Source organism: Clytia hemisphaerica, unplaced genomic scaffold (genome assembly GCF_902728285.1).
Source record: "Clytia hemisphaerica strain Z4C2 unplaced genomic scaffold, Clytia hemisphaerica genome assembly, whole genome shotgun sequence".
Taxonomy (NCBI): domain Eukaryota; kingdom Metazoa; phylum Cnidaria; class Hydrozoa; order Leptothecata; family Clytiidae; genus Clytia; species Clytia hemisphaerica.
In genome coordinates this window covers 1,779,795-2,356,510 of record NW_027104594.1, presented here as the reverse complement: position 1 = coordinate 2,356,510, position 576,716 = coordinate 1,779,795, and the positions used below count along the sequence as shown (strand labels likewise).

Below are 576,716 nucleotides of genomic sequence, written 5' to 3'. Positions count from 1 at the left end.
AAATCGTGAATAACCTGTCTGCCATTGAACTCAATGTTTCAAGAGACGAGTCCAGCTCGTCTCGAAGCAAACCACTTATGACACCGTTGTCTTCAACTCCAATAGCGTAAATAGCCTCTCCATCACCCTCCTTTAGCCTCCATTTCATTTGGGTTATCAAGTGTTCAACACGTGATGGTGTAGGATTGACTAGTTTCAGCTGAAAATAAAAGAAGCCAATTTTCATTTCTGAACTGATTCAAGAGGGGAACAATTCCAATCAAAAAAAAATTTTAAATTTTTGAATTGAAATATCAATTTCAAAAACAGTCAATTCTGATTTAAACTTATCATTTTTAACTAATCTAAACTTTATTAAAATATCTTACCTTGTACTCCCTGTTTCCCTCTTCGACCTGAAATTTCAAGTTTAGAGAAAATTAATTTCGTGTGGAAATCAATTTTACACAGCAAATTTGTCATTTCAAACATCCGACTGAGATCACTGGCATTGCATTGCACAATGCAAAGTTTGAAACATATTACTGACAATGCATGTAAAAATTGAACATGTATGTAAAGGAGTGTAAAGTTAAATATAAATGTTACAGTAACAAACTTTTTTTCATACTTTTGAAAGGTTTGTTTATTACCACACTTTAAGTTAAGATTTCACTTTCAGGACTAAGATTCTATTACCACTTGCAAGCAGAATGATAAGGACTCTGGCTAGTTGAAGAATGAGCATTGGAAAGTTAGTTATTTTCCTAACTCCAAAATTTTTCTGTACCTCAAAAAAAAAACCCTTCCGCTGGTTATCCAAGAAAAGCCAGTGTAAACACCTCGGAATGTCAGTTTTTTGATAATTCTTTTTTCCTCCATCAAAAGCTTTTTGCTAATTTTAGCTAGCTTTAGATTTCAGATTTTTTTGGGGATAAAATTTCGACTCATGTAATTTGTTTCAATTTCCTAGGGATTTTGGTAAAAAATTAAATGATCTTAAGTATAGCCAGGGTAATTTCCAAGCTCTTTTTTACCACCGTTATTCGGTGGCAAAAACTCATTTCGAATTGAGTTTTCAAACCCAATTTTGTAAAGAAAAAAATGTGAAAGGTCCAAAGTAGAGAAATGACAGTACAAAAACTTGAAGGAAATCATTGAAGCTTTTAAAGTTTTTTTTTTTTGTGCTGATAAATAAGATGCTTCTTTTGAGTTATAGACAAACATTATCAAACGATCCCTTCGCAACAGGGTATTTTATATTGACCTTTGCATAAAAAACTTTTGATTAAAGAATCTCTACTCCTGGTTGGTTTTATCGAGCACTCTTTAAATATGATTTCACCTCATTTGATTGATATGTTGAGGTAAGAGTTTTTTTTTCTAAAATTTTGAGTCTGGATACCCAGGCTACTGTACCGCAGCTCTACTCTACCATTTTTGTTTTGATTTAAATTTGTATTTTAATGACCAGACAGGTCATTTATTTGAGGGCTATGCATGTTTGCCTCCACTGATGCAAGTTACCCGATCTCACGGTAAGTACTATAAACTAGTGTGCTAGCAATCACAAAAGTAAAGATGGCTGACGAAACAACAATGAGATTCGGCTAATGCTATACCCCTCAAAGCGCGTAGCATAGGGTTAGGCGAAGCCACCCTGGTGCACATCCCTAACCCCTCACCCGGCCGGCGGTGCATCAACCCGGCGGTGCCTAACTCGTCAGTCAGACTTATACATATATAGTACTAAGACCTTCGTATAAGTAACCCCAAATAACGATTTTTCGGCAGCCGGCTTGGTCTAGTGGATAGGGCATTGGTTTAGAAATCTATAAGTTCCCGGTTCGAAACCCCCTTTGGTCACTATTCAACTTGAAAAAAATTGTAAGTCCAGCCGGATACGACCCTGCCTATGCCCCGGACGGTCCGGGGTTTTTTTGATGCGTGCCCGGGGTCCGTATTATTTGTTTTTGAGAGACTACCCCGGACGCCCCAGACAGCCCGCGCGGTCGCTTTTTATAGAATCGCTGACCGCGCGGGCTTTTTTCTAATTCATTGAATATACGTCCAGGGTAAATTTATGGCGCAAAAATTGGAGCCCCGGACGTAGGTCCGGGGAAAAAGTTATTTTTTTCAGACCCCAGACATTTGCCCCGGACTGTCCGGGGCATAGGCAGGGTCGTAGCCGGATGCATCTGACATCTGAAGCTTTAGCCGATTGTCAACAATGATGAAGGTTAGATAACTTGAGATTAAGTTTTTTACCACAGTCAGACATTTTCTAAGGGTTTAAAACCTCCCCAATGTATTCTGTCAAAAAATACAAATAACAAGAGATGTCTCAAATTTTAAACTCAAAAGTTTACTTTCTTTTTTGTCTAGCTATCCGTTTAAATTTATCCAAACAAAAAGGAAAATCTTATAAGTATCTATATCTATACATAGCTAAATGGATACAGAACAACCTTCTAAAATTGGTAAAACAGATTCTCTGCAAATGTAAGATAAAGAAAATCACAGGCAAAACCAACCTCAGGAGGAAGTGAGTGAATGGCTGGAGAAACAGCACTAACTTCTGTCGATGAAATCACCATGTCTCATTCAAAATAATTCTTTCAAAATCCAAAAGATTATAGGATATTTTAGAAGTATTAAAAAGTTTCTATCGTATCATCAAAACTCCAGGTTTCATCTTTCTTTTCGTTCTTCAAAACATTTTCTACAGAAGAGAGCCAAAACGTCCGCCATTTATGAAGGCTATTTTGTCAACAAAAAAAAAGTTAGCGTAAAGCTGATGTAACGAAGCGCAACTGAGGAAAGAGCACTCCACCGTAGTTGAAAAGTTTTAATTAGCTTTGTTGATCTAATAGATTTAATTAGTTTTCAAGGTCGCTAAGGAAAATTACTTTAATTAATTCCGAACGGCTTTCGTAATGGCTTTACAGATTACAATAAACAGATCTTTTAAATCAATTGCTAAGTCGTTATCGAAAATACACAGTAGGTAGGAGATCACAAGGGAAAAGGGAAAACCCCAAATTCCCTATGGAAATTCTTGATGGTCGGACGGACAAGAAACTGTGGTGTAATCACCGTCGAAAATAGATTACGTAATGTTGAGTATGATACAAAGTTATAGAGAGTAAACACTTCTTTAGCGAGCTTGAGTATATCAGTAAGTGGGTTTTCAGAATAATTTTTCTAGAATAAATTTAAGTGTAGGCAAAACAAAAGGCAACGAATATCATTATGGCATTAAGAAAAGCATTGGAGACGTTTGAAACGGAATCTTCTATTATTTTTATTTCAACTTTATTTTCTTTCAAAAAACAATGAAGGGTTAAACTTTACTTTTAAAAAATCTCAGAAAAATTAAAACTACCGTAAAAACCTAAAAATAATATTAGACATACTAGTAATGGATAGCAAACCTAAATACATTAAGTAGAGACTAGCAAAAAAATGTTTGAAGAGAATTGACAAGGATATAGACAGAAGAACTCAAACATAGTCGAAGAGTGGTTCGTGAAAAATGAAAAGATACCAAACAAAAGCGTGACACGGCTCAAAGAAAATGGACGACTGAAGTTTCTGCTTTACAGCTTACTTTTCAAGTTCAGGTGCTAAGTCAATAATTGCTCACGGTGTATTTGATAAGCTAAATTCATCTTTTGATAAAAATAATTAGAAATAAACCGGTCTATGATAAATAGAATGGATTATAGTACGCACGCCCGATTTTATCCGATTTTTGATTCATTGCTACAAATTGTGAGTCCAGTAAGACTTGTTTTGTAGGAAAGTCTCAGCAAGGGTCTTTCTATCTCAGCAAGCCGACAGAACACGCGCATGAAATTATTAAAGTTACGGAAAATGCCCCAAAACAAGGCCTCTGTAGAAAAGAACCCTAAATGTTTAGTAAAATATTTGACAGGAAAAGACAATAATATTTACACTACACCTTGCATGGCTAAATAAATCTTCATGACGTCACTTCTTCTTCGGTTCAACAAGTCTATTCTCTATGTTGGTGGGGTACCTGTTAATAAGTAAGAGAAAAAAATAAAATACGGAATGATTCTAGACCATGCAAAATGTTTCATTTTTTTCAAAAATATCGGTGAAATTAAATTTAGTCAATTTGAGGGTGCTAATTTGGAATTTGAAGTTTAAAAATCCGTAGTTTTTGCGTAATTAGCGTTTCCAGGTACAAATCCAAATCCCTAAAAATCATTGCAAGGAAAAAAATCGGAATGTTTTGAACTAAAGGAATGCTTGTAAACTTTTACATTCGAGGGCAGATCCCGTTCTTTAGTCAGATAAGGTGAAGAGTATTGGCAGTGCATCTTTTATTTTTATATTGAGCCAGGATAGCGTGCTTAACATTGGCAACTGATTTAGAGAAATTTTTATAACCACTGCGGTGGTGGCTTAAAGCTTTGGAAATTATCAAATTAAAAGAATTGCGACACTGATTGACTGCTCAAAAATACAATAAACAATTGACTTTGAGTCAAAACTGGTTTATCAAAAATAGCTTCTTTCAAAAGGGGAGTAAAACAGTTAGCAATTCAAATGTGGTCAAACGGTATAAATTATTCAACCAAATCAGATGCATGGGAGGAACGTTTGATACGTAACGTTATATATCACATTAATTTTCCCAATCATAAATCTTGATTTCTGACTTTAAATACCAACACTAGGAAGCTATAACTTATGCCAACTTATGCAAAGAATAAAAAGCCTAGTGTACCTAGGAAACCCTAAACAGGATAATATTACACTCTACAAGAATGGATGTTGTATAAAGGTACGAAATCTGCAGTAGATGTCAACAGCCTATGTTTTAGGTTGCTACCTTAAGGAACTTATTTTGGACAAAATTCACAAAAATTAGTTCCCGTCAAAATTAAAAAAATTCATCAATCAGTAAAATAAGTTCTCGCCAAAATCTAAAATTTTCAGGATTTTTGTCGCTCGTCAAAATTAGTCCCCACCAAAATAAGTCCCCTTAAGGTAATAAAACTTTTAAATAGTTTTCAAAAAACATTCCTCTTGACTTACTAATGGAAACTGAAGGCGTGTTCTCTCCATTCGAATTGATACTTATATTGATCTGTACGTGTGTGTTTGATTGCGTTGTCGTGACGACCGTACTGCCATCTTGCGGAGGTGCAGGCGTGGCTGGTGTCATGACAGCGGGTTTTGTGATTGTGCCTTTTGCTGTAAAAAAGAATGTTTTATTGAAATTTGAAAATTATTTCAAAATTGGTGGTTGCTCTTTTCGTTTTTAAACTGTTTTAAATACCATAAAAATTAAATCTAGTCTTAGATTTGTGGAACATAGTACCTTGTAAAATTTCAAAATTACATTCTAAATATGAAATCAAGGGCATGAACCAACCTGGCGTTGCAACAGCGAAAAGACTTTTGAATTTGTTGTATAGCTTGGAAGCTTTATCGCTCACCTCCTGATTGGCTTTGTATGCGCGAACCTAATGGGAAATGGAAGTTATCTTTAAAAACAGATAACAGGTGGTTTTAATTAAGAAAGGGGAAAGAAATTTTCGCAAGCCTTATTTATGGTGCCGTATAGCCTTCTCTAAGTAATCACTAGAAAAGAGAGAAGTCAACAAGTACTTTTGAAAATTGCTATTTCTGACAAAGAGTGAAAACGAGATTACATTTTTAAGGAAATAGATTTTGTAAATATCTTAAAATTGTCGACTGGGAAAAAATTATTTTTATCCTTTAAGCTCGGCGTAAAAAATCTTGTCGTACCTTTTTTATGGTGGGTACGATCGTTTTGTTTTTCATCAATATGGAGGGTGTTAATGTCAAGTCGGAGATGTTTTGTAATGCTTTTAAACAACGCTCGTGATCCTAAAAAATGTGTAAAGGAGTTCGACATTTAATTCAAAAAATATCTAAATCGCAGGAAAAAAAATCCTTTAAAACAGCATCAGTCCACGACTTTAAAATTTGAAAATCTTTCTTGAAAATATACAGAAAACATATTATCATTCACATTAGATATGATAAAGCTATGGGCTTTTTTGATTTCTTGGTCTAAAATCTGATTCTTTACTAAGTAATTTTCCATAAACAATTTCTCATCTTACGTGTTCTTTCAAGGAAAGTGCTCGTTTCAGTTCAACTTCCAACTCGTGTAGTCGTTCAGCAATACCGGTAGCTAAGAAAATTATAAGACACTAATATCAAATTGGTGGCGAGCACTATATAAATTCCTGAGACGACAGGGACCTGCAGGGACAATATAATGATTCGGTGACGAAACCGTACAAGACGGATGAACACCCAAGTACACTGAACAATGGGTACACCGTCACCATTTTACACAACGATACCTGACAACTCTTGGTACACGAATCCTTAACATGGCATTGGTTGACCCGAACAAAGGTAACTGAATTGAATCCTGGCCTCCTGCACGGAAGTCAAGGACTCGTACGGCTCTTGTAATTAATGTCTTGAAACAATCCGATTTGAGAAAATATACATTTTGGGTCTCTCACTTTACAAACACAATATAGGCATTCATTTTAATGCAGTAAAAACAGAATAACAAAGAAAAACTTTGATACTTTTGCTCTCAGTGGCTATCCTGTTAAATGCATCGTCCGCTTTTTCCAATCGTTCCTTTTTCTTTTCGTCAGATTTCTCTTTACTCTTTCGTTTTTCTTCTTTGATCTCTTTTTCTTTTTTCACCAATTCCCTGAAAAAAATTATATATTCAACAACCAACCATAAGAATAAATCACAAATGTAAAGCTAGATTTTCCACAAACTTAGGGACCTTCGTGTATTGGGATTTCGAATACATACTTTGTGTGCGTACAAGAAAAGCTTTTTAATAAGGAACTCTATCCGCGAACAAAGCATACACTTACTTTTTGCGTTCAGCTTTTTCTTTTCGTTTTTTGTCCCTATCCTCTTTTTCTTTTTTTCGTTCCTCCTTCTCTCTCCTCTTCTCTTCTTCGCGTTGTTTTCTCTTCTCTGCTTGCGCTTTCTTACGCTCTTCGTCCCTTCGTTTCTTCTCCTGTGAATGAAAGTTCATAATAATTATCTTTGAGTATCTTCGAAGCTCTTAATACAACCCGTTGAAATTCTCATATTGGCTGAGAGTTTAAAAACTGTAAAAGTAATACTTAGATATTCCACCGACTTATTCTGGGGTGTTCAGAGATTTACTAAAGATAACTCGAAGGAGATCGGACAGTTTGGGTCGATTTTTGAGGATATTTTGTAGCAAATAATCGGTCAGCAGCCGAGTAAAGTCAGTATAAGTATCGTGTTAATATTTTCTTTCTATTGTCTGTTTGTTGACTGACGTAGGCCTTTACGATAATAACTACTGACTTTAATATAGGCCCTGGAGGAAGCTTCTCAGTCCCAGCCGAGCAAAAAATTTTCGATCGAAGGTTTCGATTGTACATCTACTGGACGCGAGTGTAATAGCACCGAGAGATCTACTCAAGTGTGCAGAGGGGTCCAGCCCCCAGCATTTTTCAGGGGGGGGGGCTAAGGAAAGTAGCCCCCGGCTAAGTTCTAGAAACATAGCCCCCACCCTCACAAAGCAAAATATAAAAGAAATTTAGCGTGCAAATTCTCGATAGATTTATTAAATTTTCGAGAGGGATAAAACCTTCCCCACAGCATAGGTTTTTAACATAATTTAAAATATCTTCAACCTATCAGCTCTGCCCCCAGTTCTATTACACAACACTCAGCCCCCCTAGCAAGCTAGCCCCCAGTATTTTTTGAAAAATACAGCTCCCAATCAATCAAAAATGATTTAACCCCCCTAAACTTAGGGGGGGTGGGGTGCATTCTATGCTACTTTTCCTTGAATACTTGCGATGGTAACACTTTCAAAAAACTTCGACCAAAGATGGATGATATAGCTTCGTCTATAGTTTATAAAAGTCAGCGACCACACCCCTTCTTCTCCTTTCATCAATTTAAGGTATCGAAAGCACAGAATGCAAGAGAAGGCTTACCTCTTCCTTTTGTTTTCGTTCTTCCTCTTTACGTTGTTTCTCTTCCTCTGTCTCTTCTTCTTCTGGTTCCTCAATCTTCTCTTCCTCATTCTCATCTTTCTCTTCCTCTTCGTCAGTGCTTTCTTTCTTCGCCTCCTCTTCTTTCTTCTTCTTGGATGACGTCACATTCTTTTTCTTCTTCTTTGCAACGACTTCTTCCTGATCACTTTCGCTTTCGCTTTTTGAAGATCCATCTGAGTCATCTGATGCAGCCGCTTTCTTTTTCCTATAAAGAATTGTTTAAATTTAGAATGAAATTAGAAATTGAAAGACTTTTCAGAAAACTAGTTACTTTTCAGGACAGCAACATTACTCAACAAGAAGTAATACCGTTACTTTATTTTGATTGGTTTCAATGACAATTAGTTGTCGGGAATGCGTTCAGAGCTTGGCAAAGCATCTAGCCTTTTTCCATTCAACAAATCTTTCAATAACAGCAAAATAAAAAAGATTTTCTTACTCTTTTTTCTTTTTCTTCTCTTCTTCGCGTTCTTTTTTTAGTTGTTCTCTCCTGATTCGACTTTCTTCCGCCAGGCGTTGTCGTTCTGCATCGCGTACACGCGCTTCTTCCGCTCGTTTCTCTTGGGCGGCTTTTTCTTCTTCTGTTAATTCGGTCTAAGAAATGAGAAAAACATAAGACCATTACCATTGCATATTTAACCATAATGTGGATGGAACCTTGAAGAATTCTTCTCGAAAAGGTGCTCTTTTTGTGGGGAGGGGAGGAGTAGAACTTTTTGAGAAATGCACTTCAAGCCAAAGGAAAAATTTCTTAACGGTCTTTCGCTACCGACGCTAGCTAACAACCGGTCAAACTTGTATAAAAATCAAAATTCCACTAAGATAATTCTTTATGAGTAACATAAAAAGAAGACCCTCTGCGAAAAGGAGTCTTTAAAGTTATTATAGATATCAGGTTTGGTAGGGATAGAATAGTCAGCCCCCTTAGAGATTTGTCCACGGCCAGCATTCTATCCGTTTCGAAAACATATCATATAGATTTGATTGCCAACGTGAAAAACCATGCTCAATATAAAATGTGTGATTTCAATTTCGCTAATCAGATTGTGAAGAAAATTCATCCACCTGCTTCAAAAAAAAGACGTAATCAGAGTGGACTTACATTTTTGTTCAGTATTTTCTTTCTCAGTTGTTCAATATCATCATCCGAACTGTCGTCAGAACTACTGGAACTGATTGAACTCACACTATCCGATCCATCATTCGTACTTTTCTTAGCTTTGGCTGCAGGTTTCTTTTGTGGCGCTTTTCGTGGTTTCTTTTCTGATGGTTCCTTTTTGGCACGTGGTTTTTTCTCAGCAGGCGGTTTCTTAGGTGCAGCCTTTTTGGCAGGAGCCCGCTTTGCAGGTGGCTTCTTTTTCTTTTCAATTTCTTCTGGTACATAATCCTAAAGGATCAAATAAAAACATAGTATAAATCTTAAGGCCAGATTGACATTATGTTATCAGAGGCCTGAATCGCTGCTTGAACTTGCATAAAGATTGCAATTATTCAACCAATCAACAAAACAAAAGATAGCGCATGACGTAACTTAATTGTTCCATTCAACACTCAACAGTCATCACTTTAATATAAGATTTTAATGACCAGAGAGTTTACAATGTTTTGACTGCAAAGTGTCGAGTAAGAAGCGTTTTTATGCAGAATAAGCAAACAGACTTATGAATAGATATACTGGCTTAAGCTCTCAGTATAAACGTCCCCTGAACCTGAATCACAAACACACAGTTTAGTTGTATTTTTATTTATTTATTTATTCTTTATTTAGAGTTGGGTATTAAGATTATTATCGGGAGTCAATCTGAGCTATAGATTAGACGGCCGACTTTCTGCTCCGCTAATTCTAATTGTTAGAGTAGGCAGAAAGTGTGCAAAAATCTTTGCTTGGAAAATATTGAAAGAAGACATTGCATTGACATCAAAAGAGAGCAATATATTGCCTTTAGACAGCTAACTTTATGCCCACTTTAATTCACAATTAGAATAGGCGGGACAAGCTGGAGTTTTTACAAGCTCTTATTTGATTTGGTTGGTCGTTAAGTAAAAACAATTTTGTTACTTTTTGTAAAGAACGCGTCATCTCTATTACTTCAAATGACCAATTAGAGAAGGATCTTATAGAAATTCCAACTCATCCCAAAGAGACAGGGCGAAAAGCAGGTGAAGAGCTTACCCATGATTAACAACCATTGGGACATCAATAATTTATGGCAAGCAAGCCAGTACAGTGCCAAAGGTTCTCAAATAAATTAGATGCCACCTACCTCACCAGAATCTTCGCTCTCTGAAGAAGAGGAGGATGTCGGTTCTTCAAAACTTTCGTAATCCTCTGGCTGTGTGTAAAAGAAACATAAGTTGTATTCTCAAACCTGATGTCTTTAATAACTTCAATTTAAGAAGTTGAGTTTGGGCCTATTCCATTAACATGCATTGCGAGAGAAAAATAGAAGAATTTCCAAATAATCGAAACCAAACTTAGTAATAGTATTCTCTAAACTCTGAAACTTTTTCAAGATTAGAAAGCGAACCAGTTTAAAAATGAAATCTTTCAATCACAACAACCAGTGTTGAAAAGCAGTAGAAACTGTAAAACCACACTCTGTCATATGTAAAGAGAATGCTTAGGTTCAGGACCCACAATTCGCGAGCACAAGCAAAATCTAAACTTCCCATACTTTTTTCTTTTGTTTTGGTTCATCAATTTTGAGTGCTTCATCATCAGAATCACTCCAATCATCTTCATCATCAATTTCATCTTGTGATTTGACTGCTCGCACTTTCTTGTTACTTTTCTTTGGCTATGCAGGGAAAAGGGCAAACCGATCCAACATTTCATCCAACATGCCTTTTTTCTGATGTTGGATGAAATGTTGGACCGGTTTGCGTCAATTCAGATTTTTGGAAAAAGATGAAAAGTCAAAAAAAGAAGAAAAAAATTGTGTTGGATGGTGTTGGATGAAGTTTGATCGCCATCAAACATTTCATCCAACATTTTCAGCGAGATCAAAGAAGCTCTCTCATTGAATTGTGTAATTTTTCGTGTTGGATTGGTTTGGTCGTACTTTTTTCTTTATCTTTTTGAATTTTCATTTTTTTCCAAGTCATGTCGGATGAAATGTTGGATCGGTTTGCCCCAGCCTTGATTTTCGCTTAATCCAACGCAAGTTTTTCCATCAAACATTTCATCCAACATTGGAAAATCATGTTGGATGAAATGTTGGACTGGTTTGCCCTGGCCCTAATTAAAAATGCTATATATAAAAGCAAATACTTCAATCCTAAGTCAGGATAACTTTTGTGTGACTTTGTGATTTGGTTTTTAGTACCTTATTGGAACTAATTTTTGTGGGTTTTAATTTTAGCGTTTTTCGCGGTTTTTTTGTCAAAATCGCGAAAATTTGAACCCGCGAAAAATTTTGAGAGTCGAAAACCGCGAAAATTAATTCCCGCGAAATACAATTTTTTCCAATTTTATCGAAAAATTTGAAAAATCCCTAGGAAAATGAAAGAAATTTGTCCAAAAAAAGGCAAAACCGCGAAAATTAAAACCCGCGAAAATTCCTGAATGGAAAAAACCGCGAAAATTAAAACCCGCGAAATGCAATTTTTCAGAAATTTTTTTTCGACCTCGAAAATTAGTTCCCGCGAAAATTAGTTCCAATAAGGTAAACAAAAGAACACGATATGAAAGCAATAACTTTTTTAAACTTTATTTTCTAAATATCAAAATGCCATGCATAAATTTGTTCAACCTCCAGACGTTCAACTTCACCCGGTACAAAAATATCAGAATTCCAGGAATTCCTTTTATTAATTGGATCTTTTATTGATATAGGAGAAACTGCTGACACTTACTGAAATGTTAAGAGGCACCACTTGATTAAACATTTTAAGAAGAGATACATACCTCTTGTGGCTTTTTTCGTTTTGGTGGAGCAGGCTATAAAAATAAGAAAAACACTTTTCTGTGCAATGAATTTTTGAATTAATAAAATGAAGTGGTATAAATTATCATGAAATGTTTTATTGGGGTATCCCACTTTGGGTAGATTGCATTCAGAAGCCTCAATCTACGATTTACAAAAACATGAGTAGCTTATCACCAAAATACAAAGATTATTCTTTTAAATGAATATAAACCTTTTTCTTTTTCTGTGGAGGTGGTTTGGCACCCTCTGCATCCCCATCTGCTCCTTCTTCCGGTTCACTTTCTGATGACGGGCTAAAATTTAAGTTGAAAGGAAGATTGTAGATGTTCGCCCAAATTCAACAAAGAAATGTCATCTCTCAAGTACCATTATTTATTAGTGATCATTCATAAAAAGCAGAATTAACAGAATAACTTTTGTGGCTAGTGTTTGGAAAGTCGTCAACCTTTCTTTATGAAAAAATCCTGTGTATAAGCAAAATGGGAGGAGATATGTTAAATGAGGAGCCTTCTTAATGGATGCCCAAATTTAAAATCAAGTCCTTAATTGGCATCCAATAATTTAAATGCATGTAGAAGTAAAGAGAATTCAAAGCAAATTAGTTACTAACTGTTCATCAGGAGGTGCTTCAACATGAACAACAGTTGGATTGTTAATAATTTCATCTAACGCTTCTGGGAATCCTCTTCGCTTGTTTGGCTTGAACCATTTTTCTTTGTGTTTTTCAAAATTATATAACCCATCAGCTGGTAAGAAACCACTAGAAAAACAGAAGATTGATACAAAAGAATGTCACGCTTTTGATGTTAAAAATATTGAAATATAAAAAAGTTTTTCAGGTGCTGCTCATGAAGATACTTTGATAACATTTTGTGTACAGCTGTGTGTTTGGTTGTAGTAACGAAATTAATTAATGATGCGTGTTTTTTCCCGTGAAATTTTGATGGTTTCATTATTAGTGCTTTCTGATTGAGTAATCACCGGCCAACTTGAAATTCCTTATTTGCAGCACTGGATGCATGTTATAGTTTGCTAAGACCATGACAAAGCAATAAGTCTTTAGTCTTAGTATCTCTTTATGTCTTTACTAACTAAATTCTCAACATTAATCCTTTAAAAAGAAAGATAACTCCTTACGTTTCGTGGGTACCGAAGAAGAAAATGAGATATTTCTTTTTTGGTATGACTTGCCCTGGTTGTGGCTCATCCACCTGGAAAATAAAAAGATAAAGATATAAAAAATGAAATTATCTTAAAATGTGACCTGCCAAGATAAAAATATCTTTAAATTTATAAAAAGAATTCGAAAATGTCAAATAACTAAATACTTAAACATGAAAAAAATGTTAAACTCTGTATAATTAGTAAATTAGTAAAACAACTTTTTGTAAATCTTTTGGTAGCATTGAGCTATTAGCTATTCATAGCATAGTCATATATCAATACAACATTATGAAAATTTAAATTACCCGTGCTGGCCAATGTGGATAACCTTTCATTTTTGCCCAAACTAAATCCCCAGGACTGAAAACCTTTGATACTGCCATTCTTTTGTATTATTTTTCCTATCAAAAAAACAAATGCAACTAAAGATGATATTTTTTGCATGCAATCTTTTCTCGAGAGTATTCAATTTGACAAGTTTTTAGACCTTCCATTCACTAAATTTAATCAAATTTAGAAAATCGTTTTTTGTAAGATTTAAACAGAGAAGAAGAAAGTGACTCGAAATTTAATCATTACATGCAGTTATATTTAGATTATTTGTCAACATGGTTTGTATCTGGGCATACTTCAAATTATGAATGTTACTATACTCTTGAGGAGGAGCTACTTCCTGTATGAAAATGCAGACATTTATTGCAAATGCAAATGTAGACAATTGGATGTTTCTAGTCTTATGTGCATTTATATACAAATTAAATACCAAAACTTGACTATTTAATCAAATAGCTGCAGTCATTTAGTCGAATAGCTTCGGTTATTTAATCCCTGTATTCGATTAATTAATCCTTTTTGGCTTATCTTTGACACAATTATAATCTTTAATCGATTATACATCTTTTGAATTTTAATCGATTAGAATGGAAACATATATCTAATTCTAGTCGAAATAAGAATGGGATATTTACAGAACAAAAAAGCGATACAACAGAGCTTTGTGACTTTTCACCCCTTCACAAATATTACAGAGCTACATGTTAAACAAAGTAAAAAAGAATCTCCTCTGTCCTCTGTCTGGAACTCTAGCAGTAACTTTATTTGATTTTTAATCTAAACAAGAAATATTTACCAACTGTCGTTTCTGTGAATCAAGAAGGATGTCTTTGTGTACAAGAAATCCAAGGAAGAGTTAATCTTAACAATTCAAACTTTTCCAAACAAAACATTTGATCTCTTATCTAGCCATTTCATTGGCTGATACAAAAAGAATTAAAAAAGCTGCCTGGATGTAAAATTTGAAACCATTTTTGTAAACAGAACAATAGAGCATAACGTAACCTGTAACTTATGAATGCACCCTTCAAACTCCTCCGAGATTATGACTTTTCTCGAGTTTTCAACCTAATACGTCACTTTCAAAAAAACGTGTAAACGTGACGTAATTACAAAATTCTCAAGACATTGCAGGGAGTGTATACAATAAAATGAATGAAACGTGAGAAGAGTCTTTAAAGTTGGGAAGATTAGAAAATTTTCGTAAATTTTGACTTTAATTTAATAATTATCCTAGTGCCCCCCTGAGAATAGATGTCATAGATTGAAATAATGGATAACCTTCTGTTATTATCAATTGGTCTCACATGACACATGTGATCCCTTAGTGATCAATTTATCCTTGAAAAAGTTATTATCTAACGACTATAAACAACAACAAGCTAGATGCCGATTGGACCTACCTGATGATGAAAGTTAGATAGTAATGCGAGGAGAAAAATGAAAAAAAATTGGTCAGAAAATATAGCATTTAGCAAAAATGCATAACGCAATAAATTAATCATCATAGTGCGGAAAGGGGTCTGACCCCCCCCCCCCTTCTTGGCATCTCCCCAACTCTTAAAAATGCCTATCCCCAAGGGTTTTGGGCTAAATTTTTTATGGTAAAAAGGGAAAGGAAACAGTAAAGAAAAATTAAATCTGGCAAATATGATACCACTTTTTAGTGAAAATAAAGAACTTCCTTTCAGGCAGACCAAATTTCTTAACAGTGCTTGAAAATAATCTACAATATATGTGAGCCCCCCCCCTTCTTAAACAATCCTCCCTCCTTGCTATCCCCCTTTTTAATGAAAATTTCTGACCCCCCCCCTTCTTCACTTTTTTGGAAGGTGTCATCCCCCTCCCTTAAGAAAGGGGGGGGGGGGTCCGAACTATGATCATTGATTGTTGATGGGGGAGAGGGAAGGGTCAAGGGCAAAAATAAATAGAAAGTTCTGGTCACAAAAATCAGTTTTATTGACAATTAAATCACGCTTGATGGTGAGCATTGTTATCAATAATGTTTTTGTGTGGAAAACATAGAAATAAGGAAAAAATCCAATGCAAAAACAGCGATTTCCGGCATTTTTACCCGGAAATTGTTTTTTTCAAATCAAACTCGGCCATGTTTTGAGCATTGCGAATACACATCTTTCTGCAAAAAAAAAGAAAAAACTAAAAATGAAAATTCGAGAAAATGTCAAAAAACCGGTTTTTCCGGCATATTTCCGGCATTTTTGGATGGAAAAAAATGTTTTTCGAAAATTGGGCTCCGTCGCATTTTAAGTATTGTCATTTTGTATTATCAGTGTGCAAAATTTCATAAAAAAATATAAAGTACAGCTTGAGAAATTCAAAAAAATATTGTCTTTCTGGCAAAAATAGGTTGTTCCGGCGATTTTTAAATAGTTCTGGCTTCAAAAATCAATTTTATTGAAAATTGATACATGCTTGATGATGGGCATTGCTATTAATAATGTTTTTGAATGAAAAGACAACCAATTATAAGGAAAAAGTCCAATGAAAATCCAGAAAAACAGCGATTTCCTGCATACTCAGATCTGTTTCCCACCTCAAAAAAGCCAGTTTTCAATAATTTTGCCCCTGCCTGAAATGTAGATATCATCATCAAAATGCCCCCGAGATCTTACCAAGATCTCGATGATTTTTGCCATACTCTGCAGGAAACTGGGCTCTACTCTACCAATTTCACTTTTTACATTAATGACCAGCCAGGTCATTCATTTGAGGGCTACCGTAAGTTGGTCTAATGTCGACATCCGTCTTCTAATTCCGACATCCTTCTTTATAGATAGGAATAAGAAAAATGTTGAAATCACTGATAGACTAAAGATTTTTCACGACCCACGGCATGGCCCGAACATGTTCGGTCCTGTTCTGACCCTGCTCGGGCCACAAAAAAGTATTATTGAATCGGCCCGAACATTTTGTTCGGACCTTTAAGTAGTAGAATTTAATTTTATTTACCTTTCCTGGTTTATCATCATCCATTGTTAAATATTTTCATTAGACAAATTCAAAGTTCCAAATACCAGTTTGATTCACAAAGTTGTATAACAGTACAAAAAATGATTCAGAAAAATTCTGCTTCGAATAGGAGAAGACCACGAGAAAAGGGAATGAGATAAAGAATAAAAAGAAGACCATATTATGTAAGATTCAAATCATCCTTTTTAATAATTTTCCTAACTTAATTGGAAAATAGATGATTAACTTTTATATTTGAACAGTATATATTTGAATAAAGATGAAGATTTTTAAATTTGTTTGCTAGAATAAGGAATTTGAAATATAAATATTGGGTCCTGAAATTACACGCGCGATCGTAGCAAGTTTTCGAAAATCTGGCCCGAACCACAGATATCAGTAAAGCCCGAAGGGCTAGATAGGCAATATTAAGCTTTCTCCAGCAAAAAAAAGTGAAGCAAAAATTTGACTTTTTAAATTTCGTGCCGATGGATAGGATCTAGCATTTTAATTGTTTTCAGAGCGCGAGATAAAAAAAAATAGGCGGCAAACGCTATTTCACATCTCTTAAACCAGTGAAATTGCATATTTTAGTCACGTGACTTTGGTAGGAAATCCTTCCAAACCTAGGCTTCACTTTTCGATAAAAGCCGCAAATCTAGCCCTTCGGGTTTTACAGATCTGTGGCCCGAACATGGTCCGAAACTGCGCGGGCCATTTTTAAAAAGTATTACTCAAGAGGCCCAAACATGTTCGGGCCATGCCGTGGGTCGTGATTTTTCCTCTCATGGCGCTAATCAAAGTCAATCAGCGATTCTGACCTTCCTCAGTTTCTATTGTTCCTATCTCTAAAGAAGGGTGTCGGAATTAGAAGACGGATGTCGACATTAGACCAACTTACGGTATGCATGGCATGTTAGCCTCTCCACTAACACTGATGCAAGTTACCCAATCTCACGCCCAGGGACAAGACAAGATGCAAGACAACAGACAATGTAGCTTTTTTTAACGAATGATACCGCGGGAGTGGGTAACTTGCATCAGTGGAGGCTAACATGCATAGCCCTCTCAAATGAACCTCCACTGATGCAAGTTACCAATTGGGCCATTCCAGAAAATTTTTGTTACCCCCCCCCGTTCGGACGACGTGCATTTTTTAATTTTTTCTAGCCTCAGAAATAATTTTTCTTTTTCAGTGGTGGTCGGAAATTCTGATAAAAATCCATGTACTTTTGCAAAATGCATCGGAAATTCCACTCTTTTTTGCCTTTTTTAATTCAATTGCCTTGGAAATTCATACATTTTCTTCTCTCGCCTTGGAAATTTCGAATTTTGGTGAAAACTTTTGTCCTCAGAAATCCTGTGTCGTCCGCCCCCCTCCCCTGTTGTTACAAGACAAATTCTGGAATGGCCCATTTTTTCAGGGAAAAATTTCATCTTACAAAACCTAGTATATCCTGTTGTGTGGCTGTACTTCATAGCTCATTATTATGCAAAAAAACTCAAAACAAACCTTAAACTTTAAACTACACTTGTCCTAGAAACCTGTACCTAGAAACGGAAACTTCCAGCGCCATCCACACCACCAGCTTCTGGAAAACATAAAAGACAAACCTCCAAAATGTGATCGGCTATTGCTCATTCCGACATTTTAAATTTTCCGGGGGTTTTGCTGTTTGGGATTGTTTAGGTCAGGGTTGCTAGTAACGGCTTGTCACTGTGCCGGGTGCATACTCGGCGCCTTTGGCCCCGCAGGGTTGCTAGTAACGGCTCGAATTTCAGTCAGGTTTAAAAAAGGGGTACTTTTACCCATATTATAATAACATTACCCCCGTATTTTGCCAGTTTGGTATAAAATGTTATGAATTGCGTTAGTTTGCTGTGCGGCGATGGCTCAAGGGATAGAGCGCTGGCTTCCGAATCCGAAGGTCTTTCTTTGGTGGTGGTTCGAATCCCACTCGGTGCGAAAATTAGGTTGGTCGAAATTGATGGACAAATGATTGACAGGTATGAAAACTCAGTCAGAAATGAGAAACTCAGAAACTCAGACAGTCAGAAAAGAGAAAGACGGGATCAGAGATAAGGATCACATTTCGGAGGTTTGTATCTTACGTTTTCCCCAGCTTCTTGATCTTCACCATTTACAATTTCACAACATTTCGTGACCCTTCAGGAAGCGCGAAAATCTGTGGCGTTTAAAGGATCTGTCGCCCGCTGTGGTTTAGGGCGGAGTCGGATTATGGCGGTGTTCTTTTCCATAGTTATTAGTCGCGCGGCTGAGGTCGAAAAACGTTTCATTTCGTGATACATATTTTAGATTCCAAAAAAAACAACGGAAACTCGCGAATTAGTATGTGTAGATTACAAAATCAAAAAGTTTCCACGATATTATCGTGCAAGTAACGAGTAATTGGCGATTTTTTGCGTTTCCAGGCAAAATTGCAAGGCCTGGAAATTCATTTTTTTTCATGATTTTTGAGGGGTCTTCAAATTAAAAAAAGACCTATACCACATGATAGAGCTCTTCAAACTGAGCAAAAAAATGTATTACACCAAAGTCCCAACTTCTCTAGATCAAAAGTTATGGGCCTATTTGGGTGGTAAAAAAACTGATGGAAAACAGGGAATTTCCCCACAATCTCATTAATTTATGCAAAATAAACACCTTTGGACCACAAATAGGCCCATAACTTTTGATCTAGAGAAGTTGGGACTTTGGTGTAATACACTTTTTTGCTCAGTTTGAAGAGCTCTATCATGTGATATAGGTCTTTTTTTAATTTGAAGACCCCCCAAAAATCATGAATTTCCAGGCCTTGCAATTTTGCCTGGAAACGCAAAAAATCGCCATTTACTCGTTACTTGCACGATAATATCGTGGAAACTTTTTGATTTTGGAATCTACATATACTAATTCGAGAGTTTCCATCGAAAAAAGTGGAATCTAAGAGGTGTATCACGAAAATCATTTTCTAGCCACTTTTTTCGACCTCAGCCGCGCGACTATATATCCTGTGAAACGATTTGTTTTGAAGCAATCTCAGTCGGGTCGGGCTTTCTTTCTTCGTTTTGCAAAACCTTATCAGGTAAGGATTTAACTCCATTGTATGCTACTGCCAAACCCAGCTGATCTGCCGTAAGGTTGGTGGTCGTGGTGGCAGTGAAGAAAAGTAAAAATGCAGTGAAAAGTCCAGATTTTTTTCACAGTGTCCAGGTAGCTATGTTATTTTCCATTAACTCTATATATTGTTTTTTCGCCTGTCGTCCGCAAAATCTAGTCAGAAACTAAAAGTCTGTAGCCCGGATGATCAATGATGTCGCAATCTTGAGTATCGATCTCCTATCCGGATCGTTAAGTAATCCCCCCATCGATCACATGTCGATCCGCCATTGAGCCGTTTCGATGATCGATCTTATCGAGCATGGGCGTCTCTGGACCAATCGATTTTTCCCATGATTAATGTTAAATTGACGCAAAGGGGTGGGTTTAGACAGTTAGGAACATTTGGCGAGTTCCTGTACGCGGCCGCAATCAAAAAAATCATAACGTCACTCAATAAAAAATGGCGTTCGTGTCTTTTCGCACTTTTTTTAGCCTAGACGATGTGGCAAACATAGTAAGTATAAGCACACTGTGCTTTTAATTGGCTGACAATTTCTTTTGCGTCGGTAAAACTTTTTCAAACTTTCAGTGATGATTGATCAAACTGTTACAATGAAAGTTATTCAGCGCATTTTTTATCTTCTTACCTTCTTCATCTTTAATGAAGCACTCGAAGTTTACTGAAAGTAAGCACATAAGATATTCTTATAATTAATGATATTCATTTAAACACACTTCATTATGCGCTGCGGTGGAGTGCATGACGTAACTCGCGCGGCAACTAACTCGCCTGCTGTTGGAAGATCATATTGGGCGTTTTGGCGTTACCACCCTCGACGCAGCGAGCGCCTTTGTCTTTCCGCAACTCTTTCCACCATTTTAGATGGCCTTAACAATAGATCCAAAAGGGCGCCATAATCTTGGAAGATAATTTGTTTTGGTCTCCGGCTTTGGGAAGTAGCAATGTTTTTGGTTGTTTCCGATGGAAAACGGTAAGAAACTTAAGTTTACAAGTGTCATTTAGTTTTTGATGGCTTATAGAATGGCAGGATCCTGGATGGTTTCCCTAACTGTTAGAGTTAGAAATTTCACCAGAAATATCAATTTTGGAGACGTTTATTACATGATTGACAAATATGTTAGGCCGATGAAATTTATATATGAGTTTACCGTCGGCCGCCCGCATCTCTAAAAAGCACCCGCATGAAAATTTCATTATTTTCAAAATTCATAAATTTTTCATTATTTCCATATTTCTTTACAACTACAACCTCTATCTTTGTTGAAATCGTCTCTACGCATGTTTACACGGGTAAACAAAGAAGATTTATTACAGAAAATGCTGCCGCCCTCAATCCTACAACTGCAGTGGGCGTCCCGCTCATATATCTGCCAAACCGCCCTGACCGCCATTTTAGTTTTTTGCAAAATCTAGCGCCACTGTAGCAATCGATCTTTATTTTACGTTCGCAAAAGATGCGAAGGGTTGAAGCGAAGCAAAATTTTTTATTCTGAGAGAGCATGATTGGCAGAAATGGTGGATAAGGTGCTGTTGGGAAAATAATGAATAATGAATAATGAAATCATACCGCATCTATTTTTGGGTAAGTTCACAACGGTAAACTCATATGTAAATTTCATCAGCCTTACTTTCCATATTTCTTTTCCTCCTTTTATATACCGTAACTTGCTCTAACAGTTACATCAAAATGCCTCGAAAATGTCAATATGAAAATTGCGTAATCAGAGAACGTATGTCTCGCTCATTATAAAAAGGCAGAGACAAACTTTCAATAATTGGATTGTAACATCGAGTTAAGTCTCTTTTGTTAAGTCACCAGGGGGTAAATAAAACAGACCTTGATACATTTATCGTTTGTTTCAACTTGACGATTCGTTTAGAGGCCGTCGACAAACGATTTTCCTTTTTTTAACAGCTTCTTCTGGCCGTAAGGGGTGGGAGGGGGTCACTGCAATGCCGTTAAAAATTTTTTTAAATAAGGGAAAGTCTCACTTACAAATTCCATCAGTCCAAAAAGTAGAAACATGTGAAGAAAGGCTAAGACCAAAGCAACCACACAACATTCACCTTATTCCCGATCACCAATTAAATGCTTCGACGAGAAAAATGACTGGTCACGTGACGAAAGTCAGCAATTTTTCCCTCCGCCTTAGTTGACTCCTTGCTCCACCCATCCCGCCCTGACTTGCTGCAGGGCTTGGAGTTTCAAAATTAGAAGATTGTGACTCTCAAGCTCCAACCCTAACCCTAACTGATAGTAACCGAACCCCCGTCTAGGTCCGCGGATTGAAAAATTTCACTTGCATCCTGGAGTATGATATCGTCTGCCAACCCCTCGAATTTCGCTGATGGTTGGTCTTTTTTGTGAAATGCCGCTATTCTGTTGATTATGATTACGGAGATGATTAATTCCGACAACTTTCCGAAAAAAGTTTAGATATTACTATCAACTGTTCTAACTTGGGACGATTGGTTGAAACATGGGACTGTTGCATATCTGGTCTGTATTTTCACTTTCTGTAAAATCGAAAGAGAAATGGTGTATTTTTTAATACGCCGTTCCTTAACTCAAATCAAATGACTTTGGAGGTTCGGTGAAATAGTGGTCGAATTGCTGTCCCATGTTTTGTCAGATAGTCCCAAGTTAGAGCAGTTGACGACGGTATCTCCATCATTTTTAAAATGTAAACTGAGTAAGCCGTAACCAGTTGGGTGTTTAAGATAAAAACGGCAATTATTTCTCTTTTTGGCAACTATAGAAGAACTTAAAAGATCTGGTTAAGGAGAGATGTCTCAAATGCTCTTAAAATTTGACTCTACAAAGCTCTCATTCTCCCAATTGCAAAATATACGGCGCGGAAACCTGGTCTCTAACAAAGCTTGATGAAAACAAGCTCTCTATATTCGAAAACAATTGTATTCGCTCCATATTGGGGATTAGACTCAAAGACCGAATATCACTCAAACGGCTACGTAAGAGAGCAAAGCTCAAAATGCCGATTGTCTATATGATCAAAAAGAGACGCTTGTCTTGGTTTGGGCATGTAGCAAGACTGCCCGAGGAAAGTCTAGCCAAAATATGTTTGAAAAATGAATTCCAAGACACACAAAGAAGAGGTAGACCTGAAAAAAGGTGGCAAGATAAAATCAGGGAAGACACAGGTCTTCCATTAGCAACGGCCGAACGATACGCACGTGATAGAACCAGATGGCGAGAGAAAGTACACAAGTGGGCGAAGGCTCAACCAGAGGTGTGCTGATAAGTCAAGTTAAGTCAAAGTTGGCAACTATTGCCGAAAACAGCAATTTTTTCTATGATAACATGCTGAATCAGCAGAAAAGTAAAAAAAGTAAGTAAATTAAAATTGCCATTTTCGGCAATTATTGCAGGTTTTGGAAAGAAAAGTTGATTGATTATTGAACACGTGGTATTCGACACCCTCTCAATTAGTAGGCCCCCTTTGCCTCATTTATTTTTGTTTTCAACTGGTTTCTGCCAGAATGCAGACTAGCAAAATCGAGTCATATATGTAAACAAACTTACAACGGGGGTTCTGTGTTTCGGCATCGACGCAGGATCTTTTTACATCTTATTTTAGAACTTTTCATGTTATTGAGCAATGAAAAATTTAGAAAATCACTTTTAAAGATCGGAAAAACCTTTCCCTTCTTTACCTTGATATAATTTTACATTTTTCAAACACCTCTGACATCTTTGTTTGCCCTTATAAGGACAGTACATTTCTGCTGAATCGACATTTCATCATTAAAAAAATTGTTGTTTTCGGCAATAGTTGTCATCAATTTTTTATTATGTTTAACTTTGACGTTAAGAGGTGGAGGTGGGTGGTTTTTCAAATTTGACGTTATTCGTGGGATGAATCGATATGTGAGTGACCCCTTAGTCACACTAGCATCCGGCCGAATTGCTTATCAAAGATTAATACTGCGAAAGCGCTATATCATTCATCGTAAGTTGGTTTAATATTGACATCCCTTGTTTAATTCCGACACCCTTCTTTAGAGACCTGTAGAGACAGGAATAATATGAAAGCTTGAATCACTGATTGAAAAAGGGTTATTCCTCTGTGACCACTAAGCCAAGAAAAACAGTTTCAACTTTTCTATCAATTTCAGCTGACTTACTTAAAAAAAAAAAAGAGGAGGAATTTCAACATTAGACCAAGTTACGGTACAGTATTAATATCACTCGAATGGCGATGCTTTTGTTGTGAAGCTAAGTATTAGTTTTTTCAAAATTTTGTTGTTTGTGATCTGACTCCATATTGATCTATGGCAAAATCAATTTTCGGATTAAGTTTTATCTTGTTTTTGCTTTATTTTCTGACTGATTGTTTTCAGTTTTCTCCTTATTTTTTGAGGGCATGCCAGGGCATGCTTGTATCTTAAGGACACTGGACAGAAGGGAGCATGCTGTACTGTTAGAAAATATCTTTGATTGATAAAAAGTGCACAAGCATGTTCATCAAGTTGCTTTGTATTATTTTTATTATATTTTATTAACATTCAACATTAACATTAGGCTGACCCTAAAAATAGAAGCTCAGACCGGCCAGACTGTGTCGTGTGGGGACAAGACTTTTATACCCTTGTACAGTCTTACAGACTCTTTTCTTGTAACTTTAACTAACATCTCTAAACCTCAGTTTGTCCACTCACTTTTTTGGTAACTTTTTAATGAACGTCTCTTAAACCTCAGTTTATAAACTCCAGTGATCAAAGTTCTTCCGGCTCACAGAAATTTTTGTCAAAGTTTTCCGTCTCATTTAGAAATGTTTATTTAGCAAGAAATAGTGATGGAATAATTCTATTAGAAAGAAATCTCGTATTAAAACTGTGTTTATAGCTGATGGCCTAGTATATTCATAGAATGAGGTTCATATATATTTTTTCAACCTATTTTAGATAGATATATCTTAGATAGATATATATTTTGCTGTATGATAGGCATTTTAAGAATAATATAAACAGAATTTTAGTGCCTTTCTAGCCAATCGAGGGGGTAAAAAATGTGAAAACTTTCTGTCACTGTATACCAAAATATCTCTATCAAGAAATTATCTGTCTCACAGAAAAAAATGCTTTGACCACTGCAACTCGCTTTCTTCGTAATTTTAAGAAACTCCAAGTGCTCCCTGAGTGCTCCCTTAAGTGCTTCCAGGATTTGAGTTTTGAGATCAAAATTTAGCAACAAAAATATTTGTGATTATTTTTTTTGTCACCTAGTGGACCGGAAACAAAAATATTTTTAGGGACAACCTTAGTTATTCTACAGACAATTATGATTTCTTAAACTATTGAATGTACCTTATCAAAAAGTTTGCCTTTATATAATTTCTTATGCCTATCCCCAAGCTTTTCAGACTAAATTTGCAAATATTCTTTTTTTCTTGGCTTTTATGGATTTTTTTTGGATAAAAAAAATTGACACCTAAAAATTTTCATACCTTGAGCATGATGACATTTCTGACAGTAAGTCACAAAAATTTACACATTTTCAATACAAATTTATTTTTTATGTCAAATATATTATACAGGTACGAGCCAGGAAGTATCTTATCCATTTGGTGGACTAACTTTATTGGGGTTTTTCTTGTTCCTTATGGTAATAAGAATATTTTAAGCTTCTGGGCCACCTGGATTTCTCACCTGGGTATCCATAATGGCGGATTTTTGGTCATGTGACCCCCGTAGGCAAAACTGAAAATTCTTCCAACCCAAATATAGGCATATTATATATCAATCGATCGGAAATTTGATACTGATTAATTTTGAGATACAAAGTTGGGTCTGAAAACTTTCCTATCTCGAGATATAAATCACTTTCGTTTTCTCAGGTTTGGCTGCAGTTGTAGGCGGGCTTTCATGGAGTGAGGCAATTCTTTTAGTCATATCTCAAGAAATATGCTTTTAAACACATCAAAACTTAATGTGCTCCTAGAAAAGGCATTAAAAATTGTTTGTGCAAATTTTCAAAGATTTTGCAGTAAAAATGTGTATTTTACAGACCAGAGTACAATTTCCTTTCCTTACCGTCGAAAAAAGATATTTTTCTCTCCAAATTGGCCTTTTTGTCTGAAATGAATGAGCGAAATGTTTCCCAATAGGGTTTTTATAACCAATCACACTTCTTCTTAATCTCACTCAGAGGGGTACTTAGCAACAAGTACGGGCTAAATGTGTCCGGTCAGCACTTTATAAGTATGATTTACGGTAAGACATGATCCCGAAAACTGTGAAATTTCCAAATAATTAATGAAAAATTCTCTCATTGCATCTCAACATTAAACGAGAACCTTCTGTTTTTTAGATTGACTAATGCAAAGAATTATGAATAATGTAATCGTTACAGTGTGTATTTTACAGACCAGATTTAAGTGCTTCTAGGAGCTTGTCTTGTTCTAAAACGCTTTGGATTACTACAGAAATACACGAACTTGAGAATTTACTGAGTTAATCCGTCAAAATTTGCCAATTCCTTTATCTTTATTGTTCATGCATGAAACGAGATTTATAGGGCTTAGAATCTGTGTTGTCTGTAGGGCCAAAAAACGTCGGCATAATATGGCTTCGAGAGGCGATAATCCTAGGCCATTGTAGGAAGCCTAGTGATGGAGCCATATTTGTGAACCTACTTGGAGCTATTCTGGTTACTGTTACAATTATAAGAGGTGTGGTCCAATGCATCATTGTATATCCGCTTTAACTACATGAATGCAACACAACGCCTTCAGCTAGTTGAAGAAGCCAGACTGTAGGAATTTTAACTAAAAGCGCTTTAAAGAAGTTATTGCCATATAAAATAATGCTTTAAGCTACATGTCCAAAATATCCCCGTTTTCTTACAAAAATCTAAGTATAATATTAAGAAATCTTGATTTTAAAATTCTTATTTGTTTCGGAAATGGCTTGCTGATGGTGATCCCATTTTCCTTTCCCCTCATGAGGTTTTAAAGTTTTAGAATCATCTGGTCTCTGTGGCTTTGTCAGAACATGAACAAACGACTTGACATCCTTCTCCTTCGTAAGCACTGCTAGCTTCGTTGCCACCCCGCCTCGTTAAAACATAAAATGAAACAATAGGTGTCGATGATCTACCTTGGGAATACCTTGCTAACAACGTCAAAACTTCGACAAAAGTCTCTGTTGTTTCTACACTTCTCCAGTCTTTTATCTATATCATAACAAAGATAACAGATGCGAAATCATCGTCATTTTTCAAAACTCCGATGAAATAATATCGATTACTTTAAGGGCAGAAACTTTCGCGGGTGGAAACTTTCGTGTCTTTCGCGTTTTTGGCAGTTTCTGCCAGGTAAGAAACTAAACAAGAAATTCGCGTTATAAATTAATTTCCCGAAAAATGAAACTTTCCTAAAAATCGCGAAAGTTTTTTCCAAGTTTTAAAAGCCGAAAAATCTAAATAAAACGAGGACTTGGGGAAAGGCTGGGAGAGGATAAAAATAATTTCGTCCTAGCTATAAGGGGATGTAGATTCTCAAGACAGTTAATAAAAGACAGGATTTTTGAAAATGCCTCGATAGCTTATTTTTTGTATTTTCTATAATGATTTACTCGATAGTGATAGAATTCCCTTGCTCTCATGTCTTCTTTTTACCACCTGAGGACATTTCACGAATATCTCTGCTTCCATTTCCAGCTTCTTCATTCGACTTTTCTTCCTTTTCTTTTTCTCGAATGGGGTGGTGGATAGCGGTAACGTCATCACGAAATGAGATTTGAAATAATATTTTATTCACTTTCCCTAGCCATTCGCGAAAGTTATTGCTAATAAAATTGAACATTCACAAAAAACCGCGAAAGTTTCTTCCGTAAATTTTCTTCAAAAAGTAAAAATCGCGAAACTTAAATCCGCGAAATTTCGCGACTTTTCGGTCTCGCGAAACTTTCTGCCCGCGAAACTTTCTGCCCTTAAAGTATATAGGATTGAGAGTATAGGATTCAAATTATGATATTCTTATGACACAGGCTCGCAACTTTGGCATACTTTTTTTTTCAAGTCAATAAAAAAACTAATTGGAATGACAAAAGTGAGTCAAAAGTATACACGCAGATGAAATTCTCCATTTCAGCGTATAAAAAAATTTGAAAATAATTATTTTGTGACTTAAGAGTATAACTAGCCGTATGCGCAGCGTTGCACGCTGCGTTTCCCAATTCAGCAAATCACTATACATCTAAAAAAACCCAACGGAAGAATAAAGATAGCTGCTGATTGATGATAAGATTTGGATTTTATAAAAGAAAGGAGAAAAAAGTTCAACACCATGAAGAGGAGGCTTTGTAGAGCTTTGTTAGATTTTCCAAAACTTTTTATAAAACGTTGTAAACACACACGTTTTAGCATATTAATATATAGATTTTCAAACTTTTAAGCTATCTATCAATCATTTTACCTAAGTAATTCAAAGAAATAGCATTATTGTGACGGAAAATCAACGCATTTTTTATACCGATTTTAAAATACAGGCGGCAACAAAGCTCGCTTCAAAGACACAATGGAAGATAGACGTCCAGTTATGATTTATCCCATGTGAAGGCGCAGTAGTGTACCAAGTATTGACCGTCGTCTAGGAGATCAGGACTAACTCCAACTCGGTGCTGTGTTTCACTTAATGAAAAGTGAATGCTACTTTGCTAGGACCAACCCATACCATGTGATGGTCGTAGGGTGGACAGAAACTCTACAGGCCGTTCAACGACTGTGCGACAAATCTGTGCTAGTGTCTAGACAAGCTTGCAAGAAATAAAAACTTTGGGGCTTTGTTGTTTTTTAGGAAAATGATTCAAAGTCTGACGTCTGGCGCATACAAAGCTATCCAGGCTTAGTGGTCTCAAAGCCAGACTAATTTCATCAAAATTTTATGCTTATGTAGCTACGCAGTTCTGGAAGTTCTAAGCACTTCTCAAAGTCTCAAAGATAGGCTACACAGATTTCTCGTTACATGCATGAATAATAAAGATATGGGAATTAGAGGATCTTGACGGATTTTACTCAGTAAGATTCTCCAGCTCGGGTTTTTCCGTGGTAAGTTTAAACATTTTAGGGCAATATAACCATACCTAGAAGCACTTAATTCTGGTCTGTAAAATACACACAGCGATTTACATGTATTCTTGATTCTTTGCATGTGTCAAACTAAAGAATAAGGTTCAACTTTGTTTAATGTCGAGATACAATAAGAGACTTTGTCAAATCTTTGAGTAATAGCTTGGAAGTTTCACCGTTTTTTGGATCAAATCTTACCAAAAATAAAATGCTTATAAAGTGCTGACCAGACACATTTAGCCCTTATATATTCCCCAGGTACCTCTCTGAGTATAATATGAAGAATCGAGTGGCTCTAAACCTTATTAAGCATCATTTCACTAATTCATTTCAGACAAAAAGGCCAATTTTGAGAGAAAAAGGTCTTTTTTCGACGGTAAGGAAATTGTACTCTGGTCTGTAAAATACACATTTTTACTGCAAAATTTTTGAAAATTTGCACAAACAATTTGCAATGCCTTTTCTAGGAGCACACAAAGTTTTGATATGTTTAAAAGCATATTTCTTGAGATATGACTAAAAGAATTGCCGCACTCCATGAAAGCCCGCCTACAACTGCAGCCAAACCTGAGAAAACGAAAGTGATTTATATCTCGAGATAGGAAAGTTTTCAGACCCAACTTTGTATCTCAAAATTAATCAGTATCAAATTTCCGATCGATTGATATATAATATGCCTATATTTGGGTTGGAAGAATTTTCAGTTTTGCCTACGGGGGTCACATGACCAAAAATCCGCCATTATGGATACCCAGGTGAGAAATCCAGGTGGCCCAGAAGCTTAAAATATTCTTATTACCATAAGGAACAAGAAAAACCCCAATAAAGTTAGTCCACCAAATGGATAAGATACTTCCTGGCTCGTACCTGTATATATGGTTTTTAAACCGTAATTTATTGAGTATTTAGGATAAAATAAGCATTTTAGACTCTTTTTAAAACTTTTTCTAAGGCTTTTGTTAGAATATGATAGCTATTTATGAGAACAAAAGAAATTTTTGGTTTTTGCTCACTTTGAGCATGAAGTGACGTCATCAAAAAATACTTTTGTCTAAAGTTCCCTATAACTTAAAAGGATCTTGTGTGTCAAATTTCATCCAAAAAGACTTACTAGATCAAAAGTTAAGGGGTGGTACAGGAACAGCCCCCCTCCACTAGTTTTGAACCGCCCCTAAAAGCCTAGTATGAATAGGGTTAAGTTGAATCGAACTCAGACAGCAAATTTCCTTTCCTTTCAGACCATATTTCACAACAGTGCTGGTGAAAATATTTGCAATATATCCTAAAAACCCCCCTTTGTAAACAATCCCCCTCCTTGCTATCCCCCTTTTTTTAGAAAAATTTCTGACCCCCTCCCTTTAGTTTTTCGGAAGGTGTCATCCCACGCCCCTTAAGCATGGGGAGGTTCAAAGTATGGCAGGATCACTGAAAATTTTCTGAAAACTATTACTGATATAGATAACCATTCTCATGTCAATTGTAAGCTTATTCAGGTAAGTTGAAGTTGAGGCAAGTCCCTAAGCATATTCTGTGTGATCAATAACACTTCCCATTGTTCCTAAACAATCTTAACGTAGCCCAAAAGGTGCATATTATTAATAACAACACGAGGATCCTGGCAAGTGTTAGGTAGCAAATTACAGCCAATCTCAAGGTATTGATCATAAACTATTGATGACATAATATAATATCTTGAGAAATCATGTCAAAAAGATCATTTAGATTACATCATAATATCACATTAAAGTGATAAATTAAATTCCATTAATACAATTACCACCAAATTTTTTGATTTGATATAGAGATTCACAATTCTGAAAAATCTGTTGAACTTTCTTTTTAATTTTTGAAAGTTGAAGGTATTTAGTTCTGTCAGCTAATTATCTAGTTACCAATCCAGATTAATCTATGAACATTTCTTAAAAAATTACCTGTTACCTCATACTATAAAAGCCATATAAAAGGTCAAAATATTGTCTCAAAATGTATAATGTTTTATTTCAATATAAGAAATAGAAAATCAAGGGCTTAAATTTACTTATAGTATGAAATATGAAGTAGTAAATTTTGAGGCTTTCCTTTGTGGCTTCCGAGGCGGCATATTATTCAAAAAAAATTTAACGGTTTTAATTGAATAGTATCATGTTGATTGACGGAATCTTCAGAGAGATAATAAACATTTCCAAGAGTAACTTACATGCAATGTTATATAACACTGCAAAAGGTCAATGCCAAAACTATCATTTTACTTATTAAAGACGATATTTCAAAAGAATTTTTGATGATCATCGTGTTCTGAGAGTTAAATCTTTTACCTATTTCAATTGAATAAATTTGTGATTAACTCCTATTTCAAACATTGGAGTAATCCATTTTACCAATGATAGAATAGAACAGAAAGGTAATCACAGATTAAATTAATTGTCTAGTAATAAATGCAATTATATTTTCTTTCTTGATTGATGTTGTTATAGACCTAAAAATGATATAATGAATGATAGTGAGCAGTCACTGGCAAGTGCCATAACTTCCACACGAAGTTACGGAGCAACTCACAGTAGAATCATGACTGAAATTGATACCAATCTCATAAAACACCAACTGCAGCCAACAGATACTTTACAAGGCTTGGCTATCAAGTATGGAGTAACGGTAAGAACTCTTTCTTTTTTTGCATTTTCTCATCGTGTAAAGTGTTTTCATTAATCGTTGGTCTCTTTTTTTTATGAATTATTACTGGTTGTTTTTGAAAGTGTTTATATTACCTTTATGAAATATTTTGGAAGATGTTTAAGGCCGTCTTATTTTCAATATCTTGGGCTGTTCATTTTTGATCATATATTTTTTGAAACAATTTTTTAACGATTATTTTGCAAGGTTTACTAATGTGTAACTAACTAGAAGCTCTTTGCTAACATGTTCATCAAACAAATTATTGATTATTTATTTTAGGTAGAAAAATTAAAACGTTTGAATAAGTTATGGTCAAATGAATCCATGATGGCAAAAGACTTTATATTAATACCATTTCAAGATAAGATACATAAGGACATGAACGAATGTGCAAAAAAATCAAAAGACATTACTGAAATGTATGTTAAACCTGATGCCCCATTACACGAAGTCAGGGAACACAAAAGAAATAAGAAAAAGTTTACGCAAGATACAATTGAGCTTGGATCAGATGGAGAATTGGGTTCAAGCACTAATGAGGACACAGACTGTGGTAGTAGTGGGACTATGAAAGATTTCACTGAGATAATCTCCAAAGCTGATCATCATATCAACGTTTATAAACAACAAAGGGGTGAAGGAAGTGAGGCTTTTAAAGCCTTCAATGACATTTTGACAAATATTGACAAAACTATCGAAATACATAAAAATAGGTTTGTACACTTTGTCTTTTTTTGTTATTCTTAGCTAAAATTAAAACCATTAAAAAGAGGTGTGATCAACCACAGAAAGCAAAGAAGGTGTATATTTACACGATGTTTGATCACAGTAGAATTGTCTATATCCTTTTCAGTTCAGAACTTAAAATTGTTTTATGTTCCTTTACCCTTCTGTACATACATCACGTTCCCCCGAATGCTTTCATTTGATTAAATCTCCTTTCAGAATCAAAACACAACCAGATCTCGTGATCTCGTGGTAGATGGACCACCTCAAAAAGCTTTCATTTATTATAAACTAAGTTCATACGAGTAGAAAAAGCACTTCTCTAACTTCAATTATAGGGCAAAAAATTTGGATCGTTCACCTGACCTTCCAACCGTGTCCTACGACGGGAATTACCAAACCTCGAACCCAGGGTTATTTTCCCCAACAAGTCAGCACCCTTATCTAGAGCATGGCATATAGTCCAAAGTTGAAATTGGATTTGGTGGATTCTGGTTGCTGACCAGCCTTTCATAAAATGTTTTTATAAAAAGAAAACTATATATATTTTGATTATTTTATTAGAATCATATATATAATTGCTCTGGCATAACCCAGCAATTATTTCAAAATTTGAGATACCATATTTATTACTCAGCAAGATTAACCCTCTTATACAGTTTTCGAATAAATCTGGTTTAACACTAATAAAATTTTCAACTGAAAGTTTAAACTTTCGTTAGGAAGTTTTGAAAAGAAGGGTTTATACTGCCCATTCATACCTCCTCTGTTTCTTTGTTGAGTGCGACTCGACAAGATTTTTACTTTTCAATATTCTTGTATGATATTTTATTGTAAACTGTAATTTTTTTGTGATTTATTAATGTGATTTTTGGACTTTCGTTAACGGGGTCAACGACACTTAATTTTTATATTATCCTAAATTAAGATGTTTTTTTGTTCTTTGTTAGTTATAAATATTGATATCGCGCTTCTTTTTATAAGAACACGAGGCTGAAAATTGGCCTAAACATAAGAACTATTTAAGAACAATCTGAGCCTCAGACTACTAAGACAGTACTGATTTTAACAGATTTTAAACTCTTAAGTCTTTAAAGCGCATTAAGAACATCGTAAGAACAGCCAAGCCTGAACCAAAACTTATAAAACCAAAACTGTTTCTTTTAGAGAAAGTATGTATCGCAATAGATATCTTATTATCGGTCTTCTTGGTTCTTATGAGTTGTTTCATTAAATTAAGTTTCTTGGAGATGACCTTCACTTTGCAGGTCTTCTCCTGTTTTTATAATCAGTGGTGTTTTAGTTTATGTGGGGGATTTTTTATCGTTTTATTGTAAGGAGAGAGAGAAAAATATATTTTATAAAAATTTCCGATTTTATGTTGTTATTTTACTATGATTACCAATGATTTTTTTTTTCGTTGCTTTTTATTGGTGAACGATTTGAGTCTCTAATTAAAGCTGGTGCCCGAAGTTGTTTCCACGTTAATCTAATGTTCACATCGTCCCTTTAACGTTAGATGAACGTTAAAACAACGCTGAATGCCAGTTGGACATGACATGTTCATATTCATATTATTATTCAGTAAGCTCATACAGTATTCTCGAGATTTTAAGTGTACCCTTTAACTCGATGTTTATATACTCTATTTTGATCATCCTTGGAACTAATTGTCCTTTAAAATTGCTTATGTTTTTTTTGATTTTTTTAGTGATAAATATACAAAAAATCAGAACAGCAATATTTTATAAAACATGTTTGGTGAGAAAGCATTTGAATTGATCAAAGAATTGAAAAGATCTACTGATGGAAACCTACCAGCATTTAATGTAAGAATCATTATATTCAATGTATACGATAATCTCAAGCTTCAAAATGAGATAATCACTTTTTTAATCTTTGTTCAAATCAGTCTTCATTGTGCAGATGTCAATTTTAAAATCATTTCATAACTGTGCGAAAGGGGGTTAGGTTCCACTTTACTATGATTGACATAAAGTAGTTCAATTTATGGATTGGTACCATCATTGACGATACTGACGTCATCATTCAACCCCAGTACACTTGAACCCAGCCTTCTTTTAGATCTAGGGCTGATATAGCTAAGAATATTGGAACAGGTTTTCCTTTTGAACTACAGTTGACGCTCTCGCGCTCTCTAACTCGGCGTTTTACTTTTTGGTACGCTCCATTATTCGATGGTATTGAAAGTCACCATCAACAAGAAACTCTTATAAACGACACTAAACTATTCGATACACTCTATTTCGATAAAAAACAAATTCCTCTTGAAAATCGAATTAGAGAGCGTCAACTGTATATAGGTTAATTCGAATATTTTTTTCTTTACCAGGAGGACTTGGTACGTCAAGTGTTGGATGAAATGAGGGTTTTATTCGAAGAAAATCAAAAAGAAGTGTAAGTAATATACCTGGGTTGGTAGCATTTTTTTTTTTTCAAAAGCTGACCCCACAGAACAGCTTGTTCAATATATACAATACAAGCAATGATGAGCTTGAATTGTACATTTTTGGTGCTCATAATAAAAAGCACAGAATTTTGTTTTCGCATTGACAAGATGGCTAGTGGTCTAAGTTTTCGGAGGTTTTTGCGTCTAGACGGATGGTCGTAATGACAGCTTGATATGTCCCGAAAATTCATTTCGACTGTGAAGCAGTCTTTTCTCACCCACTAGTTAATAGAAACACTTAAAGTTTTTTTTTCAATTTCAGCACAGCGTCCGTGGAAGGGGAAGAAGGTTTATACTCAGGTGTTCAATTACGTCACGAAAGTTTGGAGCGAAACAAAAGATGTCTGCTAGCATACATGTAAGGTCAAAATGTGTCTATACTAAGCAAGAGGCCTTTATCTGGTTATTGAATCAAGTTTCGATATACCTAAGGGTTTGTTTATTTTAAACACTGGTCATCTTAGATTTGTCCAAATTTGTTGTTTTTTCCAATACAGGGAAGCGTAAATGAGTCAATTACAGTCAACCTACTGACTCGAACCTGTACAGCTCGAATGTCTCCACACCTCAGTGGGCTTTTCTGTTTCCCTGAGGTCTTCGTGTCATGACAATTCGATATGAAGATTCTTTTTTATACAATTTTCTCTGCGTTTTTCACCACCAGATACAACCGAATGATGAGGATAAAACAATACCGTTGGGATATTGGGAGTGTCCTCCCACAAGACGTCAAACTGAATCTCGTCGAACAAGAGGTATAGGGATATAGGCAATACTCATGGGGAACGCTAATTCGTCCTATTGCTGCTATTGCTGAGAATTTGATTGAGTAGATATTTATTATTCATGTAACCTCTCCCTTCTCCACAGGCTCAAAGCTTGATCCACCCCTTTTAGGAAAGTTCTTAATACATCAACTCCTTTCGCCAAAAAGAAATTCAGGGTTTGAGCTTGTGCCTGTACTATGGAGCGATCAATGAATTCACTCAATTCATTAAGTGTCGCTAGCGTCATATGAAATCGTTCACTTTTTTTGGTTCTGTACCGGTGGGTTTAGACCTAAGAGCACTGTCTTCCATGCCTCCATGTTTTTTACCTCGCCCGTTTTTTACCCGGCCTGAATAAAAATTTAGAATTTACATTTTTTACTTGGTTTGGGTGTATTTAATCTGAAGTGGCATTTAATTGGTCAATGATGCAAAAGAAAGGAATAGCAGTTTCTTAATTGAAGGATAGGTTTAAAAAGACCATAAAACTCAAACCATCCTCTGCAGTACATGCAAAATATTTTATATCTTGGATTTCGTTTTTTCTTTTTCCAGGTGAAATGGTTTACAGAGTACAACAAATCGCTAGCAAAATATATGATGTCGACTGCTGGTGGTCATGGTATCGACTTAACACAGGTGTGTATCTACAAGTTTACCTCTACCGCTTGACAGATTTGGGGTTAAATATATGTCAAATGTCTGAATAGCAGACCTCTATAGATGTATTAACTGTAAAAGAAACTCTTTTTGCTGTGAAAAGAAGCCTAGGAATTAAATTTCTCAAATATATCAACTGATTGACTAGTCTGATTTGCAGACCATTAGATATGCTTCCTATAAGACATTTTTTTCGTTAGAAGATACGCAGAAGCATACTTCGGGATTGATAGAGAACGATGGTCAGTTTTAAGTGCAGTGTTTTTTACATTAAGGTTCACAATTTGACGATGAGGTTTTTTTCTTTCTGTTTCAGAATATGACTCCACCAAAATCACTTTACATTGAGGTACGATCTTTTGTTTCTATTTTTTTTGTTTCTTCTTTTCCCCTCCATGTAAAAAAAAATTTCCAACGACACATTAACGCTGATAATTTGATTTTAATATCTGGGGATTTTAAGGAATTTTTTACCAGACCGCGTCACGGATTTTGAAGCGGGAGACTTGAACCCTAGCCCTCGTTTTCAGGGATTTCGGGCAAATCTGAAATATTTTCAGGCTTAAGCGTCTTGGAATGCAGGACATAAAAGTTCGGCTATCATTCCCCTCCGATGGGAAATCGACACGCTTTAGTGTGGTGGCCACTATTCCATCGATCCGCCATCGTAATATCAGATAAGGACGGTCGCGGATCCACCATTGAGATAACCTCCTAACTAGCACAGAACGCCAGCTTTGTTTCAACGTTCATATATAACGCCATTTGGGAGTTTGGGGTGTCAGAAGCAGCCGGCGGAGAGATTTTTTAGAAAATATGTGTTTTTATCTTCTAGGACACCACATTTTATGACCTCCAATTTTCTTTTACAAATGATGTGTTCTAAAATCTAGAAAAAACATTTTGCCAAGATATACTTTAAGATATTTGTTTTTTTCCACGAACCAAAGATGTGTTCTGAAACCTTAGGGTTAATAGGCAACAAGATCACATCAATTTTCTCTTGATTATACCCCTGTCTTTTTAAAGGTTGTGTTCTGAAGCTTTCTAGGGTTACCTAGACAACAAGAACAATTTTGATGACCTTGATTATACCCCTGTCTCGTCAGAACACATCATTATTTCTAGCTGAAACATACTCTCAGAACACATCGGAAAAAAAGGTCGCTTCGCCGGCTGCTTTCGGGGTTTGTCCCATAAGCTAGAAAGGGCTCGAATCAATTTAAAAGGCTAAGGGTAATTGTCCTAGAGGGTAATCGTCCGGGTGCATTTCAGGAGCAAAGATCCCTAGTGACAATTTTCTGAGGGAGGGGGCAATCCATTGAGTCTAAAACCCGAAGGGCTAGATTTCAAAATATGCAGCCCTCTAAAACAAAGGAACCGCTAGATACAACCTGTCCTCGTGATCGCGGCGCGTTCTAGGCTTGTTCTGTATGTGAAGTAAGTGTCTTCACTTTTTCTTGCCTGGGAAGGGTTAGAGATTCTACTCTAGCCCTTCGGGTTTTAAACTCAATGCTACAAACCCCCCCATTTAGGTTCTCTATGAAAAAGTAAAATGGTATCTACAACCTCGTGTACAATATTCTTCATGCATCACGTTTAACACATCGTTGTACAGCAGATACCCCCCTGCTTGACCTCGTTATTTTATGGTCAATTTTTCTCATTTTGAATATTATGCGAAATTTTCGACTTCCGAGTCGTCTTGTTAATTTCGCCTAGCGAAAGTATTACAATCAGCTTTCGTGGGTCGTCGCGGGTCGGAAAAAAAATTAGAAAACGAAAGTACTTGATACGGTGGACTAAAATTAATTTACAAATTACACGCTCGTATAACCACGGACGATTTTCGTAGGTTTTCTTTGGATTACGTCATATATCTTTGTGTCTTTAGCTTCACAGTTTTTGTTGGACCTACCTCCGGGTGCCCCGGTGGAGGTTCTATAAATTAACCCATGTCCGTTCGTCTGTTCGTCTGTTCGTCCGTCCGTCCGTCTGTTACCAGCTTTTCTCGGGATTGGCTCATTAGTTTTTTTTGATTTTTTGCACAATGATGCAAAATGGCAATACCCAGAACGTGACGGAGCCCGATTTTTGAGAAAAAATTTATTTGGGCAAATTTGGGCCAAAAACTACCTAAAAATAGGGTTTTTTGGACTTTGTGCAAAATCCTGTCATTACTTTTTTCTGATTTTTTGTACAAAGATGGAGGGCAAGATTCTCTAAAGAATGGCTGAAGTGGTTTTTCCCGGAAAATTCTTATTCGCCTTAAAAAACGGATTTTCGTATTTTGGGGGAAATTCCCTTTAACCAAATAAGAAAATATAGCTTTTAACAATGTTGACTCATTATTTTTTTTTGATTTTTTGCACAATGATGCAAAATGGCAATGCCTAAAATGTGTCGGAGCCTGATTTTCGAAAAAAAATATATTTGGGCAAATTTGGGCCAAATTCTGCCTAAAAATAGGGTTTTTTGGACTTTGTGCAAAATCCTGTCATTACTTTTTTCTGATTTTTTGTACAAAGATGGAGGGCAAGATTCTCTAAAGAATGACTGAAGTGGTTTTTCCAGGGAAATTCTTATTCGCCTTAAAAGACGGATTTTCGTATTTTTGGGAAATTCCCTTAAACCAAATAAGAAAATATAGCTTTTCTCAATGTTGACTCATAATTTTTTTCTGATTTTTTGCACAATGATGCAAAATGGCAATGCCCAAAATGTGACGGAGCCAGATTTTTAAGGAAAATTATTTTGGGAAAATTTGGGCCAAAAACAGCTTAAAAGGTTTTTTGGGCCTGAATGGTTTAAGCGATTTTCGTATTTGGGGAAATTCCTTTTTACCATTTTACATTATTCAACACACAAGCTTTATTTTTCCATTCTGAATTTTTGTACAATTATTGTCACTTTTTTCTTATTTTCATCTGATGTTAATCATTAGGTAGGTCCATTCAGCATGTTGCTTGTTTTTTCTTTATTTTCTTATAAGCATATACTTTATAAGAATCAAATCAATAACTCTTGATAGACGGTGATATACCTTTTGGATAGACGGTGACATACCTTTCGGTAATTAGTTCTTACAAAGTAAACAAGGGACGGCGCTCAATATGAGCATGTTCATTTTTCCTATAAACATTTACTTTATAAGAATCAAATCAATAACTCTCGATAGACAGTGGTATACCTTTCAGATTAGTTTTTACAAAGTAAACAAGGGACGGTGCTCAATATGAGCTTATTCATTTTTCTTATAAGCATTTACTTTATAAGAATCAAATCAATAACTCTCGATAGACGGTGGTATACCTTTCGGTAATTAGTTGTTACAAAGTAAACAAAGGACGGTGCACAATATAAGCATATTTATTTTTCTTATAAGCATATACTTTATAAGAATTAAATCAATAGCTCTTGATAGACGGTGACATACCTTTCGGTAATTAGTTCTTACAAAGTAAACAAGGGGACCGCGCTGCTCAATATGAGTATATTCATTTTTCTTATAAGCATTTACTCATAAGAATCAAATCAAAAACTCTCGATAGACGATGATATACCTTTTGGTAATTAGTTCTTACAAAGTAAACAAGGGATGACGCATGATATGAACATATTTATTTTTCTTGTAAGCATATACTTTATAAGAATCAAATCAATAACTCTTGAAAGACGGTGATATACCTTTCGGTAATTAGTTCTTACAAAGTAAACAAGGGACGGAGCACAGTTTGAGCATATTCATTTTTCTTATAAGCGTTTACTTTATAAGAATAAAATCAATAACTCTTGATAGACGGTGATATACCTTTCGGTAATTAGTTCTTACAAAGTAAACAAGGGATGGCGTGCAATATGAGCATATTTACTTTTTATAAGCATATACTTTATAAGAGTTCTTAAAAGTCAAACAACAATTGTTCTTAAATTGGTCTTATTTTTTAGTGATTTTAAGCCTCGTTGTTCTTGTGAAATTGTTTCATCAAGGCTCGATGTAAAGTAGATCTCTACTTCTTGTTTTTCCCATGCAGTTCAAATTCTAGGCGAAATTTTCGACTTTAAGTCGTCTTGTTTTACTTCCTTTTGGACCTACCCCGGTGGGCTTTAAACTCAACGGGATTGCCCCATTGTCCTAGGGGTAAATGTCCAAAATCGTATTTTTAGAGCTTTTTCTTTATTGGAGTTGTGTGTATTTCGCACATCTTATCATGGACAATTTCGACCTTAATATGATGATCCATTCTGGACAATTTACCACCATCAAAGATGTATTTCTACTGTCTTTAGATAAGTCAGTCGTCATAGTAGAGGCTACGTCGATGATATTGAAAGTCATCGTCAACAAAAAGCTCTCAAACACCGCTCCTACCTTCGATATACTTTCTTGGTTTCGTTTGAATTCGGTGAAAATCGAATTAGAGAGCGTCAACTATATTTTCTCATTTTTTGTTAGGTGCGTTGTTTGGTGGATTACGGAGAATTCGAAACGGAAGATGGAACCGTTGTCATCCTCAAAAAGAATAGCCAGGTAGGAAAGGTCAAATTGTACCTTTTAAAATCTTCATACTTTTGCAAAATTTGTTTGAGAGTCCACTGAAATCTCGATTGTTTTCAACCCAAAGGTGAGAAGAGTGGTCTATTATTTTACCAAAAAAAGGTATTATGAGTTTACGGATAAGAATTTTCTTTTGAATCAACAAAAGATTTTCATCATCAAACTCACAATATCCTGTCAAATATGTATAACTTCTTTTTAGTGCACCCGGTGTAGTATCTAGGTTTGGTTCTAGCCTCTTATAACCTCAAATAATATAACACTTGGTAATAAACTTTTCTTTTAAGAACATCCAAAAAAATTTTAAGCCTTAAAATGTTCTTAAATTGTTCTTTATTTCACCTTTTTATGGATATTTTATGTTTAATTTCCTAATAAATCGATTGTGATTTTAGAGTCCGCAAAGCCTTGAATGTTTTTAACTTGTTCTTAATATTCTGCCCATTTAAGCATTATTTTCTTATATACTGTAGTTTGTTCTCATAAAGAACTTGTAAACATAATGGAATTGGAAGGTAATGATTTTCTTTATTTTTCAGCATTTCCTCCCAACAACGCAATGTGAACATTTAGTACGTCAAGGAATTCTTGAACATATTTTAGCATAATTTTTCTATAAGAAAATTTAGATTTAGAATTTTGTGTAAATATTTATATCGGAAAGCAAGAGAATATTTATTAAATGGTTTTTAAACGTCTTGTGTGTGATTTCTTTTTTTTGGGGGTGTAGGGTTAAATTCAGGATAGTAAGAGATAGCAGAGGGGCATTTTTAGTTTTGGAGAACTACGACATCGTATTTGCTATTAAATCAATTACTGTACCTTATATACATTTCAAAAAATCAAGAAAATTTTGTTAGCTATTTACAAATTTGAAAACAAACAAATAAACTTGGCAGAATAAAAGCTCATTATCTTTTAAGGCTAGTTGGTCCATAAATGGTTTTGTAGCCAAGACTGATTCCTTGAGATTTCTTGTTCAACTTGTAAAACATCTCCAATCTGCAAATATCAAATACCTTATTGGTATATATTTTCGCGTGTTACAAATTTTCGCGGGTACTTAATTTCGCGAGTTTTTTGGTCAATTTTCGCGAAATTTAATACTGTTTAAATTTTTCAAAATTACAAAATCGCGAAATTAAATACACGCGAAAAATTTTTTCTTAGTATCTTGTTAGTATTTTTACATCAAAAACGTTGTGTTTCAAGCAAAATCAGTCTTTTTCTTGCTTTATATTCCCACTTTCTGAAAATACCTAGTTTAGTGAATCGCGAAACTTAATACACGCGAAAATTTTCCAGAAGTCGGCAATCGCGAAATTTAATACACGCGAAACACGTTTTTTCGAAAAAATTTCGCGATTCGCGAAAATTTGTAACACGCGAAAATATATACCAATAAGGTAAGTCAAATTCCTCAATTTTCATACTCCTTTATGTGTAGTGCCTAGTGCCAAGAAAGTTACTCTCGGGTACCTAATAGCCGGGGGGGTTGGAATAAGCGGGGGGGGGAAATTGGAATAAGCGGGGTGAGGGGGGGGGGTTTTGGAAAAAATCTCAAAACTTAATAAGCAGGGAGCGAGTTGGAATAAAAATGTCCTGGGTGGAAAATTTTCGAAAAATTAATTAGCGGGGGGGACGGCTATTAGGTACCCGAAAATATGTCAGTCTTGGCACAGTTTCACTCAACTTAGATAATGAAGCTAATGATATGACTAGCTCTTTTCTCTTCTAGCTTGACTTGGTAGCTGTTTTAACACGGAGACTAATTCTTACCTGACAGCTTTGCAAGCTTTTGTTTTAACGCATCCGAGCGGTCGATATACTATTTTATATTCCATGAAAGCAGGTTTATGATTTTCATTCAATGATTGCATTGTTTTGATCCATTGGCCCTTGCTAAAACAAATTCGAGAGACGGTCTCATTTTAGGATAACGCTTTCGCGATTCTTCTACTGACCATAAAAATTAAAAATGTACTAAGAATACCACAATCATGGACTTTTGGAAACTGAACCTAAGCTAAAGAATGTCATTTTCAGAGCCGTTTCCTTGTACCTTAAGGGAACTTTTTTTGGCGCTAATTTTGGCGGGCAGCAAATATCCTAACAGCGTAAATCTGTTCTATTTTGCCTTATTTTGAGCAATTTTGATGAATTTTAGAGGTTATTTAGGAAGGAAACAAAAAATTTAATTTTGGCAGGAACTAATTAGTTCCTGCCAAAATAAGTTCCCTTAAGGTAATTTGCCATAAAGATTTTCACAAAAATGCTTAGGCTTAGTTTTGGTCCTTTCCTAAGAATATTTTAGGATGATTTTCCCCGCAAAGTTAAGAATATCCATCATGATGAAATAAAAAATCAAATTCTTAATTAAGAAGATATCAATATTTATTTGTCATTTCTCTCGTAACTGCCCTGGGAAGAAGCAGCTAGCCAAAATGGTCCCCCTTTTTTATACATGGGAAAATCTCATCTTTTAATTTTTGGCTAGTCCCCCTTTTCTCAATTTCAGTTGAGCTAGAATCTGAGAAGCTCTGTCTGTCCAGGGATATGTTATAGCGGAGCTGGATGTAGGACGAGAATTCCTTAGCGGATTGCTTCTTTGTCTTTTCTATTGTAAACTGTTCATAATAGAAATCCATCTCTGTCCCCTTGAGTGTTCTGTTTTTATAAGAAAAATGAAGCAGACAAAGTATTCATGCAGTACGTTTGCACATATTTTGCTACGATGCTCCCGATTTTCATCAAAATAATATGTGTAGGAGAAAATACCCCAAAAGCTTCCTTGTAAATGAAATCTATTTTTATCAGCGTGTGTTATGAATTTGAGAAGCTTTCATGATTTCTCTTTAAAAATTTCGGATGTAAATATTTTGACAAATATTGTTTCAATTGACTTGAAATTTTTTCCATAATTAGACATACCGACTTGCTATCTGAAAATATCAGTTAGAAAGTGAGACACCCCGAGGTGTAGCGCGGTATTTCAAATGAAAAAGTACTATTTATATTCTTCGAGAAGAAACATCTTATATATTACTAATGAAAACAATGTTTTTCATTTTTTTAAATTGTCATTCACCAATGTTTTACAGACCCTCTTGATAATTAAAAGTTTTTAATCGTGAACGATAAATGCAGCAGCAGAATCATTGGCTAAGAGGAAATCCAAATTTCACATGTTTGTAATTAAAAAAAGTTAAATTTCATATCAAATTTTAATGTCAGGGACAGAGATAGAACAAGGCTTTTTTAAATGTGCGTTATCCAGCTCTGCTATAACATATCCCTGGTCTGTCTGTATATCAGTCAGTCAGTCTGTCAGTCTGTCACCTCAAAACTTTGGGGTAGCCTGGAGTCTTCAAAAATGGTCGGATTTGTATTTGTATATGCATTTTCTACCTCATTTCTACCGCGCACCAAACTTCGGAAATTTAAAACATAATTGAAGATAAATTTCATACCTTGGTTTTGCTTGAACGTGGCTCACCAAACAAATGACCAACAAAACACTGCAACACAATCTCCACATTATGATAACAATATTTTCCTTTTGCTCTATGTGTATATGAAATAAATCTGGAAATCATTCATATTAATTAGAACATAAGGTTTAAATCAAGACTTATTGCTAAAAAACAGAAAATAAAATAAATCAGAACTCCTACGACAAATATAACGCGTGACTTGGTCCTAAATAATTGAATAATCTCTACTTCGAATAACACAAAGATATAATCCCATACCACACGCCAAGAATGTTAATCACAGTTTTTGTGGTTCAACTGCAAAGACGAGAACAAAAAGAATCCTTCAAAAATAATCTAGAATTCAAACAAAAATTTATAAGGGTGCTCTCAAAGTTGAGTGTTTGCAGCTAACAGATGCGTAGCCACAAAAATATAAATGTTGAGTCACTACCAAAACTTACATAAAAATACGCGTTAGATGAACAAAGATTTGCCGAGTTTTTCGTTCAGGATGATTTATAAGATACTTTTATAATTGGTCATTTGAAGTGATAAAAATGACGCATTCTTTAGAAAAAGTAACAAAATTGTTTTATACTGGTTAACGACTAACCAAATCAAATAAGAGCTTGTAAAAACTCCATCTCGTTTGGCGATGGGATGTAGCGAAATAGAAAAGGTCCAAGAAACCATGAACATATAAACGACTGGACGTCCATCTTCTTAATACTTTGCTAATAACTTCAAAACTTCAACAAAAGTCTCTGTTGTTCTACTCTTGTCAAGTCTTTTATCTATATCATAACAGTGATAACAGAGGCAAAAACATCGTCAGCTTGTTAAAATTCCGACTAATATTTCTAAATTTTGACTTTAAAGTTTCGAATAATTTTAGAGAGTGTCACATTCAAGTTTTGATATTCTTATGATACACAGGCTCTCAACTTTGGCAAGCTACTTTTTTCAAGTCATTAAAAAAATTATTAGAGTGACAAAAATTATTCAAAAGTATACACGGAGTTGAAATTCTGCACTTCAGCGTTGAAAAATTTTAATAAAACGATTGCAAACTTATATGAACAAATTGAGAATAATTATTTTGTGAATTACGATTAATATTCAAGCTCTATCAATCCTTTTACCTAAGTAATTCATAGAAATAAAATTGTGACGGAATATTGTCGGTTTTTATACCAATTTTGAAATACAGGCAGCAACGAAGCTCGCTTCAAAGACATAATAGAAGATAGACGTCCAGTCGTTTATATGTTCATGAAACTAAATTGACAATAGATGGCTGCAGGGTAACTAACCCGTAGCTGTGTGGTGATCTCATTTTCGAGATCTCAAAAAAGCTAGTAACTGGTACCACATTTTGGGTTGGGGTAGGTATCTCTCTCTATTATATATTCAATAGATAAATTTTCCTGAAAATCAGGTTAGTACCCCGGCAGTACCCCCTGAACTTGGTTGACAAAAGTAAGCCACGTATGTCCCGGTGCAAGATTTTGTACAAGACAAGCACCGGTGGAAAAACACTGTTAGTGCCCCAACCTACTTCTGCAACTGAATTTGGTCAGCCGCTCCTTTCCCTTAACAAATTATAAAGTCGTAGCGTTGGACACTTTTGCACATACGATTTGCAAGAAACATTCAAACATACGAGCTGCTGAGAACTGGGCACTGGCTTATGCCTTCTTTCACGCGGTTAAATGAGCAAAGGATGGATACAAAAAAAACTTTCAAACACCAGATGAAACCTTTGCGCTTTTCGTTATTAATGTTAAGTTATTTCAAAACCGTTATCCACCATTCCACAACAAGAACTGTTATCTGTACTGTGAAACTTTCAAAATCAAGCAAAAAATTTCCCAAATTGACTTGCAAGAGTTATTAAACAGAGTCTGTTTACCGTTACAACAGTTTAAAAGCTTCGTATGTTTAATGAGCTAATATGTTTTTGTTTGCAGGAATGTCTCGACAAATTCAATCCCCTAAAAGGCTGCATTCCTACCCAGAGCGTTTCACTGATTATTTTTATGGAATGTTGATCGTGCACCTCTGCATCGCCAAACCAGTGGGTAAATGAGACACAGGAGAAGTAGGGCATATATATCGTTTGACCTACCATGTTGAATAAGGGGTCTTCTTTGGTTTCAGCAGTAAATTTAGGGGTTTTCATGGGTTGAGAAAGAAAACTAAAAAATAGTGAATTTTCAAATGAAGAATTTCCCGACTACATCATCGATACATTGACTGTTTGCAACTCGTAATACAGAGAATATAACAACATAAGATTTTCGGCCAAACTCTTTAAGAACATTTTGAGACCGTAATACTTCTAGAAATTAGACGAAAATACTCACAAAATGTTGAAAAAAGAGCACTTTAAGGAATTTATACTTTAGAAGTCAAAAGGTTTTAAAAGCATCCGAAAGCTTCAAAACTTTCTGAAGTTCTTATAAAAAACACGTGCAATCGGAAATTTTTGGTTTGGTGGACCCAAAAAGTAGAGTATCAAGTATATGCTTTTATCATTCATGATTTTAATTCTTGTTCTAATTTTTGCTAAAAATGTGTGTAGAGATTTTGCTATCGTCTGAATCGTTACAAAATCATATAAAATTTTCCACAAGATAATTACTTAAATAAATCAATATTAATTGCTTCATGAAACAATACAGGGTGTCCGGAAAAAAAGTATAAAATCAAAACAGATATAAAAGTAGAAATTTCGAGTCGCTTTCTTTAATACATAGCACGCGTTTTAAATTAAACATTTTGTTACCCATGCACAAAATCAGGTACCCTGAATGACATCTTCCAGCTTCTCTAAGAAAACCGCAACACATATGTATACAACGACAAGAGAGGATGCAAATAAAAACGCACGACCGAGCGTCATTTAGACGCCCAGAATAAAGAATTGACAGAAGTGTTCGCCGCTGGTTTGTCTATCCGAACAGGATACTCATCTCGATTTAGGTATAGTGCAATGCGTTTAAACAATTGCTTCACTAAAGAAAGTTAAAAAAGATTGATAAATCAAATGATTAGAAGAAGAAGAAATCATATCAAATCATAAAGCGTGTGTTTGCAGCATATCAATTTTTTTTAAATTCACAGACAGGTCGGAACCACTACATAGAAATGGCAACTATTGCCTTAACGGGAAAGGTGAAAAACTTCGCACTCCGGAAATGGTCGTGGAAGGTAAATAACTGATACCTATTGTAAAAGAGGGTAAATAAATACCTTTCACCGGGTAGTTAAGAAATCCACCGGGTAATCGCTTCTTAATTCTACTTTCCCCATTCCCAATTAAAAACTTCCCTATTTGGAAACTTCTTCTCGATCGGGAAACAAAAATCTGCTTTGTTTACAAAAATTCAACTTCCCGTTCGGGAACAACGAAAAGTTCTTGACCAAAACGGGAAACAGAAAAGTGATGAAATTTTCAATCTGGAAACAGTTTCCTTTTTGGGTTATTTTCACCTTCCCGTTCGGGAAATATTTCCCGTTAAGGCAATAGTTGCCATTTCTATGTAGCGGTTCCGACTGACAGACGAAATGTCTGACCAAATCTCAAAATAAAAGAGTATAAGAAATGTTTTAAATACCGGTCAAGTTGAAAGACAAATTAATGCTGAGTATGTTTCAAATATTTTTATCCGTCAACTCGACGACAAAAACGAGAACAGTTGAACTAGTGATTGGCTACTAAGAAGTCCATTCAATACTCCCCAATCATATCACAGTAAATATCACGTGAAAAAGTGAGACTATTAACCAAAATTCAATAATCTGAAGTCTTTCCCAGTAAAAGAAAATTTCCGCGCTTCAATCAGTGACAATATGTTCAGGTGCTCGAACTTTCCATTCCGAGAACGAGCCATCGTAAACTGGAACGTTCTTACCATAGGAATAGAACAGCGCATGCGCTAAAATACTTGCTGTAACACCAGAACCACAAGTAGTAAAAATATCTTCTTTCAAATCAATTCCTTTTTGTTTGAAATATTCAATCAATTCTTCTTTGCTCTTCAAAGTTTTATTTTCATTAAAAAGTTCAGTGTAAGGTGTAGAATGAGATTGAGGGATGCGAGCATCAACAAATCTTGCTTTCCCTCTTGCGTCTAATGCTTGGGTTGGGTGCTCCGCTAAGGCGTTCACTTTGACCGCTTCGAAATGCATCACGTGTTTTGGTTGTTTCAAAGAAATGAAAGGTTGTTTTGGAGCTGAAAATGAAAAACGTAAGATTGGTGGTAAGATGCAAATATATTACCCTGAGTATCAGAGATTTAGAATATTTCAACCTCTGAAGACCAATAAGAGAAATTTTATCGCGCATGTGTCAATCTAATCACTGAATCAAAGATGAAGTGTAAATATTACCTTATTGTAAATGTCAAGCAGACTGTATCAGTATGCAGTTTACTATTTATGAATTCTCCAGAAACCTCCGAGTGTAATTGAAATGAGTTTCTTTCAAAAGAGATCTTTTACATAATCCCCAAATGTATAACAGTAATTACTACTTTTAATTATGGAAATGTCACTTTAATTGAATCGAAAAAATAGACGGACTTTATTTCTGATTCTCTATCACTGACTCTTTTTAAAAAGCATTGATGATATTTTTGAGTTGTGTTTTCAACGACGGGAATAGAAATATCAACTTTGAACTCCATCCAAGATCTTGGATGGTTGTCATGGTATATGATTTCGACCTGTGCTTTTCACGGTACAAATATATCGCTTCAACACAGCAATTAAAAGGCAATCTAATTCAATCTGCCATTTTTTGTGTGTAAAAGCTAACAAATTAGAAAGGCCTTCTCTATCCTTATCAAAATGTCCAGTAAAACTTTTAAAATAATTTCATTAACTAAATAGTAAAATTGAAACAAAAAATTAATTTCATGAACCATAAAGGTCAAAACTACTTACTCGGCAAAATTTCATCTTTCGTATATTCGCCAGAAACTGTTGGATATCCGTCTAAACGCCATTTACCAAAACCACCATCTAAGATGGAAATGTTGTCATGTCCAAATGCACGAAACATCCACCACACCCTTGGCGACGAATATGCACCAACTTTTTCATTATCATCATAAACGACCACGTGGTGTTGGTTCGAAATCCCTAAATTGCTGACATATGCAGAAAAATTTGCTGATGTTGGTAACATTCGATCAAAAGGTGTGTCTAAATCACGACATTCATCAAAAGAGAAGAACTTTGAAGCTGGGATACGATTCCCGAGATGCATTGCACGATAATCACGATCATCTAGATCCCATCGTGCATCCAAAACCCTCAATTTTTTATGCCATTCTTTATTTTGTAATTTCTCATGCAGTTCTTCACAACTTGTTAAAGCTGATGTTTGTCCAGTGTGCACAGAGCTGTAACATCGTTGCCGAGTGTACACCAAGCTTCTTTTGATGAATGTTACCAAATATCTTTTCGTTGGTATCATTCTTTTTCTTTTTCTTTTGTTTATTTTTTATTTTTCTAAAAATAATAAAATAAATACAAGTTTGAGTTGAAAGATGTAAGACAGTCAATATATTTTCCTTGTGAATTGTATGAAAAGCTCTTAAAGAGTTTGAATTTTATTTTTTGTAGAATGTGTTTTCGGAAAAAGGAAAAAAAAAAACGTATTTCATTTAACTATTCCTGTCTCTTACGATATATTTTCCAGTGTGTAAACTACATGTGAAATTTTAGAAAATAAAAATTTAGAAAAAAAAAACAAATCGATTACCCCATACTATAATAGATTCGGTACAAAAGTAAAAATATAGAAAGTTATAAAAATATATATCCATGCAATGGTATCTCATATATTCTCCAGAGCAAACGACCGGAACACTTAGTCCAAAAGACTATACATTACAAAATCCGCCATGTCTAAGACCCTTAAAGTCCCTTCCCCGTGAACGTGTAATGATTTCCCCCATTTCATCAAAAGCAAAAAGTTTGACGAACACAAAATTCCCTTTACTGTGTTAGACAATCGAAAATTGATTGGTTGGAATCAATCACGTGATACAAGTTCAGGAGCTCGTTCCAACCATTCAGCAAACGAGCCATCGTAAACAGGAATTTCTTTCCCTCTTGCTTGAAACAGAGCATGCGCAGCTAAAGCAGCTGTCACTCCAATCTGGCATGTTGAAATAATATCTGAATCAATATCCACTTTGCTGGACCGGAAAAATTCAACTAAATCCTCTTTGCTTTTCATTGTTTTATCTTTGTTGAAAAAATCAGTGAAAGGGGTCATCTTGGCTCCTGGAATATGTCCGGCAGAGAATTCGTCGAGAAGACGGGTGTCAACTAGTTGTGTCGGATTTTCAGATTCGACGTCTCTTTTCATCTGTTCAAAAGTGACGTAATGTTTTGGTTCTTGAATTGCTTTGAAAGGTTGGTCTGGTGCTAAAACGAAAAAAGAGCCATCACATTGCAGTCACCTGGAAAATGATCAGTGTAATTAGCTGACATCTGTATTAGCAGCTGTTTTTTACTGTGGTCTAAGGTAGCTGTTTAGGAAAAATAGAGCAGCTTCTTCTATGTACAATCACTGCCGTAATATCTGGCACTAAAGGCAATCCCCTTTAGTGCCAAAGTGCCAAAGTGTACTCCGAGTGAATTTTGAGTGTTTTATAAAGTACAGTTTAAAAGTATAGTTATACTTGAGACTCGAGATCTAAAAGCTTAAAAACGTTCCAATAAGGATGAGAATATAAATATAGCCAGGAAAGTGGCTACCACTCTTCCCCACCCGAATAGAAAAATTCAATGAAACAAAGAAGTACTGAAATGCTAATTCTCGCCCGGCTTTAAATTCTGAAAATTGTTAAAATACCCAAAATTGTAAATATATTTCGACGGTGATTGCGGTGCTGTGTAAGAGAATGTTGAAACGAAACTTACACGCCAAATCTTCTTCCATCGTGTAATCACCAGAAACTGTTGGATATCCGTCTACACGCCATTTACCAAAACCACCATCTAAGATGGAAATGTTTTCATGTCCAAATGCACGAAACATCCACCACACTCTTGGTGAGAAGAAAGCACCCAGTGAATCATCGTCATCGTAAACGATCACGTGGTGTTGATTGGAGATTCCCAGACTGGTGACGTAAGCAGAGAAGTCACGTGATGTAGGCATCATGATTGGATAATTGGAAGTTTTATCAGAACTTTCAGTGAACGAGAAAAACTTGGAACCTGTATAAATAAAAAGCAAGGAAATTACATTCACGTTTTGTTGAGCCTCTTTTGACCAAAAATTAAACAGTTTACGAAAGGCTTCATTCCTGTTCCGTTTGAAGCATAAGGCCGCTGATATCAAGTATGAGATAATATCAGTTTTCGCTAACATAATCACCGTATAGAATGCAAACAAACTTTTCATTATAATATGAAAATGCCGCAAAATTTTGGGATAGCTTTAGAAATAATACAACCATTCTAAAACAAATTAGAGAGAGCTTTTGAATTGATTTTTCACAAACCTTGAATCCTATTCTTCATGTGCATAGCTTGGTAATCCAAAGGTTCCACGTTACACCGTGCATCCAAAATCCTCAATTTTTTATGCCATTCTTTATTTTGTAATTTCTCATGCAGTTCTTCACAACTTGTTAAAGCTGATGTTTGTCCATTGTGCACAGAGCTGTAACATCGTTGCCGAGTGTACACCAAGCCTCTTTTGATAACATCATGGAAAAAAGTGACTTTGAAGATTTGCATTTTAACTACTGAAAAAACAAAGCATGCTAGAAAAGGTTAAATTTAAAAGATAAAACTATAAGCCCATAATTATGTAGTTGGTAATTTAAAATATTATGGCATGTAAATCTGAAAAAATTAAGTTTTGACTTTCTATTCCATTCAAAATATTATTTTTTTTACAGAAGTTTCATATTAAAAAATAAATATATTGCAATCTTTTTAGCAATTTTTTATGATGGAAGGAAGAACGAACATAAAAGAAAATCCTTCCATCGAATTAGCTTGAGTAGAACAAAATCTATCCCTAAGTTGAATTGATTATGGTCAAAATAAAGACCTCGATGTCATCATGTCGAAATTAAAGTGAAAATTAAAAAAAATCTAGATACATAAACTAAACATTATACACCTCTGAACTAAACAAGACTATAGTAAACAATAAACAATGCTTGCAAACAAAAAACCTCTGGAAATGAGAATGAAAGAAAACCATCTGACAGACAAGATCTGGCGGACAAACCATTGACTACCCATTGGAGGCTGAACTTCTATTTGCAAGCAAAATTAGTAAAGTTTAACACATTTTTTTACTATCTTAAATATATACCATCTATTGCATTTAGGTTAAAAGACAAATCACTTTGCCAATAATAAGTCGTATTTTGTCGCATTCGAAAATAAATAAGCATTTATCCACACGCAACGTGGCTGGTTGTTGTTTTGCGACGAGAGACTTTTTAGGATTACTTTCCTTAGCTTCTACGCATCTTCTTTCTCTCTGTGCTTGTGTGTTGTTTTATTCAGCAGATAGCTGGAGGTCCTTGTATCTCTTCTTGACGAGTGAAAGATAAAGTTGGAGGTCTTGTTTTCATTGCTAAAATAAGAAAAACATATCATTTTGAATAAGGTTAAGAAGTGTAATACAATTTAAAGCAATTTGTAAATACCAAATTGGTGTAACACAAAAAAATAAGCCCTACTTATGTTTTGTCACAGTCAGGCATTGCACAGTACTCTTAGAGGAAAATATGCAGCAGCTGGAAAAGCAAGCAACTATACATCTACGTTCCATTTTTTTTATGACAAAAATGTGGTCTTAAGCACACACAGGGAAGGCTAAGTAGTCGAGAAATTTGAAACGTCTTATAAGTGAAAAAGATGCTCTCTAGTTACACACTTAGTGCGAATCTTTGAATAGCATTATTCTAACGTAGTAAAGAGAGTCTCGATTCATATTATACACGTTACTTGTCAAAGAGACAAAGGCACTAAGACATATGGTAAAACTATGGTAAAGCACAATCAAAAAGGCACTGGATTATAACTGAAAAGGACTGAAAATTCATACCGTGTCCATAGCCTTGTAGGAAAAGAACGATAGCATTGGTGACGTTCGTGGGTTGTTCGTCCAACACTAGACTAGTGGCGTCGGTGATCTTCATCCAAGTCGTTTTAGCAGGGTCTAGTTTAGAATTCAGATTCACCGTGTCGTCAACTGCAGGTGAGTTCGCACCGGTGATAATTAGGGTTCCGCATTTCATGGTATTAATGGTTTTATCTCCGATGACCGGTCGAGTGATTTTAATGTTTGGACGCTTGGAGTAAGACTCCATGAACATGGCGAGATTTCGTGGATATTTGATGGCACGGAGATTGTCTCGAACAATGGATAATAGATCTGTGTTGGTTGTCTCGTCGACTTTTCCGAAATAGTGGCTCAGTAGGAAATCTTCGCAGAATTGCGTCATTCCTTTCGTTTTCAGGTAATGGCTGGACATCTGCAAAGGTAATAAAGTTAAGTATTAGGCTTATTGGGAGATCGACATCTGTTTGGGATATTGTCATACTTCGGATAAAATAAATACCTAAAATAAAGCCTGTAATAGATCTCCAAACGAGTTTCCTTTATAAAGTAAAAAGAGCTTGTATTTCAAAATGGTAGATATTTAAGCTTGAAAATGATTGTGCTGTGTCTAAGAATAGTAGCAGCTCTGAGAATTTTTGGTAATCTTCCACTACAAAACATTGGTCATTTTAGTTTGTTGAAAAATCTTCTCAAAGCATACTTTTTCATAACCCCATTCGGACCACGAGGAAGAAGTGCAAGTAGCGTTGACTAAAATACAGCATTCCACATGGCGAGGGTCCATCAATCCAAGACGAACGAACACATTTGCTCCAGCACCGATACCAAAACATATGGTGTTCGTCAAGTTGAAATATTTGAGAACCTCTTCCACCATTCCGGTCATTTCATCCATGGTAGGGTATGCGTAATCCTGTGAAATAAGTAAACTGTTTTATTGAAGTGTTCAAGCGAAATTGTGCATACTAGGCTGTTATTAGTTGTTCGAGATGACATTGTAGACCTACCAAGATAGCACAATCTAAAACCTTGTTATTTTTAAGGAACAGTTCTTAATTCTTTAGGTGTATTAGCCCACAGGACCTTATAATTTCCACTGTTAAAAAAAGGGATTACGATAAAGAGATTATCTATATATTAATAGTATAACGCGTATGTCATTTTGTTTTCTGTCTGTGTGTCACTTTCGATTTCGCAAGCAATGTTTTGTTCTCGGTAAGTTTGTTTTGATTGACAGATCGGATAGAGCCTGGTTTAGACTTTATTCAGCCTTTGTTTTGAAATTTAAGGCCCGTCTACATTTAGTAATTTCAATTTCTGCCTAGGCATGCCCGTTTTTTGTTTTTCTCTTTTCTTTTGTTTAAATTCTTTTCGAATGTAATTAACGATCGTATTTATTAATGACATTCGAATTCTTTTCAAAACAAATTCCTTTTATAGAAAAGAATAATTCAAATGTAAATCAAAACATAACAGTCAAAAAGTTTGTCAAAGATCGTGTTCAAAAAAGAATGACATTTTTGTTATTTTTTGTTGATAAATTTCAAACAGCTATGATTTGTGATAAATTGTGGCTATCAAAAAAAGAAAAAAATCCCAAAAGAGGAATATACTAAATTTTTTGTTCCGAAAAGAACGAAGTCTGTAGTGTAATTAAGCGGTGTTTAAAAAGCGTTTGAACTGTGTGAAAAAATGCGGCTAATTTTCACTGCGGCTAACCATGCAAAGCTCACTTGAAAGCCATATAACTTCTTTACGGATGAAGGAAGCAAGTCAAGATTTCGGGGATACCCTGGTAAAGGACTGAAGAAACCATATCTGTGAAGAAATGTGGCTCAAGTCATTAAATTTGTGAGTATTTGTGGTTTATTTTTGAAAAAAATTATCCTTTGACAAAAAGCATGTTTTACTTAAAGGATAATGTGAAATTAAGCGGGAATTATTGGAAAACAGTTATTTCAGATATAGAACTATGATATTTGATCAAAATTTAACCCAAAATGTGAAATTTTGTGGCTTTAAAGACATTGTCTTTGGTAAGTAAATATTAGCTTATTGTGTTTTACATTAAGTTTTAAAAACTAAATTTATCAACCATCAGAGCAGTTAAAAATTTATTTTTTGTATGGATTTAGTGAAGTTCAGTGGCTACTCAAATTTTATGCGATACACCTTCTCACATCTCTGGAAAGAAAGTGATAAAATGTGGTTTTCTATGATAAACAGGTGTTTTTAACAAAAACCACTATATTTCCCAGAATCCTGCCAGAGCTAAATGTTAATTTTTGCACATATAGGATCTAACATTTTTTTACATATTAAATCAACTGTATTCATGGTGTTAAAAGTGATTATATGTGGCTAATTTAACATATTTTTACAAGCTACATATTTCTTTAAAATTGGAAACATTATTATCCTGACTTTACTTTTAGAAACCTTGGTTTGTCAAGGGATTGTGAGAAAGTAAATTCTTATCATATTTTGTGAATGTAGGTGGCTACTTTAACGTGACTGCAAATATATTCTCTCTACCTATAAACCTTAGTGAAAATGTGTGGTTTTTCATCAAAAATGATGTTTTTCAATAAAAACCACAATTTCTTCCAGAATCTTACCAGCTTAAAGGTTCAATTAAAACCAAATAAGAATCACATAACATTTTTGCAGCAATGCACACAATTTATTTTAATAAAAGTGATTAAGTGTGGCTAAATTAATATTCTTACAAGCAGTTTGAAGGCATCTATTAGTTTAGAATTGGAAACATTACTATGCGGACTGTACTTTTAGAAACTTTTGTTTTATGTTTTGTCAAAGGATTTTAGGAAGTAAATTCTTATTCCATTTTGTGAATTTAAGTGGCTACTTTGATTCACATATAATTATTTGTTCATAGGAGAGTATATTCTCATTAACGTAATTCTGTAATTACCATTCAGTTTGACAATTTAATTTTCTCAGCAAAAGGTATTGAGTAGAAAGAATTGTAGAATTTTCAGAATTTTCAGCTTTAGCCACACTTTTTCACTTTATTTTTATTCTAGTGATATGATTTTTTAAAATCATTTTAAAAGACAATTTCTATTCCTAATAATTTCTGATATTTTTTTTGTTTTTATTTCAGGATGCCGCTGTTTAATCATTGAGGTCTTTGGCAAGAATTTAGCCACATTTTTTCCCTCAAAATGACTATCAAGACTTTTTAATTGAGTTTGTTTAATTGTGGAAGGTTTAAAAATACTTTATATGACAAATTTCTTGTCTTTTAAACTTGTTTTAATAGTAAATCATAGCGTCATCTTATTTATGTTATATTTTTAGCGATTTTTTACTAATTTTGGATAATTTTAGATAATAGAGAGTTCGAGTACTTTAGCCACATTTTAACCCATATTCTACACAACAACTGTGTTATAATATATCAACAGATAGCTTTTGTTCTATTCTTCTCAGTTCTTGAGAATATTGTTTCTCAAATTAAATGTGCACAAGTGTGGCTAATAATTTGACAGGTCTGAAAAGAAGGGTCGTATATGAAGCCGCATAAAATCCCAAAACAACTACTAGCTTGCTATGAAATTACAATGATGTGTTTTGTACAGCTTCTTAGTATCCCTCTACTAAGTTTTTGTTATTGTGATTGATGTGTGAAGTGATGTGGCTTAGTTTCAAAAAGTAGGGTAATTTACCCTTAAAGTGGATTTTAACCACAATTTTTCACGTTTTTTGTTTCAATTCGAGTTTATTGATATCTTACCTCATAACCTTTCAAGAAACATAATATTTTCACAACTATTTTACATAATATTTTCACAACTATTTTAGTTTTTATCAGTTAAGACAGTTTTGTAACTATTTTTAAGTTTACTTCAAAGACACCACAATATTTCACACTTTTGGTCAAAAATTGTTTCACATAATTATACTGGGCAATACTATGGGGCATCTTCAGCTTAAATTCATAGATCTTTTGGTGATAGTCGCTTTTGTGTAAGAATGAGGCTAACTTTCCATAAACATACAAAAGAGTCATTTTTAGCCCCAATAATTCACATTTTGGAAAAGTTTTGGTTCAGGCAGCTTAGTGAAAGGGTAAAGAATCCTCCCCTAAAACTTTACAAGATCAAACCCATTTTTCGTTAATGTATGTCAATTTTCTCAAAACTATAGTTTTTTGGGAATTTTCATTTTGTCATTCTTTTTTGAACACGATCCAAACCAAACAACGACAGCATTCAAAAGGCGATAAAAAGCAAAAAGAGAAAATTAGTCAACCTCTTTCTTCATATAAAAACATTCAAGTCGTCGTTACTGTCAAAAAGTGTGTACGTCATTTTACATGTTTAAATTTGAAAATTGGCTGCGTTTAGACCAACTGGCATTTGTAGTTTGGCATTTGCTCATGAGGGATTCGATTTTAATAGCTTTTCCATTGTATTTTCGGTCATGGCATTTACTGAAAAGGTGATTCCCTCAAGTTCAACTTTGACAGATCAAACAATGAAAAGCATGGAATCTTTCAAAAACTGCAGTCATTAAGACTGAAACTTTTTGCCGTAGGGCTAGGCTATGGCAAATGTTGCAAATTTTACAATCTATAGAAAGAACTGAATAAAAAACGTGCAAATACTTTAAAAAATCAAAAATGTCATTTTTTCTCTTTGTTTTGGTTTCTTTGTTTGATTTGAAATGCCAGAAAAGGGGATTCCTTTGCTCAAAATGGCATTTCAAATGCCAACGAAATGCCAACACGCTGGCATCATTAGGCATTTGACAAACCGAACAATTTACAAAATGCCAGGCTGGTCTAAACGCAGCCAGTTATGACAAGGGTTTAAAAAAGCAACTTAGAATTGTCTTATTTTTTCAATCTGATAAAAACAAAGAGTTGCACTATTCTTTGTGACTTTCCCACTTTTTCCTGAAGAATTGTCATTTCAACTGGACGGCATATTCAGAGTTGTTTCAGACGACACTGGTACAGTAAACGATTCTCTTCCTGATAACTTTTGACTTAAACAAAAAATTCGTCTACATCCAAAGGACTTTTATTGCGTTCAGCTACAGCTTAACCGGCGTGCGACGCCGGGTACCGGCTAGTTATATAAATTATCAGTTGGAAAAAAGCTCGTTAAATGCTGAAAAACATTTTAACTCGTTGTGAATCTTCCGGGTATTCAAATATTAAAAAATCTAGGGAACACACAAAAAATACTTCTTGTATTTTAGTTGCAAATGGCTCATAACTACTAAAGTCTGTCCAGATATAATTGGCAGTGGAAACAAGAATGCCTGTAACTTTTGATAGTCAAATATTATTATGGAAATTTTTTTTGCTTGTTTTAGAGAATCAAAAGCGCTATATTTGAATGTATTTTTGGTTGAAAAATTCGCGATTTTTAGCGGTTTAATTTGCGATTGTAAAAATTGAGCTTTTTTTCTACTTATGCTATAACGTTCATTTTTACACCAGTGGTAGTTCAACCTTAGGTTAAGAAGTTTGTTAAATTTCAAGGCAAACAGAAAAGTCCTTCGGAAGATATAGGACCCGAAATACCCCTTGGTAGCACTTTTCTGTGAAATATCAAATCTCCAACTTATTACTAAAAACGGGGGTTATGTTATCTTTTTTGAATAGTGCAATTAAAAGTTGGAAAATGTTAAGTGTTGGTGCATTGGTATTATTGGTATCATTGATTACTTTAGGCGTACAAACTTTCGCGAGCAGAAACTTTCGCGATTTTCGCGAATTTTGGCCCTTTTCGCGAAAGTAAATGTATTTAAAAATTCTAGGTAGGGCCATTCGCGAAAGTTTATGCTCGCGAAAAATTCTTGAGAAAATAGAAAATCTGTAAAACTTCAAAATTTGAATAAAATGTAACTTTTATGGTACTTTTTTGCCTGCTAAAAGACTAATAAGTCAAAGGACAAATGTTTCAAGCCAATCCAAGAAGTATTTGTCCCTCTAAACCATTGTTTTATGTGAAAATTCTCAATTTTACGTCTTGATTCGCGAAAGTTTATGCTCGCGCAAAATATTTTCCCGTTAAATTCGCGAAAGTAAATGTCGTGAATTTCGCGATTTTTCGTCCTCGCGAAAGTTTCTGCTCGCGAAAGTTTGTACGGCTAAAGTATTTCGAAACGAAGTGAAATCATACAGTATAATTGTTTTTATTGAAAGGATAAGCATGAACTTATATTGCCTTTGTTATTTCTAAGTCATTAAAGAACTTTGCTAATTCCCAAAACACTAAACACAGTTTGGCTATGAGGTCATTAAAGAGATTGTAAAATGTGTTATGATCGAAAAACTATTTCATCAATCATATCACTACCCCCGTTTTTAGTAATAAGTTGGAGATTTGATATTTCACAGAAAAGTGCTACCAAGGGGTATTTCGGGTCCCATATCTTCCGAAAGACTTTTCTGTTTGCCTTGAAATTTAACAAACTTCTTAACCTAAGGTTGAACTACCACTGGTGTAAAAATTAACGTTATAGCATAAGTAGAAAAAAAGCTTAATTTTTACAATCGCAAATTAAACCGCTAAAAATCGCGAATTTTTCAACCAAAAATACATTCAAATATAGCGCTTTTGATTCTCTGAAACAAGCAAAAAAAATTTCCATAATTATATTTGACTATCAAAAGTTACAGGCATTCTTGTTTCCACTGCCAATTATATCTGGACAGACTTTAGGTAGAATATTTTTTTAAAACAAAAGTTGGAAAAACATGAACCTGTGGCAGCTCTTGTGCATTTTCTTGTTGCCCTGGGAAGTTAAGATGATACACTGTGAAGTTATCCAACAATGGTCGGAACTGATGAAAACTGAAGATGGACTGGAACCCACTGATGTGGTTTTGACCAATGTCATGTAGTGTGACGATTGCTGTACGTTTCTTTGATGTATCGCCTTGTATCATAACATGGATATCCCCTGATGAGTGGAGGGAATGAATGAGTTATCAATATTTCAAAATAAAAGAAAGACCGAGATTGACAGACCAGATAAAAAGATTTTGCTAGATGATAAGAGGTCTTGTAACGATTTCCTCTGAAAAGACAAACACCCCAAAATATCATGGGGTCTCATGGATAAACTAAGATTAAATGAAGTCATGACTTTGGGGCAATAGCAAAAGATGCAAAAGTTTCTTTGGATATTGATAAATCAAACTTGTAAAGATTCATTATAACATACTAAAAAAGAGGTATCAAATATTATCGTACATACCCCTGCTTGTCCTCACAACCTGGCTGGGTAGACCATGAAAGAACGTTCTATCAGCCTCGCTTGCATGTTTGTTTGGACTCAATCGTGTGTCTTCTGAAACTTCATCCAGATGGATAGCGGTCAATTCGTGTGAAGGCGATTCTTCCTCGTCTAATAAACCCTTTTTCATCGACATTTTTGTTTATTATTTTTTTATATTTCAATTATTTAAGTCTCTAAGAATAAATAAACAAAAGAAAATGGATATAAGATGAAGATCGTAAATCCAGGTCATCACTTTAAATTGAAACTCTAAGGGTCTACGGATGAGAAAGACCGCTATTTTCGGAGTTTGAAGTGTAATAAATAGTTAAAAATCGCTATAACAATAAATCTTTTGAATTTTTATAGAGAAAACTATTTTCTTATCGTCATATTTTGGTTTTAGAGTATAAAGAGTTATCAGGAACCACTAATACCCTGGTTGATAACGAAATGAGCAGTCCGCACATTTTTGGAATTCTTTAACTCAAGTATGTGGTTGATAAGGAAATCTTAAAACGTTTTTTGAAAAGATTTTAAAAAGATTTTGAATTGAGTTTGAAGAGAACTAAAAAAGAAGAGAGAATTATCAAAAAAATTTATAATAATCATTTGATATAGGGTGTCAAGAGAATTTGGGGTTAACCATCTTTTATTTTGAAAGGAATCAAATCTTTTGATTTAATCCCGAATCTAATCCGCTCCTCCACTAAGTTTGTTAGCAAAATCAAAATGACATCACAAATTCAATACTGAGGCTGAAAAAAGTATAAAATAATAATAAAATGTATAAAAGACAAAACCACATCAAATTCAATCCACAAACATTCGTATAGATAAGACGATATAACAAAAATGATAGCATCTTCGCTCTCTTAACAGTCATTATGCTGCAAAAAACCATAAGCTCAACTTTTATGATAGGTAATTTCGAGAATGTCTTTCTAGCTTACAATGCAAAAAAAGAGAGGACGGTTATAAAATGATTTATGATGTCAATTTTGTCAATGCTTGAGTTGTAGTCGATTAATTGCTTGTTTCTGCACGTATTTCATTATAGAGAGTTGGATGAGATCCAATTACATAATGTGTAAACATTACTATGAGACAAATAGTTTGATACGAAAACGAGAAAGTTGACAGTTGGTTTTTAAAATTTACCGATGATATTGAAACTTAGATTAAAGAATAAAAGAAAAATACCATGTTTGTTATAAATAGACTACCGTCCATTCCACAGAAATACATTTCGAAAGAAAACGAAGAAAAAACTAAGACATCTGCCTCCAAATTCTCGAATTCATTCTCCCTCTCGCCCTCTTTTTGTGCAAAAAAAAAAGAAGATAAATTTCACAGCCAAATGTATACTTTCCATCTTATCAAGATGAAAACAAAAGAGAACATTATTCCCTGATACCACCTTTCTTCAAAATCAAATGTAATCCCTAAAATGTTCAACAAAAGATTTGAAAAAGTGAACTTAAGCATAACAACAAAAAAATATAATGATCAAGGGAAAATATAAACAGTTACATAATAATAATAATAATGTTGGAAAATACTCAAGAATCTCGAAATTAATTTATTTACATAAGAAATTATTCATAATATTATCGCTAATAATATCCTTATTATATGAAAACTAGAAAATATCTAAAGTATTTGTACAAAACGGCCATTTGCATTTTCTCAAAATGAAAACAAAACTCAATTCTTCCACAAATTTTGGTCAGAACGTCGATAAAAACAGCTTTTGGTAGTAACAGCGAATTTCAAGTTTCAATATCAAATGCTCAGCTTACTGGTAAAGCAATCATTTACGTCAACATAATAAAATTACTTATTATATAATAACATACATATGTAACGAAGTTAAAATGGGGTCTATTGAGGTTTGATCAGAAGTGCTTTATCTAAAAAAAATAGACCAAAAAAATAATAAAAACACTTTATCAAATCATCAAAGCTTCAGTCAAGTAGGATACAGGTTTAAGTTTTTTAAGAAAGAACAAAAGCAAAAAGTATTCATAGAATCTTTGGTATGGGTACAAACTTCCTAATGTTAAGCTTAAGTCTAATCTTAAAGTGGCTCCCTAATTTCTCTTTTCAAAAAATATATAAAGTCCAAAAATAATACTATTATAATCGTGTCTCATTTGCAGCCTCGTTAGGTCTCAAACCATCACTATTCAAAACTCTATGAGTTGTACCTTTCCTGTTTTTAATTTTTCTCGAATTTGAATGATGCAATTCCTCGTCATCGTCATCATAATCTCGAGGGGGCATTTTAGGGCCTGAATAACCATTTGGTCTTGGTGATCGTTGGTCTTCAGATGATGATACTGATGTTGTGTATCCACGAGAGCTTTGCACCTCTGCAGACCATATAGTCGGTGAGGTAGGGCTTGGGCCGCGATACATTTGCTCGCTAAAGTTGGAAGAACTGATGCTATAGCTTGAATGGAAATCAACAGTGTCTTCCACATAAAACTTACTGTCATTTTCTTTTTTACCTTTTTTGGACTTCTTATCAACTTTCATGGAGCTTCTTACAAGAATTGGACTATTACGAGAGGGTGAACCTGCTGGTGGTGAAAATGGAGAACTTGCTGGCGGAGGAACCGAACGTAAGGGTGGACTCCTTTGACCAAACGATGAAGTGTCTGAATGTCCTGATATTTGGTTTTGCAGCTGATTTTTCTTTTCAATAAACTCTGAATAGGAAGGTAGAGGTTGAGGAGAGCTCCCCTTGCGATCATAGTGATTAGGTGCTGGTTGTGTGATCACATGTGTTTTCGGCTGTTTAATAACAAGCCCTTTGTATTCAATTTGCTCAGGTGAGGTGTTTCCATTTGCGTGATTCTTATCTGAAGGTGTTGGCGAGGGAGGGCGACCCATTGGGACTTCGATTGTGCTTTTACGATCACCTATACTTCTAGCCCTTTTAGATGCAGTGATGTACGAATTGCGCTGAGGTAACGTACCTAGTGGCTTGCTTGGTTGTTCAGCCTCAGTAGGTGGAGGGGCTTTATCAAGTTTTCCACGTTTTAATTCAGCTATAGTTTCTTGGAGTGATTCCATTATTTCATCGTTATCAAAATTATATCCAGGTACATCTTCTTGTAACAAAGGAGCAATACCCTCTAAATCCATCTTCAATATTTGCTTTCGAAACATCTTTAAAATATGGTAAGCCATAGCAGTTAAAATGCGATCACCCTCCAATATAAAAACATCATACAATCTAAGCACTAATGAAAACGGTAATCGATCCAGAAAACATTGCATAAACCATTTCAACGTATACAAACTTGTATTGACACCTTCACGATCAAGATGCTTGTATATCTTTGGTAAAAACTTCTTCAAAATTTTATCATGATGATCTTGTAACCTCAATAACTTTGGAAATCCAGGTATAAACAATCCATGCATAGCATGTTTCTTATCATTCAAAAGTTCTGAAAGAGCCCAAAAAGCATCTTCTTCGTTCATGTACATCAACAATAATGCAGTTATACCACTCATTCCTTGGCAGTAACCTACATCAGTGTTGTAAAGAGAATATGCAGCTAAAACATTAAACAATGCTTGCTGTTTTATCGAGAACCTGTCCCTGAACATTATGTGGTCCCTGTAAGTCCTATTGACATCTAAATCAATTTGTCGAATATCAGGACTATTTTCTAAGGCGATATTCTTAAAACGTGTATAGACGCCTGCTTTTGCCACATGATCAATGTTCAACATCATTTTCCAGGCACTACCTCTTATGCTATCAGGTATTCCTTTATAAACACGTCTCCGGAGCTTTTCAGAGACTTTATTATCAATAAAATATGTCTCCCATCCAGCAATCATTTTCAGCCATTTTTTGGCTCGTTCTCTCTCCAATTCCATCACCTTTTCATCTTTTTCATATTGAGGGAGAGGGTTCTTGTGAAGAAACCCATATCGGTCACACACTTGATAAACAATAAAACTAGCATCTTCCCAGGGTTCAATGGGGCCTTCAGGACCACGTTCATATCGGGCAACTATAGCAGCTCTGACTTTATCATTGTCATCATCTTCAACAAATTCACTCATGATGCATCATTTCATTTTTATCATCTAAGAAATAAGCAAAGTTGGAGTTTTAGTCTTAAAAGATTGTACCATTTAGCTGCATTTAGTCATATTTCTACTTATTATCAATTAAATAAGAGCTCAAGTTTACAAATCTTTGCTTTACCAACAACAATAACACATCTATTAATCATGCAATATTTCTGACTAGAAAAAAAATGAGATAGAACGTACAGTAATAAGACACCACAGAATCAATATTTGGTAAGCCACAAAACGAGAAAAAATAAACTTGATGAATGACAACCAACTTTTAATAACACTACATTTACATATAATGTAAAACAATCTAAAATGCCTTTAATTAGAATAAAAATACCAAATTTGTCACTGAAGTATAACAAAAAGTTTTTCTGACCTGTTTCAAAATTCAACAAACATAAATATTACAAGAAGGCAGTGGCTCAGAAAACAAAAACTATGACATAGCTTATAGATTATATATTATCTTCAGGAAGTAAAAGTCAATTTTGCAGGCAATTAACTAAATCAATGCCAATTACTGTGCATTTTAATGTCAAAACTTTAAACAATTTACTCTGTCACTCAGTTTCGCTGTCAAATAAATAAGTTCATCAACAATTTAGCATTAGTGATTCATATAAAGAAACAAAACTAGTTTCACTATTATAAATTATTCCTAGGAGAGGGAAACTAAGAAAAAATTTTCAACAATGTTCTAGTACAATATTATATCGACTGATTTACAGTTAATATTAGTTCAAATCCAATTTAATTCTTCAACTTAAACTAAGGACTTCAATTTCGATCCAAATTTGTATATTGTATGAAACGACTTGTGTTACAGAGAATATAGACATAATTTAATTTAAAGAACTTAAGAAAGTTCTTGTTCTTCACTTGTTTAAAAAATGATTCTGAAGGTCCAAAATTTGCAAAAAACTACAGAATATGCTGTTTGGTTAAGTTTATGTTGTAAGTGTTTGAAAATATAATCTTCAACAATGTTAAAAATCTTATTACCACTTCCCTGTGAAAAATTCCAGTCAACCATAGTGAGTCTAAACCCTTATTTGTGTTTCACCCCCTATATACAGATCTCTCCATTTTCTAAATACTTTGAATCTGCATTAACCTTTTGGGCTTGGGCGCTGTTGTTTTTTTTGAAAAAGTTGATTTCTTTTTTTTAATATTTCTTATGAAATTACAGATTATATATGCCACAAAAGCTTATAGCATGGGATGTCATGAGCTCATTTTGGTATCATTTAGAAAGCAATCTTTATATTCCTTCTAAGAAAGTAAAAATCAAGTGGTTAAGAACTATGGCCAAAAGTCTTGGAATGGAGATTTTGGATGTATATACATGTTTTTCAATGTTTAAAGGGTTAATAAGAGACCTAAAAATATTTGAATATTTGAATCCCTAAAAAATGGCAAATCAACTAGAAACATATTTGTTAGACGGTTGTTTGAAAGAGTATTTTTTCGAATAGTCTTTATTAGTTTATGACTTTTGAATGTGTGAAGCAAAAGCAAGTATGATAGCTCAAAATCTTAGTTAGCCTTTCCTCCTTTGAATGGCGAAAAGTTTGAATTAATATATAACATTTTGACTTTCCAATAGACTGGCTTAAGGAAGCACTGAGTAGAAGAGACCACTTTTGTTTAGTTTAGGTTTTCTTAAATTTGTGGAAGTTCAAGCAGTTCCTTAACAACTCCTTATTCTTTGGACCATCTTCAGCCTCAAGTTCAATGTTTTGATCTAAAATACAAGTCATTTTGTCGTGCTCTTCCCAGGAGAATAATTTTTTGTCTGCTGAATAAGGATTATTCCTGCACCTTTGTTGCTGATTTCTCAGCTTAAGTTTGGGTCTAGTTATGGTTTTTTGAAGGGCTGGTCTTAAGGAATGAATAGATATAATTATGGTTTTCTAGAGAAGCAAAATTGATCTTTCTTCTAAAAGATTACACTTTAAATATCATGCAAATTACTAGCCAATTATAAATTGTCATTATTCCCTTAGGTATCAAATCACATTTCTAATTCAAATTTTCATAAATCAATCTTATAAGCAAGAAGTATGTAGTTTTTCAAAAAATTAGCTGATGATTCGAAATAAAAGATGAAACTGACAGTAAATTGATTCTTGTCTACTTTTTTCTTAAAATCGTATGTGTAATTGTTTAAAAAGAAGTATCCAAATAAATAAAGTGATAAATAAATGAAAGCGCTTTCATCCAATCAGAGAGGGTTCTTTGAAAAAATAAGGCTCACATCAAATTGCCACTTTCATTAGAGAGAGAGTAATCCGTCCCATGCAGTGGGAATCGGCCTAGAAAAAATATATAAAAAATATATATATAATCCCTAGGAAATCATTGCGCTATGGTTGACAAATAAAAAAAAAAAGAACAATATTATATACCAGAAAGACTAAAAGTCCAGATCACAAAGCATACAATTCCACCATAATTTATCATTAGCCAGATCAAACCAATTATCATTGGGAACATTAGACTTTTTCAAAGATTTAAACAGACCCCTTCCATATGTAAATTTTGGGGCACCTTTTGGACGTTTAGATACAACCCAACAAGAAAGCATTTTGCGTGGCAAACGATCAAAGCTCATTCTTGCAACATGGCCAGCCCATGCCAATTGGCGTCGAGTGATATAACAATCAATAGATTTTAAACCAAGTCTCTCAAGTAAACTTTCTGTAGATATTCTGTGTTTTCGAACATGTAACAGGTTTACGCGAGACATTGCTCGTACACATCTACGATGAAATAATCTCAATAAATCAAACAATCTTTCGGTAAGACTCCACGTTTCCGAGCCGTATAAAACAATAGAAAGAATAAGAGTCTCATATACGACTGCCTTAACTTTTGGTGAGACACGAGAATTAGCAAAAATACACAATCTAAGGGCGCCAAAAGCATTACTTCCACGATTTAATCTTGATACAACATCAATCTCGTCATCTGTGTCTCTCGATAAGAACGAACCGAGGTAGCAAAAACTATCTGTGACAGGGATAAATTTTCCATCTCCAAACTTTATGGGATCTAGGTTTGGTGGGTCAACATTTGGGTTCGGCCCAGAGACATATAGAATCTCTGTTTTCGAGGGTTTTTCTGGTTGCGAATCGTCTCCAGCGTGGACCTCCATTCCAAAGGATAAGAAGTGATTAAATAGAGGAGGGATGTAAATTTCTACGTCTTGTCTCGACGTAAATAAAGCGGCAGTGTCATCTGCATATTTTGAATCTGGTACGGCAAAATCAGTCCCTTTGGCATTGTATCTCCTACCGGTCATGCGAAAGTCATTTTTTGTACGAAAGATGCACAAGGGTCGATCATAACGCTTACGCCATGTGATCATAATGGCTGCAATATACATAACGAATAGCACGGGACCTAAAATGTCCCCTTGCTTAACACCAATGGTACAGTTAATAGAGTGAGAAACATTATCTACTTCAAAGTTCACCTTGAAGTTTTGATGAAGCGATTTTAAAATTCTGACAATTTTGAGAGGTACACCAAATTTTTCAAGTACCCTCCATAAAAGTTCTCTAGGAACCCGGTCAAACGCTTTCACTAAGTCTAAGAATAAGATCCATGTTTCGGAGTTGTGTTCACGCCTTTTTTTCATAGCAAGTTTGACTGTGAATATTGCATCTTGACATCCTCTTCCGGGACGGAAACCGCATTGTGATTCGTGGTCAATTGAATTAACGATTGGTTGAAGTCGTTCATGAATGATAATAGCTACGATTTTATAGGATACCTCGAGCAACATAATACCGCGATAATTACCAGGCTTACTCAGGTCACCTTTCTTTGGTAATATTTTAAGTAGTCCGATATCCCATTCAGATGGGGGATTTTCAGTGTTCCAAAGCTCAGTAACAACATTTCTCAATAGTGTAAAAGTTTCTGGGTCCTCTACTATCGATTTGAACATTTGAGAGGTTATCCCAGTTTCTCCAGGGGCATTGTTTTTCAAACGGGTAACTGCTTTTCTGATTTCTTGATCAGTTGGGAGGTGATCTACGCCCTCTTTAACTGGATGCTGTTCGAGCAGATCAAGGACGTTGGGGTCGAAAATTGGTTTACGGTCGTATAGTTGTTCGAAATGGACTTTAAACACCTCTGCATTTTCTTCTGCAGACTTACATTTGGTACCATCGCTTTTGGTCATCATTTTCTCGTTGACTTGCCTTGGTTTTGTAAGTCCTTGTTTTAGCGATTTTATTGAGTCCCAACATATACGCAGCATGTACGCAGCAATCTCATTGTTGAAATTTAAAAAAGGAAGACTACTTTCGTTTTAATGCAGATTTTGATATAAACATTGCACGAGTCAACGTGTGTCAACTTATTAAGCATTGTATTGTTGGAATAGGAAAGAGAAAAGAGGTAGGTCTAGCCTAGCAGTCTAGACTTAAACTCCTACATCAGGATTAGAAACTAGGCTAGTATCTCTTTTATCAGCCTTTGCATCAATACAGCTGACAAGTTGGCACAACCCATTGACAAAACATCCCTGTGAGAAGTTTAATAAATCAAAATCTGCAACAAAAACTAAAGTGGTTTGTTTCTTCTACTGATTGCTTTCATGGCTGGAACCCCCCCCTGGCCTGAGGGAGGGCTAAAAGGTCGAGCAGCAATTGGTACCTGATTTTTCACTGTGGCTAGGGGGGACTAACCATGTTAGGGGTCACCTAATTTTTTCAGATGGACCTGGGGGGCTAGATTCTATGTTTGGTGATTGAATTATAAGCAGTCTACCAGACCATAGGTTGGCACTTTCTCATCTTATATTTTAATCTAAGCAATGCTCAAAAACTGACAATTAGTATCTAATATATTATCTGCAGTGCCGTAGCAACTGGGGGGGGGGCTATGCCCCCAATAATTTTTTAACAAATGGTTATTTTGCAAAATGCAAAGTTTTTCTTTTTTAATTTGTCATAATTGTCTTATAAGTGCATGTTTTGAGTGCATTTTCAAGCAATCTAGAGCTCAAATTTTCAAAATTTTCCCCCTTGGGCCAAACCATGGTTGGCCCTCGCGGTGTCACTAAACTTCAGCCCCACTAATATGAAAATGTTTCCTAAGGCACTGATCTGTAAAAACTCTTTAATCCTGTTGCATTTACTTACATAAAAAATCTGTCTGGCTAGGGATCTGCACCCTGACTTACAAAACCTTGATAATCTAGCATGAACCTTCAGTAGTTAGCTTATCTCTTATTTCTTAAGGCATTTATTCTATTTAGCAATAAACTAAACTAACTGTTGTATTTGTTTGATTGTTTGAAAAGGATTTTCGAAAAAACTTGACATGTCATTGGCTTAGGGGTCACCTAAAATATTTGGCAACCAGGGGTTACCTAAATCTTAGGGGTCACCTGAATTCTTAGGGGGCACCTAAAACCTGCTGCCAAGCCATGGCTTTGAGGTGCTCCTTCGCGGACTATTTATTTGATTTCCACCAATTGTTGCAAAAAAGTAAAACATGGAAAATTTTCATTTTTTATATTGCTTTAAATTTTTTATATTTATTCCATGTAAGGGGAGCCTTCCAAAGTCAGACTTGCCACAAATAACGTCGGCCGTGGCAATCAAATTTGATCTCAAAATATTCAACCCTTCTGCCATCGCTCGCTGTAAATATTCCATCGTTGTTTTGCCAGCCATCTTTATCTTTGCTACAGCTTGCATTGTTGACATTTAAAAAATAACAAAGATAATTTCTAAGCTTTTCACCAATCAGTGTAGCTGGAACTTCGATATTCCTTGGTTAGAAAAAGCTATAAGTGTTTTCTTTTCTCTTTACAGAATCAACAAGCCATCAACATAAACAAATTCCACACATTTCCTCATCAGAAACTTTTAAATTATCTGCCATTATGACTTTCTTGAAGCTGTTCCAAAATTAACCAATTGGGTTAGGTATCGGAATTCCTATGGGAGTTCTTTTCCGAGATTTGTAAAATAGCTAATTTGACAAAAAAACCTTTCCCGGGGGTTTGAGGAAAAAACACAACTGCCATCATTTGCTTTTTATTAACCATATATTTAAATTAAAAGCAAAAATTGCTAAAAAGCTGGTAAAATCGTAATCCTTAAAATCAAGTTCCAGCCTCACTGACTTTTGCGCCTGAAAAATATTTTTAGAAGTGCGCAGTGTTGTCACAAAAAAACTTGGAAGTGCGTAGTGTCCTGTGAGCCTTCTGGGCCATGACCCTAGACAGTTCTAGTTCACAAATTTTATAAGAACTGGAAGTGCGTGGTAAGCCTTAGAGGCCATAGCTGGGAGACCCGTCTACTCGAAGTATAACATTTAGTTAAAACGAATAATAATATAGAAACAACAGAGTAGGCGGGTAGATGCCAAATCTGGTCGCAGAATATACCTTTTCGCCTTTCCATCCGCCATATTGAATTGTATGCAAAAATTATGGTGGCCGAATTGCCGTGGTGAAATTCCCTTAGAAAGTATGCAAAACATATGCAAAAAGAAAGTATTAATATAAAACTTACATGCATAATTGGCATTATATTAAAGTGTAATCTTGTAGAAGAAAGATTAAATTTTCTTCTCTTGAAAACTAAAAATAATTATATTCGCTCATCTCTTAGAACAAGCACTTCAAAAATCCATAACATTAGACATAAACTCAAACTGAAAAATCACCAACGAAGGTAAAAAATGATCCTTATTCGGCTGACGGTAAATTATTCTTCTGGGAATAGAGCCACCAAATGATCAAATCAAAACATTGATAATGTGTGACCTCATAATTACTGCTTTCAGATTGCGTGTTTTGAAAGTTTGATGTGTGTACTCCGCCTTCATGGAATTTCTTAATGGCATGAAAACAGAATATGCTATGTCTTTAAGAACAAATTTCTAAAAGGCTTTTGTTGTTCTGTGAATATTTCTTTTTGGATTAAGAAATTCCATCTTTTATTGTTCTAATGATTATAGTATTTATTTATAAGATGCTTTGTTGTCTTTTTAATCTTTGAGTAAAATTGCATATGTTTTGCATACTTTCCAATTAAATCCAACCACGGCTTTTTCGTTCCTCTATTTTTGCATACAATTCAAGATGGCAGATGGAAAGGCGAAAAGGTCTATTCTATTGGCTATAAAACAATTGTTGAAATCACGTGATATTATTGTTTTGATTGGAAGTGCATGAATCTGATTGGCTAACCTTATCAATGGCTTTTTTGGCACAAAGTTCAAACCAAATGTATATATAGAAATTCAAACTGGGTCAAAAATACCATACTCTCAATGAGTAGCTGAAAGTTTGAATAGAGAGTATGGATCTCCAGACTATAGGGGCCATCGTATTTTCTCCTTGAATGAAAAATGTAAAAGTGACGTTTATACTGCAATCAGTCAGGGAATTGACCATGCTGCCATGAGATCAGGTAACTTAACTTGCATCAGTGAAGGCTAACATGCATAGCCCTCAGAAATGAATGACCTGGCTGGTCATTAAAATTGGTCATTAAAATATATACAAAGTTAAATCAAAACATAAATGGTAGAGTAGAGCTGCAAGCAGAGCTGCGTAGTTCATTTGTTTTGAAATTTTGCTGCTTAGATTGGTCAGTCATTTGAAGGCTATGCATGTTAGCCTCCCTCCACTGATGCAAGTTACCCAATCTCACGGAGGACCCTGCCGACGCACCGGACTTAACGAACACCGGACACGCGACGAAAGTCCGGTGTAAAATGAGAATTTTTTTTACCACCGGACAATTTCTACACCGGACTTAAGGAAATGGGATGTCCGGTGTCGGAGAAGGATACTTTTTCCCACCGGGCAATCAAAACACCGGACATGACCAGTCCGGTGCGTCCGGCCGGTGTTTCTTAATTTTTTGTTTCGTAAATGTCCGGCGTCCAAAATTCCCTGTATTCAACACCGGACTGACACCGGACTTATTGTGTCCGGTGTAGCGAAAGGATACTTTTGCCACCGGACAAATACACCGGACAGTCCGGTGCGTCGGCAGGGTCCTTCTCACGGTAGGTTTTAGTTCTGTTTCCCTGCTAGCAATTCCAGGTTTGCTTGTTTTTTATTTGACGCTTATCAAAATCTTCAATTTTAGGTCAAACTTTGACAAGCAATTGTTCTTTGTTGAGCTATGAAATTAATTATTTTTGAGTAATTTAGAGCTTTCTTTTAGCTTTCCAACCATATATAATATGCAGGTGTAATATTCTACACTTTTGTCTAAAAATTTGTTTCAACTAAGGCCATTTTTTAGAAAAATTAGATCTGCGGGACACAAAAAATTTCACAACTCATCTTTGATTTCAAAGCGCTGCGGAGGAAAAAATGTTCACACAGTGAAACTTTCCATATTTATCAGAAAATACCTGAGAAATCCAATGGTGCTACTCTCTGAAATTAATTCTTTCATTAAAATTATTATTTTTTACTTTTCATACTTTGGCAAGCATTTTCAGCCTGAAAATGAGGACTAGAATTATAGAGAGTGATACCACTGAAAAATTTGACCCTTTTTTAGCCTAAAACAGTTATTTATATGTCATGGGGAATTTTTCCTCCACAGCGCTTTCATTACAAAGATACGTAGGTTCAGCAATTTTAGCTTCCGCTTTATAACGTTTTTATTGTTTTTTTGCAATGCAATGTCTTCTTTTCAAAAAGATGTCTTTTCATTTCTTCCTTGAAGTGTTAGCAAGCCATTACTAAAAGAATTTGATAAAAGTCTGCAGTCAAAATGAAGATATCTGGAATATCTTGACTCAATACAAAAGCTTGAATTTTCAATTTTCGCAGCATATTTCGGACGCACCGGACTTAACGAACACCGGACACGCGAAAGTCCGGTGTAAAATGAGAATTTTTTTTACCACCGGACAATCTCTACACCGGACTTAAGGAAGTCGGATGTCCGGTGTCGGAGAAGGATATTTTTTTCCACCGGACAATCAAAACACCGGACATGACCAGTCCGGTGCGTCCGATGTTTCTTAATTTTTTGTTTCGTAAATGTCCGGCGTCCAAAATTCCCTGTATGCAACACCGGACTGACATCGGACTTATTGCGTCCGGTGTAGCGAAAGGATACTTTTTGCCACCGGACAAATACACCGGACAGTCCGGTGCGTCGGCAGGGTCCTATTTCGGTGCCATTTTATATGCCATTTCTGGGCTAAATTGTCAACCTCAAATGTCTAAAAAGGTGCTATTTTAGCGGAACCAAAATCTCAATATCTCCGGAACCGCTTATCATTAGGAGGTGTATGACCCCTCATTTTTTTTCTTTTTTGAAGCTCTACAAGATGAACTAGGTTTGATTGCCATCAGAATAGTTTCAATTTGACCCAGGAATGGCTATCCCTGCCGCCTGACATTTATAAAAGTTAAAAAGAAAAAAACAGATATGATAAAAAGCTTGTATCGACTAAGCTACAGCATCAAAGTCACCCCTGCTGTCTTCTTTCTGTCTGAGGAAGTATGGTTTATAGCGCTCAACAAACTTGACCTTATCACTTATATAACTGCTTTTGAACCTTTTTTTTAGTCTAACTTTCGATCCTTTAAAGCAGTAAACTTAGAAAGATTTGCGTTTAATTCAAAGAAAAAAAGCTAGAACTTAATAACGATTAAAGATATACCCATTTATTGATGATGTCGAGTGAATGAATCCTTTTAAAAATGACGTTTTCATGAAGTAATCGAAAGTCAGTAAAGTTTGTTAATTTTGTAGGTAGGTTGTTCATCTCGAACCACGACCCTTACAAAATGGAAACCCACGGCCGGAATCAATTTATGACGTCATTTTAGCGAGCGCAAGAAGCGCGGAACACGGAACGCCGACCGAACCAAAGGAGGGCGTTGGTGGCGGATGAAGGGAAGGTTTTGATTCACGAAATTCGAAAGAGCGTTTCTCCTCACATATATACTGTAACTAGTAAATGGGACCTAAGTCAAACTTTAATCATAAAAAATTGTTATCTGACAACACCTACTCTAGAGAAGAGAGGGAGTTGTTCTTCCGATTCTATGATATTTATCGGAATTAAACATTAACTGTTTAATACCACGATCTACTACAGACATTCGAACAACATGTCCTGCATAATTCTTTTGCTGTTTTTGAATGAAACTACTGACGTCTTCAGTATGGCAAATAGAATATAGCTTAGCGTTATTAATTTTGAAACGAATGAACGAATGTCTCCTTCTTCAGTATCGACTCGACTAAAACCACGTCGTATCATTTTGCGAAGTAGACTTCTGTACGTTGAATCAAGCTTATCGAATTGCAGTACGGTCAGATTATAATTCTGACAAGAGTACATTAGTCTACTTCTCACAAAATTCTCGCGAATTTTCCAAGTGCCATCTGAATGCGATAGTTGATTTCAATGTCTCCGGTATTAGGCGTATTTAGAGAGATGTACGAAACAAGATACTTAAATTCACCTGAATTTTTCAACGGGACATTGCGAATATCGATGATGCTATCAGGATAGTTTGTCTCGAGGTAGGTGATTCAGAATCATTGTCTTGGTTTTGGTTTCGTAAGGATGTTTGACTGTATAACTTCTCTAACCTAAGATATCGAATAGTTTTAGGTCAGCATTATCAAGAAAGCGAATTCTGATTGATTGAAATAGCCAGTCTCTGGCGGGTATATGGTCAAATGCAGCCGTTAAATCAACAAACAGTAAGTAGAGTGGTTGCGTTTTTCGATTGGATATTTGTTGTGTTCTTTTGATAGTGAAAATTCCGTTTATTATACCTCTGTTTTTTCTAAATCCGTTTTGTTCATCTGTGATGATTTGTGCCTCATACCACGGTCTGATTCGATCCAGTATGATATTTATCATCTATTTACACACTGTCGAGCCGATGCTGATTCCCCGATATTTGGTTGGGTCGGATTGGAACCTTACCCTTTCCAAAGCGTTTTCGATCTCGAGTTTCCCCAAGCGCTTGGTAGATCCAGATTAGACCAAAGATTTTCTGCCAATTTATGGATAACTTGGAGCATAATCGGGTGCTCGCATTTTTTGAGGATTTCAGGGTCAATGTCATTGCTACCTTTGTCTGATTTTAGTTGATGAAGGTGCTTTTGAATTTCCTCGATGGACGGGGTACCAGTGTCTATAGGGATGTTGGTGAAAATGTTACGAAACTCATTTATAAAATCTGGCACGTTAGTCGAGTTCTTCAGGGATTATGAGATCATCACGGCTAGGATTGAAATGTTTTTGGAAGTGTTTTAGAAGCTTTTCTGGAGGGCATTTTGCAGTTGTGCTTCAAGGGTTGTCTCTTGTTTTTTAGTCCTCGAAAAGAGTTCGTCGAGTTCTCTATTGATGGCAAATTGATTGATCTTTTCAGCTTCTGATTTATAATACTGATTTCTGATTTGTTCAAGTTTAGTGGGGGGTATTTTCGAGAAATGTGTTATAAATTTGTGGATCCTGTAGACACTTCAAGTTCAGCTTGTTACTTTTCGGTGTCTTATTTTTTTTAAATGTATCGACCAATTTTTGAGCTGTTGTACACACGACAGTTATTGGAATATTGGCGAAGCCAACTACAAAATAATACGGATGAGGTAGCATTAAAATCACCTAAACAAATTACTTTTCGTGTCTTTTCACATATGAATTGTTTGTTTAGGTAACTATTCTCGGACTTATACTGGAAGAACTTCCTCTATTTCAATATCATTTTCGATTTTGATTGCAATACCAACTCCATGCTGTCTTTTCATTGAATAGCCACCAGTACAGTTCATATTTATAGTTTTTATCGTTTATCTTGGGTTCAATTTTAACCGAGCTACTATTGAGACGACGGACTTCTTGGAAAGTACATACAGAAAGGTCAGTTTTAGCAATTTCAGTAATACAGTTCTCTAGCTTTATATCATCTTTTCCAGTTCGAATGTTTACAGTACCGATTCGCCATCGCTGAAAGTGATTTTTGTTAACCATTGCTTGATCGACCAAAATATCAGGAGTGTGTTAGCTCAGTTCCTCACTCCGATGGATAAACAGTATATCAGCAACAACGCCTTCCAGTCTGTGATGTATTCTTTTGGGTGTGGTGGGTCACCCCCAATTTCGATAGGAGGATTTTCGTTCACCACCACACCCTTTCTGTACTTTTAGTCTATAAGAGCAATGGCCGATAAGCCTTATTTACTACTTCTTAATGAAGTGACTTTTTCAGGGATTTTTTTTATCTGTGCAAACTAGGAAGATTAGATTCTCACAGGAAAAGATCATTATTGATTCCCTAGCCTTAGTTTGGAATATGGAAACCTACCTATTTTATTTTCCCATGCTGGAAGTGTATTACCCTTGCTCCCCCCCCCGCCGTGTATCCCAGGCTTTATTTACCTTTATGGCACGGACGCCAGCAGTGAATACTTTGGCTAGCGCTATCGCAAATTTTTTTTCCGTGAACGGACGGAAGTATCTTCGACAATCAGAAGTATCATCTTTTGACGGTCGGAAGTATCATTTTTAATTTTTCCTATCCGTCATTCCGTGGTTCAGGGGGTATTGGGTCATTACCAATCAATTAGGTAGGGTCAGGGTTGCTAGTAACGGCTTGTCACTGTGCCGGGTGCATACTCGGCGCCTTGGGTCCCGCAGGGTTGCTAGTAACGGCTCGAATTTCAGTCAGTTTAAAAAAGGGGTACTTTTACCCATATTATAATAACATTACCCCCGTCTTTTGCCAGTTCGGTATAATATGTTATGAATTGCGTAAGTTTGCTGTGCGGCGATGGCTCAACGGATAGAGCGCTGGTTTCCGAATCTGAAGGTCTTTCTTTGGTGGTGGTTCGAATCCCACTCGGTGCGAAAATTAGACAGGTCGAAATTGATGGACAAATGATTGACAGGTATGAAAACTCAGTCAGAAATGAGAAACTAAGTCTCAGAAAGTAGAAAAAACAGATAAGGTGGAAGATAGGAAAGGGAAAATGGGCCGTCAAAAGATGATACTTCTGACCGTCGAAGATACTTCCGTCCGTTCACGGAAAAAAAATTTGCAGCGCTATCAGTAAGCATCAAAAAGCTAATAATACGCATGGGACGATGTTGTGCATTACCATTACCAATGTCTTTGTGATATAACGAAGTGGAAAACTAATACTGCTAATTGAACTTTCTAGTTTGCGGGTAGTTTGCACATTCATCAGAATTGCATCATGAAATTAAAATAATTCCAAGTTCTTATATCTCTATATTATAAATAAAACGATTATGGATGGGATTGGGAAATGCGATTTCCCGAACTCGATAATTTGAGTGTATCCTTTAAACACTTAATTAAAATATCAGAACCTATTTTTCAAACCTTTCAAATAAAACAACTCAATCAAAAATTTAAAACTGTCCACAAATTGGAGCCTAAGTTCGGGAATATAATTTTCAGGTTAGGGAGAATCGACTTCCCTAATCTGTATTAAGAGAGAAAAAAATCACTTGTGCGTTGTTTTCGAGTCGTAGGTAAACCAGGGTGTTGTGAGGCTGTATAAGGATGTATTCCACCAGTGTGTAACACAGCGCTCATTCGTTCGCGCAATAGACGTGCGTCGTCGCAAAGGCTCAGTGGATCGGTTTGAGGTCATTAAGTTTGGTCATTCTGCTTTCTAGTGCATTTCCACTGTTGTGACAAAAGTGCCGGGGTTCTCAAAGTAGCGCAAGTACATGTCAGAATGGTCGTTTGAATGTAAAATTTTGAGAGACGTTTTAGGATATTACTATGTATGGAAATTGATGACAAATAGCAAGCATTCTTTTCTTTTTTTAAAGTTTATGTCGTGTAAGCAAAAAACAACAGTACAAGGTAAAATATAAATATATGAATGCAAAGGTGTCGCCCATATTTTGACCGACCAACGATATGTATGATATATTATGTTTGAATTAAACAAATCAATCCTTTCATACAACTTAAGTGTAAAGTTTATAGTTGACAGAAGCTTCATGTTCATTTTTGGTAAAATTTATTTCAAGTAAACGTTTCGGCTTCTCAACAGAGAACCATCCTCAGTACAGTAAAATTAAAATGAATGTTTGTTAAAATGTATGTTTGAAACTTTCCAAATTCATTCCAAAAAATCTCGGGAAAATGGGGAAACCTTTTCAGGAAGAATTTTGGAAAAATAAGTGGTTTGATGTATTTATTATGATTCTGACAAATCAAACAAAAATGGAAAGAATGTGAGGGTTTTTGTGTCGATCATCCCTATAAATGGGCTCTTCCAGAAAAAAACCCTTAATAGGGGGTGGAAGATATATTGTCCAGGGGTATCGAAAAATCCTGAAAAACTACCATGTCCATGGGGTGAATTTGCCATGTCCAGGGGTAAAACGCTTGTCCAGGGGGTGAAAAGTCAAAATGTTAAGGGGTAGATCATTGAAAAATTCATATATCCTCCACCCCCCGGGAACGAACTTTTTCTGGAAGAGCCCAATGTGTTATTTTGAGCCACCATTACCTGATATAGTTAAAATATCTATAATTATCTTTTGGGGAATACTTCATGAACAAATTTTGCTTTCGATAATAATTAATCGAAATAGAGTATTCATCCCAAAATAGACATCTAAAAGCTCGTTCAGTCCTTTTTTTTTTGACGGTTTTAGATTATCAAGGTTGTCCCATTTACTCCCGATTTTCATTCGATGATTCGCATTAGCTCGATTATCATTAGGTATGATATTGGTATTCAGTATTCAAATTTTGTCTAACTTCCATTCCATTCCATTTTTCGATTATATTTCCACTTTAGCATTTACTCATCAGCGTACTCTAGTAGTTCTCTTGTTATTCATAGATTTTCTCCGTCCTTCAAAAATTCATTCGCCCATGATTTGAATCTTTCATCCCTTTCATTCATTCTTCCTCGGTCTCCGTCTCTTCCTCGTTTGTTTCCTGGGGAAGAAATAAACAATTGATAAAAGAACCACTTAATTATTTTTATTAAGGGGTATGTTTTCAGCCACCCTGACGCTTCAATATCTAATTCGTTAATATCTAGTAAGTGAAAAGAAAACTTTTTTACTTTTAATATATTCTTCTCGGCAACATATAATACCAAATTTTTTAATCATATACCAGCTAGATCAGATTTTATGACGTTTTTTTTATTGAGGAATGTTAAAATCCAGCTAAAACCCTGTAAAATCTGAGAATTATAGAATCTGAGAATTATAGAATCTTAAAATTTAGCATGACTTTGGATATACATATTGTAATTATCCATTTAACCTCACATTTTGACAGGTTTTAGATATTCACTAGATATCTCAGCGGAAACAATAATTAAAAAAAATGATAACGTCATAACCTGACCTGACCAAAAAGCTTGGTAGTAATAGGATTGAAAGTTATTTTCATTTTGTTTATCACTAAATAAGTGTTTAGGGATCAAAATTTAGTTCAAATTTAGGTTTGGGTGTGGTCATTTGAGATGTATATCGTGACTGTTGTTGTAATTGGGCTGACCTTCCAGCGCAGCTGGTTTGTTGTAATTGTTATGTATGTTACCTTGCTAAGGAAACGGGTTATCGAATCTCTCTGAAACGAAGCTATTTGTTTACCAACACGTCGACAATTTTCCAAGCATGTCATGTACTAAAAGAAAAAATATGAAAATTGATTAAGAAAATATTTAGGACAACTATCTAATAAATTTGATTGATATTTTAATTGAAATTTATTAATTTGATATATTCATTTTGTTTCACTTTTTTAATTAATCACGTAAACTAAGGGGCAGGTGTATGTATGTAACATCAAGTGCTAAGGAAGTAAGCAGGCCGTAGCATTCACCATCTTATAAAAATTCAGGTCTGAAAATCAGAATGGTGTCGCTAAGAAATAAGAGAGAAAACTCGAGAAGAGGTTTTTGCTGACTTAAAAGAGAATAGCAGAAGGCTCGTCTAAGCAAAAGAGGAGAAGTAAAAAGAAACTGCATAGCTAAATATTTAATACTGAAAGAAGGAACATGGAAAAGTTTTTGTAAAAGTCAAGGAACAAATACACATGATCAAATATACAACTGTCAAAAAAGGAAAAACTTGTTAAAATGTTTGAGTGTGAAAGGAAGATGGGGATTTTAAGGAAAACAAAAGGAATTTCGAAAAGGAGCAAGTGTCAAAAACATCACAAAGTGTAGGTAAACAATACAATATCGACCTATCCTGTGTTGCAGAGATTTCAAATCGGTCAAAAGGAGAAATAAAAAAACTTTAGAGGCTGAGGCTAAATACTGACAGAATACCCCAAGACATTTCTTTCTGAAAAGACGGTTGATATTAAGTCAGGAAGAAGTTACAATGTAACAAAGAAAAATATTTAGAAAATTCATAAATCACACTTGCGTTTGGATAATTGGGTGTAATGCTGTGGTTGAGATCTTGAGAGCAGAGAGGCTTCAAGATTGTTGAATTCTACAATTCCAATATAGTGCAAATAGTTTCACGATTATTATATTTATTCGGCGAAGAAGAGGGCAGCCAAATTCAAGGCTTGTCTTAAAAAAGATCATCTCCATCAACCGACAGGAGACGACCCCTTCATGGTTAACAATTGGAAATCGACCGAGGATATAGTCATGTCAGTAATTGGGATAATTAGTTTGGTATTGATTCATACCTCCTTCATATGTAACAGCGCCCTAGCAATCACGCTATATATCTACCGCCACGAGCTGTCCACTCGTATCCCAATAGTATTAATGAAGAATTTGTTCATCTCACAAATCTTGATATCTCTGATCAGTTTCATCACCGAAATAGACTATCTACTTGAATCGGCATCCATACATCAGATTTCAATTTACACGTACACCGTTTACGATTCATTTTTAATCGCTTGCAATTTCTCATACACGGCGATCAATTTAGACCGATACGTCAGCGTACGACATCCTCTGCGCTATACTGTCATTTTGACGGATAGGAAAGTGTTCTGGATTTCGATTTCTATTTTCGCTTTCCCCTGTTTCTCGTTCTGTATAGCACTTATCATGACATTGAATAAAAACAAAGAAGCCTTCTTGGTAACTGGTACCTTAGCTTTTGTTGCCATGGTAATAACAAGTAGCGCTCTCCTTTTAACAAATGTTTATATCTACAAAGTCATCATTCGACATCGACGCAAAACCGCAACAGCCATTTCGAAAGATACAACCTCCGGCTCAGGGGCGACATCTTCAACCGCTATATCAGGTGGTTATTACAACTCACGGACAGCTTTCTCTTTTCAAATACCATCAGCCATAGAGGAGAATTCTGTTCCCAATCTGAGTATCAACAACAACACCAGAGCCATCAGCTCCAAGAAGATTCGGCATTTGAATCGGAAAACAAATCGAACAATGATCAATACAGTCATGTTACTGTCCACCTCATATATCGTGTGCAGTATACCGGAAATATTTCGGTTAGTGCGGGCATTAAAACGAGGCTCACCGGAAGAACCTAACAGGACAGTTGTCATGGTAGCAGATTTATTCATGAACCTCAATTTCACTCTGGTACCTGTTTCCATAGCAATAAGGAATCAGTTGATTTTGGATGTTTTGAAAAAGTCCATTCGAACAATATGCTCCCATCTAAGATGTGGTGATTAAGAATAATCTTTGACTTGAGATATTGCACTAGCTTTAACTTCAGTTTATAATTTTTATTAAAGAGTTTTAATTCTTATACATAGTAAATACACAATAAATAAGCACATTCAATAATGTTGTAGTAAAAGACTATTCGAAGATTCAATTTTCAAATTCTTGGGTTATTTTCTAATAGACCCCCCCCCCCTTTCGTTGACGAGGGAGCTACTTTCGTTAATTCAGAAATTCAAATGTACAAGTTGAAAGGATTGAAAGTTGAAAGTTTATAATACAGGATACAAAAAGGTTTATTAAATATTTTTACGCCGATACTTCAAATAAGTTATGAAAATACTCGATACGAGTTTTGGGTTTCAGATTGTATTGTATATAATTTTCTCTTCCCTGGACAACAACTACTAATAAAGTCGGCTAGAATCTGTAAAGATGTGGGTTGCAAATCGTGAAATATCCGGGAAAAGATATCTGCTTTGCGTCAATTTCATGATTTCAGTTAAAACAATAGTTTAACAGACTTTGAGATGTCAGAGTTAGATACAAGATTTTCCATAATGATATTATTGATTTTTGTGCTAAAGACCTCATTTTGGCATCAATTTTGTATAGCATGCCATAAATAAACATTAATACTTTTAGGATTTGAAAATTAAGATGATTGACAACGTGATTATATATACGGAGTTATATTTACATTATGTAAAAACAATACAGGATTTTTAAAGATTTTTGGTTTTTATTAAATGTTTTTTGTTTATTTTTCGTTCGTGTCAACTTTTACCATTGACCATCGTCATCTGGTAAAGGAGCTTCTTGAGCTTCCTTTATTAGTTCTTTGTAGAAGTTGATACGCTCTTTTGAAATGTCACCTTTTGCTAGTTCGAGGAGGGCTTGAAGTGATTTTGCGTCTTCACTTTTGTTTTGTTCGTGTTGCTTCAGCTCGAAGTATTCTTCGGTGACTGAGCTCGACACGTTTTGTGAAGGTGGAGCGGCCCTGGTTGACAGATCTCGCAAGGGTGGAATGGCGTTTGATGGAATCAAACCGCTGGCTTTCAATTGATAAAACTTCTTTGAAGTGACGGTTAATTCCACGCCATTCTTATCCGTGAAGGTGATCAACTGTTGGGTTGTAGCTTGACTTTTCGAAGGTGTAGTCACTTTGTTAGGTTGATCTTGCAAGGGTGGAATGGCGTTTGGTGGAAGTAAACCGCATTCTTTCAGCTGGTTGAACTTCTTTGAAGTGACGGTTAATTCCACGCCATTCTTGTCCGTGAAGGTGATTAACTGTTGGCTTGTAGCTTGACTTTTCGAAGGTGTAGTCGCTTTAGTAGGCGGTTCTTGCAAGGGTGGAATGGCCTTGGGTGGAAGTAAACCGCACTCCTTCAGCTGATTGAACTTCTTTGAAGTGACGGTTAATTCCACGCCATTCTTGTCCGTGAAGGTGATCAACTGTTGGCTTGTAGCTTGACTTTTCGAAGGTGTAGTCACTTTGTTAGGCCGATCTTGCGAGGGTGGAATGGCGTTTGGTGGAAGTAAACCGCATTCTTTCAGCTGATTGAACTTCTTTGAAGTGACGGTTAATTCCACGCCATTCTTATCCGTGAAGGTGATCAACTGTTGGATTGTAGCTTGACTTTTCAAAGGTGAAGTTGCTTTTGTAGGTGGATCTTGCAAGGTTGGAACAGCGTTCGCTGGTAGTAAACCGCATTCTTTCAGCTGATTAAACTTCTGGGCAGTAACGGTTAATTCCACGCCATTCTTGTCCGTGAAGGTGATCAATGAAGTTGGTTGTCCACAGCTTGCTTTCGTGTTAAGAAGTTGAATTATTCTCCCCTTGCTATTTTCATTTTGATTTCGGCTCACAATTTCTTTGCGTGAGTCTTTTTTGGAGGAAGTGTATTTTTGCTTCTTGCGTGATTTTGAAATTTTGCTTGTTCGTTCCAGATCAGCTTCGTAAACCACAACTGTTTTAAGCCACTTCTCCTCATGTCTGCCACATCGGTTTGCTTTCAATGTTGACAGCATTTTTACACTAATTAACTTTGTAAATACAATATAAAATTTTCACGATAATAATCAGGATCAGAGTCAACTCGGCATTACGCTGAAATGATTTCTCTCAATTGAAGTTTTTAAAATTTTGCAGAAACTTTCATATGGGTGATTTTTTATTTGACGTCAAATATTTCAGTGATAAATCTACGTCACATTACAAAAGACTGTAGATTTTTATTTTATGCAAAACTGCGGTATATAACGTCTGTCCGTGCATAACCTTTTATCAGTCTTTTCCATTGAACTGTATCAAATTAAAATAATCGGGGTATCTTTTATAGTGTTACCCTTTCGCTATCCAATAAAAACTTTTCATACTAGTATCGCTCTATATCATCTTTTTACACTCTTTAGTTAAGAGAAAACTGCAAAAATTGTCACGCCGGCCATGCCCATTCTCGCACAAAAATGAATCCTTAACCCGTTCAGCTCCTCAACTTTTCCCAATAGTAGAACGTCCTTCATTAATTTCTTGTTGACCGTAGCTTTCAATATTATCAAATAATGGATCGTATCTAATAATAGAACATTGAATTAGAGAGAAAAAGCTGGCTGTATCTTTATTTTAGATTTAGGAAGAATTAATAAAGAGAAACCTAATTTACCTGATCCACAGTGAAAGAGCCGTACGTATGTGAAGCAATCATTTCAAAATTCTTTGTTCCAAAAGCAAACGTCATCCCACATACACTGTTCTGGAAATAGAAGTATGTATGTCATTATTCACCATGAACAGGTATCAAAATTGGGTGATACTTCTGTAAAACGGAGTAAGACTAAAGCAGAGAATTTTTCTGAAATGAATCACAAGGAGCCATTTAACCTCATATGCAGGAGGGAGTTGAAGAAATTGAAATCTTAAAAACAAGCTACAATGTTCTTTCAAAGAAGAAGTCAATTTGAGGAGCTTAGGTTCAAGAAGTTCTCAGAAATCAATCATTTTCCTTTTTGCAAATTCAAATACGAAAAAACATAAAATTTTCACCTCCTCCTCTTCCAAGGTAGGATCAATGATGATCTGATCATTGCAAACACAACAAGCTACTGCAACCATCAGACTTTTCATGGGCAAACCAGCATGCACCATAGCCATACAACTTGCATTCAACATACATGCCAGCAACTGAAAAAGAAGAACATTATGATGTTGCTAAGAAATAGATTTGATAGATTTTTATACCATCTTACTCTTGAATAAATTTAAAAAATCACAGGTTAAATCTAAAAATTCTAAACAAAAGTTGTTCTGTAAACGTATCGAATTTCAAATTTAAAAATGTTACTTCTAATCAAAAAATATTACAAAAAGGTAATCAAGGGATAACACATTGAGGCATTTTCAATATGAAAATAAGAAAGCTAAGAAATAAAGAGTTTCAAGACCCACTAAATGAAGAGGGGCTAGGAACTATCAAACTGAGGGGGTGGTATTTTCCAAAGCTCGATAAATAAAGCAGGAGTCCTAACTACAGGGGGTACCAGGGTACTTCTGGAATAGTGAAAAATAATGTAAATAGCGATTAAAATAAAATAAACAAAATAAACTTGGAAACATAGTTACCGATCCAGAGTCTTGTAATGTTTGTACAACAATTTGCATGGCAGATCGAGGGTGGAGCGTGGTTAATGCAACTTCTTCACATGTTTTCGAGACTATGGCTTCTAATGACTTCTCCTTCACACCTTGAATCATAAATTAATTTGATTGTTTATTAGATTTTATTCTTTCCTAGAAATGATGCACAACTATTCTAAGCTAGTTTCTAGATAGAAGGACAGTTCAGTGAAAATTCCAAGCGTTTTTCTGTGGACGTTATATGGCCAGTTTTGAATCTTTCCTGCCCGGTGAAAATCTTTTTTGTTGTCACCCAGCGGCAGTTTTATCAATTTGTTCATTTCTTTTTTGCTTAGTTTCCTATTACACGTTTTTTGCAAAATGACTTTATGCGTTTACAATATGATGATCGGAAGATTTCTCAAAACTTTTTATTTTAATTTGTGTTTAAATTTACTTTCATGAAAAGGAGCAGAAAAAACTTTTTCCTGGCCGCCTGCATGCCTTTTTTTCACCACCCTGCGGACCTGGATCCAGACAATCAATGCACCTGACATTTGCATTGCACACAAAATGTAGTTCTTTTTAAAATGTCACCACAAGAGAAACAAATAAATTGCTAACTATCCAAGAAAGAGAGCATCTACCATGTGATTTGAGGAAGAAAAACATGCATATATGTAAAAGAACTAAAAAGGTGACAGAAGACTTTCTGTTAAAAAGTTGAAAAGTTCTTGCCCCAGAAAAAATTTGTTGAACCTTTTTGAAATCCCCCTGGATTTCCATTTTTCATTTTGCCCCCCCCCCCTTTCTGGAATTTTTTTTTGAACCCCTCCCCTAGCAGAAAGAGGGAAGGAAACTATGTTGTATCAGATAATTCTTGAAATCTGGTGTTTGGCTGATAACCAGACATGAAAAATGTCTAAATTCACAAGCATTTTTAGGTAAAGAGATTGAAGAGATGATAATCTTTTTAATTGAATGTCTAGATATTTCAAATAAGACAACGCATATGATTTGAAACATAAAGAAATTGTAAAAAATGATATAATTACTGCCTAGACCAACTTTTGGTTTAATAATACAGTCCAGTGTTGCTCGATCAACTTTCTCCTGGTTTAATTTGACCTCCACTGGTCCGTAAACAGCACATAGTGTTTTGGTTGTACCTTTGAAAATAATTTTCAATCATTATAACATTTGTGAAAGACAACTTTGCAAAGGTTCCTGCAAATTATCAAATATAATTAGTGACAGCTTGTTATTTTGTCTTGCTAGCTCTTTGAGCTTAAGATAATTAAGATAAAAGTTTCGTAATACTAGTAGTAGGTGTAAAGTTGTTTGTAGGGGCGTTGTAATCCTTTTGACTACTATTGCCTTTTATAACACTGTCATCTTACTTATTTAGTAATTCATACTATTATTTTATTATTTGGTCTAATGTCATGTTGACAACTCACTTCTCTCTGAATTTATTTTAAATTAAAAATTCTAATAGATTCAATTATTCCTTTGAAATTGACCCCCTAACATAAATAGATTTTTTTTTTTTGAACACCATTTTTACTAGCTAACCACAGATAAAATGTAGTCTTACCATGTTGGAATGCTGCTGAACCATCACATTTACTAAGAAATGCAAGTTCACATTCTAACTCCCTCATTTTATTTATTTTTTGTTGTCTGAAAGATAAACAAGCATAACGTTTATAAGCATATATAAAGGCTCAGATTTGCAGATTTCCTAAACATATAAGTCAACCAAAAATACTTTTCAAGCTTTTAATATATCTTTCTGTCCTAAAAAATAGTACAGTGAATATACCAGGGTTCGAATTATAGCTTTGTACAATCAGTTTCTTGTTTCTACATCATTTTTAAACCTCTTAGTAGGAGAACGTGTCATTCTATAAGGAATTTTATAACACCTCATGACATGAAGTACTTTGATTTGCGAAGCATGTTCGTATCAATAAAGCGTCTTCTGAAAATTTTTTTCCTCCCCATAAATGTGAAGATGATAAACAAAGAAACTTTTTGATTCTAATTGTCTTTTTAATCTGTCATGAAGTGTTATAAAATTCCTTATAGATTTTGACACGTTCTCTGACTAAAGAGGTTTAAAAATGACGTAAAAAAAAAAGAAACTGTGAAAATTACCGTGGTTTTTAAATGTACCACCCTGCCGACGCACTGGACTTTACAAACACCCGACATGCAAATCCGGTGTTGGATGAGGATACTTTTTAACACCAAATCTGATGTTGGATGAGGATACTTTTTAACACCAGACAATCTCAACACCGGACTTGAGTCTGGTGCGTCCGGTAGGCATTTTTTTAGACAAACCTTGTACGGTGTCCAGAAGTTCAAAGAATTAAAATCGGAATCAACACCAGACAAAAGGTTTCTGGTGTGGCTGAGGGACACCGTACTGTCCGCCTGGTTGCGTTGGCAGGGTCGTGTTAATGTTTATCGATTACAAAACCTACACCACAACCACCACGGAGCGCTGACGTTTAGTTTTACTGTAAGTTGGTCTAATATCGACATCCTTTGTCTAATTCCAACACCCTTCTTTAGAGAAAGGCATAAGGCGGCAATCACAAATATCTTTGTTTCGTGTCGCTCAACCGACTCTCGAAAATTGAGTAGAATTGAGTCGGTGAGTCTGTAAATTTGTCGGACTTTTTCTGTCAATGACGTTTCCTTCGTTCAAAAATTGTATTATTGCCGATTTTTTGCGAGCGATTTCTAGCGCATTCATAGCATTTTGACTGTTTATCATTACATGCGCCATTTTGGGGTCGGAGGTCAAAGCGTTCAAAGGTCATAATTTGAAACCACCCATTACACACCGTTGTTTTGGCTGCTGGCTGGTTGGCAGTTTCCTTCAAGAATGCACTCCAAAAATGGATGGAAAAATGGAAACCCGAAAATTTTTACGACCGACCGACCGTCTCACTTTTTAGACCCAACGAGGACGCGAAATGAAGATATTTGTGATTGCCGCCTAATATGAAAGCTTGAATCGCTGATTGAAAAAGGATTATTCCTCTCTGACCACTAGGCAAAGAAAAACAGTTTCAACCTTTCTATAAATTTCAGCTGATAAAAAGGGTGTCGGAATTAGAGGAGGGGTGTCGACATTAGACCAGACGTCCGCGCTTAATGATCCGGATAGGAGATCGATAGAGGATCGATACTCAAGATTTCTTTAAGCTTATGATTAGTTATCGATTATTTATCGATCTATATCATTGATCTTTTATCGTTCTTATCAACCCTATCGACTCATACTCGATTTACGATCGATAACAAATCGATTAACGATCGATGACGAATCGATTAGGGGTCAGTCACAAATCGATTTTAGGTTAGAAGAACGTCAATTGACGTTTTAAAAGCTGACCCACCCACCCACACCCAAAAACGTCAAACACCTTGATATCCCCGAAAATCGATAAAAACTGCCTCCATCGCTGTTTCGTCAGCCATCTTGATTTTCACTACGGCTCGCATAATTTATATTTGAAAAAAAAAAGAAACGGAGATAATTTCTAAACTTGTTCACAAAATTCCCGTAATTAATTATCTCCGTAGTATGTAGCGACAGAAAGAACGGCCATCTGCAAAAATTCAAGGGCCGTTCAGGCCGTCAAACAAAAAGAAAAGACATAAACATTGGGCCGTTTGTTTTGGTTTTCAAAACAAACGAAGCGATCAAACAGAAACATGGCGAGAAGTAATATTTGGCATGGAATGAAAAATCGATGTTTCTGAAAAACGTCAACAACCTTTAACCTACCCACCCATATACGTCAATTGACGTTCTTCTAACCTAAAATCGATTTGTGACTGACCCCTTAACGATCGATGACGAATCGATTAACGATCGATGACAAATCGATTAACGATCGATGATGAATCGATATACTCGGTTGAAAATAGGGATTTATGTTAGAAACAGATCATGCTGATTACCCTCTTAAAATGTGCCATAGGTTATAAAAACTTGAAAAAACATCAATTTTTAGGGTAGGAACCATTTAAAAATCTAAAAATGAGGTTATAAAAAGTTATGCCTGCTAAAAAATGATGATTTTGTGATTTTCCCTCTAAAAACACATGTTGAGTATATTAAGCTCTTACAATCATTTCCCTATCCAAATCTTTATACTTTGATCAATACTTTCAAAAAGACCATACATAGTTGAGTAAATCAGACTTTTTGTCATAGGATAGCAGTATTTTTTCAAGAGCTCAGTAAGTACATGATGTATGAAGAAAATGGTACTCAATAAAAACATGACATTCTTGAGCAAACAAATCCAAATAACTTTAAAAAGTTTATAAAGAAGTCAAGGTAATTAAACTTGAATAGGCTGATAAAGTCAAGGAGCAGAAAACTGAAGCCTTTACTGAAAAAGTAAAGGCAAGTTTGAGTGAAGAGTCAAAAAAGTACTCATTATTGGAGACTTATCTCAGGCTCATATAACCCAGAAGAAGAAATTACTTCAGAAGTACGTAGAAACAAACTGGGATGATAAACTTAAGAACAAAAGGATGTATAATGAAGTGAAATATGCCAAAATTACATGCATGTCTCTCAAGCGAACAGCTGCAGTCTTTCATTTGAGAAAAGATTATCACAACCTCTCCACAGAAGAGTATGTTGAAAACTTGAGCTCTTACGTCAGTATTGCACGTTGTTGCTCTTAGACAACTATTGAAGATCTTAGAAATGTTATACATGGAATTGTGGGTAAGAGGGATGATAGTAAATCACTAACACTAAAACTCAACTCTCCTTTACAAGGTCAAGGAAACAGTACAGTCAAAAAACTTGTGATATTGGGGAGCAGTAAAGTCAAAAGACTTGTGATATTGGGGAGCATGTTATTGCCTTTTGGCATGAGGGTAATGAGACAAAATGACATTTAGGAGTAGTAGAAAAGGTTCAACCAGTAACAGTTACATACATGACAAGAACTGATAAAAGCAGACACAACTGGAAATTCCCTGAAAAAGTTGAAATAATTAAGACATCTGTCGACCAAGTATTGCGACTAAAATCAAAGTCCACTATCTTGGAACTGCAAGGGTAAGATGTTGTCAAAAATATTTCAATTTCAATTTATTAGGTTTAAAATCTAATAGCAAAGGAAGTACCCTTCAAACTCTGTAAAATATCTTTTGGATGAAATCCTTTTACGCTATAGTCTATACAACATGTGTTCAGTATAAGGTTTGAGAGGTTGACGGACTTTCTATCTTCGACTGTTCTCGATTAAAAGAGCAACGAAATTTCTTATTTGTAAAAGAGCTCCTTTATCCTTGGTTTTATAGTTTTTAAATTTTTAAAATGATCCTGTAGATTCAAAATGTATGATATCAGTAGAAAATAAGCACTTATGTTTATTTCATGTAGGTCTTCCAAAAAATATAATGAAAGTATGAATTAATTACGAAAGTATCAATTTTTTAAGACATTACACAATTACACTAAAAAAGCCGCTTTCAAGAGCAATGTAATGTACTCTACAACCTTATCACTTCATTTTTGATGCATAGTCATGATGTTTTTCTTAATCTACATTAAATTACCTTTCAAATGAGGGGTAACTTGATAGGTTTTTGAGAAGTCTTTTTTTGGCAACCTTGCAGTGAGATTCCGAGGTGGGCGTGGCCTTAAAGGCCCCGGTAGGGAAGTCAAAAAGGGTTTCTACCGAATTTGTTCTGCTTTTTCTGAAATTATACATGTTTTGGCACATTTTGAAGGGGTAATCAGTTTATGATTCCAAAAATCCATTTTTAACATAGATCCCTATTGAAAAACTAGCGCGATAATGGATCAACGAAGGATCGATACGCAAGACTTTTTAATGGCTGAATCTTCCATTGATCTCCCATCCGGATCGTTAAGTAATCCATCGATCACATATCGATCTGTCATCGAGCCGTCCCGATGATCGATCCTATCGAGCGCGGACGTCTGGATTAGACTTAGACCAAGGTTACGGTAATGACTTGCTCTCACTCGTTTGGTTTCCGTAATAAAAAGAAAGTCAGTATTGTGAACTCGAACATGCTTTAAATTGTTTAAATGGAGGTATTTCCACTAACTGGCTGACTGGAGGAAGATCGAAAGATCCAAAGTAAAGATTCCTCAGCTCAGGTGAGGTCGCCAGAGTGTGCAGCAACCAAGTTCAATGACCACTATATACCACAGCAAAAAAAACTGAAAAATATTATTATCAGTAAGCCTGAGAAAGAAGAAACATTTGGTCCAGAAAATCAACCTTCTGGTGTTGGGTAAGATTGTTGAAATGAATGATAAAGGTAAGAAATCCCAGTGAAAAAAGCACGTGGTTGCCATCTGCTTTTCTTCGCAAGTCGCAAGTTATTATCCGATAAATCCAGATTTACCCGATTTATTTTATCGGGCTAAAAATCTGCCCGCCCGTTTACGCCCCGGCTACGGCCTAATAAAGATGTCACGTGACCATGATGTTGTTCGTATTACGTCATTTTTCGAACATTCTTACGGCAGCGAGACCTTGGGAGGATGAGAAGTGGTCCAGACGACATCTTTGAAATATCGATGCAGGAACCATACAAAACGCGCAAGTTTCTTCAAAAACGAAAGTCTTTTTTTCCAAAGATTCCATGCTTTGTATATTGGTAAATCTGGTAATAAATAGATTTTTTGATTGTTAGTTTTTATATTGACTTTCTCTAGGGATTCTTTAATATGAAGCTTGACCTTGAAAGGCTGGTTTTAAGTACCTCTAGAGATTTTAAACCTAAAACCATTTTTCATTTCGTCCAGTTCAGTCTGGTTCTATGTTTTGTTTATTTCGTTATTTATATGTATTATTTTTTATTTCATACTAGCTGTTGTTTGGGCCTTGTCTGAGACGGCTCTGCTGCAATTAGATTTTTTAATAGAATCAGAAATTGGGGGCAGAGCTGATATAATAATAGGTTGAAGATATTTTAAATTATGTTAAAAATTTTACCGTCAACACTGGACTGCTCTAACTTGGCTTGGGATGGCAATTCAGCCACCATTCATTACAGTCAAGTATCAATATTTGAGGTATTACGAAAATCGCTACTTTTTGCCGTAATCGCTTTCGTTTTTAACATAAGGTCAGTTAGGAACATTTGGCGAGTTCCTGTACGCGGCCGCAATAAAAAAAATCATAACATCACTCATTAAAAAACGGCGTTCGTGTCTCTTCGCACTTTTTTTAGCCTAGACGATGTAGCAAACATAGTAAGTATAAGCACACTGTGCTTTTAATTGGCTGAAATTTTTTTTTGCGTCGGAAAAACTTTTTCAAACTTTCAGCGATGATTGACCAAACTGTTACAATGAAAATTATCCAGCGCATTTTTTATCTTCTTACCTTCTTCATTTTCAATGAAGCACTCAAAGTTTACTGAAGGTAAGCACATAAGATATTCTTATAATTAATGATACTCATTGAAACACACTTCGTTGTGCACTGCGGTGGAGTGCATGACGTAACTCGCGCGGCAACTAACTCGCCTTCTGTTGGAAGATCATATTGGGCGTTTTGGCGTTACCACCCATTGAAGCAGCGGGCGCCTCTGTCTTTCCGCAACTCTTTCCACCATTTTAGATGGTCTTAACAATAGATCCAAAAGGGCGCCATAATATTGGAAGATGATTTGTTTTGGTCTCCGGCTTTGGGAAGTAGCAATGTTTTTGGTTGTTTTCAATGGGAAATGGTAAGAAACTTAAGTTTACAAGTCTCATTTAGTTTTTGCTGGTTTATAGAATGGCAGGATCCTGGATGGTTTCCCTAACTGAAGGTCTTAGCAACGGGTACCCTGGGCATAGTTACGGGGCATTGAGAAAAAATCCTAACATAGAATTTCAAAAAGATTCACGCTATCACATTCTACATTACAAAATACACCTGTTCTATGTTGGGTTTTTTTCTCGGTGTTTTGTAGGCTTAATTATCGTCATGCAAAGTAAATGAAACCCCCTGGAAATCTTTAGGTTTTGATAAGCAAAATACTTACATACTATTGTTTACTTTTCAGGTATTTATCCAATCAGAATTCACGCTCAGAAACTTTCAACCAATCAAAGTTCAACCGTGACGCGGGAGATGATCCAATCCGAATCCCGAAGCTAAAGACTTACAGCCAATCAGAATTTGTTAGCGAGCAGTATTCATCCAATTGGAATCGCGTAACGCGAAAGTGAAAGAAGGCGGAAATATATTCTTTTTTCGACGTGATTTGCATATATTAGAACAGAAAGAAACGCCAATTTGTCAATAATTTGTTTAAAACCACCTTATTTTTTGTTGAGTATCGCCTAAATTTATCGAAAAAATATGCTTTTCAACATTAATCTTAAAATCTCTTTTATTGTTAAGTATCCCCGGGGCGCTCGACGCCGAAAGAAAAATAAGCGGGCGGAACCGCCCTCGTAGTTTAATTGAAAAACCCTGGAGAAAACCTTTTCCGTACATATAATGTAGCTAAGGAATTTTAAAACACGGCATCTAAAGTGAAACAAGATGGCGGAGAAGTAGTGATTGGAGGTTTTTGTAATTAGACAGCATGACAAAGGTTTGTTATATTTTAGCATAACAAAGACAAACTCAGGAGGTGAGGTAAATTGCGTTTTGACTGCTTTTAACTGTTTTTCTAATAAAGAATATCTTTAAACTTGACTTCACTGCCATTTCACCGAATCTCCAAAGTCATTTGAGCTGAGTTAATGGGGGGTTTGTACTTTTACGGTGTGACGGGATTGGCTCTTTTTAAGTACGGTATTACGGGATTTGACGAAAAAAAGACTGGAAAACGGTATTTTAAAATCAGATGGTGACGGTATTTGGCCTTATTTTTTGTCATTTTGCCGGTATTTGAACCTGTACCAACCGATGTGACGTGTTTATTATTTTTTTCAATTTTCGGGATTCCGGGATTCAGCAAAAACTTTGATTTGATGGGAAAACGGTATTTCGAACCCCCACAACCCCCCCCCCCCCTTTAGGGACGGCGTATTAAGAAATATATACATGATTTCTCTTTGGCACAGAGTAGGCTTTTAAATCGAAATATGAAAAAAATCCGTAGTGGAGCACGGATGTCTGACAGGTACAACAAAATGCCTCGAAAATGTCAATATGAAAATTGCGTAATCAGAGAACGTATGTCTCCCTCATTATAAAAAGGCCGAGACAAACTTTCAATAATTGGATTGTAACATTGAGTAAGTCTCTTTTGTTAAGTCACCAGGGGGTAAATAAAACAGACCTTGATACATTTATCGTTTGTTTCAACTTGACGATTCGTTTAAAACTCAGCCTCCTATATATTTGAGGTAGGTAAAATATGTACAAAGAAATTCATACTTTTCCAACCCGGCGAATCTTTAAAAAAGAAGCGAACAATAAAATATAATTACCCTTTCCAAATAAACATCTTCGGTGGCGAGCGTAGTCTACTCTGACGTAATTGTAAAATTTATGTGATGGGAGTTTGACATAAGCTTGTACTCTCTGTGTATTTACATTCGTTGTAATGTAATGTTGTTTGGGGAATTATTAAGTTCTCTGGAATTTTGATTGCATTTATTCAGGTTGATTTTTTATGACTTTTTATGGTATTTTTTCTAACGAGTTTGATTACTCTGTTCTCACACTCATGTCTTTTTTTTGCGTCCTTTTCCGTGATTACTTTTATTTATATCTTTAAAGACAGGTAAGAAGGCATATTGATGTAACTGTCTGAAACCAAGAAGATTAAATTAGTGGCAAAACGATAGAGCGTTTGATGTCACTCGCGCGGCAAGTTACACACTCGTTATTTGGTAATCCCATCGGGCCACGTGCGTTTGGTTTGGGAACGCAAAACACGAATGCGAACTACCCATGTCTAAACTTTTCAATATATCTCCAGAACTAACAAATTTTTTGAAATTCTGTAAAAAGGTCCAAGTTCCTGAATAGTTTTACTATGTTCTGTGAAAAAATCATAACAATCAGTCAAATACTCGTTCATCTATTTAAGATTGAAGACAAAAATTTGCGAAGGAAAATAAACCTTGAGCACAAAAAATGCTTTTTTAAACACTTTTTTCCACCAAAAAACAAATAACTTTTATAGACTTACCTTCCCCAAACATTGAAAAAGCCTCTACTAATTAAAGTAATTTATGAGATAAGATAAGATAAAACCTTAAAATCAACCAGAATTTACAACCTTTGGATGACCAAAGCAAAAGACATGCTTTTCTCGCCGCCATCTTGTTTTAGAATGAGAATTATTTTAGGTTCCAGTTCCCAGGGTCTTTTTTTCATCCAATCAGATCGCGCGATTTCACTTTCACTTTCTCTAGTCCAATAAGACTGCGGGATTTGAGTCACGTGACATCTCCATTGAAAAACCTGTGCGAAATAAAATAGAAATACAGGGGGTCACACTACTGGCTACAGGAACTGAAAGCAAACAATTAATGCCAATATTTTTGGAGGGACTATCTATTTAAAAGATATGGACAAAAAAGGGCTTTTTTGGGTGATAATTAAGATTTTACTTAGAAACTTTAATTCTCTTACCCCCATCTCGGGCCCCCCTGATATGAGCAAAGGAACCATGTTGGCCACCCCTACTGAAAATTTCAGATCAAAACAAACAAGGAATTAATTCCTGTAACTCAATGAAAATTGGAAAGAGCTGGTTTTTGACTGTTTCTGATCTTAAAGTGCTATTTTTTGGTAAAAGCTATGTAATTTATGTTTGGATTTCTAGAAAGCTTACCCATTCATTGTCAATATATTTTTTATTTGAAAGTAATCTCTTCATGGAATAAAACGATACAGTCAAATCTTGTAGGGTCATTTTTCAAAAAAATTTTGCCAAAATCGATTTTCGCATTTCGCTATTTTACCCTACGCAAACGCACATGGGGTGATAGGCTAATAGGCGGTGGGCGTTATCTAATTCTCCAATCGGCGTCCAGTCATTTTGAATGAAAACAAAAAAGTTAAAAAGGGCGCGCTATCAGTGAAAGTTATCGTGACATGTTATGACAGAAAGTATGATTGATAAACTTGGTGGAGTCATCAAAACAAATTTGTTGTCAAAGAGATTTAACAGTAAGTGAAAATACAGGCCAGATATCAACAGTCCCATGTTTCAACCAATCGTCCCAATGTAGAGCAGTTGACAGTATGCTTTGGGGAAGGTTTTATCCCTCTTGAAAAAAATTTTTGCCTGCGCGCAATAAATTTATTGAGAATTTGCATGCAAAATTTAGGACCAACTTACGGTAGTATTTATTTCCGCTTTGACGCGCCATAGCATTGCATTGTTGAAATGGGAAAGAGGAAACAAACAAACCTGTTTCTGTTTGCAATTCAGACAGTTTTTTTTTAGCGTTCCTTATAGTTAGTCACACTATCATCCCGCAAAAATACGTATCAAAGATTAATGCTACGAAAGCGACTTATCTTTTGCTTGACTCAAAAGCAAAAAATGTGCGGCAAAAACATCTAAAGCGATTCATAAAAAACTAAACCGATGCTTTTTAATGAAATTAACTTTTTGAAAAACTATGAAAAATTACCTAAATTTTGAGCCATAGATGAAAAAATTTCAACCGAGCCAACGTTGAAAACTAATTTGAAGAAAAACTTCCCAAGAAAAAGATTTACTAGGGAGACGGAACCCACCTAGATCTGTGTACTGCCAGATAGACTATACCCGGAGGTTTTACCGGGCCACAAATACTGACCCATTTACATGTACGAAATTATTTTCTCTTTGGCGTGCAGTCAAGGCCTAAAGAAGCGAAGCGTTGTCTCAGGAATTGAATGACAAAATATGGTTAGTTGATATTGGCTCCTGCACATTTTAGCAATAAGTCATTTTGTCTCATTTCAAGTTTTAATTAATTGTTTCGGATCTTGAACTTGATTCAGGTTGTTGTTGCAAATGCATCCTGTAGATAACTGATGTTGTTTTTTCTGAAAGCTTGTTTTCCTAGTGTGACTAACTGCCATTAAGATTAAGTATTTAGCCCCCATGTTAAATGATGAGATTTCAGCTCCCCTCGAGTACATTATGTCCCCCCAAATATTTTAAACATCTTTAGCCCCCACCTTTTTGGGGCTTTTTGGAGGGAGTAACCCCCCCCCCCAACTAGCATGGGGCTGAGCTGACACTATGGATAATAACACATTCCTGCAAACCTATAGGAAAGAGATCATTTTGGGGTTACCACCCTTGAAGTATTGGGCAAACTTGAGTTTACAAATGTCATTTAGTTTTTGCTGGCTGATAGAATGGCAGGGTCCTGGATGGCTTCACTAACTGACTTTGTATTGGCATAACAAGAAAAGAACAAAATAAATATGAAAATTAAAAATAATGATCATTTTATTTTTCAATAACCTGAAAGAAGCTACAGTATTTTATTGTGAAGTTTTCTTTATTAAAATATTTGATAGAGACAGTGTTCAGTCTTTCTCAAATGAAAAGAGCCTGCTGCTCATCCTCTAGTGAAAAGAATTTCTTATAGAGGCTGTATAATACTTGTTAGTTTCCTTTTCCCAAAAAGTATAGCATTTCTCATCACAAATATATTGCTGATTGAATATGTTTTGGTCAACACGATCCAGGTAAATCAATGAATCTGGAAGATGTAAAACGATTTACTTGTGACTTGATTGAGTCAAAAAAAGACAATCTTAAGAATCTAAGCTATGAAATATGGAATAATCCAGAGACAGCCTTTGAGGAGTTTAAGTGTCATGAAATAATAACACTTTTTCTTGAAAAATCTGGTTTTCATGTGCAAAAGAAACATCCTTTAACTACATCGTTCATAGCTGAATCAATAATTGGTAAGAGTGGACCGGTTGTTGGCATTTGTTGTGAATATGATGCACTGCCTGGAATAGGACATGGTTGTGGTCACAATTTGATCGCAGAATGTGCAGTTGGCGCTGGATTAGGTGAGGAGTTATGTTTTTTGATCATTTAAAGTCAGATTTAGTGTGTAATTGTCGAATGATATGGCTTTGCCAGGGGAAGGTTTCACTTGGCAAGTGAAATGCCATGTATGGGAATTGAACCTTGGTCACCTATACAGGAATTGTTTGATAACCCCTATACCACAGCAGCTACATGTTAATAAAAGTTAAAATGGTTGAAATAAGAAATATCTTTTCTCAATGTACCTAAATTTCTGTCATGTTTATAGCTCTCAAAGTATTTCTATGAATGATGATAAATGTATGAGATTTTGTTGAGTTGTTGTCTAAAAATTTGTGTTTAGTCTACTATTTGCTTAAATTAAACTAAAGAACAATAAGAAAAAAACAACATTTTTTGTAGCTGTAAAAGAAGCAATCCGGAAGTATGGACTTGCTGGAAAAGTTATCATTTTCGGAACTCCAGCTGAAGAAGCTGGAGGAGGAAAAGTGGAGATGTTGAAAGCGCAAGTTTTTGAGGGATGTGATGTCTGTATTATGGCTCATCCAGCACTATATGATTTGCCAGATCCCATAATGGTTGCTGTCTCACAGTTTAAAATAGCTTTCAAAGGTTTGAAATGCTAAATTAGATTTTGATCTATCTGGGGTTGCCTGCACTAGATATTATTTTCTGTTTTTTTTTTAATGGTCGGTAAATCCAAACAACGGTGCAAAAAGAGTTAGCTTTCTTAGCACAATTTGCTTATGCTATGTTTTCATTCTAAATGATACCATCATCATTCAATTCTTTGAAATGCTTACATTTTCTATCATTACTAATTTGACCATATTTTAAATTAGCATCAAATATTTCAAAATATTGATTTTACTCACAGGAAAACCAGCTCATGCTGCAGCTGCTCCATGGGAAGGGCAAAATGCTTTAGATGCTGCCGTACAATGTTATTGTAACATCAGCATGCTTCGACAACAAATCAAACCCACATCTCGTGTTCATGCTATTATTTCTAAGGGAGGAACTGTTCCAAACATAATACCGGAGCTGGCAGAGCTTTTCATTTTTGTGCGTTCGGTAACTGATAAAGAAATGTGGGACCTGAAAGAAAGAGTCGTGTCATGTGGAAATGGTGCTGCAACCTCTACAGGTCAGTCATAAAAAAAAATTTACAACTTTTCTGGTTTTTCCTTATGCACATTTTGAAGATATTCTCTGGTGTCTACCCTGAAGCTACAAATTAATTTTAAGTACACTGTATGCACCCCAAAATGTTGGTGAACCCCAAAATGTAGATTTTTGGTTTGACGTCCACTAAAATTTATTCAGTGTGTTTACAGCCGGAAAACTTTGGAAATGGATAGCCTATGAGTATATAAATATATCTAAATCAAATTCATCGCTTATTTTGATAATTTTATTACGAAACCAGAGATGTTTTTCCAAAGTGACGTCTGACTTTTCAATCAAATTTTCAATCAATTGAGAATTGGTACACCGAGACTAAAAGATAAGTTCCACAAACTAGGGTCGATTTTTAAGCCCTGTCTATCCTGAACATGGTGTCAAAATTTTATGTCGGTAGCTGAAACCCTAATAAAAGAATTTTGAAGCAAATCTTGACAAAACTGACGTAAAGATACATTTTGATGTAATTTTTCTGCTTTTTCCTGAAAACACACAAAAGTACACCTATATTTTGGGATGCAGTAGAAAAGAAATTTAGATTTTTAACAACTTTCTGGATCATCTCCCTTATTTTTAAAATTTCAGTCGATTCTATATCGTATTAGGTCTTATCATACAAGAAATCAACAAGATTTGTAGATTTCACCTGAAGCTATACAGAAAAAGGCTCACCTACATTTGGGGTGCAGTAACTTTAAAAAATGAAAGTTCGGGCTTGAATAATTTTTATCCAAAATTGTTTAAAATGGAATTATGCACTAGGAAAGATTCTTTAGGTGACAAATCAATGCCATTTTTCATTTGGCTCATTTTTGTATTCCAAATGATTATTTGAGGCGTCAGAAAACAAAATTAATCAATGTTTTGGGGTGCAGATAGCGTAAACTATTATTTGTTTTTCTTTCCATTTAGGCTGTACATTAGAGATCACAGAAGTTGCGGAATACAACGCTTTAAAAACTAATGAAACATTGATGAATCTATTTATAAAGAATTCTGAAAATTTAGGTGTAGACTTCAACTACACAGGTTCAAAACAAGGTGGTTCCACTGACATGGGGAATGTTTCAGTAGCATTACCTTCAATTCATCCAAAATTTAAAGTTGACTCAAAAACGAATATCCACACAGCTGGTTTTACAGATGCTGCTATTCTTGATGAAAACCAAATACCTACGCTTAGGGTTGCTAAAAGTCTAGCTATGACTGCCATCGATGTTCTTGCATCAGATTCACATATATTAGAACAAATTAAAAAAGATTTTATTGATGAGGATAAATGAATGAATTATTTTAACAACAATTAACGCACCATACCTGAATCTCGGCTTTGTCTACTTTTTCTCTTGTTTTGTGTTTTTTGTTTGTTTTAATATTTTGCCCATTATAATAATCAGCTGATATTGTTTGTGGTTTTTATTCGTTTGCGATGGTATTTGGATTAAAAAAACTCAAATGATTGATTTTAGTAAAAACAATAATTCAAATGTTCAAATTCAAACTCAAATTTAAATGTGAAATTCTCTTATTTAGCAAAAAAACGTATTGAAAAATATAAAAAATGATTATCAAACCAAATGAGTAGATGAGTGTTGCAAGGGTTGGCCGAGCCCTTTGGCGTGGGGTTCAACAGGTCATCAAAGCTGGTCCCAAATCTGAACTCACTGGAATTCAGAAGGTCCAACATCAACGTCAATATTTTTGGGAAAATGTTGCTAAGACATTTCCTACTGAAAACTTAGCTGCAAATGCTAGAGGTAATTTTAGTTTGTTCAAAAGGAGCTTGATATTTTTGAAATGTTCATACAAACAACGAATTTCATTTTATTTACAACTTCAAATATGGCACCCAAATAATAAATCAAAGAACTAGTGTCATTTAAATTCCTACAAATTTTATTTTCAGCTCAAGCATTGAAGACATTTCTAAGAAAGAGTGGTCAACGTATAGCATTAGCATCATTTGTTGGATTCAAGCTGGCTGGTGAGTTATAACTGTTTAAAATTTTTATGTTGCATTTTCAATTTAAAATTTCTAAAAACCCTTTAGATAACTTTTAAAAGTATTTAAGCCAAAGTATACCAAAGTGTTTCAAGGTTTACCAATTTCTTTTGCAATTTTAGACCATGTTGAAACTGTGCCTTCAGATGGGATGCCTGATTTGTCATTTCTGTTCCAAGCTTTTCAAGGTGGATTCCAAGTTTCTAAAGAGACTGTAAGTGTTTTTATTTATATGTTGATTCTTTTCTCTTCTCGTAAAGACAACGTCAATTAAATCACTTTTAATTGAATCTGTCTGTCATAAATAAGAAAATGCAAAGCCAAATAATTTTAGCCAGGATATCATAAGGAATTTCAAGGCTGAAATTCTCTGAAAAAATAAGGAATATCCAGGCTTTGAGCTAAGTTAACCTTTACCACGCCTTCTCTCTGGGAACTTCACCTCGTGCACGCCTTGTCTTTTTGGGAAAAATGACAGTTTTACGCTTTCCGTCATAACTTTTGATCTACTAAACCGATTCAAAAAAATAAGCCCATTCTGGAAAGCCCAACTATCCTGCTTTCTAAAAATGTTAAAATAAAGGATTTTCCTTTATCAATGGTGACACAGTATTCTTCTGCCTTAGAGTTGAAAAAAATTCAAAACGCAATTTGTCATATTTTTCAAAATTTTAAGTTTCGGTTAAAAAAAAAGTGGGGAGAACATTTGCGATACCATAATTTTCTGGCTTATTGTTTCCACCATTATAACTACAACTGCTAGCCAAAAAATCACAATCATACCTTTACTAGAAAAGGCAGAATTCATTTTTAGAAAACCTTGGTTTTCGAGAAAATTTCCACGTAAATCAGAGGCACGTAAGGCAGAGGCTCCTTGAGGTAATTTTTATGGGAAGTATCACTAAAAACAGCTAAAAATGACTTTCCTATCATCAACCAGCATGAAAGCAATAGAAATAACATAGTATATACACTTTGAAACTCTTTGCAGCCTTATCAGAAGCCTTAACTTGGGTTTCGGTGACGGTCGATGACGGCCGACAAGCCTCCAGTCCTCACCCTTAATGTACCGTCATACTAAAGAATAAGGAGGCAGAAACTTACCTCAAACACTGACTAAACTACAAACAAGCAATACATAACATTTCCAACCAATAAAACAAACCATTTTCCACTAAATAAACATAAAAATTTAGTCACAGCAGTCAATAAGCTCATAATTTCCAAAAGAATATTTTGCCTGATTTTCCAGTTTGTTTTGACAGTTAAAATCGAAAGTAGGTGGTTTCAAACTATTGAAAATAGTTTGTTTACATTTTCTCTCCGTCATATAAGACATTTCCCAGGATTTAAAGGCGTCTTTAAGGCGGTAGGGCGGCTTTTCTTAACACCCCATGAAAAACGTATATTTACGGCCTCGGCTATATATTAAAACGTAAATTTACGGCCTCGGCGTGGTAAAGGTTAAGCTTCTTATAAAAGAAAGTGTGAATATCATATTAAAAATCCATTTTCCTTCAAAAATACAGGAAATGAACTTTCTCTAAATACCAAAGAATATTTTCCTTTGAAAATACAGATGAATAGAAATATCTTGGGAAATTGCCTCTGAACAGGACAATGTAGTAAATCACCAAGGGTCAGTAATTCTTACTATACATATATTAGTTTTTAATTAATGCACTTTTGCCACTCTAGAATAATGAGCAATCCTCAAGTACTGAAGATTATCCTTCCCAGATTACTGAATATGAAATCAAAGAAAGACTTGGAAAACCGTCTTCTTGTGGAGCTGTGTATAATGCAACACATAATGAAAAAGAGGTTTTTAAAAAAAGAATTTATTTATTTCTTAAATCTTACTTTTTGGACCTACCTCGGAGGTCCTATAAAATAACCGATGTCCGTCTGTCCGTTCATCTGTCCGTTTGTTTGTCCGTCTGTTACCAGCTTTTCTCAGGATCGGCTCATTAGTTTTTTCAGATTTTTGGCACAGTGATGCAAAATGGCAATGCCCAAAATGTGACGGAGCCCGATTTCCGAAAAATATGCCGGAAAAACTGTTTTTTTTTGGCATTTTCTCGAGATTTTATCATTAGTTTTTCTGATTTTTTGCTCAAAGATGCGTATTAACAATGCCCAAAACATGGCTGAGTCCAATTTTTGAGAAAATTTTTTTCCGGCCGAAAATCATTGGACTCTTTCCTTATAATTGGTTGTTTTTTCATTCAAAAACATTATTAATAGCAATGCCCACCATCAAGCATGTTTCAATTTTCACTAAAATTGATTTTGAAGCGGGAACTATTTCAAAATCACCGGAACAACCTATTTTCGCCGGAAAGACAGTATTTCTTGAATTTCTCGAGCTGTACTTTATATATTTTTATGAAATTTTGCACACTGATGCAATACCTAAAATGTGACGGAGCCTGATTTTCGAAAAACATTTTTTTCCGGCCGAAAATGCCGGAAATATGCCGTAAAAACTGTTTTTTTGACAATTCGAATTTTCATTCTTAGTTTTTTCTGATTTTTTGCTGAAAGATGCATATTCGCAATGCTCAAAACATGACCGAGTTCCGATTTTTGAGAAACATTTTTTTCCGGCCAAAAATGCCGGAAATTTCCGTTTTTGCAGATTTTCAGTGGATTTTTTTGTTTTATGCCTTTGTTTTTTTCAAACAAAAACATAATTTTCAATGAAACTGATTTTGGTACAGGAACTTTCTAAAAATAGCCAGAACAGCCGAGAATCGCTGGCTTTCTTGAATTTCTCGAGTTGTTCTTGTATTATTCTGCATTTTCATACTATTGTTGTCATTTTTCGATTGTCATATTACATCAATCTTCAGGTAGGTCCATTCAGCATGTAGCTTGTTAAATTATATTTTAAAACATGAATACTTTTTATCACTACCAGAACAATCAAAATTTCCTGCCGCAAGTTTATGGATCTGTTTTTGTTTCTACCGGCTATTCATGCTTCTGTTCAATTTGATAGGTTCATTTTCAATGTTTTCGAGCACTTTCTGAAAGTAATTTTTTTATTCAATTGCCATAACCTTTGATCTAAACTGAATTTAATAAGAGACTAATCAAAATTTAAGTTTATCTTCCTTCTTTCCAATGGGTAAGAATCGGGTTTTTCAAAATTTTTAGACCTTGAAATAATTAAGTTTCAACAGAGAAACTTTTTTCTGGCGCACCCAGTATAATTATTATCTGCTTTTTTTTAATTTTATTTTAATAGGTAGCTGTAAAAATGATGTTTAATGTCAACACAAGGTCAGATTCTTCAGTAGATCATGTCATCATGAAAGTAAGAATACAATTTTTATTTAAATTTACATGTAGTAAAACAAAAAATGAGTATTTATTAGTAATAATCTTTGCATGTTATTAAGGTTTTCTATTCAAAATAAAGTTTTCAAAACTGATCTTAACAAAACTTTTCTAAATTTAACAGAGATTTCAAAGAGAATATCAAGTGCTGAATTCACCTAACAAAGGTCTGTACTCATTCAAACTACTCTATAAATGTCTTTCTGTTCCTTTTGATTGTTGTAATTAAGCATTTACCTCTTTGGAAATTGACAAAATTGCATTGATTGCGAAGGACAATAATATATATTTTATTAGAAATCTTCATTTTTTTATTCACATCATGTTAACATAACTTTTTTGCACTCTTAGATCTTCCTGAACACCCAAACATAATCAAGATGCTGAAAGTTTTTGTAGACAAAACCATTCAAATGGAAGATTCACTCCAAATGTACCCTTATATGATGCCCAAAAGCCTATTCCCTGATGGTATTGGAAGAAGCAAGACCATATATTTAGTCATGCCAAAATATTCTAATTCTTTACGTGGATATTTGAATGAAAATCCTAACTTACCGTTCAAAGCACGTCAGAACATGTTTTGTCAGCTCCTGGAGGGTGTTGCGCACCTGGAAAACAATAACATCAGTCATCGGGATATGAAAACTGACAATATCATGATCAAAGCATCATCAACAAGTGATCACGTTGAATTAGTCATCATAGATTTTGGTTCATGTTATGATGGTCGGGATACAAACATGAGACTTCCTTTCCAATCAGATTATGTTGATCGAGGAGGAAACCCTGCTTTGATGGCACCTGAGGTAAAATAGTTTTTGGACTTATTTCTGGAATCTAAATGTTTGAATCACTAAAAATAGGGAAAATAGAGAAATTTCATTTCTATGGTCATCAAAATAGGAGAGCTATTCCAAGAAAATGCGATGTAGTGTACCCCCTTCCTCTGAAATAGCCAATGAAGATAAGCAAAGTCTTTTTTCTGTATCATCCTTATTTTTGACTTGTCTTTAAATAATCTCAACTTGTAAGACTTTTTGTTTTAGATTCTGAGAGCAAAACCTGGAATGGATGTTTATTTGGACTATTCTAAAGCAGATGGTAATAAAAGTTATTTATCAGTTTTTCAAATAAGACCATGCAGTTAATTTGTACTTCTTTTTTTAATTTTCGTTTTTTAATATGCATTTCTAAACTTTTGATCTTTTACTTAAATATAAGCTTGGGCAGTTGGTTCAATTGCTTATGAGATATTTGGAATGAAGAATCCTTTGTACGTCAAGGACCCACTTGATAAACCCATACCTCCCCTAAGGTATTCACTCATTTTTATTTGACAAACTTTTATCTAGTTATATATATTTATGCAAAAGTTCATTTTTTACTGGTTGATATTATTGTCAAATTAAAAACAAAAATATCTTAATATAAACTTTAAATCCTTTGCTCAGAGCAATGGAGTCTTGGTGTGTTTATTTCTTAACAAGGTAAAATCTCTAGTGGTAATCCCTTGAACTGGTAACACCCCTTTTTGAAAATTTAAATGAAATATTAGGCAATGCAGACAAAAATTTTCTTTGTTGTATTGAATGTTGGGGGGGGGGGCTCCTTGATTAATAGGAATACCCCTTAAAATGCTGACCCACTCTTGGATAAAGAAAATCAAAAGACTCCTTCCCCTTATAACAATTACAGAAAATCACTGGAGGATCTATAAAGGTATGTTTTATAATGTGGGAAATCTGGCTTCATTTTCAGATCAGGAGACATTGTGACTGATTTTGTTGTTGGAAAACTTTTAACTGTGGATTGCAATGAACGATTCACTGCAAATGATGCAGCTAATCTTCTTTCCCTTTACAACAATGATTGCCCTATGGACTGGTTCTCTCCCTATCATGAACTATCTCCACTTGAGCTAAGCAGGTACACCTTTGTTACCCTTCATGAATTTTTGGTTTTATTTGTTTTTAACTTTTGTTTGAGCCAAATAAATCTAAAGAAATACCAGAATAAAAAATAACTTGATATTTTCTAGACGTTTTGTTGATTATTTTTATAAACTAGAGTTAATCCTGCTAAATTGATTATTGAAAATGTACCTTTAAAACTGGGTTAAATTTTGTGTTGATTTTTTTCGCGAATTGAGAATCCAAAATTCGCGCGACAAAATTTTGCAAATCTGCCTCTTTTTTATCCAATTTCTTTCATTTTCCTAGGGGTTTTGGCCAAAATTCGGATTTTTAATTTTTTCGCAAAATCGCGAAAATAAATCCACGCGAAATTTAATTCAGTTAAGTTATGTGTTATTTCTTGAATGAATTATTATTTACATAGATTTCTACTTGGAAAAGCATTTGAAACACACAGAAAACCATCAACTCCAAGCTCAAAGGTATGTCATTTTCCAATTTATGTGTAACAATGTGTCTATCAGTCCCCAAAATTATAAAGTGGTGATTAAGGTTGTAAAAAATATTGATTTGCTTACGATGATATTTTAAAGTGATCTTACACAAAAGCAATCTTTTGTAAAATTCTTATTCTTTTAGTTGTTTGAGACAATGGCTTCAAGAACATCCATTGAAGAAATCGTGAAATCGTTTGAATTGTTACATGTTTGATGTTTGGAACGATATATTTTGTATCTTTACTTACACTTTTAAAATCCAGGTCAAAAATTTTGGTTAAGTTTTTAAATCAAAAAACTAACTTTATTTTAGGATCCTTGAAATATTCTTCACAAGCCTACTTACTACCTGAACTATTTGTTTTTCATTTCAAAAATAAAAAATTCTAATGACCGAAGTAAGAAAACTTTCATTTGGTTTCCTTTTATCTGTTTATATGGAACTGATTGGTTGGTGTACTTCTTGTATTTTTAGATTGAGTCATTGTTTATTTTTTATGAACTTTTAATTTTCTGCATATTATTTTCTGTTTTTCTACCACTGGCTGGTAGAGATGTATTGTAAAAAAGAAAACTGATTCATGATTTTATGTTTGTGTCATTCCTTACCCTCCCTTGTTTTTTATTGAATCTTTAAAAATAAATTAGGAAAAAGGAGAACTATCACATAACCTGGTGTGGGCCTGCGTTCAATAATGGCTTCCTGCCAATTTTTAGACAACTGTTTTACATTTATATCGCTGAATCATGATAATTGATTACTGATGTGCATCTCATCGCTTAACTTTAAAATATTGGCGTAGAAAGCTTATTTATAATGTTGACTGGAAACCCACCAAAATTTCTTTATCATTGGGTTGTAGACTTTTTTTACTAACCATTTTTTTGTTTCTATATTTTAAGCAAGAATACAAAAAAAACAAAAGCGAAAAAAGTATAATATGTCATCAGCACTTCATCTTTACCATCAGAATGCAACATTATTAAACAACTGTTTTTCCTTGAGATGTTTACAATTTTCAAGTTTGATATTGAACATCAGTCAAAAACATCGGTACTGTACCATACCATCTGCAAACAGTAACCCCCTCATAGACTTGAAAGGTCTACCAGATTTTCATGAAGTGAGTGGGGAAGCTATAAATGAGGCTCTACCATACATCATAAGTGAGACCGAAAAAGAACATGACTCATTTGATGAAATTTTAAAAACTAAAGATGATGTCTCTTGGGATGACGTTGTACCAAAGTCTGAAAAGATTTTCGATTCATTAACATTGGCTTGGAATGCTGTGTCTCATTTACATGGTGTCAAGAATAATGCACAGTTAAGAGAAGCTTATCAAAAGGTTTACATTTTTGTGTAAATTGTGGATGTTCTTTTCCATTATTCTTTTTTGATCATTTTGATGTTTCCAATCCACTGGATCAAGTTTTTAATCAAAACAAGTATCAATTTAATACTCTCATTAATCAATTTCATACAACTACCGTATTAATTCGAATAACGCCCCTTCTTTTCACTGATCCTCTCAAATAAATGCCTCTCCTTTGAGGAAAAATTTTCAATAAACCTATTTTCTTACAGGTGCAGCCAGACCTTGTACGTTTAGGAAGTAAAGCATCACAAAGCCAATCCATGTATAAAGCTTTGAAGGTAAAATTGAATCGAAATTGATTGATTTTAACATTTATAGTGTGTAAGTCATACAAAATAAACAAATTGAGATCATGAGCCACTTAAAGCTTTAAGTTCGTCCATCAAAATGACTGCAATCATGGACAAAAGGTCTGTAAAATTCCTCAATAGTGCCAAGAAAAGCCTTTTTGACACCTGGGAAATTCCCAAAATGAACCAGTGATTATTTGGCAGAAGACACCTACAGGCTTGCTAGCAGTTCTTGTTATTTTTAGACTAAAATGGGTTTTCAGAGCTTATTTTGAAATTTTTCATGCATTTTTGAAAAGTTCTTTTGTCCAGGATTGTGGTTAGACTCCATTTTGTTGTTTGTCAGAATGTGGGAGCTGAACGAAAGCTAATCACTGCATTATCCAGTTTTTAGGGGGTTGCAGGTGGAAAGTATTTCTGATGTTAACTTTCCGCTTCTACTTTCAGATTCTTGATGGTAAGAAGAGTGAATATGATGAAGCACAGAACCGTATTATTGAATCATCCATTCGATCAGCAGAATTATCTGGTGTTCACTTAGAAGGCTCCTTAAAAGAGGAGTTCAACCAAATCACACAACAACTTGCTGAACTAGGCACCAAATTTCAGTGAGACTTTATGAATTTACGCTCAATAGAAATTTTATTTGAAATCTGATCATCAAAACCTTAATAATCATTCAACATTATCCTTCAAGAAACAAATAAAGAAGAAAACTACGCATACTCCAAACCTACGCAAACAAGGTTCATCTATGCTTCGGCAAATTTCAAATTAATGAAAAATGACCCGACGTTGAGGGAATGGAAAGAAGGTTTCAAAAATGCATCCGTGAATAAATCAGTGGAAGATCTTTGGGAATCGTTCAAGAAAGTTGTCATTGATCTCAGAAATCGATTTGTCCCTTTGAAAGAAGTAGGAAACGATTTTTGGAGGAAAAAAGGTAAAGTTCCAATTAATAAAAATCTTCAAGATGAAATCAAGTTAAAGAAAACGCTCCATAGAAGATGGTCACGATCTGCACCTCTCGATAGAGATCGTCATCGTGTCAATTACACTATTGTAAGAAACATAGTTAATCGTTTGATGTCAAAGACCCACAGGACTTATGAAAAAAGCATTTGTGATAAAGCCAAGGAAAAGCCAAAGATATTTTGGTCTCATGTAATATCTAAACTTAAGTCATCAAGCGGAGTCTCACCACTACTTGAAAACCCTGATGACAAATCATCGATTAAACACGACGATCTCGACAAGGCTAACATCCTACAAAAACAGTTTTGCAGCGTCTTTACAAATGAGCCCCCAGGAACGATTCCCGACTTTCCTACACGAACGGAGATTCAAGTTGAGAACATCATCATAACAGAAGATATGATGAGGAAACAGATAAAATTGCTGGACGTGAGTAAATCCTTCGGTCCGGATGATATACACCCGAAAATGTTAGTTGAACTGATTGACCATCTAGCCGAACCCCTGTCAATCATCATGAACAAGACCTTGTCTGAGGGAACAATACCAAAAGATTGGAAGATGGCACATGTGACTCCAATTTATAAAAACAAGGGTGCCCAAAACCTTGCGATAAATTACAGACCTGTTAGTTTGACTTCAGTAGTCTGTAAGTTAATGGGATCATTTATAAGAAAGCACATTATGAAGCATCTAACTGACGAAAAGCTTCTAACCAACAAGCAATACGGTTTCATTAGTCGCCGCTCCACCGTCACACAACTCCTAAATTATTTGGACAAGTGCTGTGAAAGTATAGCTAACGGAAGTGTTGTTGACACTATATATTTCGATTTTGCGAAAGCTTTTGATACTGTTCCCTATCGCCGTCTACTTAAAAAGCTGAAAGGATATGGAGTATCTGGAAACATCTTGAGATGGGTAGAGTCTTTTCTGACTGACAGAGAACAATTGGTTAAGGTTAACAAAACTCGATCTAAGACGGATGATGTTATCAGTGGTATTCCCCAAGGAAGTGTTTTTGGACCACTTCTCTTCGTTATCTACATCAACGACCTCCCTGACAATGTGCTGTCTTCGATTCTCCTATTTGCTGACGACACGAAGATTTTCAGAGAAGTCAACTCGATCGAGGACTCATTGGCTATCCAACAAGACATACACAAACTTGAAAAGTGGTCAAATGATTGGCTATTAAGATTTCACCCAGATAAGTGCCACGTTCTCACTCTCGGTAAATATTTGAATATTGTCCACGCGCACCCTTATTCACTTAGAGGTGAACAACTTGTACATGTTTTCGTTGAAAAAGATCTCGGTGTTCTGATAGACTCTGACCTATCCTTTGAAGAACACATATCAAAACAAGTGAAAAAAGCTAATTCCATTCTAGGAGTCATCAGAAGAGGATTCGAAGACCTTAGCCTTAAAACTTTCTTCACTCTGTACACAACCTTTGTCCGGCCTCATCTCGAGTATGCCCAATCTGTATGGTCACCAAAACTACGTAAGGACATCAACTTAATTGAGGGCGTTCAACGACGTGCCACTAGGATGGTCAGAAGGTTAAGTAATCTACCATACGAGCAGCGCCTACGAAAACTTGACTTGCCTTCTCTCGAATTCAGAAGACACTTCGGAGACATGGTTCAGATCTACAAACACTTGCACTACGATAAGGACACCACAGTTGGAAAGTTTATTCGCAGGGTGCGTCCATCTCGAACTCACGATTACGAACTGATACCAAACTTTGCAGACGATGGATTTAGAGGTGTCCAGACCAAGTCGTTTTACTATCGATGTGTGACAGCATGGAACCAACTACCAAAAGAGACTGTTAACGCTACTAGCATCAAAGCGTTCAAAGAAGAACTAACCAAGGCATGGATGGAACATCCATTGCGCTACGAATCAAGATCTTTGTAATTGTAGACGATAGATCGGTTTAGAGGCCCTCGTGTGCCTGGACTGTAAATCTTCATAAAAAAAAAAAAAACGTCTCTAAATGAATTGGTTTAGAGTAGTAGGTCTTTCTTATGAGAGAGATAGAGAGATAAACCTTCCCTTAGCACAGGGAATAGGCCCTATCCTAAGATAGAGATCACAGCGCTAGGTAGATAAAATAAAAAGCGAAAAAAGGAAAAATTATGCAAATAAGTAACTAGATAAAACTATCAAAAAATATGCTACTTGGAATTAATAATTTTACGCCAATCCAGACGATTCAAAGCTTTTTGTACCAGTCATTTTTTGACAAACCAACCTTTTTCAAGCATTTATAAATTCCTCTTCCATATGTGAAGTTTGGTGCTCCACGAGGGCGTTTCGATGGCACCCACGAAGTTAGCATTTTTCTGGGTAGTCGCTGTTGATCCATACGAGCGACATGACCCAGCCAACGAAGTTGACGTACGAATCAACGGATTTCAGAGATAAACGATTTAACAGATCAGACGTTCTGATTCTATACACACGGGTGTGGAGCCGGTTCACACGACACATTGCACGTACACATCTTGCATGGAATAAACGTAATTTTCGGAAAAGATTTTCGGTTAAACACCAGTGTTCGGCACCGTGTAAGAGAATAGCCAAGATAATGCATTCGTATACAAATTTCTTAGCTTTGTATGAAATACTGGTTGACGAAAATAAACAATTTCTCAATTTACCAAATGCCCGACTTGCCGAATTGATTCGGGCATCAACATCAACATTATCATTACAATCTCTCGTCAGAAAAGAGCCCAGATAACAAAAGCGATCCACTATTGGTAAATGTGCGCCACCTGGTAGAACAATATTTGACAGATTGCAGCCATCGTATGTAGGAGGATTTGCATAGATGCGTTTTGGTGCTGCAACGAAAAGGATTTCTGATTTGGAGGGTTTTTCGTCGGTGCCAGCATGTATTTCGAGACCGTATCTATTAAAATGATTGAAGAGGAGGGGTACGTACGTTTCAGTCGATTCACGCGATGTGAATAAAACAGCTGTGTCATCAGCATATTCCGAATCTGGTAAAGAGAATTCCTCGATATTTCTCTTTGTGTTGTATCTACGACCAGTTAATACATCATCGAACTTCGTATGGAAAATACAGACCGGTCTATCATACGCATTACGCCATGATATCATTACGGCTGCAAGATAAAATATGAACAACAGAGGACCCAAAATATCCCCCTGTTTGACTCCAATAATACTTTCAATTGACTTTGTGACATCATTAATAACAAATTTCACCTCGACACGAGCATGTAGCGATTTTAAAAGGCGAATCAATTTAGCAGGTATGCCAAAAATTTCTAAGACCTGCCACAACAGTTCACGAGGGACACGATCGAATGCCTTAACTAGATCCAAAAATAGGACCCAAGATTCAAGGCCGTGCTCTTTTCTCTTCTTTATAGCCATTTTGACGGTAAAAACTCCATCCGCACATCCTCTCCCTGATCGAAAACCACATTGCGCTTCGTTGTCTAGGGATTTGGCAACAGGGCGGAGCCTGTCATGCAATATTATAGCTACAATTTTATAACACGTTTCAAGTAGCATAATGCCACGATAGTTCCCGGGCATACTAAGGTCTCCTTTCTTTGGAAGAACCTTTAGCAATCCTTTCTCCCATTCTAGGGGTGGTTTTTCATTCTCCCAAAAGTCTAAAATCACGGATTTGAAAATTTCGTAAGTAGATTCATTTTGAATGATCGATTTCCACACTTGTGGCGGAATTCCGGAATCACCTGGAGCTTTCTCCTTTAGCTTACAAGTAGCCTTTACAATCTCCTCATCAGTGGGGAAGTTATCAAGACCGGTAACGGCTTCTTTGGGTTGAAGTAAGGAGAGAACTGAGTCATCATAGATAGGTTGACGACCATACAAAGCTTTGAAGTGATCTTGAAAAACGAGCGCGTTTTCTTCCGGAGTTTTACAAATGGAACCATCCGGTTTTTTCATTGATGGTACAGCACTAGCTTTTGTTTTACACAGACCAGCACTGAGTTGTTTGATATTTTCCCAAAACACTTTAGTCCCTGTGTTTGAGGCGTTATTCAGTTCACTACATTTCGAAAAAATCCATTCATTTTTAGCTTTCCCTACTGTACGCTTTAGGGCTTTCCTAGCCTGTTTCAGCTTCTCGGCGGTAGAACGAAGCGGTCTTGACAAATGTTTCAACATTGCAATGTTTCTTCTTTCAATTAATGGAATTAAACTATCCTCTGCTGCAGTGAACCAACCTGGTGAAGGCTTTTTCTTTTGTGGAAGCGTACTAGATGTCGCTTTGACAGAGTCAGATAAACGTGTATATGGACTGTTTGAAGGGGGTTGAATATTGTAATTCTCCATAACGGAAGCACAGAAATTTTGACTGGTTACATCACTTTTCAGTCCACTATAATCAAGACGTATCAGGCGATCTCGTAGAGAAGTTTTCTTTTTGAGGCGTGAAATCATTCGAAGTTTACATACTATGGCTGAATGGTCTGAGTCGATCACGTTTTGAGAGACTCCAGCGTCCATCACATATTTGAAATGTTCCTTTTTTACGATAAAATGATCGATTTGGTGTTTTAATTTAGATCTAGGGTGGATCCATGTTGCGTAAATATTCTTTCGAAAACAAGTCGTCACTGCAAGTAGTTCGTTTAATGATAAGTGGGAGGCGAAACGATGTCCGGCATCGTTAGCATACGATAACCCAAATTGTCCCACACAAGAGTTATTATAATAGTCAATAGTTTTGTTGAGACAACCAATGCTCGAATTTGTGTCACTTCCAATTATAAGAATATCATTTGGAAGCTTTTTTGAGATACATGCATCTAGATCGTTAAAGAAATTATCCCATTCGGTTTCAGGAGCAACTCCGACTGGTGCATAAGCAGAGACTACGAACAGTCCTATGTCTCTATTATCAATGTCGACCATCGTTAAACGCACTGCTATTATTCGAGCACTAAAGCGATGAATCTCACATCCCGCCGCTTTCCAGGCATTATGAGCATTTGGGCTGAGGATAATACCGACTCCTAGCGAACCTCTATTGTTTGTTTGAATTTCTTTGCCAGATAACAAAAGTTTATATCCATAATTACCGTCAAGATTCTCTGGTCCTGTTCTCCAAGTTTCTTGTATACAACAAATAAAAATGTTCCTTTTATGTAGCATTAGAGTAATCTCGTTGATACGATCATCCGATTTGAGACCAAGAGCGTTTTGAGATAGAATTTGCACAATGTTCCTTTTTAACGCTTTTCGTGTGTGTGTCAATGTGGCCGTTCGCGACACGTCCACATCCGGAGCTTCAAGGTCCACCATCATCATAGACTGGAGTCGTTTATAATGCATGTAATACTAATAATAAACACAAATAATGATACGGGATTTAGTTTGTATAAACGACTGGAAGAATCCGATGTTCCAGCCTTATAGATACCGGGCCTAGCTACGCAGAAACTTGCGTAGCGAGAAAACAATTTATCAAGCAACAACAAACTCTCAAAATAAAATCAACTCAAATGAAACATTTTTAACACACCAATCCACACACATTTTATTTTCAAGAATTTTTTTTGAGCGGGAAAAAAATTTAATTGCGATATTGACACTTTTTGTTTGTTTGGAGTTAGTGCACAAAGGTTTCTAGACGACTAAAATTTACTTTTTTGCTTTATTTCTAATATGTCTGAATTAGTCGTCTAGCTTGCTAGACTACCATCATCAGTTGTGGAAAGGATCGGTCCAATGCTGACAATTGATCTCCGATGGCAAACCACTCCAACACGATCAACACTCCATCGTCATTGTGAATGTGATTTTTGTTCTTCTTGGGTGTGGTGGACCTCTCTTTAGTGTAGGCTTACCACCACACCCTTTATTTTAGGTTTTGATTCTTATGCTAAATTTTGACTCAAATTTGGAGTTATGGTGTTTTTTATTATTTGTCTTTCTTATACGATGTAGTATTGATAACTGATATATTTGTAGATTATTTCATATTTTTCCTTCCTTAGGAATAATGTATTGGACAGCACCAAAGCCTTTTCATACATGGTGGACGATGAGAAGGATTTGGAAGGCTTGCCATCATCAGTGAAAACTCTCATGGCTACCAATGCTGGTCAACATTTGAAGTAGGTTCATTCCTCCATGGGTAAATCTTGTTTAGTGTCTACACAATTAAATGGCCTTTGCTTATAGTTAAGTTTCATTCTTATCCCTTGTTTTTTGGATTAAATTCGGTTTGGGTTAATTTCCCCAATTTTCGGCAAAAAATTAGTCCTCACTAAAAAAATTTAACATTTGAATTTCAGAAAAAAAACCTTTAGGAAAATGACAGAAATTTTATGAAAAAAGTTTTTTCCATTTAGGTACGAGGTGTCCACTGAATAAAAATAGGTTCGTCGCAAATGAACTTTTTCATTTTTCATCGCTTGTTTTTTTTCACCCTATCGCAAATAAAACAAAAGGTTTTTAATTCCAGACATATGTCTGGATTTATTTTTTGCGACAAACGAATTCGCGACAAACTTATTTTTTCCAGTGGACACCCAGCTTAAGGTTAGGAATCTAAAGTATTATTAAGAGTCACTATTACTTCATATTCGCAAATAGTTTTAAATTTTTGGACCTACCTCCGGGTGCCCCGGTAATCTCGGGAAAATGACTATCTAAACAGTTAGGGTCAGGGTTGGAGCTCGAAACTAATTCGAGCACGCACTATCTAGACAGTTAGGGTCAGGGTTGGAGCTTGAATATTATTCGAGCACGCACATAATTAAAAATCGGTGACACTTCTACTTATTTGGTTGATTTTCTCAGGATTGGCTCATTATTTTTTTCTGATTTTTTGCACAATGATGCAAAATGGCAATGCCTAAAATGTGTCGGAGCCCGATTTTCGAAAAAAAATATATTTGGGCAAATTTGGGCCAAAAACTGCCTAAAAATAGGGTTTTTTGGACTTTGTGCAAAATTCTGTCATTACTTTTTTCTGATTTTTTGTACAAAGATGGAGGGCAAGATTCTCTAAAGAATGGCTGAAGTGGTTTTTCCCGGAAAATTCTTATTCGCCTTAAAAACGGATTTTCGTATTTTGGGGAAATTCCCTTTAACCAAATAAGAAAATATAGCTTTTCTCAAAGTTGACTCATTATTTTTTTCTGATTTTTTCCACAATGATGCAAAATGGCAATGCCTAAAATGTGACGGAGCCCGATTTTCGAAAAAAAATATATTTGGGCAAATTTGGGCCAAAAACTACCTAAAAATAGGGTTTTTTGGACTTTGTGCAAAATCCTGTCATTACTTTTTTCTGATTTTTTGTACAAAGATGGAGGGCAAGATTCTTTAAAGAATGGCTGAAGTGTTTTTTCCTGGAAAATTCTTATTCGCCTTAAAAGACGGATTTTCGTATTATGGGGAAATTCCCTTTAACCAAATAAGAAAATATAGCTTTTCTCAATGATGCAAAATGACAATGCCCAAAATGTGATGGAGCCAGATTTTTAAGAAAATTTTTTTTTGGGCAAATTTGGGCCAAAAACAGCTTAAATGGTTTTTTGGGTCTGAACGGTTTAAGTGATTTTCGTATTTGGGGACATTCCTTTTTACCATTTTACATTATTCAACACACAAGCTTTATTTTTCCATTCTGAATTTTTGTACAATTATTGTCACTTTTTTCTTATTTTCATCTGATGTTAATCATTAGGTAGGTCCATTCAGCATGTTGCTTGTTTTATGATGATATAAAATTCTTTTTTTACTTCCAGTAAGACAGTGAATCCAGAAGAAGGCCCATGGAGACTATCACTGGATATGCCTTGTTTTGATCCTTTTATGAAGTACAGGTAAAAAGTTCATTTTTTATTTCATCTTTCAACGAATACAAAACCCTTTTGGAATAAGTAACACTAATTTTTATTGATTTATGGCATAAACAATAGATAGATGACTAAGACATCAAAGATTCAAAGGACACAAAAAGTATGAATAACTAAAATCTTGAGAATATGTGTCTTAAAATGGCTAAATTGTGTCTACGCTTGAACATCTAAACTTGAAATTTAAAATCTAATCTACACAGAATATAGCTTGAAGTCCCAAAATATTTACTTTTTTATTTTCATACATATTTCCCTTTATAGTTTGAATTCATCATTACGTCAGATGATGTATACGTCATACATATCTCGTGCATCGAGCTGTGACCATGACAACTCTCCTAATATTGAACAGATCAGGCAATTGAGGTTAGTAACATGTAGCACTATTTTTTGCATCTCGTATGAGTTAATTTCCAAAATATTGTCATGCCCTCGATTGATGGGTTTTTGAAAGAAAAATTTGAGTAACTGAAAAGGTATGTCAAAATACATTCAACGTGACAATCCATTGTCGATCCAATTCAACAAAAATATATTCATGATATGCACAACTTCATGCAATGACTTCATGCATGGAATTATTCTCTCTGATACCTTACACTTGTAACCAATCAGTTTTTGTAAAAATGACGTAATGTTGAAGGGGCTCACATTCCAGCCCCAGGGGTCACGCGCGCCTCCACTTTGAAAGTGATTAATCCAATAATTCTTCATAAATTGTTACATAAATTGGTGCGTCACTTCTTTCTTTCAGGAAGAGGAAATCTCAGATTCTGGGATTTAAAAACTTCGCTGAACTGTCAACATCCAAGAAGATGTCAAAAACGCCAGAAGCTGTTTGGAAAATGATTAAAGAACTTGCATCAAAAGCCAAGCCTGTTGCCAAAGAAGAACTTGAAACTCTACAAGTAAGTCTACAAGAATTTGACGTTTTTTTATTTAGGATTATGCTATTTCTGAACACCTTGCATCGAGGATGTCATACTTTGGTCTAGAGGTAGCACTCAAAAAACCTTCAAAATAAAGAGGACCAATGAAATTGGTAAAACTTCGTTTTGTTTTCTTTTTTTTTAGAGTTTCGCCAACTCACAAGGGTTTGAAGGTGACTTGAAACATTGGGATATTGCTTTCTGGAGTGAGAAACAGAAAGAACACACTTTAAGCCTCAATGAAGAAAGATTGAGAGAATATTTCCCTCTTCCAAGGTAACATTTAGATTTGGCGGTTTGAATCAAAAGAAAGAATAGCATAAATCTCTAATAGAATCTCTTTGTATAATTAACCATTTTAAACTGCCAGAGACTACAATTTAGCCTGAGATGTCTAATGTCCTTAACTTAATTCTACCAAATCCATCAATAGCCTATGAATGACCATTTCAGTCTTTTCTTATTTTTCAGAGTACTGGAAGGGTTATTTTCACTATCCCAGGAAATCTTTGGCATCAAAATTACAGAGGTACTGTACAGTTTTTAAAGGATAATCACTCAAATTAATTTTCTGAAATACTGTTACAAACGACCAATATTCTCTTGTAGTGAAATATGAAAACTTTCTCTTATTCTCTTGAATGAGTAGCTTTGAAGATAAGTACTGTTTTAGGAAAAAGAAAGTACCATACACCAAAGTAACTATTCTGTGACAACCCACAATTCTGCTTAGATAATTATGATAATAATTAGCCCCTTTCACTTCGTACAACCTTTCACTTCGTACAAAGAAGGCATGACAAACATAATTCTATTTTCTTGCTATAACTTTAAGGTTGCACCAAACCCAACGTGGCATGAAGATGTAAAATTTTTTGACATACAGAACTCACAAGGTACAGTTAGCTCACCTCTAGACTAAATTTTACTGATTGAAATTTGCTTTTTGATGATTTTTGGTAATGCTGCGTCCAGTGAAGTAGACTAGGAGGCCTTGGCGAGGTCGCCATTTTAAAAGAAAAACACCAGAATTCCATCATTTAAAAAACTACTTAAGTGGACCCCGGGATAGGTCGCCTCAAGAGACTTCAAGCCATTTGCTTTCTTGACCTTCGATCCTCTACTATTTCAATTCAGTTTGCCACAAACTCAAATAAAAATGTATGTGTCGCTTGTTTGCAATTAGCAGATCAAATGCAATGGCTCTTGTCTCGATGACGTTGTAAAGGCAACTAAAATTAAAGGAACACTTTTACAAAATTCTCTGCAACTGCAGGTCATACCGTGATTAAAAATCTATTAGGGGTTGGTGTTTATTAGCATTTGCTATTTCATTGTAATTTTATTTTAACCCTAGCTTTTATTTTTTTTAAACCAACGTGGAATAAAAAAAACAATACAATACAATGATATCTTGAGAAAAAAGCATTATGCGTTGTCGCAACGGCACCCAGTAGATCTAAGCATCGATAACTCTGGTCAGGCCCCTTTTATTATAACACAATATAATCCCATTCAAAAGACTGTTAACATGTCATTATAATTAGAAATAATCTCCATTTTGTTCTATTTTCTTTTACAGGAGAACATATCGCATCCTTTTACTTGGATTTGTACTCAAGACCACACGAAAAGCAAGGTGGTGCTTGGATGGGCCATGCGATTGGTGAGTTATTAAATTCATTTTCAACCTCGTCGTCGTGTATCCCAGGCTTTATCTACGTTACTGATTGACGCCACCCTGGTGTTGGCTGATGCGAGGAGGGGGAACTTCTCAACAGTAAGCATCAAAAAGCTGATAATACGCAGGGAACGAGGTTGATTCATTTCCACTCCTTTACTCAAGGAACTTTTAAAAGCTTCTTGATTCAACAATTTATTTGGTCACTTTAGGTCTTCTCCCGCACCAAACTATTTTACGTTGTCATATACAGATTATATTTTTAATTCAAAGAAAACAAATGTTGGCAGTAAAGCTTTATAAACTTGATCTAGAACGCTTTTAAGCCCCCTTTTTGAGGACGTATATTTAGTGTTTTGAGAAATATAATCAGAAGTGATCCTTGTTTTAAATAAACCGTTCCTCTGCAAAGAAATTCTGACAACATATTCATAAGCACAAGGATTGAACAAGAAATTAAAAAATCTATTGCTGAATCTTTTATGTACTCTGAAAGAATTATATAACTGCTTTCACTTCGATGCTCACACCCTTCCCTTCTTCTTATAGATCGCAACGATGCATTAGGTAGGAAACCAGTGGCATACCTAGTATGTAACCAGAGCCCACCCATAGGCGAAGACCCCTCCCTGATGACATTTCGTGAATCCATTACACTGTTCCATGAGGTAAGAATCAATTTTTCTTTCTAACATTAATACAGTTAACATAATTTCCTTAATGGCAAAATTTCGATTTCTAATAAAAGGTCACTTATAAACGAGTGACTGTCTATTTTAAGTCGTCGTTTTCATTTTCTACGTATTATAAGGCCTTCCTATTTCAATGGATGAAAACAGGCGTAGGCGTAGGCGTGTTTACCCTGTGAAAAAGAAAGTAATATAAAGTTTGTTCCCAAAAATATATTTTGGAATAGTTTACTCAGTCAAAAGTCAAATTCAATGCAATGGACCTATTTACTTTACGGACCAGCTCTATGATTTTCATTATAATTTATCTTATTTATCGTTTTTATGCTAAGCATTTTTTTTTGATCTTTTATCTCACGGCTTTATTGAGAATGGTTGAAATACATTTTTCTTGTCTTCCTTTTTTTTCTTGGTGTCGTAAACAATACAAATATGTTTTGTTTTGGTCTATTAGATATATTTACAAAAAATACAGGGGTAATTTTTCTTTTGGTTTATTTTATAAACATGAAAGGCATTATCTTTGGTTTTGATTTTTCTTGAAACTTCACAAACTTTACATCAAACCCTGGAATGAATGTCTTTTTATGGTTTTGAAAATGGAATTCAAGAAATTCATTGTGAGTCAGTTGACAATAACTTTCAATATGCTCACTGAGCAATTCTGTAAACAAATACTTTTTCTGAAGTCATTTCGAAATGTATGGCAAAGGTTTATCTAAACTACACGTTTCATTCGCATTTGGATGAAATGTACTTTCAATGGAACTTTAGGATGGCATTGTACTGGCTCCTGTACTCAGCACCCTACAACCAGCTTTCTTCTTTTCTCTAACTGGAACCTTACCTCTATTCACGTGACGTCTGACTCAATGCAATAATATACATGTACTTTAGTCCATGCGCTTTAGTCCATTTTTGCCGTTTTTGTTACCATGCGTTGAAACCACTCTCAAGGTACAATCAGTATAATTTTGCTGAAATGGTTTCTACATATAAGCAAAAGGTGTGCAGACTTTTAAAGCGAATGTACTTTAGTTTAACAGACCTTTGCATTGCTAGAAATGGGATGTTATCAATATTAAGGATCTGGCCAACTTCTTATGCCAGGTCAAATGGTGATCTAGCTCCTCTGGCGGTATCGGATCAAGTTTAATGTTCGAGCGTGATAATAATTTGATGAGCATGACTCACATTAAAAGTTTTCATTTGACGTTTTCACTAACCACTTCTTTTTCATTTAGGTTGAATAAAAAATAAAATTATTAAAAAATATTCAAAAGATAATAATCAGACATATAATGACGGAATGGGTGCGAACAGTTTGGTTTGAAGACGGGCAACAGTGTGAGTGTTCCGTACCCAAAGATTGGATACAAAATCAAATTGTCAACCTGCCAGGTGGTGTCAAGATATTAGGTATGTTTTCCCATGATATCCACTGCAATATCTACAGTTCTCTATCATGGGAGGAACAGTTCTTCGATTATGATATATCAAAGACTCGATTTTTTGTGGCTTCTTGCCCTAGCTCATCCTTTAAATGGTTTCTTTGTTTGTTCAGCTGAGTTTCCCCGGGGCTTTAGATAGGTCTAAGTCTGGATCTTTTAACATTTCATCACGATTTGCTATAGTAATTGTGTCCCATCTGTCCCTCTTAACATTAGCTCTCTGAACCTTTCATCACGAATTTTATAAGGACTCTAGTAACTTACTAAGTAAGGGTATCCTTCCATTCTCCAAATTCACAAGCATGTACTCCTATACTCTTATGAATCCTTCCCTGGAAACTGTTCAATACATGAATCATTTATTGAATGATTTATGGAGAGCTCGGCAATCTAATCAACCACTTTTCCGAGTGTGAAAGTCACCAAGGTTAACATAAATCAAGATAAAACTGCAAATAGTCCTTCTTGGGTGTTTCTTTCCGTTCATATTCAAATTTATATCAAAATAGCTCGAAAAATACTCGGTAGAAAGTCAAAAATGAACACGATTCCGCAAATAATTGACCAGAAAAATCTTGAAAATCTTGAAACCTTGAAACTGGCTAAACCAACAGTGTGCTCTTGTATCAATTAGCTCCTAATTAAAACCACTTTCAACATATTTCAGACGAACGGAAAACGACCAACGACAACAACCTCAATTTCCGGCCTCATTCAGGTACCCTTTTATAATGAATTTTGAAGCATGTTCCTTATATAAGATTTGCCTTAAATTTCACTTTGATTTCATTAAACCTATATCAGAAAGGTAAAAATAAACCTGAAATCGAGCAAAAAATGTAAACATTTCACACAAAGTCGAGCGACAAGATTGACAACTTTTCGGAGGACAAAATTGGAGTGTGCATATAGAGCCCTTTCCAACATTAACAAATCGTTTTTCTACCATTTTCAGTTTCGAACGACTCAGAGGAACAACAGGGTTACAATTCTCACACGTCAAACTCATGTAAGTGAAATCAGGAGAGAGTTCTTAACTCTTATTAAATAGTTGAGTTTCTTTAATCAGATATCAGCGAGGTTAAGCAAGAAGCTATCTATTACGTACGGAATCCATTACGTGAGTTTTTAGACTGGATCCGAGGCGTTTTAGCCTGATTCCTAAAGCTTCACGGCATAGAAAAAAAAGTGGTTAAGCAAAAAGGCGATCTATGACGTATGACGTAATGTTTATTTTTCCGTATCTCACTTTCGGCCCCAACTTATAAAATTTTATTTTTCTTTCTTTCTTTTCCAGCTTTCTTGTTGGTGGTTTGGTCTATAAAATCCCCTTACTTTCAATCTTAATCTACTAATTTTTTTCCCAAGACAAATGTTTTCACAAAAATTAAAACTAGACAAGCATAGTCAGAGTTTTCTCTGTATTACTTTTACTATTTTTATTCAACATTTTTATAAACAAAAAATATGACTATGACTTATCATTTCAATGAATTCTTAACATTGCAATAGAATGTAATTTCATAATTTCATTCCTAGTTTACATAGGTACCAATCAAAAATTACTGCTTTATTTATAAACAAAAAAATAATCTGTAAGAGCATAGTGTATACAGTCAACAGTCTGTCATTCTTATTTAGCTGCATTTCTATATGAATGCTTCACCATTAGCATTACCAATAAAAAAGTGTACAAACCAGGTCTCGAGGTTCATATCTGGCAGGTGTTCCTTCTTCTGCTTCTTTACATTCCAAGGTATCAATATCACCTTTTTAGGAAGGGAGATGTCTCCTTTAGAATCAACCAAACTTTCTGGAACGTATAACATTATAATGTCGAAGAAGTTGAAGGATGACCAGTCAATAAACATTTTTCAGTAAAGGATTGAGAACTTAAAGCAGTAGCGGTTGTCCAGAAGATAGAGCTTTATATAATTGTCGAGAACGGTTTGAAGTTCAGCGGTTGTGTGACATCAGGTTCTTACTCAGGCTGATTTGTACGTACAATATATAGTTGATGATGGAGAGCAGAAATTGAATCTCGTTGCTTAGTTGTAGCAGTTGAAATTGGAGCAATAAATAAAGATTTCTTCTGTTATGCTTTAGGTGGAAGGGTAAATTTATTTGAGCTTGGCAGAGCAGTCTTTTTCGTGTTTGTTGCTTTGGGTGGGTGACATTATAACTTTGGCTTCGTCGCACTTGATGGTGGCACCAAAGAAACACTGAAAAACATGAAAAAGAAATATGGTTACATGCTGTTCATTGTAATGGTTACTTTGAATGTATTTGGACTTTGAGAGTGCATATAAAAAGCAAGATAAAAAAGAGAAGAAAAACAAAAGAACCAGAAAGAAACTTCAGTTTGTTTTGGTTTGATAAAAAAGTCAGCAAAGATTATTTTATTACCCTTACATCTTGACCTTCTTTTGTGCAATAAATCATTTCACTTTGTTTGTATGCATCATAGTTTCCACAGATGAGATTCTAAAAATTTCTACTGTTAGTTTTCTCAGCTCAAACTTGTCAGAAATCAAAAAAAATTTACCAAAGTTTCTTTTCTGTTTACATTTTTTTCGGGTGATTTTTGATCCTAAACGATTCAGCCCAATCTCCGTAAGGTAAATTTCCCGTGGATCATGCTTATATCCTAATCGATATCTATTACGTGAGATTGGAGAATTTCGCGCAATAGATCCACTCCCCAAGCTATGACGTACAGGTCAAATTTCACGGGACAGAGTTAGCCTTGAGATTCGGGCTCTAGCCCGCGAAAAACTCACGTAATAGATTCCGTACGTAATAGATAGCTTCTTGCTTAACCTCGCTATCGTGTTGAAAACCTTTACAGTAATCACTGTTCTTGATTCAGAAAGGTTTATAAAAATAACTATCAAAAGTTGTTTTTGGAATGTTTTTTTTCGTTTCCACAGATCCATCGGTACCGCCCTCTCTACAAAGACACAGCGCCGCTCATTTGATGCACACCCCAACGCAAACAAATATGCAAATGCCTGACCCCCGTCTCCATCACAACATGCAAAATACAGACCCCCGTCAAACTCATCCAATACAAAGTTTAGACCCACGGTCAACAAACAATATACAAAATAACCGGCCTGATAACACACTACAGAGCTTAGACCCTCGACTAACGGTGTTAAATAACACACAGACGGGCGCTTCGAACGATCAAAGGGATCAACAAATCGGACAAAAACGGGACCGCTCGTCTGATATGGTTTCCATGGTACCGCCAAATAAACTTACCATTTCTGAAAAGATGATTTCGAACCAGCAAGAAGTCAAGATTGCACATTGTACAACTTGCAATTGTCATGTTAATAATGACTCTTTCCCTATGCGCGAACAAGGTCAGTGTGTTTTGAGAATATGTTTTAATCTTTGAGAAACAAAAGTTAGAAAGGGGCCAGTGAAAAAATATACCGGGTGCGCCACAAAAAAGTTTCTCTCTTTAAAGTTAATTTTCTCGAAGTCTGAAAATTTTAAAAGACCCATTCCTTTTTCATTGGAAAGAAGAATGATAAACTTAAATTTTGATAGGTCATATATTGAATTTGGTTTATGAGACCAAAAGTTATGCTCGATTGAATAAAAAAGTTACTTTCAGAAAGTGCTCAAAAACGTTGAAAATCGACCTATCAAATTTTTATTTTAAAATATGGCAGTCGTGATAACCTTTGTACGAATAAGAGCATTTCTTAGCAATTATACGCATAGATTTTGAAACTTAAGCCTAAAAAGGGTTTATAACCTTTATGAAAATCATTTTATTTGTTTTCACCGAGTTTAGCATTAGATTTTTGGTTCTAGACTGGATAATGTCAATGTAAGGCTGGATTTATCTCGAAACCTATATTTCATGCATTTTGATTAATTTTGCCAGAATTTTTGGCATTTTCTGAAGAATTTTCTTCCTTTAGTTGAAATTCTACTTTCCTTTGTAAAACAAAAGGTCACTTTGACAGCTAATTATATTTTTTAATGACTAGAACAACAATACTGATGTATCATGTGATCGAGCTTCCGTTTAATTTGATAGGCTGATTTTCAACGTTTTCGAGCACTTTTTGAAAGTAATTTTTTTATTCAATCGAGCATAACTTTTGATCTAATAAACCAAATTTAATAAATGACCCATCAAAATCTAAGTTAATCTTTCTTCTTTACGATAAGAAAGGATTCGTTCTTTAAAAAATTTTAGATCTCGGAAAAGTTCACTTTAAAAAGAGAAACTTTTTTGCGGCGCACCCGGTATTAGTTTTGGTTTTTGAAAATTTAGAATTTAAATTTGTTACGCCAAAAATTATTGTTTTGAGATCAGAGGAATGTAAAGAGATGGAAAAACAGCTTCTTGAAAACATTGGAAAAACGGCTCGTCATATACCAGGTCTCTTGCCCTTAAGGGAGTTTATGTCGAGTAAATAGGTTGCTTTTGTTGTCGCTATAAAAAATCTGCATAATTAGCGTGTTGTGACAAAATTCTTTTGTTTCAAGCTTGATTATGCGCAAACTTTTAGGGCTTATATTTTGGGTACACCTCTCCTATACGAAAAGGTACCTATATCTTCTTGCTCAGAATTTCCTAGCGATTCTACTGATATAACCGCATCATGACCGCACTATAATATGGAAAGCTAGAGATCGAGAAAATTATAACTTCATCTTGATTTTACTCGACTTCTGACAGCTTTACAAGAACCAATTTAATATCATTGCGTTAAGAATTTCTTTTGCTATACATTGGTAAAAATATTGCTACTTATTCTTAAAAATTGAACTAGTAATCGGCAAAAAAGGAAAAACAAATTTTCATTTTTATCGTTTAATCATGTAGAAACCGTCCGATTTGTATGGCGAGCCGTCTTTGCTTCCAGCTTTTAGCTCATTTTTGCTATTTTAGTATTCGCAAATTCTTCCTTTATTTTCCTTTATTTTGTTTTTCATGTAGATTTCCAACGGACGGTGGTGAACGTCCTCTTAGACATGAAGCAAGAAATCCGGAAGTTAGCCAGAGGTCCGGTCGATTTACCGGACATGCGTATCGAACCGGCTGACGATTTTGTGGACTTCATACGACTGGAAGAATCGTTGAAAGATCCAGACACATACAATACCTTTGTAAGTTTCTTTCGACTGAGGATTGTTTGAATAAGACATGAAACTGTCAGTATTGAGATACAATTATTTTCACTGTTTCAACAATTTCAATTTAATCTGATTTTGGTTGGTTAAGCACTCTTATTGATGAATAAAAGCATCACATCAACAAAATAAGTTTCTTTATATATGATACCAGTTGTGACCATTTTGAAAATGTCACCAAGGGGACATTCTAAAAGTTTTATCATCAGTTTTCAATATGAAACCTAACCTCATTCCCTGCGTATTATCGGTTTTTTGATGCTCACTGATAACGCAAAATAATTCTCCAACCATCAGTTGCAAAATAAAGCGTGGGATACACGGAGTTGATTTTACTGATTATAAACTTGATACAATCGTGAGCGTGTCCTTTCGTGAGCGATACCAGGTTCATAAAAAAATCAAACTAAATGTTTGGATTAGAGTTTGATCAATTTGATGTTTGAACCAGCGAAGTAAATTTTTTTGAGCTAAACCCCCAAATCGTAGAAGTTGTGGCTTCCTAGGAGAATATTTGGAGGGACGTGTATGGATCTGAACCAGTCCCCCTGTGACTTTAGCAGGCATTCTTTAATTCTTCCCATAGAAATTCCAACTGGCGAAGATTGGTGGGATCGATACAATGGACTGTACCAAGAGAATCATGATTGTGTAAGACATGTACCGAATTTCTGTTTTACACTTTTGAATGTCTGATGATGGGGAATTTCTATTTCTTTTGAAAAAAATAAAACTTTTACCCTGGTACTAATATTTATCGGCGATCCAAAAAATATCTGCAATCTGATTGGTTAAAAAGAGTACAATATATCTTGTATTTTACATGTAAAAATATAAATTGACGAAAAGATGTTGTTGCATTGTAGCGTTAGAAGCAATTTAACGTCACTTTGCTACAAAAGTGTCCTCCAACACAAAAAGTGCATTTTTTGGATCACCGATAAACCAGTTATCAGAAATTTGCTCGTACAATATGGAAATATTTCACTCGTTCCGGATTTTCCGTATATTTTCCTCGCCTAAAGGCTCGGAAAATATTGTACGGAAAAATCTCGGAACTCGTAAAATATTTCTCATTTTGTACTCGCAACTGTCCGATAACTATTACGTATATAACAGTTTATTTGATATTGATGAAAAGGTAACAACAAATTCCAATAAAAGTCAACGCTACTTCACAATTGAGAAATAGATTCGTTTTTGTGGCATCTCATCGTCACTGCTAGACACTCTGGTCGGGATCTGCCTATATTGGTAGACGGAATTTTTCGGTGCCTTTATTAGGCGAAAGTTTCAGGTTCTAACTGCATCTCTTGCAAAATCAATCAAATAGCAGTAACGATAAACTATTTGTTTTCGTTCACTATTTGTTTAGCCTGATGACCAATAAGCTGATGTCCGAATTCAATATGGAAGGAAAAGGGAACAAAAAGAAACGGCCCTTCAAAAACACCAAAGCATTGGAGCTAATAACCGGTTGGTGAAGCTGTTGCTCGTTCAGTTTTTTGAATTGTGTTTTTATTTTCATTCTTTGGTCTTTTCCTGGCTGGCTGCTTTTGTTTTGCAATTGTTTGTTAAACTCGAGATTAATTGAGTTAAATCATGTGATCTGAGCATTTCTGAATATTTCTAACAAATTTTGTAAATTAACTAATTACGTATAAGTTTGAATAATTTTCTCAATGGACTTTGCCCTGTTTGAAGGGTGTCTATTTATGAAACCTGAGGGGTAACTTTGCAGCCTTCAGTTAACAGCATTTTCTAGTCTTTGATCTGTTAAAGACAGAATTCACAACGTGACTTGTTTACATTCCAGTATAATCCCCAATTTACTTACCAGAGAAGTCCATTGCTTAGAGGTTATGGGACTTAACCCCTTACTATGAAAATAACCCGAATCGATGGTAATACGCGAAGAATCCAGTCTTAATGTTCTATAACTTAATCTCTAGGTGCAATCCATTTACAAATCAAGACAACCGACAAACTAGTATACGACGCCGTTAAAGATTTACTACGTCGTGCTCCTGACCGTAAAGGAGGTGCAGGTCGGACGGAGCACCTTTCGGAAAGCCCCAGTTTCATCGTTGCGACCTCGACGACACCCACTCAACCCACACAACAAGTTGCTAGCATCTCGCAACATCCGCAACAGAGCTCGCAACCACCTCAACCACACCAACAAACTCATCCAAACCCTAACACCAATAATGTACAGCCACCTTCTTGAAAGACATACAAGACATTTGTTTTGACCTCTGGCATTGTTGAGTTTCATTTGGTTTTTTCTCTCTATATTAAAGTCGAAAATGTAGACTTTTTTTGCCGTTCTGTAAGAGATAGTCCAGATCAAGAAAGAGTTCTTTCACACTCTTGAATTGAACATTGGACTTTCAATCAATTCAAGTCAGAAGTAATCAGCAGGAATATTCTTTCCTTTTTGAAGATTTTCAATGTGCAGTAGGCAACATTTACTCAAATTGCGTCTCACTGTTAGAACTACTTTATAATTTCTTTATATGATTCAATCGGTGATGATTTTAAACTAAATATATTCAAATTATAATTTATTATTTTCTTAATATTCTGTTGTTATTTTAGTTTAAATTATTTTTAACTTTTTTTTTAAATTTTATTCTGTAGGAAACTACTTTTTCTGCTCCAAACTCTGAAAGAGGTCATTGCATTGTGTTTTAATTTTAACAATTTTTAATTAGTTTAAATTAACTATTATAATCTGTCCTTATAATGGGCCTTTATAACTTTTGAGTATATTTTTATTTTTATTTTTTGTATATACTATGAAAACTATAAACAATTCTAAAATTATAAAATCTCAGATGAACTGAGACCTGGAGATATTCTCATTCGATATTTGCTGCCTCGTTTGCGTTTGTTTTAATTTTCATTCATCTTTTCTGGATTGATTTCTCGAATCAGCGTCTTGAAAGGTTTTGTTTTGATTTAAGTCTGCGGCCTCACACGATTTCAAAAAAAAAAAAAGAAGTAACATTTCACGATAATTCATTTGATTAAATCAATATTCGAGGTTAACAATTGCAACTTTCTGCATTTATTTTGATCGGAAGTTGAGGCATTTAAAATACATTTTTGTTGTTTCTTTTCGTTAGTTTGGTCATGGTTTACAACACATGTTAACGACAGTGAAATATCAAGCAGCAGCAGGCATCAACAACATCGAGTATGACGCCGTAAGTCTATTACACGTTTTTTTTATAAGAACATCTAAAAATTTTGAAGCCTTGGAATGTTCTTAACTTTTTGAGTTTGAGGCCTAAAAATGTTCTTAATATGTTCTTATTTTGCCATTTTTCGAGTATTTTTGTTTCTTTTCCTAAAAAATTGGGTGTTTTAAAGTCTGCAAAGACTTAAAATGTTCATACCTTGTTCTTAATATTTTGGCCATCGAAACCTTATGTTTTTATATAGTTTGTTCTTATAAAAAAACGTGTATTCACATACTGTATAACCTTTTCATAATTGTCCAACTTGTGAAGGAAATATATTGGATATTTCTATTTGGGAGGGTTTTATGGGCTTCCATGCTATCATCTAAAACTTATTGGGACAATTTTGATCCTTTTGATCCTTGGACCCAAAGTTCGTAATTCTTTGGGTCTAGCTAAAATTATACATTCCAAAATTAAGTTAGGATTACCTAAAATCATTTCTGGTGTTCTTATATGACCATGATTGTGGAGTCTCCAAAAGTGGAAAACGCAAAGGGAACGCAAATTTGTTCGAGTTAAGAAAATTTCGAGTCATGGAGAATCTTTAGGCATTGTTAACTGAAGGGACCGGGAAACTTATTCGAGTTAAGGAGACATTTGAGTTTTAGAGGTTCGAGTTATGAAGACTCGACTGTATAAAGATACTGAATTCGTTCATCTAAGACCTACAAAATTGACTCGTCTGTTTACAGGTTGAACTACCATCACAATTTATGGAGAATTGGTTGTACGATTGGAACACACTTCAAAAAGTGACGTCACACTACAAGACTGGCGAAAAACTACCACAGGACTTCTTTAAACAAATCGTTAAAGGTACCTCAGTTCTTTCCAACCCTTAGCAAGTTTAAGCTAGATGCTAGCTTCTGGTGTTGAAGAGTTTTTAACACCAGGGCTGCCGACAAAGACATTTTTACTTACACCAGTGTTCTTGAGACTTGAAAATTCTCTCTTTTTTTACAATTGCCTGTGTGAATCAGATTATTTTCTCATTCGCAAAATCGAGTATTGTATATTTCTAGATTTTATTCTTGATTTACTGATCTTTTTCACCCTTTTAGAAATGTATAACCTTTTCATAATTGCCCAATATGTGAAGAAAATATTGGATATTTAGGAGGGGGTTTTATGGGCTTCCATGCTATCGTCTCAGACTTACTGGGACAATTTTGATCCTTTTGGATCCTGAAATCCAATGTTCGTAATTCTTTGGGTCTAGTTAAAATTCTACATTTCTAAATTATGTTAGGATCAATTAAAATTTGGTGTTTAAAAGTTTGCAGGGAACCCCCTTTTATTCAGTGGAGTCTCCATAACTCGAACACGCACGGGAAATGTAAGTTTGTTCGAGTTAAGGAAATTTCCAGTCATGTAGATTGGTTTATAAGGCATTGTTAATTATCTTCTTTTTAGGTAAATTGTACAATTCGGGCATTGCGACCATGCGACAACTTTATTTTGGTGCTCTTGATATGGAACTGCATACTAGGTTAGTAAATTTATGATCCATCAGTTTCATATTTGATTCGGCAGACATTGATTACTATCTTCTTTCTCAACAACAAGAAGCTCAACCTATACTAGACGTCACCCGTGTTTTTCTACACAATTAAAAAGGGAATGAAATATACCGGTTTTTGGTGTGGTGCTCGCTACAAGAAGCTCACTTCTTGTCTCCAGATATCGGAATGCCGCTCGTCTCGATTCCAAACGAAATTTTCGTCTGTTTGTTGAGGTCGACGATGTCTTCTCCACTATTTGTACTGAGATCTTCTAACTATCCATTATTGAGTGTAATTTCCTCACAAGGTGTGGACAAACTGATCACAAATGAAAAATTTAGATACAGTTGACTCTGGCTAATTGGTCAGCCCCAGCTGAGCATTCATTTCGCTATTATTCCGCAGCAGAAGAAGCAGGATCAGAAAAAAAAATGTGTTTCCCCGATTTCTAAAGTTTTTATCCGATCGGGTTAAGTTTGGTTTCCCGATCTGTGTATTTGCTCTCCAGCTTTTTTAGGGCAGCGTTCCGGTTGGGATACGCTTTCAATTCATCCAATCGGGCTAAGTTTGGTTTCCCGATATGTGTCAAAAACAATTCAATATGGCTGCCAAGGCGGTGCTTTTTCGTTCGTTCGGTGTTTATCCCCATTGCCAGCTTTTATTTATACAATCATTATATCTTGTTGAAGTGGCTTTTAAACTTATAACTAAGGAAGATACAACACTGGAGTTAGATTATAAGGATGTTCTTTTTTCTTTAAAGTATGAAGATTTTAACTTATTTGCTCAAGTTTTTTCCTGGAATTGTGAGTTATTTTTTTACCTGCTAGACCTCATTATTTTGTAGCATGAAAACATATTTTTTCATTTTGGACTTGAATATAGAATAACCACCAACAATTACTGGAATTTGATGGAGTGTATATATATTACAGTTCACAGCTTAATTATCTGATTATTCACAAAAATAATGTTTTCTCGAACTTGGTGTTTTCTTTTGATTTGATAGACATTTTATACCAGGTACATTTTATATGCTTGTTCTTCTGGACTTGGAGATAATATTGATAAAGCGTAAATGGAAATTGATCAAGTATATTAAAGTACCGCTCCTATGTGAATTTGAGAAAATACGAAGTTCTTCATCAAATTATTGACGCAAGAATGATTTTTTCTAGACTTGTGTGCGTTTTTCACTGGCAGTTTACGTTTGTTTTTTTGGACCGACTTGGAGATAATTATGATAAAGCGTAAATGGAAATTGATCAAGTATATTAAAGTACAGCTCCTATGTAAATTTGAGAAAGACCGAAGTTCTTCATCAAATTATTGACGCAAGAATGATATTTTCTAGACTTGCGTTTTTCACTGGCAGTTACGTTTGTTTTTTTGGACCGACTTGGAGATAATTATGATAAAGCGTAAATGGAAATTGATCAAGTATATTAAAGTACCGCTCCTATGTGAATTTGAGAAAGACCGAAGTTCTTCATCAAATTATTGACGTAAAAATGATTTTTTCTAGACTTAAGTTTTCACTGCGATTTGAAAGCAGACACTTGAATTTGTTCTTTTTAACTTGGAGATAATTATGATCAAGCGTAAATGGAAATTAATCAAGTATATATATTTAAAGTGCAGCTCCTATGAAAATTTCAGAAAGGCTGAAGTATTCTTCATCAAATTATTGACAAAAATTATGTTTTTCTAGACTTGCATTTTTTTACTGTGATTTGATGGCGGACACTTATACATTCTGGACTAATAATGATAAATAATAAATGTATATAAATGGATTAAATATTTTTTGATAGATAAATATTGCACTTTTAAGCATATTTATGCTCAGATTAGGGAAAATACAGTACAATAATTACAGTCTTTCTGGGACAACACCGGGTATGCTAAACATAAAACTTTAAATTTGAATAAATTTTAAATAGTATTTTGGGTGTCAGTGTAAACCTTATTTTGAATTTTTCATTGCTTTTATTATAAAAAATATGTAGTTTTAAGCTAAACTATTTCTCTGGAGTTAAGATGAATAAGAATGACACCATTTTAACTTTTACTGATTTACAGCATCTTTGTTTTTTAAACTTTTTTGATTTTTTGTCCAGCTTGAGCTTGAATATAATTATAAGTCTAAGCTTAATAAAAAATGAAAAGTGTATAAATTTTTTGTGATTTTTGATAAGTACAGTATGCCTTGCATTTAACTTCCTTGCAAGGATTTTTATTTTCTTGAATCTGTTGTTGATGTAGCCTTTTGTAGCTGTTCATCTGTATATCTAATTTTTATTATCTCAATATCTATCCTAATTAAGAGCAAATAATTATTCTGTCATACAGATTGTAACATGGCATATTTTCGTTAATCCATATTGTATACAAACGTAAATTTGATGATTTTTTTACTCTCGTTTTAGTAAATCATATCAATTTTTAACAGCATATCTTACTAATCATATTAAGCAATTTAGGCTGACCTTCCAGCGCAGCTGGTTTATTCGAACTTGAAAGGGGAATCTTATTTGTTCGAAACACAGAGAGATTCAAATTATAGAAAGTATTTCAAGGGAGTTTCTCCTTGACAGGGACTGGGAATTAGTTCGAATTATAGAGAGATTCAAATTATAGAAAGTATTTCATGGGAGTTTCTCCTTGACAGGGACTGGGAATTAGTTCGAATTACAGAGAGATTCAAATTATAGAAAGTATTTCATGGGAGTTTCTCCTTGACAGGGACTGGGAATTAGTTCGAATTATAGAGAGGTTCGAATAATAGAAGTTCGAATAAGCGAGAGTCTACTGTATTCAACCAACTGTTCATTTCTACTCGGCTCCTCTCCTTTATATAAAACACTCTTTTTCGAATAATGATTTGCCCTTCTTTGCAGTGATGATCCATGGCAAGAAGTCATGCAACGCATATCAAAGGATTACACTTTGATGACACCACTACCTGTAGACTCCTTCCCGTGTAGCTTTCTACATATCTTCTCTTATGGATATGCTGCTGGATATTACTCTTATAAATGGGCAGAGGTAAAGATTATACTAGAATTAACATTTTACATGGATAAAATTCCCAACAAGCTGAGAATTACTGGCCTCAAAAAGAGAAGTTCCATCGATGCATGAACGGAAGACCTCTCTGGTATCTCTGACACGGTACTAATAACGTTTATTTAGTCCTTGCGATGATATATGAAGAGAAAAACACCCCTTCTTTCGAGCCAAAAAAATACTTCTTTTCCCATCGTCCTATTGTCTGTACACAGACCCAGTATCTACAGCTAATTTCAAAATTCATTGCCATAGAGGGTCTTTTCTCATTTGAGATTTTTCAAACCGACCGCTGCGATGGTGTGTTGGCGAGAGAGGGCAGACGATAAGAGTTGGGTTGCTATTTATGAATCATACTTTATCGCAGAGGTCTCCGTATGGGAATTTTCTTTATCAATCAGACAACGCGCACAGAGTCTACTACGAAGCGACCCAGGTTTTTTTCTCACCATGCCAAATTACAGCTTGTTTGGAAGAAGGCCTCTTATTTTGCACTAAATAGCCTGGTTTTAGCCTATATTTACCTTATTTCTGGGGTTTCAGAAGTACAATTTTCAACCCCCCCCCGGCAATTAGGTGCCCTCCGTTTATTTGGAACCTAAGAGTAAACCTGTCTGGACCTATAAATGAAGAACCTTTTAGGTTTGTTCGTTCTTTAGTGGTATAAAAGGTTTATCTAAAGGATTACCGAACGTTACGAGCATAATTTTTTAAAAATGGCAAATCACGTGATGAATTCTATGATTCTTTATTCTGTGATTTAACTTTTGGCAATTTTGTTTTCATTTGATCAAACTGATCACACATCCCTAGCAAACATCTCGAGTTAATTTTCAGGGATACAGTACCTAATTTCTCAATTACAAGAACTCAAAATAATCAACTGGTCAGGCAACTTTGAAAAAGATAATTGAAAGAGGGAAGAAAGAACATTGAAATGTGGCAGTATGATAACTATAAGATACAATACAAAACCTCTGTTAATAAACAGCTAGTTTACATCGAGGATCAGAATTTAACACACTTCCTTCTCACAAACCCACTGGGACCCCTTCCCACTGGAAAAATTGGCCAAAATATGTGGAAAATTATACTCCAATTTTTGCCCTCACTGAAAATAATCAAATAAACCAATCCTCAATGCAAAATATTATGCTATTTTTCCCATCCTCACTGAATTTAATGACTTGAAAACAATGGAATTAAAATCCCAATCCATAAAAGATATGGGAATATCGATCCCATCGAGTTTCAGTCCATTATTTTTATCCCCGTTGGCTGAAAAAGCCTACCAGGTCTGTGAGAAGGAGGTGTATTAAAAAAAGAATTCAAATAAAGTGTATAAATGGTCTAATGAGCATCACTGTCAAAGCTTTTGACTGTCCACCTTTTTCAGTTCAGTATAGATCGAAATGAATCATTGGTAATCAGGACTTATGGCACCTCCATAACGTCTTCTCGTTGGTTGGACACAAAACATCCAAAATTTTAGACCAACAGAATTTGTTTTGTTTTTATTTATTCATAAAGTAATGACACAAATATAGAATACAAACACTAAAAGGTTCCACTCCCGCCGCAAAAAAAAACCACTAGATCATATCCAAAGGAGAGAGAATTATTGCCATGGTGATTTAACTCCCAGCAGATTTTTTTAAAACTATTTTCTTATTCATAAAAAATAATGTTATGTCTCAAGGGATATGATCACCATGGTAATTGTTTGAATACGAGGCAAGTGATGTTCGTGACGTAATTTATAAAAAGGTCTATCACCAATGTTTCCTTTTGTGATCGTTATCGTATTTCGTAAGGTTTTCTTTCGTTTATTTATTGGTTGATTTGGTTGACATAAGTGGTGAAGATTGTTTATTTATTGGTTGATTTGGTTGACATAAGTGGTGAAGATTGTTTATTTATTGGTTGATTTGGTTGACATAAGTGGTGAAGATTGTTTATTTATTGGTTGATTTGGTTGACATAAGTGGTGAAGATTGTTTATTTATTGGTTGATTTGGTTGACATAAGTGGTGAAGATTGTTTATTTATTGGTTGATTTGGTTGACATAAGTGGTGAAGATTGTTTATTTATTGGTTGATTTGGTTGACATAAGTGGTGAAGATTGTTTATTTATTGGTTGATTTGGTTGACATAAGTGGTGAAGATTGTTTATTTATTGGTTGATTTGGTTGACATAAGTGGTGAAGATTGTTTATTTATTGGTTGATTTGGTTGACATAAGTGGTGAAGATTGTTTATTTATTGGTTGATTTGGTTGACATAAGTGGTGAAGATTGTTTATTTATTGGTTGATTTGGTTGACATAAATGGTGAAGATTGTTTATTTATTGGTTGATTGGTTGACATAAGTGGTGAAGATTGTTTATTTATTGGTTGATTTGGTTGACATAAGTGGTGAAGATTGTTTATTTATTGGTTGATTTGGTTGACATAAGTGGTGAAGATTGTTTATTTATTGGTTGATTTGGTTGACATAAGTGGTAAAGATTGCTTATTTATTGGTTGATTTGGTTGACATAAATGGTGAAGATTGTTTATTTATTGGTTGATTTGGTTGACATAAGTGGTGAAGATTGTTTATTTATTGGTTGATTTGGTTGACATAAGTGGTGAAGATTGTTTATTTATTGGTTGATTTGGTTGACATAAGTGGTGAAGATTGTTTATTTATTGGTTGATTTGGTTGACATAAGTGGTGAAGATTGTTTATTTATTGGTTGATTGGTTGACATAAGTGGTGAAGATGTTTATTTATTGGTTGATTTGGTTGACATAAGTGGTAAAGATTGCTTATTTATTGGTTGATTTGGTTGACATAAGTGGTGAAGATTGTTTATTTATTGGTTGATTTGGTTGACATAAGTGGTGAAGATTGTTTATTTATTGGTTGATTTGGTTGACATAAGTGGTGAAGATTGTTTATTTATTGGTTGATTTGGTTGAAATAAGTGGTGAAGATTGTTTATTTATTGGTTGATTTGGTTGACATAAGTGGTGAAGATTGTTTATTTATTGGTTGATTTGGTTGACATAAGTGGTGAAGCTTGTTTATTTATTGGTTGATTTGGTTGACATAAGTGGTGAAGATTGTTTATTTATTGGTTGATTTGGTTGACATAAGTGGTGAAGATTGTTTATTTATTGGTTGATTTGGTTGACATAAGTGGTGAAGATTGTTTATTTATTGGTTGATTTGGTTGACATAAGTGGTGAAGATTGTTTATTTATTGGTTGATTTGGTTGACATAAGTGGTGAAGATTGTTTATTTATTGGTTGATTTGGTTGACATAAGTGGTGAAGATTGTTTATTTATTGGTTGATTTGGTTGACATAAGTGGTGAAGATTGTTTATTTATTGGTTGATTTGGTTGACATAAGTGGTGAAGATTGTTTATTTATTGGTTGATTTGGTTGACATAAGTGGTGAAGATTGTTTATTTATTGGTTGATTTGGTTGACATAAGTGGTGAAGATTGTTTATTTATTGGTTGATTTGGTTGACATAAGTGGTGAAGATTGTTTATTTATTGGTTGATTTGGTTGACATAAATGGTGAAGATTGTTTATTTATTGGTTGATTTGGTTGACATAAGTGGTGAAGATTGTTTATTTATTGGTTGATTTGGTTGACATAAGTGGTGAAGATTGTTTATTTATTGGTTGATTTGGTTGACATAAGTGGTGAAGATTGTTTATTTATTGGTTGATTTGGTTGACATAAGTGGTGAAGATTGTTTATTTATTGGTTGATTGGTTGACATAAGTGGTGAAGATTGTTTATTTATTGGTTGATTTGGTTGACATAAGTGGTAAAGATTGCTTATTTATTGGTTGATTTGGTTGACATAAGTGGTGAAGATTGTTTATTTATTGGTTGATTTGGTTGACATAAGTGGTGAAGATTGTTTATTTATTGGTTGATTTGGTTGACATAAGTGGTGAAGATTGTTTATTTATTGGTTGATTTGGTTGACATAAGTGGTGAAGATTGTTTATTTATTGGTTGATTTGGTTGACATAAGTGGTGAAGATTGTTTATTTATTGGTTGATTTGGTTGACATAAGTGGTAAAGATTGCTTATTTATTGGTTGATTTGGTTGACATAAGTGGTAAAGATTGCTTATTTATTGGTTGATTTGGTTGACATAAGTGGTGAAGATTGTTTATTATTGGTTGATTTGGTTGACATAAGTGGTGAAGATTGTTTATTTATTGGTTGATTTGGTTGACATAAGTGGTGAAGATTGTTTATTTATTGGTTGATTTGGTTGACATAAGTGGTAAAGATTGCTTATTTATTGGTTGATTTGGTTGACATAAGTGGTGAAGATTGTTTATTTATTGGTTGATTTGGTTGACATAAGTGGTGAAGATTGTTTATTTATTGGTTGATTTGGTTGACATAAGTGGTGAAGATTGTTTATTTATTGGTTGATTTGGTTGACATAAGTGGTGAAGATTGTTTATTTATTGGTTGATTTGGTTGACATAAGTGGTGAAGATTGTTTATTTATTGGTTGATTTGGTTGACATAAGTGGTGAAGATTGTTTATTTATTGGTTGATTTGGTTGACATAAGTGGTGAAGATTGTTTATTTATTGGTTGATTTGGTTGACATAAGTGGTGAAGATTGTTTATTTATGGTTGATTTGGTTGACATAAGTGGTGAAGATTGTTTATTTATTGGTTGATTGGTTGACATAAGTGGTGAAGATTGTTTATTTATTGGTTGATTTGGTTGACATAAGTGGTAAAGATTGCTTATTTATTGGTTGATTTGGTTGACATAAGTGGTGAAGATTGTTTATTTATTGGTGATTTGGTTGACATAAGTGGTGAAGATTGTTTATTTATTGGTTGATTTGGTTGACATAAGTGGTGAAGATTGTTTATTTATTGGTTGATTTGGTTGACATAAGTGGTAAAGATTGCTTATTTATTGGTTGATTTGGTTGACATAAGTGGTAAAGATTGCTTATTTATTGGTTGATTTGGTTGACATAAGTGGTGAAGATTGTTTATTTATTGGTTGATTTGGTTGACATAAGTGGTGAAGATTGTTTATTTATTGATTGATTTGGTTGACATAAGTGGTGAAGATTGTTTATTTATTGGTTGATTTGGTTGACATAAGTGGTAAAGATTGCTTATTTATTGGTTGATTTGGTTGACATAAGTGGTGAAGATTGTTTATTTATTGGTTGATTTGGTTGACATAAGTGGTGAAGATTGTTTATTTATTGGTTGATTTGGTTGACATAAGTGGTGAAGATTGTTTATTTATTGGTTGATTTGGTTGACATAAGTGGTGAAGATTGTTTATTTATTGGTTGATTTGGTTGACATAAGTGGTGAAGATTGTTTATTTATTGGTTGATTTGGTTGACATAAGTGGTGAAGATTGTTTATTTATTGGTTGATTTGGTTGACATAAGTGGTGAAGATTGTTTATTTATTGGTTGATTTGGTTGACATAAGTGGTGAAGATTGTTTATTTATTGGTTGATTTGGTTGACATAAGTGGTGAAGATTGTTTATTTATTGGTTGATTTGGTTGACATAAGTGGTGAAGATTGTTTATTTATTGGTTGATTTGGTTGACATAAGTGGTGAAGATTGTTTATTTATTGGTTGATTTGGTTGACATAAGTGGTGAAGATTGTTTATTTATTGGTTGATTTGGTTGACATAAGTGGTGAAGATTGTTTATTTATTGGTTGATTTGGTTGACATAAGTGGTGAAGATTGTTTATTTATTGGTTGATTTGGTTGACATAAGTGGTGAAGATTGTTTATTTATTGGTTGATTTGGTTGACATAAGTGGTGAAGATTGTTTATTTATTGGTTGATTTGGTTGACATAAGTGGTGAAGATTGTTTATTTATTGGTTGATTTGGTTGACATAAGTGATGAAGATTGTTTATTTATTGGTTGATTTGGTTGACATAAGTGGTGAAGATTGTTTATTTATTGGTTGATTTGGTTGACATAAGTGGTGAAGATTGTTTATTCTTCAGTTCGTATGTTTTGCAGTTGAATGTAGATGATGTTTTGACCATTTTATCGTAATTTGCTTTGGTTACCATCTTTGTTTGCGTTTTGTTGTTGCTAAGGAGATTAGTCGTAGAACCATTTGATGTCTTCTTCTTTAATAGACTGTCCATTTCTGTCACTTTGTTCTAAAGGAGAAAGGATCATCACTTTATTCGGTGCCACGTTCTATAATTTTGGTTGATTTCCTCATAAATTTGTCGTCAAAGTAAAACGTCTTTAAAAGTTCTTAAAAAAACGATTTTCGAAAGTTTTATTCGCGAAGAATATTTCCCTCTTTAAATCGCGAAAGTATATGTCGTAAATTTTATAAAATTCAATTCGATCATGTCATTCCTTACTTTGATGAGATAATATTTCGTACCGTGTTGCGAAATTTTATCCCACTAAAGTACTTTGTGTCTGATAAATTAAAGTCTTTCATTTCCATTGGAATATTGCAAACATCTAACCAATGATATTCAATCTTGATTCAAAAAATCGATCTCTTCCTCTGTGTCCACCTCTGCAATAAAATATACTTTATCCCACTAGATAAAAATAAATTCAATAATACCTTTCTGGGTTTTCACAAAAACTCGCTAAGATAATTTGTTCACTTTTAGGTTGTCTTTGAAGTTCTTCTGTAGCTGCCGGGTGTTGATGGAGGCTGATTAAATTTTTCGATTGTACGTTTGCACGTTTCTCTGCACTTGCGTTCTTCCAAATTGGGTCTTCACTGTCCTTTTTATTGACCTCGTTTCAATATCGCTTTCCGTTCCAACCTTTCCGACAAATTTACTTGGACCCACATTGGTGCGCAAACAAACAAGATATTTATAGTGTGGATAATGTCAATTGTCCAAAACCACCCACTATGATTGTTTTTAATAAATTGAATTTGTCATCCATAGGGAAATTAGAATTCGAATGTCAACCGAAGATTTCCTTATTTTGCTGAGAAAAGGTCATTTCAGCCTAATATTCACTGAAATTTTGGATAATGAGTCGTTTATTAATAATAATTCAGTAAATTGTGGAGGCTAGAGTTTACTTCCTAGTCCGATCGACATTCATGTTTGAACGTGTTGGTGTGTTTAATACATAATTGTTATTGGAAGTTTGCCATTGTTCGCGGAAAATCTTCCTTGTCTTTTGGTTGGTACTAAAAGTACTAGACTATATGGATACAAAGTGTCTACTCTATTTGTAGAGTGTTTAAAGTTGACTTTGTTGTAATTGAAGCATTTTGAAAACTTTCTCATTTCGCTTTAATTTTTCAATTATATTAGTCATTTCTTTAGTAGTTTTTCATTAAATTAGTCCCCCCCCCCCTCCTGCTTATTCCAGACTATTAGACACCTGAGAGTAAGGTTAGAGTTGGTACCGTTCTTACCTATAACAATCCATCTCCCTTTTAACAATCAAAAGCGCCAAAATCGCAAATATTCGTATAAGTGCTGCGGTTATAGCCACTTTTTGTCATATTGATGCGCTTGATCATAAAGTGAACTTTTGGATTGTGGTAGGAGTAGTAAGTACGGTACTCACGTTGTTCTCTTCTTAGGTTTTGTCCGCTGATGCTTTCGCTGCTTTTGAAGAAGTTGGCCTCAATGATCGTCAAAAAGTCGCTCAGCTTGGTGAAAGGTAAGTGTGTTATGTTCAACGACCCCTGATAGGTCTGGTCCGAAGGGCTAGAGGCGAAACTTTAACCCTTCTCATGCAAGAGAAATTGAAGCCACTTATTTTCCATCCAAAACGCGCATAGAAAGCGCCGTAATCATGACTACGGATTGTATCTAGCGGTTCCTTTGTTTTGGAGGACTACATTTTTTGAAATCTAGCGATAAATTCTAGTATCAATCCGGCGTTTATGTGAAAACTACGCGCGGGCGTAATTTTTAGGTTTTCCAAGGCTAGAATGATCATCCCCCCCCCCGATTATTAATTCTTGGAGAATATTTTCAGCCGTCCCTTATTTTGCTCTAAATAAGGCTATTATGGTTTTGGTCTACAATTCCAGTCGTCATTTCCCCCTGTTTACTTTGATCGATTAGGCACCTAAGAGTTGAGGCTAGAGTTTACTTCCTAGTCCGATCGACATTCATGTTTGAACGTGTTGGTGTGTTTAATATATAATTGTTATTGGAAGTTTGCCATTGTTCGCGGAAAATCTTCCTTGTTTTTTGGTTGGTACTAAAAGTACTAGACTATATACCCTATGCCGTCCCTTATTTTGCTCTAAATAAGGCTATTATGGTTTTGGTTTACAATTTCAGTCGCCATTTCCCCCTGTTTACTTTGATCGATTAGTATGAGGGGGGGTTCGGCTCATAATGCCGGTCCGGACTAGCCGTCGTGGGTCGGGTCGCCGACTTTCGAAGGTTGTCGTGGGTCGGGTCGCCGACTCTCGAGGGTTGTCGTGGGTCGGGGCGGCGCCCTTCGAGAGTCGTCGTCCGACCAGGAAGTCGTTGGGAAGGACATCGTGGGAGCCTCTCTTTCATTTTATTCGTCCTCAATTTAATCTAATTAATTAATCTGGTCTTTAAAATATGGGTCCACCGTCCTTCGAGAGTCGTCGTTGGTTCGCCGTCCTTCGAAAGTCGTTGTTGGTCCACCGTCCTTCGAGAGTCGTCGTTGGTCCGCCGTCCCTCGAGAGTCGTCGTCGGTCCGCCGTCCCTCGAGAGTCGTCGTCGGTCCGCCGTCCTTCGAGAGTCGTCGTTGGTCCGCCGTCCTTCGAGAGTCGTCGTTGGTCCGCCGTCCTTCGAGAGTCGTCGTTGGTCCGCCGTCCCTCGAGAGTCGTCGTCGGTCCGCCGTCCTTCGAGAGTCGTCGTTGGTCCGCCGTCCTTCGAGAGTCGCCGGGTTAAAAAAGAGGGATGTTTCATTTTTAGAGTGTTTATCTAATGTTTATTTTCCAGAAAGCCAAGCAGAGAAAGACATTTTCAAATTAGTGAGATCATTCATTCTTACTTAAATCCATAACCAACTGATAATTTAGACCAATAAAGGATAAAAGCAAGTCCGAGAAAATTCATCAAGCCAAGATATTCAAAGCAAAAGATGAAAATTTTGATTTAAAAACAGCTATATTTCGTATAGTATCATATACATCATTCAGGCAAATGATTTCTGTAAAAGAAAGTTGAGCTTAAAAACGATTTCAAAATCTAAAGCAATTAAATGACTAATTAAAATGCAGTAAAACTAAGAAAATAGATACAAATCTCTAGAGGCTTTAAGGCCACTATTCAAAATAGGAGAATGCCTTTTGATATAAATTGCTTCTTTTATTAAAAGAATATTCCATTTATCAGACCTATCAATAATACGAGTGTTATTTTCTATTGTGTTCAAAAAATATTCATTTTGTTCTTTTTTGTTCAATGGTTCTTGCTCAAACAAGAGCATTTTGTTGATGTCGTTAAAGTTCGAACAGGACAAAAGATGACTACATATAGCACTATCTTTACGGTACGAGTGCTCGAGACAACGTTCGTGTAGGTTCCGGTCAGTTTTGCCAATGTATTCTGAGGAACAACCAGGACAACGGAAACGATACACAACATTGGATTTTGAAAGAAACGGCGTTTTATCTTTAGTATTTGTAAATAGATTTACTTTTGTTGTCGAATAGAAGGATTTGAAGACGAGTTTTTTATCTCTTTTCAAATTTCTGCGGATCTTTCTCTCCAAAGACTTAACTAAATTTTGACCAGTATTTCCCAAGTAAGGAACTTTCAGCCAAACTGTAAAAACATTATCAAGCTCATCTTTTGTTTGGGTTTGGTTAGGTTGTTCATTCCTTTGGATATTTGTGAGTGTTAAATCAGAGATTTGGGAAAAGAGGATAAGAAACGCCGCTGCCGCTCGCTGTTTTCCTATTCTTTCCCTTTGAATTCGGCACCCTTTGAAGAAGCAAGGCTGTAGAATAGTTGAGCAAGAAGGAAGGCCGAAACAAAATGGCGTTACGTACAGGTTAACCAATGTTCAAGAAAAAAGTCCTTGAATAAAGCTTTCCAGTGAGTTCTTTGTGAAAAAGAGACTGGGGAGTGAATCTTTGATCTTCTGGGGGTTTCCCCTGAGAAAATCGAGGAAAATCATTCTATATTCTGGGAGTAAAGATGGCGGACATGAGGCATGCTTGAAATTTTGAAAATTTGGGACCAATTTCTTTCTGGCTTGTATTGCTCTGAATGAATTTTTTGTGTTGCAGACATAATTTTTATGGGTAGTAGGAAGGTTGATTGTGACCACCTATGCCTTAGTTTTCCTGGGCACTCTCTAAAACTTCTCGGCATTTTGATTTAAGATGGGCAAAATCGATTGATAATTTTGCTGTTTTTTTTTACTTTTAGATGAAAAAAATAGTGTAATCTTAGAAAAACTTCCTCCATGGTAATGGACTTGAGATTCAGTAAGTATACTTGATTTCCTCTGTGGTACTTTTAGCTTTATCTAGGGAAACCATTGACTTTTGGGTTGGAAATTTCAAGTTTCGGCTAACAAAAACATTGTAAAGTTCAAATAACTTCGACATGTGATATTTATAAAGTCTGACTATTGATGGGCCATGATTTTGACCGGTCAGTGGATTGACTCACAAGGCTTGAACAATTTTGCAGCCAAAACATAATTTCATCGGTGGACTTTACAGTCTGTGTTAGGGTAATTCATGCAGATTATTGCTTATACAAAAACAAAAAAGCCCTAGTTTTACAGTAGATTTTCATTTTATATATTTTCAGGGCTAGTTATCGTCATTTTCTCTATGAAATATTGTTTATAACAACACTACCCAGAAAAACCATTCCAGAGAAAGTTAAGTATGGGCCATTTGCCATCCAAGCACTGGTGCAATGAAGTAAAGATTGACTCAGGGTGACTCAACATTTTTGCATTTTGACCGTCACGTTAAGGCATGGAAAAGTCTGCTAAAAATGAAATTAAACCTGCAGAACCTATATTACGTGCATTATTTAGCTTGACCAAAACAGAATGGAATAATAAATATATGCAGAGGATGTTAATATTTTGTATATATTTTCTGGACAACCGTGGATATGAACAGTTGAACCTGGTTGAGCACCGCCTACATATCCTTTGAAATTGGACATATACTTGGAAAATGTTCTCTGGAACAAAGTGGATTTCCATATACGTATTATGTAAATTTGATCAGTCTGGAGAATTTTTATCGAATCTGTATTTATGTGGATGTTTGTTTTGTATCCAGGTTGTCCCTGTCTGCCTGGAAAGATGGTCCAAACAAGTCATCAGAGCCAGGAAACATGTGGGCCAAAATTACCAAATGTAAACAAACTAGGAGACCCCAAAAGTGCTTCTATTTAAATTCTACAATTCTACTTGAACACATATTTTCACTTGTTGTTATGTAACAAGTTTTTCTGAGCACAGGCTGATATTATTTTTCCAATATTTTTTCCAAATGTAAATGTATTTAATTTTTTAGCAATGAGTTACACATCTGTTGAATTTAGTCCTCTATGGAGCAATGATATAATTTTCTAGTCCAGCTTTCAAGTTATACAATCTGAATCAATGTACTAATTTAAAATCAGTTGGAAGGTTTTAGTCTTTTTTTATAGTCTTCTCAATTTTATTTCAATGGAAAGTCATGAGTGATATTGATTTTTTTCATGCAATACATCTTTATTTTCCCAGGTGTTATAAATGAAGGTGAATCATAAAAAAACCCTTTTGGGTTTAATCTTTTTTAGAAAAATTTCAAACCATTTTTAGCAGCATTTACAAATTAAAAGAGTTGCATAAATGTTTTCTACTAAGAGAAGGATATTTTTAATTTTTAATTCTTATGCACTTTTATTATACTGTTTTATTTGCTAGATAGATATTTCATTATATCAAGGGAAATCCCTAGATGGAGCTGTTTTGTATAACTATTGTATTTTTTTCAATAATGTTTTTGGATTATTTTATGCTTTATTGTTTCGAGTTCATATAAAGCTCTTAAAAGAAAGATTTCATGATATTTGTGATCTTCTAGCATTGATATCATGAATTATCATCGCTTCTTTTTTCTTTCTTTCTTTTGAGCTCTATTTTTGTCCTGTTTCCAATTTGTTCTAATACCCAACATCACTACCCGGCTGAAGAGGCCTCCATGATATTGTTTCTTAGAAACTCTAGTTCAAGAAATAACCAAAAATTATCCTAGTTTTACAAGCTTATCATTTTTGGTTTTATAATGTGAATTTCAATTCTTTTAGCTACAGTATGTATAAATTGATTTGATTCGATCATTCTATAAGGAAAATATTTTGGTCAAAGCTGGGAAATTCTCCCCTTCAGGCACAACGACGAAGGCTTGAGAAACACTGCGTTCAAAGTGAAAAGTGCTTATAAAAAATATCAAAATCCGCGATTTAAAAAAAAAATATTTCACTTTCGATATCAATCACGGCTGCCATTTTTTGTTTGTACTTCTAGTCTTGTGCGCATAACGAATCAAGCGCTCTGATTGGTCCAGAATAAAAACAATCGATCGGCCGCAGACATTTCAATAGAAACAAAAGATTCTACAGCCTAGCTTCAAATAGATGAATAGCGCATTTCTTATCCTCTTTTCCCAAATCTCTGGTTAAATCAATGATTCTATTGCAAACAACACGAGGGAAGGCATTCCAAGAGGCAAGGCGACGAATATAGAGTAACTCTTGCTTGAATTTATTTTCAGAGCAAATTCGGTAAGCTCGAACGACCAGGCTTCTCATCCAGGCAACTTTATAATTCCAGGTGGTATAGCTTTGGAAACTGGTGTATTGGCCCGTATTTGTGTCTTTGCGAAATACAGAAAGCCCGTCTGGTGAGATTTCAATATCTAAAAAATGTGGAACTTCATTTTCAAATTTATCAACTGTAAATTGAATATTTTTATCAAATCCATTAAGCTGTGTATGAATTTGATCGATGTCATCTGGCTTTACGAGAACAAGGGTATCATCAACATATCTGCCGTAAAATTTTAAAGTGCCATTATCAATTAGTGGCTTAACAACGATTTCTTCAAGTTCGGTCATAATGATGTTGGCAAGTAAGGGTCCCATTGAACTTCCCATACTGACACCATCTATTTGCTCGTAAAGCTGGTCATTACTGGTCATTCTTACTTGTCAATTGCTTATTAGAAACTTTTTACTTATTATTAATTTGCGCATGTCTGAAATCAAGAAAAAGGGTCTTTACCCTGAAAAAGTAAAAGTACATATATATTTTTTTCTTTTGGAATGTTGTTAAGGCCCTCCCTCACTCAATACAGAAAGTATTGGGTAATAAAAGGATTCTGTACCTATTATTACCTAGTACTAGGTATGACTAGGTATAGTCATATGTCTTGGAAATAAAATATGGAAATACATATGAGATAGACAACATGGGTAGTCGTTTTTACAAGGGGCAGCTTGTTGTATAGCTTTTAAGGAACACAACCAAAAGCTACAGATGAGCCGTTGAAAAGGCTGATCCCCTCTCAACCTCGTTCCCTTCGCATTACTATGCTTTACTATATGGTGCTAGATATATGAGAGGGGGAACTCGATCAGCCAACACTAGGGTATTCTCTGGCGTCCACAAGTAACGTAAATAAAGTCTGGGATACACGGGCACGAGGTTGATCCCCTCTTACTCTCGAGCGAGGAAAATATCACTAAAACAAATCTCGTACACAATTTTATAAATCATAAATAAATCATAAATCAAAAGTAAATCAGAAATCTCGTACACCATTTTTCGAGTGATTTGCACGCCCCTCGCTCTCGGGTACCTAATAAACGGGGGTTTGGAATAAAAGCGGGGGAAGTGTGGAACTATTCTTAAAAGTATAGCCGAATCCCCACTCATAATAAAAACTCTAAAAATTAAACATCCCTCCTTTTTAACCCGGCGACTCTCGAAGGACGGCGGACCGACGACGACTCTCGAGGGACGGCGGACCAACGACGACTCTCGAAGGACGGCGGACCAACGACGACTCTCGAAGGACGGCGGACCAACGACGACTCTCGAAGGACGGTGGACCGACGACGACTCTCGAGGGACGGCGGACCAACAACGACTTTCGAAGGACGGCGAACCAACGACGACTCTCGAAGGACGGTGGACCCATATTTTAAAGACCAGATTAATTAATTAAATTAAATTGAGGACGAATAAAATGAAAGAGAGGCTCCCACGATGTCCTTCCCAACGACTTCCTGGTCGGACGACGACTCTCGAAGGGCGCCGCCCCGACCCACGACAACCCTCGAGAGTCGGCAAACCGACCCACGACAACCTTCGAAAGTCGGCGACCCGACCCACGACGGCTAGTCCGGACCGGCATTATGAGCCGAACCCCCCCCCCCTCATAGATTAGGCACCTAAGAGTTAAAAAGGAAGAGATCTGTGAATCAAGAATTTATCTTCTTTTTTTAGATTCCGTGATACGGTGTTGTCGTTAGGTGGTGGTCGACATCCAGAACAAGTTTTTATCGATTTTCGCGGTCGAAAACCGGACGTGTCCGCTCTCCTCAAATCGCATGGCTTATTGTAGTGTTGTTGTGATTGTATAGAAATATATAAACTTTCCAAAATCGAAACCTAAAATTTTTTTCTTCATAGAAATATCTACCAGAAGTAACGAGTAGGTAACGAGAAGTAACGAGCTCTCAAATGAAAGTAACGAGCTCTCAAATGAAAGTAACGAGTACTTTAGTCAAGAAAATGACGCTCCATTGTCTTGCTTTTGTTCTCCGGTTAATTGTTTTAAGATTGATGACGTCATTTCTAGATTTTTTTTCAGGCACCTATATCTCGTGACTGGCTTGTCTGTTTCCTTTAAAAATTGACACCTTGAAAATAATGCCTTGAAATTAACCTAATTAGATTTTGTCAATTTTGGTGATGACGTCATCATTTGGGCCTTTTTTGGTACTGGAATCCGGACACCTACATCTCTTGATTGGCTTGTTCGTTTCCTTTCAAATTTGGCATGTGACACCTTGACAATAATGCCTTGAAATTAACCTAATTAGATTTTGTCAATTTTGGTGATGACGTCATCATTTGGGCCCTTTTTGGTACTGGAATCCGGACACCCATATCTTGTGATTGGCTTGTTCGTTTCCTTTCAAATTTGGCATGTGACACCTTGACAATAATGCCTTGAAATTAACCTAATTAGATTTTGTCAATTTTGGTGATGACGTCATCATTTGGGCCCTTTTTGGTGCTGGAATCCGGACACCCATATCTTGTGATTGGCTTGTTCGTTTCCTTTCAAATTTGGCATGTGACACCTTGACAATAATGCCTTGAAACAACGATGTAAAAATAACTTGCCTTGATTCTCAAAAAACATCCGTGTTACGGTTGTAAAAAAAATAATGACATTTTGCATCGTAAAAAGTGCAAATAAAAAAACTTGCTTCATTTGCAACCTTTTTGTTTTGTTGGACAAAATCGATCACGTGATGTATATTTTTCCAAAATTTAGGTTAAGAAAAGTGTATTTTCCTATAGGCAGCCTCACAGAAGGAATTTTTTAATTAGATATTATTGTTCTATAAACATTCATCTGTTTATTTTGTATCATGCAACCTTCATGCACTTTTCATACGTGAGATATCGCATTTCAAAACACACATATATTTTTCAGATAACAGCATTTTATGAGCGTTTATTTATCCAGATGAAGATCAAGTGGTATCAGGCCGATCCGTAGTCAATTTGTCTAAAGATTGGTACCTTTATCTTTTGAAAAAAATTCCAAAATTTGCAGTAAATAACAATTCAAATTTTCTATCAATTCAGTGGATGTCAAAAAGTGTGTCAAAATCTAGCTAAAAGCATAACACGCACTGCACACAGAGCTTTTTAATAGAGTGCTCATTTCAATAGGAAAACAATGGTTGTTCTCTTGGGAGAAGTGCCTTCTAGAGGTAGTTGGTTATCTATTATTTTTACATCGTTGCTTTCACTAAATGCCCACGCAGAAGATCATGTCATGCACTTATAAAGCTTTTAATGCTTTAAAAATTAAAGCACTAAAATGATCAGGAATAATTGATTGATTGATTGATTGATTGATTGATTGATTGATTGATTGATTGATTGATTGATTGATTGATTGATTGATTGATTGATTGATTGATTGATTGATTGATTGATTGATTGATTGATTGATTGATTAATTGATTGAGGCATATACTTGAAAAAAAAATTATATTCCATTAACACAATACTTGAAGAATTCATGCAGCTTGATAATTTGATAAAATTTAAGGAAAAGCTTCTAAAAAATATATTTCAAAACTTATGGTATCATTAGCTTACTGGTTTTCACATCTCCTGTTTGTTTTTTTCTCCCAGTTTCTTTCTTACAACAATATATGTCATGATTATTATTCACAATAGACCTTTTCTGATAATGCCGCAGACATCTTAGATTGTAGGCAAAATATATAGCGGTGAATAAATCAACAAGGCAACCAATCAGAAATAGCTTGCTTTTTTCATTGGCTGCTATATTTCAACAATTCTCTATTGCTACTTTGCCTAATAAACAATAGTCAAGAGAATACTACGTATAAAATTTATCAAAAAGTTCTGCGCCATCTTAAATTGGGTGAAATAGAAACCAATCCTAGTTAAGACCAGGGCTCCTCTTGTGTATACGCTGTGCACTTCTCAAGCAAAATCTTCTATGTTGTTGGTCAAAAGAAAATAAAGGAATGTCATTGTGGTCTATTCAGACGTACAGTCGAGAAAATTTAAATGCGCTTTAATTTTTTTTCAAGTGCATAGTACTTTTTCATGATGCAATCTTTTCTCCAAGCTGAAAGGATCGAAGCCATTAAGATGATCGCAGCACAGACAATGAAGAGACGTACCTCCAGGAAGCTAGATTTTTTGAGTTTATAGCTATATACTTTCACTTTATTGTGTTTCCGTATGAATGTCTGTGTATCTAGTCTAACCACCGTTAAATGCCTTCGGGAAGGTCCCTCCTAACTTGGAAAGCCAGAATTGGAGCTATTTCACCAAACCACTGGAGCGTAAGTTATTTAGAAAAAGTTGAATATGCGCATGTAAAGTTAAACGAATGTTAACAAACTTTTTTCAGGTTTTTGAAATAGATTTTACCACACTGTAAAAAACAGTGAATACACTCTAAGTGAGGTAAATCTATTTTGAAGACCAAAAGAAAAAGTTTGTTTACATTGATTGACATTCAACATTCATTCAACCACTTTTGGATTCAACTTTACATATGGCCATATGCATACATTCAACATTTTTGTACTTTGCCGGTATCTTGTTTTACTAAGTTAAGAAGGACTTTCTAGAGTTACGACCATATGATGGTATTTAAAGCTCAAGAAGCTCTATAAACAATAGAGCTAGTTATTAATACTAGTTATAGCTTTCACTAAATGCCCCCACAGAAAGATCATGTCATGCACTTATAAAGCTTTTAATGCTTTAAAGATTAAAGCATTAAAAATAATCAGGAATAATTGATTGATTGATTGATTGATTGATTGATTGATTGATTGATTGATTGATTGATTGATTGATTGATTGATTGATTGATTGATTGATTGATTGATTGATTGATTGATTGATTGATTGATTGAGGCATTTGCTTGAAAAAAAGAAGATATTCCATTAACAAAATACTTGAAGAATTCATACAGCTTGATAATTTAATAAAATTTAAGGAAAAGCTGGAAAAGTTTCTCCAAAATATATTTCAAAAATTATGGTATCATTAGCTTACTGGTTTTCACATATCCAGTTTGTTTTTTTCTCCTAGTTTCTTTTTTACAGCAATATATGTCATGATTACTATTCACTAAATAGACCTTTTCTGATAATGCCGCAGACATCTTAGATTGTAGGCAAAATATATAAGCAGTGAATAAATCAACAAGGTAACCAATCAGAAATAGCTTGTTTTTTCATTGGCTGCTATACTTCAACAATTCTCTATTGCTACTGAGGGAGAGAGGGTACTGCGTATAAAATTTATCAAAAAGTTCTGCACCATCTTAACTTGGGTGAAATAGAAACCAATTCTAGTTAAGGCCCGGGCTCCACTTGCGTACGCTGTGATTGCACTTCTCAAGCAAAATCTTCTATGTTGTTGGTCAAAAGAACAATAAAGGAATGCCATTGTGGTCCATTCAAACGTACAGTCGAGAAAAGTTAAAATGCGCCTAATTTTTTTTCAAGTGCGTAGTACTTTTTCATGATACAATCTTTTCTCCAAGCTGAAAGGATTGAAGCCATTAAGATGATTGCAGCGCAGACAATGAAAAATCGTGCCTTCAGGAAGCTTGGCTTTGTGAGCTTATAGCTATATACTTTCACTTTATTGTGTTTCCGTATGAATGTCTGTGTATCTAGTCTAACCACCGTTAAATGCCTTCGGGAAGGCCCCTCCTAACTTGGAAAGCCATAATTGAAGCTATTTCACCAAACCACTGGAACGTAAGTTATTTAGGCTACCACAACTGCATGAAAAAGTTGAACGTGCGCATGTAAAGTTAAACGAATGTAAACAAACTTTTTTCAGGTTTTTGAAATAGATTTACCACACTGAAAAAACAGTGAAAACACTCTAAGTGAGGTAAATCTATTTTGAAGATCAAAAGAAAAAGTTTGTTTACATTGATTGACATTCAACATCCATTCAACCACTTTTGGATTCAATTTTACATATTTTATACATTCAACTTTTTTGTACTTTGGCGGTATCTTGTTTTACTAAGTTAAGAAGGACTTTCTCGAGTTACAGCCATATGATGGTATTTAAAGCTCAAGAAGCTCTATAAACAATAAAGGTAGTTATTAATAAAATAACAGAGACAAAGATAAATTACAGTTTAAACAAAAATATCAAATGTACATATTGAAAAATTGAGCAAATTTCTTTAAAGATTCCAGAAAAAAAATTGAAATCATTGCTGAAGTGAACTTCTGACTAAATTACAGTAGTTAGTATTCAGTTTCAAAGACAAGAAACAAAATTTGACATACAAAACACTTTTTCCATTCAAATAATGAGCTCGTCATCATAACCAGTCTGCCATTTTGTTTGTTTTGATTTGCACAAGTAATATTGTAATTCGTGTTATATCATACACTGTTACAATTTGCATTTATAACACTCGCTTAAGCTTTTCAAAGCTAAATCAAAACTAATAAATTGTGATATGTAATAATGGTAATAGCATATAACATATAATATATGTATACTACCTTCCCGGAAAAAACCGAACATTTATGGAACAGACTAACTACGGGAATGCTTGCGCGACAAAACAAACAAACGCAACAAAATTTCGAGATTCCAGTCCAATATCTATGCGTGAAGCTATGAGTGCCTCCTCGTCGCTACGCTCCTGCGGGGGCAATAATAACAAACAAAGTCAAAGATAAATTACAGTTTAAACAAAAATATCAAATGTACATACATTAAAAAACTTGAGCAAATTTCTTTAAAGATTCCAGAAAAAGAATTGAAATCATTGCTGAAATGAACTTCTGACTAAATTACAGTATTTAATATTCAGTTTCAAAGACAAGAAACAAGATTTGACATATAATACAAAACACTTTTTCCAGTCAATGAATCAGCTCATCATCATAAACAGTCTACAATTTTATTTGTTTTGATTTGCACAAGTAATATTGTAATTCATGTTATATCATACACTGTTATAATTTACATTCGATTCAGCTTTTCAAAGCTAAATCAAAACTAATAAATTGAAATATGTAACATCATTAACTGAGGATGATGCTCGGAGAGCATCGAAACGTCTTGCAATAAATTTTTAACAAAAATAAAAAATGCTTCTGTTAATTTTTATCATTAAGTTTCTGGCCCGATTGAACATATTTTTACAAATATGTAACAATGGTAATAGCATATAACGTAATATGAAAATATGGATACTACTGTCCCGAAAAAAAAAACCGAACATTTATTACGGAAGAGACTAAACTACGGGGATGCTTGCGCGACAAAACACAAACAACAAATTTTCGAGATTCCAGTCCAATAACTATGCGTGAAGCTAAGAGTGCCTCCTCGTCGCTGCGCTCTGTGCGGGGGCAACAATGTAATGCTCGTTCCCCCGCTCGCTGCGCTACTGCGCTCGCTGCGGTGGCAATCAATAATCGAATCAGAACAGTCGGATGCAATGTGATTATATTTTGCAGAATATAGCTGCAACTGTAACGACGTAGCTCTATTATCATATAAGTATAACGCGGGTAGACCTGAGTATTTTATTAGGCTGCACCCGACTGAAGGCTGAAACACGACTTTCGAGATGACGTTACTAATTTTATTTTGGCAATTTTTAATCTAAAGTAAGATTGATTCAGTCACTTGGTAAAATTTGATGGTAAGTTGTGTCACTTACACTGAATAGATCTTTTTTTTCTGCTATTGTATAGGAAACAGGCAATATTTTTAAAAAGTTTTTACGGGTACCTCTAATAAGGTTGGCAAACGATATCATACTCCAGGATGCAAGTGAAATTTTTCAATCCGCGGACGTAGACGAGGGTTCGGTTATTATCAGTTAGGGTTAGGGTTGGAGCTCGAGAGTCACAATATAAGGCCGAAGGCCTTCTTAGGGGCATTCGTACCCTGTGACTTAACTTTGGATCCCGTAGGGATCCTTGTAGGGGCACCGGTAGGGTTGGGAGCTTTCTTAATTAAGGTCTGTAAATTACACGCTATAAGTATTTGTGAATGACAGCTTTCTGTCGTGTCTCGTTGGCGCAAGCGGTTAGGCATTGGGTTTGTAAACCAAGGTTGCTTGCATTTGGTGGTTCGAGCCGGGGTCGGTGACCTGTTTCACGGGTACAGGCAAATTTCAGAAAAATACTTAGAAAACAGTTAGAAACACTTGAGAAAGATAGAAAATCAGGATAGAAGATATTCAAGTTTGATTACCATGACCAACGTTATTTGAAGGGGGTAGGGGTTCGAAATTAAAACATCCATTTGATGTTTTCCTTGGCAAGTCAGAGTTTTTCATATTTTGAACGCATGCTTCACCCAAGCCAGTTTTTTCAAAGCAAACTCAAATTATTAAAGTGCTGGATAACGCTATATTGCAGTGAGCCGTAGCTTAGCATTGTAAAAACTGGCTTGGTTAACCAGGCTTGGTATGATCCTCGCTTAGGTTTCTGATTTCGTTGAAGTGTTTAAAGGGGAACTCAACAAATTTTGGATTTTTTCGTTTCTATCCTGAAATGGTTTGTTTCAACGATGAATTTCAAAATTTCAAGGTTGCAACTCTCCTTTCAATCTAAAAATTTGTTTGATGAGCTTTTAAAGAGAGGCTCCCCTCTACTAAAATGAAATTGTTTGTCAAATAAAAAAGACGCACTTTCAGCTGTTTTATGACGTAGCTGTATTCAGAAAGCTGAAGATGCTTATCTTCTAAAAATCAGTGAAGACAGGCCTTTCAGTAGAGGGTTTGAAACGAAATTTTTGTGTTTCTTGTTGGATTTTTTATTGTTATTCAGCTAAATCACCCACAATTTACCAGGAATACTTTTCTATGTATTTATTTCTTATTTAAAACAGAACTCTGAAAACATACTGTAGTCTTAACTGAATTTGTTCTGTTTTCTGAATATTGTGACGTCATAATCCAAAGAGAAGTCGATCTTTTTTAAAAAAGAAAGGGGGTGATTTTTTGAACATATTTTTAACTGAAGTTAAGAGATTTTTCATGATTTTTAGTTGAGAGATCAGACTTATATATTTTCTTTCTTATTTTTATATACTTAATATTACCAAAAATCAGGAAAAAAATGAATTTGTTGACTTCCCCTTTAATGTAGTAAAAGACTGCTTTGAAATTATAGTGTAATGTGTTAGCTATGGCACTGATTTGACATCAGGATGAATTTCCCACCTTTTTATTGTGAATTTTTCAAAATCTTTTTCAGAATTTTTCTTGATTTTTGAGAATTGTTCAAAAGATTTTTTTTTTCATTTTAATTATTCAATTCAATTATTTTTGCATTCAGTCAAATGTCTTTAATGTTTGCTCCATTCATAAAGCAGCATTGCTTGAAAGTATCAATTTTTGTCTGGATACCACCTTTTTGGTATTTTAGGGGTCCTCGACAAAAAACTTTCAAATTTTTTATCTGCATTGGGCTGATAAGCTTCAGACCCCCTCCCCCTTGTTCTTATTGGCCAACATTTTTCAAAACTAGCTTTTTGAAAAATCCCTTTGAAAACACAATTTTCTCCAATCATGTCCGACATCATGTTGATCTTGCCTTCCCACCTGTTATCGTTGAATTTTTGTCTATTTGCACCAACATTGAGTTTGTGCATACCCGCATTGATATTGTTAATCAAAACGAAAGTTAAAAAGATGCTATGAAGTCGCAACATTTTGAAGGAAAAGGCAGCGTGCTGGCCAATGAAAAAAGAGCTTTTTTATCAAAGCTAATTCAAAATATACTTTTAAAGTTGCACATTGTGCGGGAAGGTGAAAGCAAGTGAAATTGCATGCTTTCAGTGGAGGTTGTGGACGAAATCAGAAAGAAATTGGCTGAAAAGATTTTTCGTCCCAATACTTTTTTTTATTGGTATGTAGCTGGAATTTTGGCTTTTTGATGCTAAAATGGGCGGTTAGTGTAAAACACAGGTCACAGGTCACAGGTTACAGGTCAGTGTTGACAGGTCAGCTTTAATTACTGTAAAAGACAAAGAAAATGTTTTTTATTGATCTAGAACTATTTTAAAGCTAAAAATCTACCCACGTGCTTACCACGTTACGTATGTTGTATACAAAGAATAAAGAAATATTCAGCCCTCGAAATTCAAGTAAAAGTAAGTCGGCACGAAAGTGCCGTCCAAATCCGGCCGAAGGCTGGCAAAATTTTGCCGACCTAAGCTTGTTTTTAGGTCGGCAATGCCGATCTGAGCTATATTTTAGGTCGGCAAAGTTGTTTAAAGGCTACGGCAATGTTTGTTTTTTTATTTGAGTGCGATATGGTTCTTATTAGAGACTTTCATTTTACAGTTACAGGATAAAAGGTTAACCTGTTAAGGTCGGCTTTGCTGACCTAAAAGATAACTTATGGTCGGCTGCCGAGAGAATCAATGAATATGGTCGGCAATGAACTGCCGACCATACGCACTCTTTGGTCGGCTTTTAGGTCGGCACTGCCGAATGCCGACCTGAAATTCGAGGGCTGAATATTCGAATATCAATCTCACATTTGCTTTAAACAGCCCCCCTTAGCAGGAAAATAGCTATTTCACAATCAGTATGCCATATCTCATTTTATCTTCTGCATCACCTTGGGTATGATAACATATTTTATAAATTTTTCAATATTTTTATCCCCTGCTTTGTATTTTTGATAAAATGACGTCATATTTTCATCTCTCTAAAACAGCTCTCTTGGAGTATTTATTGTTTAAAAAACCTGTCAATCTATTTCCACTTGCAGCCTCTGCATCCTATTATGCATGAAGAATATCATATTGTTAATTGGTGTACAAAACCTCATACTTTGAGATAACATCATTATTTACATAATTTAAGTGTCATTTGTTGTCAATATTTGGGGGTTAAGTCTTCTATAAATTCTAATTTTGATATTACATTTCCATTACATATGATATTTTCAGGAACTTATGTTACGAGTGTTGTATGTTATGAGTTGTATGTTACGAGTGCGCTACAGTTTTCCGGTCGGTAATTGAATTGTCATGGTTGTTTGACCCCAGTTTTGCTATGTTAACAGTTAAAAGTCAATTCTTATGAAAAATCATCAAATTTAGAAGCCAATTCTCTAACATTCTTTTTCTACACATTATCAAGATTTTAGGGAAAAACTGAACTGCATCAAACATTTTCCTAGATATTTGTCTTTAGTAGTAGTTTTATTTCTAAAGAATCATCTTTTTTTAGTAACAAAAAACAAAAAACAAAATGGCTGCTGGTAGGTTTATAGTAATGAGATGTCCTTCAGATGAGTTGTCACTCTCCAATAAATTAGTTTTCAATCCAAATGATATGGTTGAGATACTTAAAACTGAAAAGGTTCAAGAACATAATGTCTATGCTGAAGCACAAAACCGTTATTTTGGTATAGCTTCACATCAAAAAGTCCCAAGGGGCAAAGTTGGTCTTAGTGGGATGCAAAGAGAGTTTTTGGGAACATCAGAACAAACTGAAGTAGATATCAAAATGAATAGTGGTGCTACCCATTCAAAGTTCTGTATTTCATCATTAACCGTTGAAGTAGATTTTCTGTTGAAGAAAAATATCACTAATGAAGCCTATGACACTGATAAATTACAAACACAATTTCGAGATCAGTTCAATCAAATACCTTTTTATAACGAACAGAGACTTGCTTTCAAATTCCAAAAGCTGCCCTACATAAGTTTGAAAGTAAAATCTTTCAAATATTTGCTTGAAGGCCAACATGGTTCCCATGGTTCCCATGGTATTTTGAATCAAAACACACTGATAGTGTTTGATAAAAATGAAGAATCTGTCATCAAATTGACAGGAAAGTCTAGAGGAAAATCAGCAATGCCCAACATTATTAATCCAGATTGGAATTTCTCACAAATGGGTATTGGCGGTTTGGATAATGAATTCTCGGGAATCTTTCGGCGTGCTTTTGCATCAAGAGTTTTCCCACCTGATTTGATTGAAGACCTTGGTATGCAGCATGTTAAGGGAATCCTTCTCTACGGTCCACCTGGTACAGGTAAAACCTTGATGGCTCGACAAATCGGGAAAATGTTGAATGCTCGTGAACCCAAGATCGTTAATGGTCCTGAAATCTTGAATAAATATGTTGGCGAGTCAGAAGCCAACATTCGTAAATTATTTGAAGATGCTGAAGCAGATCAGAAAAAACTTGGCAGTCATAGTGGTTTACACATTATTATATTGGATGAGATTGATGCTATTTGTAAACAAAGAGGAACAGTTTCTGGAAGTACTGGTGTATCAGATACTGTTGTTAATCAATTGCTGTCAAAGGTTTGATTTTTACAGTTTCAATTTGTCCTTTTCTTTTATGTTCCCTCATTTAAGACAATGTTTGACTGAATTACTCTTGAATCATAATAGGGTAAATTATCTTCCTTTTGGGTTATATACTGAAAATTGTTCTAAATCTCTCATTCCCTTCCTTGCCAATAAGTCTTCGAAAGGTATTTCTTTGTAAAATATTGCACTTCAACAATGCACTGTAACTTGAAAATGATTCCTTTTATTCAGATTGATGGTGTAGAACAACTGAACAACATCCTGCTCATTGGGATGACAAATCGTAAAGATTTGATTGATGATGCCTTATTACGTCCTGGTCGTTTGGAAGTTCAAATGGAAATCAGCCTACCAAATGAAAAGGGTCGAGTTCAAATCTTGAATATCCATACGGCTAAACTTAAAGCCAATTACAAATTGGAAGCTGATTTTGACATTGATTCACTTGCGGCTCAAACTAAAAACTTCAGTGGAGCAGAATTGGAAGGTGTTGTAAGAGCTGCAACCACAACAGCAATGAATCGATTGGTCAAAGCGGACTCTGCTGTCAAAATTGACCCTGATGCTGTTGAGAACCTGAAAGTCAGCCAAGCCGATTTCCTACATGCCATTGAGAATGACATCAAACCTGCTTTCGGTGCTGGTGTTGAAGATTCTGATCATTATATGTCCAATGGTATCATCAAATATTCCGATACCATTTCTCACATCCTTCAAGATGGCCAACTTTTGATTAAGCAAACACGATTGGGTCAGCTGGTTTCACCTGTCACCGTCCTGTTGGAGGGTCCAGGAGGGAGTGGAAAGACAGCCTTAGCTGCCCATCTTGCGTATAAGATGTCTGAAATTCCTTTCATCAAAGTAGTATCTGCTGAAAATATGATTGGATTTTCAGAAAGTGCCAAGTGCCAAGCCATCAGGAAAGTCTTTGATGATGCATACAGATCAGAGCTCAGTTGTATCATAGTGGATGATATTGAGAGATTGATTGACTATGTTCCTATTGGTCCACGTTTCTCAAATATCATCCTCCAAGCTTTGATAGTATTGCTGAAGAAGAAGACACGCCGTGGTAAAAAGTTGTTGATCATTGCTACCACAAGTAGCAAAGATGTTTTGAGCCAGATGGGAATGTTGAATTGTTTCAATACCGTCATCCATGTGCCGACCATCACCAGAGTGGAGCATTTGATCAAAGTCGTTGAAGATCTGGATGTTTTCTCTTATAATGACAAGCTGGATATCAAAAGTGAGCTGGAAGGGAAACAAATCCACATCGCCATGAAACATCTTATTTCACTTGTTGAAATGGCTAACCAACATTCATCAAAAGCATCCAAGTTCATTTCTTTACTTGAAGAGCAAGGAGCTCTAAAACCCAACTTCTCTTAAAAAACATATTTTGAATTTATTTTGGGAAGGGTATCAAGTTCTGTTAGACTGTCTTTGAATGTAATTGCACTTAATTTTTTACTTAAAAAATCTGTCTACTAGAAACCTGGGAAAATTGTATTTCAACACGATTTTGTTGAAACAAGGATGTTAACTGCAAAGTCGATATTACATTCCGTTCACCTGAAGAATCCTGCATTATAATACGCATGCGTAATTTGTCGTTCTTTTAACTTTTAAATATGTAGTTCATCTTCGTGATAAACAAAGAGGAATGAATTTGTAGAGGTGGACAAACCAAGCGGGTCGGGTGGACGGTGAAATTTGTCGTTTTTTATGAAATTTGCTTTTCTTTTTGTCTATTTCTGGTAAAATTAGGATTCTTTAGATTAACCCCCTCTTTATTATAAACATGGTTCTGTTTTAATGAAATAATTCTATATTAGTTGCTTGGGTTCGCTTAAGGTGTTTGATATCGGATATAATAATGTTTAGTTAAGTAATTTTAATTTATTCTTTTAATGAATAATAATGTGGTAATTTTTATGCATCTTTATTTGATTGTTTTTTGAATGAAAAAATATTTAGTGGCTCGATATAATTTCCATTTGGGACTGTATTAATCTTAGTTTTCCCTATCTTGAGATAAAGCGATTTAAAAAGCTTTTAACTCGTTTGCTACTCTTTTTACCATTAGCCAACTATATATTTTGTAAAATAATGGATAGAGGAAAGTCTCATGTGTTTTGTTATTGATTACAATTCTAAAGAGTTGCGATAAGTTTTTTTTCATCTCAACGAGGCTAGTAATGATTTTCTTTGTTTTAATTTCTTCTATTTACCTGTTTTCATTTCTCATGACAGATTTAAGATAAAAAAGAAAAAACAAAATCACAAAAATGAAATGGTACCACTCGTACGAAACATTGGAATTAAACACACCTTCCAGGCTAGATGGCGTTGATTTTGAAGAAGAGGCTAGATATCGGAAAGAAGGCGCACGCTTTATCATGGACATTGGAAACAAACTTGGACTGTATCTTTTCAAAACTGTCTTCCTTTGATCATTGAGTCGGTATAAAGCGGTTGCGCGTTCCAGAACGTTCCCCTGCTTTGTTCGCATACCAAAAACATTCACTAAAGGGATTCAAATTTATTGCATTTTTTCATTTTTTCTGGGTCTAAAGTTTTCCTCGATTCTGCGGCCATAAGATCCCTTTACCCTTGATAAAAGTCGACAGACAATTTGCAAATTTTAGCCAATACCCTCAAAAAATACTCAGAAAATTGTGAAAATAACGACATTTTAAGAACATTTATAGTTTTGAAATTCAAAAAGATCAGAACATCCGAAGGCTTCTTAAATTTTGGACGCTCTTATAAAAAACGTGTACTTGACTTAACTTGAAATGACAGTGGCTATATAAGAGATAACATATTTCCTTAATTCGAAACTCAATATTTGCGCAGACCATACATTACAATGGCTTCTGGGATAGTTTTTTATCATCGTTTTTATATGTTTCATTCATTCAAAGAGTTCTCAAGATGGGTGAGCTTTATAATATGAACTACAGTTGACGCTCTATAATCCGACGTTTCGCTATTTGGATAATATTGAAAGTCACCGTCAACAATAAACTCTCAAAAACGGCGCTCTACTATTTGATACGCTCCCTTTTTCGATGAAAATCCGGTTCCCCTTGAAAATCGAATTAGAGAGTGTCAACTGAACCTTTTTAGTAAATCTGAGATGAATTTAGTCATCATCTTCAATTTGTTTTGGGTATGTTTTTAAGCATAATTTATTTCAAGTCGACAAACATTTTCTGTGTAGGACCATAATAATCAAGAGAAAATTGTATGTGTTTTTCCATAAAATGCGCTCCTGGATTTTAAGAACAGATGTCTTTAAGGCGACCCCTGGATTTTACCTGGGTGTTTTGAGGAAAGTCTCTCCTAGATTTATCCATAAAATTTACTCTCCTGGATAAAAAGAACAGATATTATTTCAAAAAATTCTGCCGGTGGCTGCTCTTGAATAATGTGTTCAATCGGGGTTCGAACTGCATGAGAGGTTCAATTCTAGTTGGATGGTCTCCTTCTACCAGACAATACATAAGAATAATTCACTTTGGTTGTAATTTCGTTTCCATTAACCCTTTAAGTGCCAATGTCGTGTATATCAGACATCTAACTCGTAGGAATTGGATTGGGCTTCATGGTCAAGCATAAAAAATCTAAAGTGAGTCTTTCCAGCGAGATTTTAAGCCAAAAAGTAAAAGAAAATGCAAAAAATTGACAAAAATCCTTTTTTTTTTTTGAGATATTTTTTTTGACCATTTTTGGTCAACGAGTGATCCAAGAACCAAATTGGGCCCTGCTTTACTTGATTCTGTCCTCTAGCGAATTAATTTAAAGTTTTACTACTGGGCACCTTTCCGTCATTTAATGAGGTCCGTGCAGCGGTCCAAAAAAGGACCGTGGCACTTAAAGGGTTAATATAGATTTCAAAAAGCTTGATTATGATAAAAACTGGGAGTTGTGACTGATAATTTAGGTGACAGCTACAACTTGTTTATTCCTGGCTGGCAAGGTTGAAGAAACACCGAAGAAATGTAGAGATATTATTAAGATGACGCACCAATCGTTACCCGAATATCGATTCAAAGCTTTCGGTGATAACCCAACGGTGAGTGTCCAAAAAATGAATACTCATAATTTGTTTTCATCAAAGTAACTTTTCTTTTTAATTCAGCTTTCAGCTATTTCAAATTTCTTACTGTTGTCTTAAGTACGATAAGAAGATCAATAGCATTCGGTAAATGCTAGAAATCTTAGAGAAAAGGCGGACCAAACCCACATCGTTTTATTAACACCGATAACTCTGTCGTGTCGCGAGCGCAGGGTTAGCAGTGTCTGGTAAGCGTGATAGTATGGTATCTATCCAAGGATAGGGCCAATTCCGGATGATTCGGAGGGTTCACTTCTCTTCTCATTTCTCTCCTCTTTGTTATTTTGACATTGTATAGGAAGAGATTATGGTAATAGAGCGCATTCTTTTACAAACTATCAAATTCGATCTTCATTTGAACCATCCATACACGTACCTCATCAAGTTTGGTAAACTGCTCAAAGGTATGCGTTCTGTTTTCACCGTTACTTTTTGTAGCTTTATAATAAAATTTGTAAACAGCAATAGTGTTTATATACAGTAACTTTTAAAAACAATTATCATAACTTGTATCAAAAGCTGGATAACAGGGGATTGGATTGAATTACCAGCAGGGTTGAAAAGCATATCAAGTCATTAAATTGACCGATTTTGACGTCAATTAACTATTATTATCCATATAGCGGTCATTAAGTAAGCCATTAAAGATTCGAACGGCGGGCGGTATTGAAGGGTTCTATGACTCAAATAGTCATACCCGCGCTGAGAAAAATATATAAGGCGTCGCGCTTCAGAGTGCTGAAATATCATTAACCGCCCTGGTTATAGGGCGATAACGTCATTTGCGGCCCGCTCGGAACTTTATTGAAGTCGTTGCATTGAAGCGGTAAGACTAAACCGACGTCAGAAAAAAACACTTTTTGGTCATTTGCGGCCCGCTCGCAAGGGTACTCAAAACTTGTTGAAGACATTGCATTGAAGCAAAAAGACTTGGTTGACACTAGAAAAAAAACCTTGTTTGAATGTCCGATATGATGCATAATAATAGTAATAGCGTTAAGACGACCTCAAACTGAACGCTATTGTTATAATGTAAATTCAAACTATATCCTGTATTCTGTCAAACGTCATATCCACCAATCAGAGCATACAAACTCTAAAAAATGACATGTCGTACTGATGATGCCACATCGTCTTTTTCAGGAGGACTGTTGACGAGGCCTTTTTCGGTTCCAAGGGGGGAGGGGGTTGTGCTTTAATATGTGGTGGAATTTCGTAGTAGAATACGATTATTAAATGACTGAAAATTTTCGTTTTCTTTGCAAGGTGACATGGAAAAGATCAACGGGTTCGTTCAGAAAGCTTGGATCTTCATAAATGATAGGTGAGCATTATTTCAAAACTGTATAAGAACATATTGAGACTCGCAAGTGCCGAAAGAGTGAGAACAGTCACTACCAACAAATTCTACCAACTTTGTTTGTACACTTTCTCATTTGAGATTTTTCAAACCGACCGCTGTGATGGAGTGTTGGTGAGAGAGGGGGGACGATGAGAGAAGTGGTGCTATTTATAAATTATACTTCATCGCAGAGGACAATGCGCACATAGTGTACTACGAAGCGATAAACGTGAGATACACTCTGGTACAGAGTACGTTCAACTTAGCCAGCCTATGACTATCTTGCGGCGTTTTTATTGCTATTAAAATACAGTCAACGATTTAAGAATTGGTTATGTGTGACTGAGTGACTAATGACTGTTAATTTCTTTTCTTATAAAACGTGAATTCAAAGCCTATTATCTCTGAGTTGTAGCAATATTCTAATTAATACTCTTCTGGCAGCTTTTGGGTCTTGTTGTTATTGTTTCCGATCTCAAGTCTCTGCAATTTATTGTTAGTTTATAGTATATGTTTCTTTCTTGAAAAGTGTCAACAGATCAAAGAAATTGAGTTCTTCCATCATAAATATCGATTGAATATCCATGCTATCTCACGAAAACAACGAAATGAAATGAGAGATGAAAATAAATGTTCTTGGGGTACCACTGAGATTCCATGGTCAGGATATGCTGATGGCCTAGTGTTGTATCTTTTGTCAATAGACGGTCTTCAAAAGAGTATAGAAATTCATGATAAAATCTTCTCAAATTTTGGTCTTACAATAAATAATACAAAAACTGAAACGATGATCCTCAACGCTGATGACATACCACCGTCTATTGTCAACCTCAAAGGTTTTAACTTGAAAAATGTCACCATCTTTCGATACCTCGGTGCCTATATAAACTGTAAAGAACCCAGCACAGGAGATAGTGAAGTAAATCAACGTATTCAATTAGCTTGTGTAAAATTTGTATATGTAATCACATGATAACGAGTGCAATTCGAATATAATTGCACAAGTGATTTTTTTGTTATTAATTTTCCGAGTCCGAAAGGACGAGGAAAATTCGAAACAAAAAAATCACGAGTGCAATTTTCGAATTGTACGAGTTTTCTCTTCTCTTTATGTCTTTCTTTTATTGTTGTTTATTGATTTTCTTTCTCACAAAATAAATTTCGAATGCAACTAAAACGTTCGATGCAAAAAAAATGTAAGAAAAAGCATTAAAATCAATTTCGTAAACATTGGCGCAGCATTGGAGAGTGTGATTAAAGATTAATTGCTCTCTGCAGAATGCAATTAACGATTAATTGCTCTCTTTGAGGGCGTGCCAAATAAGAAAAAATAACCCATCGTGCGATTAGCTGAATTATCAAATCTCCTGCAAAATTTTCACGTAAACTTACGAACTCGTGTTTCTTTCCTGGATTGTTTTGTACGAAGTCGCCTGATATATGCATGTCAGTATTGGTGTCTAAACACAAATCAATTGAACAGGCTAGACATCACGTACAGAACTTTTTTGAGACGCATGGTTCGAAATGGCTTCAAACAAGTGGACACTGACAATAATGACTTTCGATTAGTCATTAATAACGAAAACCTACATAAATTGTGTGGGACTCGTGATGTCAGTACTTTCATCAGATATCAACAATCCGACTACAGTGCACACGTCATTCGAATGTCTAATGAACGCTCATTAAAACAGCTTATGTTTAACGATGACACTTCGAGAAAACGTGGTCGTCCAATGAAAACGCTCTTGGAGCAAGTCATATCTGATAGAAATTTAACTATTGATCAGTTTTGTAAAAAATCTATTTCAGAGAATGTGTGAGATTGATATTCAATTCAATTCAATTCAATTCAAAACTTATTTATTCGCCTGCATATCATTAAAAATTTACATATTTAAGTTTGTATAAATTAGGGGAGGGGATGCAGGCCAGGAGTCCATCCAATAGACGTTTCCGTCTAATCATATGGAATGGCTACCTGGACGCAGATTTTTTTTCTGTTGGGTTGATATAACTATTAGAGTACAATATTTCAATATTCCAAATAACAAAGTAAAAAAATGAGGTTGGGCTTCCAATAATACAGACAAGCAAGTTGTCAAGTATTCTTTGAAGCTCTATGGCCAATCCAATCCTTGTAGGGTTTACATTGTAAACCTTTATTATTATTATTTGAGACGAGATCTTTCTTTCCCCTCTTAGTCTATCAACGACGCTATGTTTGAGATACAAACCGCAAGTGATTGGCTTAGCCGTCCTATTGTTATCATTCAAACTGTCCAATCAGAACATCCGAGATTTCATGGGAAAACCGCGCACTGATTGGTGGAAAATATTTTACCCCGAAGCGAAAGAACCTGATCTAGAAGGTGAGTTGGTACAATTTGGTACTGTCATCAGGTTGATCGCAAAACTGTTAAAACTCCTAGAAATGAGCGCCCCAGCGAGCATTGAGTGAGGGTCCAACCTTTTGGAAAAAATTCGACGAAGAAAATTTTTCACTTTTACCACCCTCAAAAAACCCTAAAACGTACTAGGGGGGACTATGTTTTTGTGGTTTGATTTGGTCTTAAACCAGCTTAAAATAGTAACTCTTAAAAACGTATGACATGGTCTACCAAAAAGTGGGGGGGGGGGCATGGACCCCCGGCCCCCCGTTGACGGGGCCAATGCCGAAGACAGTGATTTCTGTTCTTAACTCGAGATATTGAGCTTCAAAAAGTGTAAAAAGTAGACAAAATAGCTGTTTCTGGCTGAAAAACACCATTTTTAAGGGTCAATAACTTAGGTTAGGTACAGAAATCATCTATACTCGCCATATATGTCTAATGTTAATTTTTTGAGAGCTTTCCAAAAATATACAACAGGTCTTTCTTTTTTCAAACTAAAATTTTCATTAAATTTTGACCCTATGGTTTTTGCCTGAGATCGTCATATTTAAAACACACTAAAGCACGAACATCAAAAGTCGACCTCATCGAACAAATTCCCCCTACTACAATGCAGAATAAACGATAAATGAAGAGAAAGATGTATTTCACAGAAAAAGATTTAAGAATGTCTAAAAATCATCTAAATGACTTAATTTACCTAATTCACCTAATCACCTAAATTGTTTGAAAATGCTGTGTAAGCAAATGGTAGGAGATACCTTGAAATGATGCCCTACTTTTTCATTTACTTATATTTTAAAGATATCTGCGAAGAGCTAACGAACATGTACAGTGGTAAGCCGCCCAAACGTCGATTTGCCAACGTCGTCAATATTACTGACAAAGTGAAAAATTCTCCGAAGAATGCACCGGGAAGTCCACAAACAAAAAAGTCGGTAAGCATAACAAGTCATGTGACGTACTTTTTAACCAATGAAATTTCATCATTTTGAGGACTGAAAACACACGGCTAATTTAGTTAAACCATAATTCTCTGTTTTCACCTAGTTCTGATATCATGCCGACCGAGTTTTTCATCGGCTTATTTTCGAATTTTGGTGGATTTAAGCAATAGAAAGCAAAATAAGGATCTCTTTTTCAAAAAGTTTTTCTTTCTGTTCAAAATTTTAATGAACAGTTTTTCTTTATCACAGAAATTAACATCAGAATCATCTCAATCCACAACCACTACAACCACAACATCATCAGTGACCTCGACAACAGCAACGACCACCACTTCTGCAGCAACTGTGACGACATCAAGCAACACACCATCAACGACCTCTATAAGCACCGTCGCGACAACTACAGCATCTACCACTGCTGCACCTCTACCGCCTTTGAATATCACCAATGAAGGTATAGTGGTTAGATGGGGGGGGCTACGTTGGCCATTGTTACTCACGGGTGCCTAATAAACGGAGGCCCCCCTCCGGAGTAAACCGAGGTTTGGAAAAAAGGACAGTTTACTCTTTCTCTAATTCGATTTTCAAAGGACAGAATTCTCTTCGAATTACGATCTGCGTCGAAATATATTGAAAGTTTCGAATTTGGAAGGGGTTATAGACTTCCATGCTATAGTCTGAGCCTTAGTGGACCATTCTTAACTTCTAACTTTCTGATTTTAACTTTTGGATCCTCAGATCCTCAGAAGTCTTAAGTCAATGAAGGTACAGTGGTTAGATGTGGAAACATACTGTGGCTTTTATTTCGGATAGTGTAATCGGGCAACGTATAGATACAATTGGCTCTCGCTGATTCGACTTCGAACGGAGAATGTTATGAGATTTGAATTACAGAGATATTCGAATTATAGAAAGTATTTTAAATTCACAATATTATGATGAGTCTTTGCTTGAAGCGTGCGAAACATTTACTTCCCCGAATAAGGTGTTTCACGACTTCCACGATTTTGACTGTAATTTTGATTCGATTTGTTCTAGTTTCAAATAAACCGAAGACATTACCAAACGACAATGTAGCAGTGAAGCCACCACTGCCCACGGGAGGGGCGGAACCAATGCAACTTGCCACGCCTACCACCAACGTTAAAGTCTCTTTCCCTTCTTCCAACTCGGTGACTTCAACACCTTCTAAAGCGCCGTCCCTGGATCCGCCCTACCCGCCACATTCTGCTCACGGTGAAGCGCCTCCACATCTACCCCACTCTCAGCAGCCAATGATGAAACCTAATTCATGTGAGTCTTTTAGTTCAGATATACATCTAGGTTTACATCGCTTACTCCGTCGTGATTTGTAAATTCACCAAAAGGTAGGTAGCTTCTTCCTAAGCAACCAGGTTGCTAAGCCTCGAGCCCTGAAATCAGCCAAATGTTTTTCACTACCTCCTAAAACAAAAGCTTTTTAATCTAACCATGACAAACAGTAGCCCTTGACCCAATAAGCATAAATATGTTATGATATGAGGGGTGACCAAAGCAATTTTCTCAAAAATTGAGCTAGAATTCTAAGCAACCTCAGCTCTGAGCCTAAAATTGGGGTTACTTGTAAAAGAAATTGTGTATTGCTTTACTTCAAATGATCTTTGAATGTACAGCTAAGATAATACACACCATATGCTCCAACTTAATATTTTTGCGTTCTACTGTGAATTGTCTTGTTCTCATCCCTTTTGATTCCTTCTGGTTGTTTTGGCATCTCTTGCTTTGGGCTGTTTTAACTTGTTCTTATTATTGTTCTTATTTTCAGTCTCGAATGAACCTCAACATCACCACCATCAGCAACAACCACCACCGCTAAAAACGCATCGTCACGAACAGTTGAAAACCTACTTACATCAAAACTCTCCTAATTCTTCACAAAGTGGCTTCACTCAACAACAACAGAACAGCCCTTACAAAGCAACCGCCCCCATTCTTGATCACATGTCTTCATTCTTTCAAAGCACGCCACCCAGCAAATCTCAACAACCGCCACCGTTAAATAAACCGCCCCGATCTTTCGGGCAGCAACAGAATCAACAAAACTCACCCGCCCATGTCATGCAACCTTCCACACCTCCTATCTCAATGATGGAGCAATTAACCAAGCAACGCCTTCCGTTAACGCCCAACTTGAAACCAGCTCCGCCCTTACCTCAAATGCCGCCACAACAGCAACAGCAACAGCAACAACAACAACAACAAAGGTTCAACAACAACTTCAACCAATTCAACAACCAACCTCCACAACTCCAACAAAATCTTTCAAATTTTCAACCCCAACTAGCTCCGCCGCCTCAAATCCCGCCCGCTTTTGGCGTTCAAAATAACAACTTTATGCCCATGCCTCCTCAAGGTCCGCAACAGCAACAACCTTTTATGAACAATCAAGGCAATAACGCCCCAATGAACAATTTCAATAATTTCAATCCGCCACAACAACAACAACAACCGCCGATGATGATGCAGAATCAAAATCCAAGACCGCCTCTTCAAAATCAGATGAACCCTCAACACCCTCCTTATCCTGGCAACTTTTATTAAGCAGGCAATGTGCTTATTTTGCCTGTAGATTTTTTTAGACAAATGCTTTATATACTATTTCTTGATATTTGTTTTTTAAATATTTTCATTTTCTTGGTAATGACTTCAAGATTCAGTTTTAATTTCTGCTTGATGAACGTTATTTAGATGGTACATTCCTTTCTTTACATTATTTATATAAGAACAAATTAAGAACAGTACTACCCCTAAGCCTAGAATGGCCATTAAATAAAATAAGAGTCAAAAATTTCAAAATTTATTATCACCGATAAAGTATTTTGAACAGAAATCAATGGTCAAGCCCGTCAAGCTGTTTATGTGATTTACGGCCTGACCTTGCATTAAACTATAAGGTTGCCATGGTTTTGTTTGATCTCCAAGGGAATTATCTTCAATTATTTTGTTTACATCAGATCGTCAAAACCGTCATTTTAACATACTGTATTTCGCTAAATGTTTTAAACCAATTTCTTTTAATTTTTTCATTTTAGGGATAAATAGAAATTACTAAGCTGAAGATATCCATCCTTCGACTCAAGCTGGTCAGAATTTCTCGTCGATGTTCGAAAAATTTTGCATCTTTTTGTGGTTGTTAATCGCACTAAAGTGGTAACAAGATAAGATCGTTTTGAAACGTATTAAGATAGGAGATCGCCATTACAATGGAGTGCAATTAATGATGGAGGGTGCTCCGATTTAATTAGCGGCAATAAAAATGACATTTAATAATAAAAGAGAACTAAACAGCGTGACGAATTTTGATCATTTTTGCAAAGAAAAAAAGATAAGTTGTGTTTTTATATGTAACGGCAAGATGGAATAAAAATCAAGATGGCTGAAAATATGAGATGAATTTGCTTGTAAAGGCTTGGTACGTCAATTAGCATGCGTAAGTTTGTTTTGATTTTTCCTTGTTGTTGTTTTTCCTATTTCGCGCGGATGCTGACTCGGTGAGCATCGTCTGTTATCTTTTGAAATTAAAGTTATGGGATAAGGTTTATAAGACATTTTTAACTGAAGGGACCATAAAACTTGTTCGAGTTAAAGGAGAGACTCGAGTTAAGGAGACTGTATTTATCTGGCATAAAATAAGAAAGGGTTTTTTCTAAAGGTACAGAAAATCTTGTGTTTGCTTACAAAACTTTCTGAAGCTTATTTTTCAACTATCCGGAGTCCTAGTCTTTTCCCGCCTGAACAGTGGCAGTGGATGGAATCTTGGTGCGGGAAGCGGGACGTTATGTTCTTATATAAGAACATAGTGTTTCGATACCAAAGATTAAAGAACATTTTAAGTTGAAGCACCAAAATATTAAATACAAAATGCTAAAAACAAAAAAAATTATGAAGCTTTTTTGAAGTTCTTATAAAAATCGTGTCAAAAGTGTCTTATTCCAAAGCTATCTGAAATTTCTTTGAAAACTGAACAGTTTTGAAACTACTTCAGTGAAAGCCAAGGTACTTATCTCTCATACTAACCTAGAAACTCATCTTGATTAAAATCCATTCGCATTCAGTGTTAACTAGTTCTTAGTTTGCTTGTCATTTTTCAACCAATGCTTCAAACTTTGAAAAGATAAAAGCACTTTAATTTTTGAACAAAATAATTTAAAAAAATGCTGTTGAAAATTGTCGAAGAATTATGACTTTAGATGTATAAAATTATTGCATCGAAAGTTTAAGTGAAAAACAGAAAAAGCCTTCTCGAGGTTTTTTCGTAAAGTGAAAAATCAGAAAAAACAGAAAAAAACGAAATATTTGGAATGAAGATTAGAGTAGCCATCGACTAAGACCCTGAGACATCCGCCGAGAATGACTTTAAACGAGTCCGACAAAGCTTAAAAATATTTCTTTTTTCCAAAATAAAAAAATCATACAATGCAAATTCACTTTCAGAAAGATTTTCAAATAAAAAACGCTTGAAAACCTGACATTGATAGACTTTCTTTTCCTCAATCCGAGAGAAAGATTCCACTGGCATTTCAGAAAAACTTCTGCTCTCCCTGGAAGTACCACTCCAACACAGCACGAAAATCGCCATTAAAATAAAACATAAAATCTGTAAATAACATAAAAACGTAAATCTGTAAACGGTGAAAATTTTTCTTTCAAAGTACAAAAAGTGCAGAAAAATGTACAATCCTGATCAGATAAAAAAAACATCATCTCAATATAATAAAATTAGGTAGGGATCTGTGGTTTAAAAGATATTCAAGAGTGGAATATCAGAAAATAAAAAAAAATATTGAAAAGTCTAGAAAATAAAGATGAAAAATGAAGAAGAAAAAAATAAACTTCGTGAAGAACAGTCTATCAAACGTTACAGCCTTTTATATCTTCGCTGCAGATTATATTGAGATAGACTTTGGTCCCCGTTCCTTCATTTCTTTAGGGTGAGATCCTATTTTATTCCCCTCCTTAAGAAAAAATCTTTGAATAGCTCTTCAAAATTTATAGATTTTTTAAATGATTTAAAAGATAATTTTGAAATATCAAAAAACCAAAACCAAAAAAAAAGCCTTAAGTTTTCAAGTTCTTGTGAGACAAACATAGAGTAAGTTTGTCCTCTCTCGATCAAAACATGAATTTGCACCGTGGTTGGTTTTATGTGTCCAAAATTTGCGCTTCGCAGATGGATGGACATTTTCATAAATTACGTTACGTACATCACTTGCCTCGTTTTGAAAATGTTGCCATGGTGATTATGTTCCTTGAGGATCTTTTAAAACTACTTTCTTTTCATAAAAAAGTCATTTAATGTCTCAAGGGACATGCCTTAAGTGGATAAATTTTGACGTGGATTTAATTTTGCGATTGGCCAAAATACGATTTTTGGCGGGGATTTAATTTGGCGATAGATCAATTTCGTAAAATTTGGCGGGGATTTAATTTGGCGAATTGGAAGTTTTGTCACCCTGAAATGGGTGAAGATTACTCAGAAATATACTAAAAAGTGGTGATTTTTCACATAATTCTCTCTTTGTTAAATTTGGCGGGGATTTAATTTGGCGAATTACCGAATTTGGAAATTTTGGCGAGGATTTAATTTGGCGAATTTTGGTAAAATTTGGATTAGTTTCATGGGTCTACATCCGGGGGGGGTACTAGGTTTGCGAGGTCACGGGTATGTCCGAGCCAAAAATCGAAAATCGACCCTTAGAGAGAGTTTCTAACATTTCTATCTCTTTTTTTTCAGCGGGCCTTTTTGGAATCGCCATCTTTTTCGGAGTTATTTTGTTCATTTTGATATTTCTCATTGTCACATATTTCTGCGTCCGCAACGGAGAGTGTTGTTGGCATAACACCCAAGGAGGAGCGTCAAAGAAACGAAAGAAGGAGGGTGACGAAGAACTCTCCATCATAGCGGGGGAGACCGCTGATGAAGATTTTGAGGACAATGCTTCATTCTACAATAAGCCTTATATGATGACTCCCAAAATCACAACTTATCATAAACTTGTAAACGAACCAGAGGAAAAACCGACTCAGAGTTCCGTAGTTTTTCTTGATAACACGACAGTCAATAAGAAACTGAAAAAGTTACGAATACCAGAATCGGTCAAAAGCGTTGCCACGGGTTACACGAGTACCGAAGATGACGAAATGGAACGATCTACCAATGACGTCACTGCGCCTGTTCGGCAAAATATCATGAAAGCTCATCGGAATTATGTGGACGGAGCACGAATTCGGTTTTCACTTTTATACTCCAAATCAGACTTTTTTTTGATGTTAACGATAAATGAAGTGGAAGGAATTCCATCGAAAAGTGAAGGTGGATTCGATTTCATACAAGTAGCAATTTGTTTACTACCTGCGAAAAAATATCGTTCGAAAACGAAATTCGTTTTTCAGTCAGAATCGAGAGCTGTCTTTGACGAAGAACCTTTTAAATTCTCAAACATTTCTCGTGAGAAATTGAAAGAATCGGCCTTTCGGGTCCGAGTGCAAGGCAAGAAACTTGGTCGTCACGTGACTTTAGGTGAGGTCATTGTTCATTTAATGGACGTGGCACAACGTGGAGGTGGTTTTGAAACTTGGAGGCCTCTCACTAAAAACAAAAGATGATTAATTTGTTCGAGCATTTAGATCATCTTTTAAAAATTTATGTGAATAAAATCCATATTTATTTCAAAAACGACTACTCGATTTTCTCAGTGATGTAGCCTCTGTATTCCGAAAAGTTTTCTCAAAGCCTTTATATTTCGAACATTTAAGGGCTCTGACCATAGTGAATTTTTAATATTTGCCACGTGCAAAATATAAATTTTCTACTTGATGTAGCACACAAAACTGTCGCATGTTATACATTTTCTGTTAGACCAATTATCCTTGAGTCTGAAAATTTAAGAATCACAATGAAAAAAATTGATGAAGAAAATAAAGACTTTTATGAAGAAAAGTATTTCAACTTTGAAGGGCTTATTTTCGGCGAAGAAAAAAAAAATTTTTTTTGCGGTAGATGGTGTATCTTTTACCGAACTAAAAATAGATTTTCGGAAAATTTTTCTAAAAGCTTATTTGTCTCAAAATCTTGAAAATAGTTGACTAATTTCTTATCCCATTTTTCATAGAAAAAAAGCCATAACTTTTGATGCATTGATTTAGAAAATATTTCCGAAAAACTTAAAACCGTTCTATTCTTTGCGGACAGTTTGAAAAAACTTCGAAACAAAAAGATTAATTACCCATTAAAACTTAATACTTTTTATAAAAAAAGGTAATGCAACATATTTCTAACGTCTTTAAAGTTCATAGCGTCATTTTTGCAACTAAATTCTTAATTTCTCTGAGGAGACTCGATTAAAAAGCAATTTATAAAGGCATTTTTTTTTTTAATAACTTTTATGTTCAAATACTAAGACAAGTTTTCGACTATGGTCAGAGCCCTTAAGAGCACCCGTAGTAAAATGGAAGAGTAGAACATCCGACTATGATACGCAGAGATAGCAATCGCCACTGCGATCTTTAGAGTAACGTCTAAAAATCGGGGAAATCCAAAATGAATTGTTGTAATAAGTGTTGTTTACTTCCCTAAAAGAACCCTATTCTTTGGGTCAATAAAGCCCTTATGTTAACAATTTGAATACAAAAATGTGTTTTAACAAAGGTACCTCAAAATCGGGTAAATTTGGAACTGTTTAATTTTAGATCCCTCAATTCCACCCCCCCCCCATATCCCGTGTAAGACCCCTCAAAATCGGAATCGGAATAATTCCCGATTATGAAGGAGTAGAGTTCTCAAATTTTCACTGGATATCTGTTTTACTGTTTTGTATCGGATATAGCAAAAATCTTATCTTTAAACTTCATTAATTTTCCCTCACAACAAAAATTGAACATTTTTGGATGAAGCGAAAATCAAGGCAATTCGATCCAACATTTCATCCGACATGACTTGGAAAAAAAAATGAAAATTTAAAAAATAAAGAAAAAAGTACCACCAAACCAATCCAACACGAAAAATTACACAATTCAATGAGAGAGCTTCTTTGATCTCGCCGCAAATGTTGGATGAAATGTTTGATGGCGATCAAACTTCATCCAACACGACTTTTTTCTTCTCTTTTTGAATTTTCATTTTTTTCCAAAAATTTGAATTGACGCAAACCGGTCCAACATTTCATCCAACATCGGAAAGGCATGTTGGATGAAATCTTGGATTGGTTTGCTCCGGCATTTAGTTAAAGAAATAAATATTACTTGATGCCTCCCTGCTTGATGCTCAGGAGTTAAAAGAATAATAGAGGGTAAGTTGAGCAATAAAGTGAGAATGAGAGTAGCACCGCCCCCCCCTTCCTTCCTTCGGGTAGATAGCTATCGAAAGAGGAGCCTTCGGGTCGCCTCTGACTGCGGTCGTAAACTTACTTACTTAATTCGACCTGTTCTCTAACACAGGAAAAATTTTTGGATTTCCAAGGTTGGAAATTCAATATTTTTGGGTTGGAAATTTTGGTTTTATAATTGAAGGTTGGAAATTTGAGCGATTACCTTAAGCTGATTTGGAAAACGTAAATTACCCATAGGTTTTGTAGAATAAACCAATGCCCTTGAAAAATCAAGTGAAAAAAACCCATGTAGAAATGACAATTTTCCAAGGCTGGTTGGAAAACATGACTTTTTGGGTGGGAAATTTTTATTTTCCAAACAGTTTGGGAATTGAAAAAAAAGGTCAAAAATCGATGTGAAAATACATATTTTAGTAAATTTGATACCTCAAGTTGAAAAACTAGACTTTTTGGGTCGGAAATTTGTGTTTCTCCCAAACAGTTTGGAAAACGTTAAAAATCCATGTGGAAATTACATTTTTCTAAGATTGAGACCCTTTCTTGGAAAACTAGACTTTTTGGGTTGGAAATTTGTGTTTCTCCAAACAGTTTGGAAAACGTTAAAAATCCATGTGGAAATTACGTTTTTCTAACCATTTTCTGCGCATGTCCTTGGGAAAACCACGAGCGATTTTTCGCTCAAAACTGTTTTGATGTATAGCTAACCTAGATATTAGGCTATAATGTGAGCAGTCAAGCTGTAAGTTTCCGTTAGGTGAGGCGTCTCTTCGGAGCGGCCTCGGTCAATCGCAGTGAGTTCGCACAGTGAAGCACATAGCATAGGGTACTTGTGTCATAGTTTCAAATAGTACCCTGCTGAGCTGTGTGAGTGATCTAAGATCAACCACGTATCTGTGCGAACAATAACGAGAGATTGACCGGGAGCCATCGAGCCTAGGCTAGCGAGTGACTGTTCACAAAAACAAAAACCTTGTTTAAGATCTCTTTTCCACATCTTTGCCATCACTTTTTGGATTTTGGCTTTTTTCAACCTGAATTTTCGAAATTTCCAACCTTGTTTAGCTTGGATTTTGGCTTTTTTCCAACTGAATTTACAAAAATTCCAACCTTGTATTTCGGCTTTTTTCCACCTGGATTTTCGAAAATTCCAACCTTGTTTGGTTTGGATTTTGGCTTTTTTCCACCTGGATTTTTGAAAATTGCAACCTTGTTAAATTTGGATTTTGGCTTTTTTCCAACTGAATTTAAAAAAATTCCAACCTTGTTAAATTTCGATTTTGGCTTTTTTCAACCTGGATTTACGAAAATTCCAACCTTGTTAAATTTGGATTTTTGCTTTTTTCAACCTGGATTTACGAAAATTCCAAGCCATGGAAAATGCAAAATTTCCAACCTTGGAGAATGTCCCACATTTTCAGGTTGGGTTTTCCATTGGATTTTATCTTTTTTCCAACTAAGAAAACTTGAAATTTCCAACCTTGGAAATCGAAAATTTTTTCCTGTGTAATGCGAAGTCTTATATTTCGGGATCTCTCCTATGTATTTCAAACATATTTCTTCTCTATTTCGAACATTTCTCTAATTCGAATCTTCCGTATTTCATTTCTTTAAATCATGATATGCACCATTGCAATGTCTTCCAAGCACCCAACAGCTGATTGGTTGAAAGTGATGTATTGACTGATTTTACGTCACTTACAACCAATCAGCTACTGGGTCCGTGATGTAATGTCAGAAGACATTGCAATGGTGCATATCATCAATACGAACCTTCTGTATTTTGAACATTTCTCTAATTCGAATCTTCTGTATTTCATTTCTTTAATACGAACCTTCTGTATTTCGAACATTTCTTTAATTTGAACTCGCTGTATTTCGACCATTTCTCTAATTCGAAGTCTTATATTTCGGGGATCTCTTCCTTTGTATTTCAAACATTTCCCTAATTCAAACTCTCTGTATTTCGAACATTTCATTAATTCGAACCCTCTGTTTTTTGACCATTTTTCTAATTTGGACTTTCTGTATTTCGAATATTTCTTTAATTCGAAGCTTCATTATTTCGAGCACCGCAGATCTCCCTTATTCTAGTTCCTTCTATTTGTCAAGAATCCTTCTAATTCGAGCCCTCTGAAATTAAAAAATCTCTCTAGCTCAAGCCCGAGATCTCTCTATTTTGAACTGCGCGTCGCTATATTTCGAACTTAAATATAAAACATCTAAAAAGCCTGTGCAATGGATATTCTTCCCATAGGGGTTTTGAATCTATGAGAGAAGCTTCGAAAAATGACAAATGCTTTCATCCTTTTTGAAGTATTTCTTACGATAATTCTCTATACAAAAGATTCTATTTACAGCCTTTAAAAATCAAAAAAATGAAGATTAATTTTGTTCTGTTGATATTTCATCCTTTTTTGTGCAGCTCGGTTTCTGAAAAATATTAAAAAATAAACACGGTAAGTAGACGTCAGTATTTGTAAAGATCTTAAATTAAACAGAAAGACTGTAAAATGTATTTTTTAACTAGACGAGACTCAAAGGATTTGTTGGTAGGTCCTGGTACACCCCTGTCTTACACCCCCGGTGGAACTTTTTTTCTCAGTGAGGATAAAATTTCTATTGAAATCCCAATGGGGATGGAAATTTTTTTGTTCCAAGGTTAAAAAATTCAGTTGGGATGGTTTTGATGTGCAATTTTTAAACATTGAATTTCGAATGGGATGAAATAAAAGTTAATTTCCAAATGGGGCTGAAATTCTAAGGTATTTTCCCCCGGGGACGAAATTTTTGTCAATCTTTCCAGTGGGGCTGGACTCCCAGTGGGTCTGTGACACAGGGGTATCCTGGTAGATCTGCAAGATTAGGAATTATTCAACAAACTGTCAATAAAGGAGAAAACTTAGCCAAGTAAGTCTTTCGTCTTTCGTGAATATCTTCTTCACAACTGCCTTGAAGTTGCAAAAAAGTTTTTTGTCGTTCGTCAGAATGGAATTTCGTTACTTTTTTAGTATGAACTATTAGTTTGGAAACTTACAAAGGGCGTACGAACACCATTCTTGCTCCAAAAGACGACTTTACAGCACATCTTTTTACCAGTACGCTCATCAAAAGAATGGCACATATCGAAGGGAGGTGAATATAAATGAAGTGAAGCAGCACGTCGTGTGTGACTGTTGTTCTCTACCCGATGGAGACCGATTGTGTCTATTTAAAGAAGAAAGAGTAAGAAAGTATTAAATGTCAATCCTACATCATAGTACCCTCAAAATGAGTGTAAGTAAGACTTAAAAGTAATTTCAGAGAATAGAAGATTGATTTCTTCTAAAACACCCCCTTCTCACAGACCCGGTAGAATTTTTTCAGCCAGTGGGGGTAAAAATAACGGACTGAAACTTGATGGGAATCGATATTCCCTTATCTTTTATGACCGGGGAGTTAAATTCTTTTGTTTTAAAGTCAGAAAATTCAGTGGGGATGGTAAAAATAACATAATATTTTGGGACAAGCTGGAGTTTTTACAAGCTCTTATTTGATTTGGTTGGTCGTTAAGATGTAATAAAAGAATCTTATTACTTTTTCTAAAGAACGCGTCATCTCTATCACTTTAAGTGACCAATTAGTGAAGTATCTTGTAAAAACTCCAAGGCATCTCAATATTTTGCAGTGAGATTGGCTTATTTGATTACTTTCAGTGGGAACGAAAATTGGACTATAATTTTCCACTGGGGACGATATTTTGGCCAATTTTGACAGTGGGAAAGGTTCCCAGTGGGTCTGTGAGAAGGGGGTGTTTTATAGTTCTGGGTATTCAATCGATTCAAAGTGTTTAATAATTTTCCATAAATTAAGGTACAGACGACCCTCTTTAATTCGATCTTCATGAGACCAAAGATTTTTCTTCGAATTAGGGAAGGATTCGAATTACAGGGAAGAATTTAAGCCACTTTTCAGCTGATGGGAGCGATATTTTACTTCGAAATACAGAAAGATTCGAATAATAGAGGTTCGAATTAGAGAAAGTTAGACTGTACTCAAAGGTTTTTCCATTTCTGAGAAAATGTCGTATCTGGACTTTTATTTGGAGAAAAGTACGAAATTAAGATTTGGAAAGCTCTAGCAACCTAACAACTCCAAACCGTAAACCGTATTTTCTACTGTGATGTTTGTGATCTATCTGTTAAATATGGCTTTTATGGAAAAGAAGGGAAATCAATTTTTTTTGGCACATTTCCCGGTGTTTACTTGTTGAAGCTGATCTTATTTGCGAAGAGATTAAAAAAAAAGGATGTCAACGATTTATTATGCGTGACTCGGAGAACGTTTGTGTGAATATTTTCTCCACAAACTAACAACTGGCTAATGACGTACAGTATTATATTTAAGCCAAAAAATTAGCCAAATATTTTTATTGAACCATCTCATCAAGGAAAAGGTTTTTTTTACATAATATAATGTCAAACGATGGCCTAAAGAAGAATAAATAATCGACCGCCGGAGGCGGTTTCTTTCATAGTGGTACGCTAATCTCGTTTTGCCTTGGCTCATTACTTTGTCTACCATTTACTTTCGTTTTTTTTTAACTAGATTACCCAGGTGTTTCTCTTTTTTTTCCTGGATGTCTTTTATTCGGAATTGAATAATCGAGACATGAAAAATGACTACATTGTAATCTGCTTTCAATTAGTAATCTAAAATGTACTGGAGATGACATGTAGGCGTTAATAATGTGCGCGCGCTCTCTCGCGAGCGTGATACGTGATGGAAGGCGGTCGTTTCAGTGTGGTTTACATTCACACTGTGTATAATATAAGGGGCATTTAAAGAAAATTTGCTTTTTTAGCTCGAATGATACGCAACACCAGCTGACAGGTCTTGAGTCCGAAATTAGGTGATTTGTGCGAATTCATTTGGAAAATCTTTCCCGAAAATATGTAAACAAACTATGACAACCTGTATATTTTGAAGAGCACACGTTTGTTTGATTTTCACATACACGTAAAAAAATATAGTCTAGGGAAAATGGGAAGAAATAAGTATGAAGAAACCTACCGTTTATATACGTGACTTGATTTTTATCGAATTCAGTAATTTGACGTGGCGAAAGTTTGTTTTGATCACAGATGACGTCATCACCACTTTCGTTTTCGCAAGGCCAGTCGTACAATTTTTCTGCAAGTGAACCTTCCATGACTTTCATCCAGCAATGTGAGTCCGCGTGGTCGTGTATACCGCTGTAGAAAGGGAAATTAAATTGTTTGAAGGTAAGGGAGGAGAACGTTTCGTGCAAACGGCGGAAACAGGTCAGAGGCATGTATCTCTTGACAGCTTTCGTTATCTTAAGATAGAGAAATCATTAGACTCTGCTATCTTTTGATCGTGATACATAGAGCTGATAACGCATGATAATGTCACTCGAATGACCTGAGAGAAACGTGGCATAGTCGACCCTACCGCAATATCTGACATATCTCCTGGTACCACATATTTCTGTAAAGCCCGAAGGGCTAGATGTCGTGCCTTAAGCTCTTTCAAGCAAAAAATAAATAAATATTGAAAAAATATTACTGCTATTGTTTTCGAAAACCTGCGAGGCTTCTCATTGGCCAAGTGCTGAATTTCGATTGTAATGTCACGTGACCTAGGTAGGATTTCCTACCTAACCTCGGCACACTTTTCAGCGAAAGCACAAAATCTAGCCCTTCGGGCTTTATAAATCTATGCCCAGTACTTTTGTATCAAAGTAACATGGTAGCCGATTCCCCTTATATATGACATGGGCCGATCCGGGCGAAAGGTAAATTCACCACAGTACCAAATCACCCTTTTATAAAGAAGCCAGTCAATTTGTATTCAAATCGGGAGCCGCGGTGAAATTTTGTTCAAGAATTAAAAATACCTCCTGCAAAGTCAGAAGTAATTAAACAAAACTTAATCCATGTCTAGAATTTGAGTTTTTTTTGAAAAGAACAGCGATTAGAGAGTCGCTCCACTAGAGATGGAAAAGCTAATGTATTTTGACAAAAAATTTACTAGTAACGATCAATCATGTTATTTTCATACACTAGTAAGGAATTTAGTAGAGGATCTCGAATTAAGAAGCTAAAATTATGCTTACAATCACGTCATTTTAATTTGTGTCCAATTAGTCATTTTCGTTCGAAAGTACAAATAACAGAGTTAAGCCGATTTGACGTGAGTATAGAGCCTTATGAACGCAAACTTTCTTAGAAAAGCGCAAATGAAGCGCAGAAAGAAGTTGCTTATACAAAGTTACTTATATCACATAAAAACCCTAGTAATAAACCGTGATGAATTTCGGACGCCCCACAAGTCAAGTATTAAAAGATTGTGGTTTTTCACTGACCAAAAGAGAAGTAATTAACAAGAAGCTGTTTTGGTTCGCTCCTCATTAAGCTCCTTCGAAGCATTTTCATAAAAAGAGGATTTCCCGTTAGAAAGACAATCTTTTCTTAAAGTTTTTAACTCCAGCTGATAACTACTCAATTCGACGACATGGGTTCACTTTTAAGCATAGAAAATAAACTACTATTTAGTAAACTCTAATTAACAGACACTTCTAAAAGAGGCGGACAAAGATAATCCTCGATGCAACGGACCAGTCTGTTCCGAATTGTGTCCATTATCGAGCTAACACTTTGACGAACGCTGGATTAAAAAAGAGACTTTCACGGCAATAGCTCAATCTGGTCTGGATTTATGCGGTTAGTTTGCACTGTCCGGAACGTGAGGAACTTCTAAATAATAAAAATATGAGAAAGAGAACTGACCTTCCTTGACCTTCACCCCAGCACAACAGAATAAGATTGAATTTCCCGTTGCCAGTGTCCACTAGATTCCTCGTGTACCTGGAGGTGAAGAAAATATAAAAATGTATAATGCGATTTTGTTCCTTAGAATGAGCACATTTTGTTGACTTGTTGTAACGGTTTATATACACGCTTTTTTTATAAGGATAGTGTTTTTTTTAGCAGAGGGTGAAGTATTCTTAGCAACTTTCTGAATCTGAGGGTGAGATATTCTTAACATATTCTTATTTTTGATTTATTAGTCAAAGACGAGTCTTATCACAATGTTTTTTATATGTTAGCGAAACACTACGTTTTACGTATAATAAACGCAACAACTCATCTCCTGTTTAAATTTATACTTCTTTTTTCCCACCCTATACACTTGTCAATTCGAAAAATTCCACCCAAGGTATTCTAAAGATATCCTAACAATTAGTCGATTTTCACCCTGATATTCTTATAAGCGCTAATTTTTATAAAAAGAAAAGAGCTATGAAAACTTCAAATTTATTTGGAAGATCAATGAGATTCATTCGATTCAAGTTTCCCTACATCTTTTGAGAAAAAATCCAATTACTACAAATTGGGATAAGAAAACATTTTTCAGACTGTTTGTTTCAAGAATACAATAATATCATGATAGCAAAGGGTGTAAAAAACTTCACAGAATCAAAAAGGGGTCAACATTGTCCATTACGAGAAGAAATATTTGGGACATCACGAATGTTAAAACAATATAGTAAGTCTGTGATGTCACGAGGATAGTTATGTAGACATCAAAATCTTTCTCTTGACTTCTTTCTCATGATGACATAAAAGAGGTGTGAGAGAGGTGTGTGACGTCAGTGTTGGAATACGTATCAAAATTTGATGAGCACAAAATTTGTCTATGGGATGATATCTGTAACTGTATCAAAGGGTTTACATTTCTAGGGAATAAACTGTATTTATAGGTAGGAAAATCAATTTTTGATATCTATTCATGCGACTCAAAGTGCAAGTAAAGGAATTCCCTTTAAAATGAATTTCAAACGTGTATAGAGTACAGATATCTGTAAAGCCCGAAGGGCTAGATTTGCGGCTTTTATCAAAAAGTGAAGCTCATCTTTGGAAGGATTTCCTACCAGAGTCACGTGACTAAAATATGCAATTTCACCGGTTTGAGAGATGTGAAATAGCGTTTGTCGCCTACGTTTTTTGATCTCGCGCTCCGAAAACAATTAAAATGCTAGATCCTATCCATCGGCACGAAATTTAAAAAGTCAAATTTTTGCTTCACTTTTTTTTGCTGGAGAAAGCTTAAAGTTGCAAATCTAGCCCTTCGGGCTTAGATATCTGTGGTATAGAGGCCTATGGATACACAGTTAATCTTCGTTGAAGTATTAACGCAAATTCCAGCAATATTTCCAAAAGCAAACCTTGTAGGAAAATGTTACAAAAGTGCTTCAGGAAGATTTATAAAAATGAATTTCAAACATGCACTGGTGCACAGTTAATCGTTGAACTAACAACGCAGTCATATAAAAACTTTTGTGTGTCCAATCCCAAGATTTCCAAAATAACGGTATTAACTTTACAAAAAAATATTACAAAAGTGTTACAGGGAGATTTATAGTTCGAAGAGCATTATCTTCCAATTTTTCTTAAAGATTTCAGCACTTCTTGCATTTTTCATCTTTTAGTTGACCGGATTTCAAAATAAGGCCTTCATGTAGATTTACCTGTGAGGATCAAAATTAGCGAATTTTTTCCAGTCTTGATAATTTGATTGATAGTTCTCCATGGTTTGTTGAACTTCCTCAACGTTGACTTTATCTTCCGCGAAAAGTACGTGAAGTTTTTCCACAAGCATTTGTAAAGACATTTTTTGTTGATGGCAAGACATTTTGCTTGTTGTGTTTTTTTTTAAGATTGTTGTTTTTTGTGTTCTTCTTTAGTATAAATTCTTGTTACCTGAAAATACAAAATGAGAAAAATAAGTGTACAAATTTCTCTACAATAAAGTGCATTCAAATAACCCTCTCCCAGAAAACGACCGCTTCATCATAAGATCTATATCTCGTAATGAATTTTGAAATTATATTAAACTATCATATATTTCCACGTATCTATCCCTGGCACTGCAGACATGTTAAACGCATTTGCGACAGATAGATTCAGTTGATCTAATTAACACACTTTTATGCCGTTAGCCGAACTTTCTTTTTATTTGACATGCCAACAAAGGATTTTGAATATCACTCAATTGAATAAGTAACAATCAAAACGAAACAAAATGAACAATGACAAGTGATTGACAAAGTCATTTAAACGATAACCTCAAAGCACTGACCGAGTATAACAAGCTTCTCTTTGAAAAATTAGACATCAAAACATCCTCAAAACAAATTATATAAATGGTTGAGATTCAAAGGTAGCAAATGAAACTACAACCACTCAGGCACACGATATTTTTAAATAAGAATTGCTTCAAATTGAAGTACATAGTTGATTCAAAATCTTTCTATGATTCGAACTAATTCTCAATTCCCGTCAAGGAGAAACACTCGCAAAAACCTCCATATCTGCTGTAATTCGAACAAATAACTTCCTGTTCGAGTTCGAATAAAAGTGAAAAAAAAACGCAACGAAACGGACGAAACATCACAGCTAAAATAAGAAAGTATTCCTTAATATTCTGATTTCTACCTCTTTAGGCTTTACTTTCTTTTAATTCATTCCTATATGGAGGACTAGCAGTGCTTCCTACAATTTTTGCTTGTTAATGTTAGATAAAATCCCCTTATCTAACAAGAGAAATGATAAGGAAGTCAAAAGAACAAATAATGTTATGAATCACCCCTACATAATATGCATTTCTGTAATAAAACCATTTTATCTGTAGATATAACAACACTATAAAAACAACTTATAAACGTAACCAGTTCATTATAATTTTCCCAATCTACTCGACTCTATCCAGAAAAACGTTTCACTTTTACAGACTTTTAAGATCGAAAATGTTAGTGAATATGTAAAAGGAGGAAAAAGTGATTGATAAAAAATATTCAAAGATGTAAAAGGAAGATTTTCAGAAATCAATAATTTATACAGTTATTGAAAATAAATAATAAATCGTCTTTTGTGAATTCATGGAAGATACTAACATGAATAAGGAACACCCACAATTCTAATGGGAAATATATCAGTGACAGACTTGTAAAATCATATATATTGCTCAACCTACAAACTGAATTTCCAAGTAAAAATACTAAAATTTGGCTTTAATTAAGTTATTTTTGACAGTCAGCCTTCCTTGTGATTCAATCATAAGTCATATAGCAGAAGTTTATAATAGCTCGATATGGCTCTTGAGACAAATCACGACTTTCATCTAAAGCCCTGAAAATGCACTATAGATGTTCACTAAACAACAAAAAAAATCATGTGGCTTTGTTTAAAATGATTATGCACAGGGAAAAGCAGCTTTGACAAGATGAACGTTTTTTAACCATTTACTTTTTCAGCATTTTTGACTTTCTTATCATTTTTATATAGTATTACATATAATAATCAAGCAAAAATTATTTTAAACAGTTACTGATACTTTTCAAAATACTGTATGATAATATTTTATTTTCTATTCCTACATTTTGTATTTCACTCAATACTACAACCAAGTTATCTTCCCTCATTTTCATTCTCAGAAAAAGTTTTAAGAATTTGATTGAATAGAATATTATAATGTAGTCTATAAGTGAGTCTAAGTAGAATATTTATAGAGAATGCAAATCTATTTGAGTTAACCCTTCCAGCATTTTTTATTAGGGGAAACCATCTTACTTAAAATTTGTAGATTGACAAGTGTTACGACTTTGAGATTCCGGCCAGTATTAGAGTAGATATGGATTATCAGAGATGTCCAGTCTGGTTTCAGACAAGAAAGTAAACTTGACTAAAATAACCCCGTTGCTGGACTGAATGTTTCACTGCTCTATTCACAAACTAAATTTGAAAGATCTTCTATTTTAGCAAACTTCAAAAACACTGATTCTTGTCCCGCTTTTGTGGGACTTCAGCTTAAGTTCTTGTGTGTAGCATTGGGTCCGAATATGCGTTTCTTGTAAATTTTGTATGAAGAGTTAGGGTTTTAATGCTGAAGCTGCTGCCTAGAAACAAAATAATGTATCCTGTGTGTTCTGACCGAGCACAACTAATGTATGTTGCGGTAATTTGTTTTTTAATACATTGTGTTGTTCGCCTAGCTAAAGTTCTATATAAAGTCAGAGACTCAGCAAATTTGTAAGAAAGAAGTTTATTTCTGGAGTATATATTTGCTATCTCAAGATTTCTCAACCAAAAAAATATATGAACACAGAAAAAAAGAATTCCTTCTGGCCTGAAAATAAATAAGCGTTTAGGCAAAAATTACAAAAATCTTGGTGTGAAACCTAGTTTTGGTGAAAGTGAATAAAAATATTTTGTTGTTTTAACAAGGCAGAAATAATAACATCTATGGAGCTTTTTCCCTTTCTGTCCGCTATCTTGAATTGTATGCAGAACAAAAAAGCTGTGGTTGGATTTAGTTGGAAAATATGCCAAACCTATGCAAGTTTACACAAAGATTAAAAAGACAACAAAGCATCTTATAAAGAAATATTATAATCATTAGAATGATAAAAGATGGAATTTCTTAATTCAAAGAGAAATATTTACAAAACAACTTTTAAAAGTCATTTAGAACTTTGTTCTTAAAGACATACCATATTCTGTGTACACACTACAACATACTTCTTCCCCAAACCTTTAAAAATGCCCAAGGATTTTGGACAAAAATAGCTAACAAAAATATGTGAAATATCTTTAGAGAAAGCGAAATAATAAACTTCTTTCTTCTTTTTGACTCAGAGTACTCTAACAGAAAATAGTCTACAACATATATATAGTGTTTAAGATATGTAATATCTGTCATTTTAGAAAAAGAAAAGTATTGATATATAAATAACTCAAACTGATAAAAACGAAAAAAAGTTAAAAATATTTTTGTTAATTGTGTATATTTACGATTTTTTTGGTTATTTTTAATTTCGCATAGCGAAAGTATTACGATAGCCTTTCGCGGCGGCGGTGTCATCAGAAAAAAAATTAGAAAACGAAAGTAGTTGAAACTTCTAGAACATTCTCGAAGATTCTAAAATATGAACTCACTCGCTAAAATAAAATTTAATGATTCCACTGCGCAAGTGCTTAGGTAGGTGGAACCAAGCATTCGTAAGCATTGCTAGTTTTTTTAAATGGCGGATTCGATCATGCTGTCAGACTTGCTCTGGGTTTTGTTATTTTTATCATGTTTTTGATGTTTTTAGAGTACTTAAAGAGGTTTATATTTCTTTACAATAGCATAGTATTTTATGTTTGTGTTTTAGTAATGCACCAATAAAGTGATAGGAATCTTACAATTAGAGTTGCTCTTGAACATCACTACACACAACAACAATAATACAGACAACACAGACAGGTATGATCTTCATTTTTACAAGTAGAATTATTTGTTGATATTTGATTAAGTTGTGTTGTAAGACAGATTATCATTTACTAAGTATTCCACAGAAGAATTTATAAAAGGCTGGCAGGTGGTGTCAATCTATAAGTGATAGAGAAGTTACCTTTTGCTAGCTAGTAGGTAGGTGCGATGTGTTAATACTTGTCATTTTCCAGGCTCAATATCAATCGATGACTAATTGGTAACCAACCGATTGATTGGATTTAGATTGATTTTGATAATCAAGACTATTTTAACTGATATGTAATAGATTAGTTTTTTAATTGATTGGACTCAATTGGCTGTCAATTGTGATCAATCGAACATCTACTTTTAAGAATAAATCGATGGAAAATGGATCACAAATACAATTGATAGCCAATTGAGCTTCCCGTAAAATATTGATTATCGATTCTGTCTATCATGTATCAATTATTGAAATCAAACGATATCCAATCCATCGATTATTTATCGATTAGTCGTCGATTGGAAAAAGTTACCTTGATTGCTACGGTTGGCAAACGATATCATACTCCAGGATGCAAGTGAAATTTTCCAATCTGCGAACGCTAGCCTAGACAGGGGTTCGGTTATTATCAGTTAGGGTTAGGGTTGGAGCTCGAGAGTCACAATATAAGGCCGAAGGCCTTCTTAGGGGCATTCGTACCCTAAGATTTAACTTTGGATCCTGTAGCGCCGTAGGGATCCTTGTAGGGGCACCGGTAGGGTTGGGAGCTTTCTTAATTATGGTCTGTAAATTACACGCTATAAGTATCTGTTAATGACAGCTTTCTGCCGTGTCTCGTTGGTGCAAGCGGTTAAGCATTGGGATTGCAAACCAAGGTTGCTTGCATTTTGTGGTTCGAGCCGGGGTGGGAGACCTGTTTCACCTGTACGGGCAAATTTCAGAAAAATGCTTAGAAAACAGTTAGAAAAACTTGAGAAAGATAGAAAATCAGGATAGAAGATAGGAAAGTAGAAAATAGGGGGAAAATAAGGAGACAATGCATCCTGGAGTATGATATCATTTGCCAACCGATTGCTACGCAGGCGTCAAAGTTTAGGATTCCCACTCAAAGCGGTTCACTTGGAAAGTGTACGAGCCTTCACCCGGTCAACCCAAATGGATGTGAGGGAAAACGGCAAGACTGTTGTTGAAGTCTATATCAAAATCTTACTGTAAAATCTGTATCAACTTTGATTGGATACTGTATATACAATGGATTTGAGTTTTGATTGATCAGATATAACTCAAAGACAAACTTTTTGCGAAGCGAATGTACATGAGCGAAGCAGTTTTGCTATCGTGTGTGCGTACCTTTAACTTTCCATTCTTTCAACCATCTATAAGGCAGGAGATGGGAAAAACGTTTCGAATCTCCGAGTTGTGCGATAACAAAATATAAAGGAGATAAAATACAAAGGATATTCAGCGAAATGGTAACTCAAATTACCTCCGTCATATCAAATTAGACGTATACGTCAGAATGATACGAAGAACGAGTAAACCCTCCGTGACCCGTGACGTCAATATTTAGGAGATAACAAACGTGAAGAACATCCGGGAATGATAAAACAAATTACCTCCGTTATAGTAAATTGATATTATTTGAATTTATTGCAAAACGAAAGTGATGCCATTATGCTCCCTATCCTGTTTGACGTCACGGCGATAGAGATATCTTGACACTGATTGGTTCTACAGATTCGTTGTCATGGTTTCAGTTTATCATCAAAATGGTTTTCTCTTTTTTTCTCTCCGAATTTGGCTGAATCGCAATTTGAGAAACTGTTGGCTGTTTTTTGAATTTTTTGGTCATTATCTGTTATCATCATTACAATTTACTATAATTTGTCCTGTTTTTCTTGGCTTCGATCCTTGATTGGCATCGTTCTTTTTTGGTCATTGGTTTGGTTTCGACTTTCATTTCAATCAATCAATCAAATCGACAGCAAAGAAAGAAAAGCAAAAGAAGACACTGGCCTGTTATTGTTTATTGTTTGGTTGGTCTTCACATCAGGGAAGTCAATTTTAAAATTTATTGTGCTACAAATTACTACTCATTTTTTACATTTGGTCTTCGAGTACCTTAAGTGGATAAATTTTGGCTGGGATTAAATTTGGCGAATTTGGCGAATTTAGCCAAAATTCGCCAAATTAAATCCTCGCCAAAATTTCCAAATTCGGCAATTCGCCAAATTAAATCCCCGCCAAATTTAACAAACATAGAATTATGTGAAAAATCACAACTTTTTAGTATAGCTAATTTTGAGTAATTTTTACTATTTCAGTGTGACAAAATTTCCAATTCGCCAAATTAAATCCTCGTCAAATTTTACGAAATTGATCTATCGCCAAATTAAATCCCCGCCAAAAATCGTATTTCGGCCAATCGCCAAATTAAATCCACGCCAAAATTTATCCACTTAAGGTATATCCTCCTTGCTTGCCCTTCTGTACCGTATATTGANTACCCATTATTGCCATATTTTGAGCTGACAGGTTATGAACATGCAAGATTGAAATTCTTGGTATCATTCTTATCAAACAAGTTCATCCATCAAACTAGAAGTTCAGTAAACATTGCAATCCATTCAATTAAGCAGCTAAATTATAAGCAATTTTACACAACACAATCATGAAACGCATACAAACTTCCTCGTAACTTTCTCGTGTCCATCATTAAAATTTTACAACTTTATTAGGCAATTACTCTTCAAGTCACGTGATAAAAATAATTCAAGCGCTTAGTCGACCTGGTTTCCCCGTCCTTATTGTTTATTGCAAGTACGCGCTCTAGGCGCTAAGAGGCGGCGTTAAACTTCTAGGCGCCTCACCCAGCACACGTGTCCGGTCCCTTTTCAAATTCATAAGGAAACCGGGTTCTTTTAATTATTTTCGGTTCACGGTAAAAAGGTCTACTAAAAAATTCCTCGCGTGCAAAATGTTGTTGTGATTTGGGCATCTTCGTTGAAAGCATGCTACCTTAAGGGAACTTATTTTGGCGGGAACTGATTTTGGCGGATTTGGCGAATTTAGACAAAATTCGCCAAAATTAGTTCTCGCCAAAATTAAATATATTGCTGACTCGCCAAAATTAAATTTTTTGTTTCCCTGCCTAAATAACCCCTGAAATTAATCAAAATTGCTCAAAATAAGGCAAAATAGAACAGATTTACGCTGTCATTCGCCAAAATTAGTTCCCGCCAAAATTAATTTTTTTAGGATATTTGCTGCCCGCCAAAATTAGTTCCCGCCAAAATAAGTTCCCTTAAGGTAATTAGTTTTTTAGTGACTACGCATCGTTAAAGTTTTCTTTTCGAAAAAAACCCACTTCACGTTTCTTACATTTCAACAATCTGTTACGTGATAGGGAGAGTACAATTTAGTGATTGATTGATAACTTTGGTATGTATTTGTTTATGTTTGATTTTTTATTTCGAAGACCAGCCTACAGCTATGTCAAAATTAGAAGACGCATGTCGATATTAGACGATCCTACGGTACTGGCCATCACGGCGTGCGGCCTCTTAGCGCCTAGAGCGTGTGTTTTCGATAAATAAGGAAGGGGAAACCAGGCTAAGCGCCCAAATTATTTTAATCATATGACTTGAAGCGTAATAAAATTTTAATGATGGACACGAGAAAGTTACGAGGAAGTTTGTTTTTTTTAACGGTAGATCATCTAATCCTTCCAGCTCACCCAAATAGAGACTTATACGTATGCATAATTTTGCGTTCATTTTTAAAAACCACATGTAGTAGTTAATTCCTGTGACAAACAATGATGAATGAATCTGTAGGGGTGGTACAGCCACTTCCGGTCGGGGTTGTGGGACGGCAAAATATGTTGTTTTTGGATAGTTAGGGTTTGTCGTTCTTTTTTTTGTTGCTTTTAAATAGTTATTTGTTGTTCTTTTTAGATAGTCTGGAAACGTTAAAACAGTCTCTTTTCTCATTTTTGTTTGCATACTTTTCAAATGTGGAAAACTGTCATAAACTTGGTACCATGAAGTCCGGTAACTTGCATCAGTGGAGGGAAACTTACAAAGCCATCAAATGACTGACCAATCAAAGCAACAAAATTTCAAAACAAATGAACTCCACCATTTTTGTTTTGATTTAACTGTATATTAATGACCAGACAGGTCATTTATTTGAGGGCTATGCATGTTTGCCTCTACTCGATGCAAGTTACCTGATCTCACGGTATATAATTGTGTTTTAAATGTGGAAAGTTTTCTTTGTCAATAGCATACCGCAGTGAATCTAAAAATAGACATTGATTTTTCTGTTTGACCGAAATTCAATCCCATCACCCTTCGCGTTAACTACGCCTGCGTGCAAATTACAGTCAACTACAAAGAAAAAGTAATGACTTTCACGACTTTTTAATTAAGACGAAAAGGATTGTGGGATTGATTTTCGGTCAAGTGTTAAAAGTAATAATTATGACGTTTGCATAACGGTGTGCTATTTGGAAACGTTTTGTCTCATATGGAAAACTTTTGTTGTCACCTTGAAGTTTTCTTCCGCATACGTTTTTTTCCCTTTAGGCATTCTTTCAGATTACAAAAATGTTTCCCAAAAGATTTTTTTCCCTCCTTGCAATTTGTTGGAAATTATATCCTTATTTAACATTATTAGTTATATGCAAAATGACTCTTTTTTTTAAATTATGAAATTTTCCTTGGTTCATTTTATGATATCCTCCTTTTTGTAAAGGTGAAGCGTGACGCTACAGATCAAATCTGTGTTTTGACTGGACTCACCAACCTTTATGATTATAAGGGTACAGTTTGTTTTTATTTTCTAAATTCAAAATGCCCTGAGTTTGTTAGTGTTTTCATCTTACTTCTTATATTATTGTTGTTTCTTTAAACTTTTTGTTATTTATTTTAGAAAATGAAAAATAGAACGGTTGAAGCTTCATTTTTCATCAATGAGAGATAATACTACACTGACTACAGATGTCATTTTTATAGAGAGGGACTATAAAAAATTTGCAAATGATACGATATTTGGAAAGACTAGAGCGAATGTAAAGGAAAACTGCAAAAATGTTGTTGAATATACAGTGTTTGTGTGTCTAAAATGTTTTGCTTGCAACTTGCGAATTGAGGGAGGCTCTGGATCGCTTCGCAACTTTTATACATATACGGCTTGTTTATACAGTGCCAGGCTCCCACTCAACAATTGATTTATTTTCTATCGATGGGTTCTGGTACCGTAAGTTGGTCTAATGTCGACATCCCTCTTCTAATTCCGACACCCTTCTTTAGAGATAGGAATAATTGGAAGGTTGGGATCACTTATAGACAAAAGGTATTTTCTTCTCTGATCGCTAAGCAAAGAAAAATAGTTTCCATCAGCGATTCTGACCTTCCAATTATTCCTATCTTTAAAGAAGGATGTTGAAATTAGAAGGGGGGTGTTGACATTAGACCAACGTACAGTAATTGATAGATATTCGATGATTTTATGCTATCATTCAAATCCAATTAATGATCAATACTCAAAATTTTCTAATGGGCCTCATTACCTATCGAATATTGGAACAAATTGATTGGTTATTCATCAAAAAAAAGAAATGGAAGTCAATCAAATTTGATCGACCCGCTCCAAAATCGACTTCCTACTAGTCAATCAATAAATTCTCAAAAAATATGTAACTCCACGTCTCAATGATATGGATGCAAGGCAAGTAACGGCAGTAACAAAGTAGCAGTAGCTTTAAGATAAAACATTTTTGCAGAAAAAAAATTGGCCTTAAAAATTTAGATTAATTTCCATCAAATTTAAAATATTTATGTAATTTTCCAAATTTGTGCTTTTCGAGCCTTGAAACAGTTATTTTTGATTTATCTACAATCCTACAAGGTGTAAACATTTTAATATTTTTGTAAATAGTCAAAGATATTGGTATGATATTGAAATGTAACTTGGCCACACTGGGACAGTTCACATTTGGGTGACAATATAGCTCTAGCCCCGTTCTATTTATTGCATTCTTTTAATGGCGAAGGTGTGGGGGGGGGTGTACTTAGGCATACATAGGTATATACCAGGTATATGCTGATACTAAGGTTCTGTTTTTGACCTTCCCAAGTCTCGGAATTATTTAAGATACGAAACTTGAAAAGTCAAAAAAAGGTTAGAACATTTTTTGAAAATGTGCTCTAAGAGTCACTTTTTCGCCTTGTCTCTGTAAGGGTAACTTTATTCTCTGTTAGAGGTTCCGATTGACATTCTTCAACCCTTGTATTCCCCAGTCGTTTAATATGATTATTTCATTTATGAATAATAGTAGAGGCCACTATGTCTTCCCGTGTGCAGCAGCTTGTTGATATCTTCAATTTTTGCCTGTCGAAGGTTGGCACATTATTACAGGCAAAATTTAAAAATATCAATTTTGGCTAATACACTTCTTAAAAAGGATTTTCTGACTTTTTCGTAATAATATTTTATGTTCACCACTGGAAGGTATTCTTTCCAAAAAAAAAATTTGAATTTTGACAAATTTTTATTTTTTTGCCTTATTTCCTTAATATCTCATGATATATTCATTTTCAGATATAGGTTGAGATCGTTTTCTTTATCAGTTTTTCATGCTCTTTCGAATGGAACAAAATTTTTTTCAATTTTGACGACTTTTTACTTTGGTTGCCATAGTAACCAATGACGTTAATTTCCATGGCAGGGGGGTGGTCCCACCCGGCCCCACCTCTCAAATTTTGATCTTCTACATTCAAGAAACAATATTCAATCATAAAATCCCTTTGCACAAGCTGCTGCACACGAGAAGCTTTTTTGCGACATACTGTAGTGGCCCCCACTATAATCAAATAGTTTGCGAAATTTTCGACTCTGAGTCGTCTTGTTAATTTTCTAATCATTCCGAAACAGAGGGTAATTTAGCAAAAAGTTAAAGGGAATTTAAATAGTGGTATGTGAAAGAAAAACCTAATCCAAATGAAGATAGAAGAAAAGTAATAGTGGAGAAACAATATATATTTGAGGGTGTACAAAGACGCGTCACAAGACTCGTACCTATCTGCAAAGATATGTCCTATAAAGAACGCTTGCGCATACTTGACCTCCCCACACTTGAAATTTCAGGAGACTCTTTTGTGATATGGTCCAAGTATACAACATCTCCACTACTACGATAAAAATACTCTTCCAAGTAAATTATCGACTCGAACACGTCCGAACAGGAGACACAATGATGAGCTGATACCAAATTTTGGTAAAGATGGATTCCGAGGCGCACAAACCAACTCGTTCTTTTACAGGAGTATACCAAACTGGAATAGATTACCAATATATGTTGTAGAGGCAAAGACTGTCAAAATCTTTAAAGAAAGACTCAACGAAGCTTGGAAAAAACATCCGAAAAGATTCGAGACAAGACAATTGTAATCAAGATTCGGTTCTCAGAGGCCCTTATGTGCCTTGAACTTGTATACATTATTATTATTATTAGTTGAGATATATTTTGATAATGTTTCGATAATGCACTATTTATAAAAGTTTTCCTTCTATCGAAGATAGATTAGGTACACTTTTTCTATTATAATATTAGAACAAGAACTAAAAAATAAGAAAAAATTAATATTAAGTCTCGATGGAATATCTTAGTAAACAATTTTGTAAATATCTTAATAAGAGAGATACACCTTTACTTACCGAGAAATTTTTCAAAGTCTTGCAAAACTTTCATTTTGCATTTCTGAAAAATTTGTCGCTTTCCAAGGCGTCTCATGGAAAACCAAAGTAATTTAGGTGAGACTTAGCAAATAGAATCCGGTTTGATTCGATAAAACTTAGGTATAACAAGAGAAATTTTTTAATGTATTATCATCGTTCAGGCTAGATTTAGGATGTGAGAATCTGAGTGGATCTGAAATTATCAATCCATGAAAATCAAAATAAAGTCGTCGAAAATCGTAATTAAATAAAATGTTAAAAATATTTTATAAAATGGTATTGAGACCGCTTAAGCCCTAGAGGTAGTGATATAGGTTTATCTTACTTAAGTGTTAAGAGATATTCCTTTACTCACCGATAAATTTTTCAAATTTGTGCAAAGAAAATGTTTGTTCATCTGCGTGTTTGAAAAATTTTTCCGCTTTCAAAGATGTCTCGTCAAGGATTTCTGGTATAGAGGACTTAAAGATATACGTAGTTGAAAAAACTTAGAATTAGATTGTGTATTATTATTATTATTATTATTATTATTATATATCTAAGCCCCCCTTCCTTGCTATCCCCCCTTTTTCATTAAAAAATTTCTGACCTATCCTTCTTCATTTTTTTGGAATGAATCATCCCCCCTTAAGAAAGGGGGGTTGGAACAATGCCACAAACTTTAAAAACATGCAAATTGATAGCAGTAATTATGACGTCACACATTCTTTCCCGTGCAAGAAATGTTAAAACCCCCATTTTGATATCCAAGGCAAAGCCCAATACATTAAAGCCACTGTAAATCAGGGGTTTAGATCAATGTTTTTATTTGATCATTTTGTGGTGTTTTGCTATGCTTTGCTGTGCTTTGGAGAATAATTTACCGTTAGCGGAACAAGGATTATTCTTGTACCAGGTTTGCTGGTAATTTTCAGCTTGAGTCTATGTCTAATGTCATGGTTTTTTGAAGTTCTTGTTAAGAGATGAGAGAATATAATTATTTTTAGTTTTCAAGAGAAGCAAATTTAATATTTCTTCTACAAGATTTTTTAATAACTTTTTAGATCCATAACTTTTGCGTACAATTCACTTGAATTTAAATATGGCAAATATTCTCTAGAGAGCTCAATATCTAGAGAAAAAAGGTTCAAAATTTTAAAGTTATATGGTCTTCCGGAAAAAATTATTTCAGCCATTAGGGCACTTTATGTTTCTACGAAGGCTAAAGTTGTCTCCCCTGAGGATGACTCAGATACTTTTGATATTCTTGCAGGAGTCCTTCAGGGTGATACCCTTGCTCCTTTCCTTTTTATAATTGTTTTAGATTACGTTTTAAGAATTTCCGTTGATTTATCAAATGAAAAAGGGATCAAAATAAAGGCACCTCTCCGTACGCGTGGTAAAGGTTTGTTTTTAACTAATCTTGATTTTGCTGACGATCTTGCACTTGTTGCCGAAACTATCCAAAATCTTGAAGATCTTCTTCATTCTCTAGAACTGTCAACTAGCAAAGTCGGTCTCTACTGTAATGAAGGTAAAACCGAATTCATCAGCTCTTCAGCAAATGCCCACCTTCTAACTTCTCTTCACTGTGTCAACATAAAGGCAGTAAAGGACTTCAAATACTTAGGATCCTACATTAATAACTCTGAAAGCGACTTTAAAACTAGAAAAGGCCTCGCGTGGAAGGCATGCAATAAAGTAAATAAGATCTGGAACTCCAATTTGTCTAATGTTCTCAAACTCCAAACTTTTAAAAGCTCTCGTTGAGCCAATTCTTCTCTGTGGGGTCTTCCTGGAGGTCACCCGTATATACGGGTGTATTTTCCCTAAAGAGCAATAAAAAATGTCAAACTTTTTTGTTCTTCTTTTTTTTAACATGCAACAGGTTATTTTATCAATAAACAATCAGAAACGACAAATTGTCTGTTTTGATTATGTGTGAGGGAAAATACTAGAATCTGATTGGATGCAATACAGCAATAAAACGAGCCCCAACAAGTAAATTTGTTTTAAACAATGCAATAATCAGAGGCATTTGTAAAAGTAGGCTTCTGCTCATCCTCTAGCAAAAATATTTTCTATATAGGTGGTATATCTATAGATAGAGGTCTTCGATTCAGACTATGGTAAAAGAGGACCCTGCTGACGCACCGGACTTAACGAACACCGGACAGGCGAAAGTCTGGTGTAAAATGAGAATTTTTTTCACCACCGGACTCACCGGACTTAAGGAAGTTGAATGTCCGGTGTCGGAGAAGGATATTTTTTTCCACCGCACAATTAAAACACCAGTCCGGTGCATCCAGTGTTTCTTAATTTTTTGTTTCATAAGTGTCCGGCGTCCAAAATTCCCTGTATACAACACTGGACTGACACCGGACCTATTGTGTCCAGTGTAGCGAAAGGATACTTTTTACCACCGGACAAATACACCGGACAGTCCGGTGCGTCGGCCAGGGTCCTTGTAAAAAAGTGGCTGTGAAGTGAAGGAAAGATCAGTTACATCAAAATGCCTCGAAAATGTCAATATAAAAATTGCGTAATCAGAGAACGTATGTCTCGCTCATTATAAAAAGGCCGAGACAAACTTTCAATAATTGGATTGTAACATCGAGTTAAGTCTCTTTTGTTAAGTCACCAGGGGGTAAATAAAACAGACCTTGATACATTTATCGTTTGTTTCAACTTGACGATTCGTTTAAAACTCAGCCTCCTAAATATTTGGGGTAGGTAAAATATGTACAAAGAAATTCATACTTTTCCAACCTGGCCAATCTTTAAAAAAGAAGCGAACAATAAAATGTAATTACCCTTTCCAAATAAACCTCTTCGGTGGCGAGCATAGTCTACTCTGACGTAATTGTAAAATTTATGTAATGGGAGTTTGACATAGTAATATAATGTTGTTTGGGGAATTATGAAGTTCTCTGGAATTCCGATTGCATTTATTCAGGTTGATTTTTTATGACTTCTAATGGTACTTTTTCTAACGAGTTTTATTACTCTGTTCTCACACTTATGTCTTTTTTTTTCGCGTCCTTTTTCGTGATTACTTTTATTTATATTTTTAAAGACAGGCAGGTAAGAAGGCATATTGATGTAACTGAAGATGTTGTTAGACATCCCTTCTCGCTTCTGAAACTATGGCTAAAATATATCCAATTTAATTGGACCATAATTGGAGAAAAGAAGATCTTTATGACTTGATACCACCAAAAGAGTAAAGCGGAAAACAAAAAATAAATACAGTACTGAAAATACTCACCGTTACTTATTTTTTGTCCGCCATCTTGTCCATGCGGAGGGGTGAAGCCTTCTGCGTTGTGATGTTGTGTGGTCTTGCTCCACCACACACTTCTAAACACCATCCCGCGGGAAAATAAATACATCGGACTTATATTTTAACGGGCATAGCCTTCCCGTTTTTATTGAAAGCGTGTGCGTCATATCACATATTAGGCTGCATGCATCCCCAAATTAATTTTGATATTAGACGGTGTTATCGTCCGTTACACTGTTACAGTCAATGAAGTATAAGCCCGAATGGCTAGAATCGAATCTCTAACCTTTCTCAGACAAGAAAAAGTGAAGCCTTAAAATATGCGTCGTATTTTTGACGACGGATTGGATCTAGCAATTCTTTTGTTTTCATGTGATGGAGGGGAAGAAAGGTCCTATTCCGAAGAGTATACAATTTCCACCAGAAAGCCTCTTCTACACTTTACAGATCATCTAAATAATGACGCAATGTTTCGAGCTCCAACCCTGACCCTAATAAATTTGACGTCAAACAGAAAGGTTGTGCTCTTCGTTTATTTTTCAAAATGAAGAATTTTCAATAAAATTTTAAAAATATGGAAATTCTCAAGAATTATTTTGAGCGGGAAAGAATTATAATTGCAAATATTGACACTTTTCTTTTTGTTTGGAGTTTGTGCACAAAGGTTTCTAGACGACTAAAATTGTTCCCTTTATTACTTTTTGCTTTATTTCTACTATGTATGAATTAGTCGTCTAGCTTGCTAGACTAAAAAGACGATGAAAAAATGAGAATTCAATGTCATAAATGCCAACGAACGCTACATTATGCCTGCACTGGACTACCACCATACCAGTTAAATATGTTTTTAAATAAAGGTTACCGAAAATACGTGTGTATAACTTGTTGCTCTCCGGCAAAAGAACTCGGTAGAAAAGTTCATAATCAAGTGGAAAGAATTAAAAGCTGCACGCACAGTTATAAAGAAATCGAATCGTGCGAAAGTATAATAAAAGTCAAAAGTGAGAGTGAAAAAAGTCTAAACACAATGATCAAAGATTTACAGGCAAGATATCAGGAATACATCAAGGATAAAAATCAAGTTACCAATCTAATAAAGAGCCAGTTTTCCACGCTAGAAACAAAACTAACATCCAAGATAGAAGAGACGTTGAATAACAAGACTGCAAAAATTCAAAAATTGTTGATTGCAGTATGCTATATATTTTATATACAAGTTTATAAAAAATAAAAAGGCATCTATTATTTACAATTTCTGATCTGTAACAATTTTCTTTTGAAAGAAGAAATAAAAATTGGAGGATTTTCTTTCGGGTAGAAAGCCTAACGTCGTATTCCATTCCACCAGTGACCTAAAAAAACAACGAATAAAATGAAAACCTAAAAAATAAAAGCGCTGATATGATTTTTTACCATTCTTGTGTATACTGATAATGGCATTAGCCGAAAAGTAAAATGTAATAATGTGATGAAATATGAAATAATTATCGTTTTAAAAAAGGAAAATGAAGCCAGGGGGTGAAGGATACGGTATTTTCCCAGATCATTTCACGGGGATTATAGGGCTTCTACCATCCCAATGACATGTTATTTTATTATTTTTAATTATTAATCTAGAGGATAACACGATTAAGAGCTTCCTGAGTTGATCTTAAACTCAAAAGGAGAACTACAGTAGACTCTCGGCTATTCGAACTTCTATTATTCGTATCTCTCTATACCTTAAGAGAAGAAGTTTTGGCGAATTGCCTCAAAAATTCGTTAAAACTTTTTCCCACCAAATTTAAATTTATGAGCCATTCGCCGAAATTAATTATCGCTAAATTTAAATTGCTTTAAATTGCTATTTCTCCTAAAAACCCCTTTTTTCATCCTTTTAAGGTGGGAGTCTACCCAAAGATTTAAAAAGTCAAAAAAATACAGATTTTGCAATAACTCAACAACTGCTAAATATTTTTTGATGAAATTTTCAGGAAATGATAATCAACTATTAAGGTTTCTAAAATTAGAAAAAAATTCTAAAAATAACCACAGACGGGGGTAAAATGCAATATTTTGCTTGTGTCAGGTTATCTGAAACACTGAGTTGACCTACAAATTTTTTTTAAAGTTCAGTATATGAAAAAATTACAGAATGAGTGAAAAGAGTATTTAATGTGTTTTTCCAGGGGGTAAGAAACTGAAAAATCCGATTTTTTGAAATAAAAAATCAGGAAACCAATTTTGAAACTTTTTAATTCACTCATTCTATGCACAATCATGCCAGGCAACTTCCCTGAAAATTTCAAGTCTCTATCTAGCACTTTCCCATCCTGAGATTTTTCTGACAAGGTGTTTGCAAACCCCCGGAAAAGCGTTTTTGAGAAAATCAAAGAAACAGACAAAAATGGATATCATTATTTTAAGCTGGAAAGCTCTTTTCAAAAAACTTCTTCACTGAATACTCATCAAACTAGTCTGGTTTCATGAGTTAAAGCATAGAAGTATAAAGAAAGACAGGAGATGAATTTGTCGGTAATTGGTCGTTAAAGTCTTTTGATTTCTTTTATGTAATAAATCAAAAGAAATTCTAGGCTCGCCCGATGAAATACGACTTTTTAGTAGAACTCAAGTTTGCTCTGAACATTCTTACTAACAGCATCGAAGATTTCTAGCCTTCTAATATACGAGAATAAAATAAAATTTAGCTCCACGAAATAAGTTTGCGTTCAATTTTGTCATCCATTAAATTTTGTTTTGAAAAGATATTTTCTCCAGCCAGAAAATAAAAAGTTCTTTATAAGCACACACAATTTCAGACCCAACCCAAGAATTTTGGAGGAAAGTATTAAGCAATAGAGTTCACCTTGAAGAAAATGTTGATCGAAAAATCTTGCCATTTGATGAAGGATTGCAAAATTTACAGGCCCTTTTTTAGTCCAAATATTTTGTCAGAAACAATGAATCTCGTCTCATCTTATTTCCGACACTTGAGTTAGCCAATAAGATTTAACCTATCAACAAAAGAGCTCATTAAAAATGCACGATATATGAGATTATGAGCATGCATACCTCGTAATTTTTTTAATCGTAGGGCGAGCATGGTTACAATAGCATACTTCTCCTGTTTCTTTATTCACAAAAATTGATAAATTATCCAAAAATCAACAAAAACATGTTGCGCTAAAGTTATGTAAACATAGCAAACTTTGCGGTAATCTTGCAATAACATCAAATTTGGGTGAAAATAGCACATAAGTGTGACAAAATGTTCATTGAAAGACCAGCATGACTCTCTGAAGGCATGGAAACTTTTCTAGTGCATATTTTATTATTCACATAGACTTGAATTGACAATGAGCTGGCTTGACCAAAGGCACATTCGGTTACCGCCTAGGCGGTTATGAATGGCGGGTGTCAGATGAGAATGGGTGTCTCCAGAAGTTAGGTCCAGTTCATTATAATGCACATTTCTATCTCTGTTACATCCTGTTGTGCTTGGAAATATCTCAGTTACATTTAAATCCACTACAAAACATTATGTGAGCCACCAAAAGCACACTGTCTATGCTCAAAACAAAATGCCGACAACTTAAATGTTTTTCGCAGAAATCCAGCAACATACTTTAATGGGATAAACTTTCGCGGGGATTAAATTTCGCGGATTTCGCGGATTTCGCGAGTTTGGGTGTCATCCACGAAAATCCGCGAAATTAAATCCCAATGGAAATTTGGAAGGGCCTCATCCGCGAAATATTTCTAATCAAAACTCAAAATATGTCAAATAAATACTTTTTGAATGGTTACTTGCATCAAAGAGGCGCAAACAATGTGTATTTCAACAACCAATATACATGATTTGACAGTATAAAGATACAAAATCGTGAAAATATTGCCAACTAATAGTGCCACCCGCGAAATTTAATCCCCGCGAAATTTTATCTCATTAAAGTAACCAATGTACAGCAGCTTTATAGCTTCTGTAGAGTCCATTCTTCATTTAAATGAATCATTTCCATAAAAAAGATTAAGTTTTGATCTAAATCTTGCCAAGAAATCTTTGCTTTTCAGCTTGTTTTGATGTGTTACACTACTGAAGCTACCATCTTTAATTTTAAGGATTACGTAATGCCACGGAAAATAATATTTTGACGCTCGTAAAGGGCGTAAAAAGAGCTTTCTTTTGGCGTATCAAATTGCTATGTTTCGGCCGAGATTGAAGAAATAAGTCCTTAGCAACGGGATTTTTTTCCGTTGCTAGGGCGATTTTTCAAGCACCCAGCAGAATAAAAATGCTTCAGGCCGCAGGGCCTGAATGACAAAGATATAGCTCTGAAATTTTCAGGAGATGTTCAGAAAGACCTAAGGATCTCAAAACACCCAAAAACCAGAATTCGACAATTTTTTCGATGAATTTTTATTTTTGGGTAGACTCCCACCTTAAGGCTTAAATATTCAACGAAAAATGGGTCGTTCGCCAAAATCAATTCTCGCCAAATTTAGAAATTTTATTAAATCGCCAAAATAAATTCCGCCAAATTGCACTAAAATTGGCGAATGGGCTCATTCGCCAAAATTTCTTCTCTTTAAGGTAATTCGAAATTATTCTCAGTTTCCGTCAACGAGAAGACCTGAGAAGACCCTCATAAAATACTTTCTATTATTCGAATCTCTCTGTAACTGGTAAAAAATGAAAATCCCGCTCGAGTTTGAATTAACAAGAGCCTACAATAGTTGGATAATCGTGGGAGTGACAATGAAACGTTGTACGATGATTGGATAAAAAGTGATTCAAGTATAATGAACCCCTTCTCACAGCCCCACTGGTAACCCTTCCCACTGGAAATATTGGCCAAAACATTGCCCCAGTGGAAAATTATACTCTTTTGTCCCCGCCGAAAATAATCAGATAAGCAAATCCCCACTGCTAAATTTTGTGCTATTTTTTCAATCCCCACTGAATTTTCTGGCTAGAAAACAATGGAATTCAAATCCCCCATCGAGTTTTGGTCCGTCATTTTTACCCCCACTGGCTGATAAGACCCCACCGGGTCTGTGACAAGGTGGTATTATAACAAACCAATGAAGTAATTATTCCTTACGTTTTCATGATGGCAGAGAAACTCTTATACTTTTTGATGATTTCCATGGCAATGGGGTACGTCATCTTTGGGATGAATAGCAACGAGTCTAAAATCTGTAAAAGAAAGCACAATAAGTAACGACTTTTCATCTGGGACACTGATGATGGGAAAGGTTATTTTCTGATAAATGTTATCCTCTCCTCAAATGTGATAAAGTAAAGAAAGTGTACCTGTTTCTTCTCAAACTTGACTTCTGCAATACGGTGACCAAGAAGCATCTCGTTTTTTGCCAAGTCTGCAAGTAAACTGGATGTTTGGACTAAAAGAATGAACGAATGAATGAATGAATGAATTGGTTAGAAATTCAATGATTGCACCAACAATGGCCTACAAGCCATTCAAATTTTTAATTCAAATCTAATGAAATTTAAAGATCTCTTATATAAGACTTATTAATCAAGTTTCTAAAACTCAAAAGCACAAAGACGGGGGTAATTTTATACACAACACGCACCCCCTGTATCAAAGCATATCAGAGGGGGCGCTTGCAGTCTTGCACTCGGTTCAACTTCGGTAGCTTCAAATTATTCATATATCCGATTGTAGTAAAACAAACCAAATTGAAGAAAATCACGAATACATAGGAGATGCACCAACCTTGATCCTGACTGTGGAGTATGGTGACTTTTGATAGAGACAATTTTGCCAACAAACTTGCGTAGTACTTCTTAACACTGAAATAAGAAAAAATAAACGAGATAAAGGTCATTTACATACCAGACATTTTAAGGAGGAGGTTGCAACCCGGGGGCCGGGGGCCGGGGGAGGCATGCACTTGATTGAAAAAATTACCGCACGTGCGGCCCAAAAGCAACCTTTGAAATCAGACCCTTACAGTGCAGAGAAAATTTGAGTAAATTACATTTTTTGACAATTTCAAGGCAAAATATGCATGGTCAGATTTTTTATATTTTACACCCTTAAAGTAAACTTTTCCCCCGGGGGGGCACTCGATTTTGAAACGACGGTATGTGCCGCGCAAAATCTGCTTTTCAAAATCGTACCCTTACAGTGCAGTTCAATATAGCTGAAAAGGTACCCTTTCAGTGCCTTTCTCTTGATTTACCCAACCCTTATAGTGCACTATATTTCTTAGCTGTAAATCTGCATGAAGAGAAGGAGCTTGGGAATTTTCTGTTTCAAAGAAAAGCTGAGAAAATTATTCTTGTCAGCTGTAATTATCCGACAATAGAAACTTTTTCAAACAAACGAGAAGTAAAAACCTTTCTTTTTAACAATTATTTTGAATTTGTTTTAAAATTCGACCCTTGCAGTGCAATCTCACAGAAACACACCCTTACAGTGCATATTGGGATGCAGAAAAACCTCACCCTTAAGCGCGGCACATGACGTGGGCCAGATCATATGAGTGACCCCCCCGGGACTTTTCCTCATCTTTGCTCATTTCGACCCTTACAGTGCACTTTGGGAAGCTTGGAAAAAGGACATACAAGGGCCGCACGTACGGTATGACGTTTACCTTGAGTGTGCCCCCGGGATAAGTCGTTCAATAGCTCGCTAGTACCAGGGCCTGGCCAGGGCGGCTAATTTAATAAATACTCCCTTGAAGACATTTGTTTCTTCAGCGCGAAGAAAAGTTCAAAATCACAGGTCGTTTGATTACTTATTAATGACAATTTATTTATTATCTAATGACTGCTATAAACAGTAGATCTCTTATAAAACCTTAGGATGACGCGATGACGTATCAGCTTTCTCTCAATTATTTTGTTATCTTAGACAAGCTGTCAATCACTAATATTCTCTCATTATACTTGTTGAGGCCGCGTGGCCCAACGGATAAGGCGTCCGACTTCGAATCGGAAGATTGTGGGTTCGAGTCCCATCGTGGTCAATAGTTTTCATTTTTTTCACTAACCACCTTTTTAAGGATGATTTTGTTCATGCCCTTTTTCACCGAAAACTTTATTATTCAACAAAAATGTTCGTTGACCCCTGTATCGTAACGAAAAAAGGTTAAAGCTTTTTTTTCAATTTGGAGAATAATTCAATTTTTTGAGTTACTTTTTGGGCAAGGCAACAAGTCTAACAATTCAACCGTATGCACCTAACAATCCGCCCGCTCATAATATTTGAGAAAAAAGGGAAATTCCCACGAATTCTTATAGCCACACACGATTTGTAAGCGCTCTAACTTAATAGAGTTTTATCTGAGTTCTAACATGAAACTTTTAAGACTTTTTGCTGATTTGCCTAGAGATCCATACTTTGATCAGATTATAAAAACACAGGACGGGTCTCCTGTCTAATTGCTAAGGGAATTCATCTCTTGTTGAAGTTGATACATTGAAAAATCGATTATTTAGCGTTTTGTCTGTGAAACTTTCTGTCTTTAAAGTAAAACAATTACTAAAGTGTACCTATGAACTGTATTTGAAGAATTTTTCTTGACTCGATCTTTCTCGATGATAAGAACAGGTTTCTCATACAGTTCACATAATGTTTTCATTGCTTCGTTTGTCCGGTTGCTTTGACTTGAATTGGAAATATCTGGAAAAATAAACCAAAAAGGTTCTGAAGGTTACTCGCAGGTGCTTGATAACCCCCCTCCCCTCACTTGTCCATAGCATATCAGAATTGAAGTATTTTTCTTCAAAACCACCCCTACTCGTTTAATAGGGTAACAAGATCAGTTTAAGCTGTTTTGTTGGAGGTACCTGACATTTATTCTGCAATACTGTATCACTTCTTTTAAAAGCACCCCTTCTTTTAAAAGCCCCCTTCTTTTAAAAGCCCCCCTTCTTTTAAAAGCCCCCTTCTTTTAAAAGCCCCCTTCTTTTAAAAGCCCCCTTCTTTTAAACACCCCTCCTAAAAGAAAAATTATTTAATAAACGCCCCTCAGCTAATCGCCCCTTTAGGAGAAGGGCGTTTATTAGAAACTTGTGACTTTAATAATTCAATACCAGTGTTAACTGGGTTTGAAAAGGTAGATTTTAGTCATTTCTTGTAACCAACCAGGGTAGTTTTCGATGCAATTTTAGTTGTTTAGTTGTTTTGCACTAAATTTCTGATAAAGAACTAAAACAAAGAGTATATTTGCTCTAAATATTCGACTATAGACTAAAATAATTCAAAAACGCCCCCTTCTTTTAAACGCCCCCTCGAATAAACGCCCCTCATAAAATCGAAAAAATTAGATAAACGCCCCGGGCGTTTATTCAAAGTAATACGGGTAAAAAATCCGTGCAACGAAAAAAAATATTCCTTCCAAATTCCTTACCGCACCGCTAAGTGTTGATATGTATAAAACGTATGTTGCGTTGTAGAGTGATAACCAAAAAAATTAACGTCCTACATTTTGCTATTTCTCAGGCATTTGCAACGCTACGTGAATTGCATTGCAGTCGCCTGTAAAACTTTATCAGTATGCATGATATGCACCATTGCAATGTCTTCTGACATTACATCAAAGACCCGATAGCTGATTGGTTGTAAGTGACGTAAAATCAGTCAATACGTCACTTTCAACCAATAAGCTGTTGGGTCCGTAGAAGACATTGCAATGGTGCATATCATGAATATAACCTTAGCTGTTTAAAAAAGACGGACATTTAAAAGACCTATTCACATAGTAAACGCTACCTGACAAGTATTTTTTGACGACCCCCATCCTTCGACTGACGATAAAATCACATGCAATTTGCGAACGTGGAATGACGGTGCATTTTTCTTTCGCCCGAAGGTGAGATGGAATCTGAAGAAGAAAAGGAATATTTGGTATAATTGTATATTGGCCAAATCTTGATAGTATTGGTTCGTTAGATTACATTTGATGGCGAGTGAGAAAAGACAAGTTTCCAATTAACTGTTAACCAAGACAACAAGATTATCTCCTAGCTTGATACTAAGCCTGGTACTAAACTTTAAAATCTGGATAGGTATGTTTATATTTAGGTTTTTTTCTTGGTCACTATAGCCCTGTATTTAAAGCTGGACTGTATAAAAATGTTGATTTGTAGTCACCCGGACGACCAACCCTACTTGAAACTTTTCGAATACAACATTACCTAAATGTAAACAGAACTTTAATAAAAACCTTTTCCAACGGACCAAAACCATAGATTTATAAAGCCCGAAGGGCTAGATGTCGAGCTTTTAGCCATCGCAGGCAAACAAAAAATGAATATCGGAAAAAATATTGTTTCTATTGTTTTAGAAAACCTGCGAAGCTTCTGATTGGTCAATGACTGAAATTCTATTGTAATGTCACATGACTTAGGTAGGATTTCCTACCAAACCACGGCACACTTTTCAGCAACAGCTTTAAATCTAGACCTTCGGGCTTTATAAATCTATGACCGAAACACGTCCAAAATCTAGGGTCGGCTGACGGCAAACTAACATGTTGTTAAGTCCAGACCAAGATAGATACAAACCTGAGAATTGGACAAACATTTGGAATCGATTACAATAACTGGACATTCATGACTTGACATCTGAAACAAAAATAGTTAATAATTAATAATTAAGGAATACAATAAGAAAAGTCGGAAAGTTCTATCCGTAATCTTTTTCGCACATATTTTTGTCTGGCCCCTGTATACAGCTACGTAAAAAGAGAGCTGATTCTTTATCTCCCCTGCAGGTTCTAGAACAGTGACAGTGAAAAACTTGTAAGGTAATTTTTCCTAATATCATTAAATCATGTTACGAATACTGACGAATAATATAAAGATGCATAATCTATAAGTTCGTCATAAAGGTCAAAGCAAGATTTTTCTTCTGAGATTGATGATTTTGATACGGAGAAGTCTCTCGCTAAGTCGGAAGAACTTGTACATTGCTAAAGGAAGGCTTTACCTTTTCGCTTTGCCAAAATATTCCAAAATCGAACGTTATTTTCGGTAACGACTGTTCAGTGTATGATTCAAACCAATCACAAACAATCGTTTTCTCCTTCGTCTCAAACTCATCTTCAGAATCGACAATGGTCCGCAGTTTTCGTTTAACTCTGCGTCCTGGTTTTACACGCCTTCGAAGGGTTTCATCTCCTCGACCTGCAGACATTGTAGGATCTCGTTCCTCGCTTGTTAAACCTTCAATAAGACAACGGGGTGTGTTTCAGGAAAGAACCAACGCCCTTTCATAATTAAATGTTTAAGAAATTCCATTAGCATTTCTTCTTTCAGTGGTGGAATGGTTTTAAAAATTTTCAGAAGAAAAATCTTTATCTGACAGAAGCGCTATTTAGGAGTTTTTTTAAAGCCCTGTATGGACTAGTTAGTTCTAAGGTCCAAAAAAGACAGCCTTGGCAAACTTGAAAATAACTTGGCTAAAACCATAAAGGGTTCGCATCCAGGAAAAATGGGATGTCTACAAAACAGTATGTAGTAGTAAACAACCTAATTGGAACAAAACTTCGCCCCAACGTCCAATTAACGTTCATGTAAGGTTATATTATACAGGTTGAACAACGTTGTGTTCTAGCCGACGAAAAGGACGATGTATTTGAGGATAACAGTAAAGCAGAAAAACACAAGGAGACGCCAGATACCTATTCCTTCGACCTCGTCTTCATCGTGGTCACTTTGGAAGAACAATTTTTCTTCTTCTTCGTCCACTAGTCCATGCATTTCTTCCGCTTCTGAGCTGACGTCCATCGCTGCGAACCTGCAATAAAGTCAGTATTCTTTAAGGGGGCTTGTGAGAAAACGATATAGAGTCGTGAGAGAAAATTAACGACATTGAGGCATGGAATGCATCCCTAAATAAATAAACTGTACACATGCCCTGCACAGAGTATTTCCATTTTTGAACGGAGCAACTTTATGATAAGGGGTATTTGAGAGTCGTGTCACGGTATCGCTAATTGAGGATAAATTGATGAATAAATAAATTACTTTTCATATTTGTCAGCAAGGTTTGCCAGTTTGTAGCGATTTCTGTTTGCTTTAAACGCAGGAGTATAAAAGTTCAAGTCTTTTCGTTTTTGACTCATCAGAGATTGTTTGTATATCATCCGCATGTTGACCGGTGTTTTACCTGTTGAAAGTCCAATCAAAAAGGTGGGTTGAAAGTTCGTTAGCTTCGTGATTATACATCTGAAAAAGCTGATTAAAATTCAGAAACAACGCATATTAAGCTAAAAGTAAAAAACAAGAAATCATATCACCAACTCAACGTGACAAGGGACAAAAGTGGCAAACCGACAAATCAACGCAAATGACAAATTAAAAAACAAAAATAAATCAAAACCAACATTATAGACAATACAAATTTAGCGTAGAGAAAACCAGTAAGTGAACACAAAGAAAGCTGAGAAATAAATGGAGTGCGGATAGATGAAGACCAAAGTCTGACATCAGGTGAAGCCATGCCCTGCCCACAAGTAAATCATTTTTATACAGAGAGCCTCTGAAGTTGCATTTTTTTAGACCATAAGTGTTTGCGATAAGTATATGTAATCACATGATAACGAGTGCGATTCGAGAATAATTGCACGAGGAAAATTTGAAACAAAAAAATCGCGAGTGCAATTTTCGAATTGTACGAGTTATTATGTGATTACGAGCTAATCGCACAATTTTTTCACTACTTTTTCCCCGTCAGGAAAATAAATTACACTGAAAGTTTTACATTTTCTCTTCTCCCTTATGTTTTTCTTTTATTGTTTGCTTAAAGATTTTCTTTCTCAAAAAATGAATTTCGAATGCAATTAAAACGTTCGATAAAAAAATGTAAGAAAAAACATTAAAATCAATTTTGTAAACATTGGCGCGTCATTGAAGAGTGTGATTAACGATTAATTGCTCTCTATAGGATACAATTAACGATTAATTGCTCTCTTTGAAGGCGCGCCAAAGAAGAAAAAATAACTCATCGTGCGATTATAATGGAAATTGCAATCTTTCGAAGAAGAATATTACCAAGAGTAGCTATAACCTAACCAGCAGAAGTTTTGGACTCATATCATTCAACCAATCAAAAAAAACATACCATTAGGCAGAGTAACTTCACTTGAGGTGTCCGCATACAAAGTTTCATCATTAATGAAGCTGTCCAACACATATTCGTTGAGTTTCAACGAGTCGTAATGTTCGCTTGTTTCCAGGCCCTTCTCCTCCTCGTCCTCAGCTTCTTCTTCAAGGAAATATCTCCCTGCTTCACGTTTCTATAAGGGTTCAAAATGAATGAATAGAGCGAACGAGCGAACGAACGAACGAACGAACGAACGAACGAACGAACGAACGAACGAACGAACGAACGAACGAACGAACGAACGAACGAACGAACGAACGAACGAACGAACGAACGAACGAACGAACGAACGAACGAACGAACGAACGAACGAACGACACAAAAACATATTATTGTCATAAAAAGTAATACAAGGGAAATTTCCAAAATGATACCTTTATTTTGCTGATCTTTTCAACCTTTTTCTCCGCCGATGGAAATCCTGTAAATAAACCAAATAAGTCATCTCATGTAAAAATATATAGGTGGTAAAAAAGTGGTGGAAAAAAGGTCCCCTTCAAAAAGTAAATTCAGCAAGCATCATTGCAGCATTATTTTAGAGGACCAAAAAATAAGCACAGAAATATTGTTTACTGACCTTCAGGCGCGACAAACTCATCTTCAACTGAGGGCGGAGACTGTAACGAGGTTGGTGATTTTTGCGATTCGAAAATACAATTCAGTTTGGATTTTGATTTCTTTGCAAATAACGGGCTGTCTTCTTCCATCGGACTTTGTTGGTCAATGGAAGGACTTCTCAAAGCAGCTATAGATTTTTGTTTCGATTTCTTGGGGAAAAGTGGACTATTTTCCTCTGGTATCGCAGAATCCCAAAAATCCTTCTCGGGAGATTCCGTCTGTTTTCCTTTAGAGTTTTCAACGTTAAAACTGTCATGCTTCGACGGGTCTTTTCGAATATTGTTTCTCGTTGACCCATGCAATTTGACTTCGTTGTTGTTGTTTATGTTATCTTTTCCAAGAGGCGCACTTTGTTTTCTTTCTGCGTTAACTTGGGGTGGTGATTTCGGGTTAAATTGAGAAACAATGGGCGGAGAGGGCGGACAATCATCCATGAATTCATCAACGCCCTCAACGTCGTCAAACAATTTCAACAAAGAGTCTCCCATCATTGCAAAATCGTCATCTTGTTGTTTCAGAGGTGAAGTTTCGATTTTATTCAACTTTTCCGGTTTCTTTTGTTTGCGATTAAGTGAGAGGGGAGTTTTTGAAACCGATTTCCCAGGTTTTGCCAAAACGTTACCGTTGTTTGATGTCGCTTCTGGCGAATGAGGCTCTCCTTGTTTGTAAGGTGTTTTGAATGGAGCTGATTTTCCTGGCTTTCGATGTTTCTCTTTATAATTTAAAATCGTCTTCTCAGTTTTGTCTTTTTGATTAAATGGAGTCTCAAAAGGCAATGTTCTTTTAATTCCTAACGATTTCTTTCCTTGAAGGTTGAATAACGATTTTCTGTTGCTCGATCCGGGGTCAGTTTCTACATCAATAGAAACTTTTTCAACAGGTCGATTGAATTGATCATCCTTTGCACTTATAGATTTATTCAATGACTTTTGTGGTTGTGTTTCAAAAACAAAACTACTCAAGTCCAGATCATTGGGTGCTTCAGGGATGGCCTCTCCGATATCAGGAGGCTGGTTTAATTTCTTCTTTTTGAGTTTACGGTTGGCTGGAGTACTGTAAGGTAGAAATTGTGCGCAGTTCTCTTTGTTTTTGTTTTTGTCGTCGAATAAGACAGATGACCCGAATAAATCCTCGTCACAGCTCACATTATACTCGTCGGTCTTTTTTTCAACATTTCCAGTCTTTGGAAACACATTTTTCGCATTTTTGGAGCTCGCTCCATTTGATTCGATCTCTTTTATCCCCTCATCAATATTTTCGGGTAACTCATCATTCCAAAAATTATCATCAGTACTAAAATAGTCTTTCTTTTTCGTTTGTGGTATGGTTTCGAATCCACTATCCTGCGATTTGCCATTGTCACAGTCTTTATCATCCAAACATTTGTTCATCACCTTATTCTTTTCACATTCAACATTATCAGGAAAATCGTCATTCCAAAACTTATCTTCCGTATCAACACCATTTTTCAACAAATCATCATCTCCATTCATGAAGTCCTTGTCTTGTTTCATTTCATTCTCTTTACCGCTGAACAAATGTTCTTCACGATTCAACAGATTTCCATCTTCGTCCAACAAATTCCCGTTCAACAAACTCTCATCGTCATCACTCAACAAATCCCTCTCGCCATTCAACGAATTGTCATCGTCGTCAACACTTTCATTCAACTTAACTCGTTTCCTGTCCCCATCGAAATCATAATCACTATCCTCTTCTCCTTCGTCAAAAGCCGGCATTGATTCTCGTTTCCTCTTTTTCAGCTGGCATCGATCAAACAAAGTCGGCATTGTCTTCTGACTACAAAAGCCAATCTGGTTATCACATATATCACTCAAATCTAGATCGATTTTCGGTACGTTTGGAAGCCTCGTTAACCTCACTCGCGACTTCTTGGATGATTTGCTGCTTGTTGATTTCTCAATCTTCTCTTTCATTTCTTCCAAGGAACAAGGTTTCATTTCGTCTTGCTTCTTCTTCGACAGAGGAGGAACTTTCCGTCCCAAATCAAAATCACTATCCTCAGACATTGAGTCACAGTTAATAATGTTCTTGCGGAAATCTTTGCCCGTTTTCTTCGCACTTTTTGTCGTCGAGGAAGGGGGCGTTCGTTTCTTTTCACATGACACCACAACATATTTCGCCAAGCTTTTTTCATAATCCTCGACATTTTCCGGGGACCGAAAATTCTCTGCAGCCTCCATCAATCGGCAGAATGTTTTCGACCGATTGGAATGCCCAACTTTCGAGTAAGATTGTAAGGAAGTTTGCCAAGGTGCCCATCGAGACAGTCGATGGCTACAAAGAGGTTTCTTCTCGTGAAGGCGTTGCTGTTTTTGACAAGCGTCGCAACCGAGTTCGAATTCAAAATGTTCTTTATAGTATTTCTGTTCGTCCTGGTCGAGATAACCTTTTCCCAGGAGATTCCTGATGTTGCCATTGGTGGCGGTGGAAGATGACCTCTTAGTTGATTTGGTCTTCGAAGCAGTCTTCTCGTTCTTCTTGTCTCTGTCGGTGCTTAAAGATAAAACATATCCAATATTCGCATTTAGCAAAAACTAAAGCTTTAAAAGTAGAAAAAAAGTAAAGAATCTTAACTTTGTTTTATTGAAGTAATACTATAGTAACCATGGTAACAACAAACTACATGCTGAATGAACCAACAGAAGGTTGATGTAATAAGAGAACGGGGAAAAAATGAAAAAAATAGTAAGAAAATGCAGACAAGTCAGAAAAAAACTAATTTAATGGGATAAACTTTTGCGGGGATTAAATTTCGCGGTACTCGCGGATTTGGGTGTCATCCGCGAAAATCCGCGAAATTAAATCCCAATGGAAATTTGGAAGGGCCCCATCCGCGAAATATTTCTAATAAAAACTCAAAATATGTCAAATAAATACTTTTCGAATGGTTACTTGCATCAAAAAAGCGCAAATAATGTGTATTTCAACAACCAATATGCATGATTTGACAGTATAAAGATACAAAATCGTGAAAATATTGTCATCCAATAGTGCCAACCGCGAAATTAAGTCCACGCGAAATTTTCGAATTTCGCGGATAGGCCCAACCGCGAAATTTAATACCCGCGAAATTTTATCCCATTAAAGTAATGATAAAGTTTCTTTTCGAAAATCGGTCTCCGTCATATTTCAGGCATTGGCATTTTGCATCTTCGTGCTTAAAATCAGAAAAAAATAATGAGCCAATTTTGAGAAAAGCTGGTAACGGACGGACGGACGGACGAACGAACGAACGAACGAACGAACGAACGAACGAACGAACGAACGAACGAACGAACGAACGAACGAACGAACGAACGAACGAACGAACGAACGAACGAACGAACGAACGAACGAACGAACGAACGAACGAACGAACGAACGAACGAACGAACGAAATAGGTTGGAGGTTTATTTTGTTAATTAAGCATTAAACTAAACCCTCTTATAGATGCTGGTCTGTAAAATACCAAACAAATAGGTGTCAAATGGGCCAAAACAATAAGATTTTAAGTTAATTTCCATTATACACTACCTATCACTGGTCATATCATATCACATAGTCAAATTTTAAGTTAATAGCACTTTTCAATCATGAGATATGTATCAGTAAATATGACCTAATATAGGATATTAAATAGAAAACGTTAAATGTAAAAGCAGCAAATTTATAGAACAGAAAAATGAAGCGACTGTTTATGTAGAAATTTTCTTCATCTTTCGTGACTTCATCAGTATATCAGATTAAACACATATTGTAGTAGTCAGATAGAATTAGGTCATAAACCACCAAAACTGGGACAAAAATGGACAAACAATTTATCAATCTCAGTAAAAATGCTGACGTCATCAGAATCGTCATTTTTTGGACTTTAGAGGTCATATCTCGGGACCACGTGGTCCAAATTTCAAAAGTGACCCCATTTTCTTTATCTACTCATCGAGAGATATCTCCCTGTATAGTTAATTTTGACATTTGAAAACCATTAAAAATCAGTTATCAAGGGTCTTCCCTTGATTAATTGTAGAAAAAAGTACCATGTCCGCCATTATGAATTTGAGGGTTTTCCCATCTTCCTGGGGGTGGGGCTTTTTTGTTGGTGATTCCTGACACGTTCCTGGAAAATTTCATCTCCACACCATTTTTTTCTTGGTAGTTATGCAATTCTACCTGACTATAGCATGGTTTCCCCATAGACGGTTAAAGGGAATTTCCAGGAAAAATAACTTCTACCACTTTTTAGAGAGTATAGTCCGTTGTCTTCATGCAATAAATAGAAAAAACTGATGAATTTATCCCGAGGAAAGCTGGTAAGAGACAGACGAAAAAACAAGCAGGCGAACGAACGAACGAATTTTTGTAAAGCAAACTCATCCTTTCTCCGCTACCGTAAGTTGGTCTAATATCGACACCCTCCTTCGAATTTCGACACCCTTCTTTAAAGATAGGAATAATCAGAATGTTTGAATCGCTGATGGAAACAATTTTTTTTTTGTCTATAAGCGATCCCAGCCTGCCTATTATTCCTACCTCTAAAGAAGTGTGTCGGAAATAGACGAGGGATGTCGACATTAGACCAACTTACACTACCGCCACTTAAAAGAGAGCCAGCATTCTTACCTTTGTCCCGCATTCGTTTTTTCTTGGATGTTGATTTTCATTTGGTAACAAGTAGGGTTGAGATGTTTTGGAATCATCCTTGGTGCTTCCTCGTTTAATACAAGAGATTTGGCTGCATTACAAAGGTTCTTGTGGATGCCCTTCTTATTTGATAAACTCTTCTTGTAGATCTGTAAGTGAAACATTTTATCCGTTTTACAATACCTTATCGGGAGAAAATTCATCGGCGTAAAACAAAAGATTTTTCATTTCCCAATAACTTGGTCACGACGAATAGTCTTTGCCGGTGGTTTTTTTAACCAAAGTATCGTCAGCTTTTTAGAAAAATCAACAATGGAAAACACTAATATACTGAACAATTATTGCATTTCCTTTAATTTCTGTGACTATCCTTTGGGTGTAAGTGGCCCTTAGCGCTAAAGTTTTCAATTTAAAACGAAAAATATTCACACAATGTAACCAAATTTATTTGGAAGAATTACTTTCGTTAGCAAAAATTAATCGTCGGTCAAAAATAATCGTCGGCTATCAAATTTCGTCGGCAAGCAATGTTTTCATCACTTTTTGCCTACGAATTGTCTACTGATTAAGTATTGCAAAGGATTGAAAGACGGGACAGGTACATTATACTATCGACGAGAGTTTATGTCATAATGCTTGTTATAGAAATTGATATCGCCCAAAAGAAGCATTACATACTCAATAAAATCAATCCAAAATAATGATTGATTTGAACGTATACAGCAAGGTTTAGGCTTCGTGCACACCTTTTTATTTTGCAATCGATTTGAATCGATTTCGGATATACCTTAATGCCCTTAATTTTCGCGCACTACCACTGCGCGAAAATTAAAAGGTGCGCGAATTAGCAAATAAGGAATTTTTAGTCACTTATGGCTTTTCTAAGGAGAAAGTCATGAAAGAAGCAATATAACTTGTGTCTCGCAATTAATCATGATTTTTGATAAAGATTTGTTATTCATAGTACAGTGGAGCCTCTATTTAGCAGACACCATTGGGGAAACAGATAAGTGTCCGCCTTTTGGAGACTTTTTTATGAGGATTTGACTAGAAAACGGCCAGAAAAAAATATGCAAAATATGTAAAGAGAAACAAATTTTAGGATATGCGAAAATTAATAATAATAATAATAATAATAATAATAGGGCTGCGCGAAAATTAAAGGGTGCGCGAAATGTCGTTTTTAAGGGGTTCGCGCGAAAATTAAAGGGCTCGAAGATAAAAGGCGCGCGAAAATTAAGGGCATTAAGGTATATGATTCGTAAAGACAGATTTTCGTATAGCAAAGGAACTTGAATTAAACTCTTTTATTTAAATTTCTTGGTACAACAGGTGACTACGGACCCTATTAAGGCTCTTTTCAGATAATTGTAATGTTTTCATAATCGAATTTATTCTTACTTACCATCTCTTCTTTACCTTCACCGACCAAAATAACGATCCTCCCTTTTCTTTTTCTACCAGTTCTTCCCATCCTCTGAACCAAGCGAATCGGTGAATTAGAAGCATCGAAACACACGATCAAATCCACGTCACCTATATCCAGACCTTCTTCGCCAACGCACGTAGAAACTACCGTGTTGTAGCCACCTGCTCTGAATCGACGTAAAATCTATGAGAAAATTTGAAGATAATCACTTTGTCTTATTATCACGTGTGACTACAAAGGAAGTGTGAAAGTGAAAGTGTGTAGAAAGTTTTCTGTGACCATAAAATGAATCTTTATTTCTCCCGAGTCGCGTTTCCCGAAGTTTAAAAAGAACTAAAGTCTGTCTCAAAATAATCTGCAGTGGAGACAAAAAAAGGCTGTGACTTTTAATAGAGTTCGAATTAGATAGACACTTTCTCGTAAATCAAATGTATAGAATTGAAACTACCTTCTAGCATCACTTTAAAATGACAAAAACTTAACTTTAACTTTAATGTCAAAATGGTAAAAGGAATATGGGTTCAAGAATTTATTAAACAGAAAAGCTGATCAATAAAACCTCTATCTGTTCTTTTTGTGACAACCCTTTGTTTGTTTTATTGTTCACGCCATCTTTACTCCCTTGACCAATAAAAGACATGCATTTGACCAGCGGTTCGTGACGACTTAACACGGCAGTGATTTCTTGTACACTATCACGAAATTGCGAGAAAATCATAACACGTGTGTTCAAAGGTGTTTGTGAGGAGCACGGTTCGATCATCTTGTCAGCGTAACTTTGAAAATGTTGAACAACAATTTCCTCCAGTTTGACCATCTTTGGATGACTGACAAAATTCTTACGTGGTTTGGGAATGGACTTCAACAAGCGTTGTTTAGGTGTCATATGTTTCTCTGCTACAATTGTCTCGTTCAAACTCTGGTTTCCGTCCTCAGGCTCGATTCTCGAATGCAAGTCTTCCATCAAATTCATTAATTTCTCATTTCGATTCAACTCCATTTTGGCTTTTGATGTACCTTTACTACCTGACAACAGAGCTTTGATAAAGGTGTAGAACGATAAGAGACCGTGTTGTTGCAGCAAATCGTACGCGTGATAAAGTGACATCAATAGTGCGAAATCTCCTTCGACGTATCCAGCAGTTGTCTAAATGAAATAAGAAAACTAGAAACAGTTGTATAGACGTGTTGATTAATAAGTACAAATCAGTACTCTAAAGTTCAGAACTACTGACCACTTGAGCAGGCGTTAGAGAAAGTAGAAAATAATCCTTTTGACGGTACCAAAATCGTAACCCAACTCTCAGAACACGTTCACACGCTATGGGTCCGTTTCACTCCGAAACTAAATGAAGCCATCCTTTAGGTTAAATTCCAACCTTGTCCCCGTGTATCCCAGGCTTTATTTACGTTACTGATTGACAGAGAAATAATTACCTAGCGCTATCAGTAAGCATAAAAAAGCTTATAATACGCAGGGGACGATGTTCGTTAAATTCAAGTTTTACGTCACTTCTAACCAATAGAGTGGCTTCATTTCGTTTCGTAGTGAAACATAACCGTTATGTGCGAACATGATCTCAAGCTACAAGCTTTCATACCACTTTGAAATTTCACACACAGTTTCAATATAGATATTAATTATTCTTGAAAAGATTTTGGCCAATAGAAAGAAAGGTCAACCATTCGAATCAATACAAGCCTTAAAAACCAATATATACCCTGTCTTGAAAAGCATTGTTAGCACGCCATTGTTCACGAGCTTTCAAAAGCATGAACTTTGATACTTTGGACGCATCTTTTGACCAAATCGCTTTCCGTGAAAACAAACGAAGAACAATCGATTGTAAAACCTGAAAAGAACGGAGAGAAAATCGAAAATGGAAAATTACTAAACGACCCATACAGCAGCATAGAATGTAGACCAGACCAGTCCCCAGAGATTTTCTGAGGACTAATGAAATTGGCCCCTGGTTAAAATTTAAGAATGTGACTAAAAGTACTTAAAGAAAATTCAACAAGAATCACCCAAACAAAGAAAAGTTTTTCCTACAAACAAATATTAGCATGATACATTGTCACATTAGGACAAGCTAAAAAAATTGATTTTTGAAAAAGATTGAAAGCTGAAAATTATTTGAATTATCAGCTTAGTCCCCAGTTCGATTACTCAAAACGTAGATCACCCTACCCCCCTCTATCGAGGTATTACCCCCCCCCCCCAGCATAGAAAAATTTTCCCCAAACAAGAAAAAATGATTTAGCATTCTATGAGAAATCAATGCAGGACAAAGCAAACGCCACAATGCCCGGGGGATACTAGGTCTAGCATGGAACAGTTTTTCTTACAAATGCATATGGAAAAGTATTTTAATATAGGTACCTCTAAAAAGACTTCTTGAGCATTTTTGACTTCACCAGATAAAGGAACGACAATCTTCTCCACCTTCCGCTCATGAACGTACTTCTGAATGTCGATGCTTTCTTCAGAACGCAACTCGATGTGAGAGATCATCAGGTTGTTTATCACTTCTTGCACAGCCTAAGTATGAAAATGATAATACTAATGATTATTTGTTTAAAGTGAGAGAATATGAAAATCTCTTGGAATCTTAAACCTCAATTGTATATGGATGAAAATATTAGATACTTAAGTCAAAAGGCCTGTAGGTTTAGGAGTGAACTGTAAAGTAATTTATCAGAATCAATGGCTTATGAACGCACCCTTGTCTCATTACTAATGTGCGCTAAATTTCATAGGTTCTTCACAAACACCCCAAGTACTCAATTCTTTTGAAGTTAATTGATGAGTATGGACTAAAATTCAGTCAGAATACTTTGAAGAGTAACTTACATTCATATTATCACCAGGGGTGGCACTCAAAGCCAGGACACGAAATTGTTGGTGAATCCCATTGACTTCTCGGATGACCTGAAAAAATTGAGTGATTCTTTTGTGTTGTGATGAGTAAACCGTTTAATTTTACTTTATGAATCCAAGTATTCACATCTTAGCCATGATATTTCTCATAATCTAACAAGCTCATTCACTGTAATCCCTTCTTTACCTCATTATGAAAACATACTTTTCCATACACTATGAAGGCGTCATTATCAACGAACTAAAAGCAAGAAATTGACGTAAATTTCGGGAAAGAAAGGCAAAATGTCCAAATGAATTCACCTGTGAATATGCGTGGCTACCAAGAGCTTTATGAGCCTCATCAAATACCAAACAAACAATGTCAGCAGCATTGCATGATCCCCTTGCTAAATCATTCTGTAATACTTGAGGTGTCATGAAAAATACCCGTTTATTTTTCCATTCAATTTCTCTTTTTGTAGGAGCAATATTACCTGAAAGCAAAGTCAAAGCAAGTCAAAGCCAAAAGCTGGTAAACTGTAAACTTCTTTGTAAGAAACCCAATGGCAATGATGCTTAATAAAAACAGTAGAGAAAAGTATCATCTTAATTTACCATTCCAAATTAAAAAGGTAACCTGTCATTTCAATGGAATCCTTAGGTGGTATCCCCATGATTTTATAACAAGCTTCTATTTGCTGTGCTACAAGTGGTTTGGTGGGCGCCATAAAAATTAATTTCCTTTGAGGATACCAACGATAGAAGTTGTACATTACCACAGCAGCGATGAATGTTTTACCAAGACCAGTGGGTAAGACCACCAATGTGTTTTCTATTAGAGCTTTTTTTACAATATTGAACTGATAGTCTCTTATTGGGTAGTTTGTTGGGTAGATATAGGTTGACCCAAACTGCTCATCAAATCCAGGTATGTTTTCGTGTGGAAATGTTCGGTTTTTATTTCGAGGGTCCAAATAAATTTCTTGGGGTTTATATTGCAATTGTTTTTCATTGTTCTGATGTCGAGTTGTTTGGTCTTGCTGATTATTGTTATTGTGTTGTTGATTTCTGTTTGCAGGAATGTGGTTTTGTTTATCATTTCTATTACTACTGGTTTGCGGTTGCTGGCAGTCTAGTGTATCTATGTTATTGAAAATGTCATCATCATCAAAGTCATCAAGGTTAATTATATCATCTTTCTGCTGATTTTGTTTCTCAGGTTTTTTGCCTTTAAATTCAACTGAAAAGAGGTAAAAGTTGCAAAAGTTTAGTGAAAATATTAAGTAGTTCAGCTGGGCCAGAAGTCATAAAACAAATAAGCTATGCTCAACACAACACCTCAATTGAGCAAATCATGCAATAAAAAGTTCAATGTTAATGACAGGAACTATAAGAAAGAGAAAAATCTTACTTGCTCCTTTGATTTGTTTAATTTCTTTTTTCTCTTTGTTCCGTTTTTTATCGTTCTTTTCTTTGTCAGCATATCCCCATGTTTGAAAGAGTGTAGATTGTTGAGATTTTTTCATAGTTTACTCTAAACAAAATATAAGAAAAATCATTTAGTGTTCAAAAACAAATTACACAGGTACAAAGTTTGATTCATCAGATCAAATCTACTATCAAAACATAACACAAAGGTAGAGCACCCCTCCCCCATCCCGTTCTCTGTGCAAAGTTGTTGGTTTGCCGGTTTTTATAGTTTGAAATGGTAATAAGCTTTTTTTTGCTGGCTTTATTGTTTATTGTTAGAAAGCATAATTAGCGTCATTATAAACCTCATGTGCACCCTGTTTGATAGAAGGAAATACAGTGTTTGACTAAGACATTAATTACCAACTAATTTTGAGTTTTGAAAAAGTGTATTCAATGTGAAAATACGTTTATTCTAGAAATTTTGAATCAAATACAAAAGAAAGAAATTACGTACTGGTTATTAATCCTAAAAGCAATCTTTGATTTCGATTAATTAAAGCATTTGCAAGTTAAAATGTTTTGTTTGAAGAAATTGATTATTTATTTTGCTTTTAAGTATCAAACCTTTGCTATACAGTACAATACGGTACAGGTATATCATAAATTGAATAGGGTATTATGATTGATAAACCACAGACAAATCAGGCCACACAAACTAGTCAAAAAAAGTTACACAATAATACATTAAATAAATAAGTACAGGAAATATTTAGTGATGTACGTGGGAATATAAATACGTAGAAAAGAAAAAATCTGAAAGGACTAAAAGACTAAAAAATCACGCTGAAAATAAATAACTGAGTTATACAGAGAAAAAGAAAATGAATAATGGGCTATTTTATGACTTTCATTAATTTATTACTACTACTAGGGTATGTTTCTAGCTGGTGCAATATAATTTTTTAAGCATTCAAAAGTTGTATAGCTTTCTCCATGGTATTCTCAATATTTTTAACTTTCTTTAACCAATCAATTGGTATGCCATCAATACCATATTTAGCACCATAGCAAGCACCAATGAGATTTGATCGGCTACAGTTACAACCACCGGCACGTATATTCAATCGAACTGCATCAACAAAGGATGATGTTTGCTGCATTGCTAATAGCGCACCTTGAAAAGACCCTGGTAGATAACAAGCCTTTCCAAATTGAGCAACTGTTGTAATAAATGGCATGGATTTAGCTTCCTCTACTTCAACCATTAACTCATAAACATCAGGTAATTTGTCTTTGACAACATTTGTGACCTTACTAAATGCTTCTTCTTCACCTAAAATATGGTTGCTGATCAGAAGAGCTCCTGCCTCAAACATATTGAGAATCTTAGGGTTGGTATTCAACAACATTGCTGCTTTTGAAGCCTGTTCCCACATATCATCACTGCCAGCATGTTTGACGATGATTGGAAGAGCTGCACAAAACCCATCAGATTCATTATGAGTAGAGTCACCCAGATTCTTAATTTCTCCTCTTGTTGCATAATTCTCGAGAAACAAAATGACTCCTTTATGCAGCCAATGCCCTTCCATCGGTAACTTTGATCGATCAGTAGGTCTACGTGTTAATGCTTCTTCATAAATGGTTCCCGGTCCAAAATCCTTCTTGAAGGTCTCACAAAGATGTTTCATATTCAGCTCACCACCATTCTCATATAGGGAGGTTAGAGAGGAAACAGCAACATCATTATAATTGCTTGTTGCACCTAGTGGCAAAGTGTAGAAAGGGCTTTTGCTTTCGGGCCAAAATTCAGGTGTGGTTGACTCACTGATGGTGGCGTCTAAGGTTGGTTGTTTGTAAACCCAATGTAATGGTCTTGTGGCTGCATCTGCAACTGTTGCGCCTATGATGGCTGAAATACCCCGCTGAGTTTTTACAGGTAAACTTTTTATCTTTGTAATTAAATTTTCAACTGTGTTTGCCATTATTAAGTCAACAACTGTAAAACAAGCTACATGCTGAATGGACCTACCTGAAGATTGATGTAATAAGACAATTGAAAAATGAGAACAATAGTATGAAAATGCAGAATAATACGAGAACAACTCGAGAAATTCATGGAATCCAGCAATTCTCGGCTGTTCTGGCGATTTTTAGAAAGTTCCTGTACCAAAATCAGTTTCATTGAAAATTGAACCATGCTTAATCGTGGACATTCTTATAAATGATGTTTTTGTTTGAAAAAAACAAAGACATGAAACGAAAAAATCTGCAAATCTGCAAAAACGGAAATTTCCGGCTTTTTTGGCTGGAAAAAACATTTTCTGAAAAATCGGACTCGGCCATGATTTGGGCATTGTTAACACGCATCTTTGAGCAAAAAATCAGAAAAAACTAATGATAAAATCTCGAGAAAATGCCAAAAAACCAGTTTTTCCGGCATATTTCCGGCATTTTCGGCCGGAAAAAGATGTTTTTCGAAAATCGGGCTCCGTCACAATTTAGGTATTGACATTTTGCATCATTGTGCAAAATTTCATGAAAGAATATAAAGTACAGCTCAAGAAATTCAAGAAATACCGTTTTTCCGGCGAAAATCGGCTGTTCCGGCGATTTTTAGAAAGTTCCGGCTTCAAAAATCTATTTTATTGAAAATTGAAACATGCTTGATGGTGGGCATTGCTATTAATAATGTTTTTGAATGAAAAAAACAACCAATTATATGGAAAAAGTCCAATGAAAATCCAGAAAAACGGCGATTTCCGGCATATTTCCAGCATTTCCGGCCGGAAAAAATTTTTTCTCAAAAATCGGACTCGGCCAAGTTTTGGGCATTGCTAATACGTATCTTTGTGCAAAAAATCAGAAAAAACTAATGATGAAATCTTGAGGAAATGCCAAAAAACTGGTTTTTCCGGCATATTTCCGGCATTTTCGGCCGGAAATGATTTTTTTTCGAAAATCGGGCTCCGTCACATTTTGGCCATTGCCATTTTGCATCTTTGTGCAAAAAATCAGAAAAAACTAATGAGCCAATCTCGAGAAAAGCTGGTAACAGACGAACGAACGAACGAACGAACGAACGAACGAACGAACGAACGAACGAACGAACGAACGAACGAACGAACGAACGAACGAACGAACGAACGAACGAACGAACGAACGAACGAACGAACGAACGAACGAACGAACGAACAGACAGAGGTTAATTCATAGGACCTCCAGCGGGGCACCCGGAGGTAGGTCCAAAAAAAAAATTTTTGTTTAGTTGAAAAAAATTTTTAATTTGGATTTTGCTTGTTTTATTATATTGGGTTTCAGGGGTCAAATAAACTTATTCCTAATTTTTTTGTTCTCCATATCCAGAGGTACCAGTGGCGTCACTAGGGTGTCGCTCCTGAAGACTCAGCGACACCCTTTTTTGACAAACAAAAGTTTTTGAAAGACAAGAAATAAAAAGCGCTGGTAAGAGGACGACGCGCGGCGACTAGCGCTCGTACGGACACGCGCGGCGTGCGGCTTTTTTAGAAAATCACGTCGCCTTCAATGGGCGGTTTTCAATTGGCGGCGATGTTTTAAATTGGCGGGGATATTTAGATTTTAATAAATTTACGGCACCGAATCAAAATTCAGTATTGCGATTCCTTAGCTTAGTAGAGCTCGGTAGAAATGAAGACAGCTCCGGGACCGTAAAATAAGAAATTTTTCTTCACTTTGGCCTTCATCGTCTGCACAAAAACAATGACACGGCTACCGACTTTAATATTTATTGTTATCCTCTTTGTTAAATTGTTAGCAGAACAAAAGAGGTCTCGTCGGTGACCGTAAATTATAATTATTTTATCAGAAAACGAGTAGAAGAGGAGGGTACTCATTGAATGCAAGATCTTTCTTCGATTATATTGATTATATTATGATGTGAGACTATTACCATGAGAGAGCCGAGAGATATATTTGGAATACTGTATCAGAAAAAAGTTTTCAAGACCTGATCCCGACCTGATAGTGCTTCTCTTGTTTTTGGGAAGAATTGTACTGATGAAGAAAAAAGAATGCTATTCGTCGTAAAGACAGCAAAAGTTGCTTGTTTCCAGAATGGCAAATAATAAAGTAAAGATTTGTGATTGAACATTGACTATCGTATGTGGCAATATATAAGAGAGAGTACTTGTACAGATCCTATGCTGTAGTTCTGTATTCTGATTGGATTGCATGACATGATATTGTATTATACTGTAATGGATAGATGATAGACAGTTCTTGGTTTTTGACTGGTTGTGGTTTCTTGTTGTTTTATGAATTTGAGACTTTATGCTCGATTTTACAGACAATGACATCTTTCGTTTTCGAAGAAGATAAAATTGTCGGTGCTTATTTTCAGTGACAGCTATACGAGATCAAGACTCAAGACTCAAGAAAATGTTTTTTTTTGGGGGGGGGGATTGATTACATTGTTTTGTATACGGTATTTTAGCCTGCTAGTCTAAAGTAATTTTAATTTATTTTGTTGAAGGTTATTTTTATGATGAGCTTTGTAAAAATCATACAAAATACTTTTATGTCAAATCACAAAATTATCACTCAAGAAACGAATTTTTCTCTTGTTGACTTTTCTATATAACACGAACATAACATAACTTTTTGAAAAAAATGAACAAATTTTTTCTTCACTCTCCATCGGCACACTTTACAATAGAATTTCATTTTATATTTTACAAAAGGAGCGCATAAACTGTAAGACGGAGAGTTTGTTTATCCGGGAATTTCCCTAGGACAAAAGGAATTTCCCAAAGGGCAATATCATTCTTTTAGAAACAACAAGCTATTATTACGAACGAGACACTCACTCTTTGAATATTTTCGATCCGATGTGTGGCTCTGCCACCCATTCAACAAATGGTAAACTCGTTTAATGGTGAGTTGCCGGTTAACCACGTGCAACGTGGCCTGTGTTTGGGGTTCACAGGTATTGGGATCTGCAGCCCATAACGTCCCCCGGTTGTTTGGAAGTATTTGGGCGTTATATTTTAACACCGCCCTGATGAAATTAACAACCGCCCTCTAACCGCCCATTTGAAAATTGAAATTTGCGACACCCCTTGAAAATCCTGGCTACGCCACTGGGTACCTTGAAAATGATGATGATAATTATAAGATGCTTTGTTGGATTAGACTAAAACTCCTATACCCAGATTTTACAGGATTTAAAGTGTGGGTTTTAAGCCTTTTTTCAAGATTTTAGCACAATATGGGGTTTTTGCAAAAAAGCAAACAGAAAAATTGAGCCATTAAAAAAGAAAACGTCTGCATGTTTTTTTGCAATGCATGTAGAATGGCTATTTTGGGGTGGGATTTATTTCTTAAAATAAAATGGATGTAAAATGGCCAAAGTAACGGCTCTAACTTGGAACAAGTGAACGGAACATGGAATTATTAATTTCTGAACTGTTAACCTACTGTTGAATCTCTTTGACAACATCAACAAGTTTGTTTTGATACTTCAACCAGGTTTATCAATCAAACTTTATTCACCATGCCACAATGGGCAATTGAAGTTACCATGTCCAATACAGAACTCACAGTTTTCTGCAGAAGAACGTACTTTTCGTTGTGAAGATTTCCTTTGCAGAGTGAAAGCCTACCTGGTGAGTGTAGCATATTTACATTATTTGCAATCTATGATTATGTTTATGTTAATCAAATGACTTTGGAGGTTAGGTGAAACAGTCAGGAGTAATACCTTAAACAAGGCGTATACCTTGTTCAAGTAAGAATTCCAAATTTCTATTGTTTGATACTTCCAGGAAGTAGTGGGAATATTTCCCAAACTAGGAAAAAGGGCACTCTCTCGTCTATACCATCAGAAAGAGCACGAAAAACTGAATTCCCATGGTGATTTTTAGAAAATTCCACAGCCGGAATTGATCACAATCTTCAATTTTAAAACAACCTTATAAAGTCTAGTCTACATCGGCTTTTTTAAAGGGTGTAGAAAGAGCTTTATGCAAAAATGGGGGCGCTTCGGGTGACTCTAACCTAAGTGAACAGGTAAACATAAGTGCCCTTTTCTATCTTACCGGACGCTTCCCTTATTTTTTAAAATATGGCCTGAATGGTACCCTACAGTCAGGAGTATACCTTAAACACCTTGTTTAAGGTATTATTTATTTAACTATTCTTCTTTGCTTTGTGTGTTTTCGTCCCCTGAATTTATGGTACCAAACCTAAATCAAAGATAAAAAAGATTCCGTCTGTAGAATTTGATAATTTTCTCACTACTTGGTCAATCAAAGACTCCTCTTTCCTATGTGCTAAAATTCAACATGTCCTTTTTTCTATAACACATTTAAAATTGATGTTTTTTCAAGAAATCTTAGAAAATACCTTGAACAAGGTACCCCTACCTTAAACAAGGTATATACATGTACCTTGTTTAAGGTACATCCTAAACAAGGTATAAGCCTTGTTTAAGGTATTACTCCTGACTGTGAGATGGAGGCCGAATTGCTGTCCCATGTTTTCTTAGATAGTCCCAAGTTAAAGTCATTGGTGGTACACCCTGAGTTTGAAAATCACATGCTATGTCATAAAATTGAATAACCTTGAAATCTTCTCCATTCACTAGAAATCTCAGCAAGAGGGTAAAACGAAATTTGTTAGCTTTACCGGAAACGTCTTACTCTTAGTCTCCTCAAATGGTATAATATTAAGCATGTATTATAAATTCAGTTTTTATTTGACGTCAGTTAGTCAACACGCATTTTGTGTAGTTCTTCAAAAATGGTTGAAATTTAGCAAAATTAAAAACATGAACGAAAAACCGCAAAAAAGCAAGAAAAACAACCATTTGAAGAAGCTAAACAAAACCAAACATGCACTCTCACCTCCTGCTCAGATGGCAATGACCAAAACCGTTTAAAATGCCGAAAATGCCACCGCATGGTACACTACGAGTGCACACAATTACCGCTTTATCAGCTGCAAATTTTTGCCAACACTTATAACGAACAATATCTATGTCAAAATTGGGTGCAGATAACACGATCTCTAATGAGTAAAATAGGTGAGAACTCGTATCATATGATGCAGAGGGAGATTGAGAAGAAGGACGACGTTATTAAAAAGCTCAAAAACCAGCTAGCCAAGAACCGCAGCCTTAAGAACGATATCGAAAACATCTTAACCAATAAGATGGCTGACTTTGGAACAAAAACCAAGCAGATTATAAAAGAAGAAATAAAGCAAACGACGAATTACATAGAAAAAACATCAGAAAAAACATACGCTGAAATAACTAAGAAACACAAGGATAATTTCAAATCAGCAGTGAGAGAACACCAACAAGAAAACAAGAATGAAGAAAGAGACATCGAATCAAGAGAACGAAATATTATTATACATGGAATGGTGGAATTAGAGGTAGATAACAAAGAGGAACAACAGGAACAAGACAAAATAGATATTGAAGGTATACTAGGTAACATTGGCGTCCAAGATATCAAACCGTCCCACCATCATCGCATTGGACAAAACAGAAAAGGGCTACATTGGTGTCCAATCAAGTTGATCTTAAAAAGTATAGAGGAAAAAGAACGGATAATGCAAAATCTGCATAAGCTGAAACGATTCAATGAAATTGGTGGCTTTAGCATCACAGACGACTTCACCATCAACGAAAGTAAAAATTTTAAATATATGTGCCAAAAGGCAAAAAAAATGAATTCAAAAAATGATGATTTCGTTTGGCATGTAAGAGGAAGCCCTAGAACAAACCTTCGCCTAGTTCAAAAACCTAGGACAAAGACCAAAACAACATCTTCTCTGTCCATATCTTCTGACGACTGGACGACAAATGAAGAATTAGACAATATTTCATAAATCTAAAATTATTTCGTAGAGGTCGATAGACCTGTGAAATATAATTCTATGAATAAATAAAAAATTATAGGTCCTCTTTGCATTATTATACTTTAGGCAAGTAAAGTAAGTCTTTATTGTAACGAGGGTAAAACATAATTCAGTAGCTCTATCGGAAACGTGTAACCCCTAGTTACTTCGCCTGGGGCGCAATATTTCTATTGAAAGTGTGCAAAATATTTTATCTTAAACTTAGAACTGAACGCAATTTACATTGGAAAACCCTTTTTCACTGGATCAATTTTTTGAAAGCGTCTAGGTTCAAAAATCCTGGGGGCTAACAAAAAATTCATATATCTTTGGGGGGACTTAAAACTCAGGGGGACCTGATTTTTGCCTGGGACCTAAACCCGGGCTGATGCTATGTTATGGTTTTTTGAAGTGCTTGTTCTAAGAGATGAGCAAATTTGATTATTTCTAGTTTTCAAAAAAAGCAAATTTAATCTTTCCTCTACAAGATTACACTAGGGGTTAAGAGACTCCTAGAGACTCACATGTAACCAAAATCAGTGTAGCTGGAACCTCGATATTCCAGGATTAGAAAAAGCTATACCTGTTATCTTTTTTCTTTAAAGAATCAACAAGCCATCAACATCGATAAATTCCACACATTTCCTCAGAAACTTTTAAAATCATCTGCCATTATGACTTTCTTGAAGCCGTTCCGAAATGAACCAATCGGGTTATGTATCGGAATTCCTATGGGAGTTCTTTTCTGAAATTTGTAAAATAGCTAAGTCGGCAAAAAAACTTTTCCCGGGGGTTTGAGGAAAAACGGAACTGCTATCATTTGTTTTTTATTTAACCAGATATTTAAATTTGGGCTCAAAAATACTTAAATAAATAAGTTAATAATATTCAATATACTATTTGTATCTTTTAGAAAATAAACACTTACAAAACGACATCTTTTATCATTTGGAATACCCCCGTATTTGGATCATTCTATTGTGGGCGCAAAAAAGGGCGGAAACTAAGTAGCACCCTCAGTGCAAGATTGCCGCCTCATCTTTATTCGCCCGCGCGAGAATGTGAGCTAATCATTTTTTTCTCGCACGCTTGAGGGGAAAAGGAAAGTGATTGATATTCTTTGAAGGAAAAGCGTCAGAAACAAACCCAAAGACCAAAAGATGTATTTTGTTGTTGAGAATCGATCCTGTGAAGATAAAAAAATTTTTGCTTTGCGTTTTTTTCGGAATGCTGAAAAACTCTAATTTCGATCTTCCTTAAAGGTAAAGAGGTTGCGAGATTTGGGTTAGCAAGGCACAAATCGCTAAAAAGCTGGTAAAATCGTAATCCTCAAAAATCGAAGTTCCAGCCTCACTGAAAATTGTTGAAAAGATTGTAAGAAAAAATATGCAAGACCACCTGGAAAGAAACAACCTATATAATACTAACCAGCACGGATTTAGGTCAGGAAGATCCTGCCTTAGCCAATTACCTGCCCACACTGAACGATTGATTCCTCATATGGAAAATGGCGACAACGTAGATGTTATCTACCTTGACTTCAGTAAAGCATTCGATCCGGTTGACCACTCAATATTTCTGCATAAACTTGAAAGAAATGGAAAATTTGTGGAAAACTTCTCTGTTGGATTAAATCGTTCCTAACAAAGAGAACACAGAGAGTCTCAGTCAACACAGAGAGTCTCAGTTAACACAAGGCTTTCCAAAAGTGCAGATGTTTTATCTGGGGTGCCCCAAGGCTCCGTACTGGGTCCCCTCCTGTTTCTTGTGATGATTCAGGATATTGATGAAGATATTTATCATACAGTGCTGTCCTCATTTGCGGACGATACAAGACTACTGAAAGAAGTGTCCAGTCAAGATGATGTTCAGCTTCTTCAAAGTGACCTCGATAGAGTACCGTGAGATTGGGTAACTTGCATCAGTGGAGGCTAACATGCATAGCCCTCAAATGAAAGACCTGGCTGGTCATTAAAATACAAAGTTAAATCAAAACAAAAATGGTAGAGTAAAAATGCGCGAGTGGAGCTGCGTAGTTGTATTTTAATGACCAGCCAGGTCATTCATTTGAGGGCTATGCATGTTAGCCTCCACTGATGCAAGTTACCCAATCTTACGGTATACAAATGGTCAGAGATCAATTAACATGCAACTCAATGGACTGAAATTCGAAATATATGTGTTATGGGAAAAATGAAGAGCTGAAACCAAATTCAGTTTATTATTCTGATACCCAGGACCAAATTGAAACCAAAAACCAAGTCAAAGACCTTGGAGTCACTTTGGATGTGGATATGAGCTACAGTCAACACATCCAAAATCAAATCAGCAAAGTAAAGTCAAAGCCATCAGCTCATGGATTCCAAACTATGGTCTCCGTCAAAGCGATGCCTCATCCAACAATTGGAGCTGCTGCAAAAATCATTTTTGAATGGGATTTCCTCGTTGAACCAGTTGAATTATTGGGAAAAGTTGAGTCAACTGAAAATATACAGTCTTGAAAGAAGAGAAAGGTACAGAATAATCTACACATGGTGCATACTAGAAGATATCACTCCAAACTTCAATTACAGCGATGATGCAGGCGGCTTCATTCCTACACATACCGTTCAGAGACTGGGTAGAAAATGTAATTTAAAAGCTGTTAATATAATGTCAAACATATTTGGAGGGATTGTCTCACAGGAAGGACCAAGACTTTGTAACGCTCTGCCAAAATCCCTTCAAAACCTTACAAAATGTACCAAACAAACTTTTAAACAACATCTTGACTAATTCCTCAATACACTGCCAGACGAACCACTGCTTCCTAATCATTTCAATTTCAGGAGAGCTGATTCCAACAGTATATCAGTAATGGTCAATCATCGGATTCCACAAATTGGATGAGTACCATAAAGTACAAAATCAAAAACGAAGTATCACGAAGAAGTAAGAAGTAAGTTGTCTTTCTTCTACAAAATTGCACTTTAAAATGTTGAATGTAATGTTAATTATGCATGTAAGTTTTCTATGAATCCTTTTTTTGCATGGCATGACCAGACGATCTCAATCGAACGGAATCGACGATCGAACCAGTCGAACCAAATCGAATGCAATCGACCAATTGAAATTCGATTGTCGATCGCAATCGAATCTAAAATCACAAAAATTCAGTCTCTCTAAGGGTCGGAAAATTCAAGATTTCTAGGAAATTTTTTTCATTCAGAGAGAAATCGAATGCCAATCGAACATAAATGGAATCAATCGAATGCCAATCGAACATAAATCGAATTAATCGAATGCCAATCGAACATAAATCAAATTAATCGAATGCCAATCGAATGCCAATCGAACATAAATCGAATTGATCGAACACAAATCGAATTGATCGAACATTAAACTAATCCAGACGATGTTAATCGAACGAATCGAACGCCAAATCAATTGAACGCAATCGAACGCAATTGAATGATTGAAATTCGATTGCCGAACGCAATCGAATGCCAATCGAATATTACCGCAATTTTCTCGATTGATTCCATTGCGTTCGATTACTGCCTGGATTCGATTGATTTGATTGATTCGATTGCGTTCGATTGACTAATGTATTCGATTGATTCGATTGATTTGACTACGTTCGGTTGGCTTATGCATTCGACTGGTTCGACTAATTGATTCTGTTGATTAACATTGATTCTTGTTCAACATTTGAAGAGTTAAATGAGATTATATGAATCATTTTAGCCTGGATTCTAGAAAATGCAGATCATGCAGGCCCACATGCTTACTGCCCGTTCGTTGCGTTGATTTATCTATCGTATCGATACTTAACCTCCCTAATAAGAGGCGCTCGAAATTGAAAGAACATCAATCGAACATCAATCGAATGTAATCGAATATCAATCGAACGTGATCGAATATCAATCAAACGTAATCGAACATCAATCGAATCAGTCGAATTTTACCCAGAATTTTATACGTTCGATTGATATTCGATTGCGTTCTGCAATCGAATCGCAATCATTCAATTGCGTTCGGTTGCGTTCGATTGATTCGATTGGAATTTTCGTTGGATTCCGTTCGCTTTGACATCGTCTGGACTAATCGAATCAATCGAAAAGTATATGCAATCGAAGCTAATCGAAACTAATCGAACGTCAATCGAACACCAAACGAACAGTAATCGAATCCAATCAACAAAAAGATGTGAAATTCGATTGGCGTTCGATCAATTCGGCTAATCGAAAATCAATCATTCGATTGCGCTTCGATTAAGTTCGATTGATTTGGTAATCGAATTTTTCGATTGACATCCCCTGGCCTGACTGGTTAGTTGTATTTTAAGGAAGACAATTGAATGCAGTCCAACGACAATCGAGCCAGTTGAACAGCAATCGAACCAATCAAATATTACCAGAACTTTTTGCGTTCGATTTGGTTCGACTGGTTCGATTGTTGATTCCGTTCGATTGAGATCGTCTGGGGACTGGGCATGGGCATGGCCATGGGTGGTTTTGCATATTTTTCAGACCCGGGGGGGTACTACCCTTGCCGACCGACGGGGATGCCCCGCTGAGGAGGTTCGAAAATTGGACCCTACGTGGGACTCGAAATTTGCAAAAAAAGTGACCCTGAATGGGACTGAAATTCCAAAATTTTCTCAAATTTTCTACTTTTTCCCCAAATTTTCTGAAAATAGGCACCCTACGAGGGACTGATTTTTCTATTTTGGTGCCCCGTAACCCATCTTGCCCTAGTACCCCCCCCCCCCCCGGGTTTTCAGATATCAGAAATAATCTCACTCAGCCACCTATTTTTGCATCAACAGCCTCAAGAAAATGTTAAAGCGCTGTGAAAGCAGAAGCCACAAATACAAAGAGTTGGGTTGGTGAGACAGGTGCTGACTAGGTACCTGTGTTCTTGCTCTGGTTTTTCGAAAAAAATCTTACCGCCATTTTCCATTCCTAAGGGTGAAGGCTTCTTCATAAAGACGAAAGACATGTATCTATTTTTCGGATCTGGTATGCGGGAATAGTGTCAGGACCTGCAGGCGACCTGGTAGGGTTGGGTATGGGTGTGGTTTGGGTGTGGTTGCGTATCAGATTGGTTAGGAATTGGGTTATTATCAGTTAGGGTTAGGGTTGGAGCTCGAAACAAGCACTTTTTTGTGATTTTCTCTTAATACAGTCTGGTCTGCAGTTTGTACAATATAAATAGCCGTCAGAAGCTCTATCCTGGCATGAATCCGAGGCGCAGTGGATAAGGCAATGGGTTTCAAAACATCGGAACTTTGCATTTAGTGGGTTCGAATCGAGTGTGATTGATTACGTGTTCCCGTGCCCTCGTGCCCTCGTGGGTCGTGCCTTCGTGCCTCGTGCGTCCCGTGCCCTCGTGCCTTCGTGCCCTCGTGGGTCCCGAAAAAAATTACGTGGGTCCGAAAAAAAATACGTGGGTAGTTCGTGGGTCCCGAAAAAAATTACGTGGGTAGTTCGTGGGTCCAAAAAAAATTACGTGGGTGGTTCGTGGGTCCCGAAAAAATTACTTGGGTAGTTCGTGGGTCCAAAAAAATCTCGTGGGTAGTTCGTGGGTCCGAAAGAAAATCTCGTGGGTACAGTTCGTGGGTCCGAAAAACATATACTTGGCATCCCAGAATTATTATAGAAAATTTGGTTAAAGTTGAGGTGCGAAAAGTCGATGCCACGAAGGGGGAGGCTTTGTATAAATTTGTCGAGAACTTTTTACAAAATCTTGTAAACACAAACGATTAGGCTCGCTATGGTCAGAGCCCTTAAATTTATCTGTTATGTCAACAGATGCAGAAAATTTATTTTCGGGTTATTTAACCGAACTATTCAGGTTTTTATTATAAGCTTACGGATATAGTATTAATTATAAGAACTTTCTGAAATAGGCAGGGATTTTTTAATATTTTAATTGAAGTTTGGCATTAGAAATCCTCTCATATTTCAAGAATCACACTGAAATACAACTTGAAATTTTGCACAAAGACAGTCTGATAGTGCCATGTTTCCCTAGTATAAAAATTTTTCATATTCAATGTCAATTATTTTTGGAAATTTGTATTCGAAAATGGTGTTTTCATTTTGGCGAGATCGTATGTTGTCTCAAAGTATAGCTTTAAGGAGAACAATATCCGATTAAACTCTCAAATTTATCCCAACAAATTCTCCAAAAAAGATTCCGCACACGTGACTACTGAACCCACGAAATCATTTTCTGGACCCACGAAATCAATTTCCGGACCCATAAAATCAAATCTTCAGGACCCACGCAATTTTTTTTTAGGACCCACGTAATTTTTTTCAGGACCCACGTAATTTTTTCAGGACCCACGTAATTTTTTTCAGGACCCACGTAACTTTTTTCAGGACCCACGAACTACCCACGAGGGCACAAAGGCACGAGGGCACGGGACGCACAAGGCACGAAGGCACGATCCACGAGGGCACGAGGGCACGGGACGCACGTAATTAATCACACTCGTTCGAATCCCACCGGTGGCGATCTGTCGGTAAGTCATTCAGTAGGTTAGAAAACATAGAAATTAACCAAGCAGAAAGTCAGAAAAACTACGAACAAGAGACTGGAAAGTACGAAATAAGTCCAGATCTGTCTTTCGTCTTTGTGAAGAAGCCACGACCATTCCTAAGCCGCGCGAGAATTTGACTTGATGATTAGAAAGTTCTGATATGAATGTCAGTTAATCGAGACAAATTTAATTTGTTGTTCAACTACACGGGTTCGACTAGACTAGTAAACTAGTCGTTGAAAACAGACCCAAATACAAAAAATTCAAGCTCCAAATAAAAAGAATCGAAGAGGTGAGGTTGCGTGTCTTTTCTGAATTTCAACGACTAGAAGCTTCTTCCCTTTAAAAACGTTGTTTAATTTTAAAACTTTTTTTAGGTTTTTGAGAATCCATCCAACTTTTTTGACTAAATGATATTTCATAGTAGCATTAAACATGGGAACATATAAATAAATGAGCATTTCCAAAAATACAATAAACAGAAAGAAAAATAAATGCAATCCCGCACGGGTCAGACATACAGAAATCTGTATGTCTCTCCTTACGAATTTAGGTGAAGAAAAACAGGCGTTGGAAGAAGCTTCTAGTCGGTTATTTTCCTTTTCTCTCACGCGCGCTGAATATTTAATTAGTGTTTACATTATTTGATTGACAGTTTTATTATAAGTAATAACTGACTAGTTTACTAGTCTAGGGTTCGACGTTCGACGAGGATTTTTCATATCATATGCGCGGTTACGAGTTACTTTTTACGCTTTTTACGAGTTGCAAATCGAAAAGTGCGAGTTGCAAATCGATAAAAGTCATAAGAGCACGGACTTGGTAGTCCCTTGGTAAGAGTAGACTGGAGTCGTTTATAATGCGTGTAATACAGTAGTATAGGCGTTATATGATAATACGATTATTGTTACGGGATAATTGCCCCGCAGGGGCTTTTGTTGCTTCACGTAGCGGACTTGCTCGCCAGAAAAATATTCATGATTCAGATTCATGTTCATGTTGTTTCTTCAGATTTTTTTCGTGATATTTTTTTAACTTTCGTGCATTTTACACAGAGCACTTGTGAAAGCGAGAAATCGAAAGTCCCGTTTGCACCCGTTTGCACTGCCAGTCTACACAGTTTAAAGGTTTCACTAACAACAAACAGCTCACAAGATTTTTGCTTGGTTAATATCTTTTTAACGTAGTTGCTCAAAACTAAAACTGGATTTAGTTGAGGGACATTGTTTGCTACTGAATGAATAACTATCAAACTACTGATATTGGATCAAACCTTATACGATTGTCGTCAGAAATGGATGACATCTTCAATCAATGTACAATGAATGACAGTGTGTTTTACACACACAGTCTGACAGTGTCTGGACAATTTTATACGCTGCTCTACCGAAACCCTACTGAACCCAGTACCCTATATATGGATATTGCATGCGCCGAAAGTAATTTTTCAAAGAGTAATCCTTGCGCCAAAACGTGCTAAAAACTGATGATACCAACATTGAGTTTCTTACAGAAGATTTAGTGAGTGAGACATGCCAATGAGAATATACTATGACTAACATGGAACTGATTAATTCTCGTGGACATTTGAAGCACAGTGTTACAGCAAAAAAATGGTTGAGCATGAGGAGCAGCGAAGCAGCGAGCAGAAAAATGTAAACAGAAGTGGAAAAAAAGCCGAAAAAACGATGGATTATGGAGTATATATTTGATGCTATTTTGTGAATAATTTTTTACGCCAATATTGAAGTTTTAGCAAACTTTGAAAATGATGTTTATGCCATGATGAATGATTAATGCCATGCAAAGTAATGTTCGATAAAAATCAAGAAAACAAAAATTTGTTCAATTTATTGTAAAAGCTTTTCGACTATCGTCATCGTCAGTACAGTACAAAATACATAAGCGTATGAAAAAGTATCTACAATTTATAAAGCACGATGTTTATGCCACTGTGCCAGAACGGTACTTTGATGTCTATGTATGCCAAAGATTTTCAGCTTAGTTACCTGAATTCCAGACTGGGACAAAACATTTCAAGCTTCTAAGAAAAGCTTATTATTACACACACTATTGGAGTAATTTCAATTTGAATTGTTTTGTCACATATTATGAACAGACTCGAACACTGAACACTCTCTCTACTAATACCACCACTGCACACTGTACCGTGTTGATGTTAAACGTAGGAGCGTACTTTGCTCAAATCAAAACTGAACAAACTTTTTGACTTTTTAGAACCAGACGTCCAATAAAATACAAACACAATGTTGTACCCACCTGTGAAGTGAAAAGTTTTTAACCATGTTGACGGTGGTTACAACAGGACAGGGTGTCTGAAATAACAGTCATTTCGTTGAAGAATCTCCGCTTTCTTGCTTGCCAGGGAAGTGGAAGTGGATTACAGCGATAGAAAAAAATTGTGTACAGTGGCGGATTAGATGTTATTTTAATATTTTCATGGTGACCAATTTTTGCTGAAGGCCCCTTTTCAGATTTTCTTAGGATTTTATTTTATGGTCTTTTGTAAATAAGAACAAAGGCTGTGAAATCCGACAAATTTAATCCCTGAAAACTAATACCTTTATTAAAATTATCTGATTCAACTGCCAATTTTGAGAGCAACTACACATTTTTTTTTTATAAGGAACCTTAACTTCGCTCTGAGCCTGGAGTTCCTTATTTTTACAGAGAATTTCAGTCTCAAAGTTCCTTACTACATAGGAAATTTTGAACTTTTTGCCCCTTGAAAGATCAAAATTTGGTCAAATTAGTCCCAATAAGGTACATTATTTTCAAATTCACTTATTCTCAGCCTGAGCAGTTCCTTAACAATTCCTTATTTTTTGAACCATTTTCAGCCATGAGTTCCTTATAAACGTGTTCCTTATAAAAAAAAAAAAACGTGTATCAAATTTATATCTTTAGTAACCATGAAGAAATTTTATTCAAGCTAACTGAAAACTTTTTGCAGAAACACGTATAAACATTGTTAAAGTTTTTCAGATAATTTTCAGTAACCTTTGATACAAATAGATTATATCTACAGTATGCCACCAGTCCAAAGTTACTTACTTTTTAAATTTCAAATCAAATGAATGCATTCAATTTCATTTTGGAATTCACCTTTAATCTGCATTATGTTTTCTTTATGGGAGGGAAGCACTTTCAGTTTCACAGTACACATTCTTATGTTTGGGTTTTCCAAATATTTTTATCTGGTGATTGAAGAAAATCAACTTTGATATCATTCTAGTTCTTAACATGTTGCGAAACCTGTACAGTAATGGTTTTATTCAGGTCACTTTGCATCAGAAAGTGTAGATTAACACTTTCGTTATGTATGGATCTTATTGAGGAAATTTTAACCGCATCGGCTCGTGTTTCTTAACTTTAAACAGCTCTAGTAACATTGAGCACTTTCTATGAAGACTCATTTCACCAATTTACAGTCTGATTATGATTCCCTTGCTCTCTTCATGGCTAAATTCCTCTGGGCTAATTTCTGCTATCAGCGGGGCATTCATAGCGACAGCTAATTGCTAGTATTAGTTTGTATAAACTAAAATTTGTTCCCTCCATTACTTTTTGCTTTATTTCTACTATGTATAAATTAGTCGTCTAGCTTGCTAGACTATGGTAAGAGTGGAAAAATAACATTTCTATGTTCTATTGATAAGAAAATTTAAGTCGGAGGAAGAGAGCTTGGTTTCAACTTTACTTTTGAGATGACATGGGATAGACGGTCGCTCACATCTCAAAAAGAGAAGTTATCGCTAAGTAGTAACAAAAGAGATATCGCATTTAATTTCTCTAGGCGCTAAAACGGGCGTCAGTCAGGGCGTATGGAAGGCCTTTTGACATCTGAATCTCCTGAAGAAAGCCCGTTTAACAAATATTTCCCTTTTGGAAAACGGGAAATATTTAAAAACAAACGTTTGGTAGAGAGAGAAGAAAAAAAGTATGTATTGCATGACTACAAAGAACTGTAGAGAAAAGTGCTCCCCGGCGGGTGTAATAGCAAAATTGGCGAATTGACTCATTAGGGTAAGGGCTTAGAGGTCCGGTCCGAAATGTATGTACACGACATACTCCAAACCTATTTTTGGTGCAATTTGGCGAGAATTAATTTTGGCGAACGACCCATTTTTGTTCAATATTTTAGCTGAAAAACGAGGGTTTTTAGGAGAAATAAAGACTAAATTAAAAGAGAATTAAATTTGGCGAGAATTTATTTTGGCGAATGATAAATTTAAATTTCTTTCCATCAAAATTTCTTCCCTTAAGGTATGTTTACCCTTGGTACCTTAATTTAAAAATTTTTCGATTTCGATGATTTTTTGATTGCTGATGACATCATCGATAACGTCATTTTGACGTCATTTTGTGAGCTATTTACTTGTGAGCTATATACTTTGTAGCATGTCGTAACTAACCCGAGTCGCCAACCGTGAACCGAGGCACCAATCGAATGATAAAAGATTTTTTTGAAAGATGAAAAATTGAAAATTGATTGGAGAAGGAAGATGAAGTTAAAAATTGATGTCGGGGTATATGTTTTTTTTTATAAGCAAGTGTATGCCCCTTGGTCAGGCTCGTGTATGCTTAAGTTCTCAAAGCATCCAGTCATATGTTATGCTTATTATATGCTTATGTGCTTATGAATTATGATTCACCTTGAGCCGAGCTTTTAGTGAAATTTTGTAGAAATTTGTTCAGATTTTGGGAGCAGTGGAGTAGGAAACCGTGGAAAGTCTTTTTTTTTACTTGACCTCTACCAAACCTTTTTAAACAGATAAAAATGACAACTGGAAAAATATTTCGGGCTGACTTATATGCTTATGTTATGTTTAGGAATTCTGCAAATCTGAGCCTTCATATGCTTATAAGCGTTATGCTTATAAAAAACATGTATGTGTCATAAACATAACGTTCCTTTCTTTCACACCCTCGAAAGTCACTCACGTGATACAAAAGTCATAAAACCATAAAACGCACATCAATAAGGCAAGGGTTATCAAATGTAAAAACTCGACAATGTGTCATAAACTTTCTTCTTAATTTGGGAATTTTGGCTGAAAACTGATAGTGATAAAAAGCGTGGATTTAGAAAATAATTGTGTGAGCTGGTGGTAGTGTGAGTGTAATGATTCCAAGTTCTTCTAGTCAGGTACTCTAACCTTTGGTTCCAAATAAACGGGAGGGGGGGGGGTTGGAAAATTTTCGAGATTTTAATAAACGGGGGGACCTAATTGCCGGGGGGTTGGAAATTGTACTTCTGAAACCGAGAAATATGGTAAATATAGGCTAAAATCAGGCTATTTAGAGCAAAATAAGGGGCCTTCTCTTTGCGACAGCTGAAAATATTCTTAAAAGTTAATAAACAGGGGGTCCTAATAAGGTCCGGGGGGCTGGAAAATTAACAAGGAGGGGGGGGGGGGGGGGTTGGAAAATTAACAAGCGGGGGGGGGGGGCGTTTATTTGGAACCTAAGAGTGCAATTAGTTTTTTACCTTGAAAGAGATGTGTGGCTGAAATTATAGACAAAGATTAACAATATTTTTCTGAGTCAGCAAAACTTAAAATACCTCGGGATCTGACCATCGAAATCCTATAAATCATACCATTTTTAAGTAGTACGTTTCAAGGCCCATATTTTGAGTATTGTTTGGAAATGTAAATCTAGCTAATGTGAGTAGTCGATGACGTCAAATGAAAATATGATAATTTTGGGATATTTCGGACAATTTTAGGGTCTAATCGACGTACTTTCAAAATTACCCCATTTCTCTTTGTACTGAAAAATGACGTCATCATAATCCAAAAAGGGGGTCTAACACTTTTTGATATCGACTGCGGTTTTTTGATGGTCTCACATAAGAAACACACTTTTAAGAATAAACTAAGAAACATCTAAAAACATGCTGAGACTGAGAATGAGAAAATAACATTTTTTTAATTCGGTTTTTTAAGAACCTTCCAAACGAGACAATTTTTTTTTCTTTGCATGAAAAAATAGGCTGATTAGAAACATGTAAGAAACATTTAAGGCCGATTTTACAAATTTCATCCTACTATTTGATCACTACAGTATTCATAAAACTCATCAATAATATTCATCGATCATCTAATGGAAAAATGAAGAAAAACAATTTCCTGCTTTTTAAATAACATTTTTCAGTTTTATATACCAATTTTACGAAGGAGCCATCTTGGAAAAGTTATTTTAGTCGCACCCCTTTCAAGCATGTTTTCATCAAAGACTGTTTGAACCAACTTGCATATATGAGTTTGCTGTTTGCTTTGGCGTCAGGACAACATTTAGTTTACAAACGACAAAACATTTAAATTAACAAATTTTAGCTATTATTCACTCACGGGAAGAACATTACTAAGGTTGGACGAAAAGGCTTCTAATAGATATGAAGTTTAACTAAAGAGGTTTGCGAATCAGGACTAGATTGGACATCAAACAACAGAAGAGAATACAACCTTTACTTGACTAGCCTGGAGGCCACGTCATCGCAAAAATCATAAAAAAACAAAGTTCAGCTAGGAATAGACTCTACTCTAGTTCCTGGTCTAACTAACGATGACATTTCTAACTCTTCTAAGTACCTTAATGCTCACAGCATTATGTTTCTCACACAATGGTTCAACAAACTGTTTGTACGAGAAACAGATCTTTATTGTCTTAGACGTTGGTTTACTGGTTTTGACTAATCCATACCGTATATGGTACTCGTATGATTTACTGATGAATCAATTGACGAGACGCTCATGTAACAAAATTTGGTTGTACTCAAAACTCAAAAAAGACTGGATACAACTTTCAAATGAAAGCGAAATTCAAATTTTTTTTGATTATGATGCATTGGTTATGGCGTCGCAAATCGTCGATGCAAATGAATTGGAAGAAGCAACTTTGAATTTAACTATAAACTACGAAATGAATCAAAGAACGTTAATTTATATCCATGATGAACAAGATCGTGATAATCCACAATCAAATAACAACTCCTTGGACATTGCTGAAAGACTTGTACGGATACAAAATATAGAGAATCAAAAGGTTTTTTTTAGTTGCCTGGGAAATATCTTTGGCGACATAATTAGTTCACTTTGCAACACTATGCAACAAAAACTACCAAAAAGACAGTTCTTGTATTTACCCTATGCTTATTCCAAGTGGGCACAAATGATGGCATTCAAACACACCTTTGATGATTTGGAAAACCCGAATCTTCAGTATGAAAATATCAAATGTGTTGACAGATATGATCGTGTTCCTATCTTCTTTGTATTCAGCTACGAGGGTATCAGTAATTTGCTCAATTACATCGGCCTTTCCACTATCTTAAGAAGAGAGATTGATAAATTTGAGGCAATAGATGTTCTCCAGTACGACCGAGATGAGTTTTGGATTCAAAAACAAGTCAAAGGTTGCCGAACTCAAAAATATATAAGACGGCCATGGGAGATTTATGATTACATACCAAGCAGATCAAATAAGGTGAGAATCAATCTAATGACTAACAGGAATCGTTACGAGGAAAATAATATCGATCTACTACCAGTTCTTTCTCAAATCGAGCAACAGATAAACATCGTGTTTGACGACGATATCCCTCAATCACCGGTACTCCAAGGAAACCACACAATTGTTGCTTGGAAGGATTTTTACCATCCCATGATAATTGATATGATAGTTGAACAAATCAATAAACTTGTTTGTGGAAGTCAATGAGCCTATTTAGGCTGCTGGCATCTACTAACGGATTCATCCCCCTTATGGAGCTATACTACCTGTGGTTTTGTAGAAAGTCTGTGATTCAGACATGAACCTCTGCAGTTGTTTTGTAAAGTAATAACAATATATATACAAACTAACATGTGTATGCAGTAACAGTTTCCTTGAGAAATATATTTATTTATATCAGTAAAAATAATTGTTCAAAAACACAAAAACTATAGTGAAGTTAACGATACTTATAAAATTATTTCTAATGCACTAAATAATTTAATTTTTACAATTTATTAATTTTTTTTTTCACTACTATAAGGCAAATACAAAATTATGACAAAAAAACCCGAACTAAAATTTTATTTCCTTCTCCATCAGATTGAAGCTCCTTGATCAGTTGGAAAGGTTTTTGAATTTTACAATGTGAAAATATATTTATGGAAACCATTTGGAATTTTACTATTTGAAAATATATTTTTAAGTAGATGACTCACGCTACTTCGATCTTTTAAAGTCCGAGCAAAGTCTTATTATGATGCGGAAACCACTATTACAGTATTTTCTCTTATTACACTGGAATAACTTTTCAATATCAAAAGATGATACATCTCGAAAGCTATCACTTCACTAAAAAAACAACCAAGGATCCGACACAGCAGAGGTGCTAAAAGCAGGAGACACAGTTATTGATATGTTAAAGATCATATTTGATAAAATCCTGAACTCAACAGACACTCCAACCCACTTTGCCAAAATGATTGTTACACCAATTTTTAAAAAAGGAGACAGAGAAAACCCAGCCAACTACCGAGCTATCGCCCTTCTTTAAATTCCTGGGAAAGTTTTAAACCGCATCCTACCGCACCATGTCCAAGCAAAGACGGAACAAGTCACAAGCGATAGACAGTACGGTTTCATGCCTGACAGAGGGACAACAAACGCTGCTATCCCCAACACTGCTGTAGAGTTTGAAATGGATGAACTTCAAGCCCTACAAGAGTCAGCCAGTTTCAATGATCAATTGTGCATTGATGTTCGCTATGCTGATGATACCACCTTTATAGCACCCGTCTTTGAGAAACTACAGCTCTCAACAAACCAACTTCAGGAGGCCTGCTTGAGGTATGGTATGAAGATTTATGCGAGAGAAACCTTGACCTTCATTACCACCACTTCATTGATTTTAAAAGTACATTTGACACAATTTAGAGAATTTGGCCATCAAAACAGAAATTGAAAGAGCAGAATATCTGGTCGAGGAGAGGTGTTGCTATCACTTTGAAAATTCGATGGTACAAAGCGCTCATTTATACTATCGCCATCTACTGTACAAAAAGTTGGACCCTGATAAAACTAGACGAACATGTCAAAGCTGTCAGTTTTTAATAAACAACTGCATCCGCACCATATTCGGAGTTGGACTTCAGGATCATGTATCACTACACGCTTTTTTTTTTATAAGAATGGTGTAAATCCATTTCATCATGGATATTCTGAACTTTTTAAGGAAAATCATCCTAAAATATTCTTACAGCATATTCTTAGGTTAGGGTCCTAATTCAGACTAGATTTAACATTTAGTACATACGTCTCAAGCATAAGATGGCATTTTTGTGAAAGGAGTGAGCCTTACTTGGGGGTAATAGACTATATCGGCTTTCCAAATTCTCCCCGAATGATTACCCATGATGCATTGCGCAAAACATTCACGGACGATATTGACTTTTCGTGAATTTTTTTGCGCAATGCATCATGGGAAATCATTCGGGGAGAATTCGGAAAGCCGATATCGTCTATTGAAAATTTACAATTGAAAATGCTCTAAAAATGGCATTCTTCGCTTGAGTAGCAAAATTCCATGATGGTGATATTCTTAGCATATTCTTGATTTTTTGGCCATTTTCATCTTGGACATTCTTATAAAGTGTATTCTTATAAAAACAAAAGCGTGTATATCAACTCCGGAGAAGAGCAAAAGTCATCAAGAAAAGACTGTCCTAGTTTGGCCATGTTCCGAGATTACCAGAGGAGATCCTTGTAAAAAAGTGTATGAAAAGTGAGTTCCAAGGCACAAGGAGGAAAGGTAGACCAGCGAAAAGATGGCAAGATGTCATTAGGGACACTGAACACGTGATAGAGTCAGATGGCGCGAAAAGGTCAACAAGTGGGCGAAGTCTCAAACAGAGGTATGCAGATAAGTCAAGTAAGTCAAGACACTGGCATGGTTTCCATGGTTTCCAACAATCGAAATTTACAAGATACCGGGTTTGTTTGCAGACATCATTGGGTAACCCTCATAAAATACTTATAGTTCGATTCTCGCTGTTTCTGTTGGAGCTTGAATTAGGGAGAGGCAAATCCAAACGTTTTTCTTAATCTTATCATATTGTAGGGAATATGATTTTGCTGACGAAAAATTTATTCCATTTTGATCGTTTCAAAAATCGATTTGTGAATGTTCTATTGAAAATTTTCGCAGTTTCAAATTAAAACTCAATGTGTTTGCTGTTCAATAGTTTCACTGACCAGTGAATAAAACATCGATTCATGGTCTTGCAGTAGGTCTTTAGGAGGAGCGAATTCAGCCACATGGCCGTTATCCATCACTAGAACACGATCGCAATCCATAATCGTCTCGATCCTAAATAAAAATAGTGTCAGACGATCAAGTAGTAAAGCAATCAGGAATACGAAATAAGAATACACCCCTGTCTCACAGCCTCAGCGGAACTTTTCCCACAGCGGGGATGAGAAAATGTCTTTAGAAATCCCAATGAGGATAGAAATTCTATTGTTCCAAGCTAAACAAGCAACATGCTGAATGGACCTACCTGATGATGAAAGTTAGTTAGCATTGATAGCAATGCAAAAAGAAAAATGAAAAAAATCAGTCAGAAAATATAGCATTTAGCGAAAATGCACAACACAATAAATTCATCATTGATTGTTGATGGGGGGAGAGAGAAGGGTTGTAGGGAAAAAATAAATAGGAAGTTCTGGTCGCAAAATCAGTTTTATTGACAATTGAATCATGCTTGATGGTGAGCATTGTTATCAATAATGTTTTTGTGTGAAAAACATAGAAATACAAGGAAAAAATCCAATGAAAATCTGCAAAAACGGCGATTTCCGGCAACCGGAAAAATTTGTTTCTCAAAAATCAAACTCGGCCATTTTTTGAGCATTGCGAATACGCATCTTTCTGCAAAAAATCAGAAAAAACTAAAAATGAAAGTTCGAGAAAAAGTCAAAAAACCGGTTTTTCCGGCATATTTCCGGCATTTTCGGCCGGAAATGATTTTTTTTCGAAAATCGGGCTCCGTCACATTTTGGCCATTGCCATTTTGCATCTTTGTGCAAAAAATCAGAAAAAACTAATGAGCCAATCTCCAGAAAAGCTGGTAACAGACGAACGAACGAACGAACGGACGAACAGACAGAGGTTAATTCATAGGACCTCCACCGGGGCACCCGGAGGTAGGTCCAAAAAATCTAATGGCGATGGTTAATAAATTGCAATTTTTTACATTGAATTTCAAATGGTGATGAGATGAAAATCAATTTTCCTAGTGGGTCTAAAATGGTAAGGTATCTTTCCAAACGGGAACGAAATTTTCGCCATATTTTCCAGTAGAGCGGGGGTCCCACCGGGTCTTAGACACAAGGGTGTAAGAATCTAAGACATTGAACAATTTTTGAGAACCAATGAATTAATACCTGTGTGCAATTGTCAGTACAGTACTTGCAACGAATTCATTACGTAATGCTTCCTGTATCTGTTGATCCGTTTCCATGTCAACTGAAGCTGTTGCCTCGTCTATACAAATGATCTGGAAATAAGCAAGACGGTAGAATAGAGGGTCAAGCTTACAAAGTAATTTACTCAATAAAATAATCATTCACTCTGACAATTTTTGTCTTTATACTGACAATTCTAACCTTTTTACACTCTAGTCTCATGCAACAATGGTCAGATCTTGGTCAATGCTTCTAAAAGCTACAATCCCCCAATAAATATGTTGAGACCAACAACATTTTTACGTTAGAAATCCGTCCCCCGTGCCTCATTGGGCAAAAAGCTAGTGGGGTGAGGGGGGCCGCGTCTCATGTATTTATTGGGGATTGTAGTTTAATCACCCCTTGGGGATAAACAAATTTGAAGATTGGGGAGACCAAAAAGTGGCGGATCCCACCACTTTCCACACTATGAACAAAATTTTATACCTTGGACTTTTTGAGAAGAGCTCGTGCAAGACACATCAGTTGTTTCTGACCAGCAGACAAATTGCAACCACGTTCTCCCACCTTTCCTTCCAAACCACCTGACAAAAACACAACACAAAATCTAATTTCAATTTCAATAATCTACTAATAAAAATGACAGCAATACGTAGACCTTTCCATAAATTACGTCACGAATATCACTTGCCTCGTTTTCAAACAATTACCATGGTGATTATGTCCCTTGAGACATTAAATGATTCTTTTATGAATAGGAAGTAGTTTTAATAAAATCCGCTGGGAGTTAATCACCATAGCAATGATTTCAAAACGAGGCAAGTGATGTTCATGGCGTAGCATTTTAAAATGATTTAAAATATTCCATAAACACTTCATACCTAAATTATTGACCAGTTTTGTTAAATGACATTTCTGAATAACATCGTCAATTTCAAAAGCAGCATATTTTCCTTGTGGGTCAAGATTTTGTAAGATGGTGTCATCAAATAAAAACGGATCCTGTGGGATAATTGCCATCTTCGATCTATGAACAAGAAACGATTACCCCTTCAAATAAATTCTCCAGAAAGGACAATGGGAATGCCAAGGGGATAACAAGATTGAAAAGTAATCTACTAGCATCTACCATACATCAACACCATGTAATTCTTAGGGGTTTTCTAAATCCCAAAAGTCAAGAAGCAGTTGAGGTTGACTAATACTCTTCCTTTACTCTTTGCAGCATTGAGGTTGGACTCGTTGTACAAAGCACAGGAGAAAGAGATCAAACAATACCTTGTTTGTGAGATGGAGATGTGTGAAAGGTTCATTCCATCGATGATAATTTCTCCCCTGGTCACATCCAAGATTTTAAACAGCAGACGAAACAAACTGCTTTTCCCAGACCCCGTTCGTCCACAGATACCAACCTATGAAGATAAATGAAACCTGATTGTGATGCGATTTTAAAAAGCGAAGAAACTAAGAAAAGCTGTGAACAAAAAAAATACGGTAAAAATTATCTGTAGGCTGCTGGCATATAGTCTAATCACAAATGCTTATATCATCAAAACTCTACAAACCTTTTCGCCGGCTTTGACAAAGAATGAGACTTCTTCCAAAGCAAATGGAAGATTCTCTCTGAAAGATGATGAGAAAACAAAAAAGGTGTTCAAATAAAGAAAAAGTAATGTTATAATATTCTTGAAGTTATCTGCAGAAGATCCCACTTTAAAGTTTTTGTTTTTGAATAAGAGTCATATCGTTTGCTTACTCATCAATTTTAATTTACAAGCTTTTTGATATTGAATTGACACGGATGTGGAGCAAGGTTGGTCAGAAAGAGGAAAAGAAAAACATTTTTTTGCTTATATCAGCACAATATAACTGACACTGCCCTAATATGAAATGTGTGTCTGATATAAAACAGCAACACTTATGAAAAAAACCTTTAATGAACACTGTTTTTTAAAACTTCCAAACCTACAAGTTTCTAGATGAGATTTCTTTTGTTTCATGCAAAAGAAGAATTAGTTAACAAACAAACATAGTTAACATGGTTAACTTGCAGTTAAGGATCCAAAGGAGTACCAATTTTCATACAATCATCAGCTCAATGAAAACAAATTGAAAAAGAGAAGATTTTTCAAACCTGTATTGTAAACACACGTTTCGGAAGCAAACAGCGCCGTGTGGAGGCCAAAATTCGTCATTCATCTGTGCGTCAAAAAGAAAAACAAGAATAATAGATTAATAAATGTCTTCTCCAAGTCGGGGTGGGTGGGACTGGTTTGGGCCAAAGGAAAGGGTATCTTTTATCACCACCGTCAGTCTCTTGAAAAATTCAGTCCTCCACAGTGTGCCTTATTTGGTGAAAACAGGAACATGAAAATTTAAAGAAAATTTACAGATTTTGTCCTATGTTGGCTGCATTTTCCACAAATAAATTTCAAAAGGGAGTCCTATGTGGGCTGCATTTTACGAATTTTAGCGTCAAAAACCTCATGAACTAGCAATGACAACCAAACGTGCTAAACGGTCTATATCGAAAATCACGAAGCACCGCACGAGTCTTGACAGATCCAGGGGTTCTCTATCTCAGCAAGATTTACTTTCCTATTCATGATATGCACCATTGCAATGTCTTCCACGAACCCAACAGCTGATTGGTCGAAATTGATGTATTAACAGTCACTTACAACCAATCAGCAGTTTGGCCCGTGATGTAATATCAGAAGACATTGCAATGGTGCATATCATGAATAGGCGTTTTTCGTCGGCTTGTTCATTCATGGCTTGTTTGTGACTGTCTCATATTAAAAAAAAAAGTCTTACATTGTTATTGCTCTCATCTTCAGCTGGTGTTTTCTCGATATAATTTAAGACCCTTTCCACACTGACAAATTGTTTTTCACTTTCAGTGAAAAAATTGATCAAGCCGTTCAGTAAGCCAGTGATGGAGAGAGCGTATGAAATAGCCAGACCAACAAGTCCTATTAGTGAAAAGGAAGTCAACAAAAAATGTTTGTAAAAACTGCTAAAAGGATGCTGGACAGTAGCGTAGACAAGGTTAGCACAAAATTTGTGTAGGAGAGCAGATTTTTATAACACTATAATAATCTATTCATAATATAAAAAGATAATTACTGTGACATAAAAACCTGCTCTCCTACAGAAATTTTGCGTCCCTCCTGTCTACGCTATTTCTGGACCCTCTTCGGCTTGAATTGGTGAAAAGAAGTCATTGACAATGGTACAAATTCAAATCTTTCTTTTGATTTGGGGTGGCCATGCCCCTAGATATGTTTCATTACGAATGAAAGCATGAATCAAAGCAAAACAAGTGATACTTTTATGGACCTACCTGGTTATGCATTTAACACATATATAATTGATATCTACATAAGCGTGGCCATTAAACAATCATTCAGAACACAAATAGTGACGGTCTATTAAAATTAGTCGTTTGTTTCTTATAAAAAAACACGTTTAGAAACCAAAATTTCATGCTCTTGAAATATTCTTTCATATTCAAGACTTCGAGAGCATAAAACATCTCTTTTTAGCTGAAATTTACCCCAAATTTTTTTTTCCAAGAATCGAGCTCCGTCACATTCGAGGGTTTATAGTTATGCATCTTTGTGCAAAAAATCATAAAGAATAAAAGAGCCAATCTCGAGAAAAGCTAATACCTAAGCAATTGATAGTGTGCTTTTTGAGCCAACTAAAATTTTTTTGCAAAAATCTGCTTGAACCGTATTTTACCTATGATGGTACCTTACTTTCCTGCAAAAAATCAGAAAAAATTAATGATCCAATTTTTCACAAAGTCCAAAAAACCCATTTTTTAGCCGTTTTTTGGCCCAAATTTGCCCAAAAACATTTTTTTTTTGAAAATCGGGCTCCGTCACATTCGAGGGTTTATAGTTATGCATCTTTGTTCAAAAAATCGTAAAGAATGAAAGAGCCAATCTCGAGAAAAGCTAATACCTAAGTAATTGATAATGTGCTTATAAAAAAATATCTGAATTTGGCCAGTTATTTTATAAAAACACGCCAAGCAACCAAAATTTCATGTCGAAACACATATATTCTTTAAAAGTAAGCACTCCTGAGCAAAAATCTCATAAAAAAATTGAGTAATTTGACTAAGAACATTTAGTAGAGGCCACTATGTCTTCCCGTGTGCAGCAGCTTGTGCAAAGGGATTTTATGATTGAATATTGTTCCTTGAATGTAGAAGATCAAAATTTGAGAGGTGGGGCTGGGTGTGACTACCCGTTGCCATGGAAACTGACGTCATTGGTTACTATGGCAACCAAAATAAAAAATTGTCAAAATTGAAAATTTTTTGTTTCATTCGAAAGAGCATGAAAAACTGATAAAGAAAAAGGTCACAACCTATATCTGAAAATGAATATATAAGGAGATATTAAGGAAATAAGGCAAAATGAAGTCATAAAACGATGACGTCATCGAAAACTAAAAATTTGCCAAAATTCAAAAACTTTTGGTTTTTTGGAAAGAATACCTTCCAGTGAACAAAAAATATTATTACGAAAAAGTCTGAAAATCCTTTTTAAGAAGTCTATGAGCCAAAATTGATATTTTTAAATTTTGCCTGTAATGTGCTTGGGCAAGCTCCAACCTTCGACAGGCAAAAAATGAAATTGTCAATTTTGGCCAATAGACTTTTTTTAACGAATTTTCAAACGTTTTCGTAATAATATTTTATGTTCCCTGGAGGGTCTTTTTTCCAAAAAACCAAAAATTTTCGAGTTTTGGCAAATTTTTATTTTTCGATGACGTCATCGTTTTATGACGTCATTTTGCCTTATTTCCTTAATATCTCCTGATATATTCATTTTCAGATATAGGTTGTGACCTTTTTCTTTATCAGTTTTTCATGCTCTTTCGAATGAAACAAAAAATTTTCAATTTTGACAATTTTTTATTTTGGTTGCCATAGTAACCAATGACGTCAGTTTCCATGGCAACGGGTGGTCACACCCGGCCCCACCTCTCAAATTTTGATCTTCTACATTCAAGGAACAATATTCAATCATAAAATCCCTTTGCACAAGCTGCTGCACACGGGAAGCTTTTTCGCGACATAGTGGCCCCTACTAATTGATGTATGCTTATTAATAGTGATTCTTATAGATAAACATGCGTTTTTTGAGCCAATAAAATTTTTTTGCAAAAATTCGCTTAAGCCATCTTTTACCTACGATGGTACCCTACTTTCATGCAAAAAATCAGAAAAAATTAACGACCTAATTTTTCACAATGTCCAAAAAACCCGTTTTTTAGCCGTTTTTTGGCCCAAATTTGCCCAAAAAAATTTTTTTTTGAAAATCGGGCTCCGTCACATTCGAGGGTTTATAGTTATGCATCTTTGTGCAAAAAATCAGAAAAAACTAACGAGCCAATCCATGAGGAAAGCTAATAACGAACGAACAGACGAACGGACAAAGGTTAATTTATAGGACCTCCACCGGGGTAGGTCCAAAAATAATTCGAAACCATGAACCCAGGTGCATTACAAGATTTTGAAAAGATTGAATCGACTCAGCCCTCTTAATAGGCTCTGCACCCCCTAAGTCTTAATTAAGTCGTTTAGTTTTTCATAGTTTTCCAAACAATCTTCAGGATATTTTTCTGTGACTTTGAAAATTGTTCTTTATTTTTTCCAAAGCGAAAATATTGCAAAAATTTAACAGAATATATTACCTGGATTAACACTACTGTAATGGTGTTCAAGAACGGCCAGAATTGCCACCGCAGTAACCATGACTACTCCAATGAAATTCAAACGAAGTTGAAGCCAGATCTGCGCCACAACTCCTACACAGATTAAGCAAAAATAAGTTTTTTTAAAGAAGTTTATAAGAACATAGGGCTTCAATAGCCAATATATTAAGAACAAGTTATGAACATTGTACGGCTTTGCGGAATCTAAAACAGCCAATTTCTTAGAAAAATGGACAGAATTACTTAAAATGGAGAAAATAAGAACAAATTGAGAACATTTTTAGACTTAAAACTCAAAAAGTAAAGAACATCCATAGGCTTCAAAAATTTTGGATGTTAGGTACTAAGATTTTTAAAAACAAGTTCATGGTTAGTTTGACGTCTAAATTAAGATAAAAAACTCCCTTCAATGAAGTTAAAGACATTTCATAATGCCAGACAAACTCTGAATGTCGAGTCCGAATACGATCCGAATGCCTAATGAAGATGTTCAACTTATAAGGGTCAAAGCTGATACCCGAGTACATTGCTCTCTGATTGAAATCCAATTTCCGTTCATTTTCCGATATGAACCGGACCGTATCTTTGAAAGCCCGTATTGTCATCAGGCCGGATAATGTTTCTGAGAAATGTTCGTAGACAGGAGATTGAGTAACACTTGTTAGACGCTTCACTTCTCTGAAAAGAAAGTAAGATTTGAAAAGATTTCGTGATGTTTAGGATTTATGCAGGAATATTTCCCAAACGAGCCCTTCCTTGAATTATAGGTAAAGTCTCTAACAATGACCTTTTTGGAAAAAGAAGGTCTCGAATTGACTATTTAAGAAATTTTACCCCCATGGGTAGGAGTTTATCTTTTCGTCTGAGGAGGTGCCTAAAAGAAAGTCCGGTGGAATGGTTCGTCAGTGAGATGGCAGAAAAAACTCGTTGGGTGTGAAGTGGTGAGGTTTTTTCTGGAAAATCCAAATCTGAAATTAATCCGCTTTTGAGGAAACTGGTAACGAAAATACAAAGAAAATTTTTCTTGACGACGGTTTCCAAAACACGTGTGTAGGAGTGCTCTTGTGAAAAATGTAAGATACCCTTGCATTGAAGTGATTATATAAGTCAGTATAGTTAAGTTATTCAAATGCTAAAAAACTTTGCAATTTACCGCCGCAGAGACTTAGGAAAATGCCTCTAGAGTTTTGGTGGCAATTAACTTGGTTTGACTTATTTGTAGTCTAAAAAGACTCCTTGTAAATTCATTGCCAGTTCCCTAAAAAGCCGACCGCGCCTTTAAAGGTAGCCTGTTGGACGTTTTTGCGACGCAAAGGGTTGAAATGTGTATAGAAAATGGGTTCGAAAAAAATACCTTGAGGTTGGTCGATAATAGCGTTGTGTGTAGTAATAAATGCCCACCAGAGGGATTAATGCCGCACTGAACCATGGGATACCATAACACGTGATAATAAGCGTGCCAAGAACTGCGGACGCTTGAGCGAACACAATGTTCACAATGAACGGTAAGGAATCATCAATAGACCACTATGAAAAATGAAGTATTGAATATGTATACCATGGTTAGTAATGGGGTGGTTCGCATCATCTATATAGATCGTTCAATGTTTTCGGTCATGTGCAGGTAGGTCTGAGCCTAGAACTTGTTGATCCATGCCACCGTGTTGCCTGACCTCACGCGAATAAAAAACGTCCAGATTGACAATTTTTCGTAGTTGTAGCGTATAAAAATATTTGAACATTTGAAAGTTACCGAGTGCTGGCACTTTATGTGTAAAATGACAAAAATAAAATACTTAGAAAATAGTAGATGGCTTTTAGTTTAAGTAAGTATGGCGATCAAGTTTGAAGTGTGTATATGTATGACAGTCAAGAACCAGCCCCCCACTGTCCTAAGTTATGAGGACAAGAAATTGACCTCTTTTTTTGAAGGCAACTCATTAGGAAGTTAATGTTTCTCTTTAAAATTCAGACACAGAAACAAATGTGTGGTTTACCGTGTCCGAAGAGAAGCGGTTGATGATCCGTCCGATCTAAACAAAAAGAACAGTGTAAAAACAGGAGATTCTCCGTAACATGAGTCCGCACGGGGAACACAAGCTTTTACGAGTTATTGAGTAAGGTTTATAAGGCATTGTTAGCTGAAGGGACAAGAAACCTTCTTAAAGAGACATTTGAAATTTAGAAGTTCGAGTTAAAAAGACACTGTAGTAAATGATAGATAGATAGATAGACAAAGTTAAAGCCAGTAACATTGTTGATGGGATGGTTTGTACATTAAAACGATATTCTCAGGAACAATTCCTCTTAAAAGATTATTATCAGGAGCGCTTCAAAAGCCATCTTTTTAGATAGAATCAGAGAGAACTAGAAGGCTATATAAAATAGAAAGTTAGAATAATAAAACCCGGGGAAACAGAGGGTTGAAAATTGAAACTTCTCTTACGGGATTGGTGTCAAAGAAAATCACAGGAGCTTTCAAGATGGTGTCCAATAAATGCGTATGGAAATATTTAGCTGCCTTCACACCACCGTATGCGAAAAGAAAGGCTCGAATCAGCGCCAAAACCTGAAGAAAACAAAGGAAATTTCATAATTTAATCAGGACAGTATCCACCCTTCAATGCAAGGACTGTATGACCAACAGGACCCACTGTTTATCTTAAATACACAGACTGCAAAATTAAAAGTCTGAAGACAAATCACGCTTTTACTCGCTTTTACTTTCGATGTGCTTGTTACTAATAAAGTTATCAGCTGTAAGTTGTAAAGCAAGTAACATGGGAATAAAATCACGTTAACTTTTTCGACTAATCACATGATTTGACTGCATTGATATAATTTTGCAACCCGTGTATTGGTATTTCATGGAAGCTATAGATTACTGGAAGCGGAGAGTAGTTGTGGCGCTCCACCTTCGACCTCCGAGGTTGAACAATAATATAACAAGAGACTGGCTTGTTCACTCCCGAGCGACTCATTCAGAAAGCCACCAAATGGACATACTTACTAAAAAGAGAACAAAATCAATAAATTTCTTTGTACTATCAAGTAAAGGATTTGAATAAGCTGCTAAGCTAATCGAATATATAGACTTATTTTTCATTTTAACTAGAAAGACCTTTGCATTATCATTTTGAGCACAGAAAAGTTGCTTTAAAGATTTAAAATAAAATATCAAACAACTTACCGAGTTCGTACCAGCGATGGTAGCATATACCGATAGGTAATACTTGACATCGTGGTGATGTGGTTTTGAGCTATTGCCAAAAGTATATTCAGTGCGATACAAGGAGTAGACTGTTGTCTCGTCGTATTGTTTCTCTTCAGAGATCCAAAAAGCAAGCCACCAGTCCGCCAAGTATCGCGATGCTATAATAAAGATCGACATGACATCATAAGGGGGACAGAGGACTTACTAAAAAGTATAATCGTGCATAGTGTGCAGAGGGGTCTGCACCACCCCCATTTTCATTTCATCCTACCTATATGTGTATCCCCCATATTCAAAAAAAAATTGAATCCGCACTATTTTCAGCAGCAATCCACCAGTCATTCAAAACCAAAAACATTGAAATTATAATCAAGGTTAGACGAATCGATGATGTCACAGTGCTCGATGGGTAACCAGAGCCATATAATTATCAGGAAAAGTTATCTTTCGATTCGTCAAACAAAAATAAAAAATTTTAAAATGAGTACACAACGCAGAGTTTCATGTTTCCACATTTATAAAAAATCATAAGAAAAAAAAGAAAATTTAGCTATCTACACTTGTTTTTTAGGTTGTCCCACACCAAATATTTAAATCAATATAAAATAAGATGGATATTTTGACCACAAGTTGTTATCCCCCCTATTTTTACTTGACCCCCCCCTAAAATCTCAACCCCCCCCCCCATTTTATTCGGAAAACCTCCTATTCCCCCTATAAAGCACTTCTGGAAAAGTTGGATATATGTCCCCTTATATGTCGTGCCTTTTAGTAGAAGTAGTTTTTTGCCAATTTGAAACCGTGAAACCGTGAACGAAAGAAAGTCAAAATAAAGAGCTAAGCTCCGAAGAGCGAAGCAAGTAGATAGATAGTAATAAGTAAAAAATGCATTTCGGGAAATAAAAGATTGATTGGAATAGAGCAGCAGCTTTGAGTTGCTTTTTATAAGCGTTTCTTACAAACGAAGTGAAAATTCACGAGGTAATGAATGAAACCTACCAGTCATCAAACAAACGAAAAGGACGATAGCGGGCGAGACAAGTGAACCAGCGGCTTTCCAATAAGACGCATAAACATGGAGGTTGACCGCTCCTCTCTCCTTCTCCTCCTCTTCCACAAGTTTGTCTAGAGAAAGATATAAGGTAAAATGCAATAAAGATACTTTCTCTCAAGCTGTCAGTAATTGAAGGACTAGAATAAGCGGATCTCCAATCATTCACAGGTAAAATACAATAAAGATACTTTCTCTCAAGCTGTCAGTAATTGAAGGACTAGAATAAGCGGATCTCCAATCATTCACATGTAGGAGAAAATGGAACCTAAAAATTTACGCTACATCTATGAAAATGGGTAGGGTTAGATATCTTTTAATAAGTTATTCATTTACCAAACGAGAGAATCGGTCCTGGCCCAGTCAGGGGTTGGGGATAAAATCGATTGACCTATTCATGATATGCACCATTGCAATGTCTTCCACGGACTCAACAGCTGCTGATTGGTTGAAAGTGATGTATTGACTAGTTTTACGTCACTTACAACCAATCAGCTATTGGGTCCGTGGTGTAATGTAAGAAGACATTGCAATGATGCATATCATGAATAGTATTATTTTCTTATAGAAATTTTATCTCGATTGTTTGTTTGTTGTACTGAAGAACAGCCAAGAATTTTCCTTAAAGAAACTTAGTTATTTTAATAGTCTATTTTTTTTTTTCTCGCTAGAGGATTTGTTATTGGAGCTCCTTACCTGTTTCCCTTTTCTCCTTATCTTCATCTGTCGTGCTCTGCGGAATAGAAGAAAGGAATAGAAATATACACGATAAGAGAAAATCAGAATGGAAAAATGTTTAAGATTCTCTCGAAACCTTCCCAAAAGTGGTCAAACTAGTATCATGCATGGATAAATAGCAACCTACAATTTCACCTCAATTTTCCTAAGTAGAATGCAATAAAATCAAAAAATATATTCTTATTCAATGGAAATAATCTTTTCTGGGGGATGGAAGCCGGGTTTACCGTAATAACATATCGGTTGGAGCTTCAGCTTGAACATAATGAACATTTGAAAAATGATCAGGCGCTTAAAAAGTTTCTGAGGGCGTTGAAAAATGTAATTTGAAAATCGAGTTACGCGTAACATCAAATAAAATATTGATTAAACTTGCTTCAATGAAAAAACAGTTATTTATTAATGGATAGAATATCGGGTGAAAATAGGAGACTATTTCGCACCTTATGGAATTAATTTGATTAAAGATGTTCAATAAGCATACGAAGAAAAATAAAATTATTTTCATGAGGATAAGAGAAGACTATCATCTCAGTCCTGAAGTGCTTTGGGAAAAAAGTACTGTATATTGACTTTGACTCCGCAAAGGTAACAACAAGAAAAATCTATTGAACGTTTTTCTTACTGCGTAGCTTACAATCTCTGTAATACAGTAATATGGGTGTCATGGTAATACGATAATTATTACGGGATAATATTTGTTTGTATAAACAATAATTTTGCCCTTTCTTTTCTTTTTGCATATTTTCTTACTTTGTCAAAATTAGTAGTCTCTACCATGCTAAACTAATGATTTCTCAAGGTTGCACAGTTCTAACGAGGTCTTATGTGAAATAATAGAAGAAAATCAATGGCACAAATATTTGTGAAGTCAAACGAATTGTAAACATTAGAATACGAGATTTGAAACATTAGAAATTTTGATGAAGCTGTGTAGAGATTGCGTAAAGCAGAAACCGATGCTTGAATGAGCACAGCACTACAAGGTATTGATTTGAAAATGCAGATATCGTTAATGGGAGGTACGGATGGATTTCTCAATTATGATAATTACAAGGGGAGACACTAGCGAATTGGTGATAATTTTATTTAGAAACAAAATTTCATGTATAGATGTTGAAGAAATAGAATGTAAACTCATATAGCCATATAGTTTGTAGTTACAGAAGAGAAGGTGTTATTTTATAGAGTTAGCAGGTTTTTCTTGTTAACTTTAGAGTTAAATCATGAAAATTTTTAGAATGGCTTTATGATGGATTAATTAGTGTATTTGTCAATGTTGTGTAGAAAATCTCACATCAATTCGAAAACATCACTAAAAAGCAATAGATCACATATCATAAGATTGACAATGTTTGTAATTTTTATGTTCATATAATCTTATATAGATGACAAAATGACATTAAAACCGAATTCTTGAAGGTATGATTGAATAGATAAACAGACAATATTAAGCCTATGATTTAGAAGCTTAAGAACATTAAGACGATGCTTTTAAATATCAGATTATAGAGTATTTGGGAGTGGAATGCTTTACTTTTCGATGCGATGATTAAGCTCACTGAGACTGCTATAAAACAGATATTCCTAGGATAGTCCACAACAAGGGTAGATCTATAAAGTTTTTCAATCATCATAACTTATTGATTGAAAGAAAGGCTACTATATAAAGTTATTGAACGATATTTTATATATACGAAGAAGCAATACAGATTTAAGATACTGTATTTTTAACAACTGAACCCGAAGACTACCAAGAATAATGCTAAGAAAAACATAAACACTAACACGAAGTTTGACTTTCAAATTTCAATAGCGTATTTTTTTTCAACTGTTAAGCAACATTGAGTTATAACTCATTTTGGTTCTGTTGATAATGACATTAATTTCATTTTTAGTTTCAGTTATAGGAAAAACATGAATATTACAAACAACACAACACTGAATCAGGGTACTGACTACTCAATCGACGTACAAATATGGGGATGTTGTCATCTGTTAGTTTTCGTATCAGCTTTTTGTTTTAACGTTTTACACTTAAGTGCTGTATACCAAAGAGGTTCATTCCCGGCCATCATACACAAATGTTTATTGACGTTCTCAATCGTTGGAATTATTGCAAGTCTTTCCGGCTCTGTCATGGCTTTTGATTTGATTGTCCGAAAAAAGAGTGCTTTGTATCACGGACGGATACAATTACAAATGATATGCGGTTACGTTACAAACGGTTGCGTCATGATTTTCTACGCTTGTTACATCGTTTTAACTATAGAGCGTGTGACCTCAATATATTTCCCGTACGATTCCGCGCGAATCCGTGGTTACTTGACCAAGATTTGGATAGTTTTGTTAGTGTTTTGTGTAGTGAGTGCGATCATGATAACACAATATTTCGCCGGATTTTTCGTGTTGATTTTGTTCACGTCCATAATAGTGCTAATCATATCAAACGTTCTTCTGTACTACCAAGTCAGAAAACATATCCACAAAATCTCTCTCACAATACCTATTTCACTGGATGGTGAGTCGAATACAGCGAGAGACGATTTACAAAACTCGCGCTTACAGGCTCAGAGAAGATGCTTATTCACCATCGTTGGATATTGCATATTTTGGCTTCCTTCGATGGGACTTGCAATGAGGCGCCATTTTTACAATAACCTTCGAGAAACACCAGCAGCCAGTCATGGGACTTTCTTAGTATCATCTTTAGGCACTATTTACATCCCAGCGTCGCTTATCGCCACAAACAAACTTGTTAAAGACCGAATCAAAAAACATTTGGAGAAATTATTTTCCTGTATTCGCTGATATTTCTATTTTTAGGCATTATCTATCATAACTTTAGTGAAATAGTTTTATCTTTTAAAAAAAGGAAAAAAACAATGACCACGCATGTCAAAGACTATACCTCTTTCCATACTGTTTGAGATTTTATATGGTATCAACAAAATCAAACTAACCTATTGGGCCATTCCATTTTATACGAACATTTCCAGACTGTTCCAGAGGACAATCCGAGAAAAATTTCCAGGGGATCTATTTTCATTTTTCCAAGGGGGTAATAGACTGATTTCAGTTCGGTCACCCTCACTTTAAGGTATGAAAATCTTTCCAAGGATACTTTTGCAATTATCGCCATTTTCCAGGGGGTGTCGACACATTTTCAATATTTCATTTTGACTTGAAAAGGTTCGTCCACCCCCTGTATGGTTTTTAAATGGAACAGCCCAATCCCAGCCAGCAAATACATAAATCTTACATGGCTTTCTTGTTGGGTTGGAGCATCTTTTTCTTTGCCAGAAGATTCCTTTCGATCCAGCACTTCTTCAGGCGGCCCGCGTGATAAAATTTCACCGTCTTCGAATAGGATTACCGAGTCTGCAGACCACAGAAACTTTTTGTGATGTGTTGAAAGCAACCTAAGAAAGGGATAAAGCTGATTTTAAACTATTTAGGGAATTTGACAAAAATCGCAAAAATAAGTTCTCACTAAAATCAAATTATTCTTATCTGGGAAAAAAATTCCTTTCCCTTAACATCCTTTCCGACGGATGTAGAAGACGGGAGTAGAATTATCTCTCATAAACCGTTTGTATTATCTCTCACAAACAACAGTTTTCCAATTATTTTTATAGGGCTCCTGGGTCTATGGCAAGTTTGATAAAAAAAGTGAAAACTAGAAATTTAATTTTATTGATTATTTTTGACGTTTCGGTGTCTTTTTTGCACCATCTATGGCAAGTGTATTGTCCGTACTGCCGTACCTTGTTTTATCCTTGAGCAATCCCATAATGCAGTGCTCAAATAAATGTGCAGCGACGTGAGCGTCAACTGCTGAAAGCGGATCATCTAGTAGATAGACATCTTTATCCTGCGATAAAAAAAATAATCATAATGGTTTGTTTAAAAGGCAAGGATCAATGTAAAATTCATCTTTCTATCATAAATATATGACTCATAAAAAATTAGTATTCACAAAAATAGGGGAACTTGTAATGTAGATGTTTTGTATTCAAATGATATTTGAACGAACCAGTTTGAACTAGCTTACCTGGTAAACAGCTCTAGCGAGAGACAGTCTGGCTTTTTGACCACCGCTCAAATTCACTCCATTTTCACCAACTTCTGTAAAATCCGCCGCTGGAAATTGACTCAAATCCTAAGAAAACAAGTAAAAGACTTCTACTATTCTACTATTCTGCTACTATTGAGCTACAACCGTTGCCGATATATTATGGCATATTTCCGGTGGTCAAATTTAGATACATTGCAATAACCTCCCCCTCCCCTCCGAACAATGTTGGCGGGAAAGAAATATTGCTCGGCCGGTCCTTAGCTCGCCCCGACAACGTTGTTTGGGGGGAAGAGTGGGGATGCTCATTTTTGTGCTTTGTGTCGTAGGTTTTTGTCAATGATTGAGCTATATATCGTAGTCTACATTCAAAACGGATAAGCAAACGATTCATGGCATGAAAAAAATCTCATCAAAGACACCAAAACACCAAAACTACGGAGTAGGTCCCATGAGTTGAGGCTAGAGCTTGAAAGTTTGAAACTTGATGTTTTTCGGGCCAGATTGAAAGTAAAATTCATCGCCAAATTCCGAAAAATGTGCCCCACAAAAACGAAGAAAGCACTAGATAGACCGCCATTCTAAAAGCGGCGAAAATTTGAGGCTGCACTTTTTTGCTTAAAAACGGTTGATTTTTCTCTAGTCTTCAGGCTTTAAACTCAATGATAGGTCATTTATTTTTGAAAATTGTAAACTTGAAAAAAAAGCGAAACCAATCAACCCACAAAACACACACAAATACATTAACTTGTATTGATGGAAAATGGGTCTTTCCCTTCCAAGTAAAACCTACCTCTCTTAATGCGCATGCGTGCAAAACTTCTTGATATTTTTCTTCGTCATAAGGGCTTCCAAACAAAATGTTATCTCTAATAGTCATGTGTTGAATCCATGGCTCCTGAATAAGTAGAAAACAAGTGATACTTTTATATGGACCTACCTGGTTATGCATTTAACAAATATAATTGATATCTACGTGAGCAAGACCGTTAAACAATCATTCAGAACACAAATAGTGACGATCTATTAAAATTAGTCGTTTGTTACTTATAAAAAAACGTTTAGAAACCAAAATTTCATGCTCTTGAAATAATCTTTCATATTCAACACTTCGTGAGCAAAAAAAACATCTATCTCATCAAAAAATTGAGTAATTTGGCTAAGAACATTGATGTATGCTTATTAATAGTCATTCTTATAAATAAAGACGCGTTTTTTGAGCTGAAAAATTCTTTTTTTACAGAAATCTGCTTGAGCCATCTTTTACCTACTTTATGCAAAAAATCAGAAAAATACAATGATCCAATATTTCACAAAGTCCAAAAAACCCTTTTTGTAGCCGTTTTTTGGCCCAAATTTGCCCAAAAACATTTTTTTTCGAAAATCGGGCTCCGTCACATTCGAGTGTTTATAGTTATCCCGGGGGGGGGGGGGCAGCTGGGCAAAAAGACCGACGGGTATGTGCGGGTCCTAAGGGTACCTTTTCCAATATGTTTAAAATGCGCTGTAAGGGTCGGAAAAACTAGAGATGCACTGTAAGGGTAGAAATTTCAGAAAATTTTTGAAAAATCTAGATATTTTGACCAAAAATGCTAGAATTTTGACCATCTTTTGCACGAAAAGGATCGAAAATTTTGTGGAAAATGCACTCTAAGGGTATGATTTTCACTGATTTTTGCTGCACTGTAAGGGTGCAATTTTAAAAGCCAATTTTTGGCCCGCACATACCGTCAGTCCACAAACCCAGTGCCCCCCCCCCGGGATAGTTATGCATCTTTGTGCAAAAAATCAAAAAGAAAATCTCGAGAAAAACTAATACCTACCTAAGTAATTGATAAAGTGCTTATAAAAAAATATCAAATTTGGCCAGTTTTTCTATAAAAACACGCTAAGCAACCAAAATTTCATGTCTAAACACACATACTCTCTAAAAGTAAACCCTCATTAGCAAAAAAAAACATTTATCTCATAAAGTAATTGAGGAATTTCATTAAGAACATTAATGTATGCTTATTAATAGTGATTCTTATAGATAAACATGCGTTTTTTGAGCCAACAAAATTTTTTTACAAAAATCTGCTCGAGCCATCTTTTACCTACTTTCATGCAAAAAATCAGATCCATCAAATCAATCCTGAGAAAAGTTGGTAACAGACGAACGGACGGACGAACGGACGAACAAAGGACAAACACAGGTTAATTTATAGGACCTCCACCGGGGTAGGTCCAAAAACGACAATGATAAAGGAAGCTTTAAAAGTCTGGTATGATAAATAAGGAAAACTCTGAAATTTAGTGAAGAAGGAAAAAAATATGCTACGTCGTGCCTGATAATACAGTTGTCAAAGCAAGCACACTGCACAAATTTGGAAACTTTGGTGAATTATGCAACAGAAAAGCCTCTTCACCTACTGAGACTGAAGAACTTTTGACACTGTATGTGATACAGGTTTTTTTATAAGAACAAATTATATAAGAACATAAGGCTTCGATGGTCAAAATGCTAAGAACAAGTTAAGAACATTTTAAGGTTTGGAGGACTTGAAAACACCCGATTTTTTAGGAAAATGGGTAAAAATGAGCATAAAATGGTGAAATTAAGAACATATTTAGGCTTAAAACCCAAAAAGTGACAAAACATCCGAAGGCTTCAAAAATTTTGGATGTTCTTATAAAAAAAACGTGTATTTGATTTTTACACATTAAAAACGTAAAATAATCAAATGGCTTGAGACTTTTACCTGGGTGACAAAAGCGAACCCTTTGAACTCTTCTCCAAGATAGATCTGAAACAAAAATAAATGGGTCCAGATAAATTATTATTATAAAATTAATTCGGGCTAGTTGGTATGTTACATTACAATATTTTCAGACACTCGCAAAATTTGACACCAAAAAATTAAAAACATTTTCGCCTTACATATCCACTGTTCTTTTCCATCTCCGCGGTGAGAGCTGCAAAAAATGAACTTTTGCCTGATCCAACTTTCCCTGTGATACCAACCAATTGACCCTGGAGGAATGCAACAAAAAGAATTAAAGCCAGTGAATAGTTGGAAAAATCTTCTTTTTAATAGTAATGAACTATTTGTGTTTGTTAAGCACATTTTACACATAAAAAAGACGGCCGATAAGAAACTGAATAAAGTATACGGGATGAGGATTTCCTATTTCCGATTTTAAAATAGTATCAATAAAATGACCAACCTTTTCTACGAACATAGAGATATTTTTCAAGGAGAAAGGAGTAGCCACAACAAAATCATTCTCTTCTTCACCACCTTCACCGCCCTTCTCACCGCCACCACCAGCATTATTGAGTTCAATATTGACGTAACCTTCTTCATCTTTCCATGAAAATGTGGCACCATCCAACTCAAAGACTGTTGCATCACCATCATCTGGGGAATTGAGATGGAAAGTGGAAATGGTTAGATTCGAATCACTTAAAGAAACTCATCTGAGAAGTAAAGTATTTTTAAAGTCATCAATAATCAGAAAAACAACCTGAGTTATTTGATAAAACGTGTAACAATCGCCATAATAAAGACTTAAAAATATTCAGGCAATTATTTATCCTCTAACTTTCATTGTAAATTCGTCTCAGTAAGCAATAGTCTTCTATTTTTGACTTATCAGGGGTAAGGAAATCTCTCGAAGCTGCTCACAAGATTAAATGTGGCAACTGATAGCAAAATAAGAAGGGATTGACGAGATGTCTAAGGCGTCAACACCTCAAACCAATGGATTATCAAAGTCCTAGATTACTTGGCTATGGGGCCATCCATACAGTATGTAAGCAGTGAAGGGGGATAGGGGGTTTAGAATAAACCAATTTGTTTGTTCCATTGTTTAAATGCCGTTATTTCTATTGTTCTATGTGTACAAGGGGGGGAGGGGGTGGCAAAAATCTAGAAAATCTTTGCGTACGTGGTTCTATTCAGGATATGCACCATTGCAATGTCTTTTACGGACTCAACAGCTGATTGGTTGAAAGTGACGTATTGGGAACGTGATGAAATGTCAGAAAACATTGCAATGGTACATATCATGAATATAACAACTCTATCAGAAAAAATAATCTGTAAATATGAAAACCATACCATTAGTTGTCTTAATGAAATACTCGTCCAAATTGATTTCAGGTGTGGAAAGAAATTTCTGCACTCTTTTCAAAGACACCCAAGACTCCAATAATCCATTGATCACCCAAGCAAAAGAGTTGATTGGTCCAATGAGAATGTTAAACAGAGCGATACTGGTGAACACCTAAACAAAAATATTTTGTAAAATTTGTAATGCAAGGGCATGAGAATTTTAGTTACAAGCTCTGTGAGAAAACTGGGTCTTGAGGTTATAATTAAAAAGGGACATAATTAAATATTCACGAAAGGTGAACTCCAACCCAGTTTCCTTTCAGTCCTCCAGTTGATATGATGATGTAACACATAAATTAATATGAATTCAAAAATAATTTGCAAGGGTCCGATATCAAGGGTGTGTATGTATGTGTAAAAAAGCTCAGATTTTAGAAAATTTGGTTTACTTTTCGCACAAGCAAGTTATTTCATTTTAAAAAGTCTGTTTCAGAAAAATGGTTTCAAAGTATGCAACAAAGTGTCGTTATATCTAATATATAGCAGACCACGGTTTTCAAAAGGTGAGCTTTGGAATATGAAATACCTTGGCGGCAGTCAACTCATGCCCTAGTAAAACATAAAGGGAGAACGTCAGAATGGAAATCCATGTGGTTGAGGTGGCCCAGAAAAACACACAAAAAGCGTCCAAATATTTGCGCCCTTTTAAACTCTCCAATTCTTTATTCCTGGAAAATGAGAGTTTTATCACATTCAAAAGAATTGAGAATTGAGTTTTTGCCAAATACTTCTCTTTAGAACTATGTGAAAGTGCATACATCATGCATACGTCATGTCGATATATAAATCCTTAAACATTTCTCTGTCTACCCTGAGACGTTTAAAGATACTTTAGTACGCGCGTATCATATAAAAAGTCAAGGCGTCTGTGCAATCTTGCATCAAGATAAAAACTTCTTTTGGAAGGCGTGAAAATGCAAGAAATCGCTGTTTATAATTTTTTTAAATCGTTGAAATTGGAAGCACTGGTTTACACACGTAAATGTCAACTTGAGTACCTTCCTGGAACGATCTATGCAACTTTCACATAATTCTCTTCTGAAGTATTAAGCATATGAATCAAAAGGTTTTAAGCAATCACCTTTGTGGCAGTCAATTCGTTGCCTAGCAACGCAAACATCACAAAGGTAGTGATGGAAATCCACGTGTTGGTCGTTTCATAAACAAAGATGGCAACTCCAACCAAATATTTCTTCAGGGCAATGCTTCTCATCTCTATATCTCTACATGATGGAGGGGAAAATTAAATTTTTCTCAAAAAGACAGTTTCTTTTTATAGCTGTTTAAGAAGAAAACAATCAAGATTGTTTTGGAATTTTTAGCCTGTAAAGCCTATCTACGTTGCAGAGTAAGACCTCAAGTTTTACAAAGGTTGAGATATTACAGATTTCTAAAACAATTCATATACATTGGTTGCTAAAGGTAAAAAATTTGTAACCTTAAAATCTCGACATTGGAAAAGAGTTTAGAATTGCAAAAAAGATTTGGAGGTTTTGTTCAGGGTAAATCATAGAAGGAAGTCAACGTCCTAAATATCTCGAACCATCTGATTTTCTCTTTAATAAGCAGTGCCCACTCTTCATTTGGTTTGCATCCATCTAATATTGTAATGCACTTATTCTTTGTCTTCGCTGTAAGCTTTTGTGCTCAGTTGATTCTTACTGAGTCGATCTTATAAAGATCTAATTAGAGGCATATTTGAATTACATAAAATCTTTTATAAGATCACCCAAGCTGAAGGTGCAATGATTTAATTCAAAAGATCCCAATGCGAAAGATCGAGTTGGAAGAGTATAACATTCTTGTAGAATGCCCAAAACAAACTATTATGAAAAAATTGAAATCAATTTGCAAAAACAAATAAATACCTTGCACTGTTGACTTTGTCTTTAAAATGCTTTTCCCAAGCATATAATTTGATGATACGAATACCATGCAAGATTTCACTGATAATCTATGACAAGAAAACATTCCACTTTATAGTTATCATAAGCTAAAGCAAGCTAAAAGAAAAAATGGCGTTCATCACTAGACGCGTGCGTTTAAGACTAAGAAGTGTGTAAATAAATGCATACATGAAGAACGTAGGGATTGCGGATGAGATGCAATAAACTTGTTTAAGACCCTACATGTTTTTGTTTTATAAGCAAGTGTATGCACCTTGGTCAGGATCGTGTATGCTTAAGTTCTCAAAGCATCCAGGCATAGTTTATGCTTATTATATGCTTAAGAATTAAGCTTATGATTCACCCCGAGCCAAGTTTTTAATGAAATTTCAGAAAAAATTGCTCAGATTTTGGGAGCAGTGGAATGTAGCTAGCTATTATTTACTTGACCTCTACCAAACTTTTTTAAACAGATAAAAAGTGACAACTTGAAAAATATTTTAGGCTGACATATATGCTCATGTTATGCTTAGGAATTCTGCAAATCTGAGCCTTCATATGCTTATAAAAAATAAAACATGTATCAGCAGAAGACATGGACATTACATTAGTTCTCTATTTTGATTTTGTATTCTTGAAAATATCAAGAAACCAAACTGTCTGCTTGGAAGATATGGAAAAGTATGCAGTTTTCAGGAAATCAGAGAAGCTTCACTTGATATTTTTTCATGAAAATTATAAAGAATCAATTCAGACAACTGATTTGAAAGCTGTGCATTTAACAGTACCTTCACTCGTTCATCTTTTTGTTTCATCACTTTCTCGCTCAATTTCAAAATCTTTGAAGAAATCCATTTATTGATAGGTATTAGCAAGACAATAACCCCAACACCAGCCAGGAAAGATATCCCAACCTACAAAAGAAATCAATAAATTTGAGCAAGAAGCTCTAAGCAAGAAATGAACAAAATTGAAGACATCAGTGAAAACTGACATCTTAAGTTTTAGCATTCCTTAGGTAAAATGTTAAGAGTTTTACTAGGATTTTAGCAAGAACCGATGCTGTTTTGAAAGAACATTATGAGGGCTTGCTTAACAGCAAGAACCAACAACAAATGAAAAAAATAAAAAAATAATTTCAGTAAATTACCAGAGCATGTAGTGAAATATATTATGATACATTCAAATTCCAATTTAGTAAATTTTTGATCTGTTCTTATCGTATGTGGGCAAAACAAGGGTAATTTAGATTTGATAGCCTATTTGACTCTAAAATTTGCTTGAATCCCAGGATCATAATTGTTCAGCATTTTTGTAATGACTATTGTCTGAAAAGAAAAAGAGCGTTTTTGGGCCTCATTGCTCTTGTAATAAAAAATAATGTAGCCAAAATATAAAGGTTCAAAGAAAGAAAGACTTACCTGTTTGTAAAGTAGATATAAACAAACTGCCACTTTGAACGGTAAACTCCAGAACTCATGGAAGGAGTAAGTAAAACCAGATATACGGTTTGTGTCTGTGCTCATATAGTTAACAACCTGGAACATTAATAAGGTAATGAGAATGTGTTTATCTAATGGCATTATTCCTATTGTATACTTTTTATACAGCATCACAGGAATATACTTTAGGCGTACAAACTTTCGCGAGCAGAAACTTTCGCGAGCAGAAACTTTCGTGAGGACGAAAAATCGCGAAATTCACGACATTTACTTTCGCAAATTTAACGGAAAAATATTTTTCGCGAGCATAAACTTTCGCGAATCAAGACGTAAAATTGAGAATTTATACATGAAAAACATGGCTTAGAGGGACAATTACTTCTTGGATTGGCTTGAAACATTTGTCCTTTGACTTATTAGTCTTTTAGCAGGCTAAAAAGTGCCATAAAATTTTATTCAAAGTTTGAAGTTTTACAGATTTTCTATTTCGCGAGCATAAACTTTCGCGAATGGCCCTTCCTCGAATTTTTAAATACATTTACTTTCGCAAAAAGGGCCAAAATTTGCGAAAATCGCAAAAGTTTGTGCGCCTAAAGTAACATGGTATTAATTGAAGATTTCAGGTGCATTCAATAGCTTTTTACTCAGGTGCCTAACAGTGTCGCTTTTTAACCTCCAGACCTTATTAGGAATCCCCATTAATTAATTTTTAGAATATTTTCTGCTGCCAAAAGAAAAGTCGCTCATTTTGCTCTAAATAGCCAGGTTTTGGTCTATAATTAACTTCTTCTGGGGCTTTTTTGCAATCTCCAATCTCCTGGTAATTAGCCCCCTCTGCTTATTTGAAATTAAAAAAATAACTTTTCCTACCTTCCGTTTATTCCAACCCCCTGTTTATTACTAGGCACCTGAGAGTATGATAAATCTTGTTCCCATTTTATCAATCTTTCCCTTGAAAATGCCAAATTCCATATTCATTTCAAATCATCCACAAATAATTAATACTGATCCTCCTCATTTCATCAGTTTTCCGGCTTACCCTTACAATCAAGCACAAAAGAGCAAACAAGTTGAATGTTCAATAATACTAACCTGACCAGTTGAGAAACCATTAAGCGTACTAGTGCTGATGGATAATGTTTTTTCGTAAATGCTAGTGATCAAACTTGCTCTTATCTGCAGGTTAACTATTCGGATCTGGAAAACGAAATTAGAAAATTCCATTCGAGATCTTTTTGTTTAAATCTTTCAGTGCTGCAAATAACGGCCGGTGACCGGTAATTACCGGTCATTTTGTAGTTTCTACTGGTCATTCTGAGGCTCAGTTTTTCATTTTGTCCGGTTAAACAGTTTTCAAACTAAAATAGGTGTTTAACCAATCTAAGTCATCACATACTACAAAATTTTCTAAGATGGTTCCACCAGACCCCCTGCTCGTTACACTCGAAAAATTACCGGCCAACTGAAACTTTCTTATTTGCAGCACTGAAAGTCTTTGTTAATAGACTTATCCATTTTTCTCTTGAAAATTGTAGATGCAGAAATGCAGTCATTTATATCTTAAAATATTTCAATTGCTATTTATAAAGCTTAGTAGTTCTCAAAGAGTATAAATTGTAATAAGATTTATAAATTCAGATGATATTCTACCTGATATTGATAATGTCCAGCAAGAATTGTTGATAAAAATGTTGACAAAAACAAAGCAAGAGCATAATAATAGCCATGTGATATAGGTTCCTGGAAAATAGAAATACAATTCAAAAGAAAATAATTATAGAAGCTTTTGTCAATTTAAGGTTGATGTTCAATTACAAGATACAAAGTAGTTTCATGAAGCATTTGGGAAAAAGCTAACAACAATCTGAGGCTAAAAATTGAACAAGATAATCTTACCGTTTTATTTTCCATAAAGCTCAGCAGAAAGTTTAGCAACAGGGGTCCAGCAAAGTCAAGAACATCAATAATGAATTTTAAAATCCCAAGACACCAAAACCTCCTTCCATATGCACTGTTCAAAGATTTTATCAAGGATAATTTAAAATGCTTCTTCTTTTTACGCTCGTGGTTATATTCTGTTATGCTTTTGTTGTCAAATTCCTCAAAAATGGAGGAGTTCTTTTGAATTCTTATCATGTTTGAGAATCTTTCTTTTATTGAGCCAGTATCTATACTGCTCGGTAAAGTGTACAAATCTTCTGGTGAATTCAATTGCTCATAATAACCTTTTAAGATCAATCGGTTACTCCATAAAAACAAGGCTTTTGAGAAAATATTGCTTCCAGATTCTGCTTTACCGAGAAATATATCCTTCTGTTCTTCTTTGAGTTTGATGTACTCCTCATAATAAGAACCTTGCGAGCTGGCTCCTGATTCCACCAGAGTGCTAGAGTCTGCTTGTATAGATACATTTCCGGATAAGGATGGCAAGCCTCTGTTAAATGAGGTTTTTTTTAGTTTGGTTGACAATAATGCAATACATGTTATTGTGAAACAAAATTCAAGGAAGAAGTTAGTAAACACACCATAATAAAGCACTGGCCAATTTTCAAAATGTAAATTTCCTGATCTCTCGATCAACTTGATAACTGAGTGTAATGAAAAACAGTTTGAAACAAGAATCAAAACAGAAAAGAAAAATACGTATTTGCTATTGATTTTACGTTGACGTAGTGTTGAGCGTGTTCTAACATGGATTGCTAAACAGAGCATCCAAGTTGCAGTGCTCAATGTCCTTGCTAAAACGTAAGCTGGAGGATGATGCTGTTTTAATGCATAACTCAAAATGACTTCAACAATATTCGATAATGAAAGTAATATACATAAAGTCTCTGAAAGCCATGTTTCTTTACGGTTAGTTTTGCGATAGGACACTTTTGAAATACCAAAGAGGTATGCACAACAAATTAGGAGTAAACTATGAGACACCAAGGAAGATACTGTCCATTGAAAGCAATTGGTAAAAATCTTGTTCTTGTTGTCCCAAGCATGAAATGTCTCATTTGATGAGAGTCCACAAAATCGTTGAATATTTTCCATAGCTTTGCAAAATCCTTGCTCCCTCGATCTAATAATAAAATAAACATAAAATTGTTTTTGCTTCAAGTCAGCTTGAAATACTCATAATGCAATCTTTTGTTCCCAAATTTTAAAGCAGGTCAGAGGTCATACAAACTACAGAAAGGAACACTGTAATGCAATCATAACATATGTCTTAAAAAATATCATATACAATGGAAATGTTGTAATATAAAGGGGCTATTTAGAAGATTTCAAGGACAAATCTTCAATCTAAAATATTGACAAAATGACACTAAAATCATCGTCATCACATGAGGTGTGTACACCAATCTACAACAAAATGTTTTTTCATGCTCAATAGGATGCTGATGGTGTATATGGACACTGTCATTTAAATGGTACAAATCATGCACCATGCCAAAAATGGCTTAAAATAAGGTTTTTGTAATAACTTGCCCAAATTACATCAAAAATGAGGGAAAATCTCAGAAAACCTCTATATTAACATTAGAAAGGGTAAAAGATGGTTAAAATCACTCCAGGGGGTTAAATGGCCCAAATATGGCTAATTTGTTGTCCAGACAAAAAGATTGCCCTAAAAAGGGCCATTTAAGCTTAGTCTATACCAAACCTAGTTTAAACTAAAGCTGAATGGTTGTTTTAACTCCTAATAGTAAAAAGGCCCACTTTTTACGTTCTTGGGTCCCAAAATAGGACAATAAAGTTGTCCTTAATTTTACATTAGTTTTAGTATCTAAATTATGAAAGTGGTCAAAACTGAAACTATCAAGTGATCTTTAACACAAAAACACTATGTTTAAACATAAATCCTGTAATATGAAAAGTAAAATGGGCAGATAAAAGGTCCATTTTTGGACAAATTGTTGTCTTTTAGCTCTTCAAAAGAGGAATTTTTTCTTTTATCTATAGAAAAAGGTAGAGCTATAATAAAAAAGAGTGGAACAACTCTCCTAATTTATACTGTAAGAATATAAACTAAGAAATACTAAATTAGTTTGAATGTAAAAGGGTCCAATGTTAGACAAAAAATTGACCTGTAAATGATATCTAAAAGCTCCATAGTCTATCTATTTTTACCGCAACTACAAGACAACATTTTGTCCATTTAATGGCCCGTTTTGACTTATCCCTCATGTTTTTATCATGATTTGGGGTATAATAGTACCAGCTGTAGCTGTTTTAGAGTTAGATATAGGTTAAATGGTCCATATTTAGGACAATTAATTGTCCATACTTTAACTGTTATATTTTACAAAAGGACCGAATAACCAAAATTTGTTATCTGGACACTAATTGTAAACCATTCATACAGTTTTGTGCAAAGTTTTAGCTTATATAAGCTAATACTATTTTGGAAAAGATAAAAATGGTTGAATCCATAGCGTTAGAGCACAAAAAGTGGTTAATTTAAATACATTTGCCTTTAGGACAACAGATTGTCCATCAGAGGGGCCATTCAACGATTTTCATTTTAATCATCTTATGTTTGAGATATTTAGAGCCTGATCTGAGAGGATCTTGAATGAATTTTTGTTTTAAAGTTGATTTTGACGACAATTAATTGCCCATACTTTACAACATCTAGGACAATTTATTGTCCATTTTTGGACCTTTTTACAAGATTTTATAATTGGAATCTTATTGTAGGATAAGGTTCTTCATGTGTACCAAATTTCGACTTGATCGAAGCACCCTATCAAGACTTATTGATCTTGGATAACTCATTATCCTTTCAGCTAGGACAATTCATTGTCCTTTTTAGGACCGCAGTTCAAAAGCTTATATCTCTTTAAGTATACCTTTTACAGTTACGGGACCAGCATGGGTCCGAAAACGAACCTTTTAACTTAACCACAGGTATCAGTGTAGGGCCTAGTAGACATTTACGAGTCTTTAATTTTCAAAACTAGTCAGGGGTGTAAAGATGGTGCAAAAACAGCTATTTTTTGTACCATTTAAATGACAGTGTCCATATGAATAATTGTTGTTAGATAACTAGATACTAGCCGCTCCAGCGTCGTTCTACAATTCTTTTCTCGCTTTGCTTGCTTTAATTTTGCTGTCAAACACTTGCTAATTTAAAAAACTTTGGTGCCAAGATAAAGGAGTGAAATTAAACACATGATATGAGATTCTTATGGCAATGGCAACAAATACCATGTGAATGAAATAGAAAAAGTAAGATATTGTTGTAAGTTAAAGCTTTTCAAGACGAGAGGAGCACCGTCATTCTAACGTCTGATTTCATTACACCAGATTTAAGCGCATCCACCACTCTCTGTCTCTCCCTCAACCGCCATATAACGATTTAGAGTGTAAACAGAATATAAAGCTTATTTTGAGCAACTTTTAGGTGTGAGAAGATCAAATATCCCAGGGCTTTTGGGGGCTTCACCCCCTGGACCCGTTGGGTGGGCTCAAAGCCCCCCCAAAAACCCCCCTGTAATTTTACCTGTCTATTGGAGAAACTTTTTTTGACGTAGACCTCAGTTTAAACAAGTAGCAAATCAACGTGGAATTCACCCCTTCTTAAGAGATAGGAATAGTAGGAAGGTTGGAATCACTGATGGACTTCTCAACTGATTGCTAAGCAAAGAAAGTTGGTTTCAATCAGTGATTCTGGCCTTCCTATTATTTCTATCTCTAAAGAAGGGTGATGAAATTAGAAGAGGAATATTGAAATTAGACCAACTAAGGGTAACAATGGAGCAATACTTTTTGCAAAACCCCAAGTCAAATCAAACTAGTCCTAGTATACTTTAGTGGCCACTCACATATTGATTCTTCCCACGACTAACGTCAAATTGACGCTAAGGGGTGGGGGGTTAGAGTCTGTGATGCTAAGAAATTTCACCAGAAATATCGATTTGAATATCAAAATGTTTCTTTCCATATTCCTTTTCCTCCTTTTATCAACTAAGATCTGCTAAGATCACATATACATAAGAAGTATTTGTTCGCTTTGCTATTTTATAGAACAATTTTAACCAAAACAAAAGGCCCAATGTTTATTGCATGTTCCTTTTGTTTAGACAGTCTGCATCGTCCTTGAATTTTGCAGACAGTTGGTCTTTTTTTTTCGAAATCTCACTATTCTGTTGATTATGATTTTTTTTAAAGTCGATAATCAATTCCGGCAACTTTCCAAAAAAAGTTCAGAAATTATCTCCATTATTTTTTAAATGTAATCTGAGCAAGCCGTATCAAAATTAAAGATGGCTGGCTGACGAAACAAGGATGAAAGTGAAGGAGAAAAAATTTAGAGTTTCATTGATTTTTGATAATTTTTAAACTTTGACATTAAGAAGTGGGGATGGGGGGGGATAATCAATTCCGGCAACTTTCCAAAAAAAGTTCAGAAATTATCTCCATTATTTTTTAAATGTAATCTGAGCAAGCCGTATCAAAATTAAAGATGGCTGGCTGACGAAACAAGGATGAAAGTGAAGGAGAAAAAATTTAGAGTTTCATTGATTTTTGATAATTTTTAAACTTTGACATTAAGAAGTGGGGATGGGGGGGTCAAATTAACGTCAATTTGACAATTTGTCATGGGAAGAAACGATATGCGAGTGACCCCTTAATAGTCTTCAGTCAAGGGTAGGCAAAATCTACAAAGATTTATAAAAGAGCACTTTTGGCAAGTAAAATTCAGTTTGTCACACTAGCATCCCGTCGAAATGCATACCAAAGATTAATGCTGCGAAAATGCTATATCTGTTATATAGACCTCAAACACTGACCCATTTACATGTGCAGAATTATTTTTACTTTAGGTTAGTGTATAGACAAGGCCTTAAAAATCGAAGCGCTGTCTCGGGAATTGAATGACAAAACTTGGTTGTTGATTTTATGGCTGCTATACGTTTGCAATCGGTCATCTTGTCTCATTTTAAGTTTTCAACTTTTAATTAATTGTCTTAGGAACTTGAACTTGACAGGCTAGCTCTAAAAAGCTCTAAAACAGCATCTAATAACAAGAAAACCAGAATATGAATCAAAACTATAAAGTGTACTTACAAACATCAACATGTCAGATCTAACAAAATAGGGTACAAAGTCCAAATATGCGTTTCCCGCGGTAAAATTTCTGCTTGATTCATGTAACTCTCCTTGACCTTGTGTTGTTGTAAATACTTCCTGTAGATGTTGTTTTTTCTAAAAGCTTTATTTCCTAGCGTGATTAAGGGGCCACTCACATATCGATTTTTCCCATGCTTAGCGTCATTCCTACGCTATAGGGTGGGTGGGTTAGATCGAGTGACGCTAAGAAAATCTTCTAGAGATATCGGTTTTCGAGGCCCAAGAGATGTTCAAATTTCCAGAAAACTATAAACTTACACAGGTAGCCTGGTAGTAGTCTCTTCATATTCAAGATTTAACAAAACATGAAGATTTAACAAAACATCCTCATTTCAAATTTATCTCTTTTTCCAGCCACGGCATTGAAAATAAGCAGGTATAGTAAAATGCCGGAGACGATGTAACGTTTAAAAAGTTTGGGGCTTTTTCCCCCCGCGGGCGTCATAACTTTATGGTTATGCGGGTCTGGGAATCAATCTGTGCAAAAGTCATAAACCGAAACCACTACTCAAAAAAAAGCAAAAATGTGTAGCAAGCAGAAGGGGGAAGAAACTTCGCTGGCAGTGGAACATCAATACTTGAAGTGAGAAAGGAAAAAAAGGTTTTCATCGTTTCTCGGTATATTTCATTATATGACGCTATGGGTTAGGGGGTGGGTGGGTTTTTTAATTAGCGTCGGAATGAACTGTGCTTTTAATTGGCTGAAGTTTTTTTTGCGTCGGAAATTTTTTTTCAAACTTTCAGCAATGATTGACCAAAGTGTTACAATGAAAATTATCCAAAATTATCTTCTTATCTTCCTAATATTCAATGAAGCACTCAAAGTTTACTGAATTTAAGCACATAAGATATTCTTATAATTATATGGAGTACCGTGAAATGGCGAGACTCCTAAACGGTGTATTGGTTCAGTGTATCAAATCTCTCAGTTTAGTTGACACTTTGGTATCTTCATTGCGTCACAGCGAGAGATTTGTTTTCATTTTAGTTTGTATCTTTGAAAGAACCCATTGGATTTAGGCAGGGCTGTTGGATTTAGGACCACTCACGGTATGTGGTGAGTTGGCCCCTACTGTAAAGAGATTTTCGACCTTCCCTCAACGGCACATGGTCAACCCCCTCCCCCCCCCCCCGCCTTAACGGCCAAATGCCGTTAAAAAATTCGAAAATCGAAAGTTGATGGTCCCCAACTTGATTTACTAGATTTTTACTAGAAAAACCTGACAAAATTTACTACCGACCGACCGCCCGACTCGCGACTGGATTTGAAGATGTTTTATGACGCGAACAGAACATATTTTAGATTGTCGCCCAACATTCACCCATAGATACAGGGGTTTGTGCAAAAAAACAAGATTTTTTTGAAAATCAGGCATTTTGGATCTGCATCGCCATCTGCTGCATGAAAAAAAATCACAGGAAAATTGATCGAATGAGATAGCGACTCCAGAAGTCACGCAACTATCGTTGACGTCAAACCAAATGTTTCATTTTTCCGTGAACTTTGAACCCTTCTAACTTTTCTTCTATGTATGCTAAAGCGTTCCGGTTTTTACTAAAAGAAAGCCCGTGATCTTAGCTTTCCAGCGGTATATAACACTGTGGACACGGGCTAGACGGCAAATTGGTAAAATGCCGAACGTTTTGCAACATTTTGAAAATTGTTTGCCGACGGGAGAAAAGAAATTTGCAACTTTCGAAGAAGAAATGTGTCTGGAAATGGAGGAAAAAGTAATTGGAGGCTGAAACTTTGTATGTTTATCAGAAAAAGGGTGAGGAATTCAAAAATCACATTCGCTAATTATAGTTCTTTCATTTTCATGTAGTTTTTTTAACTTTTTTGCTTCTTTAGCATGGGAATGTCCCAAAAAAAAGTTTTTATTTCTGCCGAAATGGATTTTCTTTTCATTTGGGGTTTCTACTTTCAGAAAAACTTATTCTCTACTCATAAGTTTTTGTTCCTCCATTTCCAGAGGCCCCTTGAAAATGGGTCCTACCACCTTTTTTGACTCATTTCAACCTTTTCCAAGCTATTTTCTTCAAAAACAAAAATAAAACAATGCAATGTCTTCTTTTTTCAAAAAAAGATATATCTTTCGTTATTTTGATAAATATACTAAATATTTTACAAATATTTTTATATAATAATATTTTAGCACCATCAAAGAATTCTCCCTCCAAATTTGAGGTCTCTAGCTACCATAGAAAAAGAGATATGCAAAATTTAAGAAGCATGACTGGAAAATTTCTTTTTTTTCTTTTTTGACATATTTTTCGAATTTTTCCAAGCTATTTTCCTAACCTTTTTTTGACATTTTTAGTCAAAATTTTGACACTAAAATTTGAATATCTTTACAACCACTTATCCTCTGGAGGCCTATGACCCCTCATTTTCTTTCTTTTTCAAAGCTCTACAAGATAGGATAGATTTTGAAAAAAAATTAAAATTTGAAAAATCTTCTGGAGTTGCTAAATGAGAGAGCCGATATCCTGAGAATAGAAAAGTAAAAGAGAAAAGCTTGCATCAGACGGACACAGGTTCATTTAAAGAACCTCTGGGTTAGGTCCAAAAATAACTTACAGTCGTTCTTTTGATTCTTTCAAATCATATTTCTAATGTGAATATTATGATTTCTTCATTCAGGGTTCAGCTCAGGTTGAAAACTTCTACTGTCTGTCCTGCTACTTTCGTTTTCGCGCTTGCATTTTGTTTTAAAAAGCTGAGGTGATATGACCACGCTAGGAATTCGTTCGCTGGTAAGTTTGGCCAGTGAAAAACATTGCCATAATGGCAGATAAGCCGCGCAGTGGTTATATCGGGGAAAATGTTATATCGGATGGCCAAAAGTCACCTTCTTTTCTTTCCTATCTCTTATCCTATTTTTCTCTTTTCTGACTGTCTGAGTTTCTAAGACTTAGTTTCTCATTTCTGACTGAGTTTTCATACCTGTCAATCATTTGTCAATCAATTTCGACCGGTCTAATGTTCGCACCGAGTGGGATTCGAACCACCACTAAAGAAAGATCTTCAGATTCGGAAGCCAGCGCTCTATCCGTTGAGGCATCGCCGCACAGCCAATAACGCAATTCATAACATATTATACTGAACTGGCAAAGACGGGGGTAATATTATTATAATATGGGTAAAAGTACCCCTTTTTTAAACCTGACTGAAATTCGAGCCGTTACTAGCAACCCTGCGGGGCCCAAGGCGCCGAGTATGCACCCGGCACAGTGACAAGCCGTTACTAGCAATCCTGACCTAAGCAATTCCAAACAACAAAACCCCCGGAAAGGTGACTATCAGCGATCCGTGGATAAAAAAATAAAATAAAAAAATGAAGGTGACTTTTGGCCATCCGATCTAAGAGCATCCTTATATCGGCTGGAAGGTTTGAAAGTGTTTCGGTTCAGTTCGGTGTTTCTTTCGACATCTCCGACATCTTTCCTCCACTTTTAGCTAATAACTTTAGATCGAACATAAAAAAGGTTCACGATGGCTGGTTATGCGAAGAAAGCAACACAGCTAGTCGGTCTTGCAGTGGCAAAAGCTCCAAGAAAAACATTGACTGAAATCTATTCAAAAACACTTGGTGTTCTCAGCACGTTACCCGAATCCTCAGTGTATCGTCAACAAGTTGAACACATCACAAATCAAAGACTAGAACTTGTAAAGAAGACAGAAGATGTTATGAAGCTCGAAAAACTTATCAACTGTGGGCAAATTGAGGAAGTGATGGTTCAAGCTAGCGATGAGCTTCAACTTGTAGAGCAGATGGCTCAATGGCAAGTCTGGGAAGCTCCAGAATCTCAAGCACCAGCCGGTCAATGGTGAAAAGAACATTCTAGCGTTATATAAGAACATGTAAATAAGTATTTTTGATATGCTTCTATATTCAAAGCAATAGAACAGAGCAATTATAACGATAAATACATCAATGATTTATATATAAAGATTAAGAAACTTTGTATTTCTTTTCAATACTTAAAGTTTCTTGCTTACGCATTCATCAGTTGATTAGAAATTCCACGTTTATTTAAAAAATTCAATACAGCGTCTTCATATAAAAAAATTGACGTCAATCTTTAGAATCGAAGTTTTCAAGTAGGTGTTTGTTTATGTGCCGGCATTTTGAGATAAGTTCAGATCTAGAGTTGTTCAGTAAATTGTCTTTACGCAAAGAGATTTCAAATTTTTCGTTCAAACAAAGGTCACATTTCAGGCTGCTTCTGTTGAACGGTTTGCACTTTCTTACAATTCGCCATGTAACTTTAGGGTTGGTCTGGTTACGAGAATGCCGCCAAAATTCGTTCGAGAGCTCGGTTTCATTTTCGTATTTGGCGTGGTTGAACGATTTTTTGTGGTTCGCATGCATGTTTTTTTTTTATAAGCAAGTGTATACCTCTTGGTCAGGCTCGTGTATGCTTAAGTTCTCAAAACATCCAGGCATAGTTTATGCTTATTATATGCTTAAGAATTATGCTTATGATTCACCCGAGCCAAGTTTTTTAATGAAATTTCAGAAATTTTGTAAAAAAATTTGTTCAGATTTTGGGAGCAGTGGAATGTAGCTAGCCGTGAAATGTCTTATTTTTTACTTGACCTCTACCAAACCAGATAAAAATGAAACAAAAACAGATAAAAATGACCACTTGAAAAATATTTTAGGCTGACATATATGCTCATGTTATGCTTAGGAATTCTGCAAATCTGAGCCTTCATATGCTTATAAGCGTTATGCTTATAAAAAAAAAACATGTATCGCTTTTTGAAGGTTGTTTCTGCGAGACCGATGTATATTTTTGGTGGTAAATTCTCGTCGTCTGTTGTCAGTGTGGCTTCGTAAACAGTGTTTTTAGCTAAGCAGTTACCGTTCATTGGGCATTGATTTTTGACGATGCAGTTGCATGTTTTGGTTGCTTGTACGATGTCTTGCTTTTTGAGTACTGCTTTGTTATGCCCATCGATGATGGCTTTCATGTTGGTCGTGCAGCTATAGCTAACTTTGACTGTATTTCGATATAACAGCTTGTGGTATTTATGATGACGAGGAAAGTGTTTGTCGATCAACTTCAAGAACTTTTGTGCGATATTTGTTTCGACCGATTTGCTGAAGGGAGGGTTAAACCAAATGACACGTTGCGTTTTCTTTGGCGTGTTTGTGGTTTGTTCACTGTTGGTGTGAAGGTTAAATTGGTTTCATAGCTGGCGTCTTTCAAAGCCTTTTCGTAAATGGGCTTTTGCTTCATTGAAGATTTGTTCATTGGACGAATGCGCCGATAAGCGTTTTTCAATCGTTTTTGGCAGTTGTTGGATGATATTTGGTGGGTGGTTGGATTGGGTGTTGATGTACTGTAAGTTGTTATCTGGTTTATGGTAAGGTCGGAATGTACCATCGTTTAAATTGAACGTAACATCAAGGTAATCGACAACCTTTTTATTGCATTTTCGATCACAATGTCTAAATCGAAGTCTTTGAAAGTTTTTGTTATTTTCTTTTTGATTCTTTCGGATTTTGAACCATTTTTGCCGGTTTCGAAAACCCCTAACCCATCGTCGCGGTAGAGTCCAATATCGTTTTTGTCATGTTGTTGGCTGAGTTTGTGCTGTAGGAATGTCCCAACAAGCTCGCACACTTCTGCGCCGTCATACGCACCCATTGTTATTGTGTGTTATTGTTATGTTATTCAATGATTTATAAATATTATGAATCCTGAATCCCTAAAAATTTCCCTTTTTTAACTGGTGAGGTCTGCAATTTACCCTTGGGGTGTGATGCCGTGTATTTGCAAGCCATAATGGTCACTTTTCCACGCGGTCCTCAAAAGTCCCTCTAAGGGGTACAAAAACCATTAAAACACCCACTCGAATGAAAAATTGGCCAAAATATCGTCCCGGTGGAAAATTATCCTCCATTTTTTGTCCCACTGAAAGACCTGAAAGTAATCGAATAAACCAATCCTCACTGCAAAATATTACGATATATTTCCCATTTCCACTGAATTTTCTGACTTGAAAACAAAAGAATTGAAATCCCCAGTCATAAAAAATATGGGTATGTATTAATCCCCATCAAGTTTCAGTCCGTTACTGGCTGAAAAATCCTGCCGGGTCTGTGAGAAGGGGGTGTATTAAAAAGCAACCGAGTCTCTGTAACCTGTAAGGGTTACAATATTGCCAAAATCATATCGACTCCCTCAAAGGGTCATAACTAAAATCTGTCCGAAAGCAAATTTTTCTACTTTTTTGTCGTCATTCTGCCTAAATTTCACAAAAAAAATAAACGAAAATTTGAAGAAAAAGTGAAACGATTTCTGCTACCGAATTCATTTCAGACTTCGCCAAAATCTGAAAAAGAATTGTGTTGTTTCCAGTTCCAAAGTAAAAAGGTCGATTTCTGTAACCGTAATATTGAATAGTATTGTATTGTTTTTAGAAAAAAATAGTTTGAAGAAATTCCGGATGTTTTCAAATACAGAATCGTTCATTTCAATATGGCCTCCACAGAGTGCAGATGTCTAGAATTTAGTACTTTGGGTGTTTATATCTTGGGACAGTAATACAAAATTTTCAAATGCATTTCGTTTCAGAGATACCTAGGATTTAAGTTTCATCCTTTAAGAGCAATGATAAACTTCTGAAACTTCTTCTTGAAATCATGAAATGAAAATCATCGAAACGAGTTTACTTAAAAAAAAATTCTGTTTCCGGAGTGTGTAACAATTAATAACCATTTAGAGTGTTCAAGTGTTAATTTTTAAATAGAGTAAACTTCATGAACTCCTCTGGGAATCCAATACTTTGAAAAAAAGGTAAGCGTTGTTCGTGACATAATTTATGAAAAGGTCTATTGCTTTGCAATGGTTATTTTGTAGCCGCTGAATTCGCACTGAAGTGAAAAGGAATGACGATCGGTCGCCCCAGGATATTATTAGGGGGGGGGGGTCAGGGTCAGAATTCGCCGGAAATTCGGCCGTCGAAATAGTTATTTGGCCGCCGAAATAGTCATCCGGCCCGTGGAAAATTGGCCGTCGGAAAAGTTGTCCGGCCGCCCAAAAAGTCATCCGGCCCGCGGAAACGAGGGTTTTGACCCTTAGCGGATTCCTTGCCGGGACTAAAAATTGAAAATTTTTGTGAATTTTTGACCAAATTTCAATGTTCTTTAGGTGCAAAAAAATGTAATTTTCCAATATTTTCGACTATTAATGGGACTGAGATATAAATTTTCTGATTACTCCAACCCTTACAGAAACTTCAAGGTTCCAAAAAGGTAGTCTTAAGGGGGGGGGGGCACATGGAAGGAAAATAGATAACCCAAGGCTTGAGGTTTGTTCTGGGGGAAAAAGATTCATCTATTTAAGTCACTAGAGCGATTTGATTTTTTATCTCCGTTCGAGGGGGCATCCACTGTATATAGAATCAACCTCGTGCCACTTGCACACCATTGTTTGATCAACTGCTACACATACATAATTTCGTGAGCGCTATCAGAATCTTAAAAAAGCGAAGTAATGGGCTAGGTTCGAAACATCAGAAAAAATATTTACTTTAAATGCATCAAAGTAATTAAACCCGCACTCATCAATTATACTAATCATTCCCTATTAATCTCGAAAACCTCCATTTACAGGCGGCTCAGACTATGGAATTCTTATGAATTCTTATTCTAACATTAAAAAAATGAATAAAAGTCAAATGAAAGATGACAATGATGATTAAAAGTCAATTTTTTCAACGTCTTCTTTCTTGAAGGAATTCGTGCATTCTTCTCTGTAAATCAAATTGAAAATATCATGTAACAGATGCACGAACGTATGAAATAACCTAATCGTGAAGAAAGATGTTTGAGGTTTTTTAGGACCCTTTTTACCTTTATATAAAGACAATTCCCTTAAATTCTAGGTCACTCTCTTCCACCAAATTTCGGTTCAATTCAAATTTTCGAAAACTGTGACATTTTGAGAGGGAGCATTACTGTGACCCTTAGAAAAATTTAAAGGTGTTATCGTTCGCTGTTAACCTTAAATTTCATTTGCGATTTATCTAACATAAACTGGAGTCGTTTTATGCGTGTAAAGAAAGTTTTGCTGGCTTGATACACTATCTACCGCAAAAAAATTTTCAAAATGTTTTTTTCTCCGCCGAAACTAAGCTCTTCAAAGTTGAAATACTCATCTTCGCAAAAGTCTTCATTTTCTTCTTCATCAAATTGTTTCATTGCAATTCTTAAACTTTCAGACTCTAACAGAAAATGTATAACATCCCACAGTTTTGTGGGCTGTATCAAATAGAACTTTACATGGCAAATATAAAAAGTTCACTATGGCCAGAGCCCTTAAGTGCAAGAATATTTGGTGCGTCATTGAAGTCCAAGTTCCATATTTACAGAATAAACACAACTGAAATGATATATCAATCAGAGCACTTCTTAACGTTTGTCCTGACGAAATTTGCTTTCAAATCACACTTTAGGATGAAGACAAGACAATGAATCAAATTTATTCATGGGTTAGTTTGGATTCATGGACTGACCGAAAATATTTTTACGTATTTTGGCATTCGATCGAAACCGGATGGTCGGACAAAGTTAGTTTCGTATGGAAATGACAATTACTGTAATTATATCATCCTGAATGAGTTATTAATGGAATTTAGTACGACAAACCACGTTGATTATCAAAAGCCAATTATAGCCTACAAATTAACCACGACTATACGCAACATTGGCGCGCGGCCTGTACGCGTCATTCCTATTCGTCCGCCATTCGTGAGAGCGAGAAATACAAAAAGGGAAGACTTTTACATTTTTGTGTACGTGAAAAACGGACAATTTAATAGACGACAAGCCAAGCTAATAACCTGTATCCTGTGTGAAGTTTTTTCTAAATGGCAGTTTCGTTTTTGGTGATATTTATTTTGCTGATGTTGCAAGGTGAAGTTGTGGAAACGAGACCTGGATTTCGCTTCTTTGCGACAACCACTACGACAACTCCACGTACGAGACTACCCACACAAACCATCTGTAAAAACGGTATCCAGATGGTGTGCTTGAGGATAAAGAAAACTAGACTTCAAATCTGTACCGTAAAAACTTCTTCAAAATCTTGTAATTGATGGATTGTGTTTCTTTTATAATGGTTTTCTTTTGAATAAAGTGAAAAATATTATACCTATACCTACAACAAAGATGCTTTTGGATATTGATGAAAGGATATGCTATAGAGACGAAAGAGAGGGTCGTGAAATAGTCGAAATGCAGTATAAAGTTTACACAATAATGCATAAGGAATGGATATTCGACAATCACTTGATCGTTTGTTTACAAAAGTGTGCGACGGACATATTTGCTACCTTATGCACTTACAACAGGCGACAAAAATGGAAATATGTTTAGTTTACATTCAAAACAAAACACTCATAACTTCAAAACCTGACAATGGAATAATTGGAACTGGAAACTGAAAATCTCGAAATTTTTCGTCTCTTTCTATATTTTAGTCAAATCAATAGCAATGACTGTTCTCCTAAGCAAGGCAAAATGGTTAAAGCTCCTTGCCCATGATAATGAAAAACTCCTTAAATCTTTTTTATCTCAGACATGATTTTCTCTCCTTCTAACTGTTAACCAAAAAACTGATTTTCATACTCCCATCTGATCTGTCAGTCAAGGTCCTTTGTTTTTCCATACAGACATTTCATGAATACTCTTGAGGACCTCTTGAATTTAGGGATGTCTCAGAATTTCTTGTAAATATTTTTTGACACATAACCATACGCTTAGAATTTATATTTAAGTAAGATTTTAAAAGAATTATCTTATTAAAACCGAAAGAAAAACAAGAAAGTCATAAGCTAATAAATTGGTTCGTTGAATCTTCTCTATAACTTCAAATTAGTTTGAAAGAACAATGGCATGACAACTTCTTTATAAAATTTGAGTCAAAGTTCGAAAAACGACCCCAGAAAAGGAAATTTTGAGTGTTAAAAACCATTTCTGGACGTTTTTAGCATCTCTAAGAGAGCTAGAATAAAGATCATCAAATTTTGTTTAATTTTTAAGAACTCTGAGGCTTGAAAAGTAACCCAAATAACAACCTTCCTGGAAAATCGGCACGTCAACTAAAGAGATACATCTATATTTCAGTGATAATCTTTCAACCAGTGGGGAAGAGGAAAGAACTGAATTTTAATAGGAGTGGCAAATCAATCAAGTTTTATTGCTTACAGATCAAAAAATCAAAAAGGGAAACCAAAATCACAATGTCGTTGTGAGTCAAGCTTCAGAGGTAATCTTTCTCATTGTGACGATTTTCTGCTATCGTGTCTGCCTGCTATACATGCCATAGCTTAAAGGAACAAAAACGTTTTCAACATTCTAAAATTTAGATATATAAACTTTTTTGATGTGGCCGACTGACAAAAGTCTTTAAAATCCAAAGGAATGTTTGCAAAATTGATTTGTTTTCGAAACTCATTTTCATTGAACAAGGAATAAGAAAATGAACTTTTTCCGCTCAAAATATAAGTTAAATTCCTTTTTGAACTGCCATCATAAAAAATTCCCTAGTTTCATCATTATAAACATCTTTGAGCCATTAAGGTTGTATGAAATTCATTCAGTTTACAAAAATGTCAACTTATGGATGGATAGACGTGAGTAAAGATGAAGAAAGAAGAAGGTTTGAACCTGGGTGAAGGGTTTGCTAGATGACGGGCATGTGCCGCCCGGCTTTTGGCAGTGAGGCCCATTGAGGGACTAAAACTGACCCTTAGAGGGACTGAAATAAAGGAAAAACCCGAATTTTCATTGATAAAATGAGCCTTATTGGGACTATTTTGCTCGGAATTTAGGCTTTTGAGGGTCAAGAAATAGGATTTTTGTTTATTTTACAACACTGATTTTTACGAACCTTAGTGGGATTTTAAAGATCGAAAAAGGGCACATACCCGTATACCCTCCCTTTGCCTAAGTGACCCCCCGGGTTTGAATAACATTAAGAACATTTTGATTTTGTCGAACAGTTGTTTATTGTGATGTTTTTAACGTGAATTTATGCAGTGCAAGAACAAGCTGATAGGTGAGCATGAATTACTTATAATACACCCCTGTGTCTGTGCCTAAGGGTTGTGAAAATTCGAAAATTCGTATATAGTTATTTTGTAGTTTGAATCAAATTCAACTCAGAGGGGTGACAGATTCCAGATTTAATAGATTGTTGGATCCCTTTAAATGAGAAAACCAGACTGGGTTTCGTTCTATCAGAAAGTTTTGAGTTGATAGAGTAAATATGGATTAAAATACGTTGTTTTTTTATGAAGGCCAACGTAGCAATAATATTTGGGTGTGGTGTAAAAGTAGCATGGTTTTGATAATAAATTTTAATTTCAAGTGACAGTTGATAACGCTAGCCAATGAAAGCTTATTATGATTTCCTTGTTCACACTGCCATAGAAAAAACCAAGACTTTCAAAAATTTATATTTCAGTAAATAAGTCCAGCGCTTTTAAAAATGTTCGACATTTAATAAAACAAATATGGAATTCCAATATCGAACTCGGGGTAACATGAGTCAGCAATATTTGGCCATGTCAGTCAAAACATGAAACATAAAATAATACACCAAAAATTAAGAATTTTTCTAGAAAATTCTTACCAATAATCGTTGGAACTTTTCAAGACTTTTGTTTTCTTTGTAGTACGAAGCGTGCTTTCTGAGATCCAATGATTGGCAGTTATTGATAATTGATTGGCCAGCAATGATTGGTTTACTTCAGTGCTTCCACATGGTCCGACGTAAGTAAACTGTTTATTTATTTCTTGTTTAAAGCTCTTAAAAAATAAATAGGAATATAATTCATTTTATTGAAGGAAAATTACCTAGCCCGGGGTCCATTTAAGTCTTTTTGATAAACTGGATGGTGTGATTAAGTGGTCCGATAGTAACAGTCCGCCAGATTCTAATTGTTTTTGAAAGGTGAACATAGCTGAGGAAGCACTGTTTTTATTAATTTTTCAAATCCAAGTAGTTTTTTTGTTGTTTGAAATTTTGGTGTTTTTCTTTCAAAATTGTAGTGTCTCTAGTTTACTTCACTGGACTCAGCGTCATCAGAAATTATCAAAAAGCAAAGTTCAGCCTGAAGTAGACGCTAGTGTAAACAGTACCCTGATGACAGATCTGGCTGGCTTTTAATTGTATCTTTATCTAGAACTAAAGTCAAGTATCTACATTTTGAGACATGCTTTCGAGGAAAAATATCATAAAGCGACCTCTAAAACTTTTCAAAATCTGGACTAAAAATATTTATATGCTTTTCAGAGACTTTGAATACGTTTAATTCCAAATAGTAAAGATGTTCAAAAGTACAGTCCAAAATAATGCGACGATGAATAAATAAATAAAAACTGGGATACTGGATATGAGCGAGGGTAGCTTTTTTCTCTTAAGGATGAATCCCTTCTCTGAAATGGCTCCAAAATCACAAAAACCGAGAATTTCTTTTCTAATTTGGTCAAGAATTCAGAAAATTTGGACAAAATTATATTTTTATTATGAATTAAAAAATAGTACTGTACAGTAGCACAAATAAAATCCAACGACAAAGAGTGTGCACTTAATGTTTTGTTTATAAAGTCTGCATATTATCATATTAGTCAAAGAGCTATTTATGATTAAAATTCTGGGAACACACATTTCTCCTGAAGATTAGAATATTAATATATCGACATTCTTAATTTCAATCAATACAAGGGACTTTATACTAGGCTATCGATGAATGGATTCTATGTTCCGCAAAATGATTAAAAATGGAGAAAAGATAAAAAAGGAAGAAAAACATTCAGTTTTCATTCCAGTTTTAGTTTAAGAGGCTCCACCAGCGATTTTCGTGATGGCGTGGTTTCAAGGGCGTTTTTTCAAGTTCGTGATTTCGTGATTAAATATTTTAAAGTGCTTAACTTATTTTAAAACACTTTACAACATTATTCTATTTGGTTCATCAAACTGGTGAGACCAGTGTTCATTGCAACGTAACATTTTGGATTGTCCACCAAATTTAGTACTTATATTCAAAAGTAGCACCAACCAACCATAATTCAAAACCTTCTTCAAAGGGAGATGGGCTAAAGTTAATAAGGGTGGGAAGACTTCTAATTTCTGAAGTCATTGCATTGACGCGGTCTCAGATACTGACGCCATCCAACAACCCTTATAAACTCAAATCCAACCATCTAGTTCTATTAGAATTGAAAGATATGCACATCAAGTTTAATAAGGTGTGTCTAATTTGGCAATGGCGCTGTAGATTGAGCAGAAAAAACAGCCTGCTGTCGAACTTCCAGCCAAAACAAATGACCAGCCGTGTAGAAAAAACAAACGTCCACCAGTCACTACTTTCGCTTTCTCGTGTCCGGAAAATACAGATAATGCAACAATCATGCAGATACCGGCCATGACGAGATAAACAGACACCAACCACCCGCGAAAATCTTTCTTGAATAATCCAATTGTCGCGTAAATGGTTGCTAGGAAACAAAGTAAACAGGCCAAGACAACAAGTCCTTGAACAGCTTGGGTTGTAACAGTGACATCATCACGAGATCTGCAAACTGTGGTGACAGGAAGGTTAGTGAGTGGATCAACAGTAGCATTACATAAACTCCACAAACCATAGTTGAGGAAGAAGTAATCTGAAACGTTCGACTTGTCGAATATCCAATGATCGCTGAAACCACTGGTCAGTAACATGGTCAATAAGAGAGATGTGAAGATAACTAATACACTTCGTTTCATGTACAGCATCTCGTTTGTTTGTTTGATGATATATGCTGAAATAAAGAGAAGATAGTATTAGTATATATTACCCTGAAGAACATAATAAAAGATCTCCACTGCTGGAATATGAAGAAATTAATTTCAGAAGTCTAAGTCAAAGTAGTCACAAAATATGAACATCAGATTTTATCCAAGTACTTGATTTATTCCTGATTAAATAGACTTCTGAAGTGTAGTAACTTGAAACAGAGAAGAATTCAAGATCAAGAATACGAGAGAAGACTTGACCTATCCTCCAACCTACTAAAGCTTTTTTGCTCTTAGCTAGACATTTTTATGTGTAAGCTTTCAGCAACTTTTACTTTGTAGAACCAAGACAGCCAAAGTCTCAACCCCATTCTTTCTTCATATAAACATCAATTTGCCAGCACTATAAACACTTTTTCGACCTGTTTTCCTACTTATTTATGGCATTTTGATGGAAGCAAAAAGCGGATTTGCATATAAAATAGTGTTAATTCTATCCTATTGTCATGAGCTAATGAATAGGTCTCATTTACACGTCTTTAATTACTCATAGTATTACAATACTACACTATAATAATCATTAAGCTGAGATAATTAAAAAGAATGTTAATTAAAATCTGAATCAACAACGGATGTAGCTTCGTACTAGTCGAGAGAAAAAGGAACTCGTCTTTGAGAAACTCAGCGTTAGAATACATAGACTTTAATACAATATTTAAGACTCTGATGAGCTTCTGTACCCTCGTGCCCCCCTGCCCAATTGTATTAAACTAAAAATCCTCTTCCCACCAAAGAAGAAAATATTTGACACTGAGACATTACAATGGATTTTCAAATTGAAAACGATATAATTGGAAATCTTAAGTTCTTAGTCGTTTGCTTCTTACTATTTAGAGGCAAAAGAAGAACTTTCTCCATAGTTGGATGTTATTACTAAACTCATCATTAATTTGTGCCTCTATCGGGAGGGGTGTAGTTTTGAGGTAATTTTCACTGAAAAGTATAAACACCGGTTCACAATTGACTTGTGACTTGTGAGTTGCTTCTGACAAAGATAGTCGAACGTGCGCAACGCACTGGGCTCAACTTCAGTGGTTTCAAACTATTCATGAGCCCAATTGTAGACCCCCAGATATTCACTCAAGGAACAAGTGTGCAAAATTTCAGCCAAATCGAACAATTTTTAAAGTCTCCAGGCTGCCCCAAGTTTTAGCCTCGTTTTGGCGAAATACTCGCCCCCAGGCCCGAAAAATCAAAATTCACCCAAGGAACAAATGTGCAAAATGTCTGCCAAATTTTCAGATTGTAGCTCAACTGAAGTTGAGAATAGGCCCACCTAACTAGTCACCTAGAGATAGAGTACACCCCTGTGTCACAGTCCCGGTTGGACTCCCGCTGAACTGAATTTTTGAAGCCTGGCACCATAAAACTTATCCCCATTGGGATTTTGATAGGAATTTTTATCCCGATGTAGGAAAAATTTCCACCGGGGCTGTGAGACAAGGGTGTTGGAATAGACTGGTCAATAAATTATCTTTACCAATTTTACAAATCATTATGCAAAAGAAAAAAGTCACGATCAGTTTATCGTAATATCAAAAGATCACTTCACTAAAATTTGCACCACAAAGTAAAAAGGAACACTGATCAGTCAAATGATAAGAAAAAAAGAAAAATGGATGAAGGATGATACAAATGTATAAAACAAATTTCTTGTCTCGAACGGGACACTTTGTGATATCAGTAGTAGGCTAAAAGTTGGCATTAAAACAGCAACAGAAGTTAGAAGATTGTATTGAGAGCAGTTTTCTAAGGAATACTAGAATCTAATTAAAAAATCAAAAGAATTGACAAGCTTCCTAACTGTGTAAAACTTTGGAAATTGCTAATAGAGGGATGTCGAATGAGAGCAGGTGTTGTCATTTGAAACATTCGGTTACGTACCTTTTGCTTGGCTCTATCATTGTGTTTGTGTTAATGGCGGCGTGTTGTGGAGGTGATCACTGGCTCCAAGAGGCCGACGAGTCGAATTATGGTCTGTGGAGGGAATGCAAGCAAGCCATCGGTGCTTTTATGAAAACGTGCGTCGACCGTGAGGCAGGATTGGGTGATCACGCTTTACGATCACAGCGTGCGCTGACCATAATTTCTAGCGCAGCCGCTGCTTTGGCATCCATTCTGGGCTTCTTGTGTCGGTTCACGTCATACATTAAACCTCCCTTCGTTTCATTGTTGCTAGTGACGGCATCTATTACGACAGGTGTCGCTGTCGGCTTGTTTACGTACAACAAACACGAAGAAACAACACGAGATTTGTCGCCGTCAAAATTCGCCTGGTCCTGGTATCTAGGTTGGATTGGAGTCGGTCTCGGTTTTATCACTGCCTTATTTGGAATTTGTTGTGGACCAATCAGAGAAAAGGCAACCATCAATAAAAAGTCGACAACGACAGCGAGAAGGGTTGATAGGGAAGTGACTTTTGCGGAACCGCCAACCACTGCTCATAATGACATTGCCATGGAAACCAAAGAACAACCAAATCTTTCTGAATATGTTTGATGTCTTTTTATAAAGTGACTTGTAGTGATGTTTATTGATTTAGGATAATTTTCTTTTTTGATTCTATGAAATAACTCCATTATATACGAGATCAATAATTTGTATTTTTATACGAGTCTGGACGTGATTGAGCTATATTTTCCAATAAAAAAACCGATAATTATCGGTATAACTTGCCCGAAAATCATTTCTAGTTTTTCTATCATAATATTTGTTATTTAAAGTTCGTGAAGCATTTTCCTTGAAATTTTAGATACGGTAACGCAAAAACGCCAACTAACAAGCAGCTTTAAACGTAAGATGTCGGAACGTTAAGAGGAGGGTTCATATCGTAAGTTCCATTTCTCGAATCTAAAATATTTTGTGGTAAATGATCCTCTATGTGGTCAAACCTTACAACGTTTATATTCTCATCTTCATAAGACATATTGTCTTCTTCGGTGAAATCTTTGATCGATTCGTGATGCTGCGGGAGCGCTTCTTGAGGATCTAGCGGCGGATCAGAATGGGGAAGTTCGTATTGTGATTGGCACTGAATGCGTTGTTTTTCTTTCATTCTGAAAGGATAAAAAAGAATAATGTTTATAAACATAAGTTAAGTGTTGGTTTCATTCAGCATGACACAGAAACAAACATGAAAGTGAAGTCAATCAATCCAAAAATGTTAACCTCGAAAATAAATCTATTTCTGTATTACTACTACAGTACTCGTATAAGAAGGACAAAAAGAAAGAGGCTTGTTTCTGAGGAGCGGATCGAAGAGAAAAATTGAGCCACAATCAGTTCATACCCTGGGGGGCTAGGAAAAATGGTACCGATTATGTGCGAGCGGCGAGGGTACTTTTTAACACTGAAGATCACTCTCAGATTTGAAAAGTTACACGTTGGGAATTTGACACGTCCCTTAACCATAAAAATGGAAAACATTTTACTTGCAAAGATCTGAGAAAATCTGGACCAAACTCTGGCAAAAAAAATTATCTATGGGTCGATTTTCGATTCCTAGCTCGGAAATACCCGTCAACCTACAAACATATTAGCCCCCGGATTCAAACTAATCTACTAGTAACCAATATACCCTCCCCCATAAAATAAAAAGGCGTTGTAGTGTGAGTATTGGGCTTCTCCAGAAAAAAACCGTATACCCCCTGTTGAGGAGGTCCGTTTCCGTTTCAAGGGGGTAAGGTTTGGTATGTGGCGGAATTCCATAGGGAGATACAAAAATATGTCAAAAATAACTGAAATTCCATGGGGTAGCCTTTTAAATCCTACTAAAATTCAGAATTCCAGAGGGGTTTAAGCCTGAAATTGCGTGGAATTCCAGGAGGTTGCAGCATTTCAAGCCACAAAATGATGCACCTCCTCAAGAGGGGGTATAAGGTTTTTTTCTGGAAAAGCCCATTAGCAGAAAATACCTTTCTCGTTTAAAGAGCAGCAGTACCACGATACAGCAAACGATGAATAGAGTGCCAAACAAAATGAAAACCATCTTGTATAAAAATTCATCCTCACGGTCATCAGTCTTCTTCAAATTTTGTGTTTTGGAAACAGTTGGATTCAGTAAAGAGCTGCTCAGTGGTGAAGGTATGATTGTGGTATAGTGGTGAGTAGATTCTACATCAGAAGATTGTAAGAACAGTACCGAAGTCTGAGTGAGGGGTTTTACTTGTGAACTGACGACAGTATGTGGTTGTAATTTGAGTGTTGATAAAGCTTGTGGGTTGGAGGTTGAGATATCGATTTCGTCAGGTGTTAGGTTATTTTCTATTGATCTTGATTCTGAAATCTCAGTATTTATTGGTAAAGGCGAATAAGGAACAGAATCAGAGGCTTCAGTTGAGAATTCTTGGCTTTCAAAAGTGGAAGATATGGACAAAGGATAAGTACTCGAAATGACCATTCCATTTCTCGATGTGGTCCTTTCAACAGATTCTTCAGATGACGATATCTCATTGAGAACAATACTTGAGGAAGTAGTTGTTTCGACACTAGTGGTAGTAATTGTCCAAAATGAACTTGTTTCGATTTGTTGTGATGTTCGTGGAAGCAATGATGAAAGGCTTACAAATGGTGACAACTGACCGGAGGCTGAAAAAAACATTGTGTCATTTTTAATCGAGAAACCAGTCCCTCTACTTTAGCCCATGCCCCAGCACACAAAAAGGCTCTTCAGCGTCCGGCGTTCGGCGTCCCTTTTCCTTTTTTTACCTCACAAATAGCAATTTTTAGCCTAAAAAAGATTTGTTCCCTTCCCAATATCGGTCAAGCCATCAAGCTTCTGTTTTGAAGTAGAGCTTCTCAAAATACTAAAATGTTTAAAATCTGTCATCCCGCCCTAAAAATAAACTTACATGGGATTATGGGATAAATAATTTGTGGTGATGATTTGGGACTTGCTGACGTGCTCAGTGTACTGATATCGGTCGATCCTGACACCCAGGCATCACGTGATGATAATGTCATTGTTTCGTTTACTGTTACAAAAAAGTAGACAAGAGTCTTTTATTATACAGGCAACAGCGATATTGGTGTTTTAAAATAATTCAATAATTGTAACGGGATAATACCTCAGTTTGTATATTTATTCATAGAATTATATTTCACAGGTCTATCGACCTCTACGAAATAATTTTAGATTTATAAATTGTCTAATTCTTCATCTGTCGTCCAGTCGTCAGAAGATATGGACAGAAGAGAAGACGTTGTTTTGGTCTTTGTCCTAGGTTTTCGAACTAGGCGAAGGTTTGTTCTAGGGCTTCCTCTTACATGCCAAACGAAATCGTCATTTTTTGAATTCATTTTTTTCGCCTTTTGGCACATATCTTTAATAATTTTTCTTTCGTTGATGGTGAAGTCGTCTGTGATGCTAAAGCCACCAATTTCATTGAATCCTTTCAGCTGATGCAGATTTTGCATTATCCGTTCTTTTTCCTCTATACTTTTTAAGATCAACTTGATTGGACGCCAATGTAGCCCTTTTCGGTTTTCTCCAATGCGATGATGGTGGGACGGTTTGATATCTTGAACGCCAATGTTACCTAGTATACCTTCAATATCTATTTTGTCTTGTTCCTGTTGTTCCTCTTTGTTGTCTACCTCTAATTCCACCATTCCATGTATAATAATATTTCGTTTTCTTGATTCGATGTCTCTTTCTTCATTCTTGTTTTCTTGTTGGTGTTCTCTCACTGCTGATTTGAGATTATCCTTGTGTTTCTTAGTTATTTCAGCGTATGTTTTTTCTGATGTTTTTTCTATGTAATTCGTCGTTTGCTTTATTTCTTCTTTTATAATCTGCTTGGTTTTTATTTCAAAGTCAGCCATCTTATTGGTTAAGATGTTTTCGATATCGTTCTTAAGGCTGCGGTTCTTGGCTAGCTGGTTTTTGAGCATTTTAATGACGTCGTCCTTCTTCTCAATCTCCCTCTGCATCATATGATACGAGTTCTCACCTATTTTACTCATTAGAGATCGTGTTATCCGCACGCAATTCTGACATAGATATTGTTCGTTATAAGTGTTGGCAAAAATTTGCAGCTGGTAAAGCGGTAATTGTGTGCACTCGTAGTGTACCATGCGGTGGCATTTTCGGCATTTTAGACGGTTTTGGTCATCATCATCTGAGCAGGAGGTGGGAGTGCATGTTTGGTTTTGTTTAGCTTCTTCAAATGGTTGTTTTTCTTGCTTTTTGTCGGTTTTTTCGTTCATGTTTTTGATTTTGCTAAATTTCAACCATTTTTGAAGAACTATGTATAATAAACTACAATTTATCCATTCCATTATTTTTTGCTAATTTTTACCATGTCTGAATTAAGTTGTCAAGCATGCTAGACTAGAAGAGGTTGACATTCTCTTGAGCTTCGATACCCAACGTCAAACAGGGGGGAGTTATCTTATTGAAAGAAGTTCATGGAAAACTTAAACTTGAAGTAAAGTCTATCCCAAATATATGTGATCACTTTCTAACTTTTTTACAATACTAAAATGTTTTTTTATTTGCTGGAAGTATAGTATAAAAAACATAATAGAAAAATTAGCAAGGGAGAAGTTGCCTGGGTAGCTAGAAAACGTAACAACAACTCACATTTAGTGCAATTAGTTCTGGGTTCTACCCATCCATCTAAACAGACTTTACCAAGTTGGCTATCACACTGGTAATGTCCGTTTATGTCATCGTTGTGAGGTTTACAGTATAGTTGACAATCGGGTAACATATAGTTCGGTTGGCAAGATAACCTGAAATTTGTGGGAATAGTAGATATCAGATATGAGTTGAGAGTTTGCTGAGCCAGACATTTTACCTGAAATCTTTTCAAATTTATCCCATGATTTCAGGGTTCATTTTTGGGTACGTAGGTACTACAATAACAGTTTTTGTGTTCCCAAAAAAAGGGTTTCTACATGAGGTTTTTATAATTCAATCTCGTAGCCAGAGCCACTTTTAACATATTTGATGACTCTATTGATAGACAATACAGATTCAATTGTGAGCGCTACACGTTTTTTATTCAAGAACATCTAAAATTTTTGAAGCCTTTGGATGTTCTTAATTTTTTGAGTTTTAAGCGTAAAAATGTTCTTAACATGTTCTTATTTTCAACATTTTTGAACATTTTTGTCGATTTTCGTAAGAAATCGGGTGTTTTAGACAGTTGTATTGAAGTTTTTACAAGATGCTCACATAATTGGTTGTTCAAAACAATAGAGATGACGCGTTCTTTAGAAAAATATAATAAAAGTTTTTGTTTGAATAGTTAACGACCAATTCAATGACAAAAATTCTTGTAAATGTTCAACTTGACCCGTTTTAGAGTCTTCAAAGCCTTAAAATGATCTTAACTTGTTCTTAACATTTTGACCATCGAAGCCTTATGTTATTATATAGTTTGCTCTTATAAAAAAACGTGGAATAAGAATATGAAAAACGGAACTAAGTGACAGGGTTTCAGTTTGAATATAATTCACACACCTGAATTCAATTCTCACTTTCTTGAATTTATCTTTATGTCTTCTATCTGTGCCATACACTTCAAAATTCTTCTCGACAACTGCACTCTGATTGGCTGATGCAGTGATGGTAAGATTCAAATTATTTTCAACAAAATTCACAATGCTACGTCCATCGTCAAGTTCTGCTTTTATCTCGAAATAAACGTCCTGAGGAAATTTGAAGACCGTGAATTAGAATAGTGTGCTGTGTAATAGCCCCTTCCCAACTAGAATTTCGAAAGGCGTCAAATAGAATGCATAAGGATAGGGACCCCATTGTCATTTTGGCAAAATTTGGAGTTTATTATTAAGGTAATTTATTTTGGCGGGAACTGATTTTGGCGAATTCGGCGAATTTAGACAAAATTTGCCAAAATTAGTTCTCGCCAAAATTAAATTTTTTGGTATTTTGCCTAAATAACTTCTTGAGTTCACAAAAAAGCTTCAAATAAGATAAAATAGAACAGATTTATGCTGTCATTTGCCAAAATAAGTTCTCGCCAAAATTAAAAATTTGCAGGATTTTTGTCGCTCGTCAAAATTAGTTCCCGCCAAAATAATTAACTGTGGAATTTTTCATCCATCTGCACAGAAGAAAGCTCTCATCCAAGACTACTCCTAATTTTGTCCTTAAATTGTAGCTGTTCAACTCACCCAATTAAAGCCGGACTAAAAAAATTAGATTATTTCATCATATCTCTTTTTCTCATAATAAATTGAAATACTCATGTAAAAGTTTCCAAAAAAGACAATTTGGTACATTCTAAAAAAAACACCGACACTAGCATTCTCTAACGCATTTTTAGTAGTAGTAAGTAAGCTTGCGACCACAGTCGAGGGCACCACTCCTTTCCCTTGATTTCTCCACTTACCCTTGATCCGTCTCTTTAGTTGCTGAGCATCAAGCAGAGAGGCATCAAGTACCATTTTGGGAATCTTTGGTATGAGCCGGCTTGGGATTGAACCCACAACCTTGCACAGCTGGATGCTCTACCTTCATGCTACGGCCGCTCATTTGTACACTTTTTATAAAAGTGATAAAAGTGCAAACTTTGGGCTTAGGCCTTTTTCAGGTTAATCGAAAGCTTTCGAAATTTTCAAAGGACTCGAAACAAGGATTCTTTCTACATTCTATGTAACTGAAAAAATCAAATACCTGAGATTGATCCAATGCAACAGTGAAAGGGTTCGAGTGGCCACCTCTTAATGTTTCAGTGAAGTCAATGATCTTTCCATCAGGGTAGGAGTTGGTGGCGAAACTCTTGTAAACACATTTGTCTGGTTCTGTTACTGTTGATATGCAGATAGTAAATTTTGTATTGCAGGAATGTCGACAAAAACTTGTGCCCTGCGTACAACAGCTCCACGAAGCATCCAAGTTTAATGGATTTTCATAATGCACAAGGCGAGTCCATAATAAAAATCTTGCGTCAACCATAAAAATCTAAAGAAATAGGTAGCCAGGTTTGATCATTAATTGGAAGTTGATAAATGAAGTTTGGTAGTAAGCATAAATGTTTTTGACGAACCCTGTCCTGCAGTTAATCAAGAAACTTAAATGAAAGTTATTAAAGTTCCTTCATTTAATTAACCCTAAGATCAGTAGATATCTATGGTGCTCGAGCGTTGTAATAGTGAAATCCGGAAAAAAAAATAAAAACAAAAAAAATTTTTTTTGGAAAAGAACATTTTTTTTCTTTTTTTTTTCAAAAAACTTTTTGTATTTAAATTTTTTTTTCTAATATTTTTCCAAAAAAATTATTTTTTTGTTCCAATTTTTTCCGAATTTCACTATTACAAGGCTCGGCCACCATATATATCTTCGGAATAGCGACAACTTTCCCCGTAGTCTCAATTTTACTCGATACCACAGCTTAATACTGTCAACACGTATCGGTAAACTCCGTTTTAGCGTCAATGATCTCCAAGTTAAAATCGTTAAAATTATATTTATTACATGATGGATTAATTCTTAATCAAACTCAGATTATTAGCTTCGAGTTTTTAATATCGTTTACAATTAAATATATCATTATCCATTATGGACTAAATTTTAAATAAGATTAAAATTGATATAGTACCTTACCAGTAATAGCTGAGAAAATATAAAAAAACACATCCTATCAAGAAAGAATTTTCCTGTTAAGAAATGATGCAGGTTCCAGTTCCCAAATTTTCTGTACTTTTTCTCGTCGAAAATTTCCCTATTGGATTTATATGAAAGGAGTAAAATTACAATCCAACGAATAGCATAAGCCTGTTTCTGTTTGCCAGAAGTTTTTAATTACAAAAGTTTTTGCAAAGAGTAAACATTAGAGAAGAATTAATAATCTCCGAATGAAGTATAAAAAATTGTGGACTTTTTGTATATGTGTGAATTATCAGACGTTCGTTAGTACTTATTGTCCTTTTTGTTCTCGTATAAAGGGGGCTTTACGAGTAAACAAGACCTGGTCTCCAAACACAACCAATAAAGTCTACTTATCTCAAACGTCATGAAATTTGCCTGAAATAATGACGTCATCCAATCGAAGTCACGATGTAACACCCAGGTACTATGTTTAGTAAAACAAACAATTAAAACTGATTATCTCAGGCGAATTTCATGCATTTTCGAATTTGGACACCAAATAATGACCTTGTGACAAGACTTTAATACTTTCTTTTTGGATCCAATCTATTTTAATTTAGTTCAACTATAGACGAAAAATTAGGCGGGAAAAATGTCTGAACGCGTGGTTAGCCCGGGGCAGAGTAAGCAGAGGCGGAGGTGTTTACAATGTTTGTTCCAAACTCTATTATATTTTTCGTAAACCGCCCTGACGCCCTGACTCTAGCATATATTTTCCCGCGTTTACCATCCCTCTAACGGACGATAGCACCGTTTAGTTCAACTCAACGGCTATTTGAAGCCCTTCTAGAAGTCGAGTTAAGGTGGTTTAGGTTTAGCAGGCAACTTTACATTTAATATTTAACTGTTTATTTAAATTAATTAAGTTTAGTACTTTAAATTGGTTGAAAATTTACACTTAAGGCCTTTAAAAAATCAATAAATTAAGTATTTACAAGATATTAAAACTTTTGATGATTTTTTTGGAGTTATTTGAAAAAAACAAACAAACATTGTAATGGCTCACTTCTTGACAACATCGAGTAGGATTTTCTTCTCCCTGAAGTCATGATCTTTTTCAATCATGGAGTAGATTGTACGACCATACGTTCTTCGATACAATACTTTTATGATCGCCAAATCAACCTGATTATACAACAAGACAGAATTGATCAGATTAGTTAAGTTTTACATACCGTCCTTTCTCTAAACCTAAATAATTATTTAGGAGCTGCCGCACTCATATTAGAAGAACATAAATTTAAACCCCTGACTCTCCAACCACTTGGAGGGGGTTTCCGTTTTCCTAGTTTGTTTACATTTTGTAAATTAAGCCTTTTATATGTCTGCTCAATTTTGCTCAGTCTGAACTGAGACAACCCGATAATAAATATAACCCGAAATGCAAATTCAGACTAAGTTGGCCTGGAAAAGTCCAAATGTTGTTGACATTTTTTTCACAAAAAGGAAATATGGATTTTTTTAAAGCGTAAAAACGTAAAACATTCAAAAGATTTGGAAGATTTTTCAGGATAAGAAAAATGAAGATACCTCAGATCTGGAGACAACATCTCTGATCAGATTGCTGTAATCAGGTGGTTCGTATGCCATACATTTGTAAATTCGTTCGCAAAAATACATGGGTGCGTCACGAGTATTGCAAACTATGGGAGAAAGTCATACATGGTTCCATTAGTCTTTTGGTGAACAACACAACAAGTGGTAGGTTAACAGAAGAAGCTTTGGTCATTCCGTTTTATATCCATACAGGGGGATGGATGAACATTTCAAGTGAGATAATTCGAGAACAAATTCCAGGGGGTGTAAGGCAAGATTTCCATTTTCCAGGGGGTATTTACACATCTTCAAGATTTTTTAGCTTGAAAAGGTTCGTCCAGCCCCCTTCTTGTATGGTATCAAATGGAATGGCCCAATATTTAATTCTCCAAAGTTACAGAAAAGAAAGAAAGATTATATATTGAAAAATTATCTTACTAATAGCGGTGACCGCTTCTTTGAACGTTCCAACTAAAGTTGTCTCGATAGCTTCCAAAATATCCGCCTTGTTTATCTGTTAACGAACAAAAAAAAAATTTATGGACAAAGGTTGAGGACAACGGGCAACGCCTTAGATTTCCTGACCACTTGCTGACGAAGCAAAAATACAGAACGAGTTATCTTCTGATGTAAACCTATGGGAGATTATGTATAGCAAACAAAACCTAATTCGATCAAACGAGGGATTACGTAGACTGCTCGAAGACATTCTAAATACAACGTCATCGGGAACAATAAAGGAACATGTCGTTGCAAGCTGAGTAAGATATAATTAATATGTCTAAGACTGAGTCGATTAAGATTCATATACTCAGCCTAGAACCCTGTTAAAATAAAAAATAGTCTCATTCCTGATCGATCGAACGAACAGGAATTATATTTCCTTATATCTCTCGATCCCACATTACAGATCTAGAGTAGTTGAATATTAAGCAAAATTATTCCACTTTTCGCTAACAACATCAATTCTTACCCTTAGAAATTCATCGCAAACATGATTGATATGTATGAAGTTGCGGGTGCCGAAAATATTAGCGATGGCTTTGCAATCCGGTGGTCGATGCAGTAAAGACTGAAAATTAAGAACAGTTGTCAATAGACGATATCGGCTTCACATGATAACTCAGATTTGACCCCCAAGAATTCCTTACAATGCTTTGTGCGGAAAAAATTTCACCGTGAACTTTTTTACACGCAAAGCATTGTGGGCAATATTCGGGGGTCAAATCTGAGTTTTCACGTTAAGCCGATATCGTCTATTTAAGGATTAGGAATATATACGCATTCACTAAACCAAATAAAATAGAATTAAATTGTGACTGTTAGCATAGTTAGACAGTTTTTCATAAAATCAACAGGCAAAATCTGACCTGTGAAAATCTGGTCATATCACTTACTTGTAGTAAGTAAGTCTGCGACCGCAGTTGGAGACGATCCGAAGGCTCCTCTTTCGATAGCTGTCTACCCGAAGGTAGGGGAGGGCGCCACTGTTTCTTCCTGGATTTCTCCACTTACCCTTGATCCTTCTCTTAATTGCTGAGCATCAAGCAGAGAGGCATCGAGTACCATTTTGGGAATCTTTGGTATGACCCGGCTGGGGTTGAACACACAACCTTGCGAACCGTAACCGGATGCTCTACCACTGCACTACGGCCACTTACGGCTACTTACTAATGAATATATACAACACCTCACCTCATAAAGATTTTGTGCATCTTGTGTAACTTTACGTTGTTCAATATTTTGGCTTTCATCTCTTTGACACTGAAAGCAAAATTGAAACAAATTAAAACAAATGAAATTTACCAAACCTTACTAGCAATAATGGCAATGATACTCTCCATAGGGTGAATAAAAACGTTGAGAGGTACCAGTATGTCAGTGTCTCGCTATCACCAACCTTCTGGATCAAAGTCATCGCATAATAAGTGTGCTTTTAAGTTGAAACACTCGCTTTTATCCCGAAGCAGTCAAATAGTTAGAAATCAGTGGTGGGATTGCTCTTTTGGAAAACAAAAGATAGCTCCATTGAATTAGAAAAAGCAAAGTTACACAGCGGAAGCAGTTCGCATGCTAAATAAAGTACCGTGAGTATCACAGAGTAGAAATACAAAAGTAACCATGGCAATCACACAGGATCTTGGATGAAAATCGTACCAATCAACTCTCAAGTAAGAAACGTAGAAAAAAGATTCATTGAAAGAGAGACTGTTGCACCTTTCAGAGAAAGGATTTCTTTTTGAATATGGACCTTATCGTAAGTCCCAGAAGACATAAAAAACTGGAAATATGCTCTTATATACAATCTGCTTAAGTTTTACACGAGGATAGTGCTCTTTGTCTTCGATTCTTTGAATAGTAATGTGATTGAAACACGCGTGGTAAATTTCTTATGGTACGTCACCACAGGTTAAATTTCAGAGAAAGGTTAACACTATGTTCACACGCTACGGTTCCGTTTCGCTCCGAAACGAAATGAAGCCCTTCTATTCGTTAAATTCATTTACGTCAATTCTAACCAATAGAATACATAGCTTTATTTCGTTTCGGAGAGAAACAGAACCATTACGTGCGAACATGGTCTAAATGAGATGCTTACACTATATAATAGAACATCACGTCACCACAGAGGCGATAAGAGAGTTCCGAGAAAAAAGTCGAATTAACCTGTGTGACGAAGCGCAAGGCTTTGGTTAAAACGAAATTGTTTTATTTTGAAAATAGTAGCTTAACAGAATTGGATCGGATAGCGCCTGGGTGGTATAATTCCGACTGATATTCCAAGGCCATAAGCTCTTTAGCCCATAATTTATCAGTTAAATGCCTATCCATCCATAGTTCTTTAGCCATTAAAAAAGAAGAATTTGAACATCTTGTGGTTTTTAGCCGTCCCTTCCATGTGTCTCGATTTGTGTTCTCAGCTATAGTATTACGACCACTCCATGATACCGAGATTGAAAAACCGATTTAAGCCGAGACAAGATTTAGATAGAAACTCATACAGGTCTGAATCTTAGAGCGTACTAAATAATGGGCTCTGAGAGAGAAGCCACCATTATTTTTTGTTGTTGTTGAATTTATTTACCCTAAATCATGTTAAAAGAAATATTATTGATACAAAGATATATTTAAAACTACAAATTTATTTACCCTAAATCATGTTAAAAGAAATATTATTGATACAAAGATATGTCTAAAACTACAAATTTATTTACCCTAAATCATGTTAAAGGAATAATTATTGATATAAGGGTGAGTTTGTGCCTTACTTTTGCTTTAAAGTATCGACTAAAGAATTATTATGTTATTTATGACTACAACTACATAAAAATCCAAAATTCTATAACTCAAAAGCTTTCTTGAGTCCATATAATTTAAGCTCTTGATCAAATTCACATTCCCTTTCGGTTATTGGGGAAAAAAAGACTCTTCTGTGTGTTAGTATTTTTGAAATCATAAAAAAAATTTAATTCAATTATTGACACTATTAGTTCTCTAATAGCCAGGACACACACATTTCAAAGTAGAATCTTGTGGGAATCCAGCAGTTACAATCTGGCAATCAGCACAAACCATGGCTACAACGGTTTTGCTTGGAACGGGCGTGTGGAATGGGCGTTCTGTTCCTGTTGCGTAAGGTTGCAGTGAACAACCATTTCTTACCCAGGGTCCATAATGAGTGATGCATTGACGTCGGGAATCCAAATCAAAACACCGGACAGACCGCATTTCGCCCTTTTCGTTTCGTTCATACCGGAGTGGTTCCGTTAATCGGAAATGGTTCCAAGATGTGATATACAGGCCGGTGTTACAGGTGGATTTTGATTGCGCGATGTTTAAACCAGGCGGACATTCTTTGAATCCTTTCAAGGTCAAGTATTTACCTGTCTCAAGTTGTGGCGCAATGGTTCCTCTACGGCCATGTGCTACCATAGCAACAACAGAACGAGGTCCTTGGAGATATTCTAATCTCTTCTTTGCTGTTTCTGTGGCTTCCTTAACTCGTCGATTTTCACTCAATGTCATTCGATTTTGCACAGCTTTCTTTAAGTTTGCGACAATTGCTTTGGAGACCACACCAGATTTTTCAGCGACTATTGACCATTCTACTTGAGCATATATTTTCACCAGTGCTGGATTTTTGCCCAAAGTCTTAATCCAAGTTGCTTTATCCTTAACTTCCGGATTCCCTGTGGTAAAATCAGAATTCATAATTTTATAATTTTTTTTCAGAATTTTTACAATTTTTCAAAAAATTTAAATTTGTATCCAGTCAAATGTCTTTAATGTTTGCTCAATTTATAATGCATCATTTAAAAGTATCAATTCTTGAGAAAAATGAACATTCTGTTGCAAATATCAGCACTCTTGAGAAAAATGGTCCCGACAAGACAAAATTTGTCCTGAAAATACAAAAATTGGGTGGTCTATATGTCAAAATTTCCCTATAACTTTTAGTACATAGGTACTAAAATACCACTTCTCTAAAATGGGGTGGTGGTATGCAAGAAATTCTCCAAAATCTATTTAGTATGTCCAGGAATTTAGTGCTGACCCCCCTGTCTTCAACACATTTGTCATCTGTGCTATCATCAAGATGTCTAAAGATTTGTTGAAACTTTTCAAGTAAAAAAATGCTTGTGCAATGAGCGTTTACCTCCAATTCTATGATCGATATGCATTTGTCTTCGTTCTTTGTAATATCCACTGGGCGATGTCTTCATTCCCAACTCCATTTCCAAGAATTGTCGAAGCTGAGGATCGGTTATTCCTCCTGTTAAATACTTGTTCTGCCACATACAGTCCTTCATAATCACTTGCTGCTCAGACATACCTTTGGGAGAAAATTAATAGAATTTTTATCTTAGCTAGATTAAGTAGACATACCTTTGGGAGAAAATGAAATAGAATTTTTATCTTGGCTACATTAAGAAAGTTAGTAAAGTGTCCCTCTTAGGGATTAAAGGATTCTGTGTCCGATACCCATGAGAAAAGGTGTCTGTTATTTTCCTTTGACCATCCACAAGACCACTTCCCAATCATATTATTTTTCCTCACAGTAAAAATTTTAATCTAGGTTTTACAAGTCTTTTTTCTTCTATCTGCTGAGAGTGCTCAATGATATCAGAGCTTGTTAAAATTAAAAGAAAGAGACTTTGATTTGTTATTTAGAACTTTAAGTTTCATGCCGCCCGTATGGACGACAATCATCAGCTAAATGAAAATTTAATAAAATAAAACTAACCTCCGACCAATGTTTCCTTAGCCACGTGTGTACCCCACGTATCCATGAAACGATCGTAAATATTCTCGTCATATTTCTCTGGCAAAGCTTTCAATGCATATTTCACGTAATCGTTCAAATTTTTCTCCCATTCGCCTGTCAAGGATAACTTGTATAAACTCTGTGGGTGTTGATTGATCGAAGTAGCTTGTTGCTTGGAAAAGAATTTGGTGTACAAATCCAAGACACCTTTACTTTGACCGAATTCTCCACCTAACCACGTGCCTGATTTGTATCCCGATTCCCAAACGGAAGTCAATTCTTGTTCCGATTTGAAAACTCGGATTATCGGTTTATTCTCGGATTCAGTTCCATTGATGGTCAATGACACCCCGACTGGGATTTTAAAGATATCGCCAGTCTGTGGATCAGACCATGTTTCATCCTTAGAATCAATGTAGTTCAATGCAGGAAGTTTCAATTGGCCGCTCGTAACATCGATCGTGAGACCAACACCGCGTGGGAGTGAGCTTTGACCTTTGACTTTATCAGAGTTGAATTTCAAATCATTTTTGGAGAATGCTTTTGGACAATAAGCACCATGGTAACCAACAAACGGACACAATACATCACTGGGGTCTGCATCTAATAAAGGTTTGGTGAAGTCTTCTTGAAGAATCTACAAAAAACATCAGCAATTAAAAACATTTTTGATTATATCTAAATCAACCACGCATCTTTTAATGATAAAGCAGAACAGACAAAAGGTTGAAAATCATCGGTGTTTCCATTTGGATGTGAATTCATAATAGCGAGTTTATGTATTTGCTCTTTTGGATCTAGTCAAATTAGAACCTTACCGTCTCCGTCACAGAAAAACACACATACATAAACTCGGTAATGTTTTAGCTCACTGGCTTCAGGTGATCTTAAAAAGTTAATGTCGTGTTTCTTATTATGTTAACTAATCTTTTCGCCAGAAAAGTATCAATAGAAAAAAATTTATACTTAATCGTAGAAATTTTAGCGAGACTAATGTTAGCGTATATTAGTGAGTCAGGAAACTCTATATTTTTTTTGGATTTATTTTAGCGAATCACGATTTCAAAAAATTTCGCGTGGATAAATTTTAGCGAATACTCGTGTTACGTTATTGACATAGTTCGTTTTCTAGCATTTCTCTGGCACTGAAACCCTTCCTATTGATAAAAATGTATCAAGGCAATATAACCAGAAATTTAGCGCGGATAAATTTTAGCGATCTGTCGATTCGGTGTGTTTTAGCGAGATTTATTTTAGCGAAAATAGGGAAAATTCGCGAAAACGGTAAAATTAGTCTCGCTAAAATTTCTACGATTAAAGTAGTGTAATGATATGTGATGCTTTTCATCAAACGTCCGACACTGACTATAATAGGCAATTTCACGGTCGAAAGTAATCATGGGTAATCAGGACCACCGCGCTCTCATAACGACTTTTGTCATTTTTGTGTTTAACCAACCGGAAATTGGTTGTTTGCAATCAGTCCGGATTTGTGTCCGGTTAGCTCAGTCGGTAGAGCATTTGCGTTATAATCTAAGGGTTGTGGGTTCGATCCCCGGTCATCGCCAACTCAGCGGATGAGTAGCTTAGATTGGGTAATCTGATCTAGGCGGTAAGTTACTGAGAGCTGAGAGTAGGTGTGGCGCTCCACCTCAGCATTCGATCTCCCAGGTCTAGCGCAAATAGAAAAGGGGATAGCCGACAGCCACCAGATGAATATACTTACTACTTACTTTACAGTCCTGATTATCTATGGTTCATTTCGACCGTGAAACGGCCTGATGAATGTAAACAAACTAACCTCGTTCAGTTTGGGCGGATGAATCTTTTTACAGATACTGGCAGGTGGTGGTCTAACTTTTTTCAACTCTTCAATCAAATTCTGTTGCTCCTCATGACTAGTTTTCAAAAAATGTAGCGTAGCTGCCTCCAAAGACTTCTTCTTCGGATGAGAATCGGGCAACAAATAATGGATTGGAGCTAAGCTATATTTGACCGGTCTTGGATCATATTTAACACTGGTAACCCATTCATCCCAATCTTTTTGTTTGATTTGACCAGAAGTTCCACCCAGCATTTCGTAATGAGCTTCTGAATACTTCTTTAGATCATTGATGACACGTTTATCACACTTTTTGGTGATATCGTAATGGTGGACGAACCACCAGCCACGATTTACAGTGTGTGTGATGCAAATATCCGAGTATATCTTGCTTAGACACGATTCAAACCAGTTTTCAGCCCATACTATGCCTACACGAATAAATGATAAAGGTAAACTTTAGAACTCCTCGATTGTAAGTATTAAAGCCCTCTCAAGGACCGGATTATGTCATCCCTGTGCGCCGATTCAAGCACCGGTGAGAAATAAGTGACCAACGAAAAAACCAACGAATCTTTTCCAATATACGATGAAGCAAAGTCACTCTGTTTAGACTAAATCCCCACCCGAATATTAAGATAAAGGCATAAAAGAGGGTCTGTAACAGTATTCTTATTTCACCCTTTAAAATAGAAACAAAATGTTAGAATAAATTACCTCCCATGTCAGCTGATGTGACAACATCTGTGCCAAAAGCATCAAAGAACATTTTAAAGATGGTCATCCCATGTGCATCTGAAGCATTGAAGGTTTTTGGTAAGTAATCCAGTGATTGTTGAAAGGTTCTACTGAACTTAGGTAAGGGGAACTCAGATAGTCTCAAAGTGTACCATGCGATTTGTCGGAGGGATAAAACGAGTTTATAGTTATGTGCATAGAAGTTTTGATAATATTTCTTAGTTGTTTTAGTCTCTGTTTTCGAACCAAAGCCTAAAAATCCACTGTGGTGGTGTGATTCGTAGTAAATCGATTTTTCAACATAATCATCAATTGATTGCATCACCACTGTGGCATCAACCAGGAGGGATTCTGGTGTATTTGTTGCAAAACAAGCGATACTTTTATGGACCTACCTGGTAAAACATGTACATTTAACTATGAACATTATAATGAAAGAATGAAAATTTAAGGCAGCAATAAATTCTTTAAAACATGAAAGGTATAAATCCACAGAGCATAAAATCTTGAAAGAGACAGTGTTTATTAAAAGCAAAAAAATACTGACACTGTAAACAATCGTTCAGAAATAAATTAAAACTGAAGTAAGAATAAACTTGATTTCATTTTTCAGTTTTCATTTCATCATAGATTGCGATTCATGTGGCGGAGTTGGGGATGGGGAAGGGGGAGCAATAAAATTACAAACTCAATTCTATTTATTTACAAAGTCCTATATATACATTTTACATTTAAACAAAATATACATTAAAATATACAGATGAATTACCGAATTTTTAATTATCAATTATGAAAATTCTAAGAGTATGGAATGAGGTTAACAAAAATAGCAAAGTGATCACTGAAAGGAGATGGCATCCACCCTGCTGCATCGGAGCAATTATTTTGGAAGATGAGATCTAAAATATTTCCATCGATATGAGTGGGATATTGACAACGCTGGTGAAAGATATGCGGTGGTAATAATTCATTCAGATCATTTCTGTTATCAGGCAAGTTGAAATCACCAAGAATTACTGTCGAGTATGTGGCAACGTCAATTTGCTGTCCAATTTGATCGAGTTCGATTTGCAGCGACTGTATAAACAAAGGAATTGAACTTGCCGGAGGTCTGTAAATTAAAACGAGTAAAATATATTCACCATTGACCATGACCAAAGACGGAAGTAATTCTATGTTACTAACTGTATTTAATAACTGAATTATTTGAACATGATTCGTATCATAAGTTATTGCTAGTCCATGTTCAGTTTGTTTGTGTAATGTTTTCCAAGTAGATAAGTTTGGATTATCCTCTACCCTTTTGGCAGTATTTCTACCAGTTTCTGTAAAACATAGCAAGCAGCATGTAGAGGTGTAAATTTCTTGAGATAGGAAATGCTCAATATGCATATTCCATGATCTAATATTGAAAAGACACAAGTTTGGACCGTGCATTCTTTCCAACGGATGAGTTAACAATAAAGCCTTATTCGATCTCATTTCCTCCATTGCTTTTAGGGCCTTATTATTTACAACAATATGTTTATCAGGCTTGAAATTCAATAAATGTATATTGTTACTAGATGTGGCACGAGAAAGTAGCGTGTATAGAAGCCCTGGTCCAACTGGTGTTAACCCTTTCCCACTTCTAGTTGATTGATCTAAATTCCCACTAGCGTATTCCAATGTACTACCTTGTGCTTTGTGAATCGTAGTAGCAAATGCAACAATCAATGGGAACTGTTTTCTTGTAATTTCAATGTCATTGAATTTAAAAGTTTTTGTTTCTGGGTAAATAGGAACGCATGATTTGTATTCATATTTTAATCTCGAGTCTTTCAGTTTGTTACCAGATGAGGGATTGTCAAATTGAACCAATATCATACCTGAGGGTTTGTTGTTTCTAAGCCCTTGAATGTATCGAACTATCCCGGTTGAGCCATTAATCAATTTATCTTCAACATCTTTGTTGATTGTGAGCATGACTCTAGCTCCAACACATATCGTCAATTCCTTTGGTAGCCCTGCAGTCTCATTGATTGGCATATCTTTCTTTAAGCTAACTTTAGTTCTTGACTCATCTTTTGCTAAAGAGGTATGTTTATTACCCCATTCTTTACATTGTCTCAAGCAAAGAGAATTTTGCTGATCTTTTAGTCGGTTAGTTATGTACATTTTCATGAAATTCTCAGGCCATTCAGTTGTATCAGTTTGTTCGAAAGATGAAATTTTTTCGATATCAGCTGACGTATGGTTACCTTCACGAAGCCTATTAAGTAATTCAGCGAATTCGGAATCTCCACTTTGTCTAACTATTTCCTCTAACTCGTAAAGTTGGAATTCGTCCCATGCGAATCTTAAACCTTTTGGGTCGTATATTGAGTTTTGACCAACAGGTGTCAACTGAAAAAAGTCTCCAATCAATAACAAGGAAATGCCACCAAACGAATCTTTATTTTCTTTGATATTTTGCAATCTTAAATTCAAATCATCAAAACTTTTGTCACCAATCATAGAGATTTCGTCAATTATAAGAATCCTTAAGTATTTAAATTTTACTCTCAGATTTTGCATATTTGAATTGCTGAGTGATTTATTAATAACGTATGTCCCCTTTCCATATATCGGTAGTTTCAACACTGAGTGCAAGGTGGTTCCGTCAATGCTTGCTGCTGCTTTACCAGTTGATGCAGTTACAAGAACAGATGGTTGTGTGTCACAATTTTGACCAGGCTCTTTCAAGATCTTTCTCAACTGTTCAGTCAAAGCTTTTACTAAGAAACTTTTTCCAACACCTGCACCACCACTTAATAGAATTCTAAATGGGTCTGGTTTTTCAAGGGAATTGTTTTTCTCAGCTAATTTAAGAGTCACGACATATTTAAATATGTAATTAAAAAAGTTTTTCTGTTTTTCGTTAAAATTAGAACACATATTGTAAAATAAATCACGCGGCATAGCAGGATTTTGATTTGTCACAGTAAAAGGTATCAAGGGGTTCTCATTCGATTCATCATTAGATTCCTTGTCTTGATCAAAGTCTATCAAATCTGGATGAAATACACCATAATCGTTGCCTTGTTCATCTTCACTGCTACTTTCTGAGTCAGAGTTATCATAAACGGGTATTTCGTCCAGGTCTATTTCATTTGGTTGGTTAAAATTAGAATCATGTTTTAAAATGTTTGGCATAATCACCTCTTCAACTTCAAAGAATTTTTCTTCAAATGTTGCACAATCTCCTTTAATGGTATCTTCATTTTCCCAAGGCATGTATAATTGGAGAAGTACAAGGTAGTAATTATTTCTATCTTGAAGTTTACTAACTTTATGATATCGGATTACACACGCGCGGCTTCTTTTTCTCATTTTCCCCATGCCATTTTTCAATGTAATTGTTTTGGATAATTCAGCATTAATCTCGATAGTTTCTGTTTCATTGTCAGATTCATTTACTTCATCTTCTTCTTCATTTTCGTTTTTCTTTGGATAAGTATACGTGGAAGCAAAGTCAGCATAGCACATGTCTCTTAAGTTATTAGGACGATTAGCATACTTGTCAATTAAATTCTTTTTGTAAACATTTTTGGACTCTGGATCGAGTTTAGCTAGCTCAGATGGATTTTTTAACATCCTTAATCGCTTTTCTTTTGGTCCTGATGGAATATATTCAACATCAATATTCGAGGTTCGCATCTTTAAAGACAGAGTCCTTTTTATCGCTTCATGAGTCGATACTTCACGTTTAGTCAAAAACACATTTCCTATAGCACGCAATTTATCTTTTACAGCTTTTCCAGATGCCTCTTTGTGTGCCTTTTTCATAAGTTCACTCATATTTCTTTCTGGTTTACACATGTAAGAAGTAATATACGCTAACACCGCATACATATTTGTAACGTACTGAATGTTCATGTTTGATTGTAAAAGGCTAATTATGACAGTATTGTATGGGCCGATGTTAGTTTCATGAGGTTTCCTTTTGTAAATCACAGTCAGCTTTCTTTGAACTATATCTAATGCAGAGAAATATTCATCTCTTGAAAGATCACAAGATAATAATAAATCATCAAGAGTAACACTTTCAAGATCTGTACTGCAATTATTAATTTCGTCAAGTACCTTATCTAAAATTCTTTTGCTTTGTCTATACTCATTTTTATCAATGTATTTTCCACGTATAATACGAGTTTCTTCACAAGGTGGCCAAGGTGCTTTAAACCTACATCTTGATCCACTTTTCTTTCTACAAGTAAATGTGTGATGATGTTTTTGAACTGTGTTAACTAGATGATAGAGCTCAGGATATTTTTCTTTATCCGGTAGCTGACACGTGATATATTTGTCAATGAAATCTATAACCTCGTTGTCTTTGCTACTGTCTCTCTCATTGATTTTAGGCGCATCTTTAATATGGACTTGTGAATGGACGTGTTCCAGCCCCGTACGATGTTGAAATTCTCTTCTATCGTCATAATTTAAAATCTGTCCTATTGGATGCAAGCCGCTCATGAGCATTTTTGGAAAAACTTTATTGAAAATGTGATCGATTTGTCTGGCTACTGTGACAGGGTTTCTTTTTAAATATTGAACTTTTTCACTCCAGCTCATATTATTCACCTCTTCATCTGTTAGAGTTTCTCCGTATTGTGTAGCGACTACTTTGATAATATTAGTCCATTTAAATAATGCTGCACTCCATGTAAGAAAGTATGTGCTAGGTCCAAACACACGACATTTAGCTAAAACATCCAACATCATGTTATGGCACCACTGTGGAGTTCCTCTAATATTCTTGAATGAGTTTTGGAAAATTTGGTCATCATTTATCATTTGTCTAACGTTATCAGGGTTGGTCAATGATCCTGCAGAAATATCACTTTGAAAGTGTTTTTGCTGTGAAAAACTGATTGCACTAGCAACATTCGAGCTTTCCGTCCAATGCAAAGAATGAAATATGTACTGAGGATCTGAAGCAAATCTATCATCTGACGATTTCAGCCTGGCATGGACATATTTTATTGGAGTTATATTCCTATCTCTAGGCGTATTGAAGTAATTCTTAGCATCAGGATAATGCCCTGGAAAAGCTAATGCTTCCCAATCTGGTTCAGAATAGAATGACACAGGCAATTCGTTTTCGCACGGTGCAATATTGACAATTTCATCAGATGATATAGGGGTGGGTTGTTTATGAGCAATCTCAATAGCTTGTTCTGAAGTAATATTTGCGCCTTCAATTTCATACATTAGAGTTGGCTGGGAGGAATTGTTATCTTTAATTTGTTTTTCGTGATTTTTATCATTGCCTTCAATGTTATCATCACTATCACTTTCATCATCTTGCTGAGGTTGTGCATTTTTATCAGTAAGTAGTGACCATAATTCAGGGTCTCTTCTTAAACTTTCATCTTCCCATCTCGCATTAGGTACAACATTTTCATAAAATTTATTTATTTCAACTAACTTTTCTAAAGCTTTTGTAACAAATGCAGGTCGGATATTTTGTTTATTCACATAGCTTTTATCTGTAAGACGTCGCTTTAAAGCAAGTGATATTAAAAATTCTTCACTGCAAACTCTTGGTAAAATCTTTTGAATTTTGTCTAGATTTGCCGGAACCATTACGCACTGTCCTTTGAGACCTTGCTGCCCACCTTTATGTTTTGGTACAATAAACATGAAGGGAATAATTTGCGACACAAGCATCATTTCTATGGGGCACAAATCATCTAATTCAGGAATTCTTGTAGACAGTTGCAAATTATTTGCTTGAGCCTGCACTGGTAACTTTTCTTTTTTTATTGCTTTATCACATGGGTGGCAAATCCAGTATTTTTCTTCTGAATCACAATGTAAGTTGACAGCATCACATTCTTCAAACATTGGTAAGCCTTCATATTCTTTATGGAGGAACCGCTTGCCGTTTCCCTTGTACTCCCATTTTAGACATATGTGACATTTGTTTGTCGGGCCGTTTTGTGTAGCTGTTACAAATTTTTGCTTCACGATTTCAAAAGCTTTGGTTAAAGTTATCGAAGGGTCAACCATGCTTGATCTTTGAACTTTATCAAATTCTTTTTGTTCCTCTATTTTGCTAAGCTGTCGAAATTTCCCCTTTTTTATCCGATTATTTTTTTTAACACTTTCTTTTTCAAAATCATTTTGATTCTCCCGCAAATTTTGCATTCTTTTCCGTGCAGATTTTTGGTTTTCTTTTTTTTTTAAATCATTTTGATTTTCTCGAAAAAGCCTTTTCTTTGATTTATCAGATTTTCGACTTTCATCTCTTTCAAAATCATTTTGATTTTGCCTCAAATTTTGCATTCTCTTTTGTGCAGATTTTTGGCTATCTTTCTTTTCAAAATCATTTTGATTTTCTCGAAAAAGCCTTTTCTTTGATTTATCAGATTTTCGACTTTCATCTCTTTCAAAATCATTTTGATTTTCCCTCAAATTTTGCATTCTTTTTTGTGCAGATTTTTGGCTTTCTTTCTTTTCGAAATCGTTTTGATTTTCTCGCAAATTTCGCATTCTTATTTGTGCAGACTTTTGGCTTTCTTTCTTTTCTAAATCATTTTGATTTTCCCGCAAATTTTGCATTTTTTTTCGTGCAGATTTTCTGGCTGAATCAATTTGAGTGTTATCAAAATTACACCGCATTTTCTTCATGACAGATTTATTCGAAGAAACTGTTAGTTTACGTTTTCTTTTTACAGGTGTGGTGGAAATTGACTCAGACGGGTTTATCGTTGTTTTTCTGCTTTGTCTTTCTAGCTCTAAAACAAGAGATCTCTTTATCATGACTTCAGGATTCAACTCATTATTATCATCAATTTTTGAGAAAAAAGAATTTTGATTTTTTACTTCGGGAGTGTTGTTTTCAGCTACATATTGTGTGGTTATATTTGCTGTTGGGATATTATCTTTTGAAGAATTGACATTTGGTTCAATAAAAAAATCTTGACTCGAAGGAGTAATCGGTATTATTTCGGTTGTTTTTCTATAGATCAATAAGTAAGGAACAATATGGTCATTGACCGTACATCTAAATACATTATTTCCAATAGCCACAACACGCTCATCGTCAACTGAATACCACATTTCTCCGTATCTTACAGCTGCAGTGTAGTGACCACTATTTGCAGTATTCCCATGGTGATAAATAATGGCCTGTAAATGAAGTTTCCCTATAAGTACATTTTCAATGTCCGTTTCGATTCTTAAATTTGGAGCTAACTTTCTAGAGGTGTTGGTTAATCGGTCGTAACCAAAAATGAGTAATTGAATGATTAAAGTATCTGAAATGTTGTACAAAGTTTTGGCTTTAGTTGCTTTTGTTCTAACAGGGCAAGTAGAACATTCGTACAGCTCATCGAGAAATTCCCCATTTGGATTGTTGATACGTCTAGAGATTTCTACTTCGATTGAATTTTCTTTAAAACGATTAGGGAATTCGATATGGCATACGGTATCGTATAAGGATCTTTCAGAGGCTTTGAAGCAAGTTTGACATAATATAGATTCTAAAAATGATATTTGGAAAATATTTTCGGGTACGTTATTATTAGCATTGAAAGGGTAAATGAGATTCACAATGTGCATTAAACATTCTTCAGCGTCAAATTGTTGTCGTAGGGCAGGGTCATAATTTGGTAACTCGATTGATGAAATAAATTTATATGTTTCGATTGTGGTAGCAGAATTTTCCATCACTAAGAATAATTCTTTAACTTTCAATTTAGCAGGGTTGTTTGTATCAAGATGATTGACAAATTCTCGAAAGCTATCGATTGAGTAAAGTACTTGGAGGACTGAATTAAAGAAGCAAACATTTTGCTGTAAATTTTTCAACCCTAAAGGTGATTTTCCTCTCAATGGTAACAAGCTACTTACACGTTCTAGATTCGAATCATCAACTTGCTTCACTTTTCTAGGTGTCCCCTTAAAACCCTTTTTCTTTTTTGATGTTCCTTTTGGTCTCCCTTGGCTTTTCTGAAATCTTTCGTCAGCCATCTTCAAAAAATCGAACTCAAACAAAGTTTTAGATGTAATAATTTCAGATTTCGTAATTTCAAGTCTCGTAATATCAAATTTTGTAATGAGCGTAATGAGCGTAATGAGCGTAATGACAGCCAACACTAAGGTTGGCAACTGATTTAATAACCTCTCCACCGCTTTATAGGTGACACCAGGTATAAATCAGTAAAAAACTAATTACAAAAGATAGATATAAATGTTGCTTTTATTTGCTTTTTTATTTATTTTTTTATGTTTTTTATTTTTTTTATTTTTTTTATTTTTTATTTTTTTTATTTTTTTTTTCTGTTTTTGATTTCTTTTTCTTTTTTATTTTATTTTCAATATTTTTTTTCAATATTTAACAACAAATTATATCTATCAAATTTCCTAATAAATTTGTTTTTCTTTCTCTTCTTCTCCTTCTCCTTCTTCTTCAGGTGACTTCTGTCTTTGCACAGGCTTTGCACCACGGTAATCTTCTTTGAAGAATGTCAGCAGTTTTTGCAAATAGCAAATTGATTGGAAAGTTGTTTGTTTGTGTTTGTATTTTTCTTGCGACACTGGAATTTTAATGAAATCGCCTATTGTGGTATTGATATTTTCTCTTGTTGTTTAATATTATTTGGTTTTTATGCTAAATAAAGATTGAAAAAGACTATATTGTAATGAAATATTAAGGAGACGATGAGTGATCCGATAGTAATACTTAATATCACTCTGTTATTTTCAATGTCTTCAATGGTTGATCTGATTGATTAGAAACTTTTAAAATTCATAACAGTAAAACACCAGAAACATCTCTCTTCCACAACGCGTGTCTCAGTGTCATAACATAACACAAGCTAACACAAGAAAATATTTTCAGGAGACAAACTGAAAAAAATATGCAAGCGAAACCTCTCTCCTCCATAGAGACTATTCATCCTTTTGTCTTATATTAATATTAATTGAATGGAAAATATGTCGTACCGGTGGAGATTTTACTTTCTCTTTTTCTTATTTACAAAAACGCACACAGTCGGTCTTATTGAAATGATAAACATTTTTTCTCATCAAAATAATACGTAATTAGTTTTTAAGAACATTGATCTATGAATAGTGATTCTTATAGCTACAAATTCATTTTTTGAGCCAAAAAAATTTTTCTATTAAAATCTGCTTCAGCCAACTTTTGAATGTGGTGGTACCCTACTTTTATGCAAAAAATCAAAAAAATCTAATGATAAAATCTCGAGAAAATCACAAAAAACCCTAATTTTAGACATATTTTGGCCCAAATTAACCCAACATAATTTTTTCTCGAAAATCGGGCTCCGTCACATTCGAGGGTTTAAGGCTATCTATCTTTGTGCAAAAAATCAGAAAAAACTAATGAGCCAATCATGAGGAAAGCTAATAACTAACGAACGAACAGACGAACGGACGAACGGACAAAGGTTAATTTATAGGACCTCCACCGGGGTAGGTCCAAACAAAGGTTAATTTATAGGACCTCCACCGGGGTAGGTCCAATAACCAAAAGGGACATCGTATATTATATTAGGATAATACGGATCCTGCCATTTGGTCGAAGGTAGATCTGGGGATTGTGATTCAAACAAGCAGGTTTTGGAAAGCAGTGTAGTTGCATCAAAACCACACCCAACAATCTTCAATCCTGGAGCAGGACTGCTCTTCTGAGTATCTTCATCTGGTCTAAACTCGATTTTGTTTGATTCTATTGGAAGAAGTGGGTTCAATTTCAATGGCTTTATATCTGACAGTTTCGGTAAGTGTTGGTGCTGTGTGTAATAATCGATGGTCTGTTGCATGTGATTCATTACTTCAACATTTTGAAAGAACAGGTTTGCCAGACTACTTGCTGATGTGTTGACCACAGTAGGTTCTTGTGCCACAACCTGTTCCCATTTTAACCAAGGTGCTTTTGATTGATGTATTTCTTTGACATCAGGTTGGAAAGTTAAGACTTGGTTGGAGTTGTTCCTGAAATCCTCAGTCAGTTTCTTTTCAAAATCTTTCGCTTTATCTGACAATGATAAAGCAAATTTCTTCCATTCAAATCCAATGGAAACTTGAGTCGATACAGTTGTTTCAGAATGTTCCTTGTGATAACTGCTGTTAACAAAATTGGTCATTTTGGCGCGCCCTCCGGTTATTACCGATGTGACGTAGTGTGTTCCAAAGCTCCCTAACACTTGGTTGTAAATAGTTTGCTGCGCTTCTGTCTGAGGTGTGCCCATTTTGTTCAAATACGCCATAGTTTGTTGAAACATGGGAGACATTTTTTCGCCCATTAAGAAGGGTGGAGGAAGGGTGGCTTCGAAAACACCCCACCATGATTCAGATGATCCGATAGCCTGTCCTTCTTTAGTGATCGACTCGTAGATTTTGTGAACGTCTTTATGAGCGGAGATTCCCAGACTGAAGTTGCCAGTGTGTATACCAACGTCGAAACCGACTGAGGATTGATACGTATGAATGTACTCACTGCATAAAAATAAAGTAAAAAATCATTTTCAAACGATTGCTTATTTCAACAAAGAGACCGTAAGGCCGGTCTCCACTTGTGCGCGCTTCAATCGCACTTTTTCGAGCAAAGCTTCCACGCTATTTGTCAAAAGAAAAATGAAGCAACTCCATTGGCGCGATTTGACGTAACGGTTGAAAAAAGTTGAAACGTGTTCAACTTTTTATTCGAGCGCGCGCAACATTCTTATAACGTAATCTTTTTTCAAAGCAAAAAGGATTGAAGCCAAAAAGTGCGATTGAGTGGAGAAGTGGAGACGGCCTTTAATGTCCTCCAAAGTTTGAAGAATGAGATTCGTTTATTGTAATCAATTTTCTTTTGAACCACAAGAAAGAAAGTTGACCTACCTAAAATGAGTGTAAACTCCGACACAGGATTCTTCCACGCGTTTTGATTGTGCGCCGTGCGTCACCACCGTCACGAAGTCGGGCGCCACGTACGTCTTATCAATAGATTGAACGTAAACTTTTTGTGACTGTTCTTGATTTGCCAAATCAAATATACGAGACTTGCTGCTCCAAGAAGCGGCATCGAATCCTGCACTCAAAACATCTAACCCAGGTAACACTTCATAAGCGCTGACTATGGACAATATTTCAATGAAAAGAAAGAGGGGAATTATTCGACCCTTTTTCTTCATGACTGATGTCTAGTCAAAGTATTTTTTTCTAAAATTTGAAAGATAAACATTGAAATTTAGGATCGGTAATCAATGAAAACATTAGTGAAATAACTGTTCGTCTGTGAAATCTATGGCATGTGTTCTTTCCTCATATGGAATGGATGATCCCTAAACTAAGTTCATCATAAATGACCTCTATCTTCACAGTAATACAAAGGACTATGAAAAGACCCAAGTTTTTCAAAGATTATACCTAGAAATAATTTTAGACTGCATAATTTCAACTGATGATTGTTTACAGTGGCGTTGTGGGAAAATTTTTCTGGAGGGGCCAAAATCAATTTTTTTAAAATGGCGCCCCCCCCCCCAAATTTTCGAAAGTGGTGCCCTCACCCACCATTTTCTAAACTTTTACTAATTCATTTGCCTAGGCATAATGAGGAAGGAAATATTTAATGGAGAAGAGTAGATATATCTTTGATGAATGGAAAAAGGAAAAAACAGGCCCACCATGGTTGGGGCCGACTAGAAAATTTTTAAAAATCGACTGCCAAGATACCCTAAATCACTAAATAAAAATAGACAAATTTGACACTTGCTAGAGTGAAAAGAAACTTAAAGAAACAATGTGTAATGCAAGCGAAGCGAGCGGAAAAACTGATGGTTTATGATTTCAATATTGTTGTCAGCAAATTAGTCTTGGGGCGCAGTTAGATTTTCATTTAATAATGCTATATTGTACACAAAAAACTTGTAAAATACCTAGATTGCAAAGAAGTTACTAATTAACTTTATTGCAAGCGAAGCGAGTGAAAAAAAATGCAAGTATTTTAAAATTATCTCAGTAAAATTGGTCCTGGGCGCAATTTAAGGCGCATAAAGTATGATTTTTAAGATTGGCGCGTTTCGAAAATCTCTTTTGGCGCCCCTTGCTCTTCGGCGCCCCTTCAAAAAAGCTCCGCTGGGGGGGCCATGGCCCCCTGGCCCCCCCTGCCACAACGCAACTGATTGTTTACACGTATAGCATAAAACTGTTGGTAATTTCATCTCTTCTCAATCAATCTAGACTACACTATACCGGGTGTGCCAGAAATAAGTTATCCTCTTTAACTTGATATTGTAGGCAGTAGAAAAGAGATTTTTCAAAGATTATTTCGGAATCATTCAGAGAAAAGCCTAACTTAAAATTTGGTGTATTACTTTTTAATTTATTTCATTGGTTCAAAAGTTATATTCAAAAACCTAAAATGTCAAAGAAGGCGACACACCCGGAAAATTTTCAATACCTTCATCAGTGCTGCCAATGATAAGACATTTCTTTACAAACAGCCACCAACACAACTCATTGATTTCAAATGGATCTTTTATGTAAATTCCTTCCTTGACATTTAAAAAGTCGCTTTTGTCATCAATTTGATGTTTGTGGATAGTCATGTGAGATTGATGGGGGATTTCCCAGTATCAGCTTGAACTGTTTGTGTTCGTAAGTTATTAACAACAAATATTTTTGTTTTATTGTCTGTCGATTGTCAATTGTATTGCTTCAAGCAAATGTTTCAGACTTTCAGCAATATCTAATTAATACAATGGAGTCTCTTTAACTCGAACCTCTATAACAATGCGTTATAAACTATACTCCATAACACGAAATTTCCTTATTCGAACAATTTTGTGTTCCCCGTGCCTGTTCGAGTTATGGACACTCCATTGTATAAGCGTTACTGTGTCGCAATAGAGAATGCGCTTGTATTGAAGTCTTGAAGTATTTTTTGAGTATTTTTGTTACGTCTAAATTCTAATGAGCATTTATAATGTACATCATAAAAAGTCCACCGTCCTCCGCTAACAACTTTCTGTTGGTCTAAAATTTTGGACGTTTTTGCATATAAAAAAAATAAGTTTGTGATCTTTTGACGTTGAATTCCGAATCTGGCGAATCTAGTGAATACACCTTTTCGACCGTAGCCGCCAATAGCTGCGCATGTATGGGGCAAATGAGTTTCTCGACAGAAAGGGCTGTAAGTGAATACGCCTCGTTTCATGTTGAATTCCGACGTTATTCACACTATTACTTTTAATTGTGATATTTTCAGAATACTGTATGATGTAACCTGAGAGCAGATTGTGGTTATTTTCTGTCCACCACGCTGAAGCTCTAAAGGGATGGGTGGAAACATAACAATCTGACGAATATCCAATCTCGAAATCGTAAGGACCACGTTCGTCTAAAAGGACTGGGGATGACAACAAAGTTGCGTGATTGTGTTTATGAATAGGGCGCCGTATCAGCTTTTGACTTTCTGGCGCACAACAAGATTCTTGTTGTAAAATTTTCCGCAGGAGGACTATTTTCCTCAGATGTAAAATTTTTAAGTGCCATCAGAGGTTTACCGTGCACGTAAGAAAATTATGAACAGCTGTTATCAGGTTAGTATGATGTAACTGAGACTTTTTCTTAGAATTACCATCCACTTTATCACTTACTTCAGCCTGGATATCCAAGCTTTAAATTTCAGAAAAATAATTCTTTTTAGTTCTGAAATTACAGCTTGGTCTTCCTAGAAAATGAAAATGCAGACCCATGTTTCCAAAACTTTCCCAGTCAACCCAAGGCAGCAAAACAGAAATTTCTAAAGAGCAACCTAACAAGAATCCAAAAATTACACCGAAGGCCGTCATTATCAGTAAGTTTGTATGCATCGTCATGACCATGTTTTCTTTCTTTATCTAAACTAAAAAGTGAGGAATTACCCTATTTTTGTTACATAATTTCTCCGTGTCACGATGTAGATCAAGCCTTATGGCTTTAGCGAAGTGAGCGCAAGCATGCGGACTGCATTCTGATTTGATAATGCAAATCGATTTAGGAAGACCAGGCGGTATATTAGCAACATAACATATCCAAATCTAGACTGTGAACAAACAGTTTACCGCCTGGATATCTAGGCTATACTTTGAGCACCAGTTTAGCATTCTCTGAAATTCAACCTTTGGAGACGGACAATAAGAATTTTACCGCGCGTGCTAAAATTGCTAATTAAAGAATCATAAATGGTGATCACATATCCTTATGCCAAGCTTAAGCAAACTATATCATTGAATATATGTGTAACGAGTATCCTTCAAAAGAAATCCTTAACGCTGCTCAAATCGCTTCCAGTAGCGTAGATAGGAGGGGTGCAAAATCTGTCTAGGAGAGCAGATTCTTATGACATTGCGATTGTCTATTTATAATATGAAAAGATAATTACTGTGGCATAAAAATCTGCTCTCTTACACAAATTTTGCACCCCTCCTATTTACGCTACTGGATTCCTAATCATAGTCTCCCTTTCATTGTGATTTGATTTGTACGGCTCTGGATGATTGTCATGGTTACTTTTGTTCTAGCTGAGTTCGCGTTTAAATAGAATCGGGGTTGGTCGTCACAGTTTAACATTCATACGCTGTGATACTCACGCTACTCTATCAAAAACTGGAAAATAGAATCCCTTTCATGACGTTTTAAGGAGAGAAAAAGTTAATCCCAGGCCTTTCCAGGAAATAGCTACCGTATCGTTAAACGTAGGAATGATTTAGTGATTTCCAGAAACTGTTGGTCCTGTGCACACGAGACACATATACCATGATGTATAGTGATGACACTCGAGTTACGCTCCGAGCGAACGAATGGGATGAGTTTCAACACACATCACAAAATCTGACATCTAAACTTTAAATAGAGCTCTCGTATCTTACCTCAGCAATAAGACAAAGCATATCTTGACAAAAGCCCACCGTCATTTTTTCCAGCTCTTCTATCAGATTGAGTCCGAAAACTAAATAGAAAGAAAAGAAAATTTTGTTTGAGTCAGTGAAACAAAGAGAAGAGGCAAGCTTGAGTTCATAAGACAACTAAGCTCAAGGTCAAGGCCGAGAAAAACGTTACCTTTTTATTGCCGGGTAGAGAATTAGAAAAGCAAAAAGGAGGGAAAAGCTTTGACTGAGAGGCCACGGTGTCAAACTATCGATGTAATACAAAAAACTGTTTTGAAGGAAAAATCATCTACGGCGCAGGAAGACTATTTGATTTCAAACAAGCAAACGAACCAGAAAAATGTTAAACATACTTCCTTGGAAAGCACGACGAATAATTGCCACCTCCTATAAGAGAAATAACAGGTTCTACGGTTACTAACGATAAATAAAGATGTTCAAGGGATAACCAGATAAAAATTGAAATTCAACCAAAAGATTCTTTACATAAATAGTCCTTAGCAGAACATCCAAATTTTACTGGCTACTTGCTTAAGTCAAGATATTTAGGTTTTGTAATTTTTAGTTTCTCCTTGAAAGTGATAGAATTTCAACATAAGGTTACGCGTGATGTACGAAAATCTGAAATTGTAAATCATACATCTTCTTCAGATTGTTTTTTTCTTAAAAACATATGGGGGTCTTACTTAGTATCATGGAAGGAATCTTTTGAGCTTAGTTTTAATTTTTATCTGGTTACCCCTTTTAAGGATGAAGAATCGCTGAACTTGTTGGGAGGTTGTACTAAGTGTATATCCATTGGTTTAGGCTAAGAATATAATTTATAAGTCACTTCTTATTTAACAACAGATTCACGGTTTTTAAGACGTTGCTATGCATTATAAGTAGCATTCTTCATATTTCCAGCCCCCCTTCTCATTAATAAGGTCCCTTCTATACTTTACTTTTCGAGGGGGATTTTGTATTTCGAATTTTTCGTTAACTTTGATGAGTCGTAGGCAATACATTCGGCATTTGTCTAAACGTTAAAAGCCTTGAAGATTCAACACGTATTTCTCCTTAAAAATTTCTAAAGATGCAGAAATCTTAACTGTAAGATAGTAGGGGTATAGTAGAAAGTTCACTTACGTCATTTTGGCGAGAGCACAAGACTGAAATGATGATATCGACGCCTTTTGCTTGATCCATGTGCTAAAAAATATAAGAATACATACATCATAGTATTCCAAGTGCTCTTAGCAAACTAATTAGGCTCTCCTCTGTATCAGCTTAATAGACAGAACTCGTCTTACGTTTGAAAGGTTTGGGTAGAAACCTCTAGCCGGGTCAGTTCAAAACTAATATCCTCTGAAGTTTTGACTAGCAATAAGCAGTGCCGTAGCAGCTGAGGGGGGGGGGGCAAAGGGGGGCTATGCCCCCCCAATAATTTTTTCAAAAATGGTTCTTTTGCAAAATGCAAAGTTTTTCTTTTTTAATTTGTCATAATTGTCACAATTGAGTGCATTTTCAAGTAATCTAGAGCTCAAATTTTCAAATTTTCCCCCCTCGGGCCAAACCATGGTTGGCCCTCACGGTGTCACTAAACTTCAGTCCCCCAATATGGAAATGCTTCCTATGGCACTGCAATAAGTATCCAAAGATTAGAGCGCAAAAAATTGAAGAAGTCTAGAGAAAACAAGATTGAAAGGAAAAGAATGAGTGTGTTTAAATCATCTTCGGGATCAATTGTCGCTATAGTGATTACGTTGTTGACTTACCTACATCGTTCGTTAAAGAACGATAAACGATAAAGAAGAAGAATCTAGATCGACTGGAAAGAGAAAGATTACATTAATCTAAATAAGTTTGCGTTTATCGACCCAGTGATATTCATATTGGAAGTTTATTGTGGCTTGGATCACGAGATTTACGTTTCGAGAGATGCTTCTCCCATCATCGGGCAATGTGGAGGATTTTTTCCTCACTATTTTTACTAAAGTCTGTCCAGATATAATTGGCAGTGGAAACAAGAATGCCTGTAACTTTTGATAGTCAAATATAATTATGGAAATTTTTTTGCTTGTTTTAGAGAATCAAAAGCACTATATTTGAATGTATTTTTGGTTGAAAAATTTGCGATTTTTAGCGGTTAAATTTGCGATTGTAAAAATTGAGCTTTTTTTCTACTTATGCTTTAACGTTCATTTTTACACCAGTGGTAGTTCAGAAGGTTAGGTTAAGAAGTTTCTTAAATTTCAAGGCAAACAGAAAAGTCCTTCGGAAGATATGGGACCCGAAATACCCCTTGGTAGGACTTTTCTGTGAAATATCAAATCTCCAACTTATTACTAAAAACGGGGGTTATGTTATCTTTTTTGAACAGTGCAATTAAAAGTTGGAAATTATATTTGACTATCAAAAGTTACAGGCATTCTTGTTTCCACTGCCAATTATATCTGGACAGACTTTAATAGACCTTCTGATTACCCATAAAACTTACATATAAAACTTACATTAATACCAGCGAACAAACTAACAGCATCATAGATTTCATTGGCTAACAGCAAAGCCAATGTAATGTTTTCAAAGTATGGACCAAGTTTTCGTAAATCATCCACCAAATCCTGGTAAGAGAGTTTTCAAAGTCATTTATTAGCCACTATTTTTGATGATATATAAAACATATGCACAGTATAAATAATGACAAGGCAAAATTTACAAAATAATTTTTTCAAATTGGAGCTTGCGCAGCGTGGAAGGTGGAGAGAGATGTTCATTCTTTTTCTTTTTTTAATGCTGTGAAGCAAACGGTGGGACCAAATCCTTTAAAATCGAAGAGAAAACTTGAAAACGGTTCCAGATGTAATGTTTTTCTTCTTTCAAAATTTATCAACAAAATCATGCTGCTAGCTGTGAAAGCTTCGTGCATTAAAAAAAACCTTGAATTTGTACAAATTTTGTCGTGACTAAGAAAAAATATCGCAGAAAATTAATCTTCAGTTCATTAAAGTAAGAAAACGGGATGACGTGACTCACGCGTCGGTAACGACGGAAGAATTCACGTATGACCAATTGACGTTGTGCGTTGTTACGTGTTGTCAAGAACTGAAGGATGCCTTCAACGTTACGCTCTATAAAAAAAGAAGACAATATTTTGCAGTCAAAAATAAGTCTATCTGACATTTTCAAACTATAGCATATTTATAGGAAAGACAATCAAAAGACCCACTGATATAGAATTCGGAACGGGGGAAAGGCCAAAGAACAAAACATTGAAAGGGAAGATATTTCTTACTTTTCTGAAGGAGAGCTTTTCCGATTGCTTGAGCATCTTTGAGCGCGTTGAAATGTTCCATCGAAACACCTGTCACTGTACAACGTACCATCTAAAAAATTATGAAATGACATTTTGGACTAGGATATCGCCCTTAAACAGCAAAATTTAATAACCTTAATAGTTAGGCCTAATGACCTTTACAAAGAATATTTTAGCCAGGCTTTTAAATCTGGTGCTCACTGGTGTTCAACGAGTTGAATCTACGACTCGTTAGTTCAATAACGAACGAGAAATCTAAATTGTTCCATAAACTTTAAAGTTTAACTTATTAGGGGGCTGGGGAAGTCAAACTACACATGTCAAAATGAGTCATACTGAATGACACAATATAAAAGGCGACTTTGTTTGAAATACAACAACAACAGTAACAATAAGAACAGTCGAAATTCTTACCGGTTTCTTTTTCCCTTTGAACGGTACTTTGGCGATTGAAGGTGGACCCCGCCCAGAAAATGTCGGGTCAATGACGGGGCCGTTAAGTTGTGTGAGTTGGTGGTTGCCAAGAGCATCCTCTTCGTTGGGGATGGGAACACCATCTTCATCTAATTCTTCTTCAGGGACTTCTGGATTGACATTCTTCAAAATTCCTAAGACAAAATAAAAGTGTGATGGACAGCAGTGCTTTATCTACATTCGGGTTAAAAATCGTTTTGTTAACCAGATTAGTTGTTTCGGTTTAGAAATTTAAACCGTTCTTTTGCTTGAAATATTAAACCTAAAGTAACCTGTACGTTTCACATTTTAAAAACACCACCGTGTACATAAAGTTTTGGATTTTTGTATTCGTGATATTCATGGCATAATGCTCTATACGGAAGCACCCGAAAAACACCGGGCGTTTGCCGCTAATTTTGAATGTATAGATGCTCCAAAATTTACTCCAAAATCATTTAACTACCCCGGTAATACTAGAAAGGTTTGGAATCGGGGAAGACCTTTTTCTCTAAAGGCCGGTCTCCACTTGCGCACGCTACGATCGCACTTTTTGGCTTCAATCCTTTTTGCTGGGAAAAAAGATTATGTCATAAAAATGTAACGCGCGCTCGAAAAAAAAAGTTGAACACATTTCAACTTTTTTTCAACCGTTACGTCAGATCGCGCCAATGGTGTCGCTTCATTTTTCTTTTGACCAATAGCGTGGAAGCTTTGCTCGAAGGAGACCGGCCTTTATGCCTTGTAGTGAAAATGTTCCCCTCTTGGAGCAGGGTAATCGTAAATTAGACTTTATTTTCGTGACTTTCATTGATTAGGCCACAAGTAAGAAATTTTGAAAGAGTGGATTCTTGGACTCAGCTCCTTAGAACTTTAGCGTTTCCGGTAAGATTCCACTGCCACTTTCTAGAAGTTACCAAAACTCCGATTACATTTTTTTTATTTAAGCATAACGTTTATAAGCATATGCAGGCTCAGTTTTTGGTACCTAAACAATGGCTCTATTGTTTGAGAACAACAGAATGCTAAGCATAATGGGAGCCTGATATAGGTGCAGTCACTTGCTTATAAAAAACATGTAGTTGATGTAGTTGCATAACTTTCCGTCTTATGCCAAATATCCCGGAAAAAACAGCGGAAAAACCCCAGAAAAGGGATTAGTCCAGGAAGTCGAATCTTATCTTAAAGGATGGTAACCATTGAAACGAAGGAAATGACTTACCTCGAGAAGCGTTAGCAAATGAAATATCTTTGAATATGGAATGGAAGTCATCGAATTCGTTGATCTCGACGTCATCAGCAAAAGAGATATTCTTCAACCTTTGATGGTACAAGAAAAAATACTATTCAAGCCTCTGTTTCATAGGATTTGTGTTTTTACGACGTGATTTTTTTCTACGTCACTGCAGTATGTATATACTTTTTATTAAGCACTCTTTTGCGACCTGAGATTAGATCAGATTTAGAAATGCAAAAAACAATGGAAGAGAGTTCTTGTATACTAAAATAAGTACTAAAATCACAATTCTCCCCCGAACTTTAAATTTTGAAAAACCTTCAAAAAACAATATATTTCGAGCTTGATTAAACACCTTCCCTTGAGCACAAAATGGTATATTTCATACATACCCATTTTTCAGTTCGCGTTGAGCAGCTCTTTCTTCAGCTTCTTCTTCCTCTTCACTGTTGACATCTTTTTGTTCTTCCACAGCAGGATCCGTTCCGTTGTTATCCATCGGCGCTTCTTCCACCTCATCCGGATCGTCATAATCGGAAGCGCTCTCGTCCTCTTCACGTTGTTTCTATCAATGGAAAAAAACCGCAAAATGGAAAAAAAGTTTGAATATGGGGTGGAGGATATAATATGTTTTGGAAATTTACCCTCGGACAATGTCACTTTTGAACCCCCGGACAACAGATCTAACCCCCTGGACAAGCATCAGTTGACCCCCCGGACAATAATATTCAATATATCTTCCGCCCCCTAGTCTGCACAATGGACAGCTCCAGGTTTTTAGACCTTACCCAAAAGTAGGAGTTTTACTCTGGAAACGAAGGAAGATATGACGTAGCCTACCACCCCCATGTAATTAATGCCCGTTATCGGTGGCATGAAGAAAATAGTTTATGATGAATAACAGTGGTCAAAGCACTATTTTTCTTCTGAGACGGAAAATTGATTTTAAAACAACAAAGTAGCACATATTCTTTAAATTTTGGTGAATTACGCAGAATTTTGAGACAGAAAGCTTCTCTATATACTTCACTGAAAAGGATATCCGTCTGAGATATGAAAGAACTTCTAACGCTGGGTGAATGACTAATAAAGTTGATTCTAGTAGAGCGTAATAGCGGCAAAGTTTGGTATGTCATTGTTTGAAACTACGCGGTAGTATCCGGTAAGCGTGGCTTTGGTTAATGGAGAAAAAAAATGTCTAGAAAATTCTCACCTCACGTTGCGCCCATAAAACTTTAGCAAATTTCGTAGTGACTTTTGCCCTTCGAAGGATTGTTATGATAGCCCTTGGTAGCGTTAACCGTTCAGATTTGTTGGCATCTTCACGACCAGGCCATAATGGCGGAAAGTCGAACTAGAGAAATGAGAAAAGAAAGAGTTTCTAAGTTCCAGAAATAGTGAATTGGTCTCATTCAACCTTAACTTAAAGGCCAAAGTGCGCGGTTCCAAAAACGTTCCGAAAAGGTCCATTTACCGACTCTCAAAACTACTTTGTTCTCAGCCATAAATACACTGGTTGCCGAGACCAAGTGATTTCGAACGGCGTCAAAGTTTTTGTCTGATCAACTCTAACGGATTACGATACGTCACTGCACTTAAAATGAAGGAAAGGAAGGAATTACATCTAATTACACTAATTTATCAGTCTTTCGTGTCTTTCGTACTCTTAATAAACAAATATGTAATTAGGTCAATAACTCTTCCACTCGATTTATCAAATCAGTATTCACCACGTTATAATAAGACACACAAAACAAGAGTGCCTTATTATGTAAAAATATCCGGTGGTCCAAAAAAAGTTTCCTTAAAGTTTCAAATATTTCTATCGACTTAAAATTTCGTGTGGCTAAACTTTTTTTGGACCACCCGGTATAACCCGAACGAGTAATAATCGTTAAGAATTCTTTTCAAAGGACTCACCATATCTCTTTCATCATCCGTCAGTTGACCTGTCAAAAAATAAACGAGAGCTCTTTTCATACCGCGAAGAAGTGAAACTCGTATCCCTTCTAAACAGAGGAACCTTGGCTTCTGATCATCAATTTATAATTTTAGCTAGTATTGAAAGAGGCCCCCAGTCCCTCAATTCACGTATTCACGCTCAAATATTTACCAGTTCACATATTCACGACATAAAAAAGGCTCAATCACGTGTCACGCCGGCCCTGGGGGAGCCCTAGAAATGCTTTAACTTCTAATTTTTTACAGTCTTTATTCGGAGGTCAGGCAAGTTTCTCTACAGTGATGTAAACGCGATTTTAAAATATCTTCGTAAACCAAAGAAAAACCAATAAAAAGTGATAGACCTACCTGCGACGATTCTGAGAACCATGCCTTTGAGAGGGCCACTACAAACACGATCGATGTAATCGTACAACGTCATGTGATATCGTAGCACGAATAGTTGCTTGATCATCTCTAGCTTGTCGCTCTGTATAAAACGGGTTTCTAAATCATTACATTAGGACATGAAGGACAATGCGTGTATCTATGTGGTCGCTTTAGACCACTCATAGTAATTTTGTTAAAGAAATCGTTGAAGAGTTAAAAAGTTCTTTCATGGATTTCCAAAACAACCTTACAAATTAACAAATCAATTCCTCTTCTATATTTTCCACCTTTCCTCGGATATGGAAAAGATATAACATGCTAAAATTCAGGATTTAAAGATTCAAGCTAGAAGTGGTAAAAATTCTTATTCAAATCTTTCAAAGAATTCCATCCTTGCGCTTTTTATAAGTAATATACCTCTGATCGAGAGATGATGAGACGGCAAAGAGATTTGTCATCATCTACTCCTCGGTAATGTGTGGCATGTAGTCTTTCCACGAAGAAGTTTGGTGGGTTTTGAATGTAATGAACTGCAACGAACAAAAATGAAGTCGATAGAAAGATAAAAACACAACCTCGACGCGTACTAAAAAGTGAAACAGCAGATTTCAGAAAGAACATTGCAAGGATATGGCCTTCGTAAATAATTATAGGCTGCACGCATTCTCTCCTCTGATATGTTTTGATATAGCAGATGCCAAACGGGGATAAAATTCCCGTTTGAGAGTTACCCCAATTTTGGGGTAACATGTTTCAATTTTCTTTAAAAGGTTTAGAAATCCAATGATTATATTAATTTCTAGCCATTCAAATTTTCATTCAAATCTCTCATATAAAACTTTCTAATCAAGTTTCCAAAACTCAAAAATACAAAGACGGGGGTAACTCTCGGACGGGAATTTAAAACACGATGAGCATCCTCTATATCAAAACATACCCGGTGTAGCGGTAAATTAAGACTCCGGGAGATTTGCTGGGATATTATGACTTCAAGAGTCCTGATCTCCCAGGAAATTTAGATCGATACGGGAAAATAAGACTCAAACTAAAATTCGTTTTTAAAGGTAGAAGAGTCCTATTTTCCTAGACTAGTAAACTAGTCGGTTATTACTTATAATAAAACTGTCAATCAAATAATGTAAACACTAATTAAATATTCAGCGCGCGTTAGAGAAAAGGAAAATAAATTCAGAAAAGACACGCAAACTCACCTCTTCGATTCTTTTTATTTGGAGCTTGAATTTTTTGTATATGGGTCTGTTTTCAACGACTAGTTTACTAGTCTACTATTTTCCCGGTAAAACATGACTTCGCTGATAAAATCTAATTAAAGTCTTTCTATTGCTAAAAAAACCTGAAACAACTCAACCCACCGTATTTGTGACTTTTGAGTCGTGGTTTCGAATGTGTTTTTTTGTCAGTAAATTCAAGGGTGTTAGTTAGATGCCTGGAGTAGGAGTATTCAGATAAAAATAGGTGCTGGCTATATCATGCGCACCCTCAGGTTTTTCAACTTCAAGAGTCTGTTAAAAGGTTACCAAAACGTCAAAAACAGTTTCTCTTAAGGGTCGAGTTTTTCACATAACCGAGTCAAAAATGGCGAAAAGTAGGAATTATTTTTCAAGAATCAGAGAATTTTTTTTACAATCGAAGAAATTTCTGTGAAAAAGTCTCTAAGGGTCACCTTCCCAGAAAAATTCTGTCTCTCTTAGGGTCAGGGTTCGGAGGTTTAGTTCGCACATACCTAGCATCCCGTAAATACCACCCACTCCCATGGGAGATGACTTTGCATATTCATACAGATTTATCATTGTGTTAAAAATATGAATACAACATGATTTAGTGCATCCTTGATTTCTTCATGATTTCACCCCTGTTATTCTAGAAAAATTTTTACCACACGTGACAAAAATTATACATTATTGGAACTACAGTTGACGCTCTCTTGTTCGATTTTCAATCAATGGGAATGGGATTTTCATCGAATACGGGAGCGTATCGAATAGTGGAAGGTCTCCCTTATCCGATAAACACGAGGTAAATATTGAATTGTAGAGATGACGAAGAAAAATTAATAGGCCATGGTCATTGGCCCCAAAAATAAAAAATAAAATTGAAACATTTTTACTGAGTCCTAATTTCCCTCCCCGATCTTAATTTACCGGGCATTTAGGACCCGAGGGGTCTATATTTTCCGAGAAATCAGGACTTTAAAGTCCTAATCTCCCGGGTCCTAATTTACCGCGACACCGGGGACGTGTGCAGTCTTTGGAAAAATAAGATTCCAACAACAAAGAAATTCAATTCAATATTTTCGCAACTGATGACATGAAACTCAGAGTGTTGTAAAAAAAAAAAGAACTTTTGTACATCAACAAAGAAAGTTTTTTTTTCCGGATCCAGTGATGTTTGAAAATTGGAAATACTTACTGATGGTAATAATTGCCATCTGGAAATTCCCTTTCAAAATGCTGATCAAATCCGAATCCAATTCTCGTTCAGTCAGCTATGAAAGAAAAGAAACAAGGAATAAAATAGTGCTGGTTAACCAGTTTGGACAGGAAGACTACACGTATTTTTATAAGAACAAACTATATAAGAACATAAGGCATATGGGAAAAATGTTAAGAACAAGTTAAGAACATTTTAAGGCTTTGCGGACCCTAAAAAAACTATTTTCTTAGGAAAATGGCAAAAATACTCACAAAATGGTGAAAATAAGAACACGTTAAGAACATTTTTAGGCTTAAGAACATCCGAAGGCTTCAAAAATTTAGGATGTTCTTATAAAAAAACGTGCAGACCCAAAAGGATAGCACAGATAGCATTTGATGCTTGGAAGTATGAAGTAATCTCAGACAAAAGCAGACAAGTACGATGATGCCAGTTTCAGGCGTAGAATTTTATTGATTGTTCAAATGACAATGTTATTGTCTTGACCAGATTTTGATCGAAAATCTAATATGGCATTTATTCGATACTCTCACTGAATAGTCTCTGGGTGGATTTTTGTATATGAACTCCGGACTAGTTGGCCCAGCGCTAGCGAGTGGGCCTTTAAAGAGAGTGTCACTATTTTTTTTCCGTGTTTCCTTCTGTGTGTCCGTTTTGGTAGAAACGGCGCTTTATACCAGTAACACACTTTTTGCCGTCTGGAGAGGGAAAAGCTTGCGAAAGTCGGGTACTGGCTAAAAAAGATATATTTTCTGATTTCGCGCTCCTTAAACAACAAACGTTTTCAAAACAAAACAGATACAAGATGGCGGTTGAAGCGAGGAGATTGATTTCATGTGTTGATTCTTACTTTCTTGAACATTTTCTTTGCTTTAGTGGTCAAGAGACTTTCAAACCAAAGAAACTTTGTAGTGATTTTTTTTTGTAAACTTTTTCAACATTCTGTCATATGTTATAGTTTTCATAAAGCTTTCTGAGTGAAAATTCTATACCTTAAATCAATTTCTGACTTTCACTTTTAGTTTCTTGTTTTCAAAAAGACTTGATTCTGGAATTTGCTGATGAACACTAAAATGGAGTTCATGTGTAAATTATAGCAAGATTGGAACTTTTTCAATCATACTACGTGTGAAAATGGTTATTTCTAGATCTGTCTCGTTTAACGAATTGGTGGCTTGATTTTTCAAACTCAACACGGAATTATTTCAAATACCGATATTAAATGGAATATGGCAATGGAGACTAAAATGCAGCTCATGTGTAAATTTGAACAAGATTGGAACTTTTTCCATGATGCTACGTGTGAAAATGGTTATATATTTCTAAGTCTGTCTCGTTTAACGAATTGGTGGCTTGATTTTTCAAACTCGACACGGAATTATTTCAAATACCGATTAAATGGAATATTGCAATGGAGACTAAGATGCAGCTCCTGTGTAAATTTGAACAAGATTGGAACTTTTTCCATGATGCTACGTGTGAAAATGGTTATATATTTCTAGATCTGTCTCGTTCAACGAATTGGTGGCTTGATTTTTCAAACTCGACACAGAATTATTTCAATTACCAATTAAATGGAATATGGCAATGGAGACTAAACTGCAGCTCATGTGTAAATTTGAACAAGATAGGAACTTTTTCCATGATGCTACGTGTGAAAATGGTTATATATTTCTAGATCTGTCTCGTTCAACGAATTGGTGGCTTGATTTTTCAAACTCGACACAGAATTATTTCAAATACCGATTAAATGGAATATGGCAATGGAGACTAAACTGCAGCTCATGTGTAAATTTGAACAAGATTGGAACTTTTTTTCATGATGCTACGTGTGAAAATGGTTATATATTTCTAGATCTGTCTCGTTCAACGAATTGGTGGCTTGATTTTTCAAACTCGACACAGAATTATTTCAAATACCGATTAAATGGAATATGGCAATGGAGACTGAACTGCAGCTCATGTGTAAATTTGAACAAGATCGGAACTTTTTTCATGATGCTACGTGTGAAAATGGTTATATATTTCTAGATCTGTCTCGTTCAACGAATTGGTGGCTTGATTTTTCAAACCCGACACAGAATTATTTCAAATACCGATTAAATGGAATATGGCAATGGAGACTAAACTGCAGCTCATGTGTAAATTTGAACAAGATTGGAACTTTTTCCATGATGCTACATGTGAATATGGTTGTTTCTGGATCTGTTGTGTTTTACGAATTGGCGGCTTGATTTTTCAAACTCGACACAGAACTATTATAAATACTAATTTTAAATGGAATATGGACATGGTAAATGTAGACTAAAATGCAGCTCATGTGTAAATTTGAACAAGATTAGAACTTTTTTCATGCAATGATGTTGTTTCTTATGGAAGTTGAATTTAATGATATTTTGAATTTGATTGTTTACCTTCGGGTAGAAAGTTTCGAGCTTTCAACATTCAATTTATTTTTGATTGACTACTGTACATTATGTTTCGTTTATTTTTTCACTTCCCTGTTCTAAGAAATGAAGAAAGGGAGAATTATCCTTGTCGACTTATTTTTCATTTTATTTTGCTCGACGCAGTAAAATTTTAAATCCTTTGGACATCCCTTTCCTGAAATCTTGTTAAACATTTTTTGGAATTTTTGGAAATCGCGTAAATTACGCTTTTGCTGGGCCTTCACGCCTAACGGGCTTCTTGTTATATTCTAAAAAGACCTTATTAGATTAAAAAAAAAGAATCGTCTTGTTAATGACTGTTTTTCAAGTATACCTTTTTATATTCTTTGATGATTGCTTGCAACATTTCGATTGGATGTTGACAAAATACGTCGATTAATTTCTTGGTACAATGCTGACCTTTTAATTTCAATAGCTAAAAGGAGAAAGGTAACAGCAAATTAAAATACAATTTGTGAAAATCTCCCTGATTTCGTCTTCCTTTATGCTTCCTCATTGTGTTCGGTGAAAGCCAAGATAATATATATTACATTCCTTTGTCACAGACCCGGTGGAACCCCAGCTCCACTGGAAAATTTGGCCAAAATTTCATCAAATTGCACTCCACTGGATATTTTGACCAGAGAATAATATTTTGATAGAAAAAATTATTTCTACTTTAGGGAGAAGCTCCACCGGGGCTGCGAGACAGGCGTGTTATCTTGGTAAAATCTTAAATTTTAAAGTCTCTCTAAAGCAAAAATCTAAAGTATTTCTGGTGGACCCACTTGAGAAAATACCCTTTGGAATTTCGGATGGTTCAAATACTGTATCACTTCGAACAATGGTGTTACGGTGAAAATGATTTAGCGGGGGCGTCAACTTACAGCACTGATAGCTTTGGCTTCTCGAGCAGCATCATCTTTCGTCCAATTCGCTTCTTCTTCACGTTGGCCCTACAAAATGACAAAAAGTAAATATATATACAATCATAATTAAGACCGTTTGATTATTTTAAGCCCCCGCCCCCTATTAAGCAAATTGAAGCGTAGAAAAAAATTTGGGATTGGGTATGGTCCACTGAAAATGCTTGTCACCTTTTTGATTTCAATACATGGTTGTATTTCATTGAACGTAGCACAGTTCAGAATGAACACGAAAAGATCTCTTATCTCCTCGCTAGATAAAATTGAGGTTTTCGGTAGACTAGACTCTACTTCTGACTGAACTTTGATTTTCATTGCTTTCTAATAATTTTTGATGACGCTGAGTCCAGTGAAGTAGACTAGGAGCATTTGACGAGGTTGCTATTTTGAAAAAAAAAATTTAAAATCCAAATAACAAAAAAGCTACTTGAAGTTGAAAGATATAATTAAATAAGAAACAAATTAAACATCAATAACAGATTTTGAATCCCTTAATTTCAAATAAAAACATAGCTTCAATCATTGTTTTTTTACCTTGCAAAAAAAAAAACGAAAATCTGGCGGACTGTTTTACAGCTTCATGATGACAGTTACTTTACATACATCATAAATTTTGAAAAAAGTACACGAGATAACTTTAACTTTTAAGTGACTTTTATTAAAGCACTTTGACAATAAATAAGCAAGATTTTGACTCAAGAAAGGGAGTATTTTATTGCAATTTTATAAAAAAATTAATAAATAATCCAGGAATATAAATGCTTTTTACCACCGTACAAAAATTATTTACACTAGACAGCACTTGAAATTAGCTTATTTTCTTATCTTCGAAACGAAAATAACTTTATTTATTTCCTTATTCTCCAAAATAAAAGACTGATAAGGCCTTAAAGGAATAAAAGGGAGTAAAAAACAAGAGACACAATGTGTATAACGCGAGACAGGTTCCACATTTTATTATGATAGTAATGGGTCGAACCGAAAGGCTGGCTCTCTCTCTAAAATAATACAATTATTTTCTAGGTACAACAATTAAAGAAAAACCTTTCCTTAAACTAAATAAAATAATCAAAAACTACTTCGACTCCGTCTTATTACTTTACCTCTGCTGAAAAAACCACGAGAAAAGGATTTATCCGATCCTGACGCAAATTTTTATCTATCTTTTATCTAACCAAAACTCGAAAATCCGATATCCCCCGGACAAAAACTTTCAAACCCCGGTGGTCAAAATTGGGTGCCCAGACTGTCTCTGAAAACTGAGCTGTTTGAAAGAAACCGTAAGGACTGAAAAATTCGAGAGAAGGTAAAGGATACCCACATCCTTCAATCACATGTATATTCAATAGAATATATCTGAAAATCGATGCACCCTGGCATATGTAAAATGCACCCAGGCATGTATAGACACAATCAATATGTACGTAAATAAACATCTTTTCACAAAAATTCCACATAATTATTTTGAGATTAAATTTGTGCTAAAATTCTGGATGGAAATCATGAACTCAGAGGGTTGCTAATTAGAGAAGCTACTAGTTAGAGAGAGTTTCGATCGACTTGTGAATAACTGTAATCTGTTAACCCTTTTGAATACCACGCGCCAGTCCGAAAAGATTTAATTTACGGAACGCAAATTAACCGAATACGATATTTTTCCGAAAGCGTAAATAAATTCATTTATTTTCTTATCTTCGAAACGAAAATAACTTTATTTATTTCCTTATTCTCCAAAATAAAAGACTGATAAGGCCTTAAAGGAATAAAAGGGAGTAAAAAACAAGAGACACAATGTGTATAACGCGAGACAGGTTCCACATTTTATTATGATAGTAATGGGTCGAACCGAAAGGCTGTAAACTAATAGCATGTGTGAAGTGAAAAACTCAAATAGAAGGGTGGCGACTATCCCTTAAATCAAAGACCTAAGTTTCTTGAAATAAATAAAAGATTATCAACATCTTCCGAGATATATCGGTTTTTAACTCCAGTGGTCTTCCACCGACCGTGCTTTTGAATCAATCGATCCGGTACTCCCATATTTGCAGCTGCTGATGCACCTCCGGATCTCAAACTGTGCAGTCCGTAGTATTTTGGATCCAAATTAACACTTTTCAACGCAACAATGAAGTGGTCTCGAATAGTCGAATAGCCGATGGTCTTGTTGGCTTTCCTCAGCTTTTCCTTCCCTTTAACGTTAGTTATCCCCCTGAAAATAAATTCATCAGAAATATCATCAATATTTATTTTTCTCAGATAATTAATCAAGTTCAAAACTGGACAAAGCCTGGAATTAGTACGGGCTATCAAAACCCAGTGTCCTTCTCTGTAGACATCCGTCTTACTTTTCTCAATAAATAACATCAGATAATCCTTAAAATTTTTGATATCGGACCTTCTCAAATTTTGACATTCACTAAACCTTAGAAATCCGGTGAACGAAAGAATCATAATGACTCTCATCCTTAAATTTTTGAGACTGCAATCCTTGTTTAAATATTCAACAGCTAAAGACAATTGTTCGACTGTAAGGGCTAACTTTTTCTGCGCAACATGATTTAGCATGCGTTTTACAGCTTCTAATACGTGTTTTATCATAGAATTGTCTGAGAAATGGACATTTATCAAAGAATGAAAATACTTTATTGCATGCACCGTTGCTTCTATGGCTGAAAAAGATTTTCCACTTTGGTATGAAGCTACAATAAAAAGAATAATATATTGTTCTTGTGTAGGTAAAGGGTTGATTTCTTGAAAGCTACAACACCAACTTTCCCATTGATGAAAATAGCAAGTGTACTTCTTTGTGGTATTTGATGCTCTTGATTGAGTTATTAAATTCGGCAGAAAGGACACGATCTCTTTCAATGACTGATCCTTTACATCAAATTGAGAATTAATCACTTGTGCTAGAGTGTCGTCTAAATAGAAATTATGATTTCTTTGAAATAACAAAAAACAAACTTTCCTTTATTTTGTAATCCTCAAAACAAAGATAGGTATATCATCATTCTGACTGCACATCAATGCCTCTTTACAGTCCCCTGGGGAAAATAAATTTTTTGTCGAAGGAAAGAAAAGGTAATCTGAAATATATCCTTTGAATTTTTGAGTACTATCAACAATTAATGGCCAAAACACTGCAGAGGGCCAAAAAGGTACGATTAAAACTCCTGAAACTGAACCTTGACAAGATAAAAAATGTTTAATACATCTAGCAATAAGAAATGTAGGAGGCACCATAAAACAGTTTTCGTCTGTCCAGTCGAAAGAAAAGGCGTCTACTCTGAAAGTATCTGGACACCAATATTTAGAGCAAAATCGCTTGCACTTCGAATTCTTGTTATCTGCGAAGAGGTCTATAGAAAAAGGGCCCCATTTATTTTTAATAAACTGAAAAAGGGAATTAGAAGTCATCCACTCGTCATAATCAATCGATTTACTAATTTTATCAGAAATAACATTAAGTTTTCGAGAGATCCAAGTTACTGTGAGCTTGATGCCTTTCTCTTTGCACGCATCATAAATGCTTGTCGCTAAATAGTGTAAATTTGTTTTGTTACTACCAATTCTCACAATAATAGCTGCACTATAATTGTCTGTGTGCCATAGTAAAAACTTTCCTTTTATTAGAATATCAAAAGACTTAATTGCATGCAAAATGGCTAGCAATTCCCTAAATGTAGAGTTTTCGCTTTTCTCGGCAAAATTCAAATTACGGTAGCAAATGTTGTTTTCAGTGATAGCACCTACCCCAGTATCACTGGCATCTGAATAGACTTTAAGAAGAGGTGATTCGTACTTAATTATAGGCCTATTGTTAAGAAGTTTCAGTTTGAACTTCCAAAATAATAACTCGTCAACTACGTCATCAAAATTTGACAGATTAAATGGCCTATCCCAAGAGACTCTGCTTTCAATGCGCTTGTAAAGAAAACGTGTTTTTAATCTCACAATATTTCCCAAAACAAATTTCATAGAAATTATTTTACCAGCAACACACGCAAGTTTTCTAGCAGAAGCTTTGTTGATAGAAGAGAAAAGATCGTCTATTGATGCGAGAAGAGAAGAGATGCGCTGTTCTGTTATAGAGTAAGTTTTGCTTTCAAAATCGATGACTATACCTAACCATTCCATTTTTACTGAAGGTTCCCATTCTGATTTTTCGTTGTTGGCTACGAACCCTGAAAGTTCTAAAGAATCCTTAACAAATTTTGAGTTAGTTTTTGCTTTTTCTTTAGAATATTCAAGTGCCATGCCGTCGTCAAGGAAACAAGCGATCATGACACCGAATGAACGCCAGTATCTGATGAGAACTCTGACTACTTTTGTGAAGAGAAAAGGAGCTGAAGTAAGACCAAAAGGTAAAACAGTATATTGAAAATATTTTTTCGTCCCATCTTTGAATGTCCAAGAAAAACCCAAATATTTCTGAAAATCTTTATGAATATCGATGTGAAAATAGCCGCTCTTCAAATCAAATTTAAACAAAAAAGCTTCTGAATCGGAATCGATAAAATTTTCAAACATTTTCCAATCATCAAACTTAATTTTTTCTTTCCAAATGTATTGATTAAGATAACTCAAATCAAGGATTAATCGTCTCTTACCTCTGGAGTTGTAAGCAACTGACAAAGGACTAGATATGAAAGGTTTCGCAACTTCGCAAACAAAATTAAATTTAATTAGGTCGTTAACAGAGTCTTCGACAAAATCGATTTCCTTAAAAACAGACTTATTGTTTGGTAAATCATATGAGGGAGGCAAATATCTAAATGGAATGCGATAACCATCTCGAATAATATTGAGTATAAAGTCATTGGCCTGTAGAGTTTCTTCCCAAAAGCCTATATGCCTTTTTAAATTTCCTTTAACTTTATAAGTGGGATTTTCAGAATCATTAATTTTTATACCTTTGCCTTTATTTGGGCAGGAATGTTTCCAATGACCAGGCAATCCGCAGTGAAAACACGTGTTCGCTGGATGATGCTGCATTGGGAATCTCGTCAAAGTAGCTTGTTGTGGAATTACAAAACGTTGCGGTTGTGGATTGATCAATGGCGATTGGTGTGGTTGAACAAACGCAGGCTGGACGAATGAAGGCTGACTTTGAAAACGTTGCCCAAACAGATTTGGTTGAAAAGATGTTGTTCTTGGTTTTTGAACCTTGGTTTGCTGCTTCTTCTTCGTTATTGCTCGGTTTTCAGCTTGTCTCATCTTTTTGTCATCGTCACTATCACTGGCGAGCTCGTCCTGAACGTATTCTTTCACCGTGTCCCAACCAGCGGGGGATTTGTCAGCTAACCTGATGATTTTTTGACGTTTTGAGACGGTTGAAGAAATGTCATCTAAGCAGCTGGCTAGTCTCTTTTTGGATCCAGAGGCAGCTAGATCTTTGGCTTCGTCAACATAATCGTTTATATCCTCTAGGAATTTATATTGTAATTCATTAGTCTTATATTTAAACGTAATATCAACTTTTGAACGTTTTGTTGTCTTGTTTTGATCCAACTTTCTTTTTGCATCCTGTTCACGAAACTTGTCTTCCAGCATATTCGAAATATTCTGTTGGAACAAATTCAGCTGGGCCCAAGGATCTTGGGGTGGTTGTTGTTGGAGAAGGGGATTGCCTGCCTGGGTATTAATTGGATTCGGTGGCTGATTGAATTCTTCTCCATCTGTACTAATTATTGCTGGATTAAGCTGAAATAAATTGACCTGACCTGTTGACGTATTGGGTTTAGTTATCGTAGACGTTGATGTTTTCTTTGTAGTTCTTTTCCTTGTGAGTGGTGGCTGATCTGCATCCATGTTGAAAAATCTTGTTCTGCTCATACGCAAGCTACTAGTTAGAGAGAGTTTCGATCGACTTGTGAATAACTGTAATCTGTTAACCCTTTTGAATACCACGCGCCAGTCCGAAAAGATTTAATTTACGGAACGCAAATTAACCGAATACGATATTTTTCCGAAAGCGTAAATAAATTCATTGATCTGCCAGTTTATTAATCTTCCTTCACTTCAGAGTCTGTTGCATTCGTTTCAGAAAAATTACTTTTGGTGTCTAAACTGTTTACAGCTTGCTGTCCATGGGTATGGCTGTCTTTGCAAGTTCACCAGGCAATAACAACTTGACTGCTTCTTGGATCTCGTACGTTGTAACAGTACTGCTTTTATTCATATGTGCCAGCTTCGATGCTTCATTCGCTACACCGTTGAAAATGTCCAGGATGAAAGAATTCATCACTTTCAAGGAAGATTTGGAAATCTCTTGTCCAGGATAATTTCTCTCCAATACTTTGAAAATGTAGTTCTTGTAACTTTCACGTCGTCTACTTTTTCGTTTTCGTGTTTTTGAGGGGGAGGGCTTTGCATTTGAAGATTCTGATGTTTTCGTTTTGCTTTCAAGACGTGCTTTCGTCATTTTGTAACTTCTGGGACTTCAAAAAAGCTTTGTGTTTCTGTGTGTTTTACTAAAGACATATTTTTATTTTTGTCAAGGAAAATTGAAAACATCAACAGTAACGAATTCGGACGCGAAAGAGACGATCATTCGAATATTTTTTTCAATCGAACGTTTGTTTATCCTATTTTTGAACCCACGTTCGAATGTAAAAATCGAATGTTTATTTATTTAAACCTCTTGCGGACGCGAAAGAAAGCATAGAATTTCATGATCGAACGTTTTCAATCGAACGTCCAGTTATCTCATTTCAGCATATAAATAAGGCAAGAACTTTGGCGTTAAGCATCACATCTCACTTCTGAGAGGAAAGTATCAAGTGATATCTAAATTCAAAATGGCTGGAAGTCCAAGAAAAGCAAGTCCAAAGAAGGCTGGATCAAGAGCTGCTAGTCCCAAGAAAGCTGGAAAAGCAATGAAGAAACGAGGACGCAAACCTGGAGCCAAAACCAACAAACGAAGAAGCAAAAGACGTGAATCTTACACCATGTACATCTACAAAGTCTTGAAACAAGTTCACCCTGATGTTGGAATCTCGAGCAAATCCATGAGCATCATGAACTCTTTCGTCAATGACATCTTCGAACGATTGGCTGGTCAAGCATCAAGGCTTTGCATTCAAAACAAGAGGTTGACCATGGGATCTCGTGAAGTTCAAACATCAGTTCGCCTCTTGCTTCCAGGAGAGTTGGCCAAACACGCCGTCTCAGAAGGAACCAAAGCTGTCACCAAATACACCAGCAGCAAGTAGATGAGTCATCTTGGACATGGATAAAAACGGTCTTTTTTAAGACCACAAATCTCTTGAAAAACAATATAAATTTGTCTATCTGTTGTTAATCAACGTAAACTCAGGCTCGTAACCCAGATATTCACCCCCATTGATACAGAATTCGCTGATGACATTGTTCTTGTCAGCTCTTAAGCTTTTAAGCACTCAAAACTTACTAAATATATAAGAATCGGCTGCTAAGTTAATTAAACGAATCTAAAACCGAGCTTTTCAGTCTTATTTCCATTTTTTTATTTATCCAGTTCCCAAAACATCGTAACTGTTTTGGATACCAAACACTCAAGAAGGTCGAGGAGATTACAAATACCTAGAGTCTTACATTCCCTCATCAGAAAAACATGTTAAGATTCGCAAAGCGCTCGACTGTGTGTGAAAAAATAGAATCTAGACATCTCTTCTCGTTTCTAACTTTAAGGTCAGTTTTCAGGTTAAGGTAAGTTTTTGAATCTACTATAAAGCTTTTCCTTCTTTATGGTTCAAAAACAGCAAATTAGACAAGCTAGATGCTGAATGGACCTACCTGAAGATTGATGTAAAAAGAAAATAGGAAAAAAACGCCAACAATAGTAAATTAAAGGTTTTAAGTTTTTCATCCAACATTTAAAAATAATGCTAGACTGGTTTGCCCTGGCCTTTAATAGTAATGGCTAATTATGACATTTTACAATTTTGAATTTTTTGTACAAAAAATCCGAAAAAGCTAATGAACAAATCCCAAGAAATCCCAATCTTAAATCGAACGAACGAACGAACGAACGAACGAACGAACGAACGAACGAACGAACGAACGAACGAACGAACGAACGAACGAACGAACGAACGAACGAACGACGAACGAACGAACGAACGAACGAACGAACGAACGAACGAACGAACGAACGAACGAACGAACGAACGAACGAACGAACGAACGAACGAACGAACGAACGAACGAACGAACGAACGAACGAACGAATGTTTTAACTCACACTGGCTAGGCGCATCATCATTCGTTGAAAAGCACTGATCGTTTCATCTTCCACGTGGTCAATCAATTCTTCGCCGTAACCTGGACACGTGGTGGTGAAAGAAAGGATTTTTAATTTCGTCTAGGTTAGGTTTATGTTATTGTATAAAGGCCGGTCTCCACTTTCGTGCGAAATGGGCGACAGTTTTTTTCTTAACCTTTTTTGCCTGAAGAAAAGATTACGTCATAAAAAAGTTTCGCGCAAACAAAAAAAAGTTGAAGGAAGTTCTACTTTTTTCATCCATTACGTCAATTTCTACCAATGGAATTGCTTCATTTTTCAACCGACCAATGACCTTACAAAAACGTCAAAAAGTTTTCGCTCACGTCGCGCGAAAATGGAGACAGGCCTTAACAGTAGTGTTTTAGTTTTGTCGAATTGGGATACTATCTGGCAACTACAGTTGACGCTCTCTAATTCCACGTTCTTCTGTTTGATACGCTCCATTATCCGATAATATTGAAAGCCACCTTCGGATAGAAAGTCTCCTAAATGACGCTTTACGATTCTACACAATCCCTTATTAGATGAAAATTCGATTCCCCTTGAAAATCGAATACGAGAGCGTCAACTGCGGTGTACGTAAAATATCGATATCGAAATACCTCTCTATAACGTCACCATTTCATAACCTGGAAATAGATTTTCGAATAGTCTTGTCGTGCGACTTTTTGCCAATCGAATTTTCAAAAACTAACTCGTGCGACGAATGGTTTATTAGGGAGAATGGACTATATAAAATTTTAAAAAAACTTACGAAGAGAATATGCATTTCTGATTTCCTCTAATTCCTAAATATGAAAGAAAAATCTTTAGTAAAACTGTTAATGCAACAACTCGCCTCTCAGTACCAAACTTCTGAAAAATTTTCGAGTTTCAAATTTAATTTTCTATTCGATCGAAGATTCAACACCTATAGACATTAACAGATAGTGCCCACAGTGGCCTATTAGACTGTAGCAAAGGCTGGCCTTACGTCCACAACAAATTTCGCTTAGTAATAGTACTTTTCCAAACTTTTTTCCCGATTATTACTATTATCTCGACTTATTTCCCCGATTTGTGAGTACGAACAAAAAACAACTGTCCTACAGTCGATGAAAAGGGATCTAATTTTTCTTAATTTTCAACAATGCGGGCAGTATTTTTTGGAAATTTTACATTGACAAAAATTTCATAAATTTCACTTAGGGAAAATGGTGTCATCCATTGAGGTTTTTTGGAGGCGCTTAAATGAAGGATGCACGCATACGCTTTACCTTGTTTGTTCTTGTGCAAAGAATCTCACACAAAACGTTCGCATCTTTGTGTAAACCCTAAAAGATAAAGATTGAATTACGATTTTTTTTAAACAGGCTTTGATAATAGCCAAAAATTTGATAGGTCAACCAATACCCTACAAACACCAGTTCAAGGTTTTAGGCTCTTAAAGAAGCAGTAGTCTATAGACGTAGCATATTCTAAAAGAAAATACAAAATCGATATCGTAATATCTTTGTCAAAGTAGAAAAAATCTTCAACATTTTCATGAAGAATCTTCTTCTAAAAACTGCTAAACCTTTAGTCTGAATCGCAGTGAACTTTCTTTGCTAGGGGATGAGCAGTAGCCTACTATACCTTGAGTGCATCCCAAAGACACATAGCATCAAATTCACAGACCGGAATCATCATGTATGACATCACACTTGCTACATCTGCTGGTAACGTTTTGCGCAAGTCCAGTAGTAAACTCTACGAGAGAAATCAGAAAATACCAGCTAGTCCTATACGTTAAACAATGTTGCAAAAAGCTAGCCCTGCTTATTATCCATGCTTTTGCTGGATATGAGAAAAGGGGCTTGAACTAACTCAAAACATTTCGTTCGGTCTGCAAAATACACGGTCAACGAACCTGTAGATAAGAGTCTCTGTAAATCTTTCTAAGCCATCGGCGATTATCGCAATTGTTTGAAATGATAACATCAACGGCTACTTCCAAATCTCCAGCTATAAAGAGTTAAGGAAGAAATAAAGATTATAAATAGTTATAGCAAACTTATTTAAGTCGTTAAAGCGAGCTTATGCGGGATTATAGCGAGATAAAAAGTGGTTTTCAGTCACGAGTGGTAAAGGGCCGATAACTGGACGTGCTATGTTTTTCGTCGACAAAGCTTTGATTTACACTAATTTATTATAAGATTAAAGCACAACCCTTTCAGCCTCAGAGCATAAGAAACACTTTTTGCGAGTTCCTAGACTCTCTTAGTTCCATGTCCAGAAAATTTTATAGAAAACCTTTAAGAACCTATAATAGGCGACAACTTGCAGGGGCTTAAAGGAATAGAACTTGACTTACGGCCGTTACGTGCCAATGCTTCTCTGATGATGACAACATGTCTCGATAACCTATTTTTACAATGAGTGATGTCTCCATTATCCAATCTTTCATCTGGTTTTAAGGGCGGTAAAAAATCAAACAGGGTGGATGATGGACGTTGACGATCTTTCAAACGCCCAAATTCATCAAGATCGGAGTCTGAATCTTGGTCTCCCTTTGCGTCGAAGAATTTCTCGTCGATAGTTTCAGGGCGGAGGGTGGCGAAGGTTTCCGCCTCGATCGCCTCCTCAATAACAATCAGTTTCTTTCGGTCTTCTTCATCTGTTGAACTTTCGGAAAATTCTTTGAAGTCCATATCATCATCATCCTCAAGTTTATCATCTTCTTTGTTGTAAACGATTCCTGAAAGGAAAAAGAAACCAGGTGCTTATGAAATTCACTGGAAATACTGTTCTGGTTGGTATTCATTTTCCCACAGTATGACGTTAAACTAGGGGAAAACAGGACGCTTACTAAAGAAAATAGTATTTACTATGGCCATAATATTTGGCACAAAAGGAATTTCCTTGTAAAATTTTAAAAACATCAAATAGTTTTTAAGTGCCTTAACTTAGGGTTGGAAAGCAGATTTTTAACTCAGAGTTTTAACATGAAAATTAGGAGCTTAGGATCTGAGGATCCAAAAGCTTGTGAATGGTCCGTCTAAGCTGAGAATATAGCCTGAAAGCTAAAAATCAAAATATATACGTGATTAGGTTGAAGGCCTGAAAATGTCATACCCGAACTTTAAATTCAGCAAAACGCTGAAATACCCAAAAATCCCAACATATCCTGACTAAAATTGTAGTAAACAAAACCTTTTAGCGAGTTCAAACATAGCGTTTTTTTTTCGCCTCATGAATAGAAAGTGCATAGCTTGACTTTCCGTGGTGAAGGAATAAGTATTTTTAGCATAGAGGCGGTAGATGAAATTTGTATTACACCGGGTTAGAATCAAGAGATAATTCTCATAAATTATAGGATGATATTAGTTCTGCTATTATCTTCAACCTCACGATCTATAGTAATTTAGGTGCATAGGAAATAAAGCCATTCTATTGGTTACATTTAAGTATTACGTCAATTCTAACCAATAGAATAGCTTCATTTCCTTTCGGAGCGAAATAGAACCGTCACGTGCGAACATAGCCTTAGGTGCATAGGTTTTTTTACTTACCCTTAAAATATCCTAAAGATTGGGACATTGAGCGACGACCACGTTAAAAACAACAATTTCCCAAGGGGGCTTCAAAAACTATTAATAGGGAATATTGAATTCCGTAAGGAAATACAGTTGACGCTCTCTAATTCGATCTTCAAGGGGAATCGGATTTTCATCGAATAAGGGAGCTTATCGAATAGTAGAACGTCGTTTACGAGAGTTTCTTGTTGGTAGGGACTTTAAATTTCATCGAATAATGGGGCCTATCGAATAGTAGAACGTCGAATAAGAGAGCGTCAACTGTAGTCAAAAAACTTTTTTTCCACAACATCATACCTGTTTCTAACTGTTTGTTTTTGATAGTGTTTTTCTCTTCTCTAATTTTCCGTTCCTCCTCTTCTTTTTCCACTTTCCGTCGTTTCCGCTCTTCCGTTTCATCGTCACTCGTCTTGTAATGCATGTAACTGAAAGTGTTCAAAGAGAAAATAAGGAATACATATTCTTTTTATTAGCATTCTTTTTTTGGAAAACTGTTTAAAAAGCGTAAGCTCAAATTATACTTGTGAAGAAAAATGAACATTTCCAATTAATTACACAAACAAGAGAAATGGACAAATGACTAATAAGGGATGCATATTCTTTTATGCTTATTTTTTTCACCAAATCCAGTGTTCAGTGTACTTATAAACGTTATAAAAAAAAACATGTCTTGATTGTTTCAAAGGTCAATAAAGAAAGGTAATCTCGTACCCAGAGCCACTTGCACCACATTTTGATTTTACCTGATCGGGTTATAGGTACTTTCGTGAGCGCTACCAGAATCTTAAAGTAACAAACTAATAGGGACTGGGATCGAAAGTGTGAAAAACGTTAACATATAAGAGGATTGAAGCCAGGTCAACACTGAAAATCAAGCGGTATTGAAAAAAATATACCATCAATAGTCGCGAAGAAAATGTTTCAGGGTTAAAAAGGATATGAAAGAAAATCCAGCGTAAACCGGGAAAAGTAGAAATTCAACTTTAGAATCAATTTTTCCTTTTTAGCCCTACCGAGACCAAGAAAAGCACTAGGATGGAAAATAAAGAAGCTAACTTTTAGAGCCCGTTTACATGGTTGAAATCAGACCGTAATAAGTTTGTCTTTTTTCAAATTTGTTGAAAAATGACCGTTTCAAATGACCGGAAATTTCAAAATGCGTGAGTATGGGATCGAAAAAAGTCACGCACTTCTTGGTACTACCGTCTAAGTGATAATCCTCGTACAAAGCTTACACAGTCTTTTTCTTCTTTCTTCTTTTCTTGCGCCGTTTTGTGGGCTGTTCAACCACCATCTCTTCTTTGGGCGGTGATTTCACTTTGGTGATTTTGTTGCCTTCAGAATCATATTCGCTCTCTGAGGGCGGATGGGGCGGTTGTTTTTCATCCGCCGATAAAAGGTTCGCTAGTTCGTCATCTACATCCTCATCTAGAGAGTCAAAAAGAGGATCTTTGAAATTTGTCGATTTAGGACACTGTAATAGCACTTTATACACCCTCTTACTAAATAAATTTACCAAAATATACTTGGTTATTTCTAATAAAGAAATGACTGAATTAATCTTCATATAGGTTGTAAATTAAACTTAACGACATAAGCTTCATCATGTTCTTTGTAGAAACGTAAAAATCAACTTTTTATCAACTTACCAATCTTATTGTCGATTTGTTCTTTATTTTTTTCATCTTGTTTTTCTTCTTCAGTCACATCTGTGTCCGTTTCACTTTCACTTTCACTTTCCGATTCTTGTAATACCACTTTCTTCTTCTCTTCCTCTTCATCATCTTTTACTTGTTCTTTTTTCTCCTCTTTCACTCCTTCACCTTCTTGATCCATTCCATCGAAAGTTTGTTCACTCTCTTCTTCTTGTTCGTCGTCAGCTTCTTCGTCACTCTCTGATTTGTAATTGATGTACTGAATCTGTGGCCAAAAGAAAGAGTAAAACATTCTAGAAAACATTTTCTCTACGATCGAATCTTCGATATTCGAAATACTTCAGTTACTCAAATGTTTAGATACAGCCATTACAAAGTTTTAATCATGTATCTGTGGCCAAGTGAAAAGAGCAAATGGTAACCCTTCATACTGTAATTAAAACACAAAGGATCCTTTACTTGAACTTTCTAAAAAATTGTGTTCCCTTGGCATAAAAAAGGTTTCTATTACCATCCTCCAACACACTCAAATTCTAACAAGACCGCTTATATTTCATTCATTTCTAGTTAACATTTCAACCGAAGGTTATCAGGGTCCGTGAAAACTACATGAATCATATATGTTCTAAGGAAAGAGAGATTTGATCAGTGTTTCAAAGAGGCTGTTTAGTTTGCATTCTTTGGAATGAACACTAACCTCTTTGATATCTCCTTGTTCAATGGCTTTCCTCTTATCCTTAAGAGTTTTTTTGAGTCGGCTTCGTTTGTTCTCCTTGACCGTATCTTTCAGGTAGTATTTCTGATCTCTCATAATATACGTCCCCTTTTTACCATCCTTCAACACATAGACCGGTTCATCTTCACTCCAATCACTGCCTTCTTCCTCTTTCGCATCCGCTACGATTTTGAGGACGTGTGATGGAGGTGTGAAGTTTATCTCCACCTTGGGGTACTCGACGATTGGCATTGGAGGTGGTGTATCTGGCTTGTCAAGGTTCTGAAATATGAAATCAATCAGGATTCAAACATCGTATGTATTGATTAAAAAAGTTTTTCCTCGCATTTTTCTTTGTCAGATATTTAGCATCCTCTCTTCGACAAACATAATATGTAGATAAGATGAAACTTCTTACACGTTTTTTGTATAAGAGGAAACTATATGAGAAGATAAGGCTTTTGATCGCCAAAATGTTAAGAGCAAGTTAAGAACATTTTAAAGCTTTGCAGACTCTAAAACACCCCATTTCTTAAGAAAATGGGCAAAAATAGTCACAAAATGGTGAAAATAAGAACATGTTTAGAACATTTCAGGCTTAAAACTCAAAAAATTAAGAACATCCAAAGGCTTCAAAAATTTTGGATGTTCTTATAAAAAAACGTGTACATGATAGCGTATTTTTCAAATCTTACCGCATCAAAATCGAGTTTATCGACTTCTTTGACTGGTTCAGGTGTGGGCGTGGCACTCGGGATGTAACCACGCCCTTCATTCTCTTCGTCACTCTCTTCCCCGTCTTCCTCTGGTGAAAGGATCTCTGTCGAATCAGACTGAAACAAAGTGATATAGAATTCACTATTAAAACTCTTAGCAACATAACTGGCACCCATCGTTGTTTTAACGTTTATCTCATGTTCACAACGTCTATTTAACGTTAGATGAACGTTGAAACGACGTCATGTTCCAACTTGAACGCATAGGGGATTCGTTTTCAGCTTTACTAGGATCAAAGAATGTCACCATATTGTTGGCGAGATCCTCGATGTAATGAATTAGGCATCATTTGAACCAAGTAAACTCATCAACTTTCTCGAATCATTCGGAACGCAAATATTACGCGTTTTAATGTATTAGCGCTGATAGGAAAATAAACAATGTAAACTCACATTGAAATCGTCGGAGTAACTCTCGTTTGAATCCGAGCCCGACTTCTAAAAGTAAAGAAAATGATTGAAAGAAACAGCTAAAGCCGCTGCATAAACGTATACTCTATTCATTTTATTTCGTAACTAGTTAAAGATTTTAGACCTCAAGTTAGGTGATTTGCAAATAGGGGCGAGAGGTAATCCTCTCGAGGTAAATTTAAAAGTAGTTGTTACACAAGGAGAGCGCGTGTAAACCCTTAGCCGGGTTTACCTGGGGGAGGTATGTGCACGTTTGTTAGGTGACCAGAGGAGACTCGCAGCACTGAAACTGCCTGTAATTCAATTCTTGATATCCATGACCTAATTTCTTATACGGAAACAAAGAAAAACACCGGGCGTTTGCCATCAGTTTCATTGTTTAAATTCAAAACTGGTGGCAAACGTCCGGAGGTTTTCGGATGTTTTCGTAAAAAAGATTACGTCATGAATATTAACAATGGTTGATTATGAACCGTAAAGAATTAAAGAACTTACATTAGTATCCAGTGAACGATATGCACCTGGTCTATGGAGGATATTATGCTTGATGTACTGATGCTTCTTGTAATGTTTATCCTACGAATAGAAGAAATATCTTGGTATCGCTTCCTGTTGGATCTATGACCATTTGAGTTCTGACAACACTCAAATAACAGTACACGTTTTTTTTTTATAAGAACGTCAAAGATTTTCGAAGCCTTCGGATGTTCTTAGTTTTTTGGATTTGAAGCCTAAAAATGTTCGTAAAATGTTCTTATTTTCAGCATTTTTTGAGCATTTTGATGTAATTTCTTAAGAAATTGCATGTTATTAAGTCTCCAAAGCCTTAGTATGTTCTTAGAATGTTCTTAAATTTTTGGGCCTCGAAGCCTTATGTTCTTATATAGTTTATTCTTATAAAAAAAAAAACGTGTAAGAGCTTTGACAGAGCTTAAACTTTCGGGGTTCTATTTGCGTCATAACAGCCTAAAACTGACGAAAATTTGCACAGCTAGTGAAACATAACTCTCTAATGAACAAGGTGAGAATAATTTGATATAATAGACTTTTTCATAAATTACGTCACGAACATCACTTGCCTCGTTTTGAAATTATTGGCATGGTGATTAACTCCCAGCGGATTTTATTAAAGCTGCTTTCTATTCATAAAAATATCATTTAATGTCTCAAGGGACATAATCACCATGGAAATTGTTTGAATACGAGGCAAGTGATGTTCGTGACTCAATTTATGAAAAGGTCTATTGTCTTCAGAACAAATAAAGTCTCTATGGTTGATGAAAGATTTTAAATTCTCTACCATTGCTCCTTCACTGATAAGCAACCTTCATAAACCGTCTCGTTGATCATTTCATTATTCATTTATTTATTGTTTACTTCAAAAAAATGTTCTTCTTACCATTTTATCTCGACTGTATTCAGAACGATATCTCTTCGGTAATGTTTGGTACCCTCTTGCCCTTGGTTTTATCCACTGAAAGAGAAAAATTCATATAAAGTTTAATCAAAATGATCGAGTGTTTGGTTTCGTTGGCATTCGAATTCTTCAGTTTTTTAAGTGTCACCGTCGTTGCCTTAAGGCCGGTCTCCACTTTTGCGCGACATGGGCGCGACATGAGCGAAAACTTTTTGACGAAGAAGCACAAATCCGTTAATGGATGCTGGATGCCAGTAGCTTAATGTTGCCTATTATGCTATACAGAAAATACAAGGGTAATTTATTTGGGAGAGGAATAAATAAATGCTGCATGAATAACTTCAGTAGATCAGAAAGAGGAAGAAGATGAATCAACAAAGGAAAAGTCAGGTTGAAAAATAAAAGTAAAACATATGAAACACTTTCACCTGTTGCATCATTGGGCGTTTGGGCGGAACATTTTCTTTCCGTCCTGAAGGCGGTGGCGGCTCATCTCTCGAATAATCTTTTTTCTCTTTCGCTGTACCTTTTCGTGCAGTACCGACACGTTTATCGCGTGGTGTAGTTGGGCCACTACCTCTCTGAGAGTCTTGAGCCTTGTGTTTTGTTGTCGAAGGTCGAGTGCGTAAGCCTGGTTTAGACGTGAAAGGTCTTCGAGGCGTGTTTTCATCAGCACGTGGAATTTCGACAGTGGACTTTTGTGATCTCCCTTTAGCTGATTTTACTTCTCTTCTCTTGGAAGAAGGAAGCGGAGGATTGGCACCTGAGCTAGCGGTATTCTGTTGTTTGTATGGGCTGGAAAGATTAAACATAAGAAAAAAGCCCATGCCAGGGAAATGAATGGTACAGTTTCATGTCTCACAGCATAAATAAATAGTTATGTTGCCAGGCTTAATTACTGCCTTCTCTAGAAAGACGATAGTAAGAAAAATTACCAAGAAAACAAGGTAATCACAAATTTTTTCACAAATTTCACAATTTGTTAAATGTAGCTTTACGGTGTGAGAAATATGCGAAGTGGAGATTTACATTAATTAGAGATACCGTAGTTTTAAGACTTGGAGACAATTGTCTTTTAAGACAATGGTCAATTTTCCTACAGGACGAAGAGGGAAGCAACCAGAGAGGCGGTTTTGTCTGTAGCGTGTTTAAGAAAGAAGTAAAATACACCCCTGTCTCACAGCCCCGGTGGAACTTTCTTTCTCAGTGGGGATAAAAATTCCTATTAAAATCCCAATGGGGATGTAGAAATTCCTTTGTTCCAAGGCTAAAAAATTCAGTCGCAATGGTTTTGAAGTGCAGTTTTTAAACAATTTCGAATGGGGATGACATAAAAGTTAATTTCCAAGTGGGGCTGATTGAAATTCTAAGGTATTTTCCCACCGGGGACGAAATTTTTGTCAGTCTTTCCAGTGGGGTTGGGCTCCCAGCGGGTCTGTGACACAGGGGTATTAAAATGGTCTGAAGAATGGAGTCAAAAGGTCTCACTTGCTGTAGCTCGGTCTTTGAGGAGCTTCTCCATACATTGCGAGAAGCTGAAAAAAGAAAGAATTTTCAATATACTTAAATGCTGGATAAAATCAAAAATATTTTAAATATTTTTATAGTTGTTCAAGTACTTACTTTAATGGTAGAAATTTTAGCGAGACTAATTTTAGCGTATATTAGCGAGTCAGGAAAATCTTGAGTTTTTATTGGATTTATTTTAGCGAATCACGATTTCAAAAGATTTCGCGTGGATAAATTTTAGCGAATATTTGTATTAAATTATTGACTGAATTCGTTTTCTTTGCACTGAAACCCTTCTTATTGATAAAAATTTATCAAGGCAATATAACCAGAAATTTCGCGCGGATAAATTTGAGCGATCTGTCGAATCGGCGTGTTTTAGCAAGATTTATTTTGGCGAAAATAGGGTAAACTCGCTAAAACGCTAAAATTAGTCTCGCTAAATTTTCTACGATTAAAGCGTTGGTAAGCTTGCTCAAAGTTTGGTTCATTTTCAGTTCATTAAGAAAAAGCACTAAAGATCACAGAACTCCACAAAACCACATGACGCTTATAGGACTACAGAATGGATGCTCTGTCTTGTAACAGCTAGGAGCGAGAGAATACACCTTTTCGACCGTAGTCGCGTGGTCAGGCGCGTGCCACTTAATTATTTAACTATCCCCCTAAACTCGATCCAATCCTTTTTTGACACATGTATAGGCGCGAAAAAAGGACTGGGGCGGTTTTATTGGGATAAAGCGGATACAAAATGCCCGCGCAGCAATTGGCGGCTACAGTCGAAAAGGCGTATACACGGAGAGACTCAAATTTCCTTACCCGATACTGATGTAGTTGATAATTGTGTTCTTTCCATCTTTTATCCAAGATCTTGCTGCTTGCTGGTGCAGGAGCATGTTTTGTACGCAACATTCTTCAAACACTGTCTTTTTGAAATCTGTGAAGAATTATAACAAAATAAGAAAGAGCCTGAGAACTTCTTTAATACTATGCTTTTCAGTTGATTACAGTTGACAGTATCCTTATTAGTGAAAGACTCAAATAATCATCAGCTATAGACCGATTCAGCAACATACCATCCAGTTAAGTACAAACTTCAACCAAAAACTTAGACCAGCTGCCTTTTCCTAATTGACATAAATTTCACCTAGGATAAAACTTTCATTCTAGGTCTCTGTCAAAATTAGACTCTCATAAAATACTTAAAAAAAAATCAAAATTCACTATTAGCGAGGTTAAGCAAATGTTTATCTAGACCGTTCAATGCGATATCGTAGGCCTGTACATAAGATTTCACTTGCATGATTTGCTTTGGCAAGTTATGTACAGACCTACGGTATCGCACTTTACGGTCAAAATAAACCCGTGCTTAACCTCGCTATTGTAAATCAAAGAAATTAAGAGTAAACACATCCAATAATAATTTCCTTTTCTCAGATTCTATCATTTTTACATTCCTCGCTTTCCCTCAGTTACTGCTGTTTATAATTTCATATAAATGGTTGTTAGACTGAAACTTTTAATTCAATACTATTAATCAAAACTACCTTGGAAACAGAAAGAAGAAATTTTCCGTATCAATTCTTGACTCACTTGAAATTTTATTTGTTGAATTGAATTTATTCCTGATGCATTAATTATGCAAAAATGATGAATATGAAATGTCACGAATATTCCAATTGAAGATAATTCTTTAATTTCAATAATTTATAAAAAATATTTATGAGCATAATTCTTAGTATAGTAAAACCTCTGGCTGGTTATAATGACCGCCAAGAAGCCTAACTATCTTAAAGTCCGAAACAAAAAGCATAAGAGTATGTTTTCTTAACAAGGACGTTAAATTTTTTGAAAGATATTAGGTCTAAAGCTTTTGATATATAACTTTTGAGGTCTGAAACCTAAAAAATGTACTTGAAATCCGGTGAGCATCCTTTGAGTGCGCCAAGCTGTACCGAATTCTTATGATATTCCTTCAATTATAAGCTCTAGTTCAGACGGCTGACTTTTTGCCCCGCCTATTCTTATTGTTGGAGTGGGCAAAAGTAGGCACAAAGTTACCAGTAAAAAATCTTTGCTTGAAAAAGATTGAAAGAAGACATTGCAAAAGAGGGCAATGCATTGACTTTAGACAGCCAAGTTTCTGCCCACAACTAGAATAGGAAGGACAAAAAGTGGGACGTCTAAACTAGAACTTAGTCTCCGGACCCTTATCATCTTCTACAAGTTTTGTATATGAGCAAACTATATGAACACACCCCTGTCTCAGTGCCCCGGGGGAACCTTTTCCCTCATTGGGGATGAAAATTTCTATCGAAATCCCAATGGGGATAGAAAATCTATTGTTTCCAGCCTAAAAATGGATGGGATGGTTTTGGAGTCCAATTTTTTCAATTCAATTTTCAATGGGGATAGAATCATAGGGCAATTTCCCAGTGGGGTTGAAAATGTAGGGTATTTTTTCCACCGGGTGGGGTCCACCGGGTATGTGACACAGGGGTGTATAAACGGTATAAAGGATTTTGGGCTAAAATATTAAGAACAAGTTAAGAACATTTTTAAGACTTTGTTAACTCTAAAACAGCCGATTTCTTCAAAGCAAATAGACAAAAATACTCAGAAATGTTAAAAATATGACTCAAAAACTTAAGAACATCCAAAGGCTTCAAAGATTTTGAATATTCTTATAAAAAAAGAGCCCAAAGCCTTAAAATGTTCTAAACTTCTTCTTAACATTTTGGCCAGAGAAGCCTCATGTTCTTATATAGTTTGTTCTTATTAAAAAAACGTGTACTATACCAAAGCTGATCACTAGATTGAGCGAGCAAACTGTCACATACACGCTTTTATGAAGAAACTTAATTTTGCCTAAAAATGAGAACCAATCAAAATCAAAGTAAGAGAAATTACGGGGCTTACATTCGAACTAACTTAAGTGGATAATTTTTGGCGGGGATTAAATTTGGCGAATTTTGCCAAAATTCGCCAAACTAAATCCTCGCCAAATCAAAAAATCCCCGCCAAAAAATCGTATTTTGGCCAATCGCCAAATTAAATCCACGCCAAAATTTATCCACTTAAGGTATCCTTTGATGACCAAAATGTTAAGAACAAGTTAAGAACATTTTAGGGCTTCACAAACTCTAAAACACCCCATTTCTTAGGAAAACAGACAAAAATACTCACAAATGGCGAAAATAAGAACATGTTTAGGCTTAAAACTCAAAAAGTTAAGAGCTTCTGAAGACTTCAAAAATTGGATGTTCTTATAAAAAACGTGTATTGCTATTGAAACAGCTCACAAACACCTGCTTTCCAAACATGAGATCACCGCTTGCCCCTTACTATGGAACTACAGTTCATTCGACAAGTACGCATCTTTTCTCGGTCAATTAACATGTTAGGGGTTGAAATGGAAAGGCAGAAATTGCCTAGGGGGTAAAAAGCCTCCCCTAATTAGAAGGAATCGTCTTATATCTCGTTATACAATATATCATCGTGCTGAACAGGTAGAAAAGGTCCCAGAAGAGGGATCAGATAATTATTTCCTAGATATTCCTCAACCTGTTTTAGAGACACAATGGTTTGCCTTTTTCAGTCCTAAATGGCCTCTTCCCAGCGGGCACAAAACTGTTGTCTCAACGTTTATCTAATGTTCACAAAGTCCATAATATAACGTTAATTGAATGTTGAAACAACGTTGTATGCCAGCTGGGTCTAAACTATCAAAGAGTGATATAAGGATATTTTTCACCAGATTTTGATTTCTTAGATCTGATTTAATTTAAGGAGACATCAGGACTTGTGAAGTGTTTTTTTTAACAAATAGCACGGTTGGAGTGAAAACATATTAACAAAATGAGGGAGACTGGGAACGAAAGTGACAATTAGACTCCTGTTAAGCAACTAGTAGGGTAATATAATGAATCCTAATATTTTATTTATAAATTCTCTATGTTTTCCCATTTTTTCAAAGTTTTTATATAAAAGTTTTTTTTTCAAAACAAAGGTTTAGTTTTTCACTTCTTTCTATTTTTTGCTCATAATTTCTTCCTTTTTTCATGAAATGCCATATGTGCTTTGCAAAATCCGAAAATGGGTGTAGTTGAAAAAATACTGTTAAAATTTGAAGAAATAAGAGAGAAATATTTCAAGGAGCCAAGTTTTTTGACTCTGACAAAATTTTTTATCTCATTGCTAAAATAAAAACATTCTGCTTTGGTCTGATTGGTTTGTTATATAAGACTTCAGATGATTTGGGGTCTGATGCGTTTGTAACCTAAGAGAAGAGACTTTAAATTTGAAAATATTCTGTACAAAACATATAGGTTGAAATTGCGTGATTGTTGATAAGTCTTTTGAAGAACTTTCAAGTCGAACTTAGGGTAGTAAATAAGTTCTTAAATTTAAAATATTTGTTTCCTTTATCGTGTAGCGATTAAAAATGGCTGGCAAACAGATTCGAAGAGAACATGGCACGGCAGCTATGATAATGGGTTTGATTGAAATCCTTTGCGGAGCCATTGTGGTTGTGTTAAGCTTCGTGGTGGGTGGAAAAGGAGACCTCAGTGCAACACTAAAACCTTACTGGGCTGGCATAGTGGTAAGTATCACAACGAACGAAAAGAGCAACAGTGGAATTAAATCATTAAGCTAGAGTGTACTTCTGACTGAACTTCCCTTTCTGATTATCTTAATAACAAAATACGCGTCCAGTGAAGTCTCAGCGCCATCCAGTCAATCAAAAAGACATAAGTGGCCCCTGGGCTACATTGGAATCAAATAAAGGATTTACAAAAAACGGACGAACGTAAAATAAGGAAACTTACAAACATTTTTGAATAACCATAAAAGGAGAAATACAGGCAGGCAGATAGACGGACAGACCGATAGGTAGATATAGAAAATTAAAATAAAAACTGGGTAAATACTGTAAACAGATGTCTGGCAAATCATATTTGGATTATACCGAAGTTCAATTAGAATAGATCAACAGATTCCGATTCTCTCGAAGTATAAGTTCTTTGAAGTTACAGGCACGACGGAAGCTTTTTATATCTAGTACGGTGAATGAGGAAATTTAAGTGATTTTATAGCGATTTTACCGACGAAGAGGGAGATTTCGCGTTTTTTTTGTGAAAATCTGGTACGGTGGCCGCCTTACTTGCCGTACCCGTTGCGTCGTACCTGAGTTATGCAGCGAAGGTATAAGTCAGTGTTTTTTACACTTTTGGCAAAAACGTGAAAATTTGGGCACTTTTTTAAAACCAAATTTTAGAGAGCAAGTTTTCGTTCATTATCAAATTTAGTGATTCTATTGGAGAGAGAAAAGATTAAAGATTCCATTCCTTTTTAAATGAACTATATAGCGTTATTGTACTAAAAGTAACGATCTTTCAAAGTTTAGAGCAGTTAATCATAAATTTATTCCATTGGGAAATGGAAGAAATATTCCATCGGCAATAGCTCATTGAGTTTTTAAGCTTTTGGGCTAAAATTTGGCAGGCAGAAGCCTTTAAGCGTTCGCAATCCATAAAAGGAAGAATTATTCCATTTAGAGCAATTCTGCAGGAGTTATTCCACTTTTTCGTTGGATAAATCATTAACTTCATTCAAAATTTTATTGGGTAGTATTTGAGAAATCATGTTCAAGCAAGCATTTGTTCAATCTTAAGCATCCCTAGAATTGAAAAGTTAACATTTTTTTGGAAATGGAGCATGCAGGGATTCCATATTTCACTTTTTGCATAACCCCTTATCATGGTACTCTTTTTTTATTAGTTTGGTAGAAAAGGTCTCATTTCAGAAGTATCTTTTTGTAAAGAATAATTTTACACCACCTGATAGTAAAAAGCCTGCTTTATCCGCAGGTTAAGATATAGATTCATTTGGAGCTCTCTAGAATGACATATTCCAAATTTACAAAAAATCATGCATGTCACGGATGGAATGATTCATCCTAAATGACTTGCTACATTCGAATGTTTTCATCAAGTCCTTTCGAAGAGAAGGTTAGATAATCACTTGATAAAGCGTTACTTGTGATAGAGAGCCTTCTAAGATTGATATATTCCTAACTAGTTCTTGTGTTAAAAAAATACGAAATAAATTACCCAGAAGCATCTTTACGTTCATGTCAAGTTATAATCCATAATCTGAGCTTCTCGTTCAAAAGTGCTCCTTTTTACAGACTTGTTTCATATTATGACAAAGAAACTTTTCATCGAAAGTATTGTAGTTTAGAGCGTGTAAAGATTATTTATTCCATGAAACTTTTGAAAAATGCCAGAAAATCAGTGGCGGCCTGGCAGGGGGTGCAGGGTGTGCAGTGCACCACCCAGAAAGACCTGAGAAGGGCGCCAAAAAAGCTTTTCAAGGGGGCGCCAAAATTTTTTTTGATGTTTGGTTGAGTGATTTGGCGCCCTTTGACACGTTTTTAGCGTCTTTCTATAAGTGCAATGTAAATTTTTTTTCGCCTGCGGCGCTTCGTTTTATTTTACGAATTTTTTCAAAACTACTATCAACATTGAATTGCGAAAAGTCAAAGCAAGAGAAGTGTTGTGTATCCACCAGGGGTTAAAGAGGATGCTCACCCTCCAAAATGAGAGATTGATCGAAACTGCTCGCTGTGGTTTTTGTGGTCTTATGCTGACTAACTTTCTCCTTTTTTGAATATCTTTTAAGGTGTTTGACCTTTCTTACACCAAATTTTTTTGCCTGCGGCGCCACAATTACTAAAAACCCTTATTCCTGCCAACTTTCGGAATTTTAGGGCCTCTTTCAGCCATTGATCTTTAATGGAGAGTAAAGTAACACCAGGAAATAACAAGGAAATAGATATCAAGTTATCATTACCACCACCTTCGTATAAATAAAAGTTGGTTAACTCAGCTCAGATATTCCGGGCGTTACTTTCAACCAGTCACTGCTCTTACAGTTTAATATTTTCACTTAATGGTGGAGGGTTCCAATAAGGACAAAAATACCAGGGGCGCCAATTTCATAGTTTGCACCACCAAGAAAATTAAGCCAGGCCTGCAGAAAATATATATTTTTTTGTTGCAATTCGAAATGTTACATTGCTTGGGTGACTGGTAGACTTCGACTTCTTTGCAATATGCATTATTAGAACTAGGTAACCCTTTAAAAACGGAATATTTCATCCTTCTGAACTCTAGAAATATCTTACTTCTACAATTAATCGAGTTCTTGATACTTATTATGTTTCTAAGAGCGCGGTCACACCAAATGATTTACCTCCGCTTATATAGCTGTTGTCATAACAACAAATATTTTTATCTATTTTTTAATGTGACCACTCGAAAAAATGGAAGAAAAAATCCTAAATTCGAGGAATCGCCTGTTTTAATAAGCGAAAAATAAGACTTGCTCGATAGGGAGTTTCTAAACATCGACCAGAAATGGCGACCACGACCAGCGACCACGACCGGCGACCAGATAAATTTGGGTTATCGAGTTTTTCCTCTTTCTCCACCTTAGAGTCTTTCTCCTATGATCAATTATTTATCGAATTGAAGAGTAAAGCTCACCCCTGTCTCACCTACAGTAATTATAAAGCCACGTGCAAAACGTATAGAACAGCCATTTCAACGCTCTTGGAGCTTGAATGGGGTGTCAATTTCTATCCTTTTGTATTTTCGGCATCAAATTAATTAATGGCAAATTTTTCGCTGAAATTTATTTAAGAAGCTTTATATTTGATCATCAGATCATTATTTTGTCAAAATAAGTCATTTTAACAATGTAAGGACAATAGAATAATTGATGAGATCGATATCTCTAAAACTGCCCTTCCCAGCTTTTGCCTACTGACAATTTCTATCTATTTATACTAAAGGCATCTCATTCAGCATGATTAAAATATTTGGTGTAATAAAGTTAACAGGCATCACACTTAATTGCCCTGTCAATATTTTTGTCAAAAAGTGTCACTTTGTCTAGAAAATGACTGGTAACGTTAAAGGTCACTTTTAGTATTCTAAGCTACAGTAATTTTTTCAGCCACGTGCTCAGTGGTTCATTTGAAAGCCACACCAGGACTCGATTTGGATGTTCTCTACGGTGGAGAGAGCAGATAAACTCGATAACCCAAATTTATCTGGTCGCCGGTCGTGGTCGCTGGTCGTGGTCGCCATTTCTGGTCGATGTTTAGAAACTCCCTGCTCGATAGCAAGTCTTATCGTAGTTTAAGAAGAATTCCTTTATGTTTAAATAAATAGGTCTATTGAAAATGGCGATTTGTGTTTACTTTTCAAATTTTGAAAATTTTGAAAAGATGTGCACATATTTTTTTGCACACGCCATTACATTCACACACAAGAGAAAAACAATTAAATGGAAAGATTTTATTTCGAATGAATGAATTTTTATCCACACAAATTTTTAGACTTATTAGAAATGCTGATTGAAGTTTTCCGACGCGCCGCTTAAAATAAGCAAAAATGGTGATTCCTTTTTAGCATTAGCTAAACTTATATTTTGGTGTGACCGCGCTCTAACAAACTGGGAATAGTCCGAAGAAGCTCAAAGAGGTTACTATGGCCATGGAAGTATAAAGAAACAGGAGAAGTATGCTATTGTAACCAAGCTCGCCCTACGATTAAAAAATTACGATGTATGCATGCTCATAATCTCATATATCGTGCATTCTTAATGAGCTCTTTTATCCATAGGTGAAATCCTATTGGCTCATTTAAGCTTTAGAAATTAGATGAGACGAGATTCATTGTTTCTGACATCAGTGTAAGAAAATATTTGGACTAAAAAAAGGCCTGTAAACTTGGCAATCCTTCATCAAATGATAAGATTTTTCGATCAATGTTTTCCTTAAGGTGAACTCTATTGCTTGATACTTTCCTCCAAAATTCTCCAGCGACTTTATGTCTACACATTGAGTCTGAAATAGTGTGTGCTTATAAAGAACTTTTCATTTTCTGGCTTGAGAAACTATCTTTTCAAAACAAAATTGAACGGATAACGAAATGGAACTTAAACTTGTTTCGTGGACGAAGTTTTATTTAATTTTCGTATATTAAAAGGCTAGAATCTTCAATACTGATCATTAGAATATTAAGAGCAAACTTGAGTTCTACTAAAAAGTCTTATTTCATCGGGCGAGCTTAGAATTTCTTTTGATACATTTTATAAAAGAAATCAAAAGACTTTAACGACCAATTACCGACACATTCAACTCCTGTTTTTCTTTATACCCCGGGGGGGGGCACTCGATCTGAAATCGACCATACGTTCGGCCCAAAATTTGGCTTCTAAAATAGGACCCTTACAGTGCAGTGAATTTCCATGAAAAATCATACCCTTACAGTGCACTTTTTCAAAATTTCTCGCCCGTTAGGGCGAAAATTTTTGCAATTTTCCAAGAAAATGTGGAGTTTTTCCTCCAAAATTGACCAATTTTGTGATAATTTTACCAAAAAATTGGCCTTTTACCAAAATTTCCTACCCTTACAGTGCAGTTCAGTGCATTCTTGTAATTTCCTACCCTTACAGTGCACTAGCTGAACTATGAAAAACCTACCCTTAAGGGCCGAACGTCTGGTAGGTCATTTACCTTGAGTGCCCCCCCCGGGCTTTATACCTCTATGCTATGGCTAGGTTTTTCTGATATTTCTTGTTGGAATATTGATCTTTCTCAGCTCCTTTAGATTATTTCATTAGTATTCATTGTTAAAATTCGTTAACTTTATCTTGATATGTATTATGAGTTCATGCTAAAAATTCTTTCTTTGTTCGATAATCAATATGGTTAAATAATTTTGCTTCCATATAGTCCAAGTTAAATGGAATTTCAAATACTTATTGACTCTGTAAGGGTTGGAATATCATTCTAAAAACTTTCTAGGGTAATCTTGTACGACTCAGCAGACTTTCCACCAAGTTTAGATGTTATAGGACTCAAAATCATTTGATAAAACCTTAAAAATTTATGTTTAGCTTTAACTGACTTTTGTGACGGAATAAGCAATAAAAAAGTGCTCTTCGCTTGTGTTTTTCGAAATTCAGGGATGAAGGTGTAAGGAAATCGTATTTAGAACTTTGAAATTTGTATATAACAATTTCAAATGAGAAAAACACAAAATCTAATTTTTTGGAATATCTCATCAAGTATTGCTCGAGGAAAGAATTTCAACAGATTTGAAATTATAATTCGCAACTTATTGGAAGTTTTCATCCCAAAATACTCAAGAATCGTGATTTTAGACTGAAAAAACCGTTTTTGACGAAAATTAATTTTCACGTTTTTGCCAAAAGTGTAAAAAACACTGACATAAAATCATAATTCATTTTTGTTTATTTCATAGTTTGTGGTGCCCGGATTCGTCGGTTTGATAGTTGGGCTAACCAAAAACCATTGCTCTGTAAGTATCTTCATAGCAGAGGGATAGACCTCGAATGGTGTCAAATCAATATTGTATTGTATTCATTATTGTTTTAATCAAAGATTATTCTAACATTCGAACAATGTGAATTCGAGTCTTATCCCTTATTAACCTGAAGAAACTATAATGTATGTAATTTGGTCCTCAGCTCGAACAACTTTTCTGGTCCCTTAAGCTAAAAAACCATTCTTAGCAATTCTCTACAACTCGAATTTGGGCGTTTAAAAGAAGGGGGCGTTTATTAGGTAATTCATAACCAAGTTCACGGAACCGACAGCAGATTCTCTTTCAAGTTAACTAGGCTACTTTCAAGGGTGGTTTCTACATGCAATGGCTATGTGTATTTTTGAGCAAATTCTAGGATCTTTTGAATTTATAGCCTTTTATTCATTGTTGTTAAAAAACCATAAACTAATTTATCATCTGTTTATGACGTACTACATGTTACGTCATGTTTTCCTGTTTTTCAAGCCCACTATAATTGAAATCGAGTAAAAGACTTTTAAAACGTTGGTTTAAATCTCAGATGACGCAATCTTTTATGCTAAATAAACCAATAAGCTGGGTATTTACTATCACTGAATCTAAAAGAAGAAAACTTGGCATACTCCAGACCTTTCACGTCTTTCATAAAAACAAAGTTGGTAAAACCTGGTCCGCAGTAGCAGGCAGTAGCGTGGTTGCAGGGGGGGGGGACAGTGCCCCCCATCAGACGATTTTTTTGGATGGCGCCGAAATACAAAGGGCGCAAAAAGACGCCTCCGATTACTAATTTCGGCGCCCCTTTGCTCTTTTACACCTTAGATATGGCCTTAGTCCACCTACCACGCTACTGCTGGTCTGGAATCTTTCACTAACATACACTGACTTTCAATATTTTGCAAAAAAAAGTGATTAGTAAACTTTATTTAGAAATTGACAAGAAATGGCCCCAAAGAAGGCACTTTCAGCCCCTCAAAATTCAAATAGATTTCTCGTTGCCAATTCGACCGTCGCCGGAGGCCCTGTTTGTTCAATAACTGTCACTGAGGCTGTGTGAAATATGCGGAAACATAATATGATCACGAGCTTAGTAAAATCATCAATCACTTGGATTAATCTGATGGTTAGCTGTGTCGGAAAAATTCGAAGGAAAACTTTAAAAGAAAATCGTAGTTCTATAAAGAAAAATCTTTTGAGCACTGAAAACGCTTTAATGCCGTATTTTAGCCTGTGATTTCGATGAAGTTTACTAGGCTTAATGATCCATCTTTCTTTCAGATGATTGGCTTCATGGTATTGAACATCTTGGCGTTTGTCATCCAAGCCATCGCAATGGTGCTTTTAGGTCTGGTCATCCTCATTTACACTGCGGTGGCAAAAAACGTCACCAAATATTGCAGACCTCAAAATGGTGGTTGTAAATGCAACTATGATGACGGCACACATTTTTTCGTTGGTGCCATGAAAGATTGTGAGGTCCTGGCTGACGTGACCACAATTTTAACGGTCATTCTGGCGTCCCTGGGTGTAGCTGCTTTGGTTGCTTTGAGTGCTTCGATACTTGGTTGCGTCTCTATCTGCTGTACGGTAAGGGTATACTTCCTATTTGATAAAACACTGTTATGTGAACACGTGAAAGGTGTGACACAAACAAGAACCTAGACGATGCTATCATTTTAGTGACCGTTCAAGGGAGATAGGATCATCTAAATGTGACCTAACGCCACATCCGTATTAGGTTTGAATTTTCTTGGGTTTTTGAGGCTCTCCTTCTTCTTGTTTTCAGTGAAAGAGTCTTTCAACCTTGTGCGAACTTTAACCACCAAGTGGGTGTAGGGCAATATTTAATAAATTAACAAATTTTGTGAGAAAATGTTTACTTTATTACACGAAAATAAGTAGCCATATGTAATTAACACAAATTAAGAAAATTAGTGTTGATTAAAAACAGCCATGGTGGTATCCTAGAAAAAGCAAACAAAATTTGCTTTAATTTTTTCGTGTTGATTACAAGGCCGTTAATTATGTGTTTCTATTTATTTTTGTGTACTAAAGTATCTAAATTGGAACTGGGGATTATATAAAATAAGATTTTAGCAAGCAGTGGTACGTACAAAAAACGAGTTGATCATTTTCATCCTTTTATGCAGGCTCCAACCACGACGGCAGTGATTATGAAAGATGGTACTGATGTTCCTTTGCAACAACACCAACAACCTCCAGCATACAATGAAAGCGAATACCAAGAAAAATAAGATGGTTGCTTCATCTATTGATTGATTGATTGATTGGTCGAATAATTCAAATTTTGACACCATAAAGCGGGGGCTGTAATTAAATATATAACTCAGCGTTCACAAAATAATAATTGACAGAGCTTGGAAAGTCAGACACAAAATTGATAAATTTGACAAGGAAATAAAGGAAAAAGAGCAAAAAGATTTTTAACCACTTTTTGGAAAAATAAAGTTCGTCAATATTGTAAATATATTATAATATAAAGGTTTGTATTTTTAATCACTTAATATTAAACTGGTTGATAGACTTTCAGTAAGAGCCATTCCAATTTCAATTACCTTCCAAAATTCTCCACTCAAACAATACACCATCCAGACATTAGGCCAAAAGCTAAAGAAAGGGGGTAGGTTGGTTCTCGATTCTCAACATCCAGTAACGTTATAGAAAGTTGCCATTAGTTTCAAGATGCTTTAATTTCATTTTATTGATAATTTTTGATATTTAATTATGGGTTCGTAAGATAACAAAGGAATAACCTAAGAAAAAGTTCGTACCCTCTTTTACTCTGGATAATGATGTTGCTCCAAAACACACCCTATTAACCTATGGGAGAAAACTAAACTAATAACTATACCTTGAAACTTGAAGACCAAATCACTCCTACGTTGAATTTCCATCGCATTTTTTTATTCATTGATTGTACAAATGATTGATTTGGAGTCATTGATTGGTCCTTAAAGTCACTACTGTTTTTACACTGTTTTCTTTTCCATCAAGTTTTAACTATTTCCTGTAGGAAGAGAATAAAAGATTATAAAATTTATTCGGTCAAAACTTCAGAGCTAAATTCAGCTGAGTCTTATACCAAATTCATTGCTTATACAAAGGTTACTGATTGCTACCACTGACCTTTATATACCCTGGACCAAGTTTCTCAATCACGGCCAAGCAAAATCTTTGATCGAAGGGTTTTGAAAAGTGGCACCCTAATGGTAGCACTACTCAATAGCGGTGTAAATGTATCAAGAGCGCTATGTCTACTTTCCCTCGAATACTTTTGATGATGTAGCGTCGTTAGACGTGAATTTTTAAAACTGCAATGACTACGATAAAGGATGGCAGATATAGCTTGGTCCAGGGATATATGAAGGTCAGTATTTGTTACAGTATAAAAAAACGTGTAAATTACAAATTCTGGTAATAAAAACAGTTGGCAACAAATAACAGAAGAGAGGTTCTCAAAGTCTCCGCACTTCAAACCATCAAGACGCCCATGTCATTTCTATTATTCAAGGTTGGAAAGACAAAGAAATTAGAACCAGAAAAGTTTTTCTTGTATAAAAAAGTAAAATTTACAATGTGCAAAGAAAAAATAAAACTGATACTGATGACAAAAAAAACTAAACTTAAAAAATATCTACATACAACTAAAAAAATGCACCTTTTGCATCAATTTCGTCAATCTTTCGTTCTGTCGCCATAACGACGACAAAACTCGTCAATTACTGATAACAACGAATACAGAGACGAATAGACAAAATCGACACACCACTGAACACCTGAATTTCCATTCAAACCTACCCATGTTAACATTAGTTTTAAGGGTTTGATGCCTAACAAACCGAATGGCCAAATAAACTTCAATCAAAGCGAACAGACAGGTCCAGTTATTCCCATAACCCTCGTCTTGGAAACCACTACAGCACGAGCTGTGATCACCTAAGAATGAATGAATGAAATAACTAGAAATAGCTACCTAGTTTAATTCCCTCAATCTCTTTGGCAAATTCAGAGGACGCATATTTCAAACATTCATCTTTTATGAGCTTCAAGAAATCCAATTTGCGTAATCACTTTCAGTATCAGAAAGAATTGACAATACTTTGAAAAAAAAAAGATACATAAGACAGATATAAACAAAAATATAGGCTTAAAAAACTTAAAAACGTTTAAATCTAAGTGCGTATAGTAATAAAACTCTCTTTTAAATTGACAAAATGAAAAAAAACAACAATAATATTGAAAATTAGACAAGACAATGAAAATTAATGCGACACATTAAAAAACAGAAATACCCCGGTTTTAGCCAGTAGTGGCAAATTTAAACTAGACAAAAAAAAGTCGTATAAAATTTGTCACTACTGGCAATAACCGGGGTCAACAACATAACATAACATTACGTCATGAATATCGTGAATCTGAAAACAGTACAGAAGATAAATTTTATTTATGACTTTGCTGTTCACTTTCAATTTCACAAGGTAAACAAAAACAGTAAAAAACAAACCTTTAGACAGATAAACAAAATAAATTTCGTATAAAAAAAACAACCAAATACTGCATTTTGTGTTGTGGGATTAATTTTCATTTAAATTCTAAATGCAGCCATTCATTCAAGTAATTTTTTTCATTTATTCATTTTGTCCCATAATATTTTTACTGCGTGACCATCAGCACCAATGGTGCTCATACTTTTGTACATTATTTACAGTTTGGCTTGAATTTCCTTTCAAGTTTTTCTGTTTCATAGTCATACTCCAAGTTGGCAATGTTACCATGACCACAGGAAAATTATACGACCTAGCTCAGAGGTCATAAAGGAGTCGCACCAACCCTGCATTCCCAATGAGTGATGACTGACTCCAAAACAGGCAACTATTTTCCTCTTTAACCAGCAGTCTCGTAAGACCATTTTCTCGTTAATTTCAAAGAAACCGGAGGAAGATACTGTATTATAAAACAGAATTCTTTTTTCGCTTTATTTAAAAACATATTTTTCGTTTTTGGTATGTGTACTATATATACATTTTTAAAAGAAGTCTCGAGTTTGGTACAGCGACAACTAGCCAGTCTGCTCGGCTCTCTTCTCCATTCTCGTTATCTCAATTGCATCTCATTCAGTCGTCAGCAATGACTAAACTTATCATTAGTATCAGACATGTACAGTTTATCCGGTACAAACTCATTGATGGTCGATAACCTACTGGACGAGGGTACACCTTTGTCAAAAGGTTTTTTATAATGATATCTATTAGATTTATCTTCATGTTCGTCTTTTTCTGAATGGTCCAAAGATTTGCACGGTTTATGGTCTTTGGTAGAAAATTGTCCTTTGGTGGGAAATTCGTTTTGTTTTTGCGTAAAAAATACCTCGGAATTAAGAGCTTGTTGACTTCGACGTCTGATGTTGTAATAAACACAAACACCAAACAAAATCATTAATGAGATCACCACCAATCCTGTCAAGATGGGTACCAACAAGTTCAGCCCTAAAAAGTAAACACAAGAAAGAGAGGTTGATGAACCTGCATTTGTATGAATAAAAATGAGGCGGGAAGAGATTGAGTGGATGTATGAATGCAGGAACGAATGAATGAATGAATGGAGGACCGAATGAATGTATGAATGTAGGAACGAATGAATGAATGAATGTAGGAACGAATGAATGAATGAATTTAGGAACGAATGAATATGAATGAATGTTGGAACGAATGAATAAATGAATGTAGGAACGAATGAATGAATGAATGAATGAATGAATGAATGTAGGAACAAATGAATTAATGAATGTAGGAACGAATGAATGTATGAATGTAGGAACAAATGAATGAGAAATAAACGTACTGTCTGGTGGTCGAAATTTGACAAGAGTGTGTCTCCGAACGAAGACTTTGGTGGTTGTTCTGTTCAACTTATGCAACACTGATCCGCGTCTTGTTTCGTATTTATAAAACTCTGCGAGAACAACAGACACATCAACTGCTCTATCTTTAGCGTACACAGACACGATCAGTTCGTTTTGATTTGCATCGCTGGTGAAGCGTTGACACTCCAAGATGATTTCACGTTTGAGAAGAGGGTCTTGCAAAACGTCGGAGTAACGTAGCTCTTCACATATCTCTTCAACCAAAATGCCCTGAAAAGTGAATGTAAAGTTATATGGAATATGATAATTGTAGGATGGTAAATTATGGTATAAAAACAAATAGTAATCCTGTTTCTGAATTGCAATATATTCTTCTGTATGTTATTAATCCTTTTGAAAATAGTTTGCCGAGAAAATACCTGTAAATATAATTGACTTTACTGAAAGAACTTACAGGTGGAAGGAGAACTTTCTCGAACTTGATGTTTAAACTGGAGCAGTCTTTACTCAAACTTGGTTCCTTCAGCGCTGGTTTACATCCTCCATTGTGGATACTTGACGTTTTGTAAGTTACACATTCACCCCATTTCGGACATGGTGGTGTGATACAATCAGCATCAGGCTTTTCCCGGCATACACAATCAGAGTTTTGTTTTTCCTTCCTGTAACAATTAACAGGACCACACTCAACTTCATTGCAGGTCACTTTACCATTCTTACACCGACATTGATTGCAATCTGACTTCCAGATCTCGTTGTCGTAAAAAGTTTCATTTTGGTATACACATGTCTGCAGCTTCACGTCTATTGAAGTAAAATAAAAGGTGATGAGAAGATTTTAAAAGTAAGCACCTATGACTATGATGATCTTGGCTAAATTAAACAAACTCAAGTCGTACCAGAAAGTTTTATGAAGATACGTAACCCAGAGAACTATAATAAGAGTTTGAACAATGGTATTATTAAATTAAAAGTTCTTACTGTCACACTTAGGTCCATATCTGCCTTCAGGACATGCACATCGATAACTTCCTGCAACGTTCTGACATGTTGAACCTCCTGCACAAGGGTTTGGATTGCACTGATCTACTGGATATTGACAATCGGAACCAACATAACCAGTCTGGCAAATGCAGTGATATGAGCCAATACCATCTTGACAAGCTGCTTGGTTCTTGCAGGGATTGGATGCACAATAATCAATATCTATGAGAAATGGATAGATTTGAATCGTACAATCGTATATTTAAAAGCAGGCAAACCACCGAATCTGAATTCATGAATACTTAAAAATAGACATACCTTTTTCACAATAGGTACCAGAGAAACCGGTTGGACATAAACACGCAAACGAGTCATTGGAGGAAAGGCAAGTCCCACCATTCAAACAACTGGTAGTCTTGCAAAGATCTTTTCGTTCAGCACATGTTGCGCCAACGAATCCTTCAGGACAATGACATTGGAAGGTGTTTCCGAAGTCTGTACAATTTCCTCCGTGCAAACATGGCGAGCTATCGCAATTATTAGATCCTGAAATGAGAAAAAGGGAAAACATATTATCATTTCTATCATCACTTAGTCACTGTTGGTATGATTACTGTCACAACCAAGCTCCTTAGAAAGTTTAAAGTAGCCGTTGTTAAATAACAATTCTTACTTGAATTACAAGTCTTCCCTTTCCAGCCATTGATGCATGAGCAATTGTAATCATTTGGCAGATCAATACAAAGACCACCATTGTCACAAGGTCTTCGATCACATTTTCGGATGGACAGCTCACAGTATCTGCCACTGAATGGAGTTCCACACTTACAAATGTATCCATCGTTGATCTGAAGACAGGTTCCACCATTCCTGCATAAGTTTCCTTGGCAGTAGTTGATGTCTGAATTTGGAAAAAGGGAGAATTTATGCATTAGCGAGCCTGAAATAGAATACTTAGAATATCTAAGTTCGAAATAATTATGCATGACCTTGTAATTACTGATGTCTGAGTTTTGTGAGCTTATCTAAGTCAATGGCAAACAAAGACATACAGATCACTTGAGGAGTCCAATCAAGAGATGGATAATAATTATATATCTTACTGGTGCTGCAAGAATCACCCGTCCATCCTTTTTCACATTTGCATTTGAATTCATTGACACTCAACGAAACACATTTTCCATGTTTACCACATACTCCTCTGGGAACCAAAGAACTGCCTTTTGTTGTGGAATTATATGTTGCTACCATGCAACTATCTTCAGCTGTAAAACGAAATATACGTATAAAAACATACAAACATAAACACAGACATATCTATTTTGTTTTTAAAGCCGTTACACGGTTTGCTTCACAACTGCGTTGGGTAATTTCTTGATTGGTTTGCCGTAAAAAACCTGAAAATGACATATTCGACTTGGTGATCTTAGACAATCTAGAAAGACAACGTACGGAACATTTTGAGATACCTTTTTCACAATTCTTTCCAAAGAAACCTGACTGACATTTACATTGATAGCCATCCCCTTCATTAAAACAAACTCCTTTGTTTTGGCATGGATTTTTGAGGCATGCATTGATGTGCTGACAGTTAGGTCCTGAAAATTTAGTAAAGCTATTGATAAGATTTCAAAAGATATGGCAAATTGTAAATATAAAAGCTGGACGTGAATAAGTAGTTTTGTAACTCTAGCTGACTCTAGAATGAATCTCGCAATTTTATGAAATTGATTCAGCTCTCTTCTACATTTTGATGGTATTGAACACTCTTTACAACGGTAATAACTTGCTTTGTTTCTAACTCTAGGATAATAAAAAGCATGCTGGATAAAATAAAAAACGTTACCATAAAACTCCTTGGAGCAATTGCATTCATATTGGCCAATCTTGTCCACACATTTTCCTTTATTGTGACAAGTTATGCCAAGGCATTCATTGATTTCCTCCTCACAGAACTCTCCTATGTACCCAAGATCACAAACACATGCATAACCTCCTCTTTGTTGTAGACATTTGCCATGGGTGCAAGAACGGTTAAGACACTGATTGGCTTGAATTTCACAAAACTGGCCCATAAATCCTTCACTAGAATAATAGAATACTCGTGTGAGATTTATTACAAAACCATCGGTTTTCATGAAGTCTATAACAGCACAACCATGAGAAAGCAAAAATGATTAACACAAAATAATGGAAAGATTGAGAATAATTTACTTACGCACACTTGCAGCTGTATTTGTTGATACCATCGAGACAGGTTCCACCATTTTCACATACAATATTTTTGCAATCATTGATATTATAGGAGCAATCATGGCCACGATATGCAATGGGACACTGACAGGTGTACCCATTTATTCCATCTGTACAATTACCTCCATTTTGGCATGGATTGTTTTCACATTCATTAACATTATTTTGACAATGTTTTCCGTTGAAGCCAGGGGGACATACACACTCATATGAATCAACTCGGTCGATACATTGAGCAGAATTCTGGCACTTGTGTGTCACACAATCATCTATATCAATTTGACAATATCGCCCAGTGTATCCTGCAGTGCAATGGCATTTCTCTTTCCCTGCTTGCATGTAACATGTAGAGCCATGTCTACAAGGGTCATTTTTACATTCTTGGAGTCTACCAACAGTATGAATTGGATTATCACAATTTCTACCAGTCCAGCCTTTCGCACATTTGCATTTATAATCATTATGAAAACGAGTACACAATCCATCATTCTTGCAGGGAATTTCACTGCAACGATCAAACACAACGGAGCAGTTCTTCCCAGAGAAACCAGTTTGGCAGATGCACTTGTACCCATTAATCTGGTCTTTACAAACACCCTGGTTTTGACATGGTGAGACAGCACACTCATTCACATTGATCTCACAATTTTTGCCAGAAAATCCTGGTTGACATTCACACAAGTATTCACTGACTTTGTCAACACAAGTAGCATTGTTTTGACATTGACCATGGCAATCATTGGAGTCTAAAATTCAAATCAAATTTGTCATAAATTATATTTGCCAGGAAAATTTCAATCGACGCATATTTGCAAAATATAGTGAGGTGAATTATGTGAATTGTTTATTATAATTCTTAATTTCAATGAATGATGGTAATGACGATAAAATGACTTGATTTCTAAAATATGAATCAAGATCAAGCAAGAAGTCATGTACTTACTTTGAGTGCAATTCTTTCCAGACCATCCATGTTTGCAAGAGCAGTAATAATCGTTTCCAATGTTGTTACATTCATGAGAGTTTACACAAGGATCCAAGCTGCACATATCCCTTTCTATAGCACGAGAAAGAAATCATTCATTTCCTGATAAATATGAAGACTACCCAAAAGTGTAGCATTTCTTTTTAAATAAAACAGCTTCATTTAATTTGCAAGTTCTGCTCAGAAGAAGACACACAAAAGTGACAAGAGTCTCAGAAATTTCTTTACAGAGTTGAGTGATCTTTTAAAGTTGAGACCTTAAAGTTACCAGAAATAACCCATCAGTTGGTGAAACTGGTTAGCTTAGGTAGACAAACGGATATAAATAAATTTGAAATAACCTACCAGTGCAATTGACACCTCCCCATCCAAGAGGGCAGCTGCATTCATAACCAAACGGCTTGTCAAGGCAAATGGCTGACGATTTAGTGCATGGAAAAGGATCGCAATGATCTAATATGTCTAAAACAAGAGAAGGAAAAAATATAAATATAATATTTTTAGATGGTTTTGACTTGTGATTAAAGGTTTCATTTTTACATGAGTGTTCCCGTTTCATGTCAGACACATATTTCATACCAGGACAGTGTCTTCCTATTGTTATATCATGCTGATATAAGCAAAAAGTTGTTTTTCTTTTCCTCTTTTGGGCCAATCTTGCTCCACATCCGTGTCAATCCAATGTGAAAAAGCTGGTGAATTAAAATTGATGAGCAAGCAAACGATATCACTCTTACTTAAAAACAAAACCTTTCAAAGATATTTGTCACTTATGTGCAGATTGATTGGTTCAAGGACTAGTTATAAGAGTCCTTATAAAACCAGATAGCTTACCGATTTCACAATGGATTCCAGCTAATCCTTTAGGGCATTGGCAAGTGTAATTATCACTGTGTTGAAGGCATAATGCACCATTCTCACATGGCTGCATATCGCAGGTCACTTCTGCAAAATAAAGAAAAGCATCAAGAATTGAGATTTAACTTTATGTGATTTTGTCAATATTTGGAATAGGAAAACATAGACGTAAAGCTGGGATAAAGTGTAGTGGTGCTATTTGGCAATTTAATTGTGATGTAAACAAGAAACGAGGATTATAAAAATCATATCTTGTGTGGATCTGTGGATGGAAATAGACTAATTACATCAGTGTTGTTATGCCAATGAAAGGAACATCTAATTTTAAATAAACTTTTTTGGTACGCATGGTAGTGTCAGGGAAACTTAAGCAGTCACACAGAAGAATGTCTCTCAGTGAACCACAGACTTGATGAATAATTGAAGAATGAATTTTACAAGCAAAACAATTTCAATTTTTTGAATTGGAAATCTAATGAAACTCAATGCAAATTATTTTTCATTTAGTTTAAAAAACTTCCGCTAGTAAACATCTTGATAGCTAGTTTAAATTAAAATGAATGTACATAAATAATTTAAAATGGATTTTGCTAATTTCTGATAATTTTAAATTCCAATAGAATGAGTAACTGTTATATTGACATGTACATGAATAAAAACCAGAAACACCCCCAACAGTGGAATCTTAAAAAAGCAACATATTAGACATCATCTCCTTGGTATCAAGTTTATATAAAACCCTCAAAGTGAATTTTGATAACTAATGACATACTCTGATCACAGTTTTCTCCTGTCCAACCAATGTCGCAATTGCACTCATCTGGTAGGTTACATGCCCCATGAACACAGCCAGGTGCTTTGACGCATGTATCACAAGTCCCACCTGACCATCCCTCAGAGCAATTGCATTCATAAGGCTCGTCACATGTACCATGAAGGCAACCAGGCCCCACAACACACTCACCACATGTATATCCTTTCCAACCTCGACTACAACTAAAAGAAATAAATTTGACATCAATAAATATTCAGAACCTGTCACTCTAATTATGAGGAGAAATTGGTACGAGCTTGATCCTTAAATTTTCAATTTTTGTAAAACATGAATCAACTAACCTACACTTGTACGGAGACAAACAATGGCCATTTTCACAAGTTGGATCACACATTGCTGCATAAAATTATAAATGAAATAATAATTTAAAATATGCTAACACTAAAAGAAAGAAACTTCATTATAACAAAGCATATTATCAAAAGAATTTTGCAAATGAAGTTTTGTTCGAGACCCAGATTGAAACTAGTAAGATTAAGAATTACTTCCTTAAAAGTATAACCAGTTCTTATTCCTGCTTATTCAAGTACATTTATTTTCTGAATAAATAAGGAGGAATAAATCAAGAAAATTTAAGCCTAGGGAACACTAAGGCAAAAAGAAGTATGAGGATGTGCTGCTGGAAAGGGTACCTTTTTTAAACTCCACCAGTCCCAATTAACATTACAAAACAATGATAAAGGTTTTAGCCATTCAGGGTCACTTTTTTGCAAATTTTGGAAATAATTCAAAAAGGAATTCCACACGGGTCCCATTCTTTGATTGTCATATCTAGTTAAGTAATACTGTAGCCTTTGTAAGCATGGATATCCAGTGGCTATATGCTATTTTGAATTTATGTTTCTGGTATTTCTAAATTGATTTGCCATCAAAAAGCAGAAAGCAGATGTATAATGGATATTTTGTCACATTTTCAATCATCAGACCTAGCCGAGAATTTGCAGACACTGGGTTTCCAAACCAGACACAGTAAACAGCAGAAATATCAAAATGAGAAAATAGTTTACAGTTTCAAAATTCAAGCTTCACTGTAGCCTGGGAATCCAAGCGTTAAACTTTGTTCACAGTCTAGTTTATGATATTTTTGCTGCTTGTTTAATGCTTGGCACAGGTAACTCGCCTGCAGGGAGATTTTTCCCTGCAATGCAGGTTCAGCCTGATTGGCCAGCTTTCGGCGTATTACTTAGCAGTACTTTCGCGCAAATTTTGATAATTTCGATGCGCACGCATAGTTTATGGAAAAAGCTGTCTCTGCAGAAAAAAGTAAAACAAATGAAAATGAAAACATAGATTCATTTTGAAACAAAATGGCTGTTGGCTGGAAGTCTAAATACATGTGGCTGATGTTTTGATGTGGTTTTTAGTATAGTTTTGAAAGTCTTTAGAGGTTGTGGAGGAGTTTTTTATGGTAAGTTGATTATGTGTGTTTGCCTGGGTTTCCAAAGTTCTGAAAGTGTGTCAGCAACGGTTCACACACAAACTGTTCATAACATTCTGTGTCAGACTAATCTACCTGCACCAAGCTCTACAATCTTAGAACTTTGTGAGGTGAGGCATTTGTTGTTTTTTCTAAGATTATGAGCTTGGATTCCCAGGCTAGCTTCACTGTTAAAGAATAAGTCTTACGAATATTGCAAAATTGTCCAGTATATCCAGCATGACAAACTAGCCTCTTGTTTTCATCACAATCAAAATGTCCATCCCATTTATCACGTGGTACACAGAAAAAAGCACAGGCACTTCCACCGTAATCTTTATCACATTTCACTTTAAGGCTGTATTCCAAGTTAGGGCCATACTGATTGTCAGTTCTATTCTTTCGCCAAATGCCATGTGGATTGAACGGTATTGAAGTTGTATATTTACTTATCACTTCTGAAAAATTGAAAAATAAAATTACTCTAGCTTCACTAGAGAGTTCTAAGTTTTGTACATTTCAGATTTCCCCTCAAACAAACGAATTTCTCGGAAATCAAAATAAATGCTTTCGTTTTCGCTTTCGTTTTGAGCACGCGCGTGTTCGGTAAAATAAATATTTAATAAAACCAAAGTGGACATTGATTGCATAATAATGAATTGGGAACACAAAAGAATCAATAGTCTTGTTTTAGTCACAAATATAACAGGTACTCATAACTCTTTACATTAGTTTTTGGTGACGTCAATATTCATTCAAAAGATTCATTTACTTTTAATCAAAGGAACCGCTTCTCATTCAATATTGCTGCATGGATTTCAAAAGAGAAATTCCCATCAATAGATTTTTAATAAGTCAAATCAACGAGCCTATTTACCTGGCTTTGCTTGGGGCTCATCCGGGACGTGGAGTATTTCAATTAGTAGCTGAAAAAAGACCTATAAAGAAAGGAGAAGAAAAATATCAATTTTTTTCTCGCTTTATTTAGCAAACAAACAAACAAAATTTTTGATTTCACGTGCGCGTGAGGGCCGTAGTAAAATAGATGTTTTCGTGAATGAACATCAAGGGCAATCACTTTGAGCATAATTTGAGCAAACATTGTTTATAAGAACAATAGTATAAACAATTAAGAACATGAAGATTTTGGGGCTTTAAATTGAAGTACAAGAATTTTAACAATAGCCGTCTGATCGTCTACTGGTTTTATGTGTTTGGAAAGTTGTCTGAAATACTTGGGATTTTTTGAAACGGACTTTCGAAAGTTCGACCATTTATGAAAGACATGTTTTTTAGTTTCTTATGAAAAATATTTAAAAGGTTCAGCAAGCACTCAAAACTATTTAGCAACAATTTCATTTCGTAATTAGATAAGAGGGTAGCGAACAGGTAGAAGGGAGGTCTCTCAAATTTCTATCAAGAAAACATATCAAAAACTACGAAGAAAAGATGGTCGGGGAAGAGAAAAGACACACACAACCAAAATATTTTAACTCAATCTCAAGTCAAAATATTTGAGAAAAATAAAACTCAATTAACTAACCAGGATTGTGAAAAACAGATTAAAGAGAAGAAAAGAGACCCGTGATACAATCAAAGAAATTTTTCGAAAAAGTTTTGTACTAAATTTTATAAGTGGATTTTCGTTCGTGGTTTTTTTGTTCAATAAAATTTCGTGTGAAGGGTTTAGTGGTTTACTTCTTGATGATTTCTTTTAAAAAAAAAGTTTAAAAAATTTCTCTCGAAAACGTGTGTGACGATAATATTTTCGAACTTTTGAAGGAAGATTGTAAATTCGTCCAGAAGAAAAAAGAATCTTTGAAATAAACCAACATTTTTTTATGAAAGAAAGCACGCAAGCGTAGAGAAAAGACTGCAAAGTACTGAATGAAGACTTTTTGAATGAGATGAAAACTTTTAGCAAGGGTTTGACAAGAAACAGAACAAATACGAAGAAGCCCATTAGCACAGTGTGACGAAAAGAACTCGGCCTGTTATTTTTAGCATGCTAAATAGAAAAAAATAATCAAATATATATAAAAGATTGGCAAATCTGCGAACATTGATATAAAAAAATGTTTTCATACCTCCTCCCTTAGCGCGTGTTTGATTCGAAAAACCAATGCATCAGCTTTCTCAAATTTTTCCAAATTCGTCGTGTTTGAAATCTGCTGATAATTCTCATACACAGGCTCCTTCAAATTTAAATCAGGCAACTCAAATGAAATTTCGTTTCCTTGAAAAGTCTCTGATGTCCTTTTACCCATAGTGCACTGCTGAACTTGGTAAAAATCACCAGGTGTTATACAAAACTTGACCTGCATACGACACGGCGTACGACATTTCGACGTTAAAGTATCTCTAGTTCCTCCGTCACAGCACTTATTTTCAGAAGTGACCCCGTATGGGTTTGATAATGAGTCTAGTACAATCCGAACTTCGCCTTCGGAGCCAGTATAAACAAATTGTGGTGCGTGAAAGTATATGATAAAAAAAAGTCTTGAAATATAAAAAATGTTGATGTGTACGAATTTATACATCTTTCTCGTGTTCTCTCCAGTTTACAAAAAATCTCTCCTCGTTTCTAGAGCCACCTCCTCGTACGCATTTTCTTCTGCAGAAAGTTGCTAAATGTAGGTGTCCTATCTTTCCAAATGGTTATTTACAAAAAAATCTTTTCACTTCTTCTCCTCTCTTTTGTTTGCTTTGAATTCATAATGCACTGAAAACAAAAAAATATATTACAACACAAAAGAGTAGAATAAATAATGAGAAGTCCACACACTTTGGAGGCGTTTTCTACAAAATACAATTTAATTTTCCAACGAAAAAAACTTCAAGAAAATCATAATTTCGGTATACTCGTCTACCTATACTTCGCATACAAATTTACTGATAATTTTCCCCTTATAAATAAGACATAGAGTTCCTTAGATCCTTTACGTAGTATATAGTATCTCTCTTTTTTCTCAAAAAAAGTTACTCTCGACCCCACTCGTAAAAATATTGTCTTTCCCCCAAACGTTATATTATTAATTCACAATTCGGTCTCAAATCTTCACAGATTTGTTATTTATCAATACTCGAACTTAACATCATAATACAAAGAATTTTCAAACATTTTCTTCACGAAGAAAAAAAAAGAAATTGTCTCAAAAACTATTCTTGCCTCTTTTTTTCTTTCTCATTTGCTTACCAACTTTCTAGAGTAAACACCCTGCGATAAAAAAAAAGATCTCAAGCAAGAAAAAACACGAAAGCTGAAAAATAATGGCTCTTCCAACTTTAAACCAGTACTTGACGAGAGAACAATCCATACTGTCATTCCGCGAGCATCGAACAACTTCACTTGGAGACTAAGATCGTGAAAAATTGATAGCATGTGGTTTCATCTACTGCGCATGCACAAATTAATATTTATAAATGCAAAAAAAGAAAGAAAATATCGAAGTGAGAAAAAAAATGAAGTCGTAACAAAGTGTAACGAACGAAAGTCAATGAAAGAAATTGCATATAACATATAAATACACACATGTTTACTTTATCATTGAATTGCTTTTCCAATTCAAAATCTCCGCATGAGAAAAGGTTTTTAAAAATATCACGCATTTATAATCATCAAATAAATACCCCATGATTTTCGGCTTGAAAATCGCATCTAGATTTTGACGAAAGATAATTTCATGCAGCTCAGTGGAATTTATGAAATACTACATGCTCTCACACCAACCTACTCGCTCGTAATTTGTTGTGCTCTTCTTTGAAAATATTTGACAAATATAAAACGCTCAAAACAATCGGCTCCCCTCTGTATAACTCGTTTTTTTTACACAATCAACACATCGTAACCTTCTCGAGTTTCTCTACAAGAATTATGTACACAATTGTATTGACCTGTACCAAACCAATCTCCCTTTGACCATCTGTTTCAAACTTATTCTCATTTTTCGATCGCGACATTGATACGCGGAGAGGTGAAAAGAAAAGGACAATGGCTTTAAAATAGAAACCACCCTCTTTTAAGTCAGATTTTTTCTGAAGAGATTTTAATTGGCTTGGAATCATCAGCCACGTGCCAAGCAGTTGACATTAATCACTTTTGTTTGCAATCAATGGTCGAAGACTAATTACTTTTTATGAGCTTTTGCGTGTTTCAAATCTAATACAATGTTTAAAAGGTCTTAGCCAGACGATACTGAGTAATTATTAAAAACATCATTAATTAAACAAGCAGTCGACACAAGTGGGTCTGTTTTTTATACCAGGTGTCTTAAAGTGTGTTACATTCAATGTTCTAAGTTATTGAAACAAGCTGTTTGTTTTTCTTCTTTTTTCTTAATTTTTTCTTTCTTTCAATCCATAACATTCTGCGGATAAAAACCAGTCTTTTCTAGGCTCATTCTTTCTTGGGTGCTGCCCTTTTAGGTTGTCAGCATGTAATCAATGAAATTGAAATTACCTTCAGGTCCTTCAGGGAATTTATAAACCGAGTCACCCTCAAAATGCAACATGATATCAGTTCAGTAACCGTAACCTTGCAACTTCACAGTGCAGTCGCAACAGTGTATTTTTTTTAATAAGCCTGGTTTCACGTCATAGTACTCCAAAAGGTAAATAAAAGAGTCTAAACGCCAAAACAAAACCAAAATCAGACTACATAAACACTCTTCTAATTTAGAATATTAATTTAAAAATTTGATGAGATTACCACCTTGGTTTTAAAACCATTGATTCGTGCTGTTTTTGATGTGTTTACGTTTTCAAACTCCAGTATAATGTTGAATTTAGCTTTCAAATATTAGTTTTTATAATTAACCTTTGCTTTTGTTGCTAAGTTTTTCAAAAGTCCTTTGGCGAGCTAGATCCTCCGAGGGCGAGGCATGCAAAGTAAAAATTTCGATCTGAATGATTATATATATTAATAGACACTAATGTCGCTAATGCTGTAATTAAAAAATATATAGGCTATCACAGTCCTTTCCTTGTCTTGTTGGTGGAATTACGTGGCCGTGCCCGTGGTGGTGCGTGGAAGCAAAAACAAAAATCATCAAAAATATTATTGTTTTTGCTCTGCTTCGTTCAGTCTGCAAAGCATTTGTGGGAAAGTAGATGTCATAGATGACTGCTTAAAATTCCTAAGCTTTAATCCAATCTACATTTTTAATATGATGAACTGAAACAACAGCTACTACAGACGTACAGTATCAGTTCAGTAGTAAAAGCAATATTTTTCATCAAAAACAAAACAAACATTAAAAGCAGAGCCAGAAGTGGGTAGAGTGCTGTTGAACAGAAAACAGAACAACCTTTCATCTTCTTATGCCTCGCACTAAAGAGCATTCATTGCTATATTTCTTAAATCAAAGATTCTTACCAAGTTTACTGTCGTTTTGGTTTGATGCAACAGGCAACAAGATGTCAGAATGTCGCCATGTTTATTTTGCAACCGGTGCATTCGAATCGAATGTTTTTAAAATGATAAAGGCCGGTCTACACTAAATATAAAGTTCGAATTCGAAATTCGAATTCCATGGCGCACGAGAGAAGAGGGGGGATAAGGCCTATTTTACATGCCAAAAATATTCACACATCACAAAATCATACCCATAAGGCACCACCCGGGGGGGGGGGGAGGCATACTCCCCGGCACACTCAAGGTGAATGTGTTCTACTGCACGTCTGGTCGATGTCGTCGATGGTCCTTTTCTCAAGCTTTACAAAGTACACTGCGAGGGTCGAAAATGAGCAAAGATGAGAAAATGTGCACTCAATCAAGTCTAAGGGTTGAAGGTGGTATATGGTGTAGAATACCCCCGGGGGGGGGGGGTACTTAGGCAAAAATGGATGATGGGTATGTGCAGACGGTAAGGGTCGGTTTTTTTCACGGTAATCTTAGACCGCACCCCTGTCTCACAGCCCCGGTGGAACTTTTTCAGTGGGGCTAAATTTCCAGGATATTTTCCCAGTGGGGGCAAAATTTTTGATAACTTTTCCAGTGGGGTTCCAGCGGGTCTGTGACTCAGGGGTGTTAGACCGCCATAAATTTTTTGTTGGTTTAACATACACTTTGTAGGGTTTTGTGCGGAGTTTTGCGTCCAACCAATAGGCAACCTTTGCCTATTTCAACCGTGAAACCGGCTATACGGCCTATCCATTAATAACGTGCGCTTGTCTCACGTCCGCTGAATTCAAGCCACATTTTTCCCGCTTTTCAAGTTGGTCTACGGAAAAATTTCCAAATTATCGAATTTCAACTACCAAAGGTTTGATTTTTACTAAAAATTGATATCTAGGTCCATTCCGGTCTATTCGTACCCAGATTGTGCTTCCCCGTCGGTCTTCCAGGCCAGTACCGCCCAGTTAGTTTCATATTTATTCCTTCATCATTAACCAGTATAAATAAAAGAAAGTATACCAGTAACCAAAATAACAATTCTTTAATAAAAAGCTATAATTTGGGCCTGATTCAATTGCCTTTTGACATCCCTTTAAATCAAAACACATCGCACGGCTCGTCAACAAAAGGGCAAGTTTGGACAACTTTTTGTACTTTTTTCTAAAACACTTTCCCTTGCCGTCGTCATGTTTCTAAAAATACATATCATCAAGTCATCATTTCGAATGGAGAATTTAGTTACAATCTTAACACCATTTAAAGGTGTTAGGGCACTTGGCAAAGTATCAGTCATCATTTCGAGTCATTTCAAAAAATTTGCTCCATAATCATAATCATATCTAGAAAAAAAACAGTTTCCATCTTTCTTCAAAACAAAGAAGACCTCAGGGACCTTGGGGGAAAGATTCTGCCACCGGAATCGGTCAGTTAAAGATTTCGTCATTTCGAGGTGATGACGGGAGAAGTATTATTAAAAATACCACCGACTATAAAGAGAATTCTTTCTGCAAAGAAAATTTCCAAATCACGTTATCACGAGTTAAATTTCCTTTCTATCACGATCACGTTGATCACGTTGGTTCCTCCGATCACGCAATCACGCACTTTAAAATCTTAAATCACGAACTTGAAAAAACACGCCAATCACGCCATCACGAAAACCGCTGGGGGACCTCTACAAACATATAATGAGTCAGCACAGAATATGTCCTTTGGATTTACAATTTCAAATCATCCAGGGCTAAATTAATCAAAAAAATCACCAATATCTATTCTTCACTAGATATTGGTGTTTTTCCTGTTCCTGCAAGCGACATTTGTCTGGCCTTCCTTCAGCAATGGCGGTCTGCAAAATACACACATTATCATTTACAACAGACATATCACCTCATCTTAGCTCGTCATCATTTATTTCACAAAAGAGTCAGATTGAAATGGAAATATAACACAGTTCAACAAACCCAGAGCAGAATTTATATACAATCTTAAGAGATTAATGAATCGACATTCTTCTACCCGATTGTTTTCTCATTAGTCAAACTTATACTAGCACACTCAAACACAATCGGAGAAATTAAGCCAAAGCGTGATTGCGTTTTTAATAGGCAAAAGTGGACTTTGACATACAATCGTGGACAAAATATTTGAGACAAAGGTGATTTACCTGCGAAATTTTAAACACCACAAATGATTTTAAGCGTGTTAAACTGCAGTTGGAAATTTGAGTTTTAACATGAGAATTAAGACTTAGGACCTTCAGATGCTCCAATAAGGCTTTGAATATAGCCTAGAAAACACTGAACCTATCCAAAATCAAAATATTCAATGAAAAAAAGTGGAAGTGCTAAAATAACAACTCTCGCCAGAGCTTTAAATTCTGATAAACGTTAAAATACCTAAAATTGCCGATATTTTGACAATGATTGTAGTGACTATATTTTAACCCTATTTAATATGTCTCCTTACAGAACGCATGATTCAATTTCCAAAACAGAACAGCGTGTCGAGAATGAAACACCAAAGTCAAAACTTAACACCGAAATCAACCACGGGGACAATTAGCTTTTTATACCTATGATATTTTGATTTAATATAAGCTGTGCATAGGAAACATTTTGATATTTGTGGGCTTGGGTTGAGGTTTATTGACACAACGAGGAGGGGGAAGTTTTGAAATTTAAGTTAAATATAGCCGGCAAATGTACTTAGAAATTTTATTTGGAAAAAAAAGACTTAGAAACTATTAATTATGAAAAGCGATTTCTCAAAAATCGTTGCCTTTCCCGGTAGCTACGGAACTGATATTAAAACTGTCGAGGATTGAAATGTAAGCTATAAATTTGTAAGTTAGCCTTTAATGTCTCTGTAATATTATTTCCACAAGAAGCTTATGCAAAAATATGAAGATGTCATAACAAATTTTAAATTTGAAGAAGAAGATTAAGGTTAAGCATCTTTATCCTTTGAGTGGTTTTGAAGGTTTAATATGAAAAATGAACTTGAAGTAAAATGATACATTGAGATCAGCCTTTATTTTGAAAAGATAAGCTACCCAGTTCAGCTGAAACAGCTTAAAAATCTCACTCTGATGAAGAAAACTATGCATTCAAAAAAGCATTAAGGGAAGAACAGTGTGAAAAAAAATTCTCTTATCATCGTGCTTTATCACGTATTTTCAAGAAGTGTGGTTTGTGATAACAATTTGAGAAAGACGTAAGTAGATTGTCATCATCAACTTTCAAAAATTTTCAAAACAAAACAAAGATGAAGATTCACAGCACCTGCCACACCCTTATGTTATGATTTAAATTAATGTATGTGTGTTTGTACATGGACTTCGTGAATGGTAGAAATGACACCCTGTCACGCCTGCCTTTGCAACGTCGCCGGCGGGATTTCACACGTGTTTAATTAAGAAAACGAGTCCTTAAAGTATTCCTCGTTAACGAGGTCTTCAGATATCCCGACTACCAATTTGAGTATGTTGAAAAAAGTTTTGAAAACCCATGAACACCCATGAACCCATGAACAAAGTTCGCTGTTATTTTGAAGGGCGTATTATCATTAAAGGTTTTGTTTTTAAATAAGAGTGATATCGTTTGCTTACTCGTCAATTTCAAGTCACAAGCTTTTTCACATTGAATTGACACAGATGTGGAGCAAGATTGGTCAGAAAGATGAAAAGAAAAACATTTTTTTGCTTATATAAGCATAATGTAACAATAGCAAGACACTGTCCTGATACGAAATATGTGTCTGATATGAAACGGGAACACTTATATAAAAACAAAACCAATACAGTAAGGCAAATGCATGATTTAAAGACAAAAAGCTACGGTATTTGAAAACTATTTGTGAGAGGATGAGTAATTCCATCAGACAACTCCCAAAAGTATCACTGAGAGATACATTACATCCTTTTCTTTTAATAAGAACCAGTAAAATTCTGCTGACGTCCGGCTGTTCTTATTTTTGGCACTTTGAGCCTCAAATTGTTCTTATCCTGTTCTTATTCAATAGGGTGTAATTGAGGTATTTTAGGTTTTTTACCCAATTTTTACTACTTTAACCCATAAATTGGGTAATTCTAGGCTAAGCATTGTTCTTAATTTGTTCTTATTTTTTGTCGACTTTGAGCCTCATTATACTTATAAAATTGCTTTTATAAAAGAAAAGGAAAGTAAAAGATGACCTTGTAGTTCTTACTAGTTCAAGTTTCTTGGAACTTGAGAAATGACACAAATTAAAAAAATGAGTCAACAATTACAGAGAGAGTAGTCATCAGTTGATGACAACACATTTACATCATATGACTGGACAGAAATTCTATACATTCTCATTTCTCCTTTTACTGATAGACCTTTTCATAAATTACGTCACGAACATCACTTGCCTCATTTTGAAATTATTGCCATAGTGATTAACTCCCAGTGGATTTTATTAAAACTACTTTCTATTCATAAAAAAATCATTTTATGTCTCAACGAACATAATCACCATGGTAATTGTTTGAATACGAGGCAAGTGATGTTCGTGACGTAATTTATGAAAAGACCTATTTACACTGCTTTTTCAACACAAAAATAATGTGCCTAAAGGGTATAACCTGAATCACCGATCTTGAATCACAGATCTCTAAGTCTATAGATATACTTCCTATAAGAAACCTTTTTACTAGAGGATGAGCAGAAGCCTACCTAGAGGGGCGAAATCCCGTTATCTCTATTTATTATGTCTTTTCGAAAGGGAATCATCGTTTCTTGATGTCCAAGAGCAAAAAAAACAAGATCTTACCACAACCTTCTCAGTTCAATCTGCGTATGAAGTTGTTTTTCCCAAAAATTGTCCCGAAATCCTACAAAGAGCAAAATATAAAAATAAAGGGGTAAAACAAATTAAGAAAGAATTTACAACATGTGCGCTCTGAGTGATAAACAACCATTTTTACGGAAACGAAGGATTACAGTGGGCCACTCTGGAATTGCATAATGGCGTTCACGAAATAAAAAGATTTTATGGAATAAAAGTTTGATAATGATGAATGGAAAAAAAGTTTTAAAACGACATGAAAGTATACCGTATACCGTACCCTGCTTGTTTTTGAACGTAGTCGAACATAATTAGTCTATCCTGTTATCTAAAGATAAAAAAAACATAACATAAGCAGAAAATGAAAAAGCGGACTAGATTTTTTTGGAATGCTCAATTCCAGATAAAAAAGATCGCTTTGGCTTAAAAACGAATATACAGTTTTTTTTATAAGAATGGTGTAAATCCATTTCATCATGGATATTCTTATAAAGTGTATTCTTATATAAAAAGCGTGTACTCTTTAAATGAAACTGATACCTTTTCGCCGACTTCGGGGTCTGGTACTAGCGCCGATCGAAAAAATCGTCTTTGCCATTCCTTATTCGACCTCAAACTGGAATATTAACATGAAAATATTAACAAGAAAATTACCATATATTTTCAGGTGAATTAGTGAAGAAGAAGGAATTTTTAGCCAGTGAAGATAAATTGATAATGACGTACATGCTAATCTCTTGATTTCAAATTTTATCGTTTACACGTTTTTTTTATCAGAACATAAATAATTTTTGAAACCTTTGGATATTCTTACTAGCCTAAAAATGTTCTTATAACATGTTCTTATTTTTCCCATTTTGTGAGTATATTTGTCCAAGAAATCGGGTGTTTTAGAGTCTGTGAAGCCTTGAAATGTTCTTATATAAAAAAAACGTGTATAGCCCAAAAATTCAGTGGAGGTTTTCAAAATTTCATTATTTTTCCCAGTTGGGAAGTTCAGAATTGTTTTCGAACGGGGCTGGATTTTCAAAGTGTTTTCTCACTAGGACGGTTTTGGTCAATTTTTCCAGTGTGCAGGAGAAGGTCTGTCACAAGGCAGGTAGCATCGATTGGATGAATTCTTTATAACTGAAGGATTTTCTTTCGGTTAAATCAAAATTATATTTAAATTACTTATCAAATATTTAACATGAGACGTGACAATCTTATAAGATAATACCAATATAATATGGTATAATCTATCAACTAAACTTGATATTACCATGATATTACAAAATTACGTAGCATATTATAAAAATAATATATTCTTTTTAAAATTAATAGACATTTTGATTGATATCCATTAAGCAGATATTCGATATTACCTCATAAAAAATGAGGGGTGATATCTGAACAATAAAACAATTCATTATTTACAGTCTATTACTAATTACAGTTGATGCTCTCTAATTCGATTTCCAATCTGTAAAAAATACAATTTTCATCGAATAAGGAAGGAGTGTGGGATTAAGTAGAGCGTTGTCTATAAGAGTTTCTTGTTGAAGGTGATTTTCAATATTAACGAAAAGCAGAGCGAAAATTCTTCAAAAGCGAAATGTCGAATTAGAATATTTACAAGTTTAGTTTTTCGATTGATAAAATATATAATAATCTTATTCGAAACAATGACAAATATACTTTAATACAAGTAAATTATAATGGAATCCCGAATGGAATTCAATTTGTAGTTGTCACAAAATATTTTGAGACATATATTCCTGCAAAAATTGTTAGGAAATAATCTAATTTTTAGTTTAAGCATCAAGACAATTTTCGTAGCGAAATAAAGCTTTGCTATTGGACCATTATGTGAGTGACGTCAATTTTACCATTTAAATGGTTTCATTTCGATACGCAAAATCCTACTATTATTTTTTTCCCTTACAGGTTAATGGTCCCTTAATCAGAGAAATCATTCATTCGTGTTAATTACATACTGGTCTGTTAATTAATCAATCACATCCATCATCCATATCAACCCATTTTAATGTGCAATAATTGCAATCTTCGTTCTTTGCAGTAACCGGCCAGCTTGTTCAAGACATTGATATCCTTGTTGGCAAGGATATTTTCCTTAGTGTTAAAATAATTGGGCAGATTTCTTGCTCGGCATTTCTTTTCCAGAGATTCCAACATATCCATGTAGCAATCACCGATGTATCGATTTTTCCAGTACGTTTTGCCCATATGCTGCTTACTTTCGTTCATCCAGAATAAGTGATGCTGTAAGGAGAAAAATAAGAAAAACCTTTATTAAATTAAATTTTAAGTATGTACATGAATTTTAAACACAAAAAAAAACAACGTTTACAAAAATGATGTTATTGTCCGTTAAAGGGTTAGTAAAGGCGGGAAAATATATGCGCGGAATTTACAGCCGTTATGGCGGTATACGGAAAAAAGTCGGCCGTTTTGAAGACTGGCAAACTCTTCCAACTGTAAACTTCTTCCGTCAAAAAAACTGTTTGCGAATTTCATTTGGCTTTGGGCTTATTTGTTAGATAGTGATTTGTCTTAGACTATAGCATAGTCCACGTTTACAGAGATTGTACTTTCAAATCAATGTTCAAAACGGGAAGGAGACATGTCTAAAATTTTCGCTTCCTTTTTTCTCTCTATTATAAATCTTTGAAGACAGATTGGAAAGTATCTGTGATTTTCAGTGACTGCCTCATACAAGCACTTTTTTAACAATAGACGTAAAAAAATTCACCGTGAACTTTTTTCCGCGCAAAGCATTGTGGGCAATTTTCGGAGGTCAAATCTGAGTTTTCATGTTAAGCCGATATCGTCTATTGTAGCTTTGAAACTAAAGCATACCTTGAAAAGATAGGTCGAGATTCCTTTCAGTCCTGCGGATCCTGTTTGCGATTGCCAAGTTTTGAAATCTTTCTTCAAAATCTTATGACAGGTTCTTCGGCACTCATCAGCCCCATCGATAAACTGCATCAAAGATGTGACGGCTTTCGAAAAAGAGATGTACCAAAAGCGCTCATGTTTAGGCACCAAGATGATGCCAGCTTCTTCGATTTTCTTGATCTGAGGTGTTGATAAAACACGGAGAGTTCCTGACCGTGGCCAGCCATAGATTCCAACAGGGAGGTCAGTCTCGATACAAGCAGAGAGATCGATACTGATCTCATGGTCAACATCCGTGTGGTTCACAAACATGGTGATTGCTGGTCCGTTTGGAACACATTTCAATCTGATCTCTGATAAAAGAAAAGAAATCAAAACTTTAAGAATCAGTCGTGTACCTCAAAATGTATCGACTGGAGTTGTTTATAATTCGTGTAATAAAGTCATACGGGTGTTCTATGATAATTTGATAATTGTCACAGGATAATAATCATTATAGTCACCTATAGTATGCTACGTCTAGAGAGACTACAAAATGTACGGTATATCACTTAGCTATTTTCAAAGACTTAAGTGGTTTAGGGAGGATTCTTGTTCATTTCATCCGCCACCATCTGTCTATCAAATTAGAATACGATAAACATAACAACAAGACCTACTTGCACCATAATGTTCCTCTTGCAATGAGTTTTGGATTTTTGCGTACAAATCCTCTTGAACCCATCTGGGAATGAGTTGATGGTTATGCGACAAGTTCTTAATGCTCCAAGGTGAATTATTAAAATGCTTAGGTGCGGTGTAACCATTTGGGATGACTATGGAAGCATATTCATCATCATCCCATACTCTCTCCATCCGGATATGTTTGTCCAACTTAATAAAACTATGCTAAAAAAAAGCAGACAAAATGTTTTCACTGATAGGGTATAATATATTCTTAAGCTTTTGGCTTTTAGCTTTTCAGGGGAAAGAAATCCGCTTGACGTTTGGTTTGAGATAGGGTGCTTGATAACAGAGTTTAAATCTTCAACACTCAAGCAAGAAAAAATGAAGCCTTAAGATTTGCACCGTCTTGCATCGTATTTAGAATGCGACGGATTGAATCTTTGTTTCTGCGCAGCACATTATTTCCAAATCTGGCTTTATTTTCCATCCAAAAATTTCAAATCTAGCACCTTTGGGACTTTCAAATCAAGTTAAGATTGTAGCCTGATAAATTAAGTTCGAATTCATAAAGGAAAGATACGGCCTCTGGTATATTTTTCTTTCTTTATGTATGAAATTATAGATTCCCTAACAATAAGTCAACAGATTTATGCTTTGTGACTGAGTCAATCTAGTTAGATTTCTAAAAAAAAATTAATTTCAAGAATGAGGCTCAGGTTGTACTTACTTTGACTAGATCATAATCGACTAATTCCTCATGATGCTTGAACCTGGAAAATTTCTGCGTGAGAACGACATTGAAATCAAATTCATCCGCTACGATAATTTTTGTTTGCGTTGAGGTGCTTCCAGCAGCTTGGATCTTTTTAGAGTACAAGTCTCCGTTAGGCTGTTCAGTAACGTCCTCCATAATCTTTCCAAGCAAACCTTGAACAAGTTTTCTAGCTTTTCGACGGTCTGTCCGCGTTACAATAACTTTCTCCTTGTAGAAAGCTTCTTGGAGGTACAATTGCAATTTTTCATCGCGGGTTTCAGGATCCACTGGTGGTGACCTGTGAATCACAGCATCACAATGTTGTTCCAGTTGGCGCAATGAACTGAACTCTTCTGCGCATGTCAAACATGGATAGAAGAGATATTCTTTCAAATGTTGGTCAAGTGATTGTTGATTGTAATACACTTGGTGACAATAAGGACATGAAAAACCCATTTCAAAATATGCTGAAAGAGAAATAAAAGACAATACCGTCATCAAAATATCAACGGTAAAGATAGTTCCAAGATAACACAAGCAGATGAAATTTCAAGTAAATCCACTACACGTAAATCCACGCAAACCACTTCAAATATCACATAAAAAATTCGAAAATTCAAAACTTACTTTTTAATGTAAATATATATTTTGTTGACTTCACTTCTTTACTCTTGTGTTTTTATGAAAGTTTTTTTCCAAGTTACCCCCTTTTATAGCTTTTTTAAAGTTATAGATCCATGCTTTCACTCACTACGACTTCCACTCACTAGGTTTCATAAAATATGAATATTGTGTTAGACCACGGATCTCTATTTCATTTCATGTTAGGTATGTGAATTGATTTATTGAAGGTAATTTCCAAAAGTCAATTCAACTTGCAAGAATTGCAGGGAATTTTATAACGAAACATGGAAATACCCTTCGTGAAGGGAAGTTTTTAAAGGAATATTCCTCTGCAGTTATTTATTTGCATATCGCTGTTTTCTTTTTTTGAATTAAAAATTAAACAGTTGTTTAATCATTTATAAGAAAGTTGTATGTTTATAGCATCATTCGTGCAAATGTGATATAGCCGTAGCCTAGAAACGATAATCTCCTGTATGAAATTTGAAGCAACACAAATGCTAGCTCACAACCAACATTTGCTGACCGATTTGAAAAATATACTACACAAAAGGGAAAGAGGTAGATTCAATCCGTCATTTGAAGCAGTGTAAACCTTAAGGCGTCACTCTCCTCTTGCCTGAGGGAAGAGTTGAAAATTCGCTTTGGACTATACTTCAACACTCAAAAACCTGTTCAATTTTTTTTTGCAGATGGTTGACGCTCATACGGACAGCATGAAACTTTAAGTTCAAAAATCACACATGTCTATTTCTTAATGTTTCAACGTAAACACCTTATCTGACCTTTCATTGAGCACTTTTGGCATAAGGTAGACGATGCTATCTTCCGTTAAAGGGATAGTAAACGCGGGAAAAAATATATGCGCAGTAGAGTCAGGGCGTTAGAGTGGTTTAAAGAAAATATAGTGGCGGCATTGTAAACACCTCTGCCATACTGCTTACTCTGCCCCGGGCTAACCACCCCATGCGCAAAATTTACAGTCATCACGGTGGTTTACGGGTAAAATAGTGGCGGCAGAGTTTGGAACAAACACTGTAAATACCTCCGCCAACTTCTTACCCAACCCCGGGCTAACCACGCCACAAATTTATCCCGCCTCCTAAACTATTCCCTTTTTTAGTGATCTTGTGTAGACGATAAGATCGTCTCGGCATAAGGACAATTACAAATTGTGTAGGGTTTTTTATATATATGGTTTCAAGGATTCAAATAAACAGAGATTCGAATGCGGTGATTGATTAATTTTATACGAACAAATAAATACTAGTCTCGTATCAGACTCTTAAGATGCTATAAGAAAAGCATGACCTAGTCTAATGTAAAATGATATTTTCTTATACATACATTTGATACATGTTATAACAACACTGTGGTTTCACGTTACCGTATTACTATTGCAATATTAAAGTAATAGGGAAATAACCAAACGACAGGGAAGGGGATTTCCAAGTGGATTTCCAAGACACTACAGTGTATTAAGGGCAATTCATGTAATAGGTTACATCATGTCTCAAATCAAAATGCTGAGGTAATAGTGACACGTATGATAGCATGATCTGGAACTTTGGTCAAAATCTTTTTTCCCCGAATTGTTATTAAAACAATGAATAAACATAAGGCTTTGGAACAATAGAACGAAGACTGGTACCATGCTGGTACCAATCAAAATAATACACAGGGTCAAATGAAAGTTTGACAAAGTGGTTTAACCAATGGAAAGAGAACTATAAACTAGACAATTTAGACAAAAAAAAGCTTGGCAAATTAAGACACGTATCATAGAGAACATTCTGGAAAAAAGGACAATCTAAAGTTCCCTAAGCATTTTTTCTTACTCCTGCACAATAGTAAGTTCCCATCAAAGGAGTATTACTAATGCAAGAAAAGAAATCAACTAAAAATAGACTGCTGACCTCGATTTGAAAATAATTAATTGTCAGCATTTTGAAACAAGAAATTGATGATTTGAGCATGAAATTAAAGCACGAGCTTGAGATTGAACTAGGTCCAAAAGAATCACGATCGGAAATAAACAAGTTACTCAAATCTCTAGCCCTGTTTCCCGCCCCAAAATATTAAAGAAATGCGCGCTTTCTCGAGCGCTTTGGTCCGTGTTTCGCGCGGACCTGAGAAAACGAAAGCATCCTACCGGTCGAGACAGAAAGTAAAATCTTTAGAGTCCATCTCTTGAAGGGTTGAATGGTTGAATGGTTGCCCCAATCAAGGTTCTGAACTCTAATCAAAAGGTTTATACAACAACCATCAAGGCTCTTCAACAAGGTTTTTGTCATAGTCTCAGAGCAATAGGGAAGAATAGTAGAACACTCGACGAGACTTCGCAAAGTTTGAAGTTTGAGAGTGTCGGGCAGATTAGAGAACCAGATTTTCTTTAACTTATTGCAGGCTTTCCTTTTCTAATTTTGAAATCCTTTACTAGCTAGTCACTGTGTTTTGAGAAAACGAAAGTGAAAATTTTAAGATGGTGAAACCCTCTAGTCTACACTGGACTCTGTTAATTAAACATCATAATGCAACATTCAGGCAGAAGTTGACTCTCGTCCAGAAATTCTTAAAACATAATCCCAAAAAATAATGAAAAGAAAAATAAGCCAATGTATCACCTTGCAGAGCTCCAGCGTGAATGTCAAAAATCAGAATCTTCGCTAACTGTAACGACCTTTGCTTTGGCGGAGACGTAGAGTGCCTTGATCGCTAAAATAATCTTATCTGAAATGTCGTACAACTCAAGAATTGTCCTTTCGCGAGATATGGTCTCAAAAACCTTTTGCAGTAAAAGGTATTGGAGTAAGGCCGAGTAATAGTAGTTGGACGCTTTTTGTGTTTGGGACAACGAGTAATTTCAAGGTTAAAGACCAAAACATCAAAACGTAAAATTTTGTTTTGAGCTTAGTTGCTCCTTTTCCATTTAGACTTGATTTATATCTCTAGTTAGAAGGAAAGGTGTCAACACGAGTTGAGTGTGACATTTGACTGTCATTCTTTCCTGGTACGCTCAAACCTAAACTCCTTTTGGTGACATGGTTCATAGGTGGTGAAAGGGTTCATAGGTGGTGCAAGGGTTCATAGGTGGTGCAAGGGTTCATAGGTGGTGACATGGTTCATAGGTGGGGTGAAAGGGTTCATCATAGGTGCATCAATGCAATGCTATATGACAATGAATATGTTTAGTATATCAGACTTACGACAATTGGTTTGAATAAATACTTTTCGAATAACGGAGCTTAAAATTAGAAAGCAGCTTAGATTAAGTACTCCCAGCTTACCAAAGACAACTAATTCATGATATGCACCATTGCAATGTCTTCTGACATTACATCACGGACCCAATAGCTGATTGGTTGTAAGTGACGTAAAATCAGTCAATACGTCACTTTCAATCAATCAGCTGTTGGGTCTGTGGAAGACATTGCAATGGTACATATCATGAATTAGCATCGTGAGCTGACAAAGGATTAATGTCGTTAGCAACCACAATAGAGATGTACTTCCTTTCTTAAAACCATCAAAATGATACGGTATTTATACATTGATTCATTTTTCTCATTTCCCCTCCCCTCTTGTTAGAAAAAGTTGAAGGAGGAGATTGGATAAGGACCACCTTTTTACTTTTCACTCAGGGTGGAGGATCCTATTTTAATGGAAGACGTTTGTGCGTGAGTAATGTAGTACTCGTAAACAACTGAGCGGATCTAGATGCATGCAACTCCATGGTGGAGGGAAGATATAGTTCGGATGAAAAGACCAGTACTATATCACATGCACTCCCTCGTAGACCTGGGAATATTAAAATAAAAAGGAACTCCCCACTGACCTGATTATTCTAGCGAATAATTTGTCTGATTAAGTAAATTTGTCTGTCAGGTGTAAATAAAATGTCTTGTGTGGTAAGAAAAGTATTGGTAAGTGCGATATTAGCGAGAATTTCTGGGAGTGATATCTGTAAAACTCACGATGAGTAGAATGTGGCTAATCAAAAGAGTTTCAACATAGCATAAGTTGGTCTTCGGAAAATGATTTCTATAGTTTTATCTTTGGATTTAAAATTGCGGCCATCAGACCATCAGCACACATGGCCTTACCTAACAATTAAATGTTTTACCTTTACTAATAATCAGGAAACTAAAATTGCATTATCCATAAAAAACCAAAGCTCTAGATTGGGAAACAAACAAAAATCAGCATAAAGATGCCGAGCGAAAGCAAGAAAAAGTCAGTATCGGAAAAATGGGAAGAATTCTGCAATGAGACATCTTGCCATGGTTTCAACCAGGCTTTCACTTCGAAGAGCCTTGGGAGGCGTGTCTTCTGGTGCTTTTGGTTAGTAGGGATGATTGGTCTTGCTGCTTATCTCTTTTATGGTGTTATTGGACAGTATGCCAGTAATGAATTCAATGTATCCAAGGAAATTCGTTTCGATTTAGAGGAAGTTGATTTCCCGAGAGTGACAATCTGTAATACAAACCCTTCTTCAAATACCAAACTGCAGAAAATTGGCTACCCAGGCGATGAGAAGGAATTGTTGACCTTCTACCAAGAAATAAGAGGAAAGGTAGTTAATATGTCTTCACCGACCACTAAGAATGTATTGAACCATTTCTACAGTAAGAATCTAAACACCACACACGAGATTATTTCAGCTTTAGAAATTGGGAAAGAGGAGATGTTCAATGACCCCTTCTTGAACACGGCAGTCCCCTACAGATGTCAATTTGACGGTAAACGATGCGGAGTGGACCAATTCACTGAAACATATTCGGAAAGATCTGGTAAATGCGTGGTTTTCTCCAACGATAATAAAGTAGTTTTGAAAAGTAAGACTGAAAGTAATGGCCTTCAACTTATAATGAACCTTCATGGAGACGAGAGGCTGGAGAATCAAGCCCTTTTCAATGGCTTGGTTGTATTCATTCATCCTCACCAACAAATGTGGGCGTCAGCTCTGGCAAAGAAAGTGTACATCACACCTGGAACCATTAACAACATTCAAGTCTCCATCAGTAAGGTTAGTGCAGTTGTATTTAATGCCAATATACAAGTTCGCCGCCACAGTCAACGGTTCCTCATTCTCTAGCTATCTAAATGAAGGTGGATGCCTCCTCCAGAGTTATTCATTCTACCTGGATATTGGTAAACTTGGATGCAGAGATTGACTTATTTCTTACACACCATCTGTTTAATGTGAAAATAATCAAAGCCTATCTATCACCTCGCAGAACGAACTGAGCTTAACCCAACTTTGTTTGCATTTCAGCTACAAGCATTACCTCCACCTTACTCTCCGAAATGTGGTACAAAAGATTTTGAAATCATGGACAACACATACACGTATTCAGAAAATTTATGCATCACAGATTGTCTGGCAAAGCAATATTACGAGAGCTGTAAATGTCTGCCGTCACATCTCATCATGTTCAAGCGAGGTATATAGCGAAGAATATATTCTGTTTTAAAGACCAAGAATCTCAGAATGTTCTACATCTGTTAGGTTTTGAACTTCTTATAAAATTATTCTTAAAAATAATTTATTCCGATTTTCTTGTTCTTGTGAAGATAGTAACAGTAGTTACATGGTAAAAAACCTTTCCAGGCACACTGCATAACAGAACGATAGAAAAAGTGTGTCTCCGAATGAAAGACTTTAAAAGTAAAGACAAAAATGAGAGAAAATTTCATACTTTCATAACTGCATATCATCCAGTTGGAACTATAAAGAACTGAAGTTTTATTAACAGCTGATTTCTCTTTAGAGAAAGGTATTCCAGAATGTAGGATGGAGCAATACGATTGCTTTTCGAAAGGTAAGTGCAAACAGTGCTTTTCACGTAAGGAGTAAACAGCTTGTTATATTTTATCTTCTCGTTTTAGATGTATACAAGAAAAGCTTATTACAAGTAAACTAAAATATTACAATTTTCTTGTTGCATCAATTGGTCGATCACCACACCATGGACAAGCACTTACGTCCAAATCGTTTTGAATGCGAGCCAAATGCTGTAAATGCAGAAAAACAATGGAGACACTGGTACAGAACATATGAAAACTTCATAAACTCTATAACTTTCCCAGAAGGGACAACAGATCAAGCACGTCAAGAACAAAAACTCAGTACCCTCATCAATTACGTTTCTCCATCAGTATATGAATTTATTGCCGAAGCAGAAAGCTACACCAGAGCGATAGAAATTCTTCGTCAACTTTACGTTAAGCCGGTCAATGTTATGTATAACCGTCATGTTCTTATCACCCATCGTCAAAATGATACAGAAACAGTCGACCAGTACCTTCAAGAACTTGAGAGACTTAGTAAGAACTGTAACTTTGCTGCTGTAACAGCAGAGAATTACCGTCAAGAACACGTCAGAGACGCCTTCATAAATGGTTTACGTTCTTCTGTTATTCGTCAACGTTTGCTAGAAAGTCCTACACTAACCCTTCAACAAGCCTTCCAACAAGCACGTACATTAGAGCTCGCACAAAAACATTCTGACAATTTTCAATCCTCGCCAAGCATGGTCGCTGGTGTCGCTGGCAACTCAATCGATATTCCACCAGATGCTACCGTTGCTGGAGTTGGAAAAGGAAGCACTTCAGGAACTGAGAAACAAAAGTGCTATTTCTGTGGTAATGACCGTCATCCTCGCAGCAAATGCCCTGCAAAAGAAAGTACATGCAATAAGTGTTCGAAAATTGGACATTGGGAGAGAGTCTGTCGTTCAACCAAGACAAGTGCTAATCTAGGAGCTGCATCCTTACCACCTGCTTCAAACCCATCACTTTGTGCCACTCAACAAAACAAAGCCACAAATAGTAATGACTCAACCATGACTATAACTTATGTGAATAATCGATCTTTGAATACGCTCGTTGATTTGGGAAGCGATCTAACCTTCATCAGTGAAAAAGTAGCAAAGAAATTGAAACTCTTTATACTACCGGCACCTGCAAAAACCGTTACCCTTGTAGATCGTTCTCAGTCATGCCCAGTGGTCGGAGAAGTAGTTATTGACGTTTCTGTGAACGGGACACTTTACACCGGACAAGTTGTTTTAGTACTGAAAAACTTGTTTGTTGAAATGATTATCGGTAAAGACTTTATGAAAAAGCACAAATCAGTCACTCTTCATTTCGGAGGTTCTGAACCAGCTCTTCAGTTTCCTTCCAAAGACACAGTCAGTTGTAATCTCACAGCTATGAAGATCGAACCACCAACTCTCTTTGCCAACATACCAGCTAACGCTAAGCCAATTGCATGCAAGTCCAGAAAGTATACAATGCATGACAAAACTTACATTGCTCAAGAAACCGAACGTTTGCTGAAGGACGGTATCATAGAACCGAGCACGTCACCTTGGAGAGCCCAGGTACTCGTTGTTCCAGAAACTGAAACTCATCGTAAGAGACTCGTTGTCGATTACAGTCGAACAATCAACACATACACCGACCTTGACGCTTATCCTCTACCACGCATAGACGAAACTGTCGACAAAATTTCAGGCTATTCACTCTTTAGCACGTTAGATCTCAAAAGCGCATATCATCAAATACCCCTTCGAGATGACGAAAAGAAATACACCGCTTTCGAGTCTGGAGGTCGACTTTATCAATTTACCCGAATGCCCTATGGTGTGACAAATGGTGTTTCCGCCTTTCAAAGAACTATTGATAGTATTATTGAAAAGGAGAACATTCCTGCGACTTTTCCGTATGTAGACAATGTCACTGTCTGCGGTAAATCTCAACCTGAACACGACGATAATCTTAAGAAATTCTTAGATGCATCTGAGAAATATGGCATCACCTTCAACCATGAGAAAAGCATTCTATCGAGTTCCAGCATCAAGTTGCTTGGCTACGAAGTCCAGCATAACTCCATCAAACCTGACCCTGATCGACTCAAACCGCTAATGGAACTCCCAGCTCCAATGGATACCGCCTCACAACGCAGGATTGTCGGTATGTTTGCTTACTACAGTCGTTGGATAAAGGACTTTTCAAACAAAATACGCCCACTCATCAAAAACACTACATTTCCAATACCTGAGGAAGTTATGTCAGCATTTGATACATTGAAAAACGATCTAAAGGATGCTACTCTTACTGCTATCGATCCAACTCAGCCTCTAATCGTTGAGACTGACGCTTCTAAGTTCGCAATCGGTGCTACCCTCACACAAAATGGGAGACCAGTAGCTTTCTTTTCTAGAACTCTCAAAGATCATGAAATCAAATTACATCCAGTCGAAAAGGAAGCCTTCGCTATTGTGGAATCCCTACGTAAATGGAGACATTTCTTGCTTGGTGTTCACTTTAAACTCATGACTGACCAAAGATCAGTAGCTTTTATGTTTGACTATGCTGGCAAAGGAAAGATTAAAAACGAAAAGATAGCCAGATGGAGAATGGAACTTTCGGATCATAAATTTGACATTTTGTACCGCCCAGGGAGATACAATGCCCCTGCAGATGCATTTTCTAGAATCAATTCTTGTTCAGCGATTATTTACACTCAAAATCAGCTCGCTGAAATCCACTCCGCCTTATGTCATCCGGGAATAACTCGACTGTTACACTTTGTTAAATCACGCAATCTACCTTACTCGGTTAATGACATCAAGAAAGTTACCGAAAATTGTCTGCATGGAATTGAAACCGAGATTCCAAAAGTCGTCAGGGACTCTAATCAAAGCAACTCAACCGTTTCAGCAATTGAACATTGACTTTAAAGGTCCCCTACCAACATCCACGTCGGGAAATAAATACATGCTAACTCTCGTCGACGAGTATTCCAGATTCCCATTCGCTTTCCCATGCCGAAATATGGAAAGCAAAACCGTGATCAAATGTTTTAACCAATTATTCGCCATATTTGGTATGCCTGGTTTCATACATAATGATAGAGCTCCCGATTTTCTATCAGAAGAAGTCAAGCAGTACTTGCATTCAAAAGGTATCGCAACCAGCAAAACAAGCAGATATAATCCCCGTGGAAATGGTCAATGCGAGCGCTACAACGGGATAATTTGGCGATCAATCAATCTAGCCTTAAAATCATCGAACCTATCCATGTCATCTTGGGAGCAAGTATTACCAGACGCACTCCACAGTATCCGCTCTCTGTTATGCACATCAACCAATTCCACACCACATGAAAGATTGTTTAACTTCAACCGAAAATCCACAACAGGAAATTCCTTTCCTTCATGGTTATCTACACCAGGTCCTGTGTATGTCAAGAAACATGTTCGACAATCAAAATATGACTCGTTAGTTGAAGAAGCTGAGCTAATCGAAGCAAATCCAGAATATGCCTATGTGAGATTAAAGAGTGGCAACGAGACCACCGTTTCTATTAGAGACTTGGCACCCTTTCCCAGAGAGGAAAGAAACTCATTCAATGATAACACTGAAATTGTTGAGGAGCCGGATCAACTACAACCAGCTAGTGAAACGGTTATTGAACCTAGACGTTCAACTCGTGAACGGAAGGCTCCAGAGCGATTTGATGATACAGATTTGTCATCACTTTAAACTGTTTTAAACTTGTTTCATTTCGTTATATACATAGGCTTTATATCTTTACGGTTTTATATCTTAGGACTCTTTTGTATCTTAGGGGGGAAGATTGTTATATTTTATCTTCTCGTTTTAGATGTATACAAGAAAAGCTTATTACAAGTAAACTAAAATATTACACAGCTTAAAATGACATTTCCTTTTTCTCACACGAACTTCCTTTTAAAATGAGCGAGAACTTTATAGAAGTAACTATGCCGGCCATTCTGTAGCAATATTCAATCTATTGAATATTTAGTTCAATTCAATCTTCGATCCTGATATTTAGTTCAATCCAATCCCTCATATTTGGTTCAATCCCGATATTTGGTTCAATCTAATCCTTCATGTTCAAATTCAATCTTTTTCATTCAAATTCAATGCTTCCTATTCAAATTCAATCAATCTTTATTCAAATTCAATCTTTTCCATTCAAATTCTATCCTTCATATTCAAATCAATCTTTCAAATTCAACCTTCATTATTCAAATTCAATCTTTTTTCATTCAAACTTTTCGAAATCTCATTCAATCTTCCTGGGTACGAGTGGATTCAAAAAGAGTTCATCTCCAGACTTCCGCCCAGCAGCGTACTTTATGTTTTTTGTTTTTGTTTTTTTCGGAGATAATAATAACTGATGAATTTTATCTTCAGCGTGAATTTGCCTGTATGCCACTAATCTTATTATCTCCTTAAGATTTAATAGCTTAAGACTCGGTGTTCGTGTCAAAAACATATACCAACATGGCGGACAAAAACAAACATGCTGCAGTTGCAAAATTACTTCAACAAGCAAGTGAAATTTTGGTGTCTGATGAATCAACAAATGGACAAATTCAAAGGGCAGCTATGCAAGTAGCATGTTAAGTGATAAAATTCATCAGTTATTATCTCCGAAAAAAAAGAAGTCTAGAGACGAACTCTTTTTGAATCCACTCGTACCCAGGAAGATTTAATGAAATTTCGAAAAGTTTGAATGAAAAAAGATTGAATTTGAAAGATTGAATTTAAATGAAAAAGATTGAATTTGAATGAAAAAGATTGAATTTGAATGAAAAAAGATTGAATTTGAACATGAAGGATTGGATTGAACCAAATATCGGGATTGAACCAAATATGAGGGATTGGATTGAACTAAATATCAGGATCGAAGATTGAATTGCTACAGAATGGCCGGCATAAGTAACCCGATGCACCTTGCTTGAGCCAAAAGTTACAAAAAAAGGACTTTAAATACCATACCAAATACCATTTTTGGATGTTTTTATCTAAAATTGCTGACTTGCGACAATGTTTTTACCAAACGACATAAAACTGAATAAATCTCAATTTTAACACGAATGTCTCATTGATCCTAGTAAATTCAGGTATTTTCTGTTCCAAGTGACAGCAAAGATGTTCCAAGACAAAGCGAAGATTGCATGTCAGAGAGAATGTCCAGTACCTTGTGAGATTGAATCTCTCAAAGTGGAAACTGGCCAGTATGCGATCGGAACCAAATCCACGTACAAACGCTTTGCTGCATTGAGAAATACTACTGAAGAGGAAGGCAAGAACTTTATCAGGTGAGCTAGTTGGTTATGGAACATTCCTGAAACAGTCACAAGAGAAACATTTCAGAAATCCATGGCAGCCTACCGACCTTAGTTGAGAAACACAATGAAAAGGAAAGGGAATGCTTCGTCTAATGATGTTTTTAGATAAAGGGATAAAGCAATCTCGTACCTACTATGTACCAGAGTGTATCTCACGTTAATCGCTTCATAGTACGGCAATGAATTTTAACAATCTCGTACCGAGAGACACTTGCAACACTTTTTGGTTTTACTGATGGACGTGAGTTTTGTTTTCAGAATCATAAGCGTACAAAGGGACTGGAGTCGAGTTTGGAGAAAAAGATGGAATCTTCCGCATTCTGGTTGCTTTAGTTTCCACGATCTCAAATAGTCGGTCAGTTAGACACAATTTTGGACGCCGGAGAGGGAGTCAGTCTGAAGGTGATTTTTCGGTATCCTTAGGCATCCTAGTTATGGAAATAGTCGGGTGGACTGGTCAAATCGGTAGCTTAATATGATTTTCAGGGACAAATGTAGGGTTTATTGGTAAAAAAATGTTGTAAAATTTTAATGGTTTTTGAGGGTCGGGCAAACTTGTTCAGACCATAACTTTTTACTTCAAACTTGGAGGAGAACTTCATCATTTCGGTGACAAGTAAAATCAGTCTCTTCCATATATCCATATAACCTGCAACTTGTTTCTTCTTTCAGTAACAATGTCGTAGGGCTGACAGTGTCTTACGATGATGTGATGTATATCCAAGAAAAACTCACTCCCTCAGTCGATTGGGAAATATTACTCGGTAAGACAATTTACTCATGCAAGAAAGCTACCAATCTGCCCAAGACAGCTCACGTTTTGAGAAACGATGATTTTTTCGATGATTGAAAAACAACAGTCAATGCCCCGCCATTTATGGAGAGAGTCGACAAGGCAGTTAAATGCTGCTACGATGAGCACGAATCCATTAGTGGATACCAGCAGCCTACAAATAAGTATAATAGAAGTTCATTTTCATGATATCGTGAATAAAACGCGGCCATACTTTTAAACTATATAACTGGTCAATGCACCTCATCTTTTTACGTATTCTTTTTTACAGCCACCATTGGAGGAAGTTTGGGATTATGTTTGGGTTGCAGTTTCATTACAATTGTCGAGTTCTTGGTTTTTCTTCTCATTGATCTTCCGTTCGGTGGAAGAAAGAAGTAAGGAAAAATTTTGTGTTTATAGTTTGTTAATATTTAGCTTGTAAACTATAGTTTAATTTATTTTTAAACCCATTGCATACAGAGATTAATTTCAAGATTAAAAACAAAGGGTAACTTTCTCGATTTATCTTTGCGGATCAGAGCGAAATTTCGTATGGATTTTATTTCGCGAGCCTAAAAATAGTTAAATGGACCTAATATTAAATTTTTTTTGCTTAACCCTTAGGCGGCGAAAGGCGTAAATATACGTCTTGAAAAGGTCATTTTACCGATACAAAGTCTTTTGGTCATAACTCCTAACCACTTGAGATTCAGAGAAAAAAAAATTGCTATCTTTTGTAGCTGAGAGAAAGAGCTTTCCAACGATACCAAAGTTGATACCTGAATCATTTGTCCTGGTCAAGAAATGGCCTTTGAAAGAATAAATTTCCAGAAAAAAATGATGAACTTTTTGGTCTTTTTCAAAAAAACTAGCGGCTTAGAAAGGTTAAATTAGAAATTTAAGGCTTTGCACCCTGAACGCCTTTACGAAAATTTATTTTTTCTGAGTTAATAATTGCACGCCGTTTGGCGATATCTGTACCGCGAACATAATCAGTGTAAAATATTTGTCGTTTTTATAAGAACTTTATATTTTTTATTTCTATTTTTGATTTCTGTGTTTTATTTTTAAGTCCTTTCTAAATATTACTGAAAAATGCTTCAGCTAGAGGGATATCGGCAAAGTCATCACTGGTAACAAAATGATCCTTTCACCTTAGCGAGGACAAAATAAAGTTTATTTAATCCTAGGTTATAAAATTGTAGATAGTGTTTTATGTTATTTTGACTGAATAAAACAATTTTCAAGAGCAATCTACTTCCTTGAAGATTTTTTTATGGAATTTTAGTTTAAAAACAACAAGAAAACGAAAGGGATTCCTGGATAGAAATGAAACTTGATCCGGGAAAGTCATAAAATTCACATTTAAAAAATTGTAGTTTATGTCATACAGTCATACATAGACTAGACTATAGCATACTTCTTGAGACTAGTCCTTGAAGCATTTTATAAGTGGGACCCTGTGGATCCCGCTACAATTTTTCCATTTGTCGAGGAGAGAGGAAGCAGGTAAAGTGGCAACATTTTGTTTTACTCTAGGATCAAACAATTTTCCTTCCGAATAAAACACTGACCGAAGAATGAGTTCGGAAGATGACAGAAGGGAAGGAATGACGAAAAACAATATTCGAGAACTTTCCCAGGGTAATTAAAAAAATCAGGAAAAAATACAAAAAGTAGAACAGAGAAGGGTGGAGAAATATTGGAAGTTAAGAAGACTTGTGGACGGGTGTCAACAATAAATTTCTTTAAAATTGTTCAACTCTTAAAAGACCTTACCCCCTGCTGGTAAGGTAGAAGAAGAATTTTCTGGAACCTTAACAAACGGGAAGTGCGATGAAAAAATCTTATCTTTATTTTCCTGATTTATTTTTTATTTCCCGAATAGACTTTAGTAAGGCAAAGAAAGTCTTTTTAAGTCTCACGAATTTAATCAAAATAAAATATATTTATACACGAATAACCGAATGGTCAGATTTGACTGGTTCAACTTCATTCAAAATAAATCGTAGGAGAAAAGGAGGGAAAGATTTCAAACAAAGAACCAAAAAGAAGAAATCTTGGTCATAAAATCAGAAATAAAATCCACTGTGCAGTAGTAGCACGGAACGGAGTATGTAGGTTTTCGATACAAAATGGTGCAAGAGATATTACTGCAAAATAGAGGACTAAAAATGACGAAAGAAGAGAGTTTAGATGACGAGACAATGACGTTATCTGAAAAATGGAAAGAATTTTGCGACGAGACGACCATCCATGGTTTCCGAGCAGCTTTTTTTTCAAGGAATACCTGTCTGAAAGTTTTCTGGAGAATCTTGCTTATTCTGGCGACTCTACTGGCGGGGTTCCTCTTCTACGGTGTATTGATGCAATATTTGAAATACGAATTCAAAGTCTCCAAAGAAATAGATTTTAATATGGATGAAGTCAATTTCCCAAGAGTGACCATCTGTAACATAAACTCGTTATCTCAGAAGAAAATCAACGAGCTTGGTTACCAAGGAGACGTGGATGAACTGATAGACTTCTACCACCAAATGCGTGGAAAGACTTTGAATGTATCCTCACCGGACACGAAGCGCATTTTAAATTACTTTTACGCTAAGAATCTGAACAAAACGCATGACATCATATCAGCTTTCGAGCTCGGTAAAAGAGAAATGTTAGATGATCCGTTCATGAGAAGAGTATTTCCCTTTTCGTGCAAATACGAAAACAAGCCATGCAGCGTGGATAATTTCACTGAGATCTTCTCTTTCTCATACGGAAAATGTATTGCTTTTCCCAAAAATAAAAAAGATGTTTTGAAAGGGAAATTTTCGGGGCCTGGGCTCCAGTTGACGTTAAATATCCACGAGGAGGATATGTTGGACAGTCGAGCCACTTTCAACGGTTTGGCCGTGTTCATCCACCACCAACGAGAGACGTACAGATCTGATCTTTCCAAGAAGGTCTTCGTACCTCCAGGAACTATGAACAACATACACATCACAGTCAGTATGGTAAGTTAGCATATATTCAATATTCATCAATCTTACAGAACCTTTTGAATCTCCAGTCCCATTTTTAGCCAAAGCACACTACCGGAGGATTAATATACAGCAATGAGAGAAGATCATGGATGAATTTCTGCAAAAGTCTTTTATTTCTTTCCTTTTCTCTACCTACTCTGATCAATCTGCAATGGTCTCAAATTGAACTAGATTTTGACTAGCCTAATCAAGCTGGATTCAAGCGAGAAAAATTCCCAAAGAGTGAAAATTTAAAATGAAAGTTTCGTAAGAAAAGAATAAAGAATACATTTCCTAGCACGGGAAAGTGGTAAAGGGAACCTGATGAACTAATTAATCGACAATAAAAAGATTATTTAAATAAAAACAATATATTTTTCTTCATTCCCAGTTAGAATCACTGCCACCTCCTTACTCAACGAAATGCGGTTCAAAAAAATATGAAGTGATTGATCCAAATTTCGCTTACTCAGCAAATTTGTGTGCAGTTGATTGTATCTCAAAGATTTATTCAGAAGAATGCGGCTGTCTGACATCAGATCTGAAAAAGTTTCAAGGTAAATAAAATATACCCCCTTTAAAACCGTTGCCGCAACAAAAGAAGGAAATATGAAGATAGTGATATCTAATCACCGCGCAAACAGCATATCTTAAAGATTTGCAATTTTCGATATTCTGGTTATTCTGTCGCTCTCTAAAATAGCAAAAACATTTTTCACGAATCAATAATGGCACTACTTCCAATATTTCAGATAATATACCGGAATGCAGTATGGAGCAATATGATTGTTATGTTAGAGGTAATTAGAATTTTTGATCCCTATGGTAAGAGAGGAGTCAAAAGCTAGGTTAAACATGACTGACTGAATCAGACTAGTCTATTCAGGTGTATTACATTTACCGTTTGCCTTTGCGAATATCTAATAAACTTAACCACGCAAATACATTCCCAATGAAAAAGAAGTATTCGGAAGTTAAGCAGATGGAGCTCTCCAAATGTTAGGTATACATATAAAACGAGTTGATCCTATGACCTTTCATAATACATTTATAAACCTTAGCAACACGTTCAACTTTTAAGGAGAGTAACAAAAATACAAGGAAAATTTCTTTCGACAACGGTATCGAAAACACGTGTGTAGGAGCCACTGACCTTTATATAACCCTGGACCAAGCAATATCTGCCATCTTTGATCGGAGTTTTTTTAGAATTGGTACCCAAGGAGAAGCCATTGCAATGCTAAAAATTAACGTCTAACGCCGCTACATCATCAAAAGAATTTGAGGGAAAGTAGACCTAGCTCTCTCGATGCATTTACACCGCTATCGAGTGGTGCCGACATTAGGGTACCAATTTTCAAAAAACTCCGATCAAAGATTTTGCTTGGCTGGGATTGAGAAGCTTTGTCCAGGGTTATATAAAGGTCAGTGGTAGGAGCGCATTTGTGGAAATGTAAGATACCCTTGCATTGAAATGATAAAGTAACGTCAACAATCTAGTTTTAAAGCGATTCTAATGCTTAAAATAGTTTGCACTCCACCTAAGAGAATTAGTGAAATGTCTATAGTATGAAATGGCGAGAATTCGCTTAAATGCATTTCACTTAGTGACGGGGGAGAAGGACTATTTTTTTGTCAGCAGTGTGTCGTTTTATTTGTTCGCTAGTGTACCGTGTAACCCATGTCAAAAAGAAATAAAATAAAATAAAATTCCAAACCCCTCAAATGTCAACCGCACCGCTAAGGGTTGATAGGCGCTAGTTGAGTATTAGATATTTTTTCTTTACAGTGTACAACCACCTCCTTGATAACAGGACTTACAGAAAATGTTACCAGACCTGTCCGACTCCTTGCACCATGGAAACTTTCTCACTACAAACCGGACAGGCGAAGATTGGAACAAAGTTTTTATACAAAAGGTTATCTGAAATGAGGAACTTGACATTTCAAGAAAGTCAAGATTATATCAGGTATATATTATAACATGACATCGAGTTTTGGACTCACTTGTAGTTTTAATCTAACTCAAACGTTAATATTCGGTTATTAATATTACCTCAGGGTTTTAGGGCACTTCAATCGTTAAAAAAGTTGTTGTCTTGAAAAATAGGTAAACAAATTTGGTATGTGGAAGAGTTAACATACTGTAAGTGAAGACTCTAGATCCATGAAGGGAATTATCCCTTTGTTATACCATAATCATGGAAGAAAGAGTTTTCCTCGTATGACTATAGAGCATGATCATACATAAACATCTAGGGATTATCTAATTAATAAAGTCTTCCATCTATCTCTTTACATCTTCAGCCATAATGTTGTAGGTCTGAATATCGCTTTCGCAGATGTGATTTATACAAAAGAAAAATTAACGCCATCCGTAGATTGGAAAGTGTTGTTAGGTGAGAAATTTTATCGTCCAAAATATGCACAATAGAGTAAGAATTTTAAGTCCCTTTGTAGAGAATTCACGTCAGTACACGGCAGTTGAAAGCTTGAGGCGATCAATAAATGTACACACTTCTTGACCAGAAAATTAAAACATAAAATAATTCCAGCCTGATCTTCTTTTTAAAATAGCATGTTATAGTTTTGAAAATCCCTAACAATAATGCTTCAACAAGGTAGAAATATAAAAATATTGATACCTCTAATTCTTTGACAAGAAATGTGCTGACCATGCAATTTTTCATTCAACTTTCAGCAACAATTGGTGGAAGCTTGGGCTTGTGTCTCGGATGCAGTCTAATTACCATAATCGAGTTCATTGTTTTTTGCCTCACTTACCTTCCATTCAACAAACGAAAAACTCAACCAAGTACCAAATGAATCGAGACAAATAAATGACGTCACTCACAGTATTTACCTCAGATAAGAACCGTCATCCAGACCCAATTTTTCGTTCATGGAATTTCATAAGTTTTTAAAGAAGATACAAGTAGCGTTCTTATGATTACTCAGCATTCCGTTACCAAAAGGTATTCTTCAATTGCTCAATAGTAGAGACAAATCAAAACAGTCTGATGTAATTGGGGGTGATAACACAACATTTGAAGAAGCAAACTAAAATGCTTACGAATGGTCATCAATCCATTTCCAAAGACATTCTTCCACGAATTTGTGTGGATTGGTCAATAATAAATCTTTCAGAATGTATTCATGTTCGATAGAAGGTGTTGTCCGAATTATGAACTCCCCGTCCGGTAATCTGAAATCGAAAGCGAAAGAAAATGAAAATCATACAATATAATTTGTTGTTTTGTTTTATTTCCCATTAGATCTTGATTTTAGAATAATGGAGGGAATATGTCTAACAAGCAAAAGCTAAAATTGTCCCATCATATCCCTTTAATCTCAATCAACTTACGATTTCGAACAACATTTAGGGCAAGGCAAGGTCATTGTAATTTGTACAATTCTTCCTCTGTGCTGCGTGGTGAAAGATAGACAAGCTTTCTTAGAAAATCTCGCTTGATCATAGATAGAGAGGGTCTTCAGCAAAATGTTTCGTGAGTTTTGTTTTGCAAGGCCAGAACATTTGGGACAGGTTTCTTGATATTTGGCGTTGATGAAATGTAAAGAGCGTTTATAGATGTCTTCTGGTGCCTCTTCCTTTTGATTTGGTTTTGATGTGTTTTCGATTTTATCGTAAATGTCCGAAAGTACGTTTTGGTAGTGTTGTTCTGAGGAAAAAAAAGACAAATATTTTCAATATTTTCAATAATATGACTTCGAGTCAAAGTTTCTCGGTAGTGTTATCAACAAATAAGCTATTGGTCTGTATTGGTTTTAAAGTTTAAGAAATTCGAGCTATAATCAAAATTCCGTCCGAAACTCAAGCAGAACGCAAAATGTTTATGAATAAAAAGGAAATAGCTAAGGTGTCATATTCCCAAATCAGGGGTCTACGAACCAAATGGACTCGTGAATACAATCGAAAGAATATCTTCTACTGTAGAAGTACCCGGGCTATCTACAAAACCTAAAACAACCATGACTTATGGTTACAAATATAAGGAAAAAAGATAAAACTCCTTAACCCTTGAACTAAAGTCTGTCCAGATATAATTGGCAGTGGAAACAAGAATGCCTGTAACTTTTGATAGTCAAATATAATTATGGAAATTGTTTTTGCTTGTTTTAGAGAATCAAAAGCGCTATATTTGAATGTATTTTTGGTTGAAAAATTCGCGATTTTTAGTGGTTAAATTTGCGATTGCAAAAATTGAGCTTTTTTTCTACTTATGCTATAACGTTCATTTTTACACCAGTGGTAGTTCAACCTTAGGTTAAGAAGTTTGTAAAATTTCAAGGCAAACAGAAAAGTCCTTCGGAAGATATGGGACCTGAAATACCCGTTTTTAGTAATAAGTTGGAGATTTGGTATTTCACAGAAAAGTGCTACCAAGGGGTATTTCGGGTCCCATATCTTCTGAAGGACTTTTCTGTTTGCCTTGGAATTTAATAAACTTCTTAACCTAAGGTTGAACTACCACTGGTGTAAAAATGAACGTTATAGCATAAGTAGAAAAAAAGCTCAATTTTTGCAATCGCAAATTTAACCACTAAAAATCGCGAATTTTTCAACCAAAAATACATTCAAATGCAGCACCTTTGACTCTCTAAAACAAGCAAAAAAAATTTCCATAATTATATCTGACTATCAAAAGTTACAGGCATTCTTGTTTCCACTGCCAATTATATCTGGACAGACTTTACCATGCGTTTTTTAAAGGTTCGACCTATTTTCCACTGTAATAAATTCTTTTAAAATGCTAAAAAGTTAAGTCGTGTTAGGGTTAGAGGAAAGTATGTATGTTTCCACGGGAAAAATGAAGGTTCGACCTATTTGCCAGACATCAGTATGCAGACATGATTGACCACAGAGTTAACTATCACAATTAGCTTCATTTTCTGTAAAATATAATTTTGAGTTGAAAATGTATAACTATGAATGAAACACATCTTTGAAATATGTTTCATTATCAACTGTGCCATTTTAATGAAATCTAGTTCGAAATCGAACTTTCAATAAACTTCATGTCGGCAAAATGCCGTCATTGGCAAATAGATGGAAAGTGCTCATGTCGGCATTTGCCAACACTGAAAGGGTTAATAATACCTTCACCAAAACTTTGTGAAATCTCTTCCGCATTGAAATGATCATGTTTTTTCAAAAACTCATCACAAAGTTTTGAGCCATCTTCTTTTAACGAAGAAACTTGTCTTTTCTTTTGTTCCGTTTCATCAGAAGCCAAATAATCATATTTGATTTTCGGTTTTGCTTTGAAAGCTGATGGTAAATGTGGATTTAGAATTAGCGAAATTTTCTCATTTTCTGATGCGCGGTGATTCAATTCGTCCGCTGGTACTGGTACTGTTGATGACATTTTCATTTTTATAATTCGTCTAAAAAATTAATTAAAGGAGTTATTTTTACATAAGTGTTCCCGTTTCATATCAGACACATATTTCATATCAGGACAGTGTCTGCCTATTGTTATATTATGCTGATACAGTTGACGCTCTCTAATTCGACGTTCTACTATTCGATAGGCTCCCTTATTCGATGAAACTTAAAGTCCCCGTCAGCAAGAAACTCTCATAAACGACGCTCCCATATTCGATAAGCTCCCTTATTCGATGAAAATTCAATTCCCCTTGAAGATTGAATTAGAGAGCGTCAACTGTATATAAGGGAGATATGAAGATAGATGTAAAGATTTTCTTTCCTCTTCCTGACCAATCTTGCTGCACATCCATATTTCGATCCAATGTGAAAAAGCTTGTCAATTAAAATTGATAAGTAAACAAACGATAACACTCTTATTTAAAAACAAAACATCAAATAAATTAGCAGAAATCTATAAATTTAGTGGAACGATACTACTCGACTAGCAATAGAAAAAATAAAAACTACAAGCAGAAAATCTACCGGGTGCACCAAAAAAAAGTATACAGGTTTGTCAAGATATTGTGAGCTTATATATATAAAAAATTTAGGGCCGTTCGACTGTTTAACATAGAGTTTTGCTTCCTGTTTTTTTCAACATAATCTTTGATTAACTGAACCGATTTTAAATTTTTTATACCAAAATTCAAGTTAAGCTTTCTTTAACAGAAATAAAAAAAAATCAACAAAATATCATGACAAACTGTATATTTTTTACCAAGCTTAGTTGGTATCAAATACAGATCGATTCAATGTGTCTGAAAAAGGTGGAACAGGCTTTTGGCAAAACGAACATTCAATTTGAATCTTTTGCAAAAAGTAATTTTGAAATAACAACATTTAAAAGTCTGATCCCTTTGTATGGTGTAAACAAATAGTTTTATGTTTAAAGAGTTCAAGCATACATTTTTAGGTTTCACTTAGATATTGAAATCTATTTTCAAACTTTTTTTGGTCAATTTTTCATTCTGAGAAAGACCACGCCTTAAAGCCTGTTAAAAGCTTTAACAAATTTCCAAAGCTCCGATAAACAAAAGTAAAAATATCTTAAGGGGAACTAATTCTAGAAAGAACTAATTTCGGCGAGCAGCAAAAATCCTTAAAAAATTAAATTGCGAGGGGCAAATTTTTCAATTTTGGCGCGATCTTATTTCGGCATTAGAAGAGTGAAATTAGTTCTATTATTGCATAAAAATGAGTGTTATCGAGAAAAACTAGGCTTAAGTTTAGGGAATCAAATTCGCCAAAATAAGTTCTCGCCGAACGTTCCCTTAATGTAGCATAATAGGTTAGCTAATATAATGAAAGCTAAAACTGAAGTATATACACTCAAATAATGATTAATATTGAATAAAAATATCATCAAAACGAAATAAAAAATTAAAATTATAAATGCAGCTTAGAAATAAAGTTTTTAAATATTATACACGATCTTTTTAAAAGGTAATTCCATCACTTTTGAGAGTAGAACTTGCACAAGGTTAATGGAAATTTTCATGCAGTGAAGGAATCAGGAGCCTCCATCACCTTTCTCAAAACCTTTGGGAATATTGATGGTAGGGAAGACAATACGAGATGACATTTCAGCAACCTGTTCCGAGCCTGTGCCTCCATTAGATTGAACAACTGTTCCAAGTTCATTGACTTGTTTGATCGTTTGTAAGAGAGATTCTATGGAGCTCACTCGTTCTTTTTGTTGCGATTCTTCATTCTGCTCTTCGCCTGGTTGTTGAGAAGTTGAAGCCTCAATGATAAATTGTGCTTCTGGTTCCATGTCATTAGACTGAGAATTTCCCTCAGAAATAGCCTGTGAATCAGTAACCTGAACTTCATCTTCACTTTTACCAAAAGATAGATCGACCTGAGATGCACTCGCAACGTCTCCTCTCGTTTTGATCACTTCAGCTACAGCTTTAGTAACTTTCTTACCCGAACGCCTGTTCAATATACAGATTTGCATTTTGACGTGTTTTTTCAAGGAGGAACCATCAGTATAACTTTTACCACACAGGTCACAAGAATAAATCCTATCATTTGTGTGAACACGGATATGCCTGGTCAAATTCTCTTTCTTTTCGAATCCTTTCCCACAAATATCACACTGGAAGGGCTTCATATCAGGGTGCTCAGCACGAAAATGTTCCTTGAAAGCTTTGATGGTTTCAATCTCTTTACTGCAAATATGGCAGATCATGGAAGCTTGCGACCCGTTGTTTTTATTTGGTGTTGATTTTTTAATACCAGTGTTAGCATTTTTAGCTTCAATTTTGTGTTTCGCTTCGACGTGTTTGCGAAGGGTAGAAGGGTCAGCGGCGGTTTTACCACAGAAATTACAGAAATATGGGTACTCCCCAGTATGTTTCATCATGTGACGCATAAGATTCTCTTTCTTACCAAAGCGCTGGTGACAAACCTCACAATCAAATGGATTGACTCCTGGATGTTGGCTGGCGTAATGTTTGCGAAATTCAGTTATTTTTCTGAATTCTGCCTCACAGACATCGCACTTTAGTTCATAGGGCGTGAAATTCTTCTTCTTAGATGACTTGATAGTTTCGTCCTCAAAGTCACTTCCAGCTTCAAAGTCACTCTCATTATCACTTCCATGATTTGAATCTTTGGAAAGAATCGAGGTCAAAAAATTTTACAGTAAAATAAAAAACAAAGACTTTTTTGTTATGAGGCTAGGGGAAATTTTACAAAAGATTGCTGATAGCCCTAACAGTACCAAAGAAAAGAAAAGATATGTTGCTTAAAAAATGGAATGCCATATTATAATTGTGAGAGAAGCTACTCTAATCTTATAAGATAAAAACAAGTGGACATTTTCTATTGAGTGCTATAGGTATATGAGAATGAGTTAAACCAGAAACCTACCTAACACCCACACACCATCCATTTCAGTGGCACTTGAAGGGCCTTTTGAAGAGGAACCTTGTTTCAAATGATTAGCCATCGCTTCAATGTTCACCTTTGCTTTTCCTTTTGCATCACGCTTTCTAGAACTCATTGTTGGACCTCTTTGAGGCAAGCCATTTCCTGGTATTGGCGTGGCAAACTAAATTTGTAAGAAATAAATCAACTTAAGACAAAAGAGATTTGATGAGGGAACAATTTATCTCAAGTGAGGCATTACTAGATCAGTTTTTGAGGTTAAAGAAAATGTCCGAGAGTATTAAAAATATGTGGGCAGATTTATATCAAACCAACACAATCTAGATAAAGTTTTAGTCCCTAACATAAGAGTAGATAGATTGATTACCAAAGAAATGTATTGAATTTGAAAAATAGATTATTACATTTCCATTAGTTTGTTGTTTTGCACCTTTGGAATTTTCTTTCCAGAATTTCGCCAGCAACTGTTTGCAATTGACCAAATGCTCCTCAAAAACCCAACTCTCCTTCCATTGCACTTTGTAACAACGTTTACCATTCTGTAGGGAAAAAGTTATAAACAAGTGATACTTTTATAGACATACCTGATTTTAAAATTAATAGATGACAACTGAAACAAAAGAAAACAAAAGCAAATTTTTCAAAAATCGTTTAACCATTTTAAATCCCATTTGTAAATCAAGAAAGAAAGCTGAACACTGACTTACGTGCTTATAAAAAGAGGCAAAAAAACAAGAATTCGCAAAAAAAAAAACGATTGTAGATATTTATCCAAGAAACAAGTGTACAAAATTCTATCATTCTATCATATATATATAGTGAAGATATGTAATATCTGTCATTTTAGAAAGGAATAGTATTGATATATAAATAACTCAAACTGATAAAAACGAAAAAAAGTTAAGAATATTTTTGTTAATTATGTATATTTACGATTTTTTTGGTATTTTTAATTTTTTAATCATTCCGAAACAGAGGGTAATTTAGCAAAAAGTTAAAGGGAATTTAAATAGTGGTATGTGAAAGAAAAACCTAATCCAAATGAAGATAGAAAAAAAGTAATAGTGGAGAAACAATGAATTGCAAAAAACTTTTTTGATAAACACACTTCCGTACAATCATTTACACAATTTCATCAAAATACATACAAAATGGGGACAAATACAAAAGCAAACACACCAAATACATCAAAAAACATACAAACACAAAACAAAACCCGAAGTCCCAGACTTGTGACTGGCATAGTGACTTTCGAAGTGTTTAAGGGCCCACACTCAGTCGCCTTCAGGAAACATAACAGAAAAAGATACTGACCAGCAGCTTCCAAATAAATAACAAACAACAAACAGACACTACAACGAAATACAGTACAAAAGGGCAATAAGAACATTGTAATAACAATCCCACATACACTACAGGTGAAAAACCATTTGTCGCAAACAACCTCTCACACAAAAATTGAAAAATACAGAATCAAAAGTTGGACAAGAACCCGGTTCGGCGTCGGGACGACCGCACGGGGAAAGGGAAAGTAGGAAATGAATAACTCCGATGCTGATGCTGATTCCTTAGACACGAGAGAAAAAAAAAAACAAAAAAAAAAACACAAAACACAAAAAACAATTCACAATTTGAAAATATTTAAAAATTCTTCGATGTTTTTCCCATATTTCATAAAACAGTCCGGAAACCTGGAAAAACATTTGACAACTTGCTTCTTCAAGAAAGCATTTGAAGCTCCCTGGTTCCGCATTCGAATGAAAAGCTCAGTGACTCTAGGAGTCAGATCTTCAAACATAAGTGTGCTACGCGTTATCCGTAAAATTTCTGAAAAAATGGATCCATAAAAAATGCACGATGGGATGTTACTGTCGGCATGTGGCATCCTTACAATGAAGAAGGGAAAGGCATCTCTCTTATCAAAAAGTTTATATCTAAAAATATTGTTTTCAACGGTGATATCTAAATCTAAAAACGATGCATGGTTTCCATGGTGCTCAGCTTTGAGATCTAATTCTTTAGGGTAAATCTGTTTGTAGCAATTATGAAACTCATCTCTGTCATTTAATAAGGCACACAAATCATCAATAAATCTACCTACAGAGTGGAAGTTATAGGCACTAAGCGAACTAGCAGAAATGAGACCTTTGACATACTGAGATTCAAAATGGTACAAAAACAGATTTGCCCCAAAAGGAGCAGGATCTATTCCCATTGGAATTCCAATGCACTGTTTAAGAATAGAATTGCCAACTTTGAAGAAGCAATTTTTTATCAGAAAGGACACACACTCAGACAGTGAAGTACTAGTAAAGAACCTATCATCCCAGATCATCCTTCCCTTTTGTAGTCCAGTGAATGCTAAAGTATTTGAAAAACCAAGTTTATTTCTACAACCTAAATCAAACACAAAGTTAATAATTTTGGTTAAAATTTCAATGAGAAGATCGTGTGGAAGGGTTGTGTAAAGTGTTGCAAAATCGAATGTAGAAATTCGTTTTGCTTTTTTCTTTGCATTGATTCTGTTAAGATGTCCAATAACAGGCGAAGAATTTTGTACAACCCAGAACTTATTGAAACTAGAAAAGAAACAAGATTTATGATGGAATTGCTCAACATGTTTGTATAGGACTTTGAAGACCAAGGAGACAGCACGAGACAGCGGTTTGGTACTACATGATTTGGAAGCAATGATGAAGCGGCAACCAATAGGATTCTTATGCATTTTAGGAATCCAATACATAATGGGGAGAGTTTTAATTTTGTCAGATTATGGTAATCCAAATATTTTACACAAGTTTTCGCTATTTTCTAAAATGGAGTTCAAATCAAGGTTAGAAGACTGATAGGTGTTATTTCCAGAGATTTCTCTCAGTAATCTAGAAACATAAAACTTTTTACAAATCAAAGCAAAGTTCTTAGATGCTTTGTCGATTGTGACAATGACAAATCTTTTCTGTAAGGTTTCCAGATATGCCAGCTATTCTGGATCCTTTAGAATAGGTTTAGTGTCATGTATTTTCGTTTTCTTTTTGAGTTTTCTAATCTTAATTTCAACCTTCGAAATAATTGTGTCCCTCCAAAATTTAAATGCCCTAGCTTTGAATTTAGTTTTTTGCTCTAAAGTATCAATGCATTCATCTAAACTAGTAATGATATTTTCTAAAGCTCTTTTAAAATTTACACGTTTTGGTTCACGGTAGTTGGGGCCTTTTGTTAAAAGTTTACGTAATTTAGAATTTTCTACAATTCTCAAATCACCAGTTATAATGTGTTGGTGGAAAGGATCACAAAATTCTGAATTAACACATTCACAACGATCAGAGTCAAGTGTAAACGAGACCTCATCATCGATAAAAATAGAATTTACAGTGTCTTGACAAGTGACAACTGGTCTATTTTCTTTGGTCGTCAAAGGTTCAGGAAGAAGTTCTAAAATGTCAGGTTGGTTTAAAATAGAAGGAAGATGAATGAGTTCTGTCGCTTTGTTGTCAAAAAATACATTGCAAATATGTTTTGGTGCTACTTTCTTTGCTTGACTAGGTAGTGGAATATAGATAAGAGTTTTGATGATATCCAAAATGTAAAGATAAAGAGTCAAGAGAAACCAAAGGACCACGTGAGATAATTTCGGAAGCAATTTTGATTTCTTTAGCCTGTTAAGTGCAACTCTGATATCATAGAAAGAATCAATGATGTCATTCTGAAGATGATTGTCAAGAAAATTGAAAAAGTCTGTGTGGCTAGAAAGTAGTTGATGGTTATTTCTATTATTACGACTGTGTGTCATTCGAGAGATAAATCTGGTGATTTTAGGAAATAGTTTTCCAACTGGAAGATTTTGATCATGTCCCTTAGCTCTCTCATTAAGACCGTAGGAGAAGACAGTTCGGAGCTCCTTCATCCAGAAATTCTCTCGGTCTACACGTTGTTTTCTAGCTTCTGGAGAGACTTTCTTTTCTACATAACCATCCCCATTGAAAACTTCAATGACCTGAATATTAAAACCTGCACCTGGGCAAGCATCTTTGAAATGATTTATCATATGCTGACAACCAATCTTTGCAGTTCTATGGATGTTCATTCGGATATTTAATTGTTTTGTAGTTTCTCCAACATATTGTAGGTTACAACGTTTGCAAGAAAGAAGATATATAAGATTTTGAGAATGGCAGGAAATGGTAGGTATATATATTCTATCATAAATTTGAACAATTTTTCACCCCTTCAGGCAGGTCCTCAATGCTCAAACAGCTTTTTAACTGACATTTTCTTATAAAAAGAGGCAAAGAAATGAGAATTTACAAAAAATGAAATACACACTTAAAAAAAGATATTTACCCAAGAAAGTAGTGAACAAAATTTTATCTGAATTCAACAATTTTTCAGCTGTCAAAGCGGTAAAAACTGTTTTCCAGCTTTTGTTATAATAAAATCAACGGTTTGGCTTAACCCTATTAGCCCCAGGGGGGGGGGTAGAATCTACCACGCTGGAGTTCTTTTGTGAATATCTCTGAGAAAAATTTTTCAAACGACTTGAAACTTTCCGACTTTTAACGAAATCTTATTAAGAGTACTTGTGCAAAATTTTAGGGTCATAGGTTGTTCAGATCAGGTTTTATGACTTTATTGTGAAACATGACATAAAACCCAGCTAAAACCGCTTAAAACTCCAAATTTAAAAGTGCTGATAACTTCTGAACTATTTATTCAATCATTTTCGAATTTTGACACGTGATAGGCATTGACAATATAAATTTGAAAAATTGAAAGAAAAAAAATTGTAAATGATGACGTCATCATTTATGACGTCATAAAATTTTGAAAATTTTACTCATCTTCAGCATAGATTTTAAGAAAAAGTCTTCATGGAAATTTCAAAACCGGCAATTTTGTTAAAGAACAACCTTTTATCTTTCTGAATCTTTAAACAGAATCTAAATATCTTTATTGGTTCGATTGCAATAGACAGTTTAGTAAACCATATATTTGGGTTTTTTTCCGACAGGTGGAAATTTTGTGATGACGTCATCGGTTTTTGAATGATGTCTTTAATTTTTTTTTTCTTCCTGGAAATTTGTTTTATGATGGAGAACATCTGTACCAAATTTCATGACCATAGCTCTTCTAGATCAAAAATAATCGAGGGTGGTAGATTCTACCCCCACCAAAGTCAAAAAAGCTTGGGGCCAATAGGGTTAACCAGGCTTTTAACTTCTTCTTTGTAAAAACTCCAAATTTCAAGCAAAACACCACATATGCATATACAACTTAAAAACGTTCAATCTCATACGTATGAAGAGCAATTAAGTTAAAGAACATTGAAATAAGTGATTCTTATAACTAAAAATCCATGCCAATTTTTAGGAATTTATTTACCCTTACATTTATGCGAAAATTCAGAATTGCTAAATTAATGAACTTATTTCCAGGAAATCGAACAATAAATTGGGCTCCATCCCATTTTGGACCATCTTACATCACTGTGCCAGAAATCTAAAAAATTTTATGATCCAAAATAAACGAACAAATAATCACCAGTTAATTGATAGGACCTCCAGGTAGGTCCAACGATTGAATAAACTAGACGCTTAGGCAAGACCAACATAATTTATTGTTCTACGGGCAAGACTGACTGACTTTTCCCAGAATTTTGATGAATTTAAAACATCAAAATGGAAATGGTACAATAGTCGCTTATCGATAAAAAGCTTCAAAGCATGACAAATTTTTTAGATCTTGACCTTTGGGCCCTAGAGTTTAAAAATTTTAATTTAGAGCATGAATCTGGTAATTTCACCCAAATAGATGAACAAATTAGGAAAAAATAAAGTTTTGAATTTCACTTTAACCCTTTCCGGACGCACGGGCCACTGGGTGGCCCATGAATCGTGTTCCTATATGACGCACGGGCCACCGGATGGCCCATAGCTTTGTAAAATTGTTTAACTGTTTTCGCGCCAAAATACAATAACATGGTTTTGAATAATGATTTTGAGATAAATTTCCCGTAACCTGCAAAAAACCGCTTTTCGATATCTTGTTTACAACTAGAATTATAAATTTTCAATATTTGTTGTAAATTTACTCAGGCTAAATCTGTAAGGGAAAAATTGCTCAAAAATTTGGACAAAAAATCACTTTACTCAGATTCTTGGAAAGCTTTTGACATGAAATTTTTTTTACCCGGCCAGTAATTCAATTCTCTAAATTATATTCAAAGTTCAAGGCGTAAAGCAAAGGCCTTTTACTCTATTTCTTTATTCAAAGTCAAAAATTTTGCCTTTCCGAAAAAAAATCTGCCGATTTTTCGGTCACGTGACCAGGTGTCAGCCATATTTAAAATTTTTTTTTTGGTTTTTCAAAACCCCTATTACATGTGAAAAAAACGAGGTATTACTTATCGTGATATCTTTTATCAATCACTTTCTATTGCAATTTTAGTGAAGCCAGTCAAAAATCAAATTTTTGTTTGCGTCATATAGCCGTGAAATCATGCGTCCGGAAAGGGTTAATTCCCGGATAATCTTTTATTAATGACTTCAAATTTCAAAAAACATAAATATCAGGGCTTAATCAAACTGGCTTGGTCCAGAAATTTAACCTAGAGTAGTTATAATCAGACAAATTTGGCAAAAAACTCTTTGTAGTTTACACTTCATTTGAGATAAAATATGCATAATCTAATACTTGTCTTAGATTGAAATCTATGGCTAATATATTAAGCTGCATTGAAAAGCAATTTTTACCGTCCAGTATGACATATTTTCCAAATTCTGACACTTTTTCAAGAAGAAAATCTAAAATACTAAAAAACATTCCCATAAAGTTTGACTTCATGAAAAGAAAACTGGCTATGATCAGGTTACTTCATTCTCTAGATTTGAAGGACTCATTTTAAGGTTTAAAAAAAAAAAACTTTGCTATATTTCAGTTGATCAATAAAAAATTAGAAAATGAAACCTTGTCGGTTGCGGACATAACTTTTTGTCAAATTTACTTTAGAATCAGCAATAAACATTAAACTGAGTAATTATTTGGCTTTTAATACTTTGCTGTACTTGAACCAAGACTTAATCATTGAAATTTGTTGTCTTGAAAGGTCTTTGTAACTATGATTTCCTGAAAATTGAAGATTTATCTTTGAAAGAGAATCCAATCATATATCATTTTTTGTCATAACCTACTTTTAAAAGTTAAATTTTGAGCTTGACATTAACTGTTGTACATCTTCATAATCAGTAAATATGATTTTTCCTTGAAAAGCCACTCAAACTTTTCAATAGAAAGGGTTAAATGGGTAATAATGCTATGTTGCGGACATAACTTTTTTTCTTCCAGGGTAGAACCATAGAACATTTTACCTCATTTATTTAAAATTTTGGAGTGTCTTTTTCTGTTGCTAAAATTTAAGGAATATTTGAGACTAAATCAATATGGTTTGGTTTGATTTCAGTTATTACATGTTTTTCTTTGAAAAGAACAAAAGAAGACTCAACAATGATATTAAAACTTTCCAATATTTCTAATAGAAAAACGACCCTAGAGGACACAAAAAAATGAAAAAAGCAAGGAAATGCATGGTATTACCTCTTTAGTATTGTCAAGGTGTTAGCATAACTGCTTAAGAGGGTTAAAAATCTGATAAATACTTTAAATAGTTATGTCCGCAACATACTATTTACTACAGAATATGACTCTGTTTTGAACTATTGGAACAATTCTAACTAGTCTGTAAGTGAATGTGTAGTGGATTATGCTGTGCGAACACTACACAATGAATTTAATATGCAAATTAATGCATGATTTATCCTTTTTTCAAGCTCACAGGTTCAGAACCATCATTTTCAAAGAAACAAAAAGTTTATTTTTCTGTTAAAATTTTCATTTTAGACCTTAACTTGGCATCAGAGTATTTGTTTTCTATTTCTAATAGCCTAAGCATTACTTCCATATAATAAAACATCATGTCAGCTTGCAAATACACTTTATCAGCAACATTTTAGATGAAAATAGTTATGTCCGCAACATGAAATACATATGATGGAAATCTTGCCAATGGAAAATTATGAAACTTTTTTCTGGTTGTAACCAACTTAAAATGACCTTAGATGCAATAATTTGTCAAAGAAACCTAAAATTGGTGTTTAGAGGTTGAGAAAACTTCATGATTTGTTGCGGACATAACTTTTTGTTGCGGACATAACTGATTTTTGGAGAAACTATTTTGCTTCACCGTCTCCCAACAAATAGCCTTTGAGACTTCAAATTTGTATAAAATGACCCCAAATGTAACCCTTGACATAGAAAAATGATTCAGCTGAGTAAGGATAACTCCTTGAAAAATTTAAAGGATTAAATAGTGTGTGAACATAACTCAAAAATGTGAACGGAAACAAGACGCTGTTCACTTCAAAATAATTTTTCGTGTTGACCAAGATAACTGGCGTTTTTTTGCAACTTGCTCTAGTTTCCCGTTATCTGGGAAGGATTTAAAATGTAAGAACCAGTGAGCTATAGCTTTTCAATTTTTTTCTGTGTCAAATCTGTGCGGACATAACTTTGTGAACGGAAAAAGTTATGTCCGCAACATTTTTGATTTTATATGCCAAAAAAAATTTTTTTGACGGTTCTTACTGTGTTTTTCATTTTTCATATCCTCTGGCTGTGTGAACAACAAAAACCAAGCTGGAAAAAGCATGTTGTTGATGAATTATTATACAATGATGTTGATCAATTTTTTAAAAACCTTATTTTCCGTTCACATTTTGAAAGAAAGCCCTCTCTAGGAAAATTTGAGTACCTGTTATATCAGAAAAAATGACTGTTTAAGCTTGCCCATATCAAGATTGACCAGAAACAATAAGATTTGATATGAGTATATACCGATAGAGATTTCACCAAAGCCTCACAGTAGGAAAATTAATAAATCGAAAAGTGGGCCACATTACCAGATTCATGCTCTTTATTATACTGCTGGACTCAGGCAACTTATGGCCTTTGCAAAATATTAACGAATCAAATAATACTTGACAGCCAGTTGTTTCATCCCCTTTTTGGGAAAAGCCTTTGGCTATTTTTACTCGTCATCTCATATAAATGCCTTTTCAAAAAATTTCTGGGCCAAAAATTCTGTTTCAGCCATCTTGGGAAAATTAAGGAAAACACTTTTTGCTGACGTCATCAAAATTTACACCAGATGTATCAGGAGGTTGAAATAAAAGCAGGAGACCAAAGAAAATACGAAAATGGCGTTCACATTAGTTTAATACAAGCTCAACTTTGAAAAAAATGATAAAATGGAAATTTGTAAAAATCTAAAAGGCGACACACTATTTAATTAGATAAACAAAAAACCTGTAATATATCTTAATTTGGTGATACTTATAAGACTAAGGAATGCAACAATATCATCCAATTAAAAAGAATAATAAACCGGTAATTTTTAATACAGGCAGTAATTGATAAAGCGCTTTCCCAGCATTAATCTTCGCTAGTAATGACTAACTGTCATGTGTGCCAAATTTCATCCAAAAACTAGATCAAAAGTTAAGGGGTGGTACAGTAAAAGCCCTTCTAGTTTTAAACTGCCCCTAAAAGCCTAGAAAGAATAGGGTTAAAAAAGAACCGCAGAGATTTTAAGTTATCATGTGAAATTTAGGAAGTAAAAAAATTTGATTTTTCCAACTCAAAGTAAAACACTTTTTTTTTAAATATTTAGAGTCAGTCGGAGGACTCGAACCAAACTATCAATTGGGCCTTCCTATTATTCCCAGCTCTTAAAAGAAGAGTGCCGGAATTAGATGAGGGAAGTCGAAATTAAGACCAGCAGCTTACGGTATAGTGAGGCAAAATTGCTAAAAAAGCAGGTTAAAATGAATATCTTGGAACATCAAAGGTTCAGCTACACTGAAAAAAGGATGTTTCAAAAGTGATTTCGGCAAAAAAAACTGTTGGGAAAGCAAAATGCCAGCTGATCGATGGCAGAAGCAACCCAAGGTACCATAACTTTGTGCAATACAGACATGCCTTATCTAATTCCATCATAGCAACTATCTGGTATTTTAAATGTTATAATAGCTGACACCTTCTGCTCTGGGTAAGCTGATTAAAAATATCACTCTTTTTACTTTTCTATATTAGGTCAGGACCCTCTCAGCGCTCTGGAAATGTCCGGAGCACTTCCGGTGTTCCGGAGCACAATTTTTGGCGATTGGTCTTCACCGGAACTCCGGAACTTTCAAGTGCACTTCCGCAAACTGCGCACACACATATTTTTTAAAAATCAGCCAACTCATGGTAGTTTAAAGATATTTCGACCAGTGATGCTTTCTAATTTAGCTAACAGTTACATCAAAATGCCTCGAAAATGTTGATATGAAAATTGCGTAATCAGAGAACGTATGTCTCGCTCATTATAAAAAGGCCGAGACAAACTTTCAATAATTGGATTGTAACATCGAGTTAAGTCTCTTTTGTTAAGTCACCAAGGGGTAAATAAAACAGACCTTGATACATTTATCGTTCGTTTCAACTTGACCATTCGTTTAAAACTCAGCGTCCCAAATATTTGGGGTAGGTAAAATATGTACAAAGAAATTCATACTTTTCCAACTTGGCAAATCTTTAAAAAAGAAGCGAACAATAAAATATAAGAGCATGAGTCTGCTAATGTCACCCATTTTTGGTTTTGTCAACTTTCCAACTTTAAGGCTACAGTGAAAAATCTAGGTGCATGCAATAATGATACCAGCTGATGTTTTTTATCAGTCTTGATACTGACAAGCTTAAACAGTCATTTTTTTCACTTTACAAAGTACACAATTTTTTCAGGACAGCTTTTTACATCAAAATGTGAACGGAAAATGAGGTTTTTAGCAAATTGTCTAAGTTCATTATTTAATAATCTAGGGCAATCATGTCTGATCATACTTAATTTTTCTTTTTATTACAGCCAAGGGATATGAAAAACAAAATCTACAAAAAGATTTTTCAAAATGAAGTTTTTCCCAGAATAAATGCAAAAAGTTGCGGACATAACTTTTTCCGTTCACAAAGTTATGTCCGCACACAATTGATTTGCTAGAGAAGTGAAAGTGTTAATATCTATAGTTATTTGATTTTTAACCCTTCCCATCCATTAGAGAACCAAACCAAGTAACACTAAAATACCAGTTGTCCTTCATTGAAAAATATTCCATTTTGAAGTGAACAGGGTATGATTTCCGTTCACAATTTTGAGTTATGTCCGCACATTATTTTATCCTTTAAATTTTCAAAGGAGCTATTCTTACTCAGCTGAATCATTTTTCTATATCAAGGGTCATATTTGGGGTCATTTTATACAAATTTGAAGTCCCAAAGGCTATTTGTTGGGAGACGGTGAAACAAAATAGTTTCTCCAAAAATTAGTTATGTCCGCAACAAAAAGTTATGTCCGCAACAAATCATGAAGTTTTCTCAGCCCCCAAACACCATTTTTAGGTTTCTTTGATAAATTATTGCATTTGAGGTCATTATAAGTTGGTTAAAACCAGAAAAAAGTCTGATAATTTTCCATTGGCAAGATTTTTGTTTTTTCACCTCATATCATATGTATTTCATGTTGCGGACATAACTATTTCATCTAAAATGTTGCTGATAAAGTGTATTTGCAAGCTGGCATGATGTTTTATTATATGGAAGTAGTGCTTAGGCTATTAGAAATAGAAAACAAATACTCTGATGCCAAGTTGAGGTCCAAAATTAAAATTTTAACAGAAAAATAACCTTTTTGTTTCTTTGAAAATGATGGTTCTGACTGGTTCTGAGCCTGCGAGCTTGAATAAAGGATAAATCGTGCATTAATTTGCATATTAAATTCATTGTGTAGTGTTCACACAACATAATCTACTACACATTCACTTACAGACTGGTTAGAATTGCTCCAATAGTTCAAAACAGAGTCATATTCTGTAGCAAATTGTATGTTGCGGACATAACTATTTAAAGTATTTTATCAGATTTTTGACCCCTTTAAGCAGTTATGCTAACACTTTGACAATACTAAAGAGTTACATTTGTAAAAACCATGCATTTCCTTGTTGTTTTTAATTTTTTGTGGTCGTTCTTCTATTAGAAACATGAGAAAGTTCTAATATCATTGATAAGTCTTCTTTTGTTCTTTTCAAAGAAAAACATGTAATAACTGAAATCAAACCAAACCAAATCTTTTGGTTTTGTATTGATTTATTCCTTAAATTTTGGCAATAGAAAAAGACACTCCAAAATCTTTAATTAATGATGTATAATGTTCTATGGTTCTACCCTAAGAAGAAAAAGTTATGTCCGCAACACAGCATTATTATACATTTAACCCTTTCTATTGAAAAAGTTTAGTGATTTTCAAGGAAAAGTCATATTTAATGATTATGAAAATTTACAACAGTTGATGTCAAGCTCAAATCTTAACTTTTAAGATTAGATTTTAACAAAAAATTATATATGATTGGATTCTCTTTTACAAATAAATCTTCAATTTTCAGGAAATCATAGTTACAAAGACCTTTCAAGTCGACAAATTTCAATGATTAAGTTTTGGTTCAAGTACAGCAAAGTATTAAAAGCCAAATAATAACTGCAATTTAATGTTTATTGCTGATTTTGAATCAAATTTAACAAAAAGTTATGTCCGCAACCAACAAGGTTTCATTTTCTAATTTTTATTGGCTAACTGAAATATAGCAAACTTTTGGTTTTTTGGAACCCTTGTGATGAGTCCTTCAAATCTAGAATGAAATTACCTGACCATAGTCAGTTTTCTTTTCATGAAGTCAAACTTTATGGGAATATTTTTTAGTATTTTAGATTTTATTTTGAAAAAAGTGTCAGAATTTGAAAAATATGCCATACTGGAGGGTAAAAATTACTTTTCAATGCAGCTTAATATATTAGCCATGAACTGAAATCTAAGACAAGTATTAGATAATGCATATTTTACCTCAAATAAAGTGTAAACTACAAAGAGTTTTTTGCCAAATTTGTCTGATTATAACTACTCTAGGTTAAATTTATGGACCAAGCCAGTTTGATTAAGCCCTGATACTTATGTTTTCTGAAAATTGAAGTCATTAATAAAAAAATTATCCAGGAATAAAAGTGAAATTCAAAACTTTATTTTTTCCAAATTTTTTCACCTATTTGGGTGACATTACCAGACTCATGCTCATAATTACCCTTTCCAAATAAACCTCTTCGGTGGCGAGCGTAGTCTACTCTGACGTAATTGTAAAATTTATGTGATGGGAGTTTGACATAGTAATGTAATGTTGTTTGGGGAATTATGAAGTTCTCTGGAATTTCGATTGCATTTATCCAGGTTGATTTTTTATGACTTCTAATGGTACTTTTTCTAACGAGTTTGATTACTCTGTTCTCACACTTATGTCTTTTTTTTTCGCGTCCTTTTCCGTGATTACTTTTATTTATATTTTTAAAGACAGGTAAGAAGGCATATTGATGTAACTGGCTAAAATATGACAAATTTGATTTCATCAATGGCTGAACCATCATATTCAAAGACTGTGTAAGTATTTTATTTGACCAAAGTGTCCATCACCTGGAGACAAATGTTCTTTTGTAACCATGTTTAAACGTTTTTTTGTGACGTGATACTGTCAACTGCTCTAACTTGGGACGATTGGTCGAAACATAGGACTGTTGATAATCGAATCTTAATCGAACGGCCAATTCCTGGGTAATATTCGGTTGTGTTCGATTGCGTTCGAGTAATGTTCGATTCATAGTTGACTAATTCGATTGGTTTGATTGATTGTCAATTACATTGGATTAATGTTCGATTACGATTATGTTCGATGAGTTTGATTGCGATTAAATCAAATTGGATCACTCTGTTAGAGCTTATTAGCGTGGGCGGCCGAGTGCTTAAGTACCATACCAAAGCGAATAAAATCTAATACACAATTGAATCAATCGAGCATAATCAAATACAATCGAACGTAATCGAAGCAATCGAACAGTAAGTCCTGGGTAATATTCTACGTAATATTCGATTGCGTTCAATTGCGTTCGATTGATTCGGCTTTCGATTCGTTCGATTGACACCGTCTGGTACTGGTGGTAAGCACACAAAGACCAAAGTTATATGATATGGTAAGCAGCAACAATAATATCATACTTTATGCTAGATGTAGGCTAGACTTTTTTAATCAATTGAAAACAACATGGTGAATATGGAAAATTCTTTAGAAAAACGTTTAACTAGTTTCTATTAAAACATCTGATTTTTTTGTCAAAGAAATAAAAACAACCTCTCCATAACTGGAAGCAATAATGTCTTTGACTTCCATCGAGGTTAAAATTGCTTTTGGTGCATTTTCTTCATCCATGTCTGGCATTTCACAGTCTGACAGTACAATGTGCAAGAAGAATATTTACTAAAAAAAGGTAGAAAAAAAGCTTGCTTCAACTCTTTCTGCTGGTCGTTTGCTCGTTTGTTTTGTGTGATCGCTACTATGGTACCATCACCGAACCCGGAGCAAGAGCTGATATAAGCGCTATGGGGTTCTGGACTAGAGGCCAGAGAGCATTTTTTGATATCAGGGTATTCAATGCCTACGCTCAACGGTATTCTAGGAAGAGCCTCAAAAGCGCTTTCGAAGCAAATGAAAGAGAGAAGAAAACCCACTATAACCATCGAATCATAAACGTGGAACAAGGATCCTTCACACCCCTAATCTTCACAACCAACGGGGGAACCGCTAGAGAAGCTTCAAATTTCATCAAATCTTTAGCTATCCTGATTTCCGACAAGAGGGATGAACTGTTCAATCAGACTTTAAACTGGATAAGAACAAAACTTGCTTTTGCTCTGATTAGATCCACAGTCCTATGTTTACGTGGGTCTCGTGTGCTCAAAAAGCAGAAAACTGAAAACTTGGATGATATTATTATCACTGAAGCTACTGCTTATATAAACTAGTTTTTTTTCTTTTACTATTTTCTAACCCTTTGTTTTTTCTATGTTTTAATATTTGAACCTGTACTTATACATATAATGTATGTTACGTTTTTAGACCCAGTCAACTGAGGCTCTGGGAAATATATAGAAATATCAGATAAAAAAAAAACTATGGTACCATTATGTTCTTTGTTATACCGAGTTTCGAGTCAACTCGCCGAAATCGAGTAACTCGATCGAAAAAAATCTTTTCGATAGGCTTTTGCTTTTCTAAGGCAACCTCTAAACCGGGATTTCTCCCATTTTGTGTATCCTTTAGTCCTTTAGATAAGCATGGAGGTATAAAGAAACAGGAGAAGTATGCTATTGTAACCATGCTCGCCCTCCCGTCTGTCGAAAAGGGTAGTATCCCCCGGGCGAAGGCTACTATTTGAAAATCGTCTCTAGAGGGCTTAACTTTTAACTAAAGGCTTAACTTTTGCAAATGTTAAGCCTTTCTCTAAGCCTAGTAACTTTTTCAAGGTGCTCTTTCAGACTCGTTATAACGGTTTAAAAAAATTAAATAAGAGATTGAAAGAAGTAAGTTGCTTATAGCAAATGACGTGCGAGGTGTGACTATCATCACTTATTTCTACCGGTGCCTGTCAGTCCCTTTTAGGATTGGAAAAATCGAGGGAAAAATCAGATTCAATTTCCTGCAACAATTTTGTCAAATTAATCCTAAATAAGGGTCGTAAAATTTACTAAACCTTCCTATTTTTCCTCCTTTTTAGTCCCACTAGGGTCCGAGAGTCGAAAGTCAGGCGATACATACACGTCAAGCTGGCAACCCTACTACCTAAATAGCCCAAGAGAATCTTTCAGTGGCAATTGGGAAGGCCGTAGAGATGTCGGACAGTTTGTTCATTGGTTGGACTACATCGTCATATATCGTAAATTTGAATCTCTAGTTTATAATTCAGAAATAAATCTGTATAAATATTATATTACAAAGCTCGGAAAAGTCATATTTGCTTCCAAATTACAAGAGAAATGACACAATAATTTGTACATAACCTTCTATATAGGAAGATGAAGGATTTTCCCCTACTTGAAAAGAAGAGGATTACATGTTGAAAATGATGTCATGATACAGTGTGTCCCAAATACTTTTCCTATTTTTTCTCTTACCGTGCTTTGTATTTTGAAAAAATGTATTAAGTGAAATAAAAGAAACTAATTCATAACTCGATATCCATCACAGCTAGAGAAATAATTCAAGAGAATATCACATATTAATAAAAAACTAATCGCTTTATCATAGACATATGCTTTATTTAGGACACACTGTATCGTTGTTACGTCCCATCAGAAAGTAAAGAATCATTTGAAGTTTGTGGCGGTGGGTGGTGTGGAGTTAAAGGTCCAGTGTAAACAAAAGAAGAAGGCGTCAAAGGGACAGTTATGATTTGTTGTTGATGATTCGAAACGGCTGGTAATACTTGCCGTAAATTGTTCTGACCACCTGCCGGGTTAATCAAAAGTTGAGGCGCCGATATCGGAATAACGAAATGTGATTGCTGATCAGGCGCCGTTGCGTCATTAAATATGAATGTTTTTGGTTGATGATGGTGAAGAGTCGGAGAGTTAAGAGTGACAGGTTGCGATTGTGTCTGTTCTGCCGTGTTCGTAACTTGGACGTACTGCACAACTTGTTCGTCAACAAACTGTTGCAGCTGTTTCACAACGTTTTGCATGGGTTGCTCAGTGTCTTTGATATCTGTCGCTTCAAGAATGTTCGTGGTTGGAACAACACTATTTGTTGTGGAAGAACTTAAGTTTTCTGGAGATTTTTCCATCAACACTTCGATGGTGGTTGTTTCATCATCAGTGACGACTTCTGATTGGTCCATACTCGTTTCTAACAAATTCGATTTCTGAATAGCAGAGATTTCACCATCTGTGTGAAGTTCTAAAGTATCCTCGCCACTTTCTCTCCCCTCGTGTTGTATATGTTCTCCATCTGACGGTTCAGTATTCAGAGCGGGGTCCGTCGACGCATCGTGCTGCACATAATGTTTATCTAAGATGACTTTATTAGGGAACGTATCTTGACAAATATCACATTTGAATATCTTTTTCTCATTAGCGTGTTTCGCATTCACGTGCTTTTTCAAACCTGAAGGATCAGTGTATCCTTTGCCGCAAAAATTACAAATATATCTTCGATCGCCCGTATGTATTCGAATATGTCTCATCAAGTTTTCTTTACGATCGAAACGTTTCTGGCAGACATCGCAAGAGAAGGCCTTCACACCTGGATGCATTGTTATGTAATGTCTTCTAAACGTCGAAACAGCTTCGAATTCCTCATTAGGACAGATATGACATGAAAGCGTATACTTTGCGCCAGTAGGCCGAATCTTCTTCATTTCGGCCGTGACGAACCAGGAATTATCGTTTTCTTTAGAACTGTCGTCGTCTTGGTTTAAGCCATCTGTAAGAAAAATTTAAAAAAAAGATACGCCGTTAATAATTTGAAAGAGATTTTACATTGCATCCGATTAAATCATGTATGAAATGCATTTTGTTGTCGGTGACCAGCCTCGTCCCCCATTTATCCCAGGTTTTATTTACGTTATTGACGGACGCTGAAGAATATTATCTGGTGTTTTCAGTAAGCATCAAAAAACCAATAATACGAAGGGAGCAAGGTTTATAATTCTTATTCTACATAAAAATGAAAGAAACGGTTTACTTCTTTTCAATATTCGAAGTTTCCTGCTTAAGTATACATCATTTGATTAAGAAAATAGTTTTATTCTAAATAACTGTTACTTCAAAAACCAGCAGAAACTTCAAATTTGTATTCTGTCAAAGTAATAAAGTCATCCATCATGATGAAATCGCTTTTAGGTATGGGGGAAATATAAATTTTACACAAGACAGAAAGATACCTAATATCCAGTCACCGTCAATGTCATCAGTATTTGTGATAGCCTCCTCATTGTCAACGTGTTGTGTTTGATGTACTACATCTCCACCATCTTTCTTCTCTTTGTTGGAAATAACGATCACTTTCATGTTCTTCTTCCCCCCTCCTCCTTTCGCAACTCGTTTCGTTCCTCGCGTCGTTGGCTCCGTCTTGATAGAAAAGAGAAAGAGGTTAGAACAACCAAATAGTATTATATCTGAAAATCGTACAATCACAGTTAAAATTATAACTGAACACTAAAAACAGACAAATCTTGATGAAGTAGTTTTTCCGTGAGGGGAATCATTAGCAGACAATAAAGAGATTTTCTTAATTCAATAAAAAGAGATTGTTACAAGAATGAAAAGGTCTTCTTACATTTTGAGAAATAGTGATTGCAGTAGTAGGGTCTTGCTTTTGGTTCTTCCAAAACTTCTCCACTAAAGGTTTACAGCTGAAGAGATGATCTTCAAACACCCAACTCTCCTTCCATTGCACTTTGTAACAACGCTTCCCATTCTAGAAGAACAATGATGAAAAAGGTTTGAAAAACTAAATCTTTCATGCGTGGTTTTGTAAAAATACAACTTCAATGGCAATACACGACAATGGAAAGATACAATGTAAGTGAAATCCTGTGAAACATCAAAAATATATAGAGCGAGTTAAAAACGAAACCGAAGCCTGTTAGAATTTAATAAAGAGCTAGGACGAAAGAATAATTCATATAAATAGTATCAAAAGACGTCAGGATTAATAGAAGATCGACAACAAGAAAGGTAAAAAGTTACAGAAAGTTGAAAGCTTCTTGTCAAATGTTAACCCTTCGAGCATCTTTCTATTTTTTCACTAGGGGGACTAGGGGTTAAAAATCTCAAGATTGACAAGTGCTATGAACATGAAATATTAAACCAAATGTAGATATGGATAATTGGAGGCGCTTGTATTATCAATACCTAACAGTTGTCAAAATTTGAAGTCATTAGGTTTTTCCAATCATTATAAGACAGTAACCTTGGGCTGATTTAGGCAATTTTTAAATGAAACTGTGGCAAATAACTGATCCGGTGGCTCAAAAATACATGTTACATGGAGTTGCCTCAAACAGCACATGTGGTTTTCAAATAATCTAAAATGGTAGAACTTAGCTGTGGCAGATCATTTCGATAGAAGTTGTTGGAATGTAGACAAGGTTCTTGACAGAAAATCCTTTGTTTGATTGTCATTTGATGACAGTTTCTGAAAAATGGAATGTTCTGTTCGGTCTTAAGGATTGAAATTTTACTTCCTTTTTATTTCTTTATTATTTTATTTTTTCAAGTATTGAAAACTGTCAGTTTACAATATGATCATTTGATCTTTTTTATATGCATGTTACCCTCCACTGATGCAAGTTATCCAATCTCACAGTAAGACTTTTCATTATTTTAATATTTAAAATTGGTTACCCAGGTGCGCTTTTTTAACTTCTTGTTTGCGGCACAGCAAATCTTTTTACCGGGAATACTAAAATCAAAAGTGCCAGCCACAGGAGACATCTATCGGCCAGTAATTTTTTGCATTGTCCCCCATAATAGTTTAACTTAAGAAAGGTTGACTAAGCAACCTATTTTCTTCAGGAAATATGAACTAAAAATGCTATTTTTTTCCTTTACAATTTTTTAGACAAATGTCAATAATTTTAAAAAGTTAAAGTGTTTTCTCTTTCTCCAAATCTGAAAAATCTCTAATCAAAGAGTTTTTGGTGGAAAGCGCTAAGGGAAAATTTTTGGTGATGGAACTTCAAAATGGAATATTCAAAAATCTACCAGCTAAAGGCAGTGTGTAGGTGGAACTTCGATATTTCAGAATCAAAATTTTACCAGCTTTTTAGCGATTTTAGCTTTTTCTAACCAAGGAATATCGAAGTTCTACCTACACTCAACAGGTCGAAAGAAAAGTGACCCCTCATATTTTTTGATGAATAAGGGCTTTTTTCATTAACCCTTTCAGTCCCAGAGTTTTTATAGCTACTAAGTCGTAACTTATGCTTCAATATCTCTGGAATCACTAAACCTAGGCCTCTCAAGTTTTCACCCTTTTTCACTTATAGTGTGAGGATCATTTTGATAGAAAGAAATTTTTAAAATGGCGTCATATAAGCGTGTCACGAGACCAGAGAAAGGCAAAAGAAATTTGAAAACAGTAATTTTTTTACCATTCAATGATCATTTTTTTTATGGAGAAATGGTTTAAAGCCATTCATTCTTTTGATAAATGTTTACCACAATATCTACTAACTGAAAAAAGAATTGTTTGACTACAAATGATTTTTGCGAAGCGAATTTATGAGCGAAGCAGTTTTGCTACATCGTGTGCACGTACCTTTAACTATATAAATCACATCTTTTAAACCGATGATTTTGTCAAAATGACCTTTAGAAGGGTTTGGCTTAAAGCCACAAAAATTTTCTCGGTTTGGTAGCTAGGACTGCGAAAAATGCTGTTTTAAAATGGTGTACCCTAGCAGTGAACAGCAAAAAAATTACCGGAAGCCAAAACATGGACTTAAAATCTGAAGTTGATCAAATTGCCGCGCGGGCACGCATCTAAACAGTGGTTTTGAATGTTTATTTTGCTGTTAAATGGAAAAAAAGATTAGTTTGAAAGATGACAAAAAGGATCTTCACTATTCCTCAGCCCTGTGAATCCAAGTCGGCATTCGGCAATGCCGACCTGAAAGCCGACGTAACTTGGGCTGAAGTCGGCTTTTATTTGCCAACGTAATTTACACTCTAGGTCGGCGTGCAGACAAAAGAAATGTTTTGGGTCGGTAAAGCCGACCTAAAGAGGAAAAATATTATTTGTTAGGTTAATCTAATTGTGTTATCATTTGATAACACATGATAATCGAGCCTCATTCCATTCTCTTTATAAAACATAAAACTTATTAACACAATTATTAAGGATAGTTAAACTAACTGTAGGAAATTTATTGTCTTTGCCGACCTAAACAAGCTACTTAGGACGGCTTTGCCGACCTAAAATGACCTCTAGGTCGGCAAAATTTTTGTTTGAATTCGCAGGGCTGATTCCTTGACTTTTAGAAATAACTATCAAGTATCAAATAAGGTCAATAAAGCTCAAATCCCGGGGGGGGGGGTACTAGGTTTGCGAGGTGACGGGTATGTCCGAGCCGAAAATCGAAAATCGACCCTTTGAGAGACAAAATTTTGGTGATTTTGGGACCCTTTGAGAGACTTTTTCCTAAATTTTGGTCCATTTTTTCTAAATCTTGGTTTGATTTTCACCAATTTTTGGTCAAAATTTTTGGAAATCATGACCCTTTGAGAGAGAAATTTTTAATTTTCGTGATTTTGGGACCCTTTCAGAGACTAACTTTTGAATTTGTACCCCTTTGAGAGACTTTTGAGGAATGAGAAAAGGTACCCTTATGGCTCACACATACCTGGACACCCATTTTGCCTAAGTACCCCCCCCCCGGGGCTCAAATAAGCTCAAATTTATCGAATTTGTCAAGAAAACAAATCAAAACTGGCCAAGAACCAACAACAAGCCATCTTTTATTATTTGTAGATATTTTTGATTTTGTTTAATTTTGATGATCTCGCTCAACAGACGATTCAAATAAAAATGTTCGAACGTTCAACAAATATCGTTTGATTTTTTATTAAGGCACCATTTACATTAGAAGAACTAGAATGAAAGAAAGATGAAAGATGGGTGACGGGAGTTGTGCCGTCAACAAGGTTTGTGAGGTGTGTTTAGGGTATTATAAAAGGCTTAAGATCCTGTCTCTTTTGGGGTTTTATCAGAACGTCTCTTATTTTGCTATCAACTTGCGAATTGAGGTGGAGTCTACAATACAACTAGGCTTAAACTACAGTTGGAAAGTAGAGTATGAGACTTTAATAAGACTTAGGACCTCTCAGAATCTCTCATGATTTAAAAGCTTGAATTTGCTCGAACAAGGCTTGGAATATAGCCTAGAGAAGCCATTTAGCCCCTCTAAAATCAAAATATTCAATGAAAGAAAGTGGAAGTGCCAAATTAGGCCAAACTTTAAATTCTGAAAAATGTTGAAATACATTAAAATTTCAAGATATTTCGACCATAATTGTAGTTCAACAGACAGATAAAAAAATTCACTCCATTAAGAATTAGTGAATAAGGCAAAACCTTGGGAAACCTGGTGGAGCCATCTTTTTCAGCGAACTAAAAAGAAAAAGAAACTAAAAAAGTTATAAAATACACTACTACAAGACGCCCTGGTTTGGAACTGACAGACTGGACGAGGAAATCTGGCCAAGTGTCCAATACTGTACAAACGAAAAAGCAGAATACTACTGAGGTCTCGGCAAATAACCAAGGACCAGCTGTGCGTGTGATTGGATCCACGTGCAGCTGAGCAGGTACCTCTTATTCTATCTTATTCTATCGTATTTACCTTCTAAACTAATCTTTTACAACAATGATTCTCTCGCGACTGCTGCTCACTGCTATGTTATCCTGGCAACTAACTGAATGTCAGATATCTTTGAACCAAGCAAACTCATTGCTTTGCTGCAAAGTTCTCTCTAAAAATGAAATCTCGCTGTTTTCCTTTGCTATTACTTATCAGGAAAATCGATACCACCCATGCAAGACGAAAACAAGTGCCATATTACAGCAGATGCTATTAATCATTAGTGGTACTGTCGAACTCAACCCTGGCCCATCACAGAAGTTGAAATATCCCTGTGGTGAATGTCAAAAGGCAGTTTCTTCTGGTGCTTCTATCGCTTGTGACCTCTGTAACCAGTGGTTTCACCTTAAATGTACCAACATGGATGATCAAATCTATCAATGCCACATCCAAGAGGAGAGTTTAGAATGGCTTTGTCCAAGTTGTGCTTTAGCAGACATCTCTTATAGTCTATTCGATACCTCAATCTCGTCCTGCAGCTCAACCTCTACCAACGATATCACACCCGAGAAAAAGAAAGTCAAGCATCTACGTGTCGTTGTGTGCAATTTTCAAAGTATCTGGAACAAAAAACTTCTGCTTGGAAACTATTTACATAAAAACGACATAGACGTTCTAATTGGCTCTGAAACTCACTTGTCTTGCAACATTAGCAACTCTCAATTCCTTCCAAAGCATTACCTCGCCATTCGAAAGGATCGCATAGATGGAAAAGGAGGAGTAATCGTCATCCACAAAGATAACCTCCTAGTTCAAGAACTTCCGCAGCAAAAATCTGAAATTGTATCAATTAAAATAGAATCCTATGAGAAGCCAGTAATTCTCACAGCCTGCTACAGACCCCCATCAAGTGATGCTTCTTACAACATTCAGTTAATTAAAGATATTTCCAACACTGTGAAAAAGTATAAACTGAACCCGCACTGGATTTGTGGAGACTTCAACCTTCCAGACATAGACTGGGAATCTAACACTATTGTCAGAAGCCAATACTCAAAACAATTAAACGAAGATTTCCTTGAAGCCTTCGATGCTCTAAATCTCAATCAGCTTGTTGACTTCACAACTCGGAAAAAAGCCATACTTGACCTAATTCTAACGAACCGACCTGGTCTTACTAACAAATGTGAGCCGTATGAAGGATTTGGTGACCATGAGACAGCTGTTATTGCTGATGTTTTCTGCCATCCCCAAAAATCGAAACCTATCCAACGCAAGATCTATGTTTGGCATCGGGCAAATATAGAAGGCCTTCAAAAGGATATGACTGAAGGTATACAAAACTTCTGCACAACAAACACTACAGAAACAGACATCGATAATGTTGGGAAACGTTCAAGCAAATTATCTCGAATGCGCAGGACAAACATGTACCAACAAAGACCACATCTCAGCGTTTCAATCAACCCTGGTTTAACGTAGTATGCAAAAAGGCAGTTCGAAAAAAGTCAAGAAGATACCGAGTATACAAAAGAACTAAACTTGATCGAGACTGGAAAAGATACCAGGAGGCAGCAAAATTGGCAAGAAAGACCTGCCAAAACGTATACAACACCTACATCAAAGAAAACATTTGCAATGATAAGAAAAATAGCAAGAAATTCTTCTCATTTGTGAAATCCAAAAGAACAGACATTTGTGGTTTATCACCTCTCTTGGGTGAAAACAACGAAATCCATACCAAAGAGGAGGAACTAGCAGAGATTCTAAATAACCAATTCACAAGTGTCTTCACAGAAGATGATGGTACAACCCCAACACCATTAGGCCCTAAAGGAAAAAAGATCAATGACATCATTGTTACCAAAAACGGAGTCGTAAAACTACTTAACGAATTGAATCCCTTTAAAGCTAGCGGTCCTGACGGAATCGGAGCCCGTATTCTAAAGGAATCAGCTGACCAAGTTGCTGACGGTCTCACCCTATTATTCAATGCATCATTAAAGCAAGGGAAAATACCCACTGATTGGAAACATGCTGTAGTCAGTCCAATCTTCAAAGGAGGAAACAAAAATAGGTCCAAAGCAGAAAATTATCGACCGATTAGCTTGACGTCTGTCACCTGCAAAGTTTTAGAACACATCGTTCATAGCCACATCATCAACCACCTCGAGGAGAACAGCTGTCTTACAGATACTCAACATGGCTTTCGCAAGAAAAGATCGTGCGAGACCCAATTGCTTCAAACCATTGATACCCTCGCTAGAGCTATCAACAACAAAGAACAAGTTGACAGTATTTTACTTGATTTCAGTAAAGCCTTCGATAAGGTATGCCATCGTAAACTAATTATTAAACTTAAACATTATGGAGTACATGGCAACGTCCTAACTTGGGTTACAGACTTTCTATCTCATCGCACCCAATGTGTTGTTGTTCGTGGGAAATCCTCCAAAATTTCAAACGTCATTTCAGGTGTCCCCCAAGGAACTGTCCTCGGTCCACTGCTATTCTTAATCTATATAAATGACATGCCACTTGAAGTAAAATCGAAAATTGCGCTGTTTGCCGATGACGCATATCTTTACCGCTCAATACACACACAGGAAGACTGCGAAAAGCTTCAAAAAGACCTAGACGAATTGGTAAAATGGGAAAACAAATGGTCCATGGAGTTTCACCCAGACAAATGCTTTAACCTCAGAGTCGTACCAACAAACGAAAAATTCATGAAAAAACCTATGAAATCCATGGTCAACAGCTCAAAACTGTTAACAAAGCTAAATATCTCGGTGTCGTAATTTCGAATAATCTCTCTTGGAAGAATCACATTGATCTTGCCACTTCCAAAGCAAATAACACCCGAATATTCTTTCAAAGGAACCTATCAATGGCAGACAAAGAAACACGTCTGAAGTGTTATAAAACTTTTATCAGACCAACGGTGGAATATGCCAACACTGTATGGGATCCCACTGAAAACCAATCCCTTACCCAGAAAATTGAAATGATTCAGAGAAAATCTATCCGCTGGATCTGTAGGGAATGGAGTTCAGAAGTCAGCCCAAACGATCTAAGGAAATCACTTAAACTCGAAACACTGGAAACAAGGAGATCCAAATCGAAATTGAAAATGTTATTTGATATTTTGTCAGGAAACAAATTCGTTGACAGCAGCATTCACCCAGCTAGACAGCGTTGTAAAAATGTGAAATATCAGCCCATTCTGGGCAGGATTAAATGCTATTCAAACTCATTCTTTCCATCTACCATCAAAATATGGAACAAATTACCAATTAGAACTGCAAATTTGAAAACTGAAAAAGAACTCAAAAATTCTATCGATAGCTTAATATTCTAGTGTACACTTAATCTGCGCCCGTTTTTTCACTGACTTTATGCTCATACTCATGTTTTTTTGCTACATTATCCTCTAGCGACCAGCTGGACTCTTGTTTCACCTCGATTCTAGTTTGTGCTCTCCTTCAGCTTTTGAACACCTTTCTCATGTGACCCTGCTAATTGTGCGTCCCCTATTAGTGTACTATTTTTAACACACTTTTTATTACTGTACTGTTTTTAACTTTTCTAAATTTTTATGAATTTTAATCTAATAAATCTAATTTAAAATTGTATAAACTACCTATTTATTCTAATTTTTTATATCTTTATCTTAGCTATTAAACCTTTTCATTTTTGTATTTTTACGTAGAATTTGCGAGATTAGGCATTTATTTGTCTTATGCAAATATAAAACTAGAACTAGAACTAGAACTCAAGCCACAAATTTTGAAAAACTAGCTTTAACATAATACTTAGGCAAGGTTTGTCATGTTCTAGGCTTTTAAGTTCAAAATCACCAAGTAGCCCTAGAAATTATAGGCAATATCGTGGGTTATTACAATTTTAAGTCTGGGCTAAATAAAAGAGAAAGAGAAAAGATCATATACCTCCCCAAAACTAGCAGCAAGTATGTTTTCTATCTCCATAACTGCTAGCGCAGCTCTTGGTACATCTTGTTCCATCTTGATATTAGACTTTATGCCGATAAACTAGTCGAAAATGATTGCTTTTGGGACCCGATGAGCTTGGTGTTCCGATGGGTTCAGCTCCTGAATTCTTTTGAGTTTTTTCTTTAGACTCGCACTACTTTATCTACCATTTACATTTTTTTTAACGCTACGAAAGCGCTAGATTTCCCGCCAAAACACGTTTTTGCCAACGCGTTCGCAAACCTCGTCGGGCGTCGCAAAGGCCCACAAAGAGTAAGAGAATCACAAAGGACCTATCAGGATGTTTTTGCGACCCTTTGTTAAAGACTATTTGTCCAATTTTGAATATTTTAGCTCCAAATTACCAGATTTTACAAAATGCGAAGATGAAAAGTGGAAAGAAAAAATAAACTCCTGATCGATATATAATGTAAAAACTGTAAAAATGGACTTTTCAAGTCAACAAGCCGAACAAGCCCTACATCTAGACAAAGACTTGCATCCTAAAGCAATAAAATCCTTTTTAATTTTACTGAATACTAATTTGAAAGTACGAATGATTTAGTAGCTGTAATTATGGTAACCCGACAATTAAAAAGAATCACCAATTACTCCAAATTTGAGTTTAAGGCTGAACCTGTGTCGTGGGAGAAGCCTCTCTTTTTTAGTGAAAATAAAAAAGAGAAATAGAAAATAAAACAAGAAGTGGAAAAACTGGTTTGTCATTGTGGAAGTACTGTACCATTTGACAAGAAGGATTGATTTCACAGCTTTTGACCCTGGAACAGCTACGCATGACAAGAGAACACCTTGGTTCCCATGCGTAGCTGAGCAGGTACCAATCCTTTATTTTATCTGCATTATCTTGATCTTTTGCGAGCATTCTTCGGATACACCCCTCCCTCAGTCTTGCTTGATCTTCTAAGTCTGGGATGGCAAATAATGAGTGCAACAAAACTTCCAAACAAGAAGATGTTAACTCAGTAATTGGTGAGCTCTGCCTACTAGCTCCTACCGACGACATCAAGAGATGTATCAAAACCTACCAATATGGAAAGGACCTTGATCGTTTGAGGAAGGATTTCAACGGATTTACCAAATCTATTTTAGAAGATACCTTGTCTTTTCTACAAGTACCTGAGCAAAAAGACTATCTGAAACCTTCAAACATACATAACCTTATATGTAGGATCCAGAACTTGCTTCCAGAGAGATGCGTCATCTGTAATGAATCTTATTGTGTAAGGTTGGAGGATAATCCCCTTCTTCAATGCGTCATGTGTGGACAGGATGTTCATAGGCAATGTTTTCTTCTTCAACTCGGTGCTGTTGACCCAAATATGGACAGTGATAGTCTCTTGTCTATCATTAATCCACATAACATCAAAAACCTCTACTACCTTTGTGATCACTGTGCTAATGAGAACCTCCCAAAGAGCGAAGCAGGAAAGAAGAAAAACAAAAGACAGAGAGACCTTAATAACCTTGTCAAGCCAATACCAATGGCAGGCAAACAAGATGAGGATGACAATATGAGTGATCCAATCCTGAGTGATAAAGACAACTCAGAGTCAAATGAGACAATTGAGAAAATAAGTGACAATTTGACGGACCAAAATCGACAGATATCCAAAACCTGTGCGCACTATGTAAAAGGAAAATGCAAGTACGGAATAAAGGGAAGAAACTGCAAGTTCGACCATCCAAAAGCATGTCGAAAATTCATGAAGCACGGAACCAGAGCCAGAGTTGGCTGTCAAAAAGGTAGAAACTGTCTCTTTTTTCACCCAAAAATGTGCTTTGATTCACTGAGGAAAGGAGAATGTTTCAATAAGATGTGTCAGCTAACACATGTAAAAGGAACAAAAAGAAATGCCGAAACCTACCCACAGAGAGAGAGAGAATATCAAAACAAATGGATGTCAAAGAAAATCAGTACCAAAATGATTTTAAGGAACAACACTATCAGCATGACAACAGGGAATATGGATCTCAAGAAACCCATCAAAGGAATAACCAGAATACAAACAAAGAAATGGATTTTTTAGCTATTTTTCAAAATTCAAAAAAGACTTATGCTGGAGATCGATCAGAAAATATCCACACTGATGGACAAACAAGTGAGGAAGGAAATACCACTACAATACCAGTATCCTCAACGAATGATGTCCCCTCAGAACACCAACTGGGGAATAAACCCGTCAATGATCAACCCGTCTCGCTAAATTCATTTTCAATTTTAAACGTTCAAGGACTTAAACCACAAACAGTTCAATCAACAGTACCATATATCAAAGACAAGTTGATTGAGAATAACTTTTTATTTATGATTTTAACAGAAACTTGGCTCAAAGACCATAATGATGCTGAGTTACACATAGAAGGCTATGAAATATTTCGGTCCGACAGAAAAAGACCAAAGTCACGATTTGGAAGATGTAGTGGTGGTGTCGCTATATACATGAGAGAAGATAGGTATTTCATCACACTTCAAACAGACAGTTACACACTCAAATGGCGTTATCGAAGTCATCTGTCTGAGTTCGACTACATTGGATATCCAAATATGGGGAATATACCGACAGCCAGACGACTCATCAAACGGAAATCCATCTAAGAATGAACAATTCAAACCAGTTATAGAGTTAATTAAATCAGAACTAGACAAAACTGAAGGAAAAACACCAGACATCTTCATAGCAGGTGATTTTAACCTGCCACACGCAAATTGGGACAGCAAGTGCTCAAACCCTGGGGCATCTACAGAGGAACAAAGAATGACTAGTGAAATATTCACTCTTATGAATGACCATAATCTGATTCAACACATTAGAGGAGCCACACACAAAGCAGGAAATACACTGGATTTAATGCTCACAAATAACCCTCTACTAATACACAGCTATGAATCAGCCCCATCACCAGATTACATATCCCATCACTCAATGATCAATGTTAAAATTCACTTTGATTTACACTCAAGTTTCCAAAAGGAGGATCCCTTTGTTGTGCGTAATGTATTTGATGAGTACAATTATCATTCAAAAACAATAAACTGGGTATCAATCAAGGAAAAAATGAAGGATAAATTGTGGACAGACCTTCATGATCAACCGACAGCTGACCAATTGTCAACAATCACAGACTGGACCATAGACATAATTAAGGAATATGTACCAAAACGAAAACCAAACACTAAAAAATTTCAGAAGATACCACGCGAGCGAAAGATTTTATTCAGAAAAAGAAAAAACATTTTTAGAAAATTTCCAAACCCAATGAAAAATGCAAAATCCAAACAAAAATTAATAGACATTGAAACTAAACTAAAGCTATCCTACGAATCAGAGAAGAAAAGCCAGGAAAGGAAGGCAACAGAATCAATAAAAAACAATCCTAAATTTTTTTATGCATATGCAAAAAAGCATAGTAAATCAAAATCCAAAGTTGGACCACTGCGTGACAAAAATAATTCTTTGATATATGATGCTGACCGTATTGCTAATATACTCCAAGACCAATACACATCGGTTTTCAGTGTACCATCGGAAAATGACGTCACTCATCCAACAATATGTCCAAACGTGCTAAAAGACATAGACTTTGACGAAAAAGATTTCATTGAAGCAATCTCAACATTGTCACCAAACTCTGCTCCAGGTCCTGATGGATTTCCTGCGATTTTGCTGAAAAATTGCAAAGAAGAACTTGCTAAGCCACTCGCAATATTCTGGAGGAACTGTCTGAACCATGGAGTAACAGAGGAAATTCACAAAAGAAATCATATCACACCAATATCAAAGGGTGGAGATCAAGGAGAGCCATCTAACTACAGGCCAGTATCACTTACGTCCCATCTCACCAAGGTGTTTGAAAAAATAGTTCGAAAGAAGATAGTCGAATTTATCAACAACAATGACTTGTTCAACCCAACACAGCATGGTTTCCGGGAAGGGCGATCATGCCTTAGTCAATTACTCAGCCACTATGACAGTATCCTATCAAAACTAGAAGAAGGATTGGATGTAGATGTTGTATATCTCGATTTTTCAAAAGCATTTGATAAAGTCGACCACAGGATACTGCTATCAAAACTGAAATCTATTGGAATAACAGACAAACTACTTAAATGGATTAAGTCATTTCTTCAAGACAGAAACCAAGTAGTATTTGTAGACGGTCACAAGTCGTACCAGGCAAAAATTCAATCAGGAGTACCTCAAGGATCGGTTCTTGGGCCATTATTCTTCATCATCATGATATCAGACATTGATGAAGGGACAACCAAAGCAGAACTTGCAAGTTTTGCTGATGACACACGAGTAAAGAAAGGAATCCAAAACATCATTGACCAGTTTCACCTACAAAACGACCTTAACAATGTTTATCAATGGTCGACCATAAACAAAATGATGTTAAATGGAAAAAAGTTCGAGCATCTCCATTATGGAAACGGACCAGCCACCAGTTATTTCACAGGTGAAGGAAAGATAATCCAAACCAAATCTTCAACAAGGGATCTTGGTGTTACCATGTCAGACGATGCGAAATTCAACCAACATATTCTAACCATTGTAGAAAAAGTACAGATACTCATTGGTTGGATTCTGAGAACATTCAGCTCAAGAGAACATGATGTCATGCTCACTCTTTGGAAGTCTTTAGTCATACCACACATCGACAACTGTTCTCAACTATGGTCACCCAATGAAGTTAATCTGATCCAGCAGATCGAAGATCTCCAAAAATCATTCACAAGGAGGATTAAAAACCTACACAACCAAAACTATTGGGAAAGACTACAAACATTAAAACTGTTTTCACTGCAGAGAAGGCGTGAAAGATATATTATCATATACACTTGCTGTATTATTGAGAAGCTTGTCCCAAATCCTGGGACAATCACGTTCTATGCCAATCCCAGACAAGGAAGAAAATGTCACATACCACTAGTGAAAAGGGGGCCCTGGCAAAAAGTCATATACTCAAGTTTTAAAGTCCAAGGACCAAGGCTTTTCAACTTGCTGCCAAAACGTCTGAGGGATCTCACTGGGTGCAAGAAATTGAAATTCAAAACTGAGCTGGATAAATATCTTTTTACAGTTCCCGACGAGCCACTCGTGACTGGCTACACTATGATGAGACGAGCTGAAACAAACAGCATCATCAATATGAAAATTTACATCGGTCCTCACAGGATGGATGCGTAAAGATATTACGAAACAAGCTCAAGGTAACTCAAGGTAAGGTAATTGATAAAGGTTAGCGCAATGTCATTCAAACATGAATCACAGGTGCCTAGGATGGCAACATTTTGATTGGCAAGTTTCCGTGATTCTGCTGATTCTTTTCCTCAAAACATTGACGCTGGTTCGCAACTCTCTCAATTCATCAAATGGAAAACTTCCTCGACAATCGAATTCACAAATGAAATTTCGGTTTCTCCAGCCTAATTTGTGAAAGCCTGTACCATCCAGCAGCCAGAGGTAAGACTCACTACACATTGGTCTGGTACCGGATTTAAACCACCAGGGCTGTTATCCACAGATTGTTGTTCCACAACGTCTCAGGCTTGAATGTTGCATTTTCTCTCACTCTATATCAAGATGACTTTATTGATAAATCTTTATTTAATAAGCATCCGAATGCGCAACTAGTGGTTAGCGCATAGCATATTTATCATATAAACAGAACCAAAATGGCAATTTTACAAATAAAGACCAATCACTTATTACTGACATTTAGAAAACTTACTTAAAAGTTTTTCTGACATTATGGAGTTACACCAGCCGTCCATCAACAGAGTAAAAAATTCATCTTCAGGTTTGTCTGAATAAAATAGCCTCGAATTGTATAGATACAATTGTCCATTGGTTTGGTAGATATTTTTACAAAGGTATTTGTGTTGTACTTGAAATAATAGATCGTTTTTCCGTTAGATAAATCACTGAAATGTGGGGGAGGGGCTGAAATCGCTGTCACCAACGCTGATGCAGGTGGCGGTTCGTTGTGGAGGTGCTGAGATCAAAGGTCTTCGTTGTACTGTGGAAGATTAAACGCGGTATTATTTATGGGGGCTGCCCATCAGGACTTCACTTTGTGCATTGCTGAAGCACAATGAAATGTGCTCGAACTCATAAACATAAGACAAGATATCACGGGCGCTCTTGAAATAAGATCTTCTACCAGTGCGGGATCATGAAAATCGGCTGAGCTCATATGCGCTAGTGGTACTTAATGGGTGAAAAGGTGAAAAGGTCAAAATTCTTTTTAAAGATCTTTGACAATAGTGATAAAATCGATTACATTAAAGGAAGAAATTTTGGCGGGAATTTAATTTGGCGGATGGCCGAAAAAGTTTTTTAGAGCTAGAGGGAATTTAATTTGGCGGTTAACTGGAAAAATTGAATTTGACGGGAATTGAATTTGGCGGTTGACGGGAAAAATTAAATTTGGCGGGAACTTAATTTGGCAGATTTTGACCAAATCCACCAAATCCGCCAAATTTTCTCCCTATAAGGTATTTTGTTTAGAGGTTAAGACGTTTTATTATTTTTTTTGCCGAAAATAAAATCCTCAAGACTGTCTTCGTTTAAATTAATTTTATTTTTTGGATCAGGTTGACATTGTAGGGCCCTTGATAAAATTTACTAACCGAAAGTAAGCCGCCTACTTCTCCCCCAGTTTAACTGATACGCCTCGCACCCAAAACGCTTTAGAATCTAGACCCTTCACTGATACGCCTCGCACCCAAAACGCCTTAGAACCACGTTCTTCCACTGATACGCTTCGCACCCAAAACTCTTTAGAGCCTAGACCCTTCACTAATACGCCTCACACCCAAAACGCCTTAGAACCACATTCTTCCACTGATACGCTTGGCACCCATGGACCCTGTAATGCCAACTAGATCCGTTTGGTACATTGCAGTTTTCAAGATTCGGAGGAGGTTGGCCAGACAGACCCACAAACACTAACATTTTTTATATTGGCAGATATGAAACAAACTGAAACGATAGATACACACAGCTTATGTCAGCATCGTTGTTTTAGAATTAATTAAAACCCAAAAACTGTAAGAAACTGTATGAAATCCTGGATCAAAATAAAGAAAGAAAGAAATAAGTAAATAACAGTGGTAACCCGCATGTATAAAAAGTATTTCGTGTTGTAAAAATGTAATGTAATGTTGAATAATAACTAGATCTAAATTATTAACAAGAGCTACTACTTAACACAATATAAATATAAAATTCTAAAATGTAAAATCTATCGACACGCTCTGATTCAACACAAACCCGTTGGTAGCACAAGAGTATCGGTTTTGCAAGTAATTTTAGGTGGCCTTAAAATTTCACTTGGATATCTACATTTTTGATGACATTCGTATTACCGCAGGAAAAACATTTTCGCTGAGAAGTTACAACGGTCGTGAGATGGAGACCAGTATAAAAGCAATGAATAGAAGGAATCGTAAATCGAAAGAGGGGTTACTTAGAGACAAGGAAAAATTCCGAAGAGGTAATTAACGAGATAGGCCCAAACGTAACGAATTTCAGCCCGAAAGACTTATCTAAAACGTTCATACTTTCCGAAAGACGTATGTTTCGAAAATGACCTGTAAATTTAATTCTGCACATATTAATCCATCAGGGATAAGAAATGCCGATTAAAAATCAGAATCAACGTGAAATCGCCGTTAAAGAACAATCGGGGTTTGGGTTTTTGTGATAACACTACATTTTTTAGAAATCTTAGACCATAGGCCGTGTTTCAGGATTTTGTGGAAGTTAAGAGGTTAGAAGTCAGCTATGAAACTATAGGTTTTAAAACTGTTTAAAATGATTAATCGACTTCCGATAAATATAATTTCAAAATTTTCGGTGGCCGAAGGCCGAAAAAGGAAATTTTAATTTCCTGGGCTTAAAGTCAGACGGATTCATTGTGCCGAACGGACGCAGTCTAGAGTGAGCGACCACTTAGGCTTGCAGAACGCCGGCTAAGTCGTCTTTCTCCTTCGTCAACAAACATGGCGACTCCCGCTGCATCGGAAGAGAAATCTGGAAGTGATGCTGAAAAATCCACTAATATCTCAGAAATCGAGAAAAGACAACCAAAAGAAGGAAGGATAGAAAAACAAACAAGAAACACGAAAGAGGGAAAGATCGCCCTCAACCTCTTCAAACACAGAAAGTTCATCACCATCAAAAGATGAAAGAAGAAGACGTAAGAAAAAGAAAAGAGGAACCAAGAAAGTAGGAAGAGAAGCAGGAGCAACTATTCCAAATGGAGGAAGGTACAACCTGGAAGCTAGAATCTAGACTAGCTGAATATCTCAATCAACATATCAGGAACTGTATATAACTGACAAGCATCTGAACTCTTCGATACTGGAATCCACCGGTACCGGGGAATGTGACAGACACTCTAAAGATGGACTATCTTTTCGATACTCTCCGAAAAGAAAGAGTGTTCATGGGAACAAAACTTTAACGCTAGATAAACGAAAGCAGCCGGCGAGGCGACCTTTTTTTCCGATGTGTTCTTAGAGTATGTTTCATCTAGAAATTTCGATCTGTTCTGATAAGATCTTGAAAATTAATCAGCTAGAAAGAATGATGTGTTCTGACGAGACAGGGGTATAATCAAGTCATCAAATGTTTTCTTGTTGTCTAGGTAACCCTAGAAAGCTTCAGAACACATCTTTTAAGGAGACAGGGGGTATAATCAAGATAAAATTGACGTGGTATTCTTGCCTAGTAACCCTAGAAAGTTTCAGAACACATCTTTCGTGAAAAAAAAAAACAAATATCTTACAAGTATATCCTGGCAAAATTCTTTTCCTAGATTTTAGAACACATCCAACCATAAAGTAGTAATAAGTTTAGGGAGACACACACAGAAATCAGAACACATCATTTGTATAAGAAAATTGAAGGTCATAACATGTGGTCTAGAAGATAAGAACACATATTTCTAAAAAATCTTTCCGCCGGCTGCTTCTGGATAAATCTCTGCCCATGATATATTCTAAAGTAAGAGATGGTCTTGCTCCACTAGCCAAAATTTGGCAAAACAAAAATGTATGTTTTTCCTTGAAAGTCATTTTTGAAAAAATAAAATTATGATGCAGTATCGTGAAAATTCCATACACGCTTTTTTTTATAAGAATACACTTTATAAGAATGTCCATGATGAAAATGGCCAAAAAAATAAGAATATGCAAAGAATATCACTATCATAGAATTATGCTACTCAAAATTATGATGCAGTATCGTGAAAATTCCATACACGCTTTTTTTATAAGAATACACTTTATAAGAATGTCCATGATGAAAATGGCCAAAAAATCAAGAATATGCAAAGAATATCACTATCATAGAATTATGCTACTCAAGCTAAGAATGCCATTTTTAGAGCATTTTCAATTATAAATTGTCAATTACCCCCAAGTAAGGCTCACTCCTTTCACAAAAATGCCATCTTATGCTTGAGACGTATGTACTAAATGTTAAATCTAGTCTGAATTAGGACCCAAACCTAAGAATATACTGTAAGAATATTTTAGGATGATTTTCCCAAAAGAGTTAAGAATATCCATGATGAAATGGATTTACACCATTCTTATAAAAAAAGCGTGTATTTTGCAAAACAAACAAACAACAACAACAAGAAAAACATTGCGCGTGGCCGGGAGAATCATTGCGCTGGAAGAGTTTAAGCGAGATGGAGACAGAGAGCTTTCAGAACCAACAGAACATCAGATGGTACTGACAGAAAACATACGGGGACAGAGCGAACCAAGTAAATCAAATAGTAGACTAGAATCGACTACTGACTAAACTTTGCAGATGTATCACATGATTGGAGAGTATATGAAGCTTGCTGACGCCCAGAAAGAAGTTTCGGAAATGGTGGAATCTTTCCAAAATGTACATGGGTTTCCCATAAGGGCGCTTTTGTGGCCAAATCAAAATTAGGATTTTCAAGAAAACTAGCCTCTCAAATCAACAAGACAGCTTTTTAGTTTTTCAGACCGAAAGATATTTCTCTTGGAATTCATCCTTTATTTATTATGGAAGTGGTTCTATTAAATTCGCGAGACATCTTCCCACGCCCCTAAACGTCGAACTTGAGAGAGGAGGTTGTAATGCTACACTATGGACACAGTCAAAATAATTTTTCAAGGCAAAGGTGCAATTTTACCAAGAATCTTAGACTTGAGAGATTTTTCTCTAATATTCTTAGTCAAGGAAAAAGGACTATATTTTCGCTGTAAATCGATAGATGATTCTTGGGAATCAATTCGACCTAGAGGTATTGCCATAGCTTTTCCAGACAATATTGAGGAAGCCTATTTAACGGCTTCACCCCTGCCACCAGAGGAAAACACAAGCCGTGCAAAAGATTCAAACAGTACAAACCCTTCGACCCAAGACTTTTTTCGAGGTCAAGGGGACGACGGGGGACCTCGGTACTAGGGCGGTGCCCTCAATGCAATTACCCAAGAAGAAAAAACCATCTGTAGTACCATGTTATAACATAGAGGTATAAAGAAAGACAGGAGATGAATTTGTCGGTAATTGGTCGTTAAAGTCTTTTGATTTCTTTTATGTAATAAATCAAAAGAAATTCTAGGCTCGCCCGATGAAATACGACTTTTTAGTAGAACTCAAGTTTGCTCTGAACATTCTTACAATCAGCATCGAAGATTTCTAGCCTTCTAATATACGAGAATAAAATAAAATTTAGCTCCACGAAATAAGTTTGCGTTCAATTTTGTCATCCATTAAATTTTGTTTTGAAAAGATATTTTCTCCAGCCAGAAAGTAAAAAGTTCTTTATAAGCACACACAATTTCAGACCCAATTTTGGAGGAAAGTATTAAGCAATAGAGATCACCTTGAAGAAAATGTTGATCGAAAAATCTTGTCATTTGATGAAGGATTGCAAAGTTTACAGGCCCTTTTTTAATCCAAATATTTTCTTACACCAATGTCAGAAACAATGAATCTCGTCTCATCTTATTTCCAACATATAAGTTAGCCAATAAGATTTCACCTATCAACAAAAGAGCTCATTAAAAATGCACGATATATGAGATTATGAGCATGCATACGTTGTAATTTTTTTAATCGTAGGGCGAGCATGGTTACAATAGCATACTTCTCCTGTTTCTTTATACCTCCATGGTTATAAGAATATCAATCTATCAAGCATCGTCGATGATGAGATACAAGATGGGGCAGACATTCCTGTCGACCTAAATAAGTTGCATAGCTCAAATTCTAAATTCACCATCGATGACTTACAGAAAGAAATATCCTCACAACTTGGAAGAGACAAGACTTTCATCATTACAAATAAGAAAGGATTTCCTATTCATGACATTCCCAACACAAGAGGTAAGTTATTAGTATTGAAAAATTAAATTTAGTTTAGACGCCTATCTATTTCTACTTGAAAAGGACTAAACTATTTGATCACTCGAACGAGTTGTAATTCATGACATGGCATGGCGTAGCCACAAACTTTCGGTTTGGGGGATTGTAAAAATCTTGACCTGTTTTAGCAAGGACACTTGTATAGCGAAGCGGACACTATAGGACGCTATACAAGTGTCCTTGGTTTTAGGGGAAACTTTCAGAGAAGACCTTTCTGATAACGTTAGCGCCACATAAGTAAAAATTTATTTATTTAATTTAAAACGTCAAACAGCTGATAGAAAGTGGCTTCAACTTTGCAAAATCGACTTCTAAACCACTGCGGCAATTCTGCTTATCTGAGCCCCTTTACCCTGATCAACCCGACTCAATATGGCATTTCAGAGTTTAATTTTTTTTTCAGGTAAAGAAAACTGGGATAACAAGACAATAATAAGAGGAATCGAATCATCCAAATTTTCAACATGGTCCCCGATATTTTACCATGACGTGAAAAAAAATTATGAAATACTTCAAAGGCTCCCATGCGCTCCCAGGTAACTTCATGTTGTTTTTTTTTATTTAAGACTTGACACAATTTTTGATTGACTTCTACGTTTGACCAAATATCCTGATTTTGCCGAACTCACTTGACTGATTTGCTGGAACTTAAAACTCAGCAATTCCAATGTATCAGAATTGTTCCTTTTTTTGGCGCTTTTGAGCCTTATTGTTCTTATAAAAAAATAGCGAAGTATACTTTGGCTGAGGATGAGTCTGTTAAAACCAGTACTTTCTTAGTAATTTCTTACTGAGAGGCTCAGATTGTTCTTAATTTTGTTCTTAAGCTTTGGCCAAATTTCAACTTCGTGTTCTTATAAACAATTGTTTTTATAAAAAAACGCATAGAAGTTACTTTCACGAAACAAAAAGCGTGTATCACTTTTTTAAATGTATCTGATAAGGAACAATTATCTCCAAATTCGAATTTTAGTCCGGCGGCGATCCAGGATCACCCTTACAATTTTAGTAAATATGGGTTTTTATTTTATTTTCCCATCATATGGTCCCTTGGGACCCCAAAACCAGTTTTTGCCAAGCTGGCAAAGCCGGGGAAAATTTTTATGGGGGCTTGAAGGGGGTAGGGGTCATTTTAGCCTGGGGGTCCTTAGAAAGTCGATTTTTGAAGTTCTTATTTAGCTAAAACTGATTGTACCATCAGATAGAGCTTGAAGAGTAGATCTCCAAATTGGGGTCATTTGTCTCATTTAGTGGACTTAGTCCCCCCCGGAATTGGCCGATACGTCTCAAAAATGCAATATTTTATGCTGACGTCAGCATTTTTGAGAGAATTTTCAGCGAAAGATACTAATTTTAACCATAGAGGTATAAAGAAAGACAGGAGATGAATTTGTCGGTAATTGGTCGTTAAAGTCTTTTGATTTCTTGTATGTAATAAATCAAAAGAAATTCTAGGCTCGCCCGACGAAATACGACTTTTTAGTAGAACTCAAGTCTGTTCTGAACATTCTTACTATCAGCATCGAAGATTTCTAGCCTTCTAATATACGAGAATAAAATAAAATTTAGCTCTACGAAATAAGTTTGCGTTCAATTTTGGCATACATTAAATTTTGTTTTGAAAAGATATTTTCTCTAGCCAGAAAATAAAAAGTTCTTTATAAGCACACACAATTTCAGACCCAATTTGTAGACAAAAAGTCGCTGGAGAATTTTGGAGGAAAGTATTAAGCAATAGGGTTCACCTTGAAGAAAATGTTGATCGAAAAATCTTGTCATTTGATGAAGGATTGCAAAGTTTACAGGCCCTTTTTTAGTCCAAATATTTTCTTACACCAATGTCAGAAACAATGAATCTCGTCTCATCCATAGAGTGCAGAGGGGTTGAAGCCCCCCCCCTGAAGGTACAGCCCCCCCCTGAAGGTACAGCCCCCCCCAGAGATTTAGCCCCCACCAAAATTCGAAATAGACAGCCCCCCTACAAAATACACAAAAAACAAAAATGTTAGAATGGAAAAAATTTCAAACAATGCAAGGTCTTCATTTTGCATGTCCACACAAGAGAAAGAGATACCAAATGTATAATGTCTTCTTTGAAATTCTAATCAACAAACGTCAATAGTACGACTTCATTATTACACCCGGGGGGGGGGGCACTCAAGGTTTAAATGCCTACCAGACGTTCGGCCCTTAAGGGTAGGTTTTTCATAGTTCAGCTAGTGCACTGTAAGGGTAGGAAATTACAAAACTGCACTGAACTGCACTGTAAGGGTAGGAAATTGTGATAAAAGGCCAATTTTTTGGTAAAATTGGCACAAAATTGGTCAATTTTAGAGGAAAAATTCCACATTTTCTTGGAAAATTTTGAAAAAGTGCACTGTAAGGGTATCAAAAATAAGAAGTAAGAAAAATTTCTTAGTTCTTGGAAAAAGTTGTTAGGTTAGCCCCCAGTCAACAGACCTAAACAAATAGCCCCCCCTGAGTAAGTAGCCCCCCCCTGATCTTAGGGAAAAAGAGCCCCCAACCAGAACTTTAGGCTCTAGCCCCCCCCTAAGAGCCAGGGGGGTTGCATTCTATGTCATCTTATTTCCAACACTTAAGTTAGCCAATAAAATTCCACCTATCAACAACAGAGCTCATTAAAAATGCACGATAGATGAGATTATGAGCATGCATACCTCGTAATTTTTTTAATCGTAGGGCGAGCATGGTTACAATAGCACACTTCTCCTGTTTCTTTATAACCCCATGTTTTAACAGATGCGTCTCGAAGTGCACTATCGATTAGAGGGGTCATTTATAGGGTTTCCTAGGCTAGATCATGAGATATTTGAGTATGAAATTTTGCTGACTCAGCGTTTTTCAACGTTTTTGGCCCTTTTCTGCTGAGTCAGAAAAATTGTGATGCAACATATTATTAACGTCTTTTTAAAGTTCATAACGTCTTTTTAAAGTTCATAACGTCATTTTTGTAATTAAATTCTTAATTACTTTTATGGGATTTGATCAAAAAGCAATTTGTAAAGGAAATTCTTTGTTAAAATTGTAAAGGAACCCGAAACATTACTTTTATGCTCAAATAACAAAATCTATTTTTTGACTATGGTCAGAGCCCTTAAATTGCTTTTTTTAGCACAAAAACCATTTTAGAACTTAAGCTAAGGCTACACTGATAGTTTTTTCAGGCGGCTGCAATGCAATTGTTGCATTGCAGCCGCCTGAAAATTGTTGCTGTCTAGCCATCTAAAAAAAGGAACCAGGAAAAACGTCAAAAAAACATTCTAATTACAAAACATTCGAATTACAAAACATTCGAATTACAAAACATTCGAATTTAAAACATTCGATTTTATCGAAAACATTCGATTTTATCGAAAACATTCGATTTTCGAAGGTCTAACGCTCGAATGACGTAATAAGATTGGAATGTCAGATACATCGTCAAAAAAATTGCAGATTCTTCTGCAACAAAATCAGTTCAAACTGATTTTGTTGCAGACACTTGCAATTTGTTCTGCAATATTTTTATTGCGTTGCAGAGCAATTGCAGAAAAGATTGACGTGCTACATTTTGCAATTTCTCGCGCGCTTGCAACGCAACGCTAATTGCATTGCAGCCGCCTGAAAAAACTATCAGTGTAGCCTTAGCTTTAGTTCATTAATTTTGCAAAATAATTAAATTCGGGAAAACGCGAAAATAAGTCCCCGCGTAATATTTGAAAACTCATGAATCGCGAAAATAAATCCCTGCGAAATACTCAAATTTTGCGGATGAGCTCAACCGCGAAATTTAATCCCCGCAAAAATTTATCCCAAAAGTACTTACACGAAATTATGTTTATATCTTCTAGGAGAAAAAGAGTGAATGTAATTCAAATAAGCTACCGGCTGGAATCTATGAAAGTACAATTAGAATACCTATATAAATACAGTAATCGGTGTTGGACTCTTCAAACTCTTAGATTCTTGTGCAAAACGCTTCATAATAGGTTAAATTTTCACAAAGGAATACTATATCTTTAATTTTTTTCATAACCCAAAAATTGCCAGTCGACGCACACCTACCCAGTCTTGGTAGTTTAGTGTGATTTCTTTGGGGATATGATAATGACAAAATATTACTTTTGTTTTCAGGTTATTAGCAAATGGCACTGATTTATCAAAAATACAAAGACCTACCAATGCATAGAAGTACGCCATCACACTGGTTAAAGAAATTTGGACAAAGGAAGAATTATTAAATGGCTTGATAAATCCACAACCAGGGAAGACGAAAAAAAGAAAACTGGACAGTGAAAAAGTTGAATTGATGAGAAGTAGAGAGATTTCTGGAATTAGTTTTTATGTAAACAATCACTACTTGATTCGTCGTTTCGTTCCAGGTCTTCTTCAACAATTTTTTCCATCGAAAAACGACGAAAAGACGTGGTCAAGGTGCCGGAAGTCCGTTAATCAGATGGCAACCGATCAAAAAAAGAAAAACTGACAAGGACGCTAGTTTAAGTGGTGAGAAACAGATAATGACTTCCAACCTGCATAAAATTTAGTTTTAGTTTTTTTTCAGACCATAACCTGTAAATATTTTAAACTAAATAGTGCATGATAGTTGATGTATGGAATAATATATGTATACATTGTGAAAAAGATATACATACATATTGTATCGGAGGGAGGATCGAGACAAAAATACCATTAGAAGCTAGAAATTTCCAACATGTTTCGGCCAGGGCCGTTTTCAAGGACATATTGTATACATGTATTTGAAGTTAAAAAATCTCATATGTGTATCTGTTTTGAGATCTTCTAATCGTCAAAGTCGAGGCATATGTTCTAAAATTTAAGGTTTTTTATTAAATTTTGGAACAATTAATATTTAGGTCTAAGAATCGTGTGAATTCTTTATTCGTTGAATGGAGAAAATTTAGCAGATTTATCTTTTGGGTGCGTATATTTTTTGAAAGAGATTCTTGAAAGATTCTTGAAAGATCTTAAACCTTCAAGAATCTTTAAAGATCCTAAAAGATCCTAAACGATCGTGTCAAGATCTTGTCAAGATCTTTAAGGTTCTTTGGAGAGATCTTGAGAAGAAACCTATAAAGTTCTTGTAAAGTTTCTTTAAAAGATCTTGGTAAGATTTTCTACCAGGGAAATGTAATTCATTGGAAACATTTGCATTCAAATAATTTGATTTGTTTTATTTTCAGCATTGAAAGAAACAAAGGTGAATCACCCGATAGAACAATGCGTTGGTAAGTTTAACTTATACTCCAAGATGACAGGAAAATATGGAAGTCCCAGGAAATATTTCAAAATTATGTGAGCAGCTATTACATCATTGTCCAAATATCTTTCCAACGGTTTACAATTTATAGCATTAATGGGTGCTAAAATAAATTCGTCTAAGTTTAACCGAGATGGAGACAGAACCAACTACAAAAAATAAGATGGACACCACTATTGGGATCATTCAATCACCATATTATAACAAAAATAAAACCATCCTCAACAGAACATCAGATGGTACTGACAACAAACATACGGGGACAGAGCTTTATGTCTTGATTCGTGGAAGTTTATGCTTGCGAAAAGAATTTTTTCGTCAAATCCGTGAAAGTAAATGTCGTAAAATCACGATTTTTCAACCGAATTTAACTTTCGTGAAAACTCTTTCACTGCAACTTAGTCTTCCTGTTAGGTGGATAAGTCAAGGGACAATTTGCTGTAATAAATCTTTTATATAATCTTTCTCATCTATATTTCTCTACTAATAAACAAAAACTAAAAAATGCCTGACCAATCAAAGATGGAGGAGCAAGAAACGAGAGAAGAACAAGAAGCTGAAATAATGAGCCTTAAGGCTCAATTAGCCGGTGAGTAATTTAATTTAGGGCTGGGCACATCAACCAACTAACTGAATTTATGGAAACAATAATTTGATTTGTTTTATTTTTCAGCAACGAAAGAAAAAAAGGGTGAACACTCACCCAATCGAACAATCACCCAATCGAACAATGCGTTGGTAAGTGTAACTTATACTGTAACCTATACTGCTTTCGTAGATCTAAATGTTAGATTAATCATATTATTTTTTATTACAGAACGTACGTATCGTTAATTTCTCTATGAAGTGAGGGAACACAATACTAACGACAATTCCGACCAGTCACTGCGTTGTTGAGTTAGTAGGCTTGGCTTATGCGGTTCTTTTTGTAAAAAGAATAGACGATATCGCGTTTAGATAAATGCAATGCATTCTGGTTTCTCGGGGACCCTCAAGGGAATTATAATCTACAGTATATGGCCCCCAAAACGGAGACGGCCCCCAAAACGGAGGTTTTCATTAAAATAAAAATTCTGACTTGTAGATTTATCAGAATTAAACGATTTTTGTTTATTTTGAAAGAATGATGGTTATACTTAAAAATGAGCATGTTTTTGCTGGTTTGAGACAGATTCAAAATAACATATTTGCGTCTAAAGGAAATATTTTAACACCAAAATTACATAAAAATTGCATAAAACTCACTCTAGCTCCTTGGATATTGAAAATAAGTTATGAAAACGGGGTATAGGAAACTTTCTACGCCTAATGCCGTTCAGAAAATGCGAATACATCTGTGACTTTAGAGGCTGGGTAAAAGATATACCATCTTGCAGGTCAACCAGTATTTTGGAGCCCTAGAATCAGCATTGACAAAACCGAAAATTCTAAATATGAGAAAAAGCAAAAAATCTTGGAATTAATCACCTTGAGTTAATAGTTTATAACAAAAAATTAACATTATTATATATAAAATTTTTCGCTGAATCAGCAAAAACGACAAATTCTGTCATTTTTTTGCAAAATATAGGAGAAAAATATCTTTAAAGCTTAATATTTTCAGTTTCAGTTAAGCTTTTTTTCTAAAATTTTCACAGCTTATTTCATACATGAATTGAACTATTTTCAAAAGAGATTTATTTTCAAAAACTTGATTAACACGTTGTTAAATCAAAATTGTCAATTGTCATACTTTATTTTCAAATGTCATGGTCAACCATAAAATTAAGGCCAATACACAATATCCCATTGAAATTTCTATTGTGAATATGTTATTAGTTAATACACAATCTGAAAGTATTACGTCTTTAAAATCAGACCTCACGATTTTGAAGAAATGCTTTTTTACAAGGAAAACGACAACAGATACGACCCTTATGCTGTCCTAGTTAAGACAAAAATAGAACGAAAAACCGTCGGTAGAGTCCCGGCGAATCTCTGCCGCACCTTTCGTATGCTCAAGTTAAACAGTCTAGGCAAAGACTTCAGGTGTATCTATTTGAACAATGCGCAAAGGCTAAAAGCGAAACTGAAAAGTTTGAGCAAGGTCGTCCTCATGATAGTCTAGCATGCTAGACGACTTAACTCAGTAAAAAATATGAAGTAGAAAACTTGACAGGAGCATCAATATAGTCGTCTAGAATATTTTGTGCACAACAAACTTTTCATAAAAATTCTCTTTTTTCATGTTTTTGGATAACATTTTCAGGGGGTCTTGTTGGTTTGTTTTGGTTTGTTTTTTTTTTCTTTCACTTAGAAATTCTCATTGGTTGAAATTTTTATTTGTTTATATATTTTGTTGTATATGATTGTTTTCTCACCCCGCAGAAATCTGCGGGCCCTGCTGGAACTCCCGTAAGCTACGGAAACCACCTTAGCCCAGTCGTTTATTTTAACCATATCCCGACATAAAAATTTCCCACTTTCAACAAAAACGTTATAAACGACTGGATTCCCAGTCTATCCTCATGATAAAAATGGTGGTGGTGCTGTTTTGGACTGTAAATATGTATTTACCTATAAGGTCAAAGACTTGGATGAAATCAAAAAGCTTTTTCAGTGCAAACACCCAAACAAGACAAGACTTTGTTACTAGAAATGTTATATTTTATGATCTGAACATAATTTTGTTAAATGAAAAATAAGTCTGGTTGATATCTGGTTGATATATTGTCTAAAATTAAATGGGGGTTTCTTTTTTGCCTTTTTACCCTAGTTTATTGCTTTTTAATCAGTTATTAGTCAGTCGGGTAAAACTTTCCATACAATAAATAATCACCTATGTGGTATCGTTGAAAACTCTAAGCGAGATCAAGATTGGAATTCGAAATGCATCGGATGCCAATATCCCAATTGGGAAGTGTGGCCACATGAAATGCACCGGTATCACTATGCCAACGGCAGTTAAGAGTGTAACTTGGACATGCCCGATGCATACACCTAGATCACCACCAGCGTCCCCCCCCCACAAAAAGAAAACGAAGCTGAGTAAGAAAAAGTAGTTCAACAGTTGAAATTTCTTGTTATTGTTAATATACAGGTACGAGCCAGGAAGTATCTTATCCATTTGGTGGACTAACTTTCTTGGGGTTTTTCTTGTTCCTTATGGTAATAAGAATATTTTAAGCTTCTGGGCCACCTGGATTTCTCACCTGGGTATCCATAATGGCGGATTTTTGGTCATGTGACCCCCGTAGGCAAAACTGAAAATTCTTCCAACCCAAATATAGGCATATCATATATCAATCGATCAGAAATTTGATACTGATTAATTTTGAGATACAAAGTTGGGTCTGAAAACTTTCCTATCTCGAGATATAAATCACTTTCGTTTTCTCAGGTTTGGCTGCAGTTGTAGACGGGCTTTCATGGAGTGAGGCAATTCTTTTAGTCATATCTCAAGAGATATGCTTTTAAACATATCAAAGCTTTATGTGCTCCTAGAAAAGGCATTAAAAATTGTTTGTGCAAATTTTCAAAAATTTTGCAGTATAAATGTGTATTTTACAGACCAGAGTACAATTTCCTTACCGTAGAAAAAAAAATCTTTTTCTCTTCAAATTGGCCTTTTTGTCTGAAATGAATGAGCGAAATGTTTCCCAATAGGGTTTAGAACCAATCACTACTTCGTAATCTCACTCAGAGGGGTACTTAACAACAAGTAAGGGCTAAATGTGTCCGGTCAGCACTTTATAAGTATGATTTACGGTAAGACATGATCCCGAAAACTGTGAAATTTCCAAATAATTAATGAAAAATTCTCTCATTGCATCTTAACATTTAACGAGAACCATCTGTTCTTTAAATTGACTAATGCAAAGAATTATGAATAATGTAAATCGTTACAGTGTGTATTTTACGGACCAGATTTAAGTGCTTCTAGGAGCTTGTCTTGTTCTAAAACGCTTTGGATTACTACAGAAATACCCGAATTTGAGAATTTACTGAGTTAATCCGTCAAAATTTACCAATTCCTTTATCTTTATTGTTCATGCATGAAACGAGATTTAGAGGGCTTAGAATCTGTGTTGTCTGTAGGGCCAAAAAACGGCATAATATGGCTTCGAGAAGCGATAATCCTAGGCCATTGTAGGAAGCCTAGTGATTGAGCCATATTTGTGAACCTGCTTGGGGCTATTCTGGTTACTGTTACAATTATAAGAGGTGTATAATGGTCCAATGCATCATTGTATATCCGCTTTAACTACAAGAATGCAACACAACGCCTTCAGCTGGTTGAAGAAGCCAGACTGTAGGAATTTTAACTAAAAGCGCTTTAAAGAAGTTATTGCCATATAAAATAATGCTTTAAGCTACATGTCCAAAATATCCCCGTTTTCTTACAAAAATCTAAGTATAATATTAAGAAATCTTGATTTTAAAATTCTTATTTGTTTCGGAAATAGCTTGCTGATGGTGATCCCATTTTCCTTTCCCCTCATGAGATTTTAAATCTTTAGAATCATCTGGTCTCTGTGGCTTTGTCAGAACATGAACAAACGACTGGACATCCTTCTCCTTCGAAAGCACTGCTAGCTTCGTTTGCCGCCTCGTTAAAACATAAAATGAAACAATAGGTTTCGATGATCTACCTTGGGAATACCTTGCTAACAACGTCAAAACTTCGACAAAAGTCTCTGTTGTTCTACTCTTCTCCAGTCTTTTATCTATATCATAACAAAGATAACAGATGCGAAATCATCGTCATTTTTCAAAACTCCGATGAAATAATATCGATTACTTTAAGGGCAGAAACTTTCGCGGGTAGAAACTTTCGCGTTTTTCGCGTTTTTGGCAGTTTCTGCCAGGTAAGAAATTAAACAAGAAATTCGCGTTATAAGTTAATTTCGCGAAAAATGAAACTTCTCCTAAAATTCGCGAAAGTTTTTTCCAAGTTTTAAAAGCCGAAAAATCTAAATAAAACGAGGACTCGGGGAAAGGCCGGGAGAGGGTAAGAATAATTTCGTCCTAGCTATAAGGGGATGTAGATTCTCAAGACAGTTAATAAAGGACAGGATTTTTAAAAATGCTTCGATAGCTTATTTTTTGTATTTTCTATAATGATTTACTCGATAGTGATACAATTCCCTTGCTCTTTTGCCTTCTTTTTACCACCTGAGGACATTTCACGAATATCTCTGCTTCCATTTCTAGCTTCTTCATTCGACTTTTCTTCCTTTTCTTTTTCTCGAATGGGGTGGTGGATAGCGGTAACGTCATCACGAAATGAGATTTGAAATAATATTTTATTCACTTTCCCTAGTCATTCGCGAAAGTTATTGCTAATAAAATTGAACATTCACCGCGAAAGTTTCTTCCGTAAATTTTCTTCAAAAAGTAAAAATCGTGAAACTTAAATCCGCGAAATTTCGCGACTTTTCGGTCTCGCGAAACTTTCTGCCCGCGAAACTTTCTGCCCTTAAAGTATATAGGATTGAGAGTATAGGATTCAAATTATGATATTCTTATGACACAGGCTCGCAACTTTGGCATACTTTTTTTTTCAAGTCAATAAAAAAACTAATTGGAATGACAAAAGTGATTCAAAAGTATACACGCAGTTGAAATTCTCCATTTCAGCGTATAAAAAAATTTGAAAATAATTATTTTGTGACTTAAGAGTAACTAGCCGTATGTGCAGCGTCGCACGCTGCGTGTCCCAATCCAACAAATCACTATACATCTAAAAAAACCAACGGAAGAATAAAGATAGCTGCTGATTGATGATAAGATTTTGATTTTATAAAAGAAAGGAGAAAAAAGTTCAACGCCATGAAGAGGAGGCATTGTAGAGCCTTGTTAGATTTTCCAAAACTTTTTATAAAACGTTGTAAACACACACGTTTTAGCATAGTAATATATAGATTTTCAAACTTTCAAGCTATCTATCAATCATTTTACCTAAGTATTTCAAAGAAATAGCATTGTGACGGAATATCAACGGATTTTTATACCAATTTTAAAATACATGCGGCAACGAAGCTCGCTTCGAAGACACAATGGAAGATAGACGTCCAGTTATGATTTATCCCATGTGAAGGCGCAGTAGTGTACCAAGTATTGACCGTCGTCTAGGAGATCAGGACTAACTCCAACTCGGTGCTGTGTTTCACTTAATGAAAAGTAAATGCTACTTTGCTAGGACCAACCCATACCATGTGATATGGTCGTAGGGTGGACAGAAACTCTACAGGCCGTTCAGCGACTGTGCGACAAATCTGTGCTAGTGTCTAGACAAGCTTGCAAGAAATAAAAACTTTGGGGCTTTGTTCTTTTTTAGGAAAGTAATTTAAAGTCTGACGTCTGGCGCATACAAAGCTATCCAGGCTTAGTGGTCTCAAAGCCAGACTAATTTCATCAAAATTTTATGCTTATGTAGCTACGCAGTTCTGGAAGTCCTAAGCACTTCTCAAAGTCTCGAAGACAGGCTACACAGATTTCTCGTTACATGCATGAATAATAAAGATATAGGAATTAGAGGATCTTGACGGATTTTACTCAGTAAGATTCTCCAGCTCGGGTTTTTCCGTGGTAAGTCTAAACATTTTAGGGCAATATACCTAGAAGCACTTAATTCTGGTCTATAAAATACACACAGCGATTTACATGTATTCTTGATTCTTTGCATGTGTCAAACTAAAGAATAAGGTTCAGCTTTGTTTAATGTCGAGATACAATGAGAGACTTTGTCAAATCTTTGAGTTCATAGCTTGGAAGTTTCACCGTTTTTTGGATCAAATCTTACCAAAAATAAAATGCTTATAAAGTGCTGACCGGACACATTTAGCCCTTATATATTCCCCACGTACCTCTCTGAGTATAATATGAAGAATCGAGTGGCTCTAAACCTTATTAAGCATAATTTTACTAATTCATTTCAGACAAAAAGGCCAATTTGGATCGAAAAAGATCTTTTTTCGACGGTAAGGAAATTGTACTCTGGTCTGTAAAATACACATTTTTACTGCAAAATTTTTGAAAATTTGCACAAACAATTTTTAATGCCTTTTCTAGGAGCACATAAAGTTTTGATATGTTTAAAAGCATATTTCTTGAGATATGACTAAAAGAATTGCCTCACTCCATGAAAGCCCGTCTACAACTGCAGCCAAACCTGAGAAAACGAAAGTGATTTATATCTCGAGATAGGAAAGTTTTCAGACCCAACTTTGTATCTCAAAATTAATCAGTATCAAATTTCTGATCGATTGATATATGATATGCCTATATTTGGGTTGGAAGAATTTTCAGTTTTGCCTACGGGGGTCACATGACCAAAAATCCGCCATTATGGATACCCAGGTGAGAAATCCAGGTGGCCCAGAAGCTTAAAATATTCTTATTACCATAAGGAACAAGAAAAACCCCAATAAAGTTAGTCCACCAAATGGATAAGATACTTCCTGGCTCGTACCTGTATATAATGTTATAATATGGGTACTTTGATTTTGATACAATGTTTGAATTCCAGTTGAGTTTGAATCGTTTGAAATTGTATTAACCTTTCCACCCCGAAAGACGTATCTGATACGTCTTGAAGATGACCTTTATATTTGGTCGGATTACGCCCAAACCGTTAGAGATACGGTAAAACCGATTAAAATCTGATTTCCGATAAGAAACAATCGAGGTTTGTTTTGGTATGACGCAACATTTCTCAAAAATCGAAATTGTAGACAAAGCTATGTTGCGTGATTTTGTGAAACTGAGGAGGCAGAAGTTAGCTTTGAAAGTATGTGTTTATAAAAGTGTTTTATTTATTTATTGGCCCAGCGTTAGCGAACGGGCCTTTCAAAAGCAACTGTCTGTTTGTCCGTCCCACTTTCGTTTTCGTTTTTACAAAAACCGCGCTCCTTCTAAATTGTAGACTAGCAAGTATCCGTATTGTGTATTGTATTCAGTGAAGGGAGTGACTCTGTTGCAAGCGCAGCTGCAGAGTGAAATACAACGATTAGTTACTAGTCTATCTAAGTTGTTGTTGTTGTAGATCTCGCGCTCTTTGCATTTTATAGCTCAAAATGGCGGATTAAGTGGAGACAAAGTTTTTTTCTCCTCCTGAAATATCAGACCAACTCTGACATTTTCAGACGCTGTTGTTTCATTGATTGTTGCTGTTTACAGATTTATTGATATACAATCGTTATTTTTCGTGATTATTCATCCTTTTACTGTGTTGTTTGCTGCTTGCTCATTTGTAAAACAAGAGGTATGTATTTTTTTTGGAATAACATTTTTCAGATCGAGTAGAATAGGCCACAAAACGTCTAATCCTGACCACCCCTTTCTAATGCCGACCTACCTCTAAAATAAACAATTTTTCCAACTTTAGATGGTATAGGCAATAGGGGACGACGCTTAATAGAGGGCGGTGCTTGATAGAGGGAATTCTGTGGTCGCGGCCTTGTCTGATCAAACGCAATCGAACATCATTACATTGTCCATGAATCGAACGAATCAAACGTAATTGACAGCCAATCAAACCAATCATTAACGCACGTCCCTGGCAACCCCCAGAAATTTCCAGGGCGATATGGGGGTAGGACATGGGTAGACATTACCGTGAGATTGGGTAACTTGCATCAGTGGAGGCTAACATGCATAGCCCTCAAATGAAAGATCTGGCTGGTCATTAAAATACAACTCTCGCAGCTCTACTCTATACCATTTTTGTTTTGATTTAACTTTGTATTTTAATGACCAGTCAGGTCTTTCATTTGAGGGCTATGCATGTTAGCCTCCACTGATGCAAGTTACCCAATCTCACGGTAATTGCCCGGTTTTTCTCTTGCCTTTTCTTCCAATATGCATGATACAGTAATTATGCACGTGGCTTTATCATTGTTTTACTACGTCCTCTTTGAAAAAAGGTCTATTCTCTTTTACATCTTTGGGGTCTTTGACGAAAGATTTTTGAATTTTTTATCGGCATTTGGCCGATTAGGGGGGGGAGGAGTTCCAACTACATGCCGATAAAAAAGCAAGTATTGTGACGAAAATCTTTTTAGCCAATTTCTTTCTGATTTTGTCCACAAACTTCACTGAAAGCATACAATTTCACTTGCTTTCACCTTTGCGCACAAATTCGCAACTTTAAAAGTACAGTTTTGAATTAGCTTTGATAAAAAAACTCTTTTTTCATTGGCCAGCGCACTGCCTTTTCTTACAAAATGTTGGGAATTCATTGCGTCTTTTTTAAAACTTTTGGAACTAATTTTCACGGTTTTTCTCAAAAATTATTATTGTAATTTTTATGTTACACCAGGATCAACTGTGAAAATTTTAGAATTGAACTAACCGCAAAAACTAATTCCCGCAAAATGCAATTTTTCTGATTTTTTCACAGACCGTGTGAATTAGTTCCCTTTAAGGTACATAGAATAAACATAGCAGAAATATTATTAGAACAACCTTTCATCTGCTTCAAAATGGTTATAAAATTGGTAAATTTTCAAATTCTTTGATGTTAAATTAATCTTTCTTATTTTCAGCTTGAAAACCAACTGCGTGGACAACTCCTGACCAGTTGTCATCTCTGTCTTACCCATCATTAATGACTGATTTATTCAGGTTAGTACTGAGATAGAGGGGGAATCAAAAGCATAGGTCTAACTTGACATCATTTTTCATTGCTTGCAGCAGGAATATGTAATAGCAAAGCTGGATGATGAACAAGAACTCTTTAGGAAACTGCATCTTTGTCTTTTCTATTGTTAACTGTTCATAATAGAAACCATCTCTGTACCCTTTAAGTGTTCTATTTTTATAAGAAAAAAAGGCCAGGAAAACTTTTCATACAGTAATTCTGCTCAGATTTTAACTGTTTTCTTGGAAAAAAGTTCCCAGTAAGTAAATAGTCAAGAGCTTTCTCATAAATGAAATTTATTTTTATCAGCATGTGCCATGAATTTGACTGGCTTTTTGTGATTTTTCTTGAATAACTTTGCATGTAAATATTTTCTTTGACTAATTAATTTCCAATTGATATGATGATGAATAGTATACATCTTTCTAAATTCCTTTTTTATTTCTTTTTACAGATTTCAAGACCAAAGGGTTACTAAACTCCTACTGAAGGGTTAAACCCTTCAACCAACCTACCTCAGATTACTTGGCATCACCAGATTACCTGGAACAACCGCAGATTACGCGACATTACTAGATTACTCGGCATTACTAGATTACTCGGCATTACTAGATTACTCGGAATTACTAGATTGCATGGAATAACTAGATTACTCGGAATTACTAGATTACTCGGCTAATCAAAACTTGCGACATTATCAGATTACTCAGCTTACGAAATCGACTCAGCTTACTTAACTTACTCTTCATATTCAGCTCACTTAATATTTATCTACTAGTATCGAAATTTAAATAAAGAAATTTGAATTAAAAACCAAACTTTATTTTACATTGGAAAAACAAACTTTATTTTATATATAATAGGAAAAACAAACTCTATTTTGCATAGGAAAAACTAAACTTTATTTTACCAACGGATTAGAATAGGTGGATTAAGAACTCATAGAAAACACTCCTCGTTAGGTTATCAAACTTTTTTACGAGTTTGCTAGCAATTAAAACTTGATAAGTTGTAAAAAAGTTGTAAAAAATCATTACTTTCAACATTTTCATTGGTCATTACGTATCACGTGGTACATTTTAAATAAGAAAATGCACTTTTTTAGCCCTTTCTATCCAATGCAGAAATTAGCCAAATAATTTGAAATTTATTTTCCTAATTCTAAATACAGTCTTCTTTCACCAGTATGCAACCCATTCGTGACCCATCGATAGTTTCTTAGTTATAGACCATACGTTAATTTTCACTTATCTGAAGATTGCCATTGACAAAAGATTAAAAATTTACATTAAAACTGGTCTAGCGTTTGTTGATGCTAAAACTTAAGTGCAGGATTTAAAATATTTGCAAAATCATCAAAATTGATCGAATCATAGGACAAATTCGTTTTCGAAACTGTATAAATTGGAAAATTGTTCTTATAAAAACAATGAAAAAACTAAACGAGGAGTGCGCAGAGTCATTTACAGATTTTTCTTGTAACAATGAGAAGACAATGGATCTCTCTTGGGAGCAACGAGAGAAGTTAATCCACCTATTCTACAGGGTGTCCCTAATAAAAGTATCGAGTTCGAACATGCGATTGAGTAAAAAAGTTTGTGTGTGTTATCGCTAAAATATAAGAACGTTCTCCATCACATAGGCTCATTACAAAAGGTAGTTACAACGTATAAATTAATCAATAGCCCTTTTACTATTCCCCTGTTGCATAAATGTACGTCTTTAAAAATCAAAATTGATAAAAATTCAAATTCCTTCGTTTTACTTTTTTATTGTTCCATACATTCCATTTTTATTATTTTCATAGTTTTACATACGATTCTTTACAAACATGTTTTAATTGTTGCGTTTTTCTCATGATCGTAATTTCGTTGCATTTGTAAACAGGCAGAGTATGTTTTTATTGTTACGTAATGACAAAGAAAAAAGAGGGAGAGCTTAAAATACAATTTTGTGAATACACAATTAAAACTTTCTACTCAATCGCATGTTCAAACTCGATACTTTTATTAGGGACACCCTGTAATCCGTTGATTTTACATAGGAAAAACAAACTGTATTTGATCTGGGGTTATTAGAGACAATGGAGTGTTTGAAATTTTTTCTTTGTTTATGAAATGTTATTTCTTAATTACATGCATTTTCTGTTGAAAACAATTTTTAACTTGAAAATCAACTTTTAGACCTTTTATTGCATGTGTCATAAAAAGCTAAAATAGTTAATTTTTTTGTAAATTAATGTCCCAAGAGAAATTAATTGGCTTTCTTTTGCAGATGACAATAAGAATTTTGCACTTCACTTAGAGTCTTTTTGAAAACACGCTTCACACAAAATCTCTCTAAACGTAACAAACACTACTATCGTCAGCTACATAAAGAAGTAGGGTTTGGTACAGGCTAAGGAAAAACCAAACTTTATTTTACATTGGAAAAACCATATACACAAAAAACCGTTATATTTAAAGGTTATGTACTATATACTAACATAAGTATTCCCGTTTCATGTTGAGCACATATTTTGTATCAGACCAGATATCGCTTATTGTTCTTTTTTGCTGAGATAAACAAATATTTTGGATTTCTCTCTGTTTTCTATCAAAATTGCTTCACATTTGTATCTATTCAATACGAAAGAGCTTGTAATTTAAAAAAGCTGAGTTAGCAAACGAAGTCATTATACCTAACTTTATACTTTGCACAGGAAAAACTAAACTTTATTTTACAAAAACCAAACGTTATTTTATAAAAGAAAAACTATTGAACAAAAAGTTATACTCTGTTGTTGCATTTGATATAGGTGATGCGCATCGTCTCGTTTATTGTTGCCCCAGCTAACCCCCGTCTTTATATTTTTCTTTTTTGATTATGCAACATTGTAGAGCATTGTACGATGACCCCTAACACGGTTTTACTACTTTTCGCTTTTGCTGGGCCTTCACGCCCAACGGGCTACTTGTTTGGCTTTTAAAAGTATGGAATTGTATTACCTAACTATAAAGGAACCTTCTAAAGAAAAAAGTAAGTGCTTTTATAAATTTTTCAGTTCTCAATAATTTTTGGAAGTTTTGCACCAAAAATGACTTTTTCGCGACATTGATTTTTCATATACCTTTTGTCTTATAATTTCTGTCCAAAATTGTTTGAAGTACTCAGTTAACATATTTAGAAAGGGGAAAGGTAGGGCTTTCCAAAAATAGGGTTCTTTTCTGAAGTTAATTTTTCAAAAAGTTGTTATTATTTTTTAATCGTGAAAATTGCATTTTAATCAAAAAACGTTGCGCGCAGACGGGCTGAAGATAGAAAAATGTTGCGCGTTGGAAACGTTAATATATTTTAAAAATGTTCACAACTTGGTTGAGTATGACTGGCAAATGTTACAACCCCTTCTCACAGACCCGGTAGAATTTTCAGTGGGGATGGAAAAAATAACTCAATATTTGGCAGTGATGAATGGTTGATTTGATTATCCCAGAGGGTTTGTAAGAAGGAAAATAGATACCGCAATTGCGATAAAATGATTTTCCGATGAAAATTCTAAAAACCGATACACCGCAATTGAGGGATTTCCCTGACTGTCCCACCCCAGAAAAACCGCACGACGGATGCGAAAAATCGAATCTGCGAATAACGTGGATGATGGAAAAAATAACTCAATATTTGGCAGTGAGGAATGGTTGATTTGATTATCCCAGAGGGTTTGTAAGAAGGAAAATAGATACCGCAATTGCGATAAAATGATTTTCCGATGAAAATTCTAAAAACGATATACCGCAATTGAGGGATTTCCCTAACTGTTCCACCCCAGAAAAACCGCACGACGGATGCGAAAAATCGAATCTGCGAATAACGTATGCTTCTCCAGATGACCATTATGAAATAACAGAACAACGTCAGAACGAAAAAAGTCCAACAATAGCAGACACAGACATGGACATTTCACAAACAAGCAACACTAAAACAACTAAAACAGCAAATAAATGAGGAAGATGAACCCAATCGCAAACGAATGCGTGAAATGCCCTCCGCTCGTAATCCAAGATGCCAAACACAATATATACTACACTTTCGATTTTTTCGATTTTTTTAATCTGTCATGGGCTGTAGTGGATAAATTATTTTGACTAGTTTTGCAGAAGTTATTAAAATCGAAATTTTGAAGTGGCTATTATTGTGAAAATGTGAACGAAAAAAATGAGTAAGAACAGGCTGTTTCGCAAAAGTATGCGAAAATTAATCAACTTAAGGTAATCTATGCTACTTGCCTCCTCTAACGAATTCGTGCTTCTTCTACCTGCGGTTTTGTAGAGGTCTGTGATTCAGACTAAGGGTAATCTGGTTGAGAGTAGAGGGAGAGAAATTGGCACAAAATATGACTTGTTTTTAGGGCACAAAATTCAAACAAGGTTTTTGTCGGCAGAATTCATGCAATTGGATTTCGAAAGTCCCAGAAGGTAATCTTTTCTCACTTTTATAATCCTCTTTTTGGACCTACCTCGGAGATCCTATAATTAACCCATGTCCGTCAGTTCGTTCGTTCTTTCGTTTATCTGTTACCAGCTTTTCTCAGCATTGGCTCATTCTTCTTGTCCATCTGTCAAAAAATGACGAGTTGTTGTATCCAATGAAGATATGATAAAACACAGTGTTGTCTCGTAACATGCTCGTAATCAGCCATATTGTAAATTGAACGTCATTTAAAAAGTTAAATGGCTAAATTGATGGTTTGGCAAAGTTTGTAGAAGAATAGGTTTTTGTTAACTTAGTAACTTTCAATTTGTAATCAAATCGATTTTTGACCAGAGCGACCATGTAATCGGGTTGGTAATATGTACACCGATGTTTGTGAAAGAACGACTGGTAATATCACAAATTTTCAAGGAGAGGACAATAGTGAGTTAACAACACAATATGGGTTACATCAGCTGATTGACGAGCCTTCTACCTGGCTGTTCCCCATCTTGTATTGATCTCATATTTTTTATTTCCGCAGAGACTCCTGAGATAAAGCAGATGCTTCTGGACATTGCTAAAATATATCGCTGATTGAGAAAATGGGAAAATCCTATAGATGGTGCAGATTGGACATCGAAACTGCAAAGGATAACTATTTTTCTCGACTTGGCAAGTCTTTGAACGATAGGGCGAAAAATGGAAACAATGAATTAAACACTGTAAAAATGTAAGTATGAAAATAATGGAGTTATTCATAACTCAGGTTAATTGAGATAGCGGTGTTATTGTATTTCGGTCCCGTAACCTTTATGCAGCGCCAGTTCTATCTATATTACTTTTCGTGTGAAATAGCGCCCCATTGGTACATTTCTACTTTGCGGTTTTGTGAACTTCCTCTTTCACTGTCTGTTACCTGAGCTGTTCAGACATAATTTCCAGATTGTTATCATTTTATATCTTGGAATATTTTTCTTTTCATCATGATAAACTTCACAATTAAATGGCTTTTACTTTCAACTGTTTGGTTATCATTTGATTTCATCTCTTGTGTCAAGAGAAAAGCCACCGATACAGTTGATCGACAAAGAAACAACAGTCCTGTCGTAACTGATGATCCTGCCATTATCGTTGCAACTGACCCACAACAACGTTCCCTTGAACAGTGGAAAACATTTACCAGGGAGGCTTTGGTTTTGTACACCAATGCTAATAATATCCAGGCCACTGGAACTCATGAGCAGCTTGCTTCTGCCCTTTTCGAACATTTTCAGTCGTCGCTTTCGAGCACGGCTTCAAGTGCACCCGCCACCAACGAATCAAGTTCATCTAAAACGGCCACAACTGCCTCATCAACATCTCAACCTACTTCTGTTAGTCAGATGACTGCACCAGTTGTCTCTCATGTAGCCGCACCTAATTCATCATCTTTGGCCAACATGATTCGGGAACAAGTTGAGGCAGCTGTGGCCAACCTCTTTACTTCTGGCAGCATTTCGCCAAGTTTGACGTCCTCCAATCTCATTTAAAATCCTGTTTTACCAGCGCAACCACAACCACCTACCCCTCCTTCCTCAGACAATTTGCCAGCAATACCTTCGGCTGTACTGGAAAGGATCAGGAAGGGTGAGTTTATTAATTTTGATCTTTTACTTCCGAATAATGTTCCTTTAGAAACAATGGATTCCTATGCTATTTCGCTGGATGACTCCGATCCTTCTGCAACTTCCCCAAGAATCCTTATCCAAAATGGCAAGCGTTCAAATAAAAACAAAGTCACAGAATTTCATCCCTGGTTTCTTGCTTGGTCACTATTTTTTCAGGCTTTTATTATTTTTAGATCACATCTTGTGAGCCAGTTGGCAAAATATCAAATTTATATTGCTCAATTTGCATCTAATTATAATTTTAAGGCTTGGTACAGTTATGACCAAGCCTTTAGGATGTTTTTAGCTAATAATCCTTTGGCTAGGTAGGATGTTTGCAATGAGGATATTTACAATGTTTTCGGGGGGCTAAAGGGAGGGCCCAGTGTTTTTCATGTGGTGCCAGGGATCATTTTTCTTTTTTTAAACTTTTCTCAGCACCCATTTATACTACATTAAAAAGTTATACACCGTTAGAAAGATAATTTTTGTCATAGTTTTTTAATTGATTAATATTTTTTGAAAATTGATGAATGAAGATGAAAATAAGAGGAAAAAATGAAGACTTTTTCGGCTCGGCCAAAAATATCGAATTGATACTGTGGTGCTCAGATTTTTCATATGAGGGGTTAAAAAAAGTACTGAGAAAAGTTTAAAAAAGTAAAGTGTCCACAAGCTTCTGGAATAAACTTTTTTGCAATGCTTTTGCTTTGATTCCATGTAAATTTGCACGAAAAAATATCAAGTAAAAAGCGGAAGGAAGACAGCAATTTTAGCACACTTTTGCATTTTGACGTACTCTATCGACGTTTTAAAAGGCATTTCACCCTTGTCGCCCGCTACTTGATTGATTTTTTCCCATGCGAAATTTTTTCGAAAACCGTGTATTAGATCGTAATTTGCCTCTTGGCATTTCATCATTATTTTCTGAAGAGTTTCAATAAACAATTATTGGATTATTTTTGGCTGAGGTTGAATATCATTAGATTTGAGACATGTTACCACAAGTCTTCTTACCATTTTATTGACAAACTTTATCTTTCTTTTTTTTCAGAAGAAACAAAATCTCCAAACCTTGTCTAGGATAGACCAGATTATTATAATCCACAAAGATCAATCGTATTCACTTCACTACCGCGGTAGTGCACTATGTTCCACTGGTGGTATCATTGACGCCATCATTGCCATGTTTGGCTACTACTACACTTTCGATATTGATTACCCCAAGCCCTATGAGCTGGGCTTCGCGGTACTACAATATATTCTCTTTGGTGAGACTCCCGGCGGAGGTCCTTTAAATTAACCCATGTCCGTTCGTTCATCCGTTCGTTCGTCTGTTACCAGCTTTTCTCAGGATTGGCTCATTAGTTTTTTCTGATTTTTTGCACAATGATGCAAAATGGCAATGCCCAAAACGTGACGGAGCCCGATTTTTGAGAAAAAATTTATTTGGGCAAATTTGGGCCAAAAACTACCTAAAAATAGGGTTTTTTGGACTTCTGCAAAATCCTGTCATTACTTTTTTCTGATTTTTTGTACAAAGATGGAGGGCAAGATTCTCTAAAGAATGGCTGAAGTGGTTTTTCCCGGAAAATTCCATAAATGGGCAACTAGTGAAACACTTGTTAAGTGTTCAAAACGCGTTGGCAGCTCTACAACCTCATTAAATGTCAATTTTATGCAGGAGGACAGGTTTGAAAGAGCGCAAAACTTATTAGAGGAGGCTGGTTTATCAAACTCAAATCCAACCCTTGCTGAATCATCCCCAGGCTCTATTGTATCACCCAATAAAAGAAGGGGTTCGGCTGAGTATTGGAAGAGTAAATTCGAACTGGCCCAAAATTTGATTAAAGATCTAGGTGAAAAAAGCATTGCCTTAGAGGAGGTACTCAGTTTGTCGAGTATAAAAAAAGTTAAACCAGCGACCGAAAAAAAGTCAGTGCGGGTGACAAATGTTTATGGATCGATGCGAGCCAAGGATGTTGCAAGCCAAGGATGTTGCAAGCCAAGTCCAGGTCATTAAAGAAAAGAAAAAAGAAGTGGAGAAAGTCAAGAAAGACAAAGCAAATTAAAAGGAGAAAAACAAAGCTAATTTCCTTAAGTGTAAGAACAAGTGCACATGCTCTGAAGAAAAATGTTTAGCTATTGGGCTCAAACAATGTCCAGTTTGTAAGAACGTGCTAGAGATCGTTGTGCAGCAAAGCAGCTTGCAAAGTAGATGGTCAGAAGCCGGTGATGATCCTTCCAGCAAAGGCCTGTTCATCAAAGAAAACTTTAGATGATAGTGATGAAAGTGAACAAGAAGATATAGACATGTCTGGAAGATAAAACATACGAAGACGAGGAAGACAAGGAAAACAATGACCCTGATGAGCAGGCGATTGCTGATATGCAAAAAGTGTGGAATACCATCAAACCCCCAGTCAAAGAAGCAGATATTATTGGAAAGTGGTATGCTGTTTGTTTTCAAACAAAACGCAAGACATCCCTTTTTGTGGGATTCACTTAAGTTCCTTTACAGAAAGATTTAGCAGGAAACCAAAGGACATCTCCTGGCAAGTCTGATATTCAGGAGATAAACCATCACCAAAGTCGAGCAGGTTGCTTAACACCGTTCGAATCAGATGTGTCATTTCAAACCAACTTGCTGATCATGTTACAAAAAAGTGAACACTATGAAATTATAGAGCTTATAAAACTATTTTTATGTACACTGTATTAAATTTGGTTATGTGTTTCATCACCATTCAGCTTGTTGAAAAATATTGTACTCTAGATCATTTTTTTTATTTTGATGAAGTTTGTATTAAGACTTTTCAGAGAGAGAGCACGGGCTTGCGGTTTGGGCCCTGCAAAGATGGGGCCTTAAAAAGGGTGCCCTGTCAAAGGTTCCATTTTCTTATTAACTTTTGTATGTTGTCCACTAATTTGAATCAAATTTTGGAATTTTCCCTCCCCTAGTTAAAGCGATAGAAGAAGTGGAGAAATACCATAAGGTTTAGAAGGAAAAGGTGATCAGTGCTTTTTTCAAAAGTATAAGTTAATTGGTTTATTTTTCTAAATTAAGGAAGCAATACCAAGCACCAAACTAAATTATTTTAGTAGTGTTGAATCAGAGCGTGTAAAGGAGATTTTAGTATAAAATCTCTAGTACATCACACATAGAAAATATTTGAAAAAATAAATATCTCAGAGATTAATTCATACCACTCAGCAGATTCGACCATTGACGGCAGTTTCTAATTTTTCTTTCTTGAAAGCGCGATAAAGAATACGGTTACGATCATTCTCTTCATCTTTGCGACTGTGAAACCGATTCCGATCTTTAAATCCGATGTGAATGAGGAACGCATCCCGCAATACAAAAAAGTCAGCTCCTTTCAAGTGCAAGTCACATAATTGACTGATGCGATTGAAACCATACTAGAAAATAACAGAGTATTGTACATTGAAATTACATCGACATACGAGCTTTTCAAAGTTTCTTGATTTACAGCCCACCAGTTGCATAGATTTGTATCAAAAACAACTTTAAATATTGCTACTTTTCAGCTTAAGCTTGAATATATTAATGCTGGAAAAAAAAAATTTCTGTACGCATGTGGTACTTTGATTTCATCTTTTTCGTTAAACAGTGTTAATGATTTCTTTGGTCTATAGATTCTAGTCAAAGCCAGCTTGAAAGAACTTTTTATGCAATATGTCATACAAATTATTGATATGTTGATTAATGTTGATAATTTCTATTAGCGAGATCATGTATCTAGAATTCTCTACGGCTACGGTTAAAGTGGCGAGGGTAATGGCAAGGAAGGCAAGTAATGGCGGGTGAAAGCAAGTTCGATATTTGACGTACGGCATTACGTTGACTTTGCTTATACGGTGTTTTTCCCGTACAAAGCAAAGTAGACAACGACATGTCGCCTTTGGTGACGACCCGCATGGGCAACCTCGCAATCGTAGCCGTAGAATATCTTCGATACATAATCTCTCTATTGTATTGCTTTCAGTTGTTTTGAGAAAATCAATCAACTTTGAGAGAAGAAGCTGCATGAGAATATAGTTTTGTTGTTTCATAGCTGTTTTAATACACAAAAAAATGATTTAAAAAAGATCAAACAAGAAGGAAAAGTGATATGAAAAAAGAAAATTGCAGGTATTTCAAAAGGCAACTTTAGATTTTACAAATTGGTGTATGTGGAGGAATATTTTACCTGTTGGAATCGCTCATCATAATGCACAAACTTTCGATTTGCAATATAAAATGGTTCCCAAGGGTCCACCCAGTCTACTTTATACAGTAATGTTGATGAATCTAATCTGAAAAAAAGAGTGAATTGAGGGCTTATAAAGATTATACATTGCATGTAGGCTTGATCGCCAACTTGGTTGAGACATGATGGCTAAATCATAATTTTGGCTTTCATCCATAAAAATCTTGGGAAAATAATTAATAAGCATTTTGACTGACTTTCAAGGGACAACTGTTTGAAAACATTGTATTAATTTCATCATCACTGTGTCTGGTCAAAAAAGTGGACCAGGACCATTGAGTTCAAATCCTTAAAGGGCTAGAGTTGAAACTCTTGTATGCTATATGAAGCCACTTATTTCCCATCTAAATCAAATCAAACGCCAGATTGAAAGTAAATCTATTTCGAATTAAACGACATATGAAAACGAAGAGAGCGCTCGGTTCAATTCGCCATTCTAAAAGCGGCGCAAAGCTTAAAGGGACATGAAAGTAGTAAAATGTAAACATTGCGCGAACCAATTGTCATTAAAAAGAACAAAATAAAATCACTTGTCCAAAACAAACTTGTAAAACAATTGAACAATCAAAATTAGCCATATTTGGTTTGATTTTTTATTTTGGCATGTGACATTTGTTTTGATTTTGTATCCGCTGCATACAGTTTGTTTACAAATTTCGCAAGTACTGTTATGTCCCTTTGAAGGCTGGTCTCCACTTTCTCGCGACAAGAGCGAAAACTTTTTCATGTTTTTGTAAGGTCAATGGTCGGTTGAAAAATGAAGCAATTCCATTGGTAGAAATTGACGTAACGGATGAAAAAGTAGAACTTCCTTCAACTTTTTTTTAAATTTTTCTTCAGGCAAAAAAGGTTAAAAAAAAACTGTCGCCCGTTTTGCGCGAAAGTGGAGTCCGGCCTTAAAGCTTCAATTTTTCCTGCTCGAGAAAGATTATAAAGATTCTTGTCTGGCCATTCAAGCTCGATGACTGGGACCAGAAAAGTCTAAACGACCTAAAATAACAGCTTCTCTTGGCAGACAGAAAGCTGAGCTGAAACAAAACTTGGAATTTGATCACTCTATACCTTTATAATGAGAAGTTAAAACTAAAAAAGCGTGAAAGTAAAATTTGAGCTTACAATCTCCATCGTTTATAGTTCGTATTCTTCTGGCATTTCCAACAGACCGTGTAATAGAATGGTCTTGCATCTTCTTTCTCCCATTTTTGAAGAAGTTGCTCTTTATTGTCTGGAATATTCGATTCTGTTTTCACTTCAAAAGCTGGAATCACAAACGCTGAATAAAAAGGGAGACAGTAAAAATTTGAGGTAAACTTATCGTAAATAGAATTCAAGGTCAAAATTCATAAACACAGCGTTTCAATGATATGAATGCTCTAAATGGATGAAATTTACTAATTGGAACTACAGATTCAAAAAGAGCTCATTTTGTGTATTACTTCTGTTGATGTTAGGGAGTATAAATCAGAGATCTCAGGTTTCTATTTGTTTTTCAATCTAATAAATATTTTAATTTGCAGGAAAATTACTTACAATCCAAAATTATAATTGGGTTTACTTTTTCAGTTGGTTACATGTTCTTTTTTATAAGCATACAAAAATCCGAAAACAGGCTCAGAGATGCTTAGGTCGAAAGCTTAATAAGGCTGAAAAATGCTTGGGGATGCTTAAATCCAAAGCATAAATTTAGGGAAATACTGAAAATCCGTAAAATTCCAGCCAAAAAAGAGCCAAAATCAGGGAAAAAACATTTTTCGTAAGCTCAAGTAATGCTTGCCATATGCTTAATTTTTCCCATATCCAAGCCTAGATATGCTTATAAGTGCAATGCTTATAAAAAAAAAACATGTAACTCAATAACATGGTATGTTATGGGCTTTCAAAATAGACAAACACAGGATAGGCATCATCTACTTGGTCAACTTGATTAATGGCCTGTACCTTGCATTTCATCATGGTATAAAAGGTTTGTTGTTTTCAAATAATGACGTAATCCTTTACTTGGCAGCATATCAATATCAATCATGAAAACATGAGATGTTTGAAGGTTTTTCACAGCAATGTTACGCAAAGCATTGACAGGATATACAATCTGCAAGCATGGAAAAAGGAACTTATTTGATTTGTGCAATTTAGTTCGTTTGATTCATTCTTACTAAAAATCGAGCCAGCAGTTTGTAGACTACAAAGTATTTGAAACTTTTTGAAAATTTTTAAATATAGACAATATTATTCTTAATGGTTATCACTTGTAAGATTTATCAAGGAAAATATTTCAAATGCTTTCTCTCTATATAAATAATGTTTGAATGTTTTCAAAAACTACCTTAGAATTATCATAATTATCTTCAGTTTGTTTCAAAGGTCTTGCATCCAAATGTAAATTATTACATTTATCAACTGCAGTGATAGAAAACATCAATATTGGGTCCTCAGGAGGGTGAGACAAGGGAAGCAGCAGGTTAAATGTTACATATTGTGAGATCTTTGGGTGACATAAAATCAGCTGTTTGATGTGTTGTAAAGTATCAGGTAACAAACGACCGGGCGTGAACACTCCTGCAATGAAATAGAAAAACAATTATTAGAGAAAGTTTCAAATCAAAGATGCCTCTTCTTATATAACTTGAGAAACAGAGAAAAAGATTGATAAACAATACCTACTGAGATCGGGCCATTCCATGCATCAACAAGTGTGATTAAATTGTGGAGATGATTCAAAGATGTTTGTGTAGCAATTCCAGCATTGATATTGGTTGAACCAGATTCCTCTTTTCCATCAAAAACTGAGTATAGACTATTCCAAATCTTGTAATGTCTATCCCTTGTTTCAGGAAGATCCATAAAATTCAGACGAAGGTCCACATTGACGATTATCTAAAGATAAATTATTTCTAGAGCTACGTAAATTTTCAATTTGTAAGTTCATTCCCATCAAAATAAAGTCTGTCTCAATATAATTTGAAGAGACATAAAAGGCTATCACTTTTGACAAAATTCGAATTAGTTAGCAGTTTTGTGCTTGTTGAAAAGATAAAAAGGAGTGGAATATTATCATAAAGAAAAATCTCAAAAAAGATCGGAAAGTGAAGATTATAAAAATGAAGAAGAAGAAAATCAACTAATAATTGTGTTATAATTATCTTAGAACATCATTAATATGAAAAAAATTTTCAAAGAAATTTATTCCATCGAAAGATAGTCCAAATTTTATCACTGATTGACTTCAAAAACAATCAAAAAATATCAAAAAGAGCCCTTTCTTAAGTCAATCAGGGTAGAGTTTTAAACTGTATTATTTGACTGAATGAATATTTTTTTGATTTTTTTTCGCATTTTATGATGTTCTAAGATTAAAGAATTTCTGATATAAACATGAAGATCATAGCGTTATTCTACAAGAAGTTGATTTTCTTCTTCTTCGTTTTTCATCCTTCGTTTTTCCATTTTTTGAATTTTTTCTTTTATGATAATAATTCTACACCAAATTATCTTTTTAACAAGCACAGAACTGCTATCTATTTCGAATTATTCTATCAAGAGTTACAGCCTTTTTGTCTCCGCTGCAAATTATATTGAGGCAGACTTTGGTATACAAATTGATTGATTATAAGCAACTTTTGTGTAAATGAAATTTAAGACATTGTTAAATAAACTGACAGCCTCTGTTTAAGCAAATTGGCCTCTGTGATAAGAAAGCAAAACATGGACGGTTTTGCCAACAAAACAAAAAACAGAAACAAAAAACTCTTTAAAAATAGTAGAAAGTGCACAACACAGTCCCAACTTTAATATTTTTCTATTCAAAGGTGCAGACATAGTAATAGTGAAAAAACCCAAGCTCCCCAGACCCTAAAAATCAAAGTTTATAAAAAGTAAAAACAACACCCCAGGTATTTATGAGACCGTTCTCAAAGCTGCCCTAAAATATTTGGGACATACAGAAAGAAATACAAAAGGCTCTAGCCCAACTATATTACAAATACTTTTGGGATAAACAAAATACTAAGTATTGTATACCTTGTTAGAAGCCTTTGCCCAGTTATACAGCAACACTAAAGTAATCAATGTTGAAATTAAAAGCAAATATTTCAGTTTGAATCTCCATAATTTTTTCATAGTTGTTTTTATCTGTGTACATTTTTTTTAACTAAAATGGAAATAAATACCAGTAAAAAAAATAAAAGCATGGATGTTTGCAGGGGAAATGTTTATGAAACTCAAGTTTCATTGTGCCGTAAATCCTCAAATTGAACTGGAATGATGGAAAATGAGGATGCAACATCTATTCCTGAAAATTGAGAGATTAATGAAAAGTTGTTTATTTCCTGAGAACTAATTTTTAAATCACATTGCTCTTACTTTTAGAGGAAAAGGCTTTTTGAGAGTTTTGTCATGTAATGCTCTTATACCATTTGGGCATCACAATATATTTTCTCTCAAATATATTTTGCCATTCATAACAAAATTTGAGGGGCTATCCATGTCAGACACCATTCAACAGGATAACAACGATCCTTCTTAGGCCCAACAAAGAGTTAAACTCTTTTGAGTACAGCTCAATCAGACCCAATAGATTAAAGAATGGTACTAATAGAGGAAATCCTCTGACCTGTATATACATTGATAACACTGCTGCTAGTTGAAAAAAGCATGATCTAATTGATTTAAAAGTCACATAACCTGTATTTCCCCATAAAAACCTACAATCATGGACAAAATATTAAAAAAAATTGTGAACACCATAAATAATTTTTAAGTGTGTATAAACTACAGTTGGAAAGTAGAGTTTTAACTCTGAGCTTTAACATGAGAGACTCGACTTACGACCTTAGGATCTCTGGATTAAAAATATCAGAATTGTTCCAATAAGGCTTGGAATATAACCTAGAAGCTATTGAACGCCTCTAAAATCGAAATATCCAATGAAAGAAAGTGGAAGTACTAAAATAGCAATTCTCGTCAGAGCTCTAAATTCTGAAAAACCTTAAAACAAAAAATCTAAATTTATTTCGACCATGATTGTAGCATTCACGAAAAAGCCTCAATGAAGCTGCAGCAATTGAGGCAGAAAATTTAAGGTAATTCTTTTTCTCCATTGTTAAATTAAATTACTTCACAAGATAAATTATTGTACAACCTTTAAATATACAAATGTTTTCAGATTGCCAAAATGAAAAATTACATATGAAAATGTAAAAATGAATGCAAAAGAACTGACAAAATTTTAACAAAACACATAAATTGGTAATGGGATTTTAAAATTATAGGATAAAATTCCAAAAAGAATTTATATAATTAATAAATAATCTCTAAAAATCAGTTTATGATGGTATGATAACTCACCAAACAATGCTAAAACTTAAAAATCCAATCTGGTGAATCAAAAATTGATCAAAAAATTGCGCTCAAATCTTAGTAACTCTAGTAAAGAGTTGATAAAGGGTTTAAAATTGTTTGAATCTAAACAAGCGATGTCTCATGACAGGATCAAAGCACCCATAGCATCCATTGGACATACAAGCTGGTTTGTATTGAACAGGTTGCTCAGGACCTTTCCAGATCAACTGATAAAGGCTAGGTGCAACACAAACGCATTTTTGTTGTGAAAAATCATCTGCTTGCCCACAAATGTAAACCCTTCCTGAGTTGGCACCAACAAAAAGACCCTAAAATAAATTGAAGATATAAGCAAGTTGATGAAAAAAGATAACAACATTTGTTTTAAAAATTCAAGCAAAAGCTTTTCGATATTTTGCCATCATCTTGAATTTATAAAACAAATGTTGTAATCTTTTTTCAACAACTTAATATGGCAAACGTATCAAATTCAAATAAGCAAGCTATGATCTAGCCATTCTAGGGTCACATGATAGTCAGATTTTTTTATCTCAGCCATACCCTTTTTGTCTTTACATCCAACAGACTGAAAATTAAATGTAAAAAACAGAACCTCTAAAAATGAAGTTTTTCTATTTTTTCCTTACCTGTCATTTTGAGCTATAGAGGATATTAGTTTATTACCAGTAAGGGTCAGGGATGGAGTTTGAGAGTCGCATTAACTGTAAGGCGCACCTTTACCTTTTGATTAAATTTAGGATACAAGCTATTGGGCTTGCTCTCTATGAAAATATTTGTTAGTTTTTATAATTTCTTTCAAATAGCAAACTTCAGCCTCCTAAATTGAGATCTGCTAATTCGAAATTACATGACAGCACCTTAGCAAAACAGGGTGCAAAGCTGTTCAGTCAGTGTAGACTTAAACTGGTATATCAAGATTACAGGCCGATTTTACTTTTGTTTTGAGTGATTTCATTTTCGATTTCAAGCCAACATCTTAGCAACGGGGTGCTCGCCCATAGTTACAGAGGTTTGTGCAAAAAACTAAACATAGAATACTTTCCAAATCCCCAATTTCGAATAATGCAATAAAAAATGAAACTATGTTTCACTTTTTTGCAACTATTCTTCAAAATAAAAATATTTAAGATTTAAAGTTCTTCTTTTATTCAATGATTTTTTACGGCACTTTGTTGACAATCTAACTCTTGCATCAAATTCCCGCTTTCTTCAGTGAATTGAAGATGAGGAAAAACCTAAGCCTTAGGATCACGGATTGAAAAAAATATATGAAGGGTGGGATTTTACAGTTCGCCCGTTGTGCAAGGCACTGAAAGGCCACGGGTGCCAAAAAGAAGGGCCGTTTGAAATGGGGCAACCTCATTGGTGGAAATTTGATAAACAGCTGCAAAGGAGCACTGGGAAGCAATCAGTAGAAGAGACAGACCACTTTCGTTTTTGTTGCAGATTTCTATAAACACTTCTCTTAGGGATTACTTGTACATGTACACATGTGTTGTGTCAACTTGTGAGCATTGTATTGTTGTAAAGGAAATAATAAAAGAGGTAAAACTAGCCTAGTTTCTAATCCTGGTATAGGAGTTTAAGTTTAGACTGTCAATGCAGTGCCAAAGTGCATTAGAAACTTGAAAAAGTTCAGTTGTAAATGGGTGAGTTGAAGAAAAATCATACAATGTCCCGTCCGCAACAGGCACTTTTTGAGGACCCATGACTCAAATTTGGCAAATACAATTTCTAAGAACTCTACATTTTTGTGAAGTTTACTAAATAGCCTTCCTTGGAGTGTTATAGAATTTATTTGTTACAGCCCCAATCTTGAGAAAAATGTTGCGGACGGGACACTTTGTTGCGGACAGGACAAAAAGTTTTTCACTCATAGCCAGTATATACATGTAAAGTCAAGAGGAAGAATACTGCTGCAAAAAGCTTGTAGTTCCCTATAGTTTATTGACTTGATGATACAGTTAGAACATTAAAGATGTCTCAAAAATGAGAAATCAAGAGCCATTTTTTTCAGAGTCTTTAGGGTGTGATACCTCACCCTCTTGGATTTTGCTGAAATTTAGACCAAATGATCTATCACACAAGAAAATAAGACCCTGAAAATTTCACCTTGATATCTCAAGTAGTTTTGCAGATATAGTGATAGGCTAGATATAAATATAGGCTACTAAGCAAAAATTGACCCCTTTAGACTATTTCAGAAATCCTACTTTTGGCTGAGGGATACTTTTTTGGCACCGGACAAACACACTGGACTGTCCGGTGGGTGCAGTGAGGCTGAGGGATACTTTTCTGGCACCGGACAAACACACTGGACTGTCCGGTGCGCCAGCAGGGTCGTGTTCATACTCCCATAGCGTCAGCCCCCCTGCTGGTTGGGGGGGGGGGTTTACACCCTAAATTTTCCCCAAAAAAGGAGGGGGCTGGAAGTACACCACTTTTTTGGGGGGACCTATGTATTTGGGGGGAGCTAAAATCTCATCATTTAACAACGTGGGGGCTAAAATAATTCAGATTAATAGTTGGCTTCAATTACTCAAATTGAAGCTCGTGAATCTGAAAGATTTTTGCCTGCAGCGCAATATTTTTATAGAAAGTGTGCAAATTACATTACATTGGAAAACCCTTTTTTACTGGATCTATCTTTTAAAAGTGTCTAAGGGTCAAAAGTCAAAAAGGGGGGGGGTGGCGTAAAACTCAGGGGGGAGTTAATTTTTGCCTGGGACCTAACCCCAGGCTGACGCTATGATTCCATATCAACTTGTAGTTTGTAGATTTTATTTATAGGATAAGATATTGGTATATAAATATATAATCTATTCATCTAGGATTAACTCTCAGGGTATGGGGCCCCTAAGAAGGCCTTCTTCAGCCTTATATAGACCTTTTCGCCTTTGCGTCCGCCATATTGAATTGTATGCAAAAATTATGGTTGCCGAATTGCCGTGGTGAAATTCCCTTAGAAAGTATGCAAAACATATGCAAAAAGAAAGTATTAAATAAAAACTTACATGCATAATTGGCATTATATTAAAGTGTAATCTTGTAGAAGAAAGATTAAATTTGCTTCTCTTGAAAACTAAAAACAATTATATTCACTCATCTCTTAGAACAAGCACTTCAAAAGACCATAACATTAGACAGAATCTCAAACTGAAAAATCACCCGCGCAGGTAAAAAACAATCCTTATTCGGCTGACGGCAAATTATTCTCCTGGGAATAGAGCCGCCAAATGATCAAATCAAAACATTGATAAAGCGTGACGTGATAATTACTGCTTTCAGTTTGCGTGTTTTGAAAGTTTGATGTGTGTACTCCGTCTTCGTGGAATTTCTTAATGGCATGAAAACAGAATATGCAATGTCTTTAAGAACAAATTCCTAAAAGGCTTTTGTTGTTCTGTAAATATTTCCTTTTGGATTAAGAAATTCCATCTTTTATTGTTCTAATGATTATAATATTTATTTATAAGATGCTTTGTTGTCTTTTTAATCTTTGTGTAAACTTGCATATGTTTTGCATACATTCCAACTAAATCCAACCACGGCATTTTCGTTCCTGTATTTTTGCATACAATTCAATATGGCGGACGCAAAGGCGAAAAGGTCTATTACCCTAACCAGACAATCTCAATCGAACGGAATCGACGATCGAACCAGTCGAACCAAATCAAACGCAATCGACTGATTGAAATTCGATTGTCGAACGCAATCGAATCTCAATCGAATACTACCCCAATATTCAGATTCTCAATTGATATTCGATTGCGTTCGATTGATGTTCAATTAGGATTCGATTGCGTTTGATTCCGGGTACAGACATCATATGATTTTCAGAGCACAGTGGTTACAGATCAGTGCTCGCGATGCTTTCTGGCGAATTCAAAAGACCGGAAGCATTACGGGTAATCAAATTTCGAGCCACCATCACCAGATCACTAAGCTGACTACCAGACGATCTCAATCAAACTGAATCGACAATCGAACCAGTCGAACAACAATCGAACCAATCGAATATTACCCATAATTTTGACATTCAATTGAGATTCGATTGCATTCGACAATCGAATTTCAATTGGTCGAATCCGTTCGATTTGGTTTGACTGGTTCGATCGTCGATTCTGTTCGATTGAGATCATCTGGCCCTAACCCTCTTACTACAGTAACTACTGTAACTGAACTGAACCCCCATAGACTCCCCCAGCCAGATCCACTTGATATATATAACAAATACCTCTGTTGGTTCTTTATCTTCTAAAACGCCAATTTGTATGATACCCTCTTGAATATAAAATTCTTTCCATAAATCAACGGAAAATTCCTCAAAATCTGGAGAATCCTCAGTTTTTTCATGGAAACTTATGCAATCACTAATTCCAGAGATTTTCACTTTTACATATCTGTAAACGTCCATGAACTCTTGTAAAATAGTGGGGTCACGTGCATCAAGTTGTGACAGAGCTTGAAAGAAAGTAACATCATCAACATTTGTCTTCCTGCTGCTACCAGCAGCAACAGAATTTGCACTATTTGCTAGTCCTGCTCCACCACCGTCCTCCTCATTGGCATTTTGATTCAAAATAATAGCATATCTAGGTAGACTCATCATTGAATAACTTTCCAGGTCCTGATGTATTCCATAAAAGTTAGATTAATGTAAGAAAATCTGAAAGGTACCTGAAAATTGAAGAAATTTATGGATGTCATTCGTCCCTTCGACCAGCTTCGACTGACAGACTGACACCTCGTGCATGAAAAGTCGAATGAGACTGGAAATCGAATGTTGAAGAAAGGCGAAATTCTCCCGCCCACTATCTGTCATAATCCGCCTTCCGCCAACGATCGATATGGGCGGAGGAGCAGAGGCGGGGGTGTACTAATCTCATAATCTCGCGCTTTTTCAGAAAAACATCACAGATTTATGCTATGAAAGAGCTTAAAAAGCATAGCATCTAGCTGTATAATCAGGACTGATTGCGCTCTAGTTACGACTTCCGCCGGTTCAAAATGTTCAAAACTTTGGACCAATAGTAAGTCGTCTTTGGCGCACATATTGGTGGTCCTGATTGCCCATTACGATTACGTTTTTAGACTATGTGAATGACCTAATCCCTTTACTATTGAGGCATGCATGGAATGCGTGAAATAATCAATATTTGTTACACACTACTGTGTGTCAATGTGACAGCTTGGTATTTAATTAACTTATTTCAAAATGACACTACTCTTTTCCGATGGTATTTATTTCATCCCGACACCATCAACCCGCAAAATGTGAGTTTTGTCTTTATCTTCCGAGTGAAAACAACTATTTTCAAATTTTGGTTCGCGATTAAAAATCGATAAAGAATACCCGCATAAGAAAAGAGAGCAAACCTTCGAAACTAACACTGCATCAGTTCCAATTATGAGTAACTTCTATAAATTAGTTGATCAAAAGAACTTCGGGAAGAACTAATGACTAGTTGGTTGCTTTCACATTTGACTGGATTCAAAAAGAAGTTTTAATCCAATTATTTTAATTTTATTATTTAATCCTATTTTAATCCTAGTACACAAAGAAACTTCATCCCGTCCCAAAAAAAACTCGGGTACCCCCAGGATATTTCAGCTTGGTCCGTAAGCAAAAAACACAAAACAGAGTATTTATCAGCCCGGTACAAATAAGCAAAAAAACACAGCAACGAAAAACAAGTGATTGACGGATTAAAATAATTTTCTTTTAGTTAAAATATGCATAAGATTCAACAATAAATTTATTAAATTTATTCTTTTTTTCGAGCAAGTTTTTCTAAATTTTTTTCTTTCTATACACAAATCACAGTGTAACAAGCGAACAGGAACACCCTTTTTCAATATTTTCATTTCCCCTTCGAACAAAAATAAATATAAAATGAAAATATGAAAAGAACAATTTCGCTTTCAGAATACCCTGGGATTACGAAAGATAGGATTGTTTCTTTAGAAGAAAGCTGGGCTTTTCAGTTGAGGATTGTAACAGAAAAATACCAACAAGATTTTAAAAACATTTGAAGAAACGAAAAATAAAACGATAACTGAAGATACAAAATAAAGGCCAATCAAATATTACAAATTTTATAATAATCTATTTAAAAAAATTCCCAATCTAAATTTTTATATAAAACACATTTAGAAAAGGATTTTCAATTTTGAACAAAAAGTACGATAGATCAGTCGTATGTTGTGTAACGTTACGTATGGTAGTATGTTTATATCGATATTATTATTATGCCCCCATGTGTAAGAAATTTCTGTTGTCCGTATCATATAGTGTTTGTTATTGTTTAAATGTTAAACAATTTCGGACGCAAACGTGGTCAAGCTGACCATGGACAAACATCGAATCAATGGTGTATGCGGGTGTGTGAAACCATGGAACGTATAAATTATGTTTAGGAACGTCTTCTTATAGATCGCTCTCTCCGTAAAGAGCTGACGAGAAAGATCTGTAGTCTAACGCACCAGGAACAGCGTCTGGACCAGCGTAAGGAGACATTCTAGCGATACAATATTCAGCTTGTTCTCCCGGTAATTCTCTACGTAATTCATCGGCTGTGATGTATGGCTGAAACGGAAGGATGAATATATCAACACCAGTGTTTATTAAAATATAGATAATATCGAGATTTGTCTCGCGTGTCGCAAGGTTTCGTTTGTTGAACTCATGTAATTCGAATTCTCAAGGGACCGAGAATTTTTTTCGAATTACATGGTTTTTCGAATTATAGAAGTTTTCTTGTAAGGTTTTCAAGGCAAATTCTGAGGGGATCACAAAATCTGTTCGAATTAAGTGAGTTTTCGAATTATAGCAGTTCGAATTACACTGTAATTGAAAAACGAAACTTACGCGAAAAAGACATTGACTCTGATGCGTACAAATGGTAAAGGGTTGCGTTTAAAGAAAGTAATAAATTTTAAAACAAATAGTCACCTTATCACCAGCGAGAATTCTAAAGGATTCCATAACCTGATCAGCGGTATCAGTATCAGCCATTTCTCGAGTCATGAAGTCTAAGAAAGCTTGGAAGGTGATGTAACCAGAACCATTAGGATCAACCATTGCGATGATTCGGGCGAACTCGGGACTGTCCTGAAAAAAAAGGAACATATAGAGAAGGTTAGCTTTGTTTAAAGGATGAAATTAAGGCATACCGTATTTTGTCAGATAAGCACAGCAGCAATCTTTAAAATTTTGAAGATTTTAGTTGCAGTCCTCTTAAGAGGGCGAATCGGATAAGAGGAAACACAGTAGTTTTGTCTTGGTTAGCTTAAAGTTTTCTTGAAATGAGAACGCTCATGGTATAATGTGAAATTGTTCACAGATTTTCACATATAAAGAAAAGTCTCGATGTCATGATAATGGTAATCTATATGTCATGAGATACATACTTTTTCTTCGATTTCCATGCTGTGTCCCAAACTGACCAAACATTGTTTGAATTCTTTGTAGTCCAGTTGGTTGTTCTTGTTCTTGTCGAAGTGGTTAAAGGATGTCCTCAATTCTTTCATTTGTTCTTCACTGATGCCGATCGAATCTCTCATCAAGATCTGTAATGTGAAACATAGAATTTCAGTCATAAAAAAAGTCTGCACAAGTTGAGCCGGTTTTAAACCAATTCAATAAATGGACTCACAGGCAATCTGTTGTCTTTAAGGGGAAGACAAACAGCTGCAAATAAGATAAATTAGATAACTTAAGAATAGCAAAGAGCTGCCCTTTAAAGATAAGCCTAAAAAGTAAGTAAAAAGTGCTAAAGTGCTTTAGTTAATAAATTTTTCGACTTTTCTAGTGGTGTGTTATTTACCTGGTTTTCGACTTCGTTGATGTTTCTCGTGATTCCGGTCAACAATTGTTCGAATCGGATACGTAACACTTCCATAGAGTATGGAGTATGTGGGTTCTCGAAGATCATGGCCTCTTGCACATCCTGAACAAACATTTAAATGAAATTTATTTCAATCAGTTTTAAAGATCAACTCTAGACAAAATTATGCATTATATGTTGTTTGAGGAAAGTCTTGTAATATCAAGTATTTATTCTGATTTATTGCACAATACATTTCGCATCAAAATAAGAATCAAGAATAATCTAGTAGGATACATTACACCCTGTATCAAGCGAAAAAGGTATGTATCAGAGATAAAAGGCGGTCTTCTTACGTGGTTAATCTTGTCTAACTCCATAAAGTGATCTTTGAATCCGTGGATTTCTTCGTTCAAGCTCTGTAATTCTTTGAGTTGGTTTTCTAAGGTTCCACTGGCATTCATACCGATATCAACAAGACGTTTAGAACGTTGGTTGACCCATTCACCGACTTGGTTAGCCATTTGCGCGAATTGTACTCGGAGACGTTCGTTGTTTTGTTGACGGGCCGTTTCACTGGACAATTTTTGATCCCTCTCTGGGATGAGGTTGAGAATTTCTCCCCATTTAGCTTGCAAGTCCTACGAAAAGAAAATAAGTTTAAAGAGTGTTAAAGTAAATCTTGATAACACCAGCAAAACCAATAGCCGGGATGGCAAGCAACAAATTATTTCCACCGTTCTTCCTTTGATTAATAGAGTAATACTGGCTCGATAGCTTATGGAGATCTGTCTTTTAACTGATGTGACAAAAAGAGAACTTATCGTGGTCTTTTGTGTATACGAAGAAACGTCTAAAAACTAGCTCAACGAAGTAGTAATACTTACTTCAGCTTTAGTGTTAGTGTAGGGATTGGTTTGATTGCTCATAGCTTCAATAGCTTGTTGTAATCCCATAATGGACTCGAATTCTTCTTGAGCAGCCGGCATGTTCGCTTTAAATTGTTCTTGAGCGTCTTTCAAGTCTTGGACCTCTTCAAGAGAGTGGACGTTGAACATGTCCATTAAGTCTTCTTTAGCTCCATCCATCCAGTTACTGAATGGCGATGCTTTCTTGGCGTATTCTAACCATAAGTTATCTAATCGTTCGGCGATTTCAATAGCAGCTGCAAGGTTTTGACTTCTCTGCGTTGTAAGGTCACCAAGGTTATCCCAACCATCGCAAACCTTTTTGCAACGGGCGTTGATTTCATCAACTTTACTATATCCTAAAGTGTTTAATTCTTGTGCAATAGCGACAATTTGTTCGACACGGTCTTGTTGTGCGGCTAAATCTGATTCGAAAGCTTCGTGTCGTTTTCGTTGAGCTAAGAGGGTGGCGAGAGGAGCTCCGGTAATATCATCTTTGGTCAAATAATCGTCTTGGCCGTGAGCCCAAGCTTCGTGTGTATCACATTTCAACTTGAATTTCTGTGCAAGATGATCCAATCTCTCGAGTCTAGTGGAGAAAATTAAATATTAATTAAAAGATCAGCGTTTGAAAGTTATATCTTCATCCAAATATCAAAGTCGTTTGTACATCAAATTTGATCAAAATTATTCCTTTCCGTTTCGTATTGGTCATTTTTGACATCACCCCTGAGACGGTAGAAATTTGTTGAACATTGAAAGGAAAACAAAAGAAATAGGGCTTTAATGACTTACTTTCTAAGTTGACTGAGGATCCAATCTTGGAAGTCTTTCTCAGCTTGTTCCAAATCTTTCCAGGCTTTATCAATATCCTGAAGATCAGAAGAAGGTTCAGGAATAGTCATGATAGAGTCTTTCAAAGAATAACATCAAAATGTTAACTTCAAAAGCAAGTGAAATATAACTTTTACTGATAAGAGTTCGAGCACCACACGTGAAACCTTTTTCACAATTATGACATTAATCGTATTCTAAAGGTGCTTATTATAAAGTATTAAAACTTTTGAAACCCTGAGAAGAAAATTTAGCACTTCTTTAACACATTCATAAGCTATTTAAATGAAGAAAATATAAATAGTCGAACGTGCGCAACGCACTGGGCTCAACTTCAGTGGCTTCAAATTATTCATAGGCCCAATTGTAGACCCCCAGATATTCACCCAAGGAACAAGTGTGCCAAATTTCAGCCAAATCCAACCATTTTTGAGGCCTGTAGGCTCTGCTCTAAAGTTTTAGCCTCGTTTTGGCGGAAAACTCGTCCCCAGGCCCCAAAAATCAAGATTTTTGAAAAATGAAAAAAAACACTTCCAGATATTTACCCAAGGAAGAAGTGTGCCAAATTTCAGCTAAATACGACAATTTTTGAAGTTTCCAGGCTGCCCCAAAGTTTTAGCCTCGTTTTGATGAAAAACTTGTCCCCAGGCCCCAAAAATCAAGATTTTTGAAAAATGAAAAAAACACCTCCAGATATTCACCCAAGGAACAAGTGTGCCAAATTTCAGCTAAATATGACTATTTTTGAAGTCTCCAGGCTGCCCCAAAGTTTTAGCCTCGTTTTGGCGAAAAACTCGTCCCCAGGCCCCAAAAATCAAAATTTTCAAAAAATGAAAAAAACACCCCCAGATATTTACCCAAGGAACAAGTGTGCCAAATTTCAGCTAAATATGGACATTTTTGAAGTCTCCAGGCTGCCCCAAAGTTTTAGCCTCGTTTTGCGAAAAACTCGTCCCCAGGCCTCAAAAATCAAAATTTTCAAAAAATGAAAAAAACACCCCCAGATATTCACCCAAGGAACAAGTGTGCCAAATTTCAGCCAAATCCAAGCATTTTTGAAGTCTCCAGGCTGCCCTAAAGTTTTTGTGACAGACAGACACACACACACACACACACACACACAGACAGACAGACATTGTCAGATTGTAGCTCAACTGAAGTTGAGAAAAGCACATCAAGGGACTTACAGAGATCATTTTGCCTTCAGCTGGCATGTACACTGGTCTGTTACTTAATCGAAGTTTTGTTTGAAGAGTGTTGAAGAGATTTTCAAGTCGTGACTTGTCATCTACTTTAGGTGGTTTTTCTTTTCCTTTGTAGTTTCTGAAGTCGTTCAGTTTTTCCTAAAAAAGAAGAATAGCATTTAAAAATCTAGCACTGAGGAGATCCTTGTCTAAAACAATACTGTTTAACTTTCAGAAGAAATATCACTTTTTGTGAGTTTATCTTTTAACAATTATTCCTTAGAAAAAATGACATAGTAGAAGCTGTATATCAGACTATATTGTTGGTTGATATTTACCTGCATATTAGCCAGTGAATTGTCTGTGGTTCTGTCTTCAAATTCTGGAATCTTTTTGTTGATCCAGTCCAAAAGGTCAGAGGCCAAGTTTTCGTAATCTTCCATGGCTTTTTCATTACCTTGGTTGACATTGAGTGCTTTCAAGATTCTCTTTGCTGCAGTTTCAGCCTAATATTTTGAAAAAAACATAAAATTATGGAGGCATAATAGAGACAAATATGTTGCATTATATATGTTGAACAGTGTCGTAGGAAGCATTTTCATATTGGGGGGCTGAAGTTTAGTGACACCGCGAGGGCCAACGATGGTTTGGCCCGAGGGGAAAAATTTTGAAAATTTGAGCTCTAGATTCCTTAAAAATACACTCAAAACATGCACATAAAAGACAATTATGACAAATTAAAAAAGAAAAAATTAGCATTTTGCAAAATAACCATTTTTGAAAAAAATATTGGGGGAGGGCATAGCCCCCCCTTGCCCCCCCCCCAGTTGCTACGGCACTGTTCAAAGAGAAACGAAGGTAAAGAAAATTAGTTTGGTCTAGTGATATAGAGTGCAAAAATCTTTAATAACTGTTAACTTACTTGTTGAGAGCTTGAAAAGGCATGGTAGTAGCAAGACACGTAGGTCATGACAGCACGTTCATCGGGTTTGACTTGATTAACCATGTCTACAGGAAAACAAATAATTTGACTTTAGAACTTTGCATTGGCATGATAGTTATTTAGTGCATTGATCTTCAAAATAGAGAGCAGTTAAATGGTTGCAGACATATAATATCATGGCAGGGTCAAAAACCTTGTCAAAAAGCAGTTACTACACATAGTGTTGTAAAAATTGGTTGATTGGACAAAAAAGTACAAGAAAAAAGAAAGTTTGAATTTAATCAATATGGCTCAATGGAATAAAAAAGTTACTTTTAGAACATGCGCAATTGCTGAAAACAACTGACCTATTATAAATTCCTATCTTAAAATTGGAAATAGTAATAGCATTTGCGTGATTACAAGCTTTTTTTAATTATTAGACACATTAATTTTGAAAAATAGAAAGTCTTGGAAGGGTTTAATAAAATCTTCAGTCAGGTAACTTTGACACCGAATGATCATTTTTAATGACTTAAACAAAAATACTGTTTATCATATCATGCAATCATTCTTCTGTTTAATCTGATAGGTCGATTTTCAATGTGTTTGAGCAGTTTCTGAAAGTAACTATTTTATTCAAATGAGCATAACTTTTGATCTAATGAACCAAATTTAATAGAGAACCTATCAAAATTTAAGTTATATTTTTTTTTAAATTGATTAGAACTAGAGAAAATTTAACTCAAAAAGAGAATTTTTTTTACTTTGCACCTAGTAGGATATTGTGGTTTGTCAAAGTGTCAGTATTAACATGATTTGATAATTTATACCTTCTGCATCCAACATTTTTGGGATATCCAAATGTTTCTCAGCAACATCGAAAGCATAGTTGAGATTGTACATAGGATCATCCTGAAATTCAATAGTAAATTCAATAGTTTTGTTCCGTTTAGGGACTCAACTTTGTGTCTTGTGTATTTAGTTTTACTTTATTCTAAGAGGTTTTACTAACTTTGTTTTACATAACACGACACTTTACTGATGTTATTCCAAAAATGTTTTTATACCTTGATCAGATACTGGGAACCCGGTACTTTAGAGGGTTGAAAGGTAATTAGCATTGAAGTGCAAAGTCAAATTTTTTAAATTGATAAAAAATCTTGAAAATTCTTGATAAAAGGTGTAAAAGTGGGTCCATAGAACTAAATTTGGCTTGTTTTAGTTAATAGCAGCTTTTGATTGCCAGCCTAAGTGGGAGAGATAAGTTATAGAACAATCTAAAGAGCTATAGTTCTTAACAGAAAAAGTTCAATTGTAGAAAAAAAGTTCGTTTTGGAATGATCAAAAGGAATTTTTTTTGTGATCAATAAGATAAGCATTTGTTTTGGTTTAGGGTTTCTATTCTAGATTGATCACAAGAGGTGAAAATACCAATTCTTTTTTATTATTTTAGTATCTGATTTCAGTATTTTGTTTTTGGAGGCCTGATGTGTAATTTGATATACTTATGAAATATTTATCAAGTTGATGTTGCAATATTCATTTCTTTCATGAATAAGGGACCTTAGCATAGAATTATAGTTTTCCCTTTTGTGACACTTTTCATTGTTGACAGAATGGCTCCATCATAATTCAATTGCTATGTTTATGATTTTACTGACACTAGGTTTGCATCGAATATAGCCATAGTCTCTCAATAATTTATAGCAACAGACACCAACTCAGGGTTGATGAAAAGAGCTTTGAATTACTTTTTTAAAGTGGAAGAAATCACTATAAAAAAGGAAAAAGCTCATTCAAATTGCTGTATAATTGAGGTCAATTATATTTTTCATTGACATCATCCAAATTTATTTTTATTGATCAATCAGCTGTTTTCTCTTCTCGACATTAAGATACATGCACTGATAAAAGCCTAAGTTTAAATTTCCTTGAATTAATTTGAAGAAAACGTAAATGCAAACCATGACAAGGAAAAGTTGAATTCTTTTCTGAAAAAATATTAATTTTAAGATAGATCTTTTTAATCAACAGAAAAAGCAAATTTACCTTAGACAATTTATCATAGTCAATGAGTTCTGGTCTGTGGCGATGAATTAGTGCACAGAAGGCAAGACCATCTTTGAAACTAAAGATAAAAGAAACGAGAACTGAAAGAAATTCTATCAGGAATAAACATATTCATCATCAAAGCTGTCCATTTCCTGTAGAGATGCCAATTTAGGAAGGACAAGCCTTTGTATCCTATCTAATATTTCCTGTTTATAATTCAAATTGAAAGATCATTTTCTTTAACCACTCTTTCTTTGTAAGTAGAATATTAGTGTCGGAGAGATTAAGGAGAAAAATAACAAATTAGAAAACAGTTTTAAGTGAACTAGTCCCTGAAAATGTTTATGTCTATTACTCACTGTTAACACACTAGTGTCTCAACAAACATATTTCTTATTTATCTTGTATATAGACCAGATTAAACATATCAAAAGGAAGAGAACAAAAAATGTAGATTGTTTTTACCTCATATGGAAATTCTGAACATTAACATTCTTGTATGGAGCTGTTTTTCTTTGACACCATAACAGCAAGCCCTCCTTTGCAGAAAACTCTATAATCATGAAGAAAAATGTACTATGAAAGTCTGGTGCCAAGTCTTTTTGTAATATTCTTACATTATGACTAAAATTCAAAATAATTTGACAATTTTCTAAATTTTGGAAAATTTAAGTATTTCCTTACCATCAACTGTAATATCTTGGATGGCAAACCGTAAGATAATGGTCCAGATCATACCAAGTGTCATTTTGAGGTTTCCATCAACAATTTCTGAAAATAATAAAAAAAGTTATGTTAAATTGACCCATAAATGAAGTTCAGGCCATTTTTCATTCCCTTTTAGTGTCTGGTTATCAGATGCTGCCCCTCCTGAAATCATTATTCTTTGGTAAAAACAGACAAAAGATTGAAAACTTCAAACTGACTTGAAAAATATTTCAGGCTGACATTATATGTTTATGTTATGCTTAAGAAATCTGAAAATCTGAGCCTTCATGTGCATAAGTGTTATGCTTATAAAAGAAAATGTATGTACCTGTCGATTTAATATATATAGTTAAAGTGTGAGGATACAGGAGAATTTCCCACTTAAAAACACACAAGAAAAAGTGCCACCATTGGTCACTGTCCTGCCTTTAATTCATCAAAACCAATGCAGTCTTTCAGCATATGGAAACAGTTAGGTTTTTCAAAGATAGCATTACCTTCAGCACCAACTCCAACAAGTTTTACACCTTTGGAAACAATGAAGTCCAGGGCTTTATTAACATTTGAAACAAGATGGAAACGTAATCGTCCCTTCTCAGGCTTTGGAAGCCTATCTCCTGAGATAACCTCAAGAAGCAACATAAGTTTGAGTCCATCTCTGAAATCTTCTGTAATTTCTTCTATTTGTACATTGACTTTTCGTAAATGAGAGTTACACCAAGCAGTGAATGTCTAAAATATAATTAAAACATCAGAATATTGATAACTGAAATTTAACACCAAAGAGCAAAAACTGTTTAAGATATTCTGCATTTTTAGTAAAATTTCTTTCACTGAGGTATGAAATCTTTATTTTATCTTAAGATAAATAGTCACCTGATTAAAATGTAAGTGATATAAATTGAAGGGAACTTTTACTGAACTTAAAGGGGTAACTTTCATTACTACTGTAAAATCGGGTAGTTTGCATCAGTTGAGGCTAACATGCAAGGCCCACAAATGAATGACCTGGCTCGTCATTCTAGATTTCAACATTCTTAAATGGTTGAGTAGAGCTGAAAGCAAAGCTGCGTATTTCTTACACTGTTACATTTGTTTTGAAATTTAGCTGTTTTGTTTTTATTAGCTTAATTAGAAATTTTTCTTTATAAGTGAAATTTATCATTCCTTTCTATGAGTATACCAAATCATGTTGTAATCATGTTGAATTTTTAGTGCTTCTTCGGGCAATTGATCTTGCATCTCAAATGATACAGCCTACTTTTTCCATTGCCTTTTGATTCTTTTATTATGCTTAATAAATTTGCTTTAAAAAAAGATTTTTCGAAGCAAAACATGACAAGTGGGAAGCTATAATACACCTTATCGGAAATTCCACAAAAACAATTGCGCTAAAATGGATCCGTTGAAATTGGGAGGTAAACATAAATGGTAGCGAGAGTAGCGACGGTATGGCTTGCAATCCATGGAGTACGCTCGCGTAGTACGGCCCAGCTTCAACACTACATTTCCGTCACGTAAATATACTACATGAATTCTATGCCTGTATAAAAGATCCCGCGCAAAACAAGAACTCATTTGCTTATATCTGGCTTGTTTATGTTCCTAAAAATACACTGAATTTGAAAAAAAACAAAAAAAAACAAAGCTTTCAAGATGCTAGCAGAAGCTATTGGAAAGAGAAAAACAACAACTTCGGTGGTTCTTCAGTTGATTTGGAGGCTCTATTGACATCAACATTTTGGGTGTTTTGTAGGGCTTTTTGCCTGAAAACCGCAATATCGAGCTTTGTTTACCTCCCAAAAAGTGTTGCGTAGCAACAACGCGAGGAGGTGGAATTTCCGATAAGGTGTATTGATTAACCAATTCTAAATTTGAAAATAATTATTTCAACTTGAGCCTTTGTTTGATTTCTTTGTTCTTGAAATTTCTGTCTTTTATTTTCAAAAAAAGTGCTGTCGAATTATTCTGCAAGGCAACACAGAATTCAAATGTTACAAAGCTTCAAGTCATTACCATAAGTTTATCTAACCCCTTCCTCCAGCCTGAAACCTACTCAAGAGAAAGGAATAATAGGAAGGCCGGGGTAGTTTCAATCAGCTAATCCAACCCATTTATTATCCCTAACTTTTCATCTCTAAAGACAGGTTGCGAAATTAGAGAAGGAACATCTATATCAGACCATATTACTGTACTTAGTATATCTTTCTCCAAATTCAAATCACCGCAATTGCGAAGCAGCCGCAACAGGCCGCAAGAATGACTAAATACTAAGTCATCTTTGAAAACATGGATCTTTCATTTGATACCAAAAAACAAATGTCAAGCTTAATTTTCTGAGACAATTCCAAGTTAATATGTGAAGTTCATCATGAGTGCTTTTGTGAAAACAGTAGACACAGCAGTGGTTCTTCGAGTGAAATATAAATCAGCACACGAATGTGATGATAAAACTTTGCTAACCTTTTTTTGTTGTCTTTCCCAGGCGGGATCGAGTAAACCTTTTTCTTCCTCCCCATAAAAATATCCATAGTGTTCTTCATCTGCCATGACTGATGATGTTTTACTTTACTGGCCAAGTGTTTTTTTCTAAATGAAAATCAAATCTACTTATCAACGACAATCAAAAGTCCAGTGACTAGAAGAGGCGAGGTGATTTCTACTACGCCAACAACAGCGACGGCGCAGCCCACAAAGATAATCACGTGATATTGACAAAAAACAAGATGGCAGAACGATTCAATGTGGGTACAAAAACAATTACGGAAATCGTGACGGAAAAAAACCCCGATAAAATCTCCTTTCTTCGCGTGCCGTTCGCTGGGCGTTCGCTGCAACAACGTCACTTCTCGTCAAGTAGATATCATGCCAGCTAAAAAAGAATTATTTACGTAAAAATAATCACGTAATACATTGAATACGCCAAATCATGATGTAAAACTCTATTGCAAATTAATTTGTCAAATCAAAAAAAATTAGCACCTGCTGTCGATCGACAGCATGTAAAATGGAACAAAAAATCTTTACACAATTTATTACGCGTCTTAATGCGATTTTGAGAAACAAGAGTTTTAACATACTCTCAAAAACTCTAAGCTTAATTACTTTACATATTTCAAACATAACTAAAAATCACGCATTATTGGATGAAAATAAATCAAGCCACTAATTATTCATCTACCACAGACACTGTCTTGCTGTTTTCTTTGAATGCTGTGAATGTTGCAAATAGCCAAAATGAGCGCACAAGCAAGTTCGAAATAATAACTCAAAAAATGCATATTATTTTGAAGATAATTTAAAGATTTAATTAAAAGTTTCCACTTTTTTCTTCTTTATTCAAAAGAAGCGACATCCGTATAAAAACAATTTCGATGTGCGTGGCACAACGCAAGCTTCGGAAATTTCCTTATTTGGTCAATCTCGTCAAGCCGACGTCAAAAGTATAATTTCCCGAATATGGTTTTCGAAAAGATCACCAAAGAGGAAAGAAATAGAATTTCCGAAACTCATTTACTCCTCCCACTTGTTACAAGACATTAATTCTAATACGTAATGCCAAATTGTTTTGATGTACTGTATATGTGTATGTAAAGTGACAAAACTCAAACTTCAATTGAAGTGCTTTGGCTAGGGGCTTGTAAGAATGAAAAGTTTGAGACCCTTTGCATCATTCAAAACAAGGAACCTCTTTCTGAGTATGGAATATTGGGAGTGAGAACAGGAGGCGAAGATCGGTCAGAAAGATTTCAAAACATTTTAATTAAGGTGTGTAAAAAGCAGTGTAGCGGATTTAAAAATGTTTAAAACTGGATTTTTCTGATACCTTTCTCACAATAGTTCCTTGTGCCCAATAGGATCAGGTATAAAAGACGATAATTGCCAAGTGATTCTGTTTTTGTTATATTAAGTTTTGCTCTTGGAATTTAAAGCATTTTCTCTTACTAATATACTTCAAGTTTAATACAATTAAAAATATGTTTAATACTACAAAACACATACAAGTGAGAGAAAAAATATAATCGAGAAAAATTGATAAAAATTATTGTGGACGAAAATGTGTAAGTTAGAGTGAACACAACGCTCATATTAACCCTCCAATTATGTACCCTCATTGAATCCGAATTTTCATGAAAAATGTTGGTATAAATGAGAAGGGAGTGTTAAGTTGGGACTGTTTCGTAACACATTATCTAGAGTTATTTCAGATTTTGGCTTGATAAATCACCTTCAATTTATCACGAAAGATAAAAAGAGAAAGATAAAAAATCAAAACATTAAAATAAATTCTAAACCAATCCCACAGACATGACGTAATATTTCAAATCGTGATGAAGGAGAGCAAGGGATGGAGTTTTTATAAGATTAATTACTCATTAGACCTTATGGTTTGTGGAGAAAATTCAAAACCCTAAGAGAGAACAAAAGAAAGATAGAATCACATCAATTTTAGTAGAAACGCATAGATAGAATTTGAAATGACAATAAATGACAAGTTTGTCGTAAGATTACGTAGGCTAGATGAGTAATCATTTACAATGCTGGACAAAAGGTTTGTAGACTTCTGCAATATTTGCAAAATACTTCAATATCGATCAAAAACAAGTTCCCAAGAGGCTCTGGGTGCTTTCCAAACCCATTCAAAGCTGTTCAAAGTCTTTGAAAGTCACCCACTGCAGTCTAACCGCAAGGGCAAACCACAAGGGCTTGATTAACTGGCTTACACCAGTATCAAAACGCTGATTTTTTGCTTGTGGTTCCCTCAAAAGCAATTCAAAAGCAATGCAACGACTTCAAAAGTGTTTTTCTTAACTTCCATCCCCTTTCAGACACATTGAAGAGTCATTTTGCTCTATTTCTCATCATTTTTCACTGAAATTTCATTTGTCTACAACCTTTTGTCCGGCATTGTAATTAGAATCGTATTCAGGCTAACGAAGATAATATAATAGTGTATGGATAATGGTCGTTATAGACAGCTATGGCGACACAGGACAGCAACAATGTAGATATTTGCTTATCTGTTCTTTATTATTTTTAGCAGCATCCAATTATTAATTGTCGTTAATCAACACCAAACATCATTTCGGTATATGTACACGGAATTCTTTTGCATCTTGCCTCGAATACAAATATGACATCACGATGAGGTTCTGGAAATGATGACGTCATGATTTGATTCGTGGACGATGAGATGTGGTGAAAGGATTTTGCATCATTGATTTTTTAGTGAGATACACCAAGTAGATAACGCATCTGAAAATAAAAAACGAATTAATATCGTCATTGATGTCCTACATAAAAAATCAGAAATGAATTAACACACCAATGTACCCTCTGGAATAAAAAGAGACCAAAAAAGCAGCTCTTGGTCTTCAGACATTCCTACTGAACATCTTATGTCACTGACCCGGTGAGACCCTAATCCACTGAAAAAAACGCCCAAATAGTCCGTCAGAACGCCCAATAATCAGTCAGAAAAATACTCTTAAAACCCATTGGAAAATTATTCTGAGCTCTCATTCCCACTAAGAATGTCAACAAAATTGTAAATGCTAGCCCATTTAAAACAAGGAATTTTATGACCATTACTCAACTCCGAGGGTAATCAGATAAGAATTGCCAGCGGGTTAAGAGTTATTCTAAAACTTCCAGGGGATGAAGGACTGATTTAAGTTTGTCCACCCTCATTTCAAGGTATGAGAAAGGAAATGAGGAAGCATTTTCCTAGGATTTCGGAAATCTTGCCTAGTTTCCAGGGGCTATCCACAGGTCTTCAAGAATTTTCTCTTGGCTTGAATTGAAAAGGTTCGTCCCTGATCGATCAAGCCAAATAATGGATAAAGTACACCTATTTTTATCTTGGCTTAAAGCAATATCATAAAACCCTGTAGAACTGTAAAACACAATAGAGCTAAAGGGCTTCAGATAAATAAATGCAAAGTTAGAAGTCAAAACATGATAAAATACATTGTATATATAAAGAGGTCTTTTTAAGAGATTGGATCTCATCAAATAATAAGCCGATCATGAATGGTTTAATCTTTCTGTATGACCACTTAAAGTTCCGTGGATTAACGTCTCAAAGGGAAGTTTTACCCCGTCCACTGTTTAGAAAAGAAATGAAAGTTTATTTTTTCTGAACCGCACAATAATAACGAAAGATAAACAGTTTGAGAATAGAAATGTTTGAGCGACTTTAATCACCTTTTATCATTTATTCTTTCCCAAAGAGGAGGGATGAAAAATGCTTTCTCTAAGTGTAAACCAAGCTATGAAGTGAACAGTGTTCTGAGGTTTTTTCACTTAAAGGTTTTATTTTTACATAAATGTTCCCGTTTCATATCAGACACATATTTCATATTAGGACAGTGTCTCCCTTTTTTTTATTTTATGCTATGTTATATTATAAGTGAAATGAAAGGATAGAAAAGACAAATCAATAAAACAACAGACGAGGTCTACAAGTCTGTGGTAGTAGACAACAACAAGTAAAAGCCCGTAGGGCTGGAGGCGAATCTCTAAGTTGCGCGGTCTTGAGCAGCCCGCGTCGTTTTTATACAAATTCAAGATTAAAAGTAAATTTTATTGCTAGATTAAAAAAATATACCACTCGAAAACAAAGAAACCGCTAAATTCTGCTAAATTCAATCCGTCGTAAAAAATACGACGTATATTCTAAAAGGAGAAAGGAGAAAGATTCGCTTCTAGCCATTCGGGCTTCGTTCGTAGACATCCGCTTATAAAGCATCTCGAGTATGGCGTGCAGACCTTCATTGAAAAGTGTGTCTTAACGCACTCGGTAACGACGCTGACGTAAAACAAACAAAACAGATTTTCGTACTATTTTATAGATAAGTGCGGAAAACCATTTATTTACCTCGAAATAGACTCACATTATCACTGATTCACATCTGAAACTACTCAAAATTCACAGGAGCGGTTTCGCTGCCACACTTTTTTAACGATAAGTAACACCAAACGCCTTAAAAAGCAGGGTTTTTATAGGGGGACTTTGACGAGAAAAGTAGGTTTTGGTCATCTTTCAGATTTTAAAAAGTTGCGTCAACAAGGGCTGCCTGTATATATACAGGACTCGGAATTCGAAAAAACGTCCGTCTTTCGTATGTACCTCCTTATTCACTTGATGAGGATTTATCAGTAAGACGAATTAAAACACCTTACTTAGAACACCTTACCCTGTTTCACCCATTGTAAACCATATGAATAAATGTGCTGTTCCATTAAAAAAAGATTCTTAGAAATATGTGGATACCCCCTGGAAAATGGCAAAATTTGCAAAAGAAGCCTTGGAAAAATTATTTTCATACCTTAAAAGTAAGGGTGGACGAACTAAAATGAGTCTTTTACCCCTAGAAATTTTAGAATAAAGTTTTACCTCCTGGAAGAATTAAAAAATACTCATTTAGACACCCTGAAAAATTCTTTTCCGATTACCCCCTGGAAATGTTCGTCCACCTCTCTGTATGAACATAACATAGAATGGCCCAATAGATAGTTTTCTTACCTGCATGAGGTGGATTTGACAAATCATGGACACAATAATGACGTTAGGAATGGTAAAGTACAGATTGAACCTCAACCAGGCCTGAATAAAAAGATAAAAACTCAAGTATAAAAGTCTACACTTGCTGCTAACATTATCATAAACGCTGGAGGTGTTATTGTCTACGAATTATCAGCCCAGGGCCCACGCCACCGGGGGGGGGGACCAGGGGGCCATGACCCCCAACTTTTTTGCAAAGTGAAAATTTTTGGTTGCACCTCCTTAGACTCTATTTTCATTGACATCTTTCAATTTCATGACGTGGACCCTCCAACCTGCTCTGTTTTCCAAGATACCGGAAAGAAAACTCTTTTATGAATAAGCCAAACAAAGCCAGAGTTTGAGAATGGATATAGTCACACCTTAAAATAAAAACTTTATGAAAATTTTATGCTAGAAATCTCTATAATATATCAGTACATAGCCAAACTGAAGGTGCACTGAATAATAGTATCAGAGATCGTCAAACTAAGAGCAAAGCAATGGGACATCATAAATTAACTTGATTAACGGGTCAAGATTTGGACGTCATCAGAGGATTGCTCGAAGGTTCCAGAGAAATATTTCCTTTGGAATATACAGAATAAGACATTGTGAAATAATTTTCATCAAAAACATATGAAAAATGATGATTAAGATTCATAAATGTTGGGAAAGAATAGTCGAACCTGGAAGAAAAACAATGACAAACTGACTGCTTTTTAGGTTAAGGAAGGCCTACACTGACGAGGGCGAATATTTTCAAATAAGCGCCTTTCATTTTTGAACAAGAAAAAAAATATTTCCAGTTGGCATGGAAACGTTAATCTATTTGACCTTCACAAATTTAACTTTCGAAAATTATATCGAGCAACGAGATGATTTCTTACTGATATAAATCTTTAATGTTTTCAAGAAAACTTTATGCCTTTATGTACTATGTTTTTTTAAATCTTACTATGTGTAACGCAAGATGGTAGCTGAGCTGCTACTTCTCAAATTTTGCCAGGGGTTGATTCGAGTATGAAAGAAGGATTTCGTGCAGTTTTAAGACAAAAAATCTTATTGCCTTTCGAAAAAGTAGCCGATGATACGTTTTGGTTTTTATTTTATGTTTAAAATTTCATTTAAAGCTAAACCGGCGTTTGCGACGAGGGGAACCGTCTAGTTAATTTGTCTAAAATTGTTTTATCAGACGATATTTGAAAAACCAACCTATACCTAGTCTAGAGCTAGACTACTAATTAACATCAGTTTTACTCAAAAGCTTCTTTTACAGTAGTAGAAAAAACCTACCTAGAAGTTTGTCTACTTTTCGAGTGTTTGAATTAACTATTCCAACTTCCCGCACGGCTTTTTTTCTTCTTTTTTACTTTGAGGCAGGATTGCTCCTACGTTTTGTGTTAAAAGAATAGTGGTCTGGAAATCGAGACTAAGAACCTTTACCTGAACGTGATTTTGTTCGCAAAATTTGGGAACATTTTGAAAGGAAGGAGATAAGCTTTATGTAATGTTAAATTCCCAGGATATAAAGGCGATGACAGTATGACAGATCTGTTTGGATTTAAAAAATGACATGTGTTGTCATGAAACATTCTCAAAATTAAGCGTCAAGGTTGGCTATTTAAGGTCTAAAGGTCACAGATCTGTAAAGCCCGAAGGAATAGATTTGCGGCTTTTATCAAAAAGTGAAGCCTAGGTTTGGAAGGATTTCCTACCAAAGTCACGTGACTAAAATATGCAATTTCACCGGTTTGAGAGATGTGAAATAGCGTTTGCCGCCTACTTTTTTTGATCTCGCGCTCCGAAAACAATTAAAATACTAGATCCTATCCATCGGCACGAAATTTAAAAAGTCAAATTTTTGCTTCACTTTTTTTTGCTGGAGAAAGCTTAAAGTTGCCTATCTAGCCCTTCGGGCTTTACAGATATCTGTGCTAAAGGTATCAAAATCTGATCACAATTACATCCTATGAGAAAAAGAAAGTAATTTCCTACTATCCTAGGATAGGGAAATCACTGCGCTTAACCGGCTTTGCCAACTCCTGCTCGCGACACACACAGAGCCGATGGTGTATAGTTACTATACTCGAACGACTCGAGAGGACAGTGCGTCCTCGCATGGTCGAACCTGACAAGTATTAGCAACCACACCACAGAGTCAGGCATATCTTCCCATACTCTTGTATAAGAACATGGTACCCAATTCCCCTCATATGGCATTGGTTGACCTGGGCGAAGGTTTATTCACTTGCCAAGTGAATCACAGCACCAAGTGGGAATCGAACCCCTCTTCTACTACTCCAATACAATTATATCTATACCCTTTAAAACCTTTTCGGCAAGAGCACTTCAAAATAGGAACCTTACCCAGATTTTGCCAAAGAAGAGTGCGATCAATGTGTAGTGCATGAAGGCATCAGCACTCATGATCTTCCACAACCAAAGTGAAAACCACGTGCTTCCATACCCCAATACTTCTTCTTGTTTCATCTACAAGTGAAAAAAGAAGAAACATTTAATAATTTGTTCACTTCATCAGCAACCTGAGGTGAAAATAGCTCAAAAATTAAAACATGTGAATCGAATTTGTTTAACTAGAATAGCACCGAATTACTATAAGTGCCAACTAAAAAAGTCAATATAAAGGTTCACGTGGGAATGCTTACTGGTGAAATATCCGGTCGTTTTTGAGCGAGCAATTCATGATAACCATGATTGAAATGATCCCATAATGCACTGCGAACAATAACTGTCAGCGTGAAAAAGAAAATTGTCAAATTTACAGTCTGTCTAGAGTAACGTTTTAATCCATAACCTTCCTCCAATTTTTCATTTTCACTGCAAGACTCGTCAGCTGAAAGTAAGCGTTCTCCACTTTCTGCATCATAATTTCGGTATTTGTTCTTCAATTTTGGTAAAATTTCTGGGTTTTTGATAGGGAGATGTTTGTTGAGTCTATAAATTGTTCCAATCATAATGAATAATCCACCGATAGTATCAGCCATTCCATCAATCATATATCCATAGGTCCCCCATCCAGACAAGTAGTCAGTGCTTTTAGACTTTGCTCTGTAAATAACTCCATCTAATGTATCAAGCATGTTTCTGATGAAATAAATAACAGCTCCTGCACGACGGTGTGAGAAAGACGAACTGGCAATGAGACGACCAGCAATTATAGCCAAACTGAAATGTAGAGCAGTGATGGCGTTTGGTGTGACTCCAGGGATTTGTGACAGGTGGAAATTTCGCTCCATCCACTCACAAAAAGGTAAATATAAATGATGTGCAAAATGGTCTTGCATACGTAACTTGATTGTCTTTTTTTCAAGAGCACTCCCATTTCGTAAATGCATGCTCAAGTGATTCTGTTCTGAACTCATCTCACCAAAAAATGCCAAATCACTCCAAATGAAATATGTCATGAGAGCAAAGAAGCCATAGAAACCCCAATTGGAGCGCTTCACTGGTGGTGTATCTATTTTACCTTTCATTTTTCTATTTTTCTCCTGTTTTGATGGAAATCCTATGGCAAAAAAAAATTTGAAAATTGTTCGTAGAATTTTTATAGGTAAAAATTGAATTTAACTAAAGTACATAGCTTACTTAAAGTTTTGTGTTTCTGCACTTGTTCAAATGTACAAATAAAATGATCTAAAAAGTCTGCTTATAAAAACTGCTACACAAGAATGAGATGAATAAGTAGAATGTAGAAATAATCAACTCTTCAAACAACATCAGTCTCGACACATGAAGAAATTGATAACACGAGGAAAACACAAAATATTCCTCCTCAAAAAGAAATTCCATTTAAGGCCCCATTACACCTAAGAATATAAAGGAAGAATAATGTGAAATTTACTGCACACCTGACACTTGTGAGCAATTTTATTAAATTCTCCTGTGTAATCAGTTGAAAGAATAGTAAAAAGAATTCGCTGAAAAATTATCTCCCTAATCTCAGTTTCTATTGTTTAATTAATTTCATAATTTTCTATTCCTTTGGAGGTGTCCAAAGGAATGGAAAATTATGAAGAATATTCAACAATAGCAGCCTATTGAAAGTGGGGATTAGTGTGGAATTTTGGCTATTGTGTAGACTGTGCAAACAAACTTTACAAAGGATTTTCCCTCTCGAAAGTTGGGGGGGTTTCGAAAAAAGGGAAAAATATCGAATTAAAGAACTTCCGTTTTGCCTTTTGCAATAAAATTAATCTGATAAAATTTTTACATTCTTTCGTGTAATTTTACGGCAGAATTTACAAAAATTAACAGATGGCAAATTTGGAAAAACTTTGAGATTTTCCATTTTTGAATATTTTTACGTGTATCTAGAACAAGAATTTACGAATCGTAACAGCTGCAGAGATATATTCTTCCCCCTTATTCTTAGGTGTAATGGGGCCTTTACATAAAAGGACACAAAGCAAATAAAACCGCTTAAATATGAATGAAGGTGGAAGGGGGGAAAGGGTGAAAGTTTTCGTTTTTGCTCCTTTATATAACAGGTGGAAAACCATTCGAATTAACAATTATTTGTTATCATCATACATCAAACTTGAAAAATCCTTCATTTTCATTCATTTTCAATATAATACCTTTTTTATCATTACTCAACTGACTTCTTAAGAATAGCTATTTTGGCAATGAAAAATACCATCTTTCCTTTCTGAAAACAAAAAAGCAAGGTGTTATGATACTGTGACAGTCTCATTTCGAGGCAGTTTCTAATGGTAATAATAGGGTCTTTTCACACAATGCATTACTTCAATCATTTATTGAACTTTTTGGTTTTTAGGAGGGGTGTTAAATCTAAGGGGTGTTAAAAAGTTGAATGAATCAAACGTACTTAACAAAACATATGATCAAGGTGTTCCCTCATATGATTCTTATTCTAAAAAGCAAGGGGGCTGTATATTCAAAGGGGGCCCCATGCATTTATTCGAATTAATACAGCATTTCAGCCTTAAAAATTTTTAGATTTTTTTAAAGGTTATACTAATTTAATTAATAAGTTTTCTTTTTGCTTTGGAAAAATGTGGTTTGGCCAAGGACGTTGACCCCCATTGATTAAGGGGAACAACGGAACAGTATGGGAGAATTATGCAGTTGGTACCAGACATCACCCACCACCCCTCAGCAGTTGGTACCCAAAAATACTAAATGTATTTGACAGAACATCCTCTTTTTTGCACTTTCTTATTAATACCCGGCAGTTACTGGAAATTCCTGAAGCCAGCAGTATAACCCCAGTTAGACAGCTTATTTCCATCGTATTTTCGCACAATTTTCAATAGAGATAACCCGTGACTCAAAGCTTGTGCCTTATTGGACGAAAGAAAGTGAAAATGAAATTGTACAATCTGATTGGATGAAAGAAACACCATAGTGTACCATGCAAACTGGAACAGAAAATACTTTTCGTCAAAGAAACAAAATGACAGTAAGAAAACATGTCTTTTTGCTTTGGATGAAAGGTTTTAAATTCTGGTTGATTTCATTTTAAAGTTTTTTCTTATCTCCCCTCATTTGCTTCAACTAATGGAGGCTTCTTTAATGTTGGGAAAGGTGAGTCTATAAAATTCATTCATTTTTCGTTTGAAAAAGAGTTTAAAATATAATTTTTTGTTTTTTGTGAACAAGTATTTCACTTTATAATTTTTCCATGGAACACCATTAAACTTTTTAGAAGCCTGAACCTTTTACAGAATTTTGAAATTTTTGTTAGTTCTTGAGATATACCTTGAGAAATTTAGACATTTGTATTTTCTATTTCCAAAGGAACCAGACACCTTAGTTGAAAAGGCAAAACCCACCTTGCTTAGGAAAAGCAGCCCAAAAAAAACAACAAGATTTTTGAAAAATAGAGGGTTGGTCAAGCATCCGAATGCAACATAATTATCAATGGCTTCCTAGACCAGAATTGACTCAATATATTTTGGCAAAAAAGAAGTACCCAATCAGATTAGACTACAACTCTTATATATCCGTCTACAGGATTTTAAGTGGGGACCAATTTTATCTACCTTTGCAGTGGTTTGATTTTTTATTTCAATCAAGCCAATTTCAACGAGGTGCCCGCCCATAGTTACAGGGGTGTTTATGCAAAAAACTAAACATAGAAAATTTTAAAAAATGAAGCTTTTCCATGTTTCACTTTTTCAAACCAATTCTTCAAATTGAAGATGTTTTTTAAAGATTCTTAAATTTCTTCTTTTATTCAACAAGTTTTTAGGAGATATGTACAATTTGTAATCAGGTTTGATTTGATTTAACTTTGTTTTTAATCCTCCAAAGTCATTTAATTAACATAACCGCAAATCATATATGACAAATGATGTGAATATCCTACTCAGGCTTTCACACCACAAAAGGAACAAATCTTTGCATCGAGAAACGCGTAAATGTGCATTTTCTCAAGTGCAATGGGAAATGCGTTAAATAATGTGCATTTTCTCAAGCGCAGGGTATGCAAAGCGTTTCTAGCTTTACAATAGTGTTGCAGATCATCAGTGAATACCGTAAGTTGGTCTAATGTTGATATCCGTCTTCTAATTTCAACACCCTTCCTTAGAGATAGGAAAAATAGGAAGGTTGGAATCACTGGTAGATAAAAGATTTTTCCCTCTATGAACGTGAAGCCTAGACAATTAGTTTCAATCAGGGATTCCGACTCTCCTATTATTCTTATCTCCAGAGAAGGGTGTCGAAATTAGAAGAGAGATGTCAACATTAGACCAACTTACGGTAGTATTCAATTATCATTATCCCTTCATTTTCATTCCTGGAACTTTTGCAAAAAAAAAGGAAAAATACAAAAGTTGTATTTTTTTACTACTCTATACATAGATTTTCTGTGCTTTTTTTTTTTTTTGCAAACTTCAAAAAACTGATTTTTATCCTGCTTCAGCCAGACTTTAGCTTTAGTGCCTGCATGTAACAATGGGTATTGTAGCTTTGTGTTGTCTACAAACCTTGTCTTATTCTGCCATATCAACTGTCTGGTCTGCAAAGTAGTTACAAGTGTACCGTCAACTGCTCTAACGTGGGACTATCTGACAAAACACGGCCACCATTTCATCAAACCTCTAGCGTTGTATTTTCAAATCTGTTAACTTTACACAGGGGTGGTTTCTATGCACTCATAGCTCTTTTCTCCATTTACATCAACTAAATCATAGAAACCAGGATATTGCTGACATATATTATATGATATAATATAATATATTATATTCATCTATTCGCACGGGCTGTTAGATAAAAAGCTCTTGAGAGAGCAAGACATTAAAAGATGATGTGAATGGTTAATTACTTTTGTCAGATGCAGCTCTATTTTTGTGATATATGAATGACAGAAGAAGTGTGGTTGATAAACTTGGTGGAAGTATCGAAACAAACTTTTTGTCAAAGTGATTTGACAGTAAGTAAAAATAAAGTCCAGACATTGACAGTCCCATGTTTTGCCCAACCGTCCAAGTTACAGCAGTTGACGATAGAGTCAAGTTCCCATGCAATGTTACAAAATTAGCCTATATCTTTTTAACAGGGATTGATCCTTCTTAAGGAATTACTTGATGGTTAGCTCATTAGATTTCTGTTGGCAAATTTTGTAACAACAGTTTCTATGTTTAAGTAAATCTCAAATTATGATAATTTGAACCTTGCCAGAAGCTGGCTAATGATGTAATATTGCAATTTAAAAAAAAATTGGCTAATGATTTCTAAAACATCTGTTAGGTAATATTCACATAAAAAATGGTACATTGGCATCATTAGGTGGTTGTAGGGGATGTTATTGGCAATTCATTTGGGTTAAAAATTGGATTGGCTAATGGTGTAACAAGGCTTAAAGGTTGTAATATTCTGTTCCTTTTAAGCCAGATTTTGTTGATTTATCAATGAATCTTTTATAAAAAGACAATATATTGTTTACTTCATGCTATGTTTGAGACAATATTATGACTTTACTGACAAATAATTGGACAAACTGGGTAATATTGTAACATGTTACTTCTTTAGCCAATATCTTTAGTTTAACGATGTGCAACTTCCGCAAATAACAACAGCTGGTAGTTGACACACTAAAGTTTCATTTCCAAGCCTTGCTTTAATTATTTCCACCTGAAATAAAAATCTAGGTCATTTTTAATGAAAATGTTACATTTTTAGCCATTTTCGGCAAAGTAACCTAAAAAACCATATTTTTTCAACTCTAGTGCCTTAGGACCTGTGTTACCTTTTCAGCCCAGAAATTTTATTGATCTAGAAGCTATTTTGAAGATTTTATTAACAAAAAACGATTTTTCATATTTTTTTTTCATATTTTTTGTATATCACAGCGCTTGCTTTTTTAATGAACATGTCCCAGTGCACGAACAAACTTGAACTTGAAAAAAACAACCAAAAACAAACTTCTATAGAACTTCCTTTGAGCCACAGATTCCTCAAACTATCCCTTGCAATCTGTCCAAAAGTTAAAATAGCGGAGCACTAGAACAACACCAAACTATTTTGAACGAGGCCAAGTAAAAAAATCACGAAATTCGGGATTTTTGTAAACATGGCTGATCGCGATCGAGGAAATATTTTTTATAAGAAAACTTGTGCAAGAAGAGTTCTGAAAATGACTTTCCTCTTTTAAAAACCTGTTATCTTCCATCACACAAAATTTCATTGAAACATGTTAGTTCATTAATTCAAAATCAATAGAAACATATCACCAGTAGTTGATATAAAAAAGGGTCCAGTCCGTTAATGATCCAAACACCATATTCAAAATGAAGACATTACAACGTCAAAATATTCGACAGCTGGCGATCCCAAATAAAAAAGACTTGTTAGAGTGATTTTTTAAACAGCTTATTCAGAAGGTTTTATTTATTTATTTATAAACAGATAGTTGCTATGACAGAACAAGACAAGGTATGTCAGCATTACACAAAGTTATGGTACAAAGTCCAAATATGTGTTTCCAGTAAATTTTATATGAAGAAGTCAGGGTTATACTGATAGTATAGACCCAACTCTTCATACAAAAATTACGGGAAACGCATATTTGAACTTTGTATCCTATGCTGCACGCAAGCACTGAAGCTAAAGTCCCGCAAAAGCGGGACAAAAGTCAGTTTTTTAAAGTTTGCGAAAAAATGCCACATAGAAGATTATTCAAATTCAGTATGTGAATATAGAGCAGTAAAAAAAACAACTTTTCTATTAGGGTAGATCGTCAAATGGCAAAGTCAAAAAATTCAAAGTGTAGTATTTTTTTGTGAAAATTTAATCTATTGTAAGACATTTTGCGCAATTTTTAACCTCCTAGGTAAAAAATCCAGCATTCCCCAGAGGGGTCTTTGATTCGCACTAAAGCGAAAAATGAGTAAAAATGGCATTTTTTGCCCATTTTAAGACTATAAAAGGCCAGGAAAGGGTCAAAATGCTTTCTAAATGGTGTCTTATACTAATATTCAACATAAAATAAAAAAATAACCCCAGCAAGATTGCTCATTGTTTCAATTTCAAGCTAAATAAGCTGATTTTCTCTGATTCTGGGTAGCAAAATGCATAATGCAGCATTTTTGAGAACCCACAACTTTTACACTGTTTAAGGTACACACTTGAAATTTTCAGCAATGAAACACTTCAGAGAAAGCTGCAGGAAAAATCAAACTTGAGTTTTCAAAAATTTCCTATAAATCCATAATGGCACCCTAGAAATTTAGTTTTCATGCTAAATGCCAATATTTCAAGCTAAAATTTGGTTTTCTCAGGCTAAAATCTCAAAAATGGTTTCAAATAGTGTCCTGAAAATTTTTGGTGTTGAAAGTATTCTGTAAATACTCTCGGAGAACCAAAATGGTTTGGGTTAGAAATTTGCCAAAGTCTGCATTTTACGAGGGAAAAAATTGTTCAATCGATTATATATAAGATTAAGAGACTTCAAAAATCCACTGAGATTTTTTGAGGCTATAAACTAGACCTACTAAGGAAGCCTTGCTGAAAGTTTCAAAAAAATTTGTTGTTGCCGCAAAAAGATACGCCATCTTGAATTTTGCTTCAGATCTGCAAAAATAGCAATTTTTTCGGCCATTTTTGACAGTTACGCAAAGATGGAAATCCTGAAAATGTTATTTTTGTGGCCAAAACCCACCAGTAAACCACTCCAGGTCAAAATTTTGCTTCAAAAAGGTCACAAGGACCATCAGCAGACAGCTAAAAGTGCTTCCAAACCTAGATTACGCAAAGTTTGAAGCCCTCTACAGGAGGTGCTAGAGATTTTCGGGGGAAATTTTGGAGACTCTTGATTTGATTTTTTCTGATTCCTTACAAAAAGCAGTTGTCAAAGCAAGATTTTCGTCTGAGACGGAAAATGGATTTTACACAGCAAATTAGCACATATTCTTGAACTTTTGGTGAATTATGCAGGATTTTGAGACGGAAAAGTCTCTCTATATACTTCTCTGAGACGGAAGAACTTTTAACACTGAAAAAGTTCTTGCAATCCACTGTAAATCAGCTTTTCAATGTACTTGAATAAAATTTCATTGGCTTTCAAATTCTGCTCCCCACCAGAGTTCATCATTTTTAGGGGTCAATTATCGCTTAGTAGCCTATCTTTGAGACACTGTATCTGCAAAACTACTTGAGATATCAAAGTGAAATTTTCAGAGTCTTATTTTCTTGTGTGATAGATCATTAGATCAAATTCTAAGAGGATGAGGTATCATACTTTCTTTATTCTGAAGATTAAAAAAAAGGCTCTTAATATTACCCAAATTCACCAAATTTACCTAAAATTTACTTATTTACAGATATTTTAGCCTTTTTATATGATAAAAAAGAGTTTTAAATCATTTTTTGGGTCTTTTAGATAATATTTCAAGTAAATTATGAATAGATTGTCAAATTTCATGTTTGCAAACTGCTGTTGAAAGGCTGCAAAGCTTGTAAAAAAAGCAAAAAAGTGACGTTTTCGGACAAGCAAAAAAATTTTTTCAATGTAATTTTTTTCCATGATGGTTAGAGATCACAAAGTTAGGGTTAATGTTAGGTGAAATTTTCCAGATTTTGGGGCGCAGGCGGCTGGCGCAGCTCAAAGATGCTACTTTTTAAAATTATTACCGCATTTGAACCATAATGGCGCCATATTGAGAAAATTTCAGACTTTGAAAATTTGATTTTTAGGCAGTCCAAATGGTGTTCTTTCATTCTTATTCAATTTTCTGTGAAAATTTCTTCTAGATGGACTGCAAAATGAGCTCAAAGTACACCGAAAATTGAAAAGTTTGTATTTTTGGGCCACCATAGCTGCGCGCGCCCTAATGGTCACAAATTTTTTTTTTCAAATTTTGGTAGTATTTTTGGTAGAGTTTCAATATATGAAAAAAAATCCACGTGATCTTTAGGGTGCAAAAAGTTATTAGGGCTAGAAATTGCTATCTCAGCTAATTTTTGGCTTTTTTGAATTTTCGCAAAACCTTTAAAACCCCATAAATCCACCATTATTGATTTTTGAGACTTGTCCTTTTGGATTTCTCATTTTTTCACCTTGAAGAACAAAATATCCAAAAATGAGATCATTTAAAATTCCTTACTATCTGGATGCTCAAATTTTGCCCCACTCTTACAGAAAATGGCTCTTAAATTTTCACAAAAAAATACTAAACTTTGTCTTTGAATTTTTCGACATCCTGCTAAAAATGGTAGTTGACGATCTACCCTATTTCTATTTTTTCTTTTTTTTTGCAAAAGCTCTAGGAATGATAATAAAGGTATAATGATAATTGAATACTATCCACTGATGATCTGCGGCACCATGGTAAAGCAAGAATCGCTTCGCATACTCTTTGCTTGAGAAAATGATTGACAGATTAAATTTTTCACCCGCGCGGGCGTTCTGCGAGCGTTTCCAGCTCAATCCTTGGACCGTGTTAAAAATGGTAGACTTGCTGTGACAGATCATTTCGATGGAAGTTGTTGGAATGTTTACAACATTCTTGATAGAAAATCTTTTGTTTTATTGTTAATGATGACAGTGCCATTTTATTAATTTTGTTAAAAATTTGATATATTGATGTTTGTAAATGCACTTTATAGTTTTGATTCCCATTGAAGAATCATATTCTGGTTTTCATGTTATTACCGTAAGTTGGTCAGAATGTCGACATCCGTCTTCTAATTTCGACACCCTTCTTTAGAGATAGGAACAATAGAAACTGAGGAAGGTCGGAATCGCTGATTGACTTTGACTAGCGCGATGAGAGGCAAAATCTTTAGTCTATCTGTGATTTTGACCTTCTTATTATTCCTATCTATAAAGAAGGATGTCGAAATTAGAAGACGGATGTCGACATTAGACCAACTTACGGTAGATGCTGTTTTAGAGCTTTAGAGCTATCCTGCTGATAGACGACACCCTGCCAATGTACCAGACAGGCTAGCTCTAAAGCTCTAAAACAGCATTTAATAACATGAAAACCAGAAAATGATTCTTTGATGGGAATCAAAACTATAAAGTGCACTTACAAACATCAATATGTCAGATCTAACAAAATTAAAAACGGCACTGTCATCATTGACAAAAAAACAACGGATTTTCTGTCAAGCAGTATAGACCTAACTCTTCACACAAAAATTACGGGAAACGCATGTTAGGACTTTGTACCCTATGCTGCACTCAAGCACTTAAGCGAAAGTCCCGCAAAGGCGGGACAAAAATCAGTTTTTTGAAGTTTGCAAAAAAACGCCACATAGAAGATCTTTCAAATTCAGTATGTGAATAGAGCAGTAAAAAATACAACTTTTCTATTTTTCCTTTTTTTTGCAAAAGTTCTAGGAATGAAAATAAAGGGATAATGATAATTGAATACTATCCATTGATGATCCGCGGCACTATCTTAAAGCTAGAATCGCTTCGCGTACTCTTCGCTTGAGAAAATGATTGACAGATTGAAGTTTTTCACCCGCGCAGGAGCTTGGGGAGCGTTCTCGGCTCAATCCTCGGGCTGCGCTAAAAATGGTAGACTGAGCTGTGATCGATCATTTCGATGGAAGTTGTTGGAATGTTTACAAGGCTCTTGACAGAAAATCGTTTGTTTTATTGTCAATGATGACAGTGCGGTTATTAATTTTGTTAGATCTGACAAATTGATGTTTGTAAGTGCACTTTATAGTTTTGATTCCAATTGAAGAATCATATTCTGGTTTTCATGTTATTAGATGCTGTTTTAGAGCTTTAGGTCTACACTGTCAAGAGTCTTGTAAACATTCCAACAACTTCCATTGAAATGATCTGTCACAGCTGAGTCTACCATTTTTAACACAGTCCGAGAATTGAGCCGAGAACACTCACAGAACAATAGCAGAAAGCATGCAGAACGCTCGCTCGAGCTTCTGCGCGAGTGAAAATTTAATCTGTCAATCAACTTCTCAAGCCAGAGTATGGGAAGCATCTCAACATGTGCATTATTTTTTAAACAAACTTTGTCCAAAGTGACGTGTCCAGTGCGCAGAAGTTAAAAAAATTAACACTGGAATTAACACCGGACAAACAGTCCGTCACAAACCGCCATATAAACAAAATTCAACATTCTCACAAAAGTGGTCTTTTTGATTTCCCAAACATTCCTCTAAAGCGTTCACTTCCACAATAATTTATGTAAATTGCAATTTCGGTCAGTCCACAGTCGTCTTCAACATATACACGTGTTTTTATTTACGTGACCGAAGTGTCTACTAAAACAATCCGGGGGAAAGTGGCGAAGCAACACAACAGATTATTCGCAAAGTAAAGAAATATCTTTTCGCATTGACAATCAAATACAATATATTATATTATTATTTCCTTAATTCAAAAATCAAAAATTCATTTTTCATTCGCGAAAAAAAAATAAAATAATGAATTACTATTACTAAGACGCCCCCGTTTTTTACTCTCGTTTAATTTCCGATCTCGGAACGTGCAAAACGCCCGTCCGCCCCATATCCACCCAATCACTTAAATTCACTTTATTGTCCATTGACTTTCAAAAAATAGTATTTAAAATTATGAATTTATAATAATTACAAAAAACAAAAAGTTTGATACTTCATCAGTGAAATTTTCATAAAATTCCTAGTTTCAATTTTCAGTGGGCGTTTTTCTAGGGCTTCGTTTATCGCGCAATTTCTGCTTCTGCGTCACACAAAAATTTCTCTCGGCCGCTCGTAATAATTATGCATTGCCAAATTTGGTTCTCCATTGTCAAGTCAGGATCGATGGTGACGTCACCTAAGCATAAAAAAGAAAGGATTTCGTCAGTTTTATGCATATATTAATTTTGCGAGATATTCTATTCGCCGCGTGAGCGCACTTTTCGTAGACTAGTCGGAATACTTTTTTTTACTCGCGGGATTGATGGTAACTTTTCATCTTCGTTATTTTTAAAATGAAGCACAACCGAAAAAAAACAAAACTTCAGAAAGTTGCGTATTTCCAGTGAGTAAACAATTCTGAAAATTAACAAAATTGATGATGATGATTTTTTTTCGGTCAGGCAAATGTCTCGTATTGGGGGTTCTAGTCTTGAACCCTAAGCCTACGCGGGATTGCAGCGTTTGGATAAACGAGACAAAACTCTAAAAAAGCTGGTGTTTTGACGCGCTTCCGTGTTCTCGAAATATCGCGGTTTGTGGCGCACTGACAAAAGGTTTCCAGTGTGGCTGAGGGATACTTTATGGCACCAGACAAACACACCGGACTGTCCGGTGCGTCAGCAGGGCCATACTGATAGATATATGGGAGTTTAAGTAGTCTAAACTATATCTAACCACCAATTATTAATTGACCATTATATTGCCGAGGAGGCAAGAATAGAAAATTAAAGAATATACCAGGGTGTTCCAATGCTCTTCATATCAATACAAGTTAATGTATCATCAATCACTCATAACAAACACCATACATGATTCTGTTGTATCATTTGTCGTGTTTTTAATATTAAAGTTTTACGTGAAAAAAACAACAACAACAAAATATCAAAAGTGTGAAGAACGTCAAAAAATGTCATTCACAAAAAGTGGAAATATTGAAGCTGAACAGTTAAAGAGAAAAACAAAATAAAACAAGGTAATAAATGACCTTTGGAAGCTTTGTTCTACTTACAGGATGACAGAACCAATAACAGCAGACATTATAGAAAATGACCCCACAAAAAAATCAGTCGATAATTTTTAGAAAAGAATAACAACAGCCCCGCTTACCTGAGAGAATACTTCGAAACTAACCTCGTAGTGATGATTGAACTTACTGACCAAAATCTTTTCTAAACCTTCCGCTCAACGACTCACTTGTGAAAACTACCATCTGCTGTAGGTTTAAAAATAAATAATGATGTCATAACCTTAAAGCCGTTATACATCTCCAATGATTATTTTTCAACAAAATTTTACGTATATAGAAGCACTTTATTTATATGTCCCTTTAAAATCTGGTTATAAGAGATAAAAGCAATTCTTTTTCAACCTTTTTCAATAATATGAATAATTTACACCCTGATTGTGCATTTTGAAACAAATTAAAGTTGTACTGTTGTACTTGAAAAGTCAAGATAGAAATGAGGTGTAGATAGGGCTTAAATAATACAAAGGGGGACTTTCTGACAAAGGTAATTACCCTAATGACAGGCAAAAGGAAACAGGCGAAAAAATTTAACGACCCAGACTAAGAATTGCGGCAATTTGCTTAAAAGCAATTGTATTTTTTTCTTCTTCTCTCTGGAGGCGAAATTGGTAACCGATGAAGCAGCATTATAGCTAGAGGTACTGAGCGAGGTAAGGGTGGTATGATAAGCCAACACAAGCAGCGAGATTCATACGTAACGAGGATTCATCATCGATCAAAAACTTGACTTTACAAAACAAACCAACAAAGGGATACAATTGCCTTAAACTCCAGTACCCCTCCCCCTTCCCAGTGTCGCACCCCTTTCAGACCACGCTTCGCTTGGTTTTCGTTATTAAAATAAATTTGCTTGTTGGCTTAAAGTTAAACCTTAGTTCTCCCGTGGAAAATTCTTCAACAAGAACCTTGAATCTTGTTGTTTACCAGAAAGTCAAAAACTAAGTTTTCCTGATACGTAGCCCTATTTTTAAACACAATCACGGAATAAATCTCGGAATAAATTCCCAAGACGAGCAGTCCTTCCGGAATTCGAGATAGCATACTCGTCAGAATGAAGTTTTCACCCATCCCTTTTACAGAGCTTCAGCATGGTGGGCAGAAAACAATCAATCTGATCTCAGGATAATTAAAATAGAGTGTGTAACACGGCGCAATTACAGGAATTCGACAAGAATCATGCTTTGTTCACGTGATGTTTGTGTTGTTAATTAAAGAAAGCAAAACGGTTTATTATGTCAGGCGATATTTGTTGGTTGTCCTCACAGCAATCATTGTCAAGGAACCATGAGGCCAATGAACAATTCAAATGAATTAAAGATATATGGCCGTACGGAATACGAGCTGGTCGATATACTGTATATCTTTTATTTGCAGTTATCGTACCATTTTCGATTCGAGACCCTTTTCTCATTATATCTTGTATTAACTAACTGAGCCATTGAATGGTCAATTAATCATTACGATTTGATCAATCTATTTATCACATTTTTGTACTGTGTGGAAATACTATAATCTCTGATTCAAAACGCACAGCGCTTTAATTGAATCTCTTTTTCTTTATCCTGCAGGGATGACTCCATCTCGCTCTCTGACTTGTAAACAAACTCGTTAGTAGTCGTCAAATATATGGATAACATTTATTCGTAATAAAATATACTGTCAAACCTCTGGCCCAAAATAAGCCAATTAGTGAGTACCCGGGGGGGGGGGGGAGGGGGCACTGGGTTTGCGGACTGACGGTATGTGCGGGCCAAAAATTGGCTTTTAAAATTGCACCCTTGCAGTGCAGCAAAAATCAGTGAAAATCATACCCTTAGAGTGCATTTTCCCCCAAATTTTCGATCCCTTTCGTGCAAAAAATGGTCAAAATTCTAGCATTTTTGGTCAAAATATCTAGATTTTTCAAGAATTTTCTTAAATTTCTACCCTTACAGTGCATCTCTAGTTTTTCCGACCCTTACAGTGCATTTTAAACATATTGGAAAAGGTACCTTTAGGACCCGCACATACCCGTCGGTCCTTTTGCCCAGCTGCCCCCCCCCGGGGTGAGTACATTCAATACCATCTTTCGACTCTACCGTCCTGTCCTCATCCACAATATAAAATCTTTGCATGACTGTCTTTAGTTTTCTCAATTTAAACCTGTTTCCCTCTTTCTAGTCTCAGGGAAAGTTAATTTTCACAATTTGTGAATTGTTTTTTTTTTGCTCTGAAACAGTGACCTGCATCAAACTTCAGTCTCTACTACTAGTAAGTATGTGCGAACTTCGAGAGCTGTAATACAGACTATAAAGTAAAAATCTAAACAAGTAGAGTTCGCAACAAGTGCCGAAGTCTCTTTATCTAAACAAATTGTCATAAACACTTACAAAGAACACCCATGTCTTAGTGCTCCTAGTGTTACGAAAACAACAACTGATTCGAAAGGTTAGTAAGGAATTAGAGAGACAGGGCAGTGAAGATGGTTCTTCTTAATAGCCAATGCGTTTGCCTTATCCATGCAATCCATATACAATACATACCTCTGTTCAAAATGAAACTTATTCTTCACTACCTCCCAACAAGCCGATACAAATATTATAAAATAAATCAAACATATGATTTCAATATTTTTCGTTGATGTTTACATAATGTTACACTAGGTTGTAACCTGACACTCTGCCACCACGTTGAAAGCTACACACGAAAACATGTCGAAAATCGGACATGTCTTGTGATATCGCATGAACTTAGATCATAGATTCCAACTGAAATGAGATTGTTCTCGTCCATTTCAATTGGAAGATCATCTAAACATGATAGATATAAAAAATATCAATATATGAAATGTAAATATCCCAGAAATCTTTCACGTTTCGTATTTAAATAATTTAATGATACTTTTCCATTGCAGACGCGGTTAATTGTGATAGTCTGAATTTTGAATTAAACGACGATACTGAAAAAACCTAGATTTTAGCTCGAAGAAAATTGTATCATTGTATTGCAAAAAAATAAATCGGATATAAAATTAATGATAATGTATAAAAGTTACAAAAGGTATCAAAAAATGCCGTAATGAAGTATGTAATAAATTTCGTTTTTATCAGAGAAAAAAAAAGTAAAAAAAATACCAACAATCGCACTAAGCCTTAGTTATCACTAACCAGAAATATAACAAAATAATTTGATACATTGAAAGCCAAAAAAAAACATAGAAAAAAACACAAATCACCAATCAATCATCATATTCATCACTCGATTGTGATCTCATATATCGATAGATCAAAGTTACAGTAGCGAAAATAGCCGCATTTACAGGGAAAGCTCGTAACATGGTTGCACCAAAACCTCTTGTCATCCATGTATACCCTTCCTCTTTAAAACTGACAACAGCGCAGTCCGTATATGAAGCATACCGCCCGTGCGGTTGCAATCCTTCCGCTTGTATACGTGTTTTGATCACATCTATCGGATAAAAAGCCGCCCATGAAAGCATGCCTGCAAGTCCTCCTGTAAAAAGTAACGTGGCGGGCCGTAAAGAATTTATATCGCCACCTTCGGGGATGAAAAATTGGTTCAAAAAAGAAAAAGATCCGAAGTAAATAGCCGTTCCTGGCATATCTCTCAACACAACACCAAGAAGTCCACGAAAACAACTTTTAGTACCACTCTCACGTCTGATTTGTAAAATCGTTTGAATAGGTCCTTTATATCTCCGTGTGTTCTGTGTGGGACATCCTGTGCCTTGAATTTGTAGTTTAATTTTAGCATGTTCGATAGGCGCTGTAACAATAGCTTGCGACGCTCCCGTTAGTGCTCCGGCGATCATTTCACCGGACACACTGTCATCAACGAAACGTCGGAAATATCCTTGCAATCCAAATAAAATAGCATTTTGAAAAGCCACTCCGAGTAGTGGGGGTGTCATTCCCTTGTATAAACTGAATATCTGAAAAGTGAAGAAAAGAAAAAAAATTACTAAATTATTATTACACATATAACAAATCAGTCAAAGAATTGGTGTTTCCGAATTTTTCAAGTGCGATAAGAAGAGAGTAATTAAGCCTGAAAACTAGAGTGAAGGAAATGAAACAAAGTTTCTCAGAAGAGTGTCAATAACAGGGTTGAGTATGGTAGGCCTGTGTTCCAGCATCTGCAAATTAATGTTCGAGCTTGCTTAATGATAGACAGAATTGCAAAGAAAACTATGAAGATCTCTATGAATGATGAAGATGTAAGGAGACATACGCTTTCTTCTTTGACCATGGTGGTGAAACAATGAAACACGCCACGGTACGAAGCTTTAGGTACTTGTAAACGAACCTGAAGAAAAACAAAATATAGAAAGTCAATATTAAATAATCGTATCTTTCTTTCCTCATCCGTAATGTTTAAATGTTGTAAAACCGTTCTCTTACACACTTTTTTCATTTTTCTAGGGGGTAAAAAGTTATTCTTGAATTTCCAGGGGGTGAACAACTGATTTTAATTCGTCCACCCTCACTTTGAGATACAAGAAAAGAATTTTTTCCAAGGGTTCTTTTGCAAATTTTGCCATTTTCCAGGGGGGTATCTACACTTTTCCAAGAAATTTGTTTTCACTTGAAAAGGCTCGGAAATTTTATGGAACAGCCCAATCAGCATGTGCCTATGGGAAGGGGAGCATTTAGGTGCAATTCCCTGACTGTTTCTCTCTTGGGCCTGGGCAATACGTGCAAATGTCATTAAAAAGCTAAAAATTTGACTAACACCTTAACGAAACTTACTTTTACTGTGTCAAAAGGTTGTCCTACTACCACACCGGCAGCCCCTGTAAAGAAAAAACGAAAATATTCAGTTTAAAGTTCCTTTGTCGCGCTTTCTCGTTAGCCATTGGTTTTACGATCTTTCTCTCAATATCGACTATTTTTTGGCAATATAAATTTTACTCAACAGTTGCTGGAATATCATCAGGGCTCGAGCGAAATTTTTCAGGCTTACCTATTAATAGGTTAATTTAAATTAGATTAAATTAAGGTACATTTTAAAAAACTTTCTCGGAGATGCTTAGATCGAGAGATTGACAAGGCTGAAAATGCTTATATCATAAGCCAAAGTTCTGGGAAATTCTTAAAATCAGTAAAATTCCATCAAAAAACGGAAAAAGTAGGCTCAAGGTAATGCTTAGCATAAACCTTTGCAATATCTGGGCCCAGATATGCTTGTGAGGGCAGATATGCTTGTGAGGGCAACGTTTATCGCCGTCATCGTTTATCGTTTCACCTTGATATTAAGAGATTCTTAGTATTGGTATTGGCAAAATGCCCTTAGATAAAAGAAATTTGAAAAAAGACTTACCTCCTAGGCAACCGGCGCCGAAATCAAGAGCCATCTTCTGTCTTCGTTCCGCGTCTCAATACGATCTCTAGATTTTATCAACATAAAAAGAAAAAATGAAAATTTAAGTAAAAAATGTCCTGAGATAATTGATACTGTCGTAGGATTTGCTGAGGATTTCTGATATTTAATGATTTATAATCAAGTTTACTCCCGGTAGTGCAACGATGTAAACAAGCCTGCTTTCAAGGAAAAAAGAAGCAATCCAATTAGGGATTCAACTTGGCGTCGAATTGGTCGATTAAAATCAATTATAACCAATTAAAGATGGATAGAACAAGGGGAGAACCCCTCCCATCACGCAATTCATCTCGTCACGCTGAAAAAACAAAGATTTTCAAAAAAGCACACTCTTTATGATTTGTGTCACGCTCAGCGTACTAAATAGGGCTCTGGAAGCCTCACGGAAAAATGTGTGTTTTTGATCCCAAAAAGGCTTATACTGTAGTCAAAAAGAAGATGATTTGTTCGAAAACTTCAAGCCTCAACTGGTCTATCACAAAAGAATGAAAGTATATCAGCAAGGCGTATCTGTCTCTCCTCATCGCGATGTAAAGTAATCCTGAAGTTGTCCAAATTTGAGAGAAAGGAAAAGTATGAAAAATTCAAAAATAAATGAATATATTCCAAACACACAAAGAAAGGATGAAAGTATTTCTTCATTAAATTTTCATGAAAAGGGTGAAAGGGTAGTTGAGAATTGGAAGGTAAAATTAGAAAGTTTTCTTCAATTATTGATGAGGTGAAGATCCTTCACTATGGTGCCTCCTCAATCAGTATTGATGAAAGATTGAATGAGTATTTTCTTGTCGCCAACAATGGTTAGTCACATGGTAAACGTTATGACATTCAACTTATTTGTTGAGAAATGTTCCAGTCAAATATTCATTCATACCGATAACATGAAAATCTTTCACTTCATTGTTAAAAATTAAGAATTCAACAAATCTTTCTTTCAGAAAACATTTATCTTCTCCTTTGACATTGACTGAACCTTGATTCCTCATGCATTGAAGGACGATATTCTTACAGAATCTTCAACAAAGTCTAATTGTTTACAGCGTCAAACTTCCAAAAAAAATTCATCAACGTCACGTGACGTCGCACCCCATTCACACCCCTTCAAAAAAGCTCTCTAGCTTGACAGTTTCTATAGGAAAAGTTTCGGCAATAAGTAATGCCTGAACAACATGCGAAATACTGTCTTTAAGTAAAATTCAAAATGGTTTACCTGTACGATTTCAAAAAGGCCATTTCACAGTCGAAATGAATCATGGGTAATCAGGACCGGTTGCTCAAAAATCTTCAAAATTTCGGACTAATAGTAAGTTGTCATTAGCGCGCAGTGGTCCTGATTACCCGTTACGCTTTGCAACTGCTAAATGGCCTATGATTTTTCACTAAGACTGACGATAAGATGATCGTTTGATGTTAAGTTGCCCTTGCTTCCGTTCGAGAATAAAACTATTCCCTTAGAGGAGTGTTTCAAAAAACTTCTAAAAAGCTACCACACAATGCTTTAGCTAGTGATTGTCACCCTACTTTTAAACAAAATGAATGACAAATTTCCCTTGGCGAAGTTGGTTCCTCTAGTATTGGGGATGAGCTGGAGTTTTTACAAGATACTTCACTAATTGTTCATTTGAAGTGATAGAGATGACGCGTTCTTTAGAAAAAGTAACAAAATTGTTTTATTACTGGTTAACGACCAACTAAATCAAATAAGAGCTTGTAAAAACTCCAGCTTGTCCCTAGTATTGTTCCGCTGCCCCTTGTTTTAACAAATGACTATGCTGACCATACAGAGGTCCTGTTACGTAACATACAAAGATATAGAAAAATACCATTCTTTTCTTTAAGAAGGTTTTTAATTCTTAGAGTTTACCATTTTAATCAGATTTAAGATGAATCTTTACCCGAAATATTATTTTTCATGAGTAGATATAAAGTTCAATACTCTGTTATGTAAATCGACAGTAAAATCTTGGAATATTGATAAAAAACAGAATAAGACTGCGGTATGTATGCGTTCGTCATAAAAAAGAAACTGATGGAAAATCAATTAAAAGCCTTTTGAATTTTCACTAGTAAAACTAGGTTCCCCCTCAACGAAATATTTTTCGGATGATTCTATTGGCATGAGAAGGAGCTGTAAATAATTTATTTCTTTATTATCTTTTTCCGAAAACCTCGCTTTCATGCTCCACATTGATTTTTTAACGCCACATTCAGTTGAAGTCTAAAACGTGACTTTTACTGTTGTTACATACGTAGAGTTGATTGTATACTTTCACAGACCCATCACTGAAATTCTTATGCTTTTTTCAACGAACAAGTTTAGAAATAGTATACTAAGTACAAAATGATTTCAATTTAGTTGAAGGAGAGCGAGAGCAGAGCAGTCTTGCATTCCGATCTTCTAAGATTAAGCCTTTTTGGTTGAAGATCTGTCTTTTATATACGAGGGTCCACAGTAGACAGGGCTACTCCACGTGGTATCTCTGAAAGATCTTTGAAAACCCTTTGAAAATCTCTCTCTGATTTCTTGCGCAAATATGACACTTCTCTACCCTCTAAAACAGAAAACAACCGAACAAAATGAAAGTGACACGCCCAGCAACAAAGATTTCCAATATCAATCAAAAGCCAGCAATAACATTTTTGGAACATCCGCATTCAGTTATAAATGCATCAATTATCCAAAATAAACTACTAAATGATCATGTTAAACGGCCTGTTTCAGTTACACCAAAGCAAAATAAACCAATTAGCAACGAACTTACAAAAGCTTCTCCAACTCTTAATGAAAAAGGTGTGTAAGAGGCGAGTGTAGCTAGTAAATGTATCGACATCAAATGATAAACAATTTTAAAAAGGTTGTCAACACCAAAATCCAGACTAATTAAATTCTTTATGATGGGAGAAGCAAAGATTTCGAAAACGATTTTGAGGACTCGTTTACACAAAGATTAGGGATTAAAACAACCTGTTCAAGGTATTGGATTGGTAACGACAACAAACAGGTTGCAAAATCTCAAAAAAGCTATTTCTAATAGGTATAATATGTTACTAAGGGTAACAGCTCCATTAAGAGGAGTTGCCAAGATTAACTTACTGTATAGTAAGTAGGGTGTCATAAAACAGTTTCACGCGATGCAATTAAGGATCAAAATTCTAGTCAGTTTGAATAGATATCAATTCAATGTTTAACAAAAATAATGGATAGCATGAGGTATTTTCATTAACTTGATTTCAAAGCATTTAGATGCTATTAGCCTTTCATAGGACTCTAATTGAGTGAGTTGTCGACCCGTTATCGAACGTCCCGAACTACTGTCTAATTGCACCGGAAATCTCATTCTAAAACCCGGAAAAACTTTTCAATGATATCGGGTTAAACATCAGACAAAGATTTTATCAGAAAGTAGAAAAAGGAGGAACAAGCTTGAGATAAGATAGGCAGAAATATGTAATTTTTGAATGACCCTACAGATCTCTATCACATTCTTAACAAGTGTAACGGATTGACAAAGTGAGAAAGAAAGAAAAACTGCATCCAATGGGTCAAATAAAATTCCTTCGTTTCTTGGTGAAAAAGGCTTGCTACAATCGAAAAAAGAACGAAGTGCCTGAGCAGTGGGTATTCTCTAACCAATACATTTATCTTTATTGAGAAATGCTGCATAGTTTTTGCACAGGCCTATAATTCAAACTCCAAAACAGTAGAATAGCTCCGGTTGGGTAGCGACCGGAGGGAAAATAAAATGTATACAGAGGCGACTACTTCCCCATTGGTTAAGTAAATAGGTATTTAACGTGAATGCGAGACAGGGGCGTTTCGAACACAAAGAGAGATCAGCAGTCAATATAGACCATGGCCAGCGGATTGCTAAAGTTTCAAAAATAAAGTAAAAAAATTCAAAATGTACGTGACCAACTTTTTGAAAACCAACGTTTTTGTTAGGGGCCACGACCTAACAACAAAGAAACCTTACCAGTTTTCATCTGACATCGAGGTAAAGATAATCATTGACACATAAATCTTCAATCTTCATTTTCCCTTCAGAACTACCAATCAAAAAGCGACAAGGAGGCAAAAAGAACAAAATCAACTGAAAGCTCAAGACGCGTGTGACAACGAAAAACCACAACCTGTGCTCTATAACCAAATTTCTCGTGGACAAAAAAATATTTCTTTCCTTTGCACATTTTTAATAACTGCATTTCAAATCAAGAGAAATTAATTATCAGAACCAATAGACGGCTTCACTCACAAGGCTAAGCCATTTATTCATTCGTAAAGAAATTTCTTAGTAAATCTGACCACGACATTTAATAGGTTTTCTTTTGAGTGACAACTGACAATGGAGTGAAGGTTCGCTAATTCACAACGCTTTTCACAAGAACATTTTTTGTTGTAAGAAAATCTAAATCACACGCTTAACCAAGTTGAGAGAAGGTTACAAATATTTATTTTTGAAACTGGCTAGGTCTCCAAAACAAACGATTCTTTCAACAATAATATTCCTGGTAAAATCTTACAGTAAAAAATCACTGAGGATTATTACAGTTTCTTATGAAAAATAAATCACTAGAAGAGACAAAGTAATGGAGTTCTCGAAGGCTATAAATCGATAATTAGTATGCCATATACGTAATATAATTTCAAAAGAATCAAAAGAAGTAAAGCAACAATTAAATACCTTTCCCGATGCTGTTTTTTTTTTCTGCGTAAAATTCCAGAGCTTCGCACACCTTTTATCTGCCTTCGTTCGTCGAACCTCTCACATGCTTTATTTAAAAAAAAATGTAGAGAAGATAGAAGGGTTAATATGATTCCACAATTAAGAGTTTCTAGATCTCAAGATAAAATGTTAGAGGATGTACAATTTATGCTAAATATTAAATAGCTACCTCAACGCGGTTTTGAGAATCCATCTCAAGGCATAAGAAAGATAGAGTGAAATGGCCGATAAAGTTTGACAGAAGGTATCGAATCTACGAGCAGATTCTGATAACTCCGCGCTAACGTATTCACTCTAAAGGCCATGGCTCATGGGCCATAAGTAAATCTACCCAGGTTGGCACACCGCTTTGATCTTTTTCGTCCAGATTTGGGATGAATATTAAATGAGCCTTTTAAGCGTGGTCTTGCTAAAGTAATACAATCACACCAAAACAAACGTCATTCATAAACATATAAGTCAGAAACAAATCGCTTTCACTTTCAATTTCAAGTAAAAGACAACGCAGTTTTGAATGCAGATCTTCATATTCGTCACATCCCATTAGAGAAGAGCGTGGTATGCGCAGAATGGATGATCTGTTACAAGATTAGAAGGAACCTGGAGACGAAATCTCGTCTTATGAGTTTCACCTTTTAAAGCATATTCTATCCCTTGATGACCCAGGCCCTAAGCTAAAAAAAATAATGTCAAATATTCATTGAGCTTTCAACGCAAAAACATAATGTATGAAAGGACATTGACCCATTAATATAAATCCAACTGCACAATTTTCAAAGAGAAAGTAGAAATTTATGGAATTACCTTTTCTGAATCTTTGCAAAAATCCTGAACTTCTGCGTTCTTTGCTTGGTCGATTTGGAATTATACACTTTTGATGATGTTGCTAAAATAAGGTAAAGGAGATCGAAATTGTACAGGGGACAGAAAGTACGTCAACCTAATATAAATAACTTTGAACGAGAAATCTACAACTTAAGTACAAGTTTAACAATGACGAAAAACTTATGATAATCTTCTTAGTACTAAAAATAAGAAGTAGTTATGAATGTGAAATATGACAAATATAGTTCAGCGTATTAACAGCGCTATACTCTTAAATGGAATTTTAATATCCTGAGAACTAATAAGTGTTCAACTTAGTACTAATCAATCATATGATTTCATTTCTACAGCATATATACACTATGAGAAAGAAAATGCACAATAATCAACTAATTACGAGACTTCCAAAAACCCTAACAAGCGCACTAAGTCAATCTTTTGCACCATAATGCATAAACCCAAGCAAGTATCTTTTTAACAGACATTACCTTTGACAATTTTTTTGACCAACCTGCTTTAGAAAACTAAATGACTAATGATGATTTTAAAAATAGTAAATATTAATCTTTCAAGCTGATTGCAATATTTTACCCCATACAAAGATAATAAATGGAGTCTTAAAGTAATTACAACTAGCATTATCAAAGGAAAACATTTCAAGACAAACCTCTTACTAACTCATTCTTTGCCAATCATAATGATAGCAAACTTTGGAATTCTAATAACAGTAAGATATTTCATCCCCTAGTTTTTTTGTTGTGCGAATGATCTCTATTATATCTTAGATAAAGTATTGTTTGTGATTGATCTTGCAGAGTGCTCAATGAAACCAGAGCCAAGTAAAATATAAAAAGATATCTTAGATATAAAGGAAAGTGGTCCATCTAAAACGTAGGATGACAGACGACGTTCACTAAAAGGTGGACAGCGGGTGGACTACGTGAACTCTTGAGATTCCTGACAACCAAGACAAAGATGGACAATAGAAACCTTTAGAAATAAGATAAATTTAATACCTAGATTTGAGATAACCACCACCACCATCATTGAGGAATATATATTTCTACCCATTCGACATCTTCTATGGCATCTGAAATTGAAGTTAAAGATTATATTTTCAAGATATAATTCACTGAAATTGTACGAATTTAGGGTCAAAAGATCAAAGTCATAATGGGCTTTTCCAGAAAAAAATTGAATATGGGGGGTGGAAGATATAACAATTTTCAGTGATTTACCCCCCGGACAAAGTGACTTTTGGCCCCCCACAGACAAAGGCTTTTACCCCCCCCCCCCCCCCCCCCCGACAAGCATCAGTTGACCCCCGTTACAACCCAAATTACCCCGGACAGAGCAAATCTATCCCCCGGACAAGGTAACTTTTGATGATTCCCTAACCCCCCCCCCCCCCGACAATATATCCTCCACCCCCCATGTACGGACATTTTCTGGTAGAGCCCAATAAAAGTCAAACAAGACCAAAAGCCTACAAATCCATTTCAAAAAGCGTCTACTGTAGCAACTCATAGATAAAGACTCTCTGTATATTGAATTTAGGAGGGTTGAAATAGGTTTGGGTATGTTAAATATCAACATTTTAAAGGCTTGAACGTCCTTGTTTATGCTTATGGGTCAATTAAATTATTATAAAAAAATATAATAAATTAATTATTTACAAAAACGACTAGAGATTCAATGCCCAACCTTTAAAATTGCACAAATGTAAAAAATTTAACATCTCCCATACAATGTCTTCTTAAAAAACCCAATTTTAACATACGGAAAATGTAAGATGAACATCCAAAACCTCTCCTTCCACGATTTTCTTTATCATCTCTTCGTACTCGCCTTGAGTGAGACCCATTACTTCTCTCTTAATTTTTATTTCTTATTTTTTGTTTTATCTAAAAAAGTAAAAGTAGAAAAAGAACCTACATAGGGCCGAGGGGGGGGGTACTAGGTCGGCGAGGGGACGGGTATGTCTGAGCCAAAAACCAAAAATCGAAATTTTGACATTTTTGAGACCCTTTGAGAAATTTTTGTCAAAAGTTTAGGGGATTTTCCCCAAAAAAAATTTGGTTTCTTAGAATTCTTCTATTTTTGAAGTTCTATAGCGTCTACCTCATAAATAAACTCACTGAAGAAAGGACTAGAGATCATCGATCAAACGAAATAGTTATTAATAATGTTGAACCTGGTAAAGTTAATGGTAGGTTTAAATATCTTGGTGGTAATGCTTCAATGAGGTTTGGTGACTTTTCAACCTCTTCGAATGTTGATGACGAAGTTTGGAGTTGTCAGGTTGATCAACGAGTTGGTCAAAGAAAGCGTCGGTCATTGCTTTCAACGGTTACCCGGGCTAACCCACTCAGTAGGTGAGATGGAATTTCCTTGTGTTTATATGGGAGGTGAGCCAGTTCAGAAAATGCAAGCGAAAGTGAGATCTCAACTGAGTGAGCCAGCCCGGCTAACCAGGTCAGCTCGCCTCCATATGAGCCGCCCCTTACCCCTTAGTAGAGATAAATATTCTAGGTGTCAATTTTGTATGTAATTAACTGCTGTAATTTATATATAAAGGATAAAAGCATTTAATAATTAAATAATTAATTAAAAAATAATCTAAAGCTATGACTAAATTCCAATAACGAAGTGAGGGAGACAAAGACAACGCTTTAAATTTTGACGTTCTCTGTTGTTTTCCATATTTAGTTATGGTTAATTTTTTAGTTTCCGAAGGAATGGGTATGTAGGAATTTGGGTCCAAAACAGAGCTTAAATTTTAAAAAACCAACTCAAAATTATAAATATGTAGGTAGAAAATTGATATTATTCGAGGAAATAAATTTCATATTGTAACAATATATTAAGGGTGATTGTAGGGTAAATTGTGAAAGCAGAAATTTAAATGACTTTTCCGAAACTTGAACTACGAAAGAGTTTTTGGTATGACGCGCTACTGGTTCATCTGTCAGCAGGTGATTAACTCTTTTTAAATAGTTGTTTTTCAGTTATGTGTAAATGAATGTGCTTATCGATTGTGCCTAATAAATGTAACTTTCTGCACATTAAGTTTAATGTGGAGCTAATAGGCACATTCAGCGAACTCTTGACTAAGCGATTGTAACTAATTGGTTTAACACGAATAACTTGCGGTTCTCCAAGTAGCTTTTGGAGAACGTCATCTAACTCAACTAGAAATTTTTCAATTTTTTTTCCGAGGTCACATCTGTGACTAACAGTTTTTTTTGGAGATGTAAGGAGGTGGGAGCGTACTATTTTTGATTTCCGAAAACCCGAAGAAATTTGTCGTCATTTCCGAAATTTAGCATGAAAATGTACTGAACCAAAATTTAAGGATTTCCAAATACCGAAAAGATTTTATAGGTTACGGAAATGCCGAACGCCCGACCCCCATGCAAGTCTAGGCAAGGCATGTAATAATTGATATAAAAATATAATAGAATATATTTCACTAATAAAATCCCAACACACAACATTAATCCTTCTTTTTGACGGCCCCAAGTTTCATACCTCCTCCAGAGGTTACAGTTTTTTCACGGCGATTTTTATTTTTTAATTCACGTTGAGCTTTTCGTTCTTCGCGTTTTCTCCTTAAATCTTCTTCACGCTTTTTCTTAAGTTCCTGTTTATCCTTCTCTTTAAATTTATCATCCCAGAAGTCTCCACTGTTCGTATTTTCTTCCAGTCCAAAACTATCACCCCAACCGTCTGAGCTTTCTACACCCAAATTATCTGTTGCAACAAAATTGTCTACATCCCAACCAGCTCCACCTTCGTCGTTTGTTGCATCATCCCAACCACCTGTCATCGTATTATTACTTTCATCCCAACCACCCCAGCCTTCTGCGGCATTGACAGTCTTTTCATTATTAGCCGTACTGAACGACTTTAGTTTGTCGACATTCTTCTATGAATGAAAAATAGGATAGCAAATTTAAACTTTGTAGAGACTTAGTTTTTAGTTCAAATTCGACTTAACAGGAACCGAGAAAGACTCTAGCAGTAAAACCACATAATTCGTGCCATTCCTGAAGAAAATCATTCCTTTCCTCCCGTAAAAGTAGGGGCAAATAAATTCCAAACCTTTTTCGTTGCTGTTGTTGTATTGGTCTTCTTTGGTGCTTCACTTACACCCCAATCATCTGTACCCGTATCATCCCAACCACCTGGGCTAGGATCATTCCAACCATCTGCAACCGTATCATCCCAACCACCTCCACCATGTTTATCTTTGGCGTCATCTTGTTGCACGCCCCATCCATCATCTTTCCAATCTCCGTAATCACTTTGGTCTGAATCACTTTTGTTTCCGTCCTTCGTTTTACTCGACTGAAAAGGAAAAGACAAAGTTATCCGTATTTTTATACACCATACTCTTTACATAAAAATTATAATTGACATTAGAGCGGGCTGTAAGCCATCCTGGCTTCAAGTCTTTCGATAATCGTAAGAAATCACTGGAGTTAAATCTAATGTTTTTTGTATAAAAGGGATTGGTCTTACCTTATATTGACTAACCTCTTCGTAAGAAATCACTGAGTTAAATCTAATGTTTTTTGTATAAAAGGGATAGGTCTTACCTTATATTGACTAACTTCTTCGTAAGAAATCACTGAGTTAAATCTAATGTTTTTTGTATAAAAGGGATAGGTCTTACCTTATATTGACTAACTTCTTCGTAGGAAATCACTGAGTTAAATCTAATGTTTTTTGTATAAAAGGGATAGGTCTTACTTATATTGACTAACCTCTTCGTAAGAAATCACTGAGTTAAATCTAATGTTTTTTGTATAAAAGGGATAGGTCTTACCTTATATTGACTAACTTCTTCGTAAGAAATCACTGAGTTAAATCTAATGTTTTTTTATGTATAAAGGGATAGGTCTTACCTTATATTGACTAACTTCTTCGTAGGAAATCACTGAGTTAAATCTAATGTTTTTTGTATAAAAGGGATAGGTCTTACCTTATATTGACTAACCTCTTCGTAAGAAATCACTGAGTTAAATCTAATGTTTTTTGTATAAAAGGGATAGGTCTTACCTTATATTGACTAACCTCTTCGTAAGAAATCACTGAGTTAAATCTAATGTTTTTTGTATAAAAGGGATAGGTCTTACCTTATATTGACTAACCTCTTCGTAAGAAATCACTGAGTGAAATCTAATGTTTTTTGTATAAAAGGGATAGGTCTTACCTTATATTGACTAACCTCTTCGCGGACGTCCATAAGGGCATCTTTTATGGAATCCAAACTCTAACAAAAAAGGAAGAATAGTGAAGTGCTCAAAACATAATGAGAAAGGGAAGACTGGCATACCGTGTTACATGTATACGAAAAGTGGGATGAAAAGAGCTAATACATTCCGGTAAAGGTGGATTGCTACATGGGTAAAATAACAGAATCTAACGGACGTTTGAACTGGTGTAGTTGCTATGACAAAAAATCCACAAACCTTAAACGTATCACTATCATCACCACTATCCAAATGTTTTTCGTTCTTCATTGTCTTCTTCTTCTCCTCCTCTTTCCCTTTCAATGTCATTCCTGTTGGTTTGTTACCACTGTTCGTATCTTTTTCGAACGTATGAAGAACGTTAAAAGAGGTTTAACAATAAATCAAGCATGGGAGGTTTTTCATGTTTTCTAAGTTGCGTAACTTCCACCATTATAGAAGCTAACGTTCGAATTACGTAAGGGATCGTCTCTACAGATTCGAACGTTTGCTTCCATAATTGAGGAACTTACGTTACTTGAAAAACCTCAATAGTTTAAAGTCCTGAAAAAGGGGAACAAATGCGATTCAAACGAAGAGAAATCCATCCATGACTGGGTAAACTAAGCCACTCTTCAGAAATACACCTCCCGATATATCAATAATGGGTGTTGCTTTTATAGCTTGAACAATTTTCATTCTCTAAGACAACTAGGAACACGGAACAAGTTGCAAACAAAAACGCAATGGCTAGAGCTAATTTCTAAGCAAAAATGAATTAATTGATATTGATGTTCTTTTCGGTGGGTGGAATAGCACATAGCGAATATACCTTTACTTTGCTGTTGATTCGGAGGGCCTGGTTTCTGCGTTCCACCTTGTGCGCCAGCACCTTGCTGATAAAACCTCGATGCGAATGAAGAAACCGCCCACCCTGTCCACGTGGAACCACCCTGACCGTTTGCCTCTTCTACCGCAGCTTCTGTAGAGGAATAATAAGTAAAAATATTCATTTTATCTCCGTCAAAGTACGCTGGGTTATCAAGGTTTTAAAAAAAATCGCGTAACCTTCTTGTCTCGATTTCCAGACCATTATATAAGGGTAACTCTGCCACAAAGCCGAAAAAGAGTAAGTCTGCTATAAAAAATCGCACGAGAGAGAGTTTTCATAATTATAATTATACTAATTCTTGCTCTCTCTCTCTCTGGGGCGCGTCTCTCTTTTTAGTTTGAAATAATTTTAGTAGCATTTTAGTATAAAGTTTTAAATTAGTAGTCTACATCTAGACTAGGTAACCTTCCTAAAGCTTTCGCACACCCTTGATAGACTTTTGGACTCTAGTGTAGTGGACATCCTATCATCATCCAATAATTCAGTGTTCGTCACTTGGCCCTTGGGTGAACTGCAGAACAAAGCCATCATTCAGGCGAATTGCAAAAGGATGTAAAACAAGTAAAACTGGAACCACATCGTTTAGGGTTTGCTATTTTAATTGCAAAGCAAATTCTGTTCCCTGAATCGGTTCTTAAAATCTTGCAACAGTAACTTATAAGTGTGGAAAAACTGCAGCTGTCTATCCTTGAAATCGCTAAACGTACCTTCATTATTCAGCGGACTTTGAGGGTTTGTCGAAAAATCTTCAAGTTTTTCCAGGAACGTTTTGATGGCTTTGAACACCTTAGAAAATTGTAAAAAAAAATCGTAGAAAAAATAAAAATTATCATTAATTTACTTGAAGTAGATAGAAAAAAAATCTCCTGTTTGAAGGTGATGAAAGTTACAACCTGTCTCATTTATAATATGAATCCAGATTGGCGGTACTAACTTTATTATTTTGTAAAAAATATCAACGCAAACAATGAGTAAAAAGAAGAACCTGCTTAAAACTTAGCTTACATTATCTCGGACCATCTTTTCAGGATCTGTGGTCAGCGGACAAAGGGCCGGTAACACACGGCCCGCCACTTCTCTGATGTCGTGATATTGTTGCGTCGCCAGCAGCGCCATAACGCCGGCCGATCGTGCCGGTGGAAAAGGATCCCGGAATGAACGGACGAACGCCGGAATTAAAACCTTCTTTCTGGTCTGAAAAACAACATCACAGCAATGTAAATGGCTATCATGTTGAAGTACAATCATTCAATCAATGGGCCACATAAAACTATACGGTTATTTATTACTTCGAAAAAATAGAATAATCTTAAGGGAGTAAATTTTTGCGGGGATTATACTTCGCGAATTTTCGCGAATTTCGCCTTTTTCGCAAAATATAATCCTTCGCGAAAATTTTCAAACTCTCATCTCTCGCTAAATTCGCGAAATTTAATTTTTTTACGCTAAAAATTCTTTCAGCTAAGGAACTCTCTTAAACGAGTCTCTATTACTCGAATGTCTCTATTATTCGAATTAATCGTCAGCCGTGCAAAATTACTCGAATCTGATTGGTTTAGAGGAGTGCAATTAATCGTTAATTGCACTATTACCACTTTTTGCACTCTTCGGCGGGGGACACTTTTGTCCCCTTATTCTTTTCTAGCTCCCAAATCCTGTGTCAGAGACTTTTTTTACTATATAATAAAAAACAAAGACATTTTTTTTCTTCAATATAAAAAAGAACAAAGAAATTTTACGTTACAATAGCTTTTTTTAATTGAAAACAAAGAAAAATTACACTGCAATGTTTTCTTTTTAAACAAAAGAAAAAAAGGAGGTTTTCGAATGTTTACAAAAATATAAAAGTTAGAAATTGATTTACTAATGATTATTTACTGACGATTACCTCGGAATCGTATGTTTTGTCGTGCAATTAACGATTAATCACTCGTAACAAAGGAGAAAATACCGTAATTTGCACTTGTCCTTCGGACTCGTGCAAATTACTATTTTCTCCTTTGTTACTCGTGATTAATCGTTAATTGCACTCCAAACCATACGATTACTAGTACAAATTTTCATTCCTCGTAGCCGTTTGAGTTATGGAGACTCTACTGTACACACAAAATCTCGTAATCAAACTAACGAAAAATGTGAAAATCTGAAAAAATTCGCCAATTTACGAAATTAAATCTTCGTGAAAATTTACAGTCCCGCGAACATCAAATTATTTCGCGAGGCAAGCTGTCTCGCGAAAATTAAATCCCTTAAGTTACATATTGGACAGAAGAGGATTTAAAGGCGAATCACAGTTAGCTTTGTAAAAATATTGCAAAGGTTAGCAATGGATGTTCAAAGACTCAAAAATGGTAAAAATAAACTCGGTGAAAACAAAACAGCTTTGCTTACTTGATCAGACAGATGTTCTGCAATTTTACCAAGACATATAGTTGTGTTAGTCCTGATTCCTGCTTGTTCATCCATTTGTAGTTTAGCAAAGTAACGTAACAGTTGATCTAATGCTTTGTCAGATAGTTTTGGTGCTAATAACAACATCGCCTGTAAGGGATGAGTAATTCATGAATGAAAAGTAGCTATAATGTAGCATATGTACATTATGATTGATGTCAGATGAAAATGTTTTTTCTAGAAATGTGGATACGAACAATATTACCCTCATCGCATTCAGTCTAAGACTATACTCTACTATCTTTACCCAAGTGCAATCTAGACAAAACCAAAATTTCATGAATGAAGAGAGCTATAATGCAGCATAGCCTGTACATGATGATGTCAGATGAAGATATTTTTTCGAAAAAATGTGGATACGAACAATTACCCTCATCTTTACCTAAGTGCAATCTAGACAAGACTGAAATTTCATGAAAGGTTTTTCGAGCTCCAAAATTCAACCAGAAACAGGATAGAAAAGACGAAATACATAAACTTAAAATATAATATACAACCGATGGATTACTTTGACAGTCTGTTCTCTCATGGCAGGGAGTGTATCCCCGAAACCTGTTGCTACACACGGAAAGATTTGATTATTGACCACACTCTTCTGCAGATGCTTGACAAATTTCTCCATCTAAAGAAAATTAAGAAGAAGCTAGTGTTTTTTGTGTACACAGGTTAGATTGGTTTATAGGTTAGAGAAATACAACGAGGTTGGGGGTTAAAATTTTGCCAAAAAACGCTGCCCGCCTTGGTTGGTCGATGAAGAAAATTTTCCTGTTTTTGCAAAAACGTCACCTAGTCGTATAAAGAGTTTTTAAGGTTTTAAAAAATTTAACCTGCAAAATATGAGGGCCCTCCCATATTCCACGGTGCCAAAGACGCTCGAGTCACCAACCAATAGATAGAAAAAAAACATAGTTTTTAATTAGCAGAAGCATTATCAATGAAAAGGGAAAAATTCTTGGTCTAACATAAAGCTAAGAAATCTATCAAAATGAGAATGATGGATAAACCTGCTGCAGCAAGTGGATTCTTGTGGACCGATCATTCGAAGAAAACAGCTTGATGATGCATGGTAAAATCTTTTTTTCATAAGCTTCGTCGTCCAGTAACAAGCCAATCTGCCGAAAGAGAGAAAGAAGTATAGTTATAGTGTAGCAATGAGTTAGGTAAATGATAATTCCACGATCCAAACACAATGGAACCTTGATTTTCAATTTTGTATCTAAAATAATCTCCACATTACAGCCATTGTAACATTGGGCCAAATTACAGTTAGAAAAAAATGGGCCAAAGTATAGTTAGAAAAGTCAAATCAATTCACCTTGAAAAGAGGGGAGAGAACAGAAGATCCTGCGGTACTGAACTCATATGCATTCAAAAGCTGTGGTAACACTTTATGTATACAAAAGTCCTTTGGAAAATCATCTATTGTTTTGTCAAGTGTTCCAAAGAACTGTTTTTGAGCTTCAATATCCTTCAGCTGAAATAATGAAAAATGAAATTTTCTATCAGATCATTATCCGTAAAAGATATGAAACATATCTGACATGTTAGTCAATTAAAACTGTTGGGTTCGATATTTTCATTCATGCTTTTATCTTTTGTTATCTTTGAATCATAATAATAAGCTAAAACTTGAAGATGTGCTTCTTGAAGTGATCCAACGTTAGATTTTTTGTACCTGAATTTCTTGAAGAAATATATTTGCCGTGATGAATGAATTATTGAGGTATTGACCAGGCTTCTTTGCATTGTTTAAGAAATCTCGTGGATTGGTTCTTTGTCGTGGGTTGGCACACACAAGATTTCCATAGTGAATAACCAGAGACTTTGGAATCTAAGAAAATGAATTACTCTTTATTTAAAGTTGCAATAAAACATAGCAAAAAAGACTAATGCAATCCTTCTAACGGTACCCTTTATTCAACAATCAAGCAAAAATATCTTTTCACCTCAATATCAAGAAATTAGCTTGAATCTTTCCTTCAACTTGACTTTGTTTAAAGCAGTTCTAATATTTATGTTATATTTACGTTGGAAACTTTCTTCATATTTGAGGCGTTTTCAAGTGGACCATTGAAAATTTCCCATAACAAGCAGCCAAGACCCCAAGCATCTATTGACCTATAAAACAGTCATAAAGATAAAAAGAATGATGCTAAATGCTTAAAAATTGCTATGTATTTATCAAACTTAGTTTAAATCCTTTTTCCCAGAAGATCTATTAGTAGAAATAGTGGGGAAAACATCCTCCACATTAATAGGAGAATCTCTCGAAACGTAGCCAAACGTAAATCTCGTGATCCAAGCCACAATAAACTTCCTCAATATAAATCCTTTGTGTTGATTTAGCGTGTATTGATTTTTTTAATTGACAAGCATGAAAACAGTTTTAATCCAACTTAAAACCTCAAATCACTGTCCAGTCGACTTTTTTTCAAAAAATACACGAGGTTTAAAACTCTGGTTCTGTTGATTCCCAAAACTAGTTCCTTCTTACTAAACATACCAAGGTTCTTGCTTTTTTGATGCGATCCCCTCTGGTGGATCATATCTGGTCAATGCAGATATCTTAGCAACGGGATCATTGGCAACAGGATGGACATATTCAACACCCCCAAGTTTCCATTCTCCATCAATAGTCACAAAAATGGAAAAGACATTGACATTGCCATGGACAAGTTTTCCATCATTTATAAGAAAGCTCAAACCACTCTGAATGAAATGAAAATAATACTCCGTGAATTAATGATTTAACGCGGTCGTTTGCGCATGGTCTTAATGGTCTTAATCTTAATGTAAAAGAAATCTTGAAATAATAACCGAAAGATATTGAAAGTATTGTAACTAGGTTTCTTTATTGGCTTTGTCCATTGATAGAGCCTCGTTTTTAGGTCGTTATTAAATACTATTTCTATTATCTTAGCTAGCTCTTCCCAAGCAAGACTAGTCGAAATTATAGGAAAAATAGAAATCAAAAGAAAAACAAACAGATCATACAGTGATTTGGTATATTCCCCATGAAATGAGGTTTGCATTTTTATCTTTATCATCTTCATCTTGAAGGACATGAATGAGTGGTCGAACTTTCTCTGTCACCACATATACCAACTCCTCGGACTAAGGACAGAAGATTCAAAGAACAGTTTTATAAACAGTCAGGCTGGACTTAAATCCACCTCCAAAATTTAGGGTCGGGTGACTGTAAACGAAGCCTCAGGGACTGCAAATTAGGCTATTTTGGCCAATTATGGCCTAACTTGGATATGATATCCAAATTAGGCTTAGAATTTATAGCCTAGTTTGGATATGAGAAAAAAAAACATGTTCATTTTTAATTGAAGAAGATCTTATTTTGGCCAAAATAAGGCTTTCTTTTTTAAAACTTCCTATATCTTTTCACTCCACTCTAAAAAAGGACCAATTTTTAACTCAAAACTCTTCCTTGTCCAAATAACAAGTTAATAAAGTTACATTGACACAGATGTTGCTTGTTGTCTAGATATTTAAGCTTGGATTATGTCAATATCCTGATTTATGTCCTAACTAGGATATGAATTCTGGCCTAATTAGGCTAACATCCTTGGCTATCACAGCATTATTGCAGATGTCCCTGACTGATAAAGGTTGTTGTTCAAGTTAAATCTGAACAGTCAGTGGATGATGACATTAGAAGAATTTTCATCTTGTATACTTTTCTCTTCAAATTTATTTGGTTTTCCTCCAATTTCAAATAATTACAACAAACTGTCATAGAAATATAGGTCTACAACTTGGTACCAAATTTCCCTTCCTCGATTTCTTACACGGCAGCAAAGAAATTGGGTATAAAGTTTTTTAAATGTAATAAACTTACCTCAAAGCCATCAAGGTATTTTATGATATTAGGATGCCTCAGTGTCTTTAATCTTTTGTGTGAAGATTTAGCAAGCTGAAACTAAAAACAAAAACAAAATCAAAATTAAAACACGAGAAAAAAATATTTTAAGTTGAGAAGCTTCAACTTGTTTGGAATAACCATGCAAAGGTTTTATCAATGTACAAATAAAAGTTATTTCTTCGAGGGACAGAACAATCAGAAACAATTTCATTTGGCAGGGATTATCATATATCTAATTCTTGATTTCTTGAGAAGGAAACATTGCTATTATTTTTGGCTTTTAATTAAAAAAAAATAACAATGAACTACTATTACCTCATCTGGAGGGCAATTTTTTGCATTACATGCAAACACTGTAACATCTTCATTTGTTCCCTGCAATGCAAAAGGAAAGAAATTCCAAAAAAGCCAAAACAAATCGTTTGTTTTACCACTAAATTAAAAGAGATATATATTGTAATAATAATGGCCGGTAAGTGAGGGCCAAAAGTAAAGTATATGTTTGTTTTACCACTAAATTAAAAGAGATATATATTGTAATAATAATGGCCGGTAAGTGAGGGCCAAAAGTAAAGTATATGTACCAAGCTTGCAAAGCTTAAAATCAATTTTGAAGCCATACCTTCTTTTTACCGCAATGTAAGACCCAAGGAGACTTTTTTTCAACATCAACTACTTCTCCAATATCATATTGAAAGTCTTTGCCAGGACCTTGACCAGTTTTGCTTATATAACTCCATAAACCCTGCATGCTATATTTATTTAAGTCTTGCTTAAATAAAAAAAAATATGATTATTATACCAGAGCTTTACATTGAAGAAACTATTGAATAAACCTAGTACTAACAACTCTGAATTGTTCTCTAAAAAAGGTCTCATCAGAAAAGAACATATCTTAATAATCTGTGTCTCCTATTTGAACCTTTTCAGAGTAATCAGCACTGAATTATTACTTTTCTGTCAGAGATCATTTTACATGAAACTGTTTTTTAAAATGAAACAAAAATATTTTCTTTTTCCTTTCAACATTGTCAAATTAAAACAAAACAGTCAAATTCTTGCCGTTGTGAGTTTTACTTCAATTAAAAAATATTTGGGATAGAAATGTTTCAATCAATGGGTAGATCAAGAGCAGAGAGAAGTTTGTTCTAGTTAGAAAGAATCTTTACGCTGCAATGACTACACAATAACCTTTTTGTATGAGTATGTTTCTTTGTATTTGTGAGTGTTTTTTATATTTGTTAGTTTGTTTGGACTACGGGTTGGTTCAGGTTTATGGAATCTGGGGGAGGCTGAGTGTTGGACGTCCCTAAAACATGTAAAGCAACTGTTGTCGCAAGGGGACTCCAGATTACATTATATTTTTGTTGGGCTACTTTTGGGTAGTTTTTAGTATTTGTATTTTTGTGATTCCTATGTTTATGTTTATGCTTAGCGTTTCAAACTTTATATCTATTGTTTTGTCGGTTCCTTCCTTTTTGGCATAAAATTCTTATTTCTTGACAGAATGCTCCATCGGTTTGATTTATATATTTAGAATTAAATTCAAAAAAATAGAAAAAACTGTAAATATTTGAATATGCAAAAACTTTTTGGGTTCGATTGGAATTGTCCGTTCATTCAAGAATTTTGCTCTTGTGATATCGAAATTAAATGATATTTTAATTTTTGAGTATTAAAAGTCTGATTTAATGGTTTCCTTTACAAAATTTACCTCTGTCTATATCTTTTGGCATATTTTTGAACTAAGAAAATAAAATAAATATAATCCAATGCTAAAAAAAAAAAATCTTTAGTTTAAAATTAACCTATGTTGCTTTGACACTTACCCTTGGATTGTTTTAGTTGTTTGAAAGTATGACAAATGATGAAACCAACTGTCAGAAAGTGTAATTACATAAATTATTGTGGAAGTGAATGCATAAGACAAAAATTTGGGAATAATCAAAAAGATAACTTTTGTAAAGGCTTGAGGGCAAAGAAAAGTCTGTTTGCGCGGTGAATAGAATATCTTGCAAATTAATATATGCATAAAACTGACGAAATCCTTTCTTTTTTATTCTTAGGTGACGTCACCATATCCTGACTTGACAGTAAGAACAATGGAGAACCAAATTTTGGCAATGCATAATTATTACAAGCAGCAGAGAAAGTTTGTGTGACGCAAAAAATGTGTTTGTGTGATATAAAACGAAGCGCGAGAAAAACTTCACTTAAAATTGAAACTAGGAATTTATTGAATATTTCACTAATGAAGCTTATCAAACTTTTTGTTTTTTGTAATTATTATAAATTCATAGTTTTTAAATACTATTTTTTGAAAGTCAAAGGACAATTAAAGTAAATTTAAGATGATTAGGTGGATATTGGGTGGACAGGTGTTTTGTGAGTTCCGCGATCAGAAATTAGATGAAACTAAAAAACGAGGGGAGTTTTAGTATAATTCATCATTTTTTTGTTTTTATTTTTTGCGAATGCAAAATGAATTTTAGTATTTTTGAATTAACCCTTTCAGTCCCACGGGACCGTACTGCAGTCCCTTTTTACCCGTTGTTATTTCCCAGAGGACTGCACTGCTGTCCCTGACTTATTTTTTAAATTGTGATGTTTTGGCGGGAAATAAAGAGGAGTCTTTTAAAAGTAGCTTTCAAAGAAGATAAAATAACATGACGTGTGCAAAAGACCGCATACAAAAAGCTTGTTGGAGTAAAATGTTTTGTTTTGTTTACAAAAGTATTTACAAAAATGTTTGGAGTCAAAATGACCGAAAATGGGATTTTTTACAACTTCTATCAATCATTATGGTTTTTCTATGAGGGCTGATTTAACAATTTTTTTTTCAGTTACTGTATACTGTTGTGCTAAAAATTTACCAGAAGATTCATAAAAAAATGATCATTGAATGGCAAAAAATTGCTGTTTTTGCCTTTCTTTGGTCCATGATACACTGATGACGTCATTTTGAAAATTTCTTTCTATCAAAATGATCCTCACACTATAAGTGAAAAAGGGTGAAAACTTGAGATGCCTAGGTTCAGTGAGTCCAGAGATATTGAAGCATAAGTAAATGCATTCAAAAACTCATTTTACGGCTCTGGGAAAGTAGCAGAAAGTAGCTGTGAAAACTCCGGGACTGAAAGGGTTAAGGTATGTGGAAACCTTCTACACCACGCCTGACTCTTTTATTAATAGCTTTCGATACAGATATATTTCAATAGTAAAAGTATATATTTTTGGAAAGCTTATTAAATTCTCTATCGAATGATACTGACAACATTAAATTTTGTCAATTTGACAAAGAAATTAAAGGTGACAAAGGAAAAATGACCATGTCATCTTCAGAGAGTGATAAGTCCCCTTATGTTGGCAATTTAATAAAGCTTTTTATATGACCATGATCCAGAAAAAAAGAAGAAAAAAACGTTGCCATGTTTTTTTTTCTAAACGCTTAGTTTTCGAATTATTCGATAAAACGTCAAAAAACGACAAAAAACATTAAATTGATAGCGATTTTTTGCTTTAAAGGGTCGTAACTTTAGTTTAAGGCAAAAAGAAAGAAAAACGTGGCAAAGTTTTTTAGATCTATCATTCACGAGTACAATAAAGAAAAAATGAAGTCCGTAGCTCAGAGATAAGGAGACTTATTACTCGTGGAATGACCCTAGGTATCCCAATTTTCTGTCTTGAGATATCATCGATTTAAGTTTTCCCCTTAATCTTTTGTTTGCACAAAGATTAAACAAAACTATTCATCAAACAACAAAAGTTATAAATATGAAGTTTCTGTTCTCTCTAACATTTTTTTACAAGAAAAATTTAATGAAATTATTCTTGTCTAAAAAGTTTCGCTAATTGTATTTCGAAATAAATCATATATCCTTATTATGATACATTCATCTGTTTTGGTAACTTCTAAAGGGCTCTATTATGGACGGAAAGATTATGGTCACAAGATTGACTGTTCTAAGAAATTCTTTTCGAGCAGCCGTTCTTATATAAAAAGGGGCAAAACACAAATGTTCCCCTCTTCTTTTTTTGAACATTGTTTGGCGGTCTTATTGAACTAGAGAAGAGAGACATTTTATTTATAAACAAGGGAAACAAGGAAGAGATACAAATTCTATCATAACATCCAAAATATTTGGAATTAATAAACAATAATTACATGTCTGGAAAGCTCTGCAAATTTTACATCAGATTAAACAAAAAAAAATTTTTTGATAAAAATTCCAAACGAAGGTTTCCACATACCTTAAGGAAATATAATGTAATATATTATATTGACTGTCAATGCCAAAAGATATTTCTTTACTTTAAGAATAATCTGCTGTATGTGTTGCTTTGACACTTACTCCCGGATTTGTTTCAGTAGGCAGTTCAGTCAAGCGACTAAAAACACGTGTATATCTTGAACCGGACTAACTGAAAGAGTAATTACATAACTATTGTGGAAGTGAATGCTTGAAACAATGTTTGTGAAATCAAAAAGACAACTTTTGTAAGGATGTTAAGTTTTTTTTTTGAATATCAACATTGTTTGTGTCGGACTGTTTATGAATTATAATTAGGGGAGATATACATTTACAATCCATAAATTTTGTAAATCAAGTTTGTTTTGATTCAGCTATTTTAATGACCAGGCAGGTTATTCATTTGAGGGCAATGCATGTCAGCCTCTCTTTGATGCAAGTTATCAGTTGGGTGTTTAAGATAAAAATGGCAATTATTGCTCTTTTTGGCAACTATTGCCAAAAACAGCATTTTTTTCAACAATAATATGCTGAATCAGCAGAAAAGTAAAAAAGCAAATAAATGAAAATTGCTGTTTTTGGAAAGAAGTTGATCTTATCATTGAACATGTGGTATTCGACACCCTAACAATTAGTAGGCCCACTTTGCCTCGTTATTTTTGTTTTCAACTATTTTTTTGTCAGAAATATGCAGACTAGCAAAATCGAGTCATATTATGTAAACAAAATTACAACGTGGGTTCTGTTTTCTCCTTCTAGCTGTGTTTTGGCATTGATACAGGATCTTTTTACGTTTCTTTTTAGAACTTTTCATGTTATTGAGCAATGAAAAATTGAAAAAGTCACTTTTAAAGATCCGAAAAACCTTTCCTTGATATGATTTTGCATTTTTCAAACCCTTTTGACGTCTTTGCCTTTATAAGGACAGCACATTTCTGCTGACTTGACATTTAATCGTTAAAAAAATTGCCATTTTTGGCAATAGTTGCCAAAAAGAGCAATAATTGTTGTTTTTATCTCAAACACCCAACTGGTTACACCAGCCAGATGTCATGGTATTCATTCAGGAGAAACGTGACAGCCTATTGAAAAACAAATTACTCCAGCACATTATTTCTCTCAGCCAGTACCGTCAACTGCTCTAGCTTGGGACAATCTAACAAAACATGGGACGGCAATTCGGCCACCATAGCGAACCTAAAATAAAATAAATAAAATAATGAACGGCGTATTAAAAAATACACAATTTTTCTTTTGCAAAGAGTAGGCTTTTAAATAGAAATAGGAAAGAAATCTGTAGTGGAACATATTATGTGAATGTCTGGAACGAAGAAGACCATATTAGTGGAAAAACGATGGAGCGTTTGACGTCACTCGTGCAGCAAGTTACATACTCGCTATTTGTTAATCCCATCGAGGAAATCCCACTTGTTCGACAGTATACTTGTTCGACGGTACATTTGTTCGACAAAACTTTAAAAAATGTTGAACTGATGCATTGTCAAACAACTGATCGCTTAGTTGTTCGACAGACCAGTTGTTTGACATTTATTTGTTTGACATCCACTTGTTCGACTGTATAGTTGTTCGACACCCACTTGTTCGACAATTTGACATATTGCCATCCCATCGGGCGATAGGCGGTTATAGGCGGCGGGCGTTCTCTAATTCTCCAATCAGGCTAGCTCTAAAGCTCTAAAACAGCATCTAATAACATGAAAACCAGAATATGATTCTTCAATATGGGAATCAAAACTATTAAGTGCACTTACAAACATCAATTTCTCAGATCTAGCAAAATTAATAACTGCACTGTCATCATTGACAATAAAACAAACGATTTTCTGTCAAGAGCCTTGTAAACATTCCAAAAACTTCCATCAAAATGATCTATCACAGGTCAGTCTACCACTTTTAGTGCGGTCCAAGAATTGAGCCGAGAACGCTCGCAGAACGCCTGCAAGCTCCCGCGCGGGTGGAAAAAAACTTCAATCCGTCAATCATTTTCTCAAGCGAAGAGTACGCGAAGCGTTTCTAGCTTTATGATAGTGCCGCGGATCATCAGTGGATAGTATTCAATGATCATTATCCCTTTATTTTCATTCCTAGAACTTTCGCAAAAAAAAGAGAAAATAGAAAAGTTGTATTTTTTTTACTGCTCTATTCACATAATGAATTTGAAAGGTCTTCTATGTGGCTTTTTTTCCAAATTAAAAAATACTGATTTTTGTCCCGCCTTTGCGCAATTTTTGAATGAAGAGTTAGGTCTATACTGCCAATCAGCGTCCGGTCATTTTGAATAAAAACAAAAAGTTAAAAAGGGCCTCAGTGAAAGTCATGTGAAAATCAGTGAAAGTTATCGTGACATGTTATGACAGAAATTATGATTGATAAACTTGGTGGAGTTATCAAAACAAATTTGTTGTCAAAGAGATTTAACAGTAAGTGAAAATACAGGCCAGACATCAACAGTCCCATGTTTCGACCAATCGTCCCAAGTAGAACTGTTGACAGTACACAAAACTGAATGAATTATTTTGTCCCTAGGTAACAGCTGTGCTTTTTAAAAAGAAAAATCAATTCAATATTGTGACGTTATCATTTTAGCTGCACAAATTTATTTAACGCTGGACGTTTTTAGGGGAATAGACGGTTGAATAACAAATTGCTCCAGACGATGTCAATTGAACGAATCGAATGCCAAATTGTCAATTGAACAATACGAACGCCGAATCAATTTAACGAAATCGAACGCAATCGAATGATTGAAATTCAATTGCCAAACACAATGGAATGCCAATCGAATATTACCGCATTTTCTTGATTGATTCGATTGCGTTCAATTAGTGCCTGTATTCGATTGATTCGACTAATACGTTTGATTTGCCTATTTCGAATACGTTCGATTGGCTGTGTTTTGGTTTTCGTTCAACATTTGCTTACTTATAGAGAGGTTATGTTAAGCAAGATGAATTGCAGGAAGACAATAAACAGTGACCCACAACCGTCACGTTACCCTGCAAAAAAAAGCTGCTTCTCTTTTTTGAAATAAGCTTGAGCGTAAATAAAGTCAAAGGCGGCCAAAAATTATTGGGTGCATGACACAGAGATTTTAAGAGGTTTGCGAAAATTAAAGGCGTTAGGATTAGAGGCTTGGAAAAAAAATGCACTCAAAACTAAAGGGAATTAAAGATAAATGTCAATCGAATCCAATTGAACATCAATCGAACGCAATCGAACATCAATCAAATATCAATTGAATCAGATCTGTCAATCGAATTTTACCAAGAATTTCAGATTTGATTGATATTTGTTTGCGTTTGACAATTGAATCACAATTTTTCGATTGTGTTCGATTGCGTTTGTTTGATTCAATTGAAATTTTTGTTTTATTCTGTTTGATAGACCTCATGCCTCCGACTAGGGTTCTAGGTCCCCCTGCCAAATTTAGGTCCCCCCAGTCTGATAAAATTTTAGGTCCCAGTATAGGGGAAAAATTTTATGGCATTCACAAAGCTCTATTTAAATGTGTGTGCACTTTTAGAGAATGCAATAGAATGTCTTCATTTTTGCATTTTAAGGATCAGATCACACTTTGCATGAAAACATAAAGGTTTAGAGAAATTAAAAACCAACAGTAAAGAAAAATAGTGTTATTTTGCCCCCAGAATTACATAAACTAATACAGGTCCCCCCCAAGATAGAGCTCCCCCCACCTGTTGGGAAAAACAAGCAGCTCCCACCTCTTATATGGCAAATTTTAGATGTAGCCCCCCCCCGCTCAGGCGGGGGGGGGGGTGCGAGCCATGGACCTTTTTGCCTTTCTATCCGCCATATTGAACTGTATACAAAAATTATGGTGGGCAAACAGGGCTCGAAATAACGGTTGGACATCGGACATTGTCCGACCTATAATTGGCTTCATGTCCGACCCAAAAATCATAATTTTCAAGCTAAAGCAAATCTGATCAAACATTTTGCACAACCCACTTGAAATGGTTATTTCGAGCCTTGGCCAATTGCCGTGGTGAAATTCCCTTAGAAAGTATGCAAAACATATGCAAAAAGAAAGTATTAACATAAAACTTATATACATGCATAATTGGCATTATATTAAAGTTTAATCTTGTAAGTAAGTCTGCGACTGCAATCGGAGGCGACCCGAAGGCTCCTCTTTCGATAGCTATCTACCTGAAGGTAGGGGAGGGCGCCACTCTTTCTCCCTGGATTGCTCCACTTACCCTTGATCCTTCTCTTAATTGCTGAGCAAGTACCATTTTGGAAATCTTTGGTATGACCCGGCTGGGGGTTGAACCCACAACCTCACGAACCGTAGCCGGATGCTCTACCACTGCACTACGGTCGCTGTAGAGGAAAGATTAAATTTGCTTCTTTTGAAAACTAGAAATAATCAAATTAGCTCATCTCTTAGAACAAGCACTTCCAAAAACACGACCCTGCCTATGCCCCGGACAGTCCGGGGTTTTTTTGATACGTGCCCGGGGTCCGTATTATTTGTTTTTGAGAGACTACCCCGGACGCCCCAGACAGCCCGCGCGGTCGCTTTTTATAGAATCGCTGACCGCGCGGGCTTTTTTCTAATTCATTGAAATATTCTTCCGTGGACAAACGCCATCTTCCAAAAGATCTTGTAATGTCCTGATTTTGGCGTTTCGTGTGTGAGGCCTGTATTTGAATCTTCAATCTCAAGCGTGGTTTGTTCAGCAATCAAATTCTAAAATCTAACCGAAAGCTGAAAAATGGATCCTGATCAGACAGAGTTCTGCCCCGCAATATCGAGGACGGTAAAAGTGCTGATTTACCGTCATCCTCAGCTGGTCAGGATCTAGTCAAATTAGAACCTTACCGTCTCCGTCGCTGAAAAACACACATACATAATCTCGGAATTTGGGCGTGAGGGGGTGAGTTTTAGACCTGGATAAAATGTCCGGGGGTTTAAAGTGTGCTCGGCGATATACGTCCGGGGTAAATTTATGGCGCAAAAGTTGGAGCCCCGGACGTAGGTCTGGGGAAAAAGTTATTTTTTTCAGACCCTAGACATTTACCCCGGACTGTCCGGGGCATAGGCAGGGTCGTCCAAAAACCATAACATTAGACATAAACTCAAGCTGAAAAATCACCTGCAAGGTACAAAAATAATCCTTATTCGGCTGATGGTAAATTATTCTCCTAGGAATAGAACCGTCAAACGATCAAATCAAAACATTGATCATCTGAACCCGCTGAATGTGTGTGGCGTCATAATTACTGCTTTCAGGTTTGCATGTTTTGAAAGTTTGACATGCAATGCATGTGTACTCTGTCTTGGTGGAATTTTTTAATGGCATAAAATTATTAAAAGGCTTTTGTTGTTCTGTAAATATTTCTTTTTGGATTATAAGAAAATAAATAAAAGATGATGATGGTGGTCTTGCTACGTGTCTTGCTTGATGGTTTTCATGCGTTAAAAAAATTTGACTTTATCAAATATGAAACAAAACCTGGATTTTTACAACCATTTAAACAAATGAATACGAACCTGAAGAACAGCCTATTCCATTTTAAAATTGATGTGATTGTGGTCTAACTGACTGACTGACTGGAGAAAGTTAAAATAGCAGAAATATTTGGAAATAAAATAAAGTGGCAAAAAAAGTCAGAAGCTTTAAAATGACCATTATTCAGCGAAATTGAAAATGATAGAGATTGAAAGTCGGTGCATCAACAAATCAACGTACGACTTAATTATTTCGGTTCCGTAGATTTCGTAAGGGCGGGAAATATGACTAAGCTGCATTAATTTTGGGGCTACCATGGTGTTTGAGTGGAGTTTCTGTTTGAGTGGCGGGACGGCGAGCAAAAGTTCGAAAGTCGTCCTTTGAACCTTCGACGTTATTTTGCCGGTTTTTGCCTTGCAGTTTGATAGGGGGGCGTACGGGGTTTGTGAGTTCCGAAATACCGAATAATTTTGCCAAAATTTCCGAAATTCCGTAAAAAAATAGTTGCAATTCCGATACCGATTTTTTGGGGTATTTTCCCTCGATTTAACTAATCTTTCATCAAATTTGATTTTTCAAGTATGAATTCCGAAAAAGGGGGATAAAAACTTTATAATACCGAAATTTCGAAGCAAAAATTCACGGATTTCCGATACCGAAACAATTTCAGAATTCCGAAATACCGAAGGAATTTTGCCCGATTTCCGAAATTCCGAAGAAAAAAGGGTCGATTTCCGCAATACCGAAATACCGTACGCCCCCCACTTTGATTATTAGCCCTCTAGTGCCATTTGCGCCCTCCGCTTCCCGCCGGGCCCAAATGCCACTATCGGGCGAATAATCATACTGCGCGGGCAGAAAATAACAACAACGACCTCAAACTGAACGCTATTGCTATATTGAAATAAAATCTACAATTTACACCTGCCTTGCCAGCATGAAACACTGTGTGTCAATTCTAAGTTAGTTCTTTATTTCTTAATAATCACTTTGGACATAGATTAGTATTAGGGTGTGGTCAGAAAGTATCTACTAGGTGTGGAGTGGAGAATATTTTAAAACAATCCAAAATAAATTCACACTACTTTTGATATCCTCAAAAAAATTCAACCCCCCAAATATACTTTTGGCACCCCTCCTCCAATATAGGCATGTCCATAAAGACATGAAATTCTTTTTGACACCCCCTACCTAGAATTCTCAACCGCCCCCTAGTAGATACTTTCTGACGACTTCCTTAACCCGTCAAGTTTCAAACTTCTTGTAAGAAAAATTGTACCTACATATTACTCTGGTGGTACTGGTAGAAAATTTGCTTAGGATGCAAAAGTAGGATGGTTCAACGCCATGACATGACATGACAAACTGACGCACTTTGTAAAAATCGACCAACCACACTTTGTAATAAAAACTTAATTACAAAGTGCTGCAGGTCAATCATTACAAAGTGCGGCAGTTTTTATTACAAAGTGCGTCAAGTTGTATTACAATGTGCGTCAGGTATTGCAAGGTGTGGCGTTCTTACAAAGTACGTTAGGTATTACAAAGTGCGTTAGGTATTACAAAGTGGGGCGTTTATTACAAAGTGCGTTAGTACATTGTTAAACCTATGAAATTTTCTGAGTCCCCCCCCCCCTTGACGAAATTTTCCGAAACTTTCTTTTATTTTTACGAAAAAATGAATCAATAAATGGCCATAAAATCTGCGAACCAGCTGTCTGCGGTACTGTGGTTCTGCGTGGTGTGGTTCTATCTTTTAATGTGATAGGCACTTCTATATTGTTAATAAAAGAGTGCGAGACCTATAAATACGTCGTACTTTAGTTCCTTTCTTTTCTGTAGATGGCATCGCCACTTTTTCCCTCTGTCTGGAGCATCTTTTCAACAATTCTGTATCTCCTGACAAAATCTGAAATTCTGTACAGTGTTTCAGCATCTGATAGAACAAAGGTAACAGGAAAATTGGCAAAATGATTTTTCCCCCGGATTTTCATCCCCGGAATTTTGCTCCTCCAAAAAAATTTCCCGCACTTTTTTGACCAACATTGAGATTCAGCACACATAATGCCAAAGAGAAAAATGTCTATTTTTTGATTAACTTTAGACATACTACAAATTTTGAGAATTTTGACACTTTCTCGTAAACAAAAAATTTGCTCAGTTTTTTGCGATTGATTGATATGTTAAACTTGAATTTTGACTAATTTTGTAGGAGCCATCATTGATAATGACGTCATAACTCATGATGCCAAGGAACCAGAGGTGCAAGGTTTTATTATGTGTTTCCAATACCCCCCCCAACTCAGTGCCAAATTTCAGCACTATATTATATTCTTTGTGGCAACTTCCCGATTACTATTGGCATATTGCGCATGCGTTAATTATTCAAGATCGAACCCAATATTTCCAAGTTACAGGGGAAACCGTTCCGCTGTTATCATTACATTCCGCTCCATTGTTCAACAAGATGATTTTGGCTGTACCCTTAAAAAATACCAACCAATACAATCAGCATTTTGTGATATTTGGCTGTTATCATCTGGTAGAGTTCTGATCGAACCTACCACATCAGATATACCACACACTTTCGCATCCATCTTACCAGTCATCCAATCATTGATCCATTTCCCAGATTTGTGAGATGTCGAGATGACAACACTGACTGTACGGCCAACTGAGGACTGTACGACCAACCGAATTTCTTTGATGGGTGCCCGATTGTTAATCGATTCTGTAATCGGATTCCAAGACAAAATTACCTTGTGGAAGGAGATGGAAGCCTTCAATGTTATGATACTTGATTGATGAAAAACTTTGTCCGTCTGTAGCCGTGTAGTTTGTGATCATCATCCAACCACCTGAAAGTAAATTAAACAGGTTGTCAAATGACACTTTGAATACTAAAGATTTTCTCAAAAAAAATCCAATAGCTTGAAAAATTCTTTAAAACACTCGAAGCATCACTTTTATAGCTTGTTTTGTCTTGGGATCGGTCTCGTATATCGATTCAAAGACAATTAATTGTCCCAAACCTGAATTACCCAAGGACAGTTGGGCAAGACAACGATTGGTAAGGTAATTGTTTTCCAGCCAATTGATTCATTCAAGAAAACAATGATTGTTATATGGGGAATGTTCCGTGACATGAAGATGCTTGAGCCTTTTGCGAGTCAGAGTAGAAGTTCAATCCTAAATTTAGCTAAATCAGAAATGTTTCTACTGAATCTTTGAAAAAGATGAAATTGTTTACCTCCGTCTGTCTGTAGCCATGTCACAGTAAACTTTTCTCCGATTAAATTGTAAATAAATATCGTAAAAGCCTGATGGTACAAATGGGTTGTTTTCTTTGACGTTTCGACACGACACATCTATGAAATATAATAATGAAGATACAGTTGACTCTCTAATTCGATCAAATATTTTCTGCGAATTCGAATTACAGAAAGATTTAAATATTAAAGGTTCGAATTAGAGAGAGTTGACTGCACAAATAAAGACTAACTTATCAAAGCTAATGCGTGATATACTCGAGAATCCAGTCATGTTAATGAAATGGGGCAAAAACTGCTTAGATTCGCTTAGCCCACTATAAAAACACCATATAAACCTCAACTTTCCCACCACTGCATGAAAAACTGGGATTTCGGTTTTCTTAAATCTGTAGAAATCCGTTCGAGAAAGGTCAGAAAACGTCTGAATGTGAAATTTCTGTCGCGTTTACTTTTGTAGTAAATATGGTATTTATTTTGAGGAAATGTCTGAATGTGAAATTTCGGCATGTGAAAATATGAATGAACATGTGTTTATTAATTTCGCCTAGCGAAAGTATTACGTTAGTCGTCCGTGTATGTATGTATGTGGCGAGATATTTTTTGGGGCGAAATAATGGCGTATGGGCGTTTTATTCGGGCGTACTGTGTCCGTGATCAAAATATGATCACGTGATCAAAACATTGGGAAAAGCTTAACAAATCAAAGCTCGCTATCACATCCGGGTAGTTTTTTGCGAAGCGAATTTATGAGCGAAGCAGTTTTGCTATATTGTGCACGTACCTTTAACTTCTATCCCAAGTGAAAATTTGCTATAAAATTTGCTATATAAATCACATCTTCAAACCGATGATTTTATCAAAATGACCTTGAATGGTTTGGCTTGAAGCCACGAAAACTTTCTCAGTTTGGTAGCTAGGACTGCGAAAAATGCTGTTTTAAAATGGTGTACCCTAGCAGTGTACAGCAACAAAATTACCGGAAGCCGAAACACGGACTTAGAATCTGAAGTTGATCAAATTGCCACGCGGGCGGCACGCATCTAAGCAATCTAAGCAGTGGTTCTTCGGTTTTAAATGTTTATTTTGCTGTTAAATGGAAACAAATTAGTTTGAACGGTGACAGAATGGATCTTCATCATCCCTTGACTTTTAACAGCAAGTATCAAATAGGGTCAATTAATGAGAGGTTTTTGCAAGTCGTGCGGGCGGGCGGGAGGAGTGCTCTTTTAATGAACGAAACTTACCTTGCAAAACCAAGTGGATATTCCCCGGGGGGGGGGGGTACTAGGGCAAAATGGGTTACGGGGATGCTCCGCTGGTCAGGGTACCTTTTTCAACCTCCACGAGTCCCAGGTAGGATCGCAAAAACACCAAAATAGAAAAATCAGTCCCTCGTAGGGTGCCTTTTTTTGGAAAATTTGGGGAAAAAGTAGAAAATTTTGGGATTTCAGTCCCATTCAGGGTCACTTTTTTCGCAAATTTCGAGTCCCACGTAGGGTCCATTTTTCGAACCTCAGCGGAGCACCCCCGTCGGTCGACAAGGGTAGTACCCCCCCCCCGGGGGATATTCTATGATAAAGAAGTACGGAGGTAATCGAATTTGTCAAGAAAGAAATCAAAACTGCCCAAGAACCAACAAGCCATCTTTGTACATTTTTGTTTTTGTTTTGTTTTTATGTTTTGATGATTTCGACAGACGATTCGTGATTCGAATAAAAATGTTCGATCGTTCGACTAATATCGTTCGATTTTATTAAGGCACCATTTACACTAGAATACCTAGAAGGAAAAAAAGAGCGATGCGATGCGGGCGGCGGCGGGTGGTGTTGTGCCTCCGTGGTTATGTGGTGTGTTTGGGGCATTAAGGCTCTTATCTTACGACCCTGTCTCCATGGCGGCTTTATTAGAGGGATTTTTAGAGTGTCTCTTGTTTTGCTAGCAACTTGCGAACTGAGGTGGAGTCTGGATCGCTTCGCAACCCTTATACAATACGGCTAGTTTTAAAACAAAGCAGCGAATCAAAAATCAAATATGGTAGCTCAAAACCAGCGATAAAATCTGCAGTCAAGTCGTGTCCACAGTTCTGTGCTTCACGTGAAATCAACCTAATCTAAAAAAACGTTTTAATTTGAAGAAAGATAGTAAGTATAAGTACTAACTTTTATATTTGCTTTTACAGCTCCACAAACAATACCGTAAACGGCCATAACTTGCAACGAAAAACAGCGTTTTTTGACTAAACGATGCTATATCTTTTAACCTAGAAAAGTTATAGCAATGAAACTTTCACAAAATAAGCTTCTACCTTATTCCTTTTTAGATTACCATACATTGATCCAAACAGAAACTTCAATCGAAAACGTCGTTAATCCAAAGATGACCAAAAAAATGTCTTCAAAGTCCACAACTTGCAACGGTGCTAATTTCATAACAACAACATACTGAACACGCGCCAACTCTATCACATGAAAAAAATTTGATTTCAACAAATTTTAATAGCATAATTAAAAAATGGCACAACGATGGAGTGCGTTGTTGTAGACAAAAGACGGATCAATTTGTGAATTACTATTACTTCTCACACATGCAAATTCATAATTGGTTCGGCTTTTTTATGACGATAAGGGAACATTTGCAAAAACATCGATAGAAAGACGGGGGGCATTACTAAGCGGAGAAGCTCAGTGTAACGAAGATCTGGGATTTCGTACCTTCGACGAGTTGAATGATAATTCTACACCCCCATCTCAATTAAAGCAAAATAATGTCTACTTTAATTGGATTAATTTTCGCGAATTTATCTTTTCGCTTTTTTGCAAATGTTTGCCTTTCATTCACGAAAATAAAATCTTGCTAAATTGCGAGAGAAAACTGAGTTGCGAAATTCAATATTCGCAAAACTTTTATTTTGCAATCGCCGATTAGTGAATATAAATTCAAAAAAACGAACCTTTTGCCTCGCAAAAGTACAGCTTACGAAAATCAATCCAATTAAAGTATGCTGAGATGAAAACGAAATAAAATATTGAATTAAAAGTTGGGATTACGACGGCAGGTTACGGTAACAAATCAAGGACCATCATCCGTAACTTATTGTAATTTACCATTTTATGGGACTCAAAATTTGGAAATAGCGTATAGGTGGATTTCCATGAAAATTTTTGAGTGAAAAATGTTGCCGAATTCGCCAAATTTGTAAGGAGAAGAAGTCTTCCCTTAATAAAATGGAAAGTTTTATCGAAGTATAGTACTAGATGTTTTTGACCGGAGAGATTCAATCATATATAATATATACTTTCATAGGGATAGAACACTAAAAACGTAAAATTTTTCTCGGGAAGAATCTTTAGCGAATATTATTGGGTATCACTATTTGCGTGTTTCCACAAAAAAAAAAAACCTTGCTCTTTCAAATTTTAAGTTTGACACATTGTTTTGGTGGTGATAAAACACAAAATGAAGACATTCGAGGAATATTATAGGCTCGAGAAAGCTTATACGTTTAAATAACGGTTTAATATATTATTTGTTTTAAGTCTTTCGTCTTCTACCGTTGGAATCCCCGATCCTCATCATAGTATGCCAAACTCATTCATCGTTTTGCTATTGAACTTTACTTCCGGGGTGAGAGAGGAGAGAGAGAGTGTTTTCGATCTTATGTATTATATAATTACAGAATCTAATTTTTGCATTGAATCGTTGAATAGATACAAAAAAGTTCGTCCCCGTTGATTTCATCCCCATTCGAAATCCATCCAATGTAAAAAATTGCACTCCAAAACCATCTTCATTGTGTATTTTAAAGCTTGGAACAATATAATTCCTATCCCCATAGAGATTTTAATAGAAATTATTGGCCCTGTTGTGGGAAAAAATTCCACCGGGGCTTTGAGACAGGTGTTTCGGCATGACATGATTTACCGTATTTATATATAGGAGATTTGTAAAAATTCGAGAAGAAAACGGATATTTACTTTTTACCATGTATCCCGTCACTGTCTGCCCGGAGTTCTGCGTTCGCAAAGAGTGACACCTCTTAGACTGAGAAATGATTGTCTAATACACTACTCCTTCTCTGGTTCCCATTGACGAGATACCGGAATATTCATCAGAATACTCATCTCATCTTCATCAGAATACTCATAACGCTCATTTGACGTTGACTTTGCACACACCCCTGTCTCACAATCTATATCGATCGACGAAACGTCCATATCCAGTGTTACAAATACACCCCTGTATCTTAACTAAATTCGGAACAGGTTTGTAGGAAAAATAATCACTTTTGATTAAAAAAGTTCTTAAGAAAAATTCAAAATTAGCGTGTACAGGGTGTGTTGTTCTTTTCCGAAGCTCTTACTTGCATTTCTTATACTCTTACAAAATTGGCTCTGCTCCTCATTCCTGAAGGGTTGCTTTTTCTTCCGTCCTGTCTTTTGATGGTCATTCTTCTTCCGTAAATCCAACGAATTGTAGAACTTATTTCAATTAAATTTTTCTTATAAAAGAAACGCACTTGAACAATCCTTGACCCCCTGATCGTAAAATTGATGATTACAGTTTAACGACGAATGATTTTATTGATTTCTTTTGAGGCACTTTTATGACACCAGTCTTGTTATTAACATGATTAGTTTTCGAATGGGACATTAGGAAGCAGAACTTCAGCTGAGATCCTTCAGTTACATGGTTGATTGATTTAACATGTAAGCATTGGTAATTATCCAATTTATGCATCGAAACGTCTCTTCGTTGTGAAATGTAATCTAGCAACTTCAATCGAAGAATACGGAAGAACGAAAAACTGTACGAGCTGCGGATTTCAACCTAGCAAGGCCTCGTCTTTCTTCTTTCGAACTTTCTAGAAATCGCATCGTAAGAGGACGTCAATCGCCCATGCGTGGGGGTTTATTGGAGTGACCTAATTATTTTCACTTTTTCATCTTCATCTTCGCAACAAATTATTCAATCGGGCTTGTTTTGCTTGATTAACGTGTAGTTTACCATTTCGAACATTCCCTGAAAAAATGAAAGAAAACGAAGCAATCAACGTGGAGAAAACGTAAATAAACAAAGCTGTTGCAAGTTAAGTCCGTGTTGCAAGTTATGACCGTTTACGGTATTATTTGTCTAGTGGATCTGTCTAAAGCCTGTTTTTGCCCCTTCATATTCAGATTCATTCAACTGCACTTGATTTGAATTGAATTTGAATTTGATCGTGGCATTTTTTTTTATTTTACTTTTTTTTTTGCCCTTCGGATTTATGCACTACGGGCCACTAAATCTGATTGAGGCCTTTTTTCCCTTCAGATTCACGCACTACGGGCCACTGAATTCTGTTGAGGCATCAGCTGTGTACGTATCGACCAGCTTTAAAGAAACTCACTTGCATTGTCAGTGATTACAATACCAAGCTGCATTGTCAGCTCTTACAAATATCTTATTTACTGTAGATACATTAGAAAATATTTGAGACTCAGAGATTTACATATAGTCTTTTAGTTCTGAAATGATATCCATTGAATCATACCGTGCGTTGATTGGAGGCTTTGCCTACACAGCTCAGAGAAATGTGAAGTCAATTTCAAAGTCCATTTTTATCGGCTCCAAATTTTCTAACAATGCTTTTTCTCGCTCGTTGAAATTAAGGTCTTATTTCCCTATTTCAAAATAATTTTGAGATTGATTTCATAATTTTCGTTTCCATAGTGATGCTATTGTTTAAGGCCGGTCTTGAGTTTATCAAATCTTCTAATTTGTAAAAGACCTATTGATTAGGAGTCTAATAAAGGAAAAACAAACAAGTCTCATAATAGCTTTTGATTCTATTGATTTGTTGATATAAAGGATTTTCTAACCTATCGACAAAAGGGGAAAGGGATCTTTTCCCCGCCAAAAATTTTTCCCGCTCGAAATACAGCTGGAGGCTAGAAACAAAAGAGTAAATTCTAAAAGGGCCATGGGATCTCTATTGAGATAATGAAACCATTTAACAATTGGATAAAAACATTTCTTTATTGTATTGTGGACCATTTGTTTGCTTATTAACAAGAAAACAAATTGTAAAAGGGCCATTGGATCTTTTATCTATTGAGGTGATAAAGCCATTTAATGTATTTTAGCTATCGGAGTTAATTGAATCTATACATTTCTTTATTGTATTATGGGCTATTTGTTTGCTTATTGCGTAAAAAATATTCTGGAAATTAGGTCAGTAAAATCTCTACAAGCAACGATCTACTAGTAAGTTACCTTAAAATTGTTATAGCGGGATTAATTTCAAAACTTCGACGAAATTTTCTATTTCATTCCATTGAAATTATAAGAAATAAACGAAGTTTGTTCAGGAGGATATGGTTTCATACCTATACTTAAAGATATAAAGGCTTTTATCTATTGAAATGATTAAGAAATCGTCTTTTTCAACTTTTGACCGCCAAAAATTCAAAGAAAAAAAATCGAATATAAACCCCCTTGACAAAAACTGATAGAAAGAGTTCGGCTCAAGACATTGTCAAAAATTCAAGATGTAGAATTCAAAAATAGTCCCACAGCTTCAAAAATACTGATTTTTTTTTTTATTAAGGACATATTTCCACAATTTGAATTTATAAAATTTCTTCAACATTAATTGTTATGGGTACCATTAAAAAGCAAAATTAATGTAGATTTTGAATATATCGCTTTAAAACGAAAAGTTGAAAATTTTTATGGTTAAAAATCGAATTAAAAATATCTCATGAAAAAAGATATTCACACCGGAAGATACGACCTTAATAGCAACGAGCGATTATTGAAACCCGTTAGATTCATAGCACTTTTTACACTTTTAGTTTTTGCAATTCCTAAGTCTTACGAAACAATTGAAATTCAAACACCTCTTAACCTCATGCATTTTTCAAAGAATGGAATGTTTGTTCAGTATCCAAATAATGCAGGGTACAATTTAATAGAGCCAGTTCTTATTACTTTTAAAGTTAACTATACATTACTATTGTCAGGTGATATAGAACTCAATCCAGGTCCACAGGAAGAGATCAAAAGTATTCGAGGTTCATTTCATCAAGGAAATTCTAAGTTTGGCGAGACTGCCGGTATACAATGTTCGTCCAATTGCTTTTTTGCTATTTGCTATGCACAGCTTAGAAAATTATCACTTTGGAAGACTCATGATTTGGATTATGTTTTGAATCAAGGGGATCTCAATTTTAAAAATCTTGGCATCACTAGACAGTCACCGTTAATTGAAGAGTTCCAGAAAGAAGTTACAATCGGAAATAGTATCTGTTCACTAGATTTCAATATCGTTGAAGGATATTTCGAGAATGAAGGTATTTCAGTAAATTTTGTCAATGAGGAACTTTTATTACAACATTCTGGTGCAGTCTTAGTTTATAGCTGGAAATTGTTTGGGTGTGCTACGTTACAATGAAAATATTTTGTTTTGATTCCCATAGCAGAGATGCAAAGGGCCATCAAGTTCCCGGTGACATTGGTACGTCAGTACTTTTGCAGTTTCGAAATATTACTGAAATAAAAAGATACATAAGATCTCAGTATAGGGCAAATTTGTTTAATGTCATTTATTTGAAAACCAATTTTCATGCGTACGAAAATACCAAAAGTGTGATTTTAAAAGAGGTAATATGTTGGCATAAAAAAGCTTCACGTAAAAGAAAGTTTGAACTACTTAGAGATAGTGAAAAACATGAGCATGACAAAGAAAAGAAGCGCAAAGCTGCAAAAATTTCACGCGAATTGAATAAAGGGTCAGAAAAACATGAACAACAAAAAGAAAAAATGCGAAAAGCTGCAAAATCTTCACGTGAATCAAACAAAGGATCAGAAAAACATGAACAACAAAAAGAAAAGATGCGTAAAGCTGCAAAATCTTCACGCGAATCGAATAAAGGATCAGAAAAACATGAACAACAAAAAGAAAAGATGCGCAAAGCTGCAAAATCTTCACGCAAATCAAACAAAGGATCAGAAAAACATGAACGAGAAAAGGAAGCAAAGCGCAAAGCTTATATTAACAACAAAAAACTTATTTCAGGAAAAAGGGTTGATAATTTCAGGCAAAAAAAACAAGAGGGTCCCTCTTACATATGTGTTATGTGTAATCGCAGTATGTTCAAGAAATCTGTAATTCATTTTGATGAACAAAAATACTCAAATATCAATTTTGAAGAAATAGAAAATTTTAATCCTGTTACGACTTTTGACGGTAATTTTTATGTATGTACAACTTGTCATAGGAAACTAGTGAAAGGTGAAATCCCATGTCAATCTGTTTCTAACAAACTTCAAGTTTTTGATCTCCCAGATCATTTGAGTGATCTAAGAAAACTGGAAAGAATTTTAGTATCCCAAAGGATTTTATTTTCGAAAATCATGATCATGCGTAAAGGTGAATTCCCTAAATTGCAAGGTGCAATATGCAATGTTCCCATTGAAACACCAGTTGTGTGCAAAGTACTTCCTAGAGGAAGTGACAGTAGTGGTGTCATAAATGTAGAATTAAAAAGGAAGATATCCTACAAAAACCCTGTTATTTCGCAGCAAGTTAGACGTCAAAAGATTTTTGAAACTTTGGATTTTTTAGTAAATAATAACCCTTTGTATCATGATATAAATATTGATATGTCAATCATTGACCAAGTAACTAATGATGTATTTGTTGAAAGTGTTTTATCAAATAATGATTCTTTATCAAACTCCTCTTGTGATAATGATATCAGATTTGTTGATGATAGAGCAGTCACTTTAATCAAGCCTTTCGAAGAGCCATTGGAAAATGAATTTGATTCTGATGATCCACTCAGTGCGTATCGGACGCCAACATGTGAAACGGTTATTGTATCAGAAGTGCCAAACATTATTTTGGATGATGAAAATGCGATCTTAGCTCCAGGTGAAGGTCAAACCCCAAATTCTTTAACACAAGATGAATTATGTGAAGAGTTAGCTCATCCTCATCTTTTTCCTACTGGGAAATTTGGTTATAACGTAGAGCGAGATATAAAATTGTCGCCAACAAAGTACTTTAATCAGCGTCTTTTAAATTACACTCAAAAGTTTGCTTCGGATTCAGATTACATTTTTTTTGCTCACAAAACTTTACTACAGCTTAATCTTAGAAGTAAGATCAATATCGCAATGAGAATTTCAAATTCCAACTTGACTGCGGGACTATTAGCAAATAATTTTAATGATACAATTCAAAATTGCGTAGCATCCGATAATGCATACAAGTTTATGAGTACTATAAAAGGAACCCCTGCATACTGGCAACATATGTTATCTGATGTTCTTGCAATGGTTAAACAACTTGGTGTCCCAACATACTTTATGACTCTCTCTTGTGCAGATTTACGGTGGGAGGAATTTGTTACCATTATCAGACAATTAAGTGGGGATGCTGATACTGATCATGAACTTCTTGATTACCAATCTAGATGTGCCCTACTTAATAGCAATCCTGTTGTGCTTGTGCGTCAATATCAATATAGAAAAGAGTTGTTTTTCAAAGAGATTATAATGGACGGCCAACTTGGAAAAATTACATACTATGCTCTCAGAGTAGAATTTACTTTCAGGGGTAGCCCACATGATCATTGTTTGCTTTGGGCTAAAGATGTCCCAAAACTTGAAGACGGAAAAGAAAAGTATATTGAACACATAGATAGTGTTATTTCTGCTAATGTTCCTGATAGAGAAGGAAGTCCTGAGTTATGGAATTTAGTCACTAAATATCAAATACACTCCCATTCTAGAACGTGTAGTAAATATCGCAAAAATGAATGCCGATTCAAATTTGGAAAACTTTTCTGCAAGCGTACTATTTTGTCTGAACCGCTTCCTGAAGGGTTACCTGAAACTGAAAAACATGATATTTTGGTTGCTAGAAATAATGTGATCCAAACTGTTCAAGAATTTATAGATACAAATTTGCATCCTAAAAAGAGAAACATTTTAGATCCTGATAAGCCTGAGTATATTGAAATTGGCTCTATTGATACAATTTTGTCTTCTTTAGGGTTAAATTATGAAACATATGAATATTACTTATCAATCTCACCAGACAAAGATCAACATTTGTTTCTAAAACGTGACCCATATTCTTGTTTTGTCAACAATTATTTTGCAGAAGGCCTCCTAGCATGGGAGGCCAACATCGATATCCAACCAGTGTTTAATGCATACAAGGCAGTTACATACATGTGTGCCTATTTTTCAAAAAGTGAAGATAAGTGTTCAACTGCGATGCAAGAAGCATTGAAGCAGGCCAAAGATTCAAATGACAGTCAGTTTGAGAAAATGTCTAAAATTGCCAAAGTTTACAACTCTAATAGAGAATGCTCAATCCAAGAAGCAGTTTACTTAACAATGCCTGAACTGTGGCTTAGAAAATGCTTTCCTGCTATTTCGTTCGTTAACACTAACTTACCTGATCAAAGGTACAGAATTTTCAAATCAAAAGAAGAAATTGAGGAATTGCCTGAGGATTCTGATGATCTTTTCAAACGAAATATGTTAAACAGATATATCGACCGCCCAAACACAGGGCAATTTAATACTATGTGTTATGCCACATTCAGTGCAAACTATACGTTAGACACAAGAAAAAATACAGATGATGAAAATGATTGGCAGCCTACTGTACTAGATGATGCAACAAGTGCAGTGAATCATCAAGAACCCCAAACACTTCCAAAATCAGCTAAATTAATCAACAGTAAGGAGAAACTTAAGCTTCGTAAGGTTCCAAAAGTTTTGAGGTACTACACTCCTAACAAAAACAAACATCCAGAAAAATTTTCCCACCATATTCTAATGTTGTTTTACCCATTTAGATCAGAAGAAAATGATTTGAAACTTGATGGTTCATATGTGTTGAAGCTCAATTTAGATGAAGTCAATGTAGTTGTTAACGAGAATAAGCTAATTTTTGAACCTGATGGTCATCTTGTTGATTTAGTACTTCAAAACTATCGCAATGACCTTATGCATAATCAAGATGCCTTTGCTCAACAAGAAAATGATGAAGTGCAAGACCTAATGAGTAACTCATCAGACGGTGAAAATGATGATGAAAGTCATGATATCGAGCAAAATTTTGCACCATTTACTCAAACAGTTCACGGCTTACAAACTGATGACCAAATCAATACCCATATAAGATCTTTAAATTCTAAGCAAAGAGATATTTTTGATATAGTACTAAATTGGGGGAAAATGTATGTGCAAAATTCCAAGTCCAATAATCCCAGACCATTAGAACCATTGAGAATATTTTTGACAGGTGGTGCGGGCGTAGGAAAATCTCATTTAATTAAATGTATTTACAATTGTTTGTCAAAAGTCCTAGCATATAAAAGTGATGAGCTAGAGAAGCCACGTATTATTAAATTGGCCCCAACTGGTATAGCAGCTATCAATATATCTGGCACCACAGTACACACAGGATTGAGTATTCCAGTTGGAAAATTCAGAAATATGGCTGACAAACAAAGGACTGCCATTAGAAATAAATTACATCATGTAAAGTTGATAATAATTGATGAAATATCTATGATTTCGTCGCAACAGCTTTTGAACATACATACAAGATTATGTGAAATTTTTGGTGTAAATGACAACACACCATTTGCAGGGAAAAGTATCATTGTTTGTGGAGACCTCTTTCAATTACCTCCAATTTTTCAAAGTCCAGTATTTTCAACTGAGGGACCTATTATTGGTGCATTCAAATTATGGCACCTATTCAAACTAGCTGAATTAGATGAGATTATGCGTCAAAAGGATGATTCTGACTTCATTGATCTCTTGAACAATGTAAGAGTAGGTGAATTGAATAGTAATGATGAAAGTATGATTAAATCTAGACTGATAACACGAGAACACCCTGATTATCCAATAGAATCATTGCATTTGTTTGCAGAAAATGCTTCAGTCCATCTACACAATATTCAAAGATTAGATACTCTGCCCTCGGAAACAATAAATGTAGAAGCTATCGACGTTTATCCAAGGGATTTTACTGAATCTCAAATTACCAAGGTTAAGAACCTGCCACTTAACGATACAGGTGGCTTATCAGTTCTATTTGATTTGAAAATAGGGGCAAGAGTAATGCTAATTAGTAATATTGATATAGAGGATAGGTTGATCAATGGTCAACTTGGAACCGTCACTGACGTAAAATTCAGAAACAATAAAGCAGAGCTAATTTATGTTAAACTAGACGATAAGACGGCTGGAATAAAAGCTCGAAGTAAAGACCAATATGCTAAGGCCACTGAAACTGTTCCCATTGAAAAGAGTGAGGTAAATTTTCCCTTTGATAAAAAAAACCCATACACTTCACCTATCATTTCACGGACACAATTTCCTCTTAAGCTAGCTTATGCTTGTACAGTGCACAAAGTTCAAGGATTGACTTTGGATTCAGTAGTCGTTAGTTTTGACCTTGCAAGGCAAAGAAAGTTCAATGCTGGTCAAATGTATGTTGCAATCAGCAGAGTGAAAAATTTAAATGGTTTGTACTTTACTGGTCAATATCGACGTAGTGCTTTTGTCTGTAGTGATAAAGTTAGTGAAGAATACACACGATTGCGTCAGAACAAAGTTGAAAGAGTTGCAGATATTATGAGGTGCAGTTCTAATTTAAATGTTTGCCTATTGAATGTAAGATCTTTAAAACGACATGCAGTTGATATTCAAAAGGACAATTTTTGTATGAAAATGATTTGTTATGTCTGACAGAGACACAGATGAGTTATGAGCATTCTGAGGAAGACAAACAAAGTATTCATGAAAAGCTTCCTTATTATATTCTTAGTCATAATATTGACAGCATAAATTCAACAGTGTTACTGTCTGTCATTCTCCTTCTTTTATTGACATTGATGAGTATGATCATTCATCGTGCTTTTCTCTTGTAAAATTTAGAAAAGCTGAATTTACTGAAAAGGAATTTTGTGTTTTGGTTCTCTATAAAAGTTCAAGAATTCAACGTGATGTGTTCTGTTACAATCTTGCTCAATTTATTGAAAGATACACAATTGATATCATTTTAGGAGACTTCAACATGGACGGCTTTGAAATGGAGCATGATCAATTGTTGGCTGACATTTTCCAAGATTATGATTTAGTTCCGAACTTTCCAACACATATCGATGGGAAAATGCTTGATCAAATTTGGACACATAATGAATTGGTGCATGAGTATGGTATTGAAGTTATTCGTAAATGTGTGAACTTATCCGATCATGATGGAATCAAATTATCGCTGACTTTGCTAGCTTAGAATACCCGTCAGAGGCAATTCCCGGCGGGACAAGGGGGGGTTGGAAACTGGGGTGGTGGATGATCTCAACTTTCTGATGATTAGTTTTGAGTGGTCAAAATTGCAGGAAGTAAAAAAAAATATCTCAAATAAAAAGGATATAGTATCCCTTTTCTCCTATAGCAAATTCTACCTAACTTAAAAATTAATCATCAGAAAATTAGCCAACGATTC

At 35.4% G+C, this 576,716-nt stretch overlaps 41 protein-coding genes, 3 long non-coding RNA genes and 1 other non-coding gene across 51 annotated transcripts in view; 20 read left to right on the top strand and 25 right to left on the bottom strand.

Moving 5' to 3' along the window:
• LOC136823934 (GTP-binding protein 2-like) overlaps positions 1 to 2,763 on the bottom strand; it is an 8,507-nt gene extending 5,744 nt beyond the window's left edge. Inside the window, exons 1-3 of the mRNA XM_067080093.1 lie at positions 2,514 to 2,763; positions 369 to 395; positions 15 to 199 (exon numbers count right to left, since the gene is read on the bottom strand). Coding sequence (XP_066936194.1) covers positions 15 to 199; positions 369 to 395; positions 2,514 to 2,576 — 275 coding nt within the window. The 5' untranslated portion in view covers positions 2,577 to 2,763. The remainder of the gene's footprint in view (positions 1 to 14; positions 200 to 368; positions 396 to 2,513) is intronic.
• A 572-nt stretch (positions 2,764 to 3,335) lies between these two features.
• On the bottom strand, positions 3,336 to 13,567 carry LOC136823930 (hepatoma-derived growth factor-related protein 2-like). The gene is made up of 17 exons (XM_067080087.1): positions 13,465 to 13,567; positions 13,133 to 13,206; positions 12,606 to 12,755; positions 12,207 to 12,288; positions 11,974 to 12,006; positions 10,742 to 10,864; positions 10,331 to 10,399; positions 9,169 to 9,453; positions 8,506 to 8,660; positions 8,007 to 8,271; positions 6,897 to 7,045; positions 6,591 to 6,721; positions 6,108 to 6,178; positions 5,767 to 5,868; positions 5,390 to 5,480; positions 5,050 to 5,208; positions 3,336 to 4,021 (listed from the first exon to the last, which is right to left on the bottom strand). Exons 1-17 carry the CDS (start codon positions 13,540 to 13,542, stop codon positions 4,005 to 4,007), a joined length of 2,034 nt encoding a protein of 677 aa, XP_066936188.1. The 5' UTR covers positions 13,543 to 13,567; the 3' UTR covers positions 3,336 to 4,004.
• A 17,560-nt stretch (positions 13,568 to 31,127) lies between these two features.
• On the top strand, positions 31,128 to 33,448 carry LOC136823773 (lysM and putative peptidoglycan-binding domain-containing protein 1-like). Its single transcript, XM_067079942.1, has 3 exons — positions 31,128 to 31,330; positions 31,631 to 32,064; positions 32,416 to 33,448. Exons 1-3 carry the CDS (start codon positions 31,169 to 31,171, stop codon positions 32,537 to 32,539), a joined length of 720 nt encoding a protein of 239 aa, XP_066936043.1. The 5' UTR covers positions 31,128 to 31,168; the 3' UTR covers positions 32,540 to 33,448.
• A 340-nt stretch (positions 33,449 to 33,788) lies between these two features.
• On the top strand, positions 33,789 to 41,226 carry LOC136823818 (DNA replication complex GINS protein PSF1-like). Its single transcript, XM_067079990.1, has 8 exons — positions 33,789 to 33,906; positions 34,431 to 34,495; positions 34,810 to 34,905; positions 35,212 to 35,302; positions 35,870 to 35,953; positions 36,291 to 36,323; positions 40,431 to 40,505; positions 41,072 to 41,226. Exons 1-8 carry the CDS (start codon positions 33,832 to 33,834, stop codon positions 41,138 to 41,140), a joined length of 588 nt encoding a protein of 195 aa, XP_066936091.1. The 5' UTR covers positions 33,789 to 33,831; the 3' UTR covers positions 41,141 to 41,226.
• A 6,521-nt stretch (positions 41,227 to 47,747) lies between these two features.
• Positions 47,748 to 51,806, bottom strand: LOC136823890 (uncharacterized). The gene is made up of 6 exons (XM_067080047.1): positions 51,538 to 51,806; positions 50,951 to 51,250; positions 50,057 to 50,452; positions 49,705 to 49,726; positions 48,959 to 49,506; positions 47,748 to 48,246 (listed from the first exon to the last, which is right to left on the bottom strand). The coding sequence occupies exons 1-6, from the start codon at positions 51,773 to 51,775 to the stop codon at positions 47,849 to 47,851; spliced, it is 1,902 nt and encodes a 633-aa protein (XP_066936148.1). The 5' UTR covers positions 51,776 to 51,806; the 3' UTR covers positions 47,748 to 47,848.
• An 86-nt stretch (positions 51,807 to 51,892) lies between these two features.
• LOC136823860 (protein NDRG3-like) lies at positions 51,893 to 60,604 on the bottom strand. The gene is made up of 5 exons (XM_067080018.1): positions 60,366 to 60,604; positions 59,869 to 60,068; positions 53,824 to 54,036; positions 53,106 to 53,535; positions 51,893 to 52,631 (listed from the first exon to the last, which is right to left on the bottom strand). Exons 1-5 carry the CDS (start codon positions 60,538 to 60,540, stop codon positions 52,558 to 52,560), a joined length of 1,092 nt encoding a protein of 363 aa, XP_066936119.1. The 5' UTR covers positions 60,541 to 60,604; the 3' UTR covers positions 51,893 to 52,557.
• Positions 60,605 to 61,518: 914 nt separating this feature from the next.
• Positions 61,519 to 64,534, bottom strand: LOC136823981 (USP6 N-terminal-like protein). The gene has a single exon (XM_067080136.1). The coding sequence runs from the start codon at positions 64,473 to 64,475 to the stop codon at positions 62,526 to 62,528; it is 1,950 nt and encodes a 649-aa protein (XP_066936237.1). The 5' UTR covers positions 64,476 to 64,534; the 3' UTR covers positions 61,519 to 62,525.
• A 13,759-nt stretch (positions 64,535 to 78,293) lies between these two features.
• LOC136823952 (exosome complex component RRP46-like) lies at positions 78,294 to 87,452 on the bottom strand. The gene is made up of 7 exons (XM_067080108.1): positions 87,367 to 87,452; positions 86,825 to 86,938; positions 85,776 to 85,897; positions 85,200 to 85,337; positions 84,820 to 84,909; positions 80,074 to 80,160; positions 78,294 to 79,458 (listed from the first exon to the last, which is right to left on the bottom strand). Exons 1-7 carry the CDS (start codon positions 87,431 to 87,433, stop codon positions 79,420 to 79,422), a joined length of 657 nt encoding a protein of 218 aa, XP_066936209.1. The 5' UTR covers positions 87,434 to 87,452; the 3' UTR covers positions 78,294 to 79,419.
• Positions 87,453 to 92,787: 5,335 nt separating this feature from the next.
• Positions 92,788 to 94,167, top strand: LOC136823822 (uncharacterized). Its single transcript, XR_010849070.1, has 2 exons — positions 92,788 to 92,924; positions 93,615 to 94,167. It is a non-coding gene; the product is annotated as an uncharacterized lncRNA (long non-coding RNA).
• A 4,210-nt stretch (positions 94,168 to 98,377) lies between these two features.
• On the top strand, positions 98,378 to 101,272 carry LOC136823819 (xaa-Arg dipeptidase-like). Its single transcript, XM_067079991.1, has 4 exons — positions 98,378 to 98,785; positions 99,168 to 99,377; positions 99,643 to 99,912; positions 100,863 to 101,272. Exons 1-4 carry the CDS (start codon positions 98,458 to 98,460, stop codon positions 101,231 to 101,233), a joined length of 1,179 nt encoding a protein of 392 aa, XP_066936092.1. The 5' UTR covers positions 98,378 to 98,457; the 3' UTR covers positions 101,234 to 101,272.
• A 212-nt stretch (positions 101,273 to 101,484) lies between these two features.
• On the top strand, positions 101,485 to 108,300 carry LOC136823776 (serine/threonine-protein kinase Pink1, mitochondrial-like). The gene is made up of 12 exons (XM_067079945.1): positions 101,485 to 101,707; positions 101,857 to 101,934; positions 102,075 to 102,166; positions 103,651 to 103,776; positions 105,206 to 105,274; positions 105,422 to 105,464; positions 105,649 to 106,106; positions 106,347 to 106,401; positions 106,522 to 106,615; positions 107,059 to 107,226; positions 107,638 to 107,695; positions 107,853 to 108,300. Exons 1-12 carry the CDS (start codon positions 101,536 to 101,538, stop codon positions 107,922 to 107,924), a joined length of 1,485 nt encoding a protein of 494 aa, XP_066936046.1. The 5' UTR covers positions 101,485 to 101,535; the 3' UTR covers positions 107,925 to 108,300.
• Positions 108,301 to 108,592: 292 nt separating this feature from the next.
• LOC136823927 (uncharacterized) lies at positions 108,593 to 511,488 on the top strand. Of its 2 annotated transcripts, XM_067080085.1 has the most exons (18): positions 108,593 to 109,059; positions 109,299 to 109,367; positions 109,827 to 109,987; positions 116,375 to 116,494; positions 118,136 to 118,213; positions 118,511 to 118,615; positions 119,004 to 119,157; positions 119,324 to 119,454; positions 119,650 to 119,707; positions 120,014 to 120,074; positions 120,761 to 120,844; positions 121,409 to 121,527; positions 131,294 to 131,374; positions 132,106 to 132,229; positions 132,827 to 132,902; positions 135,816 to 135,963; positions 143,608 to 143,687; positions 150,492 to 150,657. In XM_067080085.1, the coding sequence occupies exons 1-18, from the start codon at positions 108,652 to 108,654 to the stop codon at positions 150,607 to 150,609; spliced, it is 2,175 nt and encodes a 724-aa protein (XP_066936186.1). In that variant the 5' UTR covers positions 108,593 to 108,651; the 3' UTR covers positions 150,610 to 150,657. The 2 variants fall into 2 exon arrangements, 1 of the variants encoding a protein (XP_066936186.1); XR_010849083.1 differs by lacking the exons at positions 132,827 to 132,902; positions 135,816 to 135,963; positions 143,608 to 143,687; positions 150,492 to 150,657 and adding an exon at positions 511,177 to 511,488 and having other exon boundaries at positions 132,106 to 132,506.
• Positions 122,794 to 131,019, top strand: LOC136823794 (uncharacterized). The gene is made up of 8 exons (XM_067079964.1): positions 122,794 to 122,967; positions 123,667 to 123,717; positions 123,955 to 124,008; positions 125,930 to 126,370; positions 127,969 to 128,138; positions 128,749 to 128,813; positions 129,538 to 129,638; positions 130,115 to 131,019. The coding sequence occupies exons 1-8, from the start codon at positions 122,850 to 122,852 to the stop codon at positions 130,390 to 130,392; spliced, it is 1,278 nt and encodes a 425-aa protein (XP_066936065.1). The 5' UTR covers positions 122,794 to 122,849; the 3' UTR covers positions 130,393 to 131,019.
• LOC136823883 (uncharacterized) lies at positions 145,796 to 147,767 on the top strand. Its single transcript, XR_010849081.1, has 3 exons — positions 145,796 to 146,059; positions 146,396 to 146,454; positions 146,786 to 147,767. It is a non-coding gene; the product is annotated as an uncharacterized lncRNA (long non-coding RNA).
• LOC136823926 (vesicle-fusing ATPase-like) lies at positions 159,997 to 163,112 on the top strand. Its single transcript, XM_067080084.1, has 2 exons — positions 159,997 to 161,116; positions 161,357 to 163,112. The coding sequence occupies exons 1-2, from the start codon at positions 160,049 to 160,051 to the stop codon at positions 162,515 to 162,517; spliced, it is 2,229 nt and encodes a 742-aa protein (XP_066936185.1). The 5' UTR covers positions 159,997 to 160,048; the 3' UTR covers positions 162,518 to 163,112.
• Positions 163,380 to 172,616, top strand: LOC136823929 (cyclin-K-like). Its single transcript, XM_067080086.1, has 10 exons — positions 163,380 to 163,553; positions 163,988 to 164,069; positions 165,078 to 165,209; positions 165,550 to 165,655; positions 166,518 to 166,575; positions 168,802 to 168,968; positions 169,794 to 169,927; positions 170,186 to 170,390; positions 170,975 to 171,229; positions 171,741 to 172,616. The coding sequence occupies exons 1-10, from the start codon at positions 163,417 to 163,419 to the stop codon at positions 172,514 to 172,516; spliced, it is 2,052 nt and encodes a 683-aa protein (XP_066936187.1). The 5' UTR covers positions 163,380 to 163,416; the 3' UTR covers positions 172,517 to 172,616.
• LOC136823948 (synaptotagmin-14-like) lies at positions 173,013 to 176,651 on the top strand. The gene is made up of 2 exons (XM_067080105.1): positions 173,013 to 173,405; positions 175,710 to 176,651. Exons 1-2 carry the CDS (start codon positions 173,402 to 173,404, stop codon positions 176,579 to 176,581), a joined length of 876 nt encoding a protein of 291 aa, XP_066936206.1. The 5' UTR covers positions 173,013 to 173,401; the 3' UTR covers positions 176,582 to 176,651.
• On the bottom strand, positions 180,600 to 201,659 carry LOC136823953 (cysteine dioxygenase type 1-like). Its single transcript, XM_067080109.1, has 6 exons — positions 201,591 to 201,659; positions 186,833 to 187,064; positions 185,091 to 185,168; positions 183,352 to 183,533; positions 181,337 to 181,506; positions 180,600 to 180,732 (listed from the first exon to the last, which is right to left on the bottom strand). Exons 2-6 carry the CDS (start codon positions 186,994 to 186,996, stop codon positions 180,685 to 180,687), a joined length of 642 nt encoding a protein of 213 aa, XP_066936210.1. The 5' UTR covers positions 186,997 to 187,064; positions 201,591 to 201,659; the 3' UTR covers positions 180,600 to 180,684.
• On the bottom strand, positions 202,789 to 224,818 carry LOC136823977 (Fanconi anemia group M protein-like). The gene is made up of 22 exons (XM_067080133.1): positions 224,694 to 224,818; positions 223,920 to 224,522; positions 223,604 to 223,776; positions 223,274 to 223,351; positions 222,803 to 222,961; positions 222,141 to 222,272; positions 220,979 to 221,566; positions 220,396 to 220,602; positions 218,970 to 219,139; positions 214,305 to 216,862; positions 214,102 to 214,148; positions 213,686 to 213,860; positions 212,590 to 212,731; positions 212,244 to 212,359; positions 211,550 to 211,785; positions 211,126 to 211,185; positions 210,332 to 210,443; positions 209,110 to 209,239; positions 207,326 to 207,402; positions 206,899 to 206,987; positions 206,687 to 206,781; positions 202,789 to 202,957 (listed from the first exon to the last, which is right to left on the bottom strand). Exons 1-22 carry the CDS (start codon positions 224,806 to 224,808, stop codon positions 202,852 to 202,854), a joined length of 6,168 nt encoding a protein of 2,055 aa, XP_066936234.1. The 5' UTR covers positions 224,809 to 224,818; the 3' UTR covers positions 202,789 to 202,851.
• On the top strand, positions 208,511 to 208,583 carry Trnar-ucg (transfer RNA arginine (anticodon UCG)). The gene has a single exon. It is a non-coding gene; the product is annotated as a tRNA-Arg (tRNA).
• On the bottom strand, positions 225,284 to 226,944 carry LOC136823942 (crystallin J1A-like). Its single transcript, XM_067080100.1, has one exon. The coding sequence runs from the start codon at positions 226,678 to 226,680 to the stop codon at positions 225,658 to 225,660; it is 1,023 nt and encodes a 340-aa protein (XP_066936201.1). The 5' UTR covers positions 226,681 to 226,944; the 3' UTR covers positions 225,284 to 225,657.
• Positions 247,023 to 282,833, bottom strand: LOC136823884 (ATP-binding cassette sub-family C member 10-like). Of its 2 annotated transcripts, none has more exons than XM_067080039.1 (32): positions 282,601 to 282,833; positions 274,791 to 275,961; positions 274,545 to 274,634; positions 273,987 to 274,091; positions 272,874 to 272,990; positions 272,241 to 272,366; positions 271,435 to 271,520; positions 270,648 to 270,789; positions 269,513 to 269,678; positions 268,617 to 268,810; positions 268,330 to 268,422; positions 268,151 to 268,195; positions 266,203 to 266,307; positions 265,389 to 265,496; positions 265,102 to 265,208; positions 264,597 to 264,756; positions 261,293 to 261,329; positions 260,545 to 260,670; positions 259,522 to 259,703; positions 258,778 to 258,900; positions 258,329 to 258,364; positions 257,686 to 257,858; positions 256,849 to 257,009; positions 256,311 to 256,424; positions 253,413 to 253,570; positions 252,730 to 252,794; positions 252,161 to 252,218; positions 251,874 to 252,007; positions 251,477 to 251,622; positions 251,082 to 251,179; positions 250,575 to 250,687; positions 247,023 to 249,498 (listed from the first exon to the last, which is right to left on the bottom strand). In XM_067080039.1, the coding sequence occupies exons 2-32, from the start codon at positions 275,931 to 275,933 to the stop codon at positions 249,351 to 249,353; spliced, it is 4,659 nt and encodes a 1,552-aa protein (XP_066936140.1). In that variant the 5' UTR covers positions 275,934 to 275,961; positions 282,601 to 282,833; the 3' UTR covers positions 247,023 to 249,350. The 2 variants fall into 2 exon arrangements, with proteins under 2 accessions (XP_066936140.1, XP_066936141.1); XM_067080040.1 differs by lacking the exon at positions 270,648 to 270,789 and adding an exon at positions 270,093 to 270,234.
• Positions 283,516 to 283,854, top strand: LOC136823923 (NADH dehydrogenase [ubiquinone] 1 alpha subcomplex subunit 5-like). The gene has a single exon (XM_067080080.1). The coding sequence runs from the start codon at positions 283,516 to 283,518 to the stop codon at positions 283,852 to 283,854; it is 339 nt and encodes a 112-aa protein (XP_066936181.1).
• Positions 302,686 to 371,925, bottom strand: LOC136823875 (uncharacterized). The gene is made up of 40 exons (XM_067080031.1): positions 371,712 to 371,925; positions 360,017 to 360,134; positions 359,177 to 359,223; positions 358,117 to 358,483; positions 357,671 to 357,745; positions 356,767 to 356,847; positions 356,254 to 356,298; positions 355,780 to 355,917; positions 355,067 to 355,366; positions 354,364 to 354,634; positions 353,950 to 354,142; positions 353,012 to 353,139; positions 351,493 to 351,876; positions 351,049 to 351,143; positions 350,775 to 350,888; positions 350,417 to 350,473; positions 349,915 to 349,948; positions 349,119 to 349,198; positions 340,856 to 340,924; positions 340,303 to 340,404; positions 337,516 to 337,591; positions 335,503 to 335,615; positions 335,065 to 335,185; positions 334,675 to 334,703; positions 333,968 to 334,108; positions 333,147 to 333,319; positions 332,740 to 332,837; positions 331,479 to 331,672; positions 331,044 to 331,134; positions 330,785 to 330,879; positions 330,262 to 330,372; positions 328,898 to 328,960; positions 328,123 to 328,156; positions 327,752 to 327,831; positions 306,730 to 306,798; positions 306,008 to 306,106; positions 305,473 to 305,548; positions 305,029 to 305,141; positions 304,505 to 304,623; positions 302,686 to 302,811 (listed from the first exon to the last, which is right to left on the bottom strand). The coding sequence occupies exons 2-40, from the start codon at positions 360,107 to 360,109 to the stop codon at positions 302,748 to 302,750; spliced, it is 4,632 nt and encodes a 1,543-aa protein (XP_066936132.1). The 5' UTR covers positions 360,110 to 360,134; positions 371,712 to 371,925; the 3' UTR covers positions 302,686 to 302,747.
• Positions 308,399 to 313,401, bottom strand: LOC136823855 (uncharacterized). The gene is made up of 5 exons (XM_067080015.1): positions 312,840 to 313,401; positions 312,102 to 312,553; positions 310,280 to 310,937; positions 309,692 to 309,868; positions 308,399 to 309,224 (listed from the first exon to the last, which is right to left on the bottom strand). The coding sequence occupies exons 1-5, from the start codon at positions 313,180 to 313,182 to the stop codon at positions 308,530 to 308,532; spliced, it is 2,325 nt and encodes a 774-aa protein (XP_066936116.1). The 5' UTR covers positions 313,183 to 313,401; the 3' UTR covers positions 308,399 to 308,529.
• LOC136823854 (uncharacterized) lies at positions 313,533 to 324,055 on the bottom strand. The gene is made up of 2 exons (XM_067080014.1): positions 323,739 to 324,055; positions 313,533 to 323,351 (listed from the first exon to the last, which is right to left on the bottom strand). Exon 2 carries the CDS (start codon positions 320,856 to 320,858, stop codon positions 313,659 to 313,661), a length of 7,200 nt encoding a protein of 2,399 aa, XP_066936115.1. The 5' UTR covers positions 320,859 to 323,351; positions 323,739 to 324,055; the 3' UTR covers positions 313,533 to 313,658.
• LOC136823876 (uncharacterized) lies at positions 343,017 to 346,805 on the bottom strand. The gene is made up of 2 exons (XM_067080032.1): positions 345,808 to 346,805; positions 343,017 to 343,103 (listed from the first exon to the last, which is right to left on the bottom strand). The coding sequence occupies exons 1-2, from the start codon at positions 346,727 to 346,729 to the stop codon at positions 343,096 to 343,098; spliced, it is 930 nt and encodes a 309-aa protein (XP_066936133.1). The 5' UTR covers positions 346,730 to 346,805; the 3' UTR covers positions 343,017 to 343,095.
• LOC136823885 (histone H2B, sperm-like) lies at positions 347,494 to 348,551 on the top strand. Its single transcript, XM_067080042.1, has one exon. It carries the CDS (start codon positions 347,695 to 347,697, stop codon positions 348,106 to 348,108), a length of 414 nt encoding a protein of 137 aa, XP_066936143.1. The 5' UTR covers positions 347,494 to 347,694; the 3' UTR covers positions 348,109 to 348,551.
• Positions 363,636 to 371,852, top strand: LOC136823877 (uncharacterized). Its single transcript, XM_067080033.1, has 4 exons — positions 363,636 to 363,800; positions 369,538 to 369,594; positions 370,876 to 371,184; positions 371,748 to 371,852. The coding sequence occupies exons 1-4, from the start codon at positions 363,642 to 363,644 to the stop codon at positions 371,850 to 371,852; spliced, it is 630 nt and encodes a 209-aa protein (XP_066936134.1). The 5' UTR covers positions 363,636 to 363,641.
• LOC136824004 (fibropellin-1-like) lies at positions 374,258 to 385,535 on the bottom strand. Its single transcript, XM_067080162.1, has 18 exons — positions 384,901 to 385,535; positions 383,691 to 383,751; positions 383,023 to 383,271; positions 381,678 to 381,732; positions 381,334 to 381,557; positions 380,538 to 380,648; positions 380,049 to 380,165; positions 379,662 to 379,775; positions 378,684 to 379,464; positions 378,312 to 378,550; positions 377,935 to 378,063; positions 377,569 to 377,730; positions 377,139 to 377,366; positions 376,784 to 377,011; positions 376,463 to 376,687; positions 375,936 to 376,285; positions 375,460 to 375,751; positions 374,258 to 375,104 (listed from the first exon to the last, which is right to left on the bottom strand). The coding sequence occupies exons 1-18, from the start codon at positions 385,351 to 385,353 to the stop codon at positions 374,740 to 374,742; spliced, it is 4,383 nt and encodes a 1,460-aa protein (XP_066936263.1). The 5' UTR covers positions 385,354 to 385,535; the 3' UTR covers positions 374,258 to 374,739.
• LOC136823817 (protein mab-21-like 3) lies at positions 394,783 to 398,044 on the bottom strand. The gene is made up of 5 exons (XM_067079989.1): positions 397,963 to 398,044; positions 397,309 to 397,802; positions 396,575 to 396,803; positions 395,877 to 396,268; positions 394,783 to 395,279 (listed from the first exon to the last, which is right to left on the bottom strand). Exons 2-5 carry the CDS (start codon positions 397,789 to 397,791, stop codon positions 395,031 to 395,033), a joined length of 1,353 nt encoding a protein of 450 aa, XP_066936090.1. The 5' UTR covers positions 397,792 to 397,802; positions 397,963 to 398,044; the 3' UTR covers positions 394,783 to 395,030.
• LOC136823886 (acid-sensing ion channel 5-like) lies at positions 408,880 to 410,323 on the top strand. Its single transcript, XM_067080043.1, has 3 exons — positions 408,880 to 409,100; positions 409,803 to 409,894; positions 410,195 to 410,323. The coding sequence occupies exons 1-3, from the start codon at positions 408,931 to 408,933 to the stop codon at positions 410,302 to 410,304; spliced, it is 372 nt and encodes a 123-aa protein (XP_066936144.1). The 5' UTR covers positions 408,880 to 408,930; the 3' UTR covers positions 410,305 to 410,323.
• LOC136823812 (acid-sensing ion channel 5-like) lies at positions 411,916 to 415,742 on the top strand. The gene is made up of 6 exons (XM_067079985.1): positions 411,916 to 412,907; positions 413,308 to 413,473; positions 413,669 to 413,716; positions 414,706 to 414,886; positions 415,224 to 415,315; positions 415,618 to 415,742. Exons 1-6 carry the CDS (start codon positions 412,041 to 412,043, stop codon positions 415,740 to 415,742), a joined length of 1,479 nt encoding a protein of 492 aa, XP_066936086.1. The 5' UTR covers positions 411,916 to 412,040.
• On the bottom strand, positions 415,450 to 418,322 carry LOC136823814 (uncharacterized). Its single transcript, XM_067079986.1, has 3 exons — positions 418,036 to 418,322; positions 416,281 to 416,596; positions 415,450 to 416,121 (listed from the first exon to the last, which is right to left on the bottom strand). The coding sequence occupies exons 1-3, from the start codon at positions 418,307 to 418,309 to the stop codon at positions 415,986 to 415,988; spliced, it is 726 nt and encodes a 241-aa protein (XP_066936087.1). The 5' UTR covers positions 418,310 to 418,322; the 3' UTR covers positions 415,450 to 415,985.
• LOC136823785 (zinc finger and BTB domain-containing protein 49-like) lies at positions 419,690 to 435,756 on the bottom strand. The gene is made up of 4 exons (XM_067079955.1): positions 435,570 to 435,756; positions 421,665 to 421,799; positions 421,243 to 421,423; positions 419,690 to 420,981 (listed from the first exon to the last, which is right to left on the bottom strand). Exons 1-4 carry the CDS (start codon positions 435,654 to 435,656, stop codon positions 419,876 to 419,878), a joined length of 1,509 nt encoding a protein of 502 aa, XP_066936056.1. The 5' UTR covers positions 435,657 to 435,756; the 3' UTR covers positions 419,690 to 419,875.
• Positions 437,394 to 447,720, bottom strand: LOC136823939 (zinc finger and BTB domain-containing protein 49-like). Its single transcript, XM_067080096.1, has 4 exons — positions 447,528 to 447,720; positions 439,551 to 439,691; positions 439,156 to 439,342; positions 437,394 to 438,695 (listed from the first exon to the last, which is right to left on the bottom strand). The coding sequence occupies exons 1-4, from the start codon at positions 447,600 to 447,602 to the stop codon at positions 437,557 to 437,559; spliced, it is 1,542 nt and encodes a 513-aa protein (XP_066936197.1). The 5' UTR covers positions 447,603 to 447,720; the 3' UTR covers positions 437,394 to 437,556.
• On the top strand, positions 443,513 to 447,304 carry LOC136823889 (uncharacterized). Its single transcript, XM_067080046.1, has 3 exons — positions 443,513 to 445,055; positions 445,265 to 445,907; positions 447,290 to 447,304. Exons 1-3 carry the CDS (start codon positions 443,644 to 443,646, stop codon positions 447,302 to 447,304), a joined length of 2,070 nt encoding a protein of 689 aa, XP_066936147.1. The 5' UTR covers positions 443,513 to 443,643.
• LOC136823989 (uncharacterized) lies at positions 472,095 to 474,820 on the top strand. The gene is made up of 3 exons (XR_010849084.1): positions 472,095 to 472,539; positions 473,822 to 473,900; positions 474,371 to 474,820. It is a non-coding gene; the product is annotated as an uncharacterized lncRNA (long non-coding RNA).
• Positions 481,342 to 488,423, bottom strand: LOC136823987 (beta-1,4-glucuronyltransferase 1-like). 2 transcript variants are annotated; one of them, XM_067080146.1, is made up of 7 exons: positions 488,303 to 488,423; positions 486,943 to 487,159; positions 486,609 to 486,841; positions 486,224 to 486,374; positions 485,402 to 485,558; positions 484,226 to 484,331; positions 481,342 to 483,434 (listed from the first exon to the last, which is right to left on the bottom strand). In XM_067080146.1, exons 1-7 carry the CDS (start codon positions 488,399 to 488,401, stop codon positions 483,222 to 483,224), a joined length of 1,176 nt encoding a protein of 391 aa, XP_066936247.1. In that variant the 5' UTR covers positions 488,402 to 488,423; the 3' UTR covers positions 481,342 to 483,221. The 2 variants fall into 2 exon arrangements, with proteins under 2 accessions (XP_066936247.1, XP_066936248.1); XM_067080147.1 differs by lacking the exon at positions 488,303 to 488,423 and having other exon boundaries at positions 486,947 to 487,055.
• Positions 488,886 to 494,408, bottom strand: LOC136823781 (uncharacterized). Its single transcript, XM_067079952.1, has 2 exons — positions 493,881 to 494,408; positions 488,886 to 489,951 (listed from the first exon to the last, which is right to left on the bottom strand). The coding sequence occupies exons 1-2, from the start codon at positions 494,253 to 494,255 to the stop codon at positions 489,730 to 489,732; spliced, it is 597 nt and encodes a 198-aa protein (XP_066936053.1). The 5' UTR covers positions 494,256 to 494,408; the 3' UTR covers positions 488,886 to 489,729.
• Positions 495,345 to 506,764, bottom strand: LOC136823849 (alpha-actinin-like). The gene is made up of 16 exons (XM_067080010.1): positions 506,547 to 506,764; positions 504,581 to 504,815; positions 504,060 to 504,146; positions 503,841 to 503,928; positions 503,373 to 503,451; positions 502,154 to 502,235; positions 501,321 to 501,406; positions 500,737 to 500,904; positions 500,402 to 500,557; positions 499,176 to 499,252; positions 498,360 to 498,969; positions 497,829 to 498,113; positions 497,473 to 497,595; positions 497,057 to 497,215; positions 496,599 to 496,757; positions 495,345 to 496,232 (listed from the first exon to the last, which is right to left on the bottom strand). The coding sequence occupies exons 1-16, from the start codon at positions 506,631 to 506,633 to the stop codon at positions 496,074 to 496,076; spliced, it is 2,640 nt and encodes an 879-aa protein (XP_066936111.1). The 5' UTR covers positions 506,634 to 506,764; the 3' UTR covers positions 495,345 to 496,073.
• On the bottom strand, positions 508,921 to 515,158 carry LOC136823941 (ceramide phosphoethanolamine synthase-like). Its single transcript, XM_067080098.1, has 4 exons — positions 514,299 to 515,158; positions 514,000 to 514,122; positions 511,612 to 511,692; positions 508,921 to 509,339 (listed from the first exon to the last, which is right to left on the bottom strand). The coding sequence occupies exons 1-4, from the start codon at positions 515,124 to 515,126 to the stop codon at positions 509,310 to 509,312; spliced, it is 1,062 nt and encodes a 353-aa protein (XP_066936199.1). The 5' UTR covers positions 515,127 to 515,158; the 3' UTR covers positions 508,921 to 509,309.
• Positions 515,159 to 529,738: 14,580 nt separating this feature from the next.
• LOC136823795 (mitochondrial basic amino acids transporter-like) lies at positions 529,739 to 539,623 on the bottom strand. 3 transcript variants are annotated; one of them, XM_067079966.1, is made up of 8 exons: positions 539,422 to 539,623; positions 538,734 to 538,807; positions 537,697 to 537,778; positions 536,851 to 536,938; positions 532,109 to 532,175; positions 531,538 to 531,581; positions 531,020 to 531,094; positions 529,739 to 530,720 (listed from the first exon to the last, which is right to left on the bottom strand). In XM_067079966.1, the coding sequence occupies exons 5-8, from the start codon at positions 532,140 to 532,142 to the stop codon at positions 530,007 to 530,009; spliced, it is 867 nt and encodes a 288-aa protein (XP_066936067.1). In that variant the 5' UTR covers positions 532,143 to 532,175; positions 536,851 to 536,938; positions 537,697 to 537,778; positions 538,734 to 538,807; positions 539,422 to 539,623; the 3' UTR covers positions 529,739 to 530,006. The 3 variants fall into 3 exon arrangements, with proteins under 3 accessions (XP_066936067.1, XP_066936066.1, XP_066936068.1); XM_067079965.1 differs by lacking the exons at positions 536,851 to 536,938; positions 537,697 to 537,778; positions 538,734 to 538,807; positions 539,422 to 539,623 and adding an exon at positions 536,143 to 536,337; XM_067079967.1 differs by lacking the exons at positions 536,851 to 536,938; positions 538,734 to 538,807; positions 539,422 to 539,623 and having other exon boundaries at positions 529,924 to 530,720; positions 537,697 to 537,759.
• Positions 539,624 to 541,164: 1,541 nt separating this feature from the next.
• Positions 541,165 to 550,943, bottom strand: LOC136824012 (N-terminal kinase-like protein). 2 transcript variants are annotated; one of them, XM_067080170.1, is made up of 18 exons: positions 550,794 to 550,943; positions 550,487 to 550,546; positions 550,148 to 550,228; positions 549,292 to 549,411; positions 548,801 to 549,006; positions 548,325 to 548,415; positions 547,973 to 548,128; positions 547,613 to 547,771; positions 547,302 to 547,409; positions 546,806 to 546,919; positions 546,238 to 546,387; positions 544,852 to 545,040; positions 544,554 to 544,632; positions 543,787 to 543,936; positions 543,195 to 543,313; positions 542,936 to 542,995; positions 541,822 to 542,067; positions 541,165 to 541,645 (listed from the first exon to the last, which is right to left on the bottom strand). In XM_067080170.1, exons 1-18 carry the CDS (start codon positions 550,920 to 550,922, stop codon positions 541,214 to 541,216), a joined length of 2,649 nt encoding a protein of 882 aa, XP_066936271.1. In that variant the 5' UTR covers positions 550,923 to 550,943; the 3' UTR covers positions 541,165 to 541,213. The 2 variants fall into 2 exon arrangements, with proteins under 2 accessions (XP_066936271.1, XP_066936272.1); XM_067080171.1 differs by having other exon boundaries at positions 542,951 to 542,995.
• Positions 550,944 to 572,144: 21,201 nt separating this feature from the next.
• On the top strand, positions 572,145 to 575,956 carry LOC136823922 (uncharacterized). Its single transcript, XM_067080078.1, has one exon. The coding sequence runs from the start codon at positions 572,351 to 572,353 to the stop codon at positions 575,954 to 575,956; it is 3,606 nt and encodes a 1,201-aa protein (XP_066936179.1). The 5' UTR covers positions 572,145 to 572,350.
• The last annotated feature ends 760 nt before the right edge of the window (positions 575,957 to 576,716 follow it).

Coding starts and splice junctions, on each gene's coding strand:
- LOC136823890 (XM_067080047.1), bottom strand. CDS start 51,775: ATGCAAATCTTCAAAGTCACTTTTTTCCATGATGTTATCAAAAGAGGC. Junction 50,453..50,950: donor GATGGAAGAAGATTTGGCGT/GTAAGTTTCGTT, acceptor TTTTCGTTTTAG/CACCAGACCAACCTTTCAAA. Junction 49,507..49,704: donor TACACACTGGAAAATATATC/GTAAGAGACAGG, acceptor AATAAACAAAAG/AAAAAGAAAAAGAATGATAC.
- LOC136824004 (XM_067080162.1), bottom strand. CDS start 385,353: ATGTATAAATTCGTACACATCAACATTTTTTATATTTCAAGACTTTTT. Junction 381,558..381,677: donor TTGTCTCCGTACAAGTGTAG/GTTAGTTGATTC, acceptor TATTTCTTTTAG/TTGTAGTCGAGGTTGGAAAG. Junction 378,064..378,311: donor TTGCTCCAAGGAGTTTTATG/GTAACGTTTTTT, acceptor CTAAATTTTCAG/GACCTAACTGTCAGCACATC.
- LOC136823923 (XM_067080080.1), top strand. CDS start 283,516: ATGGCTGGTTATGCGAAGAAAGCAACACAGCTAGTCGGTCTTGCAGTG.
- LOC136823885 (XM_067080042.1), top strand. CDS start 347,695: ATGGCTGGAAGTCCAAGAAAAGCAAGTCCAAAGAAGGCTGGATCAAGA.
- LOC136823929 (XM_067080086.1), top strand. CDS start 163,417: ATGAAATGGTACCACTCGTACGAAACATTGGAATTAAACACACCTTCC. Junction 163,554..163,987: donor ATTGGAAACAAACTTGGACT/GTATCTTTTCAA, acceptor ATATTTGCGCAG/ACCATACATTACAATGGCTT. Junction 169,928..170,185: donor GTCCACAAACAAAAAAGTCG/GTAAGCATAACA, acceptor TCTTTATCACAG/AAATTAACATCAGAATCATC.
- LOC136823877 (XM_067080033.1), top strand. CDS start 363,642: ATGGCTGGCAAACAGATTCGAAGAGAACATGGCACGGCAGCTATGATA. Junction 369,595..370,875: donor TAACCAAAAACCATTGCTCT/GTAAGTATCTTC, acceptor TCTTTCTTTCAG/ATGATTGGCTTCATGGTATT. Junction 371,185..371,747: donor GCGTCTCTATCTGCTGTACG/GTAAGGGTATAC, acceptor CCTTTTATGCAG/GCTCCAACCACGACGGCAGT.
- LOC136823773 (XM_067079942.1), top strand. CDS start 31,169: ATGAATGATAGTGAGCAGTCACTGGCAAGTGCCATAACTTCCACACGA. Junction 31,331..31,630: donor CTATCAAGTATGGAGTAACG/GTAAGAACTCTT, acceptor TATTTATTTTAG/GTAGAAAAATTAAAACGTTT. Junction 32,065..32,415: donor ATCGAAATACATAAAAATAG/GTTTGTACACTT, acceptor CTTCAATTATAG/GGCAAAAAATTTGGATCGTT.
- LOC136823817 (XM_067079989.1), bottom strand. CDS start 397,791: ATGGGTTTTTCATGTCCTTATTGTCACCAAGTGTATTACAATCAACAA. Junction 396,269..396,574: donor AGAGGAACATTATGGTGCAA/GTAGGTCTTGTT, acceptor TTCTTTTATCAG/AGATCAGATTGAAATGTGTT. Junction 395,280..395,876: donor TCTCGACCTATCTTTTCAAG/GTATGCTTTAGT, acceptor TTCTCCTTACAG/CATCACTTATTCTGGATGAA.
- LOC136823849 (XM_067080010.1), bottom strand. CDS start 506,633: ATGGCAGATGAAGAACACTATGGATATTTTTATGGGGAGGAAGAAAAA. Junction 501,407..502,153: donor AAAAATGTTGGATGCAGAAG/GTATAAATTATC, acceptor GTTTTCCTGTAG/ACATGGTTAATCAAGTCAAA. Junction 498,114..498,359: donor ACACTAACACTAAAGCTGAA/GTAAGTATTACT, acceptor TTCTTTTCGTAG/GACTTGCAAGCTAAATGGGG.
- LOC136823781 (XM_067079952.1), bottom strand. CDS start 494,255: ATGATGAGTCTACCTAGATATGCTATTATTTTGAATCAAAATGCCAAT. Junction 489,952..493,880: donor AAGATAAAGAACCAACAGAG/GTATTTGTTATA, acceptor AATTTATTTTAG/GGTCTTTTTGTTGGTGCCAA.
- LOC136823812 (XM_067079985.1), top strand. CDS start 412,041: ATGGTGCAAGAGATATTACTGCAAAATAGAGGACTAAAAATGACGAAA. Junction 412,908..413,307: donor TACACATCACAGTCAGTATG/GTAAGTTAGCAT, acceptor CTTCATTCCCAG/TTAGAATCACTGCCACCTCC. Junction 415,316..415,617: donor AGATTGGAAAGTGTTGTTAG/GTGAGAAATTTT, acceptor TTCAACTTTCAG/CAACAATTGGTGGAAGCTTG.
- LOC136823795 (XM_067079966.1), bottom strand. CDS start 532,142: ATGGCTCTTGATTTCGGCGCCGGTTGCCTAGGAG. Junction 531,582..532,108: donor CGGCGCCGGTTGCCTAGGAG/GTAAGTCTTTTT, acceptor TTTTCTTTACAG/GGGCTGCCGGTGTGGTAGTA. Junction 530,721..531,019: donor CCATGGTCAAAGAAGAAAGC/GTATGTCTCCTT, acceptor TTCACTTTTCAG/ATATTCAGTTTATACAAGGG.
- LOC136823814 (XM_067079986.1), bottom strand. CDS start 418,309: ATGAAAATGTCATCAACAGTACCAGTACCAGCGGACGAATTGAATCAC. Junction 416,597..418,035: donor TTCACAAAGTTTTGGTGAAG/GTATTATTAACC, acceptor TTTTTTCCTCAG/AACAACACTACCAAAACGTA. Junction 416,122..416,280: donor CCTAAATGTTGTTCGAAATC/GTAAGTTGATTG, acceptor TTTCGATTTCAG/ATTACCGGACGGGGAGTTCA.
- LOC136823854 (XM_067080014.1), bottom strand. CDS start 320,858: ATGGCTGACGAAAGATTTCAGAAAAGCCAAGGGAGACCAAAAGGAACA.
- LOC136823953 (XM_067080109.1), bottom strand. CDS start 186,996: ATGTCTTGCCATCAACAAAAAATGTCTTTACAAATGCTTGTGGAAAAA. Junction 185,169..186,832: donor GCTAATTTTGATCCTCACAG/GTAAATCTACAT, acceptor CTTCACCTCCAG/GTACACGAGGAATCTAGTGG. Junction 180,733..181,336: donor ATGGTGTTCGTACGCCCTTT/GTAAGTTTCCAA, acceptor AATATTTTTCAG/AAACCGAGCTGCACAAAAAA.
- LOC136823922 (XM_067080078.1), top strand. CDS start 572,351: ATGAGAATTTCAAATTCCAACTTGACTGCGGGACTATTAGCAAATAAT.
- LOC136823939 (XM_067080096.1), bottom strand. CDS start 447,602: ATGGAACAAGATGTACCAAGAGCTGCGCTAGCAGTTATGGAGATAGAA. Junction 439,692..447,527: donor TTGCTGCTAGTTTTGGGGAG/GTATATGATCTT, acceptor TTGTTCTTCTAG/AATGGGAAGCGTTGTTACAA. Junction 438,696..439,155: donor TGACGGTGACTGGATATTAG/GTATCTTTCTGT, acceptor TTTTTCTTACAG/ATGGCTTAAACCAAGACGAC.
- LOC136823987 (XM_067080146.1), bottom strand. CDS start 488,401: ATGAAAAAATTATGGAGATTCAAACTGAAATATTTGCTTTTAATTTCA. Junction 487,160..488,302: donor GGGCAAAGGCTTCTAACAAG/GTATACAATACT, acceptor ATTTATCTTTAG/ATAATCGTCAATGTGGACCT. Junction 486,842..486,942: donor GAATGGCCCGATCTCAGTAG/GTATTGTTTATC, acceptor ATTTCATTGCAG/GAGTGTTCACGCCCGGTCGT.
- LOC136823884 (XM_067080039.1), bottom strand. CDS start 275,933: ATGGAAAATATTCAACGATTTTGTGGACTCTCATCAAATGAGACATTT. Junction 268,423..268,616: donor TCTCTATGTTCGTAGAAAAG/GTTGGTCATTTT, acceptor GCATTCCTCCAG/GGTCAATTGGTTGGTATCAC. Junction 260,671..261,292: donor TAAGGAGAAAAGGGAAACAG/GTAAGGAGCTCC, acceptor ATCTTTCTCTAG/ACAAACTTGTGGAAGAGGAG.
- LOC136823942 (XM_067080100.1), bottom strand. CDS start 226,680: ATGGCAAACACAGTTGAAAATTTAATTACAAAGATAAAAAGTTTACCT.
- LOC136824012 (XM_067080170.1), bottom strand. CDS start 550,922: ATGCAGGGTTTATGGAGTTATATAAGCAAAACTGGTCAAGGTCCTGGC. Junction 546,388..546,805: donor TGAGAGAACAGACTGTCAAA/GTAATCCATCGG, acceptor CATCCCTTACAG/GCGATGTTGTTATTAGCACC. Junction 542,068..542,935: donor AAGAGGTTAGTCAATATAAG/GTAAGACCTATC, acceptor TTTCCTTTTCAG/TCGAGTAAAACGAAGGACGG.
- LOC136823981 (XM_067080136.1), bottom strand. CDS start 64,475: ATGAGTGAATTTGTTGAAGATGATGACAATGATAAAGTCAGAGCTGCT.
- LOC136823860 (XM_067080018.1), bottom strand. CDS start 60,540: ATGTCGATGAAAAAGGGTTTATTAGACGAGGAAGAATCGCCTTCACAC. Junction 60,069..60,365: donor GGTTGTGAGGACAAGCAGGG/GTATGTACGATA, acceptor TCCACTCATCAG/GGGATATCCATGTTATGATA. Junction 54,037..59,868: donor ATGCACAAGAGCTGCCACAG/GTTCATGTTTTT, acceptor CTTATTTCACAG/GATTACGCATACCCTACCAT.
- LOC136823926 (XM_067080084.1), top strand. CDS start 160,049: ATGGCTGCTGGTAGGTTTATAGTAATGAGATGTCCTTCAGATGAGTTG. Junction 161,117..161,356: donor TTAATCAATTGCTGTCAAAG/GTTTGATTTTTA, acceptor CCTTTTATTCAG/ATTGATGGTGTAGAACAACT.
- LOC136823952 (XM_067080108.1), bottom strand. CDS start 87,433: ATGAGGGAGTTAGAATGTGAACTTGCATTTCTTAGTAAATGTGATGGT. Junction 80,161..84,819: donor GCTCTTTCACTGTGGATCAG/GTAAATTAGGTT, acceptor TTTTTCTTTTAG/TACATGACATGCTTGGAAAA. Junction 79,459..80,073: donor TAACCCGTTTCCTTAGCAAG/GTAACATACATA, acceptor TTTCTTCCCCAG/GAAACAAACGAGGAAGAGAC.
- LOC136823876 (XM_067080032.1), bottom strand. CDS start 346,729: ATGAGCAGAACAAGATTTTTCAACATGGATGCAGATCAGCCACCACTC.
- LOC136823886 (XM_067080043.1), top strand. CDS start 408,931: ATGTTCCAAGACAAAGCGAAGATTGCATGTCAGAGAGAATGTCCAGTA. Junction 409,101..409,802: donor GAAGGCAAGAACTTTATCAG/GTGAGCTAGTTG, acceptor TTCTTCTTTCAG/TAACAATGTCGTAGGGCTGA. Junction 409,895..410,194: donor CGATTGGGAAATATTACTCG/GTAAGACAATTT, acceptor TCTTTTTTACAG/CCACCATTGGAGGAAGTTTG.
- LOC136823875 (XM_067080031.1), bottom strand. CDS start 360,109: ATGTTGCGTACAAAACATGCTCCTGCACCAGCAAGCAGCAAGATCTTG. Junction 356,299..356,766: donor ATCGTTCACTGGATACTAAT/GTAAGTTCTTTA, acceptor CTTTACTTTTAG/AAGTCGGGCTCGGATTCAAA. Junction 331,673..332,739: donor ATTTGCTAACGCTTCTCGAG/GTAAGTCATTTC, acceptor ATTTTGTCTTAG/GAATTTTGAAGAATGTCAAT.
- LOC136823930 (XM_067080087.1), bottom strand. CDS start 13,542: ATGGCAGTATCAAAGGTTTTCAGTCCTGGGGATTTAGTTTGGGCAAAA. Junction 8,661..9,168: donor AGAAAATACTGAACAAAAAT/GTAAGTCCACTC, acceptor CTCATTTCTTAG/ACCGAATTAACAGAAGAAGA. Junction 5,481..5,766: donor TCGTACCCACCATAAAAAAG/GTACGACAAGAT, acceptor ATTTCCCATTAG/GTTCGCGCATACAAAGCCAA.
- LOC136823818 (XM_067079990.1), top strand. CDS start 33,832: ATGTTTGGTGAGAAAGCATTTGAATTGATCAAAGAATTGAAAAGATCT. Junction 34,906..35,211: donor AGATGTCTGCTAGCATACAT/GTAAGGTCAAAA, acceptor TTTCACCACCAG/ATACAACCGAATGATGAGGA. Junction 35,303..35,869: donor TGAATCTCGTCGAACAAGAG/GTATAGGGATAT, acceptor TTCTTTTTCCAG/GTGAAATGGTTTACAGAGTA.
- LOC136823776 (XM_067079945.1), top strand. CDS start 101,536: ATGAGTGTTGCAAGGGTTGGCCGAGCCCTTTGGCGTGGGGTTCAACAG. Junction 102,167..103,650: donor TCCAAGTTTCTAAAGAGACT/GTAAGTGTTTTT, acceptor TTGCCACTCTAG/AATAATGAGCAATCCTCAAG. Junction 105,465..105,648: donor GCTGAATTCACCTAACAAAG/GTCTGTACTCAT, acceptor TTGCACTCTTAG/ATCTTCCTGAACACCCAAAC.
- LOC136823941 (XM_067080098.1), bottom strand. CDS start 515,126: ATGAAAGGTAAAATAGATACACCACCAGTGAAGCGCTCCAATTGGGGT. Junction 511,693..513,999: donor TCTTCTTTGGCAAAATCTGG/GTAAGGTTCCTA, acceptor CTTTTTATTCAG/GCCTGGTTGAGGTTCAATCT. Junction 509,340..511,611: donor GTCAAATCCACCTCATGCAG/GTAAGAAAACTA, acceptor TTTTATTTTCAG/ATGCGTTATCTACTTGGTGT.
- LOC136823927 (XM_067080085.1), top strand. CDS start 108,652: ATGTCATCAGCACTTCATCTTTACCATCAGAATGCAACATTATTAAAC. Junction 109,368..109,826: donor CCATGTATAAAGCTTTGAAG/GTAAAATTGAAT, acceptor TTCTACTTTCAG/ATTCTTGATGGTAAGAAGAG. Junction 119,158..119,323: donor AAGAACTTGAAACTCTACAA/GTAAGTCTACAA, acceptor CTTTTTTTTTAG/AGTTTCGCCAACTCACAAGG.
- LOC136823889 (XM_067080046.1), top strand. CDS start 443,644: ATGATTCTCTCGCGACTGCTGCTCACTGCTATGTTATCCTGGCAACTA. Junction 445,056..445,264: donor TCAATCAACCCTGGTTTAAC/GTAGTATGCAAA, acceptor GAAATCCAAAAG/AACAGACATTTGTGGTTTAT.
- LOC136823819 (XM_067079991.1), top strand. CDS start 98,458: ATGAATCTGGAAGATGTAAAACGATTTACTTGTGACTTGATTGAGTCA. Junction 98,786..99,167: donor TGCAGTTGGCGCTGGATTAG/GTGAGGAGTTAT, acceptor CATTTTTTGTAG/CTGTAAAAGAAGCAATCCGG. Junction 99,913..100,862: donor TGGTGCTGCAACCTCTACAG/GTCAGTCATAAA, acceptor CTTTCCATTTAG/GCTGTACATTAGAGATCACA.
- LOC136823794 (XM_067079964.1), top strand. CDS start 122,850: ATGACGGAATGGGTGCGAACAGTTTGGTTTGAAGACGGGCAACAGTGT. Junction 122,968..123,666: donor AGGTGGTGTCAAGATATTAG/GTATGTTTTCCC, acceptor AACATATTTCAG/ACGAACGGAAAACGACCAAC. Junction 123,718..123,954: donor CAATTTCCGGCCTCATTCAG/GTACCCTTTTAT, acceptor TACCATTTTCAG/TTTCGAACGACTCAGAGGAA.
- LOC136823785 (XM_067079955.1), bottom strand. CDS start 435,656: ATGCCAGACATGGATGAAGAAAATGCACCAAAAGCAATTTTAACCTCG. Junction 421,424..421,664: donor AACAACAAACTAATGGAAAT/GTAATAATCTAT, acceptor TTACAAATTTAG/TTTGCCACGCCAATACCAGG. Junction 420,982..421,242: donor GGATGGTGTGTGGGTGTTAG/GTAGGTTTCTGG, acceptor TTCTTTCCAAAG/ATTCAAATCATGGAAGTGAT.
- LOC136823977 (XM_067080133.1), bottom strand. CDS start 224,808: ATGAAAAAATCTCAACAATCTACACTCTTTCAAACATGGGGATATGCT. Junction 223,352..223,603: donor GTAGCCACGCATATTCACAG/GTGAATTCATTT, acceptor CAATTTTTTCAG/GTCATCCGAGAAGTCAATGG. Junction 202,958..206,686: donor TTCTCTGCCATCATGAAAAC/GTAAGGAATAAT, acceptor TTGTTTTTTTAG/GTCACTGGTGGAATGGAATA.
- LOC136823855 (XM_067080015.1), bottom strand. CDS start 313,182: ATGCAATCAATTGATGATTATGTTGAAAAATCGATTTACTACGAATCA. Junction 312,554..312,839: donor CACATCAGCTGACATGGGAG/GTAATTTATTCT, acceptor TTATTCGTGTAG/GCATAGTATGGGCTGAAAAC. Junction 309,869..310,279: donor TAAGGAAACATTGGTCGGAG/GTTAGTTTTATT, acceptor TTTCTCCCAAAG/GTATGTCTGAGCAGCAAGTG.